The sequence below is a fragment of the Eschrichtius robustus genome, chromosome 20, assembly GCF_028021215.1.
Source record: "Eschrichtius robustus isolate mEscRob2 chromosome 20, mEscRob2.pri, whole genome shotgun sequence".
Taxonomy (NCBI): Eukaryota; Metazoa; Chordata; class Mammalia; order Artiodactyla; family Eschrichtiidae; genus Eschrichtius; species Eschrichtius robustus.
This window is the reverse complement of record NC_090843.1, coordinates 61,021,084-61,597,799: the sequence shown is the minus strand read 5'-3', so window position 1 is coordinate 61,597,799 and position 576,716 is coordinate 61,021,084. Positions and strand designations below refer to the sequence as shown.

At 43.4% G+C, this 576,716-nt stretch overlaps 4 protein-coding genes and 1 pseudogene across 10 annotated transcripts; 1 reads left to right on the top strand and 4 right to left on the bottom strand.

The window, feature by feature from the left end:
- Positions 1–128,942: 128,942 nt before the first annotated feature.
- On the bottom strand, positions 128,943–232,449 carry MAP2K4 (mitogen-activated protein kinase kinase 4). 2 transcript variants are annotated; one of them, XM_068530949.1, is made up of 12 exons: positions 232,313–232,449; positions 222,056–222,088; positions 202,316–202,418; positions 174,787–174,961; positions 160,036–160,155; positions 153,119–153,238; positions 150,661–150,712; positions 147,638–147,765; positions 139,561–139,638; positions 136,998–137,146; positions 132,823–132,868; positions 128,943–131,625 (listed from the first exon to the last, which is right to left on the bottom strand). In XM_068530949.1, exons 1-12 carry the CDS (start codon positions 232,425–232,427, stop codon positions 131,512–131,514), a joined length of 1,233 nt encoding a protein of 410 aa, XP_068387050.1. In that variant the 5' UTR covers positions 232,428–232,449; the 3' UTR covers positions 128,943–131,511. The 2 variants fall into 2 exon arrangements, with proteins under 2 accessions (XP_068387050.1, XP_068387049.1); XM_068530948.1 differs by lacking the exon at positions 222,056–222,088.
- A 14,494-nt stretch (positions 232,450–246,943) lies between these two features.
- Positions 246,944–267,286, top strand: ZNF18 (zinc finger protein 18). 6 transcript variants are annotated; one of them, XM_068529612.1, is made up of 7 exons: positions 246,944–246,959; positions 252,170–252,996; positions 254,226–254,412; positions 254,834–254,925; positions 260,533–260,617; positions 261,261–261,368; positions 265,671–267,286. In XM_068529612.1, exons 2-7 carry the CDS (start codon positions 252,610–252,612, stop codon positions 266,435–266,437), a joined length of 1,626 nt encoding a protein of 541 aa, XP_068385713.1. In that variant the 5' UTR covers positions 246,944–246,959; positions 252,170–252,609; the 3' UTR covers positions 266,438–267,286. The 6 variants fall into 6 exon arrangements, with proteins under 6 accessions (XP_068385713.1, XP_068385716.1, XP_068385715.1 ...); XM_068529615.1 differs by lacking the exon at positions 246,944–246,959 and adding an exon at positions 246,986–247,720 and having other exon boundaries at positions 260,539–260,617; XM_068529614.1 differs by lacking the exon at positions 246,944–246,959 and adding an exon at positions 246,987–247,720 and having other exon boundaries at positions 252,494–252,996.
- A 1,987-nt stretch (positions 267,287–269,273) lies between these two features.
- DNAH9 (dynein axonemal heavy chain 9) lies at positions 269,274–572,584 on the bottom strand. The gene is made up of 69 exons (XM_068529609.1): positions 572,168–572,584; positions 563,271–563,467; positions 561,140–561,298; positions 560,004–560,134; positions 555,508–555,719; positions 553,736–553,969; positions 544,402–544,569; positions 542,586–542,702; positions 539,842–539,992; positions 536,995–537,109; positions 532,851–532,919; positions 530,990–531,116; positions 527,328–527,583; positions 526,385–526,626; positions 520,530–520,665; positions 516,981–517,177; positions 516,462–516,886; positions 502,991–503,213; positions 502,222–502,388; positions 494,281–495,151; positions 491,692–491,822; positions 491,257–491,383; positions 480,741–480,893; positions 479,114–479,239; positions 476,581–476,820; positions 476,067–476,227; positions 462,333–462,489; positions 455,793–455,897; positions 446,579–446,736; positions 444,544–444,682; positions 441,643–441,930; positions 432,919–433,129; positions 428,436–428,563; positions 426,700–426,808; positions 425,821–425,968; positions 421,466–421,640; positions 416,852–417,025; positions 416,162–416,369; positions 404,926–405,091; positions 403,132–403,234; positions 402,330–402,569; positions 396,396–396,557; positions 391,782–391,978; positions 385,659–385,821; positions 383,750–383,873; positions 374,001–374,143; positions 373,460–373,621; positions 373,042–373,275; positions 363,459–363,719; positions 351,478–351,903; positions 344,072–344,191; positions 341,884–342,072; positions 334,256–334,491; positions 330,454–330,576; positions 329,279–329,483; positions 328,863–329,027; positions 322,913–323,053; positions 320,538–320,708; positions 318,639–318,761; positions 310,773–310,966; positions 308,475–308,623; positions 296,341–296,468; positions 293,567–293,794; positions 288,700–288,891; positions 287,339–287,530; positions 285,333–285,503; positions 280,808–280,990; positions 273,462–273,851; positions 269,274–269,577 (listed from the first exon to the last, which is right to left on the bottom strand). The coding sequence occupies exons 1-69, from the start codon at positions 572,582–572,584 to the stop codon at positions 269,350–269,352; spliced, it is 13,461 nt and encodes a 4,486-aa protein (XP_068385710.1). The 3' UTR covers positions 269,274–269,349.
- LOC137755128 (nucleophosmin pseudogene) lies at positions 298,657–299,957 on the bottom strand (annotated as a pseudogene).
- Positions 302,846–304,030, bottom strand: LOC137755329 (small ubiquitin-related modifier 1). Its single transcript, XM_068531444.1, has one exon. It carries the CDS (start codon positions 303,905–303,907, stop codon positions 303,602–303,604), a length of 306 nt encoding a protein of 101 aa, XP_068387545.1. The 5' UTR covers positions 303,908–304,030; the 3' UTR covers positions 302,846–303,601.
- Positions 572,585–576,716: the final 4,132 nt, after the last annotated feature.

The following is a 576,716-nucleotide window of genomic DNA, read 5'->3' as shown; positions in this document are numbered from 1 at the left end:
CATGAAACAGGGAAAAATATTCCCATACAAGGTGATAAGTCCAGCACATGCTGTGTGGGCTCTATCGCCTGGTAAGGAAGTGTTCCAAACCCAAGGCCCATTCTTATGTAGCTGAATGGGGGCTGAAAAAATGCATTCACAAGACTGCCTTTCCTAACAAATATCATCCTTTAAATGCTGAAAGACAGTAATTGTCAACCCAGCTGACCACCTTGGGAAACTACTCCTTAACCAAAAAACAAAGGTGAGATGAGTATTAAAATAATCTGTCATCAACAGAACTGTTTTAAAAGGAATGCTAACGGAAGTGCTTAAGGAAAAAAAGGGAAATAATCTCAGAGGAAAGCCCAGAGTGCAGGAAGGAAGGAAGACAAACAAAAAGAGTGTGTATGTGTGTAAATCTAAATGAATATTTGCAGTACAATAAAAGTGCCTTACGGAGTTTAAAATATGTGTAAATTAAAATACATAAAAGTAACACAAAAAAGGGGAGGAACCTTGTGAAGAAAATAACAGTGCCAATTTCTCTATACACTTATATAAGTCAAGGAAGTACACTTTTGTCACTAAAAGAAAACACTAAAGAGTAAGAAAATACATAACAATTGATAGAGGAGAAAAAATGAAAAAATTAAAAATGCTGATATACCACAGAAATCAAGAAAAGAAAAATAACAAATCCACAATCAAATGGGAGATTTAAATACATTTCTTTCAGTAACTGATAAAACAGGCAGACAGAATATTAGGTAAAATATAGAAAATTTGAACAAACGACCTGATTAAAAAAATACTGCAGAATACATATTTCAAGTTCACATGGAGCATTATAAAGTTAACCCACATACTATATACTAGCTTATAAAGTTTCAATAAATTCCAAAAAAATCTGAAGCCATGCAGAATACATTCTCTGCGTTCAGAGAAATTACACTAGAAATCAATTTACAAGATACAAAATATCTACAGACACTTAGAAATTAGGCAACACTAATAACTAACGGGTCAAAGAAGGAATAAGAATGGAAATTATAAAATGTTTAATAGATGATTGTGAAAACATCGCATATCAAAACTTTAGACTACTACTAAAGGAATACTTGCAGGGGAACTGTAGCTTTAAATACGTGTATTAAGAGAGAAAAAAGCTAAAACCAGTGATGTAAGTCTCCATCTCAAGAGCATAGGGATGAAAAGCATATTAAACCCAAGAAAATAGAAAGAAAAAAACTTATGACTAGAAGAGAAAAACTGATGAAATAGAAAGCAAATGTAATACAAATCAAAGTCAAAAGTTGTTCCTTAAAGACTAAAACGACTGACAAAAGTAATACAACAAATACAACTGATCAAGAAGAGAGAAGGTACAAATTCCCAATAAAGGACCTCAAAAGGGAGGTATTACTACAGATCCTACAGATAACCAAGAAAGAGTAAAAGTATATATTTGAACAAGTTTATGCAAATACATTTGAAATTTCAGGCAATAAGACACATTCGTAGAAAAACACAATTTATAAACTGGCAGAATCTAAATAATCTTATATCTTTAAAGAAACTGAGTTCATAACTTAAAACCTCTCCACAAAGAAAACTCCGATCTCAGAGAGCTTCACTGTCAAGTTCCACTGAATGTGTAAGGAAGAAATAACAATTTTAAACACAACTTCTAGGGACTAGGAAAAAGAAAAGGGAACACTTCCCAACTGATTTTATGAGGCCAATATAATCTTATTACCAAAACTTGGCAAGGAAATTACAAATAAGGAAATTATAGGCCAAAAACTCTCATGCGCAAAATTGCAAAAGTTCTCAACAAAGGGTAGCAAGTCAAATTCAGCAATATAAAAATAATACATCATAGTAAAGTTGGGCCCACTCCAGGAACACAGAGTTGGTTTAACATTTCAAAATCCAATCAACAGAATTTACAAAAATCATTTGATCATCTGAAGCGATACAATAAAAGCATGTAATAAGCCTCAATACCCAGTCATGATAAAACGTAGAAAACTGGGAATAGAGGTGATTTTCTTAAGCCTGCCAAAGGTATCCGCAGAAGAATCTACATCGAACACAACACTTAATAGCAAAATATTTAAAGCTTTTCCCCTGTATCAGCAACAAAACAGTGATGTCCAGGCTCACCATTTCTCTACTGTGTCATTAGAGTCAGTAAGTGAACTTAGCAAGGTCACTAGATACAAATTCAGCATGCAAAATTACATTGTATTTCTATTCATTAGCAATAAAAAAAGAAAAAATTAAGTATTAAACATGGTAACACCACCCCACCAAAATATATCCAACACCTGGGGATAAACCAAATAAAAGATGTAAAAAGCTACCCAGAAAATTGTAAAACATTATTGAGAGAAATTAGACAGTCTATATAATAAAATAGAAAGTCCATGCTCATGGATTTAAAAGCTCGATATAATAGATTAAATATGTATAGTCTCTGCAGACTGAGCTAAAGAGTCAATAGTCTATTCAATATCCTAGCAGGGGTTTTGCGTCTATGTGTGGAAATGAACAAGGTGGTTCTAATGCTAAAGGCCATGACGATCTTGAAGAGGAACAGAGCTGGAGGACTTACACTGCCAGAAGCCAATGGTGCGTTATAAAGCTACAATAATTATAACAGTATGGTATTGGCACAAAGAATGCCAAGGATGGCTGGCAACACCAGAAGCTAAGAGAAAGATGTGGAACAGACCCTCCCCTAGAGTGTTTGAGAGAGCATGGTCCTGTTGACATCTTGATTTCAGGCTTCTGACCTCCAGAACTGTGAAATGATCGATTTTTGTTGTTTTAGGTCAGCCACCTTGTGGCCCTTGTAATAGCAGCCCTGGGAAACAAACGCACCTTCCCGCTGCTTGGGCCCCATTGACAGTTCCTCGGACCAGCCATGGGGACAGGGAATGAACATTTAGAAATGAACGTGGTAACCTTAGACGTCCACACTTTCGCCTTGAGTCTTTTCACAGTGCCCTGCATGTGTGTCTAATTCATTCCTGCCCTCCTGCTCAATCAGCCAGACCCCTGGGCGCCCCACCAGGAAGAGCAGAGAAGAGGGACCAGAGACCCGGACCAGAATCTCAGAGTAACTGACAGACCTCGGTGGATGTCGTAGGGAGAGCGATCTGGTTCCTTCTTCATTCTCCTGGGGGTTCTCTGGCTACTGAACAAGAAGGTGAGCTCCAAAGCATGGACGGGGTCAGAGGGTCATAAAGAGACAAAAGAGGCTGATGTACCACCAGCGTGGCAGGACACGAAGAACTCAAAGGCTCTTCTCCCAACCCCCGACCTTCCATCCAGGGCCTGACGTGCCACCTCTGGCCACTCCTCTGGGTTACAAAGTTACGGGCCCTGGTACAACATGGGGGAAAGCATGTTATCAGATGAGCTCAGTGAAGGCCTGGTCAGGGCTTCATTTTCCAGCACGGTGGGACTCCTACTGGCAGCCCGGGCTGGAGACCCCAGGGAGACTGGAGAAGGGAGAGAGCCTGTGAGCAGTGGGCAGTGTTGCAGGGATGAGGGGAGAAGAACGATTTCCCCAAAGGAATTCAGAGAATCAAAATCCTGGCAGGGATCTTGCAGCAGATTAAGTTGGAGAACTTCACTCTTAGGTGAAAGAAAGGAGCAGCGAGGCCTAGTTTTTCTGGAATTTGCCAACTATGCTCAGGGTAGGGGTGAAAGGGCTTCAATTTAACTCAACATACATTTCTTGAGCTCCTATTAAGCCCAAGATGCTATGCTGAGGTTTAGCTACTAGAGGACGGTATTAAAGGACAAGCAGCTAGAGCCCCTGCCCTGGAGATGACCCTTTCCATCCAGTAGGGGAGCCTAAGTCATGTTTCTAACTCAGAATGTGAAGCAGAGGGCGAGAAGCGCCACCACAGAGGGACAAACAAGAGATGTTTACACCGAGTGCTCACCACGCACCGGGCCTGAGCCTAGGCGGTGTATGGCTATTAATTCCTTTTACGTTCACCACAATCCTCTCATGCTATTATGATCCTCATTTTACAACTGACACCAGAGAAGTTAAGTTACCTGCCCAAACAGCACAGACAGCAGGTGGCCGGGCAGAGACTTGAACACCTGTAGTCTGTCTCCTAAGCCCACGTGCTAAGCCCTGAGCTAACTCTTGCAGAATATTGCTTCTGGCTGGCAGGGGCGGGGGAAGATGGGACAGTTCCAGTGGCAGAGAATGTCCTCTGAGAGGTGTTGTGAGGCCACGGTAGGTAACCTAGGTCCCCCCCAAACCATGCATAAGGGAGGCCACCCTCTCTAAGGCTGGAATCCTAAGTAATCACGCGATGTTCGAACACAGAGTTTGCCTTAAAGGAAACCAATAGATAAATGGTCAACTGCCAAAGTCCCTTCTATCTGCAAAAGTCCCTTCTATCTGCAAGAGCATACATCTATGAAGCCTGGAATGCAAAAGCCATTGGGCCATAAAGGAGGCCGTGGTCCCTCTTCCAAGAGGCAGAAAGTTGAGAGGTTGATAGGAACCCTGGATTCTGGGCTGGTGAAAGCTACCATAGGGGTGAATTGGAAGAGCAAGTCATCCAAGCTGCCGAACTAACTTTGACTTCAAGTAACACGGTCAATAGCAGAAAATGGCCACTTTCTCTTCCCTCTGGCCATTTTTTCAATGTTCACCTTTCCTGCTAAGTGTTATATCGATACACTTTCTATCTTAGAGGATTCTGTTGGGCGTGTGACATCCACGAATGCAACATCAGCCGACTTTAAAAGCGAGGGTCTGATTTTGTGACCAAAGGCATCCGTGAGGGCAATCTGAAGGTATACAGGGCTACGCAGGAAGAAACAGAAAACCAGGGGATGAGACTCCCCTCCGGCGCCATTTAGTCTAAGACCCGCACCCATCTGAGGAAGGGAACTGTGAGTTCCTCATTATCCTACTGGGTCGAGGGCCCAGTACCACCACGGGGGTGACACTCGCTCCAGTTCTTTATTTAGTAAAACGAAAACTCCGCGAACGTTCTGGCACTAGGAGGCCTGAGTTGGCTCCTTCGAATGAGACCTCTGCTATTTAGGGACTCCACAGAACAGAAAAATGTGTATTACCAAATAACTATTTAGAGAAAATATTGAAGACCAAAAAAAAAAGATCCAGAGAGAACTGTTTGTTTTAATAGGGTCTGTTGACAATGCATTATTACTGGACAGCAGAGTGTGTGCTAAGGGAAGAAAAATGCATGTGCATTTTTTCAAGGTCAAAATAGCCATGTTCAGACAGCCCACAGCAATCCCTCTTACAGTTATTTTTCTCCTCTCTCTCCTTCTGGCATCTGATAGATTCTCAAAGTTCATCTAACTTGACCTTTGGCTAAACTGCCCTCATTGCTATGAAAATATATTCTCCCTCCAACCGAGCCTCTTTCTCAGAAGGAGTCGGTTTCTCTAAGCCAATGGTTCTCAAACTTTAATCCACACCAAAACTCCCGGAGGGTTTGCCAAAGCACAGATGGGGTCCCATCTCTAGATGTGCTGTTTTAGGAAGTCTGAGGAGGGGCCCCAGGATTTTCTTTCCGACAAGTTCCCAGGTGATGCCTGGGCTCCAGGTCCACGCTTTGACACCCGCTGTTCTCCGCCTCGGGCAGTACACGGTGTGTAGCCAAAGATATGTCGAGATGATTCACAAAGAAAGGAGTGAGAGGGCGATCTGGGCGTCCGGGGGTCTGGGTGGACGCTGACTGATCTCAACCAACCAGTGAGTCGTGCCTCCCGACCCCTGGCATTGGTGTGAAGACCCACGTGACCCCGGGCAGTTCAATGATCCGGGCTCTAAGCTTTGGCTTCACTGTCTGGAGAGAAATCTCCTTCTCTTCCTCCCAGACATCAAGCTCAAAGAATGTGGTAACAGGATTGGAGACAATGCCCTTGTGCACCCATGACAGGACGACGCATGGGAAGATGAACCAATACAGCAAGGAAAACGGAACCAAGGGAGAGTCAAGAGACTCTGGGTCTACTGACGACACTGGCACCTCTGCGTCCAGCTAAGCCCCGGCCTGGTCAGTTACATGAGTCAACGTGTTAGCTTTCTGCTAAAGTAGCTTGGGTTGGGTTAGCTGTCGTGTGCAAGAACCCTGGCTCAGTCTCCCATTTTCTGGACGTTTCTAGCACAGGATCCTTCAGTTCCCTTTGTTCTCCTATCACTCGTTGCCAAGGGAGGGCCCCGGAGCAGTGGCCCAGAACCCACCTTTAATGATTCGTGCTCCCCTGTCCACCATCTATTCACTTTCTCTTCCCGGCAATTAACCCAACTCAGGAACTTCCACCACACACTCTCATGCTGCCCAACCTTGAATTTCACTTTTCTGGCTACAGGAATAGACACGTTTGTTCACTTCTCTGCTTCACTCCCCAGGTTCCATATGCCTTGAAGCATAACAACATGCAAATACAGAAACAGGAACAGTGCACATCACCTTATTCCGATAAAGCCGAAGGGTTCTGACTTCTATACTTCCAATTCGTGATTCCATCTATTTGATCAAAAGAGCCAGTAAGGTTCGCTTTCGAGTATTTCTGAGGTTTCCATAATTGCCAAGGTTTTGTGATTAATCCAGAGACTCCTTTAGCCAAACTCCATTACTAAGAGCATCCTGGCACATTTTAGAGTTGGGATGGTTAACCCAGCAAGCACGCCACATCAGTAGTCATCCATGAATGTGTAAGACACCAAGCAAGGTCAGCTGCATCCCGCAGAGACTTAATACACGTGGAATTAGACTCATTTCCATTTAATCATTACATAGGCATGTCCTCAGTGCCCACAAAATACGCAGAATTCTACATCCACCGTAGCATAAAAAACATCTTCCTTATCTTAAGAAAAAATGCAATTTAATAAGAAAGACAAGACCAAACTACTAACAATTGGAAAGTGAATAAAGGCACTGCTATTATTTCTTTAACAAAGTGCCAGAGCGTATAGGACCAAATCAAGGCATTCTTCAAATATCCTGAAGAGGCTGCCACTGTCTCCTGTGCAATTCTTTTCTGCAACTGTCCTCACAGACAGCCTAGCACCATTCATGTGTGTAGCAGACACAGCTGATAGCCTACCCCATAAGCATTCTGTCCCTGTCATCAGAACGCCTATTTTGTTTTGGAAACCGATGTGCTCCTATCCAGGTTAAGCCAATCATGACACGCCTGTCCCCTGCTTTCCCAGGGCTCTTGCTGATGGGATGGCAGTGAAAGCAAGTTCTGACCGATGACATCGGAGCAATGGTTGGTTTTCCCGATCAGTGAGGAAGACCTGGGCATAGCTCTTTGCTCTTTCCCTGTCTCCCAGCCTTGCACGTAGAAGTGTGGCCTACAGACACACCAGCCACCTTGTGACCCTGGGCAGCGGACAGGAGACCAAAAGAATCGCAGCAATGCCAGCCCTGGCGTCACGGAGCAACTGGAACCCAGGCCAGCAGCCTCGGACTTCTTAATACATCAGAAACAAAAGTTCATTGGTTTCAGCCACCATACTGGCTTTTTATATTACTTAAATCTAAATATAATAATTGTAAGTGATACATCATAGTCTCATTTTTTAAATTAATCCAGCAGATCCAGCAAAAGTATTCCCCAAACTTTAATACAAATTTCTTTAGACTGTTGCCAAAACTTATATCCTTCCCCTCAAAGCATACTGCGAACAGTAAAAGGCATATATTGTCAGCCCTGAAGACAATTTTACAAGACAACTGTGAGAGATGTTTTAAACAATGGTAATTTTGCGACAATGAGTGACAGCATTACATGAAACAACCCTCACTTGGTTATAACATTTGGTCAAAAGAGTCATTTATTTTGAGTCCATCTCATAGCTAAGTAAAACCAAAAGTTGATTAAAGCCATAGTAGGATGATCTATGAGGATAATCATTAATTAGCTTAGTTTTAGTTCAGTTGTCAAGAAAAATATTTAATTAGCTTAAAACCATATGTGAGGGTTGCTGGGCTGAATTTGGACTCTGACTTATTTTCATTCTGTCTCACAGCAAATGGTGAAAATCATTTTTGGATGACTTTCCAACGTATAACCTATGTTTCAAATTTTCAGCAGGAAATTTCCCTAGATGAATCTAGTTTCACTAAATGAATCTAGTTTAATGTTTTGAAATTTCACTAGATGAATCTAGTTTAATGTTTTCTTGAATCTGTCCTACAGTTTTGTCCAAACCTGGTGGTTCTTTATTTTTATTAGTGCAGAAATTGAATTGTTTAGTTATAGATGGTTTGGAAAATTAAAAAAATCGAGGCTATATCACTCCACATTCCCGTCAGAGCTACCACCAAGGAAGCGTTTTTTACGTAATAAAACATAATAGAAAATTTACAGTTCTAACAACAAAGAACACCCTAAATAAATTCCAGAAGAGGTAGAGTCATACGTAAACCTTAGAACAACCAGAAAAAACATCAGAGTATTCATCTGATCTCAAGTGGGGGAAGACTGGGCACAAAATTAAAAGAAGACACTTAGAAAGATATTAATAAATGTGACAGCATTATAAAAATATTTAAACTCCTGTATATCACAAGTTACAAAAAGTAACAAACTAGGAAAATAATTTTAACAAATATAATAGATGGAAAAATGATATTGTACTGTGATCAATAGAAAGAACTGGGCAAGGTCATGACTATGAATTTTAGCCGAGAAAAAAATACAAGCTACCAACAAGCATTCATTTAACAAATGCCAAATACCAGGATAGAGCAGTGAACACAGAGCTCTACCACTTACAGCTGATAAACAACAATTAAGGTGTAAGAAGTATATATAAATTATACAGGTAACTTTTGGAAGAACTAAGAAAAATAACAGAATCAGCTACAATGAAGTGTTGCAGGAAACGAAAGGAAAACAGGATAAAGGGAAAATATATTAATTATCACTGTTATAAACAGGAGTCAAAAGCTGCTGCCTAAAAAAATAATGAATTAAATACATAAAGTTACAGTTCTAAAAACAAGCAGTAGAAAAACAACAAAGAAAGGAATTCGAATTTTCAAAAGGAACATATACACTCATATACAAACACGTGCAAAAAATTTTAGAAGGCAAGAAAATATTTTAAAAGAGAAGCAGGGGCTTCCCTGGTGGCACAGTGGTTGAGAGTCTGCCTGCCAATGCAGGGGACACAGGTTCGAGCCCTGGTCTGGGAAGATCCCACATGCCGCAGAGCAGCTGGGCCCGTGAGCCACAATTACTGAGCCTGCGCGTCTGGAGCCTGTGCTCCGCAACAGGAGAGGCCACGATAGTGAGAGGCCTGCACACCGCGATGAAGAGTGACCCCCGCTTGCCGCAACCAGAGAAAGCCCTCGCGCAGAAACGAAGACTCAACACAGCCATAAATAAATAAATAAATAAATAAATAAGTTCTGTTGAAATAAATTAATTAATTTTTTTAAAAAGCGCATAATTAAAAAAAAATTGTGTAAAAGAGAAGCAATCCCTCCCGAGGAGTCTCTCTCTCTATGTTACAGAAACTCATCAGTATTCCTCTCCCATTTTATACCTCTGGCTCTCAATCAACTAGAATACATCAAGTATAATATAACAGGCTCCTGTCCCTTCCACTTTATAACCATAATGTCCACTGTTAGGCACAGATCAGCAATCAATCTGAGCTCTTAGTACACACCTGAATCAATCTTTCAGTTAATGCAAGAAATTGTTTTGGCTGTGTAGCCCTTACCTTAGGTCTATGGAGAATCCTGTGAAAGGTCTCCTTTATATCCCCAAATATTGCTCATTTGCAAAAAGTTTAATTGTGAGAACTGTGGTCCTCTTTCTATAAAACCGAGAGGGGAAAAAGTTAAATGAATCCGGTAAATAAAAATCTTCTTTAAAATCTGCTTCAATCACATTGGCTACGTATGAATGTATATGAATAGGCGTATGTATGTTTGCTTCTTCATAACTTAAGTACAACACAGCCTTAAATGATATCTATTCTGTAGTTAAAATACAATAGAGATTTGGGAGAGTGATCCAGATTTGTAATAGTTTCTGAAGGAATATTTTGATTCCAATTATCCAATTAAACAGGAGAAAGAGGAAATAAAAATAGATATAATAATTAAAAACAAATATCATATAAATAAATGTAAACAAAGAGTCCATATCAAGATAAAGACTCTCAGATTAGAGCAAAGAGCAAAACTCAATTATATTCTCCACTGTATACAAGGGTCAGACCTGCAACAAAGTGATTAAGAATGGTTGAAAATAAAAGATGGGCAAATGCTATCAAGCAACATACACAAAATAATTTTTAAATCAAGCAAGTTTGCATTCAGGACAAAAAGTATTAAACAAGACAAGTAAGGCCACATTTATTAAAAAAAAAAAAAAATAACTCCCCAATAAGCTCTTCCAGTAATTAATAACTACGCATCAAATAAGAGAGCATCAAAATCATAAAGCAGAATTACCGGGAATAAAAGGAAAAATACACTAGTAAAAGGAAATTTTAATTTACACCCCTCAGTTCAGGACATATTAAGTGGACCAAAAATTACTGAAGACATGGGTAATATAACAATAGCAATAAAAAGCTACGGTAGACCTAATTTACATATATCCAATTCCATAATCTGCAAACAGAAACTAGGTAATTTGGAAGTTGTCACAAACACTGACCATAGAACAGCCCACACTGAAATTGAATCTGAGTAATCTCAACCCCCTTATATAAAATGGCTGTGGTATTTGCGTAGAACCAGCACACATTCTCCTCTATACTTTTAGTCATCTCTAGATTACTTACAAAACCTAACATAATGTAAATACAATGCAAATAGTTGCTGGCATGAGGCAAATTCAAGTTTTGCTTTTGGGAACTTTCTGGAATTTTTTTCCCCTAAATATTCTTGGATCCCCATGTGGTTGAATCTACAGATGCCCACCGTCTACCAACCCGCATGTGTTTTGTTTGGGGGTTTCCCCAAAAGCAGAACCCAAGAGAAGAATGTAGTTTATTTGGCAGACAAATATGACAAATGTGAGAAAGTGGGGAAAGTGCGATGGGGCAGAAAGAAAAACCAAAATAATAGTGTGTTTTTTGAGGGAGTAAAGGAGGGAGTTACTGGACCTCAGTTTTGATGGGGACCCTCTGAATGCAGCTCAGAATTTTCCCACAGAGGGAAAAGGAAGCTGGGGCATTTATCAACTGATTCCCGTCCCTTTTCAGTGGAAGGCTGTTCCAGAGAATCTTCTCTCCTGCATTCCTTGCTGCCCTGCACACCTATGGCACTGGAGAAACACCTTAGGTAGAGAAGAGGAAAGTCACAGCAGGCACTGGAAATGGAAAGCTGACAACACAGACAACTGTCCTGTAGGCAAACTCAGAGGACTCAGAGGAATGCTGGGGAACGTGTGCTGGGCAAACCCCAAGGTGGCCCCCCAATGAGTCATGCCCTTATGTAGCTCCCTTCCCTTCGAGTGGGTGGAGCCAGAGACCACTTCTAACCAATAGGACATGGCAAAGGGATGAGACACCAACCCCACGTTTAGGTTTGATGAGGTTACATCATATGAAAAAAAAGTGAAAGAATTTTGCAGACATAATTAAAGTCCCATTGGGATTTGATTAAAAAGGAAATTATCTTAGATGAGTCCAGCTTAATAAGGTGGAAAATTCTTGGAAGAGTGACTGGACCATCCTGAAGTCAGAGCTTCCCAGGCTGACCCTGAGGAAGCACGTGTTGTCATGTGTCTGCAGAGGTGAGATCTCAGCCACTGACATCTGATTACAGCCGTGAGACCCTCGCCCGGGGACCAAGGTGTGTCGTGTCCGGGCTCCTGAGCCACAGAAAATGAGATGATAATTGTCTGTTGTTTTAAGTCACTAAGTTTGTGGTCATTTATTACAAAGCATAGAAAAGAATCTTTTTCACTTGAGAGTAAGTCATAATACCTGGAACTCTGGGTCTAAGAGTCATCAAAACTAAAAGTGCAGATCATAAACGTTAACAGCAATGAAAACACTCCCCAAACCTCATGACTGATAGATGGGTAGATCAATGGTAAAGACTGGGGAGTCCATAAATAAACCCACAAACATATGGGAGTTTAATAAATAATAAAGGTGACACAGCAAACCACTGAAAAAGAAAATGAGCTGTTCATTAAATGATATTCAAAGCCAACTGGAGAAAGAAAAAAGGCATTCCTACTTCACTCCTAACACCAAAATAAATTCTAGATGATCTCTGATTTAAATGTTAAAAAACTAGAAAACTAGAAACTGAAGAACACATGAGAAAAATTTTTTTTAATAATCTCAGAGTGAGACAGATCTTTCCCATTGTGACTACCCCCTCCCCAAAGCATGAAAAGATTGATTAATTTGACTACATCAAAAGGAAACATTCTGGAAAAAAATCAAGTTCTGAATGGAAAATACTATCAACAAACTCAAAAGATATATGGCATAGGTGGGGGGAAAGCTTGTTCACACATATCACAAAGAGATCGTTCCCTTTTTCTATAAACAGCACACACAAAGGACTGGTAAAACATGTGTAACTTCACTCAATAATAAAAATGCAAAGATAAAAAACCACTGTATCAGAGAGGCAAACACACTTTGGCTGCCTTCTGTGTTGGCAGGCACTGATGTTGGCACAGGTGCTGGCACAGGTGTGAGGAAACAGGTACACTCCCACCTTGGTGGTGGTAGAATAAACCCTTACGACCCCCATGGAGGGCAATATAGCAATAGACAAAAAAATTACAACTACCCTTACCCCTTGTCTCAGCAACTCAACTTGCCCAGGTATGAAATGATGGAGTCAGCTGACATTCCACATAATGAAAATTTACTCAGAGCCTGCTGTGTAACAGGCATTGTCGGAATTGCTGAAGATACGGTGGGAAACAACACAATCCTTAACTCCATTCAGGGAGGGAAGTAATTCTGGGTGAAGATAGACAATAAACAAAGAAAGGGAACCCCCCAAATAAATTCTGGTTCATATATCCATTAGAATACCATAAAGATGTTTCAGAAAATGAAGCTGTGCTATATGTATTAATATGAAAGGAGTTTCAAGATATATCAGTGAAATAAGCAAGGTGGAAAAGCATATGCATAGTATACTGCTATTTGTGTTAAAACAATCCATACATAAAGATGCGGTACATACATACAATGGAATATTACTCAGCCATAAAAAAGAATGAAATCATGCCATTTGCAGCAACATGGATGGACCTAGAGATTATCATACTAAGTGAAGTCAGTCAGACAGAGAAAGACAAATACCATATGATATAACTTATATGTGGACTCTAAAAATAAGACACAAATGAACTATTCTACGAAACAGAAGCAGGCTGACAGACAGAGAACAGACTTGTGGTTGCCAAGGGGGTGAGTGTGGGGAAGGATGGATTGGGAGTTTGGGATTAGCAGATGCAAACTATATATATAGAAATGGATAAACAAGATCCTACTATATAGCACAGGGAACTATATTCAATATCCTGTGATAAAACATAATGGAGAAGAATACAAAAAAGAACATATACATATGTATAACCAAATCACTTTGCGGTACAGAAATTAACACAACATTGTAAATCAACTATACTTTAATAAATTTTTTAAAAGTCCATACACACACATCGCAGGACATACAAGAAGCTTGAAATAGTAGCTGTCTTTGGGTGTCTGGGGAATCAGGGTGAGGAGGAGACATTTTGCTGTATATCTTTTTGTACCTTTGGAATTATGTGCCATGTGCATGTATCAAATATAAAAGAATGCATTAAAATTGCTAGCAAAAATATAAATAAATAGAAGTGACTGGGTAGATATATGCCCAAACAATAATTAAGTCTGAGTATGCTGTTATACTAAATATAGCAAATTTTTAAGAGTATAAAAAAAAGAATGCAAATCTACAAGTATAAAAAGTACTCTGTGTTTCTTAAATTCACACTTGCAGAATTCTGTTTCAGCTCCTAGCCACATTTTTTTTTTTTTGATTCCCTGTTCTTCCTTCCTCAAATCAATTTACTTTCTTTTCAGTATCTGTGCAGTGAAATGCAGTGATGGCCATCACGTGTCCACTTCAGTCACCACCGAGACCTAGCAGATCTCTCAATGCCCTGGGCCATTTATTTCTCCAGATCTCTCAGAATGACCAAGGTGGACAGAGAGTGGGGTCCTCATCTGTTTCGAAAGCCCACTAGTTTACCTTCTTCCCCCCAGAGTAGCTCCTCTTCTACTTCTGACACTTTTTCTTTTTTTTTTTTTTTTTTAAGCAATGTCATTAGGACACTGTCAGTCCCAGCTGTTTCTGAGCCCTTCATAACCATCAGATAAATCACTGTTATGGACTGTAGGTTTGTATTGTATCCCCCAAATCCATATGTTGAGGCACTAACCCCCAATGTGTTGGTATTTGGAGATGGGGATTTGGGGAGGTAACTAGGGTTAGATGAGGTTATGGGGATGGAGCCCTCATGATGGGATTAGTGCCCTTATGAGAAGAGACACCAGGGAATTCCCTAACGGTCCAGTGGTTAGGACTCAGTGCTCTCGCTGTCAGGGCCCCAGGTTCAATTGCTGGTCAGCAAACTAAAATCCCGTAAGCCTCGTGGTATGGACAAAAGAAAAAAAAAAAAAAAAAAAGAGACACAAGAGCTTGCTCTCTCCTCCTGCACCCCCAATTTCATATGAAGCAACACTAACAATTTAACCTTCTATCAGTCCTTTTAATAAATGGATCCCTTACACTTTCAACCAGAGCCTGCTCTCCCCGTGAACCCCCCAGAGAGGTCACATGAGTACACAGTGAGAGGGCAGCTGCCTACAAGGCAAGAAGAGAGGCCTCAGAATGACACCTACCTTCTTAGTACCTTGACCTTGGACTTCCCAGCCTCCAGAAGGGTGAGAAATATATTTCTGTTGTTTAAGTCACCCAGCCTATGGTCTTGTGGTATGTCAGCCTCTGAGCTGACAAATACAATCATTTTCCCTACTTTGGTCACGTAACTGTCTCAGGGGCCAGGCCATCTTAAAACATCGTCAACTCTGGAGACGAATGGTGGTGATGGTTATACAATAACGTGAGCGAACTTAATGCTACTGAACTGTACCCTTAACAATGGTTAAAATGGTGAATGTTGTATTTTTTACCTCGATTAAAAAAAAAAACCAAAAACCCAGCCAACACTTTTTCTCACTTCAAGCTCAATTACCCCACCCCACTCCCTTCCTTACTTGCCCAAAGAGACAGGCATGTCTACAGCCTGTCCATGGAATAGGATACTATAGGAAAGACGCTCACCACATAGTTATTTAATGTTCGAAAATAGAACCTTGAAAAAAAAATGTGTAGGCACGGTTGCAGTGTAAGTGAACCATCACACTGTAAGTTAATAACCCCCAGGAATCCTGGAGGCTATTTTAAAACGTGGTACTAAGAGTCCTGGAAAAATCTGTGATGAAGATCAAAACTACAAGACTCTTGGAAAACAAAATGCCCGGCTTGCTAGCTATCAGAGGCAAAGAAGTTAGCAACATAAGGAGAGGGGGAACAGGATGCCTCAAAATGGAGAGGTTTCAGTAGAAATGAGAAGAGTGGGCAGGGCGTAAAATAAGAGCCCTGGAAACCTTGTCTCCTGCAGTCTGACAACACCACCACGGTATTCGCTCGTCAGGGTCCGCTTGAAATTAACTTCTAGCCTTTGACTAGATGCCTTGATATTTCAGATGAATTACTACATCCATTCATATTTTTAATATGTACGTTTTCCTGTACTTTAAGGCATTTATATGCTCCCCTGGGATAGGGTGTCAGCAGATCCTAGCTCCTGGTGGAAATTTCCATCCATCAGTGAATCCTTCTTCGTTTCATGACATTGGTGAGGTAGAATGGAAAGGTATGGGATTCAGGGACAGAAGGTGGAGGTCCATGCTTGGCCTCCGGTCCCTGGCAGGCTGTGGCTAGTGTGTCATTTGTACTGGGGAAAATCAGAGTACAAACGTCACTATTGGAACTGTTCTGTCTGGTAGGCCATCTAGCTTTCCTGAACCTCAGCCTCCTCAGCTGTGAAAAGTACCAGATATATGGTGGGAAGGAGGAAGGAGAGGTCAACAGAAAGCTTTGTAAAAATGCACTTTGTGACTGTAAAATACAGAAAGAAAAATTTTGCAGTGCAAATCCTTTAACTTAGCACCAATTAAAATTGATGCCAAAGCCCACCAAGTCTGTAATACCAGAAGACTGAGAAAAGTTGAGCTATTGGCACAAGCCTTTGAAAATATGATGCACCAAGCTGTTTTATCTTGTTATGTAGATGACGTAATGGCTAGAAGATATTTGCAAGACGTTTACCTTGAACGTACGAAGAATTTAAACATTAAGCCAGTTCCTTTGAAGGTTCTTTTCTTGCCACATTTATAGCTATTCTGTGTCTTCTCATCGTAAAATTCAGTAGTTTGTTTACAAAAAGCCGTCCTGTGAAACTCTACTTTAACTGCAATAGTTACTTGTTACATTGGTATTATCCCATATTTATTTACCTGTTTGAGATACAAAAGTACACTGAAGTTACAATTCATCCATCCAGTATTAAAAAAAAAAAAAAAAAAAAGTGGTCACATTCTCTTGAGATTGGGGGGAAAAATCTATAAATCAATCTGTAAAATTTATAAAAAATGAAATCCTATTTCGATTGTGATGGAAGTATTTTTAAACATTGCAGCGTTTCGGTATTTTCATCAAGAAATACATGTAAATATCTTTATCTTAAAGTCAGGAAGTCACCTATAATCTTTCAGAAAACTTTCATAAATTAAGCACATTTAGGGTACCTCCCATCAGCGTGAGACTTCACTGGTTATAGAGCACATAAAGAAAAGTTCTTATATAAAGCTAAGTTCTGACCCAATACTTAAGGAAGGTGAGGGGCCAGGGAACTGGTTGAGAAAGCAATTAGCAAACTGTGGGCACAGAATGGAGGAGATGGCTGAAGAAAACCTCCTAAGCCAGTCTGGCGTCCGGGTGATGTCGGATCCTTGTTATAAAGTCTGGTGGTCGGAGACAGACAAGATGATCTTCCCACTGCGTTGATTAGAACCTCGCTACCAGTTGTAATCACATCTTAGACCAAATTCCAGAAGCTCATTAGCAAGCAGGCATAAACAGCAATGCAAACTGTCTGGAGCTGGGGAGAGGCAGCCGCAGGTGCCCCCACTGGCCCCTTGCAGGACATGCTCCCTTGCAAGAGGATGGGGAAGGATGTCTGTGGGTCCTGTGAGCAGTCAAGCCGGTAGGACCCTGCCCCTTGGAAGAGGGGGGGTGGGGCTGGTGGGCTCTGGCACAGACTTTAGGGTTGGTTGGTTTCTTCTACCTTCTTCAAGCAAGGTTGACAGACTGTTATACCATTTCCCGTTAACCGTATAGCTTAAACACCACTGATTTCATCAATCTGAAATTACTTCTAACTATTTATTCTTCACGTTAATTAGACAAACCTAGTATTGATTCTGGTTAGAATACTTCACAGGCTAATTAACCACCCCTAGCGGGTTGAACAGAAATAACTTGCTCTTCCATATCCCAAGAGTCATGCTAGAGTATTTCCGTAGGACAATACTAATAATAAAGCCATTGTTTGAGATCGAATGGAGGGGTGAGGGGCCACAATAATGACTGAGAAGCTAACATTTATTAAACACTACACATGTGCTAAGTATTATGCTGCAGATCGGCTTTATCTTATTGAATTACAGCAACAATCCTGTGAACTGTATAGGATTATCCCCATTTTACATGTAAGACCACCAAGGCTTAGAGAGATTAACTCACTCAAAGTCAATTAACTAGTATTAGAGCCACAGTTCAAATCTAGGCTTGTTTAAGACCAGAACACATACTCTTCGGGAAAGTTTAACATTCGAAATGCTGTTCCTGAGTCATCTGAATTTAGACCCTTGAGCAAATCGTCTACAGAACAAATTTTTCCACCGAAGTGGACAAATGTGCAGAAATCCGCTCCAGTATTTCAGGTATGAGAAGGTGAAAACAATTACAAGAGTGACTCAAAAATTCGGGCTTCGGAGTTAAAGGTTCCCTCACTTTACAGGAAACTAAAGAAATGGAAAGGAGACACTAACGATGCAGAAGAAACCGCTGAAGCTCCGTGACCAGCCAGGTAAATGCGTCTATTTTCAGCCGTCGTGGTGTCGCTGCATCTGGCAATAGGATGGCTACTACACTGTAGAGATGCGAGGACACTTTTCTCCCCTGTCCACTGAGGATGGAGACGAAGCCTGCTTCTTTGTTATATGCCCCATAAGACAAACACCAGGAACCAAACAAACCAATAAATGCCGAATAAATGACTGCATTTATTTAATTCAGCGCTAAGTAGCATTTACCACGGAGAGATGGGGAAGGAGTGTACTGTCTACGCTGCAGTGTATTAAGTGCCCTGACAGATGCAAGCACCCAGCGTGTGGAAGGACATAGGAAAGGCACTTAAGTGATTCTGAGAGTGGGGCAAGCAGCCAGGGAGAGGGGGCTCTTGAATGATCCCTGAAGTTGCAGGAGTTACACAGGTGAAGGGGAGGGTGATCCAGGTGGAGGAAATGCCACCTGTGAATGAAACAGACGATAGGGCTTGGGAGTAGACAGTGGCCAAAGCCCAGATGCTGATAGGCCTCAGGTTCAAATTTAAGGAGCCTGAACTCATCGTGTAAGCTACAGGGGCGAGGGAAGGTGGGTTGGGGGGCTGGTCCATGAAAGACCTCATGCTAACAAACTTACCCCTCCTGCAAGCCTAGATTTCTTGGAAGCAAGAAGTTCTGCCCTATGGTGTGAGGGAAATTAGGTGTTGATGATTAACACCCATTGAGGACTCCTCTCAAGGGTCTGGGAAGAATTGAGGGCATCAGGAAAGGGGGGAGCTTTAGAGCTTCTGCTGCACCGATGCCTGGAACAAAGGCTGGCGAGTCTGCAGGGGTATTTAGAACCTCTCCTACAGAAAGCAGGAGACTTTCAGAGTTTGATGCTCCTGCCAGGAGAGCCACGGCACTTTTTAGTGCACGGAAAGTGTTTCTGTGCACGGATTATAAATCACGGAGGTCAGGGGTCGTTTTTCTCCAACTCACCCACTTTTGCCCCTAGCATCCTAGCCCGGTGCAGCCTACAACTAGGCACAGATCTGCTGTCAGGATGACCAGCTCGCTGCCTGATAGGAGCTCCCAGTCGCCAGTCAGTAAATCTAGTTGCATTCAAATCTAAGGTTTCTTTTTTGCTTTTAATCCTCTGTTAACGGCCCCGAGGGAACAGATGTTGTTATTCTGAGCCTGGCATATTATTGGAATGACTTAACCGCCTCTTCCAGTGCCAGCTCGTTGTGTTTCGGGCTGGAAGGCACTGCACTGTTTCCTTTTCTCCTTTTGAGTAAAACGATGTGCCAAAAGCCATATAGAAATCAGAGACCGTAAACCTTCCCAGACAGTCTTTGCAGGAGCAAAGAAGTCTCTCCGAAGAGCAGGGCTTGCTCTCCTGGGCGCAGCCTGACCCGCTGTGTCTAACGGGCAGTGACACGGGCTCACGGGAGCCGGGGAGGGACATGTTTCTGCTCCGCATCAGCCTGAGGGCCAGACCCCAGTGTGGGGCTCTAAGGACAAAGGACGACCTTGCCTGAAAAAGTTTCAGCGTCACACCCCCTCCCGGACTCTTACTCGCCCTCCGCGCCATGTTGCGATGGTTATGAAATTCCTGAGCCCACCTGGGCAATGGGACCTGTCCCAAATAAGGAAAGGCATCTGCCCTGTCCCACTCCCACCCTACAGAAGGAAGGTATATGTGCCTCGACCAATCAGCAAACGAAGTTTTCACCTCGGACCATTCCTTTGTTTTCTGGCTATAAAGACTGATCAACAGCACATGTTCTGGCAGCGACCCTTCCCTCTAATAAATTCTTTCTTCTTTACATTCTGCCTTGTGTCTGGAAATTCTTTCCCAACCTGTGTTCAGACCACGATACTCAGCATCTGGACGTCAGGTGTCATTTTCAACAGAGCTTCTGTGTGCAGGTGGAGCAACTGCAAGCAACCTCACTGGGTCTCCCTCCATATAACCTCTGCCATTCCCTTCAAACCATGCAGCCCTCTCCATCCATCTTCTGTGTTCCCCCTTTTCACAAAGACGCAGGCAGTGTATTTTTCTACCAGAAATGTCAACCATGCTTGCTCAGCGATAACTGGCCACTGACAGCTCAGCTGGAAGGGTGGCTTTAGGGAACGGTGGGGCTGCAGAGAAATGGTGAGCGTCCCGCCGGAGGTGGGCAACCACCACCTAGCTTGAGCCAACCATGGCTTTGTGGGATTGGCATGTAGACAGTTTTAACAAATCTTGTTATTGTTTTTTGAGAGAAGCTAAAAGTCCACGTTTTTAGGGAAAACGTACTGGTTTTTCCATGTTGTTAAATATTTAAATAAGGACCAGACAAGATGGCTTGGTGGGGGGGTGAGGGGGATTTGGCCTGCTGGCCCCCTGATGTTCAGTCACGATCTAGGTCCACTTTGCTATTTTGCAGATGAGAAAACTGAGGTCTAGAGAGATGAGCGGACCACCTCACTGTCCTGGAACGACTAAGGAGCAAAGGTAGAACAAGGACCCTGGTTAGGGCCCCGCGGCTCAGTCTCCTCTTTCACCGGCTTCCACTGTCAACCGCTATTTGTCCACATATGACTGACTTTTCAACCATATTATAACCCTAAGAATATTCTGATCACTAATTCTAGTGTGTGTGTGTGTGTGTGTGTGTGTGGGTGTGTGGGTGTGTGTGGTGGGGAGAGGTTTGAATGCAGCTTAATAGAAGGAATCTGTATACACTATAGTCCCACTACAACACGGAACATTACACAACCGCTGAAAATAATAAATTGGAGAAATTCCATTGACTCGGAGGAGGGAGTTCCATAAGGCATAAATGAGTGGAAAAAAAAAATCATGATGCAGAAAAGTGTGTATCATAGTATCCAAATGTTTAAAAGTACAACAGCCCCCCAGTATATGGATATGTATGTTTATTTGTACATATATAACATGGTTGAATTACATGTGTACAGAGAAAGTATAAAAGATATACATTAACTTGTTAATATAGATTACCTTGCTGTGGGAGTCTAGTGAGGGGGAGAAGGCATGGTAGGGGAGAGGGGTAACCATGAAAAAAAGTAAAAAGTGGCTCTTTTCCAGCCACAGAGGAAGAAGGGGGCAGGCACCTCAAAAGTAAAATACGATCAGTTGCAAAGCATGAAGAAATGTAGACCATTCTTGCTGCACATCTGAATGGGGCTGTGTACACTTGGACTCGGCTATACTCTGTATTTTCATACAATAAACGACATCATGCTGCATTATGTTAGAGACCCAGTGAGAAGGTCACACAGATAATGGGCCAAGCTTGTAGGATTTTATTTTATGCACATGTCACTTTTTCCAAACAGTAATGATCAACTCTTTCCAAACAAAGATGCAGATTATACTAGTTGCTTGAAAAAGAATACTTGCTTAGCTCACCCTGTAGAAATACATAGAGTGTGTTCCAGCCCTGATATTGTCATGTCAAAGCCCATCAGTCCAGAACCTGCTGGGCCCAGTTCAGACTGTCTTATACACGTGCCATCCCCTCCCCCATTTACCAGGTACAGTTTGCAGCCTGACCTTCATTTTGACTCATCTCCCTCTATCCTTCCAAAGGTTGCAGCCCAGAAACCTTGACTCTGGCCCGTCACTGGCTTCACTGTGTATTTTTCTTTCTACTTCCCAGTCTCTGCTCTTCCTAGTAAGCTGCCTTTGTAACGACTCGGAATCCTATCACTGAAACATCCCTGACTTCCCCAAAGTTGCGGGAAGATCCGAGTGATCGTTTTACTCACTGGCCTCAATCTTGATGCTCTAGTTCTCCATCAGCGTGGCTCCACCTCTGCCATGAATTAGCCTCCCTAAATACTGTCAGGGCTGCCCAGGGGTGCTGACCTCGTGCTGAATGTGAGTCCTCGACTGCCCACCATGAAGCGGGAATCCTGGAGGCCTCCTTGGTGTGTCTGTCGCCTGGAGCGTCAGTCACACGCAGAGAGCCCCTGACAACAACTGTGCAGGTGCCCCAGAGCCCATGGCAGCTGCCTGCCCCTCCTGCCTTTGGAGGAGACCTCTAGAAATCCATCCTTCCTTTCATTCACACTCGGCCAAGGGCCCCCCACAGTAAAATGCCTGCCCCCCCCCCAATTATTTCATCTGTGAGTGATGCAAATATTCAGTCCACTCACATTCTCAGTCATTTTGAAACTGAGGCGAACCCAGTGGGGCTCCTGAGCACGGAAGCCTTTCTGTGTCCCCTGTTTCTTGTTTGTAGGGAACAGGCTTCAGCCTCCATGACCCTCCCTTAGTTCCAAAGGGCAGGTTCAAACAGTTACTAATCAGGGAAGGGAGGGGATGCAGAGACAAGGGAGGAGCGGTCAGGACACAATGGTGCAGCCTTGGGGCAGCGTCCTGGTTCCCCCTCAAGGTAACTATCTTTGAGCTCTTCTGCAGAACTAAAACCCCCCAAATGGAAGATATTAACTCCTTGATGAAGCATTCTTCATTCCAGAGAGAAGGTCACAGTTTGATAACCTCGAGAAGTGCAGAAACTCATCAGGAGATCACCTGAGGCCAGATCAAAGGAATGCAGTCCCTGCACACACCCGGACCCTTATCAGCAACCCCACCCTTGAACCACTGCTATAAAACTCCTCACCAAATCCCCCTGGGTTGGGACAGTTTTGAGTGGCACGAGCCCGCTGTGTCCTCCTTTGCCTGGCAAAGCAATAAAGCTATTCTTTTCTACTTCACCCAAAACTGTCTCCAAGATTCGATTCGGCACCAGTGCACAGAAGCCAAGCTTTCGGCATCAAATTCCCAAATGGAAAAAACGACAGGTACCTAAAATTAAGTCCTTCCGGCGTGGCCCCTTATCTACAATTCTGATCACCAATTCCATTGCGTACGCCAGGCAATTCTTTCCCCACACCAAGCAATTCTTCAACACCAGCTGGGTGTCTTAATTCAACTCAGCGCTGATACGATCTACCTGGAGATAACTCAGATTCCACAGATTCGGGGTTCAGTCCCACAAGACTGCCCCCACCTCCACTTCAGATGCCAACTGCAAGTCCAGGTCGTCACCTGTGCTTCTGACTGGCTGGCTTAAATCAGAGGTTCCCAGGATCACTTCCTTGGGTTCAATGAGCTTGTTATTGTGCTTACACAACTAGGGAAACCAGTTTACTCCCTTGATTACCAGTTTATTATAAAAGGATCAAACTCAGGAACAGCCCGATGGGAGAGGGCAAGGTATCAGTCTCCCCATACCACCAACCCGAAAAAGTTCTCTGATCCCCCATCCTCTGGGGTTTTTATGGAGGCTTCATGACACAGGCACCAATGATTAAGTCATTGGCTGCTGGTGACTGATCCAACCTCCCAGCCCTCTCCCCTCCACGGAGGCTGGGGTGGAAGTGAAAGTTCTAACCCTCTAATCATCTACTTGGCTACTCTGGCCACCAGCCAGAATCCCCAGGTGCAGCCCAAAGCTGCCTCATTAACATAACAGAAGATACCTTTGTAGCTCTTATCACTTTGGAAATATCCAAGGATTCAGGAGCCCTGTGCCAGGGACAGGGACAAAAACCCAAAACATGTGTTTATTATAAATCACCATGTCACATCTTCCTTCTCGGTCTCCTACATAAACTAGAATGATACCACATGTTACGTGAAAATACAAAGCATGGCTGGTACTATGCACAACATGTACACACAGTACTCATCAGATGCGCAAAAACAGGACTTAACTTCCTGCTTTGTAATTGATCCCATTTTCCTGTATTGGGATGATCAGAGAAGAGTTTCTGGCATCAGTTACGGACTCTGCCCTGAACCAGTAATATCCTTTTGCTGCTAAGTCTTTGACTTAGATCTCCTCTGCCCTACCATTGGTTGCCTTATAGAGGCTCGGGTGTTTTTTTCCTGAAATCGGGTCTCGTCTGAGCCCACTTCCAACTGCCACGTGTCTTTATGCCCCTGAACCTCAATGGGCTCAGTGAGCAGTCCCTGTATTTCCAGAAGGAATCCTCGGTCCCTAAGCAGGTCCATCCCCAGCTCAGCTGGGATCAGGAGGACAGATGAAAGATCAACTTCCCTCCCCAGGGGTGTCTGTGTCCCTGCTCCTAACCCGGCTAAGACACCCCCTCACCCGTCTCCACTCAAGTCAAAGTCCTCATGTGCAAGAAAAAGTCCTACGCAAGTAAGTTTCAGGCTTTAGAAATTTGAGCAAGAAAGCCCATGTTTGGGGAAAATTATTATGTAATCCACAGAATCCTAATAAAGCGAGGTGGGACAGATGATGGAAGGTGACACTCAGGACATGAAAACTCTCCTATTTCAGGAGAAATAGCCAGCTTTTGTGTGGCAGCATCTTGTACACCTTCAGGAGATAATATAAACAACCACCCTATGAAATTCCAGGCTCAAACACTTGTCCTATTGAGTAATTCACACACTTGTACCTTTTACTTCAAACATCCTGACCCTATTGTTCACTGAAGGCCCTGACATCACCTTAACTTATGTTGGAACAGAAAAACTGAAAGAGATTGAAACCAGGTAATAAAGGAATCCCCAAAGCTATTAACACGTCTAAAGAAGAACATTATATAATGAAAATCAAGTAAGAAGAACACAAATAAGGAGTATTTCTACAGTCACAGGCACAGCTGGGCAGGAAGAGCCATACCGAACGTCGCACATCAGGCCTGTAAAGATCAGCTTCTCTGGGTCTAACCTACTTCTTCTGGCAACCCTACTCTCTGGAGCAACACTTGAACTGCACCTTGGGCTGAATATTCTCAGAGCTTCAAGAGTGCCTGGTGAACAACCAGAAAATCCCCCAAGAGGCTTCCTGCATGACAACTTATTGGTAAAATTGGAGAAAGTCAGAACGTGCACTAAACATGAAGATTCAAAGCTCGCAATACCGTTTACTCCTCAGCTCCCCGGAGAAGAGTGAGGAAAGCAAAGAGGCGAACGTAACTCTCTGTTACGCAACTTCGGCCAAGGCATCCATTTTATAAACTGTTAACCTTCAGAAGATAAGAGAGTCATGAGCAATGAAGGAGGCCGGGGGATCCCGAGGAAATCACTGGCCAGCTCTGAGAATCGTGAAGTCAGCCAACGCGCAGGAGGCGAAGGAGCTATTTAGACACGACCGAGGCTCACGATGTTTTCTGAGAATGGAACGTGGCCGAGAGCATCCTCGGCCAGCACAGGGGTGCCTGGGGATGTCTCTGGGATGGGCGGGCACTGGGACTTGGGGACATTGGTAGAATTGTTGTGCCTAATGGCGCCAGCAACACCTTCACGAAAGCATTATTAGATGTCCCCATACTGTTCAGCACAGGCTGGCAAACTTTATCTTTCTTTACAGGGGGAGGAGAGTAAATATTTTAGGCTTTGTGGGCCCAGGGACCGCCCACCATTTCTGTAGCAGCCGCTCAGCTCTGCAGCTGGCGGGTGAAGGTAGCCCCAGGCCAGCTGTGGATTGGGCCCGCGGGCTGTAGTTTGCGGATCCCTGGACTACAGGCAAGATTGATTTCAAGGTCCTTAGCTTGGCATTGCAGACTCCCCACTCTCAGGCCTTAGTCTGCTTTCATAGTCTTACAGACCACCATTCCTTTCAACAGAGAGTGGCCCGGTCCCTGTTATGTTGCAGGCACGGTGCCAAGCAGTGGGGATGCCCAGGGAACGTGTCAAAGTACCCAAACTGAGAGGCTTCCATTTCTTGCTGGATCATATGATCCAACAACATCCAACCATATGATCCAACAATCCCACTCCTGGGCATATATTCAGGAAAGACAAAAACTCTAATTCGAAAAGACACATGCACCCCAGTGTTCACAGCAGCACTACTTACAATAGCCAAGACATGGAAGCAACCTAAACGTCTATCGACAGATGAATGGATAAAGAAGATGTGGTACATATATACGTTGGAATATTACTCAACCATAAAAAGAATGAAATAATGCCACTTGCAGCACATGGATGGACCTAGAGATTATCATACTAAGTGAAGTAAGTCAGAAAGAGAAAGACAAATATCACATGCTATCACTTATATGTGGAATCTAAAAAAATGACACAAATTAACTTATTTACAAAACAGACTCCCAGACACAGAAAACAAACTTATGGTTATCAAAGGGGAAAGGGGCGGGGGGAGGGATAAATTAGGAGTTTGGGATTAACAGGTATGCAGTACTGTATATAACATAGATAAACAATAGATAAAAATATAGCACAGGGAACTATATTCAATATCTTATAGTAACCTATAATGGGAAAGAATCTGAAAAAGAACAGAGATATATATGTGTAACCGAGTCACCTTTGCTGTACACCTGAAACTAACACAACATTGTACGTCAACTATACTCCAATTTTAAAAAATGAAATGCACCTTGTATGACACCATAACAGTGATACACATCATTATGCATTTGTCCAAATGCACCGAACGTGCGACACCAGAGGAGTGACCCCTAATGTAAACAACGGCCTCCGCACAAGGTCGTGCAAGTGTAGGTTCATGGCTGTAACACACCTGCCTCTGCAGTGGGAGGTGTTGATAATGGGGAGGTGGTGCACGTGCGGGGGCGGGGATGATGCAGGAAAGCTCTACTCTCAGCTCCGTTTTGCTGAGAACCTAAAACTTCTCTAAAAATAAAATTTACTAAAAAATTAAGTGTATCAAATAAATAACATAAAATTCAAAAAAAAGAACTTGAAAAAAAATTTTTTTTAATTAAGTATACCAAAAAGATATACCATATGTATAACTGAACCACTGTGTTTACACCTGAAACTAACATGACACTGTAACTCAACTATATATACTCCAATAAAACAAAATAAAAATCAAGGATAGCGACTGTTATCTCAGTGATAGTGAATGCTGTGAAGACATACACTGGGTTACCCTCTCACATCAGTCTACCTGCTCCAAGCACCATCTGCACTCCTATTTATTCCACTCTTACCCCTTCTTCAGATCTCAGCAAAAGTCCCATTTCCTACCCAAAATCTTCCTAATCTGTTGGCCCACAAATCCAGTTCAGGCACCTGTGCTAAAATGCTGAGGACAGCAGCGAACAAGACAGACTACTTCCCTGGCCTCACGGGGCTTCCTATCTAGTCCTGAAGAATCCTCTCCCTGTCCTGGACTGACTGTATATACTATTCACTGGGTGTACGATATGAACATATATTTGATGCCAAGGTCCTCTCTTCCCAAATAAAGTGTAAGAGACAGTTTATATAACACGTGGTACCTATTCCTCAGCACCCGAAAGAGAAAGGAAAATATCAGGGAATAGCAAGCAGGAGCTTTGAATATTCAAAAGCAAGCATCCCAGATCCATGTTAAAAAAAAATAAATGCCAAAAATGGGTGTCATAAAAACAGATGGAGGGTGAGTGAACTTTAAAAGTGGATAAAGGGAGACAGAGGTATCTAGACCAGGAGCTCGCAGACTTTTTCTGGAAAGGGTCAGACAGTAAACAGTCCAGACAGTGTGAGCCACACATGGGTCTCTGTCACATATTCTTTTCCCCCCCCCCCCCCACCCACAACCCTTTAAAAATGTGAAAAACATTTTTAGGCCAGCAAGAGCAGGCCGTGGAGCTGAGGTCTTCCCAGCCCCCGATCTGCACAGCTGGGCAGCAGAATGGAAGGCTGTCGGTTACCCCCCTCGGTTGAATCTGGAAAGGCTCCGAGGAGAAGGCGGTGGTGTTTTGAGGTCTCGAGTGAGCCAAGAGCTGGCTCAACCGTGAGGTGGCAAGGGAGCAGGATGGCCTCATGGAAAGGAGCCAGGTGACACTCAGACCTGAGTCGCGGTCCTGGCTCCCCTGCTATCTGTGTGGCTTTGACCAAGTCGCCCCCTGTGCCTCCAGTAACTTCTGTGAGTTATCGCCGTGAAAAATGAGCAGAAAAGCCACTTATTGTGAGAAAAAAGATGAGATCATTTTGGGGTGCTTTGGAAACTGACAAGCATCCCACAAGACCTTGATACAATTAGTCAAAGCCAAAATTGTAAGCTGTACTTGAAGAGTCCAAATTTGAAATGTCACATTATTTAGCTAGCAAGAAGGGAAGCGAAGTGTGAGAGTCAAATATGATTATTGGACGGCTTGGGCCAAAACGGCTATTTCATACACTGCAAGGCTTCAGAAGGTAGAGTTGTGAGCAGGAGAGACAGCTGGGGACCCCTGGAGAGGCTACACAAGGCCCATTGGTGTGACACTGCAAGTGTGCAGAAAAGCTCTAGAAACCCACAACAGTCTCCCACAAAAGTCTCTGCCTTCGTGCTCTGTATGACGGATGCTCTCCTTGGGCTATTCCCTGTCTCATCCGGCACCCCGAGGCAGAGGCGCTGTCAGAAGTGTGGTCTGCTGTGACCACTGGCTCATCTTCAGACAAGGAAGAAGGACAGAGCAGAAAAATAGAACCTGGACACAGAATGACATCTGGTTTACAACTTCCGGCTTCTAACCTAGCAGGGCCTGATGTAGCCCCTCTCCTCTTTCCAGAAAAATACTGTTAAAGAGAACAAAAAAGATACAGAGGCCCCAAATTCCCCCAAAACTTAATATTGAGAAGATTGGGGGGGCTTCCCTGGTGGTGCAGTGGTTGAGAATCTGCCTGCCAATGCAGGGGACACGGGTTCGAGCCCTGGTCTGGGAAGATCCCACGTGCCGTGGAGCAACTAGGCCCGTGAGCCACAATTACTGAGCCTGTGCGTCTGGAGCCTGTGCTCCGCAACAAGAGAGGCCGCGATAGTGAGAGGCCCGCGCACCACGATGAAGAGTGGCCCCCGTTTGCCACAACTAGAGAAAGCCCTCGCACAGAAACGAAGACCCAACACAGCCAAAAATAAATAAATAAATAAATAAAAACATGTCAATTCATTAAAAAAAAAAAAAAAAAAGACTGGAACAGTCTGTCAACAGAATTTGAAAAAACTACCTACTAAGATGGCTGATGGAGGGGAATAAGAAAAACAGCTGGGGGCCGGCCCACTCATGTTTGCTGCGTGACACAGGTGCCATCAGTCCCCGTGACAGGAGGGGAGCCCTCTGACTCTGCTTCCATGGGCAGCCTTACTCGGTGTTTGGGGTTGAATTGTGTTTCCCCAAAAGGACAAGTTGGAGTCCTCACCCCCAGTGAGGACTGGACTGTCTTGGAAACAGGGCTTTTACAGAGGTAACCACATTGAAGTGAGGTCATTGGGAGGGCCCCTGCAATATGACGAGTGGCCTTATTTAAAGCAGAAATTTGGACACGGAGGCAGACGTGCACAGAAGGAAGACGAAGTGAAGAGACACAAGGAGAGGGCCATGGGAAGGTCAAGGGATGCAGCTATGAGCCAAAGATGGCCAGCAAGTCAACCAAAAGCTAGGACTGTGGCATGGAATTTTCTCCCCTGCAGCCCTCAGCAGGAACCAACCCTGCCGACACCTTAATTTCAGACTTGCAGCCTCCAGGGCTGTGAGATGAAACACTTCTGCTCTTCAAGCCACCCAGTTCATGGGACTTTGTACGGCAGCCCCAGGAAATGAAAACACTAAGGCACTTAACGGCGGCAACAGTGACAGCTTTCTGCACCGAGTACCTCTGTGAGGCGGCCAGCAGACTCCTTTCCCCAGCTCCATTCACGTCCAGCAAGAGGATGGTTGACAACATACCAGCCTCAGCCAATCTGACCGCTCGCCATTTCCAGCGTCTTTTTGGTGAGTACCAGCAAGTTGTAATGATTAAGGGCTGTGAGGACGCTAGGTCTGCCCCCAACCAACCTCATATTCTGACTTTGGTACAGTGAAAGCAGAAGTCTCCAATCCAATCCTAGCACACATGAAAATATATACTAATGAGCAGAAACAAAAAGAGATATACCACTGGGTGAAGTCCCAGCCCCCTGTCCTTTAGACACATTATCAGTACTGGGAAAATTAAGAAAGGAAATCTCAACTAAAATTGCAGTCAGGAAGACCTGCAGAAGCTCTTACACCCTACCACTTGTCATCAATTACCCTAAACAGGGAGAGAGGTGCCTTGCATCTCCACCAGGAAGGTGCCTCTACTTTACTGCCCCTGCAGGAGGGAAGGAAGGTTTTCTTGCCCAGCAAACAGAAGACAGAGAAGCTCAGCCAATGAGAAGCCATCGCCACCCTGAACTCTTTCCTCCAATGAACTTCTATTTAGAAGAGCCCCTACCAACTCCCCCTTTTCTCTGTAAAAGCAAGCCCCCTACTTTATTTGCCGATGGTCCACCATAGTTTGCATTTCCTGAATTGCAATTACTCTGGTTATTTCCAAGTAAACTCATTTTGCTGGTAAGTTAACTGGCTGTTTTATTTTTAAAGTTGACAGTAGTAAGAAGGAAATTTTCGCTCCAAGCAAATACGATTCTAGAAGCAGAATTCAGCTAAAGATCTAGTCTGATCAGGTGATGGAATCCTCTGTCAAGTGATGGACTCAGATCTAAATCAAGTCCTTGTAAGAAGGAGTCACTGCAGAGTTGACTCAAGAAGTACAAAACCTGATCTGAAAACTAAGCCCATCAAAGAAGTTGAGGAAGTTACTAAAGCATTACCTCCTGAAGAGAAGCTCACCCAGACAGTTTTATTATCAAGTCAGTTCAAACTTTCAAGGAACAGATAATCCCCATGCAATATAAACTGTTCCTGAATAGTATTAAAAAAAAAAAAAGAAAGTCTACAAGTAATCATCTTGATACCAAACCTCACAAAGATAGCACCCACAAAAAAGAACTATAAACCGAACCAATTATGAACACAAATGCCAAAACACTAAATAAAATAGCAGCCAATTGAATGAAAGTGTATATTAAAAGATCATCCATCATAATCAGCTAGGGTTGTCACAGAATGCTAAAGTGTTTTAATATTAGGAAAACGATTAACAAAGAACCTCACTGATAGATGTGCAATCACCTCAGACACTATAAAGGCACTTATGAAAATGCAACACATATTTAGAATAAAAACCAAAAAAAAGGAGAAACAGAAAATGATCTTCTCAATAAGGCAAAGATCATTTGTCTTAAACAAATAAGTCATATCTGAAGAGTCAAATGCTAGATAGACCCTTTCCTATTAGAATAAAAAAAGGCAAAAACGTTTGCTATCACCATAATTACTTAACATTTTTATGAAAATCTGGCCAATTAAATGAACTATAAAATAGAAATTAGTTGTAATCATTGCAAAAAAGCAAAATTACTATTAGAAATATGATTATATACCTAGAAAATTCAATGAAAAACTACATAACTATTTGAATGTGAAAGCTTAATAAAGTGCTCAGATAATACATACAAAAATCTGGCAGCTCTATTTACAACAGCCAGGACATGGAAGCAACCTAAGTGTCCATCGACAGATGAATGGATAAAGAAGATGTGGTACATATATACAATGGAATATTATGCAGCCACAGAAAGGAACAAAATTGAGTTATTTGTAGTGAGGTGGATGGACCTGGAGTCTGTCATACAGAGTGAAGTCAGTCAGAGAAGGACAAATATTGTATGATATCGCTTATATGTGGAATCTAAAAAAATGGTACAAATGAACTTATTATCTACAAAACAGAAACAGAGTCACAGATGTAGAAAACAATCCTATGGTTACCAGGGGGGAAAGGGAGGAGGGATAAATTGGGAGATTGGCACTGACATATACACACTACTATATATTAAATAGATAACTAATAAGGACCTACTGTATAGCATGCTACTCAGTACTCTGTAATGACCTATATGGGAAAAGAATCTAAAAGAAGAGTTGATATATATATAACTGATTCACTTTGCTGTACAGCAGAAACTAACACAACATAGTAAATCAACTATATTCCAATAAAAATGTTTAAAAATCTATAGATTCCCAATACTATGCACATGTGTTTAGATAATGTAATGAAAAAGGTTATGTTCACAGCAAAGAATGCAATATACTTCGGAAAAGCTTAACAAGAAATGTCCAGATTCTATATGCAGAAAACCATCAAATATTACTGAGACCTATATAAATACTGGTTAGTGGCAATTCCTACAGACATTTTCAACTTCCCAAGAAGTTGAAAAGGGGAGTCACAAGAGAAGGAGTTCTGTCTGTTTTAGATCTTAGACCCTCAATGGATAAAACAGGGCCTGATGTACAAAGTACACAGTAGTCAGCTACAGTAAGTTCTGCTGCATTAACAAACAAAGCCAAAGACTCAGCGGCTACAGCAACAAAGGTGTGTTTCCCACTCATATGACACGTCTTGACATTCGAGCTGGGATGCTCCCTGTTGACCCCATTCAGGGACTCTGGATGAACATGTGCCCCTACCTACACATGCTGTTCTGACAGCAGAGAAAAGAACAATGTCACATTAAGCAGTGACCCTTAAAGCGTGGAGCTTTGATGCGGCATATGTCACTTCTGATCACATTCATCAGCCAAAGCAAGTCACATGGCAGAACCCAGTTTCTTTGGGGTGGGAGAGAAGAATCCACTCACAGGGAGGGATACCTATAATTTTAAATGGTTTCCAATGAATATATATTCAGTGTTCAATAGAGATAGATGGGAGAAATCTGAGTGGGCATATGCTGAAGGATTAAACAAAGGAAGAAGCAAAAATACAGGATAACATGAAAACTCACATAACAATGATAACCAGCTCTAGAGTTGGAATATGGTCTAAATTTCCCCTAATATAACACCAATCAAATGAGACTTAATAAAAATTAAGTCTTTGTTTTGTAACATACCTGTCCTTTGCAGCACCCTACAGAAGAGAGCTAAAGAAGTGTTGGAAGACACTTGATTCCACTGATGAAGTAGAGCAAAAACTGTTGGAAACCCAAGGAGAAACTGACAAAACCACAGTGACAGGGGGAGTCATTAATATACACCCTCAGACTTTGTCAGTTCAAGTAGACCAAACACACATACACATGTATGTGGGGGGAAAAGGATAAAAATATATTACATTCACATGTTCAATTTAATAGATATAGACAAACTTCAGAAATATTCAGATAATACATATTCTTTTCAAATGGCATAGAACATTAACAAAAATTGATCAATATTAGGTCGCAAAGAAAATCCTGCTAGTTTTCGAAAAGTAGAAATAATGCAGACCACATTCTCACATTCTCTAACCACAATGTAATAAACCCAGAAATTCATAACAGAGGAATTTTTTTTTAAAAAACACTAGAAATGTTAGACTCTCTTAAATAACTCGAGACAAAGAAGAAACCAAAACTACAAGTACAGAGTATTTTTTAAATGATGACAATAAGAACAGAACATATAAAATGTCAGGGTTGTGGCCAAAGACATACTGGGGAAAATTAATGGCAGTATTATGAAACAAGACTGACTATGTGAACTAAGTATCTGAATCATTAACCTGTAAGAGACCAAGAAAATCAATCTTTAAAATGCAGGTAAAAGAAATAAATATAAAATTATTTTTTTTAATTTATTTAGAAAACTAAAAAGCATTTAAATTGATTAAGAACTTCGTTTCTTTTAAAAAATAATGGAACAAGTTCTGGACAAGGTTAAGGCACAAAAAGAAAATCATTAAAGCTTCCTTACTAAATAGGCATATACTACTTCTGTATCAGAAATAAGGAGAAGTTTCAAAAAGCAAGAGCAAAACACAAATATGAAGCATCGCAAGTATAAAAAGCAATGTAACCATAATTATGAAAAGGATTTATAATTCATAAGAATTATATGCTACTAGATTTGAAAAGTAATGATTTTCTCCAAAAAATTTCAGTATTAAAAACTTCCCAATAAGAGGCCAAAAACTTAGACTAATAGTGATGGAAGAGAGTTGTGTGTGTGTGTATAACAGCTATTCCCCAAGTGACACCAGGTGCAAATAGGTTGTATGGATGAAGTTTTTCAAACTTTCAAGGAACAAGTATTCTAAACAGGTCACACTTTGCCAAAATATTAAAAAACAAAACATGGTTCGTCTCTGGTTTTTCTTAATGGAGCTGGCATAACCATGATACCACATCTGAAGAGTTAAAGAAATTGCATATGTGGACACACCCACATAGTAATGTGCAGCAGAAACACAGCATCGAGGGAGGGTACATCCTAAATACACAGGGCTTAGTCTAAAAAGTAAAAACAGCATGGGATCTATAAAATAATAACAATACATACCATATGACCATAAGACACATTGTTAAAGGACCCAGTCAGAGAAACAAATGCACATTTAAAATGCTGAAATAGTTGTGTATGTGGGGAGGGGGGAGGAGGGGATGACAGTTGGGTATGGGAACAATATGCAAACAAATAAATACATGGTGGTGTCTGGCACAGACTAATGACAAAATTGTGCTATAAATTAAAGAGTCTGAGTAAACCCTCTACACTGCAGTTTTCTAAAAAAAAAAAAAAGAAAAAAGAAAATGAAAAGCCGAGAAAATTATAGACTAAACCTCCCTTATGAATAAAAACGCAGAATGTTAAAAAACATTGACAAATATAATACACAAAAGCAAAACTGAATTTATGTAGAAATTAAAGCATGGCTAAATGCTTAAAAATCTACTTATCAAGTTAAAAACAGAGAAACCACAGCATGTCCTTGATAGATGCAAATGAGTATTAAACAATTTTTCAACATTTAATCCTAATTAAAACTCTTGGAAAAACTGGTATATTTCCATAACATGGTAAAAATCACCTGCCTCAGACCAATAGACAACGGTCATATGGAATGGTTAAACACCAGAAGCATTTTTATTAAAGCCAGAAACAACATTAACAATATATTCAGTATCAAGTTAGTGCATGTACAGAAAACTAGAGAAAACCAGGGGGAAACTATTAGAATATCATCAAAAATCAAGTTATCAAAATATATGATGTTGTAAATATGTAACTTCTTTCAAACTTATTGCAATTTTAACTGCAAATTTAATGCAATTCTTTGAAGAATGTAATAGGATTGGGGGAACTCATTTTGAAGATCACATAGAAAAACAAATGGACAAGATTATATAAAAGTACCAGAAACCAAAAGAAATTAAATTCATCACTATTAAACTAACGTGCTCCCAAATAGGTCAGTGGAAGAGGATAGAAAGCCCAGAAAACAGCTGAGTAAGTATGACAATTTGGTAACATATTCCTTGATTATAATATTTCTGATATCAGGATGTGACTCAAGAATTTTAAATGACTACGGTTTCTAAGTCAGAGGTGAATCTTACAGTCGAGTGCATCTGAGAATCAAGGAAATAAATTACATGATATTCCAAATCAGTTGAGAGAGAATGGATAGTGAACAAACCATTCTGGGACAATATGTGAAAATTTTAGGAAAAAAAGATTTTTAAGGTTAAATTCCTTCCTTATGCCATGTATCAAAACAAATCCCATAGGGTCTAAGGAAATAAATTGAAAAAGAGAAAAGAAAGAGACAGACAAATGCAAGTGTCCTCATTTTCATGAAAATATTCACCTGAAGAGTCGATGGTAAATATTTGGTGGCTAGGGGCCACCTAGCCATTTAACACCACTCCACTGTGAGGAAACCAAGGAGCAGAGTCTTTCTTCCCACTGGAGACCCAGAAAAGTGCCCAGTGATACTGAAATTGTAAAACAAACTAGTGGCAGGCCCAGAAAGTGAACTATTGTACATGACTACAAATCAGGTTTTAGAAAAAGAGTTAAATACGTTAAGAAAATGTTCAAAATATAATGTTTGGCTAAAAAATGGGACGTGATCAAATTCCACCCCCCCCAACCTCCTCCCCAAGCCTGGCTTCGATCATGCCCTCCCCGCAAGGACCAACAGCTTCTGCCCACATTTTTAAAATATACACTCGCTCATACTTATAGACATAACGTGTCTATGCACAGATCTCATAAAGATGAGTGAAAGAAAAAAATCATGAAAACACTAACAGTGTTTATTACTGAGCAGCAGGATTTGGGGTGATTTTTACTGTCTTCCATATTATTTTCTAAATGTTACCTGAATCTCATCACCTAGCCATACCTGACTGGAGTCAAGAGGTAACTAACCCCACTGCCCAGCAATTTATGGCACAGCCCGGGTGCCAAGCTGTGCTCGAATAGAGAGCTACAGCTGAATAAACCAGTTTCTCTCTCTGAACAGGTTGAGCTGGAAAACGTCACACAAATGGTATGTGGGCAGCGAGGCTACGAGGTAGAAGCGGGCCATGTGTGAGGCAAAAACATAAGAAATGAGAAACTATGTGTTAGAAGAAGCTAGAAGGCAGAGGAAAACCGAGGTTGGTAATCAGCTGCGGGAAGAAAAGCAAAGACAGAAAGGGGAGCCACACTTAGGAAATGAAGATCCAAGAACTTCAGCTGCCTTGAATCCTACAAATGCTTTGGACCTCATACCAGTCCTGGAGACCCAACAGAACCACAGCTATTGGTCTTAGGTGCTTATGAAACATCTTTTTCTCCTTTTGACCTTTACAGTTAAAAAACAAAACAATGCACAACATATGAAAATAGTATATTTTGTACAAAAAAACAAAAGAATCTATAAACTCACCCAAAAAAGACAGGAAATGCGCAAATGTTTAATGTTAACATTGGTTATCTCTAAGTAGTAATATCTCTAATTATAAGTGATTTATTTTTTCTTCTTTATACTTTTGGCATTTTTCAAGTTTTCCACCACAAACATATAGTACTTTTATAATCACTTATAAAACAAACGCTATTTTAAATGGCATGTGTGTGAATATGTTCTGTTGACCTCACGCTGATAAAAACCTTCATAAATTTCATCGCAAGTTTCCTTGCTGAACAAAGACCAAGACCTTTGCTGATATGCATCTATTTCCCACATTTTTTACAACTCAACTAAATAACCAAGTGTAGTTGTTCTGGGCCAAAGTATGCATCCAAGGTCAATAGATTTCCCCTGCAGTGGCTGACTGGGTCCAACATACTTAGAATGGTCACCCATTGGCTCATCTAATAAACATTAGTGTTCTGGAACAGGAAATATGTATCCATCTGAGAAGTGCAGTCATCTGTGTACAGAGTAAGCAGCTTGTCCTAAGAATCTTTGTTAACTAAGGTTGTAGAAACAGAGCTTTACGTCAGAGTACTGCACCCTCCCCACAGAACACCCCTCTGGTTTGAGGCTTTAAAAGCCCATTCCTTCAGAGCCCTTTTTCACGCCCCTCTTCCCAAGAGGAGAAATAACCCCAAGCAGACAATCTTAAAGAGACAGAGACTCAAAGAGGGTACTCCCTGTGGAAATAAGTGTTCAGCCTCTTTCTTCACCCCCCAAAACTGCCACCACCACCCTCCCAGCCCCAACCCCGAGTCCGCATGGTGTGACCTTGACTACCATCAAATATTCTTCTCCTTGGAATAAAACAGACGTGGTGAAAACTTGCAGAAGTTCTAAAACTAAAGCGTGTGAAACCTTGAGTAAGACATTGAACCTTTTGGAGCTTCCATTTTATCTATAACATGAGGGGGTAGAACTAGTCCGGAGGTGATCTGGAATGTTCCAGCAGCTCAAGGATCTGTGCTTTAAAAGCTATAAAAAGAAGCAGGGCCTACCATGGAGGACACAGATGCCATGATGCTTCCCAGGCCTGCTGTCTCCAAGAATATTTGCAGCAACCCGGATGACACTCCTATAAACACAGATACCCCTTCTCCAGCGCTCATTCAGGCTGCTCCCTGCGTACGTTCACCGTCCTTTGCCTATGGATTTGCTGTTGCAGATACAATGCCGAGAGTTGGGAGTTTGCTACATTCAGACGACCCTACAAACTCTGAGTTTTGTCTTATGGAAATTTTTGATATGTGTTTAAGACACGGCTAGCAAAATAACTAGCTGGTTCTTAAAGTCCTGAACTTTAAAAGGCTTCTCAAGTACCAACTCATGCTCCAAAGATAAATTTGAAAGGAGTGGAGTTGAAATGAATCATAAACATGTGGATTAAATTTCCCACAAGGACCCAACCTTTTGAAAACTGAGAGAAATATGCTTGGGGAAAAAAAAAAAGTCTTAATTCTACAAAACTCAAAATCATCTCTAAAAAGAATGAGATGTTTGCCAAATGCTTGAGTTAAAGGGGCAACATGTCAATGTAATCTCCTTTGATCTGACCTGCAGATAATCCAAATGGCTGTTCACCGTGTTCTGCAGAGCCCCGTGGGTGCCTGCCAGCCTCAGGTGCGACCTCAGGGTCCCTAGGCCATGTGCGAGCTCGGAACGGGGAGCCCACCCTGCGCCTCCCAATCTGCTCCCAAGAGCCCCGCTCGCCTTGGGGCAACTCTCAGCACCATAACAGTCACATTGGGTCAAGGTTTCTAAGTCCAACATGGTTAGTGATGACGTAAGATGAACTAGCACCGTCAGGTTTTTCGATTTTAGGAAATGCTTGCCCTACCAATCAGGCGGACAAAAAACACATTCAGAATCCTAGCACCCACACTCAGGCGGGGGTCCAGCCAGGCCCAAGTCCCGGCTTTTGTCACAACTGATTCTTTCCACTTTCCCTAGTATCATTCCCTGCGGACCCTCGCCCCCAACGTCATTCCCCGCGGACCCTCCCCCCCCAACGTCACTCCCCGCGGACCCTCCCCCACCCAACGTCATTCCCCGCGGACCCTCCCCCCCAACGTCATTCCCCGCGGACCCTCCCCCCCCCCACACTACGTCCATATCTTTTTTTCTCACTGGCGAACTACTCATCAGAATTTTCCACACGCTGTTCCTACATGCACAACCACTCTCTGCCGAACCCCCCCGAAATTGGGCTAGCGCCCCAGTGTTTTCCGTCATTCCCTTTGCCTCTTGGAAGTACTGGACACGTTGAACCACAGTCCACTTTTGAATCTTTTCTCCCTTGTTTCTGGGAGAGGACGCATTCCTGGTCACCCTCTTGTTCTTGCTGTTCCCACCTCACCACTTCCCCTCCCGGGAAAAGCCCTTGGTGGCCAGCACTGCCCCCAGGGAAGTCCCACTGCCCACTCCCACCTTCAGGGGCCTGTCATCTGGCCCCCACCGACCCCTCGAACCTCCCTTCTTACTCTTTCCCTACTGTCATTTCCTCTCTGACTCAACTCGACTTCCCGCTGTTTCCTTTCCGTGCCAGGATTTCCCATTCCAGTAGGCTGACTCTCAACCACCATCCAGACTGAGCAAAACTCCTACCCATTCACCCAGATTGCCCTTCAATCCCAAGTACTCCCGAACAATCACCAGCTTGCACTTCCCCCAACCAAGGGCTAATTTCCTTCTAAATACCCAAATCCCCACACGGTGCATTTTATTTATGCCTTTCGTCCTGTCACATAGTAGTTATTTGTATACCTGCGTCACCTCCTTCAGCAGAAGTGCTCGCTGAGAACAAGAACACTGGCCCCCGTGTTTTGCATCCCACCAAGGGCCCAGCATCGTGCTCCGTATGCAGTGGCATCTGTCGAAAGGAGAGAGCCCCGCTCACGTACTGAGAGCAGCAGGCTTGGCAGGACATGCCTTAGAGGGAGCGTCAGCACAAGAGTTCTGGTTCATTCTAGCAACCCCTGCCTTCACTGAGGCTGGAACACCAAGGGGGAATACTTAAAACCTGGAAATGGTGCAGCAGGGTAGGAAAAGCAGCACTGAGATCTGAGACCCACTAATAAATGTGTCACAAAGGTTCCCCTGTCCTTTGGAAGGGGCACTGTAAAGCAGGCCTCCCTGCCTAGAAGAACGTCAGGAGCCCGAAATGAATAATCCTATTCTGCTGAATGAACCGGACAGGCCCAGATAAGGTGAGAAGGAGCCCATGACAAGCGACTTCTCTAAACAGCCTCCAATCAATTTTCTAAGAATTAACCTATAAAAGTTGTTTCTTAAGCTTTCCAGATAGGACCAGTCTATTGTATAAACACTTTCTCAGATTTATGTCTGGCCTATAAAAACCAGGCTGGGCCTTTGGTTGAGGGCAGGAGAATCACATTTGGCTCCAATACCCTGGAACTACCCTATCATGCTATTGGCTGAGCCGACACCGAGGGCCTTCCTCCTAGGTGAAACTTCCTTATAAGGAGGTCTTTTTTTTTTTTTTTTAATACTTCAGTAATTATCCCCACTTTGGAGAGCCTCCAAGGCGGACTGTCCATATACCTAGCTCTATAGCCAAGACAGACACAGCGAGGTGCCAGTTTGTTCAGACAAAGCTTTGATAACCAGAGGCCACTCTTCTCCCTCAGCCCAAGGCTTATAATGCAGCCAACAGTCTGCAAGGAGCAAAGGCACTTGTAAAGCAGCAAGTCTGGGGAACACCTGGGGACACTGTCACCTGTAGAACTGTGTAGGCACATCCTGCCTGAGTCATCTGAGTTACAGGAATGGACTTTTGATCAAAGATGGTGGCAGGTGTAAGGACTCCTCATGAGTCCACAGTGAACACGTTGGGTTTTTAAGGAAAATAAACCTGTTCCCACTGGTCTCTGTGAGGATGGAGAGCAGAGCACATTTGGGGCGGGGGGGTGACAGGGGAAGCATAACTGATGGACAAACGGAGTATCGTTGAACTCCCTTCATTTAGAGATTTCTTCTTATATCCTGGCCTGCCTTCTTGTTCATTTTAGAAGGCTTTCATCAGTAACTGTGAACCCTGGAAAGACTCGCCTTTGAAGTAGCTAAGCAGAGAGGAGAACTCGAACCCCACTGCCAGTGGAAAACAAGGTCAAAATGGAAGTTCCATCTCCAGATCTAGATGGCAGAGTGGGCTCAGGCTGCAACCTTTTTCTCCTGCCCCTAAGCCTGGAATCAGCAGAAGGAAAGAAAATAATTCATAATTATGCTAAAAAACTAGTGCCCTCAGTAGACCAGAAATTAGTAGAAAACACTGACAGACAGAAGACATGGATAATTAGATCGCAGAAGAGGTCAGGTGCAGTCTCCCACTCCCCCAGCATCTTCCCCAGCAGTCCCCTCAGTGTCTTAAGTTTTAAGACCATAACTTAAACCACCACTAACCAGCTCTCTGCCAGACCACACACCAGGATGAGTCATGACGCGCCCACCTCCCTGGGGATCAGTCCCTTCCAGGTGTCCAAGCCAGAATAATCCAGCATCACTGCGACTCTTTTCCCAATTCACCACCCACTCCTTTGTTCCATAACCCTCTCAATGTTACCTCTGCAACTCCTCGTTTTTGATCCAAAAGTTCTCCTATAGCCCCAAGCTCCTCTCTGAAAACCCTTGCCTCTTCCTTACCCAATGGAAACCTTGATGATATTGGTCTCCCTGCAAGTCTCTCAAGTTGGCATTTTCCTCCTAAATCCATTTGCAACAAGACCAAAAAATAGAAGGCTTCCTTTCTCTCCATCGCCACTTCCAAACCATTTTTCCTGCTCCAAAAACCCAAACTTTCTATAGGGAAAGGGGCAGCACTTCTCTTTGGCCATCTTTGTCCCAGTCCTAGCACTGGTTCCATCGCTCCACATAAAACTGGAAGGATTTGCACCAAAATATTAACAGAGAGCATTTGTGCATAATGGGTGATTGTTACTTTCTTCGTGTTGTCCTCTTTACTGAATATGCATTGCTTTTGTTCACCTTCTTTATTACTTTTTGTCTTCAGTTTATTTCTTCTATATATAATTTCTTCTTTTGGTTTTCCCTTTTGCTAACTTTGTGACTTGAATGATTAATTTGTTCATTTTTTCAGTCTTTCATGGTTTTTTCCTATTATATAAATCTGATCCTCACACGTTTTGGCACACATTGCAACGATTATCATGAGAGTCTAATTATTTCACAATTTCATCTTTAACCACTTCTTGTAAGTATATTTATTTCGTTTCTGAAGAAAAGGGGATTTTCATTTTTACCTTAAAAAAGTGAGTTGTGGTCAAGGAATATATTCTGTATGATATCAATTATGTGGTGTTTATACTCAGTAAATATAAAGTTTCTATGTGCTTTAAAAAAAATGGGGGAGGCTGTATCCAGGAATATGTATTTTGACATTAAGTCATCTTTGTTAATCATGACTTAAGCATTAAGTCATCTTTGTTAATCGTGTTGTTCATATCTGGTATAGCCTTACTAATATTTTGTCTTCTCTTTCATTAGTTTCTGATACAGATATGTTAACATCTCTTATCATTGTGAATTTGTTAATTTTTCTTTGAAGTCCTGTCCATTACCTTCATATATTTGAGTCTAGGTCATTAAACTAGCATTGCCGTATCTTACCTGTGAATTTTTTCACTTATCACTCAGTGTAATATTCTTTATCTGCACCAATGCAATTTGCCTTCAAATTGATTTTGTCTGATCAGAATATCACTAAGCAAATCTCCTTTGTTTAGTGCTTTCCTGGTACAGGTTTTTTTTTTTCTCCTCCTGATTTTTGAGGATTTTTCTCCTCTCCTGACTTCTATTAAAATGGTTTATGTTTTCTTCATTCCCCTTTTCTCCTTCACCAGCTTGAAAATTATACATTGTAATTCATGGATTCATGCTGTTAGATACTTAAAATGCATACTTGACATTTTTAAAAACAAAAAACAAAAACACCCAAGCCAATCAAAATTTCTCACCCCCACGTCTTAGAACCATTCGATTCTGATCTCCCTCCTCCCATCTGCCATCTTATTGTTCAGAATTTTAGTTTCTCCCTGTTTGTAACCCTCTCCTCCAAAGTTACCAAAATGTTCTATTTGTTTCATAGCATTGTAACTCCAACCCCTTTCCAATCCTCTGTGTTAAAATTTTCTCCTTACTGATCTACACGCTTTAAGTAGTTATTTCAGCAAGGGTTCTTTTGAAAATGTTATTTGCCCCCTGCCCCATTGGTGAATGATAATTTTAGCTGGATAGTGAATTCTAGGATAATGGTTGTTTCCGTTAGCTGATGGCATATTTACATTGTATCCTGACAAACAATATTACTATGAAGAGTCTGCTGTCAGTCTCACAGGTCTTTTATGAGTACTCTTTTATTCTCTCACTATATATAGGATCTTTCCCTCCCCAATGTTTTATACTTTTACCTCAGTGTGTTTATGTGTAGATTAATTTTCAGTCCTGCTTGGGACTCTATATTATTTTAGTCTGAAGACTTTTGTTTCAAATCTGGAGAATTTTCTGCCATTGTCTTTTTTTTTTTTAAAGAAATTCACGTTCTTTTATTTATTTATTTATTTATTTATGACTGTGTTGGGTCTTCATTTCTGTGCTAGGGCTTTCTCTAGTTGCGGCAAGTGGGGACCACTCTTCATCGCGGTGCACGGGCCTCTCACCATCGCGGCCTCTCTTGTTGCGGAGCACAGGCTCCAGACGCGCAGGCTCAGTAATTGTGGCTCACGGGCCCAGTCGCTCCATGGCATGTGGGATCTTCCCAGACCAGGGCTCGAACCCGTGTCCCCTGCATTAGCAGGCAGATTCTCAACCACTGCGCCACCAGGGAAGCCCCATTGTCTTTTTAATTACCACCTCTCCCCCACTGTCACTAGTTTCTCCCTGTGGAACTTCTATTCAGTACATGTCAGACCTTCTCATTCCAGGTTTCAACTTCTTTTTCATAATTTTAATCTCGTCATATCTCTGTACCCCATTCTGAGTGGTTTCCTCAGATCTAACTTTGATCCCTTATGGTCTTTTTAAATTTTATTTTAGTAGCTATGGTTTTCATTTCTGGAAGTGATATTCAGTTGTTTTGCAAGTCTGACTGATTTTAAGCTTTTTTCATATTTCTCACTCCTTTCACTTTTAATAATTTTTAAGATATTTATTTTAAGATCTTTGAGATTTTCCTTTTTTTTTTTTTTTTTTTTTTACAAGCATTCTGATATTACTTCCTATTTATAGTATTTACTTTTTCCAAAACTATTTGAGTGCCTACAAGCATATCTTGGAGATATTGTGGGTTCTGTTCCAGACCAGCACAATAAAGCGAGTCCCATGACTTGTTTGGTTTCCCAGTGCATATAAAAGTGATGTTTACACTATACCGTAGTCTATTAAGTGTGCAATAGTATTATGTCTAGAAAAACAATGAGTATACCTTAACTTTAAAATATTGCTAAAAATGCTAACCATCATCAGAGCCTTCAGCAAGTTGCAGTGGTAATATCAAAGATGACTGATCACAGATCACCATAACAGATACAGTAATGAAAAAGTCTGAAGTACTGCAATTACCAAAATGTGACACAGAGACCAAAGTGTGCAAATGCTGTTGGAAAAAGAGCACCAATAGACTAGCTCAACACAGGGTTACCACAAACCTTCAATTTGTAAAATACACAGTATCTGCAAAGCACAATAAAACTATAGTAGGCACCAGGCATTGCTCCTGGGACCTGAAATACATCAGTGAACAGAAGAGACAAAGTGCCCTGGGGCTTGCTTTCAAGTGGAGGGAGAGACACAAGTTATAAAATATGTGAAATACATGGTGTCAGAGGATGATAAGCCTAGGGAGAAAAAAAAGCAGGAAAGGTGGAGGGCAGGGGAAGAGGCTACCATTTTAAATAGAATCGTCCTCGAACAGACTTGTATAAGGTAGAACAAGAAAAAAGACCCTGCAGTTATCGAAGAGAACATTATTCCTGGCAGAGGGGACCACGAGTGTAAACATCTAAGACAGTGTCATTCCTTGCCTGCTGGAATGAAAGTAATGACGCCAGTGTGGCTGAAGGAAAGGCAGTCAGGGGGAAGGTACCAGATGAGGTCACAGGAAGGACAAGGAACAAAGGCATCAGAGCCCCTGTAAGGGCTTTGGCTTTTGTCTTAAGTGACGGAATCTGATTTGTACTGTTAGGATAACCCGGGATGCTTTGTTGTGAACATACAAATTGGACAAGGTGAGAATTAGAGAGACCAATAGGAGCTATTGCCATAATTCAGTCAAAAGAGGATAATGGCTTAGACCACGACAGTATTGACGGAGCTGACGAGTAGTCAGATTATGCATGTATTATAAAGACAGAGCCAACAGGGATTTGGTGAAAAATTGGATGTGGGATGTGAGAAACATAGGGAAGACCCTATCTCATCATTCAAAGATGACTCCAAAGTTTTTGGCCTGAGCTGTTGGAAGGATGGAATTACCATTTACAGGAACAGGAAAGACGGCAGGAGGAGAAAGTTTGGGGAAGATCAGGAGTTTGTTTTGGAGGCACTGTATCTGTTATCCATTGCTGCATAACAAATGACCCCCATATTTAGCAGATTAAACAACACACCTTCATTATCTCCCAGTGTCTGACTGCAGCCAACCTGGGCGGTTCTGACTCAGGGTGGTTCAGAGGGCCATATGAGAGGGGCAGGAGCTTGGATACTTAGGGTCATATTGGAGGCTAGCTGCCGCACACGTTATATTCAAATTCTCATTAGACACCTCAGGGAAGCTAACCGGCAGGTAATCAGGAGTTGAGGGCCATCTAGAGTGAAGAGGAGAGGTCCAGGCTGGTGATGGAAATGCAGAAATCAACAGTATAAAGGGAGTATTTAGTAATACTGTGTGATATCACCCAGGGAGTGAGTATAGACTTTTGCTAATTTATTTGATTGAAGTATAGTTGACTTACAATGTTTTAATTTCTGCTGTAAAGTGATTCAGTTATACATATATATACATTCTTTTTCATGTTCTTTTCCATTATGGTTTATTACAAGATATGGCATATAGTTCCCTGTGCTCTACAGTAGGACCTTGTTGCTTATCCGTCTATGTATACTAGTTTGCATCTGCTAATCCCAGACTCCCAATCCATCCCTCCCCCCCCCCCTCCCCCGGCAACCACATGTCTCTTCTCTATAGTAGAGACTTTTTTTGAAGGTATGGACAGACTCTCCCTCATGGTGTGCCATTCTTTGCTTCCCCTGTGGAAACGTTTTGTGCCCTGAGTTATGAAACCACCCTCCCACCCACGGTGCAGTATTGAGAGTTTATGCTGTGGCTCCAGGGGTTTCATTCTTTCTGGAGTTTTTTACGTTCATTTCTTGGCTGAGTCTCCTCACACCAAATGACCTTCTATCGTTTACATTTACATTTGTGGTACAAGCCTGGGGTGACTCTGTGCTTCTCCCACCCAAGGGCACAGCTTCCGTGCTGCTTCCCCAGACTGGTAGGTGGAGAAGTTTTCTGCAAAGGAGTAGCCCTTGGAGGGTCCAGCTCCCCCTTTCAGGAGGCCCAGCCCATCTCTGCTGCCCCCCATAGGCTGTAAACCTGCAGCCCTCAGCCCCGGGGCCCGTGTGTGGACCCCTCACTGCTCCCACCTATTGCGCTGGCCTGGATTTCTCTCTTCATTTCTGTCGCCTTGTGACTCTCCTTCCTTTTAACTTGATTAGGGATTACAAAGTATCTTTTATAATGATTTATCTAGCATCTCTATGCCTTTTGGACAGGAAGGGAACATCCTGTCTGAGTCAGGTAGACCCACCATTTTGTTAGGAAAGCTTCCACATATCACTTTTCAATTAGGAAAAAAAGTAAACCTAAACCTTGTTTGCAAAAGGCTTGATAAAATATTTTCTATTTCCAGCTCTCTATTCAAATTCTACTCCCCACCATTCTCTCCATTTAATTCCCAGACACCATCCTAAATTCTTCCCACCCTAAAAGGCCTATTTCAAAAATTCTTCTCATAATCCCTTCCCCTTTGTTAGTCTAAAATTAAGTAGTGATTCTCTCCTCTGAAGTCATTTAAGAAAAAGAAGAAAAAGCCTAGAAGAGATATTTCAGCCCTTCTATGGAGCGGACTCTGGTTCTTAGGTTTTTTTCTATTCAAGTCACACATGTGCTGAAATTGCTTTCATACACTATATGTACTTGACCCAAAACTCTACCTTTTTAAATTGCTATAAATGGTAAGAGCCCAAGTTTTTTCTATCAAAGGTTTGAAGACAAAACATGATGAATAGCAGTTTAACCTTTTTCTCAGTTGAGAAAACATTCTTTTCGTTTATCATTAGGGAGAAGTGATCTTTTATCTTCAAATCATGAAACAAAACATGGATCTATTTGGACAATTAGAATCTATTTAGAGAAAGAAAGAAAATCTCAAGGCCTGTTTACAACTGGCAGTAACTAAACATCAGGCCGGAGGGGTCGCGCCTGTGAGCCTACCTTCCCATCCAGCCAATTGTTACTTTTCAACAAGCCATCTCATTTTAAACCAACTTCCAAAGAGGAGGCTGGCCTTCACTTTGAGGCTGCTCCGCCTCTTATCTGCTCAACTCGGGAATGTGTTGGCAAACCCCTTTCGTGGCCCTAACACAGGCAGCAGCAGACAGGAAGGAGGGTCCCAGAGTTCAAGCTCCAGGCTGCAAAATACCAGAAGCAGAGTGAAGATGGGGGCCCAGAAGCCCACCCCTACCATGTGCTCCCAGCAAAGGCCCACCCAGCATGGCCCCATGCTGCTCTGTCGGCCTTGGAGGGCAACATGGCCCGTCTCCGCGTTGAAGTCGGGCACCACCGGGAGCCCAGGTTCTCTGGCACCCCCTCGTCACACCTCCGCTCTGGACATCGCCTGGTCCAGCTCCACCTCCCCCACTCCCCCTCCATCCAACACTAGCAAACTCCCTCTCTACTGAACCCTCCTCTGAACGGTCCCATTGCCCTCCTGCTGTAACCAAAACCTCGCTTCCCCCGAGGACACAGCTCTCCCTCCAGGCCTCCCAGGTGTTAACCACTCCTTCGCACACCTCAGGCCACAGGACCTGCAGGTGGGCTCTGTCCTTCCTGCTCCTCACAGCTGTTCTCAAACCGTTGTCCCTCCCTCCTCCCTGGCACCCTCAACGGCAAAGCTCATGCCTTCAGATTTCACCACTGGGTAGCCCTCTATGCTTTAGCCATCCACAGACTTCTAGAAGACTCCCCTTCGTTCCTTGAAGATTTAGTTCTTAATTCTCCCCGTTATGCTCCCGCGTCGTCCTTGATTATGATGCTACCCAAGTGGGTGACCCTCTCGTATCCTTACCCTGCTGGCCTCCAATCGTACTGCCCCCTGTCCTTTCTCAGCCACTCACTTTACCGGTTATGCCAGACCTGGTCTTACCTCTAACCACACCCACTACCCCCCAACCCCAGCTGTTCTACCTAATGAGTCGGTCATGACGGCCACCTACTTTCCCAGCTCATTCTTTGGAGCTGTCTGGACCCCAACAATCCTGCAACCCCACCAGGACCTCCCTCCACCCCTCGTTCTTCTCTCATCCTCACTTCTCCTCTCACGGAGCTTAGCGCCCAGGGCCCATCATGACCATCGCTTCCTTGCCTATTACCTCGACTCCTTTCCTTCTCCTCTCTTTATTGCCCTCTTCCCCTTCTGAGCCTTAAGCTGTGCATCTGAACATGGCTGGCAGGAAACATTCAATCATGGGGACTGGTCACTTTAAATGAAAGGCGCCCCCGTCTCAAGTGGGTGCTTGGTGCACTTGGCCATCCCACCATGGTTTCCCTAATCCCATCATTCTGAGCACCAATGGGACGTGTCAACATCATCACCTCTGTCTTCAAATCATCAACATCCCCCTCTGCTAGTGCCCTTGCTTCTACTTTCTGACAACGTAGAAGAAACAACAACCAAAAACAAAAACAAACAAACCCCTCCATACATTCTTACTGCCCCATCTTCCAAGCTAATGGGTATGTCTGTACCCATTTCAAGCCTCCTTCCCTGGCCTGCCTTCCTGTTTTTATGGATGAATCATATGTGTCCTCCCTGATGCAGCTAATCCTTCCATTTGACCCTGGATCCCACAAGTTCTTGCCTGTTCAGAGCTATCACTTCAACAATCCTGCCATCTCTCCCTATCATTTATCTTTCCATCCCTCCTACATTGTCTCCATCAAGATATAAAATGCTGTATTGTCTTCCCCTTTAAAAACAGAATCCCTCCTTTAACCCTACCTTCACTTTTAGGTACTGTACTTTTTCTGCTTTTCCTGAAAGGTAAATTCTTGAAGGGGTCGGAGACACCGACTTTGGACAGTCACTCTCCCAGGCCCTCTTGAACCCACCACCATCTGGCTTTGATCCCATTTACTCCTCCAAGGTGCTCATATGAAGGTCACACCCTGTGGTCAGATCCCGGGGTCCCCCCAAACGGATCCCCCCACCCCATCCCCACTCTCTCCACGTCACGGAACCCGCTTTTCATGTCCTCCTACCCCACTGGCCATGCCTCTTCCTGTTCTGCCTCACCTCCCCAGCCTCTAAATGCTGGAGGACCCAAGGCTCCATCCTGGAAACTTTTCTCTTCTCCAGCTCTGTTGGTTCCCTAGCCCATTAAATCCCAAACCACGGCTTTCTATACCATCTGCAGCTGACACTAACCCTGAACTCTAGCGCTCTCTCTCTCTCTCTCTCCACTTGGACGCCAAAAACCCTCTCCAACTTATTAACACATCTAAACTCTCGTGTCTATCCCGACAAAACCTGTTCTCTCCACTTGAACAGATGGCAAGTCCATCCTTTCAGCTGCAGAAGCCAGAAGCCTAAACAGCATCCTTCAGTCCCCTCTCGCCCTCACAGCCACATCCACTCTACCCACAGCCCCACCGGCTCCTCCTTGAGGACTTGTCCCGAAACTTGTCCCGACTCTGACCACCTCTCACTCCTCCCCCATCACTCCAGCTCTGCTTCCAGCCACCATCAGCTCGCCCTGCTTCCACCTCGCCCTCGTTACTGTGTTCACAACAGAGCTGTGGGAAGGATGCTTACAAAGTGTGCCTCTGTTATGACACACTGCTACTCAAATCACCAATGGCTCTTCATTTTACTTACAGGGAAAACCCCATAACTCCTTGGGCCCCATCTTTCGCATCCATGGCTGGCTGGCTGTCTGTCTCTCTTTGCTTCCCTGGCTTCCATCACATGGGTCTCCTGTTGCTCCTGGAACACGAAGAACATTCTCCCCTCTAGCCTCTGCCCAGAAAGCAGGTGTCTGCACGGCTCACTCCCTCAATCCTTCAAGCCCGTAGTCTTATGTCCCGTTCTCAGGCCTCACCTGACCATCCACATAAAACAGCGACTCACCAACTACCTAACCCTTGTTACGGGTTGAATGCTGTCTCCCAGAAAGATGTTAAAGTCCTAATGCCCTGGGAATGTGACCTGATTTGGAAATAAGGCCTTTCCAGATGATCCAGTTAAGATGAGGTCATTGGGGTGGGCCCTCATCCAACACAACAATCCTTATAAAGAGGGAAAATCTGGACTCAGAGACAGAGACACAGGGAGAACGCCACGTGGAGATCGGGGTTACGTTGCCACAAGCCAAGGAACTCACAGGTCCCTCCCCAGCACCGTCAGGGGGAGCATGGCTCTGTCAACCCCTTGACCTTGGAATCTGGCCTCCAGGGCTGTGAGATTATACATTTCTGTTGTTTAAGCCACTCGGTTGGTGGTACTTTATTATGGCAGTCTCAAAGGAAACTAATCCAGTTCCCCTCCCCAGATTTATTTTTCTCTAGACCACACACCTATCTGATATTTTTTTATTTGTTTATTGACTGCTTTCATCAAGAATGATTTCTTTAGAGAAGGGGCTATAGTCTTTGATATATACATATAGTATATATACATTCACCACTGTGTCCCCAGAGCCTGGAAAAGTGCCTACTACCTAGGATGTGCTCAGTGCTATGTGCTGAATGAATGAAGAAGGGAATGAGTAAGTTCCTTCAACAAAATTTGACAGCCTACTTTGTATGAGGAAGCTGAGCCAAGACTGTGACTTTGTTGTGAAACAAGAGAAATGGGTTTAGTGACAGGAACTTTCTCATAATTTATCGTCCACGCCCGCCTTGATATTTCTCTCAACTCCTTATAATTAACCTGATGATTCTTTCCCAAGCCTCCATTGTTCTAGGCTTCTACACTAGACCAACCATTTCCTCGTTATGTAAAAGAACATGGCCCAAGAGTGCTCTTATTTTTATTTTAATTATGTCCCAGGTCATCCTGTGAGCAAACTAATCTCAATCAATGGCCTTCTCCTTTCTGTCGACTCTTTACCTGACCATGCCCCGAACTGCCCCCCTGCCCACCCATTAAAGTCTTTTGCTCACTCCTGCCCTCCTTTTCATAAAAGTTTAGTTTTGCCTGCAAATTCTCCAGCCACATCTTCGCCGGAGCACCAGCCCCTTAGTTTCTTAAATTCCCTTGAGATTACAGGATTAAGATTCAAAGATGGGAATCTGGGGAAAAGAAAATGGTTTGATATAAACCTGATGGAGAAAAGGAGAAATACGCAAGACTTTTTCCATACCTGTTTCTTCTCAATTGTACTGCAAGTTTGCAACTCGGTTCCTACCCTCTGAAAATTCTGGGGAAAATCAAATCTTAAAACTAAAAGGACTCAGAGAGTCTCAGATTTTCAAGTCAAGATGACGAGGGTCAACTGCCACAACCCAGTTGTAACAGCAGTTAGCTTGTGGAGTCAAATATTATTTTTTTCTTTTCCTAGCAGAGAAAAGAAAGTGTCTTTAACAAGGAAATATACCAGTACAGACGCTGAGAAAGGCATTCCGTGGAATCCAACTAAAAAATGCTCCCTCCTCCAAGCAGCTCTCCCAGATTGCATCTGAGATTGAAGACTTCTCCCTCCAAGGTATACCAAGGTCACTGAATTTGAGTATCTTGGACTCAATCCCACCTGCTTTGATCATCATTTTCCTCTATGTGCCCTATTGCACTTCCTAAATAGTGGAAGCTGTGAAGCATGAACTCATTGCACTTTTTTTTTTTTTTTAAGATTTATTGATTGATTGATTAAATTGATTGATTGCTCTGTTGGGTCTTCGTTTCTGTGCTAGGGCTTTCTCTAGTTGCGGCAAGCGGGGGCCACTCTTCATCGTGATGCGCGGGCCTCTCACTATCGTGGCCTCTCTTGCTGCGGAGCACAGGCTCCAGACGCGCAGGCTCAGTAGTTGTGGCTCACGGGCCTAGCTGCTCCGCGGCATATGGGATCTTCCCAGACCAGGGCTCGAACCCGCGTCCCCTGCATTAGCAGGCAGATTCTCAAGCACTGCGCCACCAGGGAAGCCCCACTGCACTTTTAAATATCCTTCACGATGCCTTTTGCAGTATGCAACAGCCTCCCAAATAAAGATTTGATAAGTGAACACAAGAAGAGAAAAGATAAGACTGGAGGAAACAGATCCCTTGACCATCTCAGAAAAACCAAATTATATCCTGAGTTTGGGATTCCCTGAGAGGGGGACAGTCTCACGACTGCTCTACCACCTGCAAGTTTCTCAGAACCCATCGCGTGTCTGCTTTGCACGGTTCATCACAGAGCTTCAATTCCACCACCACAAATCCCAGCGGACTCTCCAGATGCAGCTCTCGTACTAGAACTTTGTCCCAAATGCCGACGTCACTTCAAGTGCTGTTACAAGCAGCCTTCAGTCCCAAAGGGACACGGCTGAGTCTCGCTCCCCTGAAGCAGGAACAACTGTGGCCCAGGACTGAGGACATTTGGGGCGTCTGCACTTACCACGAGGGAGTGGAGGGTCTCAGGGAGAGGGGAGAACCAGTTCCTGGCCCTGGAAAGAAGATTTCCCTCCCTCTTCATGCCTTAAATTCCAGTCCCATCTGCCTGGCTACATGATGCTTCCTTTAGGGGAAAACATATCTATCTAACAAGGCAGCATTAGTTACAATAGCCACCAAGGGGAAGCAATTCAAATGCAGCAATCAACAGATGGAGACGCAAAGTGTCATGTATCCATACCATGGAATACTTTCCAGCGTTAAAAAGGAAGTTTTGACAGGCGCTAAACACTAATGAACCATGAAGACATTCTGCTGAGTGAAATAAGCCAGCTGCTGAAAGGTAAATACCGTATGATGCCACTTATACGAGGTATAATCGGTCAAATTCATAGAGACAGAAAGCAGAATGGTGGTAGCCAGGGGCAGGGGTCGGGTGGGGAGAGGGAATGGGGAATTGTTTAGTGGGGACAGCAAACTGTTTAGCGGTTTTGCACAATGAATAGAGTTCAGAAGATGAATGTTAGTCATGGTTACACAACAATATGAATGCACTCAATGCCACTGACTTGCACACTTAAAAATAGTTAAGATGGTATGTTTTATGTTACATGCATTTTGCCACAAGTTTTTTCCATTAAAAAAAAAGAATTAGGTTCAGAAAAAACATTTCAGATCAGCAAGAGCAGAAAAGACACCACAGGTGAGCTTACATTTGGGTCTCTCGACCTCCAGGGTCAGGGGAGGTCCAGCAGGTGGAAGGGTGAAGGAGAAGCACGTTCCAGGAAGGAAGAAAACAGCAAGAGAACGCAGATTGCCTGGGGACCCAGGGAAGCCTGAGTAGCCAGTGGGGATGGTCTGCATGGAGGGCAGACAGGAGGAAAGAACGGGGAAAAAATGCACCCAGGCGAGAGTATAGAGACCGTTCATAGCAGAAGCCCATCCCTTCCTCACTCCCGGAGATCCGCACCCAAATGCCCAAGGCATCCACGGCTCCCTCACCGCTTGAACGAGTCAGGCCCCACTTTGGCCTAAGAGAGAGTCTGAGTCCAGCTCAGATGGGAAACACAGCTGCCTCTGCTAAGCCACAGCAAAGCCCACGCTTGGCTCCCAAATTTCCCTCTTGCCAGGCCAAGAGGGCCTGCCGTGCCGTCCAGATTTGTCCAAACTATCCTGATGACCCCTTCCAAGAACTCTGAGGCCTGGCCCCGGCTCCAGGTAGAGGTGACCCTACTCAGACACCCAGAAGGAAAGCTCTGATGGAAGAGCTTCCAGCAGAGAGCGTGGCGGCTCCTCACGCACCAGCCAGTGGGAGAAGGGCAGCCCGTCCCCTGGAGAGAGCAGACAGGGGTCCTCGCGGGGTGAAGGCCAGGGTTGTGGTGCATGCCCACAGGAGGCCAGGCCCTACACCGCCTGCGATCCAACCTTTCCGAAGCTCGGAAGGAATCCAGCATTCTCCTTAGCCCATTAGCCCATTTAGTGAGACTGCATAGTATTTCATAACATCTATCTCCCCTCTCAAGTCTATGACCTCCTTGAGGACAGGGGCTGTTTCTTTCTCTTGGTAGTGCCTAGAAAGATGCTTAATAAATTCAATGAATGTAGGAAGGAAGGAATGAGCTCGGATCTTGAAGGTAAGCTCTTGCTGATGCTATATCCTCGGTGATAAAGATATAGCTTTACACAACAAACTAACTTTGAGTGGAAATAGACGTGGATTTTCCAACAGCTGATGCCCATTAGGTGAGGGACACCTCAGAATCTCATATGATCTGGTCCAGATGCAGCAATAGGGAAGAACTGGGCTCTAAAAGTCCTGCAACTCAACTCAGAAGGCACCCTGCCCCACATATGGTGTTTGGGCTCTTTAGGAGTTTCAGCCACTGTTTCCAGAAGAGCCTCACTGTTGGCATGTCAAATCTCAAAAGATATTGCTACTGTATCTTAGTTTGATTGGCTTTTCATCATCATTTTTTACCTTCCTCTTGCTTCCTCTTGAGCACAGTAGCAAAAATGTGAGTAGCTTTTACCCAACAATGATGATGATAGCTAACATTTATTCAACACTTACTATATGCCAAGTGTTTTACATAGATCATCTCATTTATTCCTCACAATAATATTAAGAGGTAGTAGCTATCGTTATCCCTACTTTAAAGATGAGAAAACAGGTACAGGAAAATTAATTTGCCCACAATCATACAGCTAGTAAGGAATGGATTTCTCTCTAGTTCAGTATGGTTCAAATATGTTGTAAACTAGACTTCCTAAGCCAGATGGACAGTTTCCCTTGAGCTACAATATCCTTTCTGACAATATCATGTCCATCCCCTTATATAAAACCACGTAATTAACTGCATATAAAACTGCATAATTAAAGCTGGGCAGAGAGTACCGATTAAGGAGCGGCTGTGGAGTCAGGGAGCCTTGGGCTCAAGGCCTGGCTTTGTCATTTGTAGCCTATTAGCCTCTCTGGGATTCCATTTGCTTCATCCACAAAATGAAGATTTCGATACAAAACTCACTACAATGATCGAATGAGACAATAAATGGAACGTGCTTGGCATGTAATACACAGTGATTACATGGTAACCATTAACTTTATTCTTAGCAGTGCCTGCGCATGGAAAGAATGTCACTGTAGACTCTGCCCGGAGAATCTCAAATAGGCAAGTGTCTAGGACCCAGGCAGGCAGTTCGAATCAAGATACTGATCAAAGAAACACCTCAGTGCTCTGGAGAGGTGGACAGCATTATTTACTATGCTTCTGGTGGTATCATGTATATAACACCCCAAACCGGAGCTAATCGAATTCTCTCTATTCCATCAGAAGGCAGTCACATAGACAGGCCTGCGGTGCTGCCCAACTCCAGAGGGCACCATTCTCAGAACAGAGCAGGCTCTCCAGTGGTCTATGTGAACAGCATCTACTGAACTTGCGTAATGTGGTGGGCTGGCCTACAAATCCTTGCTCACCTCCTTTTGTGGCCCATTTGTCCTCCAAAGGCTGACTGCCTTGGGGACATCAGGTGGATTAGAAACTAGGATTTGAGTCCTAGCTCTACAACCGACTAGCTGTCTGAACTTTACCAAATTATTTAACTTCTGAGCCTTGAATTAATTCATCTTTACAACAGAGATTGTCACCACTGTCATACAGGTGTTGGAAGGATTAAGTGAAGTGACTATGCAATATGACCCGTAAGAGTCTGGTCATGACACCAGTGGTTCCATAAGAGTTGTACTTTATGTTGTTTGTTATTCCATTTTTCAATGCAAGATGCATTAGCCAGAAGGATTCAAACTCCAAAAAACGTGGAACTCAAAGCTGGTCTCATAGTCAGTACAGCACGGTCTTAAGCAAATGTTATCTTTACCAGATCCCATCTTTCCCCACACAAAGGTTAATAAGAAATAAATCTTAAATAAAATATAAAATATGGTGTATGTAATATATGTATTTAAATAATATATAAAATTATAAGTAAATCTTAATCATAAAGCCATCCAGAGTGTTTCTTGCCATCAAGTTCATCAAGTACCGTGTAGTCGTGTCCCCTCCCTATCAAGCAAAGAAGCCAGGTCCTCGGTAACCTTGCACAACTGAAATCACCACCACTCCCAGTGTCCCCACTGCTTTCAGACTCCCACTAACTCTGGCTCAGAAACGAGCTTTGCAATGAAAGGTGCTGTGAAGCAGCTCTGCGCCCCCCTGCAGTAGCACGTGTCTGCCGTGAAAGTGAACCCCCAGATTTACGTGCTCTGCCCAGGGGCCCAGCCCATCCTCCATGTCTGCTTCATTCCCCAGGTCCCTGGTCCTGCTGACTCCTAAGGATCTCCAACAATCCCTTCAAATGCAAAACGTAGCTTCATCTTTGCCGGTTACAATCTTAGTGACGTGACTAGGGAGACCATACAAGGACGAACACATGTGACCAGCTTCCAAAATCACCCTCTTTTCTCCTACCTCCTTGCCAACTGCCCCTCCAGATGACACCCCCAGTTGATGTGTCCTAGGTTTGTGGGTTTAGATCTTCCCAGAGACAGAAGCAGCCCTGGTTCCTTTCAGAACTGTATTGGAATTACTTTCTGGGCAAATAGAAAATTTTACAGAGAGCTCTTCTTTATGTATTTTATATATCACAGTGAGGGGTTAAGTCTGTCTAGTCATATGTGAACACCTTATCTTAAACATTTAAAGCATTCTTAATAAAACTTTTAATTTTTACAATGGAAAAAAATGCTGCTAGTCATTAGTTTTCTGGCTTTTTGTCACAAGATCTTTACATCTCTGTTCTCCAGCCGTAAGTAAAGGAAAATTAAGATATTCATCCGGGGAAGAGTGACAGTCCCAAAGAGGGTGACTGGAGAAAGCATTTAAGTATACGGTGCTGTACTAGAATCTCTGTCACTAAAATAGTCTCTAGATGTGGGCTGTTACTGTCACTTCATAACTTCTGGTTTGTAATTTTAGCACTTATCAGAGTCCGGTATTCTCTCTGACAAGGTCTTGTAACTGGGGTACACTGCCACCAAGTGGTGGTAAATACCATGCTCACGTTAATTTTAACCCAATCTGTGCCTGAGATTCATGGGCCGTCTATTCAACAAATAAATAAACCTAGGACTGTCTACTTTTGAATAGGAAAAATATGAGTCTTTATCAAAATATTATAAGATTATAAACATTGTTTAAGGTAGTATCAAGCAATTTCAGAAAGAGAACTGTGTGATAACCACTATCATTTAATGCCAGCAGCCAGATAGTAGTCTGATCTCAAACATGCCTCAGGTAGAATTTCTCAAAATTGATTTCTGAAAGATACTAAGCCCTGAACACACAACAGCACGTTTTAAATGACTTCTTTACATGGATTTTGAAACTGTGACCATGACTGAAAAATGGTAACAGACACAAAGCTGACAGTTTAAAAAAGTGAAGAAAACCATAGTTCTTGCTGGCCTTATCCGTAACTGCATTTGCTTCCCGGCAGACACCCACCCCAGACAACCAGGCGTGTTCTCCAGATGGAGGCGGGGCGCCCTCCACGGTGAGGATGGGGCCCCTGGGGCAAAGACACCAGACAGACGGAATCTGGTGGCCCCCTCCTTCTGCCCACGATGCCCACGTGCAGCAGAGGCTGCCATCAGAGACTCTGGCAAAAGCCAGAAAAGTCCATTTTTTTTTCCGGGGAGAACTTAAGGGAGGTTGTTTTAGGTAACAAGAAAGTCTCAAAACCAAAGGCTCTCCTCCCATCTCCTCTAGGGTAACCTCACAGGGCGCCAGACCAGCTGGAACCCAGCAGGAGGGCCCCGGGCTGGGAACCACCACCACACAGAGCATCCATCCTGCAAAGACCCCACTGAGCCCCTCGCTCAGGAAGGTGAGGGCCGTAACCAGGTCCTGTGACGCCAGCTCAAGGTCTCCCGGCACAGGCGCAAGTACCAGGAGCTGCGGGTCCCTGGAAGGGCTTTGGGGAGGTGGGGCCTCCCAGAGAGAGAGGACTGTCGGGGGTCAGACAGTGCTGAACTCACACCTGCTGAGCCCTGTGAGCAGGGCACGTCCCTGAGCACCGCCCGGCCCCATGCTCCTCATCTGGGAGGCTGCGGACACGGATGCCACAGCTCAGTGGAGCTGCCAGGACCAGACAGGAAGATGTCTGGGCGGCACCGGTGAGTCCCCACGAGGGACTCGTGACACTTAACTGGCATCATCGTGCAGAGGGACTGGAGCCTGGGGGCCTCACCTGCACAGCTTCACTGCCCTCTGAGTGACAGACGATGCAGAAACCACCAGGCTGGGGGTGAACCTCTGACACGTGACTGACTTCTCCATCAACTGTACCGACCTGTGGGGCTGGGTGTCGGGTGGGGAGGACACACCGGTGGAGGACGTCACTTAGAGTAACACCCCGGACGCCGCTGCCCTTACCTGCTTCCATGCGTCAGGGTCCCTGCAGGGGGCGTGCCTGCAGGGCACAGCAGCCTCCCTGAGTACTTCTGGGAGTCCCCAAAGGGGGTCCCCCACGGGGTACGTCCAAGTCCACTCAGCTAATGCCTGCCGGGGCCACCTTCCCCCTCCCCTCCCAGCGGGGGGACACTGCATGCGAGGTCCTCACCTCCACCCCTGGGTCACACCCAGGCGAGCTGCCTCCCTAGGGCACAGACAACACCAGACAACCAAGTGGCCACTGCTTCCCCCAGGGCGCACGCAAGGCAGGAGCTGCCCTGAACTGCCTGCAGAAGAAAGGAGAAGGCCGTGATGGAGGATCAAAGTTGCCCATAAACCCTCTGCCCCGCCTCCTAACCAGGGCAGGGTCGACTTCCTCTGCCCGTGTGTCCAGCTGGCCCGTGACTGCTTTGGCCAGGAAAGTGCGTGAAAGCAATGCCCCTGCAGGACCAGCAGCTTCTGCCTTGGGCTTCTGGTGCCCTGAGCCACCTGCTGGCGAGAACACGCCGAGGAGCACAGGCTCGGCTGACCCAGAGCACCCAGCCTCCCCGCCAACGTGCCACGGATGCGAAGAGGCCATCTTGGACCAGGGGAGCATCACATCAACACCTGAGGGGCCCAATAAACGCAGGCCGCCAGGACCACAAGAGTAGCCCAGCCGAGCCCTGCCCAACTTCCTGCCTCACAAAACCGTGAGAATTAATACAACAGTTGCGTTAAGACCCCAACTTGAGGAACAGACTGTCAGGTGGCATCAGATCACCAAAACTACCTCTTCCCACCGCTTTCCTTGTTTCGTTTCACACCAACAGCGAAGCAACGTCGTTTATGTTCTGCCTTGGGACTACGGTCACTGAGGTTTATCTCGCAACCACAACCCCCATTAGACATCCACACCTGCCCCGCACCACACCCCGACCACAGGGAGGTGGGGCCGGGAGATTAATGGGAGTGCGAGGCTCTGTCCTCAGAGCCCTCCAACGGCTGGGCATCTACTCAAGGCCACAGAGTGTGTGCCTGACCCTCTGCCCCCTCAGGACCAATTTCCTCACCCCCAGCTCTCAGCCTCTCCCACAAAGGCTCCCATCCCAGCAGAGGACACAGCTCTGGGTGAAGCTGGAAACTTGCTGCACGTACTTTTCTGTCCGTCAGCAGAAGAAAAACGTCCTCAAGATGCCCAAGGCTTTCTCTGGATCCAGGAGGTTCCACTCCCCCCAGCTCCATGTCTCTTGCAAGAGACACGAGGCACGTCTCAGGCCGCTTTCCCCCCAGGATGGGCCTGGGTTTCAAGGACTTGAAAGGGTGCTGCTAGCACAGTGCAGGCCAAGGCTTTTCAATAGCTCCTGGCACGTCAGCTGTACACGCTGGAAGACTGTCAACACAGACCCTGGAGCCGCTCAGGGCCGTGCACGGGGCAGCAGCAGGTCAGATAAGATCTGTCTGGCACGTATCCTGCGGGCCGAGGAGCACGGAGTCCTCTTGATTTAGTTCCTGTCCATTTCAAGAGACACAGGGGGGCTGGGTAAACAAGGTCTTTTACAGTAGAGTCAGGGAGGCAGGTATCCACAATTATGTAACAGATTCACCCCATTTGGGGATGCAGGGCCTAAACATGTATTAGATTAGAACATGCTGGCATCTCCACAGGACTTTTAAAGTTTTTATGCTTTACTATCAAGTTGGCGTATATCTTCATAAGAAGGCCCTCAATATACAGTGACCAAGACACAGCACCTACAGGGCAATGGAGACTCACAAACAGAAGGGATGACGCAGTTTGTCCTAATGCCATATAATAATATGGGGGTTTGTCATTTTTACAGCCCTTTCAGTGACTTGTTGCCACAATGTAGAAGGGGGCTTATTGTCACCCTCTGCACTACAGCTGAGAAAATAGGAGTCCACAGAAATTGTGACCAAAATAATCAGTGGCAGAGATGGAATTCAAAGATGACTTTTCTGAAGCCACATCTGTGTTCTTCATGCTCACCTGTCTACCTGTGGTGAACAGGTTTCGTTTCGGCCTTGTTGTTAAGGCAGAAGTCACACCCTCTTCTTTGAGAAGCCGGAGTCCTGGGAACCACCCCTCTCCTCCACGGTGAGGCTTGAGATGTCGAAGTCCCCCCACCCCTGACCTCCCGCCTGTATTCCCCTCCTTGGAATCTGACTCCCGGATGGAGAAGACGCTGGTGCAGGTCTGTGCCCGTTCAGAAGCCTGGAGGTAGCTCCTCCTTCCACATGAGCTCCTCCCTATCTATCCAACGGGTTCCTTTTTGTCTAAAGCAGCCGCTCGGGAACTGTTGCTTGCAACCAAGGAATCCGGACACCGAGCCCCAGTCAAAAATGGAGGTCATTTCAGCATATGCTACTTCAACGTCTAATTCTTTCATTTCTAATATGTTAGATAATATATTATGTTTTTTGCTGATGATGTAGCAGGATGTTAGACAGAATATTTCGTGTTGTCTCAGAATTGACAGCCAGGACCCAAAACTGGGATCAAAGAGGTATGAAGTATCATATGTTCTAAAAAGAACCAAAAACAACCAGAAACCTCCCTCAGAGCTTATTGTGAAACAGTCACACTGCTGTATTAACTTTTATTTTCTGTATTCTGATACACTGACAGCTTGGGGCTTTGCTAACCTTGGGGGGACTTAATTCCTAGAGATAGTAAACCACTGGCCCCTGAGAAAACCATTCAAATGCAAACCAACCAATCAAGAGGCCACACTCCCAACCACTGCTTCTTTTACATCTCACACTCTGGACCACTGTCCACCTGCCCTAATCACTCCAGGGCTGGGTACCAGACAACTGGGACAGCCTCTATGCCCCAGAGCCCACTGAAATTATCCAAACCACCAAATCCTAAGCTTGCTTAGCCGGCCTTGCCTGCTCCTTCCCACGGAAACCACAGGAAAGGCTCTTGCCCACAGCACCCCCTCCCCCTCCCGGCTGACCCTGGTGCTCCCCATGTGGCCCTGTCTGCAGCCCCTCCTGTTTCTAGGGACCTGTGAGGATAATACACCTCGTACTCCATGACGGTCATTTCTGTGCCTGCATGTCTCACCACACGCAATTAAAACAAATCCAGATGCAACACCTTTAAAACCCTGGCGGTGCTCCCCAGACACCCCCCAACACCTCACCCCTTTAGAAGAATGAGGGGAGAGAGCAGAGCTGTAGGTACAGGCCTCGTGATCAACAGTGGCGTTTCCCGTCTGCTCTCCAAAGTCAAGTGAGGGGAGAGAATCCCGATAATCTCTCACAGTCACGATGGGCGCTGCAGGAAGGGGAACGGGCCTTCCTTCTCCAGTTGGAGATCTCCATCCTTGACAGACTTGTGTCCACGTGGACAGGAGAAAAGAGAACCGGGGCACATGCAGGAGGGGACGGGTCCGCTGCTGAGCCTGGCCAGGACGCAGCACGAGTTTCCCATGGGTTGAGCGGACGCTGGAATGCAGCTGGGCTCGAGCCATCTTTCCGGTACCCCACCAAGAGGGCTGCCTGCCAGGCGAGCAGGCTTTACTGATGGAGCTGACGGAGAACGGACGGCAGGCCGGAGCCAGGACGCCCGTGTCAGGGAATCGGGTAGTGGGGAGGCCCCACAGGGTGCTCCGAAGAACTCAAGCAGCACCCCAGAAAGCGCCAGCCTTTGGACCTCTGCCACACCACCCAGAGCTCTTAACTGGCCGCTCAGAGTCAGAGAGGCAGCAGCCTGCAGAGAGGACTGCAAGTGTCCAGCTGAGGAAAACGAGGGGTCACGGGGGGCGGGGGCACTGGAGGGGCTTCATCACTGGGGCAGCGAAAAAGAGGAGCTTCTGCAAGCTTTCTATTTCTTGATCTGGTTCACTCGCGGGTCTTAGTGAAAATTCAATGAACACTTTATGATTTGTCCACGTTCCTATATACGTTATATTCCAATTTTAAACATCTACCTTCAAAGACAAACACAGGACAACCCACTTCCTCTCCCAGGTCCTGCTGAGGCTCCAGGCACTTGGTCTTCCTGCTTCTCCCTTAGTATCCCTACCCACTCCCCCGCCCCATCCCTCCAGAGGCAAAACAGAGGCACTGCCTCCTCTAATCCTTTGGGTGTTTCTTTCTCCAGCTTTGGGGACATTTCTTCACATATGTGAGCTGCCCAGCCCTCGCCCAAGACCCAAGGGGGACCCTCTGGAAAATTCTCTCTGTGCAGCTCTGACCTCTTGTGCACATGCCCTGTGATACCCAGCCTGGGTGTCCCCGCCCTCCCCTCTCTGACCCCTCAACTCCAAAGACCAGGACTCTGCCCGGGTTCCCCTCCCTGGGCTGCACCTGCAACCTCCCTCCAGGCACTGATTGGGGGCAGTCATGGGGTTCACCTCCTCTTTCCCCTTCTGTGGTCTCTGTCCGCAGCTGCCTGACCTCCAACGTCCAAAAACCACGTTTCATGTATTTCGCCTTGATTTTTAGTTGTTTCCGATGGAAGGGTAAACCTGGCACTCATGACGCCATTATGGTCCAAGCAGAAGTCCCAGGATTCATGACTCACTAACCCACATCCACTTCAACAGCATTTTTAAGTGAACTGTCAAATTATTTATGAAGCTTCAAATATGGTTTTCATAGCATCAATAACCCTTCTTGTTCAAAGTTCATTATTTTGCATGCTAAGTACCAGTGATATAATCAACCATGAGTGAGCATAACTGACTCTTGGGGCCCACAGGCCGGTACGAACCAAAGTGTGCAGGTGGTACCCAGGCTCACCAGCATTCTGCTGGCATCGTCACTGTGACCGCCAGAGAGAACAGGGCATATCTGTCCATCCCGGGAGTCTCCTATAGTGAAATCATTTTTGTGTGTGTTCTGTCTGAATCACCTACAGAACATCCAGAGGGAGACATCCAGTTTTATATCCAAGTTCAAGAGAGACACTTGAGCTGGAGACACTGACTTGGGGGTTCTTAAGCATAGATGAGACAGCGGATGCTGAGTATGGGGGCAACAGAGACTACAGTGAAGGTGGAGAGTGAGGGAAACAGAGGACCAAGATAGAGACAGAAAGTGATGGAAGCAGAAGAATCACTGCTAATGCCCCCAAAGTCTAAGTTAGAGCCACTAAGAGGGTGGGCAAGCCACGGGGCAGTCAGCAAAAGGTCAATATTAATCAGCTTCTCTGATACAATGAGCAGGAGGTACAAACACACTGAAGCCACAACTTACAGTGACCATGAAGGGTACATTAATCAAAACGGGGGCCAAGCTGCCAAGCTGGCTCCCAACATCAGGACCAAAGGCTTGAACACCCACCCACTCCATGACTGATAAAGACCATCTTCACTCTTCACTTTCAACAAGTTCCTACCGTAATAATGAACAAAGAACAATCACTAAATCTAACAAAAATATCAAGCGATTCAAAAGAAGGGAACTGGTAAGTTAAAATCATGTACTATTCCAGGAAAGAAGAAAAACCTTCAGGAAAATCTCTAGCTGGTCATCAGCGAGATTCAAGAGCCCACTGCACGAATAAAACCAGAAAGGGACTTCCCTGGTGGTGCAATGGTTAAGACTCCACCTGCCAATGCAGGGGACAGGGGTTCGAGCCCTGGTTCCAGGAAGATCCCACATGTCACAGAGCAACTAAGCCCATGTGCCACAACTACTGAGCCTGTGCTCTAAAGCCCACGAGCCACAACTACTGAGCCCGTGTGCCACGACTACTGAAACCTGCGCGCCTAGAGCCCGTGCTCCACAATAAGAGAAGCCACCGCCATGAGAAGCCCACACATTGCAACAAAGAGTAGCCCCCGCTCACTGCAACTAGAGAAAGCCCACGAGCAGCAACGAAGACCCAACACAGCCAAAAATTTAAAAATTTTAAAAAAAGATGAGGAACAAAGAAAAAATATCTGAAATCAGGAAAAAATACTTAGAGATAAAAAATATCAACATCAATTGTCAAAATACAGTGGAGGTAGTGAGCAACGTGTTACATGCTGAAGAAAACTAATCAGGGAATTAAAACCAACTCAAGAAATTGTCCTAGGATTTGAAATAAGGGACAAAGAGAAGTTCCAGTTAACGAACTAAGAAAAAAAAAGTATAACTATTGGAAAGAGTAAAAATTACCATGATTAGAAGTATACATACTTGTCTTTCTAAAAATTTTAAAGCAACAACTAAAAAATGATTCAACTATGGGACTCCCCTGGTGGCACAGTAGTTAAGAATCCACCTGCCAATGCAGGGGACACAGGTTTGAGCCCTGGTCCAGGAAGATCCCACATGCCACGGAGCAACTAAGCCCATGCGCCACAACTACTGAGCCTGCACTCTAGAGCCCGTGAGCCACAACTACTGAGCCCGCGCTCCACAAGAGAAGCCACCACAATGAGAAGCCTGCACACCGCAACAAAGAGTAGCCCCTGCTCGCCAAACTGGAGAAAGCCGCACACAGCAACGAAGACCCAACGCAGTTAAAAATAAAATAATAAATTAATTTAAAAAATGATTCGACTAATAAGATGATTCAATAAGTTTGCTGTTTACCAAGTAGTTTAAAAAATTAAAGACTGGGCACAAAGCTGGGTACACCAAGGGAGCCGGCAGCAAGCCAGTGAGCTAGGCGAGGCCCATGCGTCCACACCTGCAGCACCCTCCGGGCGGGGAGAGTGGCCGCTGGCGTCAGCCCGGGCAGTGGCATCCATGCGGCGGCATCCCTAGGCGTCCCGGATGCCTTCCTCTGGACCTGGACACTCACTGCCCCACCCTCTGCACCCCACTTCTACCCTTTTTCCCCAATCCTGACTGCCTCTGCCCCAGCCCCCGAGAGCCGGACTGAGCTGAGGCCCGCGCAGCAGCTGCTGCTTGCGTAGCTGCCTCGCCTCCCGTCTTGGTGTTCTGCCAGGAGCTCCCCAAGGAGCCAGTGCCTGTGGGTTGGGAGGGAGGAGCCGCTCAGCCAGTCCTCCTCCTCCTGCCGCTGCTGATGCTTGCTCTGTGTGCACCCTGACACCCCTGCCAGCTGGGCCTCAGGGACTCCAAAGGACAAGAGAACTCAGAAGTGACCCTAAGAGCTGAATTTCACATTTGTGACTACAGAGAGTGCCACCTGCTGGTCCTGGTTGTCTCAGGGCTTCTCAGCTGGGCAATCTGATTAGGTCCTGTCCGTCTACTGCAGGAACTGCTGTACTAGCTGAGGCACATGGTGCCCTGGAAGCCTGAAGAGACCCTCAGAAAGGCACTGCTTTCTGCTTGTGTTACTACAGCGAACCAAGTCCAGATCACCCCCAGACCAGACATCTTGTACTCCGTGTGGCTGACAGGGTCTTGGTGCTCCAGCTGGGTGTCAGGCCTGAGTCTCTGAGGTGCAAAAGCTGAGTTCAGGACACTGGACCGCCAGAGACATCCAGGCCCCAGGTTAATATCAATCGGCAAAAGCTCTCCCAGAGATCTCCGTCTCAACACTAAGACCCAGCTCCACTCAATGGCCAGCAAGCTCCAGTGCTGGACACCCCACGCCAAACAACTAGCAAGACAGGAACACAAGCCCACCCATTAGCAGAGAGGCTGCCTAAAATCATAATAAGTTCACAGACACCACAAAACACCCCACCGGACATGGCCCTGCCCACCAGAAAGAAAAGATCCAGCCCCACCCACCAGAACACAGGCACCAGTTCCCTCCACAAGCCACTGAACCAACCTGACCCACTGGGGAAAGACACCAAAAACAACGGGATTTACGAACATGCAGCCTGCGAAAAGGAGACCCCAAACACAGTAAGTTAAACAAAATGAAAAGACAGAGAAATATGCAACAGATGAAAGAGCAAGATAAAAACCCACCAGACCAAACAAATGAAGAGGAAATAGGCAGTCTATCTGAAAAAGAATTCAGAGTAATGACAGTAAAGATGATCTAAAATCTTGGAAATAGAATGGAGAAAATACAAGAAACATTTAACAAGGACCTAGAAGAACTAAAGAGCAAACAAACAATGATGAACAACACAATAAATGAAATTAAAAATTCTCTAGAAGGAATCAATAGCAGAATAACTGAGGCAGAAGAACAGATAAATGACCTGGAAGATAGAACAGTGGAAATAACTACCGCAGACCAAAATAAAGAAAAAAGAATGAAAAGAATTGAGGACAGTCTCAGAGACCTCTGGGACAACATTAAATGCACTAACATTCAAATTATAGGGATCCCAGAAAAAGAAGAGAAAAAGAAAGAGTCTGAGAAAATATTTGAAAAGATTATAGTTGAAAACTTCCCTAACATGGGAAAGGAAAGAGTCAATCAAGTCCAGGAAGTGCAGAGAGTCCCATACAGGATAAATCCAAGGAGAAACATGCCAAGACACATATTAATCAAACTATCAAAAATTAAATACAAAGAAAGAATATTATAAGCAGCAAGGGAAAAAACAAACAACATACAAGGGAATCCCCATAAGGTTAACAGCTGATCTTTCAGCAGAAACTCTGCAAGCCACAATGGAGTGGCAGGACATATTTAAAGTGATGAAAGGGAAAAATTCTACAACCAAGATTACTCTACCCAGCAAGGATCTCATTCAGATTCGATGGAGAAATTAAAACCTTTACAGACAAGCAAAAGCTAACAGAATTCAGCACCACCAAACCAGCTTTACAACAAATGCTAAAGGAACTTCTCTAGGCAGGAAACACAAGAAAAGGAAAAGAGCTACAAAAACAAACCCAAACAATTAAGAAAATGGTAATAGGAACATACATATCAATAACTACCTTAAATGTAAATGGATTAAATGCTCCAACCAAAAGACATAGACTGGCTGAATGGATACAAAAACAAGACCCGTATATGTGCTGTCTACAAGAGATCCACTTCAGCCCTAGTGACACTTACAGACTGAAAGTGAGGGGATGGAAAAAAATATTCCATGCAAATGGAAATCAAAAGAAAGCTGGAGTAGCAATTCTCGTATCAGACAAAATAGACTTTAAAATGAAGACTATTACAAGAGACAAAGAAGGACACTACACAAAGATCAAGGGATCAATCCAAGAAGAAGATATAACAATTGTAAATATTTATGCACCCAACATAGGAGCACCTCAATACATGAGGCAAATGCTAACAGCATGAAAGGGGAAATTGACAGTAACACAGTCATAGTAGGGGACTTTAACACCCCACTGTCACCAATGGACAGATCATCCAAAATGAAAATAAATAAGGAAACACAAGCTTTAAATGACACATTAAACAAGATGGACTTAATTGATATTTATAGGACATTCCATCCAAAAACAACAGAGTACACTTTCTTCTCAAGTGCTCATGGAACATTCTCCAGGATAGATCATATCTTGGGTCACAAATCAAACCTTGGTAAATTTAAGAAAATTGAAATCGTATCAGGTATCTTTTCCGACCACGACGCTATGAGACTAGATCTCAATTACAGGAAAAAAACTGTAAAGAATACAAACACATGGAGGCTAAACAATACACTACTAAATAACCTAGAGATCACTGAAGAAATCAGAGGAAATCAAAAAATACTCAGAAACAAGTGACAATGAAAACACGACAACCCAAAACCTATGGGATGCAGCAAAAGCATTTCTAAGAGGAACGTTTAGAGCAATACAACCCCACCTCAAGAAAAAAGAAACATCTCAAACAACCTAGCCTTACACCTAAAGCAATTAGAGAAAGAACAAAAAAACCTAAAATTAGCGGAAGGAAAGAACTCATAAAGATCAGATCAGAAATAAATGAAAAAGAAGTGAAGGAAACAATAGCAAAGATCAATAAAACTAAAAGCTGGTTCTTTGAGAAGATACACAAAATTGATAAACCATTAGCCAGACTCATCAAGAAAAAAAAGGGAGAAGACTCAGATGAACAGAATTAGAAATGAAAAAGGAGAAGTAACAACTGACACTGCAGAAATACAAACGATCATGAGAGATTACTACAAGCAACTCTATGCCAATAAAATGGACAACCTGGAAGAAATGGACAAATTCTTAGAAATGCACAACCTTCTGAGACTGAACCAGGAAGAAATAGAAAACATAAACAGACCAATCACAAGCACTGAAATTGAAACTATGATTAAACATCTTCCAACAAACAAAAGCCCAGAACCAGAGGGCTTCACAGACGAATTCTATCAAACATTTAGAGAACAGTTAACACCTATCCTTCTCAAACTCTTCCAAAATATAACAGAGGGAGGAACACTCCCCAACTCATTCTACGAGGCCACCGTCACCCTGATACCAAAACCAGACAAAGACGTCACAAAAAAAGAAAACTACAGGCCAATATCACTGATGAACATAGATGCAAAAATCCTCAACAAAATACTAGCAAACAGAATCCAACAGCACATTAAAAGGATCATATATCATGATCAAGTGGGGTTCATCCCAGGAGTGCAAGGATTCTTTAATATACGCAAATCAATGTGATACACCATATTAACAAATGGAAGGATAAAAACCATGTGATAATCTGAACAGATGCAGAAAAAGCTTTCAACAAAATTCAACACCCATTTATGATAAAAACTCCCCAGAACGTAGGCACAGAGGGGACCTACCTCAACATAATAAAAGCCATATATGACAAACCCACAGCCAACATCATTCTCAATGGTGAAAAACTGAAACCATTTCCTCTAAGATCAGGAACAAGACAAGGCTGTCCACTCTCACCACTATTATTCAACATAGTTTTGGAAGTTTTAGCCACAGCAATCAGAGAAGAAAAAGAAATAAAAAGAATCCAAATCAGAAAAGAAGTAAAACTGTCACTGTTTGCAGATGACATGATACTATACATAGAGAATCCTAAAGATGCTACCAGAAAACTACTAAAGCTAATCAATGAATCTGGTAAAGCAGCAGGATACAAAATTAATGCACAGAAATCTCTTGCATTCCTGTACACTAATGATGAAAAATCTGACAGAGTAATTAAGGAAACACTCCCATTTACCATTGTAACAAAAAGAATAAAATATGTAGGAATAAACCTATCTAAGGAGACAAAAGACCTGTATGCAGAAAACTATAAGACACGGATGAAAGAAATTAAAGATGATGCAAACAGATGGATATACCATGTTCTTGGATTGGAAGAATCAACATTGTGAAAATGACTCTACTACCCAAAGCTATCTACAGATTCAATGCAATCCCTATCAAACTACCAATGGCATTTTTCAGAGAACTAGAATAAAAAATTGCACAATTTGTATGGAAACACAAAAGACCCCGAAGAGCCAAAGCAATCTTGAGAAAGAAAAATGGAGTTGGAGGAATCAGGCTCCCTGACTTCGGACTATACTACAAAGCTACAGTAATCAAGACAGTATGATATTGGCACAAAAACAGAAATATAGATCAATGGAACAGGATAGAAAGCCCAGAGATAAACCCATGCACATATGGTCACCTTATCTTTGATAAAGGAGGCAAGCATATACAATGGAGAAAAGACAGCCTCTTCAATAAGTGCTGCTGGGAAAACTGGACAGTTACATGTAAAAGAATGAAATTAGAACACTCCCTAACACCGTATACAAAAATAAACTCAAAATGGATTAAAGACCTAAATGTAAAGCCAGACACTATAAAACTCTTAGAGGAAAACATAGGCAGAACATTCTATGACATAAATCACAGCAAGATCCTTTTTGACCCACCTTCTAGAGAAATGGAAATAAAAATTAAAAATAAACAAATGGGACCTAATGAAACTTAAAAGCTTTTGCACAGCAAAGGAATCATAAACAAGACGAAAAGACAACCCTCAGAATGGGAGAAAATATTTGCAGATGAAGCAACTGACAAAGGATTAATCTCCAAAATATACAAGCAGCTCATGCAGCTCAATAAAAAAACAAACAAACAACCCAATCCAAAAATGGGCAGAAGACGTAAACAGATATTTCTCCAAAGGAGATATACAGACTGCCAACAAACACATGAAAGGATGCTCAACATCATTAGAGACATGCAAATCAAAATTACAATGAGGTATCACCTCACACCAGTCAGAATGGCCATCATCAGAAAATCTACCAACAATAAATGCTGGAGAGGGTGCGGAGAAAAGGGAACCCTCTTGCACTGTTGGTGGGAATGTAAATTGATACAGCCACTATGGAGAACAGTATGGAGGTTCCTTAAAAAACTACAAATAGAACTACCATACGACCCAGCAATCCCACTACTGGACATATACCCTGAGAAAACCATAATTCAAAGAGAGACATGTACCACAATGTTCACTGCAGCACTATTTACAATAGCCAGGACATGGAAGCAACCTAAGTGTCCATCGACAGATGAATGCATAAAGAAGATGGGGTACATATATACAATGGAATATTACTCAGCCATAAAAAGAAACAAAATTGAGTTATCTGTAGTGCGGTGGATGGACCTAGAGTCTGTCATACAGAGTGAAGTCAGCAAGAGTAAAACAAATACCGTATGCTAATACATATATACGGAATCTTAAAAAAAAAAAAAAAAAAAAAAGGTTCTGATGAACCTAGGGGCAGGACAGGAATAAAGATGCAGACGTAGAGAATGGACTTGAGGACATGGGTAGGGGGAAGGGTAAGCTGGGACGAAGTGAGAGAGTAGCACTGACATATATATACTATCAAATGTAAAATAGATAGCTAGTGGGAAGCAGCTGCATAGCACAGGGAGATCAGCTTGGTGCTTTGTCATCACCTAGAGGGGTGGGATAGGGAGGGTGGGAGGGAGATACAAGACGGAGGGGATATGGGGATATATGTACACATATAGCTGATTCACCTTGTTTTACAGCAGCGACTAACACAACACTGTAAAGCAATTATACTCCAATAAAGGTGTTAAAAAAAATTAAAGACTGAAAAACACGAAAAGATCATATAAAATGCAGAAAAGTTAACAGTAAACATAAAAAAGTATCACCATTACTTATGAAGTAAGTGCTTATTAAAATAATGATATAGTAGTTATTATTCAGAAAATTAGCAAAAAAGTAATTTACCAGTTATTATCAAGTATAAAGGGAAAGTAGCCTCCTCAGAGATTGGTGGTGCAAAGTTAAATCTATGCGAATTATAGGCAATTAGGCAACGTGGTTATGTGTTTTAGAATTTTTGCGTACATTTTCATCCAGCAACCCTACTGCCAGGAATTTATCTTAAGGAAATAATCATGATGGTGTGCAAATATACAGCACAATGACTGTCATTATGGTACCGTGGCACTCCTAATGACAGGCAATTACTGGAAACAACCGAAGTGCTCAACAATAGGGCATTCATTAAATAATTTAGGCTTTATCTATATGATGGAATGATATTTATCCATTAAGATACTATGGTAGAAAAAAGTTTATTATAAAGTACGTAAAAATGACTTTAAAGATACTTTTAAGTGATTCCATTTTATATATATATATACATGCATACATATACATATATATACACACACACCCTGGAATTGTTAAAGGTATTAAAAATCTGGATGGTGGGATCATGGGTGGCTTAATTTTTGACTTCTGTGTTTTCTAAGAATTCTAAATTATTAAGTAACGTTTTATTTTTTTTTTTTAAAGCTATCTTTAATACTCTTCCTTGAAGTCTCTGTCATAGTTGCATTTTTAAACTGGGATTTCAGATGTGAGAGAATTTTGAATATAGGATAAGGGTCTAGTTCACCTCTAATTTGGAAGATTTTACACACGTTGGAATCTTTTATCTGCAGAGCCATGAAGAGATAAAGGATCAAAGGTAACAGCGTGAAAATATATGTCTCTGTGCAGATTTGAACTCAGACTTATGAGAAGCACAAAATATATGCTTGCAGATAAGAGGTTATCAGAGTCAGGAAAAAAAAAAAAAAGCACTTTTATAACTTAGATTTTTTCTGTTTATTGGTTGAATAAGTAAGCTGCTGGATGAGGTCCCTGAGTACAGACATTTCCTACACTTTTATAGCAGATGGAAACATCCTCAGAGCTCGGCTGACTCCAGGCCTGGAAAAGACACTCATTTCTCTGCCTTTTTCCACGTTCTCTACTCACCCTGCCCTGGTGTCACGCTCATTTCTTCTGGAAGCCACAGAAATTAGATTATCTTATCTTGTAGACATAGCTGCTGGGCATATAAGAGGAGTAGGGTATTTACAGCCCATTTGTTTGGAATAGCTCGTCTGAACTACACCAAAGATCTGTCAGGAGGAGCATTTGTGCCTTTCCCTTTCCTCATGAGAGTTTGCACATATGTCATTCGAGGACGTAGACTTTCTTTATGCAATGCAGCCTCTGCCCATCGCTTGCATACCTGGGGCCCAGCAGCGAGCCTCGTCAGTCAACTTGTCTCAGCCAGGGCTGGAGGAGGACATGGGGACATCATTTCTGAAAGCCAAAGAACCACTGGGAATAGACTTTACAAAGCACAGAGAACACTCATGGGACTGCATCTTTTCACCTTCGTATGTTTCCTCTGGGCCTGCATCTGTATTAACAGGATGCTTCCCCTCGAAGGCAGTTAGTTTATCCACCTTGTGAACAGACGTAGAAGATGACCCCACATGGGCCATCAGGAATCAAAGCCATTGGTGCTGGAGGGAAAACTCAGACCTGGTTTGGGCTTCCTGTCAGGAGCCCAGAATTTGGGGTCTAAAATCTGTTACACTACCTCATGACTCCACAGACAGCTGGAACGTGGTAAAAACATGTCAACAAGCCCGCGGGTCCTAGAGGTCGAGAAGGGAACAAATGATCTTTCCTGTACTAAACTCCTGTCATCCCATGCCAGCTTAGCATAACTTTAATCTGCTTTTGTGTTTCCCACAAGAAGTCTTCTTGTGAAGAGTGAATTCACATGGGCATTGCACGGACCCATCTGACCCATAGGCGGGTTTGTATGTGTTCTGCACAAAGTGGAGGGAAGGGACCTTTCTGAGCTGGGCGTTAGCCTACTGGACTCCATCAGTGTCTGAGACAGAGCCAAACACACCTCCCAGCACTTGGCTTCTGCCCCGTTCAAGCCTGTTCCCCAGGAGTGTAGACAAGACACAAACGGCGAGGCCCTGGACCCAAGAACGGCCCTTTTCCACCAACGTCCAACACGTTTCCCAGCTGACCTGCCAAGAATGTGGATCCTGCTTCAAGATACACAGCCTGAGCCGGCACCCGGCAGCCAAAAGAGGGAATCTCCACGCAGCCTGAGTTCTGGTGTATCCCCTGTGGATGGACAGCGTGTATACAGGCTGGCAAGGATCCCAGCCCGCGAGCTACAAGTTCAGGATTACTTGAGAAGTAGATCAAAGAGATAATGCAATGCCTCCCCGTATGCCGTTGTTTTCTGTGGAGATCTGTAAAGTGCAAATCCAGAGGGAGAGTCTCAGGTCAGTCTCTTGACGAGCTGTGTGACCAGGACAGGTCCCTTGGCGACCATACATCCACAGTGAAGAGCTCAGACACCACCCGGCTATACAAACCTGCCCAGATTCAGCACGGCTAAACTTCTGACTCTGAATGGCGTCTGGGTCTGCTTGGTCCAAGAGGGGGACGGGGCATGGGAAGAGCGCTCCACCAGAGGAAAGAAATGTGGATTCAAAGTCCCAGTGTCATCACTGATTTTCTGCATGCTTGGAAAATTCGTCTTGCCTTGCTTCACCTCTGTTTTTATGGCCTTAAAATGAGGGGAAGGGGAGACAGCTTGGAGCCAGAGGTCCCATGCAGACCTTACAGTCTGTGACTTCTCCTGACCCAAATATCCAAAAAATCCCTACGCCCATCAGGATAGTGGGGCGAAAGAGCACTAGTTCTCAAGCTGGCGGGAAGCCCTTTTGTGGACGGCATAACTAGGTCTTGTGTGATGGTCAGCAGAAAACAGAGGGTGTGGGTGGACAGTATATTCTGCTCTCTCCCCCAAGTGCTATGCTCCTTCCCACTCTCCGACCAGAATGTCTGCCAAAAAGAGCTTCTAAGAGAATAAGGATAAACTCAGTCTTAAGCGCTCTGCTCTGAGGACCCCAGGATCTGCCCCGGGGTCCAGCAAAGTCTCTAGCTCACTGTTTAAAGATATAAATTGTACTAATTCTCATTTCTGGGCTTTCATGTGTTAGGAGTTACAAATCCGCAGTGCCCTACCATTTCCTTCATAAATTCAACATAAATAGCATGCCTACTCGAGGAAAGAAAATGCACATCTGTATTAATCAGAAAAAAAGGTATCAAATATACAAGAGAAAACGTTAGACAAAACACTGTCTAGTAAATTTCAAGATCACAATGAAATGGCTCATTTTACTTTAATTACCAGAAATTCTGACATTAGAAAATGTAGAACACCTCAATAGACACGTAATCAAGGACATCTTTGAAAAAGTTTCTTAAAACTTTATCTCCAAAAAGATTAAGCCCAGAGAGTTTTATGAGTGGATTATTTTAGAACTTCCACAGAAAAAAGGAAAAAGAATTGTCTAAGCCATTCCAGAGAATGAAGGTAGAAATTACAAATCACTTAGTGATTTAATTCCAAAGAAGAGAGAAGAGAAAGGGGAAAACAGCAATTCTGCAGTGGAGGGACCCGGCAAACACACCTTAACCAAGTGATAAAGGTTCACTTCCCCTGTGATGCCATACGATGTGATGAGAAGGGCACTTCTATGGTTGTCTAAAAAAAAAAAAAAGAAAAAGAAAAATGGAAAAAACATAAACCCACTCAAATCATGAGGAAACCATCAGACAAAAATTCTACAGGACACTCAGCCAGTACTCTCCAAAACTGTCAAGGTTGTTAAGAACAAGGAATAACAAACCAAAGTTATCACAGACCAAAGGAGCCCGACAACAAAATAGAAAGAGAACATTAATAGAAAAAGAGTTGAAATCCAAAGCAAGTCTGGAGTTTAGTGAATAGTAATGTTTCTTAGTTTTGACCACTTTACCATGGTAACACAAGAAACTGGGTGAGGGGCACACAGGAACTCTCTATACTGTCTTTACAACTGTTGTGCAAATCTAAAGTTATTCCTAAATTAAAAGTGTAAATAAAAAGTTAAAGGGGAAAATGTTTATGATTATATGGGTAGACGGGGGAGATTTAAAGCAAAAGAAATTTTGTTTTTTGTTTTTTGTTTACAGGCTGTGGCTTAGCTGGTCACGAGATCTGAGGTGTGACTCTGCTCTGAGAAACTGTGATCCATGACTTCAAAGGTAGCAAATGGAGATGGAGGTGTGATGCTGCAGACACCTCCCAAGGGGTAAGAAGAAGAAAGCAGTATTGGGGTCCCCCTATTAAAGAATGAAAACTTGGGACTTCCCTGGTGGCGAAGTGGTTAAGAATCCACCTGCCAAGGCAGGGGAAATGGGTTCAAGCCCTGGTCTGGGAAGATCCCACATGCCGCGGAGCAACTAAGCCTGTGCGCCACAACTACTGAGCCCGCGCTCTAGAGCCTGCGAACCACAACTACTGAGCCTGCGCTCTAGAGCCAGTGAGCCACAACTACTGAAGCCCGTGCACCTAGAACCCGTGCTCCGCAACAAGAGAAGCCACTGCAATGAGAAGCCCGCGCACCACAACGAAGAGCAGCCCCTGCTCGCCGCAACTAGAGAAAGCCCGCACGCAGCAACACAGACCCAATGCAGCCAAAAATAAGTAAATGAATAAATTTTAAAAAAAACAAAAAAAACAGTGGGAGCCTTCTGAGGGATAGAGGTTACATTTGCCTTTAAAAAAAAAGAAAGAATGAAAACTTAGGGAAATCGGACCAAAATCAGGCTCCAATTTAGGAACCCAACACCTAACCACCTCTAAAGAGGGTTTTCTTTTTCTCCCTCTGCAAATTTTCATCAAGACAAATCCCAAACAGTTTGTTCTGAGAGAGAGCAGGATTTCTGGCACTCCCCTCTCAAAACTGACGTCTTACGTGGCCCCAGATCCAGGACGGCAGCCCTCTTACCCCTCTCCTGACCCCAAAAGCACCCCCATACGATTCCCTAGGTGCAGTCACTGAGCCCGCTGTTCCCACGCACACACCCGATAGCAGATGCCCTCTTTCATGTGACCCACTTCATCCTCTACGCCAGCCATCTGATCCCTTTAATTAGAGCCAACTCATTTTCACCACGAACTTCAGGCACCAAGATTTACCCTGGTTGCTTGATTCCTGCCTGAAACCCACATTTTGACTCAACATTGATATTCAGCCATCAGAAAAACTGTAAAAGGCTTGGAAATAAGCAAAAAAGTTTTGTGAGTGTCTTTTCAATTAAACACTAAATACACCCTTCTGGGTTACTGGTTTCTACAAGGATCTGGTCACTGAGCTATTTTACCACTCTGCAGGTTGAGGAAAATGGATACTAATACAGATGACTCTTGAACCTAGAAATACAAATGAATTTTGTCTGTTAAAGGCACACTTGATTATTTCCCTGTAGATAATTGACCAGTTTTGTATTAGAAAATTTATTTTAGTACTTCTGATTGCTTACTTATGTATAATGTTTTTTGAATGCTCCTTTGAACTGGTTTTTTTTCCCATCTTACTGGTTACTTCACTAATTAGTGACTTAAATAAAATCGTTAATACCTACTCATTTTATGTTTCCGTGTTAGTTGTACATTTTTCCTTTTTAAAAAATGTTTTCTTTCAACACAGCTTACTGTCCTCAGACCAGTGATCAGAGGCAGTACATAACCTGGGTATTTGAAGAGACCGTACCTTACTATAAACGGCTCAGCTATACAGTTTGGGGAAATTATATACACTAAAGTGCCAGTTTAAGCAAAGATTTTCATGCCCAAGAAGCATGAAAAACTCTCAAACATCAAGGGGCCACATAAGTTTGAACAACAAGCACCTCAGAAGTAACAAGTGTGGGCCAAAATCCAGAGAGAACCTTGTCAGCACTCTGCTCTGAACGAGGCCTTTGGAATCACCAGAAGGCCCTGAGGTCATCATCGGGGAGATGAGGGAAGGGGACCTCAGTTCTGCCTGAGATGGAATTTCTTGCCACAGAGAAAGGATGCCCGTTGTCAACTGTAATTTGAATCAGGAGAACCAGTATTCATCTGCTCCACTGGCCCTTGGGAAGAAAATGGAAAAGATCTGTGCTATTGGTGAATTCAAAGATTCTGAATGGGCTCCCCATTGAAGGGCTGGGATCTTTTCAGCCTGACTTTACGTTGGAGCCCAACTTCACCTTGCTCTGTCCTTCTGACCACGTAGATGTAACTCTGGATCTTCTTTCCATCCAGTTTTTCTGAAGGGGTAAGGATAGAATCTGTACACGGCCTCGCAGGTGCAGATTTGTTTTATTAACAGAACCCTTCACAATCCTTTGCCAGAAAGGTCCCAGCCATGAAAAGTACCCATCCTTTCCCTCCAGACCTGCAAGCTGTTTCCCTGCCTCTCATAAAACAATCCCCTACTGACTCTCAACATTTCAAAGATTATCTGAATGTCAAATTCGATATTCAACAGTACTTTGAGATGTAATTTACATTCAAATGCAAAAAGCTTAAGCACCAATTAGACCTTTTTATTGTTTGAGAAAATGCTCATAAATGTTATGCAACATCCCTCGAGGATCTTTGCCTTTCCCCCAGTTGTTTGTTTAAGGGAGGTTACAAGGGTTTTCATTAGAGGCTGGGAAGCCTCGCCCTGGCTGGCATGTAACCATCCCACACGGCCCCCCAGGTCACTTCTCAAACTGAAAGTCGAAACCCAGCACTGCACCAGTAATAGCAGGATGAAGAGAATAGACATTTTTCTATGTAGTGTTCCCTTTCACCTCTGGGCAGCATCCAGACTTTGAAGTGGCTGTCACATGCCCTGGGGACTTCGTCATACTCTTGGGCCATTTCACTTAACAAGAAGCTGCATAGCGTAGTGAAGATCAGATTCTGTGGCATGGCGTTAACAGGCCTGTGATACTTACCTAACCTGTGATCCCGAACCTCTGCGCCTCAGCTCCCTCATCTGTTCAATGGGGCTAGTACCAACCTCGTTAGACGGTCTCAGAGAACTGAGTTAATATACGTAAAGCTCTAATCAGTGCCTGACACCCACTTAACTCTTTAAGACTTAAAAAATCTCATACGAACTGCCATATTGCATAACACCTCTAACTTTTCCATTTGAGTTGATATTCTCTTACTAGAGGAGGAGACATCAACTCATAGACCTTGTCTCTAAGACACAGAAACCACTTCCTGGTTGAGAGAAAAATCCGTTGTGTAGCTAAGACGTTACCCGAGTGAGGTTTACACTTTTCAATCAGTTATTTTCATCAGAAATTCGATAAGTTCTGTCAGCACAGCTTATTACAAGACAGCAAACTGGAGCCCCAGACTGACTCAGATACTGCAAGTGGTCAATTACGCTTCTGAAGAATTGTTTGAAGATTTTCTTTTTTTTTTTTTTCCCATGACTACAAGTCTTTTTGACAGTCTTCCTTGATCCTTTAGTCAATGTTATTCCCACATCTGGCAAAAGACTCTTACACCATCATCACGTTCATGTTTCAAGAACTTGGGCGTCTGTCTGGTACCAGGCAGGCCAGTTCTGAACCCCTTGCTACACGCAAAGCTGTCTCTCCATCGACCGCTCCATCCTCTCCCGGGTCATCTCTCACTCCTCCTCTCCAGCCAACTTGTGTGTTCACACCTGTCTCCAGGGGGCCCTCTGTGAGGTCTTTAGTCCCCAGCCTGTCCCCTTCCTCTCTACCGATTGTCTCGTCCTCCACCTTTAACCCAAGCCAAAACACAGCTCTCCCGGCAAGGGCTGTGGGCTGGAGGAGGTATGGATGCTTAAAAAAAAAAAAAAACAGCTCAAAAAAAAAAAAAAAAAAAAAAAACCTCATTTTTTTTCCCTCTTCTCACAACACTCCTGACAGCAAATGCATGGGAGATTTCCCCACACCAACCCATTCTCCCACTCTCCAGACACCAGCTGGGCATCCTACAATTCAACTCAACTCCGATACAAACTCCCCAGGGTTAGCACAGACCCCACAGGTTAAGGGCTTGGTCCCCCAGGACTGCCTCCACTTCAGATGCGAGTTCCAAGTCCCAGGCTGGTATCTGTACTTATAACCAGCTCACTGTAGAACAGGGTTTCCATGACCCCCTCTTTAGGTTTGAGGAGTCATTAGAACGGCTCAGAGAACTCAGGGAAACACTTCGGTTTATACGGATGAACAGTCAGATGAAAAGGTATATGGAGTGAGGTCTGGAAAGGTCCCAAGTGCAGGGGCTTCTGTCCACACGGAGCTGGGGTGCAGCACAGAGTTATGTCCACTGACCCAGGAGCTCTCTGGACCCTGTAGTTTGGGACTTTCTAAAGAGGCTTCATCACATGGGTGTGATCGATTATTGACTCTATCTCCAGCCCCTCTTCCCCACCTCCCCGCCCAAGGATGGGAGCTAGGGCTTAAAGTTCCACGCTTCTAATCATGACTTGGTCTTTCTGATGACCAGTCGCCACCCTGGAGCCATCCAGGAACCCACCAGAAGTTTCCTCACTAGAGATTCCCACAAAATTCCAAGGGATTTAGGAGCTCTGTATCAGGAACCAGCGTCAAAAACCAAATATCAGGGACTTACCTAGTGACGCAGTGGTTAAGAATCTGCCTGCCAATGCAGGGGACACGGGTTCGAGCCCTGGTCCGGGATGATCCCACATGCCGTGGAGCAACTATGCACCACAACTACTGAGCCTGCACTCTAGAGCCCGCAAGCCACAACTACTGAGCCCGCGTGCCACAACTACTGAAGCCCATGCACCTAGAGCCTGTGCTCCACAACAAGAGAAGCCACCGCAATGAGAAGCCCGCACACTGCAACGAACAGTAGCCCCCGCTCGCCGCAACTAGAGAAAGCCAGCGTGCAACAATGAAGACCCAATGCAGCCAAAAAAAAAAAAAAAGACCAAATATTAGGACAAAAGATGCTCCCAATCACCTTATAAGTCGGGAAATTACAAGGGTGTTAGGAGCTCTGTTATCAGGCCTGGGGGCAGAAAGCAATTACACATCTCTTGTTGTGTCACAGATGGCCAGCCCGTAGGCCTGGCTTCGGTGTACGTGGTAAAAGAGCGAAGCAGTGAGATCCCGGCCACGCAGCGAGGGTCAGCATCTTGAGAGGTGGAGCTGAGGGGGAGACAGACTGCTTCAGCCCTGACCTGGGAAGCACCAAGGTTACGTGATCACTGTCTGCCATTAAGGTGGGGACGTTTTCTCCTTTCTCCAGAAGGGTGTTCTGAGAACCAGGTGACAGTGATAGGTCCATGCACTGGCGTGAAGAGTCTACCACCTTACAAGAGCAGAACTTTTTATCATCCAGTGAGACACCCCCAACACCCACTAACTCTTCCTTTCCTATGTGCACAAAGCACTTTGCTAGTTTTGCCATACATTGTTTTTCTTTTCATTTGGCTATGATTTCACGGAAGAAAGACTGCATCTTTTAATTTGGCGGTAACAGTGAAAAAAATCCATTTTGCTACAGTTGATAATGTGGTTACGGCAGCTTTAAAAAAAAATAGATGTTAATTTTTCTCACTTAGTAAGAAGTCTAGAGGTAGGTGATCTGGTGGAGTTACTTGAATATACCCTTGGAGACCTGGGTTCTTTTTTTTTTTTTTTTTTAAATCCCCCTTAGCATGTTGGCCTTTGTCTTCATGCTGTGACCTCAGGGTCACAAAATGGCTGCTGTGCTTCCAAGAATCATAACCTGATCTTCTTGCTGAGACTTCTGGAAAATCTTTTGCTCTCCTGGTTTTAAAAAAAAAAAAAAAAAAAGACCTTTTGACCTGGAACACTGTTATGATTCTTGTAACTCTGTGGCCAGAATTCTGGATCAGGGCCATTCCTACACCAACTACGAGTGAAGGGGAATGAGGTGATCATGACTAGTTTTGAGCCCCAGGACAAGGCTCTTCGGCCATGACTCAGAACAAGGTTTTGCCAAACCATAACTCTGAACTTTACCTCTAGGGACAAGAGCCTGCCCTTTCCGAGATCAAAGCATCTCCACAGCTACGTATCCACTGTAACAGCTAACGTTTGTTAAAGTACTTACTAAATGTCAGACACTGTTCTTCAGCGGTTCCGTGAATTCTCATTTAATCCTCACAACAACCCTATGTTATTAATCCAATTTTACAGAAGAACTGGAGGTGCAGAGAAATCAAGTAACTTTCAGCTACACAGCTGGTGGGCAGCAGAGCTAAGAACAGGATCCAGGCAGACCGACCACAGAAGGCCAGGTCTCAAGCTTCTGCGTCCCACCACTGCCGCCCTCTCCCCTGTGCCATGGGCATGAGGTGCGGGCAGTAAAGCTGGTTGAATGAGTAACTGAATCAATGAATGCCTCTTCCCAGAAGCAGCCCTAACCTGCTAGGCACTTCCCGTGCTGTCTGAAATCACTGCTCTCATCCATCTTCTTAACAGGGTCAGAGTGTTATTACATGGACAGGATTTATGTCAGTTCATTGTGCTCTGAGGGGGAACAACAACAACAAAAAATCTGATTTTCTTGCTGGGTTTCCTACATAACAGAAACTAAGTAAAAGAAGTCTGGAGAAGCCTGAGCTTTATCAGCAGACTGAAGTAAAACAACTGTACGTACATGGGAGTCTTGGGCCAAGAAATGAACAAAATGCAAAGCACGTCCAGACTTCAGCTGAATCCTTGAAGATTCTAGTAGCACGTCCTGGGCCCCACTGGAAAAGAAGGGGGGAGGGGGCACGAGGTCCTCATAGATCAGAGAACTGAGTGGTAGATAGTGTCCCAGCATGGGGCGACCTGGAAATCTATGGATGCAAGATGCCAGACTTCCAGAGGACAGCTGAGCAATTCTGCCAAACACCTCAATATTTTGTCTACCCGCTGCAAACAACTAGACGGTGGATAAGTGATTGAACTGTCCTGGTTTCATATCGGGGTTTGGCGCTGCTCCAGGTGTAGCTACGGTCCTAAGAACTCCCAGAAAGGATGCAGACTCTGCCTCTAAGTGGAGACCCAGGACACGTCTAAGCAGCCATAATTCAGTCTGAAATATTTTCAACATGAATTTCTTCTTTTGTAGGGCTGCCAGATTTAAGCAAATGTAAATGTAGGACACGCAGTTCCATTTGAATTTCAGATAAGCGGTAAATGCTCAGCATAAGTATATCCCTAAACATGTATTGGGGACATACTCATACCAAACATTTATTCACCGATGATCTGAAATGCAAGTTGAACTGGGCACCCCGTACTTTATCTGGTGGCCCTCAACTTTGGGGCACACAGCCCTGTCATGTTTCTGTCACTGTGCTCTACCCCGGCTGTAAAGGTGGGACAGACGTTCTCCTTGTGTTCTCAGCCAAATACAAGAGAAGAGCACTTTGGCAGACACGGGACCAGGACCTCTGTCCCAGCCCTGCCGCTGACTGTCTGTCTGAGCTTGGACCAATGGTCAAGTGGAGGCTGACATCCTGAAAGCACCTGACTCTTCCGTCGCGTTCCTCTGAACCACGCTCCGGACTCACCACTGACAGGCATGGTCACCTATAATCTTCAGGAACAGCCCTCGCACAGTTCACGCCTCTGACAGGTGAGGAGCCTGGAAGGCCACTGAGGTCTCAGGGTCCAGCCACTTTTCACGGCGATGCTATAACTTGCCCTGATTTTCTCTGGACACAGAAGTCCAGGTGCACACAGCTAAGACGGACTCACTTCCACTACAGTGGAAATGATACTCTACATGAAGAAGATAAAGGCAGTGAGGGGAGGAGGCCAGTTCCCCTCTGAGCGCCTTCGAGCCTCGCAGGCAGCCTGGCCCTGGGCAGGGGGGAAGCGGCCCTTCCCCAGCTGAGCCAGGGACGAGCCTAGCCCAGGGCCAAAGCACACAGCAGGCCCCCCGCCTGCAAAAGCTGGGAGGACTCGCAGGGTCTCCATCACCTCCTCCCCAGCTCCTTTCACCAGCTCAAGCCCATGCTTCTGCAGGTTTTCCCTTCTCTCTTTCTGGCTGCTGGAAGCTGCTAGAACAGAGTGTTAGGAACATTCTCTCATGGGCTCCTCCGTTGCCAGGAACACCTAGTATTCCGAGAGCACTTGGAGTGGGCACCACGCAGATTTTGATTCTCACAACGGTTTTGATGCAGTTGTGAGGTTGGCCAGGTCCTCTCTCCACGTCCAACACATGGAAGGCAGTGGGTTAGAAAGTGGCAACGCCACAGCCGCCGCCCCAGCTGTGCAGGGTCCATGCCAGGCCCCCACCCACCCCCCATCTCCGCCAAGCCCCTGCAGGATGGGCTGTGCCTGGAGAACAGGACACACGCGGAAACTGACATCTGCCAGGCAAGTGACCGCACGCAGCAAGAAGCCAGCCAACCCGAGCAGGAGACACAGGACGGCGGGTACCTGGAGCTTGGGGACAGGTGGCCTGGTGGCATCTGGCGAGCTGCGCGGGCAGCGGTCGGGTCACTTTCACATTCACACCAAGTGAGAACCGGCCATGAGGAATGGTTAGAATTCCACCAACTCTGGGCAACTGCTTTTCTAAAAATAATTTTAACTTCTCACCGTCCAACTGGAGACCGGAAAGCACTCAATTATTCAAGTCCCACAATTTTTGTCAGAAAAGGAGGGTATGGAGAGAAGAATCATTCACTCTGGGAAGTAGAATGCAAAATTCAGCCACACAACCCATTTGTGTGTTAAACGAAGACAGACCCCGGCATCGCCCCCCTCCCATCTTCCTGTTAACAGTGCGTCCCCTCGTGGAGGGAAGGGGCCGCCGGGGTCACCAGCAGAGCCGAGAAGTGACAGGGAGGTGCCGAGGGCCAGGCCGGAGAGGAACCCAGGGTGAAGCAGGGGGAGCCAGGCAGTCTGGGGGTCAGATGGCGACAGGATTTTCCCTTTTCCTTCGCCGAGGGCAGAAGCCAGTCCTCGGGTTTGAGAGTCAGAGTTACAGAGGGTATTGTTCACTTCCATTTCGTCAAGACAGAAAAGTCTGTTACTTTCTCGTTCAAAACCTGCTGGCGATGGGAAGCGTCCTCTCTCCCGGGAAGGAGAGGAACCAGCCCTCGCTGAGCACGTGCTGAGTGGCAGATGAGGGAGGCACCCATGCCTACATTAGATTGTTTCCTCCTATCATCCTGAAGGTCAAGGGTAAGGGCTGAAGCAGGACACCACCTGACCTGCAGTCCACGCTCCTCTTGAGACGCTGCTGCACGTCCCAGCCAGACCGTGAGCCCAGCAGAGCCTGGAGACAGGAGGGAAGTGTGGGGCAATGCGAGAGGCACCAACCTGTAGACCCGGGTGCCTCATGATGCAGAGGTGTGTTCCTGGGGGTGCGAGCAGGATGCCTGCTTTCCACGTTAGAAGATCACTGCCGCGAAAGCAGACAGCCTCCCGCCAGCAGGCCTGCACCCTAACGATACTCTCTCTATATCCTTTTTTTTTTTTTTTTTCCTGTCTCCAGCTTAGCTTTCTGCTCTCAGTTTAACACTCCAGCCACGGTGGCCTGGTTTTCTGTTCCTGAAATACACCCAACAAGTCGTCTAGGGACAACCAGACTTCCAGTTCCCTTGACCTTGAACCCTCTGCCCCAGATAGTTCATGATGGCTACCCCTCATCCTTTATGTATCAGCTCCATCGCTGCCTCCTTGGTGAGCCTTCCAGAAGCTTCTACATTAAGTTCACAAAACCCCCTGAGTCTCTCCATCACATCCCCCCCACTTTCGGCCACAGCATGTTTTGCTCTCTGAATTTACTCGGGTTATTTTTATTGCTTATGTATCGTCTGTCCCCACTGCTCAACTAGGAGACAACCTCGCCTGGAGCAGGGGATTGGCTTGTCTTTTCTGTCACTGTATCCTCAGCCTTGGAACAGTGCAGGACACAGAGATGGTGCTGGATACTCACTCATCAATCAACATTAAATTCACGACTGAATACAAATACCCAACTCCAAAAAAGAGAGGAAGATGGAGGGAGGAAAGAGAAAGTGATTCATGTGTACTGAGAAGAGCCTGTGAAAAGAATTTTTTTAAATTCTCTCAGGTGATTCTCCTCGCAGCCAGTGCTGAGAACCCTCGTCTTGAGATACATGGAGCTGACTTAAGTCTCTCTTTGGAGGAAGGACTGTGGGACAGTCTGACCCACTGTGGCAGGAAGAGATCAAGCCTATTGTATTCCTCGCATTCCTATGCCCTCAGCCATCAACATAAGCACCCAAGTGACAGAGGAGTTAGATCATCCAGCTGTCACCTTGGAAAGCAAAGCACAGCCTTTCAAGGTTGTCAGACATCTTATAGAATATTAAATTGAAAAATGCAAGTCATGAGTTTTAAGACCAAGGAAAGGAAGGAAGGAAACTAGCCAGAGACTATCACACAAAGCAAAAAGCAGCTCATAAGGACAAGCTATTCAAATCTGTAAAAAGAAGAAATCAAGGAAATAAAACCTAAAAATGGTAAATACACAATGAATCACCTCAATCTATCAGCCAGATCAACTGTGCATCACTTGCACACTAAGAAACAAATCAGTCAAAATTCAGGGATATAAGAGGAATTGCTAGATGAAAAGCCATAGTGCGGGATCTTTCTTGGCGTTGCTTTTGCATAAGAAACACTCTTGACTTATACAGTATGTTCAGTGCTGACCGCTGCCACCTAACTGTATATTATGGGTCAATAAAAATGACAAAGATTTCTTAAAAAAGCACAGCCTTTCACCATCACACCATGAGGACAGGACAGGTAAGTAGTGACTAGGGCTACAGGAGCTGGATCTGTTTGGAGCATGAAGGGCTATCCGAGAAGATGGGGCCAGGACTGGAATTAAGATAAAGGAAGAGGCATCCTAACAAGTAACAGCAATCATGGGCGTCTAGAGGGTCAGCAAGGAAACTGGCCCCGTGGACCTGAGAGCCGATTCCCACAGTGGCACAAGTCCAGGTGGAAGGTAAGAAGAGGGTACAGTCGTGAAGGGAGAATTGCATTTCCCTCACACAGCTGCTTGAAATCGTGAGCCAAAAATCCACGTTTGTGCTACATCCCGGATCTGCCAATGAATTCTTCCTCCCTACCCCCTCCAATCCTGGCAAACATGACCTGTTGCTCTAGGCTCTGAAGACCCAGGTGAGGTTTAAGTGCTCTTTTCTGTTTTATACGGAGTAGAAGCACAGAAACCATGAAAAGGAAAGAGGGCCACTGTGACCAGAATGCCGATTTTGCAGTATATTTGCACCCTGCCCCGGACACCACTCGCCATGGCTCGGTCTGACCAAAACCTGTGTCACTCTCCATTTACCTGATTTATACTCCCACAGGCTGTCAGACGGGGAAAATCCCATTAAAACGTTACCCGGGTTGGGTCTGTCTTCTTGTCAGGGATTATATGTCTACTCCTATAGTTACTGCTGCCATAGGAGAAGCATTTAAAGGTGTACAAAGGAAAGAGAAAAGGTAGGGCATTTCAGTGAGCTTTCAGAACGTCAGAGACACCACATGAGGTAAATCTGGTATTGGTCTGGATAAGTGAGGTTATGCTGAGATAACAAGTTAATCTCTAGAGTCAGTGGTGTAGCCCCACGAAGACTTCTTTTGTCTCCGTGCTACACGTGCAGAGCAGGTTGATGGCAGCCTTTGCTCCAAATACTCACAGGCATGCGGGTCAACGGAGGTGCCACCGTCTTGTGAACTGAGGTCTCGATACCTGGCTTTCAGAGCCACCAGGTGCGGGGAAGAGCGAGCACGGAGACCTCGTGCCCACTCCCCTGTTTCAGCCGGGAAGTGATACACGTCACCTTCACTTCAGCCCACTGGCCGGCATCAGTCACATGATCTCAACCCAACTGCAGGGAGCTGGGAGCACAGGCCTCCCCTTGTACCCAACAGGAGGGAAACAAAGCATGGCACTGGCTCTGCCACACAATCAAGCTGCCGTGAGATGTCAGAGACGAGTCTAGAACTGCTCTTGAAAGCATGCATCATGATTAGTCAAATCCATTGCACCTGCCTTCACTAATCAAGGGTGTTTTAAGACTCCTGTGTCCTCCAAGCAGCTCACAGCTGAAACAAGATGTTTGCCTGGGTTATCTTCCAGGAACTTGAGGCAGCTGTGTCTAGTTCAAGCCGAGCTGGTTAAGACTGGATAGGCCACCCAGCCTCCGTGACCTTTCAGCATCTGAGGGCCGGGAGCTCCAGCCCCAGAACGTGGAGAGGCCGGCAGCCGAGTCACACCTGCGCCGGGCAACAGTTACAGCACCTTTCTCCAATCATTGCACCCCGTGCCCCACGCCCCTTAAGAGCCCAGATTCCACTCCTGGGGCTTTAAGCGAGTGACCAGGACTCCCTCTGTGGTGCTGGTTCCTGGAGGTCAGACGCATCCTGCACTTCCTCATCTCCGGTTAGGATAAGGCCACGCGGAAAGACCTGCATCCCCTTTAGCCTCGGAGCATCCATCTCACCCCGCCCTCCCACCTCCGCCGTTTCTCTAGATAGCTATCAGCATCTCCCGAACTACTGACGCTGGGTCCTATACTAATGAGAGAAGGACACAGAGGCTTCTGAACAGGATCCTTACTGCCCCATGGTGGAAGTGCCCACACCCACCAGGGGACTTTCTTGTTCATGGGCGTATGTTTTTAAAATGCCAGGAGATCACACAAATGAAACAGGATTAGTGAAAGACCTTCCCAGAACACACATCGCTGAACTGGGAGTAAGTCACAACTGCAACTCACTCCCCCATCCCTCCAGATAACACCCATCACGGATCATGGGGAATGCGCTGTTACGTGGAAAGGAGTGAGTGGATGAAACCTGAACTTATAAAAACGCCGCAGTGGTGGCAAGGGGCAAGGTGTCCAAATGGACTCCTAGGACCTGAATTTGAAGTACGACCAGGACTGTTCCCGTAACGACGGTGAGGATATGAAGCCAAAGGCATTCCCTTCTCTCAAGTCACACAGACCCCAGGGATGCCAGAACGAGGAGGAGACAGGGTAGGATGGGAAGGCCACCTGATGGAGGTTAACACTGAGTAGTTACAATGCCCAGACCCCGGCATCAGCCCACTGACCGCCACCGAAACCCTTAGAGCAAACCAGCCATTAGAAACGTTTATTTGGGGGGTCCACCTACCTCTTTGTGTGATTCCCCTCGTTTTCCTCCGGGTTCCTCTCTCCCACTTTCCAGTCTCCTCGTGCTCTGTGACCAATTTGGGTGAGACCTCCCTCCAGATGGCCTTTGTTCTCCGCGCAGCACTCAGGTCCTCAGGGCAGACGTCCATCCGACCATTTGACGAAAGTAACGTCACCAGCAGGGAGCTGCATCTTGAAGAAGCAGCTGCTTAGTACGAATAAACGTAAGGAGTAGAAGAACACGCGGAGGCTGTGCTCGGGCCCGAAGCACGGCCGCTCCCGCCGCTTGCACTGGTCAGGACCGCGTGCCGGTGGACACTGAAACAGGACCAACTTCAACTGGTCTTGCCTCCTTAAATAGCGTGCTGCTTAATCAAACCGTGAGGTATTTTACAGAGACGGCACTACATCTCCGCAAGGCGGGAAACCGGGTCTCCAGGACGACGCCGAAGCAAGAACCTTCACTCCCATTCACTCAGAATAAAAGCGAGGCCACCACAGCGTTTTACAAAGCGAGAAGTCCTTCAATGAGGAAAATCTAGCTTCCAGCAGCACAAGTAGCTTCTATGGACTGATTCCGGACCAGCCCATCAGCTTCTGAACCAGGTTCGCTTGCCTGACGCTCAGCAAACCGAACGCTGAGACCCAGGTTCGCAGCAAAACGGGCCTAGGCGCAAAACACACCTCAAATCCACCACCTCAAGGCCGCGACACGAGGTATTTATGGGATGTGGAATAAGGGGGCGGGGCGGTGGGAGGCATGGGGCAAGGTGATTGGCTAAAGGAGAGAATCCTCGCTCTGCGCAGGCGTAACAAGCTGCGTACGGGCCGCTGCCAGACACTCGCGCATGCCCGGTTGAAGGGTCAGCGGTCCTATCCAGTCTTAACCGGCTCAGCTCCAACTAGATCCAGCTGACCCCAAGTTCCTAGGGAACAATCTTACCGTTAAGGCTACGTGCCCTCTGCAGTCGTGTGAGTTTTAAAACAACCTTGATTAGTGACGGCAGGTGAAACGGATTTAACCCATGGTTTCAGTTCCAAGCTTGAAATTTCCCCTAACCCCTGAAGTTTCATCCCAAACCCTGGGTCGGGAGGGAGATGGATTGGAGCCCTGCCTCCTGTCTCCTTGCCGGTCGACCTCGCAATAAAGCTCTGTTCTCGGGAGCCGGTACCATAGCCTTGACTCCCGTGCATCTCGGGCTGCGGGCCCTGGCTGGGTAACAACCTCAGGATTGCACCTTGGTCCTGCCTCCCCCTCCTTCCCTGTTTGCTCCTCTCACTGTCATCCTTCACCCGCAGACTAACTACTCACACACACACCTGTGTCAGGCTCTGCTCTCAGGGGAACGCAGGCCGAGATGACTGGGAAGGAGATAATCTGGCTGTCGTTTGGCTGGGCACCCTCTCCCTTCCCCGCGCTGCTCGGCACCCATGACCCCTAGGCATCCAGTGCAGGGCAGCCTCCAACACCCAGCCTTTCCCCGTCACAAGCCCCGCTCCTTGTTTCCTGTTCCATTTATCTTGCCTCTCTTGCTCCATTTCTGTAGTGTTTGGTTTGGTTTTGTTTTCCCTGCATCAATCCATCCTACCTTCTCTCTTTGTATTAGTTTCCTCTGGCTGCTGTAACAAATTATTAGACACTTAGTGACTTAAAACAACCAAAATGTATTATCTTACATATATTTGGAGGTCAGAAGTCCAGAATGGGTTTTCCTGAGCCAAGAGAAGGGTCAGAGGTCATGCTGTCTCCAGCGGCTCTAAGGGAGAATCTATTTCCTTGCCCTTTCCAGGTTTTGGGAGACTCCTGAATCCTCAGCTTATGCCCCTTCCAGCAATTGCATCACTCCAACCTCTGTTTCCGTCATCACATCTCCTTTTCTGACCCTCCTGCCTCCCTCTGCCATCTTTTAAGGACCCTTGAGATTATACCAGGTTCATCCGAGTAACCCAGGACAAACTTCTCATCTGAGACTCCTTAATCATGTCTGCAGAATCTCTTCAGCCATAGGAAATATTCACACATCCCTGGGATTAGAACTTGAACATCTTGGGGGTCATTAACTCCCTCCCACACTCTTTAAACTTAGAGCATTGTTTTAGTAAAAAGAAACCCTCTTTCTCCCAAACCTTCCTCTTTGCCCATCTCAGCATCATAAACCCCACTTGCCCAGCTTGGAGGGCACCTCCTTTTTAAGAGTGATTCACAGCTACGATGTTAAAAATGCAGAGCAAACGTGTTAAAAGAAGTCACCTTAGGCCTCCCTGTTACTGTGCAAGAACTTTTTTTCCGAACTTAGGACATCATATTTACATTTTAACATATAAACCTCCAGGCAATTCAAATTCACACTTTTAGGGAGTGGATTCTTGGGATTATTCCATCCCAGAAAAATAGCAAAATATTATTTTCTTATATAATTCTGGGACCTGGGATTTTAGAAGCTCCATTGTTTTCTCCTACTGTTGCAACAACTCTCAAGGTCAAAAGATTTCGCCTCAGGTCTCATACTTTCTTCTTTCGTTGCAACGGAGTCGGAAACACAGCCACCACCTTGTGCATAAATATCTTTCAAACATGTGGAAAGTATTCCCAGGATCACAGAATTTAGGGCTGAAAGCAGCTGCATGGATGATAGAGTTTATCTGCTTCATTTCCCAGAGAAGCAAACAAAGGCCCAGAAAGAGATAAGGTCTTCCAATCCAGCTACTATGGGAGGGGCCTGCTTTTCTAGTCCTCTCCTCCAGGAGAAATAGTCCCAATACTTTCCATATTTCTCCCACCGTTCTCGCCTTCATCCATCACTGTTTTCTAGGTTTCCTTGACCTTCTTGCAAAGACCAGGCCTTCCACATGGTATAACAACACCAGTCGAGGCATGGCCATCAGAGCATCGCCCCCCTGCCCTGCACACAGCTGTGGAAAGTCTTCCATCAAGACCACATTCCTTGGCAGGCCTGCGAGCAGGGGAAGCTGTGAGGTGAACATGTCTTTCCTCCTCTCCCAGCTCACACAGTCTAAGGGCAAGTCAGGAAGCACTTCTCTCTTTTGTGTATATACCCCTCTGTGGTAAACTGAAAAGCCGAAACGTTGGTCCACGGAAGGGGGCAGGACACTGCACAAGGACTGTGGTACCTGAGGCCAGGAAGGCCGCAGGGGGATTAGGCGGGTCCACAGGTCACAACGCAAGAAATTGACGTGTACATATTCGATGCTGGAAGTCTGCTGCGAAGACACTTGGGAAATTCCCTCATCACTGCGAAATGGCTCTTGCTTAGTTCCAAGCCTCCACGGTGGGTTTGTGGCACAGGTTTCCCTGCCTATCCAATCAAAGGTGGGTTCCCATCCCCTGGTCTCCACCCATCGCATGACCCTGATGCGTGCAACCACGTTTATTTGTCTGTTTATGTTTACCATCTCCTCCTCCCTACTCTCACTCTCCCCAGAAGGTTCCCTGCATTCTCTCATTTTTTTTTTTCATTTTTGCCCAGATCAAGTTCATCCTCAAATGTGCTTCTCTCCTAATAGGAAAGCGGTGCCAGCAGCAGAAATGGGGGCTCTGTGTTCCTCATTCACATCCACACACAGAGAGCCATGTCCCACGAAAGGACTGATTTTCACACCCCCAAGCCCTTGGTACCAATCCCCGTGGACAGAGGAAGGCTGAGGGCTGATTGGCTGATGCAAGGGAGATGGGGCTTCCGGGACTGGCTTACACTACGCAGGGCTAACCCTGGAGCTCCAAACAAAACGCAGGGCAGACACACCATGCAGGTGGGAGGCTTCCCAGAGGAACATCTGGCTGCCATTTGAAAGGAAGAGGAAGAGAAATGGATGCTGAATGCACAACCAACAAACATCCACAGCAACCGGTCAACCCCGTCTGCTTCCCAGCTACCACCCTACCCCTGAATCCCACACCGACCATACCCGTTTCGGGCCAAATTATTAGTCTAGGCACATATATAGTGTATCTTATATAGTATACTTTGTTTCAAGCAAAGAATTGATTTTCTGGGAGACTTCTGTTGTGGACTGAAAACATCTCTGTAAAACTCTACTTTGAACGGCCCTATCCGTATGTCCCTACAGTTCGTGCAGAACATTCTAAGAACTTTTCTTAGAATTTAAACCATGACTTCATTAGGGCAAATGAGAAGGACAATCTCGTGTCTGAATGGCTTTCTGCAGCATCCGAAAATGCTTCTTTCAACTGTGAATCATAAAAAAAAAAGTTAGTTTTGATTTAGAGAATTGCTTTACAGGGAGGAAGGACCTTTTGGCTGCATTCCTTCAAGAGAGGGATGGGTCAAGATAAATCTGGACAATGTGTTCAGTTAAAAAAAAATTCAGACTGGCTCACGTGTTTAGGGGGAGAAAAATGAAAACGTGAATTTTGTAAAGCTTCAGGGTTTTTAGTTTTCCAGATTTCTACAGGTTTTGTTTTTTGTTTTTTTCTGTAACTAATGTGTAGATTTGTTTCTCTCCTGGATTTCAGTAGAGTGTTATTACAGACATTAAAAGTTGCTGGATTTTTCTGTGGCAACAAAAGTGTATAAATACTGAGATGTAGATATTTAATAGGTTCAATGTGTTAATGCACCTTTTAAAATTATGATCAATTTCTTTTTTATTATTAGAATGCTAGGACTAAACAGATTTTGCTGGCTGGCTCACCTTTTTGTTTTGCAGATAAGGAAACCGAAATAAAGAAGGGTGAAATGACTTGGATCGATTCTCCAACACTCAGCCCAAAGCTCTCACCATCCGAATACATGGTTTTCCTTTTCTGGGAGCATCTTCTCAGGCAAATACCATCTTAAGTGAGCTAATCAGTGCTCCTGGGTTAACCTGAGCTAAAAGCTTGACGTATCTTTTTTCCTGACATCCTAGGCTTATGTTTTACTAGTGACTTTGTAGCAACACAAAGGATTGATCAGGCAGGAAGTTTGAACTCTGGTCCTCAGTTGAAGTTCACTCACTCCACACAGGATTTTCTCACATTGTTTCTCCAGCTCTATCCCTTCCCTTTGAAAGCCCCTGTCCCTGTGCTTTGATAAATGTATATCATGCCACACCAGCCCTGAAGGAAAAATACTGACCATCCCAAGGTCTTCAGTGAGAACTTTCTCACCCCAGCAGTTTCCTCCAGGATGCTAAGCTCTGAGATGTAGAAACAGTTCTCCAGCAGATGGTTTGATCAGGGAGGTCAGGGAGGAAGGGAACTCTGGGGCAAGGCTTCTGGACTTCTGAGGCTCACTGTGTGCTGGGAACGAAGCCCAAGAGGAAAGATATGTACGCTGCTGGGAGTGGAAGGAGGGTCAGGGCTGTGACTCTGTCTGCATGCCCGGCTGAACAAGGGAGGTGAGCAGAGCTGGGCAGGGAGAGCAGGGGCATGTTATGGGGGGTGAGGAGTGGAGAGCAGTCTTCAGCAACGGGGCACAGAATCAGGCAGGAGGTTGGAGGGTCAAGAGTCTTGGAAGGAGGAAGTTTATACCGAAACTTTGTTGAGCCAGTAGGGACCTAGACCAATAGAGCAGAGGAGAAGCAGGGGGGGTTTATAGGAAGCAGAACCTGAGAAGATGGATTTCTCATCCTTTTTGTGACTCCACCCCCTTTACTTTTTCTCCCTGTGTTATGGGTTGAATTGTGTCCCCACAAAAGATATGTTGAAGTCTTAACCCTGAGCACCCCAGGTGACCTTATTTGGAAATAGGGTTGTTGCAGACGTAATTAGTTAAGATGAGGTCGTACTGGAGTAGTTGGGCCCCTAATCCAATATGACTGGGGTCCTTATAAGAAGAGGGAAATTTGGAGACAGACACACACAGAGAGGAAAAAGACATGAAGACACAGATACCAGGGAAACTGAAGACAGAGGCAGAAATTGGAGTCATGCTGCCATAAGCCAAGGAACACCTGGAACTATGAGAAGCTGGAAGTAAAGAAGAAGACCTGTGACTTCCCTGGTGGCGCAGTGGTTAAGAATCTGCATGCCAGTGCAGGGGACATGGGTTCGAGCCCTAGTCCGGGAATATCCCACATGCCACGGAGCAACTAAGCCCGTGAGCCACAACTACTAAGCCCACACACCTGGAGCCGGTGCTCCACAACAGGAGAAGCCACCGCAATGAGAAGCCCACGCACAGCAACGCAACTAGAGAAAGCCCGCGTGCAGCAACGAAGACCCAACGCAGCCAAAAATAAATAAATAAATAAATTTATTTTTTAAAAAAAGAAAGGAAGAAGATCTGCCTTTAGAGGTTTCGGAGGGAGTGTGGCCCTGCTGACACCTCGAATTTGGACTTCCAGCCTCCAGAACTACGAAACAATAAATTTTTGTGGTTTTAAGGGACCCAGTTTGTTGTACTTTTTTATGGAAGCCCTAGAAAACTAATACACACTGCTTTGATGATGTTCAACCTCAGCCAATTCCAGGAGAGAGAAACAAAGAGATTGTCAGCCAGTGTTTACACTAATTAGCCAAAGTCTACCCAGATACCCAGACATCCACTGTCTCCATGGGCAGCTTTTGTTCTGCCCTCCACCAATTTTTTTTTTTTTTTTTTTTTTTTTGGCCTGCACCAATTTTGATGCAGGACCCTCTTTGGGGTGGAGAGAGGATGGAGCCCTCAATATCGATTTTTCTAAAGAGCTCTTTGTGGCAGAAATCTTTTCTCGCCAGCTCTCTGAATCCTTTTCTATTCTCAAAGTGGTTGAAAGAATCGAAGTGTTGCAGAACAAGTTCTCAGAAATTCCTGATGAATATCTGCCTCTGGTGATTTGTCACCTCTGTTTGAAAGTTCATATCTATTGTATCTTGGTGCTTAAGACTTTATTTCAACAAATGTTGAAAGATTAAAAGACAACAGAGGCTTGCACACATGATCAAGGAATGAGAATCTATTTTTAAAAAAACAACCAAAGAGATTTGAAAAAAGAATGAAACATAATTTCTATAAGTAAAACATAGACTCATCGGAATGAAAAACCTGATGGACATGCAGTGGGTAAGGTTCAGCTGCCACCAGAAGAGATCTGACAATAATTCAATCCGTTAAAGAACAGAGTGGTTTATTTCCCTCTGATGTAATAGACTGAGGCGAGCATTCCAGGTTGGTGGGAAGCTCTGCTCCATGTGGTCATTCAGGGCCACAGGTTCTTTCCATCTTATTTATCATCCATCCCCTAGGACATTAACCTCATCTGGTCCCAGGCACAGGTGACAGAACAGTTCTTTTTCTTCCAATCCTTTTTGAACTATTAGTTTTATAAAATACAAAAAAAAAAAAATGAATGACTTGCAAAATGATTACGTGCTTGGGTATTGTGACAATGTTGAATTGCTATAAAGGGTCGAAACGCTTTTCTCTCCGTTTTTTAACTAATCCCATTGTAAGCCATGAGTTTATGGACCTTTGAGTAGTACCTTTTCATCTCACAAGAAGGAGACAAGGTGTGGAAGAGACACACCCATTGTCCACACCACTTCTACTCACATCTATTGAAGGCTTAGTGTCCTGACCACATTCAGCTGCAAAGTAGTCTGGGAAATTCCATGGAGCTGAGTAGCCAGGTGTCCAACTACAAGCGTATTAATACAGAAGAAGGAGGGGACGATGTTTTGTGTACAGTCAACTGTCTCTATCACAAATGGGTTACAAACATACTGGATGGAGTGCATCAGAATGTCAGTGAACTGAAGGATACAGCCAAAGAAATCATCCAGAAGACCCTCCAGAGACAAAGAAATGGAAATATAAAAGACATGCTATGAGTCTTGGAAAAGGCCCAACAGAATGGGGAAGAGACAATATTTAAAGCAATATAGACCAAGAATTTTCTAGAATTGTTGAGAGATTCATGAAGCACAGAGAATCCCACGCTGGGCACTGTTGTAAAGGCTTATATATTAACACATTCAATGTGCACAACAACCTTATAGGGAAGGTATTGTTATCATCACCATTTTACAGAGGAGGACATTCGAGGCTCAGAGAGGTTAAGTGACTTGCCCAGTGTCACACAGCTAGTAAGGAGCAGAGGTAGGTTTCCAGAGTCTCTTACCACAATACTCTTTTAACTTTTGAAAAATCTGTGCTGTTTTAACAAGAACAACAAAGGCAATGCTTTAAAAAATATACTGAATATTTTTATTTATGTCTAATTATTTACTTTAAAACTTACTTTAGGTCAATAGACCTAAATATGACTCCATCCCAAAGATTAAATTCATACTACTGGGAAATATGGTAAAATTGGGGTACATTTTCATAAATCTCTCCTAGAAACTCACCCCCTCAAAATAATAATAAACCAAAAAATAGAGAACTTCATTTTCAGTGAAACTGGGAAACAGCTAGAGCTTCACAAACCCTGAAGCCTCGAGAGCAGGCACTGCCTATTTTCATCTGATGATCAGAGAGTCCACAGAGCCAGGTCACATTTGCACCATCGTTCTCAGTGACCACAAGGAGATACCATCTTCTGTGGCCTGAGAGGTGTTTCAAGAAACCATCTTGCTCTGCGTCCCGGAGAGGCAGAAACACATGACAGCTTTCCTCCTTCCCAGTTTCTCTCTTTTCTCAGGGTTCCTCTTTCCCAGTTTCTCTCTTTTCTCAGGGTTCCTTTCTCCACCCCGAGCCATGCAACAGGGAGAGGGCAGGCCTCCCAGTCCTGACTCGCTTACCAAGAAGCTGTGCAACCCCAGGCAAATCACTCTACCTCTCTGGACATCAGTGCCCTCACCTGTAAATGAGAGGCCTGATTTGCATCAGCGATTTTCAGACCTTCCCAAGACTCCAATCTTTTTCTCCTTACAAAACCTGTGCCAGAAATCGCATACGTTGCAAGGGGAACGAAAATCAAACCACGGGAGCTGAATCAGAGAGGCAGGGGCGAAGGCCCTGCCCACCGGGCCTTCCCATCGCCTCACAGAGACTGGTCATGAAAACCCTTCAGACTCCTCAGAGCAGTTTGGAAATCACCCGTTTCTGTGATTTCTGACATCCTTTCCAGCTGTAATAGCTGCTAATTCTCTCAGGAGCTGGACGACTAAATATTGGTCTCTGCTCTCTTCTTTGGAAAAGAACTGTCCAGAGGAGGGGGAGGAGGAGGGGAGGGGAGGAAGGCAAGGGAGAAAGAAAAAGCCCAAGGAGCATTCAAACCAGAGCTACAAGTTACAACTGTCTTTGCTTAGTGAATAATTAACATGAGGTAACTAAATAAGACATTTATTAACAAGAATTATGTACCCATATCCCTTTTATGCACCATCCCATTAAAATGTCTTGCCAAGAAAGGGCCATTTGCGGCCACGGGTCTCACCTGGGGAGCAGGCAGAGGGGAAGCCAAGAAGCCCATTCCTCCCGGGCCCCGGTGAGAGCTCTGGCTTAAACCAAACAAACGTGTCAGCCCCCTGGGTAAGCCAATCTGAAGGATACCAGCAATGTGGAAACATGGAACAGGGTCAAAAAGCCTCTTCTGTCTCGAGGGCCACACAATAAAAAAAGGGTTCTTTTTTCGGGCCATAAGAAAAGAATTCCTTTAAGCGCTCAAGCTGACATTTTCATGAGAAAACAAATAGGGACGATTTCATTTACTGCCTGCAGATACTCAATGACCTGGAGAGAGAACCAAACAGCTCCCTCTCCTCCCCGGCCACAGCTGTTACTTAGCACTTGCCTTTTTTGCTTCCCTACATATCCCTCAGGTGCCTAGAACATTCTTCTATTTATTTATTCGGGGTAATTTGGAGAGCGAGTATTGTGTCTATCTGCCATGTGTTTTCTCTCAACGTCAGTAGCAAAGTAATTCTTACACTTAAAACAGCAACGAGGGGTATTAAGATGGCAGTGCAGTGATGTTGCAGAAAAGAGCCCATCTCGGAGGAGCTGGCCCTTGCAGAGTGACATCTGCTCCTGCAGGACCCCCCCCTCCATGAACGCGGCACCCCCCCCACACACTTGTCCCTGTCGCTGGGTACTGCTCTTCTCCCAGACCTTCAAACTCACTTTACTGTATTGCATCAAATCCGAGATCTCACTGCTTCTGAAACACTCCACTATTTTCTGTAACTTTAAGAAATACAAAATTCCTGCCCAAGAAATTTTGACGCTCTGCTTTCTTAACATTCAGAATGGTTATGTTATACTTATCCTAAGACATTCTTTTAGGCTTAATTAGATGTAGGACTGGGTTGTTTATGGCTCTTGTGCCTACATAAAAACGAAGATACATGCTCGACTGATTGATTATGGTATCTCTACAATCTCCCCGGGCTGAGAGGCCAGCTCTCCTGAGTCATCAGTGTCTGTGCTCTTTCTTGGTCTTTCATCCCTTGCGCCCACCAGAGTGCTGGTGACGCTGGCTTTCTTATCGTGGGTCCTCCGTTGTCAGCGAGATTTTCTTCCAGTCACGGAAGAAATTGCATTCATTCTGCAATTTTTTTTTGTTTCTTTGTTTGTTTTTTGTTTTTTGTTTTAAATTTATTTATTTATTTATTTACTTTTGGCTGTGTTGGGTCTTCGTCTCTGTGCGAGGGCTTTCTCTAGTTGCGGCAAGCGGGGGCCACTCTTCATCGCGGTGCGCGGGCCTCTCACTGTCACGGCCTCTCTTGCTGCGGAGCACAGGCTCCAGACGCGCAGGCTCAGTAATTGTGGCTCACGGGACGAGTTGCTCCGCGGCATGTGGGATCCTCCCAGACCAGGGCTCGAACCCGTGTCCCCTGCATTGGCAGGCAGATTCTCAACCACTGCGCCACCAGGGAAGCCCGATTCTGCAATTTTTGATGTGGACACTTCCTTGGTCTAACGAGAGATGTCAGTGCAAGTTTTCAGGTGACAGTTGAGACATATTCCTTTCTCAAAGGAATATAAACACCGGAGGATTTCTCCTGTGTGCAGGCGATGACAGTACATCACAACTGCCACCTGGCCAAAAGGCAGGGTGAGATGTTATCAAGGCTCAGACTCATCCCAAATCCAGAAACGGGAACGTGTGTGTCTGAACCCTGAGACCACAGGGTAGATGCTGGCTCCTCTCTCTGCCCCTCAGTCAGGCAGCTCCTCTTGTTCTTCACTACCCAGGGGCCTTGTGCTCTAGGTCGATCCTGCCCTCCCCTTCAGGGCTTGTCTCTCGGTCTGTAACTACCCATTTACAAGTCTGGTTACCATGCGATGGGAGGAATAAAAGATGTATTGAAAAAGATGCATGTGTGATTGCTGATGGAACTTGCATGCAGAGGTACGTCCATGTGCAGTCAAGTTTTATCCAGGTGTAAGGAATGAACATAACTGTAAATCATTTATTCAACCAACAAATTTTTTTGGAAATTTTAGAAACTATGTTTGCTTTCAGAGCTTTATAATTATTTTCTATAGATTTCTGATTTCCTTGTTATGCTCTTTCTAAATTCACTTTGTTTTGTTTTTTTTAGTTTTTTTTGTAATTGAAGTATAGTTGATTTACAATGTTGTGTTAGTTTCAGGTGGACAGCAAAGTGACTCGGTTATACATATATATATTCTTTTTCATATTCTTTTCCATTACGGTTTATCACGGGATACTGAATCTAGTTCCCTGTGCTATATATTAGGACCTTGTTGTTTATCCATTCTATGGATAATAGTTTGCATCCGCTAATCCCAAACTGCCAATCCATCCCTCCCTCACCCCCCTCCCCCTTGGCAACCACAAGCTTGTTCTTTACGTCTGTGAGTCTGTTTCTGTTTCGTAGATAAGTTCATTTGTGTCATATTTTAGATTCCACATATAAGTGATACCATGTGGTATTTGTCTTTCTCTGTCTGACTTACTTTGCATAGTATGTCAATCGACAAATATTTTTAAGCCCCTTTAGGTAGTGTGTGTTTCAGTAGGGGTGACAGATGATAAAGATATGTATATAAAAAAACCCAAAAAACCAAAAAATCAAAAAAAACAACAACAAAAGATATGTATAGTGTGACGTGATGTGATATGATCTATAATAGGTACCAATGAGTTACATCAAAGAAGATAAAGCAGGGAGAGAGGATCGAATTTAAAAGAGCAGCTTTAGGTAAAGCTTCAGTAAGTCTTCTGAGTAGGTGACATTTGAACTGACCCCTAAATGAAGAGAGAGGAAGGTCATAAAAGTATTGACTCCTGAGGGAAGCACTTCCCAGGCCGGGTGGGAAGGCAGAGGCCCAGACACGGAAGGATTTGGCATATTTGAAGGATAAAGGGCCCGGTGTGCAGGAGCACGTGGGCAAGGAGAGCTGTCCTAAACAAAGTGACGGAGGCAGCCAGAGGATAGATCTGTGGCCTGAAAGCCACTCGAGAGACACTGTGGACCAGTTAAACTGGTCAGTTGTCCTGGCGTGCTCTCCAGAGGAACTCGACCGTGCTGATTCCCTCAGGGATTTGGGGGACAGTGTCCCAAACAGGACCACGAGTGACCCCCCGCCCCCAATCTCCTTCCCCAACCTGGTCATCATTCACTAAAATCCCTGCCTACCCAGAGCTCCTCGGGGCAAGTGTATTTGTGCTTTGAGGTACCTTCTTGCCATAAACATTGAACAAGAGGGACGTGTAGGGCATGATGCTTACAAAGAAGCACTTTTCTTTGTCCCCTTTTCCCAGTCCTGTGCCCACTGGGACCCCTGGCCCTGGATGAAACTTCAAGGAGAAGCTATAGACACTCATTCTCCATCTGGATGGGAAAGTGGCAAAGACACGAGGTCAAAGAGCCTGGGGCCTCCAAGGATCGCTGAAGTCATCTCTGAAATCCGTCTGCTGCCACCGAGGCCTTAGCTTAACCCCTGGGAGTGGATGACGATATCGAGACGTCTACTTCCAGCCCAGACTACTTCAAAAGTCTGCTGTGACTTTCAAACACGGAGAACTGCCTAATATTTCCACTGAGAAGCTGAAAGCAGGGTTGGGGGTGCAGGACAGACCGACGTACAAGGTGAGCTATGCTTTGGAAGACGCTACCAGGCTTGCGCGCTGGCTTATGTGTTCTTTCGGTTTTCAAGTGATTCTAAACAAACCCAAATTTATATTTCTATATTTAGCAGCCCCCAGTTTGATTCTGATCCTGTCTGGAGACTGCATGGCCTTCTGCCAACGATGAAATTAGCCTGTGGGATATCTATTGCTCTAACCAATGGGCATGGGATATTTTTAGCAACTGTAATATAGTGCTGGTAGAATGGTGCGTTTTTTTGACTTTAAAGTAATCTCTAATACGGTTTAAAAGTTGTGTCCCTTATTAACCACATAAAGGCCACAGGCCTCTGCAATAAGAGAGAAATAGATTGGGTTCTTGATCACTGAGACAGGTGACACCAGAGTACATCTGTAGAGGAAGTCTCTCCAACAAAACACATACTCAGGGCGGGTCCAGCAAAGGGCATCTCCTTCGCCACATCGGAATGAGATGAGGAAGAAGTTGGGAACGTGGGTAAGAACACCTTTCTAAAACAGCCACTTCTGTGCGCCCTGAACAATCCACTTACTTCCTGAAAAGCCCTCCCCGTCACCCCACACACCCCCTGCTGTACTCTTCCCCGTACCCTGAGCCTACCCATCTCCACGCTCTCCTCACACGGTCTCTTCTGCTGGGATGCTCTGTCCTCACCCTGTCTGCCAAGGCCCAGCTCAATACTGCGTTCTCCACAAAGCCTTCTCACCTCGGTTCACGGATTGTAACAAATGTCCCACACCTGTGTCAGAGGTTATCCGACGGGGAAACTTGGTAACATGGGAACCCTCTGTACCATCTTTGCAATTTTTCTGTAAATCTGAAACTGCTCTAAAATAAAAGGTGTGTTACACACACACACACACACCTCTGCCAGCCTGCTGTTTAATTGCTACTGAAAAACAGGAGGACCTCTACTGTTAAACCTGCTGAAAATGAGTTCCATAGATGGTCAGTGTTAACCACATCTGCCTCAGGAGAGAGCACAGAAAACCCCAGAGCCCAGTGACCGGGCTGTCCCTGGGGGTAAACTCTCCTCATCTACTCTGATCCCAAGACCAGATCTGCCCAAATGCGTGGGGAAAAAGAGATTTCACACAAAGGCCTAAAAGATGGATGAAACTATATGAATGGTGTTGGACACCATTTTGAACAGAGAATAAAATGTCATCTGACACCAAAAAAAAATTGTATGAACCTTCTGGGAAAGTACTATGCTGATATCTACTAAACTGAAGAGTACATACACCCTTTGACAAAGCAGCTTCTCTTTGGGGCTCAACTTTTAAAAACGAGCTGCAGGACTTCCCTGGTGGCGCAGTGGTTAAGAATCTGCCTGCCAGTGCAGGGGACACGGGTTGGAGCCCTGGTCCGGGAAGATCCCACATGCGGTGGAGCAACTAAGCCCATGCGCCACAACTACTGAGCTTGCGCTCTAGAGCCCACAAACCACAACTACTGAGCCTGTGTGCCACAACTACTGAGCTTGCGCTCTAGAGCCCACAAACCACAACTACTGAGCCTGTGTGCCACAACTACTGAAGTCCACGTGCCTAGAGCCCGTGCTCCGCAACGAGAAGCCACTGCAAGGAGAAGCCCGTGCACCGCAACGAAGAGTATCCCCCGCTTGCCACAACTAGAGAAAGCCTGTGTGCAGCAATGAAGACCCAATGCAGCCAAAAATTAATTAATAAATAAATAAATAAATAAAAACGAGCTGCAGCAGGACATGAAAACATGGGAGCGAGGGTTCTCACCGTGATACAGCTCAAAGAGGCGCAGGCTGGGAAACCCCTGAACACCCATCCACAGGGAAAGGGCAGGTTAACTGCGGTAGAGACAAGCTACAAAGTCTTATCGCGATCCTAGAAAAGAATGAGCCCTTTAACCAGCAGGAGGTTCCTGATGTCTCATTGAGTAAGAAAAACAAGTCATGGAGGAGGAAATGGGGAAGGGGAAATGGGGAACGGCTGACGAGTGGGTATGGGGTTTCCTTTGGGGTGATGCAAAGGCTCTGGAATTAGATAGTGATGATGGTTGCACAACATCGTGAATGTACTAAAAGCCACTGGGAAAATATAAAATAATATAAGGCTCACTGAATTGTACACTTTAAATTGGTTAAAGTGATGAATATCTACCATATGAGTATTTTACTTCGATCTTTTACGGTTATAATGAATAAATCCTATATATGTGTGTGCTTTCAAAGAGGTGTTCTGAGAACTCCTTCTGGGTAAAGAAGACACTTGGTGTTGATGAGTTGCTGCAGGAGGAGAAAAGGGCTGCCTGGAGGCCAAGGTTTGCGTGGAAGGAAAGACATCTCTCCAAGGGGAAAAGGAAGGGGTGGGCAGGGCACTGTGTGGGGAAGCTTGAGCGGGGATGGGCCTCATGACTGGGGCTCAGAGGAGAGATTAGGGAGGAACCTGTCCATTGAAAATATTTGGGGGGAAATTCTAAGTGCTGAAGGACGTCATCCCTCTACCACGACTTCACAAACCCTCAGTGAAGCATCAGACCTGCTTATTGACGCTTAGCTGAGGCATCCTTAGTGTGTTTCATTTTCTTGTGGAAGCCAAGGAAGAGGATGAGGTTTAAGTCAAGATCAAGATGAATCAATATCAAGGGTGAGCCCATGGGGACCTGGAGGACAGCCTACAGTGGGTTGTGCTTCTTTGGAAGGCAGGTCCCTCTGTGCCTCAGTTAATTGGGGGCACACCTGTTCCATGAGGACATGGTTGGGGTCTTGTCCATCCTTGTCATCCCTGTAGTACTTAATACAATGCCAGGCATGTAGTAGGTGTTCAATAAACACATTTATGAAGTTGAATTGTATTAAGATGGATTTTTAAAATTGAGATATAATAAACATATAACACTGTGTAAGTTAAAGGCATTTCCCAGACAACTTTGCAGTTGGATGTGGCCAGGCCACTAAGTCTTCAACAGATGTGAGTGAAAGTGGTGTGGACAATGGGTGTGTCTCTTCCACACCTTGTCTCCTTCTTGTGAGATGAAAAAGTACTGCTCAAAGGTCCATAAACAAACTGTCATGGACAGTTTTCTCCACATCTTCACTGGCACTTGCTATCTCTTATCTTCTTGATTATGGCCATTCTAAAAGGTTTGAAATATCTCATTGTGGTTTTGATTTGCATTCCCCTGATGATTAGTGATGTTGAGCACATTTTCATGCTGTTGGCCATCTTTTCATCCTGTTGGCCATTTGGATGTTTCTTTGGAAAAATGTCTATCCAGTTCCTCTGACCTGTTTTTAATCAGATTGTGGGTTTTTTATATTGAATGTATAAGTTCTTTATATATTTTGGATATTAACCCCTTATCTGATATACGGTTTACAAATATTTTCTCCTGTTCCATAGGTTGCCTTTTCATGTTGTTGATTGTTTCTTTTGCTGTGCAGAATCTTTTTAGTTTGATGTAGTCCCATTTGTTGATTTTTGCTTTTGTTGTTTATGCTTTTGGTGTCATCTCCAAAAAAATCATTGCCAAGACCAATGACAAAGGGAGGACCAATATCCCCCGTATGTTTTCTTCTAGCAGTTTTATGGTGTCAGTTCTTATGTTTAAGTCTCTAATCCATTTCGAGTTAATCTTTGTGAGTGGTATAAGATAGGGGTCCAATTTCACCTTTCTGCATGTGGTTATCCAGTTTTCCCAACACTGTTTGTTGAAGAGACTATCCTTTCCCCACTGAGTGTTTGTGGCTTAAGATGGATTTTTTTTTTCCATTATTTCTAATCCAGAGATAAGCTGAAGCTTGCCGAGTTAACGCTCATCCCCAAAGTCCAAAGGACATGAAAGCCTCTGTCCAGCCTTCTCTCCGTCACTCTCCCTCGGAGGCCTTCCTTGGCCCAGCCCTGTCCACTGCACTGCCAGGCGTATCTAGCATGGCAACCTGCGGGCATTATATTCAGGCCACAGACCAGGGTGTGAGGATGAACTGTCACTGCCCTGGTGGCCAGCAGAGAATCAACTAATTGCTTTCCAGACCAGATTCCTCTTCTCCCCTTACGGCTCCTTGGGCACCCTCCTGGATTTTCTCCCCAATCCCCTGCTGCCCCCAGACGGGGTGGCAAATCGCACACATGAGCGGATCACACCCTTGGCCTCACACCGCGTGGAACAAGTTTAGAGTGAAGGTAATTGTCTCTGACACCTGCTCAGCTCTGTGCATTTCACTAAATTCTTTCACGGGTGGCATTATTTTGACCTCACCATAACCCTAAGAGGTACACGGGCAGCTTTTAGGAGCCCTGTGCTATGGATGACCAAACTGAAGGTCAGGAAAGTTGAAGATGTAGCAATCAATGGGATTCCCACTCAGAATCTAAATCACAGGGGCAGTTTTTGTGAGTTAGGTCTGCCCTTCTGGGAACAAAATCTACCAGCTGAAGCCAACGTGCTTGTCCATTCATTCGGTCACATGTCCGTTTGCTAATCTTTGTATTCCTCCCAATGGCACCCTGTTTAAGCTAACAGTAAGCCTCACTAAACATATTAGAATCAATAAATGGCACATGTCCTTTTCTAAAAACGGAGCATACCATCAGTTGTAATGATAAGCAGGTCAACAGTCAAACTACAGTGTTAAAACTATAATGATATTAATTAAATTAATATTTGTTGAGCACTTGCTATATGCCAGGAGCTGGGAAGAGCCAGGAAGGTGCTTGTGGTGTGGAATTTCAGCAGTGGATGGGAGCTTGGCACCTGGAGTCAAGTCCTGGCTCTGCTATTTGAGCTTTGGGACTTGGGCAAATTATTTAACGTTACAGGGTGTCAGTTTCCTCCTCTGCAAAATGGAGATCATAAGACATACTTCACAGGGTAGTTGTGAGGACTGTATTAGTTAACATACGTAAAAGTTTCAGAATGGTGCCGGGTCAATGGTAATTTCTCAATAAGCGTTAGTTATCTCTATGACTAGTTATTGCGCTTAGGAAGCTGTGATGTAAAAGGCAGTGTCTACAACTAGAGGGAAACTCAGATATTTTTAAATTATAAACTTCAGATAAAATCTATGATTTTATTTTTTAAAATAATTACAACCCACCAACATATATATATATATGGTCAATTGGTTTTTGATAAAGGTACAAAAGGAATTTGATGGGGAAATGAGAATCTTTTCAACCAATGGTGCTGGAACAATTATTAGATAGCCATATGCAAACAAACAAATCCCCATCCTTATTTCACACCATACACACAGTTTAACTCATAGTGGACAACAGACCTAAACGTAAAAGCTAAAATTACAAAACTTCATCCCCAAACACTCCCTCGTTCTTTTGCAGTCTCTCCCTTCACCCTTGACCACCCATCACAAGCTTGCTTTCGGTCACTACAGTTCTGCTTTTTATAATATAAGAAATGCCATATAAAGTGGCATCACACAATATTTAGTCTTTTGTATATGCCTTTTCTGCTTAGCATAATGCTTTTTTCTTCCAGTTTTGCTGAGATACAGTTGACATACAGCACTGTATAAATTTAAGGCTTCCAGCTTAATGACTTGTCTTACGTACATTATGAAATGATCATCACAATAGGTTTAGTGAACATCCAGAATCTCATAGAGACAAAGAAAAAAATTTTTTTCCTTGTGTGAGAACTCTCAGGATCTATTCTTTACAACTTTCATTTATACCACACGGTAGTGTTAACTACAGTCATCATGCTGTACATTAGATCCCTAATAGTTATTTACCTTATAACAGGAATTTTGTACCTTTTGACCACCTTCATCCAATTCTCCTTCCCCCAACCCCCAGCCTCTGGGACCCACAAATCTGATTTCTTTTTCTCTGAGTTTGGTGTTTTGCTTTGGTTTTTAGATTCCACATATAAACGAAATCATACAGTATTTGTCTTTCTCTGTCTGACTTATTTCACCTCGCATAATGTCTTCTAGGTCCATCCATGCTGTGGCACATGGCAGGCGTTCCTCCTTTTTATGGCTGAATAGTATTCTACTAGGTATATCACAACTTCTTTATCCATTCATCCGTCGATAGACACTTATTCAGGTTGCTTCCGTGTCTTGGCTGCTGTAAATAATATCATAATGGTTTTGAGATGCATCGCCGTTCTTGCACTTTTCTGAAGTTTGTTCATTTTCACGGCTGAGTGGCACTCTGCGGTATAGACAGACCACAATTTCTTAATCCATTCACACGTGAACACTTGGATTATTTGTAGTTTGGGGCTACCATGAATAAAGCTGCTGTGAATATTTGAGTACAGGTCCTTGAATGGACACGTTTTCTTCTCACTTGGGTAAATAAATACCTATTCATAGGATAGGAGAATGTTTATAAGAAACTTCCAAGCCATTTTCCAAAGCGGTCATACGATTTTGCATTCCCACAGCCTCTAAGCCAAACTGGGAGGAAGACGAGGATAGGCAGGACCGCTGGGCTAGCCTCGGACCTTCTAAAGAGACGCACATATGGTGTCAGATGGCGCAAAAGAGCCATCCCTCCTCCTAAGATAGAACCTTAGGAGGACAGAGGCAGAGCTAAGTACACAGCAAACGAATACCTACCGCTGGAGCCCAAACCAAAGGCAGGGTCTCATGCTGGCATAACCTCAACACATCTTAAAGGCAAGAGAAAGCAATTTTCTTGCTCTCCAAGCTCACATTCTTCATCCCTGTGTTCAGTGTTTGGCACGCAGAAGTACAAATATTTAGGAAACAAGAGGATGGGGATTATTCTACAGACAGACCAGGGGCCCTCCTCGTGAAGTGTTTCCATTATGTGAGTATTTGATTCATATTTGCCTCATTTGTTTAAATTCATTAGACGAGGACTGAAGTCCCCATGAAACCCAACAGTTCTGTAAAAGGCCGGAGGAAACACAAACAGCAGTGGAATGTTCTGCAGAAGTGTCCCCTGCAAGTCCCTTGCTGACCTCATCGACCGCGAGGCCGCACAGACCCGGACACACAGGGCGGTGATCAAATCGGCAAAGGAAACAGAGCGTCGCATGCTGGGCAGGGCTGGGATGGGGGAAGGGGTCGCGGGCAGATCTGAAGGCCTGATCCTCGTGACTACAGGCGGTCAGGCCAGCATCGGCAGGTGGCCGCAGGGGCAGAGTGTAGACGGGCTCCCAGGGGCTGGGGGAGGGCTTTTCACACGACACCCCACTGAGGACGGGAGGGCACATGGGGCTTCTGGCTCCTCTCTCTGCCTTCAACCAAAGCAGCTCTGCTTTTCAGTGTTCTCTATACATATTCAGGTTTGCACAAGATTTTGTTGGGTTTTTTTTTAAAGCATTTTCTTTCTAAAAGCAATTCGAAAATGACTCGTTCAGAACTACATCCCCAGATCAGGCCTCTACAGAGTAGAGGTAACATAAATGAGTGAAGAAGATGGAAAAGCATAGAAAAGGGAGCGGCGAGGACCGCGCAAACTGGAGAACACCCGTCCCCTAACTGGCGGCTGCTCCGGGACGCCAGCGGGCTGGGGGGCTGAGGGACTGAGAACCTGGTGCTTCCAGACTTGCGCATTCTCAAAAGAAACCAGAAAACCCGAACTTTACATAAAAACTCTCCATCATTAACTGTCCTCAGCTAATTCCATTTACTTTAGATTAATGTCTGGTTCCAAAGCACATCAATGACCAGGATTTGCCTCTAGGTCACTAATTAGCTCTGGTCTGGAAAATACTAGAAATGATAGTTTTCCATTGGAGGCGGGTGGGGCTCATACCTCCCAGGAAGGAGGAAGCTGGCTCTGTCTTTGTAGTTTCTCGTAATCATCATACCCCCGGCGCTTAGCACAGAGCCGGGCACATCTGGTGCCCCCAGATATTGGTTGAAGGCCTGACTGGATCACTTTCGCCCAGCTCCCTCTGTTTGCCCAAAAAGGAGCCTGGAATCTGGAACAAATCTCCACTTTTGCTCTGATATCCAGGTGGCAGCCCTGACCCTTCAGGAACACGGAGGTGAGATCCAGAAAGCCATTCCTGGGCACACCTGGCACATTCGTGTCTTTCTGGGCACCGGTGAATAATCTTAAAAAGACAGGCTGTAGGTCAGCCTGTCAGGGGCACCACTCTGCAGTTCCCAGGCCCTTTTAAGGAGCAAGTAACTTCTGGCTCGTGCCAGCAAACCTCTCCCCGCCACCAACACTTATACTTAGGGATGATGGAGGCCTCGCTTCTCTAAGGAAAGGACATTCGAGCAAAATCTTGAATGATAATATGGATGGATATCAAAGGGCTGAGTCAGTTTCATCAGATGCCCCAAGAAAGCTGAAAGCAAGTACTCCCACACTCCAAAGTGAGGGATTTGGCCGACTTTGCGGGACTCGCAAAGGAAATAACTGAATGACTCTGTGACCTGTAGCCCACCTTGACCTTCCTAAAAGCTAAAAATCGGTGAATTTGGGAATCAGGGAGAAATTGTCTTTTAAGAGTACTCAGTGGGTGGTGAGGTTGGAAGGGCATTTTCCCTTCGTCTAAGCCTCGTGATGTCATGGAACCATCTGGAGAGCTTCCCTCACATCTCCTGGAGTTTGGAGGGCTCTGCAGACTGTGTTCAGGAATTTTCCACCTTCCTATAATGGTGCCTGTGTCTAAATAAGAGAAGCCGTGGCTTTCAGCCCAAAGAGGAAGACATGTCCACCCATATAGGGGACAAAGAATGTGTCTAATGGATCAGATGTGGGTCACAGGAGAGAAAGGAGTTTCATGGGACCACTTAGGTCCTGCCCAAGAGATCTGCCCGGGGAGGTGTGATGGCCCCAACCAGAGGTGCGTGGTTAGACCTGGATTCCTAAGGGCAGAGGGAGGAGACAGAAGTGGCCGCTGGAGGGAAATGTATCTCATACACTACAAGCATAGCTGACTATTCCCAGTGCAGACCCCAGAGGACCCACAAACGCACCCCAAGAAGCAGAGTCAGCTTTGCCCATCTACCAACTTGCCATGGTCAGAAGCAGTCAACAGTCGATGACACGAATACCCGTCATGCCAGACCTTTCCTGTCGCCCACCCGTCCTCCCTCCCCTAATTAAGACCAGGAGGGTCAGAAATGTCAACTACTAGGCTGGGGGCAGGGCAGTAGGAAGAGAAGTACAGGGGAAAAACAGAAGAGAAGCTCCCCACTCACACCCCACCCGGTGCAGACACACACACACACACACACACACACACACACACACACACACACCACAGCTTCCACAATGGGCGAAGCTGGGATGAGAGAGGGGATAGAAAATTCAACCTTGAATAAAGTTGAAAGCATTTTTTCCCCTTAAACATCGCATTGGACTGGATATATTAATTACTAAAATGAGAATATTCTTGAAGCTAAAAATGACCCAAAGCCTTTTTAATTCTTAAGAATGAGCTCGCCAACTCCATTGATGGCCCAGGATTTCATCAAAGTGCAGAGGAGACATTCTCCCCAGAATGTTGTGGGAAAGGACAAAATTGTTAAAGTAGAAGTTTTCTGATGTGGAGGGAGAGGGGAAGGCAGTCTGGACCTTAGGACTAGGATGCCCAAAAGGCATCAAAGGTGGGAGGCTATGAGGTAGGCTGATGAGGCCAAAGCAAAGGAAGTGAAGAAAGTAGACGGGACCGGCTCACAGGGAGACTTGTTTCCAGTGCTCTGAAGTGTGTCCTTTGTTCTGCCGGAGAGAAGGGCATTCTCTGAGGAGGCAGATGTGGTCCGGTGGGAACTTTCAGAAGGTGAATCTGAGGACAGTGCGGGCAGAGGCTAGAGGCGCTCTGAAGGTCATTACAATAATCCCAATGAAAGACGAAGGGCTGAACCAGTACAGCTGTGGTTGGAGTGGGAAGAGGATGGATCTGGGAACCTCTCTGGAGGGAGAACGGACAGGAACCAGGCCCCCACTGGATGGGAGGAGCTGGGGACCAGGAGAAGCCAAGGAGGGCAACTTCTCGCAGCTGGGGCAACAGGGAACTGAATGGCTCAATAACCTGGGTACAAAGTAGAGAAGGAGGAACTTGGAAGGAGAGTAATGAGTTTCGAACGCGTTGAGTCTGAGTTGCTATTGACAGGGAGTTCTTGGGAAGATGTCTGAGAAGCAGCAGGAAATTCTGGTGTTGGAACCCCAGACAGGTCAGGGCTGGTGAGAGGGAGGCCCTTCTCCCAGCTCACCCTTCTTCTCCTGGGAACAACTCCAGCAGAAGGCATTTGTCCACCCTTGGAAAATTCTCCCAATTATTTGTTAATCCATCTTAGCGGTAGAGGAGAAAAATGGATCTCCTTTTAACATTTTCATTACGTTAATTCTAAAATTATACTCTCCTGATTTCCGAGGACTTCCAGGGCCTGGGGTTGATAGGTAACCACATAACTTCACCCTCTGTATCTAATGCTGAATCACTTATGCCTTGTCCAGGGCTCACTCCTGACATGGGATGTCAGACAGAAATAGAACATGCACGTCCTGCATCTGGGGCTGAAACCTTACAGAGAATTCCATGAGCTGCCATAAATAATCCCCGACGTCCCTGGAAAGGAGCTCTGTGCGCAGACAGGGTAGGGTCATTGCAGATTTATGGCAGCGGGCTCTCCAGGGCCCGGGGCAGGGGCCTGCGGATTGTGGGAGGTCCAAGGAGCAAACACTACAGAAGGATGGCTGGTCCTGGGGCAGTGACACCTGGCCACCTTGAGAGCCATGTAACAGATGCTTCCATTTTCTAGCTTTTTTTTTTTGTTTTTTAACAGTGACTTTCACTGCCAGAAAAAGAACTGGAGGTTTATGGAAATCTGGATGTGTTTTCTGACAGGCACATTCAAGTCTGATACCGAGAACACTGAGACACACTTGTGCTCTTGTGTGATAAAACATCTCCTGGCTACACAGCACGTCCAGAGGTTGGCCTTAGCTGAGCGATGCCCCCCCTGCCTGGGTGACGATTCCTCCCCATCTCCCTGTTTATGTTTTCTCATCTCCCATCCCCTTGGCTTCCCTTCTCCCTCCCTCCCCTGACCATCTCTTAATTTTCCTACGAGAGCCCCCTTCTGGTGCATAGTCTGTGGTACTTTACCTCTCAAGCCCTTTATTTTCTCACCTGCAAGATGAAGGTGTCAGACCAAGTGCTTCTCAAACTCGAATGTGCAAACGATTCCCCAGAGGCTGTTGTTAACATACAGCTTGTGGTTTAGTATGGGGATCTGGGATGGAGGCCTTCACATCCTCAGGGCTAACAAACTCACAGGTGATTTCAATGCTGTTAATCCACCAACCTCACCTTAAGTAGGAAGAGGAATCATGTATGGCAAAGGATCCTCACCTGCAGGGCTCAGGGCTATCTTCCATGATCCCATGCTTCAGTGGTAAAGGCTGTTCGTAGAACTGTGTTGGGAGTTCTGGGGAAGAGAAGAGAGTAGAAAAACAATAGAGAAAAATCAATGAAAATTCAACAAAATTGACAAACCTTTAGCTAGACTGACCAAGCGTAAAGGAGAAAAGACTTGAATTAAAATCAGGAATAAAAGAAGCAACATCACTAAAGACATTACCAAAATAAAAAGGATTATAAGTGAATGCTATGAGCAACCATATGCCAAAAAATTAAATAATTTAGATGAAACAGGCAAATGCCTAGAAAAATACAAGCTATACAAAACTGACAGAAGAAGAAATGGTAAATATAAATAGGACTATACAAATAAAAAGATTGAATTAGTAATCATAAAATTTCCCACCAGGAAAAGCCCAGAGGTAATGGTGGAAGGAACGTAAAGTTGGATAAGGTTGAATTTACTGATATGGACCCATTAAACAGAGATTCTGGACTTGATGTTGTAGCTCAAGGGGTTAGCAAGGGTTCTCATGGTATTTTTGGTGGTTGGTGGCTAAAACATGGACAAAAAGATGGTAAATACTAAATGAAGGTGAAAAATCAGAACTGCCTTGGTATACTGTAGAGGAAGGTAGCCAAAGGCTCAGGGAGATTGGAATGTTCGAGCAGATTTGTCACGTAAGACCTGCTCACTTAACTGCAGGAGGGTCCAGAGGACACACCCTTCACCACGACTGTGAGAAGTAAATATACGAGGGGAGCCTAGCATCCTTGAATTGCTCTGTGCTTGTTCATCTCTGAAGGTGAGAAGTTACAGTGGAATCTGCTGCCAGTGAGCTGGGATCCTTCAATACAAGAGGGATCATTGGATCTTGGAGTGGCGGGGACCAAATGTTGGCCCTTAATTGCTGAAGACAAGGTGGGTGTGATGACCATAATGGACAGTGGAGCCAAATATGCGATCAGAAGAGTCTGAGTCACAGAGACCTATGGCACTGGCAGGGGATCACGGTGTGCCAGAAGAGAAAGCGAGGCACAGTCTACTAAATGCTTACTTGACCTGTGTAAGCAGAGGAGTTTTAGGCTGAGTGAACAGAAGTCCAAGTTGAATCACCAAAATAAAGAGTCATGGCTCCCTAATCAATTCCCCAGCTTGAGCCGGTTTACAGAATCAGAACCCCTTGAATGAAGGGAAGACCACCGTGTCCTACTGAGGAAAGATCCCAGTACACTGCCAAAAATGTATACTGTTAATCTTTCTCCTAGCCTTCCCCCAAAGGCACCTACAGCCTTTCACCAATGACTGTGCATTGGAGAAAGAAAATAATCAGACTTTTGGGAAATTACTGGACACCAGCTCAGAATGACACTAATTCCAGGAGACCCAAAATGTCCCTGTGGTCCACTAGTCAGGGTAGGGGCTTATGGAGGTCAGGTGATCAATGGAGTTTTAGTTCAGGTACATCTCACAGTGGGTCCAGTGCATCTCTGAACCCATCCTGTGATTATTTCACCCAGTCTGAGAAGCAAAATTGGAATAGATCTACTCAGCAGCTGGCAGAATTCCCACCTTGGTTCCCTGACCTTGCAGGCCTGGGGTAATGTTCTCAGGAGTCTGTATATGCTCTAAATCAGCATTTAAACTATGGGGCTATTTCTCCCATAGCCAAGACTCATGGGTCCAGGAACCAAGAGGTGGAAATGGCAGTGGCACCACTCACTCTTACCCCTACTGATCCGCTAGCAAAAGTTTTGCTTCCTGTTCCCATGAACTTACGCTCTGCTGGTCTAGAGGTCTGAGTTCCAAAGGCAGGAATGTTTCCACCAGGAGATACAATAGTGATTCCATTAAACTGGAAGTTAAGACTATTCCCACTCGGCCACTTTGAGACCCTCATGCCTCTGAATTGACAGGCAGAGTCAGGCGTCATTGTACTGGCTGGTGTGGTTGATCCTGACTCCCAAGGGGAAATTGGACTCTACTCCACAACAGAGAGGAGGAAGAGTTTGTCTGGAATACAGGAGATTGTTTAGGGTCTCAGTACTACCCTGCCCCGTGGAAAACTATAATCCAATTCAGGCAGGACCAGTCCTTTCAGGAATGCAGGTTTGGATCACCTCACCAGGCAAAGAACCATGACTAGGAGGTGCTTGCTGAGGAAATACGGGAAGAATAGTGGAACAAGGTAGTTATAAATATCAGCTACAATCGCGTGACGAGGGAAGACTATCATTGTTATGGGGACTATCATTGTTGTAAGTATTTCTTCCTTACTTTGTTATGAATATGTCTCTGTATGTGTATGCGGCAAACATTTTTATTTTCTTCTCTTTTCCGCTTATCATCTAATACAGATATATTAATAGTAGTTCACTTTATATCATATTATTTAAGTTATAGGCTATCAAGAAGACTGAACATCACTCAGGGCCTTTGCACCCTCTTCTGTAGAAAGGGTAAGCATATTTTTTGGTGTACACAGGATCGTTGTACCATTTAAGCTTGTGTGGTGCCAGATGGGTAAAGAGTTGGGTTGGGTAAAGAGTGAAATTATGTCAGGGTTATGGTTTGGAAACCACACCAACAATGAAGGGGGGCAAGAAAATTATTTCAGTGATTGACCATGGATTTTAAGCAGGCTATGAAGGAAGCAAGAACAGGAGAGGAGTGAGTAACAGTGAGAAGATGATAAGATCAATGGGTGGAAGGTTCCATTGGATCCAAGTGCATTTGTCACCCGGGCTTTGCTCCTGGCCAGTAACTTCACCGTTGTCGTCATTCACACATTAGATTCCCCTTATTTCCATTCTAAAGAGGAAGGCATAAATTAATATTCAAATAATAAATAAGATGATTTTACATAGTGATAAATGCAAGCAAACAAATAAAGCAGGGTACGGGCATGGAGAGTCGTGGCAGAGGTGAGGGCTATTTAACCTTGTTGGTCACGAGACTCTAGAGCTCGGGCACTTGCTCTGCAGTCACCGTCCTTTGCCAGGTTCCTCCCCCTCTTTAACAAGCCCCAATCCCACTTCTGCATCTCATCCCACCCTTGCCAGGTAACTGCGCTTCCTTCGTCCCTGGGAAGCATCACCTAGCAATAAGCTCCTCCGTGTTTCCTGACCTCTGCCTCCAAATGTTTTCTCTTGCTCCAGCCAGCCCCCATTTCTGTCTCCGCAAGTGAGAGACCGCTCTCCTCGTAAAGGACAACCTCTCCAGCTTGCTCCTTACCCAGCATGTTTGATCTTCTCCTCACTGTCCTGCTTTCAGACAACACAGATCTTCCTGTGTGGAAAAGAATATTCTCTTGAACTTCGGTGCTTTGCTTGGGAACACTCAGAAGGGGACCCCAACCCTGAGTCTCCTCACCTGGGAAATACTGAGAGTCTATGCTATGGACTGATGTGGGTGCCCACCGAAAATCCACATGTTGAAACCCGCATCACCAATGGGACAGAATTTGGAGGTGGCCTTTGGGCGGTAACTGGGGTTAGAGGTGGTCATGAGGGTGGGGTCCCCGTAGTGGAAGAGGAGGAGACATACTCCCTCTCCCTGCCATGTGAGGACACAGTGGGAAGGTGGCTGTTACCAGCCAGGAGTCGGCTTCCACCAGACACCAGATCTGCTGGCACCTTGATCTTGGACTTTCCAGCCTCCAGAACTGTGAGAAATAACTGTTTGAAGTCCCCCAATCTGAAGTACTTTTGCTATAGCGGCTCGAACTCACTAGGATAGTCCCTGCAACTCTCATCTTCCTCCACAATGCAGCTTTCTCTCTGGCCTTCCTCTTTCTTCCTTTCATTCTTGGCTGCATATCTAAGTGACTTTTCTCTTTTCCCTGTTCTTTACTTCCAGCCTTCTAGTTCCAAGTCTTCTTCCAAGTTCCCTCACAATGCGTCTCACAGCTGTTCTTCCAGCTGGAGTCCTACTGTCCCCATGAGAGTCCATACCCTTGCCACCCAAGACTAAAAATCTTGAACAGCCGTCCGACTCCAGAATCACCTCCCGCTAATCCATCCTGCATAGATGAACCTTTCTAAACTACCATTTGGGTCCTTTCCTGCTCGAAATCATTTGCGCCTCGCCCACGAAGTTCCAGACCAAGGAGTTTGGACTTTGACCTGGAGACAAATCTCTGCAAACATGGCTTCAACCTATCTTTTTAGATTTGTTTCCCATCATACCCCTCAAGGACACTTCTGTCATTGTCTGACCTGCCTTCCACCATCTCCAGACATCTCCTGCATGCAGCACCGCTGTCTGCCTCATCACATCCTACCCATCTCGTGGCCAGTGACTTTCCCCGCCAAGAAGCACCGCCTCCTGCCTCACAATAACTAGAGGATTTGAGGGCTCTGAGTGCAGTACAGCAACTTTTGCAGTATATTAACTCATCCCATAATTTTAGAGCAAAAAAAAAAAAGACCCTCACACTCATATGTAAGATCAAGGACAGGGCTAGATGATTGCCCACACCAAGAGGGAGTCAGAAACTTGCTGCAAACCAAACAGGGATAAGCAGGCCAAAACTGTTTTACTGCTTTCCTAGCACCCCTTGCCTCACACAGACTAGCTCCTGAAGTCTGTATCTTTCATTCCGACAATGCGCTAAGCACTGCTCTGTGCTGGAGATGTAGCAATAAACAATGGAGAGCCCTGCCCTCACAGAGCTAACATTCTCCAGGAGGGAGATAGACATTAAGCAAAATAAATGGAATATCTAGAATTTGGGGTGTACGTGCTATGGAAGAAGGAAAGGAAGTGTGGGTGGGGGGCTGTTGGAATTTTGAAGAGTGGTGAGGGGCGATGTGGGGGCGCAGACAGGAAGGAAGGAGGTGAGGGGGGAGCTCTGCAGGCGTCTGGGGTCAGAGAACGGCAGGCGAGGGAGACAGGTCTAAGGTGGGAGGCTTCCTGGAATGTGCGGTGGCCAGCAAGGAGGTCAGTGTGGCTAAGCTGAGAGGCCAGGTGGGGAAAGAGTAGGGGACAAGGTTAGAGATATTTGGAGACACCACCGGAAGGGCAGTTACAAGGACCTGAGTGAGATGGGACACCACTGGAGGTCTCTGAGCTGAGGACTGAGTGACACGACAGAGATTTTTAACAGCATCCCTCTGCCACTCTGCAGAGTAAGCTACAGAAGGGCAGGCGCGGGGAGATCAGCTAGGAGCCATGGCAACAACCAGAGATGAGATGATGGTGGCATGGACCATGATGGGAGCAGTGGAGGTGGAAAGAAGTGGTCGGTTTCTGGATTTAGCCTGAAGATCACGGCCAACACTTTTGCTGGTGAATTCAACGTGGAGAATGAGAGAAAGGGTTTAAAGGCAACTGGAAGGTTGGCTGAGCAAACATAAGAATGGGGTTGCTCTGAACTAAGAAAGTCTACTGGAGGAGCAGGATGGGAGAAGATAAGGAGCCAGTTTTAAACAAGAACATGAGATGCCTCACGGCTTCCAAGTGGAAATGTTGTGTAAGCTGTTAGATGAATGAGCCTGAAGTCCGGGGGGAAGATCTAGGTGGGAATATAAAGTTGAGAGTTAACCACTTACAGGGAATACTTAAAGTCTGAAATTGGATGAGCTCACCAAGGGAGTATGTGTGTGTGTGTCCTTATCCTTGTGTATCAGTAAGTTTCTTGAAAGCAATACCCATTGCCTGTATTTTGTAAGAACTGTGTATATATCAGGGCATGAGATGTATTAAACAATATCTGTTAATCTATTCCTTTTTAAGCAAAGATCTCAACGAAATAAAAAGTACAACACAAATTCATCAGCCGAGAACTTGAGAAGGGTAAGATGATTTTCAACTCTACAAGGAGGAGCAGTAAATTTAGCCATGCTTGGAACCTAGTAGGCTTGTAACAAAAGTTGATTTTTTTCAAGTGATTCGCTGATGAATTGGGGAATAAAAAGACTCTAGTCTTTAGCTTACCAGTTACTTGCATGACTATGAGCAAATCACTTCTCCTCTCTGAGCTTCTGTCTGCCTGAATGCAAAACAGAGAGAATGAAACTAGATGACCCTTAACTCTCCCTCTCAGACTAGAATCTCTACTTAACCTTGCTGGGAACTTGTCTGTTTTTCAGCTATATGGCTCCCCCAAGTGGTCGACGGAATGAATGCAACTTGCGTTTTAGGCCGTGATTATTAATAATCGCGCTCCACCGGTGAACCACTGTGGTCACCATTTTGGATGCATTTTTCTCATTAAATTTTCACCAGAACACTGAGAGGCACTTATTGCTTTTATTTCTAGCTCACAGATTAGGAAATTGAGACACAGGACTCAAGGTGGCAACAGTAAGTGATGATCCAAGATTCAAACCTAGGCGTTCTTAGTCTGAGAAAAGAGAGGAAAAACTCCCCAATTCATTCTATCAGGCAAAAGTAACCTGATTTCAAAAAAAAAAAAAAAGTCTCAGAGGAACGCAAAAGTACAGGCTTACATCACTCAGGATTGTGGATTATGGATGTGAAAATTCTAAACACAACTGTGATTATTCTAGTAATTAAGGAATGGTTTAAAGGATGGTTGAATATTAGAAAAATCCGTAAGTAAAATTCCCCACAGTAATAGATTAAATAAGAAAAATCATATACTGATCTCAGCAGATGCAAACAAATCATTTGATACACTTTAACCTCATTCACTAAAAACAAAACAAACTCTTCATAATTTAAGGTAAAAGGAAACTTCCTCACTTGGTGAAAGAATATCTACTAAAACAAGACGAAACAAACAAAACAGGGCAAACATCATGCTAAATGGCGAGATGTTAGATCCACTCTCATTAAGAAAAGGAATAAGACAAACATGGCTTTTCTCCCCCTTCTATTCACTGTGGGATTAGAGGTCATAGCCAGAATAATAAGATAATAAAAACAAAATTAAGGTTTAAGGAAAAAAAGAAGGAAATGAGACATTCATTATTTGCAGATGATATAACCACTTAAATAGAAAACCCAAAACAAACTATAGGCCAGTTATCAGAGAAAAAAAGGGGAGTTTAGCAATGTGATGTATATATCATATATCAAGATTCATATATCAAAATTCAATTAATTTCTATATACAAGTAAAAAATATAAAGAGTAGATCATATTATAATACCAGATAATATAAATTACCTAGTAATAATCTTACTAAAACGTGCTAGACCTCTATAGAAAACACGATTTTATTGAGATATTAAAGAAGATGTAAATAAATGGAAAGATACCTCATGTTTATGATGGGAGGGCATAATATGGTCAACATGTCAATGCTTCCCAGATTGATTCACAGCAGTGGTTCTCAGAGTATGGTTCACGGACCACCAGCATCAGCACCACCTGGGAACTTGTTAAAAAGGCAAATTTTGAGGCCCCGCCCAAGACCAACAAATCAGAAACTCTAGGGGTGAGGCCCAGCAATTCCTGGTTTAACAATCCCTCCAGGTGATCCTGCTCTATGCTAAAGTTAGAGAACGACTGATCTATACATTCATTGCAATTCCAATAAAAATTAAAACAGAATTTTCAAAGAACTTGATGAGATTATTCTAAAATCAGAGAGAAGAGATCAACATCTGCCATAACATTAAGAAGGGCTCCACTGACCCCTCCCCAGCAAAACTGGTGAAAAAAAAATTTTTTTTTTTAAATTTTAAGCCTCTGCAAATGGTCCTAAAGGCAAAGAACAAACAAACATCTATTCAAGAAAACCTACAAGAATTCAGTAAGAAAAGTAAGTCTGTGGTATTTGAACCAAGACCTGCTGGCTCTCCCCGTCTCCGTTCAACAAGGAGGAGGCTCCACTGCAGCCCAAACCACAGGCCCCTCTTCCCCACCCACAGACAGACGACTTTCTCCCCCCAGAGGCGCTCGTGCTGCCTCCAGCTACCGGTCTCGGGGACCAAGTCCCAGGTGAGTCTGATCGAGAGGGGTGGGCTCCCTTTCCCCATCCCCCGCTCAGGAGACGGAGGCTGCAGTGCGCATGGGGCACTGAAAACATCTGCTCCCTGATGGCTCTGACTGTACTGGAGAGTCTGGCCAGGGAGATTAGACAAAGAAAAGAAACAAGAGTCATCCAGACTGAAAACGAGTAAGTGCAACTATGTCTATTTGCAGATAATTATGACCTTGTATACAGAAAACCCAAAGGAATCTACAAAAATCTATTAAAACTAATACATGAGTTCAGCAAGGTTGCAGGATACAAGATCTCGCAAAAAAAATCAACTGTCTTTCTATACACTTGCATTAACAATCTAAATATGAAATTAAGAAAACAATTCTGTTCACAATGGCATCAAAAATACTTAGGAATAAATTTAACAAAAGAAGTGCCAATCTTATATCCTGAAAACTATACAACATGGATGAAAAACATTTAAGAGGAGCTAAATAAATGGAAAAACACCCTATGTTCATGGGTCGGAAGACATAACACTGTTAACATGGTAAACTGACCCCCAAGCTGATCTATAGATTCAGCGCAATCCCGGTAAGAATCCTAGCTGACCTCTTTGCAGAAACTGAAAGGCTGGTTCTGGAATCCATATGGAATCTCAAGTGATCCAGAATAGTCAAACAACCCTGAAAAAGAAGAACAAAGTAGGACAACACATACTTCCCAGTTTCAAAACTTGCCACGAAGCAATGATAATTAAGTAGGGTGGTACTGGCACAAGACATACAGACATATAGGAAAATGGAATAAAATTGAGAGCCCAGAAATAAACCTATATATCTATGGCAAACTGATTTTCAACGGTTTGGGTGCCAAGTCTATTCAGTGGGAGAAAGAATAGTCTTTTCAACAGGTGATGCCAGGACATCTGAAGAGCCTCACACAAAAGAATGAAGTTGGACTCTTACCTCCCACCATAAGTGACGATTATATCAAATGGGTCAAAAGCCATCTGACCTATTTAAAAGTTAAAACCATAAAACTCTCAGGGGAAATAAAAAGGATGTGGAGAAATCGAAATTCTCATGCATCGCCAGTGGGAATGTGAAATGGTGCAGCCGTTTGGAAGACAGTCTGGCAGTTTCTCAAATGATTACACAGGGTTTGCCGTATGACCCAGCAAATCCACTTGTAGGTATATGCATGAGAGAAACAGAAACATACATCCACACAAAAACTTACAGCAGCACTATTCATAATAGCCGAAAGGCAGAAACAACACAAACGTTCAGCAAATGAGTGGCTAAACAAAATGTGGTAGACACATACAGTGGACTGTTATTCAGGCATAAAGAGGAATAAAAGACTGATACCGTGCTACTTGGATGAACTTGGATAAACCCTGAAAACATGCTAAGAAGCCAGTCATAAAAGTCCACATGTTATGTGATTCCACTCCAGAGTAGGGAATCTCCATAGAGACATAAAGTAGATCAGCAGTTGTTTAGGGCTGAGGCAGGGAGGGAGTTGGTTGGGGGTCATAGCTCAAGGGTAGGGGTGTTTTTGTGGTGGTGAAAATGTTCTAAAATTGACTGCAGTGATGGTTGCACATATCTGTGAATATGCTAAAACTCACTGAATTGTACACTTTAAATGGATAAACAAAATGTGGCAGACTCATAAATGGATTATTCAGCCATAAAGAGGAATGAAGTACTGATTCCTCTTTGTATGGTATGAGAATTATAGCTCAATACAGTTTTGTTTTGTTTTTTAATGTATATAGAGGTGGAAAGGTCAAGAATAGGCAAGACACCTGTTAAAAAAGAAGAGCAGGAGGGGATATCAGATATCAGGGTTTATGATGGAGCAGTAGTAAAGACAATGTGGTATTGGTGAGGGAGAGACAAAGTGACCAATGGGAAAAAATTGAAAGCCTAAAATCCCATGCATGTTTGAAGCTTTTTTATATGATAATGATGGAATGTCTGATCAGTATGGAAGGGAGGAACTGATTGTTTAATAAATGCAGCTGAAAAAAATGATTATCACATGGAAAAGTTGAAATTATATTTCTACCTCACACCATTTACAAAAATCAATTCCAAATGGATTTAGAACTTGAATGTCAGAAATAAAACTTTAAAACTCTTAGTATAAAATATAGAGTGAATATTTTTAAATCTTAGGATAAAATCTTACATCGTCTTTTAAATAAGATGCAAAAACCATGAATTATACAATACTGCTGTCTGTCCGAATAATTGATATTCATAACATTTGTTCATCAAAAGATACCTTTTAGGGCTTCCCTGGTGGCGCAGTGGTTGGGAATCTGCCTGCCAATGCAGGGGACACAGGTTCGTGCCCTGGGATCTGGGAAGATCCCACATGCCGCGGAGCAGCTAGGCCCATGAGGCACAATTACTGAGCCTGCGCATCTGGAGCCTGTGCTCCGCAACGAGAGGCCGCGACAGTGAGAGGCCTGCGCATCGCGATGAAGAGTGGCCCCCACTTGCCACAACTAGAGAAAGCCCTCGCACAGAAACGAAGACCCAACACAGCCATAAATAAATAAATAAATAAATAAATAAAAATTTAAAAAGATACCTTTTAAAAAGTAAAAAGATAAGTTATCGATGGAAGGTATTTTCAATACACACACCCATGAGCAATTTGGACCAATAATATATAAATGATAATAACAAATCAACAAATAAAGCATAAATAACCTAATGAGAAACTGAGCAGAAACATGAATGAGGAAAGCTAACTGGCTAATAAATGTGTATATAGGCATCTCATCATTAGTGATTAGGGAAAGTCATATCAAGGTCACAGTGGGACACCCTTTAAACTACTTCAATTGGAAAAAATTAAGTCTGAAATACAAAATGTTGGGAAAGACGTAGAGAGTAAATTAGTGCAATTATTTGGAAAACAGTTTGGTATTGTCTCTTAAAGTTGAACATTCAATGCATGCTTTCTGATCCCACAATTTGACTGAAGCACCCAAAGGAAATTTTGTCACTTGTGAAGCAGGACACATGGACAAGAATATTCATAGTGGTACTGTTCACTCTAGAAAAATCTGGAAATAAATGCCCATGAATGGGAGAATAATCCATTTTTAATGCAATGGAATATTATACAGCAATTAAAACGCAGTATGGATGTAATAGGATATTAAGAGGAAAAATCCTAAAATAGTATAGACAGCATGACTTTCTGATAAAATATAAGAACTAAACTCAAAAATATGCTTGATCTATCTATCCATCCATCTATCTACCTACCTACCTACCTACCTACCTACCTACCTATGGAAGGAAGGAAGGGAGGAAGGAAGGGAGGGAGGGAGGGAGGGAGAAAAAAAAGATAAAATAGTTAGAAAGGAAAGCAAGTGAATGACCATCACGGGGATTCAGGAGGAGGATTACCTTGTGTCAGGAAAAGCAGGGAAATGTGATAATAAGTAAACTGTGTGGTTAGATACAGGTTATTGTTAGAATTATGACTTACATTTTCACAAGTGTTCATTATATTCCTATTAGTTAATAACCAATCATCTAAATAAAAGTGAGGGGGGAAATAGTCACTAGCTAGGCAACTATATGCCCAGATAAAACTCGTGTTTTTATTGCTAAAAGGAAGGAAAGGAGAATAGATTCTGGGTGGGTGGGGTGGGGGAAGAAGAAAGAAGTCTCCACCGCACCACTCACTTTATTACTTCAATCTCTACCTTGTTCAATTAGAGAAGTTTTATTTGATCATTTTCACTTCTTAATAGACTTAATAGTCTCTTATTCCTGGGCTCATATTTTCAAGCTTCCCACTTGATTTCTTTAACATATTAAACATTTATTTTATATTCTTCATCTGATAAGTCCCTGTTACTGCTTGTGGTCTCTGCTGGTTCTCATTCAGCATCTTGTTTGTGTCTTTGTGATTTTTGACTGTGAGCTATTCGTTTTCCTTTGAGCCTTACCTGTGGTAATCCTTTGAAACTGACTTGAAGGAGAGTTCCTCCAAAGATGATTTTGAGTTTCTTCTGCCAATCACCTGGGGACGATACTAACCTAGGTCCGTTTAAACTCTCTGCTTGGGTTTTTGGACCACATAGGTAGTGTGAATTCAAACCATGAACCCACGTGGAAGTTGACTTGTGGTTATGGATTCTTGGAGATTTTAAAAAATTTCCTGTGTCCAGTGCCAAGACGAAGGCAAGTATGTTTCCATTCCATCTTCCACCACTTGGCAGATTTCTTTGTCCACTTTATACTTTGTACGTAGCCCTTTCAAGTCCCAGCCTTCCTGGAGGATTTCCTAGTAGATATCCCACATGCAGCAGGCACCACACCTTACTTCCTAAGCCCTGAACCCTGCATAATTTTAAACACAAAAGTTCAAGGTTACCAAGGTTCAGCAGAAACTCTCAGCATGAGACTCACCTGTCAGCACTCGGTTAGATAACTTTCAAAAGGCCCTCACATCTTCAGGAACAAAAGTTGCTCATAGCAAGTTCTTAACACTTTTTTCTGTCCTCAACTGAAGCAACTCTTCATGCTCTGAGAACGGATTTACTTTCTAGAAACAGAAGAAAGCAGGTTGGGATAAAGAGCTGCCGCTTCTACTCTTTATGGGGGTGCTTCGGACATTCCTTACTTTTGTGCCAACTGGGGAAAGCACTTTAAAATACGTAATTTTATTTTGTAATTACCAGTGTAGTTACTCCAGTTAGGAGTACTGTTAACGGTATTTAAGCTGTCAGCAACAGACGTCACTAGTACATGTCAACGACAGTTGACTACTTCTGTTCACACAGGACCTAAGACTGCATTGCTGACGACTGACTGTGTGGTGCGCCAACTACAGTCCACGTTCACTTCCTTGCTCTTAGCAGAAATATGCCATGGACATGTAAATCCAATTCACTTCGCGCTGTTCTAGGAAAAAATCATCTAGGTTCAACAGGATGAAATGCTACCTTCAGGTGTGAAAATATCAGGCTTACATGTCCTTTTTAACTGAAAAGCTCTGTCATTGTAGGACGGCCACACTGACTACACCATTGGGCCACCAAGATGACTAAGACTGACCTCAACTCACAAATGAGTAAGGAAAGAGACAACTAATGAAACATGATTAAATGCTGCATAGAGTTTGTTTTTTTTTTTTTTTTTTTTTTTTTGTTAAGTGATTAGAGCTTAGAGGACAGAATTGGGAAAGGCTTCCCAGAGGGTGTGACATTTAACCCAGGTCTTAAAGAATAAGCAGGTGCTTTCAAAAGACAAGTGAAGAAGAGAATTACAAATGGAAGGGACAAGCTTAGACACCAAGAAGAAGGCATAACAGAGCAGAGCAGAGCAGGTTCGGTAAACAATGAAAGGTTGTGAATGGCACACAGATTCTGTACAGGAACCTTAATCACTCAAGCCGGAAAACAACTTTCTTCCAGGCTCCCACCCCACCCCTTTCTTCCCCTCATCAGGAGCCAGTTAGCTAATTCCACCCCAAGCTGTCGCTTAAATCCTCTCCTGTCCATTCCACTACTACACCTCCCCCAACTTTTGCCTAGAATATTCCAAGTTTCTCAATTGGTCTTAGATCTCCCCACTTCCATTCCAGCGTACATAGTCACTGAAATGATTTTTCCAAAGTACAAAACACATCAAACCACTTGCTTGCTTAAAATCTCATCTGGTTCTCCAGCACTTATGAGATAAAGTTCTTCCTTGGCATGATGTACAATTCCTTATATGATTATGACCTTAAGCAACTTCCTAACTATTTAGGAAGTTAACTGTAAGTTAACTTCCTAACTTACAGTCCCTGTAAGACTGAGGAAACAATACCCTTTCGACCTCAAAGAGTTGTCTTCATATTAAATCAGTAAGTGCTATGAAAAACTAGAAGTCCTATTTCACAGTTCTTCAGCAAAATGTGTATGTGGAGAGAAATTTCACATGCAGATAGAAATTTGACTCATTATACATTATGATGACTCAATTTTGACTTTACACTATGCTATATATGGATTGACAATTTTAAATAGCAGAATCACATTTTACATTTAAGAAATATAAATACACTTTGGCATATCATCAGAAATAATTTGTTATTGCGGATATTGAATTATTAACCCATATGATGATTTCAAGGTTTGAGATGACAATTCCTGGATATTCATTTACCTGAAAGATGGAGAAGACCAAACAATACATCACTTTAGTCTGTAGTAAATCCCCAGAAGACAATGGAAGCTGATGTTTCACAGACTATGGGCATTCCTTACACTACACGGTCTCATACCAACTTTCCACGACACCTGTCTTACAGTGGACCCTCCGAAGGAAGGCACCCATTGCTGACTGGATTTTCCCTCAAACCACTTAACAAGGTATTTAAGGGAGCCAACAAGGTCAAGACCAACAGTTTCTAGGTTCTTTACCCGTCGCATCACCAGTAACAAGCACAGATGCTGCGGATGTGACTGGAGCATACAGCTCTGGCTGAGAGCTGGGGACACAAACCACCTCTGCACCTCTAAGACGGGCAGCCAGCATCCGGGCACCTTCAAGACTTCATGCATCCCTAATCTATCCTCCTGCAGCTAAGACAGATGGATGGAATCAAGAAGTGAAAGGGCCTTTTAATACTAAAAGAGCCACCTCAAGTCCTTTTCCTGCCTCAGTGACTGCCACATTATGTCATCATGTTGATGGGGACCTCAAGGCTTCTATTCTGAATTCTCAGATGTTGCGCTTAAGAATTAGGACCTAGAGTTCTCTGGTTAGTTCTAAGTAACTACCTTCTACACAGCTGCCTTCATGGCGGCCACTAAGCCCCAGTGTGGCCCCAGAACCTCGGACTTCAAGACAGCAAAGCAGGCCTTGGTAAGGCTTGTGAGTGGAGCTATCCCCATAGTTCAATCTCCCGGCGCTCAGCTCAACACGTTCTTGATGGCAGTGTTTTAATTAATGTAATTTCTTATGGTAAGTGTTGGATGTGAATCTCAGCTCTCCTCCCTACTGTTATCAGAGCCAGAACTTCACTTCTCTGAGCCTTGTATTTTTCTAATCTCTAAAAAGGGCCTCTACCACCTGACTTCGGAAGGCTACAGTCAGGATAAGCTGAGGTTAGCAAACACAGGTAGTGTCCACGAAGCACGGAGTACATGGTCCACCTGCGACACTCTGTCTTGCGCACAGCTGGTGCTCAGCTGGGATCTGGAAACTCCACGGGGTCTCCGTTCCCCAGCACATAAGGCTCAGCCAGAGGGGCCAGGACTCCTCTGGCCACACCCTTCCTTGGACAATGCTCGATAGCTACCACACCTGCTTCTGTGGTGGTGTCTCCTGCCTCCGAGATCAGGTTAGCAGCAGGCACAGGAAAAGGGTAAGGTGCTGGATTAGTCTGTGTTCAACGAGTCAGGATGTCGTCAACGAGCGACAGCTGGGGGCACAACAGGTCGGTCCGGGGCTGGAGCTCCAGGCTCTTCTCTGTGGTAGTTCCCAGGCCTCTAAGGCTTTTTCTCATTTCCACTGTCCTCCATCCATAAACCTCCCAGGCCTGACCTCCGCAGGGCTCTGACCCACCGATCTCCTCCCTACCCCCTCCTCTCTCGAGTAGCCGAGAACGAAGGCATCTGAGCTGACGTCTGATGCCTGCCCAGCAGCCACAGGACGGGGAGCAGCCAGACGTCGGGCCGCGGCAGGCCGGGTTCTCACACGCTGTCTCTCCACCGTGACACGGCACCCTCCTCCTTCAGCAGTAAGAAATGCTGGGTCAGGCCAGGGCAACCAAGAAAGAAACAAATCTGAACTGACCCCATCATCACGCCCGCTCAAACAGAAAGCAAAGCTTCTTTCCAAGAAGAATAAGCAGAGAAAACAGCAACCAGAAGAAGGGGGTGGGGGGAGAAAAAGAAAGAAGCCATACACACTTCCAGAAGAAGAGAATTTTTCCCAATGTGAAATGCACAGATAATTTAATGGAATTTACTTGATTTTCCCCTCTCAGGGTCTGGCTTCAGAAAATCAAATTACAAAGTCGTCATCACATCCTAGATTTATTACAACTGACCTGCAGGCAAAAGGATAGAACTATTACATAAACACTTCGATTCCATGTATATATCTTAAATAGAGGAAGAATTCAAACAAGAATACAGGATAAAATATTCCAAAGCTCCAAGAAGCAGTTATGTTACTGAGCTCCATTTTTACAGACAAATAAGGCAATATCCCTGCACATTAGCTTTTTGATAATTTTTATACATTTTTCTATGGTACAAGAGAAAAATAACCAGAGCTCACAATGTACAGTTCTTATACTATTTTCACAGTTTGTGAACACTATACACCCTTTTGTTTTAATAAAGATACACTGTAATAAACTCCTTGCCCTTAAGTTTATAGTTTATAATAATCTATGATTAATGCACTAAAATTGCCTTTTTATGTGGTCATCCACACAACAGAACGGTCAGATTAGCTCCTGGACAGTCAGAATTGCTTCTATCTCCATTGGTACATGGCAAAGTGACCCTATGCTGAGCCGACAGAAGGCTGGCAGCAGAGATGCAGATTCCTCTGGTGTCCCCGGGAACGGTGGAGGAGGATGGCTTGGTGTGGTCAGAGGCAGACACTGCAGGGCCTCCTGTAGAGCACTGGGAAGCCTGGGCTTCAGGTGCCATGGGGGAGAAAACAGGAAAACCAGGCAAGTGGACCAAAGCGATAAACCACGGGTGAATTCTGAAATTTACAGGGATGTAACCGTAAACAGCACCATTCTCCCTTTATTGTTGAGAAGTGTTTGTGACCGTCACCTGGGAGGAGACACAGCAACACCCACCACTATTTGGTTCCGTCGCAGCCCCATCTGCGTCTCAGACCACGGCAGCTTTCTACTCCAGTGTGCGGGAGCCACTCATGGTGCTGCCTGACCGACTGTCACACAAACGCTCGGGGCCAGGGAGGCCAGAGGGAAACCACTGAGACCCGGCCCATGGGTAAGGGAGGAAGGACAGCAGAAGATGGCAGATTTAAACGGCCTCGTAGAACTATTCTGGGGTTCCTTGGGGGTTTTCTGGTTTTTGTCTTTTTGTAGACTCCCAATTCCAAGAAATGGTGGTGACCTGCTCGAGATTCTCGCAGGTGATGGTCTCACCTAAGAGACTGCCGTTTCCCATCCTCCTCTGGTCAAGCGGTGTCTCTAGAAAAGATGCTCCTTCATCACCTACCACATCAGCCGGGCCCCACGCTTCTCAGCCTTTTAAACCGTAGAGCATGTGAGAGACTGGGGGCTAAAAATCCTTGGTAAGGAACATCCTTGGTAATTATAAATGTTTCTGATATAGGAGAAAAAGGCGAAATATTGGATTAAGCAGAAGTCCCATAGTGGCAACAGACCACACGGGTGGGCAAAGAGATGCAGAAGATGAAGACCTGGGCCAGTGATGTCGAACAACTGAGATTTGGTCTTTTGCTGCCTAGAAGAAATCTTTATCTAATCAATCAAGGCACATTGCTACCCGCTACTTCTCCCTGTTAGTGAGTTATGATGGCTAAAGCATCAGGCTTGGGACCAAGGGGAAACATGTAGCTGCTACAAGTTGTTCCAGGTAAGATTCTAGGATTAAAAACATCTGTAAACTTTGCCCTCCACACTCTTTTCTTCGTCCAGTCCAGGTGGTCTGTGGCAGGTGGAACATCCAGTTGGCAGCGCACCGAATTCTGAGCATGAAAGTTCTTAGGATCAGCACCTTCTCTGACAAGTGGCAGACTCCGGAGTTGCCCAGCGAAGAGCAGAGGACTGGGGAAGGAGAAAAGAACACGTTCTGTCCTGTCTCAATCTTTTAGTGTTCACCTCTCTGAACGCAACATGGTTTTTGGTAAAGATAAATTCCTTCTGATCTAACATGATATCTCAAACAGGGAAGGAATTTGGCTAAGTACATCCATCCCCAGACATCGACGGTGGCTGTAAAGCAACAGAATGTCACATCAGTAAACCTATTGCACTTGGTGAAGAAGGTAAACCCCTCCTCCGTCTCCCAGCTCCAGAAGGCAATGTGTCTCGCTGGCCGTGCCCGCTCTTCTCACTCCAGCCCGAGTCTGTGTTCAGACACAGCGCACCCATCACCGCATCCTTCCAGCATTTGGAAGTCTGACAAAACACCACTCCAGTAGCTGCGTCTCCAGGTTTCGAGTCTAGAAATGAATTTAAGATGTGATCTAATCACGGTCAACAAATTGATCATACGAACTTCCACATTTCATGAATACGTCCATCACGAAAGAGCAGGATGAGGTCTCTCTGACCGGCACTAACACTGCGTGATCGCTCAGGTATTACAGGGATGCACGTTCTAGGTGACGAGAGTATACAGACATGATGGAAACGAACACCAATCTTATTGCACATGGTGTCTGGGCGAGCAATAAAAACACTGTGGTACAGGATGAAGATTCTTTACATCTTGCTTCCTCTCAGCCCTTTTGCCTAGAGTCTGACGTAGCAGCGATGTCAGTCGACATACATGGGAGAGCTGGGAGTAGCTGGCATTTGATCCAGGATTTTACAAACATAGCATGCGACCTCGACAGCGCGCTCTTCATACATCAAAATAAAGGGATGTTTCTGCAAGAATATTGAAAAACAGAAAAAGAAAAGAAAAATGATCAATATTCGTATCAGAGCTCACACGGAACTTTTCCCAGTTTCGACACAGCACAGAACTGCAGGCTCCGGCCAGGTCGAGCTGTAAACGACTGTAGCAAGGCAAGCACAGTCTGCACTCCACGCAGACGTGTTCATGGGTGTGAGCCGCTGAGATACGATACATGGTGTCAGGCTCTGGAGGAGCCACCCTGGCTGTGAGGTCTGGAAACTTATCTGTGTACCAGGACGGTACATTCCTCAGCACAAAACATAGCTGGAGCCTCCGCCGCCATCTGAGAGCCAAGAAGAACTGCATGAATCCCGGTCGCTATTCCTCGTGGGACACAGGCATAAACTCCAACCTCCCATATCTCCCCACATGTAGCAGGAGGACCTTACAAAAAGGTTTCAGTTTCGACCCTTCTGACCCCCACTCCAAAAGAGGCACAATGGAAACTTCTCCCATGAGCTTGTGTGCTGTGCTCTCCAAAGCCCATGGCTCTGTATCTGCCTTGCAAACTCACTTTTTCGTCCTCCACCCCCAGCGATATTTTTCTTTCATAGCTTTGCTAAGTACACTGACCAAATACGTTTAGTCAGTGCTGGGGTTGACTGGAGTTCTACCTAACATCCTTGGAGAACCAGAAGCTAGTGTGACAAGTGGGTCTTTTCCTAAAATATTCCCACATTATTAGGTCACAGGACTTTCTTCACTGCCAAGACCAAGGCCAGATCCGGTAGACTGCTTAAAAAGTCCGAGTTCCATGGAAGGGTGAGAACTTTCAAAAAAATGAGAATTGGTCATACGATGTCAGTTTGTGTGAGAGCTTTTAATAAAAGCAGGACAAGCACAATAAATTCCTATGGCTGTGTTACACACACAGACCACGCAGTGGAAAATGGCTCCTCAGAGTGAAATGTTCAAGCTCCTTCGGGTAGTTTTTATAACATGTAAAGGCCAAAATTTTCCATGAGAATCTAGCTAGTAAATTAGTAGGAAAATTAGACCTACAAATTTTCTCTTTCCAAATCTCTTTGCTTTAAAACATTCTTTAACAACACTCATTAAGGTCAAGCAGTCTATGACAGAGAGGCCGGCTGCTTGCTTAGTGAACCAGCATGCTGGAGGATTCAGGAGTGAGGAGATATCTCCAGTTCCCAAAGTCTCAGACTCACCAGAAGTTCTTTATACTTTGGCCTTTTGGATTCATCCTTGGTAAGGCTAAAATAACACAAAAATTAACATCGTTAAAATGGACACACAGTTACCCAAGTATTTTTATTTTCACGAACAAAATATTACAATCAAGTAAGTAGTTGTTTTTTCCTTCAGATACAAAGTCACAAAGCAGACAACCTGCCAAACATAAAAAACGCACAAAAAATTAGGCAATCTACAATCTAAGGATTTACCCTTAAGATATTCAATGTAGGAGCATTAGTGAAAAATTAGAAACAAGTTAACTGGTGAAAATTGGATAAATCATGGCATAGCTACATGTTAGAATACTATGTAGTTAAACGTATGAATGCATGTATAAGTATAAAATTGTAAGTGTATATGTCTGTGTATCTGTGTGTTTCTAAATATATACACATATATATGGACACTACCCTAAGAGAAACTTGTAATCCAGCGAGTCTGGGAGATAAACTACATATGAATTTTATAAACGTATCCTTAGAATTAAAACATTTTTGCACTCTGTATCTTAATTCTGTTCTTTGTTCCAAAAGTTTACAGTAGTACAACTTCACTAAGGACTATATTGATATATTAAAAACCTCTGCCCTCCTGACATTTTCCCCTTCAATTCTACCTTGTCTAATTAATGTTGCCAGAAGTGCTTTCATTTTGTTTGTATTTTCCCGATCTATCTTGGACCGTACCTTAATCACCACTCTCCTCCAACCTCAATTACATTCATTTTTTTAGTATCAGACGTGAATCTGGGCAATACAGGTCCCCTATATCTAAACTCAGTGCTGTTCTTCACAGCTGCACCTTCTGTAGTGGACGCCTCGCTGTGCTACACAGATGCCCTCTTTAGGAATGAAGGACTTACTCCTCCACTGCCGGGAGGGCTGCCAGCAGGCAGCCTTCGGTTGTGGCCTCTAAGGGATGGCATCAGTTGAAGAGAGCCACCTTGGCCTTCTGGCGCCAGCCTGTATCTAATGACTGATCCACAAAGGGGCATAAAAATCCAAGACCCTCCTCCCGTACGAGTCAACCTTGGAGGGCCAGCCCAGCTTCACAGCTTCCTACGGGGCTGGTGGAGGCTTTTGCTGAGGCTGCACTGCAGCCCAGCTCCCCTTTCTGCCTAACCCTGCTTTCCCTCCCTTTGCTATTTGTTGATCCAAAGATCACTACCTACCACTTAACCAACTTCCTGTACACTTATTACTGTCCCCAAAGCCTGCTTTCCAGGGAACCAACCTGCAACACCCTTTTGCTGGGCTTACTTTTCTTCTTGGTCAAATATATCTTTTCAAAATAATCTATAAATGGTAAACTCTTAGGCTTTCCCTTCCTGAAAAGAAAAAATCTGTATTTCCTCCTTATTTTGAATGATAATTGAGTGCCCATGTATAAAACTTTAGGATGAGGCTGACAATTATTTTTCCTCAGCAGTCTGGAGCTATGACTCCACTGTCTTCTGGCAACTAGTGTTGCTGATGACAAGTCTGCTGTCAGTCTGATTCATTCATTCTTGCAGGTACTCTAAGTTCTCTTCCTGCCAACTCTTACTTTATCATTGTTCTGCAATTTTGCTTCAGTGCATTTTCATATAAATTTACCTTTATTTATCCTACGTGATGCAGAGACTTTAACTGAAATCTGAGCACCTATCCTAGATCAATTCTCAAATCTTTCCCACTATTATCTCCTTAAATATTGTTTCTCCACTTTCAGAGTTGTTTTTCATTTCCATTATATACATCTTAGAATTACTCATTCTCTTCTCACTGATTTTTAACTATTTTCTTTCATACATATTGGTCTACATCATGCTGGGGAAACCCTTCAAGTCCATCTTCCAGTTCCCCAACTCTGTCTTCAAGTGTTTCCAGTCCAGAGTACATCACATCTGTTGTATCTTTGTATCAATAGCTATGTTTTTTCATTTCCAAGCCTTCTAATTAGTCTTCATACCCAACTGTTTCATTTCTGTTTACTTCTTCCTCAGTTTTAATGAAACTTACACCTTTACTTCCTTGGGCATCTTAAATATACTTATTTTAAGTGCATTTTAGACTATTCCATAATCTCATCTCAATTAAAAGCAGCTTTATGTTCTAGTCTGTTGCTTTTCTTTCTTTTTTCTTTAAATTAATTTTTATTGGAGTATAGTTGCTTTATAATGTTGTGTTAGTTTCTACTGTACAGCAAAGTGAATCAGCTATATGTATACATTTTTCCCGTCTTTTTTGGATTTCCTTCCCATTTAGGTCACCACAGAGCACTGGGTAGAGTTCCTTGAGCTATATGGTAGGTTTTCATTTGTTGCTTTTCTTAGCATTAGACTTCATGCTTCTTCATCATTTTTTCATTATTACCCTCCCTTCCCATGAAAGTTAAATACTGCATATCTGCTACAAACCATTATACTATGCAAGATTTTTCTGGCTCTCCAGAACAAATTTTTGTCCCTTAGGGGTGATAGGACTCCATTAAGAAGGGACGTTCTGAACAGTTTTCAACAAGAAGTAATGATTGGATAGACACACATCACAAAAAAATACAGCTGTGACAAAAAGAAGGAAAATGGCTTGGAACAAGGTGATATTGGATTATGAGGAAACCAAATAGGAATCTGAATGATCCAGGTTAGATAACAGAAAATGCTCAGGGATAGTAGAAGGGAGAATGGACAAATGTGGAGAGCTGATACGAGCATATCACAAAAACAGATAATACTTCAACTGTAGGCCTTAATGATCTGGAATGAGATGGAACTATGTACCTACTCAGGGAAAACAACGTGCGATTCAAGTCTATAACCATTATTTATGGGCGAGAACTTGAACCACGGGACACAGAAATAAAAAGTAAATATAAATATACATACACATAAAACAAAACCAATAGAGAGATCAGGAATTAAGAAGAAAGCAGTCCTGGTGGAGTGTTCCCAGGTGATTATTTTAGATATTATGCTCTAATGACTCACACAGATTCTTTTAACCAAATATTTCATTAAAGTGGAGTATATAAAATGATCACATTTTGCAATTATGTACTGTATATATGTGTGCAAATTGGTAAAAGTAGATTGTTTTTTAAAAGGAAAAAGCAGCCAATTTGAGTCATCCTTATGGCCCTCTTCTATCTAAAAATCTTGAGGTATTCTTCTCCCCTCTGAAAACCAACACAAAAGTAGATTTTGGTTAGAGAAGATGAAAGGGACTTGAAACCTGGAGTCAAACAAATGTTTTCTACATATTCAAAAAGAGGGCAATGCTAGACCGTGAAACATTAAGTCTTAGTCTTACAGGACCTAAGAGTAGAGAGAAACAGCATTCCTGGAAAGAAAAAATTAAGAAAAAGAAAAACATTTTCAAGAATGAAAGAAGAATATACAAAATGCTCTGGCTTTTTGCTCATACATATATTTTACTTTTAAATCATGCTGGATAAACAGAATAATTATCAAAAATATTCAAATGATAACAAAACAGGTTTTATTTAAAATTTAGATAACAAGGCACGACTGTCCTGTTGCCATATCAGTGTATATTTATTCCTACATGCTACAAACACATACACACCTGTAAAAAGGGGAGTGAACGATATCAGGCGTGGGGTTCCTAGAATAAGGAACCCCTTATTGGAATAAGGTTCCTTGGAATGAGGTCTCCGTGAGCCAGTATATGGTTCTACCAACTGAGCTTTGGGCCTGACGCTACTACATACACCCAGCTGGGTTACGTGTCAGGTCAGAGCAGAGAGCAACCCCTGAAAGTCTGATCTGGCAGGATCTTAACTTAGTAAAAGCTTCCAAGTGATTCTGGTACAATTTCATTGTTAGAACCACATCAGAGTAAGATGATCAACCTCACCTAGGCTGTATTTCTTGTACAAGGTACTAGAAATCTGGAGGCAGCAGCTTCTCCACCACCCACATCTGTTTTTCATCAGTACCTGAGTAGCAGAATAAGAGAGCGATGCCTCGCCAGGCTACTGGAGCCTTCCATGTAGCCACAGTGATCAGAGTCCCGGCTGAGAAGACAGAGCGGTATGAAGAAGGCTCCCCTTCCCCAGTATAAAGTACCATTGTTGCTAAGATTAAGTAATTACCTCACTGTCCTCTCACCGTATGTCTTTGAGCATTCGTAAATCAAATACTCACCACAAGTTGACAAAGTTGATGAAACTTGGGGAAAATTCCCTTTCCTCAGAATTACTCAACTGTGGTGGGTCTCCTTTCACAACTTGTGTTAGTTGATCAAACACACTATTCCACTTTGGATAAGGAAATCGGCCTGTGGCCAATTCGTACTAAAGAGAACACAGAGGAAAAAGCAAAATACACTGGGCATTACTTATTAATCCAGTACTTATTACTCCTCACTGGAAAGACCACACTGTAAATCTAAACTCCAAGCAAAACTCTTGAAAAAGCCTTGACTCAAATCAAGATCAGGCTGAGGTGCAATCTTCAGAATTATTAAGGCTAAGTGGAAAGGATATTTAGAAATCAAGATAGTATGTCCATATCTGCCACAGGTCAAACATATTTGTGAATTGTATTCTCATCTTTCTCCCACTCTGTTCTGAGGACAATGGAAACCTAGAAATTGTGCTTTTTCCAAGAACTAGGTTTAAATCTGCAGCATGGCCTAAATGAACCCCATTTTACGTGCACTGACAGGCGACCCCAAACTTATCAGAGATGGCACATGACAGACAGAGCACTATCTGAGAAGACGGTTTTGGAGCTTCTTCCACTGAGATTTGATTTTGTCAGTTTAGTCAAATATTAAAGTACCAGTTTGCACACTGAAAGGAAGGCGAGCAAGCAACCATAAAGCCATCCTCCGACAGGAAGCTGGTACGGGAGGGGGGCCTTCTTCCCCAGAAGAGGCCTCCTCCAGCTCAGCACCGTCTCCACTTGCACATGCGCCTGTGGGAAAGCAGGTAGGTGGGCACGCACACACATGCGCAAATCCACTCCTTTGGCTGAGGTTTCTTTTTGATAAAAATACAAACGCTTGGGAAGAAGTAAACCTCCTTGATTATTCACAGCAATGGGAATTGCTTCATTAGATTCATTCTTGAGAACAGGTTTTAATAAGAGAAGGAAACAGTAGGATACAACATCATAAGGTGAAAGACTTAGAATCTTAGAAGTTAATTTCACACATCTCATAATTTTAAAAAAATTATATGAAAATAATGTCTCTATGAAAAATTAAAAAGCAATTATAAGTACTGAGCACCTTGCTTTTAAACAAAGTTTAGCCAGAGGTACTAAAGGAAATTGCTAAAAATATTCCTATGTTAAAACCTTTCACAGAACAAAATTTTGTTTTTACAATAAAATAAAAACTTGCTTTTTAAGCATAACTGGCTTGGATATAGGTAGGTATTTCTGAATCGTGACTATCCCTTATATGCAAACAGTTGTCTCAGTTGGTAGCTATAGGTCTTGCTCCAGTCACCGGACCTAAAAGATTCCCAAGTTCTGTGTTCTCTCCTGACTAACTGGGAAGGAATCCCTTCTGGTTAGTGGCTTCACACTGAGAAAAGACTCCACGAGGTGTCTCCCACGTCTGGTCACAAGGGAAACCAGATGGAGTCTTGTGCAGAGCTGAGCTGTCAGCCTTCATGTCTCTAGACGCAGAATTCATTAGGTGTGGCACAGCGACGCACCAAGGACAGCTCACAAGGGTGTGTGATCCTCAGGAAGAGGATCTTAGCACCCTATAATGCCAATGAGCAAATGGAGATTATTTAATAAGCTACAGGAAAAGTTCACTGCTCTGAACCTGGTGTCTCGGGGCTCTGGGGTCTTACTGAAGATGGGAGGAAAAGTTTTGGGTTGCCTACCACCAAACAGGACACAGCCCCACCTATACTGATGGAAAATTCACCTATACTGATGGAAAATTCCAATGTGGAAGAAGCTGCTCTGTCTGAGATCAGAAAAGTGCCATTCAGCCCTGGTAAAACAGCAAGCACAAGAAAATAGATCTAAAACTTCAAAACAAATTTTGGTAATAAGGAAATCAGCAAATAAATCTATTTTTAAAATAGAACCAAAATTTCAATACAGTCCACAGGTGAGACAGTTTATATTTCATCGTGCTTGTTAGTTACAAACTAAGTAGTCTTCTCACTCTTCTCGCTCAGTGTTGTTCTAAGGCATTCACTGAGAATTGTCACCTCGGTGGTTCTTGTCCTTCAACAATAGAATTACTTTCAGCATTTGTGACTTTTCTAATCGGTGATTAGAAGATTCCAAGTAGTATGTAACTACCTTCATACATATAAGTATGTGCACCTAATACACACACTGTCCACAGTATTACTGGACATACGACTCCGGCTTGAGATGGGGATGCAGCTGCACTGCTGCACCGACTGCAGGTGAGCTGGCCTCCCCGTTCCTGCTCTGAGCGCAGTTCTGACTCCTAGTATCTGTGGCCAAGAGATCCAGAGCCACTACCTTAAAGAGCCCTAGGCGCTTCACAAAACCACAAGGGAAATAATCAACTCTAGCTTGATTTTTAAGATAAAAACTTGTTTTTCTACACTTGGGGGGCAGGGAGAAACAGGTATATAAAATCAAAGACTAGAAGAGACCGGATATGTTCTTATGAGTGGTGAAAGACTGGTTATGGTTAAATTTTCTTTTATCTCTAAATGTCTTATAACACGACAACGACAAGGTTGAGTGAACACGAACATACCAATGTGATCCCCAAACTCCAGACATCAGAGCGGACGTCATATCCTTGTCGTGACGCACTTGGGTCTATTCTTTCAGGCTAAAACACAAAGAGAAATCACAGTCATTCATTACACACACCCTCCAGGAGCAAGTAATGGAAGCAGGAGCTGGGTAGGCAGCCAGAATGCCAGCACACTCCTAGAGGAATCCATGTCTAGGGACAGACTGGGAGTAACAGGAAAGAGTTTACAAAACTGAAGCTGAGAACAGACAAGAGGGAGAAAAGGGGAGGAAAAAGGAAAAACATAAAGAATTACAGGGCCAGATTAGTAGCAAGTAATGGTAAAAAGAAGAAAAAAAAAAGACTAAGTTTTTGGATCTTATCACTTTTTGCTTCAGTGAATAAGGACATACCACAGTATATTTGAGACACAAAAGCAAGTAAGAGCTAAATTTATTATAATTGCTCCACTCACTCTTTATCATAAAGCTAAATATCGATACCTTTAAAGATATAGATTTACGGGACTTCCCTGGTGGCGCAGTAGTTAAGAATCCATCTGCCAATGCAAGGCAAATGGGTTCGAGCCCTGGTCTGGGAAGATCCCACATGCCATGGAGCAACTAAGCCCGTGTACCACAATTACTGAGCCTGCGCTCTAGAGCCTACGAGCCACAACTACTGAAGCCCACGTGTCTGGAGCCCGTGCTCCCGCAACAAGAGAAGCCACCGCAGTGAGAAGCCCGCACACCGCAACGAGGAGTAGCCCCCGCTCGCCGCAACTAGAGAACGCCTGAGCGCAGCAACGAAGACCCAACACAGACAAAAATAAATAAATAAATTATAAAAAAAGATATACATTTACATCTATATCTTTAAAGATATTTGTCAATTAGTCTAATTGTTAACCAAATTAAGGCATTGCCAGTATCATAATATATTATCCTATAATAAAAACAGCAAAAATCATTTTTAGTAATTTCTATGAAGGGAGCATTTTTACATTTCCTTGAAATAAGGGACCATTATTTACATAGTGTGTCAGGGATAGAAAAGAAAAGAGAGAGAGGGTATCAGTAGCCCAGAGCTGACAATGGATCCTTAGCTAAGACTGACAGTAACTGCTGTTGAAAGAAGCGTCCAGAGAAGCATAATGGCCACTGTGTTATGTTCTCTGCCTGTCAGCGACAATTAGTTTGGAGACCTGTGCATTTTGTTTTGAGTATGAGTACTGTGTTGCGTAAATATTCACTGGAAGCTCCTCACTTTTACTTTTAGTTATAAATACATTTATTTACCTGATAAGATACACATTACATAAAAATCCCAGATAGTCAACCAAGAGAGAAAATACTCCATCCAACAACAGCAGAATACACATTCTTCTCCAGCTCACATGGAACATTCACAAATATAAACCATGATCTGGGCCATAAAACACTTTATGTTTAAAAACTGAAATCATGCAAGGCATTTTCTTAGACCACAAAGTAATTATATTAGAAATCAATAACAGAAAGATATCTAAAAAATCCCCAAATATTTGGAGATTAAACAACACACTTCTAAGTAACACATGGATCACAAATGTATGGATACCAAGGGGGAAAGGGGTGGGGTGGGAGGAATTGGGAGACTGGGATCGACACATATACATTACTGATGTTATGTATAAAATAGACAACTGATGGGAACATACCATATAGCACAGGGAACTCTACCTAATGCACTGTGGTAACCTAAATGGGAGGGAAGTCCAAAAAGGAGGGGATATCTGTATGTGTATGGCTGATTCATTTTGTTGTGCAGTGCAGGCTAACACAACACTGTAAAGCAACCATACTCCAAGAAAAAATTAAAAACAAACAGAACACACTTCTAAATAACACATGGGGCTTCCCTGGTGGCGCAGTGGTTGAGAGTCTGCCTGCCAACGCAGGGGACACGGGTTCGAGCCCTGGTCTGGGAGGATCCCACGTGCTGCGGAGCGGCTGGGCCCGTGAGCCACAATTACTGAGCCTGCGCGTCTGGAGCCTGTGCTCCGCAGCAAGAGAGGCCGCGATAGTGAGAGGCCCGCGCACCGCGATGAGGAGTGGCCCCCGCTTGCCGCAACTGGAGAAAGCCCTCGCACAGAGACGAAGACCCAACACAGCCATAAATAAATAAATAAACAAATACTTTAAAAAAAAAAAAAGTAAAAGTATATTAATTTAAAAAACAAACAAACACATGGATCACAGAAGTCTCAAGAAAAAATTTCAAAATATTCTGAACTAAATATTAATAAAATGAAGTTACAAAATGAAGTAATCAATGAAATTATTTATTGAAATAATTTCAGTAAATTATTTCACAGTACTCATGTTCAATTTCAATGAAAGTGAAATCACCAAAATGAAATCACCCAAAGTTTGTGGGATGCAGTGAAAGTACTACTCAGAGGGAGACTTATGGCAGTAATTGCATATATTAGAAGAGAAGACAGATTGCAAATCAACAGCCTAACTTGACAGCTTTAAGGAAACAGAAAAAGAAGAACAAACTAGACTCAAAGCAAGGAGAAGGAAGGGAGTAATAAAACGTAAAGCAGAAGTTAAGTGAAACAGAGAACAAAAATCAATACAAAATGTCAACAAAAGTAGAAGTTGATTCTTTGGAAAGCTTAGCAAAATTGGCAAACTTCTAGCTACACTGACCAAGAGAAAGAGAGGGAAGACTCAAATTATTAAAGTCAGAATGAAAGAGGGGACATTACTATTGATCTTACAGAAACAGATGAAATAGACATTCTTTGAAAATGAAAACCTACAAAAATAATGTAGAAATCTGAATAACTGCAAAACTTTTTTAATTTTTAAATGAATTTGTTATTAAAGACCTTTCCACAAAGTACAGACCCAGGTAAGTTTACTGGTGAACTCTTTCAAACATGCAGGGGAGAAATAACACCAGTCTTACTCAAATTATTTTCAAAACACAGAAAAGGAGGGTATCCCTCTCAACCCATTTTATGAAGCCAGCATAGCCATTTATGAAAACCTGACCAAAACATTACAAGACAATTAATATCCCTCATAAATACAGACACAAAAATTGTTAAAATATGAGCAAATCTAATCTAGCAACATATGAAGTGGTAATATATCATAATCAAGTGGGGTTTATCACAGGAATATAATATGGGCTTAACACTTGAAAATCAATGTAATGTACCATATTTATAGAATAATTTTAAAAATCATACGATCATCTCAACAGATGTAGGATTAGAATCTGATAAAATTCAACAACTGTTAGCATACTGAGAAGGAAACCTCTTATTTCATAAAATGCATGTAAAATAACCTACAGCTAACATCATATTTAGTGGTGAAATACAGAACACGTCCTTCCTAATTAATACTGGGAACAAGGCACTGCTTCTATTCAGCATTATATTGGAGGTCCCAGCCAGTACAAAAAGGTAAGGGGGGAAAAGCACGGCTTTTACTCACAAACATTTGGATTTCTACAACTGTTTAGTTAGAAAATCCCTACTAAAATTAATGGTGAAACCAACAAGATCATAGGACACAATGTCAAAATATGCAAATCAGCTCTATTTCTCTAGAATAATAGCAAAATATTGGGAAAAGGTTAAAAATCCCATTTACAATATTAGCATCAAAAAACATGAATTCCTCAGGAATAAATTCAAAAGGTGCTCAAGAGATCCACACTGAAAACTATAAAACATCACTGAGAGACAGCAAGAAGATCTAAATCAATGGAGAAACATAACAGGTACTAAAAGACTCAGCAGTGTCAAGATACTCACAGCGGAATGGATAAATAAATTGTGGTCTACTGATACAATAACAACTTCTCTGCAATAAAAAGACTGAACGGCATATACACACGGATAGCATCGATACATCTTCAAAAGAAAGCACACACAAACAAGCACAGACTGTAGGATGGCATTTCTAAAGAACTCGAGGAAAAGCAAACCTAACCAACAGTGACAGAAAATAGGACCAATGATCCTATAAAATATGAGACATATTTTATATCTTGACTGATGTGGTGATTACATGACTAACTACCTTTGTCAAAATTCAAATTGTATGCTTAAAACGGGCACCTATTATTTGTGGTTACGGTGTTAATGTCATTCTAAAACTGCTGTATGTTTATGTCACAAACAGCTGTAACGTCTAGCATATGTGTGTTAGAAAAACTTACCCAACACCAGGAAATAAATCCAAAAAAGGATTCCATTTCCTTTCAGTGTCACAGTGGAGCACCGGCAAGCCTGCCCGAGGACTGTGTAAGTGTACTTGTTCCATTAGGGCCCAGACACTTAAGTTACACAATAACCTGCAGATTTTTGTCAGGTAGGGATGCAAATGATTTCTGTCCAACAACCCCAAAAGTTATTATTTTATTGACCTGGCAATAATTAGCAAATTTATATTTTGAGTAGCCATCTTGTTGCAATATTCCTTCTTTAGTGACTATAAATACAGAATTATGCAAATGTTCTTTGAGCCAGTTTCACTAACCTGTCTGTCCAGTTTTCTCATTAATGAGTTAAATATATTTTTGACACATGTTCGTTATTTGTATGTGTAATATTTTTAGTATTTTGAAAAGTATTCTTTGAGAGGAGTAGAGATTTAAGATCCATGAAACTAATTAAAGACCCTGTATCCTAAATCTAAGCCAGAAGTACGGAGTTGAAAAACAAAAAGCTTTTTAAAATTAACTACAAGAGGAAAATATCAACTTAGAGAATAGGGTCTATAACGTTAACAAAAACAGCAAAAAAGTAGTAGATAAAACAATTTTACATCCAAAACATATAATTTATAATAAATACACAACTCAAGTTACTTTGTATTAAAGTATACAAAATAAAAACCAAGGAATAAGGAGAAATTGACAATCTCAATGTTTTCAAATTTTGAACTCCTCAATTTTTTTAGATTAAAGTGGCAAAAAGTGAAGAGGGACCTCCCTGGTGGTGCAGTGGTTGAGAATCCGCCTGCCTATGCGGGGGACATGGGTTCGAGCTCTGGTCCGGGAAGATCCTACATGCCGCAGAGCAGCTAAGCCGGTGTGTCACAACTACTGAGCCCGCGAGCCACAACTACCGAGCCCATGTGCTGCAACTACTGAAGCCCACACGCCTGGAACCCGTGCTCTGCAACAAGAGAAGCCACAGGGATGAGAGGCCCACGTGCCGCAACGAAGAGTAGCCCCCGCTCGCCGCAGCTAGCGAAAGCCCGCACGCAGCAACGAAGACCCAGCACAGCCCCACCCAAAAAAAATTTAAAAATAAACAGTTAAAAGAAAAAGTGCTGAACAAATATAATTATAATACGGAACAGACCTCTTCCAATATTTCATTTTTTAATTGACCATTTATCATGCTAAAAGAAGAATTTTAATATGTCCCAAAAGGCAGAAACGTACCGACTAAAATGCTTTGAAAGCAAGTAGTAAGTAAAAAGACTAACAGGAATCACTTTGTACCGGTTAGCTATTTGTATAATAAAGCACCGCAAAACTTAACAGCTGACACCAACAGACATTTATTATTTCAGGTTTCTGTGAGTCAGGCTCCAGGGAGCATTTCTGTTGCTGGTTATGACTCAGGGTCTCTCACGAGACTTCAACTGAGAGGTCAGCCAGGGCTGTCGGCCTCACTGGGGCAGGAGGTCTCGTCACCAAGCTCACTCACACAGTACCGCAGGAAGCCTCTGCTCCTCACCACGTGAGTCTCTCTGTAAAGCTGCCTGAGTGTCTTCACAACATGGCAGCTGGCCTCCCCCAGAGTGAGCAATCCAAGAAAGAAAACAAGAAAGAAGCCACATGCCTCTTTATGACCTACTCTCAGAGGGATGCACTGTCATTTCTGCCACATGCTATTCATGAGAAGTGAGTGACTAAGTTCAGTCCACACTCAAGGCTGTACTTAGCCACCGCCTTTTGAAGGGAGGTGTATTAAAGAGATTGGACAGATTTTAAAACTGCCACATACTTGGTACTTAAAGCACTGCAGTAAACAGCTCTGACACCCAACACTTAAAACAACTAAGAAAAGGAAAGTATGTATTATGTATACACATGCACACACACACCCACCCACGCATATGTGTGACGCTAAGGAAACAGTAAAATTTCACAGTTTTCAAAGAATTATGGGGACTTCCCTGGCAGTCCAGTGGTTAAGACTTCACCTTCCAATGCAGGGGGTGCGGGTTCGATCCCTGTTCGGGGAGCTAAGATCCCACATGCCTCATGGCCAAACATCCAGAACATAAAACAGAAGCAATATTGTAACAAATTCAATAAAGACTTTAAAAATGGTCCACATAAAAAAAAAAAAATCTTAGAAAACAAAAAAAAAGAATTATATATCTTTCCCCAAAGACTCCTGGCCAAGATGGATTTCAGCCTCAAAGAACAGAAAACTATACTATCACAACTGTTCTGAGCTCTGGGGAAAATTTTCTGAGCTCAAGGAGGCCAAAGTTATGTTTTTGATCACTAGGTGATCAATACTTTTTTACTGTATGAATAAAATAAAGATGAAAATTTTCCCAATTTGATTTTTAAAACTTGCATAACCCACCTAAAACCTTTTCAATGTACACTATAAACCAATCTCAAACATTTTTATGTAGCAATCATAAATATTAACATAGCACATGTAAAAATATATTAAACATATAAACTATGAACCACGTAGGGATTATTTCTGGAATGCCAGAACGGTTCAACCACAGGAAATATTATGTTACTATGATGTGTCATATCAACAGCTATACAGAAACATTTTATCATACACTGAATGATGCCAAAAAGGCATTTAATAAAATTTAATAGCCATTTCTGATTCATTCTTATTCTCTCTCTCACACACACATTCTCACACACAGATATATACACATACACTTAGTACACCAGAAAAAGACATTTGCTTTCAAGTCAAGCAACATAAGAATCCTACCATCAATACTGTCATTCAACATTGATATAGTTCTAGGCAAAGCAACAAAAATAAGCATGAGAAAAGTAACAAAATATATATAATATGATTATAGGTAGGTAGGTAGGTAGATAGATATGAGAAAGACCAATAAATATGAGGAATGCCAAGGCAAAAATTACCTGCAGAATGGTACCTTGAGTGCCATCTGAAACCTATTCAAAAAAGAGGTAGGGACTTCCCTGGTGGCGCAGTGGTTAAGAATCCGCCTGCCAATGCAGGGGACACGGGTTCAAGCCTGGTTCTGGGAAGATCCCACATGTCGAGGAGCAACTAAGCCCGTGCGCCACAACTACTGAAGTCCGCACACCTAGAGCCCGTGCTCCGCACCAAGAGAAGCCACTGTAATGATAAGCCTGTGCACCGCAAAGAAGAGCAGCCCCCGCTCGCCGCAAATAGAGAAAGCCCATGAGCAGCAACAAAGACCCAACGCAGCCAAAAATAAATAAATAAATTGAAAAAAAAAAAAAAGAGGTAGATCAGTATTTTGGCTGGTTACAAAATAAACATATCAGTATAAGTAGCTTTCCTATGCATCAGCAGGTATTATGACACTCCAGGTTGGGAAATAACTAATGCCTCTACCTTGCACGTGTCAGTGAGTTTCTCTTACCTCTGAACATGCTATGAGACATACTGAGTTCTATGAGGAATTCGGCTTCCCATTCTTCTCTAACCGGAAATAGCGCCACTTACATTATCAATATGTCTATTACAATAGTACCTCCTACAGTCAAGACAGCATATGGGGGTCTAGAGATACAAAGAGGCCTTCTGAGAACTAACTAGAATATAATGAAAAAATAGTAATCAGAAAAGACCATAAATGCTAAGTGCCAGGCAAAAGGAATACAGTAAGACAATGAAACAGGAGTTCACTGGGATAATTTCGCCAAGTTTCATAGAAGAGCTAGAACTGAGTTTGGTCTTCGTGGAAGAGGAGAATATTCTAGTATGGTGAAACTGCACGACCAAAGCAGATTCCTTAGTAGTAGAGCACCAAAGGGCACAGGCTCTCTGTGCAATGACTGTCAAGCAAGGTTTGGCCTTTGCACTTACTGCCATGTATGGCCTGCACCCAGCATCTCTTGTCTTGGCGATGGAGTCCACAAGCTGTCCACTGATGCCAAAGTCGCAGAGTTTAATATTTCCACTTCTATCCAGAAGAATATTGGAAGGTTTGATATCTGCAAGACACAGATGTCATTCAACGTTCAAGTAATCAATCAAACGAGCTATATTCTAAAGTATTTCAAGGAAAAATACTGAAAAACCTTAGAAAACATAAGTGATCAAGTCCTTAAAATTCAGATAGCTAAGAAGATGAGAAAATTTTCTGAATGCTAAAAACTCATTATCAAAAAACTCCTCATATTAAATTTAGGCATTCTATAAAGTTTTGTTTTCATCAAGAGACATACTAATTTACTTGTTTCAAATTCATTACTTAACAGTCAAAACATGTAGGATGAATTTAATCTGTTAAGAGTATACTAAGCTACTTTACAATACGTGTCAAAGATTATACAACTAAATGCAGAGTATACAAATTATAAACTCACAATTTAGTTAAAGGAGAGCTTTATCTAACTTAGGAAAGTATCCAGTCCAGTACATCTAAAAGACCACAAGCTTCGGGATCAGAAAAGCAAAGGTTCAAGACCTGGGTCTGATATTCACAATGTGACCTGGGGCAAGTTCCTGAACTTTCACTTAGCAATCACAATTCCCTCATCTACAAAACAGAAGTAATAATTCCTAACTTATAGGATTGTGGAAATGAAAACACCTATTACAGAAACTGAACATTGTTAGTACTCAGTAAATGCATCCACTTAATAATTATTTGTCCTTGAGAGATTTTCCTGATCTTAGATGGCTTCATCAAGTTTCTCCCAACCAACCTTCTTTAAGAGTCATCCTGGAGAAACCAGATTCATTTTTACCATTCTCAGAGTGTGTGTGCTTTCCCGCACACCTGAGAAAGTTGAATCCTTTCCATTTGGTTCTCCAGGTTTTATACAGTCTTGTCACATTGGTCCTTGGGTTATCACCTCCTCCTCACTCACCATCAACTAACTCACTGCCAGTGTGTGCAAATCAGCTAGCTGGACAATTCTCTCCCCTTGCTCACTAATTCTCTGTCCCTATCTCAATCCTTCGAAGCACTTCATTGTCACTGTCATGGCTCCATGAATAAAAAGGACAGAAATAAATATAGCATACAAAACTATCTGTCTGTAACTCAGAAGGGGACCTACAAAAAAATCCAGAAAAGAACGCTTACTATCACTGACACGGCTGACTGTCTATCAAGCATCCACTCCTAACCGTGCCATCATCCTTTCTAATGGAACTTTCATTTTACTGAGCTCCATCCTCCTCTGTGCACATCTATCCGCACCTCCAAACACGGGGTCCTGATTGGTCTAAGCTTATCAGGGTAGCCTCATGCTCCTTGCCAGGGACTAGTTTAGGTAAGGGCGTGAGTGAGACAAGAGAAAATGTGAGAGACAAGTAAGGAAGAGCTCCCTGCTGCTAAGACAGCCGCACAAAAAGAGACAGCTTCTTCTTCAAGAGGCTGTTATGCTAGGCGTGACACAGGACCTGCTTTAGTTGTTACTACCCTGAGGATGGAGCCAACACGTTAAGGAGAGCAGAGCCAGAAGAAGGGAGCCTGAACCCTAATCACATCGTGCTTGGAGCCACCCTATCTTTGGACTTACTACGACAGATAATGAGTTTCCTTGAAGTTTAAGCCAGTTAACAGGATTTTCTCTTACGTGTAATCAAAAGCACTCTAATTACAGCAAAAAAGCTAACTGATCCTAGCTGGTAAAAAAGACTGCTATAAATTCATCATTTTACTTAGTCACAGGAAAACCAAAGTTATTTTTGAAGCCTTTCCCTTTTATTTAACCTTGGGCAATGTCTTAGTGCTTTATTGTGATTGGTGAGAATCCCTAAGGTAATTGTCAGATGCCCTAAGGTAATACTCCCATAATTACCAAATATAGCCAAAAAAAAAGGGAGGGAAAAAATCCAAAACAAGAACAAGATGAAGTACAAGAGGAACAAAATAATTTTGTTTAGGGACCTAATCCTACATGATTTTAGGCCAAAAGAGAAAATAAGAAGCCTACCCAATATTATTTTTAACAAGCATTAAGCCAGGCAAAATTAAATGAAATATTCTGATGTTCGAGGTTAACTAATTTCAGTGGTCCAGTGTCAACCTCAAATAAAAATTACTTAAATCAATGCCCTAATTACTAATTTCTTTAATCACAACCTTAGAGCCCTTTAACCTTAGAATTCAAGGTTTTTCGCATCTCTGAATATGACTGTTTCCTTGCTGTCCTGTGTTGTCAGGCTGAATCACACACTGCCATGTATCACCTTGGGTTTGTCCACTACAGATTTACTGAGGGTACAGAACTGTGCCTCTTCAAAGCCACTGCCTCACTACCCCGAGTCTGGCATAGTAATAAGACAGAGCAACTACTTAAACTATTTGCTGAATTAAATTCAGGAATCCCACTGTCTCCCAAAAGACAGACACCAAATGTTTGAATTTGGACCTGTGTCTAAATAAGGCCAAGATCACTGTTTTCACAAATACAAATGCTTTAGAGGAATTTCAATGTAAAATACTAATTAAAGAATCTTTCTCAATTTACAAAAATATCCTCCAAAGTAAAGAAGAAACACTTGATAGGGACAGTAGCGTGCCTTTAAAATGATCGAGGGTGCTATCCTGCAGATCCTTCTTTGACGGTCCACAGGTTCACCTTCCTGCCTTATTTGTACAGACAGAGAAACATTAATTATCTATCAGGCAAATGAATAACTATTTTTCAACTAAGCCCCAACATTCTAATAAGTTAGACTGAAATTTATAGAATCCCAAAGGGAAAAAAATCCTAAATTAATAATAAAGTTTTAGGGTACATATAGTATATTTTGCTAAAAATACAAGTATTTTAGGAAAAGTTATACAATGCACTGTAACTTTTAATTTTTTTTCCTATTAAGGAAGAACGTTAATTTCTAGTCTAAAAAAAAAAACAATTCATACCCACCTCTGTGAATGATTTTCAAGTTTTCTTTTAAGTGGTTTAGTGCTTTCACAGTCTAGGGAGGAAAAAGCAGAGACGGATGGGATAAGCAATCAATTTCCTTCTAATCAAACAGCACAATAGCTTACCGTAAAGTAACAGCTCGGGTAGCTCTTTGCATTCTTTTAGGCTTAATATTTCAATATTCTGTCCATTTTTTATGTTAACTGAAGATGCTAAATTATGATTTTAGATCTGAAAACTCAGTTGCCTTCATACGCCCTTCCCTGACAGCTAAAAAAACAAACAGGTAACTTACAATTTTTTAAATAAGTCATTAAAAAGTTGTATAATCTTTCTCATACCATCGAACTTTAGGAACAGATATATTTAGTACAAAAAGGTCCAACAGTCTGGTTCCATTATCAACCCTAATTTAGTTAAGTTTTTCCAAATTCTCAGTTTCTCACAATCATTCACCCTCGCTGGGTGTGGAGCCTGCAAAGTAATTTTTGCAGAGCCAGAATTTATCCTATTGTTTGATCACTGCTCATGATCAGGAAATCAAAGATTTCTCCAGGAATAGAGGAAACAGAGACTTGAATTAAAATTTCTACAACAGCAAACTAATAGAGAAGTGAAGCACAGGCCTACCATTAGAAAGGTCAAGTCTCCGCTGCCATCAAGCTGCTGGGTGCAGAACACAAACTCGCAATGTTTCAAACAGCCAGGCTTGTTCATGGGGTTATTAATTAGCAAGAAGGGATTTAACACAAAGTAATTTTAAATGTTACGCTTAATATAAAGGATGATCACCAAGTCTAGAAACACAGGCAAATATATAATAAATGATTTATTAGTATACATTACATATATTGCAATATAGGATAAAATAATTTTATCTGTGTTTTCCAACTTCATGATCATCCTGTCGTGCAGTGGTTAACAGCTGGATTCTAGGATCAGGCTGCCTGGGCTTAAATCATTTACACTTACAAATGTATGAAATTCAAAGCAAATTAATCACCTAACCTCTCCATGCTTTAGATTTGTCATCTGTAAATAAAAAGGGGATTACACTATTTACCATTGAGAGTTGCTATGAACATAAAATGTCATGAGATCTTGGCCTGACACAAATAAACACTCAATAACCATTAGCTATTATCATTATTCTACTATTGTTCCATTATAATTATTATGAATAGTAACAAGTTCCAAGATAAAGCTAGGTTTGGTATACTGAAGAGAGATGACTAAAGTGATCAACATAAAATTCCATACACCTGTCTGAATAATGAACAAGTTCCTAGTAAAACTTGTTTATACTAGACAGCTTCTTTATAAAATTATATGAAAGGGTGTATATCTTAACAGCTCATAAAACATTTAAATTAAGCATTAATTCAGGTAAATAATTTAAAACATTAACATGAGACCTATTAATCTTAAGATTATGACTAGAGTTTAATCTGACTTTTTAAATCCCAGTTATACACACATATCTCTTACAACTAAAATACAGTTCAGAAACTGTCTACATATTTTAACAGTGACCCTTAATGATTAAACAGGATAAACTGACAATTAACAGGCAGACTATACTGGATGTGGAGGATGCAGTGAAGAAAGGGGAAATTACATACAACCAGAATATCTATCTTACAACTTCCTATAAAATTTAGTTTACACATCCACTAACCCAGGTCATGTCATTAGTTCAGATTCTCAGGGGTTTCTAAGAAACTTACGAACTTTACTCTATCAAAAAAATTTGTTTTTCTTTCTGTGAAAAAAACTGTGAATGACCTTTGTTAGCTAAAAGAACAAGAAAGAAAATGATCATTAATTCATTTTCAAAACTATAAACATGTAAGCAAAACAGTGCCTCTTTTCTTTTTTGGTACTATGGTAAAAGTGATTTGACCAAATTAGTAGTAACGCTGGTTACTGAAATTGCTAGTCAACCATTTAAATAGTTTAGACAGAATAGCCCAAATCTTAAACCACAGGAAATATAATTTGCCCAAGAGTTTCAATTAAGGGAGTTCAAGGAGACTGCTGCAATTCTGATTAATTTAAGGGGAACTGTGATAATATAACCTATTTAAATACCGTTAAAGTAACAAGGGAAAGAGGAGCAGAAAATTGCTTTTTCTAGCCTTATTTACAGCACAATCTATTATGGTTCACTCTGATTTTAATGGAAAGAATACTGTAGTATTTATTATTGAAATGTATGATTTCAATATGTACTTTTCGATAATGAAAAGTGTCAATGTAGTATTTTGAAAATTGTTCTTACTACTTGTTGTGTTAATTACCCCACAGAAGTGATTTTTGTCTCTTTTCCTATTATAATTATTTTCCAGGAAGGTCAGTAACATTCTGTGAAGGGCATTCAGATGTGTGCATTCAAAACTCCAGTAGCATCTTTACGTAAGTATGTATACAAGGAACAATTTGAAAACCAAGTACTTACTGCTAAAGTGATTTTGCCTAAAATTTCTTCTGGAATAACATCATCTAATACACTATATACATATTTGTAAAACTTATCAAACGAGGTAGACATGAGTTCCATACAGATCCAACAGTCACCCTATAAAAAAACAAATATCGGTTATTCTTATACATCTTAACATTAAGTACCACCTTTCCTTTACTTAAAATAGAAATACAATGAGAGAAGAAGCAATCTTCTTCTTTTTTTTTTTTTTTAAATTTTTGTTCCTTATTAAAGCGCTGGACAGAATATTCTCCTCATGTTCAAACACAAACTTAGTTGCCCAATTTTCCCCACTCTTAATTGTAAGGATGGGCACAGTCTTACATAGAAAACCTTTGGACTTTTATAAAAATTTTCAAACTTTGCCATGATTAAATAGAAAAACAGAAAATATGTGGGAAACTGTTCATTCTCACTAACAAAGGAAATAGATTACAGGAATCTTGAGAAGCTATATAAACTTCTTAAATTAGTAAAAAAGAAAAAAAATACATAAAGCAAACCCAATGCTTAAAGTCCTTGCTTAAATGCCACCTTCTCAGTGGCCGACATTGAAAATGCCCAATTCAAAATGCAAGTCATCCCCCTCTCAGCATCCCCTTAACTGCTCTACTCTGTAGAGCCTTTATCATCTTCTAATATAAAATATAATTTACTTATTTATTATGGTTTTCATTTATCTTCCCTATTAGAACATGCAGTCCACCACGACAGGGGCTCAATAAACATTCCTTAAATGAACAAATGCTGGCTATAATCAAATCAAATCATTCAAAAACTATTGGCAGCATTATAGAGTGTTTTAAACCAGTTTGAAGGCAATTTGACAATAAAACAAGAGAAATAAAAGTGCCTATACCCTTTGATAGAGTCATCCCATGACTGGGAATCTAACTTAAACAAACAGCTCATAAATTACAAAAAGAAAAAACAAAAACAAACTAAAAACCTCTGAACTATCTCACAAGAAGAAATGGTACATTATTAAAAGGATTACCTAAAATTAAATTATTTTGAAAACTATACAGTTCATGAGGTATGCATGAGAAAACACAGGCTATAAGCAGATTCCATGTTTATAATGCTGTAAAAGTATGTGCACATATAAACAAGGACTACGAAGTACCTTGTAAGAGTGAAAAGAGCTATCGGGATGATGACAAAATTTATCTTTAAAAAATTTTGCATATGGTTACTAATTTATGGATCCAGCTATATCTTTACTTTTATTTTTTTAATTTTATGTATGTATGTATGTATGTATTTATTTATTTATTTATTTGGTCTTCGTTTCTATGCCAGGGCTTTCTCTAGTTGTGGCAAGCGGGGGCCACTCTTCATCGCGGTGCGCGGGCCTCTCACTATCACGGCCTCTCTTGTTGCGGAGCACAGGCTCCAGACGCGCAGGCTCAGTAATTGTGGCTCACGGGCCTAGTTGCTCCGTGGCATGTGGGATCTTCCCAGACCAGGGCTCGAACCCATGTCCCCCGCATTGGCAGGCAGATTCTCAACTACAGTAGCACCACCAGGGAAGCCCCCAGCTATATCTTTAGAGATTTTCTACCACTAACCTCCTTCCCCTAACGTCTGACTTGGATTGATCATACGAGAGATCTATGCCCGTTGAAGTAAAATGGCTTGCTCAGAACAGCACTGCTAATTAGCGATAGAGCCATGAACAGAATCCATTTTCTTAACTCCTTTCTCTTATCAACACCTCCAATGCAAGGACATTTAACTTATATGCAGAGACAGCACATGCTGTGATGACTGCTGAGATGAATAATCCCACTCTTAAAACAGAACCGCCTGCTGCAACATCCATGTAGCTCCATGGCTTCACAGAACGCTGATTTGTAAAGCATATTTGACAAAGTGAACTTTCACTTATAGTTATTCCAATCTTTCTTCTTAGGTCTCTTTTTCTGGGTGCTCTTGCAGAATAACCTTCATAAACGACTAACACTATTAACCCAAAACACACACTTGAATTTACTTCAATCTAAAGACACCATCTCAGTAGATTTACTAGAATTTTTTAATTATAGAGAGAAGGATAGCACATTTAACTCAGCTGCTTAGAAAAACAGCGAAAAAGGAACTTAACTTCAGTAATATAGCAAAGTGGGACAATCATTGATTAGAGTGTGAAGGCCTGACTTACTCATCCAGGCTCTCCCACTTTCCACTTACATAAGCTTGGGCCCCGTCAACTCCTAACTGTGAAATGGGATTTTGCCCCACAATCTTCGACGCACTATGATAAAGATCAAACGAGTTAACACACGTAAAGCACAAAGTAAAGTGCCTGGCGGCTGCTAAAAACTTGAGTTAAGAAAATGAGCGGAGAAGGGGAAAGGATAGAAACATAGGAGAGCAACCAAAAGAGAAGGAAAGACAAGGGAACAAGGGAAATAAAGGTGAGAAGTAAACTGAGGTGAGAAGGGCAGGTACAAAGGAGCAATTAGCTCCAGGGCGTGAAATCTTTGTAGTTTCTAAGGCACATAGCCTAATGTAAATGTATTTCTTCTGGCAGTTCCTTTTGGCCATAACTGAGAATAGACAACAGCAATGAGCTGCGTTTAAAAAAAAAAAAAAGGAATGGTTTGAGCTGCCTCAAAAGCAGTGACAGCAACATTACTTTCATGTTCAAGCAAAAGACGGGACAACCACACAACTGAAATACAAAAATAAAAATTACTGAATACGGATTTACTGAAAAGGAAGGTGGACGATAATGAAACTGAACTACTAAGATCAAGATACGGGTTTCAGAGACAACAACCGGATAAAACCAATAACATAACTTTTATACCAACAGGAACAACTTAGAAAATAAAATGTTTAAAAAGACACCACTCACAGTAGAAAGAAAAAAACACCTAGGAATACATCTAACAAATTAGCCAAGCCACACTAATCAGGAAAAATTAGAGAAGATACAAATTACATCAGGAATGAGAGAGAGAGGGCGGTAACATCACTGTAGATTCTACAGATATTATGATGATAATATAGGGCTACTATGAATAACTTTATACCAATTAATTTGACAGTTTAGATAAAAGGCACAAATTTCTGAAAATAAAATCAAACTACCAAGTATCACTCAGGGAGAAACAGATAACCTGAATAGAACTCTTTGAAAGAAACTGAACTGCAAAATAATTATGCTGAGTAAAAGATGACAAAAAAAAAAAAAAAGGAGGGGGTACATGCTGTATGATTCCATTTACATAAAATTCTAGAAAAAGCAAACTCATCTACAGTGGCAGAAAGCAGCTCTGCAGTTGCCTGAGGATGGTGACAGCAGAGAGAAAGTGTGTATAACCTACGGGACACAAGGAAACTCGGGAGAGGTGGGTATGTTCATGACCTCGATTATGGTGATAATCCCACAGGTGTGTACATTTGTTCCAACACATCAAATTGTATACTGTAAATATGTGCAGTTGATTGTCAATTTTACCTCCATAAAGCTGTACTTAAAACTTGCCGGGGCGGGAAAGGAAGGGGAAAGGACAACATGAGCAGAAGTAGGGGTGGAAAGGGAGGAGGTGACTAAATTCGGCTAATAGCACTGCCTTTTACATAACCTGATGAACTCCTATAGTCACAGATTACTCAGAACAGTATTTCCTACACCAGAATTTCCCCGACCTCAAAAGATATCTTAAATAAGGGATTCCTTGCTATTAAATTCTGAAAATGTATATATTAAAATACATTTTAAAAGTGCTTCTAAGTCTCAGTATTGATAACATAAATAGTAGGTCTGGCCTTTATGTAAGCTATAGACTAAAAGTCACTTTCATTATTCAATACTGTCAAGCTCTTTCTTCCCTGTCTACCAAGTCGGAAAATGAATTTAGGAACCTGTGTAATTAAATGTCTTAATAAATTATCTAAATAAAATCCAAGTTGTATTTTGGACTTCTTATCCTCATTTAGTTTCATCCTAGAAAGAAGTATACACATGGTTGGAGACAACAGCAATAAATGAGTTACCAACTTCAGTATTAAATGTTATTTATTCACTGCTCCAAATAAAGTTATGGAACTTTCAGAGGCTCAATATTACCCAATGGCAAGATTAACCTCTACATTGTTGCTGCCAAGAAGAAGAAAAATAACATCTCATGGCTCCGTGACTGTTGGTTGACTGAATCAGACCAAGAGCTGATGTCCTGTGGTCATATAAATTACGTGAAATGAAATACTCTGGAGGCTTTTCACAGGGATGGGAGTTACACGCATTTGTCTCTCTCACAACAAGTCCTGAATGCGCTCATTCATGTCCAGTCTTTCCTTTCATAAACCCAGAATTCTGTGTCTATTATCAAAACTGAACGTCATGTCACCAAGAAAAGATCCTTTTCTTTTAAGTGATCTATCTCAAAAATCCTTCTCCAAACCATTATTAAATAAGTGTTTATTATTTTTAACCATTGTAGCTTCAGGAAAGTTACACACTTTGACTATGCATATGCACTCTTCAAGGTGAACTTTCTGCTTCTAAAACTTCATTATTCAGAAAGTACCTATTACTTCTTGCATTCGAAGATCTAAGGGGGGCGGGGGGTGGCTTCATGTTCAGCCTAACTAGGCATTTTGTGACTTTACACAACTTAACTGTATAGCTCCTGAGCCTTCATCTTATCACACTCAAAATCTGCAATGTTTAAAAAGCAGATTATTTCTTAAATGAAGCTCAAGTTCTTTATCCCTGGACCACTTACGGTATAACAGAAAGAACAGTGAGATTTTTGTCTCTTAAGTCCTGTCCGTGACACTTCTTGGCTGTGTGACTTTTGTCAAATTAGTACTCAAATCTCAGTTTCCTCCCTGGAAAAAGGGGATAATACCACCAACCTCCCCGAGACTGTTGTGAAAGTTAATAAATGTGGAATCTATAGAGCATTCAATAGATGTTAGTGCTTATAGATGCATATCTCAATTCCAGTCAACCTTCCTGAGATATGAAACTGAATTTTACCCGGCTATTCATAAGAAATCATAACGATCCTGTTCAGATACTATTCCAAGCTTTTTGTTTTGTTTCCAGTAACTTTTCAATCACTCTGCTTTCTTTTCATAAAATCAGACTTCACACTATCTAGCCTGGAGCTATATATTTAAATGTTGCTTAAATGAATTATCAAGTAAATGAACATGAGAAATAAACTGGCATACCTGAGCACTATGGAGGTGAATTAGGGCTGAGATAGAGCCCGTGAGAGTCTACGGAGACAGTGAGCACAGCATGGGAAAGCTGACTGTGGCATCCAGTTAGGAGGGAAAATCTAGTCCATTCCAGATAACTACTGCTCTTCATGAGATGTGAAGAGTAGTGTGGCCAGGGGATTTATGATTATGAAGAAGAAATTCATGGTTTGGGGGGAGAAGGGAGGAGGAGATGGCAAGATTCCTGTGCAACATGAAGAAAGTTCCAGATTCATGATCTTACAAACAGAATAACGGTATATAATACTTCAGTGCAGGATACAGTTACCTGCCTAAATACATGACTGTGTGTGCTGATGTGATGTAATACTATGTGACATGGGGAAGAAAGTTAACAAATTCAACAGATCTGGTCATAAAAATGAACACTCAAGTCAAAAAAGTACAAGGACAGGAGGAGAAAGAAGCTATGTGGGTCTAAAACTAATAGCGATTAATTAGTGATTCAACAAAGGGATGGGCTCTATCATGAAGGAGAACACTTCTGGTTAATAGAGTTATCTATTAAGAGCACAGAAAAATAAATAAATATTTCAGGATTGGGTGAAGAATTAATTGACGAACCTCTAAGGTCTTCTCCAATGATAAGATTTCCTATCTTTCTATTCAGTGTAACATTCAGTCCTCTCTTACAACATAGTATTTTTTAAGTCAATAACGATAACAAAACCCCCAAAACGACACCCTCTGCGATCCAGTCCCAAAAAGAAGGGCAGGGAGGGTGCAGTTTTTCCTCACCAGTTCATAACAAATCCACCAGTACCAGCTCATCCTAACATTTTTGGAATGATAATGGATATTTTTTTAAGAGTATTTAAAACGCTTAAGAGTTCAGTTCAATTCCCATTCACCTAACTAAATATCACAAGTGTGTGATAACTGTCCAGGACACCATAAAGTATCTGATTCACTGACAGCTCCACCTTTACTTCCTGACCCCAACTCACTTCCCTGCTTGAGGGAGTGGGGTGACTGGAAATGAGCAAGTGCACTGACAGGTGCAGGCAGAAGTGATAACCTGTAGCAGGATACAGGAGAGTCAGAGACCAAAAGAGATATATGATCCTGACACCAAGAAACTAAAGTTCTAGTTTCTACATAAAAATCTGGATAGCAGAATTAGATAAAAGAATTTCTACTGCAGCTGTTAATTTCCATGTCTGATGAATTTTATTGAGGATTGTGGGTGGACACGAATAAATGCTTATGCTAAATGCAGATACATTTGATGACAGAAATGAATAAAAGTTTAAAAAAGGGGTGGGGGAGGACTGAGGGAGCTCAAGGACAAAAGAGATAGATCTAAATACAGTAACATATTTAGAAGCCAGATGATTTGTCAGGTTCTTAAAAAACAGAAAATATTTACATATGAAGAAGGAAATATGGAATTCACAATGGCAGCCATAAAATACTTAATTAACTAATATAATTAAAGTATGAAATTCACCCCTTAACCAAAGGAACATGAATGGTAGAAATTAATGTGTAAATTATCATGGCGATACACTAAAATGTTGAGAAATTAATGTATTACTAATGTACGGCATTTAACTGAAGATTAGAATCAAATCCTGCCATCCTCTTACTTATTCCAAGTAGACGTCCACTTGTCAGCTAAGACCCAAGCTTAGGTTTATTCCTACCTCTCTGAAGAGTGCACCATAAAACTGAACAATGTACGGGCAATCACTACTTCGCATCACTACATCCAAATCCATGAGAAGTTGTTTTTGCTCTTTTTCATCCACTGTTGACCGAATTCTCTGGAAAAAAATGACAAAATTTGTCACAAAAACATAAAACAACTTTAGAAACCAAAGAAAAACCACTACCACAAGACTGAAAATTCCAAGCAGACTTCACAAATACTAAGCAGACATAAAAATTATCGTCTTCCTTATACTTTACAAGAATAATTTTATCACAGAAAAACAAAATAGCACTTAGAAAAAAATTTTTTGACAAAATAGCACTTAGGTACTCTTTAAGGGACACAGGGCTTTTTAACCACAAGCATTCACTGATGATGATGGAAGGAATGCCCTGCAGGCAAATATAAAGAAAATCCTAACAAGCCATCCTCTGAACAGTTTACGTTGAATAATTATCAGTAGTTTCATACATACTTTTAATCGCCATTTCAGAATTGTATGGGATCGGGGCATTCAACGCAAGAACAGCCCTCCTCACGCCCTGGCATCCTTGCGCCTTAGCATCCGCCTTCTTTAGAGACGGAAAACAGCCCAGAACAGGTAAAACTGCGAACTAGCGTAGGGGCAGCACACAGACTACGATCCATGTCTCCCAAATCCTGTACTGGTATCTTCCCCCTTCACCCCACTTTCTGTATGTTAAAAACAAAAAGTTCTACCTGACTCTCCAACTCGTGAGTCAGAATGCAGGGCAGCATAAACATGTGGAGGAAAATCTAAAAATGAGCAGACAGAGGGCTGTTTGTCTACTCCTCAGATGATGAGGTCCTCCCCTGTACACTGCAGACCCGGGGTATATCCCCAACCCACCTGTACAACGACGACTCTGCACAATTCTAAAAGACTGCCACAAAAGATAAGGGTCCCCAGCCCTGCCACCCACCCAGGAACTGTACAGAACATGGAGATGTTCAGAGCGACAGCTCCCACTGCACTAAAGACAGGAAAGAATCAAGTTCAGACAGCGTAAAATATTAATAATGAAGTTATAGTTTAATGACAAGGCATGCAAACAGCTCTGTTCTCATAAAAAAGTTCACAATGTCACACCGCGCCACTGTGTACAATACATAGCACATACTTACAAGGCAAGTTAGTATCAAAAAATATACAAAGTGGCACTTTGTCTTCCAAAGACTTCAAGGTATCTGTCCTCAATGTTCTTGAAAGGGTGAAGGCAGTCAATTAAACTCTTGAACCCATTTTACAGAAGAGAAGCCAGAGGCACAAAGAGATACAAAAGATGTATTCCATGCGACACGACAATAAGCAGGTGTATAAGGAATAGAAGTAAGTTCTCTCATTTTCATTTTTCCCCACACTAAATGAGGAATTCCATATATTCCAAATACAAACAAATTTAATTTTGCAACTTAAAATTTACAGCCTGCTAGCTACAGTACTTCATACCAAATAAAATTTACTAGCTGGCATCCATCTTGTACATACTGATTTATTCCAAACCTTCACACTGAATATCCCGCCCAGATAAATAAGAAAAAAATAAGAAGAAGAATGAAAAATAAAAACAAGTAAGACTAGTACTTTTAAAATTAAGAAAATCCCACCCCCGTCCCATTTCTGTACTTTCATAGTTTGGAGATTAATAATTTTGCTTTTACATCAACATCGGCATAATGTCTGCTCAAAAGGGATAGTTTTAAAAAGTCAAATTAGCCCAGAGATGTAATTTGTATTTGCTCAAAACATGGCACTGAAATTTTTGTAAACATGTTAATTACATTAACTCCTGTTTTAAAAAATATACTTTAAAAGTGTAGCTGTGAAAATATTAATTTGGGAACGCTATTATTTTTAAAAGACTTAATAATCCTATGTATCTAAACTTAAAAGACAAAGAACTGGTAATTAGAGACAAACAGGGAAGAAAAAGCAAATGATCCTCTGGTTGCGGAAGATTTCTACCTACTAAAGAATTCTCACTATTAATAGATTAAAAAATTTTTTTTCTATTTTTACTATTTTTCCTTATTTACAAGTGTACTAACACACACACTTATAAAACACTATTTTAAAAGATGCCCTCCTTTCTAGTTTATTTTTTGTTTCCCGAAACTGGTTATATGGTTTTCTAAATTTACAATAAACCTCAGTAGTTATCATCAATAACTGACTCTTGGGGACCAATTTCTAAAAACACTGCTGTTGCTACAGAAAGGATACATGTTACTTTGTGAACTGGAGACCTAACTGAAGTCCCAGCATCTAATTGATTTAATAGGATTATTACTAACCATACTGGAGAGAGAGTTCCTGGCACAGCTGTAATCTTTGAGATCTTCAGCATGGTAGGAAAATCTGTCCATCTGTAAAATATTCTTTAATGCCACTGCTAGCACGAAAGAGAACATGGCGGGGGAGCTGCTGGATGGCCTACTGCTCTAACGATGCCTGTCACCACCTCCTCACGCTTTCTGAACATCTCGTCCAAGTGACGGGCATTGGAGGACTAGCTGCTGGTACTGCATCTCAATTGCTTAAAACTGAGCAAGTACAGCTAGCTCTTAAATACTAAAGTTTTAGGGTCGTATTGCAACATTTATTATATGTGAGGAATTAATAAACTAAGCTAATTCAAAAGGCCTGAAAGACTCAAAGAGGAGATAAACTATAAGCATACATCTCCTACAATAGCAGTAGCTTCAAATTAATGATTTTAATTCAGTAATTCAATAAGTAATTCAAGTTGGAAAACACAAATAATTGATGATTCAAATGACAAAATACTTAGTAATAAAAGTCACTACCAGGAAAGTTTTTCTAATTGAACATCAAAGTAATGTGTATGGAAAAAATTTCTACTATTTGAAATAAGTAAGGCTCGGATTCTCTAACGAAGGGAGCATAATCGCTAAAAATGGAACACATCGCTGAGAACAAACTTCCCTTCCCCTTACAAAGCTGTCCTTAATGAGGGTACTGGAAAATGCAAATGCAAAGGTGAAGCCAATTACACTACTTGAAATTCTCTTGTAATTTAAATGTTCAGAAATCAAATGTGTTGATAAATGCCTTGAATTACAGGAAATTTTCATTTATTGATACCATAAATTTAAAGCTAGATAAGGCTAATGTTTATTTGGGCTTAGTAAACCCTTTTCTTTTTTCTATTTAAGAAAATAGAAAATATTTAGGAAAATCATCTCAAGAACCTTAAGTTTTAAAGAAAAGTTTCACTTTCACCCAAATATCATTAAAATTACTCTTGTTTCTTCATTATGGGGCTATTGAGCTTTTACTTGTCACTGTTTTATTAACCTAGCTTAAGTTATCACATTCTCTCAGGACAAACTAAACTACTTTTTGAAAATCAACCTACATAGCATTTCCAATAACGAAGTATTTTCAAATTATTACAATTTTACTTTATTTGGAACATAATGTAGAGAAAACACTTTTAAAGCAAAACAAGAATTACTACTACCCTACTTATATAAGCAGGTTGCTACAGTGAAGAAATTTATATACCTGAAGCTAAAAAAATATTTTTAAAATTGTTGTCCAAATCTGTATACAAAGCTGTTTTATACTCTAATAAAGCTTTAAAAGCAGGTAAATGCCAATAAAAACTGCATGTAGCTACAGATCAGCAACACCAAAATGACTCTCATTTAAATACACTTAGTAGAGGCAAAGGAAAAAAAAGATAAATTCCTAGTTCCCTGGTTGTATGACTATTAGCGTCATACGTGGTTCTTATCTAATTAAAAAAAAAATTCCAAAGAGCTTCACTTTTCTAAAGCAGCCAATCCAACTAGTGCCATTGGCTGAAGCAGCCACAAATTCAGTTACTAGAACTCTGTAAGGATTAAGCTACAGTTATAGAAAGTTAAGAAGTTCCATAGGACAAGCTAAAAAATTTAAGTTAGAAATTGCCCTCTTGCCCTCTCCTACCTCATGCACAGAACCCGGCAATGCCCACTTTGAGAACAGTCCCAGTCATACAGAAATACCAGGAAGTGGTTGAAAGTTTGCTTTCCTTCTTCCTGTACAATGTGGCATTCTTCAAGTCACTGGTAAATTTAAATGTTGACAGCTTATACCTGGCCTCATCTGGAATGCCTCAATTTTTAACAACTTGAATTTAAAGTATAAATACTCCTTTACTGATATGAACAGCTATTTAAACATGGCACAGTTCTAGATGTCCTCTAATTTTTCACTGGGATTTCACACACACTATTCTCCCGCCTTATCTCCAAACCCTGCCAACCCGACCTCTCACGTAATTTGCTGGTACTCATCAAGGATGAATAGTTAGGGACAAAACTAACACCAGTAAGTATGAAGGACTTTCAAGTTGATTAAGACACATTACTAGGATGGAAAGGGACTGGGGGAACTATTAAAACTAAATTCAGTGAAGGACTGGGGTGGAAAGGGCAGAGAGAAAGAAGCCAAGAGGATGGGTGAAAACAGGCAGTACACACTCTTAAGGAAACTGATTTCACCCCTTCTTACTGAGATACTATGACCGTGTTAGTGTCGCTTTCTCGTTTCTCTTCCTTTCCTAAATTTATTTTCAGAGGTCAGGAGTGACGTGGAGAAGGGATAAAGGGAAAGAGTATGATGATGACTCACTCGCTATTATGGGGTAAGGCCAGGATGGCTCAACTGTGGCAAAGAGTAAATGAAAAAAGGCCCACAGGGTAGGTCCTCAGAAGCGGGTCTCCAAGGAGCATTTTGCCTGGGCGCTAAATGAACACCTAGCTGATTCCGGTAGTGTCCTTGCCACCCACTCTGATTCAGAGTTAACCCACATCTCCGTGTCAGAGTTCTCAGAGCTAGCTCAGTTGCTAGAGAAGCCAGGCACACACCAAAGCACTGGGGCCCGCCCTGAAAGGACCCCAGTCTGTGTCTGCCTGTGTCCTATGCAAGAACTCTGAACTCTCACCAAAATCCCAGAGTTGTTCTACCTGCCAACTCAAGCTATAAGGAAGGGTCAGGCCAATGACCAGCTCTATCTGCTGGATAGTGTGTGTGTGGAGAAGGCCCTCTGGGTTACCTGATCCCATTCATGTTTAGAGAAGGAGAAAATAGGTCATCACAGACTCGAAAGACTCAGGGTAAAGAAGACTGATAAGTCATACATGTTCTTGATTAAAAACAGCAGTTCCACAATGTGTACGACAGATGTTTCTAGGATCTGGGCGTTCCAGGCAAAAAAGATACACGTCACCTGCAAACATATCAGGAATCAAAAACCGAGGAGTCCAGGAACTGACTTCAGAAAGACTTGAAAATAGCAACACAGTCAAATAAACTTACAAAATGTCTATCAATTCTAACTGATACTCCATCTGTGTTTTTGTTTTGAAATGGAGAAAATACATGGGGAAAGAGATGTGGGGAACAGAATAAATGGGAAAAGTAATGTGAAAGGGCATGACCACTAGTCCTGGCAGGTACAGTCTCTAAACTCTAAACTCTCACATGACACATTCTTGCCGGGTCTTGGAAGGGCTCAGCTGAGGCTCCAGAGGACAGTGTAACAAGGTGCCCGTGTTCATCTGTGGCTGCTTAGAGTAAGTTAGGAATAAGGTATGAGTATTCAAAAGTGAATGAGGGGTGAGTTCCCCGATCAGAAATTTGGGCACGGACACAACGAAACTCAGCAAGGTGATGTATTCAACAACTATAGAGGAAATCAGTGTATGGCTTTAAAGATTATTCTAGGCATTGACTAAAACAATTTAACACGGAATAAAGTGATGCAAGCTATTAGTATTTGGGCCATTAGGCAAAGTGCTACTTTCAATTTACCGCCAACCGAAATCAGAGCACCAGAAGGTCTTTACCCTTCGGCAAAGCCGTGTGGGATCTGCTATCACCTGCAGGTAGCTCGAACTCAGCTCTCAGTGGCTGTGGCTCATCCCTCGAGCTGAGCGCCTCTCACCATCTAAGGTGACCAACAGTATTTATATTCTCTACTCAAGTAATTGCCAAATATCTCGCCAAAATGGGATGAAAGCTTGCGCAATCACTCACAGGACAAGAATGAGATCAAATGCTCCCTGTGTCGATCAGATGCCCCATAATATGGGGCAATCAACTGTGGATTTCTTAATAAGCCACGTGATCTAGCCAATCGAATGAGAGCCTAAGACACTGGACTGAGTAGACACCGATAAATATCACCTGTGCAGGAATCCTAGAGCTGGTACCTGGGCAAACACAGCACATGGGATCTCGAGTGGACTCCTCTCCACAGAAAATAAAGAGGGATGGAATGAAGGTTCGACAGCATTTCATTTAAAATCAAACGATGAAGAGAACAAGGATTTCTTAATTGATATAATTGTAATAAACGTATTTTGAAAGTACCCCGTTTCTAGGATCCACAAGCACCAATACTGCCCTGCCAGAAGTGCAGCCTTGTTCACTAAGCAGTCCCTGCCCTTTGGTCAGGGACTCCTCCTAAGGTTAATATGTGAGAGAATAAAACACAAAGGGGAATCCGCTGCCAGTCAGTGGACAACCTCAGATCAACCTAAGTCAGGGAGGTAGGGGATAGGAGAGCAAGGATCGCACTCAGATCCCCAAGGGTCCCCTTGGATTCTTACAAACCTTCGATCCTTACAACAAATGTGCTGCTTTCCCAGCAGAAATGTCCAGAATTCAGTTCTAATACAAAGTTGGAAAACCCCAGAAACCACTGCTGCACATCAGTGAGCTATCACTTTCCTCTGAGCTGCAGGAAATCCTAGGCATTCTTATTTTCCTAATTTCTAAACAAAGATACTATATCCCACAGATGCAGCAAGACACTTAACCTTAGCTGCTAAAGAGTCTTCTAAACCCATCACATAAGAAAATGTCCACGATATCTTACAATACTATCACTAATAAGGTCAAAGCAGATGGCAACATTAGCCAAAACAAACAGTAAAAAAAAAAAAAAAAAAAGGCAAAGTATTTGGAGTGCTGATCACAGATGCAAAACTGTTTTTCATGTCAAAGAGTAACAAATTGTGTGTCTGTTAAATCAATTGTTTTAAATTATGAAAACACATGCTTTTACAAAGGAAGAAAGAAAGGATACTAATTCTTAATTGCAAAACCATCTGAGTCTTTAGAATCAATTTAATGAACTCTCGATTGTATCTCAGTCAAATTAATTAATTAATAGTAGGACCTCCCCTTCTTCTCACTGAGGATACTGAGGCCCAATTAATTCCTTCTACATATCTTGTGCTGTGCATCATCAGAGAACGTGCGAGGTCACTTCCAACAACATACGTGATATCACATCGTGGGAAGACCTGCCCTGAGGACAACGTTAGTAGGACAAGCTTGATTACGTCTTGACAAGGGTGGTATCATCTTCCGCTTTACTCATGACATCATCCACATGTAAAGAGCACCATGTTAACCTCAGCACTGAAATATTTAAGGGCCTAAAGATCACAACTTCGGTACCCATGACAACACAGTGAGATAAGAGAGAAATTTGATATACAAACCATTACTGAGGCCTGGGTATAACATAACAAAGAACGACAGAAAATGTGCCGGAGGTATTGTTCAAATATTGTTCTGGAGGATCCTCATTTAGAGTGAGGTGTGTTAAGACGGGTTTTTCTCCAAATAACTGCATAAGCTGGGATACAGTCCTATGTCACAGTTCAGTCAGGTCAGTCAAGTGAAGGTAGAGGGTTTCAGAAACTAGGTGTCCAGGATGTTCAGAAACAAAAATGGTTGATTAAAGTTCACCGAGAGCAACCATTTCCAAACTGTCCACGTGGATCCCAGAGGTTCCTCAGCACTCATACCCCAAGGGCTTCCGATGTGGGTGGGCACCTCCTATCCATCACATCAACCAGAATAGCACTGATTTTGTCTACTTTATTTATTGGGGTCTACATACAATTCTATTAACAGAAAGAATCCACTAGGAGCAACAGCAAAAGAAACACACGCAGACTAGGAGTTCCAATCCCCACTACACCAGGGACGGGGGGCAGCCCTGCCACATCCTTGGGATCTGTCCACTCCTGGAAGGGCACCACTTACACTTTTCATTGCGATGCCACAACATTCAAGCAACATTAGCAACATAAAATAATATGGGCAATCAACTGTGGATTTCTTAATAAGCCACGTGATCTAGCCAATCGAATGAGAGCCTAAGACACTGGACTCCAGTCTCAATTCAAAACAAGATAGCCATGACTTCTGCATCCCACAAGTGACCTGGATAATCAAATGCTAGCGCTGTGGACCTTTGAAACTCAACAAAACTGCCTAACGAAGTTCTCTATACCATCAGAAAGAAGCTTTTCCAATTAGGGCCACGCCTGTCAAGTCTCATTCCACTGCCCTCAGAACACTGGGCAAGACCAACGCTTGAGACTCAAATGACCCTCCTCCAACAGCGCTCACGGTCCCCAGGCCAACTATTCAGCACTGAACTTCCGACAGAAACGGTGAGGTCCCCACTGCGCAGCTGCCTCCCGACCCTCGCAGCCCCACCTGCACAGGAGGCCCACCCAGTGAGCAGGGGAAAGCCCCACACTGCTCTGCTTGGGGAGGGCTGGGCTGTGGGTGCTGATACTCTCGGGCGGAGGGCTCTGGTCCTTCCCACCAGGCAGCGGGGTAACCTGGGTCTCAGCTCAAGCACACTGACGTCAAGACCCAAATACCAAGGAGAGGCAAGAATGCAGGAATCGAGATCGGGCTAGCAGCCCAGGATCAGGAAAAGTTAAACCAGCGCAGCAGGAGAGTTGGAAGAGTAGAGGAAGAGCACTGAGGGTGGAAGGAGTAACACATGTCAGGCAGATGGCCAAGAAAGGGAAACACCTGAAACCCTTAAATATGAGGTCACAAACTGCAAAGAGCCGACTGCTTTCCTGATTAACTCAGGGAACTTCTCAATTAGAAGACTCAAAGCTCATCATAGTGACCAGCAGTGACAACCTTCACACCTTCCTACCCCATCTAGAGGCCCAGCATCAGCTCCACTCTCCAGTGAGATGAGACCTTTACTCCCACGTTCACCCTCCAAATAACAGTTCCACTGCCTTCTGTCTTTAGCAACAGCAATTTCATTCCTTTCTATTCCCTCCCATTTTCATTCTTTCCTACTCTCCCCTGTTTTTCTCTCATAGCCTACAAACAAGAACAGGGCACGATCCTTCAAGAAGTCAATCCGGACCTAGTTAACAACAGGGGGGCGGCAGTCCAGGCCTGCAGGAGGTCACTCCTCCCTCTGGTAGCAATCTGCCTTTGCCGTCCCACTCAATTCCAGCCATGGGCCTGAACCGTGGCACTGCAGCTACTCTTCCTAACTCTTTAATCCTGTGTCCCTGGATTGTTCTGAGTGGATTCTGACCATCTGTGGACTAACTCTGCGGGGGGTTTCTCCCAGATTCGAATTTCTCTAACCCTAGCCCAGAAACCTAATCCTGACTGCTTCTTCAAACACTTGGTCTGAATTCTGGGCTCTTCCCAGAATTGGTTGCAATAACCAGCCCTGCCAGAGAGCTAAGCAGAGCTCAGCTAAGCCCTACTTCACCTTAGAGGATGGTGACCGTGCGTGTCTAATCTTTGCATTCAGTGGTTATTCCACCATTGTGCAAAATGGGGCGTGAAATAAATGTTATTTGCAGAGGATACTGATCCAAGCCTGAAGTACCAGCTGGCGTCAAAGGACGTCCCTCCTGAGCTTTAAAAGACCCTGCGGCAATGATGGCTTTGCCCTCAGCAGTCCCGTGACTCAGTCGCTCAGGCAGAGTTAGACAAAATAGTACAAGACAAACTACTCACAGAAGAGTAAAACCGGCTTACCCAAGCGTGTGCAATTAAAAATGAAGGATTCAAATTTCCCACATCCTAGGTCTAACACAGAACCTCCCTGGCAGCTTGGGGAACTGTGCTCAGGCCAAAGGTCAAGAAACTATCGTAAGTATAACTCTTACATATATTGTGTGTTATGTTGCTGAATCTGATTTATGATATCATAACTGATTTTTAGATTAATTATCTCTTGGAGATAATTATTTCCTGTAACTAGGAGCTCATTTTTTCAAACATTTCTTATATGTGGCAAAATAAATTTGGGGAAGGGCTCCCTCAAAACTAATAATGAGGAATAAATGATAATTTTTAAAAATCAGGTTAATACCACAGTTCACTTTGGTACAGATACTGCAAGTAAATCTTAGGATAATTTCCAGGATAAGCTTAATGTCTGATAAAGAAATCCTTCTATGGAACAGGATAGAAAGCCCAGAGATAAACCCATGCACATATGGTCACCTTATCTCTGATAAAAGAGGCAAGAATATACAATGGAGAAAAGACAGCCTCTTCAATAAGTGGTGCTGGGAAAACTGGACAGCTACACGTAAAAGAATGAAATTAGAACACTTCCTAACACCACATACAGAAATAAACTCAAAATGGATTAAAGACGTAAATGTAAAGCCAGACACTATAAAACTCTTCGAGGAAAACATAGGCAGAACACTCTATGACATAAATCACAGCAAGATCCTTTTTGACCCACCTCCTAGAGAAATGGAAATAAAAATAAAAAGTAAACAAATGGGACCTAAATGAAACTTAAAAGCTTTTGCACAGCAAAGCAAACCATAAACAAGACGAAAAGACAACCCTCAGAATGGGAGAAAATATTTGCAGACAAAGCAACTGACAAGGGATCAATCTCCAAAATATACAAGCAGCTCACACTCAATATCAAAAAAACAAACAACCCAACCCAAAAATGGGTGGAAGATCTAAATAGACATTTCTCCAAAGAAGATATACAGATTGCCAACAAACACATGAAAGGATGCCTAACATCACTAATCATTAGAGAAATGCAAATCAAAACCACAATGAGGTATCACCTCACACTGGTCAGAATGGCCATCATCAAAAAATCTACAAACAAGGGACTTCCCTGGTGGCACAATGGTTAAGAATCCGCCTGCCAATGCAGGAGACACGAGTTCGAGCACTGGCCCAGGAAGATCCCACATGCTGCAGAGCAACTGAGCCCGTGCGCCACAACTACTGAGCCTGCGCTCTAGAGCCCACGAGCCACAACTACTGAGGCTGTGTGCCACAACTACTGAAGCCCACGTACCTAGAGCCCGTGCTCCGCAACAAGAGAAGCCACCGCAGTGAGAGGCCCGTGCACCACAATGGAGAGTAGATGCCGCTCACCGCAACTAGAGAAAGCCCGTGTGCAGCAACAAAGACCCAACACAACCAAAAATAAATATAAAATAATAAATTTATTTAAAAAAAAATCTATAAACAATAAATGCTGGAGAGGGTGTGGAGAAAAGGGAACCCTCTTGCACTGTTGGTGGGAATGTAAATTGATACACCCACTATGGAGAACAGTATGGAGGTTCCTTAAAAAACTAAAAATAGAACTACCATACGACCCAGCAATCCCACTACTGGGCATATATCCTGAGAAAACTATAATTCAAAAAGAGTCATGTACCACAGTGTTCACTGCAGCACTGTTTACAACAGCCAGGACATGGAAGCAACCTAAGTGTCCATCGACAGATGAATGGATAAAGAAGACGTGGCACATATATACAATGGAGTATTACTCAGCCATAAAAAGAAATGAAATTGAGTTATTTGTAGTGAGGTGGATGGACCTAGAGTCTGTCATACAGAGTGAAGTAAGTCAGAAAGAGAAAAACAAATACTGTATGCTAGCACATATATATGGAATCTAAAAAAAAAAAAAATTAGTTCTGAAGAACCTAGGGGCAGGACAGGAATAAACACACAGACGTAGAGAATGGATTTGAGGACACAGGGAGGGGGAAGGGTATGCTGGGACAAAGTGAGAGAGTAGCACTGACATGTATACACTACCAGATGTAAAATAGATAGCTAGTGGGAAGCAGCTGCATAGCACAGGGAGATCAGCTCGGTGCTGTGTGACCACCTAGAGGGGTGGGATAGGGAGGGGGGGTGGGAGGGAGACGCAAGAGGGAGGAGATATGGGGATATGTGTATATGTATAGCTGATTCACTTTGTTATAAAGCAGAAAGTAACACAACATTGTAAAGCAATTATACTCCAATAAAGATGTTAAAAAAAAAAAAAGAAATCCTTCTGTATTAAGTGCATAATAAGACACTTAGTATACAGCTACCTCTAGTGAGTTTCTCATTTCACCAACACCAAGGAATATTTACAGGAGTGTGAACCACTGTCTCACAGTTCCTTTAAATCTCCCCAGTCCTTATCTCAGAGATAAACCCAGTGCATGCTCAGGAATAGAGCCATCTACGTGTAAAATGTCAGATCTAACTCCTCAATCGTACAATGCCTCTGTGTATCTGCACTCCTCAGTCTGGTCTGTGTGCCTAAGTGAAGAGTGAATAAACTCTCGGTATGATGAAGGGCTAAGTTTTTTCAAAGAGACCAACAATAATACGTTTTAAATTTGTAGTAGATGGCATATACTAGTCATCAAATTGGTATCCAATTTTAACATATATTAATGCACAAACACTCTTCCAGTATTATACGAACTCATGAAATCCAATCCTTACACCCCATCAGTATGTTGACTGGAATGTCAGATTACCAAGTTCAGTGAGAGTGTGGCCATATCTCATGTTTTCCTTTTTCATTTTAAATTGCCCTCCCACCACTCCCATGCTAAACTATCATGCTTGCTCAAGAATTCAAGGTAACAAAGATAGACAGCATCACCTGATGAGTACAGACGTGACAGTTATCAGTCTGCGGGTCCCATCACCACCTGAGGAGTACTTCTTAAGAACTGGGGTTTTTAATAGCATTCCAACAGGGGATCTCAAAATAAGGTCAGATTACAAATGGCAGACAACAATTTCCTGTTTTCACTCTTAAATTCTTTCAAAATTTGACTAAGCATTATACAGTTGAAATGTTAGCAAATTAAGAAAAACTTTAACATCCAAATGAAGGAACTTCTTTATTTACCTTTAAAACCTATTAACCATGATTAAAGTCTATCCAGATTACCAAAACAGCTCATGATGCTGATCAACATAGTAAAGCACACATAGCACAGACTGAAAAAAGCAGGACATAATTATTTAAAAAGTACCTTCCCTGGTATCTGGGAGAAAAGTTTAGGACTTTAGTTATATAGGATAGCTTTCCCTTAAGCCCCAGCCAAGTAAAAGTGAGCGTCATGCACAGACAGTACATAAGGGCAATGCAACACTCATGCAGAAAAGTCTAAATAAAATGATTTTCTTTCCACTCACACTACAGCTCACAACATAAAAAGAATTTTACATTCCAAGAAAAACAACATTTTATTTCAACAGGTAATCCAAAGCAGAGGTCTTAGCCTGGGCATCTTTAGAGGTCTGTGGTTATATGCAAAATTTTGTATATGTATGCATCTTCCCAAGAAAAAAGCCTACAGTTGTCACCACATTGTAAAAGAAATACGACCAAAAACAGGTTAGGAACCCATAGAGAGAATCCTAAGGTTTCTCCCCACCATTAATTTTTCATAAGTTTTATATAACCCAGCAAAGAGAAATGCTCAACAGTGAAGGAGGCTAAAACAGTGTAACATTTTGCTCACAATAAACTTCAACACAGGCAGCATTTTATATTAATGTGACACAAATCCACTCCCAAAAGTCAAGTAGGAAACAGGTCACTCCTCTCATCAAGCCATTTTGATAAACTCTCAAAACAGGGAGGGGACTAACAGGAAGATGATTAGCTTAGACTGTCGGCAAACCCATTCTCAGTTCTTGCAAACTGGGAAAGTATTTGTTCCCATAAAAATTTTAAGTTCGATGAGAGTGTGGCCATATCTCATTTTTTCCTTTTAAACTGCCCCCCTCCCCCCATCGCTGACTATCCTGAAGTATCTTACACAGAGCAAATATTCGTTAAACATCTGCACAAACACATGAACAAGTTACAATGACGTGGGCCCTCTGGGAGTCAGACGGAAACCATGAGTTCCTCACAGGTACCAACATAAGCCTGCCAGGTACAGTCTAGCGGCCAATCTCCACTTCTGGCCATTCTTGATGTTTTTGCCTTAAATGAACATATTCAGTGGCACGACACTCACAGTAATGACAGACTGGGACAGCAGTATCACAAAGTGTGCGTTTCAGTACAACCTTGGAGCCAGGGCACAGGGCGGTACTGAGCGGAGGTGAAAGGAACAGAGAGAAGCCGAGCCGGTCAGGACCGAGTAAGGTTGAGGTTAGTGGCAACAGCATGTGCGTGGTTTCCGGGAAACCGTCAGCGAGCCTGCTGTTAGCCCTAGCCCCGCACCCTGCCCAACCCAGTGCGCCGCCTCTTCGTCCAGCTCTGGCGCGGCGCGGCACTGCCCGGCCCCCAGGGTGCGGCCGCCCCACCGGGACTCACCTTGGCAGCCAGCGGGAGGGCCTGAAGTTTAAAACACGTTAAAGAATCATGCCGCTAGTGCAGGGGACATGCACATCTCGCGACTCATGTTTCCCGAGAGGCAGGAAACATGCCACCGGTAGGACAACCTCTATACAAAACACCCTCAAAAGAATTCGGAGAAACCATTTTAGGAACACCCATATTTACCACACCAGTAAGGACAGAGCAGTAGTAGTACTACTGCACCAAGAAATTGCACCGAGTGGACTAAAGTACCAAAAGTAATCATGGGTGTCACCTACTTTCACTGCCATTATCTGCCCACTCGGTTTGTGGACCATTTTGTTGACAGAACCATAAGCTCCTCGTCCAATTTCTCCAAGGTCTTTCAAGTCCTCTGCAGTGAAATCCCAGTGCTGCTCAGGGGAGATCTTCAGTTTTCCTGACGATTCAATGCTGTGTGTTCTCAGTCTCTCTCTGTTAAAATATTGGGAAGCAATTTTTCCACATTTTAAATAGGTTTTGACTTTTTTTCTTTTAGCTAGCACTGATTAATGCGTGGGAAAATTTGTTTTCTCATCAGTTATTAAAACAGTCTGCGCTCCGGGTTTCTGGGGATTTTTTCTGTTCGTTTGTGTCATCTTGGTTTTTTACACACTGAGTTAATTAAGAAAGGCCTAAATTTAGGCAGTCAATAAACTTAGCTTTTATGGGATTCATAAAACCAAATTTCCATTTACTGAAGAAACTAATACTGCCGACCAGTTTCATTTCCAAATAAGAGATCTTTTCCGAACTTTGCAAAACTGCATTATCAAATGCAGAATCCCAGGTGCTACGAACCTCACTTCCAAAAAGTCCTTACCCTACCTTACCCAACATTAATCATTCCAGGTCCTCAATCCTTAATACAGCTGTTCACAAACTCTGCTGCTCATCAGAATCATCTGTGGAGATTTATTAAATCCCAATGCCCAGGTATCATCATATAGCTATTGTATCAGAATATGTGGGGATAGGGGTCAAAAAACAGTATATTTAAAGATACCCAGATGATTCTAGCGAAGTTTGGGAATGAGCACCTTAGGATACTGCCCTATTCATGTTAAAGCCATGCTGAGGTGGGAGAACAGTTAAACAAGTAGCCAGCTGGCTCTAAGAGGAAAACTACCATGTGCTATTCAAAATTGAGCCTCTCAGCCCTTGATCAACAGATAGAGCAATGGGGTGAAAACAGAATGATTTATGGACAGAAGCGCTCACTTGTTACAGATTTTCTTTAAATAAAAAAATCATCTCCAAAATGCCAGCACGGAGATCAAAGTATTAACTTTTAACCATACTTTGTAAAAAAGCAAATCCAATGAAAAATGTAAAATCAATCTCGTTTGTGTCTGTCTCTCACACACATACCAATGTGTAGGGATGAACTGTATCAAACCAGAGAGTGCAACAGACATAAAGAAAAAGATTCCATTGAATATCATCTACATTTCTTCAATTTCATATTAAATGATCAGAATCTCTTTTAAAATCTGATCTAATGATACAAGCAAGAACATGATTGGTTATCTATTTCTTCTTCCAAAATTTAGGAAATGTTTTCTCAGATTAGTAGAACTGTTTTTTGTAGTTACTTTTAAGGTTCTCATATATTTAGAATTTTAAAATCACTCCCTCAGAATAATCATTTACACTAGTATTGATATTAATAATAACCAAGAGTCAAGGTTAGAGTTAAAAAGTTACTACGCTTTGTCTAAATAACAACTTAGTGAACCAGCATTCCAAATGCCAGATTCTCAAATCATCACTTTAATAAGTCATAACACCAGCTTTCATTCATACAAGTTCTTTACAGTTTACAAAATACTTTCACCAATATTATATATACCCTAGCATATAGAGTCAAAGGAAGCCCAGAAAGCAGTGGCCTAAGTGACCATTCAGGTATGGAGGTGAAGCTTGAACTGGCTAAGATGGAAATCAGATCTAGGCAAGCAGATGAAGCCCAGTTGACTAATTTTCTCAGTAATCTTCTTCATGAAGTAGACAGGTTAAGCCAGGAAATATTCTAACATAAAGAAGTTCCATGAATAATGACTATTGTTCTATGATCACTGGCAAGAAAACACCATCTTTATGGCTCAATTTAATCACTGGTGAAATATACAGCACTAGCCTACTGCTGAGGGTAGTGGCAGACAGGCTCTAAGGTGTTGCCCATGACCTCCACTTTCCTGGCACCCACATCTTTGCATAAGCTCCTCTGTTTGAATATGGATGGGACCTGCGACTTGCTTCTAGCCAACAGAATATGGCAAAGGCTATCGGCACTCATGATTACACTGTGTCATATAACATTTGTTGCTAGCATTCCTGAGGAATGAAATGAAATGAATATTTCCTTACTACATAAAGCCAGAGAAAAACAAGTTATAATATTGTCTATCACACTGAAGATCAAATTTTAGAATTATGAAATATCTCTGCTAATAGTTTAGCTTACTATAGGCCTGCTGCATGGTTTCTGGATAAGATTCTTTTTTCTTTTTGAAAGTGAACAGATTGACAGATAAGGGATGTGAGTTATCTTCTTAGGCTAACGAAAATGTTCAAAAATTGAGTAAGGTGACAGATGTGCAACTCTGAATATACTAAAAGCAGTAGGATTATACAGTTTAAATGGGTGAGCTGTATGGTGTATGAATGATATCTCAATACAGTTGCAAAAGAAAAAGATGAACAGGAGAATGTGATTACTACCCAGAGTTCCATTTTCTCACTTAGACAGGAAAAGAGTTGTGAAAACCACGGAAAAACATGCTACGGTTATGCCATCACCAAGGCATGTTCATAGCGTCTTCATTCATACTGGACTGGCGATCTTTCCAATCAAACTGAGTCAATTTTACAGCTACTGTTATAAGAGTTAGTCCAACCATGATTGCTTCCAAAGAAGAACTGTACGTAGATAAAGCACTGTAGTGACCAGATTTGGAAGCCTGACCTGAACCTTTACCATGAAACTCTAGCAGTCAATCACTGAGGCAACTATACCAAGTGGCCAAAACCCTAGTTATAGTTCTTTAACTTTAAGCAAATCTATCAAACAAGATTTAAGTGTTACTTCTACTAGACAGTATCAGAAATTCCCAGTCATTTCATTATTAATTTCTTACCTGGAAATTAGTCTGACTCAACTCCACAAACCTGTAAGTCATCCTCAATGCCTTTGCCTATCAGTAAACAAGTTATTTACTCTTATATTCCTTCTAAAATAGGTTAAGTGCTCTACATGGGCAATACTTAACCAGGACACCCCTCCAATGTTTTTGTTGGGTCCACTCAAGAAACAAGCAAAGGACTGAGGTTCCAAATCTCAAATTAACCCAAGTCTCAGAAAGGAATACAATCCCAGCCCCCTATCTAGCCCTCTACATAGGAAAGTCCAGTAGAAAAAAGTCCATAGAAAAATCAGTAATATTCTCCTCTGGATTTAGAGGTCTTTAATATGAAAACAAGTTTTAGTAGTCTTTGTTGTATTAGGACTTGTAATTAGATTATCAAATGATACACATTCCAGGTAAAAAATAGCTACACACTTACATTTTTTTAATGCCTTACAGATCACAAATCTGAATTTAACGTGCAATGTATCTCTTGAATACAGCATTTCAAACAGTATATATTTTTGGATAGATATTAACAGCACCAGGGAAGCTGTTTAGATATAGACTGATGTTACCATTAATATATTTTCTCCAATATAAAGGTTAGTAGAATTTTAGTGGTAATAATAGACTCTGGTGAAATCTACAGACACGAACACAAAGGATTAAAACGTAAAAAAAAAAAAATCAATCAACCTTATCAATTTGAATCAAATTTGGAAAATCAATTCATGGACATACCATACCTTACCAACAGATACTCAACAGCTACTATAAACAGATTGGGTGTATGTCCCATGTGGTCAGTATCTTCATGTTCCTTTTCAAAAGACAATATTCCCTGGCTTTATAAAAAGATACCATATGAATGACTGGAAAATATCAAAGATTTCAGGGCTTACCTCTCCCAGTTGTCTAAGGGAACACTTATTCCTCCCATGCCTCACTGTTCCATGCAGAGGGACCTGGTCTCTCACCTGAGGCCTTACTGACTGATCAGTGAATATAGAGAAGAAACTAAACACACTCAGTTCAATTCCTCTCTTTCAGAGCTAACCCTACAGGGAGGGTACACATGCTCTGGCAATGTCTCTCTCGTGCCTTATATCGGGCTGCCACTCACAGGGTGGGTAAGTCTACGTATTCAAGGGCAGGGGGAGTTAGCACCATAAGTTTGTTTTCTATGTCTGTGAGTCTATTTCCATTTTGTATATAGATTCATTTGTATTATTTTTTAGATTCCACATATATGATATATAGTATTTGTCTTTCTCTGACTTACTTCACTAGGTATAATATTCTCTAGATCCATCCATGTTGCTGCAAATAGCAATAGTTCATTCTTTGTCATGGCTGAGTAATATTCCATATATATATATATCATCTTCTTAAACCAGCTGTCTGTTGATGGGCACTTGGGTTGGTTCCATGTCTTGGCTATTGCAAATAGTGCTGCTATGAACCTTGGGGTGCATGTATCTTTTCAAATTAGAGGGGTTTTTTTCCAGATATATACCCAGGAGTGGGACTGCTGGATCATATGGTAGCTTTATTTTTAGTTTTTTAAGGACCCTCCATACTGTTCTCCACAGCGGCTGCACCACTTTACATTCCCACCAATAGTCCTATAGGCAAGTTTCCTTTTTCTCCACACCCTCTCCAGCATTTATTATTTGTAGACTTTTTGATGATGGCCATTCTGACAGCTGTGAGGTGATACCTCATTGTGGTTTTTTGTTTGTTTGTTTGTTAATTTTTTTTTTTATAGCTACTTGTATTTATTTATTTATTTTTGGTTGTGCTGGGTCTTCGGTTCGTGCAAGGGCTTTCTCTAGTTGCGGCAAGCAGGGGCCACTCTTCATCGCGGTGCGGGGACCGCTCTTCATCGCGGTGCGCAGGCCTTTCACTATCGCGGCCCCTCCCGTTGCGGGGCACAGGCTCCAGACGCGCAGGCTCAGCAGTTGTGGCTCACGGGCCTAGTTGCTCCGCGGCATGTGGGATCTTCCCAGACCAGGGCTCGAACCCGTGTCCCCTGCATTAGCAGGCAGACTCTCAACCACTGCGCCACCAGGGAAGCCCCTCATTGTGGTTTTGATTTGCATTTCTCTAATAATTAGGGATATTGAGCATCTTTTCAAGTGTCTGTTGGCCATCTGTATGTCTCAGTACTTTCTCTGATAATTGATCTTCTGGATAGAAAGGAGCAACTTGTCCGTTTACTATTTAATACTGAATCATCACTACTATTTATTTATTTATTTATTTTATTTATTTATTTATGGCTGTGTTGGGTCTTCGTTTCTGTGCGAGGGCCTTCCCTAGTTGTGGCAAGCGGGGGCCACTCTTCATCGCGGTGCGCGGGCCTCTCACTATCGCGGCCCCTCTTGTGGAGCACAAGCTCCAGACGCGCAGGCCCAGTAATTGCGGCCCACGGGCCCAGTTGCTCCGCGGCATGTGGGATCTTCCCAGACCAGGGCCCAAACCTGTGTCCCCTGCATTGGCAGGCAGACTCTCAACCACTGCGCCACCAGGGAAGCCCATCACTTCTGTATTTTAATTACCATCCCTTCATTGGCCCAGACTAATCTATGAATTTCTGAAATCCTACCGATTCCAAAACAACTAAAGAACTGTGACATAATGTTCCAGAACGTAATCAGACTGGGCACTGAGAAAAGCTTTATTTCTATCTCATGTGTCTGATAAAGCTGCCTGGGGCTTTGTACATAGGTGGGTGGGCTTGTTTTTTAAAGAAACAGAACGGCACGGCCAAGGTTACCCGGGAGAGCTCTAGCCCCAGCCCCACCATCTACTAAACACAGGGTTCTGCTGTGCAAATTCAGCATCAGGACAAGTTCCTGAGCCTCTTTTTCCAAGCAGACTACCCAATCCTAAATCCCTCTTACAGCTACACAGGTAGAAGAGAAATTTAAAAAGAAAAATCAATCATAATCCGGAGAAAAGTACTACTAACAATTCAGTATAGATCCTTTGCATTTTTCTGTACTATGTGGATAGGTCACCGAATGACCTGTTGCACCTACTGCTTTACAGACCTCACTGAGTGCATCGCTGACGTATCAGCCATCACCGGGTCCACGTGGTTGCATAACGCTGCCTGGAGAGCCTGCGCTGACCGAGCGGCAGCAGCCGCGAGAGCCTGTGCCCGGCCCAGAGCGCCCTTTCCCTCAGGCCAACCTGAAAGGTGATTAGGGTTAGATCACTCACTCTTAAGTGGCATTTTGATGTATTACTCTTGGAGTTGCATGTTCTGAGCTATCTGGTAAACACTGTTTCTTTGGTTAACCTCCTGAGATAACACCCCCTTAGCCAGAGCCCTCCTAGACGGGTGTTTGTTTTGCTGTCGCTGCTTCTGCTAAAAAGTTCTTTTTCTATTAACATACCTATCAACCCTTCGTCCTGTATTGCAAATATTTCTCCAGGGTGTTGTTTACCTTCCGACTGTATTTATGCATTTATATACGTAAAAAATGTGGTACTTTGTATGTTTTCAAATCAGTTATTCCCATCACATTCTTTTCTTTTGCTGTCATGCAGTACCATTTAAGTTCCACATGCAATATGGATTTCATTCTACCACTGCATTTTCAGTTTCCTAGCAATGTCTTTTTTTCTCATCTATCACCCTTCTCAGTAATTCTGTTGCCTATTTATCCAAATTTGTTCTCTCCTCAATATTTTCCAATCCTTTTTTATGAATGTCATGATTTCATCTACTTTATTACAAATGCTGATCATTCTTGTAAAAAACGATTTTGAATGCTGCAAAATATCATATTCAGAGATGCTCTTTCTCAAAGCATTGAAGATATTATTCCCTAATTCTCCAATTCTCCTCCTATCTCACGATGAGTGTCTGTGGCACTTGTGCTTGGGCTATTATGGAGCATTGGGAGACAGACTGATACTCACACCTGAAACAATTGAAAAAAAAGTCCATATACGGAAAGGTCTTGAAGACCCTGGACAGTGGACAACAAAAGGCAGCAAGCACTGAGAGGCAGGAAATACACGAGGCGAGCCCTCAACCACCCCAGCGCACTGCCCAGGGAGACTTCACAGACCGCAACACAGGGAGGGCAGATCCAGCAGATCCTCACGAGGAGGCGATGGATCTGGGAGTCTGGGGAGACCGAGTTCTCAAGGCAGAGTACTAGATAAGAGAGAGCCGCACAGAAGGAGGACCCCACAGACATGCAGGGGCCCCCCAGTGATCAGCACAAGCTTATGAGGAACCTACACAAGGCTGAGGAAAGAACCACCCAAAAGCATTAGAGGGAATGATACCCAGGCTCATACAACAACTCCTGTTCTTGCCCACAAGAGTGGAAAACTCCACAACTCATGGGGAATTCAGGAAAGCACGCAGAAGGATCTGGTCTCACCTACTGAAGCTGAAAAAAGAGACCCGAAAGGATCAAACTACTTCCGAGGAACTTAACCAAAGGACAGAGCTCAAAAATATTTATAAGATACAAAAACAGCCAGCACCCAATGTCTGGCATGCAATCTAAAATCATCAAGTATGCAAAGAAGCAAGATACTATGACCCATCATAAGGAGAAAAAGCAACCAATTCAAAGTGACCCAGAAATGACAGAGATGCTAGAATAAGTAGACAAGGACAATGAAACAGTGTTTATTACTGTATTCCATATGTTCAAGAAACTAAAGAATGGAGAGAAGAACCAAATCAAACGTCTGGATATAAAAACTACAAGGGGGCAGGAGGAAACTCTGGGGGATGATGAATATGTCATTATGTTGCCTGTGGTGATGGTTTCACAGGTGCATACATACCTCAAAACTCAGCAAATGTACACCTTAAATAGGTGCGGTTTATTACATGTCAATTATACCTCAAAACTGTCAAGAGAGAGAGACTGAGTTTCCTTGGGCCCCACTCTGTCTGAAAGGGATCTGCCTGTCACACGTCTACAGTTGAAAGCACGTGTACAGTTTGAGGCATCCAGGGCTCAGTGCATTCAATCAAAGCACTCACTGCTCCAAAGGCAAAGGCTCCTCCCCCCAATCTCCTTGTTCTCTAACGCTGTGCTCTCAGCTGACAGCAGCAAATATAAAAATACAACTCTCAGTCTATTTTGCTGCTACAACCCTTCTCTGCGTCCACCTACAACACTTCTCAGAACGACCACACTACCCAGTGGAATGTGTCTGCATCCATCTCTCCTCCTCCTCCCGTTCCTCTCCAGGTATTTTCTGTAGTTACCAGTGAGGGGGGAGGGCAGAAAAGAGAATGAAAATGCTCGGTCTTTGAGACTAGAGGCTCAGAAGGGGCCCCCTTACCTCAGGCAGTCTCTGCAGGAATGTTGGAAGAGAAACCCTGGGTACATTTTTTCTTTACCCTGGCTGTTATTGTTATTAGCAATCAGATATAGCGTTTAGCATTAAGTTGTCTTAATTTTCTACGTTTCATATTTTCACCTTTGTTTCTTAAATATTTTAGCAGGCAGCTGCTACTCATACATCATTTTGTACTACAAATATGAAATTGCTTTTATAAAGTCATAACTTTAGTTCCTCAAGCAAATAAGAACCAAGGGTCTGAACCATTTTTTTCATTCCTAACCTGTAGCTAATTTTTAATACTATTACTATGTGAATAATCTTTTAAACACATAACTATGAAACAACTACATTCTCAAGCTTATTTTTATTATTTTGGGGGGACATTTATCCAAATAAGTCAATGAGAAAAGAAGTTTTTATAGAAATAAATTTTATTAACAGACACGTTTTGCTATGCATCTATTTTATATAATATATCTACTTGAAATCTAGCGTATTTTTGAACCCCTTAGAGTACTTAAATTTTAGCTTGTATGAACTATGATCAACCAGCTTAATTTAATCCCAATCTGTGCTTTAAACCTTACCTCATTCTATTTCCTTATGTATATTCTAGATGCCAACAGAAAAATTAAAAGTTAAAGTAATTGTAGCAGGGCTTCCCTGGTGGCGCAGTGGTTAAGAATCCGCCTGCCAATGCAGGGGACATGGGTTCGAGCCCTGGTCTGGGAAGATCCCACATGCCGCGGAGCAACTAAGCCCGTGTGCCACAACTACTGAGCCTGTGCTCTAGAGCCCACGAGCCACAACTACTGAGCCTGTGAGCCACAACTACTGAAGCCTGCGTGCCTAGAGCCCGTGCTCTGCAACAAGAGAAGCCACCACAATGAGAAGCTTGTGCACCGCAACGAAGAGTAGCCCCCGCTCGCCACAGCTAGAGAAAGCCCGCGTGCAGCAACAAAGACCCAACGTAGCCAAAAATAAATAAATAAATAAATAAATAAAATTTATATAAAAAATAAAGTGATTGTAGCTAAATTTGAATCCTTCTCTGAAGCTGTTTAAGCTGAAGCACACAATTCAACATGGGTGGCACTTAGTACACAAAACATCTTGTTAAAGGAAGAAGAGAAGAAAACGTCCATTCCTACCGCTTGCTAACGTCTCAGTTTGGTGTTGAAGATACACACAGTCACAGACTAACAGAATTCAATTAGAAAGAATATATGAACTTCATTCAGTCTTGCCCTTCAGGAAACTGTGCCTGAAAATCCTGGCTCAGGCTTCGTGTTCCTCCTCTGTACCCACATATGGTGAAATCAAGAAACACCCAGCCCACAGCAAATTCCTGATCTACAGCCCAATAACTTTTTTTTTTTTTTTAAGTATAGTAGGCTAGTTTGGTACTGCTTATTCTTGGTGAACCCTAATTTGGATCCACTTCTAACCATCTTTGCTTAATTCTGCTGGTGATTATCTTCATCAAGTCTACACCAGGGGCTTCATTTTCAGGTGTACAGCTGAGGATGCAGGCCCTAGGCTGGGGCCCCTGAGATCACAGAGTGAGCAGGATTTTCTCTGCAGCTCCAGCACCCACACTGGAATCCCCTGTCTACCATTTGATTCTTCACCATGGGCATGTATCACTGCTTAAACATTTCCAAATATACCCAAATATGCTAGATGAAACTTCCAAGGGATGCAAGGATAGAGATCTACTGTCATTACTATGGCTTATAAATGTGCTCAGAAGGTAAGAGGAAACATCACGGACCTCGCCTGCCTAGGCCAACAGTCTATATGCTCTCATAACAATACAAAGGCTCTCTAACCAGAGTCAAGTCTCAAACTTACAGCTCTATTCACTCCACTCATGTATGGAATCTACTTATTTTAAATCCTATATGTATTTCCCATTGTCATAATCTAGTCATGAGTCTAATCTCTCAAAATTCTGATTCTCATTTTGGTTCCAACTACCTTTCATTAAATTTCCAGATTCACTTTGTTGTTTTTTAGGGGGTGGGAGTTGAGGAGAGACTGATGGAGACATGTAACGTTAGACAACGCTCATGGTTTCCTGTGAATATTTTAGTACCTTTTCTCCTGCGAATATTCCAGTACTACCTCTACCCAGCTGCTTCTGTTTGCATCACAGAGGCTGTCTGCTATGATTTTTAACTATGCCTGTATTGTCCGGTCCTTGAAAAGTAAATTTAACACCCTCTCCAGCAGGTCAACGAGTCTACTTCAGAGGATATGCCTCACAGGTTTCCAAAGGAAACCTGCCAGGAACTGACTTTTCTTAACACAGAATGTAGTCTAAGAAGCCAAAACCCAGTTCTTTAACACCATATGCAGTCGGCTGAACTGTAGCCCCAACAAAAGACATGTCCATCTGGAACCTCAGAAGGTGACCTTATCTTTACAGATGTAATTAAGAAAATGGTCTCGAGAAAAGACCATCCTGGATTAGGGTGGACCCTAAATATAATGATGAGTGTCCTTAAAAGAGACAGAAAAGAAAACAGAGACACACAGAGACAGGGAAGTAAGGACAGGCAGCAACAGGAGTTATACTACCAAAACCCAAGAGACGCCAGGAGCTACCCGAGCTAGGAATAGGACGGAAGGATCCTCCTCTAGAGCCTTCCAAAGAAGCACAGCCCTGCCAACACCTTGACTTCAGAATTTCTGGCCTCCTGAGCCCTAGAGAATAAATTTCTGTTGCTTTAAGCCACCAAGTCTGTGGGAATTTGTTACAGCAGCCCTAGGAATCCAATACACCATCTAAATCACAAGTCACCGAACTTTTCTGTAAAGGGACAGACAATAAATATTTCAGGCTTTGCCCTCTACACAAGTCTCAGTGGCAACTGTGTAACCAAATGGGTGTGGCTACATTCCAATAAAACTTTATTTTCAAAAACTAGCAGCAGGCCACATTTGGCTCATAAGCTGTAGTTTGCTGACTACATAACCTACATGACATCTAGTCAGCTAAATATCACCTACCATTTAAATGATCTAAATCCTATCTATTTTTCATATCATTTCTCTTTCAAATTTACAACCATGCTCTGGAGGATAAGAAATTCCAATTATCTACCCAAGTCCTATAGATTTATTTCCAGAATTTAATCTCGAGATACATTTCAGGCTTTTTCTTAAAAGTCCTCCACAAATCCACAGGGAGTAGGACTGAGGGTCTGACGGCCGGCCCTTCCCTGACTCTCCCTGCGTGCAGGGAAGTGAGTACACGAGGCAGCAGCAAACCTCCCCACACCCAGAGCAGCCCTCACAGCTGCGCAATCACCCTTCAGCAGGCAGCAGCTCATTACCTTACCAGCATTCTCCTTCCCGTACAGGAGAACGTGATTCCCTGAGCTCGCCAACGCCTGCTAATTTTCCTTTGATAAATAAATATCTTCTTGTGTCTAGAACCACCCTCTGTAAGACCCCTTTATTGTTTAATCAGTTTGAAGTGTGTTTTCTCCTCTTATTTCATTATCGCATTCTTCTACTTCATTTATCTTTATCTTGATTTCCTCCCAATGCTATCAAACACATCTTTCTTCCCAAATTATTTTTCCTCCTTTTTCCCAAAGCTTCTCTGATTTTAGCAAGCCAGCATATACTAAAACGCCTCAAGCTGTTTTACCCTCTCCTCATAACTCGTAATCCTCCTTAGACAGGAAAATAAACATAACACATACCCTGCACAGCACTGCAACTGTTCTTCTGTGTCCATACTGTTAGGATCTCTAGATGAATACTGCTTTATGCATCCTTCTGCAATGCAGCTCTGTTAATTCCGGAAATTTCCACAGTAAACGCAATCTGTCAGTTGCCATGGAAACTGCCTGCTTCCTGGCACTACTAACAAAATGAGTATCTTTGCTAAGATTTAAGATGAGGCAAAAGGAAAAACTGAAAAAAGATTTCTAGAAGAATCGCTCAAAGACTCCAGAGATAAACTTTCAAATTTTGATATCCATATTCAGTGAACAGAAGGTATTAATTGTACAAATCTGCAGTATTTTGAAGTAGTATTGATTTATGAAGTAGAAAGCACTTTTTCTTTAATCAACCAGGAAGACAGTAATAGAACACACGAACATTCACGTTTACATCTTGCTGCATATTCCCTAAGAGCTGATGTTTCCCACCTATGCTCAAAGCATACCGCTGAAATGGTTTTTCTGGCTGTGCTTCTTATAGAAAAGGTTAGGAAAGCTGCCCTAAACCAACAGGTTACAAGTTTCCATAAGATCCTTTCCCTATTTGGGCTCCAATCTGCACTGGTGGCTAAAACCCCATCCCCCCAAGTATTACAAGAAATCAGAGTAGTTTAAAAGGGCATCTCAGGAGTCATCACTAGCAAAGCAGCCTTACCAGTACTCTCAGAACATTAGACCTAGTTGACCACCCCCCAACCCCCGCCCTCGGAAACTATGCTCGGTTCCCATGACATCACCCTCTATGGATTTGCTTCCTACCTCTCAAACGTCTTTCCGATCCCAGCCTGTTGCTCCTCTTGTATCCAGCCTCTGAACGTCAGATTTCCTCGGGGTTCAGCCCTGGACCCAATGGTCTCATCAAGATACACTCTCTTCCTAGACAATGTTATCATCTATATGCTGACAACTCTCAACTTTTTATCTCCAATCTGTACCCTTTTCTTTGCACACCAGACTCTCATTTTCGACACCAGAGTATGTGTCATGTTTATTTCCTTGACATCTCTGATAGGATATTTCACAGGCATCTCACACTTAACACATCTAAAACTTAACTCTTGCTCTTCTGTGCTCCCTTGTCCACTGAAGCTCCAGACCCATCCAGTGGTCCCCCATCAGTAATGGCAACTGAACCCATCATTCAAGCAGGAATTCTGGAAGTCACTATGAATGCCTTCCCCTCTTCACAACCCACATTCAAATTATTACCAATTTCCATGAATGCTGCCTCCAAAAATCTCCGGAATCTGTCCATTTCCCTCTGCCTCCACTGTCATCAACTCAATGTCATCACCAACCATATATTTCAGCTACACCACCACAGCCTTACTGGGTCTCCCTAATTCTATTCTTGCCTCTCTCGAGGGCATACCCCACACAGCAGCCAGAATCATCACTTCAGAACGTAAATCAGATCATGTCACTCACCTGCCTATAACGTGCCACAGCTTCCCACTACACTTTGTACATCACCCCAACTCTGCCTACAAGACCCTGCATCATCTGGCCCATGACTGTCTCTCCACCCTTACTTTAAATCCACTTCTCCTTCCTCATTCAATTATTCTCCACTCAAACTGGCATTCTTTCAGTTCCATAAAAAGCTGAACCTTTCGCACCTTGATATCTTGAAATTTCAAATACATGCTATTCCCTCTGCTTGGAACACTCTTATCAGCCCCTTCCCCAAACCTAGTAAAAAGCTACGCAAGCTTAGTAGCCTTCCATGGCTATCTCTTCACCATCTCCACTCCAAATTAGGCCCCTCTTTCATTCTTTCATGGCATCGGGTTATGTCCTTCAATAGCAGGTATACTAGTTATAATTTCATTCATTCATTCATTTGCTGAATGTCTGTGTCTACCTCTAAACCTTAAGCTTCATGAAGCAGCACTCACATCTCTTTTTCTCAACATGAAATACCCAGTGGCCACCACAGTACCTAGTAGATGGCAGACATTCAATAAACAGTTGCTGAACATATGACAGAACACCTATCGGGTTGCTTTGGTTTCTGACAGCTGTCAGTCGCTCACCAAACTCTGACGCACTCCCTGGGCTCTATGAGGTATCCCTATATCCCTTCCCTACATTCCCCTTTTTTGCACCCATTGAAACCCCAAGCTAAGGAGGAACACGTCTCTTGTATCTGACTTCTGCAGCTCCTCCATCAGGAGAGGCAATGGCAACCATCCGGGTGTACCTGCAATGCTCTGTGTGTCAGTGGTCCTCAACCAGGGGCAACTTTGCACCCCAAGGGTCTGGAGACATCTTTGGTTGTTACAACTGAGGGAGGGGGGCGCTACAGGATCTAGCGAGTAGAGTCCAGAGGTGCTGCCAAACATCCTACAACACATAGAACAGCCCCTACAGCAAGGAGTTATCCAGCCTAAAATGTCAATGGTGCCAGGGCTGAGAAGACACAGCTGCGCCTTCCAAGTCTCCTAACATAGGAGAAAGGCCAAAAACTGTCTATCTATAATCATTAAACATTTTTTAATTTCAAAAAAATGCAACATTTCACTAACACAAAGTTATTCTTAAAACATTGTTTTTAATTTAAAAATAAAAATAATCTAAATTGGCTATAAAATGTAATGAAAGGTACACAACTGACTGAAAAATAGGGTATGTGCTAATTTAGAAATATCTGCAAGATGTACTATGTGAAAAAAAACAAGCTACAAAGCAGTCTATAATAAAACTACTTTATGTATAAATATTTTCATGGTTTTATATAAATTATCACGTATTTTGATATATGAACAAGTTTTTCTGCAAGGACATATTATACTTTATAATAAAGTCGTATCTTCAGAGAGCGATATTAAGGACATGGAGCTTTTTATTTTATAACTTTCCATACCAACTGAATTCTCTTACTAGAAGCATATATTACTCATTTTTTAAAGGGTAACATCAATTATGTGGACAGTAAAATTATGGGCCATTTTGGTTTTCTTCTTTATACTTTTCTATATTCAAAAACAGAAAAGAGAGGAAAGACAGAAAGAGAGGGAGGGAGGGAGGGAGGGAAGCAGGGAGGGAGGGAAGCAAACACCACCGGTGAATGTGCTTTTAAAGGCACAGTAAAGACAACACGTCCCTGCACCTTATAACTACTTAAGGGTACACCACACCTCATGTGACTTGATGAATGTTCCAGATTAATCCTCAAAAGCAACCTGATAACCTTCTTTAACTTTTCACTCTAGGTCTCTTTCAAACATCATGACAAGGGAAACTAAATGGGCAGAAACAAAATTTGTCACAGGCACAGGAGCCAAATCCAATAAAAACACAGGGTTCATATACTTATCAAGTGACTGATGAAACACAGAGGTGCTTTGAGACCAAGAACAGAAAGCCACAAGTACTGTTTAGTGAAAGTAAATAATATACTCATAATTTTTATCATTATTGTTCTGGCCTTTTCGTAATTGAAGTATCATTTTCATATAGTGAAATGCACAAACCATTAAGTATTGAGTTTGATGAGTTAGCAAACACGTACACCCTTATATCTCACAACCCTAACAAGATATAGGATGTTCCATCACCCTGGAAAGTTCTCTTCAGCCATGCTTTTCAGTCCCCTCCAGAGACACACGCTGTCTGATTTCAGCCACCATAAATTAGTTTTGCTTCCTTCAGAATTTCATAGATACTATCAGATGGTGTGTTGCGTCTGGTCTCTTCTGCTCAGCCTTTTCGGTGATTCATCAATGTGACTGTGGGCATCAGTACTTTGTTCTTTTTTACTGTTGAGAATTTCATTGAATTATGTACCACAATTTGTTTATCCATTCTTCCATTATTAGACATCTGGGTTGTCTCTAGTTTGAGGGCAATTACGAATAAAGTTTTTAATGAACATTCGCATGCAAGTCTTTCTGAGGACATTTTCATTTTGGGTAAATAATAAGGAGTAGAATTCGTGAGTCATGGGGTAGATGTATGTTTAACTTTATAAGAAACTATCAAAGAGTTTTCTAAAGTGATTGTACCACTTTCTACTTCCCCAACAATATGTGAGAATTCCAGTTACACCCTATACTTGCCAATGTACTGCATGGTCTTTTAAATTTTATGCATTCTGACAGTATGCATGGTATTTCCTCGTGGTTTTAATTTGCATTTCCCTAATTAATGATGTTGTTAAGCACGTTTTTCATGTACTTATTATCCATTCCTATACACTTTGGGGAAATGTCTGTGAAGTCTTTAACCCACATTTTTCTTTGTTTTGTGTTGTACTTCATTATATTTACTAAAGTTCTTTGTCAGATATATTAACTATGACTATTTTCTCCCAGTATGTAGCTTGCCTATTTATTTTCTTAAGAAGCTTCTGATGAGCAGAAATTTTAAATTTTGGTAAAATCCAATTTATCGTTTTTTAGTAGTTATTTCTTTCTTTGTCCTGTCAAAGAAATCTTTCCCTTATGCCAGATCACAAACTGACTTGGATATTTTCTTTTATAAGCTTTATAGAATTTTTCCTCATAGATCTATGACCCATCTCAAACTACTTTTTGCATATGGCATAAAGTAGGAATCAAGATTTACTCTGTTCCATTTCTTCTTCCAGTTGTTCCATCACCATGGAAATTCTCTCCTTTTCACCACTGAAGTGTATAGGCAGCTGATCAAAAATCAGTGGATTTTATCCATTCCTCTGTTGATGGACATTTAGGTTGCTTCCATGTCCTGGCTATTGTAAACAGAAGATGCAGTACATATATACAATGGAATATTACTCAGCCATAAAAAAGAACAAATACTGCCATTTGCAGCAACATGGATGGACCTAGAGATTGTCATACTGAGTGAAGTAAGTCAGACACAGAAAGACAAATATCACATGATACTGATTACCTAAAAAAAGGGGTACAAATAAACTTATTTACAAAACAGAAGTAGAGTCACAGATGTAGAAAACAAACATAGCTACTAGGGGATAAGGGGGGGAGGAATAAATTGGGAGATTGGGATTGACATATACACCCTACTATATATAAAATAGATAATAAGAACCTGCTGTCTAGCACAGGGAACTCTACTCAATACTCTGTAATGGCCTATATGGGAAAAGAATCTAAAAAAAAAAAAAGAGTGGACATAAGTATTGATGTACGTATAACTGATTCACTTTGCTGTACACCTGAAACTAACACAACATTGTAAATAAACCATACTCCAATATAAATTTTTTTTTTAAAATGGATTTTATGTTTGTCTACCGGACTTTCTGTTCTGTTGATCTATTTGTCTATCCTTAATGCCCTTCCACAAAGCCCTAATTACTGTAGATTTATAGCAAACCTTGAAGTTTAAGTCCTCCAACTTATTCTTTTATAATATTGCTTTTGGCTATTCTAGATCCTTTGCATTTCCTTATAAATTCCATGTATTTAGGTCTTTAAGTTCTCTCAGCAACATATTATAGTTTTGTAGTTTCAGTGTAGAAGTCTTATGCATTTTTCACTAAATTTATCACTAAGTATTTTATACTTTTTCATTCTCTGACAATCATTTTTTCAATTTCACTCTTCAGGTGTTCCTTTACTAATATGTTTTAAATTGATTTTGTAATAATGATCATGTATCCTGCGACCCTGCTAAAGTCACTTAATTCTAATGTTTTGTAAATTAACTAGGATCTTCTACACATATAGTCATATCATCTGCCAAAAAAAAAAAAAAAAAGACTGGTTTGCGCTTTTTTTTTAGATTTATTATTTATTTATTTTATTATTACTATTATTATTATTATTATTTTTTGGCTGCGTCGGGTCTTAGTTGCGGCATACAGGATCTTTGTTGAGGCATGAGGGATCTTTCACCGTGGCATGCAGGCTTCTCTCTAGTTGTGCGGCAGGTTTTCTCTTCTCTACTTGTGGCGTGCGGGCTCCAGAGCACGCAGGCTCTAGTGGAGGCGCTCGAGCTCAGTAGTTGTGGTGCACAGGCTCAGCTGCCCCGTGGCATGTGGGATCTCAGTTCCCTGACTAGGGATCAAACCCACGTCCCCTGCATTGCAAGGCGGATTCTTTACCACTGGACCACCAGGGAAGTCCTATGGTTTGCTTCTTTCTTTCCAATCTTAGTGTCTTTTAATTCTTCTGCTTACCTCATTGCACTGGCTAAGACCTCCAGTATAATACTGAATAGAATTGGTGGGTACAGATATTCTTGTCTTATTATTAATCTTGGAAGAAAGCATTAAGTCTTTTGTCTCTAAGTATGATATTAGCTATAGGTTTTTCATAGATGTACTTTGAACAGCTGAGAAAGTTCCCCCTCTTTTCCTAGTTTAATGAGAATGTCTATAATGAATGGATATTGAATGTTGTTAAATGTTTTTTCTGCATCTACTGAAATGATTATGCCATTTTTCTCCTTATTTTATTAATGCAGTGAATTATATTGATAATTTTCAAATGTCAAATTAAGATAAATCCCACTTGGTCATGACATATTATCCTTTCTATATGTTGTTGGATTCAATTTGCTAATATTTTGTTGAGGATTTTCAAGTGTATGTTCATGAGGGACAGTGGTCTGCAGTATTTTTTTAATAATATCCCTGTCCAGTTTTGATATCAGGGTTACGCTGAACTCATAAAATGAATTGGGAGATGCTCCCTACTCTTCTATTTGCTGAAAAAGTTTGTGGAAGCTTAGTCTTATTTATTCCTTTAATGTTTGATAAAATTTACCAGGAAAACCATCTGGGGCCCCAAGTTTCCTTTGAAAGTGAAAGTTTTTCACTCTAAATCCAATTTTTAACAGATATGGGGTATTCAGATTTTCCATTTCTTCTTGGGTTAGTTTTTATTATTTATGTCTTTCAAGGAATCTGTCTATATCATTCAGGTTATTAAATTTATTGGCATAAAGTTACTTATTATATTTCCTTAGTATGCTATTACTGTCTGTGGGATCTGTAGTGATTGCCCTCTTTCATTCCTGACAATGATAACTTGGGCTTCTTCTTTTCTTTCATCTGTCTCGCTAGGGGTTCATCACTTTTATTGATCTTCCCAAGAAACAACTTTTGAATTTGTGACTTCCTCTATTATTTGTTCATTTTCTATTTCATTAATTTCTGCTCTTATCTTTATTATTTCCTTTCTTCTACTTACTTTGGATTTAATTTGCTCTTCTTTTCCTAGCTCCTTAATGTTGTTATTCATTACTCTGTCTAGTGATTCTGTGTTTGTGCCTTGCCTAGGCATTTAAATATTTAGGAACACTGTTATAACACTTTCTTTCTTTCTGATTCATTTAGAATCTGTAATCATTCTCTCAATTGAGTTTAATTCATGCCCATTTCTTTTTCAAAAAAGGACACTGGGTAATTCTCCAAAGGAAAAAATCAGGCACCTCTTCTTCACCTCACTCTGAGTATCACCAAGCAAATCACAAAGCTTCCAATCACCTTTTGGTTGCCTCTTTTATGCATGTGTGTGTGTGAGACAACCAAGGATCAACCAAAGACAAACAAAAAGTGAAAATACATATGAAGTTGAAGGAGAAAAAAAGTTAAGAAAAACAGGGACTCAAACTAAGAGGTCCAAAACCTAAAGTGGAGTTTCAGCAGGAGAGCTACCAGAAAGGAGAAAATCAAAAGAATAGGAGAAAATCAAAAGAATAAAAGAAAAATAAAGCATATATCCTAGAATGAAAGATAGTGGTTTCTAGTTTAAGAGAGCAGTGAAAGGAAAGAAAGGAAGGAGAAGAGAAAAGGAAAATAAAACCAAAGCAGATTTCTGACACTGGGGAAAAGACAAAATCCTACAATCATCCACAAAGAAAAAAACAGGTCATATGCCAAAGTTCAAGAAACACAATGGCATATAACTTTTTAACAGTAATCCTTGAACACTGGAAACATTGGAGCAACGCTTTCAAAACTCTGAAGAAAAATGTCTACCCCAGAATTCTATAGTCAATAAAACTACTAATCTATTAAGAGGGTTAGATAAAGGCATTTTCAGACATGCAAAGACCCAAAAACCTTACTTACTAAGAAAAAACACTTATCTTAGGAAACCGTTAGAAGATATACTCCCCCAAAATGTGAGAGAAAAACTGAAAAAGAGAGAGAAAGAAAGAGAGAAAGAGAGAGAGAAAGAGGAAGAAAGGAAGAGAGGAAGGGAGGAAGGGAGGAAGGGAGGAAGGAAGGAAGGAAGGAAGAAAACATGAAATCCCCGAAACAGGGAATCAAATTCAGGAGAGTAACATAGGCATTCACAAAACAATGGCACCAGCCATAAAGTGCAACCACTCCAGAATACAGCAAGAGTGCTGTATACATGGACAGATGACTCTAGAAAAAAAGAACTGAGTGATCACCTAAGTAGTTAATTATGTGGAGAGGAGAATCACAGTGAACCATTAAATGAGGCAATTATTAACTCTGGGGCAAACACATTTGCTCAAGAACAGTAATATAATTATACTGTGACTCAATTTTAAATAATAATAATAAGAAAGAATACTCTGAAAAGAGATGATGTTTCCTTTAAATGGTAGAATTCCTTATTAGTAGACAGAAGTTTCCAGAAACATGCCTACATTACAAAGGCAAAGGACTTCTATAACATTATAAAGTAAACCAGAACTCAAAAACTTGCTGCCTGATTACAAATGGTTGGAAAACTCATCTAAAGCAAAGCAACCGGACATTTCTTTAAAGAGCAGAACTTTGCAGTACTACAGGTAAAGAACTAGGGATTATATATTTTAAAGTCTAAGGCTCCGATTCGAGAATCAAGATGACGTAAGACACCAAAACTAAGTTCATTTTCGGGAGACAAGCAACTCAACAGCATTTATCACATTAATTTCTTTAAATAAATATTTCAGAATTAACATCCAATACCTGAGTCCAGCTTAAGGAGAATTATACTAGTGACTCTCCAAGGGTGGAGGGCCACATAGAGAATCAGCTCAGTCATATCTAGTACCACTACCCTCCAAGTACAACCATCAGGTGCACGGAGGTGGAGTGTGGAACTGAAGGAAAGATTAAATACCTCTGAACTTTAAGAATGCAAGTTTTGAAAGATTATCTCACACAGCAGCATTATTCACTGTAGTCAAAAGTCGGAAACACCGAAATGTCCATCAATGGATAAATGGATAACAAAATGTCATATATACATACAATATAATTCACCCTTAAGAAGGAAATTCGGACACATACCAGAACACAGATGGAGAGTGAGGACATGCTGAGTGAAACAAGCCAGTCACAAAACAACAAGTATTGTATAATTCCACTTATGTGAGGTACCTAGAGTAATCAAATTCACAGACATAAAGTAGAATGGTGGTTACCAGGGGCCAGAACAAAGAGGAATGGGGAGTTAGTGTTTAGTGGATACAGAGTTTCAGTTTGAGAAAATAAAAGAGTTCTGGAGATGAATGGTAGCGATGGATACACGACAACATGAATGTACTTAATGCCACTAAGCTGTACACTAAGAAATTGTTAAGATGGTAAATTTTATGTTATGCATATTTTGCTACAGTAAGAAAAAAAAGTTTGCTGCAGTAAATCTAAACCAGCCCAAAATAAGTAAATTACCCCACAGAATTTGACACATTTGGCCTTTTTAAATTTGGGGTACTAATTTGTACCTATAAATATTTCTACCATAAAATTACTGCCATTATGTGAAAGGGCTCCACCACAGAAATGTAGAGATTCCAAATGACTATGATTACATTAAAAATTTCAGAGACAGAAAAAAAAGTTTTAAGCTCAAGTAGACTAATGGTTTTCACACTCAGGAACTGACCAGAGATGTCCTGGGACTATTCTGAGGAATGAAGGTAGACAAGACCACAGAGCTCTCTCCCACCTCCACAAACAGCCTGTCAGGCTCATGCACAAGATTTTATTTCAAGAAAGGAGCACAACACTGGCTTGATTCATATTCATTCCTATTCATATTCATTTTCTCTCCCCCGCCCCCCCGCCATTCACCATACAAAATAATGAAAGTCACTACCCTAATTCAATGCCTGAACTAAAATCAGAGTTAAGTGACACACTGAAGGTCACAGAGACCGTGATGACGCTGGGATAGAAACCAGGACTCCAGTAGTAACAAAACAGTTAATCCAAGATAATAAGTTTAAAAGATAAAGCTTCCACAATTTAACTAGCAATAAGTGTCCACGTAACTTATAATTACTGTTCTGCGTTTTAAGATGATGCTCTACTGAGTAGGCTCATCGTGGAATTAAGAATACTAGTGATTAGGCTTCCCTGGTGGCGCAGTGGTTAAGAATCCGCCTGCCAATGCAGGGGACCCCAGTTGGAGCCCTGGTCCGGGAAGATCCCACATGCCGCAGAGCAACTAAGCCCACGCGCCACAACTACTGAGCCTGCGCTCTAGAGCCCTCGAGCCACAACTACCGAGCCCACGAGCCACAAGTACTGAAGCCCGCATGCCTAGAGCCCGTGCTCCACAACAAGAGAAGCCACTGCAATGAGAAGCCCGCACACCGCAACGAAGAGTAGCACCCCACTCACCGCAACTAGAGAAAGCCCATGCGCAGCAACAAAGACCCAATGCAGCCAAAAATAAATAAATAAATTAAAAAAAAAAAAAAGAACACTAGTGATTAACTGGGGACTTCAAAACTTCTTTTAAAGCTACCTCCTAGATGTTCTATGGCACAACTGAGCCTTTTTCTGTTCAAATGTAATAAAGATAAATGAGATCCTCTTGGTCTCAACAAAACAGAGCCCCTTAAATTTACAACATATGGTTCCTAAATGTTTAGCTTAAGCCCCCAAATGTATCTTTACTCATCATTATTTATTTCCAATGTTAGCTTTTAAGCTGGTGGTTCTTCTTGTACAATCCTGATACGTTATGAAGATAAAAGGGCTGTTCTTTCAGAATAACAATCGTATTTGGTGCATTCTAAATGATTCAGCACACTGACAGCACTCACACATCACTCAGCGTGATGAAAGCACAGAACACAGCCGTGGAATATCTACTTCTGTTCAGGTCAAATTTTATATACAGAACATGATTTTAGCACAAGCCTGCCTCATTTATAAGAATACCCTTGGGGTATCAAAAAGACATATAGTGCCTAGTATAATCCAATCCTGATGGAAATGTCAAAAGTAGCCAAACATTTTTTTCCTTTCGTCTTTCCTTGCACTCTTTAGTTTTACAGCTTAATCTTTCATTTAAAGAGCCAAATGGCAAAATGCTAACATTTCTTACATCTAGGTAGCAGGTACAAGAGTCTCTAACACTCACTTTTTCATGTGTTGGAAATACTTATAATTTTAACCAATGATAATTAAAAACCAAGGTTTCTTGTTCAGGTTGTCTCCTCACTCTCTAAGGACTCACATGAAAAGAATGATTTTTTTTTTTTAAAGGAAATAAACAATAAAGAAACAGATTTAGACAAATTTCTGAACACCTGAAAGCAGACAAAAATATCTAGACAAAGCAAAACTAATAAATTCCAAGGGAAGGGACTCTACAGTTTCAGAAACTTGTCAGCCAAGTGCAGAGTAAAACCTTGTTTAGCTCCTGCTTCAAACTTGAAAAAAAAAACAAAGTGATGAAGTAATCTATAATACTTATTTGATGATATTAAAGAATCATTTATCCTAGTAGATATAATGATAATATTATGATTGTGTTTTTAAAAAGGAGTCCTTGTCTTTTAAAAACACATCCTGAAATATTTATAGATGGAATAATATGTCTGAGGTTTGGTTAAAACTAAGGAGGGTAGAGGAATAGACAAAAATAATATTGGCCATATTAACTGTTGAAGCTGCTAAAGCTGACTGATAAATACATAGAGATTCAGCTACCACTCTCCAGTTTTGGATATATTTGCAACTTTCCATAATAAGGGGTTAAAAAAAATAGCAATAGAGAAAACTAGCACCCATAACACATGGTGGGAGGGGAGCAGGCCGCTGAGACGAGAGATAGGTAATGGTCCCAACAGAACCTTAGAGAGGATTCATAGCTGGAAAGTACAAAAGCCTGGAAATGGAAGAGCGATTAAAATTCTTTCCAGAAGAAAGGTTTACTCAGCTCCTCCTTTCCTTTCCACCTGCCCCAAAATGAAAAGAGAGCATGTCTCTAAAGAAAACAATCATGCTATCTGGAAAAAACAATGCCTCCTAGGGCAAATATTGGCCTACTCATTATGGCATCTAGAGTATTCCTGGCCTAACAGCCAGCACTCAAACCATTCACAGAAAAGTCAAGTCAAGCCCACCAGTTGGCTGCCTCTAACCAGAGCTTCCAATAAGTCTTCTAATTTCCTCATCCTCAACTATCAGTGGACAACAGAGAACTACTAGACATGTGGAAAAAAGCTAACACAAAGGAGAAAGACAAAGATAAAAGAAAAAGTGACCCTTGAGGAAATAGATTACCTAAAGGATAGAAAAGAATTTTTAAATTCCAGACTTTACATCCATAAATTAAGAACAGGATACTAAGAAAAAGCCAGAATCAACTCTTAGAAATAAAAAATCAATTCCCTAAATAGAATATTCTATCGAAGGGTCAGGAAATAAAGGAAATCTCCTAGAATATAAAGCAAGAAAACAAAGAGATAGAAAATATAAAAGTCAAAGACCGAGAGAATTCAGAGATACAAAAACCAAATAACACACATTTCAGGAAGAGCGACTAGGAAAAACATGAAGGAATCTATCAAAAGAAAAGCAGCAGAAACTCTCTCAGAAAAAGATACGTGACTCTTCAAACTAAAACAACTCATCCGGTACACAGAAAGATGCTCCAAACCTAAGCATTTTCTCATATAATTATAGAACACCAAGAATAAAGGCAAAATGCTGAAAGTGAGAGAGAAATAGGTAATCTATAACTAACATCTCCACTACGATGAAACAGATCTACACATGGTCCCCAAATTTAGCTTGCGGTGACACTCACCAGAATGCCATTCTCCCCTCTCTCCACCTAACCTCCTCTACGGGGCTTTCAAAGTCCAGTTCAAACCTTGTTCCTTTGTGAAACTTTTCACCAAGCTGTTTATCTGAAGTGCTCTTACCCCTCCTGCACCATTCATCTGACTTTTGATCTGTATCACCTTATGCCTTACTTCTTGAATTTCTGTCTTCTTGAAAGTTTATTTAAACTGCTATTTCTCAGAAAATAAGGACACTGTCTTAATCTTTTTTTTTTTTAATCGTCCACAGAATCCTGCACCCAGTAGACATCAAATGTCAGATGGATCTGAAACTAGTCCCTGGGACATAACTTCATTAGTTACTTATATTTCATCTTATCTTTTCCTAAACTCATTTTAAAAGTTTTATATTTATATCTATAACTAAAGTTCAAGAAGAACTGAATGCAAGGAAATTTTAAAAGGAGGAAACACATATAAATGGCATAGAGGTATCTTTTTCAAAGCCTCCACCTACTGCAAGTTATATCTTCTAATTGCAAACTCATCCTAAGCAGTGATCAACAGTGGTTTTTAGTGCCTGATAGTATTCAATACACAGGAAGAATACAGAGGATCCCTGTGGAAGGCGGTGGGAAGGTAGAGAAGATATGCTGCCCTAAGCAGGGAAACAACTGTCTCTGAAGAGTATCAATACTAGTAGTTGCCTATTCCTGATCCAGATAACAGACCAGTGCAATAATAAAACTCAAAGGCAGGGTCTAAAACTTTTACATACTAGAATCAAATTCCAAAGATTCTATCACAAAGATGTCTATTACTGTGTCCTCTCAAACTTTTAACACCTTCTGGGAAGAGATAAATAAGAAACCTAGCTGGTTACAGGATTATTATGAAGTAGTTTTAAAAAAAGAAAGAAAGAAAAAACAAACAAAAAAACCCTGATAGACTCAAATTTTGGAAGAAAGCTTTTTCTTCACCACCCGTTTACTGTTTAAAAAAAAAAGATTCTGTCCATGAATTCCCCTAGACATGAAGTAAGTCTAATGGGAAGAGAGTACAAATATGTAAATGTTTTTCTAGTTCTAAATGCAAATCAGGTTGTCTTTCTCTTTATCCAAGGGGGCTTTTAAAAAAAGAAAGAAAGATTTGTTAAGTTTGGCGATTACTACATATCCTTCTTTTTTAGACTTCAAATGTGTGGTTCAGCTGGCAACCAAGGTAACAGAAATGGAATATGTTCAAGAATTAGTTTTGTACTAGCTTTCACTAGAAATTCTAGGAAATGAGGAAGGAGGTTCTTTTAAGGTTCTTTTAAGTTCTTTTGTACTAGCTTTCACTAGAAATTCTAGGAAATGAGGAAGGAGGTTCTTTTAACAGTGTTTCCTTACTGCTGGAGCTCTGACTAATTAAGCAGTACTAAGAGTTTCCTTCCTCAATATGTTTCAGAGAAGTTAACAAGGTTGAGCTCTGACAAGAAGTCTCATTGTGAACAGCAGTCTAATAAAGCTGACAGACACCACTCCCAGGCAAATAAACTGCGACTCAGTTTTCATTGAAAATCTCTTTCATTCCCCTTTAGGTGATAGGTGTAAGCATAAGAGAGTACCACACGTACATGCTGCTTCCTTCTAGACACTGATGTTTTAAAAATAAAATATTTTCAGCATTCCTACTGCAAGACAGTCTACCTTCTACCAATGTGTTACTGTTTGCAAATACAATGTATGCTAAATGTCAAACAGCAATAAATGTGCCTCTTTGGGAAGAATAAACGTATCTGTAGTCTAACAAAGTTTGAATACAAATTGCTGAGGAATTATTACAAAACTATAAAATAATGGATTCTGACAGCTTTTTAAACCATACCTTCTACCACTTGCTTTATAGTTCTCAATACTAGAACTAGGTGAAAATTATATTTCTGGACATTAGTAGAAATGTAAATCCACTGGCTTTGACCCTTCATGTTCTTGCCAGGTTTGAGAAAAAGAAAACATTATTATTTAATACTTCACTTCACTTTGATTCAAAGGTTTCTGTAAAATATTATTATGGCAAGATTGCTTTAAATTAACTAATATATTTCTAATACTTTTCAGTAAAATGCTACAATATCATTTCTATTTTTTAATTTAAAAATATCAAGGGAATCAATTTTTTAAAAAATTACTGACACATATTCTTTCAATCTACTATGACATGGAAATCTTACAGACACTCAGTATATTAAGAATGGAGATCTATTTTGTCGCCTAGTAAGTGGGGATGATTTGTGCAGATCTACAGGAGAGAGTTAAGTTTTCTAAATACTACTTACAACTTAACTGGAAATCCAGAAGGAGAGGTAAAAATAATATTCTCAGAGTTCAATAAGAGAGAAATTAAAACGATATAAATGTAACTGTATCTTCAGCTCTTTCTTTCCCTTCAAGTAAACTTTAAAAAGGAAAATTGTGTTTGCCTACTTCAGACTACAGAATCAACAGTTTTCTATCTGAGTTCAAACAGTAATATTTCAAATGGCCCAGAGGATAATAGAAATACCAACCCCTCGACTTGAAAAAATTCATAAAACACAATAACTTTAAAACCCTTGCTTGAGTTGAGCCTTTTATTTGGTTACCAGGAATACTCACATGTGTGGGTTTTGAACTCCTGCAGGATTGGGATTCAGAGTAAACCTTGCTGTAGATTTGAAAGGTGGATTTGCAAAATTCAACTTCAGTGCTTTGCGTTTACCTAAGAAATAACAAATAAAAAGTAAAAGTTTCAAGTACTATATAAAACAGGTAGGATTCTGAGGGCAAAAGAAATTCACACCAAAAGGCAGAAAATTTTGCTTTAACATATAATTAATATTTTGAAAGGTGGCAAAGAATTGCTCAGAATTAAGAAAAAGTAAATAAAAATGATCTAAAGTTGTTACTAACCACAAATCACTCATTATCTCCAGAACAACAGAAAACAGTGCTCAGTGCTTCCAGTTCATATTGCTCAGAGATGCTAAGGCTTTTGTAAGTAAAAACGCCACAGTAAAAATCATTCCCCTCAGCAGATATACTGAAAAATACTAAAATATTAGCACCTTTCCAGTGTTACATTTTACTTCCTTAGTTTAATAAAAATCATTTTCCCTCGAATGTAATATAAACAACTGAGTGAAGAATATGAAGCATTCTGCAACCATAATGGCCTAAAAGCATTATGGTACAGTCAACTTCAAGTTAATAACACAGGTATACCAAATAATCATTTTTTGGGGGGCAATTTCTGTGGTATGGGAAGGGAGAAAGTATCAATACCTTATATTATACCAAAAAAAAAAAAAAATGTCCTTTACAGAAAAGCCAGAAAACTCAGAAAAGATAAAGAAACAAAAATGTATAAAATATTATATATACACCTATAAGTATATAGGGTTTTAAAAACTTGTATAGACACTTAAAAGTCCAGTTACCCCAAAATAATCATTATCTATTGCACACTATTTTCTTTTACATAGATGGAGACATTATTTTTTCCTCTACAATTAAAATTGGACAACAATACTGTTTTGTAACATGCTCTACTCACTGACCATATTTTTTTCTATGTCAATAAATCTTACAAAATCATTAACGCAGGGTTCTACTATATGGAAATTTTGAAACAGAGTTGGGTTTTTCCACATTCTTAGTACACCTTGGTTTCATGTACATATTAAGGATACTTTTCCTAGCACTCACTCTTCACACTTTATTATACATATATCAATCAATACCTATTCCAACAACATCTCTGCCATCCAAGCACCTTCCCACCTCAGTGGATTCAGAAAATGGATTAGAGGGCTCAACCTGTTCAGCCCGGTGCTTTCACGAGACGTGGAAGGCTGAGCGTGCCACGCTAGTCGGACAGGACTGCAGGACAAGAGCTGGATCAGCTCTCAGGGATGGGCCTTTCTACAGGATAATGGCAGTTCCTAAGAAGCCCACTGTCAGACATAACCATAGTACAACATGAATTTTCCTCATAAGTTGCCCTTTTGGGTACCAATTTTTTTTTTTAATAATTTTTATTCGACTGCAAGTAGAGAAAGGCCATTCAAATTATACATGCAAAAGGTACTCTACAAAAAATGGCAGATTTGACTGTATTAAAAAAGCAAACTCTGTATTTACCAAAAAACCTTTAAAAAGTTAAATGAAAACTTGGGAAAATCCTTATAATACAAAATCAGAAACTCTAAATATATAAAGACGTCACACAAATCAAGAAAAAAATAGAAAAATTGGCAAGGGTATGAAAAATTAAGCAAAGTTGAGAAAAAATTATGAAAGGTACTCATAACACCAAAAACAGTTAAAATTTTGGTTCATGTGAAATTGGGAAAGTTTAGAGGTTTTATTTTGTACACATACATTTATTTTTTTTTAATGATAACATGGTGATCAGAGTGACCAGGTAAAAGAATCACTAGCAAAATACACTGCTGGTAGAAAAGTAACCTCTGGTGAGAGGTTCAGCAATATACAAGAAGCTTTAAGTGAATATGTTCTTTCACTTCTTGGAAATCTGTCTTCAAGAAATACTTAAAGGCAGAGGATTATTTGCAGGCCCTGCTAGATTCTGAAATTGCTTGGGACTGCTTGCTCACTCCTCTGGTCCTTCAGTTTTCTCCCTTTTTGAATGGGAATCTCCATCACTGTTATCCAATGCCTGACCCACCACTGTATCTTGGAAGCAGATAACTCATCTTCTAGTTACTAGGTTCATAGATGGAGAAGAATTTTGTGTCACAGTGGATCATACTCAAGAGTCTCACCCCATAGCTGATTTAGATGCTTCTGATGATGAGATTTAGGGCTGGTGAGCTGAAGATGTAATGAGTTAAGCCTTCTGGGGACGAGGGAGGAGGGTGAATGTACTTTGCATGTGGGGCAGATGTGACTATATGGGGGCCAGAAGGCAGACTGTAGTGGACTGAAAAGGTGGCCCCCAAAGTACCAGAAGCGATGAATGTTACTCCATATAGCAAAGTTTCTGGAGATACACTTGAGTTAAGGACCTTTGCAATCATAGATCTGAATGAGCTCAATGCTTACAAACTCCCCAAATCAAAAGTTGAACACCACCTGCCACGTGTGTGCGTCTGAAACTACCTGGTACATCACCCATGTTCTCTATATGGTGAAAAGTGATAGAAGACTGAGATCGAATGCTAAGGATAATAACAGAACATAGAATCATTGTGAAAACTATACAAAGAAAAACACCAAAAAGGGCCCTCTCTTCAAAAGCCCAATTTGACAGGACAGTAGCTAACCTTCCAAGGCAAATAAGGTATGTTACTACAATTAAAACGTACTCAAACTGTTCTTTTGAAAATAAATATTTCTACCTAATACACACACACACAGAGATTCCTTTTCGCACTGCATTCACATTTAAACAAAAATAAATTGAAGTCTTTAAAGGACATTTACTGCATAAATGAACAAGCACACAAGTAACAGAATGTGACATAACTTACATAAATTAGATTTAAACACACTCTATACTTCAGAAACATCTGCAGCTATCTTGAAAACAGTCCAAGTATATATTTTGATCTCTCACCAACAAAATAGGCCAAAGAATTCTATAAAAGTTCAAAGCCTCTGTAAGCAGCGATGGCTCAGAGCCTGAGGTCGAGTTACACGGCCTGTTCTCAGCAGCGCACCCCAACTGCCCAAATGATGATCAGTTTAAGAGGAACTCATAAGGTGGTCAGCCTAGAGGAGGAGAAGGAACGCTCCAGAAAGTCCATCAAAGGTGAGATTCCGGGAAAGGTAGAAAGAGGCAGCTTTTACAGTACCTTAAAGGCGTTTTCTGAATCTCTGTAGGCATGAGCCTTTTTGTTTGTTTAAGCATCTCTTCCTCTCCCATTAACTTTCTCTAAGTAAGAACCTCTATTAGGTCTGGTCTTTCTCATCTTAACTTCTCTTTCTCAAGGGCCCCAAAAAACTAAACCCTACAGGCAACCTGTCACCATGTATTCAGATATTTTTAATAACAAAACTACAAACAAATAGGATATTAGATCAATGTGAGTTTTTTTCAAAAGCCTGCAACAACTTCCACAGGGAGAAAAGGGTACAAGGAAATAAGTGATACTATAAATGGCCAGTGGAGATTTTTAGAAGCTAATAGGGATTAAAATATTTGTACAAATAATTTAAAGTAATTATCAAGAAAGACCATAAATTTGTGATTATAATTACCCCTTTGGTAAGACTATCACCAAATAATCAATTCCTAACCAGTCAACAGAGATAAACAGACCCTCCCCTTTAACTATAGTAGGATAGAAACAAAGTATGTCAAACATCTTAAATTATTCATATGGAAGAAGTGTCCCATCCAGAAGACTGTCTTTGTATACTTAAAACCCAAGTTCAGTGCCTGATATAGAAAATACTTTCAAATGCTTATTGATCTGGGAATAAATTTGACATGGACAGACCAAGACAACTGAAGTGTGGGTTAAATTAGCTAGAGTAAGTTTCTGTTGTTGGCACCCAAGAACACTGACTGATAAGGAAAACAGTATTTGTCCTCATCCCACCAGACTTCCAAAGCGCTGCTGTATCCTTTAGGGCAATACTGCCTAACTTTTTTCATGCCATAGCTTACACAGAAAATGAGGACATTGGTTCAACACAGTGAGAAAATCAAAACCAGAGCCGGCCTGAAAGCTGGCCGAGGTGGTTCGGCAGCCTCCGGCCCCACTCAGCCACTCCAGGGACTGAAGGGCCAGCCTTTCTGCGTTACCCTTGGAATTCTGGCTTCAGAGCTCTGCCTTAAGAGAACACCAGTAATACTGACACAAACTTCTCCATATCATGCATATGCAATTTCTTCCTCACAGTTCTCATGAGAGGAGCGTTCCTAAGCATGGGATCCTCAAGAATATTCAGAACTATGATTCTGAAGAAGAAGGATTTGTCCAAGTATATCCATACTCCCTACAGCCTAGGAATATCTTTTGCTCTAATTCTGACCACAGAACAACTCAGACTCACAGAATATTGAAGCCGAAAGGAAGACACCTTTCAGCTTTCAGACCATTGTGGGTTATGTGGTAGATTGTTACAAAAATAGCCACCAATGAATCACAGCTCCCTGTGTCCACGCCTCTTTGCAATGTGACTTTGCTGCTCTTCCCATCAACAGGTGGCATCCATTTCCCTCCCTTTTGAATCTGGGCAGGCCTTGGGACTTGCTTCGACCAGAATAATAGAGCAGAAGGGATGCTATATGACGTCCAAAGCTAAGCCTTATGAGCCCTTGCAGTTTGCACTCTCACCCTCTTGGAAAGCTACCGAGTCTAAATGGAAAGCAGTTCAGTCAGGCTTCCTTGATGATGAAAGAGCACATGGAGAGGCCCAGAAGTCCCAGCTACCCCAGCTGAGCTGAGAACGCCCCAACAGACCGACTAGCTGAATGCAAACATGTGAATAACAAATAGAATCATGAAAAATTAAACAGCTGCTCTTTTAAGCCACTACTCACATGCTAAAGGAGCTGGGTAGAAACAATGAAAAAGCGATCAGAATCAGTCCCTCTGAAGGAACTCCTACCACCACCACAGGGGACTCCCCAGAACCAAGCACAGGATAAAGTGGGAACTTGAACTACAATGGACAAATCACTCATATGATACCAAGTATTCCAAGCATCCCACCAGAGGTGGGGGAAAAAGAATTGCCTTAAATTCTCATTTCTCCCTTGGCTCTAAATCTGAGTACCTAATTTTCAAAACAGAAAGAGTAACCAGAATAATTTTTTAAATTATCTGTAATCACTGGAAAAGAGGAAGACAATTCCAACTATGCAACCTCAAACAATTTCAGAAATGAGGAAATAAAGTGGTAGACAAGAACTTACTTTCATTCCCTTTTCTGCCTAAATTACTACTGTGACAAGTGCCCTAACTTATTTCATAAGCTCGAGAGAATAAGAGAGGAAGGATGTTGACTTGCAGTTAGAAGAAATGCGCAACTCTGTACATTTTAGACTTGCAATCTCAGGCCTTCCAAGTAGTAAATGAGCTACTACCAGCTAATATTATATTACTCCTCTTCTGCCAGCCTTTGGTACATCAGGGTGAGCAATTTCCAAAAATTCACAAAATCTCACTTAGAACACTGAACTCTCATCAGTAAAATAGAACACTGTCATTCATCCATGCAGCTAAGCATTTTGGAAACTGGACAGTGCTGAGTTTGTTTAAGAAACCAACAGCCCCTTTAGCACATTTTGACACTTTCGTGTGTAAGATAGATTTGGGGGAAGTCCAGTGTAATAAGTTACATAGCCATTGGTGCAGAAATATCACACTTATACACAAGGTGGTTTGCCAGGCAGTGGGGACAGAAGGATAGACAAGGTAGTGACATAATTACAAAGACTATTTTCTTTGGCATCCTGCCAAAATTAAAAAGGAACATGGTCGGAGGAAGTTAAAGGGTAGGAATAGGGCGGAAAAAGTACTTTTGCTAGATGCTAAATGACCACCAATGAAATACTGATAAAGATAAAAAGAGGGATATTTCTGTGGTCTAGTAATTCACACATCTGTAAAACCAAGATAAACACCACCCCTTACTTGGCAGAACTACTGTGGTAAGGACAAATATGAGCCAGATGTCTATTACCAGCAAACAAATATAATTCCTCAGACTAAACTAGCCAATTCCTGAGTAGTCCAAACTCTTCAAAAACACCCAGGGAGCAATTTAATTCAGGAGGACCCTCCTGGGATTACCAAGACAGCACAGGTGTCAAGGCTTTACCGAGATAAACAGGGCTTGAGATGCCTGTCCACACAGTCACACAGACAGAATCAAACTTTCTGCTGAGCAGGATCCTGGCTTTGGATCGCCATGGTCCCAAGCTCTCCTGTGAGGTCCCCAGGTTCACTGAGGGGCAAAGAGGAAATCCTTCTGTCTGAACTACAAAGCCCCAGCTGAAATCACTACCTTCTGAAATGACAAGCTGGGAGAGAATATAAGGGCCTTACTGATCAATATGACAGCAAATATTCCAATTAGAAAATACACAAAGAGCATGAACAGGTAATTAACAAAAGAAGGAATACGAACAGAACAGAAATAAACCATTAACATGAAAAAATTATCAAATTCTCCTAGCTCTCCAAAAAATTAAAATTCATTTTTTGCCTTTAATACCACACATAAATAAAGTCCTAATATCAATGTTAACAAAGGGTATGAGAAGCAGCAGTCCCTTCAGAACTTGTCAGAGCTGTACTTTTACACCTATTTGTAGTTAGGTGATGCCCACCTTGCCCACCGCACCCTAAGTTTTAGGGGTGCAGAAACCATTTCTCATGTGCCTCAGTGTCTAGAATTACACCAGACACATAAATCCTTAACACTTCTTCAGTAAACAAAAGAACACAGACAAATGAATGAACAAACAAAGCACTGCTGTGAGATAAACTGGTTCACTTTCTCCATAAAAAGGGCCATACCTAGCAAGCATCTCAAAATGTCCTTACGGCCAACCCATTCCTAAGAATTTATCCTTTAGGAAGTTAAAGGCTATGCAAAGAAAGTTATTCAAAGCAGAGACATCTGTGTTAGATTAGTTACAAAAATTATGGCACACCCATAACTGGAATACTACACTACTACCAAGAAAACACACCATAAAGACTATTGACATTAGAACTAACTTTAACAGTGAGAGTTCTTTTTTAATCAGGCAATAAGTAATGTGTCTGATAAATTGTCATTTTAGTAAGCACATGTGCATATGATAATCTATAATACACACACAGGCCACATTCTCCAGAATATCACTGGTGATTAATTCAAAGTGCTACAATTATGGGTGACTTTTTTCTTTTTCTACTTTTCTGTTTTTCAGCACTAAGCGTTTTTTGTCTCTGTTTTAATTATAGTCTCCTAGCTCCTCACATCAGAGCTTTCTAATCTGTTCTCTAAACCTAATCTTACTGAGCCCTAGAGAACAAGTAAAAAAATGGCCTTAAAAATACAAGTACACATAGGCACTTTGATATACCTGCTAATACAACTTGGACATTTCCATATCCCTATCATCTTGTAATATTTCATAAGTTATATCATTTGAGATTTTTGAAGGTATATTTTTTTAACATCTTTATTGAAGTATATTGAAGGTATATTAATCAGCTAAGTTAACAATATTTTAATCTCCAACAAAACAGGAAAACACAATCTCCCCCCCCCCCCACATACACACAATGCCATGCTCCTGACTGTGAAAGCACAGCCTCCATGGGAATCTAAGAGTGGGAATTCCAGTTACACACCCACCTTGAGAAGGTTCCATATGGATCCTCAAAAGGTGGCAGCCATACCGTCAGCGCACCTCCATCCCCAGTTTAGGGGAGAAGAGGAAGATGTGCTAATAATTCTGAGTCCTTCATGTGCCCCCAGCTTGTTGTTTAGCATTTTCTTTTATGCCATCATCCTTCACAGTCCTTGTACGAAAGGCCTAACCCACTATACACCTGCACTGCTTCCCTTCACAGAGAAGCTCAACGGCCACACGTGGCGCTGACAACCCTAGTCAGGGAGGGGAGTGTCTGCAGCACAGTAAGTCAGTAAAGGTACCCAGCACCTTGTCCAGGAGCTCAGAACACTTTAAATCTGTGCAATGCCCCAAACTCAGCCGAATCCACAGGGCATTTTTGTTCTTAAGCTTCAAATCCGTGAACATGTCAACAGGGGCCCCACGGAGACAAGTGACACGCAAACACTGTGTTGACCAACTCCAACCAAACTTTCTGTGCAGGCGGTCTGTGATGCCTTCTCCTGTGATGTGCAGGCCTCCCAATCGGACCCTTCAACATTCTAATGAAACTCCTCATCAGCTCCCCCAAGTTTTAAGTTACTGTCTCGCCACGCGCCCAAAGCAAGATGTTAGGATTTCTGGAAAACCATCCACATAAGGAGTCTTCCTTGTCGGTAGCCCTCTTTCTAGTGGGACAAGGCACATAATATGTAAACTTAGGAAAACCGTGTCAAGAAAAGTCGCGAAGCTTGTTCCGGTTTTCGTCCATACCTCGAGCCCATGCGGCGGCTCTGTGGCGGCAGAGGCACAGGCCAGAGGCAATGTTCTCACGGCGGCTTGCTTGAGCTCTAATGAGAAGCCAGAGTGCCCACTGCACTTATATCACGTGCACTCTTCCTGCTCGGCAAACCCACAGCATCCTGCCATCATCATTTTACCTCCCCACCACCCAGAAATGAAATAAGCTCATTAACCATATTTTCTAATAATACCATCAGTATTTTTTCAATCAGTGCTTCAAACCTTCTTTATATGTACCACGGTGTTAAGAAAAGCACAGGTGCACAACACAATGAAGGAGAAACAAGGCTGTTCTTGGCTAAGCACCACTGACCTAGAGCTCTAGTGAGTGGCTCCAGGCCACAGGGCTAGGAGATGAATATTTCAGCCAACAGCAGTGCCCCAGTTGGGGAGCTACTAAAACAACCAGATCGGACTTCTTCTTAAAGAGTTTACTTAGAATAATATTATTAACCACACAACAAAGCCAGATTTTTGTCAAACGTTAATTTCTTCACTTATCTAATTTCTTTCCTCATCTGCCCAAAATACCAATAAGGATTCCCACACAGTCATAAATAATTAACTCTTCTAGACTCAATCCTTTAAGTTAGCAAGTAGATTAGGATACAGAAAGCTGTATTTTTTACAGACAATTTAGCATCATACTAGAGGTACCACTTTAGTCCTAGCAGACAGGACATCTTGATCCTTTTCACAACAGAAAATCAACCATCCACTGGCCAAAGTGATAGTGGATACCCACTCTTCTTTCCAGGTCACTATAGATTAGCCTGTCTAGAAAGCTTACTGATTCAAAGCTATGTGTCTATTATATGCAGGTAGTTTTGCTACAGACACTGTCTGTGATATAATAAAAAATATATTTGGTATTTGTTGGAGGTTCCTGGCACAGAGCTCCTACAACCCTTGGAATTTCCTAAGTGATGAGCGTCTTTTATTATGCATAACAAGCCTCTTTCCACTATATCAGAGTTTTTGCGTATTAGGTGGGGGTGGGGAGAACCTCCAAAACTTCAGGATGGGAGGGCTGGTCTCCAGAAAAACCAGTCAAGTGATCAGAGGGTTATAACTTCCAGCCCCACCCACGAACCTCCATGTAAGGCAGAGGGTCTGGAGATCGAGTTCAATCCCCAAAGGCCAACGATTTAATCAGTCATACCTATGTAATGAAAGTTTCATAAAAGCTCCTAAAGATGAGCCAGGGGAGCTTCCTGGTTGGTAAACACATCAAAGGGCTAGAAGGACGACAAGCCCAGAGAAGGTGTGGAAGCTCTGCACCCCCACTCTCTCCACACCTTGCCCTATGCATCTCTTCTATTTGGCTGTTCCTGAGTTACATGTTTCTAATAAATTGGTAAACATAAGTAAAGTGTTTTCCTGAGTTCTGTGAGCTATTCTAGCAAACAAGTGAACCTGGGGGCGGTGGGTAAGGGAACCCTGTAATCTGCAGTCAGCCAAGCAGAAGCGTGAGTAGCCTCGGCACCCCATTTGCAGCTGGATCTGAAGTCAGGGCAGCTTTATGGGGCTGAACCCTTTAACTTGTGAGATCTGATGCTAACTCCAGGTAGATAGTGTCAGAATTGAACTGAATTGTTGGGCACCCAATTGACACAGGAAAATTGCTTGTGGTCAGATAACACCTCAGAGTGGCAAAATGTGAAACACTGAGAAGTGAGGACTATTAAGACTTCCTGAAGGCAAAAGAAGTCACTTTCAAGAAATAAATCTTTCCTTATTTCCATTAATACCTGTAATTGATTGTTTATGCTATCCAAACCTATAAGCAAGCCTGCAGCTTGCACTGCCTAAAGCAGAAGGGAAGCTTTATTTCAAAGATGGCTTCCCCAATTCTAAAACACCATGAGTAGTTTAGCAATAATTTAATAACTGCAGAGGAGGGGCACAAAGCCCCACACTACACAATTTTCAACTAGTCACCAAGAGCATACCACATTTGTTATATAACAACCCCTTGCTTCTTCGGGAACACAGTCAACATCTGAACATAAGCATTCTCATATTCATCTGGATGACTTTTGACCACTGGAAATTAGATTTAGCATTCTGGTGACTTTTCATAAAAAAAGCACCTGCGTATCACAGGAACTCAAATATTTCTTGAATAAATGAATAATCCAAGCTCAAGTTTTGATTTAACACCTTTAGGACAAACGGTTTCACTCAGACATCTTGACTGGGGGTTTTATCCATACTTCCCAATAGATCTAATTAGTTGCTTCTTTTGTTCTCATTAATCGAAAGATGCGTAACTAGAAGTTAAATAGGTTCTCTGAAAAAGTTAGCCAGCAAGCTTTAACGAGAGAAATGCTCCTAACTATAGAACTTCATGACACATGGATTAGTCGGCCATCCTCTGGCTTTAAAAAAAGATAGCTGGCATTTTTAACTGCCTTGCGCTGCATGGCCTGTGCTCATCTTTTATACACTCAACCAACTTTTTCCATTTCAGTGCTGTATTACCCTTTACGTCTTTTTAAAGAAATTTTAAGTAATAATTCACAATCCAAATTCAAATTCAAATCCAACAGTGTTACTACCAAAGCAAGTAACAGAGGTGGAAAACGAATCAACATCCTCTATACAAAGCTAATATTGTATATGCAATAACTACAGCACTATTATACTCCTCTCACCAACATCCAAATAGCTTCTTTGTACCCCACAGAATAATCCTTCCCAATTTAAAAAAAACATTAAGATGTGACTAACACTTTCACTTCTTAGTGGACACAGTTAAGTACTATTTGTTGCCCATAAATGTATTCTATGAATTAAGGTTTTTAAAAGGTTAGAATAAAGTAAGATTAACAAAGAGAGTTAAATGGCACCCAAAGAGGATATACTGCACCCTATCTACTTTCTAAATATATAGTACATGAGAGTATCCTGACTGAAACGTCTCTGATTTGTTATTTACAAATTGTGCAAGGTCAAATCAGTGTTAGAACATCACCACAGGGAGACTTTAATAGTGTAGTTACAAGACAGGTGACTGAACAGGGATAGTGAAATGGGAGAGTTGCTTAAGAAAGCTGGAATCCGGTTTGGGACTTTTAAAGATCTCTTGATCTCTGGTGAAGTCGAAGAACCAGTGGGTATGTGAGACCAGTTCTGTCAAATTAAGATCAGTCCCAAACCGGATTCCAGCTTTGCTCATTAATTTATATTCACTGATTAGAATGCTCAGGTCCTTCAAGCATTATCTTGCCAGTACTTGGGAACCAGAGTTAGTCATCGAAAGGCAGTTTGGTGAGACTAGAAGTAAATAGGAGTTCTCATCCGAGATATAAAAAACACGTGAGCTACTTGTGTTCCAGTTGGCAATTACCTTCTCAGTGACTGGTATGTACTTGTCCAACAGGTGTCATTATTCACCTTTTAGTAGTGACAATTTCTTAAGCAACTCTTGCATTTCACTAACCCTGTTCAGTCACGTACTTCATATCCTTCAGCACTGGTGCAGTTAAGTCATAGATGATCAATGCAATAATTTGCATTTGATAGTATGCCCCAAACACAAACTTTGTTTCTTGGTTGACAACAGCAACTATCTGCAGAGCCCACAAACGTTTAGAAACACAAGTTAACCAGTCCCAAATGAAAGAATTAATCTAGACAAAAATCACTGATGGTAGCCAGAACCATCAGGTGAAAGGCTGATGGGGAACTTTATTCCATATGAAACATACTGACGGCACCAAAGCCCACTGATCAATCTTAACAAGAGCTGCAACCAGAAATCGTATGCCTCCTGATACAATGCAACAAAAAATACACAGCACCACCTACCAAGTGTTCTTGCCAAAAATTTGAATATCTATGTGATCAAAGCCCTTATTTCTAACTACAAATTAATAGGAAATACAGGGCAATGTGAAACACTAATTACTAAAAGGATGTAATCAGCCAAATCCAAAATGTGCAAAATGCTACAAAAATATGACCCATTTTTTTTCAATGAACAAATGGCAAGAAAAAAGGAGAGAAGAGGGAACTACTATAAAGAAACTTAAGAGACACATGAACCAAATGCAGTATGTGTGTGGGCCTTGTTGAGACCTCAACTTGGAGCAAATCAACTGTAAATAAGGCATTTGTAGGGCATTTGAGGAAATCAGAACATTGAGTGGCTATCTGATACAACTGTTTTGTTTATTTAACAGTGTGATAATGGCATTAAAGTTATGTATTTAAGAGTCCTTATCACTTAGAAGATGTGTGACAAACACATTTGTGGATGAAATAATGATAATCAGAATTAGCTTTAAAATTTTTTAGTAGAGATAGGTAGAGGGAGGAGGAACAAATGAAATAAAATAGGCCATATGCTGGTAATTGTTGAAGCCATGTAATGGGTACATGGGGTTCACTATACTATTCTAAGTTTGAAAACTTCTATCATTAAATATTTTTAAAAAACTAAATAATGTGCTTTCTTCCACCCCTAACTATAAGAAAGTAGGCGGGACATAAATCTGAAGACATCAATTCGTTTTTAAGAGCCTGTACACAAATCTGTCCTCACACAGCGCATGGCCACCTTGTTCACTGACTCCCCAGTCTCCTGACCTACTGATCTTGGTCAGCTGTTCCCCAGACACACAAGTCGTTCGAGAATCCCAAAGCAATCCATTCTCTGCATCTGTCTAGGCCAGAATAATTCTGATTTTTTGAAAATACTTTCTCCCTAGTGGTAGATCCCTCTGTCCCTAGCTTTGGAGCCACAAGAAGGAATCTTTCCACTTAATGTTCAGTCAGGCTCATTAGATAATGTTTTGAAACTCTCCAGGGCCAGAAAATCAAAAATGATATATAAATGTATGTCCAGATCTCATGACAATTTTCAAGTGAAGACTCCTCAAAAGCCATTTGGTTTAGAAAATCATTCCTATGAGTGCTCACTGCTTTCTTTCAAGAATCAATAAAACACTATGGTTTATAGCATGTAACCTGTGACCAAACTAAGGTCACACAGTCTGCTACTCCTTAGCTGTATGACTTTAGAAAATTCCCTTAACCTTTCTGTGCTTCCGTTCCTCATCTATAATAATTATTATACCTACTTTATAAGATTGTTGGAAGAAATAAAGAGTTAATAACTTACTTAGATAATTTAAATTAAGTGATAGATAAGATTAGATAAGATAAATAAAAAGCTTAGCACAGGGTTTGGCACACGGTAAATGAGAGTTGTCTGTTATTATTTCTACCACATAGTCTGTCTATACATGTTCAATTTCTCAAAGACCATAAACTTCTTCAGAGTAGGCTCTAGATTTAATCCATCTTTCAAGACCCCAGTGCCTCTTAGCATTAGTGGTATAGATATGTTTGTTAAATGTTATATTTGTGCCTCTGTTTATTTAACCTTTTAAGAGGTTCTCTGAAGGGGAGTAAATATGTATACACTTGATTTTCACTTCTGATTAATGTTCACCGATTTCTACCTAATGAGAAAATCAACACCAACATGGCAGGTGCAAGTTTCTTCTAGAACATCTTTTCATCTAGATACTTGTGTCTGGATTTTGAAAGCACTCATAAAATCATGCAGTAAGAATTCAAGTATTTACTATACCTTGTTTGAAAACCATCACCCTAAACTTATTAGCTAAATTGAAAACCACTTTGATTAACTGGAGAGTTAGTTGGGAATAATTTCTGGAAACTTCTCACAAAAGTTTTGTCAAATATCCTTTCATTGCTCATAGTAAACTTCAACTGGCAAATAAAAGGAAACTTTCTGCAATGTGGGAGAATCACTAATTTTTTTCTCATTCAAAAACACCACACAGTAAGCTTCTCCAAATGATTTTTAAGGTGCAATAGATATTTGAAACCTTCCTTCCTCTAGCAACAAAACCAATTTTCAGGAAGAATTAATGTTCCCACCACTTCCAAGATCAAAGATAATTAGGTAGCATTCCCCTTGGAATGGTACATGGTATAAAGGGGATGCATGAACCTTGACTCTGCCTATACAACGATTCTTGGGCTTCCATTAGTATAAAAGCTGTTGGAAAGCTTGGGCTTTCCCCTGGCAGTTCATCACGGTCCACAGACAGTGATGAATGTACTAGACGCTCAGTCCTAGGGGCTTACGGCAAACCCTGCAATAGTCTCATTTTGTAACTAAGTTCATCGTGTATATAGATTTAAATAAACCACGTTACCCTCCAGTAGTAGCAAATGTGGTCATTCTGTTTCTTAGGATTGCTGAAAAACTTAGGTGAGCTTAATAAATTCCAAACAATAAAATTTTAGTGATTGGGTATAGATTTTTGTTACATAAAATGGGAAAACAGAAGTTTAATTAGTTGAATGTTCTAAGCTCTTAGTTTTAAACACGGGACAGCTTGGCACTCCCTCCACTCCTTCCTTTCCGTGGTTTTCTATACTCCACCTCCAGTAAAGTCAAATACTCTCTTGAGTGAAACATCATCTTTTACAGTATCAGGTCAGTAAACTTATTAATGACGTCCTCAAACTTCTGGAAAGATTCACAAAACACCCTTCCTCCTCTTTACTGTTTCATTTTTATTATTACCAATTTAAAAACAATTTGGGGTACTTATTTAAAGAGAATAGTTTCACAATGAAATGAAAATCTGTCATTAGGATACCTCCATTTTCCCCCCAAATACTTTGGTGTGCAGTGTTACCAAAAGCGATCAATACCTGTAATCTAATTTCTATTAGTGACTTCAAGGATAACAGTCAGCTCTGCAACATGTAATTTTCTAAATAAAGATCCTGTTGCTATGCAAACATTCTCAACTAAAACAATTTTTTAAAGCCATTAAATCTTTTTAGAGCTATCAAAAGTAAAAAAGGCAAAGCTACGGAAACTCAACACTACCAAAACTTGTCTTTAGCACTCAAGAACTCTACAGCCATGGGCGGAAAATGCACTGCAGTAAGGGGGGAAAAAAAGGCTAAAAGTGCCCTTGTATGAAAACTAAATTATTAAGAGTATTTGCCAAATTCCTAACTACTCTCACTTTGATCGGCACAGGATTCTACTAGGCATTTTCTGAGGAAAATCCCCATGCCCTGGGATCTTTAATGCGTCACAATTCTCATACAAGCAAAAAGTCAAAATGCCGATCCACTAAGGTAAATTTGACATTTACAAAACCATATCTCAAAAACTGTTTCTAGGCAAATCTCCTGCCCCCCTCCCCCCAAAAAATTGGTTTTATAAAGCAAAGCAAATCATATTCTAAAGAACTATGTTTTCAAGTTAGCTCATTAAAGCCACTGAGATATGATCATTCAAACTGAGTCATAAATCACATAAACATATTTACAAGTACAAAATCATTATCTCCAAATGGTAAATGACGAACTAATCAACCTTCTAAATGTAGGAGCTCTACATGGGAAAAAAACATTTTCCCCTGATGTAGTCTTACATACAGACCTTAGAAAAATTCAATTATCTAACAGTGTTAAAGAAATATAACACTGTTGGCTCAAATAACAATTTTATGTTAAATATATATTATCTTATATATATTTAGAAAACCAAAAAGCAAATAAATGCAGAAACTATAATTGATAAAAAAAGATCATGAAGTGCAAAGTGGGTTTTTATTGAATTTCTATAAAAATCTGGTTCCAAAATTAAATATGCAGTCTCACACTATTTGTCTGTGTGTGTGTTAAAAGCCTACATACACATCACCAATAAAGCACCACTAACTCGTAACAGGCAATTGTAATAAACTGACTGGAACAGTAATGTAACAATATAAAAAATAAAAACTATGTGTAAGTCAAACAATGGGGGAAAATTAATCCTTCAGAGCTTCCATTAGTCATCAGAATCATCTTACAATAAGTCTTTTTGGTTTATGATGGAGAATTGAGCATTTGAAGCAGACTCAAACATAGTGGACTTTTAACAATATGTACTTTTGTGTTCTTTGTACTCTATCCCCTCCTACAACTACTGTATGCTATGTAATTATTTTTAATGAATTTAACTGGAGTTTTTCTGAAAATTCTGCAACACCCTTAAAATAAAACTGGAGATTCTGGCACTAGAGTATGCACTAATAGGTAAGAAAACATTGCTTTGGTGATTTCAAGCCCTTTATTTTTAAAGAAATGAGTGACTACTTCTAACATACAGTTAATGGCTATATTCCAGAGCAAACTGGAAGACTGATTTTCTGCAAACATTACCAAATCGCACTTATAATTTTTACGACATGCAAATCATAGGACCAGTCTTGGGAAAAAGTGTTAATACATGTAAGCAACTGAAAACTTACCCTAAAATATAGGAACCAATAGTTCAAAAATAAATGCTGTCACCTTAGAGCTGGCCCTCCGTACCATCATTCCAGCTCCAACCCTCCCCTTCCTCAAGACTTCCACTGAGGTCTGAGCCAGCACAGACAGCTCTGCTTGACTCCAAAGCAGGACAGGCCATTGTTGGATCTCTGTCGTGGTCTCCAGTCAGGAAAGCAGCTATCATGAGACCCCACAGCAGCCCTCATGTTAGTTCTCTCTCATGACAGAACAGTGGAAGCAAAGGTGCCCAGTGCATATGCGGTCCTGCACCACCTCACTCTGGGTTCAGCTGCTAATCAATCTGCAGCATCAGTAGTTGCATGCTTGCAATCAACGCAGGAACAGCCCTAGCCCACTGCACTAAGAGCCCGCTAAGGGCAGAGACCTATTCTATTCACTTCTGCCCCAATAATCTCCCTCATTTGATGGTACCTATGTGTCCAACATGTGCTTTGTGAATGAATGTATAAAACTGTATGAATTCCAAAAGCTGGAAAATTAAGAGAAGGACCTCCCAAAGAGAGAGGGAGAAATAAAAGGGGAGATATGAGAAAGCAGTGTAAAGAGGTAGTGAAGGCAACCAAAAGTGGGCATCAGGTGGGAATACACAGTTAGGTTCTGCCACGTGTAATAAAGCAAGCAGCACTGCAAACCTATCATTTCTGTAACAGTGGGAGAGGGACAGTACCATTTAGAAAGTCTAAAGGCATTTTACATCTACCTACAGCACCATTTATAGTCACTGTATACACAATTTTAAATTTAATAAAATCAATGTTTCTCTTGTTTTATGTTCACAATAGGACTAAGAGAAAAAAAGCAACAATGCAAATGCAGTTTTAAATTTTTTAAATGTCAGCATTTTTCTTAAATTAGATTTTATGTCAATATGTAAATAAAAATTTAAAAGTATATTAAATATTAACAGAAATATTTAAACAGAAAGCTAAAAACTGTCATAGTAGGTGTGTTAAAATTAAAATATAGCATAAAATAGAAGTTGTAACTACATTACATGTAGATATGTATCATATATGTAGGTTCACTAAGAGCAGGAAATCATATACTATTTTTAATTTAAGGTAAGAGAAGGATGACAATAATGCACCAATTAAAAATTTTTATCCTAGGAACTAGCTGCCTTACTCTATTGCTCATTATATATTTATATCATGGATAAACCAATCAAGAAATAAATTTTTGTTAACTACTTTTCAAAGGAAGTCACAATGTTCAACCAATGGAAATTAAACATTTTGATTCCATCAGAAAATTTTAAAACAGCAGAAATGTTTTCTCCAGGTTAAACTTTATTTCGTTTGAACTAACTTACTTAAGAATGATACATATCAGAGGATCTAAAAGGTACAGCATGGTGACTACAGTTAACAATACAGCATTATATACTTGAAAGTTGCTAGAAGAGTAGATCTTAAAGGTTCTTACTACAAAAGAGAAATACTAATTATGTGAGGTGATGGAGGTGTTAACTAACCCTACTGTGGTAATCATTTCGCAATATGTAAGGGCATCAAATCATCATGCGTACACCTTAAACTTACACAATGTCATATGTCAACTACATCTCATAAAGCTGGGGGGAAAAGACAATGATGTACATCAAAAGGCGGTCGTGGGAGTTCCCTGGTGGCCTAGTGGTTAGGATTCCAGGCTCTCACTGCCGTGGCCCAGATTCAATCCCTGGTCAGGGAACTGAGATCCCACGAGCCTCGCGGCACAGCAAAAAAAAAGAAAAAGCAGTCATTATTCTTCCCCACTCTATGAGTCAACAAGCAGAAGATGAATACATTATATTTTGGGATATATTTATGTTAACTGGAGAATAGCTTTCTTGGGATTTTTTTAAACTGCATTTTATACAAATGACATTTAAGTTTAAAATGCATTTGTTTTAACTTTATAAATTATGCTTTCTTATAGAACACCTATTCTGTAGTATATGAAGACTGGCGCCCTAATATACAACCCTAGTCTAAGGCTTCCCTGGTGGCGCAGTGGTTAAGAATCCACCTGCCAATGCAGGGGACACAGGTTTGAGCCCTGGTCCGGGAAGATCCCACATGCCGCAGAGCAACTAAGCCCACACGTGCAACTACTGAGCCTGCGCTCTAGAGCCCGTGAACCACAGCTACTGAAGCCTGCAAGCCACAACTACTGAAGTCCGTGCACCTAGCGCCCGTGCTCCGCAACAAGAAAAGCCACTGCAAGGAGAAGCCCGTGCACGGCAACAAAGAGTAGCCCCCTCTCACCACAACTACAGAAAGACCGCGCGCAGCAACGAAGACCCAATGCAGCCAAAAATAAATAAATAAAATAAATAAATTTATTAAAAAACAAACAAAAATCCTAGTCTATATTGGGGGGTGGGGAGGAGGAAGAAAAAAATTTTGTTTTAAAGAAAAAAATTAAAATTCATTAAATGTATGCTTTAAAATAAATCAATTTTAAAGCATGAGGTCTCAGAATACAGTTATACTGTATACTTTCTGCACTCCAATCTTAAAAGTGAACTTTCCTCAACCTGTGATTTAAATTATGGCTAAGTCCAAATATCTATGTACATCTTTCTATATAACTATATACATATGAATAGATGTCTTTCTATACCTGTATACATCGTTCTAAATCTAGTATATCTGTCTATATCTATATACATCTTTCTATATTTACATACATTTGAATACCTACATATATGTTTCTCCTATTTCAATTGCAAGTGAAAGCAAGAATATAACACAGTTGTTTTGTTTTTTTTTTGTATTTGGAAAATGAATGAAAAATGGAAGCTCTTTTAAAGTAAAATTGCCATGGTTGGTTAGTTGAAACAATAGTGGACACATTCCCAATACCAAGATGGATATGAAAAAATTAGGTAGCATAATATCATAAAATTTGTAGCTTACTTTGTGCCTTTTCACAGAAGTTTATCTGAAAGCCTAAAGTAAAAGAGATAAGTTCCAGTTCATTTACTGTAAATCAAACAAACCAAAATTAGAACATGACATAGCATTTTTATATTACATTCAAGAACAGTTCAAATCACATAACCTCCACCATCACAGATAAAACTATAACATACGGGCTTTCTTCAAAAACTCAGCTCTTTCTGACGTAATTGTACTTTATTATATGAAACTGAAATCAAGTTTAAATTATAAGAGTTACGTTGTCTTTACCGTTAATTTTCACATCTATTCAATAAAAAGAATAGCTATTAGCCCTTGGAAGTTAAGAACAACTTTTAAGACAGTTTTATCAATTTCTTCAATCTACAAGTTCAGAACATATCACAAGCTATTTTATTAACTCAAATTACTGACTTGGAATTACTCGATTAATTACTATCCCTGATTCAAAAACTTTGGTAGTTGATAAATTGTGAGAGCTAAACACACATAGCAACATTCTGCCAGTGAGCGAACCTCAAACGATAAGACAGTGAACTACTAAAGAGGTGCTTAAATTCCTGTGAAGTAGGCCTGAAAAAAGACCATGTCCCTAGAAACGGTAGGTAGGACTATAGCAGTTATAGGAAGAAAACCTGTGAATTCTCCTTAGAAACATAAACATATTTCCCAAGTTCAATTGGGCCTGGTTATACCTTATGCATATATTTATACAGGTGTAATTTTGTAAAATGCACCCAGTAAAGTAAGCTGTTCAAAACAAAAGCCTTCCCAAAATATTCATTTGCCATCATAGTCTATTGTGTGAATTTCTGGTTTTCTTAGTGGTCTACCTATGCTTGTGCTTATTATTGCTTTGGGGAGCAAAATGGGGAAAGCAAATTTAGAATGAGTATCACTCAAGCTGTAGTTATAATAAATTCAATCAAAACTTGCAGGAAAAAAAGCCAGGACTAAAAAGGATATGTTTAAGTAGTCTTTCCCATCCAGCTATTGAAATTCCTAGGATTTTAAGATATAGTACCTATAATGCACAAAACCTGGAAAATGGCTAATGTAGCTACTCTGACATGAAGGTACCTTTGGGGCACATAAGTAACCCACTGCCTACTTACTACCTGATGGCAAAGTGGGAGGAAGTGGGAGTGGAGACTTTAAGGGACAGAAGTCCTGGGGGCAAACTGGAGGCAGTGCCCTGACACCTGTCTGTACTGCTGAGGCTCCATACATATGCTGCCCGCCCCCTTGCCCCCCCACCAGATGTGCAGCAGGAACAGACTTCAGAAGCAAACACAAACAAACAAACAAACAACAAAAAAAAAATGGATCCTGTGGATCTTATAAGCCTAAGCAACTAAACACCAGCCAGCCTCCTACCAGGCAAAATGAGCTGGCACAAGTCAGGAGGAAAGGGAGCTGGCAGCTGGCACTGTGGAAGCAGCAGTGGAATAGGAAACACGGAGGAGCCTAGCCGCAGCTCAGAAGCCGCAGCTCAGAAGCCCATCTCCCACTCCCTCCGCTGGAAGAGGGAACGGAAAATTCACCTGGAGACCGGAGAGGAAGCTGGTGAAACACTGAAACAATTTCAAGGCGATGGTTACTATTCTCTTTTTAGCTGTAAATACAGTCAATGGTTGCTACTGGGTAGCAAAAATAAAAGGTGAGCAAAGAGGTGAACTAAATGGCAAGATGAATGGGGAAAGGAGCAAGAAAAATAAATCTGAAAGGTATGTGAAAAAGAATGAATTGGATCTGTATAGTTATATAAAAATAAGTTAAAGGATAAAAGTATAATGAATAGGAAAAAATTTAAGGTATATGTAACTGGGAATGTTAGAGTATCACCAATTACTCCCCTAACACATCAGAAGTTAAGCCCACTTTCAAATGCTAAAAAATTCTCAAAACTTGAAGTTCTGTCATCAGTACAGAATCCATACATGCAGCTAAAAGGGAAGGGGTGAAATTCTCAAAGCATAACTACAGACTTGCTTTTTCTACCTAATTATGGATGAAGTGACCAGATGAACAGATTCTGAGGACTCATACCTACATCTATCTCTGCATTATTTCTCACTCAGAAAAGACTTGCTAACTGACAAGCACAGGCTACAGTAACTGGAACAGATGGCTCACCTTTTCCTTGGAACTCCATGTAATCTTATCAATTAAATCAGACAAAAAGCCATTACCTAAATCTTTCTAGACCTCTAAAAGACTATATATACAGACACACACACACACACACACACGGCGGGGGGTGGGGGGTGGGGGGGAGAGAGTCTATATAGAGAGATTATATATATGGAAAAGAACCCGGGACTTCCCTGGTGGCGCAGTGGTTAAGAATCCGCCTGCCAATGCAGGGGACACGGGTTCGATCCCAGGTCCGGGAAGATCGCACATGCCGAGGAGCAACTAAGCCTGTGTGCCACAACTACTGAGCCTGCGCTCTAGAGCCCGTGAGCCACAACTACTGAGTCCACGTGCTGCAACTACTGAAGCCCGCGTGCCTAGAGCCCATGCTCCGCAACAAGAGAAGCCACCGCAATGAAGAGTAGCCCCCGCTCACCGCAACTAGAGGAAGCCCGCGTGCAGCAACGAGGACCCAACGCAGCCAAAAAAAAAAAAAAGAACCCACAAAGGTCAGAGAGTTGGTGCTTACAGTACAGACGTGGGAAAGTACATGGCCCCAGCCCAGTTTCTTTTCATTAAATCTCAGACCCCCAAGAATAAATATTGAGATGTACAGGGCAGGGTGCTAGTAGGCCTACCAAAGAAATAAAGCTCTGTGGGGCTTTTTCCCCTCCTTTTTCTCACCAGGACTCTCCCACCACATTTTCCCCTCATTCTCACCGTCCAACCTCAATCTTGAGAGTCCTTAACTGGCCATAACTGGAAACCTGCAATTTACTGTATTTACCAAATAAAGTGAGCTTGTCTGTATCCGTTTAAAAGGCTGTTTAGGATGTGTATAAGTGTATATTAAAACCAAAGGCAAAGAGTATTTGAGAAAGTAGAAAACAAAATGAAGAATGTCAGACCAGGGTTCTAGTTCCAACTGTGAAACTCAAAAGAGGCATCTTGCTTGAGCCCCCGTTTCCTCATTTATATATAAAATTAAGAATAATATCAAGTAATCTTAGAATTTGAAACAGCGTGCCCATGTGTAATTTTGATTGTCTAGTGGCCCTCACGGGGCACAGCAACCATCCGCACTGCCCTTCGCCTGGGCTGAGGGTGTGGTGGTGGGGGGGGGGCGGGACAGGGGCGCTAAGTGGCTTCCCACCTCCTCAGTAGTGCCTTATAGTTTCCTGGACACCCTGGATTCTGGTAATGCTGAAAAGGATAATGAACTCCAGTATGAAGCCACACTGACACAAAGAAAATCACAGCTGCCTGCCTTACTGGGTCAGGCCCACAGACCAAGCTCCCAAATCTTCCTTCTGCCACAAGCATGAAGAGGCCAGCAGCTTGCCGCCTTCCAACTTCAACCTCAAAATTTTGGCATGTGCCTTCAACTGTAAAGTTACTCATAGTATACCATTCTGACTCTAACATCTCAGCATTTATCTAAGCTTATCCAAACTCTGTATTTTCATTGTACTTAGAGTGAGTTCCACAAGATTTCCTGCTGTGTTACTTCCTTGAGCTTTCCTGACTTCACCTTTCTCAAACTTAAAAGGGACCCACCCACCTTCATTTAGTAATTCCAGGTTATTTGCGTCATCCGGAACCACTCATGATTTTATGAATACTAAGCTTTTCCACATTTTTAAAAATTCAGGATCTTGTCAGCCCTCGTATGCCAGTTTCTTTCCTTCCTGTGGCTGATGACCACCTTATTCACCCTTCGGTTTGTAACTAAGCACTGTGTTACCATCGAGCCCGTTCAAGGAAGCCTAGTACACCCGGGAGAGCAACTCATGAACCATGTGACTGTGGGCAAGTATCTAACCTCTATGAGCCTCAATTTTCTCATCTGTAAAACAGAATAATAATACCCAAAAGTGTTTTGTGATGATTAAATAAGGTAATAAATGCAACACAGAGCCTGGGATAGCGCAGGTTAATGTTATCAGAGTCATTATTATTCCTGGTCTCTCCCTCAGGTGAGCAACAATTATGGCACCTTCCCTATCAGACCAGCTTAACCCACACAAAACCAGTCCCTCTCCTTTCATTCCCAGTCACCAAGAGAGGTAAAAGCAAAGGATTCCACACTCTGCCTCTCTGTTACAGCCCTTCCTACACCCAGCCTGCTGTCCTGAGGACTTAACTCCGGAGTGGGTACTGTCTCCTGGCAGGAACCTAACCCAGATCTCAGGGACACTGGCAAACGCATCAGGAGAGCCATTTAATGTCGCTTATTTTTCAGCAAAGTCAGGCACAGATAGACACACATATATGTATGTCAGATGTATAACAGAGATCTATCTGGCAACCCTCTTCTAGCTTCCCCCTTTTGAAAACTTTGGGTGACTGTTGGTAAGATGAGCTATAATACAGCTTGAAAGAGCTGCTGTTGTGTCCACTTCCACCATCCTTCCCCCTGGTGGGGAATGACATGCTGTCCTTCAAGAATCAAGCCGTGCACGACGGGACTGCCAGCTTCTTTGTAAAGGTCCCTCTTGAGCTGCGCTAACTACTGGCCCCAGTGCTCCCTCTCACTGCGTGGCTGCTAAGTCAGGCCCATCTCCTCTCTCCTCGCCCTTGAATCCTTTCTACAGGGTCACGTTAATTCTCAACCTTGCCAAGAGTGTGAAGAGACACATGGAGACTTTCTGGAGTTGGGGAAAAGGGCCAGAAGCTAACCCATGCCCATTAGCAGGACAGTAAGTTGCCCAGATGACAAATTTAACCAGGATGGCAACGTATGCTATTAACTCCTATGCTAAGTGGGTGCCTTTTCCACACTATGCATAGTGTTGAAAGAGTTCTATTACCTTTCAACATCTAATTAAAGTTTTCTGCTTGCCTGTAGATTTGCAATCAAAATGCCCCCAAATTCAAAGTGCCAGGGTAAATGCCCCAGCAAGTTCAGAACTCTGCAACACAAAGAAGCATCAGGAAGCCCTGAGGCTCCAAACTCAACCCAAACATGGCTGGATGCGTACAGCTTCCACCCCCTGACTGAAACCTAAAATAATCTCTTCCTTCTATTCCGGAATCTGCATCACTTCTGGCAAAGGTTCTTCTCTCAGACCTGAATGGCTGAAGTGACTTAAATAGAGCTCGGAGAAGCCATGTGAACCTGGGCAGAGGAGTCGAAAGAGCAAAGGCTGCCTGTCACCAGGTGGATTAAAACCCACTTCAACTAGGGCAAATTCCTTACTTTAAATGTCAGTTCCCTAATATATGAAAGGGGACCATGCCCATCTACCCTTAAAGAGCACTTATGAGCATCAAATTAGGTAAAGACAGTGAAAAAAGAGCTGTGTTAACTATTAGTTTCCCTTCTTAATTTTAAATCTGAATTAAACTTCCTCAGGTTGTATCATGTGGGCTGTCTCTATCTCCTAGGATGCAGACTGACCTGAATTATATGTGATGGAGTTGATTTTGACCTCCAGACCCCTAAAAATAAGAAAAACTCTATGGGCCCAAATCAACCCAGCTTCTCAAATTAGGTAAGAGAAATGGAATGGAAAAAGAGAAATTTGCAAAAATAGAGACATGACTCAAAATACAGGGTTCACTAATATCCCATCTTAAACAAGTTTCAACACACACTCACACTCTAATAAGGGACATTAAAGGAAAATGTGAGAAAATAAGTATCCTGAAAGCGTTATGTTTTTCTACTTTTTTAATTTTAATACTAGGGTTGCTCTCCTTTTTAAGGAACATACAGAAATGCAATATGTGCTCTGAGGAGGGACCAATTTCCTGGCCTGGATTTTATTTATCAGGCTATGTCAAATAAATGGTGAAAGAAATAGTGTGCAACACAGTGGGAAAGGCAAGCAGTTCTAGGGTTTGGTACCTTGTCCACTGTCTGCACAATTCAGTTCTTTAAATTGGGATAAAGGCACCCTCCTATGGTTCTTGAAAACCACAAACTAAATGGTAAAAATAGAAAGACAGTCAAATATAATCACAAATAGGGCATTTCATACTAATGTTTTTATTCAAATATTATTGGGAGAAAAAAGTATACTGATTTTAAACCTTCACTTTTTCTTAACAGATATGTTTCATTACACTTGAAAGTTCTGTGTGTTTTCTTTTATTTTGTAAATATTTTTACTGAGGTATAATTGACAAACATTATATTAGTTTCAGGTGTACAACTTGATTCGCTATTTGTACATATTGCGAAATGATCGCCACACAGTAAGTCTAGTTAACATCTGTCACCACACATAGTTAAATAATTTTTTTTCTTGTGATGAGAACTTTTAAGCTCTACTCTCTTAGCAACTTTCAAATATGCAATACAGTATTATTAACTATAGTCGCTATGCTGTACATTATTTTGCACATTTTTAAAAAGTAAAATCAAGCTATCATCTTTTTACTTAAATTGATATTTATAAAATGTTCAGCGGAGGGTAAATGGGTAAGGACTGGACTAGTCCATAACTTTTCTGTTATACATCTATATCTGAGACTCAAAAAGAAAAAAAGAAAAACTACCTACATGAGCACATTAAGAGAATCTGAGGCACTTACAACATATACTTTATAACCAGTTCCTGTAACAAGTATTTTACAAATGACTCCATGTTTTTCAGACTCAATTATAGATTCTAACTATTCTACACATTTTTTAAAAACTGACATTTCTCAGCTATCCAAGTAAAGTTTAAGGAAAAGTTTTATCTTCCCCTGCTTTAAGTCTCCTACAATAAATTTAACTTCTTGTGTTCATGAGATTTTTAAAAATCTACTATATTTTAAGGGTTTAGTAACTAAAGCATTTAAATAGCCATGTCTAATAGCAATCCTTATATACGTATAGATATTTCATAATTTTCAAAGCCCTTTCATGTGCATTAATCTAATAATGTGATTCTCACAACAGCCCTGTAAGGTATTATCCCTATTTTAACAGATAAGAAACTCAGATGAGTTCAGAAAATGTAGGTAATTTCCCCAAGGTCACAGAGCTTGTACACAGCAGAGCAGTTACCTGAACCCAGGGAGAATAAAGACTCATCAAGAATACTCTGACCAGAAATGCTCAATAATGAAAAATGGAAATAAACAGGGTAGAGAAAAGGGTAGGACCCAGTAATAATGAAGCTAAAGAAACTGGGTGATGGATCATGAGGGGTTAGGGACTCATCTGCTAATAATGAAAGAGACAATTAGACCATTACAAATAAGAGTACTGTTGCTATTACAATGATGACGGCTAACATGTATCAATCACATCCTTACTGTGTGTCAGGCCCACACTTTATATGCATTCTCAAAGTTCCTGTAAGGTAAGCATTATTCCTGCTTCCCAACTGAGAAACTGAGGCTTGGAGAGGTTAAGTATCTTGCCCAAGGTCACAAAATTCTTAAGTCCCGATGAGGGGATTCAAATCCAGGACACCAGAGCTCTGGCTTAACTCAAGCATTATTATATTAAAAAAAAATAATTCTCAACTGAGACCACTCTTGGGCCACAAACCTCAAGCCATGAAAAAATGTGCAGGGTGACCCAGTGCCCAGCACGGTGCTTCTCACACAGAACGAACACCAATGTCTGTTATATGACATGTATTCCACGCGTCCCACAGCTAAACCCTGCTATTGGAAAGAGCTTGGCCATTAAAAACTCCCAGAGAGACAGTGCTCTGGGGGTGGCAGGTGACCATGCTTGGGAGTGGCATTTACCAAACATCTTCTAAGGACCTGAAGTATGATCTTAAGCCAAAGATCTGATAGGTGAAGTAAGGGAGGTTGGGCTCTAACATCACAAGACAAAAAAGATCCTACACAGCTGCTCAAGCTCACGCTTTGTAACCTGGGTTGTTCGAGAGAACGTCTTGAGAGTTTCAAGCGCTTCTCTTCATTCTGAGTAATCAAGAGAGGTTCAAGAAGATACGACAGGTTCCTGAGTCAATCAAGGCTAGACACAGTACTGATAAAAGAAAATTGATCAATAATTCAAAGAGAAGTCTTATGTCCTCCCTCTCCCTTTTAAACTGGGTTCTGCTTAGCAGAAGATTCAGTTTACTGGGTATCAAAACTCAGGGGTGTGAGAGGAGAATGGAGCGCATCAGAATAATTCCTAAACACGATGACTTCCTCTGAGTTCCTAGAACACTCCAAGCTCTTTCCCACTTTGGAATCTTCACACACACTGTTCCCTCCGCCTAGAACCCTCTTCTTTATCATAACAGAGTCCTGTTTCCAGACAGGTCTTCTGTGACCAAACTACCAAAGCATACTGCCCCCTCCCCCATTAACTTCTAACCCAGCTTGTTACCTTCATAACACTTTTCTCAATTAGCAATCTTTCTTACTTATCTGCATGTTGTCTTCCCTCCCCAGTCCTATCAGGAGGGTAAGCTCCATCAGGAATGAGACCGTCTGACTCACACTTTTCTGTATACCCAGCACTAGAGCACTATGCCTGGCACCAGGCAGATGCTCAATAAACATTTCTGAACGAAAATTAATTTCTACAGCTTTTTCGAACTATCAGCCTCCCTACTCATCCCCTCCCGCCCCCACCCAAAAAAAACCTTGCATTTTTATAAGCTTTGTAAGTCACCCGTTTGGGATATGCAATATAATCTTAAATTGTCATTTTGCTGTTTCATTTCACCACCACCACCACCACCACCACCACCGAGACTGTAGAGCTGGAAGATCAGGAAACCCATCCTGTACTTCATCTGTATATTGTACAACACAGTGGCAGCCAATAACTAATTTAATTTGAATTAATTATCTGAGGGCCTGCACAGAAAGTGTCCTCTGAGCTCTGACATCATCCTGTCTATATATCTATCACTGTTCCTTACGTATATCCCATGGGGAGGGGAACAGGGATATAAAAATGAATAAAATCCCGCCTCTGCTTCATGAATCACCCTCTCATAAACCCGAAATACTCAACAAACGTCAAACCTAACTAGACAGACGGTTAAGATAGACCTCGGAGCCCTTTAGGAAGATTTTAATCAAAGAGTAACCATGGTCACACGGACCACGAAGGGTACCCCAACTGATGCTGCTAATAATTTAACGCAAGCAAGTCTGCGAAAGTTGTCAAGAGATTTCTGAGATTTCCTGTTTTCAGAAATAACATTACTACTCAAAATTCCCCAGTAAACTCAAGGAAACGGTCCCTCATGGGCTGGGGCCTGGTATTTTCACAACAGCCCCTGTCAAGAGCCACACAGAGCTAAGAAGCATTCCCACCGGGGAAAGCCATTAATTAGGAGGGCTGCTTCAGATGTCCAGTCCCCGCAGAGAACCACTCTGACCCCTGCCTTTCGATTTCCCGGATCTCTGCATTTCAACCGAGCTCCCTCTGTTTCATTTATTTATTTATTTATTTGGTCTGCATGCCAGGCTAACACAGAAACCCCCGGCCTCTCCCAGGCCAAGGGCTGTCTCATCACCTTACAGGTGGCACGGGCCTGAACACCCCCGCCCCACCCGCCCAGCGCGCAGAAACCCGCAGAAGTTTGGAAACCGAGGGTCCAGGAGGACCGCGGAGCCCAGAGGTCAGGCGGCGGCCGGGCCCGGCGGCGCCCGCAGGGAACCAAGATGGCCCTGAGCGGGCCCCACTGCGGCGGCGGCGGCGGGGAGCCGGGCCGGGGCGCCGGGGCGCCAGGGCGCGGGACCGAGGGGCCGAGGGGCCGAGGGGCGCGGGGCCGGGACGCCGCCGCCTCCCTGGGCGGCCGAGACCCGCGGGGCAGGCCCCGGGCGCCTCCCGCCGCCGCAGCCCGGCCGCGCGTTCCCGGAAAGGCGGGCGGGGCGCGCCAGGTAAGCGGCGGCCGCGGCGGGGGTGGCCGCGGGGCGGGCCCGGGCCAGGTGGGCCCCCGCGGGCGGCCGGGAGCCCGCAGGGCCGAGCGCGGGCGGAGGCCGCGGCCCGGGCCTGCGCGGCCCGCCGCCCGGAGCCAGGCCGAGCCCGGGGCGGCCGGCCCGGGGCGGGAAGCGGGGAGGGAGGGAGGCGGACCGGCGCGGGCGGCTCGGTGGCTTCCTCAGCCGGGTCCGGGGGCGTCCGCGGCCGCGGGGACAGGCCGCGACGACGCCGACGGCCGCGCTGGGGGGCCGGGGTCTCGGCGCCGCCGCCTTCCTTACCCTGCATGCTGCTGACGGCCGGGTGGCCGGGCGCCGGGGACCCCACGGGGCCCGAGGTGCCGCTGCCGCTGCCGCCCCCGGAGCCGCCGCCGCCGCTCGGGCTTGGAGCCGCCATTGTTGGGAGTGAGGAGCCGAGCGGCGCCGCGGCGGCTGCAATGCAGCAAGCTCGGCCTCTCGCACGACCGAGGGGCGTGGCCAGCGCCCGCCTTGGCCACGCCCCCGGCACGCCCTCCGGCACGCCCCCGCCCGCGCCTGACGCGGAGCCGCACCAGATGCTGAGCGGCAGAACTGCCCGGGTCGCCGGTGCGGGACCCCAAAGGCCGGCAGAAGTCCTGCACCGGGGCTGCGGGCCCGCCGCGGGGCCTAGAGCGGTTTGCGGAGGAGGAGTGTGTGCATTTGGGGTATAAAAGGGTACACAGCTTTTATCATTCCTACAGAGGTCTGTGACCCCAAAAGTTTCAGAAGCCCCTTGTTGGAGTCTCAGAACCCAAAACCAGAATCGTAAAACTGAAAGGGATCGCAGAGCTCGCGCTTCTTGTCCAGTCTCTGACACGGCACTTCCAGAGGGGACTTGGCTCTACCTGTGGTTCCATCTGGAGCTCCCGCTAAGCCTTGCCTAACACCCTAAGCCTCTACCCTGCCCTGGGAGATCCTAAGGAATGCTACTGAAAGTACCGTCAGTGGACCCATCCCAAGAAGACTGAATCAGAACTTACATTTTAATAATATCCCCAGGTAATTTGTATGCACATTAAATTTGAAAAACAGTATCTTAAGCACGCAAGCTCCCTGGCCTCCCAAAATATATTATCTATATCACCGACTTCCCCTAAATACACACTGGATTCTCTCCCCCACCTCTTCTACACCTTATAAGACCAGCCATATAAATTATATAATTTAAATATGAATTATATAAGATGGAAACTTCACAGAACAAAATCAGGTTTCTTCCAGTGCTTGGCACAGAGACTGGTTTTAGGAAGGCAGCAGCTAAAAGAAAAGAAAAAAAAAAAAAAAGGTCCTCTGTGAGGCTGGGGGTTCGTGGACCAACAGAAATGTAATTGGAACGGTAAGGTATGAATCTCTGGGCAGAGGTATGTCTCGTCTATATATAGCATGACCAACTATACAATATGCCAAGTCGTCTGAACCATGGAGCTGGATGTTTCCTGCCCTTTGGAAGCACTGAGCAATCTATACCAGGACATCCTTCCACACAGGCCTTATCTGTGCTGGAACTTCCTCGGGGCATCTTGGTAATGTCCCCTCCATCAACAGAAGCCTTGCCTTCTTGCTCCGAACCCAACCTCAGCCATCATCTTGACTGCTCACAGGGGCTAGAGTTAGGGCTTAGGGAAAGTAAACTGGGGAGGCAGTGAAGGCAAACTGAAGGTGAGAGCAGGTAGGTGTGCTTAAAAGTGGAGAGCCTCGCATTCCAGCCTGCCAGAACTCTCCTCTGAGGGCCTGGCTGGCAGAGCGACATCTCCATTTCCAGGTCATTATAAACACTGCCAAATTCCCATCTGGGAATCAGTATCCCAGATTGCTCTTCTTGGTCCTGGGGAATCATAAAAGTGGGGTCCCCAGAAAGGAAATAGAATCAGAACCTGGAAGGAAAGTGTCCCATCCAGGCTGTTCAGCCCAGAGTACAGGCTAAATACTTAGTCTGCATCTTTGGCACGGTGCTGATGGGAAGAGTAGCAACAAAGACAGAGAAAAGAAGGAGCTGAGGCTCCCTAAAGGCTCTTCTTTGGAGGTACACATTGGAAGACAGCTTTCTTTTCTTTGAGGTTTATATTTTAGTGCCTGGAGGGGTTAGTATCAAAAATCAAATGAAATTCTTCTCTCAAAACATCAACACAACTTGCCAACAATTAACAAAGACTGATGCAAAAATATAGGGACCCCACCACCACCACCCCCAGGCAATAGTTTTGCACTTCCCTCGGCTTGGCCATTTTAACATCCTGGGAAAAGGCATCAACAGCCTCATAGTTTTTTGGCAAACAGACCAAATGTCATCATCAGACTCCAGATGCAGGATTACCAGACACCAAATAGTTCTATCTGAGCAATTTTCTGACACTTTATTCCAGTACCTGCCAATAGCTTTCACAACCAGTTCCTGCTGACTAAATGTCACTGTTGTGTATGTCATCTCATTTCTCACTTGCAGTTCCTTGGGTTTTGGAGTGGTACCAAGAAATGACTTGGAGGACTTCTAGTCTCCCCACCCGCATTAGTACCATAAGTATCCCTCCCCCATTTTTTGATGTGGACAATTGATATACTTACAGTCTTATGTAAAGTGCTACTAATCCCTTTTTCCAATTATACATATTTCTTTAATAGAAACTTATTATTTAATAGAAATCCTAGAGGCAATACTAGAGATTAGTCAACTATTTAATAGGAAAAAGTTTTCCAATATTATTTTAGATTATATAGGTTACATTTAAGATTGTTCAAGAAGAGTTTAATAAAGTAAGAAAAACATTGACCTGATACAGTTATGTGAACTTGAATGAGGAAAATATATGTAACAAATAAACCTAAAGGAAAACATTCCAACTAGGAAATTCATTCAGGGAAGTTGAATTAAAAGAGTAAATATATTGTGGAATCTAAAATATGAGACAAATGAACTTATTTACAAGACAGAAACAGACTCACAGACATAGAAAAGAGACTTAGGGTTACCAAAGGGGAAAGGGGGTGGGGGAGGGATAAATTAGGAGTTTGGGAATAGCAGATACACACTACTATATATAAGATAAGCAACAAGGTCCTACTGTACAGCACAGGGAACTATATTCAATATCCTGTGATAAATCATAATGTAAAAGAATATGAAAAAGAATATATATGTATATATATCTGAATCACATTGCTGTACACCAGAAACTAACACAACATCGTAAATCAACTATACTTCAATGAAAAAGAAATTTTTAATTAAAAAAGTACTTTAAGATAAAATGGGACAAAAAGAGTCTAAAGAAAGCAGAAATAAAGGATGCTTTCAGACAAAAAAGAAGAGTAATATGTAACTAATTAGTCTTTTGTTTAAAAATGCCTAATGCTGAGCTTGTAATAAAACGGACAGTATACTTGGATTGCTGTTAGTATTGTGAACTAGTGCATAAGAACCAGGGATAAGAACCATCAGGGGCTTCCCTGGTGGCACAGTGGTTAAGAATCCACCTGTCAATTCAGGGGACATGGGTTTGAGCCCTGGTCCGGGAAGATCCCACATGCTGCAGAGTAACTAAGCCCGTGTGCCACAGCTATTGAGCCTGCGCTCTAGAGCCCAAGAGCCACAACTACTGAGCCCGCATACCACAACTACTGAAGCCTGCGCGCCTAGAGCCCATGCTCTGCAGCAAGAGTAGCCACCGCAGTGAGAAGCCCGCGCACCGCAACGAAGAGTAGCCCCCGCTTGCCACAACTAGAGAAAGCCTGCGCGCAGCAACAAAGACCCAACACAGCCAAAAATTAATTAATTAATTAATTAATTAAAAAAAAAAAACTATCAACTAGGTCTGAGTTTGGGCAAAAACAAGAAAGGATCTTGGTTTGTTCAAATTGATGAAGCTATGAGCTTTTTACTTTTTCTTATGCTCATATTTTTCTTATATATTTGTGTTTTATGGTTTCTTATAGACTGAATTGTGTCTCCCCTGAAAAAAATATTCGTATGTTGAGGTCCTAACCCACAGTACCTCAGAATGTGACTGTATTTGGAGATAAGGCTTTAAAGAGGTAATTAAGGTAAAATGAGGTCACAGTGGGCCCTAATCCAATATGACTGGTGTCCTTATAAGGAGAACAGGACACACAGAGAGAAGGCTGTGTGAAGACACAGGGAGAAGACGGCCATCTACAAGCCGAGGAGAGAGGCCTGAGAAGAAGGCATCCTGCTGACACGTTGATCTGGACTTCCAGCTTCCAGGATTGTGAGAAAATACATTTCTTTTGGTTAAGCCTCCCAGTCTGGGGTACTTTGTTATGACAGCCATAACAAACCCATACATGGTTCAAAATAATGAATCGCTTAAAAGAAGTACGGCCTTTTTAGTAATATACTAGTAGCTGGCATAATCCTTGGGGAGCAGAAAAGGCAATTAGGCAAAATATGTTTCAGTAACCCGCAAATTCACGTTTATAAGAGCTCCTTGAGAAAAATCCCTAAAGGGGCCTGAAGTTCTTGGCTCTGTCATGTAATGACTTTTCCATCCCACTGGAGAGGATGGAAATAACAGAGTAAGGCCATTGCTATGAGCAATGTATGACAAGGTCAGAGTGACATCTGCATACCCCCTGCTTAGAGCACCTTTGCTTAGAAATGTAGCTTGCTTGTTCTTCTTGACACATGTCTCAATGGTTACATTAAGAGGACAGTTTTCTCTTCACATTCCAAATAAGGCAAAAATAAGCTGCAATTGGATTTCACCTTAGGTCCCCAGTTTCAGTCTCTGAGAAAGTTAGAAGGGTCAGGCACCTCTATTTGGCAGTAACAATCACGTGATAGTCCTTACAAGGGCTCAGCAGTTGGCTTTGAGCAAAACCCATCTCCTGTCCATCCCCAAATCGCTGGGGGTTTAGGACCAGGCCATCCAATGACCGATGTTGCCTCTGTGCAGGTTTCTGGATATCGGTTGAACATTGCACTTAATTGGAAATGAAGGGAATGTGAGTTCATTCCATCAAAAGAACCAAAGTTCAGTCTGGTTCAGATAAAGGGAAATACTAATTTGACTATTAATAACTATACATGCATCTAGAGATTTATAGGAAAATGTTCATCACAACATTATTTATAAGAATTTTTTAAAAAATGGAAATACCTCACTCTAAGTCACTACCACAGTGAGGTGTATTATTGATAGTATTAACAATGGTCTGACCAGATACAAATATATTCCAGAATGATACAATTCTCATCTGCCTGAACTACACCCAGAGCCTGTCCTCATCTTCTGTATTCCATCGATCTATCCTCACTGTTTTTTAAAAAACAAAATGAAACTAAAATGGAAAAAAAAAAGAGAGCGAGAGAGAGAACAGTGGGCACTTTTGTCGGGGAGAACAGGAAATTCAGCGTGATTGGCTGGGAAGGGGCCAGAGGAAAATTTTCTAAGGTAATGGTGATGTTCTATGCCCTGATAGCAGTTTGGGTTACACGAGTTTATGCATCTGTCAAAATGCAGCAAATACATGCTCAAGATTTGTGCATTTCAAAGTATGTAAATTATATATCAAAAGAAGAAACTGTGAGCAAATCCTGAACTCAGGCTAATGATCTGAATGCTGAAGTCTTAAAGAGGACATGTACTGAAACGTGCAGTTTACTTTGAAATGCGTCAGAAAAAACAGATGGCTGAATGGAAGGTTAGAGGGATGGATAGATGGATAGACATGTGCTGAAACAAGCGTAATGAAATGTTAATGCTAAACTCTAGGTAGTGGGTAGACTGAAGATAACTACAAATTTTTTCAACTGTATGTTTGAATTTTTTCATAAGAAAATATTAGAAGAAAATGAAAAACACTATAAATCCAAAAAAACAAAAAACAAAAAACAAACACCACACAAAAATTAAACATATTGCTCAATTATATTGCCCTAGAGCAAAATTACAATCCAAGTAAACTAAGTATAAATGTCTAACTAATTTAATCCAATCGAATAGGTATCTTATAAAACTCAGGACTTATTGAAACTTCTCATCTAAAAGAAAGGAATCACCTAGGGTAAAGCCACACAGGGTCCTTTTTGTGCAGGGGCATATGTTGACCGTGGACTTACATGAGACCACAACAGGCATCTCTGGCTCACTCGAGGTTGTAGCATTTAATAATTACTTAGGGGAGGACACTGTGGGCTTTGTTTCATTTTTGGTTTTGCTTTTTAGATTAAGTAACACGATCTGGCTTCAATTTAAAAACATTGTTTTTGTTTCATTGTGTGGGTTTTTTGGTAGCAGATTTATTGAGCTATAATTCACATATTATACAATTCACCCATTTGAAATGTACCGTTCAGTGGTTTTTAGTATATACACAGTTATGCAACCATTAACAGGAGTCAAATTGAGACCATTCCCATCACCCCAGAAAGAAACTCCATACAATTTACGGTCACTTTCAACTGGCCCCGACCACCCCCAGCTCCAGCTCTAGGCAACCACTAATCTACTTTCTGTCACAGATTTGCGTTTTCTAGGTGATCATATAGCACATGGCCTTTCGTATCCTACTGCTTTCAGCCAGCATAATATTTTTAAGGTTCGTCAATGTTGTAGCTTGTATTAGAACTTCACTCCTTTTCATGGCTGGATAAAACGCCGTTGTGTGGATGTACACCACATTGTGCTTATTCATTTGCCCATTGATGGACATCTTGGGTTGTTTCTACTTTTTGGCTATTATGAATGAAGCTGCTGTGAACACTTGTGTACGAGTTTTTGCATGGACATATGTTTTCAAATTTCTTGTGTACATGCCTAAAAGCAGAATTATTGGGTCACACAGTAAGTCTGTGTTTAACCATTTGAGGAACTGCCAGACTCTCTTCCAAAGTAGCTATACCATTTTACATTTCCACCAGCAGTGTTTGAGTGTTCCAGCTTCTCCACCTCTTAGGCAAACACATTATGATCTGTCTTTTTTATTAGAGCCACCCTTATGGTAACACTGTATTTTGAGGCATTTCATCTATAATAGCCACTGAATTGGACATTGGCAGACATTGTATATTTTATAAACTTAAAATGAAAGGTGTTCATTTCAAGAGGAACTACCACAACATGAATTCCTGTGACCATAGATGACTCACTTTTGGTACATCAATCCATATCAAACCTACCAGTCAAAACTCAAGGAAACTGTGCCCTTTTCTGAGAGGTACAAACAAATTTGTTGGCTTCCTCTAACCATCAGAAATCAGTAACTAAATTCTATTAGTAGTGGATGAAGCATTTTATCAGTGACATAGATTAACGAAAAAATTAATGCATGACACATAGGAAGTTCTCTATTTTTGGAATATTTTTAAAAATTCAATTATTCAACAATAGGAATTAATAATAAAGTTATACACTATACACAGCACAAAAATATTAATGAGCAGGAGAGAAGGTGTCACAAGAACAAAAAGTCTGAATTGGGTTTTACAAAAAGATAAAGTGGACACTTAGGAAAAATGCAACTTACCTTATATTAGTCAGATGCTAAGAGCTTCTCAAAGTCTAAATACACCTCTGAAAACTATACCTCATTACACCCCAGAAGCACTTCATATGTTTGTCTGTAATATATAAATATAAAGATATATTTATATATCTAAAGAACATATGAACCAATAAATGAGCACCAGCAATGAAATAGAAAAAAAATGAGTAAAAGATAAATAAATATAAATGGCTTCTAAACCAATGATTCCAAATCTCATTCATAATTATAGTAGTGTGCATTTAAATAATAATGGTATATAGTATTTTCCTTTAAAAATTGATAAATATATTTTTCTGTTGACATTTCTAACTTATGAACTATCTCAGATACAAGCTCCCATTAGTTCGAAGAAAGGTCGTATTTAAACTCAGTTCATTCATCGAAAGTCATTCTCTCCCTGATCTTGTCTTAGGTCATAGATAAAGACAGCCTCTGATGGCTCACAAAACAGCCACATTCCAGTACCAATTTATTCTTTTTAATTAATTAATTTATTTATTTATTTATTTTTGCCTGCATTGGGTCTTCCTTGTGGTGCGCGGGCTTCTCAATGCAGTGGCTTCTCTTGTTGCAGAGCATGGGCTCTAGGCGCGGGGGCTTCAGTAGTTGTGGCACGCGGACTCAGTAGTTGTGGCATGTGGACTCAGTAGTTGTGGCTCACGGGCTCTAGAGCGCAGGCTCAGTAGTTGTGGCTCACAGGCTCAGCAGTTGTGGCTCGTAGGCTCAGTAGTTGTGGCTTGTGGGCTCTAGAGCGCAGGCTTAGTAGTTGTGGTGCACAGGTTTAGCTGCTCCGCAGGATGTGGGATCTTCCCTGACCAGGGCTCGAACCCATGTCCCCTGCATTGGCAGGCGGATTCTTAACCACTGAACCACCAGGGAAGTCCCTCCAGTACCAATTTAGAGTTGTAAGACTTTCACATAATACTGCATCAAAATTTGTTATAAAGAACTAAAATTTCAAAAAGAACTAGAATTTTACCACTTCCTATCTGTTTTATTCATCTTTCCTTTCTCCATATAAGTGACTGGGCAACGATGATAAACTTTTGGTAGCTTATGAATTGTGAATATTGTAAATGTAATACCTAATGAAAATTATTTAACATGTAGCTAAATCGAGATTGATAGCTGTCCTTTTGTTGTTGCAACAAGCATTCTTTTATGAGTTACAAAGTATTTATTACCATACATTTATATTCTTTTAAGCAGTTTCATTTAAAAATTAATCAGAAACACAAATTATTTTTGAAAATTCTGTTTTATAAAAAGATATGTTTTTTCCTTATATATTCTATTTTACTTACACAAAATGTTTCTTTTCTTCTCTTTATTGAACAGAAAATAAATGTACCGAGTTTCTATTCTCTGCTCAGGTTCTACTTGAATAGCAATGAATTGCAAGATACATAGATGATAAATCGTGTAAGAATTTACTCAGTGAATATTTATTGCTAGATCAATAGAGTAAAATTTTTTTTTTTTTAAAGAACTATTTTTTTGGGGGGGAGAATTTCATTGATACTTCTCTTTATTTATTTATTTATTTATTATTTATTTTTAATTTTTAGCTGTGTTGGGTCTTTGTTTCTGTGCGAGGGCTTCCTCTAGTTGTGGCAAGCGGGGGCCACTCTTCATCACGGTGCGCGGGCCTCTCTCACTATCGCGGCCTCTCTTGTTGGGAGCACAGGCTCCAGACGCGCAGGCTCAGTAGTTGTGGCTCATGGGCCTAGTTGCTCCGCGGCATGTGGGATCTTCCCAGACCAGGGTTCGAACCCATGTCCCCTGCATTGGCAGGCAGATTCTCAACCACTGCGCCACCAGAGAAGCCCTAGAGTAAAATTTTTGATAGTACTTTTTTTACTTAAAATTCTTTATTGGTTCCCTTTAAGCCTGAAAATAAAGTTTTGTTAAGCTACCATCCCCATTTCTCTCTGCCTGTTCTAACCTGTTCTTGACAGGTGCTACTGTAGAGCTTTCATGCCATTTTTGGTCTATTATGCCTTATTAAATCCAAGCCACATGTGCAGTCAAAGAAAAATGATATTCTTTTAGTCATTTCTAAACTACTCTCTCCTGATGTTACATATATAAGCCATGTTTTAGCAGGTTTTTTTTCCCCTACCACCTCACAAGTCTGTGTGTTAGAATTCGGGAATATATTTTTAGACAGTTTGGTGCAGTTCAGTGGTTTTCAGGAAGCCAAGTTAAGGGATTTCTTTGTTCTTTTCCCCCTCAGCCAGGCTGGAGCAAGGAGACATGATCTTAAAAGCTCAGGAATGTATGACGACACAGAGATGGGTAGCATTTGTCCTGGAGGACCACAGGACGCCGCAGGGACCCCAGGAGGACTCACATCACTGTTTCACGAGGTCCAAACGATGCCACTTGGAGGTGGTCGCCTTGAACACAACTGTCCTCCTGAATCCATGCGTGGTCTGGGTGGTTCTAGGGGTGGCCCTGGAGGGAGACACAGGCTCACAGACAAGGTTGTCTACACCAGACCATGTCTCCTTGACTACATATGTTTTCAGGTATGTGGAGGAAATCCAAGATCATTCTTCATGGAGAAAGAAGTCCAGATCCCAGTTTATAAGAGAGGGTATCCATGAGACAAGTGTCTTACTCTCCCAGATAGCTCTTGAGGATCTAACTCCTTCTTTCTCTTTTCTTCCCCCCTAGTGGACTCTGGTTGAGCTCTAGTGCTCACAAGTCATGAATCTTCCAGGACGGTCACAATTCAAATACTATGTTCCCAATTTTGGACCATGAGGTCTGCATTTTGGTCCTGAAAATACAGTTACAGGACACCTAGGCTAAATTCTTGTTGTTGCCCTTGACTGATTCCTTCGTATTTCTCTCTTGGGAGCTGCCCTGAATAACGGGGATCTGGGGAAGGACAGTTCCTAGACGCCTGGTGCCTGGTGGAGACAACAGACTGACAAGAACATGGCCAGTGCTCTGGGGGAGAAGGGCTCTGGGGGAGACGGGCTCTGCGGGAGAAGGGCTCTGCGGGAGAAGGGCTCTGGCAAGGCAGTGCCCTCCCCAGGCTGCAGTGGTCAGCCTTGCCTCTTCCCCTGAAAGCCCTCCAACCCACTGGCCAGCTGAGCCCTCAGGCATCCACAATGAGCTCTAAAACTCAGAATCCAAGGTGGGCATCATTAAACTACCATCTCCTCTGACTTCTGGAGAATATTACTGAGCAGTTCTGTTCAAACACCTTTACAGACCAGGTTAAAGTTCTGGAAAATGTAAAGAGACTTGATTTACAGGGATGGTCAGCGTATGTCATACACCATAAAAGGCGCTCACATTCAAAATAAGAATTTAAAAACTGTGCTTGCCAAACGAAACACATGCTTCCAGTTTCCAGCGCCTGGTTTGGAGGGTCCACAGCAGCATCAGAGGAAAGAAGGGATCTTTGGTAAAATTCTGCAAGCTTTAATGAATACACTCTATGCCTAATTCTTGGTCTCCCAGCTTCTTGCAAGATGAGGTTATGTGCTGTGCCTTTGGCCACATGCTGTTTCTTCTGCGCATCTCCATGGGCAGCCTGAATCTCTCTGCAGTGGCCCTCCAAGACTTCCTAAAACAGACTACTGCTGCCGATTAACTTAATTTTCTCTCTGTTCTCCTAATACCACATAATGAATAGACTACATTCTGGAAAATAGGTGTTTTGGTATTTTCTTTTAAACCCCAGTGTCTGGTTAATCCCAATCCTTTTCTCTCTGTGTGTTCTCCAATGTTCAGACCCTTTTTGTTAATTAGCAGTGACAGATGACTCACCCGTCTTGCTGGCTCCCCAGAGGAAGAAAAAGCTTGCTTCCTTTATTGATCTCAAGCCCTTCAAGTGTCGCCAAATGCTCCTGGAAGCTTCTGTCCCAGGGAGGAAAGTTCAATCTGAAAAACTTGGGCAGTGGTCCAGCCATCCCTCGCTTCCGGCAGCAGGAACAGATGGGCCTCCCACTGCTCGATGCTGATGGGGTTTTCAGGAGCCCTGGCCATCAGAAAGAGGGAAACGTCACAGATTCAGCAAGGGCAGGGGCTGGCTGTCCAAAGCCGGGAGGGTCATCAGCTCAGCAAGAGATCAAGCAGCCTGAAGGGAAGGAGGCCCATGGAGGCCACAAGTGACTATGCAGAAAGCAGAAATCAGTAACAAGCATCAAGATGAGGCACCTAAGGGACCAAAGAAGGAGAATTCTGGGTGGTAGAATGTTTAAGGGAGTCTGAGGCCTCTTACTCAATCTCCCTGAAATTGTTAACCAGATAGAACTCTCCAAGCTTTAAAGGACCCCTGGTCAATTAATGGGATAAAGAATCATCTGCGCATCATACTAAGCGAAGTAAGTCAGAAACAGAACAAATACCACATATCACTTGTATGTGGAATCTAAAATATGACACAGATCAACATATCTACAAAACAGAAACAGACTCACAGACATAGAGAACAGATTTGTGGTTGCCAAGGGGCAGGGGGGTGGGGGAGGGATGGATTGGGAGTTTGGGATTAGCAGATGCAAACTATTATATATAGGATGGATGAACAACAAGGTCCTGTATAGCACAGAGAACTAGATTCAATATCCTGTGATAAACCATAATGGAAAAGAATATGAAAAAGAATGTATGTATATTTATAACTGAATCACTTTGCTGTACAGCAGAAATGAACACATTGTAAATCAACTATACTTAAATAAAATTAAAAAAAAAAAAAAGAATCATCTATGGAATTCAGAAGTTTTCCACATCTGTACCTGAAGGCAAGAGCTCTTTTTCTGGCACGAACAAAAGACAGATCAACATTACACAGAGAGTCTTGACGAGGTGAGATCCCAGCTTTCAGTAAACTTTAGGCTCTGTGGTTGAAACCGTATCCAGAACACGAAGATAATTTTCAGTGATGCTTAAGGTCATACAATATCGCACCAGGCACTTTTGGAATTTCTTAGAAGGCACATTTCTTCAAAAATTGCTTAATTAACAGATGGTATTGAAAAATGAAAATGTTTTGCCAATGATGTACTTTTTCCATTTGGAGGGTTTGTGAAGTTTCTTTTTTTATTTATGACAACCATTAAAACTAAGTGTTGAAAAAAAAAAAAGAAGGTAGAACAAGACCTGAAAAATCTCTGTATAATGAGAGTATTAAATCAAGATTTGCTCAAATAATGAGGCCTGTTCCATCTCATTTTAAGTGGGAATTTTATTCAACAAGTAAAATAAGTACTTTGAAATATTATTTTTTCATTCTTACCTCAGTCTTCGTTAACTTTTATATTCACATGTTTTATTATATAGAATATGTAGGCAAAATAATACATGTATATTAGTTATTAATAAATACATATACAAATAGTGGCTCTCTAGCCTCAAAATAGTTTTACTGGTAAAGGGTGCTTGATCAAAAAAGTGTAGCGACCACTGCTCTAAATCAGGGCTTCTCAAATGTGGCTGCACAGCAGACTCACACAGAAGGCATGTTAAGCCCAGATTTCTTGCCTTCTCCTCTAATTAGGTTCTCTGAGAAGTGGAGCCTGGAAATACAGCTTTTAAGCAAACTTCCAAAATGATGCTTTTGGCACTGGTCTGAGGAGAAGCACTGCAATGCACAGTTAATAATAAATAATTGTCTCAACTCAGACTTCAAGAGACTAACAGACCTAGTTAGTGGCCAAAACTTTTATGGGCAGGAGTGATGATCACATATCACAAGGGGCAAGTTGACAGTTTATAAAAAAATTAGTAAACTGCCAAGTGTAGCTTCCATATCAAGAACCATCTATAAGAATTAGAGTTTTCAACCTGAAGTTCGTGGGTTCCAAGGATGCACTTCAGGGCTCTGTGAAATCCCTGAACTTGCGTGAAAAATTTTGTATGTAGATATGTATGCCCACTTTCCTTGTGAAAAGATTTATAGCTTCCATCAGATTCACAGAGGGCTCTGGGGCCCAATTAGAGCTTTCAAATTACTGTTATCTTCCTTGGATGTTGATCAGCTAAAAACTTACATGTTGAAGATAAAAACTCATCATCTTCCCTTTCCAAACCAGCTCACCTCTTGAATTTCTTAGAAGCAAAGCACGTTGGTGTTGGAAGTAACACCCTCTGCAAGTGTCTCTCTAAATGTTTCTGACAAATTGTTACCCATGATCTGCTCAGGAACTCAAAAAACAGCTTTGTTACACAAGTCACCTTCAGAAACTTCCACCTGGGTTAAGCTGAAATAGTATTTTTCACTATTTTCGCTGCAGAGTGGGTCTTGCTCAGGCCCTGGGACCTAGAAAAACATGCTGAATCCCTTTCCCACTGGTCAGTTTTTCAGCTATGTGAAGACATCATGACCCGCCCATCCCCCCCTTCGCCCAAAGCTTTGTTTCTTCAGAGGAGATGTCTCCCATTCCTCCTAACCCTGGGCAGGGTACTTCACCATATTGACAACCCCTTTTTTAAATGCTCTACGGTTTGCCAATTGCCCATGATTGAACATTCATACGATACACACGTAACTCCATTCTCCCAGATTTGGACCTGATACTTACTACTAACACAGCTTTGTCCCACAAGATGACTGTGTGGTCGAGTGCAGGATGGCCTGGAAATGGGCAAGCCTGGAAGTTCTGAAACTGGTGAGGGCTTCACCCGTTACTCCGGTTAGAAATGACGGGGAAGGAGGTAGGGGTAGAGAGCGGACAGAGCGGAGGTGTCGAAGAGATAGACAGGCGGTAAAATCATAGGACTTGGCCATTGTTGGCACGTGGGAAAGGGAAGAAGGGGAGGGAGGAGGCGAGGAAGACACCACGTTGAAGGAGTGAGGTGGGGCGGGGGGGCAGACAGGCAAGAGACAAGGTGGGAAGAGAGGTTGGCGCCCCACTGAACTTCAACACTGAAAGAGGGGAGGTGGAAGGAGAGTGCCCGGGAAATGCAGAGTAGGCGAGAGGTGGAGAAGCGGGACAGAGCAAGGTCGGGGCAAATCATATGCCCCTGGGAGGCCAAGTGAGGTGAGAACCCCAAGGACGAGAGACTCCGGTTAAGAACCTGGGATAGGGCCCGAAAGCTTCAGCTCTGGGTGTGGGACTGACAGAGGGGTCTGGGAAAGTCACGAAAACGACCTCTGCAGCCCTCGCAGTGCTTGGTCCAAGTGCCCGGCCCAGACCCGGGGCTCACTACACACCCAGGTGAGGACTGAGTGACCGCGCGGAGCTCGAATGAATGACCCAACCGCCCGCTGCGGGCGACGCACAGTGGCCTCGGCGCCGCGGAGGCGCGGGCGGGGCGGAGCGACCCGGGAGGCCAATCGGAGCCCGCGCCTCCGCCCCGCCCCCGCCCCGCCCCGCCAGGCCCAGAGGCGCGCGCAGCCTCCCGTCTCCCGGAAGTGCGCCGGGAGCCGGCGCCGTGGGCCGAGGTGAGCGCGCGTGGGCTGGACAGGCCTGGCCGCGGCAGCCCGGGGTCTGGCCTGGCGCCGCCCGCGTCCGCGCCGGACTCGGCCGGAACTCCGGGAGCAGCGGTCGGGCCGGCGGACGCGCGCCCGAGTGCCCGGGAGCGCGCGCGGGGACGCGGCGAGTGCGGGGGAGGGGCGGCGGGGCTGTGAGTGGACTCTGGGGTCGTGGAGACCCGGTACCCCGGACCGGGCCCTGCGTCCCTGAGCCTGTGGGCCCCTCCGGACTCTCCAGCCACGTCTCTGGACTGGGACCGAAAAGGGGCCCCTCCCTCCTGCCTTCCCCCCAAAGGCTGGAAGTGAGCCTCGGGAAGAGGGAACCCGGATGGGCTGATGCCCGGAGTCTCTTTCCCGGCGCTGTCGGCGTCGTGGGCACAGGGTGGAGAACGCAGTGGGCAGCACTGCCCGGCGCCTGGCAGGCCTGGATCCCCCCTGGCCTCCGGGGCGCTACATGCCTGTAGCTTCTCCTCCCCTCCAGCCCTTTGTGACAGCTCCCAAATCCGCCCCCCCAAATTCAAAGGTTTGCAGCTCTCCTCCCCAGAGCACAGGCTTAGAGCTTCCTGGGTTTGAATTTGGCCGCCGCTGTGAGCCTCAGAGGTTGCCGACCTGTACACTGTAATACTCGCCTTGCTGGGTAATTGTGAGGATTAGAAACGACTTGAACCGGGCCTAATAAGGAGCTGATGCATAGTGTTAAAGAAAAAGTTCTCAGAGACTCGTTAAAAACGGTAAGGCAGACTATTCAGGGGGGGCTACCGTGGGGCTTTGTGGTATTGGAGCGAGAGATTGAATACAACAAGGACAAATGGAAATTTATAGCCAAGGGGTGGGGTGGGCTGAGTGGGTGGAAAATTACTAAGAGGAAACATCTGGGTTAAGGGGGGATTCTAGCTAAGCCAACTTGACGGGTTTTGTTGAAGACAGGCCAGGGCGATAAGGAATTTGACCAGATACCAAGGGATGTTGAATTTGATCAAATGTCAAGTCTTGCTGACTCCCTAAACTGGAGTCAGCAAGATTCTTGCTAAACTGGACTGTAAGTGCCAAGGACAGAGTCCAAGGGCCAGTCCTAGTCAAAGAGATGACTCAGTCAACTTCAGCTTGACTCAAGTTTGATTAAGGAGACAGTCTTTGTCAATAGTAGGTGCTCTGCAAATGGTTACTTATATATGAATGCATAGTAAGTATCCTTACCTAGATGTTCATTTAAAAATTCATTCTAATTCGTTATAGCTTTAATAAGTATAGCAACTGTACATTTGGGATATCTTTAATTTTTTTTTCATAACTAACAGGAGCAGATTCTCATGAAGTCAATTGGGATATCAATCTATAAAGCATCTATCAAGTAATTTAACTATAAGCGAGGCATTTCCCCTACCATTATGTGAGAGTATAATTGCTGAAATTAGATTTAAATATTTTATAAGATCTATAGTTTTCCCTAAAAGTCAGTTTCCCTGTTATCTAAACTGCTATCTTAATTCAGGAACTAAGTAAATGTGAATAATTTCTACTGCTAAGTCTCTTGCTATCTGAAATCTTGCTACTTGTTATTTGAAACTCAGGATCTAAATAGATCTAGATAGTGAAGGATGCGTGTATATTTATTAAAAATTTTAACATATTTATTTAAAGCTGTTCATTTCTCTCTAAGCAGTGCTTTAGCTGTTTCCTACAAATTTTGATATGTTGTGTTTTCATTGTCATTCAATATGAAAATATATTTTAATTTCCTGTGTGGTTTGTTTTCTTTGGTCATAGGTTATTTAATATTGTTATTTAACAATTTCCATATATTGGGATAGTCTAGGTATCTTACTGTTATTGGTTTCTGGTTATTGATTTCTATGTGGTCAGAGAATCTATACTTTAAGATTCCAGTGTTTTGAAACTTAATTATACACATGGTCTGTTTTGACGAATGCTTCGTATGCACTTGAAATGAATGTGTATTCTGCAGTTGTTGGTTTAAATGTCAATTACATCAACTTGGGTGATAGTGTTGTTCAGACTTCCTATATCCTTACAATTTTTTTTGGTCTATTTTTTCTATCAATTACTGAGAGAACAGTGTTAAAATCTCCAACTATGACTGAGGATTTGTCCCTTTAGAGCTGATATTAGGTGCATACACATTTAGGTTGCTTTGTGTTCTAGATGATTTGACCCATTTATCATAATGAAATGTCCCTCTTTTTCTCTTTGTCATGAAGTCTCTTGGTCAGATACTAATATAGCCATACCAGCTTTCATGTGCTTGCTGTTTGCATGGAATGTCTTTTTCCCACCATTTTATTTCCAAACTATCTGTGTCTTTATACATAAAATGTCTCTTGTAGACAGCATATCGTTGGGTCTCACTTTTTTAAATTTGACAATCTCAACCTTATAATTCAAGTGTTTAGCCCGTTTACATTTAATGTAATTATTGATATGGTTGGGTATTAATCTATCATATTGTCTTTTTTCCATTTGATCTTTCTGGTTTTTATTCTTCTCTTAATCCTTTCCTGTATATTATTGACTGTTTTTTAGTGTTCGTCTATTGGCTTTTAGCTGTACCTCTTTGTGTAATATTTTTACAGCTAACAGTATGCATCCTTAAATTATCAACATTTAATTTATCAGAGTATACTTTAATATTGTACCACTTTATAATTCACATTTCTTATTTCCTGCCCCTCACTTAACACCTTTACATTTCCCATCTGTCACTTCACCTGACACTACTTCTTACTTCCAACTTTCTATTTCTGAATTAGCAGTTCATAAATGTAAAAACAACAGATTAATTCCATTTACCCTCTCCTTTGTGCTATTTTTATATCTTTTACTTCTACCTATCTTATGGTCTACTTATACTATTGTCATTTTTGCCTTAACAGTCAGTTGCCTTTTAAGGAAGTTAGGAGAAATAAAAGCATAGTATCTTAAACTTATTCACCATGTATTTACCATTTCTGGAAATCTTCATTCCTTTCTGTACATATGAGTTTCCCTTAAACTGGAAGAATGTCCTTTAGCATTTCTTGTAGTACAAGTCATTGGTGAAAAATTCTCTTAGCTTATTTATCTGAAAAATGTCTTTATTTTAATTCTTTCTTTGAAAGGTGTTTTTGTTGGATGTGGAATTCTGGGTTGATGGTTCATTTTCTAGAATTTGCATTTGTTTCTTTTTATAATTTCTGTTTCTCTATAGAAAGTCACTATCTCTTCTGTCATAAAGACTATATTGTTTTTAAGTCCTCAGGCCATCTGAAGTTGGTTTCTCTTGACTGCTTTCCCTTGATTTTGAGTCACATTTTCCTGTTTCTTTACATGTGTAGTAATTTTGGATTGCATCCTGGATATTGTGGATGGCACATTGTAGACACTAAGGATTCTGTTACCTTCCTCTGAAGAGTGTTGATTTTTGTTCTAGCAGGCAGTTCAATTACTGACTGATCAACTTGTGTTGGCTTGGTTTTAGGGCAGATCTTTGGAACGCCCAAGGTGTTTCCCAAATTCCTTTTTTTTTTTTTTTTTTGGCCGGGCTGTGTGGCTTGCGGAATCTTAGCTCCCTGATCAGGGGTTGAACCTGGGCCCTTGGCAGTGAAAGCATGGAGTCCTAACCACTGGACTGCCAGGGAATTCCCCCAAATTCTTCTAACTGGATCAGAATAGAGCGGTAGACTGGACCTCCTCTGTGGATCTTGTTGAAGCTTGGCTTTAAGTTTTTTAGGGCAGGTTTAGAGTAGGTCTTTCTCTAGAGCATGGTCCTTACTCCTAACATGTGGCCTTTCTGGTATCTCAGGATGCCTTGAGTGTTAATAAGGTCTCTCTCCTCTCAGGGTCAGAAACGCACGTGTCTCTCATCACTGACTGGCCTTTTGTATCCCTCTTTTGCTCTTTTAACCTGGTAGCAACTGCTCTCTGTTGAACCTTGCATAGTTTCACCCTACTGAGTGCAGCCCAGCCCTTGGCCAGAACTCACAGGGGACCCCACACAGACTTCCGCCTCCACCCCATAGCTCCCTCCTCCCCGCTGCCCTGTTCTTCTGATCCCAGCCACTTCAGTAGCTCCAAATGCTGATCTCTGCCTCCTCAGTTTAGTGAGACCTCTGGTCTCTGCTTGAGCTCCAGCCTCCTGCACTGGGATGAGGAAATCATCCCCCGGCAGACAGCGGGATGATCATGGCCCTCCTCACAAGCTTTTCTTCTCTCAGGGATTCCATTCTCACCTTTCCTGTTGGCCAGTGCTTGAAAACAGTGGCCTCTTAGGTGTTCTCCAGTTTTGTCATTGTTTACAGTAGGTGGGCTGCCATGACCAGAAGTAGAATTCCTGAATTATTGAGAACATACGTTGCTGTAGCACTCTGGGTGCTGCGTGAATATGAATGAAATATATGGGTCTCTACATAAACAAAAAGTACAGTTAGTGAGGTCCACATGAGAAACCTAATATTAGATCGATCCTTTTTACCTTACTCCTTCCTTTTTTGTACCCTTGAAAAAAATTTGCTTTCTTTTTTTGTTTATTTTTAAATGATGTTGTGATATGGGGTGGATTGTTTGGGTGAAGTGGTGGGGATGAGGACGTTGTCTTACACCTCAAGGAAAAAGCAGCCATCAAAAGCTGGCGTGTTGTACTGATCTCTGATTAAGCCAGACATCCAAGTGATTGAGTGTTGTGGTTCATGTTATGGAGAAATGATGACCTCTAGCTCCTTCATAATATTTTAAAAAGATAGACCCAATAATCTAATATTAGGATTACATGCAAGAAAGCTAGCTAGAAATAGTGCATGCTCCTTTTAAAATATCTTAATATTAACTTTGCCATTTAATAGTTCTCTTTTCACTGTCTTAGTTGCTGTCTTCTGAATTTTGATACCACTCGCCATAAAAGAGTGATTACTTGCTTCAAGTCTGTAGGAATGTTGTTGAGGTAGTCAGTATTTATTCTAAACCTTCTTTCAGTCCAGGGTTGAAAATTTCAGTGTGACAGGTTTTTCATAAATTCCCAGTTGTCAACATGGCATTCAAAAGAGGTCACTTAGAAATTTCATTGCACCTTTTGGGGAAGAGTTCTCTTCAACCTCATTATTTATTTTGGAAGCATTTGATCATTTCAGCCTTAGCCTTCATTCCTAGGGCATCAAGGTCTTTGTTCAGCTTTATTTTTTGGTCTGCAGACACATGGATGCAGACATTGGAGTGTTTTGCAGAAGAGCTGTTTACCTGGAAACCCACAGTGAAAACGCTTGATGTGGTGCGTTTCATTCTTCTACTTGGTCTGGCCTTTTGAAGACCAAGAGAGAACGCTGTAAAAATGGTCAGGGTGATGATGACAGTTTAGATATGGTAGTAGTGGTGTGCTCCGTGGCTTCAGGTTTACCATCTTTCAAAATAGATTAGCGTGTCCATTGACTTGAGAAGATGCACGGTTGCCTCCGAGGCGTCTCAGGTGGCGCGTGACTTTGTCCTTTTCTGAAAGTGCGTCCCTCTCGTCTGCGTAGCATCACTGTCACTCCCCCTCCGGCGTCCCTGTGAGAGGCTCTGTGAAGACCTGGTTCTCCCAGGGACAACTCCGTCCCAGAAGCACGTCACCTAAAAGGACTTGGCAAGCCAGACGATGCCCGTGGAGCTGGGGCAGGCTCCAGTCCTGCTGCCGCCACTGGCCAAGGCCAAGGAGTCCGCGTTCTCTGGGCCAGACGCCACCCCTCGCGGGGAGCCCTCCAGCTCTGAGACTGCACGCCAGCTTTTCAGGCAGTTTCCTTACCAGGTGATGTCCGGGCCCCACGAAACCCTGAGACAACTTCGGAAGCTCTGCTCCCAGTGGCTGCAGCCAGAGGTTCACACCAAGGAGCAGATCCTAGAGATCCTGACGTTGGAGCAGTTCCTGACCATCCTGCCCGGGGAGATCCAGATGTGGGTGCGGAAGCAGTGTCCAGGAAGCGGGGAGGAAGCAGTGACCCTCGTGGAGAGCTTGAGGGGGGACCCCCAGAGGCTGTGGCAGTGGGTGAGCACAGAGTTTTGTGATCTCTGACTGAAGCACAGGGCTCCTCTGGGGTCTTAGCAGGGGTGTTGTCTGTTTTTCTGGCACCAAATATGTAGGCTTTTCCACACCAACAACCAATTCGCTGACACTGTCTGTCTTGGCTCAGACCCCAGAGGATAAGGGCTAGTCCCATAAGACTGACCCCATTTCAGACCCCGTCACAAGCTGCAGGGCCACCCGTACTTATGACCCACTGGCTACAAATTTGAAGGTTACCACAACCCCCTCCTTGGGTTTGATCGTTTGCTAGAGTGACTCATAGATCTCAAGGAAACACTTTACTCATATTTTCCAGTTTGTTATAAAGGATATGATTGAGAAACAGCCAAATGGAGGAGATGGGGGTGGCACGGGACATCCACGCCCTCATCTGGGCACCCCATCCCCCTGGCACTTGTATGTATTCACCAGCTCAGAAGCTCCCTGAACCCCACAGGTTAGGAGTTATTATGGAGGTTTCATTACTTAGGCATGATTGCTTCATCATTGGCCATTAGTGATTGAAAATCTCCAGCCCCTCTCCCTTCCCCAGAGGTTGAGGGGTGGCGCTGGAAGTTCCAATCCTCTGATCACCTGATTAGTTCCTCTGGGGACCGGCCTCCATCCTGAAGCCGTCCAGGGGCCACCGAGAGTCATCTCATCAGCATCAACTCAGGGGTGGTTGAAAGGGGCTCATTCTGCATAGGAGGAGTTGCTCCTGGCCCTCCTGCCCTTCAGGAAATTCCAGGGGTTTTAGGAGCGCTTGCCAGGAACCTGGGACAAAGACCAGTTGCACATTTCTTATTCTACTATCTCAGTGTGTCCCCACACCTCACCTGATTCTAAGACTCCCTGAGATTCTCCACACTTTTTAGCCATTAGGGATTGAAGCTAAATCTCCCATCCCATTCCATCTTTAGAATGTTTGAGAAGCTGTTCCAAAGACGCCTGCGTTTTAATTGGTGGAGACTGTCCACTAGAAACACAACATCAGTGGCCTGTCGGAAGGGCTCCCAGGCCATGGCTTCTGGCCTCTCTCAGGATGTTTCCCTCCCTGGTTCCCGCTGGACCAGAAGTAAATGCTGGCTTTTTTCTTTCCCTGCCCCATGTCCCTAAGGACTGCCTTATGATGCGTTCTAGAAGATTAGCTTTGTATCTTTCAGAAATCCTTACTCTGGATCTTTCAGTAATTAGTACCATGTGGTCTCTAGATCAGCATCCAAGTTCTGGGACAGGAAGTCTTATCACAGAAGGCGGAGCCTGAAAGCTGCCCACTGGGGGAAGCAGAGGCCCATGTTGAAGTGCCTCAGGAGCTGGGGCTTCAGAACTCAGCCTGCCGGTCTGGGGAGCCACTGAGCCACATCGTGAAAGAGGAGGCCGACTCGGAACACGGACTAGGTGAGGGGCAGGTGGTGTGTGTGGTGCCGTCTTGGAGAAATTGTGGGATTGTGGTCAGGAGGCCTAAGAGAGAATTGAAATGATGTGCCGCTCAGGTTGGGGTGTCTCTGGGAAGTCCGGAAGCAGGGTAGACATACAGGAATCACTCTGATTTGGGGATTCAAAGTCTGCAATTTAAACCACTTATGACAGGGCCAGGCCTTTCGGATTTGGGTTCTGGGGAGGGAGGTGGGGGGAGACACGGGTGAGGCTGCTGGGAAGGTAGGGGGAGTCGGAGTGGGTTAGGGAGGTAAGCACAAGTCTGAGATCACAGATGGCGGAACAGGCGTTGGTTCTAACGTGTGGAGGCTTGCACCTGTGCCCTCTGGCTAGTGGGTGGCAGGACATCGGGATTCTTCCATCTTCCTGTCTCCGCCTTCAGCCCTGGCTGCCTCCCCGCTTCCTGCCCGACCCGAGGAAAGGCTCGTCAGAGACCAAGACTGTGGAGCCTGCCTTCTCCACACGGCACCTCAGGTGAGCGGGGTTCCCCTGCTTCTCGTTCCCCAGAACCTCGCTCTGAGGGTCTGTCAACAGTCCGTGGATTGAAAAGGGAAGCGTTCTCAGAAGCAGAGGAGAGAGGAAGGCCTAGCAGGATGACAGCCATACATGTGGAATGAAACCCAAGTTTCAATATTTCTTTGTAGGCAGAATGTTTCCTAATTGTCATCTTTAATAATAGAATCTGGGCCCTCGAAGAAGTTGCTGTGATGAAGCAGTCTTGTCTCCCTTTTTTATTATCTTTGGGTTGTGCTGAGAAAAGGCTGTTATTCCATTTCCTAGTCTAGGCCTCCACGTTGGGGTCGGTTTGTGATCTCGAATGTTATCTCTCACGTGGGACAGGTTAGCCTCTCCCCCCACTCACTTATGGAGGTGTGACTGACAAACTCTAGAGCGCACTTATTTAAAGTGTACAATTTGATAAGTTCTTGGACATGGCATATACAGATGTGAAGCCATAACTGCAGTCAAGATAGTAAACATACCTGTCACCCCGAAGGTTTCCTTTCCCCTCCCTGCTGCTGCTCTACTCTCCCCCAGTCCCGAGGCAACTACTGATCTGCTTGCTGTCACCATACGGTAGTTTGCATTTTCTGAAATTTTACACAAAATGGAACCATGCCACATGTCTTTGTTCTTCTGCATATAATGTATTTTTCTTGCTTGCTTTTAATGGTTTCTCTCTGATTTAAAAAATTTTGACCATGATGAGCCTTGGAGTCATTTTCTTCATGTTTCTTGTTCTCGGGGTTCACTGAAGTTCTTGGATCTGCTGGATTATAGCTTTCACCAAATTTGGAAAAATTTTGGCCGTTATGTCAACTGCTTTTTCTGTCTCCCTGCCTTCTCTGCTTCTTTGGGAACTGTGAGAATAGCACACACGTGGGACATGTATAATCTTAACGTGTGTATATACACATTAGATCTCTTCAAGTTGACCCACAGCTGACTGATGCTCTGTTCTCTCTTTTTAACCTCTGTTTTATTTTGTGTAGTTTCTATTTTTATGTCTTCAGCTCATTAATCTTTTCTTCTGCAGTGTTTTATCTGCTTTTAATCCCATCCAGTGTATTTTGCATCTCAGATGTTTTTCATCTCTAGAAGTTTGAATTTGGGCTTTATCATATCTTTCATGTCTGTACTTAATGTGTTCAATCTTTCCTCCAACTCCTTGAACATATGGAATATGTTTATCTGTATTAATGTCCTTGTCTGCTAGTTTATCACCTGTGTCAGTTCTGAGTCAGTTTTGATGGATGGTTTGATCTCCTCATTATGAGATGTTTTTTCCTACTTCCTTGTATGCCCAGTAATCTTTGGTTGCATGTCAGGCATGGTGAATTTTACATTGTTGGGGGCTGCATATTTTTGCATTCCTATAAATGTTGTTTAGCTCTGCTCTGGGATGCAGTTAAGTTACTTGGATACAGTTTGTTACATGGCACCAGTGAAGCCTTTAGTCTAGGGCTAATCTTCCCCCTGTACTGAGGTGATACTATACCTTATGCTTCTTGATATACAACGTTTTCCACTCTGGCTGCTGGAAATATGAAGTGTTTCCAGCACTGTGTGAGCTCTGGGGACTGTGCCTTCTGCTTCTTTAGGGGGAGGGGGGTCTTTCCTTGACTTGCGGGGACCCTCTTCAGATCTCCGGAGCTCTCTCTTTGTGCAGCTCCCCCGGTCTGGTCTTCTGCCCTGCTAAGAACTCTGTAACCCTCTTGGCCTCCCCAGACCCTGAGCTCCTCTCTGCTGCTCTGGATGTCCTCTCCAGGTGGTAAGTTTGGGCAACTGTAGGGCACACAGGGATCTCTGTTCTGCTCTTCCTAAAGTATATCGTCTGCAAATCATTGTTTCATATATCTTGTCCCCGTTTTTGGTTGTTTCAGCAGGGAGGTAAATCCATTCCCTGTTACTCCATCTTGGCTGTAAACAGAAGTCTCAAGAACAGGTTTCTCTTGATTATGTGGTGAACAACTCTGAAAAGCTGCATTTGATAAAAATCAACTTTTTCTGAAGAACCTAGGGGCAGGACAGGAATAAAGATGCAGACGCAGAGAATGGACTTGAGGACACGGGAAGGGGGAAGGGTAGGCTGGGCTGAAGTGAGAGAGTGGCATGGACATATATACACTACCAAACGTAAAATAGATAGCTAGTGGGAAGCAGCTGCATAGCACAGGGATATCAACTCGGTGCTTTGTGACCACCTAGAGGGGTGGGATAGGGAGGGTGGGAGGGAGATGCAAGAGGTAGGGGATATGGGGATATATGTATACATAGAGCTGATACACTTTGTTATACAGCAGAAACTAATACACCACTGTAAAGCAATTATACTCCAATAAAGATGTTAAAAAAAAAAAATCAACTTTTTCAGGCACCTGTAGACCTTAATCAGAGCATTGTTTCAAACCTTGTGGGAACTCTTCTTGGGAATTTCCTCATGGGGTACTTGAGAGTGAAGGTGAGGACAGGGAAGCCACTGTAGATGTGTCTGAGCCTCAGCTTTCCAGGCTCAAAAGATTTAGAAACCAGAGTCCGAGCTTTGCAGTTTACCCTGGGCAGAGGGTGGGGAGGGGGAAGGGAAGGGATACAGCTTTTTAGTGACTCAAGGGTGCCCATATTCCTGCTTTTAAGTACGCAGAAACCAAACTGTTAGGCAGGAGGCTGCTTGGTGAAAAAGATTTGGGTATTCTGCCAAATATTTCAAGTCAACTTGGAGGATTATTATTGCTTCTATAGTAAATACAGAGTATCCCTATGAAAGGCATATACAACTTATTAACATATTTTAATTAGTGGAGTTAAACATTAGCTCTACATTACATGAGGACGTTAACCATGACTTGTTCTGGAAAGCTTGAAGTCAAGGTATTCCAAACGCTCACCAGCAGCACCATCTAAATATAAATGTATGTATATAAATATATATAAATTACCTATATATAGCTGATAACTGATTGACAGCCACTCACCCCAAACAAACAAAACTCATCCCTACCCGATCCCAGTATCCCTCCCCCAAACTAACAACAACTATTTGCATCAGAAGGACCTCGATGTTTAATGGAGTCTTTTGTAACTAACTGAAGGGAATGTTTAAATACAGTATAAGGAATCATGTCCTCTAATCTCTTCCCTAAATTAGGAACCTCGAGAACAATGGCAGGGTATGAGGTCCACAGTGGTAGATGCCGTGACTGAGTTAGAGACAGTCTCACAGACTTGGGGGTGCACTGGCACCCATTCCTGTGTCTTCAAACCTTGGGGAGGGAACACAGTACAGATGCCTGTGTGCCAGTCAGTTGTGGCAGTGTCCCACAAACCCACAAGATGGTGCTGTTTCCACATGAAATTGAGATTATTTCCCCATCAAATCTCATACTTCCATCCTTCCAGAATAGGAATTTGGATTTTTTTCTCCTCTTATAAAAATGACAGAAAATGAAGATGGCTGCAGTTGGTGTCTTGTCTCTTAAGTAAGGGGCTTCATATGCATCCCTAGCTCCTGGGCAGTTCCTTGAGTAAGTTTGTGGCTTTAATCTGGAGGCACGCCTTCCAGAGACTCCTGAAGCCCCTTTTCTGGGCTTTGAAAGGGCTGATGGTGGCCCTTGGGGGTTTTGGTGGCTGTATTCTTTTCTGCCTTGTACTGTGCTGGGTGGCTACTCTTTTGGTGCCCGTGGACGAGGCCTGTATCCAGTGAGCCAGGCCTCCAGGCAGATGTTACCACGCTTGGCAGCCCGTCCTTTTCTCTGCCAGCGCCGACGTGAGGGTCTTTGTGTTTTGACCAGGAAGACTGGGGACTCCTGTATTCAGCAGTGTTTGCTCAAGCTGGTTATTTCCAGTAGGCTGTTAAGGTAGTTTCCTTCACAGAAGATTAACAAAGTAAGCTGCTAAAAATTCCTACTTTAAAATTTTTTAAATTAAAATCCATATTTAAAATGTGGTTATAGTTAATAGTTAAACATATAGAGGTCACTTTTCCACTTTTCACCTTTTCACTTTTTTCACCCTAAGAAATTTAATTCCTCCTTTTCTTTTCTTTTTTTTTAAGCTTAGTATCTGCTAGTTAAAGAATTTTTGGTGTCTCCACTCTCTTTCAGCCATTTCCAGTCCCCTTAATGTACTGGGGGCAGAGTTAATGTAGAATGGGGAGTGGCCTCCCCGGGTAGTGGGTTGGGTGTGATGGAGGGTGACTTCTCTTCTCATCCTTCCCCTCCTCACTTCTGCTGCCTGTGGCCTGGCTGGCCGTTCATGACAATAATAGATGGTTCTCAACTTTGGGGTTCCCGAGAGTGTGCAGGACCCCTGAATTCTGCCTGTGAACCCTGGGGAGACTGATATCCCATAGGCTGCGTGTGGTAGTGATAGTGAGAATACAGACCGCCTGCCAAGCACTTGTTTGCTAAGGGCTTTGTTTCACCCAGACAACGTACATTGAGTGCCTGCTCTAGCCTGGGCTTGGTCTTGGGAACTGAGAAAGAACAGTGGAGGATCCTTTTCTCAGGGTGCGAATGTGCTACAGAGGCAACTGTTCATTAAATACGTTCGTGTGTGTGTGTATACATATATATAAATATTTAATAAACTGTGATGAATGCTATGAATGAAAAGTAGCGGGTGCTTTGAAAATAGATCACACTTGGTTATTTCTGTTAAACCTCCAGACAGTTTTTTGAGTCTAGTACTATCATTAGGTGAGGACTGAGGCCCAGAAAGGTTTAGTAACTTCCTCAAGGTCACGCAGCTGGAAATGGCAGACCTGGGACTTGAATCCCAGTGCGTCTGGCTCCAGAGAAGGTGCTGTTCATCACTCTGCTGTACAAACTGAGTGTCTAACAGTCAGCCTCCTGGCGGGGAGACTGCCATTTGATTCCCAAAAGTTGACCCCAGCTCCATGGCCTTCCCAGCGTTAAGTCTCCAGGCTCAGTTCCATAGCATGAGAAGGGCATGTTTTGGGCATAATCAAGGGACAGCTTGCTCTAGGGAACCCCTCCATTTCCCACTCACTGGAGGAAAACTGATCTGCTGTTAGACCTAAACTCAGAACCGTCGGGAGATTTGAAGTGTGTGTGGCTGCAGCATTTCTGCTCCGAGGCCACAGTCTGTCTCACAGTGAGACTCACAACTCGCCTGACGTCATTCTTTACCCTTCCCACCCCTTCACTGATTTGCACTTGCTTTTCCAACAAATACACTTTAAAATTCCTTTCCTTTCCCTCTTGAATTTCCAGACTTTAATGAAACATGGGGAATAGCAGGCTCCCGCTGCTCAAAGGCCTCTGATAAGCACTGAGTGAAGCAAAAGGAGAGCGGAGAAAGGGCTCCTGCCTCCTCTTCTCCACTCGCAAAAACAGGCAACTTAAAAGAAAACACGGAACTTAAAACCTAAATGTTTTCTAACCACGGCAAGAAACACTGAGGCAGGGCCTGTCGATTTCCCCTTGAAGCACCTCCCGTGCTTTCTCAGACCATCTGATGGCCGGGATCCTAAGGCCCGTTCCTTTCTTCTCAGCCTCCCACAGGCAGGGACGGAGGGTTGGGAAACCTTCCCTGGACTCACGGCGTTGTGTTTTTCTCTAGGAGCAGTGGAGGCACCTGGATTCCACTCAAAAGGAGCAATACTGGGATCTCATGCTGGAGACTTATGGGAAAATGGTCTCAGGAGGTGCGGGCATGGGTCAGCCTGATGGAAGGAGACATCTTCCGTGTACTTTAGAGACAGCCGCACTGCTTGATGTTTTCTGGGTGGAGGAAATCCTTAGAGACATGGCTGGGAACGGGGGGAGCTGGAGGTGGCTGAGTTATAGTGACAGCTCCCCGTATTGAACGTGCTCTGTGCGCCTGGCACTGTCGGGGCTCCTCGTGTACAGTAACTCCTCTCATCTGTGAAACGGGTGATGGAATTCCCATTTCAAGGTGATGACCGTGAGCGTCAGATCAAGTCATTTGCTCACTGTTACATAGCTCGTAGGTGCTGAGTTACGACGGGGCTCAGCGGTGGCCGGCCATGCATGCTCTTTTCTACTAACCACGGTCCCAGCCAACCATGCGTGGGGTCCCAGTCACGACCCTCGCACCAGCCTGCCAGGTGGTCTGACTCCTCCCGCCCAGAATCTTCTTTTTGTGGCCTTCACCATATATCCTGGGTTTCTCGTGAGTACTGGTGTCTTAGACGCTCCGCACATCCTCAGTGGTCTCCAGAGCTTCCCTAGTTCCCTTTGCACTCAGGGCCCCCCTTTGAGCAACACGGCTTGGTCCCCAGTGCTCCCCATTCATCCAGGCCCACAGATTATCTCTCTCTGTACCAGGCATTTCCAATCCCAAGCATGACCTGACTGATCCAGCTGGGTTTGGGGCAGAGCTGACAGGACCACACCTGCACATCAGCGAGAAGATCCCAAGACCCACCTGCATAGGTGAGTGATCCTCCACTGGTCCAGAGCCATGTCTGACCTCCAGTCATTATATTGGAGGCGGTGGGGCAATATCAGGACTTGGTTTCTATTACATTGGTTCTAACCAGCTGTGATCTGGTCAGTCCAGTTTGAGTACCGAGGTGGGTCTCATCTCTGGCTATTGGGCTGTTGACACATATATTTAATCATGGAAGAAAGACCCTGCATCCGATCTGTTGCCTCACTCTTGCCTGTTGTGACAGCTTTCTTTCTTAGAGAGAATTAAGGTTAGTACAGTTGAGACCAAAACAGATATGGGTTGAATTCTATTATTAAAAAAAAGATTATCTAACAGGCCACTATTATCCTTCCTAACAAGAAGGTTCAAGGTAACTAGACTTTTCTTACTCTGGTTATGGTGAATGGTAACTGACCCACCCTGTACAAAATAAACAAGACAAACAAACAGAAAAATATGGTCTAGCTAATCTCCATGCATCTAAGTTTCATTAAACAGCAACAACAACAAATACTTCATATAAATCACATTATTTTAAGACTGGAATGAAGAAATATGAACTTGTTCTGCTGTAAAACAGCAATCACCCTTTGCCTTCTACATTCTTTTAAAAACATTGCAGTTATGTAAAATCAACTGTCAAACATTCCTGCACACACACACACTCTCTCTCTCTCTCAAATCTACAAAAGATTCCAGAACCATGGAGGAATAAAAGGACCAAGGATGGGAACTGTATGACAGGCCATTCTTTCTCCCCAGTAGGATCTGATTGTTTCCTTTGCTAGTATATCAATACCACAGAGAGAGCAAGCATCACATGAGACATACGGTTTTAATTTTAAGCAATATATTTATCATAATACTACTTCACAAGGATTCCTTTGGAGCAGTATTTTTAAAACTGCATTTTGTGACCAGTTAGCAGGTTGTGAAAATATTTTATAGGGTTGCAACCAGCATTTTAAAAAATGAAATGATAATACCGAATAGAAAATATCAGAATGCAAATAGGAAATACCAGATGTCGGGGTAGGTAGTGTTTCAGGATATTTTTATTCTATATATGTGCATCTGTACTACATTTCAATATAAAAGTATTTCTTATCGTGGGTAGCAGACAAAAAAAAAGTTTGAAAATGCTGCTTTAGAGGTTGTTGCAGTAGGATATTTGTTTTAATAGACTTTATTTTTTAGAGCAGTTTCAGGTTCACAGCAAAATTGAGAGGAAGGTACAGGGATTGCCCCTGTACTCCCGTGCGGTAGGAGTTTATTTGTGATACCCAGCTCACCCTATCTCCATATGGCAACATTCTATTTTTTTTCTTTCCCATCATCTCACCTGCTGACATGGTCCCATTAGATCTTACCTTGAACCAGACTGTGGAGAGTGTATAAAGCCGGCCTGCCTTGATAAGGGAAAGAGACGCCATTGTAGGTTCTTGAGAGAGGTTTTGTGGGGAGAGAGGCTGAGGAAGCAGCCGCGTGCGGGACAGCCCGGGAGGGTCCCCTTGGAGGAGGGGTGCCCTGTGGGCAGCCGACGCAGGAGTCCAGGTGTGCAGGGACGAGACAGTGATACCAAGATGGGAAAGGACTAGTCCGGTCTCAGAGGTACAAGAGTGAGCAGTCTGCCAGATCTGGACTCAGAGCAGGGGGCGGATGTCCCAGGAGAGGGTGGATACGCTATTTTGTTTGACCATATGGAAGAACAACTCACAGGTAAAGAAGGTCAGCAATGAGTAAGCCTCAAAAAGCCTTATACCTATACCTCTAATCAAATTCCCAAAGGATTAAAATTATATATATATATATATATATACACACACACACACACACACACACACACACACACATACAGTTGACCCTTGTATAGCAAAGGTTTGAACTGTGCAGGAACACTTATGCTCAGATTTTTTTCAATAAATTCGTACACGATCCGCATTTGGTTGAATCCACGGATGCAGAACCTGGATACTGAGGACTGACTATAAAGTTACACTCGGAATTTGACTGCACCGGGGTGGGTGCCCCAAACCCCTTGTTGTTCAAGGGTCAACTATATTTGGAAAAATGATTCTTAAGTAGTTATCAGGAAAAATACTGCAAGAACAGTAAAAAGGTTTGAAAGAAGAATGTTTCATCAGTGTTGGGTCTGTAAATATTAAGAGTATGTCATTTTAAAAAGGTAAACTCATTAACACAGTGGGATACTGATATAACAATAGATGCACAGGCCAATGGAACAGAAGACAGAGCCTGGGAACAGAGGCTGGTCTCTAAAGGACTTTAATATGTGATGAAGGAAGAAGCAGAACAAATCCATGGGATGAGCAAAATAAGGAGAAAAGACTCTGGGAAGAGGAATCAGCTTAAATTTTATGAATGTCATATACCAAAATAAGTTGGAAACAGATGAAAAAGACATAAAATATGAAGATAAAATAATAATAGCGAAAACAGGTAAATGTTTGACTCACATCAAGCTGGGGAAGCTTTTTATAAGTATAAAACCAACGGAAAAAAATCATTAAGTAAAAGATTAATAGACTTGACTGTATTTAAAAAGAAAGAGACTACAACTCCTATACATAAAAGTAACCCCAAACAAAATTAAAGTAATAACTAAATGGCGAAAAACTCTTTTCATGAACATGACAGATAAATGACAATTTTTCTTAATATAGAAGGAGTTAATGCAAGCTGATAAGAAAAAAAGTGACTTTCCCAGTAGAAAAAAAGTGGACAGCAGTCTTGGAGTATGAATAGTAACTCATAAGTGTGAAAAAACTGCTCCTTTAATAACTAAAGAATTAAAATGTATACCAAGGAGAAGCCATTTTTCACCAGCCTAAATGGCAGACACTTGAGACACAGTCAGTGCTTACGTACTGGACAGTCACCTCCTCTCTGCCCAGCCAGCCTCTCAGACCCGAGGGTGGCAGAGAAGTTGCGGAAATCGGTTTGCCAGTAGGTGTCAACAGCCTTCATACCATTCATGTCCACTGACACAGTAATTCTACTTTGAGGAACCTCCTCTAAGATACTGATCAGAAATGTGGGCAGAATTTATGAAGAAAAAGGCTTATCACATCATTATTTATAGTAGCAAAATATAACAAACAACTTAGATTCCCACAGTAGGAGAACTCTTAAATACATTATGTTTCCTCTTACGTGTTTATTATGACGTCTCCACAGTGGGCCATTATTCAGCTCTTTAAAATGATATTTATAAAGGCGTCTTTAAAGAAAAGAGAAAGTACCTTTGCCATCTGAGAGGAACATGTTCTAAGGCTCTGAATTAACAAGTTCAGGTCTGGTTCTCTGGCAGATTCCGGGTCTCTAGCTGATAATTTGAAAGACACTGATATAGGAAAGAGAAAGGCAAGCAGCTTCTTTAGATCTACAGGAATAAAGTAACTTATAAAAGTTGAAGATAAATTCTACCACCAAAATAAAAATCTTTACTACATGCATCATTAAGTAGTAATAACCAAAAACCCAAGTTACGATGAGAAAAACAAAATTTAACTGTTATGTGACATAATGAAGCACAAGTGAATGCTGGATTCAAGCGCAGACCGAGGGGTTCACTTTTACACAGCAGTCTCACTGTGCGTCACAACCACAGTAAAATGACACATGGTTGCATTTCATGAATTTTGGGGTGACTTATGAAAGGGAGAATCCATGTGGAATTGATAAGTACCACCATCTACAATTTAAAGGCTACAAAGCCAGATACAGAACTGTTTATACAGTATGATATCGGTTGTGTCAGAAAACACATACATACATACGTACATACATACACACATACGTATGTATAAATTAGATGAAGACTGGAAGGAAATGTATACTCATAGTTGTTGCCTCTGGGTGGTATAACTGAGGTTGATTTGGTTTTCTTTTGTATGCTTTTCAAATCGTTTTTAGTGATCATATTTATCTTTTATATCTAATTAGATAAAAACCAATACTTTTTTAGAGTAGTACTCTCATATACTAGACTTGTTTTTCCTGGGCTTAAGAAACTTGCTGCTTCTTTGCGGGGGTGGCCACTGCAGCCTCTGGGAGCCGTCCTCTGCTGTCACTTGTTCTCCTTGGCTCCAGAGCTGAGTCACAGCCTGGACACACGTGAAGTGAGTGCCAGGTGCCCAGGCTGGACAGTGTTTTTCTTCACTCACCGATGCCCTCTTGGTAAAAAGAATTAATGTTTTGTGATGACCCTCTCTCTGACACACGAGTTGCAAAGCAGGGCAGACCACTGATTGAGCTGCTCCACATCTTCTTTCTCCTTTCAGGGGACAGACAGGAGAATGACAAAGAGAACTTAAACTTGGAGAACTACAGGGACCAGGACCCTCAAGCCTCAGGAGAGCCTCCTCAGACTTCCCTGAGTGGCCTCTTCAGCAAGGATGAGCCGAGATGCTTTGGAGAAGGAGAGAATCTCCCCGAGGCCCAGGAGAACCTTCATGGTGAGGGGACAGGGGCGCAGCTCTCTCCCCGAGAGAGGAGTTCCGGGACACAGCTGGGTCAGCATCCGCCGCCTCTTCCCGGAGAGCCGTCCGCGCCGTGGCTGGAGGGGAAGAGAGAGGCCTCCCCGCGACGGCAGCCGAGAGCTCCTATGGCCCAGAGACTCCCTACCTGCAGGGAGTGTGGGAAAACCTTCTACCGGAATTCCCAGCTGGATTTTCACCAAAGAACTCACAGTGGAGAGACGTACTTTCAGTGCCCCACCTGCAAAAAAGCCTTTCTGCGGAGTTCAAACTTCGTGAAGCATCAGCGAATCCACACGGGCGAGAAGCCCTGCAAGTGTGATACGTGTGGGAAGGGCTTTAGCGACTTCTCGGGGCTGCGCCACCACGAGAAAATCCACACGGGGGAGAAGCCCTATAAGTGCCCCATCTGTGAGAAGAGTTTTATTCAGAGATCCAACTTTAATAGGCATCAGAGGGTTCACACAGGAGAGAAACCCTATAAGTGCTCCCGCTGTGGGAAAAGTTTCAGCTGGAGCTCAAGCCTTGCCAAACATCAAAGATCCCATTTGGGAAAGAAGCCCTTTCAATAGCCAAGCTATCTGAGCCCATGTCTGTCTGTCTCCCGGTCCATTTAAAAATACTTGGCGGGCTTCCCTGGTGGTGCAGTGGTTAACAATCCGCCTGCCAATGCAGGGGACACGGGTTCGAGCCCTGGTCCAGGAAGATCCCACATGCCGCGGAGCAACTAAGCCCTTGTGCCACAACTACTGAGCCTGCATTCTAGAGCCCGCGTGCCACAACTACTGAAGCCCGTGCACCTAGAGCCCGTGCTCCACAAGAGAAGCCGCTGCAATGAGAAGGCCACGCACCGCAACGCAGAGTAGCCCCCGCTCGCCGCAACTAGAGAAAGCCCACGTGCAGCAACAAAGACCCAACGCAGCCAAAAATAAATAAACTTAGTTTTTAAAAAAAAACAAACTTGGCTCCATCCGGAGAAATTGCATCTCTTAGAAAATATCCCTGTTCTCTCATTTTTTCATGGATTGGAGAGGAGAGACTGGGACATGGTTTTAGACGCGGAGGATATCTCGCTCTCTGGATCGGATTTCACGCAGGTTGACTTTCTTGCTTCTGCATCAGGAGAAAGAAAAGTCTTCACCTTTCAGCTCATCTCTTCTCTTGGACCCCTTGGGGAAAATGTGTCACTTGGAGGTCACGTTTTAGGAGTGGTCTCTGGGAAGGGTTTAACTGGATTAGCTGCAGCTGCTGCTGGGAAGAACCTCAGATCCGCCCTTTAGAACTGTGGTCCTAGAGCAGGTCTTCTGTTCCAGAGGGGGGAGCGTAGAGGCCAGTGAGCTCAAGTGTGGTCTTTGTCATAAAGGTGCAAAGCTAACTCCAGGCGTCCCTTGTTTTCAATAAACTTGGTGGTCACTCCCTGTCTTGTCTGTGTCTGCAGCGTCCACTGTGTTCTGACTGGAACTCACAGACCCTAAGTGGTGGTCGAGCTCCTAGATCAGCTCGTACAAACCCACCAAGTTTACCAGCCAGCAGAATAGTGATGGGAACTTGCTAGCCTGGTGCCCCGGTGAGAGCTTGGCCTGTGCAGGGCACTCTGGTGTCCTCTTTCCATGCCCACCTCCCACTTGCTCTGGGGCCTCAAGTTGCCCCTCTTTCTCCTGGCGTCCCCCTTAGGCCATCCATCATTTTTGCCAAAGTGTCCTGGCCTGTAAAATTACCTTCCTTATCTCATTTTGTCTGTATGTGTTAGGAAGAAATCAATAGTATTGATCCAATTTATAGTGTATCTAGAGGTTTATTGACACATATATCTAACCTGACCACTTGTCTCCAAAACTGACGTGACCCAGTGTGTCCTGCTCTCGTACCACGAGACCACTTTCCTTCCATCTTGGTCCTCCTCTGCCTGCTCTCACTGTACTGTTCCCGGTGAGGATCAGGAAGCATGATGCTGATGAGGAGGACAGAGCTATCTCCATGGAAACAGATAAACTGTAGGCAAGAAACTGCAAGTTGTTGGCAAACAATGGGAAGTACGAGAAGAGACAGCACTCAAGTTGGAATCCCTGGATTCCAGAAGAACTTGTTAACTCCCTTATAGCATGAAGATGAGGAATAAGGCCCTTCTTTCGGGGATGCAGGAACCACAAGGCAGAAAGCAGGAAAATCATGGTGGAATTGGCATGAGATTCTGTGTTCTCATAGCAGAGGTTTGGAGGAGGGTGGGTTTTTATGTTTTGAATCAGGAGTTCTCAAAGTGCAGTCCCCAGACTTGGAGCATTGGCAATTTCTTAGACTTACTGAATCAAACTCTGAAGGGTGGGGGCCAGCAATCTTTGTGTTAACAAGTCCTCCAGGGGATTCTGATGCCTGCTCAAGATGAAGAACCACTGTACTAAATAGTAATTAATCCAAAAATAAGTCTCTCCAAGGATATGTGGGAATAATGATCCTAGAAGGAATGGTGAGCCCCCGCAGACGACTTAACAAACAAGCCTCCCCATAGAGCTCTTTACAGCTCATTAAAACTGTAGACCTCTTTGGGCATCCAGTGAAAATGTGCTCCACAGAGGAAAATCTAGAAAACTTTTAGGTTAAAAAGCTTTAGGTGAAAGATTTCTCCTTGGGCCCCTCTTAAATGATCTGAAGGATGACAGAAAGACAAGGAAACAATCTACCTTGTTTGCAGTTTTGTCCTCAGCAAGTAGTAGATGTTAAACACTTGTTAAATGGATGTGTGGATTAATGAAGGATAAATATTGCATATATACTTCCCCTATCCTCTAGAGCAGTGATCAGCAAAATTTAGCCCACCGCCTGTTTTTGTAAATAAAGTTTTATTAGAACGTGGCCGCACCCATTCACTTAGGTATCATCTATGGCTGCTTCGGGGTTACAGTGATAGAGGTGAGCAGTTGCAACAGAAGCAATATGCCCCGCGAAGCCTAAAATATTTACTATCTGACCCCTAACAGAAAAAGTTTGGTGGGCCCCTGGTCCAGAGTAACGTTCCTCAAGCCATAAAGTGCATACAGATCACCTGGGGAGCTTGTTAAAATGCAGACTCTGATTCGTGGGCAATGCCGGTGCCGCTGGGTGACGGACTAGCTGGGAACTAGGGCGCTGGGTGTAGGGCTGTGTAACGACGTCAGGGCTCAAGTGCCTGTGGCTCGTTTCTCTTGGGCTCTTCATGATAACTTATGACTCTGCAACGCTCAAAGCCTGGACCAGACACAGTTGAAGAACAAATCACTTTATTAGGAAAGGGTCAGTGTTACGAGACTCTTCTCCCCTAGTTCCCAGGTCCACGCTCCTCTAGCTCTGCCTCACTTCAGGTCCTTCTCTCCGAGTCCCCCAAAGGAATTCTTCAGAACTGTGAGTGCTTTCGGTTTCTCATCTTTCCCTAGGGCTGGGGTCGGCCCTCCACTTGTCCCTCCGGGCAGCCTCCAGCCCAGCTCTGTCTCCTCAGTGGGTCTGCAGGAAGCTACACCTGGAGAAGCAAGGCTACTCCGGCCAGAACCCACTTGGAAGGCTTTTCCTTCGTCTTCAGGTGGAAAGTCCACACGTAGGTGGGTCCTCGCTGACGAGTCTTGTACACAGGACAGGGGTAGATTCTGCGGCAATCCTGCTTATCTGCGGGGATGGCCTTGAGGAGCAACACCGGCATGGGGGGTGTCAGCTCCTTCAGCTTTCCCTCGGTGATGATCCCAGCCTGAGGACAAGGACACGAGAACATCTCAGCTCAGACCCCAAGCTCAGCCAGCCAGGCTTGCTCCTGTCGGAAGATCCAGGAGAGAGAGACTGGGAAGACGTGGCTGCCCTGGGCCCACCCCCTTACTGAGTTCTCTCGACAACCCACGATGGGGTGCCGTGGAGGGGTGGACATCATATTCCCACTGTTTTTCAGCCTGAACATCTTCTCGAAGCAGAGTTCCAAAAGCTGTTGCATATCATATGCAAATTAATCTCTTTGGGGCTTGAATTTCTCTTAGTTTTATTTTGTCATTTCGTAAGCATACCGAATGCAGCTATTTGCCAGATGTCATGCTAGGTGCTAGGGACTTAAAGCTAAGCAAGACACAGTCCCTGCCGGCAAACGCTTTAGATGTTAAGGCTTTGGTTTTGTCCTGTTCCAGTTTCTTACGTGCTGTCCTCCACCCTCTAGAGCATTTTCTCTTTTTGAGCAAAGGGAGCTATGTCCTGTCTTCACTCATGTAATAGGGACCTGGCCGTTCTGTAGCTTTCCAGCCGGGGCCTCTCTCTGGTTCTCTGAGATGCCTCCATAGTGCTGTCTGGGGAAGTTTTTCCTAGCAGTCCTGAGAAATATTCTGAGGCACAAAAAGGTGCCTTGGTGAAATAAGCTTGGGAAGCGGTGCTTACCATACCCTGGACCTGAAGCTTTACGGTGCACACTAGCACACTGAAGACAAGAAGTCCTGGCAGTAAAGAAAACAGTTTGACTTGATTTATCCCAGTCTTTCCCAAACTTATTTGACCACAGGACCCTTTTCTTGCAACCTCTTCATTTCCCGTGGCACTAGGGTTTTCTGAACATACTTTGGGAAATGATGACACAGAGTGACTCATGGATTCCTTGCCTGTGCCTAGGTGATTCTGAGCCCCTTATGCTGTGGACAGAATTTGTTTTAATTCCCATGAAATGTATTTAACGGGAAGGATGTGCCTCTTCAGTTCTGGTAGAGGCTGACATGAGGCATAGTAAGTAACAGAACTAAGGTAAACACTGAGGACCCCTTGTCCCCCACAACTGAGTGATAATGGTGGGGAGTGGCAGCAGGGGTAGAACCTTTCTTTTTCCATATACCATAAAACCAACTCTTTTAAAATGTACAATTCACTGGTTTTTAGTATATTTATAAACTTGTACAGTCATCACCACTATCTAAATTCCAGAACATTTTTATCACCCCGGAAAGAAACTCTATAACCATTAGCTGTCACCATTAGTAGTGGGGTGTTAATGTCGTCAGTTATTATGATTGAATTGTCTGTTTCTCCCTTCAATTCTGACAGTTTTCGTCTCCTTTATTTTGGGGTCTCTTTTGTTAGATGCACATATATTTGTCATTGTTATATCTTCTTGATGGATGGACGTTTTATCATTGTAAAATGCCTTTTTTTGGTCTCTACAATTCCTCTCTCTTCTGTCTTTTCTCTAATAACAATTTTTAAGTCTATTTTGTCTACTATTAGTATAGTCCCCCAACTCTCTTTGGTTACTGTTTTCATGGCATGTCTTTTCCATCTGTTTACTTTCAACCTATTTGTGTCTTTAAATCTAAAGTGTGTCTCTTTTTTTTTTTTTTTTTTTAAAGTGTGTCTCTTATACACAGCATGTAGTTGGATCAGGTTTTTAAAAATATAATCCATTCTGCCAATCTCTGCCTTTTAATTGTAGTGTTTAATCCATTTGCATTTAATGCTTGCTCTTTTTTCAGTCATTTTTCTTCAACAAACACTGCTCGGATTGCCAAAAGCCTTTGGTTAATTTCCGGAGTTCTGACAAGTTTAATTCTGGTATATATTTATATATATATATGTATGTATAAAATTATTACATATGATCTTGATATATACCTTATTATATTATCTTATATATATGATATATATTCTATCTTATTATATATATCTTTATATACGTGTGTGTGTGTATATATATATATATTTTTTTTTTTTTTTGCCAATGTTCTTGTTTTATGGAGGAGAGGAATTTTGGACATCCTTACCCTTCCCTTTTTGCTGAATGCTTTCTGGGATACAGACTTTGAGAACAAGAGTTCTTGGTGGGCGGGTGTCATTTTTGTGTTTGTTTTTATTATTTGGAAACAAGGTAATGAAAAAGTGGGAGGTAGTTGATTGGAATCAACATCCTTTTCCCCACAGTGCCAGCGCTCTTCCTTCTGAGCCTCTTCCCTACTTATCTTTTTTGCACTTCTCTCATTTTGGCGTCTTTAGTATCCTAGCTCGGGCTACCCTACACCTAATACAGTCCCCATGTGATCTCCACTGACAGACTTGTGCAAATGTTCAGGTGGAGAGAGAGAAGTAGGCTTCCTTCTCAACGTTCAGGGTGCTTGAATACTGTCCCACTTTACCGTCCTTTCTGTCGGCTCTTGATTGGTTTCCTAGGGCTGCCGTAACAAAATTATCACAAAGACAGTGGCTCAAAACAACAGAAACGTATTCTTTCACAGTCCTGCAGGCCAGAAGTCTTAAAGTGTAGGTGGGGTTGGTTCCTTCTGGAGGCTCTGAGGCAGAACCTGTCCCATGCCTTTCCCCTGGTGTCTGGTGGTTGCTGCAACCCGTGGCCTCCCTCGGCCTGTAGATGCACCCCTCCAGTCTCTGCTTCCGTCTTCACAGAGCGTTCTCCTCTTATGAAGACACCGATCACTGGATTTAGCGCCTACTCTATTCTAGCGTGACCTCATCTTAACTAATTACATTTGTAAAGACCCCTTTCCAAATAAGGTCACATTTTGAGGTTCTGGGTGGACATGAATTTTGAGGGGACACTCTTCAACTTAGTACAGCTCTCTATGCATATTGATGTGGACTTGTAGGATCTTCTAGACCTTCTAATAGTTTTCCCACATTCCTTTGTATTGACTGCTAGGAATAGTTTAGTGCAAATATTGCCAAATGGGATATTTGACTAAGCAGTCCTTCCAGATCATGTGTATAACAAATGTAAACTTGTCCTAGAGTTATCCATCCTTGTTCATGTCATTTATCCCAGCCACCTGTGCTTGTTTGCTGGTTTCCTATCGGAGACAAAACATCTTTTCTGATCTTATGCTGACTCAAATTTGTATTAGCCTGCAGTGAGGAATCCATTCAAAGTGTCACTTTAAATGATATCACTGGCACCCCTTTGCTAACATGTAGCAGTGTAAAAAGTAGGAGGGATTCCTGCCCTCCGAGAGCTCATGAATGAGGAAAGTGGACCAGGGAGGTGAAATGATACCCCCAGGTCACACAACAAGTTTTGAGCACTCCCTATGTACCAGGCACTGTTCTAAGTGTCTTACATATTAATTCATTTAATCATCACAGCAACTCTGTTTTCCCATTTAACAGTTGAGCAGGGACTTCCCTGGTGGTCCAGTGGTTAAGACTCTTTGCTCCCAATGCAGGGGGCCTGGGTTCGATCCCTGGTCAGGGAACTAGATCCCACATGCCACAACTAAGAGCCCGCATGCCGCAACTAAAGATCCTGCATGCCACAACAAAGATCGCACACGCAGCAACAAAGATCCTGCGTGCCGCAACTAAGACCCAGCACAGCCAAATAAATAAATTAAATAAATAAATATTAAAAAAAAAAAAACAGTTGAGTAAACTGAGATTTTTCAGAGTTAGTAAGCAGTAGTGCTGGGATTCAGATCCAGCCAGTCTGTTGCTTTTAACCTCTCTACTCACTCTGCGCTCTTTATGTCATCCTTGGCTACATAGAAATGATTTGACAGCCTCAAGGGATGCTAAAAGGGCATCCCTTTTAGCAATTGTACTTTACAGGGGGCAATGTGTATGTAATCAGCCCACAGGGGATGCCCTTTGGCTCATCCCAGGATTTACCTGTGCATCCCAGCGAGCGCCTTCCATGAAGAGGCCATGGATGTAGGCCCCTTCCCGAGGGGGGCTCCTGAATTCCTCTCTGTTCTTCTTTGTCACGTCACATTGCAAGGCCATCTGGTCCAGGGGCCACTCATTCTTGCGGGCCGTGGACTGCATGATGGCGGTTAGGAAGGACTGCGGGTTGAAGAAGCCCGTCAACCACACAGTGGAGGGCATCATAAAGTCGCCTGTCCAGGCCTCCAACTCCTTGATTCGGTTGAGCAGGTCCAAAAACCAGGCTGCCAGGCCTGCAATGGAAGGGTAGGCGCGCCTGGCCCAGGGCTCCGGCACTGTGTCTAGGTACAGAGCGTTCTGTAAGTTCTCCATGTCACTGGTCATGGTCAGCTCCCCCTGAAGACAAAGGGTGAGAGGGGAAAGAGTGAGGGGCAGCAAGTCCCTGGAAACAGCTGGCCTTGGGGATCTTTGCGAAGACAGGAGATGATCGCCGGGGTGGGTGACACAATGACAGTCCCTGGCTAGTACTTGATCTGCAAGGTTTGTCTCATAGAGACTGGTCTCTCCCAACTCCTGTGGTATCAGAGTCTACACGTATCTACTGACACTAGTTTAGGTCCGCTGCAGACCTCAAGCCACCTGTGGGTTCCATGCTGATTCCACCCTCCCCTAAAGCTTGGGGGCTCCTCCGTTCTCCTCCAGCGAAGGAGGAATCCTCTTCCAATCGCTAGATGAAATCTGTAAAGGAAGATGTACGTTGAAAACCATCTTTAAATTAAACTTTGTAACTTGAGTTATGCCAAGGATCTACAATTTCTTGAAGGTGTCGTCTCTACTGCAGTGGTTTCTGCACAGGGGTTAGGGTACCCAATAAGGCTTGCCGTGTCTGATCTGATGACCATCAGTCCTATGAAGCTATTTAAGCACAAGTGAGTTAAAATTATAAAATTATCAGTCACATTAGCTACATTTCATGCCATCAGCAGGCACGGTGCCCTTAGCACAGATATGGGACATTCTCCTCGTTCCAGAGGGTTCTATTGGACAACACTGCTCTAAACAGAAAGGCCTAGTTTTCTGTTTGGTAATTAAACTGTAGTGTATGTGTTTTTGCCAGGGTTGTGTTAAAAATTCTGTATGTTGCAGTTTTAATAAAACATGTTTATGGGCATACAATAGTACACGCTGGCTAAACTGCAGATAAGAAGATATGTAGACAAATCAAGACTCATTACAAAAAAAGTCCAATAGACTTAAAAGGAAAAACATATAGACTGTAGTTATTTTTCCTTTTAAAATAAAAATTTTAAGTTTTCAATGGCCAGTTAACTCACATAATTATAAAGTGCTTTTATAAATAATACACCAAATAAATTTGCTTCCCCACAGAATTGTTTTGGGTTGTTTTGAGTCGGGGTGTGTCTGTGGAAGTTTTTTGCCCCTGTGAATGTTGTCGGCCACGCAAGTTGGTGGGGAGGTAAGGTCCCCCGCCCTGGAATCATCCCACAACTGACCTAACAGGACTGGGCCAGCAGTACTGGAAAAAGTAGGATGAAAATGTCCCGGTCCTTTGGCACATCTCTGAGGGCCGTGGCAGACAGACAAATAGAGATGAACTCACATGGAGCCCCGGCCTCTGCCAGCCGCAGTTGTTTGCTGGTACAGAGAAGTCCTTTGTTGCCTGGTTACCGCCCCCGGCTAATTCAATCACTTACTCTGTGTGACCATGCCTTACACAGAGATGTGCCACTTCTGAAAACGGTGAGGTCCTATAAACCTCTATTTCTCTGAAATTCATTGCAAGAAGCAATCATGTGCTTAAATTAAAATATGTGCAGTATTAGGGCAGTGAAGCTCTCCTGTAAGACACTAAAACGGTGGATCCATGTCATTACACATTTGTCCAGATCCATAGAACGTACACCACCAAGAGTGAACCCTACTGTGCACTGTAGGTGACTTTGGTGATTGTGAGGAGTCGGGGTAGATTTATCAGTTGTAACAGATGGGCCACTCTGGCGGGGGATGTTGATGATGGGGAGGCTGGGTGTGGTCGGGGGAGGGGGATATGGGAACTCCGCCTTCTGCTTAATTTTGCTGTGAACCTACAACTGCTCTAAAAATAAAATCTGATAATAAAAAAAATGTATATGCAACACTTAACACTCTTCAGAAATCTAAAATCATTTTGACAGCAGGGAAGCATAAAATGTGTAACTTGGCTTTCTTAAAAATTTCTCACATCTGCTTAGAAGTTATTCTGACAATGATTTTGCATTTACTAATTGAAAGTATGAGTGATGGAGCCTTAAAGAACGTGCTGTCTCTTAGGTTCTGCCCGTTTGAGAGTGAAGCAGGAACGATTTAGGAAAAGAAGAAGTCATTCACCTTGGGGTTAGGGTGCTGAACTCAGATCTGCCCATGACCTTGAGTGGACATAGAAATGACTCACTTTCAGAGGAGGGGCTGAGAAGAAACCAGAGAGAACCCCACTCCAAATTCACTCAGTGTAACGTGGGTCCCTTTCTTAGGAAAAGAGGAATAAACCTACAGACTCTGGGACAGCGTTTCCCACAAGGTGTTCAGAGAAAATTCGTTTCCTCAGGTGCTGCCAGATTGATGGAGGCAGGGTGGGCAGACGGGAAGTTTCTGGGCCAGACTGTGGGTAAGTAGGCCTTTTGTAAAGACTCCAGCTACCCGCGAGAGAAACCTGCTTCCACCTGCTCAAGCCTGACCTCCTCAAACTCCCCCTGCCTGGATCCCGTGGAACACGGATTAATGTCTGCACTTATTTGCTCATAGGTCAAGAGTCGACAAAAAGAAAACTCATAAAGAGAACACTAAATCCTTAAGAAGATGACGTAGTTCAGGGTCCTGTGTGACTGGCTTGTTCCACGTTCACATTGTAGGGAAAGCAGGGAGAACTAAAGACTGGGGGGCGCTTTATGGTGGGTATGAGGGCTACCTGGATGTGGCCTTAACCACTTTTTTTGTCCCTAAAAATAAATGCTTTCAAAGTCTTTCTTAGGTAGCATATAAGATAAAAACCTGATTTGCCCTCTAGGCCTTCATTGCTTTAAGTCAGTGTGCTTGTTAAAAGCGCGGATTCAAAGGCTCCATTCCAAACCTAAGGACTCCAGCCTCTGGATGGCCAGGAATGTCCATCTGTAAAGGGCATCTCTGGAGGGTCAGAAGTGGCTGGTGCTCTGGCCTCGCAGGCACGTGGCCAGCGTCCATCACGTGGGGTCAGCAACGCCCACATACGCCCTTCTCCAGGGGCTGCAGGCTGCACCCTGTCCTGAGGGTCAGCCCCTGTCTGCTTTTCCTTCCCTCTGAAGGTGGTCTTTGCAACCAGCTTTCATATGAATGAAACCCCGGGAGGTAAAGAGGTTGGGAGGAAAGTGGGAATTATGTGGGTTCCACCCTTCCCAGTCTGGTGTCCAGACTGCGGGTGACAGCAGCCGGTCCATCTGTGCACTCTAGCAGGCATGTGGGCCAGGGCAGCTGCCTGCGGGGTGGTGACCGTAAGTCACTAAAGGGCCAAAGCAAAACCTGAACTATGAAGTCAACACACAACAGATGAGAGTAAAGAGCCAGAGCGGTTCCCCAAGTCAGCGAGCTGGGCTTTGAGACTGAACATCTCTCACATGTTTAGAAAAACAGAATTTGTCAATTAGGAGGGGCAATCAGCCACTGAAGCGTAGGGGGAAAATGTCTGATGCCATTAAATATCTGAATCATAGAAAATAGTTCCCAGCCCCAGATTCTGGGCTGGCCATGACTCCATCTAAGAGAGCACTGCCCAAATGAAATATAATGCAAGTTGTGAATGGGTAATTTTATATTAAATTCACAAAATTACATGTGTGTAAATTTTACATTTTCTAGGAGCCACATTAAAAAAATAAAAAGAAACAGATGAATTTAATTTTCATATGTTATTTAACTTAATAGATTTAAATTGTCAAATATTTCAATATTTAATCAATATAACAATTATTAATAGGATATTTCCCCCTTTTTGTCCTGTATCTTTGAAATATGGCATTTAATTTAAACTTACAACACATTTCAGTTTGGACTAGCCACGTTTCAAGTGCTAACCTGTCGTTAGTGGCTACCATACTGGACAGTGCATAAGAATCCAGCTTCTCCTGTAGTTTTCCTACACAGGTAGAGAATTTTCTGGGCAGGCTGCCATCAGTCAATGGTGCTTTGAAAGTTATACCTAGTTGTAAAGGACTGTAAAGGAATAAACTGGCATTTGGGAGTTTTGTACATCAGGCTTTTGTGCATTTGGTTAGTGGGAGTCAGTACCTCTGACCAATCAGCTCTGGGATGCTCACAGGACCTGGTTCTTCACTGTGTAAGGCTGAGAGCCAGATGTCTGACTCTCCTAAATTCTTCTCTGTGGGGACACGGTTGTGGCTGGTGGACCTCTCCCAGGTGGCCACTTCTGTGTGCTGTGGGCTCCCACAGTCCTCAGGGGTTAGAGAGCTGGGCCTCTCAGTTCAGCCAGTACTTTTGGGTAGCATTATGGTTTCCCATCCAGCCAACTATGAATAAAAATTTCTTAATCAAAAATGCTAAGGGTATTGACTTAAGGACTTAAAAAGTTAGACATTTTCTAATTTGGTGCCCAGTCTGGGCAGAGCATTTGGGTTTGCCTGTTTGATGTGCTGGGGAGTGTGAGTTGCCCCATGTCTCCCTGTGCTCCACCTAAAACAGTCCTAGAACTTCAAAGTGACTGTTAAAGAGAAAGAAAGGACCGGAAGGAAAACCTCGGTCAGAATTTCCTCTCCTCCCATTATGCTTCCCCTTCCGTGTTCCGCTGGGAGCTGGGATGTGAGTTCCTCACCGCTCCATGTACCAGCCGCTCTCCAGTTGGGCCCTCACGTCTCCCGCACATACCAGGCTGTCCTGTGACCCCCTGCTGTTCCAGTTGCTCCCTTCGGCCGTTTCCTCTCTGACTCCCATTTCTTGCAGCTCAGCTTAACCTCTTCCCCAGACTTGGAAACTTTTCCTTCTCTGAACTCTGCCGCTGTCCCCTTGCACCTTCACTGTTCCATGAAGACATCTGTCCATCTTTTCTTCTACCTACTTGCCTTAATGCTATTCACAAACTTGTCTTGCCACAAGAATTACCCAGCTGCTGGCTAAAAATATAGGTTTCCAGACCCCAGCTCCGGAGGTTGGTGGGACTGGAGGGTGGAGATAGGAACACATATTGGGATGAAGCCCCCAGGGAGTCTGATGACCAGGCCAGTTTGGGGCCCTGTCCTAATGAGACTGGGTTTTCATGACAGCGTTTTTAAGCGGAGATTGCTCTGTCTGTCCCCCCCCGCTCACAGGGGACCAGGAGAAAAAGGCAACATACCGTTGTCCTGACTGCTTCTGGGTCAATGTTGTCACCACCAGTCACCTTTAGAAGTTCACCATATCACTCTTACTCACCTGAGGGGACCCTCTGCTCCAGCCAAACCAAGTTAACTCTTAGAACAGGCTTAGGGTTCCCCACCTTGGGACTTCTAGAAGGTTCTTCATATTGCCACATGTCATAATCCTACCCTTCCTCCAAAGCCCCCTGGATGCCACTTCTCCACTGGGGCCATCCCTGATTCCACATGCTTCTTTCTTTCTTTCTTCTCGCACCTCTCTCTGTGTGGCACTGAATCAATCCTGCCTGGTACTGTAATCCATTTGTATGCTCGTTTTCCCGCCAGACTGTCCGTCTGGAGAGGAAGGCTCCCCTGTCAGTCTCCGCTGTCTCCCCAAGGGCAGAGCACCGAGGCTGGCCATCCACCAGCCCTGCTCAAGCTAGACTGGAAGAAAAGAGCAACTCCCTCCCCACCCCTTCATCCTTGCCCAGGCACGCACTGGGATCCATGACACCACACCGCAGCGAAGGCTCTTGAAAGAAAAATGAGTGAATGAATTGGAAGTCGGATGGGTAAATAGACTGCACCAAATTGCACAGATTCACTAAGCTAAGACTGCAACAAACAAGCTCAAGATAATTACTAATATGTACCTGCGTACCTAGGGAACCGAGCCACATAAAATGACAGGCAAGGTCCTTATTTACGTTTGAGATTGTTCTATGCAATTCTGTATTTCCTTTGATTACAAGCCGGTGCATAATTTGGTAACATTGCCAAACAGCATCAGTCTTCGACATCCCTTCCCGTCTCTCCTTTCTCCTTATTTCCTTCTATCCATATTGGGGCAGAATGGGAATTAACAGACTAAAAAAAACTCACCCAGATTTCTCAGTCTATTTCATAGTTTCTATGTGACCACATGTGAAAACGCTCATGGCTGTGTGTCCTCTGCACCCGTGACAGTGGTCATACGACTCCAAGAGCCAGACACAAGGGCGGCAGCACATCACAGGCCTGGACGTCCAGGGCTGGGCTGAGCTTTCACCGCTGCCTACAAAACTAGGTTCTCACTTTCCCTCTGTCTGGGGTTACAATTATTTTAATACATGTGCCAGTGTAAACTGACAACAGTACTTTCCTCAGCTCCTCAAAGGCAGCAGGACCTCCCACTCACCTGTCATCCAGGTGAACAGTTATAGCGCTTTTCTGTTAGGCTTTGTGCTGGGCACTTGATGGAATTATCTTATGGTGAATAAAGTAGATCTGTTTACATAATTGGTGGTATAAATAATAGACTCTTTCATTGGTCATGAGAAACGTCAGAGCTTGTGCAGTATCGTGGGCCTTTCAGATAACCATGAGGTTGCAAAAGATTAAAGTTCTTTCCTTTCCTCTGACGGGGTAGTAATAATAGTGCCATCAGCTTACACTTCTGGGTACTTGCCGCGTGCTGGGCATTGTTCTAAACATTCTATGCGAACCTATTTATTGAATCCTTCCCAAAGCCCTATGAAGTAGGACCACTATCCCTGTTTTACAGGTGAAGAAACTGAGACGCAGTGAGACTTAAGTCACTCTCAGGCCACACAGCGAGGAGGCAGCAGAGCTGGGAGGCGGTCCAGGGCTGTCTAGAACCTGTGCTCTGATGCAGCACACACTTCTATGTCCCATGAAAGCAACACCAACCATGTCAGCAGAAGACACAGGGCATCAAGACGTCTCTTGTGCTCGGTGCTCAGAGCATGGGCTCCCGGGCAGCTTGGCAGTCACAGCTCATTCTGCCCTCCCAGCTTCCAGCTTCAGAGCCTGCCTTACCCTCCCTGCAGCCTGGCCAGACTCTGGTTTCTAGGAGTGGCACCTTCTCAGGCAGTGAGGCTGCTGTGCCCACTGCTCTCCAGCTCCCCTGGCGCTCCTCCCACAAGGGGCTCCCGCTGGCAGCGCCCTCCCTCCCCCGCCCCCAGCCTCACCCACCTTTAATCCGAGGTCTAGCTCTCGCAGGGAGCGCTGAATCTCCCGGGTGAGGACGTTCATCCGTTCGCACTCCTGGAGCACCACGACCATGTAGGGGGTGCGCTCCTCCGCCTTGGCCGTCAGCTCTGGGATGTTAAACTCATCTGTCACCCGCTCCAACAGCTCTTCCAGGACGGCCTTGACCTGCCCCACAACAGGAAACACAGGGTTACGACGAGGTTCCACTCCTCCAGAAGGCCTCCATTCCCCTGCCGTGTGGCACTAAAGATGCCAGTCATCCGTGCCCTGGGCATACCCTTGCCCGCTTGCTGAGGTCAACTGGGTCAGGGGCTGAGGACCAACCGCAGCATGGCCTCCCTTACAGGCCGGCCAGCTCTCTGTGACTTCTGTGACCAGCTTAAAAGGATGGACACAGAGGCCTTTCTGAGAATTGGGAGTTGAAAAACCCAGAGACTGACCCCGTTAGCTGTGGGAATTGAGCTAGAAGGGCACAGGACAGACTTGGGCCTAGGGTGGTCATTCGGAACCACAGGAAGCCGCGGCGCTGAGCAGCAGTGACGGAGACATAAACGTCCCTTTCGGAGTTTCCGTGAGGCTGCACTGCAGCTCCTGTCCTTGGGTCCTGGAAGAAGCATCGCCACAGCTCATGTAAACCTCCTCCCCCACCCCACGAACCCTTTTACCACATGGACTGTCAGCTCATTAGACCAGGGGAGCCAGAACAATCAGGGCCTCTCTCCTGGAAAATTGGAATTGAGGCGCCCAGATTCTGGGCTGTCTGCGGGGCAAGCACTGGAGGCTGAGTCTGCCATTTCGAAGCAAATGAGTAAAGCCCAGGGGCTCTGTCAGCAGAGAAGGAAGAACGAGAAAGTGCAGACTCGCTGGAACATGTGGCCGGCAGAGAGGCTGGAGGGAGGGAGAGCGGGAGCCAGGGCTCCAGTTCCAGCCCTTCCTGGAGTCAGGAGGGCCGGTGGACGTGTGTGGTGGATGCCGTTTTGGTTCGTTCATCTCATCCCTCTTCTTCCAGTGACGGGTCCCTGTCTCCTTTCGTGAAATTACCCCTTTCCCACTGTTTTGGGGCACAAGTCACCGGGCCAGCCCTCCCCTGACTCAAGTGGGCCAATCAGATGATCCTTCCCAGGAGCATGAAAATTGAATCTCAAGCCCAGGATTTAGGTGCAGAAAGTGGAGGGAAGTGCGATGGTCCACTCTTCTCTCTCCCTGGGACCCCAGAGCCACTGTGGTTTCTACTCTTTCTTCAGTGTATTCCTTTGATACAGTGAGCTATTTCTTGCCTATTTCAGCGAAACTGGCCTCTGTTCCTTGCAACCAAAGAACCCTGACTGAGTTAATACGGCCTTGTTATGTATCACCCGTGTGAATTTAGGCAAGTCGTTTAGACCTCAATTTTCTCATCTATTAAAAATTTCCAAGAGCAACTTTCTCCACTGCCCCCTCCCCCGCCAACTCCCAGGGCTGGTGAAGAGGTCAAACCAAAAGCGGTGATGAACGTGGCAGCATCTGAAAGCTACAAAGGACCCTATACGTGTACAGGGTTATTAATATTAATTTTGCCTTGTATTGTTAACAGACAATACATTATCTAGGAAAAGAACCGATGTTAGAAAAAAAGAAAGTAAAAACTCATTACCGTGTCACAAATGGGTCTCTGGTGCTGTCATAGCAAAAACTGGAATGGAATTTTAACAGTACCTGGAAGCTGCTGCTGAGACAGAAGACAAATGGCTAAAACTACATCATAGTTCTGTCTCTGGAGATGGATTTGAAGAAACAGCCCTGTATCAGCAAGCTGCCATTTGGACATTATTCACAAAGAAATGAAAAGATAGTCTGGAGCTACTGTTTCAAAACACATTGAACATGGGGAAACAGAGTTCTCTTCCGTCGCTGATCAGGCCTTGGGGGATTTGGAGACCCTGCCTGAGGAGGGAGCAAATCCACAGACATAGAGAGGACACTTCAGATGGGAGCAGTGCATGCCAAGGGATGTGGTCTACTTTACTTCCACAAGCAAACACCTCTGTTTCTTTTTTCTTTTGGGAAAAGTAATAAATGCTTATCATAAAAATCTAAATATTACAGATTCCTCTGATATTAAAAGCAAAATCCTCCCACAATTTTGCCTCTTCCTTCAAAGGGGGGAAAAAAAGCACTGTTAATTATTGGTTTATAATTTCTGCAGGTGTCCTTCAATGCATATGACTCTATCTATCCATCATCTATCCGTCATCCATCTATCCATCCATCCATCCCCATATTTATCACATCTGCCATATCTTCCTTCCTGCCTTGCTGCTTCTCTTCCCTCCATCGCTCTCCCTTCCCTCCCCACCTCCTTCTCTTTCTATCTATCACAAATGGAATCATAATACACACAGATTTTTCAGTTTGCTTTTTTTGTGTTTTGTTTTTGTTTTCTTTTGGCCACACCATGTGGCCTGTGGGATCTTAGTTCCCCAACCAGGGATAGAATTCATGGCCCCAGTAGTGGAAGCTCAGAGTCTTAACCACTGGACCGCCAGGGAAGTCCCTCACCTTGCTTTTTTCACCTAATAATATATCTTGAACACATTCCCTTGTTAGTACCTATGGATTTATCTTGTTTTTTTAACAGTATGTATTATTTCACTGTTTTGGCATAGCATAATTTATTGAGTCATCCCCCTATTGATGGTATTTGGTCTGTTTATCATTTCTACTACTATAAACAAGCCTGCAATACAGAAATATATCATAACATCTGTGCCCTTTTGAGTGTTTCCACTGGTTGAATGCCTAGGAATAGAATTATGAGTAAAATATATGAACATTTTAAACTTTAGTAGCTATTGTCAAATTGCTCTACAATTTAAACCTCTACTAACAGAGATGGGAGTACATCTTTTCTTATGTTCTCACCACTGTATATCCTCACGTTTAAAAAATTTGACCATTGTGTGAAAAATAATATTTCACTTAACTCCATTTAGTTATGAGCAATGTTGAGAATATTTTACTATTTTTCTTGGCCATTTGTATTATTACGTGACTTTCTTTTGTGTCCTTTTCCCCTTTCCCCTCTTCTTCTCTCTCCTTCTTGTTCCTCCATGGGTAATAACTGTATATTAGCGAAATCTGCCCACTTCCCGGTATCTGTGTTGCAGTTGGGTTCTCCTAGTTTGGCAAGTGATCGTACTTCATTCATCTCTGACATACACACACACACACACACACACACCCCATTTCTTGAAGTGGTTAGAAGAAGGGGATAAGGAAATGACAAGAACTAGAAGCTTCCTTTAACGCTGCCCAAAGAATCCTAAGCCTATTACTCACATAGTCCCAGCCTTTTCATTTTTAAGCTAGGAACATTTTTGATACTAGGTGGTTTGGATTCTGGGCAACATAAACTTTCTTATCTTCCTTTTGTTCTCAAATTATATCCTATGCATCGAAGAGTAAAACAGCAGTTTTCTCAAAGTAGGCTCACCTGCATCACAATCGCTGGGCTGCAGATTCCTGGGCCTAAAACCCCAGACCCCAGAATCGGATGCTCCCTAGCTCATTCCGAGGCATATTAAAATTTGAGACTCATTTTAATGACATCACTCCATACCTTTAAACAAACATCCAGCTCCTTTACTATCAGTCAGTTTGTTTTCCTAAAATCAATCCCTGAAGCCTAAAAGTTCGTAACTCTCCAGGTTTTTTAATCCTTAATCTTCCAAGTATGTTTCCTTGTAACAAGGGAACCTCTAACTAAAGGAACCCGGGTAGTACTGTGGAGGGGAGGTGGGGTGAAGCAGACGCATCTGTCGGAAACTGAACTGCCTTGCCTTAGGAAAGCATCACAGAGAAGGTTCACTTTGAGCCCCTTCCTTTTCTGCCCTCTGCCGCGCCCTCACCAGGAACAGAGCTCCCAGGTTGCCTCTGGTCACCCTACGCCCACACGGCACCCTCCTCTGCCTTTCCACCCAACAATTCCCCTGCACCTTCCTGAAGTTTCGGGAAGTCCTGTGTTTAGTAGCACTAGCTGTGCGTCAGGAGACTCGGGGACTAACTGTCCTTCCCACAAAGAGACGGCATTTTCGTCTTAAAGAGGAGCGTCTAGCTGGCGGAGTGACGGCGGGGTGTCTAGGGACAGCTCCCCACCCATAATTACCTAGTTTGGGAAAGGAACCATGAGGTCCATTTCGAGGTTCCCAAACCACGATTGTTCAGCTCTGCCCTTTCTTCACTTTGGCAGACAAACGGAATAAAACCTGCCTTTGGGGGGACGAGTGAAGCACTGCCACACCCAGCGGCAGGGACGTCCTACCAGGGACCCCGAGGGCCCGCCTGGCCACGTGACTGCGGCGGGTCCCTCGGAGGCGAGGGGTCGGCGCAGCGAGGATGGACCAGCCATGCGCGGGGAAGATGCACGCCGTGCAGTCTACGCTGTGGAGCCCAACACGGCCGGTGGGAGAAAGGGCGAGCTCGGCAGTCCTGGGCTCCCCAGAATATCTCGGGCAACCCCTCCATATACCTTTTCTTCCCTTGCGGCCCCCGCTCCATCTCCGGCCTGGCTGTCCCGGGGCTGCAGCTCCAGCACGGTGCGAAAGAGCTTCTCCGACGTCTGGGTCAGGAAGCCGATCTCCGCGTTCGGGTGGAGGCCGTAGAGATGCGGCGACTCTGGGGGCAGCTCGGCGTCGATGTACTAAAAAGTCAAGGGCAAGCTCACTTGAAAACCAACGAGATGTGTCTCCCATCTCCCACCTGACTAGTCCTCTGCCCGGCAGTCAGTGGGCCGGAGCAGGCCTCAGACGCCGGGGCCCCTCTGGCCCTCCAGGTGGCCGCCACTCACCGATGCGGGCCGACCTCAGCGTGCTGGCCACCTGTTAGGGCACATCCTTACACCGTCCGTTTGTGTATGCCCGGCTGGTTTTCCAGAACCTCCACATTCATGAGCTCATGCTTTTGGGGGAAGCTTAGCTGACTTTATCCATCTCCAATCTCAGCCCCTCCCACGGCGCCCTGACCTACACCTGTCCCTCCACACACAAGGGGGACTTCTCAGAGTCCCTCAGAGATACTTTTCCTGCCTGGTAATTTTACCCAGCCCTCCCCGCTTAAATTCCGTTTCTCTCCCCTCTGTTTATTTAAATCAGGGATGATAAACCTGAATGCAAACATGGGACCATGTATGCAAAATAAATGTGTGAATCCTGGTGTAGGGTGAAGTGAGCTTTGCTTCTGGCAGAAAGTATTCGAATTAAAAACATTTAAAACAATGTGTCTCCAAACACCACATCTCTGTGGTCAGTTGTGGTGGGCCATAGGCTGCCATCCCTAAAAAATCCTCCCCAGCATGTAAAGCTCAGTTCCTTCTCCAAATGTTTCTGAGCACTCTGTGCCAATTCTCTCCATTACAGCGAAAAAATATCCCTCAAGTTTAGCTTTGATGATTTCTTGGTGTTAGTAACAGCTAGTCTAAGTAAAAGATGGCTCATTCCTTGAAGGCAAATTTGCGTGTTTATTTTTGCATTTCTTCCAGCACCCAGCACACTCCTGGACTCCTGGTAAGTCCTATAAGCATCTACTGACAGATTAAAGAGAGGTATGGAGAAAGGGGAACTCTACCGAAGTCATCTGGAAATGTGCAAACCATGTTATCATTGCCCATCACCTGCATTTGTTCCACAGTAGGGGACGCTCTTGCACAACTTTCTTGGCTAAGGCCTTCAAAGTGTTTATTTAAAAAATTTTTTTATTTACTTTCAAGAGAATTATTGTTTTAATTTCTTCTCAAAGGCCTAGTTTTTCTGGATCAAATGACTTTTATGACTTACCTTCTTAAATTTTAGGAATTAAAAATCTGTTTAAAGCTTGTAGTTAATGTTCCTATGACCAGTATTTCCCTTAAGTTTGGTATTCAAGAGTTCTTTTAGGAATGTTCAAAAGTCAAGCAACAAAAAAGGTTTTTTTGTTTGAATTCCTTTTTAATACATTTTCATGGTAGGGTAAATAGGCAAAGATGCACACCTTAAAAATAGCTGAAGTAATAGTAAAATGAAAACCCAAAGTGATAGTATGAAAAAACTCCATGAGAATGTTTTCTTGGTATGTGTACGTGTGTCTGTGTTCATAGCTACCAACAGAGAATAGGAGGGGTGAGTGATCTGCCCACAAGATCATGTCCCTCTGAAGATATTTAGAACCACTAATATAATCTTTACCAAAAGTTGGCTAAGTTCTTACCTGAATTTTTGCTCCTAATGGTTGTGTCAATATCCTGAATGAAAACAATCAAATAAATGCCCGAGATGTTGTTTGTAGAAAAGACCACCAAACAGAATTATTGAACTAAACATCAAGAATAAAAAGATCTCTAAAAGTTCAACTTTATCACTAATTTGAGGCTAGAAATCCTATAGTAGCTCTCAAATTGAACAGGCTGAGAGCCACGCTGGATGGAGCTCGGCTCTTTAAGCTGGCCTTCCCCGGCCCCGCAGGCGCATCTCCAGCCCTTCGGGGAGAGACCCAGGTCCCTACCTGATGGTAAGCACTGTAGTCCATGTTGCCTGGGAGGGGGAAGCCTGGCGCCAGGGACAGCTCTCCTTCCAGCATTTCTGGTTTGATGAACTCCTCCAGGTAGGTCCTGCAGAGTCTCCTGTCCCACTCATCAGTGATATGGCCTCCGTACATGATATCACCAAAGAGGTAGCGCAAGTCATCATAGGGGACCTGAGAGACGGGAAGGAAAGGAAGATCTCCACGCAGGCCTTGGGATGGCCCGATGTGTGGACAGAGCGTGGGCCACAAGATGGGGTGGTTCTTGAGATTAGGAACAACGTCTTATTCATCCAAGCTCCCCTGGTGCCCAGCGGGGTCGGGCACATGTGGGAGCTCATTAAACGCTGGAGGAATTACATCAAAGAGTGAGAAGAGGTAAGACGCCAGCACTCTTGCACACATGCCTTCCCTCTTTCACAGTCATTAACTGTGGCAGTGCAGTCTCTACCTATGGGTCCTTTAATCACGCCAGTGTCGAACGGAGGAAAGCGAGGACATGGGTACTTTTCCCATTTCCTGCCATTAATTAGCATATTAATTAATCGTCTCCTTGGAAAGTTCAAAGTGAATGAAATACAGCACACAAGTTCATGGGTGTTAGAGACAGGGATGGAAGCCACCTGGAGAAAGCCTCGTGGCCGCGGCAGGTGAAGGGTTGGTGTGCTGCGTGGTGGGCTTCCCAGGACCCTGGAACCGGAGGCAGAGGCACTGCTTCTGGGCTGGCTTCACTGTCCCCCAAAGGATGCTGTGTTTGGTCCATGAACCAGAAAAGCCTTATGGTGTAAACATCCCCTTAACTGGAAGAGTGTGGATTGTTAGTGTGTCTTGTAGGATGGAGACATCAGACAGAGAAGAAAGGACACGAGGTGTAGCCAGAGTTTAGCTTCTTTAAGTTCCGCCAGACCGTGCTTACACAAGGAGCTGCGCGCACCACGAGAAGGTCTGCCTTGGCGAGTTAAATTGGGAGTTTGTATCAGGTGAGTGTGGGGTCTCTTCCTGCCGATCACCGCCCCCTGCAACGCTGGGAGCACACGGGGTGGTCTGGGGGGCCCTGAGACTGACACCAACGGGGCGGCTCACCCCAGGCGTGAGGCACTAACTGGGCGTCCTGAGCTTTCTTGGCCGCCCCCCCCGCCCCCCCCCCCCCGCTGGGTGGTACTCACCCCTCAGCCTCACACTGGCCCTGGGGTTGCCCCTGTGGTAAACTTGCACTTGCTCACGCCCCTTGGGGAGGGTGTAGACCTGCCCCGGTGAGCACGCCCCTTTCTGGCCGTGCTGATGCCACATCATCCTTCTCAGAGGTGCCCTCCCGAGCCACCCCGCGCCGCCGGAAACGTTACCTTCACGTTGGCCTCCAGGAAGTTGTAGAGCACGTTCACAGAGATGGTGAGGTCCCCAGTGCTGAAGGGGTAGGAGCGATTCCACCCCTGGGGCCCAAACTTTCTTCTTTCTGCCACCACGGCGTGAAAGTAACAAAGCGCAAAGAGGATGCTCTTAAACTCTGTCTCCCGGGAACACAGCTCCAGGGTGTCCTGAAAGGAGATGTTGCTCGGTGTTAGCACAGAGCTGTCGTGGTGCAGGGCAGGCCATGCTGTGGGTTAGGATGGCAGGGCTGCTGTGTTCCCGTGAGGGTTTGAGCTCCAGCAGGACTGTGGGTTGCTTTGTGGACAGGCATGGAATCGGGTTTGAGGGGACCTTGCAGAGGGGCCGGGTTTTAGTTTAGCATCAGAGCTAAGGTTTAGATTCAGCTTGTAACGGGGTTTGGTTTACAGTTCAAGTTCCCACACATGCCTGTGCTAATGAGGTTCCCAAGCACAGCTAACGGAAGAAGCGGTGGCGGCCAGGGGAGCATCGTGTTTGTCCTGTTAATGGCACTCTGCGCTGGGAGGTGGGAGGGGACCCCCACAGCATCAGCTCTCATTTCCCTCCTTCCTGCCATGTTTTTCTTGCCCATTACGGAATCTTAGTCGGTGTAATTACTGCCTGTGTGACTGAAGAATCCACGGCTCATCTGCTGGGGGAGCTGCGGGAAGCGGGGCGGGGGTGGGAGTCAGAGCCACAAGAGACTGAGGGGTGCCGTGCCTTGCCCTTCACATCCGAATGTCTCCTCTGAAGCAGAGCAGGGGTGATCGGACGTGTAGCTGAAGAAGCAAGACCTCCTAGGGGTCCCGACTGCAAAGCATAAGGCGGGGGAGACGGCGCGGCTCATGCAGAGAGGATGAAAGACGGGACAGATGGAAGAAAAGGGGAGCAAAAGAGAGTCCAGAGGAAGCCAGTGGAGTTGCGCTTAGACTTTAAGGGGGATGGTGATGATGGTGGGGAGGGGAAAGCCTGCATTTTGAAGAGCCCTTAGGACAAGAGCCCTGGATTCTTTGGAATTAAGCATGTCCTCTGAGTGAGCTCCTCTCTGTTCAGGAAGGAGCGAGATGTTGCAGGTAGAGCCCACGAGAGGCACTGTGAAAGCTCACACAAGCTGGACTGAGTTCAGCCTTGGCATTTCTTCTAAGAAGTGGCCCTTAGACTTTGCTTACATGGGGAGGAGAAGCAGAGGAGGCAAGAGAGATTAAGCTTCTGGTAGGTCTGATTTTTTCCATGGAGAACCCGTGACACAGTCTCCCTGTCTTCTGGATATGTGGGGGTCACTCTGGTGCCTTGGTTGGGTACCATATTGCCTTGAAGGTACGGATGTGAAAGGTCAGAGGTGGGACAGAGGACAAAGTCGCTGCCTCGTGCAAGCAAGAACGTAATAGCTGCTTTTTGGGCAGCGCTGCTCTCTGCAGACATGTAGGGTGTTTCCTGTGTTACCTCTGACACGTGGAAAATCGAGTCCTGCTGAAAAATGCCTTTAAGCCGACAGACAAGAAGCCACACTTGCTGAAGCTGGTTGACAGTGTATACTCACATGAAGGTCAGAGAGAAATAATCACCCCTGAATGGCACAGGGGTCAGCGAAGCAGTGATAAAAAGAGCTCAGTTCTGCAATTTGTCCCGTAAACGGTTAAACTAGGGCTCTGAAGGCACAGAGTGAATCATAGGGCGTATAAACCAGGCCACTGTTCCAGGGCACTTGTAAATGCAGAAGGAAACAATTAAAACTCTTGTGAACAACGAATCCACTCATAAATCTATCCCTTGTCCTCAGAATGAGTTACTGAAGAGGGCTATAAGTGGCCCAAACACCAACAGTTGTGGAAGGGACGTTCCAGGAAAAGCCAGCCTCTCTTGGGATATATTTCCCAGTTGCTTGATAACCAAGACTGTCAGACTAGACTAGGCTTGCAGGGGGTTAAGCCCAAGGTCGAGGGCCCATGGGGAGGCTGAGAAGATGAAGCCGGGTGTAGCTGTAGATGACAATAATCCCCCCAAGGCACAGTTTTATAATATTAATTATTAGAAGCTATACCATGTGAAGCAGCTACTGCTCCCTTCCCTGGCTCTGTCCAGGACCCTCAAGGCAGGAGAGCTGGGGACTCCCTACCACTGTACCCTTCAGGAGAGCAGGCTAACTGCACCCTAATGTCTTCCTCCCTCCCCAACTTCAAAAAAAATTATGGTAAAATATACATATCATAAAAGTTACCATCTTTTTTAAAAATTATTATTATTTTTTTTTAATTTTTAATTTTATTTATTTATTTATTTATGGCTGTGTTGGGTCTTCGTTTCTGTGCGAGGGCTTTCTCTAATTGCGGCAAGTGGGGGCCACTCTTCATCGGGGTGCGCAGGCCTCTCACTATCGTGGCCTCTCTTGTTGCGGAGCACAGGCTCCAGACGCGCAGGCTCAGTAATTGTGGCTCACGGGCCTAGTTGCTCCGCGGCATGTGGGATCTTCCCAGACCAGGGCTCGAACCCGTGTCCCCTGCATTGGCAGGCAGATTCTCAACCACTGCGCCACCAGGGAAGCCCCTAAAAGTTACCATCTTAACCTTTCTTAAGTCTGCAACTCAGTGGCGTTACATGCATTCACATTGTTGTGCTACTCAATGCCTTTTTTTGTTTTTTTTCCTTTTTTCTGGTGAGTAGCAGTTGAAAAGATTCTTCCACTGAATTGTATTGAGACATGATTCACATGACACACGTTTCGTCTAGTTAAGGTATACACTTCCATGGTTTTAGCATATTCACAGGGTTGTGTGATCATCACCACAGTCTAGTTTTAGACTATTTAATCACCCTGAAAAGAAACCACATACACATTCATTGTCACTCTCCACTCCCCCACGTTCCCAGCCCCGGGCAATCCCTAATCTGCTTTCTGTCTCTACAGATCTGCCTATTCTGGACATTTCAGATAAATAGGGGCATACAATATGAGAACTTTTGTGTCTGGCTGCTTTCATTTAGCATAATGTTTTCAAGGTTTACCCATGTTATAGCATGTATCAGTGCTTTGTTTTTATTGCCAGATACCATTCCAGTGTATGGATTCACCATCTTTTGTTTATCCACCCATCAGTTGAGCTATGGTCCCAATGCCTTTTCAGGGCAAAAATGTCTTTGCCTGGAACCAGCTACAACCTCCTGTAAAGAAGTCTGTAGATTTCAAAGTTAAGAATGTCTATTTCCCCTACATGGAATATAAAATTTAGAAAATTGAGAAGTTTTGACCTCTGGTACAGAGTACCTAGAAGTCAAGACCTATTTAGGAAAAAATAAAAAAGAAGAAAATGCCCTCGGACAAAAAAGCACCTTGCCTTCTGCACATGTTGCAATGGGAAGGTATTCTGTAGGAAAAATGGCAAGCTAAAATATCCGGGGTCTCCTGGTAATGTTCCCCTGTTCTCTACTCCAGATTATGTGGGAGTTTTGGAGCTGGGTTGGAAAGGTGAGTGGAAGAGGAGGGGCTGGATAAGTTTCGCTTCTCAGATCCCGGGGAAGCTTCCCTGCAAGTTGGCCTTTGCTCTGCTGCTACGAGGGTATCAAACAGTCAGTGAAATCTCCTGAGACTCGGCTGACACATGGTCTTCATCTCATTTTACCTTCAATCCCAAAGGGCTGCTGCCCCTGGTGCTTTACGTTGGGCTCGCTAGAATGGCTGTCCTGCTGGACGGCCTGTTTCAGCCTACCTAGATGACCTATCTGGGGCTTGTGGTGAGCTTGAGCATGGGTTCCGTGAAGCTAGAGACCCGCTGGTGTTATGACAGGATGACGTCGGGAAGGACCCATCCTAGGACCCTGCCATTGGACTCCACCAAGGCCAGAGTGGCAGATGGACGTTAGGTGGGCCCTGTGGCCCCCATCCTCCTGGTGTTCATACCTTTGCACACTCCCTTTCCCAGAAGGGTGGAACTCCCCAAAGAAGAAGCGACCAGAAAGGATGCCTTCCTGAGAAGATGCAAGAGGCCTGAGCTGCAGACTTGGCAAGCGCTCCTTTATACACAGGTATATAAAGCGGTACTGTATATACCCATGGGCCTGGCCTTGGCTTTAAAAAAATACTCCACTACACGAGTCTTGGAGTTCCCAGTAACAGAGATTCCAGTCATGTAGTAGCCTGCGTTTGAACCCTATGCCTGGATAGTCCAAGTCTCACTAGCACAGTGTTCTCCAAGTCGACTGTTGGATAGAATCCCCTGGAGGGCTCCTTAGAGCCCAGAGGCCTGGGCCCCACCCCAGAGTGTCTGATTCACTTGGTCTAGGGTGGAGCCTGAGAATTTGCATCCCTACCAAGTGCCCAGGTGATGCTGCTGACGCTGGTCTGGAGGCCCCGCTTTGTGAGTCTAACACGCGGTTGCATTCCAGTCCAGATCCCCACCACCTGCTGCCTGGATTATCTGAACCCTTGATACTCGAGATTCATGCAGACGTCATCTGAACAAGAGCGTCAGCCCCCTGCTTGAAGACGGTGTGTTTAGCTCATAAGTGTGTGACCAGTGCACCACATCAATTAGATGTACAGCACTCTGTCCTTCTCCATCTTGGAGCATTCAGTTAGCCTGTAGATGTGCAGAAAGCTCCCCTACACCTCTTGCCAAAGAAACACCCTAAGCTTGGCTCCCCCAGGTGTATCTGGGAATGGAGAGCTGCACTCGGCGGGCACTGGCTGGAGGTCACTTGCAGAGGGGACGCATTTCGCCCACGCCGGGCACTGCTCCACAGTCCAGTCGGTCCCCCACCCCACCCCAGCTGCGTGCTACTCTCCCACCCGGGGAACCTGCTCTTTGTGAGGCGGGGCACTCTTCTCCCCTCCCTCCCAGGGCCCCCTACCTGAGTGAAGTTGTCCAGGGCCTTGTGCAGGTTGGCGTGCATGCCCGTGGGAGGCTCGTTGGTGATCTTAACGGAGTTCTCCAGGATGCCCTGGGGGATGACGTGGCCCTCAGTGGAGGGCGCGGGCTCCGCACTGATGAAGACCCTGAACTCTGGGTGGCTCTTCTCACTGTGCTCCTCCAGCTTCTTCTCCAGGGTACGGAGCCACTTGGCCACCAGGTGGATGTTCTGGGGGGAAGGAAGGACCCCTTGATTACAGGCATCTGCTTAAACAATTATCAGGAAGGCAGCTTGAGGAGGGACCTGGCCTTACTTTCAAATAAATCACATCCCAGCATGAGTCTTGGGGTTCCCAGTAATGGGGACCCCTTGTATCCTGCAATTCAATCCTTTCCCTCGGTGTCCTAAGTCTCTCTAGCACAGGGATCTCAAACTTGACCAGGCATCGGGATCCCCTGGAGGGCTTGTTGAAATAAAGATTCTCGGGCCTCATCCCAGAGTGGTTGATGCAGGTGGTCCAGGGTGGGGCCTGAGGGCTTGCATTTCTAACAAGTTCTTGGGTGATGCCGCAGCTGCTGCTGGTCTGGGGGCCACACTTCAAGGGTCTAATGTGTGGCTACATTCCAAATCCAGATCCCCATATCTGACACCTGGATTTTTTTGAGCCTTTGATCAAAAGTGGGGCCCATGGATCAGCAATGTTGGCCTTACCTGGAAGCCAGTTAGAAATGCAGACTCAGACTTACTGAATTAGTGGATTTTAATAAGATCCTCCAGTGATTTGTATGCATGTTAAGACTTGAAAAGCACTGATTTAAACTCCTTCTAGCTAGCTTTCCTTCCTCCCCTGCCCCTCTCGAAACCATTCTGCTAATTGTTGCCAAACTTATCTTCCTAAAACACACTGAGACACTGCCGCTCCCAGACAGGGAAAGCTCCTACTACAAGCCCAAGCTCCTCTGTCTGGTCTTTAAGCCCTTCTCCTCCCCCCACAAAATCCCTTTCTGTCTGTCTGTCTGTGTAAAACGACATTTATTTCTTAGCACTACCTTGCAGCATGCACTTTTCACTCTAGCAAGGATAGTCACTTTGCTTCATTGCAATATGTTTCATTATGATGGATAGATAAAAGCTCCTTGATACATATTTGAGGAAGCCTGCTTGCAGAGCCTTAAATACACAGATCGGCACAGAGCACAGTGCTTGGGCCACAGCAATCTGGTCTCTGAGTGCTACTTTCTCTTCCATGAAAAGAGAAATAACAATAATATTTTCCATACTTATTTCCCAGGGTTGCTGCAAATAACCAAAGGTAATGGATTTGAAAGGGCTTTGTATACTGTGAAATGCTATGCAAGAGTTAGTAGCGATTGCTGAAATGAAACTTTGTTAAATGAAAGAAGTCAGTTGTCATCACTCTATGGGAGCGGAGAGTTTGCTGGCTGCCTGGAGAGCCAGGGCGCGATGAGACAGGCAGCACCACTGGCCCACAGTGAGACACCCTGCCACTCCTTCAGGAATCCCAGCTTCTGAGTTTCATCCTGGAGGTCTCTCAGAAACCACATCAGGGCAGCCGGTAGGTACCAGGGGGAGGAAACGCTCTCTGCTCACTATCTGGGGGGGCTGGGTTCCTGAAGGTGCTAGTGCCCAGAAAGGCGTCTCTTTGGCAAATGAGCCTGAGACAGTTGGGGAGGTCACACCCTCCCAGCACCAAGCTGATCCAGTGGGAGGAAGCAGGAACCCCACTGTCATTCTCTTTTCTCCTTAGATTCCCACTGTTTCTGGAAAAGCGTCCCAGGGAATAGCAGATCCCTCTGCTGCTAGGCTCCAAATAAATAATGGGATAATTAAGGATGAAAACCCAACAGCATGAAGTGTACAGTGAGTCATCAGGAGACAGAGGAAGTTCTCGGTAATCAAAGCCAGACGGGAGGGGAGGGACTGGCTTTTCCATGTGTCCTTCCTTCCCTGATTTCTTCATTGATTCTTTTACCCCACAGGCTTTGGTTGAGTGTCTCCTGTGTTCACGGTAGTGTGCCGGGTGCCAAAGGTAAATAAGGAATGTCTCTTTCCCCAAGAAAATGCAGTGAAGGACACAGCCATAGCGTAAGTGGTTTCCACGTAGCCACGGGTGCCCTCCCAGAGGTGGCTGCGGGAGAAGAGAGGAGTCAGCCGCTCGCTCTGTGCCCGACAGCCCCAGGATCCATGCAAGCTGCATAAACGGGAACAAGTGGACAGGCCGTGATTCGGGAGGGGTGGCCTTTACTTCTTGTACATGTTTAGTGAAACATGTACAAGAAGTGCTGTAGGTATTCCTACGACAGTAGGTGTTCCAGATTCCCGAGCCCAGCATGAACTCTCAGTGAAGAGGCTCAGTCCTGGTTACGCGTGTGGCGTTCTAGTCACGCGTGTAATGAAGAGCCTGTGACACGTGACACGCGGAAAGGCAGAGCAGAGGAGAGCTCCACGGAACGCCTGGGACGAGATCAGCTGCCGCCGCTGGATCCGGCCTCCAGCTGAGCGCCGGCCTCCTGAGCATGCAGCGCTGTGAGAACAGGCCTCCTTCTGGATGGGGTGCCAGTGAAACCAGAGAGAGCGGGGGGTGAGGGAGAGTACTGAGGGTGGGGTGAGGGGCAGAACCCACGGGGCGGGACTGCAGGGAGAAGACTGGGAGGTCAGGGACGAGGGCACGGAAGGAAAGGCGGCCCAGGGCCTGCGGGGGTTGAGCCAGGGACGGGGTCAAGAGTGACCCCAGCAGGGCAGAGGGGGCGTACCTGCAAAACAACCCAGTGGCCTTTCTCGGCAGCCAGGTCCAGCACAGCCTCGGCCACCACCTGCTGTCCTTGGCCCAAAGACACGTTGTGAAAGTTCCGGTTGTTGAAGGTATATCCGAGTTTTTTACCTAAAAGGGGCAGGGAGTGGTCATTATTGCCGCTAATGCCACTGAGTGTCCACGAGGAAGTGCACACCTCCGCGCGGCGCCCCCATCGCAGGCTGCGGGAAGCCGTGCACCCCGACCTCACACACGGACCCTCTTCCTTCACGGGGCGGGGCTGCTGCGTCTTCCAGCTTTTTGTTCCCAAAGAGAAGGAAGCACTTGTCTAGACAAAATGCTTCACCCCTCCCTCCTCACTTAATCCCTGCCAACTAAAAACTGGCACTTGCCATCTGCCTGTACAAGGATTAAGTCACTAGCTACTGTAGCCGCTGACCTTCAACGCCCTATGAAAGGAGTTCAGGGTAGAGACCAGGAATGAGGCGCTCTGTGCTCTGGGAAGAACTGGCAGAACAGGCCTTCAGATAGTTAGACATTCTCAGGAGAGGATTTCACGAGCCCAGTTCTTACGCGTCCTCACATCTAGAAAAGCACTCCAGCCCTTCATGGTGACGTCCGCTCTTCTGCCAACACGTGTGCCTGACTGCCTGCCCCCCCTTCACCAAAACCACATGCATACTGACCCCCCCCCCCCACTTCCCTGGAGCAGCCCCTCGGAGCTCTCCGAGTTGCTGTCTCCCGGGCTACAGTCCTCATTTTGCCCCCAGTAAAACTTAACTCACACCTCTCACATCGTGCTTGTTTTTCAGTTGGCATCCCCGAGAGCGGGCACATGTGCTGCTGCCCTTCTGTGAAGCCTCCACTTGAAGGCCAGGCATTGGGCCTCCATCCTAGACAGGGAAAGGCTCAAAGAGTAGCAAGCGTGTGGGCGTGGCCAGGTCTAACGTGCTTTGTCCTCTGAACATATTAATAATAATATATATTTTCCCTGGAAGCTTACTGGGAGGTGAGGCCAAGGTGAGCTTACTGGGAGGTGAGGCCAATAATAATATATATTTTCCCTGGAAGCTTACTGGGAGGTGAGGCCAAGCTTACTCGGGTAGTTTGGCTTCCTGTACTTTATGCCATACGAACCTCTTCCCTGTTATTCCCACCACATAGAACCTTTACTCTCGTCTAATTCACGAACTAGAGTGAAGAGAGGCAAGAGGCCAGCCAAGAAGGGGCTTGGCTGCGTAGGTGTGAATGCTTGTATCTCACTGTCGGGAATGGAGTAAGGGAAGGGCCACGCAAACGCACATGTCACAGCTGGGTCACCGGAGCAAGGCTGATGCTCAAGAGTTGCTCTGCAAGCCCAAGACAGACTTCACACAAAGAAATGACCTTAATATAGGCAGCCAATTCTGCTTGGACACCAGCTATTCACCCAACCCAATAAAGTTTAGAGAAATTACATAATATTCTTTAGACAAAAGGATCAAAAAATGTGTAATACCATGAAGGAATCATCGAGCAATTTTTCGAAGCAGGTAAGGTGCACAAGAGAAAAGAGGAGAAATTTAAAAGAGAAAAAGAATAAAAGTCTGTACTTAACAAATTTAGTTTCAGGGGAACTGAAATTGAAGTTGCAGTTTGATACTTGTGCAAGAAAATTTAAAGAACACTGTCAATACTGGATGTGTCTTTAAAGCACTAAAAAAAAACTATAGTGTGTTCTTTAACTGTACAAGACCAAACAAGATGATGACTTTTTGTAGTGAGGAATAGTTATTACAGATTCAACTGAGATGAACCCAAGAAATACCCTTATTAAACTCTATAAATCCTAGCTGGCAATAGATTTGATGTCAGCTTTAGAGCCAAGAATATGAACAACTTATTCCAGAGAAAAATAACAGGATAAAGGTGCTGGGATTATTAGATAGCCTCGGTGACATTTCCGCACACAAAGACCCTACTTCTTTTCTTTGTTCACAAACAAAGGGTACAGGAAAAGAGGGCTTAGCTAAAGATTAGTTCCAATTCCATGTGCTATGGCTTCCACGCCCCCACCCCCCTGCCTTCAGCTCCTCTTTCCCTTTCGGATCTTCCTTCCAGCGCCCCGTATGGTGGTGTCACCAGGAGCCGGGCCGCACTGTGAACCTCCCTGAGCATCTTGGCGGCCGTCCCTCCACGAGCTCCAGTCTCTCTGAGGACACTACAGCATCCATGGCCCTCCGCCTAGCTCCACATACCCCTGGGGCTGGGAGGAAGGGGAACATCCTTCTAGCCTTGTCTTGTTACTTGCAGGCTATTTCTTCTCCACTCTTTTTTTTTTTTTTTTTACTGTATTAAAATACTGAGTTTATTTCACATGTATATTTTTGTCTCCCCACCATTTCCATTTGTCTGACCACCACTACTACTATGTCCTATCATAACATTCCATACATACTTAAAACCAAGCAAAGGGTGGAGTTCCAACTTTAAAAACTAAACAGGCATTTTGGACAACACATTCTTGGCAATGGAACCTGGACAACATTTATCAGACACGGTAGGGAAAGTTCTCACTCTGCATTATAAAAAGGACAGCCAGATATCAACTGTTACAGAAATGAAATAAGACGGAAAATTTTAACAAACTGTTTAAACTATTTTCTTAAAGAGACTTCCTCCACTGCCAGAGATCTTGAATAGCCTCCTGGTCAGTCATCCGGAAACAATTCTTCACATAATTGATGAATTTGGCTTCCACTTTGGGAAGGGAACCACCTTTTTCTATACTTGCTTGCATTTTTGCTTTAATGTCTTCTACAGAGCTAGGTCCTTTTGGTGTTTTAGGAGTTTTTTCCTGTTTTTTGAAGGATTCTTGACCTTTTGATCTTGGTGTTGATGGTTTTGAGTCTTTTCCATTCTGGTTTGATTTTTGTGCATTTTTGGCTGGAGTATCTCGTACAGATTTCTTTACTGGAGCTTTTTCTTCAGCTTCCTCATCATCAAAGTCATCATCATCATCATCTTCATCATCATCGTTGTCGTCATCATCATCATCATCATCTTCATCAGCAGCAAGTTTTACTTTTTTCTGTGGAACCTTGCTACCACTTCCAGGGGCAGAACGCTTTCCAGATATACTTAGGAGTTTCACATCCTCCTCCTCTTCATCTTCTGACTCTGCATCTTCCTCCACAGCTACTAAGTGCTGTCCACTAATATGCACAGGCCCTGAACCACACTTCAACCGTAAGACCACAGGTTGTGTTATTTCAAAGCCCCCAAGGGAAACCGTTGGCTGCACAGACATTTTCTAAGTTGCCAGTGTTACTTTAATTGGACTGCCTTCATAATTCATCGCCTGTGCTTCGACCATGTGCAATTCATCCTTTGCGCCAGCCCCTAAACTGACCGTTCTTAAAGATAACTGGTGCTCATTTTCATCATTATCCACCTTAAAGTGATAATCTTTGTCGGCCTTTAGTTCACAACCGAAAAGATAGTTCTGGGGCCTCAGTGGGCTCATGTCCATGTCCATCGAATCTTCCATGGGTTGGTGGCACGCACTTCGGTAGGAGAGAAAGTGGACGGAGATAAAAGACTACCGTTCGAAAGAACAGTCGCGCAGGACGGAATCAGACCAGGGACTCTTCTCCACTCTTGTATGAAAAACCTTTCATGTGCTCTCTTCTTTTTTTTTTTAATTTAATTTAATTTTTATTTATTTATTTGTTTACTTATTTATTTTAACATCTTTATTGGAGTATAATTGCTTTACAATGGTGTGTTAGTTTCTGCTTTATAACAAAGTGAATCAGTTACACATATACATATGTTCCCATATCTCTTCCCTCTTGCGCCTCCCTCCCTCCCACCCTCCCTATCCCACCCCTCTAGGTGGTCACAAAGCACCAAGCTGATCTCCCTGTGCTATGCGGCTGCTTCCCACCAGCTATCTATTTTACATTTGGTAGTGTATATATGTCCATGCCACTCTCTCACTTTGTCACAGTTTACCCTTCCCCCTCCCCATATCCTCAAGTCCATTCTCTAGTAGGTCTGTGTCTTTATTCCCATCTTGCCCCTAGGTTCTTCATGACCTTTTTTTTTTTTCTTAGATTCCATATATATGTGTTAGCATACGCTGAGATATCATCTCACACCGGTCAGAATGGCCATCATCAAAAAATCTAGAAACAATAAATGCTGGAGAGGGTGTGGAGAAAAGGGAACCCTCTTGCACTGTTGGTGGGAATGTAAATTGATACAGCCACTATGGAGAGCAGTATGGAGGTTCCTTAAAAAACTAAAAATAGAACTACCATACGACCCAGCAATCCCACGACTGGGCATATACCCTGAGAAAACCATAATTCAAAAAGAGTCATGTACCAAAATGTTCATTGCAGCTCTATTTACAATAGCCAGGACATGGAAGCAACCTAAGTGTCCATCAAGAGATGAATGGATAAAGAAGATGGGGCACACATATACAATGGACTATTACTCAGCCATAAAAAGAAACGAAATTGAGTTATTTGTAGTGAGGTGGATGGACCTAGAGTCTGTCAGAGTGAAGTAAGTCAGAAAGAGAAAAACAAATACCGTATGCTAACACATGTGCTCTCTTCTAAAGCACATGCTAGTGGCTACATTGCTTGCTAACTTTTATGTTTTCTGCCTTCTATCAACTTCCCAGCAAGAGTCACTTTTATTAGGGGTTTTGGAACTTGGTTTAAAATATTCCATATTTTCTGTCTCATCATTATCTTGGTGAGCTTTAATGCCACTATGGATGACTCAGCCAACACCCAGCCTCATGCTTCCTCATCTTCAAAGAACTTCTTTCCATTTCTGTTTCCCATTCCCAGTGGCTGCACCGAGGCCTTGCTTATCCCTGCAAACTCTCCCACGTCGGACCCATCATTCTTTCGTATTTACTCACAACTCTAACTTCCTATTGTCCAGATGGCTCACTCTCGTACTCCCCCTCGCATATTATTCTATGTCAGCAAAACGTCCAGTCCGTTGGCTCCTCTGTTTTTTCTAACCCTCATCTTTACCTCCCTCTTATTTTAAGATGGACCCAATAAACCTTCATTTGAGCCATGATCTTATAAAATTCTTCCCTCCATTGCCCATTCTACGTCTGCATCCCCCAACTTTTGTAAAACCACAACCCTGGACAAGTCGAAGCGTTAATACAAGAGAAAAAATAACACACTGAGTGAATTGGTGCCACCACAAGCTGATGATTCTCAGTCTCGCGAGACTGCCTGGTAATCTTTCACGTCCAGAAGCTGGCTGTGTTGGCCATTCCCCTCTTCCTTTAAACTTCCCAATGGCTGCCCCGCTTCTTATGCTCAGCACTTTGCTTCACTCTCTACTGCTCCCTCTGCCCGACAAAACATCTGCCATCTGGTAGAACACCTTCCATTTACTGCCACTGAATCTGCCTCTGCACACATCCCTGTCCCGTCCCCATCCCTGCACAGCCCCCTCTCAGTGGAAGAGGTGCCCCCCGCCCCCAGCACACGAACAGACAGATGAGTGTCCCTCCACACAGAGCCTACACTCTGCCAGTCTGGAAGCTGCTCTGTAAAGACTGTACTTGCTCCCTCCTAGCCAACTTCAACTGATGCTTAAGGAAAAGAGAATGGAGTCAGGAACAATGAAAAAGAGGCTCTAAGCAAAGTGTTGATGATCTAGCTGCAAAGACACCGAATTGAAAACTGTTTCTTTGAACACACCTGGTAGCAGGCTGACAAAAATCTAAAGGAGCTCCTCCTTCTGACCAGCACATTGGAAAGAGGAAGAGGAGGCGGTGGAAGGCCAAAGTGGTAGATAAACGGAAACATTTTGTCAAAGCCAGGTAATTGGACAAAGGAGGATGGAGACCAAGCAAGATCATGCAAGAGTCAAGTCAAAGAAGGACCAGAGAAGGTGCCTTGTAAGGGTGGAAAGGGGAGGTCCTCTGTTGGGAGGGCCGAGGACGATGGTGTGCTTTGAAAGGATGTGACAAAAGGATGTAAAGGAAGGAGCAAACCGAGCTGCCTCAAAGAATAGACGCATCATCGTCGTCATTTTAATGCCGTACAATGCTACTGTACTTTTAATGTTTCAAAGCCTTTTCACATCTGAGATTTCATTTTTATCTTCACAGTAACCCTGGGAGGAAGGTATTAGGGGATGATTGGAAATGATGGGTGATTGCTTTTAGATGAAGCAAAAGCAAAAATAATCGTACAAATAAGAAAGTGTGGCTCATTCAGGAAGAAGTGATGAGAAGAGAGAGAAGGTAAAGGATTAATCTGCGAAGGCAAGAAGGAATGCTGTGCGGGTGGGTGGAAGTGGGTCCATGTTAAAACAGAGGCCAAGGAAAGTGGATGGAATTCTGTCCTCCTCCTCCTTCAAAATTGTTGAGGAAGGAAAATCTTGGAGGAGACTAAGAGGCACAAAACTGCCAGAAAAGCATAGATTCTTTAAAAAATTTTTATTTTTTATTTTTTTATTTTTTTTTACGGTTTTTACAAATATTTTGTTTATTTTAATGAAGCTGGTACAGACAATGTCCATTTAAAACCCATATCCCAGGCCAAAAAGTACAAATAAAGTCAAAAAGAGCAGCGTTCTGCTGTATACACTTCTGCATTAATAACTTTAACTGCTAATGAAAATTAGAACTTTTCTGGGATCTTCTGACAAGATTTTTCTTTCATCTTAAAATGCTTTCTCTTCAGTGAAGCCATCTTTGGAGTTAGTCATTATTTTCACCACCTCTGTCACCTTGACTCCAACCTGATATTCCTCTTCTTTTGGTCCAGACCCTCAGATTTTAAAAGTAGCTTCAAGTTAAGGAAAGGGCATTTTCCCACAGTTCAGTTCTCTGAAAAACTTCCATCTCCCACTGAGAGTCACAGTCCAGGAGCGAAGCGATCACATGCTAGAACTTCGGGGCCAATTGGAAAGTCATGAACACTCGCATTAGTCAACCTTATTTATCACAAGCCTGTAAATGCACAGTCCTGGAAAAGGCGGCCTCTCTGTGCACACACATAATTTTTAAAAAGGAGAGGGCGATATGAACGGGGCTGAGGTTTGATCACCAAAAATCAGCACAATGAAAACAAACAATAATGAATAATGGGCACTAGAATTCAAATTACCAGATGTTCTAAAGAGATGGGGTGCCAGTTTTCAATTCTGTTTTGAACACCACATTACAAAAGAACTATTTTTAAAAATAAAAAAGGATTAAGGGAAAAGAAAAAAAATAAAAATATCTAAATTGTTGAACGACCCCCTGTTTGTTCCTGATAAACTTCAATCACATCTTCTTCCTCCATTCCCAGTTCTTTTGGAGTGTGATTATCAGCAATTCTCTGACCTTCAAAGAGAAACCTGAGTGAATTCATGGGAACTCCCTGTCTTTGACAGTACGATTCTTTGAGTTTCTTGAGATGTGTTGTCATTTTCACTTTGAAGTGAATCTCACTGCTATCCTGTCCGATGACTTTGAGTTTAATATATTCTCCTTCCTTCTTATCCCCCAAGTCCTCGGTTGAAGGTTTTGCCTCCTGGTCAGACATGGTGACGGTGGTTTCCCCCGGGGTCTCCGCACAGCAGCGGCCTCGGGTAGGCAGAACCTCGCTCCGGGGTTTACAAATCCGTCTCTCTTCCCCACAGCACAACACCGCGGCTGGAGGGACTTCCGCTACCAAAAAATTTTTATTTTATATTGGAGTATAGTTGATTTACAATGTTGTGTTAGTTTCAGGTGTACAGCAAAGTGATTCAGTTATACATATACATATACCTATTCTTTTTCAGATTCTTAGAAAAGCACAGATTCTTAACCAAGTGTCAATGGATGAGCTTCAGAAGCTTAGAGAACTCCCAAAATCATATATAGAATTTTGTCTGTCTGTGGGTTCATGCACTTCGGGAGAAGGGCTGGAGTGAGGATGGGGGAACAAAATCTTTCATCTGACTCTCAGGGGTTCAAAACCCTGCCCAATATTAAGAACTGCCATGAAGAAACAAGGGGATAGAGAAATGAAGGCGGTAAGAGCATAGATCCCATACTCAATGGTGGGAAAGGATGCCAAGCTTTGTCTGCGTCTACATGGACTAAAACAGTGAACGGTCTGATGCACGGACTCTGCCCAAGCACAGAGACAGTAAGTTTCCTGAATAAGCGGGGGCCTAGGGGACATAGGGGAAAGTGAGTCAGTTACGTGGATTCCAAACCTGAGAATAGGAGTCCATCAGGCAGAATGATCAGATCCAAGATGTGGAGCACATGACGTCACCAGAGTATATGTTCTAAATGGGTGCGTGAGAAAACGAATCAAACCATCCAGAACGCAGAGGGGGAGGAAGAGGGAGAGAAAGAGGCTCAGGTGCCCAGGTAATCTCTAGCTGATGAACAGCAATATTGCCTCTGGTAGGGAAATATGCGTTAAGATGAAGCCAAGGGCAGGGCTGAGATGATGTATTCAGAGACAAATAACCAATACGGTTCAGGGACAGGTCAGCTTGCCTGAAATGACAGAAAGCTTCAAACTACATGATGGAATAATAGTTGGGGGTCAATTGGCAAAGAATAGTAGGAAATTGCTCATAAACAGGGTATATGAACGCTTCTGAAAAGGAAAATATTGAATAAAAATGAGGAGACTAGATTTGTCAGTATGAAAGGAATAAAACCTCCATGGGACAGAAAGAATACAGAATCTATGAAAAAGTGAAAGTCAGGAATAATGTAGCAATAACAACAGTTCTTATGCTCATTCATTCATCCGTTTGTTAATTCATTCAACCGATATTTACGGAGTACCTCTCTGTGCTGGTTATGCTTTTAGGCACTGGTAAGAAAATGATGAGCAAGGTGACACGGTCCTTGACCTCCAGGGTCTTAGTGACAGGCAGGTAGGCAAACGTAAGTTAAAATTGTAAAAGAAGGGTCTAATTGGAATTGTATTAAATGCTCTGAAGCAAATATATGTATAAGGGGGAACCAAATGGTCTTGTGCAGAGGTCAGGAGAAGCTCATCCTTGCAGGATTGGCAGGCATTGGACTGAAGAGCAGGGGAGAAGTATTTCAGGTAAAAGGAATTGCTTGAGAAGACGCCCTGGGCCAGGAGGGCTCATGATGGAGGACCTAAAAGAGCCATGTGGCCAGAGAAGTGTGAGTTTGAGGGAAGGTAAGATCCAAGGCTGGACAGAAAGGCCAGGCCGTGCAGGTCACAGAGACCATGTCTATAGTACTGGACATCACCTTGAGAACAGTGGGGAACCACTAGAGCGATTTAAGTGGGAGAGTGATAACAATCAGATCTGAGATTCAGCAAGATGAGTCTGGCTGTAAGAGCGGCAAAAATTGCAGGTGGGGGAGGAGAACCGGGATAAGTTAGGAGGCTATTGTGATAGTCCAGTGAGAGACTGTGGTGACTCAGAGGAGGGAGACACAATGAAACAATTAGACTCATTTGAAACACATTTAGAAGGTAGAATCAATAGGACTAGATGTGGTAGGTAGTGGAGGAGGGGTCTAGGGTGACTGATTCCCAGGTTTCTGGCATGAGCAACTTGCTGAATGGTGGTGATATTTACCAAAAATGATAGAATAAAATTTCCAGAGATAAAGAGAGGTGTGACTCTCCCACTTGAAAAGGCAGGCTGAGTGCTGAGCAGGTGAATGAAAAAGACCCACACCTGACTCAGCTCATGAAATGTCAGAACACAAGGTAGAAAGATGATCCTAAAGTTTCCAGGGAATAAAAATAGGTCACCAACACAGAAACAAGGGAAGAATAGCACCCTACTAGCATATGGCCTCATATGAATAAAACTGAATTCTAGGAGACGACTGAGCAGTGTGGACACATTCTGAATAAAAATCATTTTGGACCTAGCAGACCTATCAAAAGTGTATGTGGGCAAAACTGAAGTCTTTTTAGACACCCAAGGATTCAGAAATTTTACTTCCCGTGATTTTTTTCCTGATGACTTATGCTACCAAATCTAGGATGAGGCCAATTGGTTGGCAGTAATGGGAGCTAAATTCTTATTTTTCATACCAGGGAATAAATAGATACTGAAACTTGATAAATTCAGAAATAGTGATATAAATTATTAGTAGGAAATAGAGAAGCAATTGTCAGAAGGAATAAATTCAGAAATAGGCAAAACCCCAGTGTCTGGGAAGGGGGACTGGGTGTGGGAAGGGCTGGAGCTGAGAGCTATTGCTTTTCATTTTAAATTCTTTATTATAGGTATTTAAAAAATATGTTACTTGAACTTTTTAGGAGATTACAAAAATATACATTAAATTAGTGAATAAGATAATTCTCTTCCTTATACAGAACTCATCTCTTCTTTAGAGCCAAACACCAGGCTCTAAATCTACACCAGGTGTAGATTCCTTTCATTACACACGGAATAATAGACTGTTCGTGGAGGTGTATTACCTGGTCTGGATTCTCATCCATAAAGACCTGGCTCTGTAAAAACCTGCTGAGTCTTTATTTAACTTTGCAACATGTGTAGTTTTGCTAGCTTTTTTTTTCCCCTTGGCCGCGCCACGAGGCTTGAAGGATCTTAGTTCCCTGACCAGGGCTTGAACCCGGGGCCACGGCAGTGAAAGCGCAGAGTCCTAACCACTGGACCGCCAGGGAACTCCCTAGTTTTGCTAGTTTTATAGTTTTGGTTAGTCATCCATTTGCTCATCCCTTTATTTAACATATATTTTTAAAATGTATTTATTTTCTTTTATTTATTTATTTTTGCCTGCGTTGGGTCTTCGTTGCTGCGCACAGGCTTTCTCTAGTTGCAGCGAGCGGGGGCTACTCTTCGTTGCGGCGCACGGGCTTCTCATTGTGGTGGCTTCTCTTGTCGTGGAGCACAGGCTCTAGGCGCGCAGGCTTCAGTAGTTGTGGCATGTGGGCTCAGTAATTGTGGCTCGTGGGCTCTAGAGTGCAGGCTCAGTAGTTGTGGCGCATGGGCTTAGTTGCTCCGTGGCATGTGGGATCTTCCTGGACCAGGGATAGAACCCGTGTCCCCTGCATTGGCAGGCGGATTCTTAACCACTGAGCCACCAGGTAAGTCGTATTTAATGTATTTATTTACTGAGTGCCTAGCACGTGAAAATAGGAACTTGAATACTACCTTGAAAAGGACATCTATTCCCAGAGCTCTCACTCTCACATGAAGACACCGTAGTAGTCACTAGACGATTACAATGTGATATATAGACAGAAGGGTGCTCTAAGAGCACATGGGGGAGGGGTACCCAGCACCTTGGAAATCAAGTAGGGCTTCCTGGAGGTGGTGACATTGAAACTGGTATCTGAAGGATGAGTAGAAGGTAGCCTGGTGAAGGGGATGCCAGAGGGGGAACAGAATGTTTGGAAGAATGGAATGGCTTCCATGTAGAGTGAAAAAGAGGGGAGTAGGGAAATGTAGGCAGAATAAGGAGTGCCCAAAGATGCCCATGTTCTAAATCCTGGAATCTGTGAATATATGTGACTTTACAGGCAAAAGAGACTCTGCAGATGTGGTTAAAGACCTCCAGATGGGGAGACTACCCTGGGTTATCTGAGTGGGCCTGATATAGTCATAGGGCTCCTTATGAGGGAAAGGGGGAGACAGTAAGCCCCATGTATGATTTCTGACCTCCAGAACTGTAAAATAATAGGTAGTGTTATTTTAAGCCTCTAAGTTTGTGATAATTTGTTACAGCAGCAATAGGAAACTAATAATGGAAAACAGACTGGAGAGATAGGGAGGGGCTGGAGGACGAAGCTCCCTGTAAGCCATGTTAAGGTGTTTGGACTTCACCCTGAGGGCACCAGGAGCCTGTAAAAGGACTGGACTTGTTTTTCAGAGTAACTGCTCCAGCCACAGGAAGGGGAATGGGTGGGTGGGTGGTGGGACAAGGTCTCCTCATGAACCTGCTACCTTACATCCCAGAGCAGTCCTCCCTCTGTTCGTGACCCCCTGGGGTTGGTTCAGCAATTACCCTGATTTCTGTATGGTTAGCAAATATCAAGCATTGCAAAATGAACCTTGAATCAAGAAAAGAGAAGCTGACAGACGCAGAGTGACAGTGCATGGGGCTGGTGCAGCCTTGGCTCCATAATGAGGTTTTCTTACCTTGATTTTCCACATCCTTCAGTGGGTCCACCCCTGGAGACAGGATAAAAAACATGGGAGTGGCTGGTCCCAATTCTTCAAAAGAGGCTGCAAAGTCCAGTGCTCTTCCCACCACGTATTTGCTTCCTAACTTCTCCTCAATAAAATCTCTGCCAGGAAAAACAGAAGGTCCATGTGTGTATATCAGTCACAGAATAATAACATTTGAGCAACAGAGGTCTAGAGAAATGGAAGGATGTGCTCAAGATCACGGCTTGGCAGTTACGGAGCTAGGACCAACACCAAGCACTGCTTACTGATTAAGTCGACACTTACAACCTGTGCTGCTGGTGTGCACCTGCTCACCTAGATCAGGGCTCCTTCTGGATCCCCATCCGGCCAGGCCACCGCTGACTCCTCTGTGGAGCTGGGGTGTCCTGTTACACCACCACCGCCCAGCAGAAGACTGCCAGGAGCAACGCTGTCCGAGAGCTTGCAGGCAGCGAAACCCTCCATGCATCATACCCCTGGGATCCTCCATCCCTATCCATGATTTAAGGCCCTCCAGGCTTCAAGTCCCTCACGTTCTATCATTCTCTGTGTTTCCTTTCACCTTACTCCACTTATCAATGTTCCTTTTCCTATGTCCCATTTGGGGCTAAACAAAACCTTGCAGTTGCATCCACTTTCTGACAATCCGGCCTAACTCTTGGCCTTAAAAGCTCCCGCAAGGACACTCTTTTCCCTGTACCCTTCTCAGCTGGGCTCATTCTCAGGCCTGGGAGCTGGGATCACGGTCCTGCTCACGGATGACCATTACTTCTAAACCCTTTCTCTCCCACTCGTGTGGCTCCACCGAGGCTCGTTTGCCCTGACCGTGCCGTCACGACCCCTGCACATCCATGTCGTCCACTGCCCCTTTGGTCCCTTTACTCATTCGCGCATCACTTGGACTCTGGCTCATGGACCGTCTCTCCACCAGCCTGAGTGATGCTAATGTGCATCCATGTGGACAGTCCTCCAGGTTCTTAACAATCTTCAGTTCTTCCCCATGTCAGCCACCTCATTCCAAGGCCACATCCTCACCCTTGTGGTTACTTGGGAACTTTTTCTATGTCTGAAACCATAAATGGAAACATCTCACTCTCTGACCAAAGCTTTCCATCCTTATAGTTCTTTTAGTAATTTATCCTCAGTTAACTTATCCTTTACCTGTATTGGTGCCACAAATGCAGGACTTTCAGTATCTTGGCCTCCCTGGTGTTTTTTTTTTCTTTCTTTCTTTTTTTAATCATCCCCTTATTCTTGTCACTACAAGTCTTGTTCAGTTCAGTGTAGGCTCCATGGCCTGTAACTTCTTCTTTTATTTTTTTTTAAACAACTTTCTTGAGGTACAATTGACATACCATAAAATTCACCAATTTTTAGTATACTATTCAATAATATTTAATAAATTCACGGAATTGTAATCTTCATCATAATCCAGTTTCAGAACATTTTAAGCCTGCAATAAGATTCTCCTGCCTATTTAGAGAATTCCTATTCCTACCCTCCAGCTCCAGGCAGCTGCTAATTCGCCGTCTCTGTAGACTGCATGGCCTGTGACTTCTAATCATTCTCTTGCCAGTACCACACACCTCCCTTCCCTAACTCTTATTCCACCAGGGATCCATGCTCTGAATCTACCCTAGGGCTGTTGGATGCAGCTGTAGAAAATCATCCAGTGGTGAAGGTTGGCGCCCCTACAAATGCAGAATCTCACTAGGTGGGCCCTCAATGCCCCTTGGAATTCTTTGAGTTTCCCTGGTCAGCCGTCTCCCATTTTTTCACAGATCCTATTTCAGATCTTTTGCACATTCCTCAAATCTCCAACCCTGCCACCTCCCCTTCCACACAAACGCAGCGAGGATCTTGCTTCCTGCTCCTCAGAGGGAGTGGAAGTCATGAGACAAAACCTTGCTCAATTTCCTGCCATGCTTTTACCACCTTTGCTACAGTCACACCCACCTCTCTCTGTCTCTTGTAATGAAAGGGGTGTTCTTCCTGCCAAGGATGATCTTTCCATCTGTCCTCTGGATCTCACATCTCTGCCACATTAGGTGTGATCTGCATCCTTCCCAGTGCTGATACTGGTGAGCACCTCTTCCCAAATGGTCCACTTAGATATTAAGACAGTACATGGCAAACACAGAGCAACGGGCCTCATGGGAGTTTGGTTGTTGGTACAAAGGCTCCCATCACGATAAACTTGTGGCCTTTGTGTTCAGCCCTGCTGGTCTGGCCACACCCACCCTGGCTTCGCCACCACCCTGCCCCTACCTCATGGCATAGGTCATCCGGTCGGGCCGCATGGCTCTCATCATGCAGAGGCGCTGCAGGCCTGTCTTGTGCTTCCACTCGTGGGGGAACTTCTCCTTCTCAGGACATTCTGATTCGACAAACTTTTTCCAGCCCTTGGCGGATCCCTCAATGTCCCGATCCAGATTATAGAATTCTTCCATTGATGAAAGTGCCTGAAAAATTTCAGGGAATCTTGCTCTGAAATGCAGTTTGTCCAGAAAGCTGTCATCTGCATTGTGCTGGGGGTTGTGTGTGTGGGGGGGGTGGGGCAAGGTGGTATTATAGACATAATTCTGTCTCATTTATACTCTTTTCTGGAGTCTTGAATCTTCCCCCCGCCCCGGTAAACTCAAGGTAGAGGAAGGCTTTTGATCAGCTTACCGTCCGCAAACTGTTCCAATAATATGCAAGGTTTGGGAAATGATTAGCTGGGGAGACTGAGCAGCACCTCCCTTGAGGGTACTGCGTGGGAAGAGGGACAAGAAGGGATGCTGTGATTTTTCTGGTCACGGAGCCCGGACACCTGAAGTCAGTGACTCTTCTCTTTCATTCCCATACTCACTCTGCCAGCAACGCCTGTCAATTCCTCTCTCAAAATGTCTCTAGAATCACTGACTTTGTGTTAATGCCAACTCTAAAATTTCTCTGTGTCACCTGCTTCCCTAAGCATTAAATCCCAAGGCATAACATGTGAATCAAATCTCTTCATTTAGGGCTTCCCCCAAGTCCATCCAGCTAACCAGGTGGCCCATTTCTGCCCTCCTCTGTCCACACACATCTGCCCTCAGCCCTGGAAACGTGCCAGACGGTCTCCCAACTTGGTGCCTTGTTCACACTAGTTTCATCACGGGAGTGGTCCTGTTCTCCACCAAATTCCACTCCTTTCCTTTCCTGCACTGGTCATGATTGTTTGTCAAGGTTCTACAAGTTGTGAAAGTCCAGTCCAAAATCAGTCACGTCCTCCTCTCTAACCTGGAACGCACAGCCCTCCTGCCCTTCTTTTGTGGACCACTTGGAACTACTCACAGAGCTGATATCTTTAATAAAGGATGTGTGACTGCTGGTCGCTTTAAAGCCTTACCCCTCCCTCTTCCTCTTCGGCTCCACTCCAGGGCAAGCCGACAGGTAAACCTGGGTGCTCCCTGCTTTGGTGCCCAAGGGAAGTTGTATCGTGCAAGCCCCGCCCCACTCCCCAACGACCAGAACACTCCCAAGACACCTCCATTCCGGGCTCTCTCAAGCCAATTTCAGACTGCCTGGGAGCTCCCCTGCCCTACCCAGAAAGTCTCATCATGTGAGTAATAAACTCTTTCGTGCCTTCTACTTATGCGCAAGGCGTCATCAGTCTGGACATGGGAACCGCATTTTGGGTGGGGTCCATCCTGTTTCTTCAGAGTGCCCACGTAAACGTTACTCACTTAGGCGGTCGCTTACCTGCAGCCTTTCTGTGGTCACTCAACTCCACTTGTGTGTTCGATCTCTCTAATGAGATTAAAAGCTAGACTGTCTCCAAAGCACCTACTGCAGTGCCATGAATTTTAAGGAATCTTCTATTCTTGTTATGTGAATTCATTCATTCATTTGATATTTATTGGATGCCTGCTACATGCCAGGTACTTGGGAATACAAATGCGAACCAAAAAAATACACTTGCCTTCGGGGAGCTTACAATCCTAAGAGAAAGAGATGAGGGAGGCCTTAGTAGGGATGTAGAATTCTGCTGGGCAGAGAGAGAGGTAGAGAGAAGGGCAGGGCATTTCATGGGGAAGGATCCACAGAGTCCAAGTCTGGAGTGGGGAGAGTGTGGGGCATGGTAGAAGGCAGTGTGACTGTGGAGGACGGGTCTACAGGTGACAAGGGGAAGGTCAGGCTGGAGAAGGACACGTGCACTTGACCTGGGCTCACCCAGCCTCTTCTCCCGTGTGGAGGAACACATGTCCAGTCCTTAAGTGCCCTTTCACATGGGCTCTGTGGCTTCCTGACTTCACCTTTAGCATGTAGAGCAGGGAACGCACCTGTCATTGTGCTGAGAAGTGGCGTGGAGTGGCACGGGGGATGGCGGAGGAGGCACCAGGAGACGAGAGCTCTGCTCTCGACGTCACCTCTTATGAGCCTCTTATGACGTGGAGCCCGTTTTTAAACCTTTGTGGGCTTTGACTTTTTCATTTGGAAAATGAGGCCAAGTAACCGTTGTCTGCATAGCTCATACTCTAATGTAGATACAAGTGCTTTGAAGACTATAAAGCCCCTCTTTGTGCTTTTCGGGGGCTCCTACAGTTATTGAATTGCAATTGCTGGTTTCCTTGTCTGGGACTCCCACAAGATTGTGAGTTCCCTGCGGGCAAGAGCTTTCTGAGCCATCTCTGTACGCCTCAGGCCTAGCAGGCTGCCTGGTGCTTAGGAAGTGCTCCATTAATAAAGTTTGACATCTGGGTGGCCAGTAGGAGGGCCCTTGACAGGCTGAGAAAAGCTGCAGCTGAGGTAATTATTTCTCCCTGTGCCGAGGACCAAACTTTCCTCTTCTTTCAGGCTGCCGCTTCACCCTCTTCCCAGCTTGCATCACCATTAACCCTCCTGCAGTCCCATTACCCTCCCCTGGTGTCACCACAAAACTGAGGAAATTACACGGTGATCAGGGCTCCCAGCTGCCATGGCTGGGTCTGAAACACGCTTTCTTGAAGCTCTGGGTTGAACACAGTTGCAATGTTTAATCTTCCAAATGAGGAAAAGGGGTTTCTAACCTTCTAATAAGCTAAATGGAAATGACTAATTAACCTAATTACACTGGACTGGGTAGCAAAGTGCAACTGTGTTAAATTGGCATTTGGAGAGGTAGCGAGGGGCCTTTCCAAAGGCTAACAATGCCCGGTACCGCAGATGAGATTCTTTAATGAAGAAGAGAACGTGCTGACTGACCAAAAGCGATCAGCAAGGTAATGGCATTGTATGTCTTGCTTCTAAGATCCCTTGGTACGCTGAACTTATTTACAAAACAGAAGTAGAGTCACAGATATAGAAAACAAACTTATGGTTACCAGGGGGAATGGGGGGGAGGGATAAATAGGGAGATTGGGATTGACATATACACACTACTGTATATAAAATAGATAACTAATAAGGACCTACTGTATAGCACAGGGAACTCTTCTCAATACTCTGTAATGACCTATATGGAAAAAGAATCTAAAAAGGAGTGGATATATGTATATGTATAACTGATTCATTTTGCTATGCAGCAGAAACTAACATAATATTGTAAATCAACTATACTCCAATAAAAATTTTTTAAGTAAAAAAAAAAAAAAAAAAAAGAGAACATGCCCATTACCTAAAAGTTTAACATTTGCTGAGACTTTAAAAATCCTTACAGAGGGTACTAATAAAAGCAGGATTTGATCACAAAGATTTCATTCATCACCTGCTTATTAGATCTTCTGGGGAAACAGGGCAATCAATCTTCCTCATCAGACAGGGTGTTTTAAAAAATCTGTTTGGGCTTCCCTGGTGGCGCAGTGGTTGAGAATCTGCCTGCCAATGCAGGGGACACGGGTTCGAGCTCTGGTCTGGGAAGATCCCACATGCCGCGGAGCAGCTAGGCCTGTGAGCCACAATTACTGAGCCTGCGCGTCTGGAGCCTGTGCTCCGCAACAAGAGAGGCCACGATAGTGAGAGGCCTGCGCACCGCGATGAAGAGTGGCCCCTGCTTGCCGCAACTAGAGAAAGCCCTTGCACAGAAACGAAGACCCAACACAAGCCATAAATAAATGAACAAATAAATAAAAATTAAAAAAAAAATTCGTTTTATCATGTCCTGTTCAATTATACTTCCTTTGTTTCTTTAGGCTAAAAGCCAACTGAACACTTAAAAAGAGCGTTCGTCAGAGGGTGCACGCTGCGTTGTGTTTCACCTGCCCACATCCTGCACTGGGCTGGAGATGGATGGGGCTGGACATGGCTGCTCTGGTAACAAAACTCAGAGAGAAAGATAAAGCTTCACTCATTTGCAGAAGCCTTTGAACAGCCAGATGAGCTTAGACCGCAAAACAAAACCAAAAAGCAAAGTGAAGTAAAGCAAAGCAAAGCAAAGCAAACCAAAGAGGAATGGAACCAAATTGCACCAAGTCGCTTTTGGAGTTGAGCTACGGAAAATGAAAGCAGTGAAGAGTGCTTTTGAATCACTTATTCTTTATGACTTTCGCTGCAGATGGCTTTGTGGGGTAACAGAGAGAAAGGCAACTGGACTGAGCCCAACTTGGCAACTCACAATTCCTCAAAGGTTTTCCTTCGATGGGCAAATTCTATCAGGCACAGCCCATGTCAACCACAGCATATATACACCTTATAGGTGGGTAATTAATAATCATAACTGTGATAAGGTGAATTGTATGCCCCAGAAAGATATGTTGAAGAACTAGCCTCCCAGATTTCTGAATGTGACCTTATTTGGGAATAAATAGGCTCTTTGCAGGTGTGATCCAGCTAAGATGAGGTCAGGAGGGTGGGCTCTGATCCATTGTGACTGATGCTCTTATAAGAAGAGAAGAGACGCAAAGACACAGAGGGAAGATGGCCATGTAGGGACTGTGGAGACGGAGGCAGAGATCTGAGTGGTCCTGCCACAAACCAGGAGTGCCTGGGGCTGCCAGAAGCTGGAAGAGGCAAGAAAGGGTCCTCTCCCTGAGGCTCTGGAGGGAGCATGACCTGCCAACACCTTAATTTCAGACTTCTAGCCTCCAGAACTCTGGCAGAATAATGCTGTGTTTTTAAGCCACCCAGCCCGTGGCACTTTGTTATGGCCATTCTAGGAAACAAATACAATAGCCATAACCACAACCATAATCGGTTTCCATTTACTGAACATTTATGTGTCTGGCATAACAGATAAGGAAACAGAGATAACCTGTCAGAGGCCACACACACTCAAACTTGAACCTGAACCCAGGAATGTCTGACTCCACAGCCTGGGTTAACTGGTCCATCTCCATCATTGCTCCAGTTCTGCAAATGGGCTCATTTAGAACTGCTTCCCAGAATTTATTTTCCATATGGGCATTAGACTCTGAGTCATTATTCTCAAGCTCTGGGGCCATACTTCCCAGCAGGTAGCCATTGGCCACATGTGAGTATTGAGCAAATGAAATGGGGCCAGTATGACTGAAGAATAGGATTTTTATTTGCATTTTATTTATTTGTGTTTTTAAAAAAATTTAACACATTTATTCTTTTTTTTGGTATAGTTGATTTTTTCCTTCATATTATTTATTTAGTTATTTGTTTATTTTTTTACAAATTTTAACACATTTATTCTTTTTTTGTTAATTTTAATTATTTTTAAATTTAAGTTTAGAAACTGGAACTTGCTTTAGTAATTGGAGAACTTTGAAGTATGTTTGAAACAACTTGGGTATATGAAGCAAATGTTTTAACTCTAAATTTTATAAAATCTAAATTCAAATCAAGTATTTCTGATGAAGATTTAGCATCTGAATTGATATGTGTTATAAGTGCAAAAAATACACACCAGAATTTAGACTTTTACAAAAATATAAAATATCTCACTTATAACTTTTGTGACAATTACATATTAAAATGATAATATTTTGGTTGTATTGGGTTAAGGAAAATATATTATCAACATTACTTTCATCGATTTCATTTTACATTTTTTTCATTTTGCATTTTTAATGTGGCTACTAGAAAAATTTAAATGACACATGTGACGTGCATTATATTTCTTTTGGACAGTGCTACTCTAGATTGCGTCTATTCATTCATATCTTATCTTATGTAGCCTAAAAAAGCTGATGGTTTTCCACACATATGCTCTGCACTTATTATAATTATTCTTAGGCATTTTATAACTTTGTGATTTTTGGTTGCTATTGTGAATGGAGTTCCCCCTTGTTTCTTTCGCAACATATTTTTCTCCTTCTCATTTGCCAGACTGGGTTCAGAATGACAAACGGAGTTAACATATAAAAAAATCAAATCACACCTTTATTATTTAGATCAGGGATCAGAAAACTGTGGCCTGCAGGGACAATCTGGCCCACCATCTGTGTTTGTAAATAAAGTTTTATTGGAACTCAGCCATTTCCATTTGCTTACCTATGGTGTGTGACTTTGGCAGAGTTGAATAGTTGTGACAGAGTGTGGCCCTCAAAGCCTAGATATTTGCTATGTGACCCTGTGCAGAAAAAGTTTGATGACTCTTGATTTAGACATGGCCCTAAAGATGATTAAAAGAATAGCTACAGACTCTGAAAAAAAGTTAGAAAAACATTTTGGGCAATGGCAGCATTTCCCAAGATGACTCCTTTGAAGAGGACAGCACCCACATAAATGATTAAGTGCTGGGGTTTTGTTATAAAGTAAATCAACTTGGATGGATCTCAAGGGAGTTACGCTGAGTGATCAAGCCAGTCCGCAAAGGTTACATACTGTATAATTCCATGTATATAACATCCCTGAGATGACAAAATTATACAAGCGGAGTACAGATCAGTGGTTGCTAGGCATTAGGAATGGGGGAGGGAGGGGGCTGTTGTTTCTATAACAGGGTGACATACACGCCAGACGGAGTTTTCTGGGTCTTGACTGTGGTGGTGATTACATGATAAATGTGTGTGATAAAACTAAACACACACACACACGTGCACGAAAAACAGGTATAATCAGAATAGAGTAGTGGATTGTATCCATTTCAGCTTCCTGGATGTGATATTGTGCTACAGGAAAGCTAGATGTGACCACTGGGGGGAATGGGGTACAAATAATCTCTGTTATTTCTTATAATTGCACATGAATCATTGTCTCAAAAACTTCTAGTAAAAAGATAGAGAGACAATCATATAACTTCAGACTCAGACTTCCTTGTGCTACAGGACATGTAGGAAAGCCAGCAGACATGGAAGGTTATAAAGAGGATTCACTTTGTGCAGGTGCCTATCTTCACACGGCAACAGCACCTGCCGTGGGGCTCCTGCGGTGGGGCTCCTGCGGTGGGGACTGGACCTCCTCCCACCTGGAGAGTGCGTCTAGACTCTGGGGCTGGTGGCCAGCCGGTCCAAGCTTACTGCTCAGCCCTGTGAATGCAGGCGTGGTCCCTACTGAAAGGAGCTCACAGCTTGTGATCTTTTCGATGTTCATAGAATCCCAATGAAACTAAGCTGGATAACATGGAAGGAAGATGGACTTTGCCATCAGACAGACCAGAACTCGATTCCTGGATCTGCTACTTATAAGATGAATGATCTCACTTTTCTTACATGTTAAATGGGAAAAAGTAATACCTATTGCCCAGGTGAACATGAGAATAAAATAAGGTAGTGAATTTTTACGGTGCTCAATAAATGTGAGCTATTACTAACCACTGAGAGCCCCAGGCTGGAACGCGTTCCTTGCTCTGAGGCCATCAGGACTCACGGGGAGATGGACGGCTGGCAGAGGCCTGGAATCTGTCCACTCCATGGAAATGCTTGCACAGCATCTCCACACCAGCCCCGGCCTCACAGAGGAGCCCGCATTCCAGCCCTGAGCGCTGGCAGGTGGAAGGCAGCTCAGCTGAGTCAGAAACACTCACAGGGTCCTTCTGTTCCCTAACATCCTGGAGGCAGAGCCCACGCACAAGCACACGCACCTGCTCCTTCTCCGCAAAGCCTTCCCAGTAGGCCTGGGAAGGGGGAGTGCTGCCATGGGGTGCAGGCAAAGGGACGGACGCACCAATGTTTAACACAGCTCACGGTGAGCCCCCAAAGACAGCCCTGCTGGCTTCCTGGGGACAAGTGTCAGGAAAACACTCCAGGAGAGGAGAACGTGACTTTTTCCCTAGGGGCTGGTACTGACCTTGATGCCACCCCAGGCCTGATGCGAGAGGAACTCCACGGGACTGGTGACGCCTGTCTGCACTGGAGATCGAAGCAGGAAGTCCAACTCTGCTGCACTGACTTCCTGGTTCAGGAGGAGAATCTGCAATGTGGGAGGACAGTGCTGCATTTCTTTAGCTGGCGGCAGTCACGGGTCCCAGAAATCTTTGGGGTTGTCACTCAGTGTAACTAGTGCTACTTCTAACGCTAGAGCCTGCCCGTCAGTTTTGGTTGTTGAAAGAGGATGAAGTGGGAGAAAGTGTATATCTGTGCAAATCACCTCTGGGTGAATCTGACTTCACCCCAAATATCAGCATGAGTTAAATGCACACAGTGAATAACTGTATCTTGTTAAGCAAGGACTTCATGGATCAATCATAAATGCCATGAAGTACCTTCCTACAATCTCACAGAGAAGATGACACGTGCAAATGACATGATTTGAGGAGACTGTCAAAGTAACGGATGAACATATGCAAAATAGAAGTGCACATGTGAATCAATACTGCTAATGGCATTGCAGAATGGGGGAGCGGCCAGTAAGCAGGGGTGGGGGATGAATTTGGCTAAACTTTCTCTACGTGGTCCTGAATTGGGTTTTAGAGATGCTAAGCGATGGGAAGATTTAGACAGGATTTCCGTGGGGTGGGGGCAGTGGAAAGTGCAGAGGCTTGGGAGGGAATCAGTGCGGTGCGTTGGGCGGGTGGTGCAAAGCACTCGGCTGGGTTAGAACTAAAAATTCACGCTGAGAGGCGCTCAGGAAATTGTTCTGCCCCTTTCAGATGGCATTCTCCGCTGAAAAGTTACAGATGGGAATACTCACGAAGAAAAAATAATTTGGTTAGTTTGAGGGAAAGTCTTTTAAGGAGAAAACAGGCTAGAAATAGCAGGTGAGGTGAAGAAGCCCTTGTAAAACGAGGTTGAAATATTTATGAGGGGAGTGGAGTGAGAGCTGGGGGTGGAAGCTCCTTAGGGTTTGGGGTGAATGAGTGGCAGGAGGGAAATTTGTCTGTGCTGGGGCTCAAGTTCCTTCTGTGATGGCCAAGCTGTCGTCTGGGCTGGAGAGGGGAACACAGAGGGTGAGAGGGATAAGCCACACTAACATCCCCCCCGGGAATTTAGGCTTCGGAACGTGCAAACAGAGTCAGCGCAGGAGTGATTATAGAATATCTGACTTTTAGAATTGGAAGAGACCTACAGGATAATCTGGTCTGTGCTTCTAATTTATATACAATAAAAAAAAATCCCAATCCTAAATGATTAGAGAGATTGATGCAAGGAAATAAATTTCCATGGTTTTTTGATGTTGAGAATAAGCAGCAGGCAAGGGTTTCTTATTAACACTGGAAGCCCTGATGCTCCCAAGCCCTTGAGAGCCAGCGTTCTTAAGGAGTTCTCTAAGGCCAAGGCTGCTATGGCTATAGAAGGACATTTCCAATTTCTTATTCTGGGGGAAGGTTTGGACATTAAACTTGCAACCTTAAAGGTAAACAAATAATTAGGGATACTCTAACATAAAGTTCTTACTGCATCTCAAAAAGTATCTAGTTATTAGTATGGCCATTCAGTTTCATCCTCAGTGCTAGTTGGGATTGATTGGTAGTGGCTGCTGGAGGGCTCTGTTGAGGAGGATCTTAGATAACCAGGATCACCAAGAAAAAGTAAAATGGTTGATTAAGCATGTCTGCCATGAGTGGGACAATGGTGGGGGCAGCATGTGTGCACCATATTGGACCTTCCTGTCTGATGCCTCTGCTTAGAGCACAAAAGTCTTCACAGACAATGGAAACTGATGTTAAGAGAAGAAAGTTTCTTTACACCTGCTGGTTGGGCATATACAGTGACCTGTTTTCTGGAAATTTCTTCAATCCACTTTTACCTGAAAGGTGAGCTGGGAAAGGTAGGTCAGCTTATCACACTCAAAGAGCCCACGGGTGGTGTACTGGTACATAGAGAAGGTGATGCTGTCCATTAGATTGGCCACCCGTTCCTTGAGGCTCTCATCAGGAGCAGCCTTCTCCACAGCCTTCTGGAAGACGATGTTGAAGGCCTGGGGACAGGAGGTAGGACACTGGTAATTTACACAGCTCTGTGTACGGAGCTAGTAGTACTACCTGTGATGAGTATTACGATTTGCCAGCCACAGAAATGTTTTCCCAGCATTATCTGCCAAGAAGGTACAGTGGCAACAAGAAAACTCTTGTCTTAGTTTGCTAAGCTTGTCTTAATTTGCTCATATAAATTATTACGTTGTGACAAAGTGGGCAAAGCTATGGGGCATACAGAGAAGAGCCGACAGTTTTGGTCAGTGAAAAATAAATGTCCAGTGGCCAAAATAATTAAATTAAATCCAATAAGTTTTGTTGGAAAGTAAACACAGTCAATGATAACCAGTTAGGATGGATGATTCTATCCTCTAGATCAGCCGTCCTCAACATTTTTGGCACCGGTTTTGTGGAAGACAGATTTTCCCCAGATGGGGGGTGGGAGGGTGGGGGGTGGTTCAGGCGGTAATGCGAGCGACGGGGAGCGATGGGGAGTGGCAGATGAAGCTTTGCTTGCTCGCCCGCCACTCACCTCCTGCTGTGCGGCCTGGTTCCTAACAGGCCGCAGACCAGGGGGTTGGGGATCCCTGCATCTAGATTATAAAATTCCTGATGGTAGAATCAATATCATGTACAACTTTGCTGTCTAGAAGAGACCCTTGTACATAATAGGCACTCAGAATATTTTCAATTAATTACTTTTCCTTTTGGTAATGATCAGAACATCAAGTGTTCCTTGTTTTTCTTTCTAGTAATTCTGCATCAATTGGTGAGTGCACTTACATGTGCTTTTTTCTTATGGACCCTTGCTGCAATGGTGGGAGCACAGCCTGCTTTGGTTACATCTTCTGAACTATACATTATGGGTATAATATGAAATAAAAATCATATGAATCAATTTTCCATTGTTTTAAACTTAGATATAGACTATTTATAAAAAATTAATATTAGGAATGTTGCACTTTGAATGTGATATGAGTAGAATGAATCATTAAAGAAAATAAAAATCAAGATATAATTGGGTCTTTTCAATTTTTGGCTATGCAGATTTCCAGTCTTCTTGGTTTTTTTGGTTTGTTTTTTGTTTTGTTTTGTTTTGTTTTGAACACATATTTTCATGTGCTTCATCTAATTTCGTTTTTTCAGAAAGAGTCACTGAGGTAGATTTCAACTACTCTCAGAACTATGGAAGTGATCCCGTAGTTATTAGGCTTATCATGCTAACTTTTATACTGTTTTAAAATCTTTTATAATTCTTTCATATGGGGCTTTGACCTGAATATAATGCCAAGTATTGGATTTCGTTTATAAACATAAAATATTACAAACACAGTTCACTTAATCTGCAGAGACTCTGAGTTGAGGGAAGGGGGTTGGGACAGGATGGCATGCCATCTCCAACTGAATGAGTTCCAGGTAGTGGAGACCCTCACCTCATCCCCACACGCTGGCCTCCATATGGCAGCTAAGCTTCACAGAATGAGGTGTGTGCTCTGAATGTGTGTGTGTGTGTGTATGTGTGTGTCCTCTCTGTTTGTTGGGTTAAACCAGAGAAGTTGTTCAGAAATGCTCCACCACCCACTAAGGCCTCTTCAATTGTGGTCTTTTGGTGAATGCCTTAGGGGAGAAAGATATACTTTCAGAGATGTACTTAAAATTTATAGGTCTTTATTTTTTCATAAGTAAGATAAGCTTAGTCAGCGCTTACAATTTGCTAACGTTTTTGGTTTTAGAAATATTTCAGCAACCATAAAGCAGTAGCTTTGAGGATATTAGGGTAATAAGGAAAGTAATTTAAAGTTGGACTATTATCATGGGCTGCTTTGGTTTTAACCGATAAAAATGACATGCACACTTGATCATCCCGATTAGACTTTAAGCTCTTTGGGGCAGGGGTCACTTCTTATGTTTCTTGGTATCCTCGTCCACACTTTCAGTAAGCATAGTTCCTGCTGTAATATATGCACTTAGTGAGTGAGGCCAAGACCTGCTGTGGTCTCTCCTGCTGTTCTAGCCACATAACCAATGAGTCATGAAAGACCCAATTAAAGAGACGAGGACTGTAAGGCAATGTAGCTGCTCTCCTGGATTTGATCTTAAAGAGCTGCCACAGCTAATGAAACACATGGATAAGCCCTCATGGAGAGCTGCACTGGCTGTATTACACTGCTGAATTATGACTATTCAGAAAATTCCAGGTGTAAGTCACCTTGAGAGAAAACTGGTACATCGGGTGGATCCTGCCGAGGTCATTCATGATGAAGTAGAGCAGAGAGGCCCGGGCAGCTGCCGGCCGATAGTGTTCCCGGGCCTCGTTGATTTTCACCTCCGTCACCTGGGCCTCCTGCACCTGTTAGAAAAATCAATAGTGGTCCATTGTTCAAACCAACCAGGGCTACCTGAGAATCAGCGTGGCCTCTCTGTGTAAGCACATTGTGTCTGTGTGTGCGGTGGGTGGACCGGGATCGGGGGGAGCAGCTAGAGGGTAGAAAGCTGCCATGGTTTTCCTTAACCGAGCTTGAGTGAGGAAGAGATGACACACTCCAAGTCCTTCACAAGATGAAAGTGTCAGCCCCTCCAGTGGGACTGTGGGAGATACACACACACACACACACACACACAACTTGAAAAATAAGCCAGAATTCTAGGCAATGGAATCCAGTAAAAGCAGCATAATCTAATTTTCTGTTTTCTTAATTTTTATGAGTTAATATGTAAATTCACAAAGAAGATCTCTTTCAATGGAGATCTATTTTCAGAAAATTTATCAGAGGTAAAAATGAGAAAAGAGACCTAAGCATCAGAGAGGGATTCTGTAAGAACATGCTATTAAATGCAACCTCAGTATGACCTGTCTTATGCTCCAGCATAGAGTGAAACTACTGATAATTCATGAGAGTCCTGCAGGAAAAAACAATGATCCCTACTGAAGATGAGCTCTCAATAAACAATTACAAACTTCAGGAGGAAGAGTTACCAAAGGGGACAATTAGAAGACCCCCTACCTCCCCCCGCCCCCGCAAAAAAAAAATCCCAGAAAGATTAGCATCCCAAGAGCTGAAGATGATTGAACTACCTACCATTAACTAATTGTGTTTAAAAGCAGTAGAGATAAAAGAAAGCATAAAATCAGGACATTATAAAAAAGAACAGACATTATCTGAAAAAGAACTAACTAGAACTTCTAAAAACAAGAATACAGTCATTAAAATGGAAAACTCAGTGCACTGGTTAAATAACGGACTTGAGTTGAAAGAAAATAAGCAAACTAAAAGATAAATCTGAGGAAATTGTTACACAAGCAGCTCAGAGAGAAATAAAGATGGAAAATATGTAAAAGACGTTGAGACTTGGCAGATAAAATGAAAAGATTTAAAATACATCTTAAAAAAAAAGAAAAAAAATATGTCTAACAGAAATGAGTAGAGAAGAGAGAGAGACGGGCAATATTTGAGCTATAATAGTTAAGAATTTTCCAAAATTGATTAAAGACCAGAGGTTTTACTTTGAAGAAGCAGTCAATGTCAAAGACAGCTTACTATCCACAGGCCACTGAAGAAGTAATTATTTGTTTCAATCAGAAGAAAACTGAATCCAAAAGGAATAAATGAGATGCAAGAATTCCTTAAATATACAGTCAATCTAAATAACAAAGACTACTGGGGACTTCCCTTGTGGTCCAGGGTTAAGACTCCATGCTTCCACTACAGTGGGCACAGGTTGGATCCCTGGTGAGGGAACTGAGATCCCACATGCCGTGTGGTGAGGCCCCAAAAAATATATTATAAAAAAATAACAAAGACTATAAAAAACATGATCAGTTTGGAAGTAGTAGATAAAAGCAAGGTGGAGCTAAAGTGTTATAAAACAGTAACAGAGGGCTTCCCTGGTGGCGCAGTGGTTGAGAGTCTGCCTGCCAATGCAGGGGACACGGGTTCGAGCCCTGGTCTGGGAAGATCCCACATGCCGCGGAGCAACTAGGCCCGTGAGCCACAACTACTGAGCCTGCGCGTCTGGAGCCTGTGCTCTGCAACAAGGAAGGCCGCGACAGTGAGAGGCCTGCGCACCGCGATGAAGAGTGGCCCCCACTTGCCGCAACTAGAGAAAGCCCTTGCACAGAAACGAAGACCCAACACAGCCAAAAATAAATAAATAAGTAAATAAAGGAGTTCCTTTAAAAAAAAAAACAAACAGAAAAACAGTAACAGGGCTTCCCTGGTGGCGCAGTGGTTGAGAATCTGCCTGCCAATGCAGGGGACACGGGTTCGAGCCCTGGTCTGGGAAGATCCCACATGCCGCGGAGCAACTAGGCCCATGAACCACAACTACTGAGCCTGCGCATCTGGAGCTTGTGCTCCACAACAAGAGAGGCCGCGATAGTGAGAGGCCCGCGCACCGCGATGAAGAGTGGCCCCCGCTCGCCGCAACTAGAGAAAGCCCTCGCACAGAAATGAAGACCCAACACAGCCTAAATAAATAAATAAATAAATAAATAAGTTAAAAAAAAAAAAAAAAAAAGGCCTAACACAGCCAAAAAATAAAATAAATAAAATTTAAAAAAAAAACAAAACTAAAAACAGTAACAGAAGATGGAAAAAATGACCAAGTATTCTAACGTCCTAATATTGTTTTGGAAGAGGCTAGATATAGTGCTTAATTTTAGACTTTGTTAAGTCAATACATATATTGTTAAGTCACATATAAAATGAAATATATTTCTCATATATAAATGAAACAAGGTTAATTAATAAAATAGAGTAAATAACTTTAAAATCAGCAAAGGATAAAAGAGGATGATAAAGAAAAATCAAGAAAGGAGAAAAAAATAAACAAAAAGCATGGTTAAAAGAAAGTACAAATTAAGATAGTAGAAAGAAATCCAACTATATCAGTAATGTTAGTAAATGTAAATTGGTTAAATACAATAGTTAAAAGACAAAGATTCTCAGGATGGAGTGGAATGGAATAAAAATCACATGATTGCTCAGATTGGTGTTATCACAGATTCATACTGTTCATGCTCACCTGGGTCCTTAATGCTGTCCATTAATCTATGTCCTTAGTCAACTTTCATTCCCATCTCCCACAACAACTACTGTAAACCTTCACTCCTCTCCCCAAGCACCCTACCTCACCACAATCCCCTCATTCTAAGCAGTTGACCATGACTATGACTCATGCTTTCATGGATTGTATACGGACCATCAGGAAGGGGTTTCCTTAATTCTGCCTTCCCTCCCACTCCCTTAATTTTCTGACCCCCTGACCCCATTGCTCACATTGACCTACGGACCATTTATAGATTCATGTTTGCCCCCTCTCCCCCATTATATTGGAATTAACTCTCCATATTTCTAAAGATAAGCTCTTCATCAGTGACCTGAATTACATTTCCCCTGATTTCTTATGTACCCCATTGTATTAATCATTACTTCTCATTTCTGTACATTCAACTCTTCTTCTCAATGACTCCTTTTCCTTTACAATCCATGCATCCTCCAATGTCCAGCTAGGATCTTAGCATGCTCAGTCTCTGCCATCTTGGAGAAAAATCCTCCAAGGATGCTATGTCCTCCTTAAGTTACAATCCTTTCTCTCTCTACCATTTTATAGTCTGGCTTCTTTAAAGAGTTGTCTATACTCACTTCCCCTTTCTCAACTCCCATTTACTCTCATTCTAAGGCAGTCTGGCTTCTGCTTCCACTACTTCATGGAAACCATTCTCCTCAAGATTACTGATAACTCCTTTTTGCAAAATTCAGTGGATACATCTCAGCTGTATCTTATTTGCATTTTCAGCATCATTTGACACCATTGACATCCCTTCCTGAAATGCTTTCTTTCATAATGCCTTATTTACCTGCTTTTCCTCCCATCTCTGCTCTATTCCATGCTTTCCATCTTCTGTACTTGTGTTGAAATGTATTAATATCCCTCAGTGCTCTACTCCCAGTCTTATCACTGCACACACATCTCCCAGGTGACTTCATCCACTCCTAAAGTTTCAACAATCAACTACTCGCTAAAAAGTCTCAGCACTGTATCACCAGCCAAGATCATATATCCCCAAACCCATGGGATGTTCCCATGTGCATGGCCCAGAGGCATTTCAAACTTAACATGACATAAACTAAAATCATCATTTCTTCTCACCCCCAAATCCACTTATGCTCTCTTCTCTCGGGTATTGGCACCAATACCTATCTAGATGTTTATTCCTGGAACTGAGACATTTCCTCGACAATACTTTTATCCATATATAATCATATCCAATCAGTTAACAAGTTTTCCAATTCTATCTCCTTGCAGTTGCCCATAGCTCTTGAATTTGTCCACTTCTTTGTACCATCACTGCCAACCTTACTTCAGAATACCATCACTTCTAATCTGAATTACTGTACCTCCTCCTGCTTTCTTTGCCTCCTGCTTCCCCAAGCTCTCCTCTGGATTGGAGCTGGACTGATCTTCCTAAAGCACAGACCTGATCATGTTACTCTCTTGTCTAAAGAAGGAAAAAAAAAAAACTCTTTTAGGAACCCTAACTCCCATCTACAGCCCACACTTCTTAGCATGGTTTACAAAGCCCTTTGTGATGGAGCCAGCCTCCCTTTCATGCCTCATCTCCAGTGACTACTTTCATCCCCTCTACAATCTCTCAATGTTCCACTCACACTAAAGGGAAACATCCTTCTACCGCTAACCCAACATGGGTTGAGTGCTCTTCCTCTGTGTGTTCATGACTCCCCATGCTTCCTCTCCCACAGCCCTCATCACAGTTTTGTAACTGCCTGTCCTTCTCCCTTAGAGGACCAGGTCCTGGAAGCCTGGGATTCTTGGCTTCCTTGTGGTACCCCCACCTTTTGCCATGGAATTTGGAATATAACAGCTTCCAACCAAGTATTCATTGGATGAATGAATGAGAAAGAGAAAGAAGACAAAAAGAAAAGAAACAACAAAAGAATAAAAGGCTGCATACAAAAAGCCTGGCACACAGCAGGTGCTCAATAATTGTTCACTGACTTTAAAGAAAAGGATAAAGAAAGAGAGGAGGAGGTAGGGAGAAGAGACCAACATGGTCAGTTCCATCTCTGACCTTCTCCCTCTGTGTGAGTTGGGCTCTGTTCCCCCATCTCTCCTGCCCAGGGCAGTGGAACTTCTAAGACAATTGTTTTACAAACTCTGCATGCCCCTCTCTAGAGACATGGAGGCCGTAGAGAACCAGCAGTAAAACCTGGTGGTCACACAGCGACTGAGGAGACAAGGCGAGGCTGGACCTTCCTCCTTTCAGTCTCTCATTCCAGCCTTAGTTGTCTGTTATCTCAGAGTGGGTAGGACCTGGTTTATCTGCCCTGCCCATCATTACTTTTCATTTTTCCTAACTTGTTCCTACCTTGAACAAAGTCTTATTTCTCATATTTGGAGAAATCCCAATAACCTGACAATAAAGGTATTCCTTCCAAGGTGCATCATTCCTGGGCACTGTTACAGACACGCTTATCCTGCTCAGAACCAGTGACTTAATTCCTCTTCTGGTCCAAGAGCAGGACTGAGAATGTGAAAGGGCCCCTGTAGGGTCAGCAGTCTGCTGGGGAAGGGCAGACTTTTATTCCCGCAAGGGGGAATAGAAGTCTCCTGAACGTTGCGAAACAAAGGAAGGAAGCTCTATGCTAAGTAGTTTCACAGGATGATACCATTTTTTTTTTTGAGAGCTGAGTTTCCCTGGACGTCATGGAAGTTTTCCCATTAAAATCAGACTTGCGAGCTTTTGGCAGGTTGTGGGTTTTCTCGGGGTGCAATCATGCCTGAACCAGTCAACTTGCACAACAGTGTGATTCCTTAGCGTCAGGGCAATTCCATGGACTCACTGAGGTATTCAGTTTGAGTGACTATTTCCTGCACAGAACACGAGGCCCTGCACAGACGTAAGTGCTCGTCAAACGTTTGCGGAGTAGAGCTGTCAAGAGCATTTCCCAGGAGATGGGGGCACTCCGTAATGCAGGATGTGAGGTAGTCATTTCAGGAATCCTGCCTAGCTTGACTTTCTAGGAGAAACTCAGGAAGATGGAAGAGCCATCTGTTACTCTTTTTTTCCCCTAGAAGTCAGACTCAGGGAGCAGGAGGAGGGCCTCTGTCCGCCAGCCTAGGCTGCCAGGTCTTACCTTTTTCTCAACTTCCGCAGCGGTCTGCTTAGTGACCTCAAGGTTCTCCACCAAGGCCGTTTCTTCCAGGAAGTTCCCGGAGGCCGAGGAGAGGCGAGAAAGCAGGTTGTCTTCTAACGTTTTGAGGGTGATTTTGAACCCATTCTGCTGCTTCGTGAGATCTGACTGCAAATATCACATAAGGGAGAGTCAGGTGTAGAAGCCCAGAGCATCCTGTTCTCAGGGTAGGTCTGAGTAGATAAAGGGTTATGGGCCAGAATCCCTTCCCTTAGCAAACTGGAAGCAGGATAGCAGAGTGCTCGGGACCACAAGCAGACAAAATCAGCAGGTGACCTGAACTCCAACTGTACCAGTTACTAGTCATGTGACCTTGGGCTGAGTTACCTCTTAACACCCTTGCTGGGTACCTGACGCACCTTCAGCTTCTCCAGGTCTGGTCTCTCCATGCTGACCACAGCGGCCAGCAGCTGGTCCTCCAGGCCGTCCCTGGTCACGGTGAAGTTGATCAGGGTGGCCTGAGCCTGCAGCTTGGGTTGGTAGTGAGGATTGGCCAGCTTGGTGTGAAGGATGAGCCGGAACTTGGGATTGTACTCATACTCTTTGTCTCCGATTTTAATGAACCTGAAACACAAGGGCTCACGTAAAGGTGGAGTGCCTTCCTGTGAGCTTTGGTCAGGGACAGAATCCTAGACGGGTTTTTTTTGCAAAATCACAGCAAACAATATTGCCATACTCAGATGACTCTTCCCGAGTGTGTCTAGGTTGAGCCCTCAGGCGGGGAACAGGGGTGGAGGGTGACAGACCTTCTCCCACGGCCACCGCATCTGATTTTGCAGGCACAGCTGGAGGGAGAACCATTCACTTTGTGGTCCGTGTACATGAGCGCATTATGGAACGTTTCCAGCAGATGGCAGTAAAGCATTTGCAGGAAGGGGAACCTTCTTAGAGTGCACGAAGGTGATTTATAGGCTAGCAATAGGGCTTACTTTGTCTCATGGCTGATGGAGCATTACTTCTATGGGTGAAAATGGTTAATTAAGTAAATAAGCACATCCTAAGGACTTGCAAAGGCGGCTTATGGCCTGGGCAGTGGGTGAGGCTCCCTTCTGATAATTTTCACCCCCCTCCTATGTGCCTGTAGCCCTTCTCCTGCCCCTCTTTTCCTCCTCCTCCTCCTCCCAGACCCTTGCTAAGCCCTGATCAGCCACCAGCACCCAGAGCAACAGGGGTTCATCAAGCTGACGAAGCACTGAGCTCTCAGAACTCAGACGACCAGCTTAGATGAAATGCTCATGGTTCAAAGTCAGCTTGCTTTTTCACCACCTTCCCTCTAACGCTGCTCTAGACTAGTGCACTGGGGTCGTTGAGTGGCAAGCCAGTGAGCTGGCTGATGGAAGCTCCTCTGGAACTGCCTCTAGGGCATGAGGGCAGCTAAATGTTCCTCTTCTGGCAGAATGAAAGGTGTGCTTCAGGGGGGTTACTTTATGTGAGCTGAGAAGAGGAAGTTCTAGGAGGAGCGGGTCTGTGCACAGCTCTACCAGGGGCCGTGAACCAGCCCCTCAGAAGGGCCAGCAGTATAGCTGGGTCTCACCGTCCTTTCTTAACGCCTTCTCTCCCAAGCAGGGGTCCCAGCACAGGATCGATGGACTCCTCTAGGTTTTCAATCAGCACCACCTCCCCAGCTTCCAGGGCACGCTCGACAGTTTGAAGGTAGCTGAGGAGACAGGTGGGCGGAGTAAGCCTGCGTCAAGGGGTGGACTGGAGACAGTCAACAGGCAGCCGTGGCCCTGAAGCGCGGCGGTAAACTTGGAGGCACCACTATCTGGGATGACGTCAGACAGCTGGCACATTTTTCTCTATCTAAAATGATATTTATGTGATCTGAACTATTTCTTATAAAAAGGGAAAAATGACAAAATGCAAAAAAGAATGTGAAAATTAACTGTCATCCTTGTGTCATTTACATTTTGGTATTGCCTGCAGATGTTTGGATATATTTTCAAGTTTATTATTACTATTTCTATTTATTTTATATTATTTATATTTTTATTTATGTCTGCATTTATATTTATGTTTATTTTTATTTGATCCATGCAGCTCATTTGTTTTATAACCTGGTTTTTGTACGTAAAATGTAAACATTTTCCCATGTCATTAAATATTCTTCTATAACAATATTTATGTGCCTTGGTATTAGACTGTATTGATACACCTTAATTTATTTAACAATCAATTACCAAAAGCTAGGCTATTTTTAATTTTTCAATATTATGTAGAGTTTAACAAGCACATAAAAAATTGATTTCCCCTAAATAGATTTATAAGTTCGATGTGATTCCAATTCACACAATAAATAACAATATAACTTTATAAACCTTGACCAAAAATCTTAAAGTTAATCTAAAAGAAAACAATGAGAATTTTTTTTTTAAAAATAAAAGATCATGAAGAATAAGGGGAGGGACTCACAGCTGATAATAAAATATTTTTTATAACTTCAACAATACAGATATGTAGAAAGAAGTCTTAAAGGATATCATACACCAAAAGTTGAGAGTGTTGGGAAAAAATGATGAATTATAGGGGCTTTTTATTTTTTGGGTAACTCCCTTCCCCTTCTTTTTTTTCACTATGATGATATATTACTTTTGTAATGAGAAATGCCACAGTAAATGTTACTAAATATAAAACGAAATAATTAAAGGCTGGTATAGTATTATATAAATAGAAAAGAATAAAAGCTAATAAAATATTTTAATATAGAGTAAAATGTCATCTCTAATTAATCAGAGAAAGGATGGAGAATTTAATAAACGGTATTGGAACAATGGCTAACCACTTGAAAAGTGAAAATTAGGTCTGTACCTTATATAGTACCTGAAAATATATTTCAGGTGATTGGATTTTAGTGTAAAAAGAAAACCATAAAAAAAACCTAAAAAATCTTCTATATGAATATTTATATAATTTCTGGACAGAAAAAAGAATTTTCTAAACATGATTTATAGAAGAAATGTGACATATCTGACCAAAAAAAAAAAAGTTGTAGTATGTCAGACCTCACAAAATTAAAAGGCAAATGACACCCTTGAACACTTTTCCATTCACTGATGGAGACTACACTTAACAGTCTTAACCCATACTATCTATAATGTAATACTTGTATTCAAATAATACACAACAAATCTAGAAAATCACCCAATAGAACAGTAGTCAAGGGACATGAACAGAGAATTAATTACTATATGTCAGGCACTATTTTCAGTACTAGGGATATAAGAATGAGCAAAAAGAACAAATACTTGTGTCTAAAATGCAGTTATTGGTCAATTAGAGAGGAATATTTTAATCAAAGTTTGAAGGGAAGGCCAGGATTAGATTACCATGACTGATGACACAGATAAAAATATGTCGTGTCCTACCTCAGCATTCATTTCTCACCTACCCTCTCTGTAAGAAAGGATCCATCTGGGTATTCAACATGTGATTTAACTATTTTCTGAACATCGCATGTTTGATTTAAACAACTGTGGGTGGTCTGGACCCCTGGACAAGCATGTTTGGGACATGTGGCCAGGGCAGCAAGCCTCATGCTGGTGGTTGTATGTTGAGTGGATAAACGTGGGCTTCGAAGTGAAGATCACCTTGGTTCCAATATTGCCTCCATTAATTTTTAAAAATTTTAACTAATTATTTTAAAATTGTGGTAGACTATTGTCTACCACAGCCCCTGGGACCACCATTCTACTTTCTGTCTCTATGAATTTGACTACTCTAGGGACCTTATGTAAATGGAACTGTACAGTAGTTGTCCTTTTATGACCAGCTTACTTACTTGGAATACTCATCTCAAGGTTCGCCCATGCTGTAGCATAGGACAGAACTTCCTTCCTTTTCAAGGCTGAATAACATTTCATTGTATTGATACAACACATTCTGTTTATCCATTCATCTGTTGATGGTCACTTGGATTGCCTTCTACCATTTGGCTATTGTGAATAACGCTGCTTTGAACATGGGTGTGCAAATATCCATTGCCTTTAAAACTGTGTACTCTTGGGGAAATTACTTGTGTGAAACTCTATTTCCTCAAATGAGAAAATGGTACCAATAACACTAACTTCATTGGTCATGTGGATTAAAAAGCATTTGAGGTAAAGCTCCTAACACCAAGACCAACACATATCGACCACCTAATAAGTGATCTCTGGCCCTCTCCCTCCCGCTCATTGCCCCATCCTATTTTTCTCATGTCTCCTAGAGACACAGAACAAGAACTGAGAACTGAAACTACAAAGCTAAGTTATAACAGAGTGAATGAAGCAGTGGGGGGAGAGGAGCTGAGGCCCGTGAGGTGCGGTGGGTGCTGGTCAGACATCCTCCCTGTTGTTCGTGTCCCTTGACGTGTGCAGTAAGTCCCCCACCATGTACGGATAAAGCCACATGGCAGACGCAAAGGGTTCCGAAGGTTCCATAACTGTCTCAGCTGCTAAGCACCCCACTGCAAATGTCCCATCGTTCCTCAGGAGAGAGAGGCTTTACATTTGTTCTCTGTGGTTCTGGGGCAGAGGTAGGAACAAAGGATAGAAGAGAGCTAAGAGAGGCAGTTTTTGACTAAATGTGAGAAAGACTGTAAAACACAGAGCTGTCTGACAACAGAATAGGGTGCTTGGGAAGCAGGAAGTATTCCAGGAGAGATGGGAGGGTGAACCCCTGGGCTGGTGGAAGAAGGACTCAGGAATGGGTCGGGAGGCTGACGCATATGATTTCTAACGAGAAAGAGAAGCACATGTCATACTGAGTGAAGCAAGTCGGACAGAGAAAGACAAATATCGTATGATATCGCTTATACGTGGGATCTAAAAAAATGGTACAAATGAACTTATTTACCAAACAGAAAAGAGTCACAAATGTAGAAAATAAACTTATAGTTACCAGGGGGGAAAGGGGGGAGGGATAAATTGGGAGATTGGGATTGACATATACACACTACTGTATATAAAATAGATAACAATAAGGACCTACTGTATAGCACAGGGAACTCTACTCAATACTCTGTAATGATCTATATGGGAAAAGAATCTAAAAAAGAGTGGAGATATGTATCCACTTTGCTGATCCACTTTGCTGTACAGCAGAAACTAACACAACATTGTAAACCAGCTGTACTCCAATAAAAATAAAGACAAAAATATAAAAAAGAAAGAAAAGCAGAGACTCAGTACCCAAGCATCTCTCACTGAGACATTTCCTAAAGCGAGAGGACAAAGAGGAGAAAACTCCTGGAGGAACCAGGAGGGCAGAAACAATCCACAGCGGCTTAAAACCTGCTCATCACACTTTGTCCCTCTGCATAAACGGTGAGGTGTGAACTTTTGTGCGCAGCCACCTACCCCTTCTGGCCAATCTGGGTGACCCGGAGGCCCTCGCCATACTTGTTCTTGATCCATTTGATGCCTTGTAGCTGAGGGTCCACCATGAGTGGCCAGCGCTCGCAGCTGAGGAGGATGGTGGCATTCTCCGTGGACATGCGGTCTGCAGGGAGGCCCTCGTTCTGCCAGGCAGCCACGTCGGCATCATCCGTCAGCGTCCTCAGGGGATCTAGGTTGGGGGTCACTGGGATGGGAACCTGGTGGTGAAGAAAGGCCGCACGCGCTCAGAACAGAAGCATGCGCTCTCAGCTGGGGGTGGGGTCTGCAGCTCACTCAAAGGACAGAACTCCTCTAAAAGCAAGACCAAAATCCCCGAGGAGCACTTTCCCGGCTGTGTCATTATTCCTGGAAGCAGGTTTTCTTAACGTCCTGATAGTCTTTTTTCTCTTGATGGATGAACAGCAGCAGAAATTCTGCCCATGTCATCCTCTGTTCTTCAGTATATTCACCCAAGTCAAATGTCTACCATAGATCATTTGTATCTGAATCAACAGCCTCCATTGCCCTTACCCATGTTAGCAGGGTCACTTCCTGCTACATTTCTATGCTTCACGGACCAGGCCCACGCCAGCCCGTACTGACCACCCTCTCCTCTCAGAATCACCACTTGCTGCTGATGCCCAGCTTGCAAAGGACTGCAGACACTCCCCTTTCCCCTGCCATGGACAACCCCACCCCCTGGAAGGGCTGCTTGAGGACTTCTCCCCACACTGGGAGGCCCGGGAACAAACCACCAGGCCTGGGAATGTCTCCCCTTGGTCTCTGTCCCCACTGAGAACCCTTCCTTTTCTTCTCGTTGACCTCTCTCAGCTCATTAAATTCTTCTACAAGTAATTGTTTTCATTGGAAACACATATACTTTTTAAAAAACTGGGGTAAAATTCACATTCCCTAACCATTTTTGAGTGCACAAGTCAACGGTATTTAGTACGTTCACGATGTGCAACCATCAGCTCTATCTCGTTCCAAAACATTTTCTTCACCCCAAAAGGAAGCCCCAAGTCTATCAGCAGTCACTCCCCATTCCCTGCTACCCCCAGTTCTTAGAAGCCTCTAATCTGCTTTCTGCCTATATGGATTTACCTATTCTGGATGTTTCACATAAATGGAATCATACAATACGTGACCTTTTGTGTCTGGCTGCTTTCACCTAGAATGCTTTCGAGGTTCACACATATGCCCTTTAACCTCTCCATCTTTCTCTTCTCTGCAGTTTGTCTTCGCAGTTATCTCAGAAAAACCTCTCCAGACCATCTCCTTTCCCTTTAATTACACCCGCTAAGGGTACGAATGGCCAGTGCTATACCTTCAAGCAAACCTCAAAAGGGAAACCAGTCACTGGAGGTTCTTATCCTGGGATCAGAAATATATTTCAATAGAATTGTTTTCCTTTGTAATCATATGCATTCTACTTTATGCACTAAAAAACATTACTGTGAGAAGGATTCCATAGGTTTTACCAGACTGCCACAGGCGTCTGTGGCATAAAAATACTTAAGTATCTTAAGATGGGTCACAAATCAAGCCTTGGTAAATTTAAGAAAATTGAAATTGTATCAAGTATCTTTTCTGACCACAACGTTATGAGACTAGATTAAATTACAGGAAAAATACTGTAAAAAATACAAACACATGGAGGCTAAACAATATGCTACTAAATAACCAAGAGATCATTGAAGAAATCAAAGAGGAAATCAAAAAATACCTGGAAACAAATGACAATGAAAACACGATGACCCAAAACCTATGCGATGCAGCAAAAGCAGTCCTAAGAGGGAAGTTTATAGCAATACAATCCTACCTCAAGAAACAAGAAAAATCTCAAATAAACAACCTAACCTTACACCTAAAGCAATTAGAGAAAGAAGAATCAAAAACCCTCAAAGTTAGCAGAACGAAAGAAATCATAAAGATCAGATCAGAAATAAATGAAAAAGAAATGAAGGAAACAGTAGCTAAGATCAATAAAACTAAAAGCTGGTTCTTTGAGAAGATAAACAAAATTGATAAACCACTAGCCAGACTCATCAAGAAAGAAAGAAGACTCAAATCAATAGAATTAGAAATGAAAAAGGAGAAGTAACAACTGACACTGCAGAAATACAAAGGATCATGAGAGATTACTACAAGCAAGTATATGCCAGTACAATGGACAACCTGGAAGAAATGGACAAATTCTTAGAAATGCACAACCTCCCAAGACTGAACCAGGAAGAAATAGAAAATATAAACAGACCAATCACAAGCACTGAAATTGAAACTGTGATTAAAAATCTTCCAACAAACAAAAGGCCAGGACCAGATGGATTCATAGGCGAATTCTATCAAACATTTAGAGAAGAGCTAACATCTATCCTTCTCAAACTCTTCCAAAATATAGCAGAGGGAGGAACACTCCCAAACTCATTCTACGAGGCCACCATCACCCTGATACCAAAACCAGACAAAGATGTCACACAAAAAAGAAAATGACAGACCAATATCACTGATGAACATAGATGTAAAAATCCTCAACAAAATACTAGCAAACAGAATCCAACAGCATATTAAAAGGATCATACACCATGATAAAATGGGGTTTATCCCAGGAATGCAAGGATTCTTCAATATACGCAAATCAATCAACGTAATAAACTATATTAACAAACTGAAGGAGAAAAACCATATGACCCTCTCAATAGATGCAGAAAAAGCTTTCGACAAAATTCAACACCCATTTATGATAAAAACTCTCCAGAAAGTAGGCATAGAAGGAATTTACCTCAACATAATAAAGGCCATATATGACAAACCCACAGCCAACATTGTTCTCAATGGTGAAAAACTGAAACCATTTCCACTAAGATCAGGAACAAGACAAGGTTGCCCACTCTCACCACTATTATTCAACATAGTTTTGGAAGTGTTAGCCACAGCAATCAGAGAAGAAAAAGAAAGAAAAGGAATCCAAATCAGAAAAGAAGAAGTAAAACTGTCACTGTTTGCAGATGACATGATACTATACATAGAGAATCCCAAAGATGCTACCAGAAAACTACTAGAGCTAATCAATGAATTTGGTAAAGTAGCAGGATACAAAGTTAATGCACAGAAATCTCTTGCATTCCTATACATTAATGATGAAAAATCTGAAAGAGAAATTAAGGAAACACTCCCATTTACCATTGCAACAACAAGAATAAAATACCTAGGAATAAACCTACCTAAGGAGACAAAAGACCTGTATGCAGAAAACTATAACACACTGATGAAAGAAATTAAAGATGATACCAACAGATGGAGAGATATACCATGTTCTTGGATTGGAAGAATCAACATTGTGAAAATGACTATACTATCCAAAGTAATCTACAGATTCAATGCAATCCCTATCAAACTACCAATGGCATTTTTCACAGAACTAGAACAAAAAAATTCACAGTTTGTATGGAAACACAAAAGATTGCCAAAGCAATCTTGAGAAAGAAAAATGGAGCTGGAGGAATCAGGTTCCCTGACTTCAGACTATACTACAAAGCTACAGTAATCAAGACAGTATGGTAGTGGCACAAAAACAGAAATATAGATCAATGGAACAGGATAGAAAGCCCAGAGACAAACCCATGCACCTATGGTCACCTTACCTTTGACAAAGGAGGCAAGAATATACAATGGAGAAAAGACAGCTCTTCAGTAAGTGGTGCTGGGAAAACTGGACAGCTACATGTAAAAGAATGAAATTAGAACACTCCCTAACACCATACAGAAAAATAAACCCAAAATGGATTAAAGACCTAAATGTAAGGCCAGACACTATAAAACTCTTAGAGGAAAACATAGGCAGAACACTCTATGACATACATCACAGCAAGATCATTTTTGACCCACCTCCTAGAGAAATGGAAATAAAAACAAAAATAAACAAATGGGACCTAATGAAACTTAAAAGCTTTTGCACAGCAAAGGAAACCATAAACAAGACGAAAAGACAACCCTCAGAATGGGAGAAAATATTTGCAGATGAAACAACTGACAAAGGATTAATCTCCAAAATATACAGGCAGCTCATGCAGCTCAATATCAAAAAAACAAACAACCCAATCCAAAAATGGGCAGAAGATCTAAATAGAAATTTCTCCGAAGAAGATATACAGATTGCCAGCAAACACATGAAAGAATGCTCAACATTACTAATCATTAGAGAAATGCAAATCAAAACTACAATGAGGTATCACCTTACACCAGTCAGAATGGCCATCATCAAAAAATCTAGAAACAATAAATGCTGGAGAGGGTGTGGAGAAAAGGGAACCCTCTTGCACTGTTGGTGGGAATGTAAATTGATACAGCCACTATGGAGAACGGTGTGGAGGTTCCTTAAACTAAAAATAGAACTACCATATGACCCAGCAATCCCACTACTGGGCATATACCCTGAGAAAACCATAATTCAAAAAGAGTCATGTACCACAATGTTCATTGTAGCTCTTATTTACAATAGCCAGGACATGGGAGCAACCTAAGTGTCCATCGACAGATGAATGGATAAAGAAGATGGGGCACATATATACAATGGAATATTACTCAGCCATAAAAAGAAACGAAATTGAGTTATTTGTAGTGAGGTGGATGGACCTAGAGTCTGTCATACAGAGTGAAGTAAGTCAGAAAGAGAAAAACTAATACCATATGCTAACACATATATATGGAATCTAAAGAAAAAAAAATGGTATGAAGAACCTAGAGGCAGGACAGGAAAAAAGACGCAAATGTAGAGATTGGACTTGAGGACACGGGGAGAGGGGAGGGTAAGCTGGGACGAAGTGAGAGAGTGGCATGGACTTATATATACTATCAAAATCGATAGCTAGTGGGAAGCAGCTGCACAGCACAGGGAGATCAGCTCGGTGCTTTGTGACCACCTAGAGGGGTTGGATAGGGAGGGTGGGAGGGAGACGCAAGAGGGAGAAGATATGGGGATATATGTATAGCTGATTCACTCTGTTATAAAGCAGAAACTAACACACCATTGTAAAGCAATTATACTCCTATAAAGATGTTAAAAAAAAAAAAGAGTCATGTACTACAATGTCCATTGCAGCTCTATTTACAATAGCCAGAACATGGAAGCAACCTAAGTGTCCACTGACAGATGAATGGATAAAGAAGATGTGACATGTATATACAATGGAATATTACTCAGCCATAAAAAGAAACGAAACTGAGTTATTTGTAGTGAGGTGAATGGACCCAGAGTCTGTCATACAGAGTGAAGTAAGTCAGAAAGAGAAAAACAAATACCGTATGCTAACACATATATATGGAATCAAAAAAAAAATGGTCATGAAGAACCTAGGGGCAAGATGGGAATAAAGATGCAGACCTACTAGATAATGGACTTGAGGATATGGGGAGGGGGAAGGGTAAGCTGGGACGAAGTGAGAGAGTGGCATGGACATATATACACTACCAAATGTAAAATAGATAGCTAGTGGGAAGCAGCCTCATAGTACAGCTCGGTGCTTTGTGTCCACCTAGAGGGGTGGGATAGGGAGGATGGGAGGGAGACGATGCAACAGGGAGGGGATATGGGGATATATGTATACGTATAGCTGATTCACTCTGTTATACAGCAGAAACTAACATACCATTGTAAAGCACTTATACTCCAATAAAGATGTTAAAAAAAAATTAAAAATAGAACTACCAAATGATCCAGGAATTCTACTTCTGGATATATATCTGAAGGAAATGAAATCACTATCTCAAAGAGATATCTGTACTTCATGTTCATTGCAGAATTATTCACAATAGCCAAGCTATGGAAACAACCTAAGTGTCTGTCAACAAATTAATGGATAAAGAATCATGGTGTGCATATATACATACATATATATATATATATATATGACATATGAATCATATATATATATGTATATATGACATATGAATCATATATATATGTATGCATATATGTGAATGACACATATACCATGGAATATTATTGAGCCATGAGAAAGAAGGAAATCCTGCCATTTGCAACAATATGGATGGACATTGAGGGCATTATGCTAAGTGAAATAAGTCAGAGAAAGACAAATACTGTATGATCTCACTTATATGTGGAATCTAAAAAAGCCAAACTCACAGAAACAGAGTGTAGAATGGTAGTTGCCAGGGGCTGGGGGTGGGGGGAATGGGGAGATGTTGGTCCAAGTGTACAGACTTTCATTATAAGAAAAGTTCTGGGATTCTAGTGTACAGCATGGTGATTATAGTTAATACTGCATTGTATACTTGAAAGTTTCTAAGAGAGTAGATCTTAAATGTTCTCATCACAAAAAAGAAATGGTATTGTGTGAGGTGATGGAAGTATTAACTAAGCTACTGTGGTAATCATTTCACAATATACGTGTATCAAATCAACACATCGTACATCTAAAACTTACACAATGTTACATGTCAATTATATCTCAATGAAGCAGAAAAAAATTATTTAAAAAAATGCTTAAGAGCCACAAACAAAGCCAGAAAAATCCTTGCTGAGCGGCCACTGGGCTCCTCATCTTCATTCGCTCAGCTAATGATTGTCCTTTCAAAAATTTCCTTTTCCACAAGTGTTCAAGGAGAATAAATAACAGCTTTATCTTTTATTTCCCAATGCTGTAACAGTTTTAAAACCACTATTCAGCAAATCACCAGGTGAATGAGATTTTATGAGCTGATCTGTTAAGCCAACCACCACTAGACAGTATGGGCTTTGTGTTCCAAGGAAACACCTACAAACGAATTCTGGAATATAACCCTTACTGTACGTGGTGAACTTTCTGTGCTGACTCTCACTGCAGCTGCTTTTTATGACTCTCATCTCATCCACTGGACTATGTTCTGCCAACATCCCAGTCTTGAGTGTCTTCTGTACCTCCTGCCAGTGGCGTGGAGGGCAGGCTGAAGACTCAGTGGATATTTGTGCATTGAGGACTGTGAGTGATGAGCAAGTGTCAAGATGTAACACATCCTGAACCCTCTTCAGTTGGGAACTAGCATTTCCCCATTTCACCATGTCAGCGTAGAGGGAGGAGTCGGGAGTAACATCCTCCCGCTCACACCAAGAACTGAGTACACATGACCAAAGTAGATAAGCTGCTTTCATAAAGGGTGTCTGTGGGTCACAGACGCAGACGGGGGAGCTTTGGGGCCTGGTAACAAGGTGCGGTGCAGCGTTTGGGGAACGCTATGAAGTTTGGCACCAGAGCAGGAAGGCTGGAGGGAGATACAGGATGCGTTTGGTGCCCCTCGGGTTTTATAGTTTTGAGGAGCGTCAGGAGACAGCCTGGGGGCGGTGGACCGGAGTTCCCATGGAGACCCAGGAAGAGGAGAGGTGCTGTGCACAGGTGGCCTGGAGGGCAGTGGAGGACGGTGCAGGGCAGTGTGGAAAGACATGGGCGCACAGGTCTCCCTCCTGGGTCTCAGCGGTCACTAGGGGATACTCAGGTGGTCGTGGGGGGAAGAACACAAGGAGGGACTCAGAGGTTTGGGTTATTACCGTCACATGAGCTCCCCGGTCCCCACAGGCTGGTGGCGTCAGGACAGATGCGGGCTGGACTCACCTGCAGCTGGCTCAGGTAGGGTCTCCAGGTCCCGTCCATGAGGCTGCGCCGGTATTTCTTTGTAAAGAAGCCCAGGTACGAAATGAAAGCCGCCGTAAGTAAAATGTCTCCACATAATTTCCTTTCCTGTTGTTTGAAGTTCTGCACAGCTTCTGTCCACCTCACGCTTTCAGAGGCCAGTCCTCCCACCTATCATTCCAAAGAGCAGAGAGGGGAGAAGACACGTTATACCACAGGCTACAGAGCCACGATTCAGCCACGGAGAATGCATGGCACACGCTTCACCGCAGGAGACTCAGGACATCATTTACGTGGCCCTTCTGATCAATGCGGGGGGAGGGTTTGTACCGGCTGCAGCGAACACTGCAGTCAACGAGCCCCTGTTCTCTGCTCTGCGTTACGTGGGCTGTGGAGAGACAGGTCCTGAATGCAGGCTCCCAGGCTCTGCCCTTGACAGGTGTGGAGACGAATATGCCCACCTCGAAGGGCCGTGAAGAGGATTTAGTGTGACCGTGTGTGTTCATCACTTGGTACCGTGTCTGGTCCTCAAAACGTAACAGAAAATCATGTACCTCTCTCTTCTCCTCTCCAAATGCTGGAGATGTGAAAATAAATAAAATCAATTGCACTATAAATAATTCACAGTGGGTGGGGAGATCGGCGTGGTAATTAAGACACAGAGTCAGATGCACTGAAACACGGGTGTGTGCAAAGTACCAAGACTGCAGAGCAGGGCCCGACTCTGCAGGCCCACGTTGGGGGGCGCCCTCTCCCAGAGGATAGACACTGTCTACAGAGGACTGTGAGGTGAAGCTTGGCTTCTGTGCTATGACTGATCCCTTTTTCTTCCTGGGAAGATGGCATCCTAGGATGTCAGAGCTGGGAGACCTGAGGGACTTGCCCACCGACCATTCCCACGCCATCTTAGATCGCACAGATAAAGACCAGAAAGTCGAAGTGTCCTGTCTTCTGACACTTCAGCCACCCCAGGTTGGTGGGGGCGGGGATGGCTTCAGAGCTGGTCTGTCCTGAGTCCTAGAGCAGAGCTCCACCTGCCTCCTACGAGGACCAACGCAGAAAAGGCTCCAGCCGGGCAGAGAAAGGCCGCGCGAAATTCTGGAAACCAAACAGGGAACTGAACGGAAGACAGGCCGGCGGGGAGGTCCTGACTGCTTCCTGCACGTTAGTGGACGAGCTGTCTCTAGACCACACCGTTCAGTGAAGACAATCATCTCAAAGCTCTGCAGCAGCAGGTTCAACAAACAAGGGCACAGACACACCTGAGGCTTCGCCTCTTGTCACTGGAGCACGGCCGATTCAGTGACTGTTGGGAAACCTGGCTTTGTTATATACATAAATGGGGGCTGGAATAAATGTGAAAAGGGATGGATTCCACTTCCTTTCACTGGGGAGGAAGGTGCTGTAAAGGCTCTCGATAAAGAGAAATCACATCCCGCGGACACTGCTTTGCAGGCTCTTAGCTGATTCATGATGAGAAATATAAGCCATGGGGGATTAAAAAGGCTACAAATCCTCTGACACTCCTCTCATCAGGAGCTTGGGTCTGTGCTCCCTCTGCCTGGATCTGTCACTGCTTTGGCCAGTAGAACGCAGAGGAAGGATGTAGTGCTGGCTTTTGGTCCCAGGCCTTAAGAGAGTGGGACCTTCTACTTCCTGCCCTTGGAACACTTGCTCTTAGAGCCCTAAGTGGCCGTGTAAGTGACTGCCCTGCTGGAGAGACCAAGGTTATGGTCAGCAATGTTCAGGGTCAACCATCTGTCTTGTTCTTTTCTGCTTCTATCTCAGTGCCTCATCCTGTCCACACCCGTATTATCAAATATCCCACAGGTAAGAGCTTCAGGGTTTGCCTGTCGAACGCAAGCTTTGTCCTTAAACGCTCCCTCTGGCCGACGCACTTGTATGTAAGCACGTCACACCTCTCGTAAGCTTCCTGATCCATCCAATGCCCCATCCTCCCGGCCATCCCTGTGGGAAATCTCCTTTGACCAGACCAGGGTGTGCACTCACGCTTTTCTCAGGAGTCAGTCCCTGCAGCCCAGAGCATTTTATTATTTGCCCCCCAGTCAAAGTGGCACTCAGCTGCTCATCTATTAATATTTTGCACCTCTGCGGCACCTGCCAAGCTCAGCTCGTGTGATTAAAGCCCGCAGAGGAGGCCCACACTCACCAGGCGGTTTGCAAGGGAGATGGTGCCTGCAGTCGCTTCAGCTTCTTGCTGACATCTGAGTTTGTCAGCTGTTGCTTTCTCAAACTTGGCCGTGAGTTTGGCCAGGTTTTCATTAAGGTGCTGTTTAGGGAGGAACACAACGTCTGTCAGTAGTTCCAGTGCTTCAGAGATAGGGTTCACGGAGAGGGGATTTTTAAGGAAGGCCTCCTGGGGGGGGCTGTAAGGGACTGGGGAAGGCGGGCAGGGAGGGGAAGGAAGGCAAACTAGGGGGGCCCTCACGTGGATCCCAGTGGAAGTCCAGAGGGTCCCGACGCAAGTGAGAGGACTGAGCTTTTCTATCCAGCACCTCAGTCGTTGGTCCAGGACCAGGAGGGGTGACGGACCAGGAGGGACAGGCTTAAATTCTGTCTCTCCCTGTTTTGGGGAAAAGGGGTTCCAGTAGCCTGACAAAAAAGTACAAGTGCTGCTTTTAGAAGCAAAAGCTCACTGAAGCCTGCGGAGGCCTGAAAATGGCCAGTAGGATCCCAGGGTGGGGGTGCTGGGAGGAGCACACACCGTCTGCTGCGGCTGGTTCGTGGGCTGGAATTGGGCTGTCTGCAACCTACGTCTGCCCTTTGCTTTTTTTTTTTAATTTAAAAAAAAATTCATTTTATTTATTTATTTATTTAGGCTGTGTTGGGTCTTCATTGCTGCGCACGGGCTTTCTCTAGTTGCGGCGAGCGGGGGCTACTCTTCGTTGCGGTGCACGGGCTTCTCATTGCGGTGGCTTCTCTTGTTGCAGAGCACGGGCTGTAGGCACGTGGGCTTCGGTAGTTGTGGCATGCGGGCTCAGCAGTTGTGGCTTGAGGGCTCTAGAGCGCAGGCTCAGTAGTTGTGGCTTGTGGGCTCTAGAGCGCAGGCTCAGTAGTTGCGGCGCACGGGCTTAGTTGCTCCGCGGCATGTGGGATCTTCATGGACCAGGGATCGAACTTGTGTCCCCTGCATTGGCAGGTGGATTCTTAACCTCTGTGCCACCAGGGAAGTCCCCTCCCTTTGCTTTAAGGTCCCAGGAGTGCAAGACAACTTCACTTGACCTCATCGATTCTCTCCAATTATCCCAAAGTAGAGGAACATTTTTAAAAAAGACATGGTTTCAATTTTTTCTAAATTTATTAAGAATTCAGAATTCAAGGCACAGTCTTTGCTGCCCCCACGATGCATATTTGCATACACAAAGACACCTAGGCACATGGCAGACACCTCCAGATACGTCTCATGTCTGTGCAATAACAGGGCTTCAGGCTGCTTTGTCAGTCATTACCAAGTCACAAGAGAAAGAAATGAAGGGCCGAGTCTATATAGCCAAGCAGCTTAAGAAGTAGGTGGTGAGCCATCCAATTAACAATGGCAGGCTGGCCACATTCATTTACCTCCTCTTCTTCCCGAGATTTCTCTAAAATGGTTACGAAGCAGTTTAAGAAGTCATAAGCCCATAACATCAAGCAAATATTGAGGGCCACTGGAGGGTGAGGGATTCCAATAGATCTATGGAAGACCACAGATAGAGCAGTGGAAACGGCTGGAGCAGGGCAGAGGACACTGCAACATAGAGCAGACCTCAAGTCACCAAGGGGGAAGCTGACCAGCTCTGCAGAGCCTCACATGCACTGGGGATTTGGAAATGTCAGGTGAGCTGCAGGGGGATGTTGAAAATAAGACGGTCAACTGGAAGCCTTTTGATCCTCCACCCCACTTCTCCATCCCCATGCAATGCCACCAGGCACCTGTGTCACCAGCAGGAGAGTCAACAGTGGCAGAGAAAGGACACCACGTTCTGGCATTTAAGATGCAGCCAGGGCTTCCCTGGTGGCGCAGTGGTTGAGAATCTGCCTGCCAATGCAGGGAACACGCGTTCGAGCCCTGGTCTGGGAAGATCCCACATGCTGCGGAGCAACTAGGCCCGTGAGCCACAACTACTGAGCCTGCGCGTCTGGAGCCTGTGCTCCGCAGCAAGAGAGGCCGCGATAGTGAGAGGCCCGCGCACCGCGATGAAGAGTGGCCCCCGCTCGCCGCAACTAGAGAAAGCCCTCGCACAGAAACGAAGACCCAACACAGCCATAAATAAATAAATAAATAATTCCCATTTAAAAAAAAAAAAAAAAAGATGCATCCAGAAAACTAATGCATACAGAATGGATAAACAAGGTCCTATTGTATATAGGGATCTATATTCAAAATCCTGTGATAAACCATAATTGAAAAGAATATTAAAAAGTATGTATATACATATATATATATATATATATATATATATATATAGCTGAATCACTTTGCTGTACAGCAGAAATAAACACAAGTAATAGGCTGCATCCACCATAACTCATCTGATCTAGAAAACAAATTCTGCTGGTCTGCCAGATCTGCCCTTGTCTGCAGAGCTATACTCAGCTTTCGATCACTACTCTTGTAAACATGAAAGGAGAAGAAGACATTTGATTAAAGCCTAGATTAAAGGTAAACAAGAAGGAAAAAATGACCTGGGAAAAAGAGAGAACTTCATTCAAAAAAACAGCAACAGAGCATAAAACCCTTCATAATTAGTTTCTCCGGGAGATTCAAGGTGTTTCATCCATAAAACAAGAGGATGCTAATAAAAGGAAAAGAGAACAACAACAAAGAAAACTTGTAGAAATAACCTTTATTGTTAATGTAAAAAATAATAAATTCAATAAATTAAAAGATGAATTTGAGGAAATCTAGATAGAATAAGAAAGCATAAAGTGACAAAAAATAAGAGAAAATAGATGACCCATCAGAGGGTCCAATACCCAACCAATATGCATTCCAGAAAATGAGATTAAAAAGGAAACAGAAGGGAGATATAAAATCACCTTGTGGAACTGAAGAAAGTAAGTCTCTACATGCCAAGCACAATGAATAAAAAAAGAATGGCAGCTAAGCACATCAATGTAAAGTTTCAGACACCAAGAATAAAGAAAAAATTGAAAGACTTCCAGAAAGGCAGAAACACAGCACATCCAGACTGTTCATCAGACTTCTCACCAGACAAAAAGATAAAGCATTCAGTGTTCTAAGGGGAAAAAAATTAGCATCAGAATTTAATACACAGCAAAATAGTCAACTCAGTTTAAAAATAAAGATATCTCCAGACTGGAATATTAGAAAATTTACCTCTTACGTAACATTTCTGAGAAAGTTACTTAAGAACAAGCCATAGCAAGACGAGAGAAGAAATCAAGAAAGAAGCCATGGGGTCCAGAAGTCATTGGAACGAACCCAAGAGAGCAGTGAACGTGATTACTCTCCAAAACTGTTTGGAGCTTTAAGTTGGGGACAAGAGAGAAAAGTCTTGGGGGCAAAAGGGGACTCAGTAAAACACTGGATTGACTGGAGAGTTTTAAAAAATAAGGCTATGCCAAAGGAACTAATTGAAGAGAGAGAGAGAAAGAGGGAGAGAGAGAAGAAAGTCCAGGGGGAAAGGTATGTAAGAAAGTAAGTATAACAGCACTGAGATCTTCTATGAACAATATAGACAGGTTCATAGAATATAAACAGAATTTACTGATTTTTTGAATCAGTCAGTGGAGAGAGCATGGGACAATTAATTTTGGTTACAGAACGCAATGTAGATATGTTCAGTGCTGGTGATTCAAAAGCAAAAGTAACGATAAATAATGATAATGAAGTTGGAGAGGAGGGAGGGGGATGAGCTGAAGGAAAGGGTAATAATTTCATCTTGAACACCGAGAGCTCCAAGGAAGCGGCCTCCATATGACTGAACAAGAAGTAAAGGTCACGTCAGAAAAACATAGTTGCTGTCATGATGAGAAGATAGGGGATGAATGTCTTCAAGCCTCGTGTAGCAGAAAGTCAACGGCCTGAAGAAGACACATCAAGAATAGGGATGCAGCACAGCACGCAGACAAGGGTCAGAAATTCAGATGAGCAGCCCAGGAAGATGGTGTAAACTAGTCAGATGAGTCTAATGTTAAAAAAAATAGGGGCCGGTGGTGACTGGACTAAATGCAGCAAAACTGCCTGCTTGAGTGAGAAGCCACTGCTTAACTCCAGGGTCGGTTAGTGATATTCAGGAGTCTTCTGATTATTATAAGACCGGCCAGAAATCAGAATTTTTGTTTTAAATATTGGCAATTAATTAAATCTTTGGCAAACACATTGTGCAGGCCAAATAAAACACATTTAAGCCACTAGGTAGCAAGCTCTGAGTGGCATCAACAATCAGAAGAAACAGACAAAAGAAGGAAAAGGGCAGGAGACTGTCGTTTTTCGTTTGAAGCTCTTCTCTACTCTCTGATAGTTTACTTATGTGTGAGTAAATGCTGGATGAAGATGCCTTCCTTGTTTTTATTACTGTTATTTTTATAAATTGTCACGTTCATATGTGTTCTTAATAGAAAAAAAAATACAGATAAACAAAACCATGCAAAATCTACCACCAGGAGATAACCACCACTATTCATATTTGTGTGTATTTTAATTATATGTATAAAATCAAGTTGAAGTTACCTTGTAGACCCTGTTTTGAAAGATGCTTTTTTTTTCACTTTATGCATCTTGAATATAAAAGTCTGTACTTGGAATTATCCTAAAATCCTAAGAAAAAGACTTGGCGGGGGTGTAACGGGAGAGGTCTGGCGATGGCCTCAGGGACACAGAGGGAGGCACTTTCCTGTCCTGGGTGGGCTTCTGTATTCAGGACGGGTGTTATTGGTGGGGGAGTGTCTGCACTCCTGGGATGTTGATAGGCATGTGCATAAGCAAAGGATGGAGAGGAGGTTGTTAAAAGACAGAACGCGTTTTTTTCAAAAAATATTTGGGCAGAAGAGAAGTGTCTTCCTAAGGTAGCCAGGTATTTTAAAAATATTCTGATGGCTTCCACAGGTTGAATGGGCCCATCGTGTGCATGTTGGCTACTAAAAAGGTATAAACATTTTGAAAACATTCCCTCTGCACCAGATGTTCCTTTAGTTAAAATAACTTGAGTAAGAAAGAGATCTTTGAAAATGCAGTTCTTGCAACACTTTTCCAGGAGAGACTGAAGAATATGAAAATTATCAGAAGGTCTTTTCCCTCCAAAAGCAGTCAAGGGGCTGTTAGTGTTTTGCCCTTGGTGTTCTTTCAAGTGGGCCATTGTGAGTGTGATTATTAGTAAACTGGTCCATGAACGTCTGGATTTATAAAGCAAACGTACTGAGAGATTAGCTGCTTTGCCAAAGCATCTCTTCTTTATAGAGAGTCTGGCTGCAGGGATCTTTGAACTAGAGCCTTTAACCATAGAATTTAGTCTATCGATGAATAAACCCGTGAAACTTGAAGCATGCGGCATGTCTGCAATCTCCCGTTTCACAATTTGTAAAACCCTTTTTATCATCATGAGAAACTTGCAGTAAGAATCTTATTTGCCTGGAATGCACGTGTAGAAGTGAAAGATCCAGGGGATGTTTTGGCTTGAACTTGATCACGGTAGTGACTGATGACCAGGGCTTGCACATGATGGCACATGCAGGAGGAGGAGGAGGTGGAGGGAAAGCAGGGGTCAGTGGTCATCGGAACCCTGGTGGTGGCGGCAGCTCCCTGTGTCCCCGTGGGCTGGGCTCTGGGCTTGTGCTTTACATGCCTTCTCTCCTTTCATCCTCATGGCAAAATCATGAATAGCCAAAATGGACTATTATTGTGTCCATTTTACTTCAGGAAGCTGAAGTTTGGGCTCTGGAAAGGCCTTTCTAAAGGTCACCCATCGGTGAATAGCACAGCATGGATTGGAAGGTCTGCTGATGGGTTTTCAGCTGCTATGTCATCCTGCAGGATTCTGATTTCTACCTCTCACTTTGGTGATACCAATTTTAATGGCAAAGATGAAGTTCAAGGTGTGAATCCAGAATCACCTCCATCCCCCAAACCTGGGTGAGGGTCATACAATCAAAATATGAACAAGAGGCTAATAATTTTATATTTATGGCCAAGGGACCCCCCCCAACCACCAACCACAATATGCTACATGCTTTTACAAGCTTCTATAAAGCACTGCAGGTAGCATCACACATGCCCTGCCACACCGCTGAGAGTGAGGGGGCCGGACAGTGGCCAGAATGGAAGAGAATGGTGCACAAGGTGGGGAAAGGTGGCTAAAACCTACATTTCAAAGGGCGAAAAGAATCTCCCATTTTTTGAAATTATCTACAAAACAGAAGCAGATTCACAGACATAGAGAACAGACTTGTTTCCTATGCCTGGAAAGCCACTTGAACTTCCCAGGCCTCGGTGTTTTCATCTGTAAGTTGGGAGCAGTAAATCTGTAAGTGAAATTCTGCCAGAAATGTATATAAAGTTGATTTAAAGTTTGTTGTGACCGTCCATGAGGAGCATATGACCTCAAAAGCACTTGCTTTCGGGGCTGATGTTGTTAAGTGGGGGAAAATCTTAATTTCAAAGATTAGATCCTTGTGCCAAATTAATTTCCGGTGCTCTTGGGCCTGGAAATCAAAACAGAAAGGGGATTATTTCTAGCACCTAATGGAAGCACCTAGGAAGATGATCCATTTATTCTTGCAACGGTTTGTACTTCGGGTCACGACAACCTTGTTAGGGACAGGAATGAAGGGGGAGGGATGGATCGGGAGGTTGGGATTAGCAGATGCAAACTATTATGTATAGAATGGATAAACAACAAGGTCCTACTGTAGAGCACAGGGAACTATATTCAATAACCTGTGATAAACTATAATGGAAGAGAATATGAAAAAGAATGTATGTATATGTATAACCGAATCACTTTGCTGTAGAGCAGAAAACAACACAACATTGTAAATCAACTATACTTCAATAAAATAAACTTTAAAAAAAGAATCTCCCATTTTTGACCCTTTCTTCATAACTATCAGATGTGCAAAAATATTAGATTCATTGTGGCTAATAAGATAGCAGCTGGTTCCATGGATAATACTGTTCATTTATTATATGTATCCATCTGTCATCTTTTCTTTCCTCAGAGGAAAAGGAAAAAACCTTTTAGGACCAAAGTGTAAACCCATGGTCCAGTGGATCTGTCTTGTTTGGATTATACAGTGTTTGAGGAAGAAATTATAAAAGTTGCCTCTACTGGGACTTCCCTGGTGGTCCAGTGGTTAGGACTCTGTGCTTCTACTGCCGGGGGCCCGGGTGGGTTCAATCCCTGGTCAGGGAACTAAGATCCCACAAGCTGTGCGGTGTGACCGAAAATAATAATAATAATAGTAATAATAATAATAATAAACGTCTTTAAAAAAATGTTGCCTCTACTGAAAAATTAGGAGATTTTGGGTAACAGTTTGGTTTTCTTTAAAAATCAGGGCTGAGGCGCTGGGGCCCGGAGGAGAGGCTGTTCGCCTCAGGTGGGGGTCACTTACAGCGATCTTGGCTTTAACAGCAGCCAGCTTCTCCTGGGCGGCAGCGAGGTCCGAGGTGGCCTTGCTCAGTGCTTGGCGCTTGGGTTCCACATCACAGAACACCTCGTAGAACCTCACAATGTTTATGACCCAAGAGCAGAGGCCGGCGGCTGCGTAGGACTTGGTGGCCACGAACTCGGGATTGAACTCAGGGTCATGCAGATATGGCTTGATGGCCTTGAGGCAGTTCTCGTGAATGTTCTCCTTGTCAAAGTGGATGAGGGAGTCCAGGAAGCCGTCCACCTTGGCCATGGTGACCTTGGCGGCCTTCCAGCTGCGGTCCTTGGGCACCCTGCCCCCGGGGGCCACGAGAGCCATCACGGCCGCGCTGACGTTGCTGACGGCCGGCGGCGGGGAACCGAAAGACTTCAGCTCCGTCAGGTTGGTCTGGAAGAGAGAGGCAGGTCATTAGAGGAAAACGAATGCCTCTCTGTCCTCGGCCACTAATGGAGCCGGGCTCAGAGCGATCAATCTCAAAGGGCCGCTTTGAAGCCTGAGGCAGCCCTCGGAATTTTAAATATCATGACTCATCAAAAGGGAACCGAGCGACTCCCCAGCGGCTTCAGACTTCCCCGAATGGTTAGCAGAGACTCAGCTGGGTTCTCTCAGTGCTTTGACTCGTGGCCCACCAGAAACACACCATTTTTTCACATTTAGCTGAAAAATATAAGGATGCCAACATACTCAGAAATATGCAGCATGCCATGAATAAAAGACAAGGTTATTATAAATTAATTTCCATCTTGGATTGAAGAGAATAGCACTGTAACCCAACTAATTTTTTTTCTTTAATTAAACTGCCTTGTTCCATGAGCTTGTGCTAACTGCACCTGGCTGTCCTGAGAGCAAAGTGGCATTTTCTGCCTAGAAATAATTCAGACAGAAAGCCAGGCACACCCTGTGCCGTCACTGCCTCTGCCTAGGCATGGGTTTGTCCTGTGCTCCAAGTTTCACTTGCTCTAGAAAGATATGGCTGAAAGGGCTGACCCTGGAAAGCCACTTGAACTTCCCAGGCCTCGGTGTTTCCATCTGTTACGTCGGGAGCAGTAAATCTGTACGTGAAATTTTGTCAGAAATGCATATAAAGTCGATTTAAAGTTTGTTGTGACCGTCCATGAGGAGCATATGACCTCAAAAGCACTTGCTTTCGGGGCTGATGTTGTTAAGTGGGGGAAAATCTTAATTTCAAAGATTAGATCCTTGTGCCAAATTAATTTGGGGCGCTCTTGGGCCTGGAAATCAAAACAGGAAGGGGATTATTTCTAGCACCTAATGGAAGCACCTAGGAAGATGATCCATTTATTCTTGCAACGGTTTGTACTTCGGGTCACGACAGCCGTGTCAGGGACAGGAAGGAAGGACAGCACAGATGTGGCAGATGTGCTCGCATACCTGTCCTAGTGGTTTCCCCTGGGCGAAAGAGGACGAAGTGTGAAAATACAATCAGAAACGAAAAGCCCACAATTTTAAAATATTAATAGTTTGTTAAGCATGTTCAACACATTGAATTAAGAAGATATAAAAATGTATAAAGATGGAATTGAATTCTATAACCCAGATACATCATTGTTACTATTTCAATATAAATCCTTCCAGCTTTTTTGAATATTCATATATATCTATACATTAATCACAGCTCTGGTTTCGGAGACAGAAAACCTAGCTGAAGTACAAAGGCGGATTTTCTTGCTCATGTATCTGGGGAGGATGGGACGTGAGGACCCGTGGAACTGAGTTTGGAACTGCGTCAGCAGGATTCGCTGGACTCTCTTGTGTCTGCTTCTCCACGTACAGGAGTTTCTTTTTTACCAACCAGCTTCTTCGTGTTGCAAGGCACTCGGCTAACCTCTCTGACCTCTACCTGGGCCACTTCCCCAGGCTCTCACTGAGCTCTGGGCACACTCACCTCTTCCCACTTCCCTCTTCCCACCTCAGGGCCCCTGCCTGCAACCCTCCTTCCTGTGCCATTTGCCTGGCTGACCCCTTCTCATCCATCCAGATCTCAGTTCAGAAGTCCCCCCACGCAGAGAGACTCTCCCCGCCAACCTCCTCTTCCTAGTCGCTGCCTATCTGAGCACCCTGGTGACCTGCATAGAACTGAGGGCAGTCAGAAAAGGTTACCACTGTTTCCTTCTGGACTTACTATGCTCCTCTCCTTCATGCGAACAGGGAACTCATCTCTCTCGCTAACCACTGCAGCCCCCGTGCCTAGAACGGAGACTGGCACACAGTAGGTGCTCATCATCAACATGCGTGTTGAGCGAGCGAATGAGAGGAAGGGGTGCCGCAGCTCCAGGCTCACATCCATCACTTTGCAACTAGAAGGGAGGAAGATTTTTTTCCTCCAATGCAAGTCAAAATAAAAAGGTCCTGGGAAATGATCTTGTTCAGTGAGGTGGGGCTCCTGTCACCAGTCACCGTGGGGCAGGTGATGTGGCACTGCTAATAGGAACACAGGATGCAGGAGACATTCCTCAGAAGAAGGCAGACGTGGTTTTGAATGAGCCGGCATCAGGCACACTCTCCTCCCTGCCTTAGGTCTCTTGTTCTAGCTGATGCCTTGGCCTTGCCTGCTCTTCCCAGGTACCTGCCTGATGAATTCGCTCCTCTCCAAGTAAAAACTTCTCCCTCTCAGGGAGGCCCACACCCATCACCTTCTTTAATACTGCAACCTCCCACCTCCTCAATCCCCTCCCCAGCTGCCCTGGTCCCAGAGCTCCCCCTGACTCTGCTCTACGGTTTTCTTTATTCTGCAGCATTTGTCACATTCTAACACATTGTATAAAGTACTTTTTCATTAGGCTGCTTGTCTCTCACCCGTCCCCTGTGCTAGAATAGACTCTTCATAGAGGCAGTATCTTCGTTCATGGGTGCACCACATGCACCCAGAACACTGCCTGGCATGGAGGGCAGTCAGGGAGTCTCTGCTGAGTGAATAAATGTGTCTGCACAGTCATTCATTTGGCAAATGGGGACACAGTGGTAAATAAGAAAGGCAAAGTCCTTTTGCTCATGCATGTGGGAGAGGTGGGCAGAAAAAGAGGTCAACTTTTGATATATTGGATAGTGAGAAGTGCTCTGAAAAAAAAAAACAAAACAGGGCTAATGGGATAGTGGTTTCTTGAGGGATGATGGTGCCACTTTGGCTAGGGAGGGAGACCTGGGAAAGCCTTAGAGACACTGCCATTGCACGCTGGGGAAGGGCAGAGCGTAAATGTGCAGGCGGGGGCAGGCACAAATGCCAGATTCCAGCACGATTTATAAGAGCTCTTCACATATATATGAGGATGCTAACTCTTTTCTTTTTAATTAAAAAAATTTGTTTATGATATTCTGTGACACATAGAAATTTAGTTTTTATGTAGCCCAATTGAATAATCCTTTTCCAGATGATATCATGCTATCATCCTTTGTTTTTATGCTTAGAAGCGTCTTTCATATACATATGAAAATTGACCTGACCTTATAATAATTTTTCTAGTTCTTTTACAGTTTGTTTCTTATTGTTCACTGGTTTACAAGGTAACACTGTTTTGTCCTTTTATTAAAGAATAAATATTTATTGTGAAATACTTAGCAAAGATGAAGATGAAAGCCAGAATCACTCCTGATTTTACTACCTAGAGATAAACATTAGTTATGTGCTGGTGTGTTTCATTATATGTACTTAACAGATAGACTAACAGAGAGACACAGAAAAGAAAGATGCGTGAACATATATGAATGTGGTATATATCTGGCTCATTCATTTATATATACATATATGTACACACACATATACATATATCAATCATTGTTTACATTATTTTTTCAAACCTGGCTTTCACTGAAAATTGTATCTTAAACTTTTTCATGTCATGAATTATTTTTGCAAAACATGATTTTAAATAAAGTATGCACAATTTTCTCTCATTTAGATGGTCCATAATTTATTTAGCCAACCCCATACTGTTGGGCATTTAGGTTGTTAAATTTTTAATAGCTGTTTAAATGATATGAACTTTTAATGACATTAGAAATAAATAAGCCAAAAATCACACTGGAATTAAATTAGACTTACATTTAACTTATAAATTATTTGAGGAATAGTGACATCCTTATAATATTAAATCTTCCCTTACACAAACTTGGTACATCTATTTGCCTATTTATATTTTATATAACTCAACAAAGATGTGTAGTTTTCTTCACAAAGTTTCAACAAATTTATTTATGTTTATTTGTACCATGTGTTTTGGCTGTTATCTTGAAAATATTATATTTTCTAACTGGCTACTGTTGATATTAGGGAAGCTATTAAATTTTGTAATGGGCCCTTAAGTTTTCTCTTTTATTTGTTTTATTACATTTTTATGACATCTATGAATAATAATACATTTGTCTGGTACTTTACAACATTTACGTGATTACCATTTTTCATTTATTATTGCATGGCTAGAAATTTTAGGACAACTGTTTTATAATAGCAGCGAAGGGGGTCATTATCGTGTTTTTTCTATGTTAATGGGAATTCTGCTAATGCTCTACCATTAGACAGGACGTTTTGCTCCTGGACTGAGATTGATTGCTTTGTGTTAGCAAAATATCCAAATATCCTTTTTTTCCTACTTTACGAAGAGTTTTAATAGGAATGGATGTTGAAGTGTGTTGAGTACCATTCTGACATCTCTCAAAATGACTACAGAGCTTTTCTTCTTTGACCTATGATTGGGTATGTTTACAGGAGCAGTATTATATAAGGAAAACTTATCAGTGGGTAGCATATTGTTGTTTGAATAAATTGCTGGATTTGATTTACTAGCATTTCATATGGATGCCTTATATCACTATTCATAAATTCGATTAATCTGCTTTATTTTCTTGTGCTCTATCACTTTTAGTATTAAGCTTATCACATAATCAAGGCCTTAAAAAGTCCTGTAGGAAAGAAGTCTGTTAAACTCTGTAACCCTAGAATTCTCAAAATCATTTAATTATAAAATCTACTTTTTATATAACTTGTTAATATTAAGTTAAAAGTCAAATGATAGGGAGAAAATATTTACAACATATATACCAAGACATATGGTAAAAATTTATTTTAAAAACCCTGTAAATCAATAAGGAAAAGGGAAATTATCTCATAAGAAAATGGACAAAGAATCTGAACAAATAATGGACAAAGGAAGAAATCTAAATATTTGAGAAGTTGCCCAGTCTCATTAGAGTCAAACCATTTACAATTTTTTTAAATGAAAAATTTTTTGCCCTCCTGTTGAGAAAAATTAGGATAATTGAAAATATCTAAGATTGGCAAAGGCGTGGGGAAAGCAGTGTTTATAACTGTAAATGAGAAGAGCTATTCTGGACAGAAATTGAGCATTATTTATGTAAAAAAAAGAATATTGTTTATATGAGTTTCCTATTGCTTCTGTAACAAATTACCACAAACGTGGTGACTTGAAACAACATGAATTTATTATCTTACAGTTCTGGAGGTGAGGGGTCCTAAGCTGAAGATGCTGGCAGGGCTGGTCCCTCCTGGAGGCTGGAGGGGAGACTGCTCCTTGATGCTCCTACTTCTGGAGGTCGGCCGCATTGCTTGGCTCAAGGCCCCACAGCACATCAGCTGTGTCCACCCCCTGCTTTTGTCATCATATCACCACCTTCTCCTTCCGACCTTCTTGTCTCCCTCTTCTATGGACCCTTGTGATGGCATTTAGGACCCACCTGGATAGCCCAGGGTAATCTCCCCACTGCAAGATCCTTGACTTAATCATACCTACAGAGTCACTGTCACCATACGTAGTAAAATTCACAGGTTCCAGAGGTTAGGACGTGAGTATCTTTGGGGGTGGAGGAGGCATGATTCAGCCTGCCATGCTGTTCTACCAAACAATTGTACTTCTAATTTGGCTCAGAGAAATATTTGCACATATGCAGTAAAGACGTATGCACAAGGATATTTGTATTGGAGAAAAGAGAGAAACTAATTAAACACTCAACAGTAGATACGTGGCTAAATGAAATACGGTACGACTATAGCCTAGAATACTACAAAGCATTAAATCAACAAGATTCAATGTATGTACTGGCATGAAATAGTCTTGTTTCACGAAGAAAAGTAAGTTTCCATTATCCATTTGTATTTAAAATATGACATATTTTATATGTGCGTTTGTACAAATATAAATACATAGAAAAATTGCTGGACTTGATACAGCTCAAATTCTTCCAGGAGTTTTCTTTTGGGAGAGGACTGGGGCTGGAGTGGAAAGAAGGGTGACTTTATATTTTACCCTATATATTCTATACTATTTGAATTATTCATAACACCAAAAATGCCATTATATGTTATTTGTATAATAAAAAATAAGTTTACTATAAAAAATCCACAGGAAATAAATAGAAAATTCCAAGCAATTCTGTAAGGAGAAAAAAAAAGGCCATGAAATTGTAAGCAAAACCATTCTTCAACTAAGGCAGGAAAAGTTATACTGGATTTATTTCAGTTTAGCTATAAAAGTGAAATAAAACTGCCAAAGCAGAGACTTAAAATGTACAGAGACTTACTACCATGCTCTGATTTATGTATTAACTAAAGATTTATTGTTAGCTTTGAAAATGATGAGAAAATAGGGATGTGGTCCTTAAATACCAGAGTGCTGTGAACGCAGAAAAATTTGAGGCTACTTGAGGGGTCCTTGGGTACATGAAGCAACACCTCCCCCTGTCACATGCAGTACAGTCTGATCCATTCTGCTTCACCAGGCGGGGCGGGGGTGGGGGCAGCTGGGAGAAACGGGTGAAGGCAGTTCAAAAGGTACAAACTTCCTGCTGTAAGATAAAGAACCCTAGGGATGTAAGGTACAGTGTGTACAGTTAATAACACTGTATTGTGTATTTGAAAGCTGCTAAGAGAGTAAATCTTAAAAACAAAAAACAAGGAAAACATTGTAACCATGCGTGGTGACGGATGCTGACCAGGCTTACTGTGCTGATCCTTCTGCAACACATTTGTATGTATCGAATCGATACGTTGTACGCTTGAAACTCACATAATGTTATATGTCAATTATACCTCAAGTTAAAAATTGCTGTTTGAGACCCATGAATCAGTTGTATCCTGCAGATTGTAGACACTGGTCCACAGTTAAACTTCTTAGTGATGCCATGGGCTGTTATTGATCACGCTCGAGCCACCTTTAGAGACTCATCTGCATGTCGCCTGTGCACCTTCGGCTCAGACACACCACACCCTTTCATGCACCTGTGTCTTACAAACATTGTTCCTTTCTCGGATGGGCTTTTCTACCTCCTGGTCCATCTAGTGAAACACTCATCCTTGTGGCCCTTGTGTCACGGGGTTTCACTTCCCTAGTTTCTACCTGGCCAGGTGGTTAGCTATGCCCTTTTCTGTGCTCTCCAGCCAGTGAAAATTTTAAACTTTTATTTCTGTTAATGGAGTCCATACACAGTTCAGAGCTACTAGGCTGAGAACAAAACACATGCCCACTCCCCCAACTCCAGCTCTCCAGAAGCCACCGCTTACAAATTCTTCCATCACTCCTTTTAGATTTCATGCCTTATTGATAATGGATACACTGATGCTGCTATGTACTTCATTTTAGATGCTCTTGAGAGACTTCCTATTGTAGAGTGTGACTATTTATTTTTATTGTCCTCTTTTCTCTCCTAAGGTCCTCCCCCCAATATGGTCACATCAAAATTTTAGTTCAAATTCAGTATGTACATGACTACGATTATAAACGTTGGTTACCTTGGGTTATATTTTCTTGTTTGTATACCTTTAATTTTTTTCTGAAATTAATAAATACTTTCATTGTTTGTTTCCTTATAAGGTAAACTTTTAGGCAAATATCCGAAAGAGGAGGTAACCATGGAGATACTTGGGAGAAGACATTCCACACAGAAGCAATTTCTCGTTCAAAGGCCCTGGGCTGATGTTGTGCTGGAAGTGTTTCAGGTACAGTGAGGAGGTCAGTGTGGGTGACTGGAGTGACAACTGGGAGAGAAGTGACTGGGGTGTAGACCGTATAGTAGAAGAGGTGAACCAGGCAAAATCACGTAGGGCCTTGCAGGCCACGGTGACAACTTTGGATTTTATTCTGAATATGATGGATCCTAAAATTTATATGGAACCATAAAAGACCCAGAATTGCCCAAGCAATTCTCTTCCCGAAGAAAAAGAACAAAGCAGGAGGCATAACCCTCCCAGACTTCAGACAATACTACAAAGCTATAGTAATCAAAACAGCATGGTACTGGCACAAAAACAGACATATGGATCAATAGAACAGAATAGAGAGCCCGGAAATAAACCCATACACCTATGTCAATTAATCTTGAATATGATGGGAAGCCAATGTAAGATTCCGAACAGAGGGATGATGTGGTCAAACTGTTGTCTTAAAAAGGTCACTCAGACAGCTGCAATGGGCAAAGACAGCACTGGAGCAAGGCTGTAAACAGGGAGGCCAAGTGAGAGGCTATTGCAATAGTCCAATGAAGAAACGATGGTGGCTTGGACCAGGGTGACAGCAGTAGAGATGATATAAAGCATTTGAATTCTAGATATATTCTGAAAGTAGAATGGATAGAACTTGCTAATAGATTGGATGGGAGTGTGAGATAAAGAGCCCATTAATTCCTATGTGCCCCTTTCTTTGTAACAGAGAAAAGAAAGTGAGGGATTAAGAAGTTCAGTGACTAGTGCCAGGCTCCACAGCCAGTTAGAAGAAAGCACCTATCATGTTGCCTGGCACATAGTAGGCACTCATTAAAAATGAGTTTCACTCCTTTTGTGGCAGAGATATCTAGACTTGAAATCCAGTGCTATTTTCAGAATTCTATCTCATTACTTCTATGAGTTACATCTCTATGTGATTATTTCTACCAACAATGATCAACTAACTAATCAGCCAACAAATTAACCAGGAGTATTTATGGGCTTTTGCTGTTTCCAGCGTGTGGAAACAGACGAGGTAACACTGTTATAATGACATCATCAACCACAACAAACGTTTACTGAATGGCTGCCATCTGTTAGCTACTTTTCATGCCTTACCACATTGAATCCTTATAACAACCTGATGGGGACTATATTACTATTACCTCCATTTTACAGGTGAGGAAACGGACGCTCAGAGAAGAAAAAATCATTCCTAGAGCCACATGCAGTGAATAGTTCAGCCAGGACTTGGACTCAGCTCATCTTCGAAGATATAATCCCTGTGTCAAAAGATCTTATGAAAGACATCAGTCTTCTTGGCAAGAAATGATCAATGAGCGCTTACAAGAGGGTGAATAAATAAAGTGGTCTCTCTTTTGTGCTCTGGAAGTCAGAAAAGGGAGAGACTGATCTCGAATGTAAGTTTGATTTTGAAATATGGGTCGTGTTTAGACAGAGTGAGATGAAGGGAGAGGGAATCCTAGGTTGCGGCAGTGAAGTGATGTCTAATCAAAGGCCTGGCGGTTGAGATGCTGCTACTGGGGGGTCAGGGAGACCCAGACCCGGCTGTATTAAAAGGTTCAGGCTGAGAAGCGGTAGCATAATTGGGCTACACCTCCGATTCCCCGTCCACCTGACGGTACCCAAAACTTTCCTGGAGGAATCTTGTGTTCTCTAGGGTAGAGGCCCACTTGAGGCCTTTCTAGGTCCTTCCTTTTAGGGACTTTTCACCCCACATCATAAAAAAAATACTAAGATGCATTTAGTATTTAATCTCACATTAAATACATTTTATACATAAGTGTACGTCACAGGATTTTACAAGGTCCCCAGTTCAGTCTCAGATTTTCTGAGGCCCTAAGTCAAGAGATGCTTCCTTCCAAAGTGAGGTGTGAGTTGGCTACACAGAACTAATAAAAGAAGGTTTCAATAGACCACAGTGTTTTGACTCTTAAACCTTTCACTTGCATTGAGGGTATAAAGGAGTGAGGAGATCGAAGATTAAGAGAGAATGTTTAGTGAGAACTGCTGCTGAGTCCCACCCACTCTGCCTTTAAGAGAGGATGGGGGGCATTTGCACTTCACATCGAGTCTAGAGAGAAGGGGGCTTTAAGGAGACCACGCAGAGAGCTTAAACGCTTCCCGCACAACTTGAGTCACACAGTGGACTGGGACCTAACTTACACCCCAGAAATCTACAGGGTGAGAATACCAGGCTAGTCCCCTGACAGTGGAACTAGGGTAATTCACTGCATGGGTGGCCAGTGCTCTCAGAGCCTGTCTGGAGAAAGCAGGCTCAGGTGTCTCCCGTGGAGCAGAGGTGACCTGCTGGCATGGCACACCTCGCTTAGGCTGTCTTAGACCTTGACCAAGTCACCCACGTGACGGGCAAGTGAATAGCTAGACTCTCAGGAGAAGGAGGAGAAAGCAACCTGCAGGGAAAGATCCCTGTGACTGGGGGAGGGTCTCCAAAGAGCTGATGTGAGCATCCCGATAAACGGTCAGCTTTTCAGTCCCTCTCTGATGCCAACTCCTGGTGACATGAGTCTGTCTGCCCCCTTTTCCGCCTGCCTCCCTTACCCCTTCAGCCATGGTCATCCAAATAGGAAAGAAGGTTAATTGTGAAAACTATAAGAGGAAGAAGTAGTAACCACATGCTCCTCCCAACACCTAGAACACATTTAAAGGGAACCAGAATAAAACTGCCTATGAATACATCTCAAGAGTCATGGTTGTTCCACCAAAAGGTCATGTATACGAGTTGAATTTAGTTGACACACAATTGCATGTTGTTGACACCTGAATACTTGCTAAGTTTGATTTTGTAGAGTTTTTTTTCTCATATTTTGGAGACAACATCTTTTTAGTCTCATATCTTAAATATTTTCATAGGGTCCTAAAAGGCTCATGTGTCCTATAGTACATAACGGGTAAAATGACCATGGGCTGCATAGCTGGAAGATCTCTGGGCTTGGATTTTGAAGATGTGAGCTCAAGCCTGGCTCTAACACTGAGGTTTGTGACCCTGAGCAAGTCAGTTCTCTGGGCCCTGGCTTTCTCATCAGTGAAGCGAGGAGGCTGGACCAGTTGGCCTCTCCTGTCCTGACTGATTCTCACACCCACGTCTCTTGGATTTCATTGGTAGCTCGTGGATCCTGACATACAGTCAGCTTAAATAAATGTTTATTTGCTTAATGAATAAACCAGTGACAGCTGGTCCGAGCCAAGCCCTCCCGACTCTGCCTTTGTGTCTCTCTGGAACAGGAGGGAACCAGGTTGCCTCTGGGTCAGAGGAGAGCCTGCTCCTGCCCCGAGGGATGAGCAACCACGCTGACGTCCCTCCTACCTTGTTGAGGGTGTTGAGGGCTGCCCGCTGACGTCCCTCCTACCTTGTTGAGGGTGTTGAGGGCTGCCCGCTGACGTCCCTCCTACCTTGTTGAGGGTGTTGAGGGCTGCACGCTGACGTCCCTCCTACCTTGTTGAGGGTGTTGAGGGCTGCACGCTGACGTCCCTCCTACCTTGTTGAGGGTGTTGAGGGCTGCACGCTGACGTCCCTCCTACCTTGTTGAGGGTGTTGAGGGCTGCACGCTGACGTCCCTCCTACCTCGTTGAGGGTGTTGAGGGCTGCACGCTGACGTCCCTCCTACCTCGTTGAGGGTGTTGAGGGCTGCACGCTGACGTCCCTCCTACCTCGTTGAGGGTGTTGAGGGCTGCCCGCTGACGTCCCTCCTACCTCGTTGAGGGTGTTGAGGGCTGCACGCTGACGTCCCTCCTACCTCGTTGAGGGTGTTGAGGGCTGCACGCTGACGTCCCTCCTACCTTGTTGAGGGTGTTGAGGGCTGCCCGCTGACGTCCCTCCTACCTTGTTGAGGGTGTTGAGGGCTGCCCGCTGACGTCCCTCCTACCTTGTTGAGGGTGTTGAGGGCTGCCCGCTGACGTCCCTCCTACCTTGTTGAGGGTGTTGAGGGCTGCCCGCTGACGTCCCTCCTACCTTGTTGAGGGTGTTGAGGGCTGCCTGGGCGGCCGTGAGCGCCGGCTCTGCCTTGGCCAGGTCTCCCGCACAGTCCTTCTGCTTCTGCGTCACCTCGAGCGTGATGAGGGCCACCTTCTCCTCCTCCTCGTCTGCGACGGCTTTCTCTCTGCTCACCTTGTCTGCCTCTGCGCCCACCGCCTGAATCAGCTTGTCTGCATCTTCATTCTTCTGTTTCAGTTCCACTTCCTGGGCAGCCAGCTTGGCTTTCAGATCGTCCACCTGCAGCAGAGAAGCAGCAGGTTTATTCGGACATGACTGTGGGGGTCTGACCCTGCAGAGCAGAGAAGAATGCCAACTCCTGAGGCAAAGGTGCAAAGCTGAGATCTCAGCTGGGACCAAGCTCCCTGACCTGGGAAAGAAAAGGAACCCTGGCCTCCCTCTGCCTCTCCCCTCTGCAGTAAATGTGGTGGAAGATTCTAAGCAACACATGCCCTGACCTTTCTTTCTCCTTGATGTCCAAATGACATAGGCTGCTTCTCACTGACATTGGTGCCTATATCTTATAAAACCTCACATGCCTAACATAACACTTTGCACATAGTAGGCCCTTAATAAAAACCAGGCATTCTTTAATTGAAATTGGCCAACGTGGAACGCACCAAGGATTTAGCAAACTATAAAAAGTGAGTGTCCACTGTGCATCCTGTAAGATGGAATATATGAACAGACAGTGACCGGACCATAAATGTAGAACTCTGAACCAGAACTCACAGTAACCAGCCCAGGAAACCAGCCCGTTATCTACAATAACCAGCTCAGGAAGCCAGCCTGCTATAAGTCATACTTGTAGGAAGTCAGATTACTGTCTAAGCAACAGTCCAGGAAGACAGACAACAACCTCTGTAACAATCAGCCCCAGATGGCCAGGACTTGATTAATAACTGACAACTTTCTTAATTTTGTCCCTGCTTCCAACGTAGGACCAATGAGAGAAATTCACACACACACCCCTAACCAATCACACAGGGTGCCCTGCTTCCAGTCAGCCCTCCTCCAGCTTCCAAGGGCCAACAGCCTTCATCCAGGAACGCTCCCTTCTTCCCACTATCAAGCTTTCCCGCTCCTCTGCCTGCCTTCGTGTCTCTGCCAAAGTGCGAACAATGGTGGCTGACGCCCTTGCTAGAGCAGGCTCTGAACAAAGAGCCTCTGAGTGTTCTCATTTGGTTCGTCTTCATCTATTTCCACAATCCTTTCAAGAAATAGATGACCAGGTTGAAATGGGACAGCAAGGATTCCGATGGTCCCGACCAGCTGGGTCCCCTGCCCAGCCTCCATATTCATGTGCATTCGGAGGCAGTAATGAAGTGACGGGGATGCCGGCTCTCAGGAAACCTTCTCTTTCCCTGATCAGCTGGGGAGGGATGAATGGTTTTCCACGTGTTCAGTAGACGGTGATGGTTCTCAGAATGCGGTCCTTGGACCAGCAGCATCAGCGTCACCTGGGTACTTGTTAGAAATGCAAATTCTCAGGCTCACTCTGGACCTACTGAATCAGAAACTCTGGCAGTGGGGCCCTGCGATCTGTGTTTTAACAGGCCCTCTGGGTGAATCTGATGCCCACCTAGGTTTGAGAACCATTGGCCTAAGTCATGGCTTTTTCATGTGCAAGAAGACTCATCTATTTCTGGAAAGTAAAAAAGCCACTTGTATTTGCAGTATGGCCCATAAACTTTACATTCCAGCATGACCTCTCGTCCCTCATTTTCCTGAAGTCTATTTCACGCAACAACCAAAGATTACTTCAGAGCTCGCGGAACGCGTCAAACAGATCCCAGTGCTTTATGATACAAAAATAAAATGGAGGCTTAGACGCTGCTGATAATCCCTTTTCATGGCAGATCGAAAGAAAAGAAAATGAAGGCAAAAGAAAAAAAGAATGCTCTTCAATTTTGTGTATCCATAGAAACTGGAGACTTTGCATTAACCTCAGGTGAAGGCCTGCTCCCTAGAACTCGTCTTATGTTCCCGCATCGGAAGGTTAATCCATTTCCACCTCCCGTTGTTCAGCTGCAGAGTTATTTCTACAAGGACAAAGATGCAATTGTAAATCAAAATGATTGAACCACATAATCACTCCAGTCAGCAAACACACCAGTAACTTTTTGTTCCTTTTTAAGTCTTGGGAGATTTGAGAAAATTGAAGTGGGTTTGTTGTTGTTGTTGTTGTTGTTATTGTTGTTTTATGGATTGCAGATTTGGCTTATGACCTCAGGCTCGCGGTAAATAATTACCGGCATTGTGGATGCGAGCTTTATAGCTCTTAAGCTGTCACGTGGAGTGACATGAGGGTCCCACCAGTCAGAAGTAGGCTGCTCCCCACAAAGCTACAGAGAAAGCACAACTCAGGGTCATTTTACGGCTCTTATGTAGTAGAACAGGAAATTGAAATAGGTAACTTAAATTTTTTGTCTTCCTTTTTTCCCTTATTCAAAGCATTCAAGCCATATTCTGGGTCTCTTCTTATTTAGACACTCCCACACCTGGATAGGAGGATTAAGAGGGAAAGTGTCACCAACACTGATGAGACCCTTTCTCTCAGTCTTGCCGACCCCATGACTATTGACCATATGTGCCAGGTGGGGGGATGCTGACTGAGTCCAGTGAGGACAGGATGGTGGTGGGAGACCCTGTCTTCTTTGAGGTCCAGGCACATGATGTTACGGACAGAGGCCAAGCTTCTCAGGACATCCCCGCAGAGCTCCAGAAGAAGGAGAAGGAATCCAGGATAATCAGTAGCCCAAAACACTCCACTGAGGATTGGAAGCCTAGAGATACCTTCCTTCTTTTTTTTTTTTTTTTTAAATGAATACAGCCTCAGGGACCTCTGGGATAGTAACATGTTTATTTATTTATTTATTTATTTAATTTATGGCTGTGTTGGGTCTTCGTTTCTGTGCCAGGGCTTTCTCTACTCGCGGCAAGCGGGGGCCACTCTTCATCGCGGTGCGCAGGCCTCTCACTATCGCGGCCTCTCTTGTTGCGGAGCACAGGCTCCAGACGCGCAGGCTCAGTAGTTGTGGCTCACGGGCCTAGTTGCTCCGCGGCATGTGGGATCTTCCCAGACCAGAGCTCGAACCCGTGTCCCCCGCATTGGCAGGCAGATTCTCAACCACTGCGCCACCAGGGAAGGCCAAGATACCTTCCTTCTTGACTCAGAATCCATATAGTCAACCAACACTTTCTGATATGAATTTGGACTTCAAGCAGGCTTTCCTCTTAGATATAGATGTTTTCCATCTATAGTCGATATCTGTTAGGTTTGCCTGCCTAATAATAATTTTTAAAAAAACCTATGTTTTGGTAACATAGCTTGATTTTCCTTTGGAGACCTTTCCTTCGCAAGTCTTTGTATTTTGGGTGAAGCTGACTTTGGTGGTTGCCATGGATCCTGGCTTGGCCAATGAGAGTATCCAAGTTACAGAGATTGGTTCAACTATGGGCAAACCAATGACCCAAAGAGGTCAATCAGAGCCAACCCAGGAACTTGGCTGAAAATACTGGTAAAGAAGCAAAGCAGACAGAATACTAATCTGAGGTTTCAGAGCCATGGGGGTTGCCCGCTTGAACAGGGATATCTAGTGAATATGCAGCACCAGTCTTGTCCAAAGTAAACTCTATCCCTCACTTTTCAGTTATATGAATCAATCCATTTTTTTTTGTTTTTTATTTTTTTAATTTAATTTACTTTTTAAAAGATTTTTTTTGATGTGGACCATCTTTAAAGTCTTTATTGAATTTATTACAATATTGCTTCTGTTTCATGCTTTTTTTGGTTTTTTGGCTGTGAGGCATGTGAGATCTTAGCTCCCCAACCAGGGATCAAACCTGCACCCCCTGCACTGGAAGGTGAAGTCCTAACCACTGGACTGCCAGGGAAGTCCCAATCCACTTTTTAAAATTTTGTTTTGTTGTCTTGTCCAAACCAGCATTAGTAGGATTTTGGTTAGTTGCCATTGAAAGGGCCCTGATAAATATCTAATGTAATCTCAAAATTTTCTCTCCTCTTCTCCTTCCCTCCCCTTCTGTACTTTCCATCTTTTCTTTTTTTTTTTTTTCTTGTAGGGTGAATTTGAGTTAGTTCTTTTTTTTTTTTCACTTGCAACCAAAGGGTCTTGAGAAATACATCATCATAAATTAACTGTCAACTTCAGGTGGCCTGAGATTATTTTAAATCCCAAGATAAACTGAACTTAAAAGTTCCCAGATAGACAGATTTGTGGATTAAATCCTATATGCAGGGAACTGGTAGTGGCCTACGGGCCACCATCTACAAACGTTTCTTCCGGCCAACAGCCCCTCTTCCTCATGAACACACTGGAGTTAGACACAGAAGCGACATCACCAGTGAGAGAGGAAGGGAGACCCCAGTCACAGTGGGGGGCTCTGACTGTGTCACGAGAGAGAACTGACTGCCCTCCAAAGACTGACTTTTTAACCTGAAGTGACCAAGTCAACCTGAAATGCAAAATTAAGAGATTTCTACTCTTAAAGGAAAAAAGATGGACCCAGGGCTAAGTTAATCTCAGTTATGGAAAAATAAAGATATATTCTGACCAGCTGAATCAAAGCATGAAATTATAAGTCTAAAGTTCATTAAATTTTAGATTACCATACGATTGTTAATTATTGTCATTATTACTACTTCCAATACTACTATTATTGCTAAATAAATTCAGGGTCTGTCTGAGCCTGAGCCGTGAGATCCATTTAGCCTACTCCTACCAGATTATGTACACCAAAAGCTGTCATAATTGGGTAGAAGGATACCGTAGAATATAATTCAAGTCATTACCCTTATACCAAGATTTATGGCGCTGTACTTCAGTCCTTTTCTACCAAAGGAATAATTCCAGATGAAGGGTTTATATCAGAGTTAAGCACCCCAGATACCATTTTTACAAGAAGAATCATCATTATATAACCATCAATAAGTTTGGAATATACACCAGGTGACAGAATTGCAAAAGAACCATTCTCTACCCACGCTCTGAACTTGCAGGTGATTTTAGAACCTGTTCATTTGTTTATTTGCCTATCCATCTATCATCTACCCATCTACCCATTTATAGGACACATTCTATGTGCAACTGAATCCTGATTTCTGCACTTGAAGAACTGATAACAGTATGGCATGATATATGTAAGAGAAGAAACATAATTCAAGGATTAATTCATGACATTGTAAATCAACCGTACTTCAATTTTTTAAAAAAAGGATGAATAATTCAAGGAACACAGAGAAAACAGAGAAGGGAATGTATACTGCTCAGAGCTTAGAGAGGGCTTCTGGGCAGGGAGCTATCAAATTTTTTTAGATCCTGACAGTGACAAGTTGACAAGGTGGGGGCATATATAAAGACACAGAGATGTGAACAAGCTGTGGAGTTTGGGGGGAACTTCAAATAGTAGTGCTGGACTTCAGGGTGGTAGAAAAGAGGAAGAGGAGAGTGGAGCTATATGCAATTTAAAAAGTTCCAGAAAAGTTCAGAGAATCTGAACTGCAATGTCTAGATCATTAAGGCCTACTGAAGAGAATACTCAGACTTGTGGTTTGAACAAAGATCACGCTAAGAGCAGGAGAGAGGTTGGTCTGAAGATGTGCTGTCTAGCTTGGCAGCCGCCAGCCACGTGTGGTTGATGAGCACTTAAAACGTGGCTTAAAATGTAGCATTCTACTTAGTCTCCCTTACTGTATTCTGGCAGCATTCCAGACTGCAAGCACTTAAAACGTGGCTTGTTCCAATTGAGATGCACTGTAAGTATAATCATACAAATGAGTTTTTGAAGCCTTGTAGAAAAAAAGGGAAAATATTTTATTAACAACTTTTTTTACATTGATTACATGTTAAAATGATAATATTTTGGATATACTGGGTTAAATAAAATGTTACTAAAATATGTGATAAAATTATATACTACTAAAATATATAATTAAAATAAAATTCACTTCATTTTTACTTTTTTTGATGCAGCTACTAGAAAATTTAAACTTGCATCTATGTCTTGCAGGGTGTTTCTATTGGATAGTGCTGGTCTAGAGTGCTGTCAGACTATAGTCAGGGAGACTAAGTAGAATGTTAGTAATTAATTAATTCATTCATTCATTCAACAAATATTTATTGAGTGCCTGCTCTGTCCAAGCACTGTTTTAGGCACTTGGGATACATCAGCAAACAAAACAGACAAGGATCCCTCTTCTTATAGAGCTTGAATCCAACAGATGGAGATAGACAGCAAAACATAAATATAATGAATAAGTAAATTATATAATTTGTTAGAGAGGGGCAAATCCTATGGGGAAAAGATAAAGTAGAGCAGAATAAGGGGATCAGGAGTGGTGTGAGGGAAATAGGGGTCATCTCAGGGTTTTGAGCAAAAAAGAGACATACCTATGCTTTAAATTGATCACTTCACTCTGGCTGCTCAGTTGATGACAGACTATTCAGGGGGCAAAAGTGGAAGCAGACAAACTAGTTAAATGGTATCGTAGCTACCCAAGTAAAAGATGTCAGTGGCTCAGATCAGGGTAGTAGCAGTGTAGGAGGTGTGGTGGCATTCTGGGCATGTTTGCAGGCAGAGTCAACAGTGATTTTCTGATGGACCAGCTGTAGGTGGTGAGAGAAAGGGAGGCATGAGCAGAGTCAAGGGTGACCTCAACGATTTTGGCTGATGGGTGGTGCGAGAGGATGTGGGTGAAGCAGGCTTGGGATGGGGGAGACACTTGAGAGTTCAGTTTATCGAAATAATCTGGGTAAGAAGTGTCTAAAATGGGGGACACAGCAAGAAGAGTACCTCTGAGAGATACTTGGAAAACTTATAGAAGTTCACCTCACGGTATAACCAGGCTTCCCCTTGTTAAACAAAGATTGCCTAAAACAGGAAAACAGACTCTCTTCATTGTCTGCTCAAAGACCCAGGGTCTGTACAAGACAGAATACTGGGCACTGCTCTGTGAGTGTCAGAGCACCTTTCCCATTGTTTGCTCCCCAGCAATTGTCCTTTGCACAGACTGACCAGCAATTCCCAGAGGATAAATGGGTAGGAGGTAGAACAGGGGCTGGTGGGGATACAGAATGTTCTGGGGGCACTGTAGGTTGGGGGAGACAAGAATAGGAAGACCTGAGAGATGGTAAAAAAAAAATCTGGTAGTACTGCATTCTGGGATTCTATCTTTTGCTGTTTTCTAGACGTTCAGAGATTGAGAGAACAAGAAACGGATTGGGGCAAGAAGATGCTACCTTTCTCCGACAAAGGTATGCACCAGGTAAGCTGCTAGGGCCTGGACTGGGATCTGTGTACCTCATCCTGCTCTGAACTGTAGCTCGAAGAAGGGGGTTTGGTCATGACACTAATGGAAAGAGAGTAGCATCACAGATAATTGTCACATACGATTTGTTGACAAACATCGAGTTTGAACAGATCTCACCATGCCGGGAGGTAAACAAAGGAAAAAAAAGTCTTTATATAAATACAGGACAAAGAAAGGAATAGCATCTAGAACACTATGATGACCAATGCAGCTCTGAAAATGACCCATTACTGGATCTAGAAAAGACATCAAAAAAGCTATTTGGCATCATCGGTAGAATGGTTTCTGTGATATAGTTGCAGAAAAATAGGCTGAAATAAAAAAGCAACGTTGCAAAGGGAAAAGGATGAGATGAGGAAGGTCTGTGGGGATATCGAAAATGTAATAGTGTAATTAGAGTCTTCACTGGAAGCATAAGAAGCAGGAGCAATATTGCCCAGGATTAGATTAGTATGGTTGAGGATAAACTTGAAAAGCTCTCCTAGAATGTAGAGGAAAAGGCCAAAGGGATGGAAAGCAATGAGGGAGCAGATAATAGATATGGAGCACAAGGAACCCATCTAGCTCATCGTTGCTCCTGGAGGAGAGGCCCGACCAGATGAGCAAAAGCTGATAATAGAAGAAAAATTTCCCGAGCAGAAGAAATTCTATGTGTATAGATTGCAAGGGCTCATTGCATCCCACTAAATGAACTGAAATCCTTTAGATACATTACATCTATGAATCAAGAAACTGAAGTAGGGAGAAAGGGCAAGTCAGAAGGAGGAAGTTCAATAGAGCTATTCCAAAGGCAGAGCTCTGAGAAAGTGACAGTAAATGAAAGGCTTAGAAATCTAGAGGAACATGTGATGCCCAAGAATTAAATTGATTACAATTTTAGTTTAATTGTGCAAATGCATGAAATTTCATTGCCTTAATGAGAGGCCGGCTCTGCGGCTGGTAAGCAGAGCGCAAAAAGGGGCCATTGAGGGACCAGCAATATTTGATGGGCATGAGCAGGGCAGAGAAGGCGCTAGAGTTGTCCCCAGCTCTCAAGGGAAGGATAGTAAATTAACTGAAATAGATTCGTTCCATTTGGAAGAGTAAGCAGGAAAACAAAACAAGGACAGGACAACAGGGGCCTTCTTCTGATGGCCAACCACTTAGGAACATTTGAGGGAATGCATGATATGAGACAGGATTTGTTTAAGAAATTAGATTCCAATGGCTCTTTGACAGATTACATTGTAAGACACAAGAAACAAAAGAAAATTGGTATAACCCTGCAACCATTTCTCCCAGCCATTCGTCTCTTTGGGTTTTGATGATGAAAGGACTATGGGTTGGAGAGGAAAAGAAAGTAGAGGAAAAGGAAGAGGTGATAAACAGAAAGAGAGAAGAGGAGATTCAGGGGATTCCTGTATCAATGAGATGAAGCGCCAAACTGCAGCTGGGGATGTGAACTTCCACTGGAGAACTCGGCTGGGCTTCCGGTGAGGCAGGAAAGACAGGGCCGGGCCTTAGGCAGAGGGTGATGTCACCTCCTTGTTTTGCTTTTTAATGAGGCCATGATGCATGGAGGAATGGCATCTAAAACAGAAACTGTAGCATCTGAACAAGAAACTCTGGCCATGAAAACCGCAGAGCATGTGCAATAAAAATGCACAGGTTGCTGATGACTCTGTACGACCTTCCACGTGTGGCGCTTGACAAGTAAGGTAGAATTTAAGGGAAAAGAGCTCTTAGAGTGCATGTATTGTGGCTTCAGGAGACGAATGGGCAGGACTGGGAGTTGATGCAACCTGGTGCCATCCAGGCCGCACCTCAACCCTCCCCCAATGAATATTCTATCCCTAATCAAAAAGACCCCACCCATTCAAAGGGCTAAAAATAGGATAAAAGGAGGATCAAAAAACCCTGTGGCGGGCCCCTCACTGTGAGGATGCCCGAACTCTTGAGTGTGTAGCTTTCACTTCTGCACTGAATAAACTGCTTCTTTGCTCTCTTTGCTCCTCAGTGTGTGTGTGTGTTTTTTCCTTTGTGTTTTGTGTTCCTCGCCCAAACTCTTTTGGATGAGTCCAACAAGAACCTGGACCTCTGATAAAGCTTTCTGGGTATCACCGGCACTGTTCTCTGGAGAACAGTGTGTGGTCTGCAGACCGTGACTGTGGTCCTCCAGTCCTCTGGAAAGGGGCCGCCCCCACTGCCTTCGAGCCCCCCGAAGGCAGGAGGACCGGGAAGGACGTCGCTCACCTGGGCAGAGGTGCTGTGGAGCTTCAGCAGCCCGTTCTCCAGCCGCTCCATCTTGCACTTGAGCTCCCTTCCGTTCCTGCACAGCAGGCTCTGGTAGAGTCTGATGAACTCCAGGAATGATTTGGGGGTTGTGTAGTTGTAGCGCTGCTCATTGCTCAGATAGGACTGGGAGGTGTGGCTGACACTTGTGTGGACAAAAGCCATGAACTTGCTAATCGATGGCTTGACTGTGGGCTGGAATCAAAGGGCAGGAAATAAAGAGGTCATCTGGCCATGAAGACGGCAGGTGACTGCCCACCCAGCTTGTTGCTTCACCACATGGAAAGCTGTGCTCCAACAACCTGGAGTTGCCGGATGTGGGGTTCCTTGTACCCAGAGGTGGAGAGGAGCTTGAGGGGTGTCTCCTTTGCCCTCTCACCTCAATGTCCTCCGTGTTCTGCAGGAAGCGGAAGCTGACGGACTCCAGGGCTTGCTGCGGCCACTCATGGAACCAGTCGATGGCTGTGCAGTTCACGATGGCGGGGAACTTCCTGCTGCGGACTCTCAGCTTGGTCCCCACCGGGGAGAAACAGAGAGTCACCTGAGAAGGCAGAAGGGTGGGGAGAACCAAGAAGGTATCCAAGATGTACTTACAGAGAGACAGACATGGCCTTGGATTCTTTATTTCCCAGGAAATTGGGAAGCATATCAACAGAGACAAAAATCTGTAAATGCTAGGCAGCCTTTCCAGCCAAGGGATTAGAAATGCTGGGACTTCAGGAGGCAAGAGGGAGGCCACTGCCCTTGAAGCACGTGAGAAGGGCATCCTTGCACAGGTGCTCAGGCTGAGAAGGGCCTTGCACCCTCACCACCCGCTCCCAAGGCAATCAATAAGTACAGCTTATTGTGTCCAAAATATCCATAGAGGCTCCCATGGACCATCTCTGGTCCTGTCTACCCCGGGCAGCGAATCCTTGTACCTTCAGTTGTCGTCGGACCCGCTCTATAAAGAACTTCCAGCAGTTCTCTCTGTTGTCAGCAAGACCTTGGCTCTTGACTTCGTTCCTCACATTGCTTATGATGTTTTCAACCTCATCATCAGAGTAGAGATCTGGGATCTCTCCTGGGAAGAATCGGAGCACAGATACTTAATTATTATTTTTTTACCAGATTGGCAAAGTTCTGAAAGTTAGATAAACTAGTGCATTAATGAGGCAGTATATAATGGAAAAAAATCTTTAAAAATCTCAACTAAATATATAAAAATAAATATATGATGACCAATTAGAGTTTATCTTGGAAACGCAAGGATGGTTAAATATTAGAAAAATCTATGAGAATAATTCACTACATTAATGAATTAAAGAAGTAAAACGATATGACCATCAAAACAGTTGCACAAAATTTCTGAAAATTTAGTTTGAGATTTCTTTTAACCAGATCATAGGTATCTGTCGCAGACCCAAAGCAAACATCATATCTGTTTACCGGTGAAATACTAAAATATTCTCTTTTGAATTAAGAACAAGACAAGCATGACTGCTATTCATGTTTTCTATTCAACATTATACAGATGTCCTAGGCTAACAATTCAAAGAAAAGAAATGAAATTTATATGGATAGTTAAGGAAATAATAAAACTATTATCATCAAAATCTAATTTTCTGGGCTTCCCTGGTGGCGCAGTGGTTGAGAGTCCGCCTGCCAGTGCAGGGGACACGGGTTCGGGCCCTGGTCTGGGAGGATCCCACATGCCGCGGAGCGACTGGGCCCGTGAGCCACAACTACTGAGCCTGCGCGTCTGGAGCCTGTGCTCCGCAACAAGAGAGGCCGCGATAGTGAGAGGCCCGCGCACCGCGATGAAGAGTGGCCCCCGCTTGCCGCAACTAGAGAAAGCCCTCGCACAGAAACGAAGACCCAACACAGCCATAATTAAATAAATAAATTATTTAAAAAAAAAAAAAATCTAATTTTCTAAATAGGAAATCTAAGAGAATATACACATAAACAATAAGAACTTGTAAGTGTGTTAAACAACAAGCTTGCTGGATACAAAATCAATATTGGAAATAAAATGGCACTTTTGTACTTCAGGAAAAAAAAAAAAAAAGAGTTACTTTATTTAGAATACCAGCAAAAAAGTTATTTAGAATAACCAGTTGTTTAGAATACCAGCAAAAGTTATTTAGAATACCAGCAAAACCTATACGACAGGCAGTAATAAATATATAAAAAGATGTGCAAGATCTTGATGTAAAAACTATAACATATTACTGAAGGGCATAAATAAAACCCAAAATAAATGGAGAGAAATACTCTGCTCATGGGTGGACGACTCAGTATTACCAGTATCACAAAGATGCAGTTTCCCCCCCAAAAAATCAAATGGGTTTCATTATCAATCCTGACAATCATGTTCTAAAATTTATATGGAAGAGCAAAGGGTAAAGAATGGCAATGATACTTGTGAAGAACGGGAAGAAGGGATTTGTTCTATCAGAAATCAAGTCTCCTTATAAAGCTATGTTAGTTGAAACAATGTGAAATTGGTACTTGGGTAAGTAAATAGAACAGTGAGTGAAACACCTAGAAACGGACCCAGATGTAAACAGGAAATTCATATTCAAAATCAGTATGCTAAAAAATGATGAACAAATCAATAAGTGATGTTAGGATAATTCAGTACTAATATCAAAAAATAAAATTAGAATTCCATGCAAAAATACATTCCAGGTGGATTAAAGACATGAATATGAAACAGTAATATTTTATAGATAAAATACAAAAGATTATTTTTATGGTGTTGGATAGGACACAATTTCTGAAATAGAGCACAAAAAGCACAAAACATAAAAAGACTAAGTTTTGCAACATTTAAATGAAATCAGCATGACAAAATTCAGATACACACTTCAAGAAAGACATTTATGACCTACATGATGAACAAAGCGTTAGTATCCAGAATATACAAAGGACTCTTACAAATCCATAAGAAAAAGAAAGAATCGAAGAGCAAAAGGGCAAACTACATAAAAAGGCAACTAACATAAGGTGAATAGCCAATAAACACTTGAAAAGATGCTCCAATGTCACAAGTAAGAAGGGAAAGGACAAAAATGAGATTCCATTTTATATCCTTTGGCAAAAACTGGTATGTCAGATAAACCAAGTGTTGGTGAGGTTAGGAGGAAACAGGTACTCAAGCAGAGAATAAATCTGTACAACTACTCGGGAGGGCAACTGGCACTTTTTAGTAAACTTGAAATGCACATACCAGACAATTTAACAATCTACGTTTTGGGCACCTGTTGCAAAGCAACTCTGCTTGCACACATCAGATGCTTCTGTTTTGCAACATTGTTCATAATTGCCTGGGTGTTTGTTTTATTGCTTTCTGTATCCCAACATGTTTTGTAAAGAAATATAGAAAAACGTAAAGGAAAAAGTAAATGTGGGTGGTGAGAATGTGAAAACTGTGAGGGAGAGTCAGAAATTGAAAGAGGGGATAGAATAAAGCAAAATTCTGAATTAAGAACCAGCTGGTGGGCCCCTAGCTCACATGGAAGAGTTGGCCTTGGAAAGAAAGAATGAAGAAAACTGCAAAGAAATGCAGACAGACTGGGAGCCATAAAGGTAGTTGTGAGGCCAATAGTGAATGGCATTAAGTTTTCTCAAGGAGAGAAATGAGCTTAAGGGATGTAAGAATGAAGGAAGCACTGGTCCAGTTAAATCTTGGAAACACTGGATAGGAGGTAAAGATGAATGTGGTTCACTCCAGGATATTCTGTGGCTATCAGAAAAGCTCTTTCCTATTTCCAGGACAAGGCTTTAGGTAGGTGTTGAAGCTACGTGGACCTGAAGTCATATACAAGCTCCCCTTTGAAGCTCCGCACACCCGCGTGCTTCTTCCTTCCTCCATAACCAACAAAGAAATGTTAGCATCGTAGAAATGTTGTTAGAGCTGGAAGAAGCCACTGGAGCCACTACCTGTACTGTTTCCTTGTGGACCCGGGTGAGGTCCTCCAAGGTGGGTGGTGTGGCAAATGGCCTCTAACTAATCTGAGTGATGGGAATTGTGATTCTTTTCACCACTGAAGCTGCTGCACTTCCTTGAACTACTGTATCTGGAGGAAACTCAACTTTCCAACAGATTTCTGGCCTTCATAGTCTGACAGCACTAATCCAGCCAAGAGTTGGGTTAGAGTTTTATACTAATTAAACTTAATTGTTTAAATGGGAAAAATGAAAAAATGAATTATCATGAAAATGATCATTTACTTTCTTCCCTTAATTGGACAAACTTGATTTAATTTCCATTCATTAAGATATTTCATAGCATGCATACAAAATACCCGGTGCTATAAACTTGTCAAAATCAAGGTCTTACTAGTGGAAGAATCCATTTCAGCCTTATTTGATAAAAATAGGGGGTCAGAGAAAACAGCTAGAAAAATGAAATGATATTTAGCATGTGTTGGGAGTTAAGGAGTTCAGGGAAGTTTTAAAAAGAGAAATACTCAAATGGAATTGATGTGAGCCATACTCATACTTCTGGGGCTGACTGCCTGCAGTGGTCTGAATTCCTTCCTCCTTTGCCCCTCTGATAATCTGCATTTTCTTATCTATAAGTACGTTAGAGTCCTCCAGTGAGAACCTGAATTCCCTTTGGTCTTAGAATATTTGTAATAATAGAGTCTGCATTCTTCACCTTTCTATTTTTTGAAATATGTAGGATTTATGTCCTTTGAGGAGGCAAAGTATGATCTATAGGCTAAATCTGGCCCTCTGTCTCTGCCTGCAAGCTAAGCATGGTTTTTACAATTTTTAATGGTTGAAAAAATTAAAATAATACTATTTAATGACACATGAAAATTACATGACATTCAAATTTTGTTGTTCATAAATAAAGTTTTACTGGTCACAGCTACACTCATTCATTTAGATACTGTCTATGGCTATTTGTCCAATACAATGACAGAGCTGAGTAGTTGTGACAGAGGCTGTATGGTCTGCAAAGCTGAAAATATTTACTTTCTGACCCTTTATAGAAAAAGTGTGCTCGCCCTAGTTTATATGATACCTTTAAGTGCCAAGATATTGAAAACACCCGGGCCTTTTAGAGCCTTTTTTCCATGTTCTTAAGACGGGGGTATTTGTCACACACACAATTCCCAAGATCCCTTAAGAAGAAGATCACCAGATGGAATTGAGCACCTCTGAATTGGGAGCAAAGTTTGCATTTGCAGGTTTGTTCCTCCAGTTTCTCCTGACAACATTCCTGTCACTTATTGTGCGATGTAGGTAGTCATGCTGAAAGCAGGAGACTGAACTGCCAGAGGGGATTTTGTGATGTGAACAGAGGCAGAGGCTACTTAAATATTTGAAGAGTTTCCTCTCGTGACCTAAAGTTGGGAAGCCCTATTTCTGCTGCCTAGTGCAGAATGGCTTCCTGCGGTCCTTAACATGTCCTGATATTTTGCAAGTCAGACTCATCATCACCTTCTCTGTGTGGTCTGGGGCTCTCAGAGGCCACACTGCTTTGAGATAATTTAAGATGGTTTGGTTAGTTGGAGCTTGGTAATAAAAAAGGCAAAGCTGAGGGTTATTCTCCGTGAACCAGTTAGCGTCACAATGGCTTAAGGGCTTTGACCCCACCCAGGAATAACATTTTTCAGCAACATTACCCTGGTCTCAAGGGAGAAAAAACAGGGAGTGTGGTGACTATCTCAGGACCCCTGGCCCTCTCTCTGCATGGCTGGAAACTTTCTCAAAGCACGTGTTCGACAGTAATATCTAATATGTAAGATGACACATCATTCTCATATGACACACCTTGGTTCAACGAATACCTCTTGAATGCTAATTATGGGCCAGGAGATGCGTTCGGTGCTGACAATGTAAATGGTGAAAATCACAGTCTTTACAGAGGGTTATAATTATATCAGTGTTGTCTTATTTCCTAAACTGGGCAGTAGGTATTTAATCCTTACCTTTTGTATCTCTGGATTATTTCATAACAAAAAATGAACCAACAACAGACAACACAGTCTCTGCCTTTCATAAGTTTACAATGTCATTTCAGTACAATGGTGGTGTGTGCAACCACTGAATGTTAGAGAAACACAGGGGGATGTTTCTCATTCCTCGTGGTGACAGTGGATTAGTGAAGATTTCCCAGAGAGATAACACCCAAGATAAGTCTTGTACTATGGGTAGAAGTTAATCCAGATAAAGAAGGAGAAGGGCATGAGGTTCAAAAGGAACAGTGTGAGTCAGTAAGGATGTCAGGAGGCAGTACAGTGTGTTATTTCAAGGAGGTGGGAATTACTAGATCATAATGGGGAGGTAAGCTAGTAAGAAAGGAAGGAAGCAGGTCAAAGGCAGCTGGTTTTTTGTTTTTTGTTTTGTTTTTTCTGTATAAAACAGCTTATCGTGCATTCAGTTAGGAACTGATGAAGGAATTATAGTTTGATAGACCTTTTTGGAAGCAGGGAGGAGAATGGATGGGGGTGGGCCTCCCTGAGAGGTAGGGAGGTGAGTTAAGAAGTGTCTGCAATGTAAGCTTTTATATGTAGAATGGATAAACAAGAAGGTCCTACTCTATAGCACAGAGAACTATATTCAATATCCTATGATAAGCCATAATGGAAAAGAATATATATAACTGGATCACTTTGCTGTATAGCAGTAATTAACACACATTGTAAATCAACTATACTTCAATAAAATAAAAAAAAAGGAAGTGCCTGCATTTGTTGAAGCAAAAGATGAAAAGATCAGTGGTAGTCATGACAGAGAAGAACGGATTCAGAAATAGTTAGGGGGTAAAATTGGTGGCAACTGATTATCTCTTGGACGTAGGTGGTGAGGGAGAGGTTAGTAACGTAGGAGAATGCACAGAGACATAGTCTCAAGTAACTTGTATGAGAATTTAGTACCACATGAAGAAAAGAAAAGCTGTTACTCAAGCATCTTTTTGCATTATGCTCTGGGCATTTCTGTGTGGCAGCTGGAAGCAACCAGGTGCTGGTTTAAATTTCCATGGTTTATGGTTTGGGGACGCATCTGGTAAACAGATCCCCTGAGACCACAAAGTAGGCTTAGGAGATCTGATGCATGCTTGATGGCTTCTCTTTTGTCATCTTTGCCATCTTTGCCACTTCTCTTTTGCCACTTTATCTTTTTTCCTTTCAGGGAAACTGGGCCAGAATATAACTTGTGTAAAGCATAGATGGCCTATCAGGAAATCCAGTTCTAGATGCTCATGGGAGGAGAACAATCCAATGCCAAGACTGCTACAAATATTTCCAGACTCCACATTCTCGTGTGATGTGTACAGATCACTAACATGTCAATCCTGCATCTAATCCTAAAGCACCTGGAAGATGAGAGGATCTTTTCATGTTTTACATTCCAAGAGGAGATTTGGCCCAGATGTAATAAGGACAGTCTGTTTCAGAGATGGAGAGGCATATGGCTTTACAAGAGAGGGGACTCAACTGGTTATCAGCTCTTCCAGTAGACCACATAGAGGCTACTGATTGGAACATGCAAGCTTAATAAATGGTTCTGAAGGTACAAATAGATGCAAAGTGATCTAGTCTGAGCCAGGGAAGAGAAATGTTAATTTTGGAGTGAACACTTAAGCCTTTTGAAAAGCAAAAAGGAAATCCCAACATAAGATCCCAAAGTAAAATGAAGTATGAAATCTGGCAGAGTAAGGAGAGGAAAAGACACCACACCTGGAGCAGACTAGGTCTTCTTAGCTGGGACTGCAGTAAAATGGGCTTTCTGGAATGCTGGAAACCTGGAGGCAGGTGTGCTGTACCAAAAAACCAGGAAAGGATTCTATTTTCTCCCTTTAGATTAGGATGGGCCCGTGCTGATGCTGAGTTTGGTTGAAGGAGGACCAAGAGAGAACAAATGTTGTGAGAGTTTTTTAAATACCTGCTTTTGATGGCCAGTGTACATTCTTCAGGAATTATTATACAGGGCAAAAAGGACATAGCAAGAATTGAACTTTTCAGACTCAGCAAGGGCCAACATTTCATGCATAGTTTCACCAGAAGCTTCATGAGCCCCATTAAGGACTCTGGTAGCCAAAGAAAGTGACTGAAAGATAGGCTTCATTCACTCTGATTTAGGTGGCCACCCTGCTTCTTATACAATTATGTGGCTTTTGCTAATTGAATCAGAAACTTGATTTAATTTTTTAACTTTGAGTGGAGGATTTCTTACTGTCAGTCTGCAACCAATCTGAGATGCAAGTGGCATCATGATGGGTTCTGAAATGTTTGGGTGGTGTCAGAGGTGGGATTTATGTGCTGAATTACCAATATAGTTTGATTCTGGAAATGGTGTCAGGAAACCAAGGGATGAAACAATGAGCTAAAGAAGTGTGGGAGGAAAGCAGATAGCCTATGGCATGAGATCATGAGGTCACTGAGGAAGGTGTTTTGGGGGAGTGTTGAATCAGTGGAATTCGCTCACTGTACCTTATCTTCAACCTAATAGGTTTTGTAGATAACTAGAGAGGGATGAGCTAATGACAAGGTAGCCCAATGTATAGTTTCCTAGTCTCTACTGTGCTATCCAAGAATGCAGTGATGGCACAACCCCATGAAAAACTAAGTGGATGAGGAGACTCTGAGGAATCTGTGTAGCTCGGCCTGCACTGGCAGTCAGTTAATTTCTAGCCAGAATTTATCTGACAGGGAGAATTAGAACTCAGATATGCTCAATTCTCCCTGTCAAAATGGTTTAAGATTAAAGGGATGAAGATTAGAAAAGTATTACTTTTAATTGTAGCTCCATTTTAACATGTGTGTGTAAATCCTGTTTTTGTATAGAAGCCTTAAAAATGTGAGTTTGAAATTCCACGACTTTGGAGCACACTGACTGCATTAAGTTTTCACTGGGCAGGGCTTCAGAAATTCCTTTGAACTTGAAACAAGTTGTTTTCTAAATGAAAAATTAAAAATACTTAATTGAGGAATAAAATTTCAATTGGTAAAAGTGTAACGTCGTTTGTGTCTCAGACATTATTATAGGAGAAGGTGACCTGGCTGGATTGGAGCCAAATGAGATACAGGGTGAGGCTGGCAACATGCCTGGCACCTCCAAAGCTATAAGTCTTTGGAAGCACAATTTTACCTTTTTTGATTGTTTTAGAAATTAGACTTCAGGGCGCAGCTTCAGGGCGGGAGGACAGTTGGACCCGTCTCTCGTTATTTGGTAAAATAACAAAAGGTGAGGCAGTGCTGTAGGTGAAATACTGTTGTAGAAGGTGGTGGGATGTTAAAAAGACAGTATTTAAGAAAAGGACAATTTGTTGGATTGGAGGAGAAAAGGTATAACAGTTAGTAGGCAAATTCCTAGATATAAAACTAACTTAAATAGGGCAGGCTGGGAAAGGAACGAGAGTGTGGGATCAGTGTTATGGCTGGAGCCATCAGTCCCAACCTGATGGGACTCTGGTCCTCATCAGCAGGAATTCGAAGGTTGCTCACAGAGCCTGCTGGTGCATGGTCTGGACCAAAGACCAGCGGCTCGTCATGGAAGTGATAGTAAAATGGCCTGGGGTACAAGGCCACAAAATTTGAAGCAGTCAACGATTCTGAAGCAGTAAAGTTCCTCGAGATTGCATGGAAAGAGCCATCCTGAAATATATTATATATGACATGGAATGCACTTTGGAGAAGTATATGGTGATCATGGTCCTTTGACTTCATAAACTAAAGAGTATTTAGTCAGAGAGCCAGGAGGTGAACTGTAGAGAAACAGGCTTTCTGAAATGCTGGAAATCTGGAAGCAGAAATTTTGTTCAGAACATCTGTGCACTTACTATTTTATTAGCCCAGATAAGAGGTGGTTTTATAGATGCTAAATTTGGGTTAAGAGTCAGGAAATCATATTCTCTTAATTAATATAAATATATATACACCCCAAATTTCTGAAAATGCATAATTTTTATACTATATTGTTTTATCTTCTTGGGTATATATACATATATATATATATATCTTGTGTATTGTTTATTTATATATACATATATGTGTATACATAAACTTTTTTTTCTAGAATGGTTGGCATAAGGCCTGAATCTCTAAATAAATAAGGGCAGCAAAGTATCAAGAACTGAACTTTCCACTGAAGTCCTATCTTGCACTGATAGTGTCACAGGGAAGTTGAGACGGCCTTTGTCAAGTTCTTTGTAATCTAAGAAAACCATCCTCTGTTCCTGCTTCTACTTTGCTTCCATAAAGTTCTGAATCCTTGATTAATTAAATTGGCAACCTAACCTTGCCCTCTTGGGTAAGTTTTGTGTGTGCATGTACTCTGTGTGTGTATCTTGCTGCTAATACTTTACCTCCCTGAAATACTGAACACATTCCAGTTTCTCTCTGTCTTGGGTGTGGGGAGGGAACAGCACCTTCTCTCTGGACTCAGCAGATCTGCAGGCCCTAACCTACTTTCCTCCTATTGTCATATCTAGTCCCAATAAGAAAGCCGTAAGACTACTGTCTGTTTTGCATGTAAGGAGAATAAAAGACAGCAGGCCCAGCAGCAATCCTAGAAGGACCTTGATGAACCAGTTCTCCGCTGTGTCAGTTTTCTCCCTCATTTCTATGACCTCACTCTTCTGACCTTGAACAAAATCTCCACCTTGGAATGACTCCAACTCCAGCAGGAATTTGTCAGAGACATTCAAGTGCAAAGAGTCTCTTACCAGATGCCAAGAGGTCATTAATGAGCACAAGGAACTCCTCATCAGCTACTTGGGCGTCTGTCATGAGAAACACGGTGCTGAGATTCTTTACCCCGGCTTTCAGGCACAAGCTGGCCAGGTCCGCCTGCAGAAACAACGTCAGAGATCTCTGAGAAGAGGGCTTTCTTGATAAGAGACCAGCAACGGGAGGGAGGGAGGAGTGCTACCTTGCACTCACAGGCCGGAAAATATGCCTCGTTCCCAGGCCTCGATCCCAATAGAGGTGGGCAAGTAGAATAAATAGTGATGATCTTTAATTCATACAACCACTGTGGCTCCTGAATTAGCTTCTAGAGCTCCTGCTTTGTGCAAACAGGTAACAGCTTTCCAAAGGACAGAGATGGTCCCCTGTTCATCTGTGTTACTTATATCATCATACAAATGAATGACTTGCCCCAGGAGGCAAGTGATTGCTCTTGGTCCTGACAGAAGAGTCATGTACTTGGGCCTCCTGGCCTGAGGGATGAATATATCATATAGTAGCAGAGTCTTATGTTCTTATGGCTAGCTCCAGCAAAGACTTTTGCTGTTAAAAAATATATTGGGGAACATACACACACACACTCACACATACGCACACACAATCATTTGGTAGGAAATGACATCCATTCAAAACTATAGGTAGATGAAGTTTGGGGCTAGAATGCCAGGCCCTGAATTTTTCCAGCTTGGTCACTCTTGGTTCCTTTGAGGCATCCCTTTCCCGAAGCTCAGCCATTGGTCCGTAATCTTAGTCATCTCTCTCTCACACGACTCAAAGCTCATTCTCTATCAGCCTCATACATTTCCTTATAGCAGAGCTTCCTTTGTGTCCAAATAATTCCCCTTTGACGTTAATAAACTTCCTTTTAGATCAGTGGTTCTCAACCAACGCATTTACAGAATCACCTAAGACAGTGTTTCCCAGCTCTCCTTAGAATCACCTGGGGTTACTTTCAACCGTCCTGATGCCCAGGCCAATCCCCAGAACAGTTAAGTCGGGATTTCTGGGGGGTGGGATGCAGGCATCACTATTATTTGAAGGGGTTTCCAGTATTTGGCCAAGGTTGAGAGCCAGTGTCTTAGATCATTCTGTAAATGCATGATTCTCATGAGCACTATCTTGTCTTTTCTTTTTTGGAAGCACTAAAGATTGACCTGATGTGAAGCCGGAGTATGACCTTAGATTCAGCCAATCGCAAGAGGCTGAGCTGTGGTTTCAGAGCAGCAGTGAGCGCCACCAGCTGAGATTATGAAGTCGGGTGGGCAGGTCTGGCTCCGTGCAGGCTGGAATTCTCCCAGGGACAGCAAGAGCAGCATCCTGATGGGAATGACCTCATGACTCCCTACTGGGCCTCTATTGTTGGCCATGGATCAAAACAGGGGGCTGGACAAAGTGACCTCTGAGGGTCGTATTTAATGCCTTTCTCCACTTTCAGGGCGTGCACTGTGGCTCCTAAGTGCCTTATGTCTCCAACCAGGCAATGTCCCTGAAGGTCCCAGTGGCTGGTGGTTACTGAACCCATCCTTTAAAATATGCAGTTCTTATAAAACTTGGGCAAACTGTCAGTATTCCTTCCGTCTGCTAGGGCTGCTGGAGAGCTGTGTGCTGAATGTGATGTATATGTGCTTCCGATTTGGGTGAGAGCTGGGGCTCTACAGATGCACCTAAAGCAGCTGAGGTCTCCCAGATGCAGACCTTGGGAAGGTCGGTGTTCTCAGGGTCTAAGCACCTCCAGTCACCAGCCCAGAGTCTAAGAAGAAGGTGGACAGATGATTAAGGGGAGATTCTGGGCGAGGGAGCTGAAGAGCTAATGCAGGGTGACAGGGGGTCGTGGGCAGTTGCGGAGAGACTGAGCCTCCCCCCAGCCGCAGCTGCCCGGCCCCCTACCTTGAAGTCAGGAATCTGGTAGCCTCTCCGCAGCGTGATCTGGAATACATCCATGGAGCTGATGAAAGCCGCGAGCCTTGTCAGACTCTGCTTGCCGCTCCCCCCTACGCCGACCAGCAGAGCGTTTCCCCGCGGGCACTCCAAGATGCGATTGATGTGGCAGCTGAGAGAGGGAAGCAGAGGCACAGGGCTTTGATCAGACTTCCCTCCGTGAGGAGCAGGTGTGATGGTCCGGGTGAGGACTGGAGCCCTCCTTGAAGGCACATCCTGGGCTGAGCTTGGGAAGAGGGAGTTAAATTGCCCCCAAACCTGGCCTCACCTCTTGCCTGAGTGGTCTGGGGTCGCCCTGCTCTGCTTTAAGCCAAAGCCTCTGGTGAAGCAGTGGTGGTGGAGGAAGAGCCCAGGGCAGCCAGGCAGGATTGGAGGGCATGTGTGATGGTGACGGGAGGGACCTGGGTTTACAGGTCTAATTATGGCCACAGGATAAGCTCCTAGCAAGACACTTTTCACGACTTTTGATAAATACTGAAAACCTGGCCCCCAGAATGGTGGCATCAATTTCTTCTTAGGTAGAAGTGATCAAAAATTGACTCTATTATATTGGAGGGTGAGAATATGTTAGACTGTGCTAGTCGAATTTGAAAGTTAAGCCAGTGTATTTGGGGATAACATAACCAGTGATGAAGCCGCTGTGGAGGGCTTGTATGTCACTAAATTTATGTAGTGACATTTTATTCCCCTAAATACTCAGAAGGTATTTACTGACTACTTTTAGCTCTTTTTGTGATTTTACTTTTTCGTGTAGAATTATTTAGTTGTGATACTCTGTCTTGTATCAGACAGGTGTACACTTCTCTTGCTCCCTTATTAAACCATGGTTTCTAGACATCTGAAGAGTGTGTATACGCAGCTTGTTTTCTCTGTAGTGCTAGCACATTAAAGGCATTCAAGAAATTTTTGTTAAATGTAAGCAGGACACCCCAGACCTGATACTCAGCATCACATTTGGGGTGAGGTAGGTGCAAGGAATCATCTGTTTTGTGTCTACATGAGATGGTGCCTGGCTACAATGATAAAAGGAGAAAATATGGTGCTAAGATATCCAGGCCCTCTCTTCAGATTCAGAAAAAGAGGGGGCAGGAATGAATTACTGAGGAGAGAGGCAGGCATGGGGGAGGAGAAGTCCAAGGAGGTTCTGCGGGCCGCCCAACACCCAGCTCTATTCTGGAAGGCCTGAACTCAGCTTAGCATGGTCCATGCTGTTCAGTATCTAAATGGAAATGCATCATTAGTGCTGAAGTTTCCAAAGAAGGGATGGTTAAGTCTGCAACTGTCAGCATTGGATTCCAGCTGGGGATTCATTAACAACCTCTGACGAGGGCAAAGGACTCTGCATTTAAATTACAAAATCTAAAAAGAAGATCAATATTCTAAAGGATTCCTGGGCCAGAAAACCAAGGCAGTCTGAGTTAAGCCACTTACTGAGTTTCTGGGAGATCAAAAACAAAAGCTGAAAATGTACCACAGCACAGCTGGAGGAAGCTGGCTTACTGAAGACTAAACACACACACACACACGCACGCGCGCGCGCGCGCGCGCACGAGAACCAATAAGATGCACAAAAGAAGGGGCACAAGAGAAGTACATCTGAAGTTCCTTTTTTGTTAATAAACGTGAAGCGATTCTAAGAGAAAAAAGAGGAGGCAGAAAAACACAGGTGGGAATGAAAAAAACAAAGAAAAAGGTAGACGGAGATTATGCCAAAAGCAGGGGGAAAGATCTAGTGTGAAGCTTTCAGAAAAAGCAGAACAAGAATGTGCTGAAATGGTGAAGGAAGTCAGTAGGAGAGCAAGCGGTGCTTTTGGGGAAAGAAAACAACAGCGGAAAGACGAACACCGTGGACCGCTTAGTACGTGCGAAGCACTGGTCCTGCGGCATTCTCATCATCCTCACTTCCCGGAGGAGGAAACTGAGGCTTGGGGAGGTTGTGTCCTTCGCAGAGCACCACCGCCAGTTACTGGCAGAAGGAGGATGTGATCTTGGGCTTGGCCCTTGGGGCTCCGGGGAGAGCGCGTACAGACTCGTCGGGCACCGTGTGGAGTGGCGCCGACAGCTTAGTCACCTGCGCTTCTCACTGGGCTGTTGGGCATTCCGTTTTCTGGAATAGCAGGGGAACGCTTCTGCTTTCTCTGCAGGTAGAAGCAACAAAGAGGATCACGGAGCCCCCAGGAGGGGAGGGAAGGGCAGTGCAAGAAGGAAGTCATGGGACATTGATATTTTAAAACAAACGTACAGGAAATTGTACATCCAGATACATTTTATTCTTCCAAATTGTCCCCCTCAAGGCAGTTCATTATTCCAGTTATTTTGCCATTGCTAATGCAGCTCAGGTTTCTCTTTGGAAACTATCTTCAGAGTCTGGTTAGGAACCTCAGGAAAAAAGCCAGTTTTCATAGTCGTATTTTTTCCCTAAGAACAATATTAGCCAGTTTGATCACCCATGCTGGAAACCACATTGACTGAATCACTTGCTATTCTCCCAAATTACATTTACCCTGAAAAGACAAAGATTTTCTTCAATTCCAAGACTATGACACAGGCTCTGGTAGCTCTTAGAGAGGAGGGAAAATACTCCCTGAAGTTTCACCAGATTAGTGAACAAACACCCTAAAACCCTTATTACTGACCATCTACCATGCACCAGACGCTGTCCAAGGTACTGGGGATTCAGCAGTGAGCAAGAGAGTCTGCGTGTTCAAGGAGCTTACACTGGATTAGGGGAATGTATGAAGCATTGTAGTGTGATGGTCCTGAGCAGACACTCTGCATGAGTGCAGGCTTTGGCTTACCTCTTCCTGGGGTGTGTGCGATGCTGGGCAACTTCCCTCATCTCTCCGGGTATCAGTTCCCTTATTTATAACATAGGGATACTAGTAGACCTGACTCTCTTCAAGGTGTTTGTGAAGCCCGAGAGAATTGATGCAGGCAGAATACTGTGCACCAGCCCGTGCTGTGTGCAGCCCGAGCTGTGTTCAGTGCGGGTCTCACATGTCAGATCCAATGCTGCCTCCTCGGTGAAGCCTCCCTCGCCACCCTATTTACAACTGCACTTACCTCCCAGGACTCTCTATCCCCTTTACCTTTCTGTTTTCCTCTGTATCATTTATCCTATATGATGTGCTAAGAAATTTTACTGAGTACCAGCTATGTTCCAGACACTGTCCTAGGTATTGGGGATCTAGCAGTGAATAAGACAAAGATCCCTACACTCATACTAAGACCATCTAATCAATAAATAGGTGTTGGATGGATGGACGGATGGCTGTAAACAAATTAATAGAGTGATTAATCATGACAAATGTAGCAGGGGAGTCAAATAATATAAGGTAAGGACCCAGCAGGGACAACCGACTTTAGCCAGAGGTTGGTCTGTGGTGACTTTGATAAGAGCTTCTTTGTTCAAGTGGTAAGAAATGGACCAAGGAACAGATGAGAAGCAAGAAAGTATGAAAAGTAAAGGCAACCCTTCTGATGAGTTTTTCTTTGAATAGGAGCTGAGAAACAGGGGTAGGGGGTGAAAGGGATATAAGAGTCAAGGAATAGTTTATTCTTTTTTTGATAGATGATAACACGGCAAGTTTGTATGCTGATATATGTGATCCAGAAATGAATGAACTGATGATGGGGAAGAGGGAAGAGAAGGAAAGAGAAAAGAGGAGAGAGGGAATTCCCTGGCAGTCCAGGGGTTAGGACTTGGTGCTTTCACTGCTGAGGGTGTGGGTTCAACCCCTAGTCAGGGAACTAAGATCCCACAAGTGGTGAGGCACAGCCCCCCAAAAAAAGAAGAGAGAGAAGAGGAAGGGAAGGATCATTGCAGGAGGGAGTAAAGTCACTGAGAAGGTGATAGGAGATGGGAACCAGGGCACATGTGGAGGGTTTGGCCTCTGGTAGGCACAGGGATGGTTCCTTAGCTGAAATAGTACAGAAGGCAGGACTTGTGGGTGGGATACAGAGAGGCTGTTCGATTTGATGGCAGGGAGATGAGAGAATTGTCTTCTGGCTGCTTTCATTATCTCAGCGAAATTGTGCTCATTAATTGGGAATAAAGAGAGGGGAGAGATGTTAGAAGCTTGAGAAGAGGAGAGAAACGTGTGATGCAGTCATCACACAAAGGGGAAGACAGCAATCTGCCCAGGGTCATAGAAGAGAGTTTCTAGCAAAGTTGAGAGCCCACTTGATATTTGTGGCGGAAAATTGCAAGAAAATCAAGTCAACATGATGATGGTTTTTCTTCAATAATCTCCACATGTTTAGGGGCAGGTGTGGAAAGAGAAGACAGTGAGGTTTAGCTAGAGTAGAGCTTTGTCACATGGATGCAATGACAGGAAAGTCAGGGGAGCTTGTACTGGGTGATGGAGTCTATGGTGGTCGAGGAAAGTAAAGACATGGTGGACATAAGGATAAAGGAGCTTGAGAAAGTAGGTGCTTCCATGAAATGAAGTCTTGATGAAGTTTGAGAATAGCTGGAATATATTTACTTGCGACAAAATGGATGGACCTTGAGGGCATTATGCTAAGTGAAATAAGACAGAGAACGGTAAATACTGTATGATCCGCCTTATACGTGGAATCTAATAAAACCAAACACACAGAAACAGAGGTCAGATTTGTGGTTGCCAGAGGAGGGTGGAGGAATTAGGTGAAGGGGTCAAAAAGCACGAACTTCCAGCTATAAGATAAATAAGTTCTGGAGACGTAATGTACAACACGATGACTGTAATGAACAATGCTCTATTGTGTATTTGAGAGTTGATCTGAAAGACTCTCATAACAAGGAAAATACCTACACGAGGTGATGGTTGTTAGCTAACCTTATGGTGGTAACATTTTGCAATATATACTTAAATCATTATGTTTTACACCTTTAACTTATACAATATTATATGTCAGTTGTATCTCAGTAAAACTGGGAAATGAGCATAGCTGGAATAAAAACTAGAGCAGGTTAGTGGAGGGGCAGGAGAGACAAATGAGTGGGATGTTTGAATTTGAGATTTTGGATGTGGGTTCATTATTGATGATAGAACTTCTAGGGCAGGAACACGTGAGTGAGTGGCTGAGGTGGGACGGAAGGAACATCGCTGGAGCTAAGGAGGCCAAGGAACAGAAAGACCAGGTGACACACAGATGCCAGGAACGAAGAAAGGGGTGGCTGAGGAGAGAAAGTGGTCCAAGCACTGAGGCAGGCGGTAAATGATGGAGAGCAACGGGATGTCAGCAGATGACACTGACAAGGAGGGGTGATGAGTGGGGATGTCCAGGTACTTGTGCTTCAGAAGAACTGGGGTTCGTGAAAGATAAAAGGAGAAATGGTTTAAATATGCCACTGGTGTGGGGTGCGGGAGAAGGAGGGTCCGTACCTCTCTCTAGGCCCTGGGGTGCATAGAATGGGGAAGAAAAAAACTGATTTCCTCAATGCAGGGTTCAGTTAGGTTTCAGTTAGAATTCATCAGTGTGGAAGTTCAGAGAAGTTGAAGATAAAGTGGATCTTGCTGTTGGAGACTCTGGGCAGCAGGGGGCAGGGTGGAGAGATTTTAGAAGGCAGGAGGGGTGGTAAATGCACCTCAGATTGGGGAATATACAGAGCAGTACAGGATTAGCATCAGTGTGAGTATAAACTATCTGGGAGGCTTGGTGACTACTGTCCATGGTTCACTTGATAGCAGCAAGACTCAAAAAGATATTAATTTTTGAAATATGTGCACTTAAAACCTTCAATCTCATTGGACTAGCATGAGTTAGGAATGCAGGTCCTGAGCTGCTCTGGTGCCTTATTTTACGGTCTCCCATTTTCCCTTGGTGTCACCATGATCAGGCCCAGGACTGTAAATGGCAGACAAGGAAATAAATCCAGTTCCTCCCGAGTTCATCACGATGCTGCCCCGGCTACAGCCAGTGGCAGAAGCCACAGCTGCGGCTCTACCAGCCGCCATCTTGACCTTCATGGCAGAAGCAGTAGCTGCTTTCCCGGTTTCATCAAAGTGTCCTCAAATGCCCAAATGAGACCCCTGACACTGGGAAGAGGAGACAGCTGAGGAAAGGCACGATGAGAAGCACACTTACACATGGCGTATCGCGTCCTCGAAGAGAACCAGGTCCATCACTGTGTTGACTTCGTTGTGGTTCTCCAGGGCCTCCACCAGAGTCTGGGTCAAAAGTTCCCACGATTGTACCGGCATGTACTTGGGCTCCCCGATACCATTTGCAAAATGGCAATACATGTTCAGGCTTTGGGTCTGTTCCACTGTCTCTTCGAGATCCTGGTGATGAAACACAAGGACAGGGACCCTCCTTAGTGACTCTCAGTTCTGGTTCCGCACAGAGTGGAGACACCTCATTTGCATTTTCTCTCTGAGCATGCTCTAAAAATTATCAGTGCTGCTTCCAACACTTCCTTTTTTCTTGAGAAGCCCTTAAAACGTGGATGTTTAACATTCATTTACGACCTCTGAGAAGTCACAGATGATGTTGGTTATTCCTTGTGGGCTGAGGATGGGAAATGGAAGGTGGGAGGTGCCCTTCCCTCACGTGCAGTAAGAGCCCTGTCCGAGCAGGGCAGTGGAGGGGACACACGGGTGCATTTCCCTCCGCAGGGGCTCTTTCACCAGGACTGGGTTCCACCAGTCCTTGGCCCAATGGCCTCACCTCCTCCACATCCATTCGGACAGGTCTTGCTTCCCAACACATAGCAGTGTCATAGAACATCCTTTTCTGTTTCCTGTGAGACTGCACACTATAGGTTGCCAGCCCCAACGTTATAGGCTCAACCCAGAGGGCTTGGTTTCTGAAAAATGTGCCACGAGCCGTCCTTAGGTGACTGATTCGTTTATGGGGACAATGATAATATTAAAACATTGACAGTAGAACCCCCATTTATAAAACATTTTTAAAGATTTGGGCTTATTGTGTGCCAGCCCTCGCCCACAGGACAAACCTTAACATGTTTAATAAATACCCAGTAAAACTCAATTGACTTAAAAGATAGGGGTCTATGTCTCTTCACTACCAGTCTATCCTTTAAGTTTCGAAGAGGCAGCTAATTTTTTTTTTTTAATTCAGAAAGGAACTATTTACTTATCAAATGCAAATGTTTGAGACTTCAGGAGGTGGAGACTGTAGAGGAAGTAAGTCCAAGAAAGAATAGGTTTGCTAATGCATAAGTAGGAATTTATGCCAGCATGAACAACTGTCCCCACCTGCTGTTCTTTTCTAAGGTTCAGAATGGAGGCTCCACCTGGGAAGGGGGAAATCAGCATGCCGTTCAACAGCAGAGGCACTACCCAGGGCATACATCACTGTAGGGTTAGCCTTGTGAGCCCAGGGGGACAAGATGCATCAAACCTAATGGAGGGAGGGAAAGTGAGGGTGACAGTAACATCTACAAGAAGCCAGGACTGCTGCTTGGTTATAAGAAGAAACAAGTAGAAAGAGTTAAATATCAAAGAGTTATTATATTTTGAAGGTGGTTTCAGGGCCATAGAAAACCTTTAAACTACGCTGGCTTTGCTAGATAGTAACAACAAATGTCCAGACATTTGGATAAGATTTAATGTGATGCAGGAGAGCCATTCTTGCTGGTTGAGGAAAACATGTGGGAAAGGGATATGGGAATACATCTACCCAGTTTGAAAATGGGCTAGTATACTGGGAAGCAGTCCTGATGGCAGTCAATTTACACTAACGATCTGGCAGAAGAACAACGAAAGTGCAGTTCTGAAAAGCCTGGTCTACAAAGACTCTCTGATGAACAAAACAAGGCTCTGATTTTATGATCACAGCCAGATGTGTAGAAGGAAGAGAGAAAACCAACCCACCCAGTGAATCAAAGATTTCTTAATAGTGATGTTGTATCACATAATGGCCACAAATAAGAGAACTTTAAGCTTTTAACGGTGGAAACAGGACTGTATCAATTCCGTGTTGGAAATTTGGCAACTTTTCTCTTTTTTATTGAAGTATAGTTGATTTACAATGTTGTGTTAATTACTGCTGTACAGCAAAGTCATTCAGTTATATATATACATATATATATATATATACACACACACACACACACACACACACACATATATATATATACACACACATTCTTTTTTTAAAATAATCTTTTCCCTTATGGTTTATCATAGAATAGTGACTATAGCTCTCTGTGCTGTACAGTAGGACCTTGTTGTTTATCCATTCTATATATAATAGTTTGCATCCACTAATCCCAAACTCCCAATCCACCCCTCCCACAACCCTCTCCTTGGCAAACTCAAGTCTGTTCTCTACGCCCATGATTCTGTTTCTGTTTCATAGATAGGTTCATTTGTGTCATATTTTAGATTCCACATATAAGTGATATCATATGGTATTTGTTTTTCTCTTTCTGACTGACTTCACTTAGTATGATAATCTCTAGTTCCATCCACGTTGCTTCAAGTGGCATTATTTCATTCTTTTTTATGGCTGAGTATCGGCAACTTTTCTTTAATACCAATACAAAGATTTGGTGTAGCCAGGGTGCTTCAGGTTGGCATTTTAAATGTTGTTGGGGAAGGATGATGGCAGTATTAATTATATCTAGGTCTATGATCAAAAGGATGTGTTCTTAGTAGACAGACCCACGTAGGAACTTCTATTTCAAAGACTGAATGTTGTTATGCTAAAGTGCTAGCTCAGACCAACTTAAGAAGACAGTCAGGGCTCATGTGCAGAGCTAACAATGAACACACAAATTGGCAAATTCTACGATGCTCACAGAGAGGCAGCTATGATGTGAGAGTGCTGAACATCAGGCCATTTAAAAAGGATGGGACGAGTGGAGGAATTTAGGGTGTTTGGACTAGTAAAGAGAAGACCGAGATAAGTTACTTAAAATGCTGCCCAAACATTCAAAAGGCTGTCATATCGGTTGGAATAAACTGTACATATCTTCAGAGGTGGACCCAGAATCTTATCAGGAAAAAATATGGAGCTAAACCTAACAAGGTGAGCATAGGGACAGCGTGGTATATTTAAATACAAGATTTGATTATTCTAAGTTCAAGAGAGGACAGATAAGCAGTATGTGTGGAAAATCTGGTGCTCTGTTCAACAGAAAGCTCACTGTTAGTTGTGGGGTAATTTTGACGCTAAGAAATGTCATAAGATCTTAGGCTGTGTTAACGTATCTGTGCTTCCCTGGGCATATTCTATTAATCATTCATTCTTCAAATTATTAGTAGGTTTTATGTAGGGAAAAGAGTTTTAGGGTCCAATATGTTTGGGAAATGATGCATGAATCAGGCTTATTCAAGATTTTCAGGGCTTTAATGTGCTGAATGTACTGTATACTTCCAAGAGAGGGCTATAATATGAAGTACTTTCTCCTATATATTGCACAATGGAATACTACTCAGCCATGAAAAAGAATGAAGTACTGCCACTTGCACCAACATGGATGGAACTAGAGATTATCATACTAAGTGAAGTAAGTCAGAGAAAGACAAATACCATATGGTATCACTTATATGTGGAATCTAAAATATGATACAAATGAACTTACTTAACAAAACAGAAACAGACTCACAGACATAGGGAACAGACTTGTGGTTGCCAAGGGGGAGGGTGGTGGGGAGGGATGGATTGAGAGTTTGGGATTAGCAGATGCAAACTATTATATATAGGATGGATAAACAGTAAGGTCCTACTGTATAGCACAGGGAACTATGTTCAATATCCTGTGATAAACCATAGTAGAAAAGAATATAAAAAACTGAATCACTTTGCTGTACTGCAAAAATTAACACAACATTGTAAATCAACTATACTTCAATTAAAAAAATTAAAAACAATAAAATGTTATGGGGATAAAAAAAATATGAAGTACTTTCTCAACTTGTTTCATCATGGATACCTTCTTTCCAAGGAGTATATTGTGGTACAACTGTTTAGCAAGACACATTTTGGCAAACACAGTAACAAAAATTATAGTATATAAGAAGAGGGGAATGATGATCTTGATTTTGGTCAGACCCCACTTGGGTTGTGTGATGAAAGTCAGACACCATGATTTCAGAGGGGAGAACTGATGGAAGAGTAATAAAGATGATGTCAAATTGCTTTGGGTTTGGAAATAAGTCTTGTCAGAAATGGCTAACAGAACAGAGGCTCTTTGGCCTGGAAAAGCGAAGACCCGGGAAGGACAAGATAAATGGTCTTAAAATATTTGAAGGTTTGTCATGCAGACCTAGGATTAGTAGACAGGGAAGTGAATTTCAGATAATTATTTAAATAAATCTCCAGTCTTTAAAGTTGTTCCAAAGGTTCCAAATTTCAAAATCGTTCTAAATTTCCAGCCATTAGATATTCCAAAGTGGCTGCCTTTGGAAAGAGAGTATAGTGTATTTCCAAGAATGCTGGTGCATTATCTGGGATGACCAATCTGAGAAATGGTACTGAGAGGCATTAATATAGGACGAGGATTGGATCAGATGGTCTGCACAGACCTCACAACACCGAGATTCTATGATTAATTTGTGTCTCTTCTTGCTCCAGCATATTTCACTTAGGCAAAATAATGACAGATTTTATTTCCTTATCTAATCCTGATCTTCTTCAATTTATGGGTTAGATTTTTATCATTTGGGTGATCACTTGCATAATTATCATTATTTTTCAAATGTAAATATAAATTCACAGGGCAATACTCACATCAAAAATTTTCTTGATCACTTCTGCTTGGATCTTATCAAAAAGATCAAGATCCTTCTCTTCCACCATCTTATCCCGATAAACCCGATTTGATTCATGCAGATAGAGCTTTACTAGGTCCTGTGTGGATTTTACACATTCCACAGAGGAGAAGAGAATGCCCTTTAAGGAGAATAAACAGCAACAAAAAATAACATGAATAGCAATTTAAAACTACAACACTTACAACTGATAGAAGCCAGTATGTGACAGGTACTGAACTAGATGTTTTGCCAGAAAAACCTCATTTAACCATCCATGATGCTACAAAGTGATTTTTACAATAGTCATTTTGTATAATGTGAAGGTTGGGATTCAGAAAGACAGAAAGCATGCCCAATGTCATAAGGTAAGTGGCCTTAGTTCAAAACCACACAGTTTAGAAACCAGGTCTGTCTGACCTGAGAGCCCGGAATTTCAACCACTACTTTCCAAATCACCACAGTGAGAGGCGAGGCTGCTTCTCTGCTGTATTTCCATTCTACAAGCACCACTTTGAAAACTAATCTGGGTGATGATTGCTTATGTAAAATCAGAACGATGACATAGGGCTGGAATGAATATAGCTAACCTTCGCAGGCCAGTAATCCATTTATTCATCTCTAGTAAGTTCTCCTTCTTATATACCTCAGGGATCGTTCCAAATATTTACTCTTCAAATTTCTGTCACCTCTCTGTTACTATTAGCCAGTGTCCTATCCCTCTTTTTCAAGGAAGAATGGAGACCACTGAGATTAGAGCCTCTTGACAACTTCAAATCCTATAACTTCAAGCTTATCGACACCTTGTTTGCCCTCATTGCTTTCTTTCTTGTCTTACAAGAAAAGGGGTCCTTTAATTGTTCCTCATTACGGACAGAATAATGCTCAGATTCATCCGCATGGCATAAAGATCTGGACATAATAAGGCTACCAATCTGCTTCCTCATCACACTTGCCATCACTTCCCATAAAATCTAGATTTCAGTTTCACAACTGCAAATTATTTTCTAACCCTGAATACTTTTGTGCCCCCATGCCTTCCGCTTTACTTCCTCGGCTCGCCTTTCAAGATCTAGCTCCACTGCTCTCTCGTTGCTGAAGCATTCCAGGGCATCTCCTCTCCTGTCCAACAACATCCCTCTGATGTGCCCCACATAACCCTTTATATATAAATCTCTATTAATATAGAAGAACTGTAAGTTTCTAAAATTATTTTTCTTTGTACAGGTTTGCTTCTTCCAGGTCATGTTGAGCGCCTCTAAATTTTGGAAATAAAGCAATATACTTCCAAATACCCCATGGGTTAAAGAAGGAATCATAGGGAAAATTAAGAAATATTATGAAACGAATGAAAAAAAATATAACACATAAAAGCCTGCATGATGCAGTGAATGGTACAATTAGAGATAAATTTATAGCCTTAAGATAAACATTTCAGAAGAGGTGAAAGGCTGACAATTAATGATGTAAGTAGCCATGTCAAGAAGTTAGAAAAACAAGAATAAACTTACCCCAATCCCAGAGTAAGTAGGAAGAAAGAGATTATAAAGAAAAGAGCAAATTTTAATAATATAAAAAACATATCAAATAGAGATAACCAATAAAGTCAAACACATAATATTGGTATACTTTTCTCTTCTTTTTCCATTTCTTTTGAAAAGACTAGCACAACTGATAACTCCCTGGTAGGGCTGACAGAAGATAGAAAGAGAAAAACAGAAAAGACACACATAGCCAGAATAAAAAGGAGAACATATATCAGATAAAACAGATACTTAAAAGATAACAACAGGATACTATAAATAATTTTGTGCCAATAAATTAGAAATTGATGACACTGACATCTTACCACAACTGATACATAAAGAAATAGAAAATGTGAATTGTCTAATATGTATTAAAGAAATTGAATTTATAATTTAGTCTTTCACAAAGAAAACTCCAGATGGTTTCATCATTAAATTCTTCTGACATTTGAGAAAGGCACAATACAGTGTTTTAAAAAATCTTCCAGAGAGTAGAAAAAGAGGAAACGTTTCCCAATGCATTTTTTATGAGGACTTCATAACCTTAGAATACTAGAAGAAAGAGAAATTATAGGAAAATCTTATTAATATAGGTGTAAATGTTATATAGAAAAAAACAGTGAATGAAATCCAGAAAATAAAATAAGTTCACCATGTAACAACTAAGTTGGGTTGATTACAGGAATGCAAGGTTGATTTAACATTCAAAAATAATCAATGTAATTTATCCCATTTCCAGAAAAAATGGAGAAAAAAATGGATATAATTATTTCAGCAGATATAGAAAAATCATTTAAGTTTCAACAAATACTCATGATAAAAAAAAAACTCTTGGTAAACTATAAACAGAAAGAAATTTTCTTAAACTGGTGAAGAGCATCCACAAAAATCTATAGTAAGCATCACACTTAATGGCCAACTATTAAAAGCTTTCCCCTAAAATTAGGAACGCTGCAAAATGCCACTCTCACCTCTTCTCTTCCTTGTAGTGGCAGCTGTAGCCAGCACAGTAAGAAAAAGTAATTAGAAGATTTAAGGGTTGGAAAGAAAGAAATTGTTACTATGATTCATTTTTACCAATGACATGATTGTATATATAAGTACAAATGTAATATTGAACAAAGACACAAAAGGATATTTACCATATGATTCCATTTATATAAAGTCCTCAAATAGGCCAAAATAACTTATGGTGTTAGAAGTCCAGACAGTAATTAGCTCTGGAAGGAGGAGAAAAGAGTGAATGGAAGAAAGAAAAAGGAGGAGTTCCATGGATGCTGGGAATGTTGTACTTCTTGACCTGAGTTGTGGTTACATAGCTGTGATGACTTTGTGACAATTAACCAAACTCTATGCTTATGGCCTGTGTGCTTTTCTACTTGGATGCTATACTTTAATAAAAGTTTACTTTAGAAAAAGAAAGAAATCTCATTAGGTCCCTTTGGGCCCACCCACACATACATCTCGGCCCGTCTCCTTCCCGGGTCTCCTAGGTACCAGCCCTGTGCGAGGTGCAGACGGCGGGAAGAAGCCCTGCCGGGAGTGCTGACTCCGGGACTGGGTTTTACGGCGAGGGGTGCCATCAGCTGATGTGTATAAGCCCCGTTACAGCCGAACACTCAGGCTGACTGACAATTAAGGGCCGAGTCGACGAGAGCATGTCAAGAGCAACTTTGCACCGTCTTAGACAGCTCTGTGTAGCACTGAGATGGGAACGGTTAATGATTTCTGCTACTCAGGGCACTATCAAATCCTGTCCTGATGCCCGAATTCTGGACAGAGTGCGCGAAGTGCAGAGGAGGTCTGAATGATGGAGCCTTGGATCAAGCTGGATGGAGGAAAACAGCGTGTTCTCCAAGCAGCACTTGTCTCCCCGGGGACAGCACCCTCCCTTCCGCTCTTCCGCTCTCCTGTCAGGCCTTCTTCAGACAAGCAGGCCGGAGGGGGCGGTAGGGGGACGCTGTAGCCAAGCTGTGGCCTTGAAACTCGGCTCTGGAGGAGGAGGGTGAGGGGGGGCGGCGCTGGAGGGAGGCAGGGGCTCCAGTAGGGATGCACTTTCCCCCATCTGGGGCAGGGGGCTGACAGCTGGCAGGCTGCAGGGAGGCCAGGCTGGGACACAGAGCCCGGGGGGTGCCACTCAGGCTGCCTGAGTCCGGAAAAGGAACAGACTTAGCCTCCCATGCCAATATCTCCCCTCCCTGGTTCCTCCTTGACTTTGCACAGTTGCCACTAAGACAGGCTGGACCAGAGCCCTGCTTCCTGAGGAGGTGTTTGCCGCCCCGAATTCCCGGCACAGTAGAGCTGACCCCCCTAGTTTTGGGATATGAGGCTTCTGTTTACCAGTTATGCTGAACGTACTCAAGCTACTTGATTTGTCTGTAGCACGGTTTTGTCATTTCTAAATTGGAAATGATCAGTATGTTACCTGATATGGTTGTTGTGAGGATTAAATTATTAGCTAATAGGTGCAGAGGGTGTAGGACTGGCTCAATAAATGCCAGCTTTATGACAGACTGAAGGCGGACTTTTTACAAGGATCCCCTCTGTTCTCAAATTCCCTCCCCCATCTCGCTGCTCGCGACCTCTCCACGTCACTGTCTGCTTCCACCCACTTGTTATTCCACTAACACGGTGCGTACTTTTCTACCTCCACGGCCATTCATGCCGTCATCTACCAGCTGGCAACCTCTCCGAGCCTCTGTTAAATTGGGATAATCATGTGTATCCCAAAGGGTTGTCGTGAGTATGAATCTCAGGTCACACAGGTGACAAGGCGCTGTCCAGGCAGGAGCTGGGCTGGCGCTTCGTGTGAGGGAGACCAAATGCCTCTTTCCCCTTTAGTTCTGCCACTATGGGCAGCGTGAATTTGATCAAATGGCTCAACTCCTTTTTGCTCATCTGGAAGATGCACACGGGGACGCCCCCACCTCATCCTGTCGCAGTGAGATTTCAGAGACGGCTTGTGTGATTAAAAAAAAGAAAAAAAAGTCTTTCTCAATTAATACTCAGTAAATGGGAGATAAGGATGGGAATGCACAAACTTTGCCACCATCCAGGTCCGAGGGCCACGGAGCTGTAGGTTTTACAGGCTTGGAGCTGAGTCTTTCTTGCTCCTCTTATGCTGTTCTCCTTGTAGAAAGAACGGGTGAGAAGGACAGAATGGCGTGGTGGAAAGGGGTTCTGGCCAGGAACCTGAAAGACCTAGGTTCTATTCTGGTTCCTTCCCTGGCTGGCTGTGTAAGCTCTGCGGGTGTGTTTCCTCATTTGTAGCTGAGTTAACATTTGGGAGGCACGTGACCCAGCAGCGCTGTCCTGAGCCAGCTCACAGGAGCTCTCAGAGACTCACCCTGGCTGTGGGGCTGTGGTCCACCCTCCAGGTAAGCTTTTTGGGAGCACCACTCTTGGATCTTTGAACTAATATTTAGTGGGTTTCTGCTTCTTTTGACTGTGGAACCTGCAGGCTCTATGGCCTCAGAGTCTGAACCTTTGATAGTCTGAGGTTCCCCAGAGTCTTACCTGCACAGGTAGTGTAATTAACCCCAAACACATGTGCTCCCCACGGAGGGTCATGCCTCACTCCCTGATCATGCTGCTATTTCCCTGCAGATGTGGCCTCTGCTTGGGATAAAAGGCACTCTCCCTCAATAATGGCTCAGAACTCTCCTGGAGAGGGGTCTCTCTGAAAAGCAGTTTCTGCAGATTCTCATCCAGGATGGGAAGGTTGTGGAGCCATCACAAGAGGGTGCGGTACCCGGCCAAGGGGAAGAGGGGGCCGTGTTTGCTGCATTGCCCTCTGGAGGTCCTGATAGTGAAGGGGCAAGCAACTGGAAGCACCAGGCAGACACAGGCCACCGCTATTCAGACGAGCAGCTGGAAGGATCTGAAATGGCTTTGACCTGGAAAATAACCTGGAATTTTTAGGACTGATGCATCCCAGTGGCTGGTGGATGGTGTCTTCGGAATAGTATGACATGGCTTCTTTAGGAAGCAGAGCTATCCTGCGTGGTTTAGGGGATGTTATTTTTCATCCCAAGAATGATGGGTGTACCGCCAGGGCCTGCAAAGTAGTTTTTTCGCTTTCTTCTGTGTCACTTTCTTTTCTAGGCATGTTGGAACCATTAGATGACATTACCTCCAAAATGCTGAGCCTTCTCCAGCCCGAAGGAACCAACTCAGAAATAAATACACTCTGCTTACCAAGAAGTAAGTTAATGGGCAAAGAGAATTCTATTATGTTGAATAGACCCTCACGGACCCCACAGCACTCTGTTTATTTGTACATTCGTCACTCCGTATGAACTGTGCCTTTGCCTGAGAGTTTGGCAAAGAATGGAGGGGATGGGATCATGGCTAAGCCTCCTAGTGTGTCTTGGAGCCGATGGACTCACCTGGAAAATGTTGGCCAAGTCCCTGAGGTTGAAGATGTAATGGAATCTGATTGCCGTGGGGAGGAACGTGGTGGCGATCTTCTGGTGGAAGGTAAGGGCCAGACGGGTCAGCTGGGGGACGCATTTCTGCAGTGGTGCCGGGAAGTTCCCAAGCTTCAGGTGCTGAGTCAGGATGGTGCAGTAGATGGAGGACAGGGTGTCTGCTCCCGGGAAGGAGACGGCGAACACGCTGAAGTGACGCTGGACAGGGGAGCAGAGGCACGTGGAGGAGGCCACGAGTTAGACATCGTGGTCACAGGACAGAAATCACCTCTTCAGGATTTGGATAAGACGGTGAAGAATTCTTAGAAGGGCTTTGAATTCTACATTCTGGCCACATTTCTCACATTAAACCCAAACTTAGGTTGAACCTAAAATGATTAACGGGTTTTGGACCTCTGGTCAAAGACGTCAGCATGGTGTAGCAGGAAGGGAATGGAACTTGGACTCTGGGAATCTGAGTCCAAATCTGAATGTGATCCTGAGAATGCACATGACCTTGGGAGGGTCATTCACCTATCTGAAGTTCTCTCAACCTGAAGACCAAGTTGAATTAGATGAACCCTGATTCCTTCTGGCTCAAAAAGCTTCAGAACTCTGGGTCTAGGGGTTTTTCTGTCTCCCTGGAAATGCGAGTCAGCATCCTGTATGCTTTACCACTTGAAGAGGCTGGACAGGGGAGGGGCCAATTATCACACATAGTCCAGTGACATCAGCCTGGAAGGTGGTGTTTAGGACCCCAGGGTCACAGTTCCTCCTGTACCTGAAGCCGTGGGTTGATGGTGAAGCTGCCCGCGGTGGGGTTCATACAGGAAATGTACTGGACATTCATGACTTCCTTTAGGGACAGTTTGTTTCGATCATACCTGGAATAGTCAGAAACCATGGACGAGAGTTGAGCGAGGGCAGAGGCAGGTAAGTGTGCTGTCAAGGTGAGCTGGGATGTGCCCGATCATTCATGTGTTTGGGGGTAAAAAACAGTCTAGATACATTGGTAGAAACTGAGAAGAGACAAGAGCTTAGGACAAATTCCTAAGGGATACAACATCCATGGAAGTAGCGCAGGAAGAAGAGACCACAAAGATGGTCAAAGAGGTAGGAGGAAATCAAGGGTGTGTAGTATCCGGAAAGCAAAGGAAGCCAGTATTTCCAACAGGACAGAGCAGTCAACCACATCAAGTGCTGCAGAGAAGATAAGAAAGATGGTGACCCAACGGGGTCTGTTGGATTTCACAATAAAGATACAGTTAGTTGAGCAGGAACAGTTCAGTAAAGTGGAGGAAATAGAAACCTAATCATAGTGGACAGAGGAGTGAGTGGGAGATGAGGAGGTGGAGACAGAGGAGAGAATCTGGTTATGCAGAGAGAAACAGAGCAGTAATTAGCAAATGATTTTTTAACACAATAGGATAAATTTGTGCAAATTTAGACACTGACATGAAGGAGCCCATCAGGAGACAGGGGAACTAGTAGGTGAAGTGAGATTTCAAGAGATGGAGAGAGTAGACTCAAGATGCTGGTGGGTGGTTGAGCCTCCGGGAAAATGTAATAAGGGGAGGGAGAAAAAGATGCACAGGGATGGAAGTAAGTTGTATAGGTGTGGAAGCTAGAAATGGAGATGGCAGGAGTGACCATCAGCTGAGGTCGGGTGGGAAGTTTGAGGAGAGAGGAGAAGGCATGAAGTAGACATTTCGGAGAGTGGAAATGTAAACACATGAAGGCAATATAGTAGAATTTCCAGGAAGTTTCTACTTCCCATTGAAGGTTTGTGACCATGAATCTAAAGTAAAACTATTCAATAAGCAGCCTGATTTTTTCCAGGAGACTTCAGCTGCTTGAATACTGGTGTGGAGATTGTGGACGGTGGTCCATGCCATGCGTCCAACAAAGACCTCAGGAATGAATGAAAGGCAACTCGGGTGACTGTCGTTGTAACTGTAATTCCTCTCTGAATTCCCTCTTGGCCCTCCCTGCTCTTTCTCAGCAGTAGATTCAGTGTGAGGTAGGAAGGTGAGCCAGAGTTATCTCAAATCACTGACTTGCTTTTTTCTTTCTGGCAAGTTTAGACCTTTTGCCATTAAAAACTATTCTGTTGCAGGAGATAACATCAGAGCCTGTGAGATGCTCTGAAAAGACAAAGGCTATTAAGACCCGAAAACACACGTGCACTATACAGAATGTTAGCTGTTCTCAGCGAAGGCCCTGCTCACTGCGATAGGACCACAGGGGGAGGGGGGAGTGGGGGAGGGGGACTGGTTAATTCTGCTTTGGGAGCTTGGAGAAGGCAGTTTTAGAGATGAACATTGAGGAAAAAAGTAGACACTTTTCCTTAAATGAGAGCTCGGTACCTTCTCTGACCAATCTCTTCCGGTGGGTCTCAGTTCCCTGTTGGAAGGAAGAGCACTCAGGAAACAGAATCCCATGAGGGCCTCGGTTTGCTGTGGCGATTCTCATCTGGCGCTAGAGCTGAGCTGAGGTCTGCAGCTCCAGCAACAGGACAGCGATCGGCCTTGGACCTGCTCCCCACCCGGTCGAGTCCCTTTATGTGCGCTCTTACCAGTGGCCGTAATCCAGGTGCTGCCTGATGATGGCGTGGGGCTGTGCAGTCCCGTAGGCGTCCACCTCAGGCATGTTCATGTCATCTATGAAATAGATAAGCTTCTTGTTGCCCGCGGGGCCGTAATTTCTGCCCGCTTTCTTCTCCAGAGGCTTCTCCAGGACAGCTGAGGAGAGAGCCAATGAGTGAGGGAAGGAGGTTCCAAGCTCAGATGCCAGTTCTAAGACAGTCCAATGTCAAGGACAAGCCATGGTGTAGCGTGCAAACAACAAGAGCTGCTCCCAGCAGCCGGCAGTTCTACAGGACCAGAGGGAAGGCGGCCGATGACCAGGCAGGAGTGGTGACAGCAGTGTCCAGGCTTCGAACATCTGACTGCGCACTGTGTTAGGGTTTTTTTTTTTTTTTTTTTTTGGCCGCACGTGCAGCCTGTGGGATCTTAGTTCCCTGACCAAGGATGGAACCCGTGCCCCCTATGTTGGAAGCATGGAGTCTTAACCACTGGACTGCCAGGGAAGTCCCTCTGTTAGGTTTTTACAGACATTTATGGTCTCACTGAATCCTTACAACACTGCTACAAGATTAGTACCATCACCCCTTTTATAGGTGACAGAACTGAGACTCAGAAGAATGAATTAACTCTTCTAAGGTAGAGCCAGGATACAGATCCAAACCAGTTAAGCTTCAAAGCCCATGTCCCTTCTACCACACTTGCGGTCCACTTTCTTTCTTTGTAGACTGGAAACAGAAGTCCCAAGGCCTAGTACTCTACCCCCAAGGAAATCTGCAGACAACCAGATCCTGGGTAGACCTGCCCTCTCCACCTAAGACAGCAGGGGAGCAGCCCGTCCCGGGGCTGGGAGGAGGCTCCTTCCACCCCTGGGCTACAAGAGAGGAAACACCGGATATTCTGTCAACAGTATTCTCAGAGAGTTCACCTGCTGGGGTTCCCTGAGGGAGAGCAGAAACAAGAGCCCCAGAGAATTTCCCAGAAGCTTCCAGTATCATGAACAGCGCCCCTCTGCCTTCAGGTATCAGATCATCTTCAGTGCCTTTCTGGAAACCAAGTACAGACTCTCTCCTGGAGCTGCTTCTTCAATTACCCAGCCAGAGGGAAGCAATCAAAGAGTACGGTTTTCCAGCCTGACAGGACTTGTTTAGAGCAAATTTAAGTAATAGGCTGGAGATACATGTATTTTTTTCAATAAAGCAATTAAATATTTATGTATTGCAAGAACCAATACTATTACCGCTGGAGGCTCTAAGAACCATCTGATTCCTTTTCTTGAAAAACAAGTTTGTAAACAAGGAGGAGGTGTCAACAGACATATGAAGGTGACAGATAGAAAGACAAGTTCCTTCAAGAAGCTTGAATATTCCAATTTTCTGGTCCTGAGTTAAATTAAGTGTTCCAAATATGAATTAAATTTAAATTTAATTAGCATGCAATTAACATACACTATCAACCAATTAATCACCCAACACCTTCTTCCCCCCCTTAAGATATAACAACTATATATGAGATCTGTCAAAATGAAATATAATTAATGGGCTGTCAAGGACATGCCTTTGAGAACAGTCCTTCTAATAGGAAATTCTCTCCTTAGGAAGACTTGCTTCTCCTCCTCCCAAAGCAATGATATTCAAATCAACTCCTGGAATTAAGCAGACCCTGTAATTTGGGTTGATTAAGCTTTTTATGCTTCTCAAGGATTGTTGAGGAGAAAAGCACATCAGCTAACAAGAAGTGGGCTTGGAATGCACGGGATTATCTCAAACGGATGATGTCAAGTACTCCAGAGAAAGAGAGGTCTCCCTAGGAAAGGCACACGCATGCTGGATCCCTTCCTGGCCGAGCTCTGCCCCAAGTCCCATCTAGAATGGAATGGTAGTGAGTTCTTTTGCTTCCAGGTAGAACTGGAGGAGCAAAAGTGGGTTTACATTTCAGCAAAAATGTTGATGTTGAAGGCACTAAACGAATGAGACATATCAAGAAATGTGACCCTCCCACCAACTTTCCGGGTTCTGCATTGTTGCACACAAGGCCGTACCCAGCCCGGGAGCTCACCTGTGCAGTCTTACTGCATTTCTCCGTTGGGAACGGCTGGGCGGTCAGCCTGTGGCCACGTGGAGGAGCAGCAGCTGCCCCGCGTTTTGATTCACACCATCCCTCCTGCACCGTTTCACCACCATTGTGCACTGAAGAGCTGCTTCACTTTCAAAGTGGGTTCCTGTTTGTTACCCATTTCACTGTCTCCACTGCTACCATCCTTGTCCGGGGCTCTCACCTGGTGACTGTGACATCCTCCCAAATGGTCTTGGCTGCTTTTGCCCTAGATCCTTACGCTATATTCTCAAGACAGCAGACAGGGGTATTCTTGTAAGATGTAAATCAGACCGTGCCAGTCCCCTGGTTAAAACCCTCGGGTGGTGTCCCATCTCACTTGGAGCAAAAGCCAGTCTGGTTACTTGGGAAACCACGCATCTCGGTTTTTATCTGCCACTGCTCCTCTCTTCACTCCCTCTGCTCCAGCCATCCTGCTTCTGACTCACTAGTCACTCACGGCCTCGGGTCCTTTGCTCTGGCTGCTTCCTCTGTCTGCAATCCTCTTCTCCCAAATGCCAGAAGTTTGCTCCCTCACTGCCATTACACGTTTACGTACTCAAATGCCATCTTCTCAGCAAGCCCTTTCCTGACACTCAAGCCCAAATTAAAACCCCACCTCCTATTCCCTGCCCCTGCTTCATTTTTCTCCGTGACACTTATTACCACTTAATATCCTCTATATCTTTCTTGTTCATCTTGTTTATTTATCTCCCTTCCTCCACATTATAAACTCCACAAGGCCAGGAATCTTTCTCTGTTTTTCTCACTGTCATAACCCCAGCACCTAGAATACTATTTAGCACAAAGGAGGGTATTCTAAAAATTATTAAAGAATGAATGAATGAATGACTTTTATTATGATAACAAACTCCATGAATAGGCAAAGAAAGACTTATCCTCCCCTCTTTGTAACTAAGGAAACAGAGGCTAAGGCAGGCTAAATGCTGCGCTGGAATTAGAACCCAGGGCTGTTGATACTCATTTCAGTGCTTCTTTCATATCACTGGGGAAGAGAGGGCTTGTGAACCCTGATGTCCCAACCCTTGTCCAGGGCTTCCTTGACCACTGCAGTCCCACGATTCCTCCAGTCTCTGAGCACCAGAGCCGCGCATTCACTCACGCACAGAGCATCACCAGGGACCTGGCTTTGTAAAGAGGACTTGATGTAAGGAGGACCTTTGTAAGGAGGACCATATCACTGACCCCTCAGAGCAGCCCTAGCATGCACTGTCATCACATTTAAAAACTTCTTTCAACAAATGAGAAAACTGAGCTTTAGGGAAATAAAATGACTTTATCCAAGGTCATACAGCTACTGAGGGCAAAGCCAGGATTCTAACCCAGGTCTGTCTGACTATGGCATCTTATGTAACCACCACAGCAAAGTACTTCTTAAACTTTACTATGACCTGGCTTCCGCCCTTCAGAAATCCCAGGTTTAGTTAACTCATTGCCTGACCATGTTTTTGACAGAGATCATTAATAATTAACTGTGTCTGACTTTGCACTGACATGATTTGTGTATCTGTGTTTGAACTATTTTCCTTTCATATTATCCAATTTTTCACATTAAGATGTTTCAGTTATATTGTAAGGGCTTTTCATTTATTCTTTCAAAAAATAACATACTTTGCATGATTATAAAATAATACATATTCATTATATAAAAATTGAAAAGCATAGAAAATCATAAAGATGAAAATGAAAATTGCCCATAATTCTATTACCTAGCAGTAAGCGTTACTTTCAATATTTTGGTGTATTTCACTCTAGTCTATTTGCTCTGTTAGATTTTTTCCTTTACAAAATTGGAATTATACTGTATTTTCTGCCTGTATATGTTGTTTTCATTTCTCATATTGTAAACCTCTTTATATGATAATACTTAATCTCCCAAAACATGATTTTTAATTGCTGCATTGTGTTCTATAATTTGGAGGTGCCAAAGTTTATGGAATGGTTTCCCTATAGTATGAAACATGTTGTTTTCAATTTCCTTATACTTTGAAACCCCCTCCCCCCATTCCAAGTAGAGTGTCTTGCCCACTAGATGGTCTTTGATGGTTTAATTTTGTGTCATCTCCTTTTTGGAAGATATTCAGGCAAGTGGCGAGAGCTGTCTATCTGTGATAACGTAATGCTCCTTTGAGGTCGAGAGTTTGATCAGATCTTTTTTAAGGTCCTGTCCAACCTTAAACGTTTAATGAATAGGTGACGGAGATTTGTTTTACACAAGGACTCAGACACCTGAGCTCCTATCTAATTAGCGTAATTACGCACTCAAATATTTGTTGAACTAATACTTCAAATCGCAGTTGGATGGCAGGAGAATTCAGGACTGTGAGGAGCCTCATTTTGGCTCACTCGCTTCACACTGCAAATATAAGCCCAGTGATGCTGTGACCCAGTTCTTCACCCCTCCTTTTCCCTTTCTAAACTGTCTTACGGGTCATTGCAAATTCTTTTAGTTTTAAAAATTCCTTATCTTTTCAAAATGAATGAGAAAAGGCTTAAGTTATTTCAACAGACATAAAATAGACCAATTAAAATAAAGGCTAAAAAGGGATCCCAAAACAATATAGAAGAAACTTATTTGTACCAGTAATCAGGGATGACATAGTTACTGTAACCAAATAAAAATGGTCACATTGTCCTTTATAAACTGCCTCCTTGAAAGCTCAGAACTAGATCTGTGTTTAATTACAGTAACCATGTCACCCCAGATCACTGGTATAAACCCATCTCTACTTTTGTATGAAAAAACTTTTCAGGCACTCAATTCTAAAAGGCATATATCGTGGAAACTTACAAAAGGTGTATCATGCTGCAAAATGGGCATGGAGATATTAAAAAACCCTGAAAATTATCTTTTATTGTCCTAACTTTCAATCAACACCAAAGGGTGGATCATTAAATGGTAACTCAGCAAAGGGAAAGAAAGCAGTGCAACTGCATCTGTGGCATTTAGAGCAGCTGGAGGAACGGAGATCTGCCTCTCTCAGCCAAGATGTCAGTGTTATTAATCTGTGATTTGTGCAGCTGCTGGTGAATGATCAAGTGAAGTCTGAGAGTTTCAATGACCACGTGAAGGCCCTATTTTATTTACTGTCAAAGGCAGAGACGTCCATGTGCCCCAGATATCAGATGAACGGAAGCAAAGTTGGCATTCTATTATGGAAATTTAGATGCATGACTTACTGTCTTATCAAAGTGGATGGACACTGTAGCTCAATGAAATAAGACAGCCTGGCTATTAACTCACTGTGTGACTTTGAGGGAAGTCCCTTAACACCTCTAAAGCCTCATTTTCTCATCTTGTAAAAATAAAGATCATCAGATCCGTGATGGACACCATTTCCTACTTCCTTCTCCTTAGTCACTCTCCAGCTGGGGCGGCCATGTGACACAGTTCTGAACAGTAACACACACACATAAGTCAGTGGGGTTCCTGGAGAGCTATCATTTCCTGACATGGGCACTAACTCTTCCCTTTATCTTTTTTTTTTCCATTTGGAATGCAGATGTGATGGCCGGAGCAGCAGCCACTCTGCTACCCTGAAGGACCATCTAAGAGACTAATAGTTACTATAGCCTCAATATCATTGAACCATTGATTTAGCATTAGCAACTGCCTACCTCAAGACTTCTTGTTGCATGAAAAAAGAATCGCTGTTTATGTCACTATCATCAGATTTTCTGCTGCTTGCAGTCAAAAGCATTACTGATAATACAGTGGTTTGGCAGAGTATAAACTTCAAATAAAGCAAGTGCTATCCGCACTGGTGAGCAATGTGAATGCCTTGAAACACAACCTGCATTTGCATTTAAAGGAATTTTGAATCTGAGTTTAGAAAAGTACTCAGTGGAGACCCCAGAGCTGGATGCAATAAGAGAGGAGAGATGCAGGGAATATCAAGCAGCTGCCTTCTCTATAAAACAACATCTGATTTTGAGAAAAATGGCATTCAATGGACTAGCAGGATGAGTGAGCTGCAGAACACCCCCCTGGAGACCTCAGTGAACTGACATGCTGCGGTGAAGTTACTGCCCATGTGAAAGCTGGAACATTTTTTCCAAAAACATTATTTTTGTTTTAGCATAGTTTATGTTAAAAGCCTTTTTCAAGCAAAAGGGGTTTGCTTGTGTTCCTTTTGTTTGGCAGTTGGGGCTTAGAGATTATTGTATAATATTTATAGATTTTTAAATTTGAGAAGGATTTTAACATTGTTAGAATAACAGCTTCCATTTACTGAGCACTTATTGTATGCTAGGAATCATTTTGAGTGTTTTACATATTTTATCTTGCTATTCAGGAATGAAAAGAATGAACTATTGTACCCTCAACAACATGGATAAATCTCAAAATCATGCTGAGTGAAAGGACCCAGACAAAAAAGAGGGCCTATTGTATGATGATTCCATTGTATAAAATTCTAGAAAATGCAAATTAACCTATTGTGACAGAAACAGACCAGTGGTTGCCTTAGGCACAGGACAGGGTGGGGGGGTTGGGAGGGAGGGCCGGATTACCAAGGGAGGTGAGGGACTCACGGAGGTGATGGATGTATTCATTATTTCGATTGTAGTGATGGTTTCATGATGGGTAAATATTTCAAAATGTATCAGATTGTACTTTAATGTGTGCCATGTATTATATGTCAATTATAACTCAAAAAATGTTTTTTAAAAGGGAAAATGTTAAAAAATTATGCTGCCTTTTAGTAGGAAAATGGATAAATGAGCTGTGATTTATTCACACAAGGGAATTCTATGCAGCAGTGAAAAACCAATGAAAAAGTTCTGCATGCATTAAAACAGACAATGATGAAAAAAGCAAGTTACCAAAGAAGTTACAGTATGATACATATTTAAAACTTAAATACACACAACAACATGGTGTATTTTATGGGTACATATATGTATCAAAAGCGTAAATTTGGAGTAATGCACATCAACTCTAGTGGTCCTAGTCCGGTTAATGAGGGGCAAGACAGAGGAAGGGATGGGGGTGGTATGTTGGCTGTACTTAAAATGCTAAGATCCATAGCAAAATGACAAAATGTTAACATCTGTGAAATCTTGGTTGTGGGTACATGGGCATCTGTTACACTATTTTCTGTACTTTTCTGCATGCTTGAAATATTTCATAATTTTAAAAAGTTTAAGTCATTCTCCATCCCACTCTTAGCATCCAGTTCCCCTTGCCAGGGGCAACTGTTGTTTCTTGTGTGTCCTCCTGGAGACATTCTTAGTACATACAAGCATAGATGTATGAGTGTGTGTGTGTGTATATATATATGCAAATTTTTATATATCTCTTTTTAAACAAGATATACTTCGGAGCATACTATATACACTGTTCTGTATCTTGCTTTTCTCACTCAATAAAGAGTTTGGAAATGGTTCCAACTCAATTCATACAGACTTTCCTCATTCTTTGTAACGATGCTTAGCATTCCATCATATGGATAATTAGGCTATTTCCCATCTTTTACATGACAGACACATTATAAACACACATTTTACACATCTGTCTGGGTGTACTATCTGGCCTTTAAAGCAGACTACACCACATCACATTGAATCTTCTCTTAATTCCAAGGGTCTTAAGTACAAACAGCAATGAAAATGTTGGGCTTCAAAAGAGTGATGGGCTCCTGATGTGGGTGGGACAGTTTGCCACTTTTCTGATGCCAGAGCAGCTACCCTTTGGGTTCCTGCACCTCCTTTTTTATGTTTTCTATTTCCTGTTGGATACCAGGCTCTTTGCTCCCACTTTTCTAATTGTTGGTAGCACCCTTTTCCCTGCCGTTTTGTCGCTTCTAAAATGTTTTCAGCTAAGACGCCAAATAAGAACACTTGTTTGGACCGTGACTAAGGTAATGGGTGGGAGGCTCCAAGTAAGGGAATCCAGTGTTTTTCAGAGTCAAGCGTATGATACTCATCTCCTTTTCCTTGGCTATGAATTTTCACTCTCTGCTTAAAGCATTTTTTTACATTATAAAATCATTATAACAGGACTCTAGAAAACAATTTCTCTAGACTACTCAAACAGTACCACTAATAATAAGAGTAATATTATCAAATATTTATTTCAGTTTCCAAAGTGTTTCTTATCAGGGAGGTAGTATAGCCTAATGGTTAAGAGCACAGGATCTGAAGTCGGACTGTCTGGGTTCAAACCCTGGTACCCCACACTTGCTGTGTAGCCTCGAGTAGCTTATTTAACTTCTCTGTGCCTTGGTTTTCTCATCTATAACATGGGGGTTATACAAATACTTTCCAAGGTTGTACAAGATTAAATGATTTAAAAACGTATAAAAGGCTAATCTCAGGTTAGTTCCTGACACATCCCTGGTGAATGTTTGATAATATCAGTTATTATTATTACCATTATCAGTGTAGTTATAGTAGTAGTAAGAGTGGGCAGACCTGATAATCTGATCAGTCACTGGACTCAAGGTTTGCAAGTAAGTGTAGAGGTATATATGTTCAGTAGCAAAACAGTGTTAGGATGTGAACCAGCCAGGCATGTGAAGTCTGCTTATGACCACTGCTGGGTGTGAACGTGACGGTGCCAGGCCATGGTGGAAGGTTATGACATTGTGTGGCTTGATGGTGGCTGAGGTGTCATGGAGTCAAGATGAAGTTAGTGGTTTGCTGGAGTTGCCTCTTGAGAGCTGACGGTTAAAACAGGGAACTTAGTAAGCTGGTGGCTCAACACAGCCATTATTTAAAAACATAAATTAGATAAACTTACAACTAAGTAAATTATATTAAAAACAAAGGTAATGAATATTCAAAACTCATCATGTGCAAATTATTTGACTACATTTTACCATTATCTGTGCTCTTGAGGTTACGTCCACCTACTGAACCTGCAGAGCGGAAATAGGATGCACGGTGCTCTGCTGTGCTTCTCTTCCCAACTCCATGTTCACGGACATGGTGGGGGTCACCTGAAATTGGTCATGGTGGGAGTATTTACACGTCAGAAACTGGTAAACACACAGACCAGGGCTTGATTGTGTAGACTTAAGAAAACAATTAAATTTAAAAGTATATCATGTCTATAACTGCTCACATTGTGAAGAGCAGAAAAAAATCGGAGTGTTCTCTCTCAAACAGAAGATGCTCACTTCATGGACAAACTAGTGACGTTCTGATACAAGTCTCCATCACTTCAGTTTGTCTTGTTATCCAGGCGGGAATGACAGTGACTTGTTAGATTGGGACCGAAGGTGTGAAACTTTTACCAGCCCAGCAGGGGATGAAGCCCAGAGGCTGATTTGACAAAGAGGTGAAGTCTCCCTGTCACTGAGTGGGGGATGGGGGACGACCTTAACTTCCATCCGCAAGCTTCAGGCGCTAACCTGCTGTGAGAGGTAGAGACAGTGCAGCCCCCACTAGCAAGAGGAGCTGGCTGGATCCCAACCCTGGAAGAGCTGGCAAAGTGGTGCAGAAAGAAGGTGGGGAGTGAGCTGTTGTCTCACGTGGGAACTGGGGAAAGCACAGTGCTGGCAGCACCACGAGGTTGACTCTCTGTGGTTCACACTGGGCAGGGGCACAGAAGGACCAGAGCAGGTTCACTCTCATGTATAAGCTTGGCTTATAACTTTCCAATCTGCAAACAGCCCATAGGCCGAGCTCCTCGTTTTTAGTGGACTGTGCATTCTAGGGGTGGGGATGCACGTGGTCTCATGTGGGAAAGCCCGGGCGGAGGGACAGAGAGTGGGGCAAGGCTGTTACACTGTGAGGGGTGAGAGCAGGGCTCCTCCCCAGCCCTGTCACGCCCCTCCTTTTGTTGGGAGGTTGGCTTGGGCACTTCTTCAAAAGGAGGCTGTTTCTAGGGTTAATGTGAGGAGTGTTTCTATATAAAAGGAGAACTGACAGTAGGTGAAGGTCAAGGAGAAAGTGGGTGGCGAGGGGGAAACATCTTATGCAGTGAGCCCTGGACCCTGAAGCCACACCCTGAGGACCCATGTCCCCTCGGGAGCCCAAAGTGTAAACTCCCAGTGAAATGCACGCTCCATGTGGTCAGCAGACTGGATGTGCCACACCAGCCTTGCCACTTGATGGTGACCTTGGGCAACCACATACTTTTTCCTGAGCCTCGGTTTCCCCATCTATGAGGTATGAGGGGTGAATAAAATGATCTCTAGAGGCACATCTGCTGCCAGAAGTCTACAAGCCCATGGAAATCTTCCAATGGGTTTTCTGTTTTCTTTGTCATCAAGGTGCTGACCTGTACTGTGTTGAAATCCCGCCCTGGGGGAATTTAGCAGGCCAGGGAGGCACTTTGGGAGAAAGGATGGAAAAGGGGACCTTGCTAAGGGTGCTGGAAAGTGGGACACAGAGGGGAGGGGAGAGGAGAGAAGGGGAGTGGGAGGGGAATGAACAGTGCTGCCCCTGGGAGTCACGCCTGGGAGGTGCCTGACTTCTGCTCCAGCTCCAGCTCCGCTAGGAGGAGTGGACACTCAGACACCCCACCCCCCCTCCACGCCCCCCGGGCCCCTTATGTAAGCAGCTCCTTGCAGGAAACCGCTCTCAGCAGCAAGCCCCTTTCCTGTCACTTGAGCAAATCGATATTGCAAAACTAACTTTTAAACCAGGCGCCCCCATGCTCTACTCACCTCTGACCCAAGAACCGCTTTCAAATCTTGTAATCATACAATGCCTTGCCTAACCCGTCAGCTCTTCCCTTAGATCAAAGAAGTAGAAATGGAGAATAAGTAATTAACAGATGACCAGATCTCTCCCCTGGCTTCCCCTTCAGTCATCTCGCAAATAAACCGTGTGACCAAACTGTGTGAACAGATAACGTCTAGAGGACGATCACAAGGCGTCGACAAGCCTGCAGGCAGTGGCGGACGGCGAGGACTCTGACCCCCATCTCAGTGATTAACTGAGCTTACTCCTCTCTGTCTCTTTAAAAAGTTTCATGGCTGAGCAGAATCTTGGGAGATGGTTTTTGGAGGACGCTGAGGCCACCATCTCCTCAGATTGCCAGCATTCTGATTAAAGGCACCTTTTTCTTCTATTGATACCATTTGCAAGTATGTAACTGATTTCGTAAGCAGTGAGCAACGGGACCGATTCACACGATTTACTGATGTATTCGGTAACACTGACCCTGCAGCATCGCTGACGTGGTGTAGTAGTTGAACGGCACGTTTTTCACCAGGTATTCCTCGGCGTCCAGGCTGGCCAGCCTCGCTCCCACCAGCACCGACTTGCCGGTGCCCGCGGTCCCTACCAGCATGACCGGCCGCCGCCGAGCCAGGAGCCGCTCCAGGAAGTAGCACACTCGGATGGTCTCGCTCGTGTGCACCAAGCAGGCCTGGAGCGGGAACAGGATGAGTGTGTCGGGGGCTTGTGGGAGAAACAGATGCTGGCAGAGTGTTCCGGAGCATTTCAGGGGAGGGAATTCCTCTGGGGTCGGGGAGCTCACTACCCCGGGGAGGAGGGCCCCCCTAATACCCAGTGAGACCCTCCTACTAACTCATGCTGTGGGTAGAGAGCAGGCCCTTCCCCCTCTGCCAGCACTCTCTGCCTCCCTGTGGCCTCTCTTTTAGAATCTTCTGCCCTGGCCGTCCTCCTTCTCCTCCAAGGATGCCTGTGGGGGTCTGGTAATTAACTTACCTAGGCTTTGGGAGATCTTGTGACTTCGTTACACCTATAATTTCCTCTGAAAAGACAAGTAGCTGGGGACGACTAATTCCTAGTGAGGTTAAACCTTTCGGATATCCATAAGGGGCTGCCGCTAGAGCCACTGCAGACCCTGGGGACACTGCACGTCCTTGGTCACTCAGCCACACTCACCTGCAAAGGCATCTCAGGGTCAAATTCAAACTGGGGGATGAGCTTGGACCAAGGCTCGAATTTCTTGGTCTCTGGGTCTATGTAATAGTCAAAGACGGTTCCTTGGGAGGGAAACTTGACTGTTTTGAACTCGGTCAGCCACCATTTGCTGAACTCTGCCCGGTCGTCCACGAGCTGCCAAAACAAAGCAGGTCAGGAGTCAAGGCTCTGCAGAGCACAAGAAGCCTGGAGAGGCTGTCCTGCATCGGGCAGAAGGTCAGGGCCGGGAGCAAAGTGGGCTCCTGCTTATCCCCCGAGGATCAACCCTGACAAGGCCCAGCTAAGCAGGGGCTGCCCTTGAGCATGTACGTGTGCCCCTGCTTGACCAGGTGGCTGGGTCGCCCTGGCATTACGCATCTCAGAGCAGTGGCAGGTGGAGGGTGAGGGAGGGAGGTGTAAGAACACAGGAGAGTAGGAGCCTATGGCCCCCAAGATGGGCAAGTGCAGCCAAGATCTCCTGAAGAGACAGATCCACCCCGGTCCCCCTAGCCTCCCAAAGGCTCTGAGCAACGTCCAGGACAGCAGTCAGGGATAGAAGGGATAAAGTGGTGGCTGTTGACACGTGGGGGCACGGGATGGTGCGGTGAGAAGAGCCTCAGCTGGGGAGTCGCGCACATAACCACTGACAAGTCACGTCTTTCCACGCCTCAGTTTTCTCATCTGATTCTAGGAAAGGGTATTTCTAAATTTCTTTCAAGAGCTAAAATTCTAAAAATCTAGGAGCAGCAGAGACAAAGCTATACAGGTCTTTCTGACGGAAGGACTAGGTAGCGCTATATATGCATACATGTTAGATCATGAGCCCCTAAGGATAGGGCTGTGCACCCGTGTACTCAAGCTAGTGAGTCCAAACTGAAACACAACACACACAAAAACATCCCAAACATACCCGCTGCTACTGGCAACTCTCTGAGGGAGCAAACCCACTCTTTGAGCACACAGACCTAGGAAAAATCCTAAAAAGGGAAGAGGTACAGATTGGGCATTTTAGGAAATGTTCCTGGGGAGGAGGACAGACCAGGGAGCTGGGCACATGGCAATGAATCTGGACTTGGAAGAAATGGCACTCATTTCGCTGTCTATTAGGTAAATAGGATTGAATTCTTTTGCCTTAAAAAGAGAATGGAAATAGTCTTAAGGACAGATTTGTTTGCTGTTCTTATTCTGATCTGAATTCAGATTAAGGGGACACTGTATCTTCTCAATATTTGTTCTCTGCAATCAGAAGCCTTAGGAAAAAAATCTCCATTTTTGACTCATGGATAAAATTCTTTTTTTTTCCTCTGTGTAATTCTTTATTAAAAATACTGCTGTACACATAGAAACTGAAAGCAGGATTAAAGGTGAATAACCCAGATTGGGATCATGACATTAGAACTTAACATACTGGTGCTTTTTGGGGAAGTTGCTGACATCCAAATCACAGAACCAAGGTCAAAGCAAAATACAAAGGTACCCTAAAAAATATTTATAATGAAGTAAATATACTAACAGAATTTAAAATAGGTACAAAAAATTAAAATGACCAACATTACATGACTACAAGGGTTGTCCTTTCTGTGCTTTTATCTGTCATAACAGGAAGGTGTGGGAAGTTTACATCCTTAATTTGAGTACTCTCAGATATTAAAATCTTCCTATGAATTAAAAAGACTAACTTTTAGATAATCCCTTAAATGGAATTACACTATGGAAAAGAGCACTTCCCTCCCCAAAACACCTAAGCAGAACTAAGAGTGCTATTGAAAACCATTCCCAATAAAAACTAAATGAAAAATAAATAAAAAAACAAAGCTTAAAAAATATGTATTACCTGACACCAATTGTTTTCTGGCTGACCATATTTACTCATGAAAACATATTAGCTGTCTACCTTTGGACAAAATTCGTGAAGACCTTTAACTTCCTAATGAAAACCATCTTTTAAGTTTATATGGAGAATCCAAGACAAAGACCATCTCTAGAAAGAAGGAGGTTGGGTGCACCTTCTTTCCTCACTCCCAATTCCACCTTGAGCTACCCCGTCAGTTTCTCAGCCAAGCCATTAGCTGGGCTACACCAACACTGTCTGGCTTCCTGCAGTCTGGGGCTTGACCTCACCGTCTACTGTAATTGGACACTGGAAAGACAAGGTCAACTCTGCTGAGTCATCCCATGGCCTTTTCTCAGTTTGACTCTTTGAGTGTCTCTTCAGCAATGACCTCAATGAAGAGGCCCCTTCTGAACCCCATCTCCTTAAGGTTGTGACAATTCTCTGGTCCCTTTCCTGCACTAAGTCTGTACTGGCACACAGTGTGGTACAATGTAGCAGAGTTTGGAACACAATATCACCTCATTTGGTCTTCACAATGCTCTAAGTCATCCTGGCTACTGAAAATTACTCCTGTTTTATGTATGAAAACACAAAAGCTCAAAGGTTACACCTCTGGCAGCATATGGCAGAACTGGGAGTTGAACCCAGGTTTTCAGTTGCCCAACCCGGTGCTCTCTGAGAGATCATTTACTTCTGAGAGATAATTCCCTGGGATCGCTGCAAAGTATTTAGCCAGGATCCACCCCTCCCTTTTTTATTAGAACTTCTACCCAGGTATGGGCTGTATTTTGTATTATATTCTGCTTCGCTTTAATAACAGCTTTTTAAACATAAGCACCATTGGTGTTCCTGATGCAAATATTTTGGCCAACTTCATACTTTTTGATTTACAGCACTATTTTGTGTTGCGCTTGAATGCAGGCTGTGTGGGGGGTTTGGACAGTCCCTGCTGCTAAAAGCCTTCTCCCGTGTTCTCTCCCCACGTGCCAGCACAGCCGCCGACAGCTCCAAGTGCTCCAGAGCCCGCGGTGCCTGAAGGGATGCTTTCTCCCGGGCTTTTAAAAAGAATTGAGTGGATTTAAATTTTTCTACACGGAGATAGAAAAATTGACCGAGTGTCTTTATCCTGATACCCCACTGCCTGCTCAGCACCAGCGTGAGAGAGAAGCCCAGCGGTGGTTGCTGTCTGACATTTCAGCGGGCAAAAGGTCAGGGATTGCATTTGAGGGAAAGCCACAACCTCTGCGCTCCGGATCTCTGGGCATTCATTGAGGCCCTCGTCCATCCTGGTGGACGCATTGGCTCCTTGCCTCAAAGGGGGAATGTGGAGCTGGGAAAGAAGCAGTCCATGGAGAAGCTCCAAGGGCCGCAGAACAGACTGCATGAAATTCTCAGCTGTCAAACTTTCAGTCCAGGCATCCTCCTGCCCTTGGAGCGTCCCCCTTCCCCGCCAGTGTCTAGCTCCGGAGAGGAAGATGGAGAAAGGCACACTTCCAGGGGCTTCTGAGAGCTGCTTTCTGAATTGTGAGCACCAAGAACATGTAGGGGGTGATGGGAGGTAGGATGAATGTTATAATCAGAGCCCATGAAAACGGAGAATAAACTGATTGTTAATTCTAAATTAATTGTTAATTCTTCCAGCTCACCTTCGTCTTGGATTCTTAGAACGTGGTGTGCCCTGGGAGGCTGAAATTTTTACCTTTTTATTTGGAAAAGCCCATAATCAACCCAGACCAGAAAGAGTAAATGATAACTCTCCAACACTTGAAGCTTGGTTTAATCCCATGTTGTGAGAAAGGCACCAGATATTTGCTATGAAACTGAATATCTGTGGTAGAAGAACATTAATAATAAACACTACTCTAAGAGCTTTACATGTGGGCAATTAGAACAGCATCCCTTCATTTAATGCTTACAAACATCCTAGGAACTGGGTACCACTATCATCACTCTCATCTCCTTTGCACACACGGGGAGAGGAAGGTGGAGAGAGGTTAAATTACTTGTCCAGGGTCCCCAGGTAATAAGTGGCAGAGTTAGAATTCAAATCCAGAGTCCATGTTCTCAGCCTCTATATGACACTGCCTGATAGCTAGTCAGTTCTAAAAGACTGGTCTGCCTAACCTCAAATATATTGTTTCTAGGTAAAGTACCTTTTATTTGGAGGAAACTAAGTAAAGAAAAGGTTGGGAATACACAAGGCTTAGAGAATAGGATGCCAAGACACCCCCAAACAGCATGAAGCTACAGCAGCCAACACCATGAGATGAATACTACTTCGGTTTCCTATCCCTAGATGTCAATTCGCCTTTGGTCTAACCTTCTACGGACGGCTCTGCGTTTCAGGGGTATGAAGATGTGATGGTTGGTACAGAGTGGTACATGCCTGTTCTGGAAAGATTTTAAGAAGGCTAAAGGGATTCCTCCCACTCAAGCTTCTACAGCACAGCACCACTCCACCTACAAAACACACATCAGCTTGCCAAATAAGGTACTTATACCTCCAGTTTTTCAAACTCAACCAGCAACTGTCCAAGAAATTAGGGATACATTCACTAACTCAAAAAACCACAGCTCAAAACATAGCCCAATCTCACCTGTCTCACTACCTGAAGCCCTCCTAAGGGGACTGACGCCTTTAGCAGAACAAGGGAGAGATAACTAAGTAGTTTGATGCTTCTGTGTTAATTCTGACTTTAGCTGTTCTGTCTTCCAAATCTTTGCTGGCTAGCGTGGGTGTTAGCCTCAGCACATCCTCTTACCTGATCTTGGACCATTGCTCCGCCAAAAGCCCAGATGGCAGCAAACACAAAATAAAGCTCGTAGGTTTCCTTGGGGCAGTCTGCAGGGATGTCCTCATCGGTCAGCAGACACTCGAGAAGGTGGCACAGCATCTGAACCATGCTCTGCTCTGGGATTGGAATTATCTTCTTAAATCTGCAAAGAGAGACACAGATATGCTCTAAAACACTGGATTTTTCCATCCTAGAGGCATTGTTGGACAGCTATGGAACCCTGTTGGTGTCTGTGGACTCACAATTTGACAAGTTCATGCAGTTTTGCAGCAGCAAAAACTTTGGTATTATAGAGGCCCATGGTGCCACTAAAGCTTTTGTTTTCATCAGCTGTTTGGGGGTCTGCTCCCTTTGCAAAGAAGGAAGGGACCGGAGCCCTCCTGAGATGATCCCTTTTCTCATCCTCCTTTCCTCTGATGCCCTCCCCCCCTTCCCTTCTCTGAACATTGAGGACCCCCCCCCCTCAGTCCTTGGGGAATGTAGGAAGCTGCAACAAAACGAGTAAATATCTCACAGTGTCACTGTTTCAATTGGCAAAAATAACCTACAGAGCCAAGGTGGGTGCAATTCTGAGGCTGTTCCTCCACTCCTCCAGCTCAGAGGAGTGCCCTCAATTCAAACACATTGAAAATGTTTTCCCTGGGGCTAGAGTCTTGTCTGGGGGAGGCAGAGTGGGCCAGGACAGAAGATTATTTACATGATTAAGTTCTCTCTTTCCTAAATATAGCTCTGTGACTATGTTTTGACCTGAATTTGTACTTTCAATTTTGGTTTAGAGGTCTTGGCTGAAAGGCAGGTATGGAGAGATACACAAAGGTGCACCTACACCCAAGGGAGCAGGAGCAGACAGACAGACACACAGACACACGCACACAGGCACCCTTGTCCCACCAGGTGTGCACACAGAGTGCACCACGGGCCCACATACTCAACCCCTCCTGCCCTCGTCACCACCTCCCGGGGAGGATGAGCTCACAGGCCGCACAGAGGCAGGGTCCACTGGTGTAAGATGAACAACACCATCAACAGACGTCTTAAAAGTCATGTGCCAGCACTGGGCCTCGGAGTCTCATGGCGCTCCATCCTCTTCAGTGTTTTGTGTTGTGTTGGTTTTGAGTCTGGCTGCAGTCCTTACAGCAATGCTGTGAAGTGGTCTAAGAGTCTAGGCATTATGTCCATGAGTAATGAAGAAACTGAGTGCTTGGGAGGCTTTGCTTCATTTCTTCAACGCATATTTGTAACAGAATGTCAGAATGGAACTGCCCCAGGCTCAGTTTTGGATGAGGTGCTGACACAATACAGGCCAACTACTCTTCCAATTCCAAGCTGAGATTCCAGACAACCTGGCCTCTGGTGCTCTCAAGGAGTTATAGCCGCGGTCCCGAGCCTTTTTGGCACCAGGGACTGGTTTTATGGAAGACAATTTTTCCCCAGATGGGGGCGGGGGATGGCTCAGGCGGTGATGCGGGTGATGGGGAGAGATGGGGAGCAGCAGAGGAAGCTTCGCTTGCTTACCTACCAATCACCTCCTGCTGTGCGGCCCGGTTCCTAACAGGCTGTGGACCAGTAGCGGTCCGTGGCCTGGGGGTTGGGGACTCCTGGTTTATAGGATCAAAGTGGTAGATGCTAAGGGGCTAGAAATGAGTACACAGGACTTTGGGGAGGGCCCTGGGTGTGCAGCGAGTGCCCCTCCTACAGGGAAGGCAGGTGCTCATCCTGAACAGAGACCCTCAGAAAGGGGCTCCCCTAGGACCCAGGCCCGGAAATCCCTGAGGAGACCTTGCAGTGCAGGGTCAGAGAGTGCTCGCTGGGGCGCTAATCCTGGAGTCCAGGTATGGCCGTGAGCGTGTGGGCTTGTTTAGATACTGGTGAAGGGGTCCACCTGGAGGGTTTGTGGGAGCTGTACTCGACTAACTGATGGAGAGGCATTGACTTGCTTCAAGGGAGGGCATATTGGGGATCTCCAGGGATGGGAGGCGTCCAAGCGACCCACAAAGGCTTCCAAAGAGTCATTTCCAAACCTGCCACAGCTGGGGTAAATGAGGTCACACCAGGTCCATCATTAAGGCCTTTCCTGCCCATCACTCTCTTCCCTGTGTCCCCCTTCAGCCTTGAGGGGTGAGAAGCTACAGCTGGCAAGGGGGCGACTGGTAGAATAAGGACGGAAGTCAAGAACACTGTCCTTTCCCACTGTAGGTGGAGGGCTACGTGGGCAGTGGGAGAGTTCGTATGTTTTTCAATTTTCACTGCCTCTTTTTAAAATTTTCGCATGTGCATGTGTGTGTGTGTGAGACTGTGTGACTAGAAGTGATGAGATGCATTTTTTTTTTTTTTGAGATGCATTTTTATTACTGAAGAAGGACCAGTAAAATCAGCAGTGTTGACCTAGGTTTCATCCAGGGGCAGAAGGAGAACATAAAATGTTTTTGAAGGAACAGTGGGAGACAAAATAAAGTTGTTTATAATCACCCCTTACGAGGCCTGCTTGTTCAATATAAAAATTACTGTGTGTTGGCACTGCTTCGTCGTGACGGGGCCACAGAAAGCTGGCATTACAATACGGTGATGAATAAAATAGCAGTAGGACTTTGCAGTGAGTGTCTTGTCACCACCAGCTGAGGCACTGAGCGAGCACCATGGGGCCTCGGCTCCCACATCTGCAGGATGGTCGGCCCTCATAAGGATATTGTGAGAATTGCATGAAGGAAACCCAGAGCGGGCACCCTCAACCACAGCTATGGGTTTTTCCTTGATAAACACGGGGCTCAGAGACTGGTGGCGGGGGGGTGTTTCTCTGGATGGACTTAATACAGTCTTTAAAGCTTGTTTCAGAGGCTGTGCTTGCACACGAGCACACGCGTGTACACACACACACGCGCGAGTTTGGTATCTCTTGTTCTAAATGCCCAGAGTGGGAGATGGTCTAATTTTTAGTTAAGGATAAATTGGACAAGTGTCTCAGCAAACCTTAAAGAACAGGGGATGCTACTTTCCTAAAACCTCCCCCTTTGTTGCCACTTTAACTCTTTGTAGCCCTTGTCTATTTGAGACACTAACCACAACTGCCCACTTCCAGACTCTTGCTGCCACGGCTGCTTTATCTCATTAGATCCCAGTGCCACAGAGCTCACAAGCCACAAGGGGTTAAAGGCTTTTTAAAGGCTTTATGAAAACGCTGAAGTTTGGAAAAATAATTATTAACCCTGAAGTATAAAAACTGCAAAATCAAAACTAATAAATATTTAATATCTGAAAACATACCACTATGTCAACTATTCAACTGCGACTCAGTTTTTACTTACGTAAAATTCATTCTTAACACGGTGGATTTTGATGGGGGAGGGTGGGGCACATGAAGAAAGAGTGCCTCGGGCCATTTTGCCCTGGGAGCTCTCCCTTCATCTCTGCTCCACACTTGCAAGCATTTGCCATCCTGTGTTTCTCAGGCCAATGAATAAGGAGTTGGGGATCATTTTGAGTGATAGACTTTATTTCCAGGAAACATCAACCTGACTCTGTTTGTTGAACATTCAGGAACTGAGGATCTCTGAGTCACGTTGCCTTCAGAGCACCAGCTTCTGATGGTGCAACTGGGCTGAACAACAGGGCTGAGTACCTGATTCACTGAATGATGCATCAAATGGCAAAGAAAGAGAATGTAAAACAAAAGCAGGTTCCAAACGCCGGAACCCTTCTCTGCAGACACGTATAATATTCTTGCTATAATAAGTATCCTTTTGGTTAAGAGCAATTACTATTTTGTTTATGTGGTAAGTGGTCAGGGCTTGTTGCTTTTACTTTTGCAAACCCATTGGAGGAAAAGTGAAATCTTAGGGTCCAGAGGGGCAGGACTGGTCAAATGATGCATTATACCCAATCCTGTATCATCTAGGCCATGGACGCCCACAGCCAGGAACAGGAAGTGGGCCCCGTGTGTTGCTGACAGGTGTCATCTTCAGCTCTAGGCCTGTTGATCTGGCCTGTATCACGCGTAGGAGGGCCAGCTGCGTGCCCTGCGAAGCAGAGGGTCTCAGGATTGCTGTCTCTGCTACCACAACCCGCGGCCTCCTCCAGACACACCCTCGCAGCCCTCCAAAAGGTCCTTTACATCTCTCTCCTCTTCACTCACCTCGCCTCCTGCCTGAACTGACAACAGGCATCCCATCGCAGGGGAACGTGTGTTCCCCTCTGCCACCTGCCACACCCGGGGTGGAATGCCTAGGGACATCTGACTTTGGGGACGGGACAGAACATCAGCGGGACATCAGGTATGAGCCAACAGGCTCTTTATTGCTTGTTACCTTCCTTACCCCTTGGCCTACCTGGTTCTGAGTGTGTCTAAGCAGGCTGGAAGATACTTGTCAAACAGAAAGGTTAGGTTGGCTCTCTCTGTCTGGATCTCCCTCTTGTTGATCCAGCTGCTCACAGGAGGGTTCCACCCCAGGTCTGCAGGGCTGATGTACAGGATCCCTGGGAGCGTAGAGAATACAGCTTAGTGACATTTCCATACATCTCAGGATATTCTTCATCCCAGAGAGTTATTTTCTCTGTTTAGAAAATGTACTGAAGGCTGGGCTTGAAAAGAACAGAGATCTGGCCGAGGCCTGAGAGGGCAAATGGGTTTGCTATTGGGATCAACTCCGACTGACTGATAATAGCTGATGGAAAGCAGTGTTGAGAAGGATGCTGAGGCAAAGTCTAGGCTCGGGAGGAAAGCAGGCTGTGATTGGTTAGCAATACTTGTCATGGTGAGGAAGGGTGCAGATCGCATGGTGGCCCCCAAAAGGATGGAACCGTGTCCCATCCAGGAAAGTGGATGTATAAAGTTATTATTTTCCACCAGGATGTGGTGAGAAATTGCAATGCTCAATCATCTTCATTAGCCTTCATGGAGGCTAGAACTGGCCTGAAAGTAGCCTAATTTGAGGCACTTCTGTGCAGAGGACCGTTGTTCAGCTCAGGGGCCAATCCCTTCCCATTACCGTAACATTTCTGAATTGAGACGCTCACATGGTCCTGGCTGCAGAGCACTGGCTCACCTTCGTGCGTGTGGATTAGGGCTGAGAATCAGGCCGGGGTTTTGGATGATCAATGTCTGGCTCCTGTCTGGAGCTTCCTTCAGAGCCAGCAACGTTATATGTATCACTAGAGGCACCCGTTTTCAACTGAGCAGTTGTGGTTTTTCCTTTCGTGGGCCATACCTGCTCTGGAGACAGTGGCTGGCGTGGCCGTGCGCAGGTGGCTGATCTCAAAGAGGAGCCTCATTGTGGGATTCAGAGGGATCCTCTCGTTGCTCGCCAGGGTCAGCACCTGGACACAGGGGGAGGGACACGGCAGGTGGGGAGGAGTTAGGTCACATGGCCAGCTAGGGGGAGTTTGGCTATTATTCCTGATAGGAATTAGGATGATTATTTTCTTCTTTGTGACTGTAAGTATTTTCTAAATTTTCTGCAACAATCCTCTCTCTCTCCTTCTGTAGCCCCTTTACCTCCATCCCTGTTGTGTGTACTGAATCAGGAAAAAAGCTGTCTAAAAAGTTTAAGTGGATGTCAATGATTTGAATGAACTAGACCATAATGAAAAAATAGGATAATTAAAGGAAAAGAGCTCAGGTTTCATACAACTCCTGTTTCTTTTGGAAGAGCACACACTTATTCTAATGATTCTGTAAATGTTGAAACCATCATAAAACGTCTAACAAAGATGTGCTTTATGAACAAGTTTAGAAACAGTTCCCAGCTTAACAGCCACTTTACTGGCATTCAGTTTTCATTGTTTATAAAAAATAAAACATATTCTCCATGGATAAAGATTGGTCACCACTGAGGATGCATGACAGGCTCAGAATGTTTCTGATCCTTAGTTTCCTTATTTATAAACAAAGAAGAAAAATTTTTTAAAGATTTGAATAAATGATTTCAGATTCTTTTCAGCTCTAAATATTGAATTAACCTGCATGCAGAAGATTCTGAAGGAAATTACAACAATGCTAAAAACATGTGAGTGATGGCAATGCCACTGAAGAAAGTGAAAGTTGCTCTATGGGATGAATCAGTTCTAAGACGTCTACTGAAGACACCGGTGAGTGAAATCAGGATCTTGAAGCGTTATCTGCTATCTGCACTCCATGTTCACTGGAGCACTATTTACAATAGCCAAGATGTAGAAACAACCTAAGTGTCTATCGACGGATGAATGGATAAAGAAAATGTGATACACACACACACACACACACACACACACACACAGTGGAGTATTATTCAGCTGTAAAAAGAAGGAAACCCTTCTCCAGGTTCATCCATGGCAACACGGATGGACCTGGAGAGTGTTATGGTATGTGAAATGTCAGACAGAGAAAGACAAATACTATATGATCTCCTTATATGTGGAATCTTAAAAAAAATAAACTCATAGAAACAGAGGGTAGGTTGGTGGTTGCCAGGGATGGGGGTGTGGGGTGGGCAGAGGAAATGCGTGAAGGTGGTCAAGGGTACAAACTTCCAGTTACAAGATGAATAATGTCATGTACAGCATGGTGACTAGAGTTAATAATACTGTATTGTGTACTTGAAAGTTGCTAAGAGTAGATCTTAGAAGTTCTCACCACACACACACACACACACACACACACACACACGTAATTATGTGAGGTAATGGAGGTGTTAACTAACCTTGTGGTGATCATTTTGCAATATATATTTCAAATCATCACGTTGTACACCTTACACTTACACAGTGTTATATATCAATTATATATTGACAACGTTATATGTCAGGTTTATCTCAATAAAGCTGGAAAAAATAAAAAAAATAAAGACAGCAGTAATGATTCCTTGCTCGGGGCCAGTCCTGTGTGGAATCAAGGTTTCCAGATGCGCCCAGGGACTGGTTTCATTGATGATTAGGGACGACGTGGGGTCCCCTTCCCCCCTGGTACCTTGTTATCATCCATGACAGTGTTCAGAGACTCGATCCACATTGGATCTATGTCGCCATCCAGTAGAATCCACTTGGGCCCATCATGGGTGATGTTGGAAAGCTCCCGCATGACGGAAGAGAACAATCCTAAGAGGAACCATGGATATCTTAATTTCCAGGTCACCATCAATCTTCTTCCTCTTAAAACAGCCTTTTCCTATCAGCTACAACACTCAGAAGGAGGTGTACATAGGCAGGTCAGAACTGGCTTTGTATCTTACGCTATTAAGAATCTGACCACTCCCAAGGTTCCACTCTCTCTGTGCTCTGGCCCAACTTTTTGTAAGAACAGCAGCAACAGGAAAACAAGAAGGAAACCTGATGGTACTATTTTTTAACTGACAAGGGACCCAGTGAACCATTTCAACAGGCAACTGTGACATGATGGAATTACATAAAACCTTCTTAGGTAAGGTTTTCATCCTTTGAAACTGCAGCCTGGGAAAATCCTGCCAAACGCAGGCTTTGAGAGAAGGCCCTATGTGATTCTAGTTGGCGTTACATGAAATTTATCTCCTAATTTGGATAGAATTGATTTTTTATAATACTAAGCTTTCCCAATCAATAATATGGTATGTCTTTTCATTTTTTCAAATACTGTTTTATGTTCCTTAATAAATTTTTACAGCATTTTCAATGTATCTCTTTGGCTAAATGTATCCCTAAACATTTCAGTTCTTACCGTTATTGTGAATGGAATTTTTTTCCTGACTTTCAGTTTTAGTTGACTATTGCTAGTATAGAGAAAAGCTTTCAAATTTTGTGTATTTTATTTTATACTTAGTTACCTTTAATACATTTTCTTATTAATTCCAGTGATTTTTCAATAGTGTCTCTAGAGTTTTATAGGTATAAAGTGGTATAATCACCAAAATGATAATTATCTCCTTTCCTCCAATTTATACGATGTATTCCATTTTCCTGTCTTACTGCATTTTCCAGAATCCCACCAAGCAAATCTGAATAATAATGTTGGTAATAGGTCTCCTTGGCTTATTTCTGGTTTTAATGGAATTGGCTTTATTTTCCCATCATTCAGAATGCTCTTTTTTTCCTTTTGGCTTTAGGTAAAGAGTATTAATTGTACTTAAGGCATTTCCTTCTATTCCTATTTTACTTAGAATTTTTTAAATTAGGAATGGCTACTGAGTTTTTAGCATCTATTTATTGATCAAATTATTTTATCCTTTAATTTGTCAATGCTTTACGTTAATACTTTAAAAGTAATTGATTTATCCTTACATTCCTGGAACAGATGCTACTTGGTCAGAATGTATTATTCTTTTGAGATACTGACAGATTTTAGTTACTGATATTTTATTCAGAGTTTCTAAATCTATATTAATAAGTGAAATTGGGCTATTGTTTTTGGTTCTGCACAAAGGTTGGTATCAAGATTATTTTGGCTTCATAAAATGAATTAAGAGGTATCCTTTTATGATTTAGGAATTATATTTTAAAATTTTCCTTTTCATTAGTTTACTTTTTCTACTTCTTATTGAGTAAATTTTTTAATTCTTTTTTTCAGTAAGTTTTTATTGGAGTATAGTTGCTTTACAATGTTGTGTTAGTTCTTATTGAGTAAATTTTGTTAAAATTATATTTTGCTAGTGGATCATCTATTTCTTCTAGTTTTTCAAATATGTATCATCTAATTGTGTCTCTTCCATTTTAATCTTGTCTGTATCTACTGCTATATCTTCTAATTCCTAATCTTACATACTTTTACTCTCTCTTTCCCCCATTAATCATGCTCACAATGGACTTACTGGTCTTTACAAAGAACCAGTATTTTATTTATTTATCCTTCCTATATTTTTTTGTTCCTTCCCACTAATTTCAGCTTTTATCTGTACTGGTTTCTTCCCAGTTTTCTTCAGGTTTAGTTTATTACTCTTTGAATAATTTCTTAGGATGGACACTGATTTCCTTTATTTCTAGCCTACCTTCTATAATTATTTAGAGTTGAGTTTTTCCTTATTGGCTTTAGATGTGTCCCAGAGGTTTCTGTATGAAGTATTCTTCTTTATATTGCTTCCAAGAGGGGTTGCAATTTAATTTTCCCTTTAATCCAGGGCTTACTGTTTCTTGATTGCAAATAGTAAAATTATTTTTGGTCATTTTCTTGCTCTTTGCTTCTAATTCTATTGTATTAGTATCAAACAATGTGGTGTGAAAATTGATACTTTTGAATTCATTACAATTTCTTCTGTGCCCAACTAAACTTTAATTTTTTGGAAATGTTCCATGAGCCTACCAAGAAAGGAATATTTTCTATTTACAAGATGCAAAGTTCTGTATCAGCATGTTACACTGAGTTTGATGGATGCATTTCCTAATTCTTCTATGTCCATACTTATTTTTCTGTCTACTGAATCTTTCTAATTTTGAAAAAGGTGTAGTAATATAATCCACTATATGTCTACTTTTATCAAATTCTCTTAAAATGTTTTAAAAAGTTATATTCCATTTACTTGAAAGTTCTCATTTAGTGAATACAGATTTATGATTATTATAAATCTTTTTCAATTTCTCCATATTTAATGTGTATATTTAATAAAACTTTAATTAAAATTCCAACACTGTTTAAAATTTGAATTATATTATGTGAGCTTAAATTTAATATGGAATAAGAAGTGCCTAAGACTAGCCGAAAAATTACAGAAAAATATTGAGGAGGGATTTACCCCATCAGACATGAAAATGATATAAGATGATTATAACCTAGATAGAATGACATTAGTATAGGATTAGATAAACAGGTGAGTGGAACAAAACAGAAAACCCAGAATCAGATGTCAATACAATTGGCCCTCTGTATCTGCGAGTTTTGCATCCGTGGATTCAACCGGCCATGGATCGAAAATATTCAGAAAAAAACAATTCTAGAAAGTTCCAAAAAACAAAACTTGAATTTGCCACACACTAGCAACTGTTTATATAGCATTTACACTGTACTTGCAACTATTTATACAACATTTACATTGTATTAGGTGTTATTAGTAATCTAGAGATGATTTAAAGTATATGGGAGGATGTGCATAGGATAATGCAAATACAATGCCATTTTATATGAGGTCTTGAGCATCCATGGATTTTGGTACCCACAGGAGTTCCTGGAACCAATCCTTCATGGATACCAAGGGACAACTGCATATATGACAAGTTGGAATTTAAATTAAGAGGGAAAGGACAGTTTACTTAATAAATGGTGCTGTCACAATCAATTATCCATCTGGAAGGAAATAAGTTGATTCTCTACCTTACCTCATACTAAGCCCCAAAATAAATTCTAGATGAATAAAAAATGTTAACGTGAAAAGAACCTTTTAGACCAAATTTATGATACTATATAGCTTAAAGTTAGAAAGAGTTATAAACCAAATAGGAATTCCAGGTGCTAAAAAGACTAGACAGACATATTTCCTTCTTAAAAAGTGCATGGTAAACATGCCATGAAGTGTCTGTAGACAAATGGCAGACAGCGAAAAACCATTAGTGGTGCATATAACAGATACAGGGTTAATGTCTTCGGTATATTAAAAAATTCTTACAAACTGACAAGAAAATAATAAGGAGGAATAAAATTACAAAAGAGCCAATTACTAAGACCAATAAGGAGGAAAGTATATTAAGCCTCATTAATAGTGAAATAAAAATTAGAGAGGCTGCTCATTAAATCCCACTGTTCTAGGCCTCTGATGGAAGGTCCTAAATTAGAGGAATCCAGGCAGTTTGACCCTGACTGGGACGACTACTAACATTGGGGTGTTAGGATGGAGCTGAGATTTCCTCATTCCAGAAGCCACATTTGTTTTAGAAAGAGGTCCTATCAGCTCATAGAGAGTTTTCTCCATTTTCTCTTCTGCTCTCTCCCAGTGACAGGAGACACTTTCCAACATCTACCAGTGATTTTTAATTCTTTGAAGGTGAGGCTGAGGCCAGCACCGAGTGAGCATGGGTTTGCTGTGGAAGGGACCGTGGTTCTAGGATCCTCCTGAGATGAGTTTTCTGTAGCAGCTTCCCCAGCACTCCTGGGGCGGAGCTGATAGGGAGGTACCCTCTGAGGGATGCTAGACTGAACTGCTCCTTTCAGAATGAGCGGTGGGCTTCCCTATCCTACCCACATCTTAGACTCTCTGCCAGGCAACGTAGAGACTCCATGACTTGCGTTCCAGAATCACAAAACTATATCTGAGGATGCCTGCCTTGCTTTATCCTCTTTAAGGTGCCCTCTCTCAAGAGGCAGCTGAAGAGTCCCCAAGGAAAGAGACTATCCCAAGGGCTGAGGTTCCCCTCCAAGCCAAAATCAGTTTCCTTTCTTTGATTCTTTCCACCTTCTTTTCTAACCCGATACAGATCAGCCCTGTGTTCCCTCCTCTGCATTCACCCTCTGCATTTCTTCTGCCTAAGGGGCTGAGCTAGCCGTATCCTGCTCTTACCATCCTTCCATTCTCGTGTGGCTGGATTGATGATGCCAAAGAGTTCATCGCTGGTGACTGCTTTGGGGTTGAGGTCAGTCCAGACGGGGCGGCGTTTCATGATCTGGTAGGTCTTGTGCAAGGACCTCAGCACCTGCGACTTGCCAGTTCCCGCGCTGCCCACCACGAACACGGAGTGCCGCACAGCCAGAAGCTCCTCCAGCTGGACCACCTGGGAGACATGGAATTCAGCCAGAGTGACCAGCCTGTCACTCACCCACGTCCCAACTGCTCTTCTGTGAGCCAGACTGGTGTCTGAAGCGAGACCTGAGGTCAACACAGGAAGGGTTACTCCCCGCAAGATGTGATGGGGTCGTAAATGTAGGGGCAACATGATTCATTTACTCGCTTATTCCTCATTCCATCCTATAATTATTAGTCACAACAAAGTGCTAGGGAGTGTGCCAGGTGAGGGAGATTCAGAGATGACTCTCCGGCCCTCCGTCATCTCACAGTCTGATGGAGAAGCAAGTCATGTTGACAAATTATTATCATGTAAGGTGATAATTGCTATAGCTGGTGTATTTATTAAGAGCTATGGGAGAAGATAGGAAGAAACAATTGCTTTTGTACAGATAAAGGGAACACGAAAGGCTTCACAGAGAAGGGGGCATTTGAACTGGGGCTTCAGGGATGAGTAGGAGTTTGCCAAGAAGATGAACAGGAAGGATATTCCAGGCAGAGGAAACAGCACAAACAAAGGCTTGTGGTGTGACAGAGAATGACGTGGTTGGCCAGATGGTTTGATGAGGCTGGAGTCAAGGAGCTCCTTGAGGACAATGGTCACATTGAAGGTATCATCACTCTTGTTCTAGTTTGCCTCCAGGCTCACCTTTCTACACTGTTGTACACTTACTGGAATGAAAATCTGATCAAGTCACTGCCATCATGTTGTCCCTTCAGTGGTTCTCCATAGTTTTGGTGATGAAATCCCAAATCCCTACACTGGTTTACAAGGCCCTTTTGCAGCTGGGCCCTAAACAGCTTCCAGTTTTATCTCTCATCCCTCAGCACACACATACCAGGTAGACAATTTCTTGGAGCTCTTTAATGATTCTCTTTCCTGTGCCTGGGCCTTTAACACACCATGCCTTCTGTTCAGAAGTGATCCCGTCTCCTGCCTTCTTCTGGCCAGCCCCTACACACCCTGCAGCCTGGGGTAGGTGTCCCATACCTACATCCTGCATCCTAGCACTCACCAATATTGCAATGGTTACTTTTCTGTCTGCCTATTAGATTATCAGCTCCTCGAAGGCAGGCAGGACAGGGCTTTTATTGATATTTCTCTATTTTCAGTGTCTAGCAGAGAATCTGGCAGAGACCAAGTGCTGAAGAAATATTTGCTGGAAATGTGAAGGATGGGGACTTCCCTGGTGACACAGTGGTTAAGAATCTGCCTGCCAATGCAGGGGACATGGGTTCGAGCCCTGGTCCAGGAAGATCCTGCATGCCACGGAGCAACTAAGCCCGTGCGCCACAACTACTGAGCCTGCGCTCTGGAGCCCGAGAGCCACAACTACAGAGCCTGCGCTCTAGAGCCCGAGAGCCACAACTACTGAGCCCGCGTGCCTAGAGCCTGTGCTCCACAAGAGAAGCCACTGCAATGAGAAGCCTGTACACCACAACGAAGAGTAGTCCCCGCTTGCTGCAACTAGAGAAAGCCCGCGCACAGCAACGAAGACCCAATGCAGCCAAAACCAAACAAACAGACAAACAAACAAATAAATAAATATATATTTTTTTAAATGTGAAGGATGGCTGGAAAGGTTGGATGACCCCTATCAGGAAAGGTCTTGCATGTCATGAGCTAAAACATTTGAACTTTATTGTAGATCAGGTTTCCTCATACTTTATACTATAAATCCTTAATAGCTGAGGAAAGTGAACTGAAGAGGAAATGTGCTAAAATGTTGACAGGGTAGTGGGACAACAGAAAGTTTTTTCCCCAAACATTTTATTTTTTCTACATTAAAAAAATTACACTACTATATATAAAACAGATAACCAACAAGGACCTACTGTATAGCACAGGGAACTATACTCAGTATTTTATAACCGCTTATAAGGGAAAAGAATCTGAGAAAGCATATATATATATATTCAGATATATGTATCTGAATCACTGCGCTGTACACCTGAAACTAACATGACATTGTAAATCAACTATACTTCAGTAAAATTTAAAAAAAAGTAAAGAAAATTAATTAATTTAAAATAACTCCTATATTTTAAAAAATTTAATTGATAGGAGTGTTAAAAAGAATTCTAGAATTGTACAACAAGGGAATTAGGAGAGTGGTACCACTTATATGAAGAGAGTAATATAAAGGTAGCTGATAAATGGCTCTTTGGGGAACAAGACAGTTAGCTTCCATTGTGGAAGGATAATTTATTGGGATACTGAGTTTTGCTTTCCATAGCATCAATATCTTTTTCTCCTCCACCCCAAGCTATTGCTGTTCCTCTGATTCAAAACCCAAAATCACCCAAAAGAGATTCTCAATCCTGGCTCTTGTTTTCAGCTTTCAGGGACTCAAAGCAGGATCTTCCCAGATAAAAATGAGGGAAGTGATCAGGAAGGGTCTCTGAGGAGCTGACATCTAAGCTAACATATGAATGGAAAAGAGTCAGCCATGTGAAGACCAGTGGTAGAGCATTCCAGGTAGAGTGACAGTGAGTGCAAAAGCCTTAAGTTCAGCAGCAAGCTTGGAGGGATCAGAGAACAGAAAAATAAAAAATTAAAAAAATTAAAAAAGGAAGAGGGAGCAGTATAAGATGAGATAAGAGAGGTAAGCAGGGGGCAGATATGCAGAAATTGATACTTGGAATTTTATTCTGAGTACAACAGAAAGCATTTGGAAGATTTTAAGCATGGAACTGACCTGAGGGCATTGCATTAAAATGGAGGAGGGCAGGGGGCAGAGAACAGGAGAGGTGGTGGCAGTGGATGGTGCTCTGGCTACTGAATGGAGACTGTATTATTAACCTAGGTGTTTTTTTTTTTTTCCGTGAACTACTACTGACGGATTCCCTGGTATCAGAAAGACTTAAAATTGCTTTCTAGTTCCATCAACTTCTTTTTGTTCAACAGCTGTATTGAGACATAATTCACATACCATAAAATTCACCTTTTTCCAGTGGCTTTTAGCATATTCACAGGATTATACAACCATCACCACTATCCAATTTTAGAACATTTTCATCAGCCCAAAAGGAAAAACCAGACCCATCAGTAGTCACTCCCCATCCCTACCCCTAATTCATCCCTGTGCAGCCCCTGATACACATTCTGCCTCTATAAATTTGACTATTCTGGGCATTTCAGAAAAACAGATTCAAAGAACATGTGATATTTTGTGAATGACCTCTTTCACTTAACAATGTTTTCAAGGCTCATCTATGCTGTAGCAGGTACCAGTACTTCATTCCTCTTTACAGCTGAATGAAATTCCATTACATAGATATACCACATTTTGTTTGTCCATTTATCAACTGATGAGTGGGTTATTTCTACTCTGACTGTGATTAATCCATCAACTTTTGACAGTACCTTTTGTAAGGTAAATATATATGTATCTCTATCCTTCCTTTTACCTTTTCTTCTCTCTTCCATCTCCTATCTTCTGCCAGACACATTATACTCTTACATTACCATGTTTGATAATATTTACATTCTGTTTCATACTTAGATTTAGACCTTCTCTATTTTCCATGATTCTAAGAGTTGACGACAAATAGCAGCTTAGATTTTTACAATTGTAGATATTTTTCACTACAGAAGAAAGCAGTTGCCTGGAACACATCACGTTCTCTGTGGGCCTCGTGTCATGACTTGACAGAGGATGTTCTGAGCATCAATTCAAGGTCAAATAGATACTCTTTTCTTACACTCTATATATATTGATCAATATCAGCTTCACACTTACTTTAAAAAAAACCTTCTTCTCTTCGTGTTTTTAATTGCTTTCCTTTTTCTTTGTTAAGACAGACATATGCCTTAGTTCTCATAAGTGAGAATTTCAATAAAACACATGAGACATTTCACCTTGTTTGTCTATTCTTCCTTTGAATACATCTACTTTTCAGGTCCTTTTTCTTAGAGACCATGGACTTCCTGACTTGATTTGGACTGACTGCTTTCTAGGTCTGCTAACGGCTATAATTCAAGGACTTCCTTTATTTGATTCTTAAATTTTTGAATCCCATGATATTTTTCTTGTTTTTCATCCTCATTTTGCTATAGTATGTCCTCAAGTAACTTAATCAAATAGGATGCATGCATAGTAAAATTTGTAACTCTCTGAAAATATCCTGAATGATAATTTGGTACGTAATTAGTTTTGAGATCATTTCCCCCCAGAACTTTGAAGGAATGGTTTCCTTGTCCTCTACTATCTGATATTGCTGATGAGAGGTTCTGATGTCATCCTGAATTTCATTCCTTCCTGGGTCACCTGTACCACCTTCTCAATCTGTCACCCAGCCAGGAAACTTTTATTTTTTTCTGGTGACCCATGACTTCTGAAATTCCATTATGACGTGTCCTGGTATAAGTCCATTGAAATCCACTCTGTTCAGTACTGACTGAGCCCATCCAATCTGGACACATGTTTGTCCAGTTCTGCAAGTGCTCTCTTTCTAGAATTCCCATTGGCAACACGTTACGTAACCTAGATCAATCCTCTATGTGTCACCTTGACTCTCACACTATCTGTCTCTCTTTGTGTGTATATTATATATATTATGCTTTGTTATATACATACATACATATATATATAGTTTCATCCTGGGAGATTTCCTTGACTTTACCTTCCAATCCTCTCATTGAATTTTGTGTGTTATCAGTGATTCAATTTTACATTTCAAAGAGCTCTTTACAATTCTCCAATAGTTCTTTTAATTTTTTGATAGCATCTCATTCTTGTTTCATGGATCTCGTTTTCTTTATTTTCTTTAAGGATACTAATTAGGACTTTAAAACGTTCTCTTCCTAACTTCCCCTGGAGTCAGTTGCTGCGTGTGTAGGTGCGTTTGTGTGTGGGTGTCTGTCGGTCTGTCTGTCTCTTGTGTTGTTGGTTGCCTCCAGTATTTGGTGAGCCTCAGGTTTAAACGGAGAGCTGCACTGTGTTTTCTAGGAGGCTGGGGTGGGTGCTGTCTGCGGCTTGATATGCGGGTCTCCTTCCAGGCAGGGAGGACTGAGAGGGAGGTCTGTGCTCCCGGTCAGATCTTGGCCTTAGTCTTTATTCTTCTACTTGTGGGTGAGTGAGCAGGTGCTGGCCTTCAGGCCGAGGAGCCCAAACAGAATGTATGGGCTTCAAACCCTTAGAGCAGTCATAGTTTCCCTCCTAAAGAGTTTATTAAATTCCCTTAGACTTTTCTTTTTGGCTGCAGTTACACGCTTGGCTGTGCATGGTCCGCATTCTTGGGAACCTGGGCCTAGAAGGGGGGGCTGGAGAAGAGTGTGGGGAGCCAAGTGGTAAAATGACTGGGTAAACAGACTTAAGGCCCTCCCCAACCGGCTTAATGTGCCCCCCCCATGTTCTCAGTCCTCTTCCCCATCCCTGCCCTCCTTCACTGCCTACTCCAAGCCCTGAGCTTCTCCACGGTTCTGCTTGGCAGACTGGCCGCCTCCTGGCTCCTCATCCCCTGAAGCCCTTTCTAAGCATATTTGAGCCTGCAGCCCCCCTGCTCTGTTTGATCTGTCAACCTGCTTTCATCCTCTTCCCATCTTTCCAGAAATTTATTCTTATATCCCCTTCCCAGTTTTCACACTTCTATGGGCTTATTCCTTTTTTTTTTTTAAGTTATATTATCACTTTTTTTTTTAATAAGATATCTTTTTTTTTTTTAATTTTTATTTATTTATTTATGGCTGTGTTGGGTCTTCGTTTCTGTGCGAGGGCTTTCTCTAGTTGTGGCAAGCGGGGGCCACTCTTCATCGCGGTGCACGGGCCTCTCACTATCGCGGCCTCTCTTGTTGCGGAGCACAGGCTCCAGACGCGCAGGCTCAGTAATTATGGCTCACGGGCCCAGCCGCTCCGCGGCCTGTGGGATCTTCCCAGACCAGGGTTCGAACCCGTGTCCCCTGCATTGGCAGGCGGATTCTCAACCACTGTGCCACCAGGGAAGCCCTATATTATCACTTTCAAAAGATTGCAGGATGCCTTCTCAAACCAGAGCTTCCCTAGAGGTTTTTGATGAATTAACTTTAAAAAGTTCAAGTGTACTGTGCTATACAGCAGAAATTAGACAACATTGTAAATCAACTATATTTCAAAGAAAACAGTTCAAGTGGACAGTGTAAATGAAAAGTGGGTAGAAAACATCATCTACTGCAAGAACCTTTAGTAGATGGCATCTGTCTTATCAGAGGAGCAGAAAGTGGTTATGAAAAGAAGGGAAGAAAAAGAAGGAAACAATGTGGGGCAACTGACAAATAAATAGAAAGAAAGAGTGAGATTCTGAGCAGAAAAAAGTGCAGAAAATGGGGAAGGAGGGTCGTATGCCTTAGCAGACTCTCAGAGAGGCTGGGAAGATGTGGACTGTCCTGATTCTAAGATGTCAGCCTCAGGGCCTGCATCCTAGGAGCCTCATCGGATTAACTCATCTCTGGGGTGAGGGTGCCCCTCAGGATCAGAGCCTTTCAGAGGAAACCCCTCATCTGGCATCCAAAGCCCTCTATAACACGGCCACCTATTATCTTTCAGGTCCTATTGCTCCCTCCCCCTCCCCCACCCCAATACCTTTTTCTCTAGCCACACTGGACTTCTTGCTGTGGCTTGTACAATCTCTATGTCTCCCTGTCTACCCTTGGCTGACCCTCTTCCCTCTATCTGGGAGGCCTTCCTGCCCATCTCTACTTTTAAAAAGTCTATCTACCAAAATTGAGAGAAGAGAGGTTGGGAGTGGGGATTGCTCCATGGGCAAAACCAATCACAGCTGCAAAGGACCAGGTGATGCTTTGCTTTCTTCTGTAAAATGTAATCTCAGAAATGAAAGCAGACACCAGTTCTGTTTATCTGTAGCCAGAGCTTAATCTCAACCAATGCAAGTACTGTGTGCTAGAAACCCCACCTGGAGTGGAGAACGAACCAGCCCCCAGTCTGTAAGTTCCTCAAGGGGGAGCACTTTCTCTCCTGTGAAGCAGCTTGGTGGCATATCCTGGAGAAGTAATAGTACAGGAAAAAAAAATTCTGTCCTTATCCCTGTATTCCACAACCCTCTCTTGTGGCACCTGTCACATCCTCCTTCCAGGTTTAGTTATTTGTGTGCAGGCACTTCTACTGTAACAACATTGATACATCCTAAAAATGTTACCTTCTGCAAACAGACTCATGGAAAAACAAGATTGCGCAGCCCACTCAAAATGTACAGAATGTTGTATCCAAAGCCCTCAAAGCTCAACAGTGCATCCTAATCCCAATAAAAACACTAGCACAGGGAAGTCACTAGAGCATTTGCAACCTACCTCATGTCCGTTTATCCTCTGAAACCTTAAATCTGGGGGCCTGTGCTTCTTTTTTCAAGAGGTAGATCATGGTTGTATGAATTTCTAATAAAGAACTAAAGATCAGATGTAGATGGAGCCTTCTTCACTAATCCACTGTTTAAACACATGAGGAAGTGACTTCACCCACCCTGAGCCTCCCCAGAAAACAGCACAAACCTCCATGGTTCCTACAGCCATGAGACTAGCTATACTTGCACTAAAGTTTCAGGTTTTCTTTCTTAAAGTCTATGTCTATTGCTAAATGTATTCATTTTCTATGGCTGTAACAAATTACTGCAGACTTAATGTCTTAAAATGACACAAATTTATTATCTTACAGTTTGGGTGGTCAGAAGTCTTATTGGGCTCCAATCAAGGTGTTGAGGGCTGATTCCTTCTGAAAGCTGTGTGTGTGTGTGGGGGGGGGGGGGTCGGTTCTCTTGCCTTTTCTAGCGTCTAGGGGCTGCCCACACTCCCTGGCTCACGGCCCCGTCCTCCACCCTCAAAACCAGCAGTGGCTGGTTGAGCCTTCCTCCGTGGGGTCACTGACACTCTCTGTCTCCCTCTCTCACTGAGAAAGACCGTCGTGATTCTACTGGGCCACCTGGATAAACCCGGATCATCTGCCCACAGCCGGGTCAGCTGATTAGCAACCTTAACGCCATCTGCGACCTTAATCCCCCCTTGCCACGTAATGTAACACGTTCACAGATTCTGGGGATTAGGATGTGGACATCTTTGGCGGGGTAGGGGGAGGAATTATTCTATCTACCACCCTCAGGTTTTTCTTTAATTGTGTAAAGCTTGCCCCTGATCACTTCAAAGCATTTTCAAGATCAGAAAAATGCACATGAACCAACACAGCTTCCACTTTACCTGACTGTCATTCCTGTATAATGGTGCATGAAGTAATTCACATGAAAGGAACACGTGCTATAGCAAAGCCCCTGTCTCACTCCTCCCATGAGAATGTGAACCCCCTGACGGTAGGGGCTTTGTCCTTCTTTTGCATTCCTCACCACACATTCCACACTGTGGATGTCCCAATAAAGAGCTACTGAGATGAACTGAGTTATCGCAAAGTCGATAAGTATCTGTACCTCTAAAGCTACACTTTGGATTAAGGATGAAGTGTAATCCATTGTCCAAGAAAAGAATTAAGAGACAAAAAAATGTCGGGAGGGAAAACCCTGTACCTTGAGCACAAAGTTGTCCTCAGCCTGGAGCTCCAGCTCCACCACAGCCTTCCTAACCAAAGCTTCGAAGTCGAGGTCTCTCCTCCGAGGGACATTCAGGGCAGGAAACAGGTCCCCGATCAGGCCCATGAACACGGGTATGTCGTCTGTCACAATCTTGGGGACGTTGAAGTCTCGCAGGCAGCGCATCAGGACCTGGTCCTCGGGCCGGTCAGGATCTCCTCGCTTCAGGGATCCCGCCACCACCAGCACAGACTTGATGGCCCTCAGGCCCCAGTCATAGTGATCCTGCGGGAAGGCAGCAGGGTTAGACCAGAGCTGCTGGGATGCACAACCAAACGGGCTCGGGCTAGTGTCTGCAGAATTAGATAGCACACCAGTACTAGGTCACTTCTGAGGCCAAGGCAGAGGCAAAGGAAAAGATTAACGACATAGTAGATCATGATCCAGGATCCTAGTTCCTGGTCTGACATTAGTTACTTTTCTGGCTGTTACGACGACAAAGCAGACACAGAGCATATGGGGGGCTGGGGGTCAGGGAGGTTAAACAGACCACTTCCAAACCTATCTGGCTACTCCTTGAACATTCAGAGGGTGGAAGGGTTGTCAAGGAGGGAGATGTGTTAGTTCTCAGAGATGGCCGAAGGTTGAGCGTACTTGCCTCAAAGAGGCCTTCAAACTCTGAGAAAAGGAGAAAAAAAAAGTTCCTTAAAATTTTTGTCAAAGGAGGAACCCAGAAGTCACAAGTTCTGAGAGTAGGCTCGTGGGAGGGTGGAGCATACTGCTGACACCAGGGCTCGGAGTGGAGTGGTGAGGAAGGGGTGCAGCGTGCAGTTCAGAGCACAGACTCTGAGCTCAGACAGACCTCGGTTCAGGTCCCAGCTCTGCTACTTGCTTCACAGCAGGTCGTTATTTAATTAGAGCTGTGATGCATGCTACAGAGGACAATTCAGTGTGCAGGGAATGCGGAAACATAAAACTGACTCAGGACCCCACTCCTGAGGCTGGGGACATCCCGCTCCTTCTGGCTTTGACTGCACTTCTTCCTCATCTGTGCTTGACTGGATCCCAGGTCTTCCTTTTCTTTCAACTTTTTATTTATTTATTTATTTATTTTTGGCTGCACTGGGTCTTCATTGCTACACTTGGGCTTTCTCTAGTTGAGGCGAGTGGGGGCTACTCTTCGTTGTGGTGTGTGGGCTTCTCATTGTGGTGGCTTCTCTTGTTGCAGAGCACGGGCTCTAGGCGCGCAGGCTTCAGTAGTTGTGGCACGTGGGCTCAGTAGTTGCGGCTCTGGGGCTCTAGAGCACAGGCTCAGTAGTTGAGGCTCACGGGCTCTAGAGCACAGGCTCAGTAGTTGTGGCTCACGGGCTTAGTTGCTCCGCGGCATGTGGGATCTTCTCGGACCAGGGCTCGAACCCGTGTCCCCTGCACTGGCAGGCAGATTCTTAACCACTGTGCCTCCAGGGAAGTCCCCTCAGGTCTTCCTTGATATCGTTTCTTCAGAGAAGTCTGATCCTTAGCCCAGGCGCACCCACCGTGTCCTTCGCCTTCATCGTACACTGAACTCAAAGAGCAGCGTAGGTGCAGGAGCACACCCCGGGGAGGGCTGTGACCTGGCGCCTCGGAAGAGGCAGGAGACAGGGCCGCACGTGGTCCTTTGCAGACAGTGATAAGGACGCTGGTCTTTATCCTAAGTACAGTGAGGACCATTTTTAAATGACCCCTCCAGCTGGTGGCTAAAGAATAGACATGAAGGACTAGAGTAGAGGTAGAGAAGCTAGTAGAGAGCAACTTCGAAGCAAGAGACATGGGTGCTTGCAACAAAAGTGGTAGAAAGAAAATAAGAAGTATTTGAGAAATATCCACAGGGTAGAAAGAACAGCCGTTCGTTCATGATTAGATGTGGGGCTGAGGAAGAGGAAGGTGTCAAGGATAACTCCAGGCTTCCAGAATCAGCAAGTGAGTAAGCGACTGTTCTCCTGAAGCCCTGAATGCAGCAGTGGGCCTGCGGTGGAGCTGGCAGGACCACTGGCTTTAGATACTGAGCTGGAGGTACATTTTAGACAATCAGGGGACCTGTGGCATAGACCACTGAATATACAGGCTTTGAGCTCAACAGAGAAGTCTGGGATCGAGACGGGAAAGCGAGTCAGTGGGCTGCAGCCAATGGTGGCTGAGGACCGACAGAGAGGATGCAGTGAGCCAGGGCCTGGGAAGTGTTGAGAAAACAGGGCAGGTGGCTTTTTTTTTTTTTTTTCCCCTAAATCCATTTTGGACAGATGTCACAGGACTGAGAGAGCTCACTTTGTGGCAGCAAAGGTGATCCAAGTAAACACCCCAAAGGAAAGAGAAACTCATTGGGAACGCCTAGGAAGCTTGATTGGCTGTCCGTGACACCAAGATATTCTCCATCTAAGGCATAAACCTTGGAGGCTCTGGGTCATGTTGTAAGGTCTCTTCTTGGGAGGGGACCAGCCCTGGGCAGAAGCCACACTTAAGGACCAGCAGCAATGAGCAGCGTGGTACTGCTTAATGCCTGACTCCCTCTCCCCAACCTTCCTCCCATCTCTCGTTCCTTCAGGTACAGACCACTCCCTCCAAGGGCTTTCATTCGCCACTGCAATGTTTCTCATGGGACATTGGTCATCTATGAGGTGCTGCTAAGTATTCTATAAAAAAGGGGAGTTCTGTGGCCAAACCGTTTTTTTTTTAATGCTGGGCTAAGAAAATGAACATGAATCTTTATTATAGATGATTCTAGAGCATTTAATATGCTTATGGGCACAGTGACTCTCTATGAGAAGGTTCTAATGTTTCCCTAACACACTGGCCCCAGAACCCGTCCAGAGCTGGGACAATCACACGCAACCGGTCGCCTGGTCTAACCAGGGATTGTACCTGTTTGGAGAGAAGCTCTTTGCACAACTCGTAAAGGGTGATGAACTTCCTGGCTAGTAACCGTGCTTCAATGAATCCTTCTGCCACAAGCATGATTTCACAGATCAACTCAAAGTCTGGAACGACCATCGCGCAAGGCCTGTGTAAGGGAGACAGAGGGCTGAGACAGTCCCAACCATGCAGTGGAGGGGAGCTTGTAAGACAAGAGACACTGGCTGAGATCACGGACGGAGGCATGTGTGAGTGTGAAAACTGAGACCTTAGCAATTATTTCATTGAAGACTTTCAATGTTAAGATGAGTTAGTAAGGATAAAGGGAGTAAACTCTCTTGCTCAAGGTGATGGATGATGTGAGCAGATGCGGACAGAGGTGGGGCTACAATGCAAGTCTTGTAACTTGGGTCCAGTGTGCCTTATACAAGGCACAGATTAGTAAAGCCTCAGTAATTAGCAGATTACTAATTAGTGATCTTCTATCATAGATTAGGGGCTAAGGTTGAGGAATAGAGTCTCTCTTGTTATCTGCAAGAAAATGAGAATCTATTTCTCCTCCTCAAAACTTGTCTCCTCCAAGTCTAGATGATCAAACTTATTCTATGCTTATTTGCATACAAATGTCAATACCTAATGCTGAGGTCTGAAGTAGGCACCTATGAACCCCACTTTGCCACAAAATGGCAAATATGAGAATACAGAAGGGAATTTTTGTCTATATATAAGGCTTTATTGTGATTTTTTTCCCCTCTAGGTCTAGAAACATTTTATTTTAAAATTAGTTAATTTTAAAATTAATTCATTAGGTATGTGATAGGAGACTAAAGTTGTTATATTTCTTTAACTGCATTTTCCCTACACTGATATAAAATTTTCAAAAACATATCATTCAAGTACATTTTTCCTTTATATTATTTTAAATTGCATTCAAATTCAAAGGAGCAAGCAAATACTTAGATTCTCAAAATTAATTTGTAACCTAAAATAAGGTTAAATATGCATCTGCAGTACTCTGTGGCACCAGTTCCCACAGCCTGCTGACATTCTTGGTTAAGGAGGGGACCTGCCTAAAGGAGGAGGTACCGCCCCACCCCTGGAGCAGTGAAAGTGAGGGACTGAAGGACACAGGGAGCTTTCCAGTGGCCTCCTGGGCCTCCATGTCCCCAACAGAGAGCGCTGGGTCTCAGTCCAAAGACGAGACAGACAGCTTTGTTTTCGCTCTCACGGCCTCTCTCTCTCGGGTACCAGTTCAGTAGACAGACAATCAGAAGCCATGAAGGATCTTTCAGCTTTCTCTTTGTTGGGCTGACTTCTCTTTTCTGAAAAAAGAACGAAGACTCCAGCCCCTGCTAGGAAATGCTTTTGTGTTTTCTTATCTCAATAAAGAAGATTTAAAAGCGTGGCAATATCCACTGGTGGCAAAGGTAAAATAAAAGAGGTGCTATCATGTATCACCTGTGAGAGGGTCATTCACCACAGCTCTTTGTAGAAAGCAATTTGGTAATGTGTATCAAGAGCCTTAAAAATGTTCCTCCCTGTTAATTCAGTGATTCCATTCCTGGGAAGCTAGCCAAAGAAAATAATCATGCATACAAAAAAAATACTTATGTATATTATACCATGATGAATAAATTTATTTTAACTTATATTTAACTACTGTAGACTAGTTAACTACATTGCGGACCATGCATTTGATAGAATAAAACGCAGTCATGAAATGAGATTTCTTAAGAATACCTAACAGAAGAAGAAACCATTTGTGATAGGATTATGATAGACTATGAAATGAAAAAACAAAACAATACAAAACTGTGTGTAGACCACACACGTAGACTACAAATGCATGACTTTATATGCCTGTAAAGAAAAGAACACAATTAAGCAAAAAATTTTACTGGTGATGGCATTAAACGTGGTTTTGTAAAATCTACCTTTTTATATGTTCCACATTTCTTTTAATATATATGTCATATATTTTCAGTGGAAAAAATAAAAGAAGCTTCTCTCTGGGGCCCTTGCACGGGGCAGAGTAGACGCTCACCTGAACAGAGCCTTGAGGTTTTCCGGCAGCTCCGTGCGGCCGGCGTAGCCTGGGTTCATGGTGATGAAGATGCCCACAGAAGGGTTCAGGCTAACCTCCTCTCCAAGGAAGCTGAACCGCTGCTTCTTATCTCGAATTGCATCTTGAATGCTTTTTACCTGGTGAACAAGTCATCGGAAAATGCTCCCTCTGCGTACCAGAGGCGGAGTGGTAGCTAAGGCTGGGACCCTGTGGTCACACAACACAAACACTTGCTCTGGGCCGCCCTTCACGGAAGGACAGGACTGGCGGCTGCGCCCTGGGCTCTCTACCGATGGGCACTGGGTGCATGTCCACGAGAAATCTGGCCCCCCCCCGTATCCCCATATCCACGCTTATCACATGGTGCCTAAGAGGCTGGGGGTGAACAGCAGACAACTCTGACCGCCAGTCCTCTCCACACTGACCGCTGTCTTGAGCACTGTTCTGTATTACGTCATGTGACCCTCACCAGGATGCTCTGAGCGGGGGCTCTTTAGTACCATCGTCCCCTTTCTCCATAAAGAACTGTAAGCACCCAGAGGTGGAGTAGTTTGCTGAGCCCTACACGGCTGCTAAGTGCTGGCGTCTGCCTCTGAATCCAGGCACGTGGATTCCGGAGCCTGGGCTCTTAGTTGCTACACGATGGAGAGAACGCTAGGACCTACCCCCTAGGCTTGTTCTAAGGAGTAAATGAAATAAAGTCTGCAAGGAGTTTAGCACACAGAAAACGCTCAAAAATAGCAGCTAACATGGGAACTCTTGATGTGACCGCCGCCATCACTGCAGTGTGCCCTCATCTGGATCTAACCCTCTCGGCTACTCCCCTGTCTACATCTCTTGAACAGACCTGGAAAACACAGGCGACTCCGGTAGGGATGGAGCGTATGGTGAGGAGGGGAGGACAAAGCAAAGGGAGGCTGGGTCAGGTCCCCAGGGGCTATTCATGCCTTTCTAAAGAGATTAGACTTTTCCTTAAATGTGGTCTGGAGCCGGAGGGGATTTAATAAGCTGAAGGTTGACCTGGTTAGACCTAGATTCTAGATCATACTTGTAGCAGTGGAAGGAGAGACAGAAATGAACACCTGGTGCTTTGGAAAAGCGTGTGTGATAATGATCAGCAACAGAAGGAGGGAGGACAAAAGGGGCTCACTTGTCTAGCCAGGCCTGGGATGTCTCTGAGTATTTCTAGCCTCTCAGGGCTCTTGAGAGCAAAGCCGGGAAGCTGGGGCCGGCGCAACGGTTTGAATGAGGCTCGTGCATATCAGCTGTGCTCACGGTGTTTAGAATAGTCAGGGGTTCCGTGGAGTTGGGCTGCAGGGATATGTGTGTGTGTGTGTGTGTGTGTGTGTGTGTGTGTGAGTGAGAGAGAGAGACAGAAAGACAGAGAGAGAGAGAGAGAGAGAAGCACAGAGAAAAACAGCTGGAGTGTATATAAGAGAGAAGGAGAGAGGAACAGTTGGATCTTAAACGAGAGAGACAGAGAGCCAGCTGGACCACGTACCAGAGAGAGACAGAGACAGAGAGAGACAGAGAGACAGAGAAGGAGAGGGAGGGAGAGAGAGACAGCTGGACCATAAACAAAAGAAAGAGAGAGACAGACAGACAGAAACAGAGACAGAGAGAATTAAAGCTGGAACACTTTTAAAAGAGAGACAGAGACAGAGAGACAGCTGGACCAGAGAGACAGACACACAGACAGACAGAGACAGAGAGAGAGAAGGAGAGAGAGAGGAAGAGAGCCTGAAGGCAGCTGGACCATCCACCATGGGCAAGGCTCTCTCCAGTGCCTGGAAGGGCGGTATCTGCCAGAACGCCTGGCGGGTCCACAGTTGGGATTCAGCTGCTTTCCCAAGTGAAGCTCTGATGACAGAATGCGTCTGAGCTCACAGCAGTTAGCTGGAGGCTGAAACGTCTTTTCCACGCACAGCATGTCAGTGTGTCCTGGCAGAGGCAGCCTCCAGCACCCAGCACGCTGGCCAAACAGCTTGGGCTCTGCTGGTTCCCGTGGCACTCGTAGCATGCTGGGCCATGGGGCCTCTCGCCACCCTCATCACCCCACGAGGCCTGCGAGTGGGGAAGGCTGGGGTCTCTCCTTCCGCCCCGGTCCTGCCACCTGTAAAATACACAGAGCTCTCCCCTTGTGGCGGAGTGGGGAAGGGACTTTCATTACTCCTTGCAAATGGCTCTGACACCTTTGGGCTAAGGCCAGAGCCCGGACCCTTTCTGCCATTCGCTGTGACTCAGCACTCTCTCCTGCACCCCGAGGCCCAGACACCTCACGCTCAGCGAGAATCTGTGAGGCACTGTAGGACTTGCGGCATCCGTGCTTTTGAGCAAAATTCTGCGGGGGCTCTTGAGGAAGAGTGTTGGACAGACTCGAGGAGGCAGTTAAGGCTGGAGCCTCAGTGCTGACAGCAGCCTCTGACGGCCCGGCTCACGCAGGACAGGAGGCCGTCTGCCTGGCATTTCCTTGCTGCCTTAGAAGCAGCCGAGGTCCACGGAACAAGCACTGGACTGTAACGGTGCCCGGGGTGCAGGGGGCCTGGTAAAGTCCGGAGGTCCTCCAGGAGGCGGTGGGGTGGGGGGAGGGTACAAGCAGGTGAACCGCAGCCCAGCCAGGTGGAGGTGCACACACAGGTAGCTACGGACTGCATCTAAGGTGCCAGGTACACTCCTCACTCGTGGGGGTCCGTTTCCCCACTAAAGACTCATCACTTTCGCCATGGGGAACAATAAAGAAATAATAACTGCCGTTTACTGAGCACCTGATATGTATCAGGCGCTTTTCTGAGAATTTTATGTGAATTAACCCATTCAGTCCTTTCAACAGCTGTATGAGATGGGTGGATCCTCATTTCATAGATGGGGAGACTGAGGCTGAAGGCAGTGAAGACTGTGCTACAGTCCTGGAAGATGCAGGCATTAGGGGAGGCATGAGGGAACTCTATACTATTTTGCAACTTTTCTGTAATTGGTTTTCTATGATTTCCTACAATTCTAAAATAAATTCAAAATAAAAGGTTAAAAGAAAAATGAAACCTGCCAGATGTCTAACAGTTGGTAAGTGGGGCAACCTGCGTTAAAATCAGGCAGTCTGGGGCCAAAGCGTATGCTTTTAGCCACTTCGCCACACGGCCTTCTACCAGCAGGAGCACTGCCAGCCACACACAGCTCCTCAGCTAATATATACCGTCTCAGAGAAATCTGCTTTGCTCTGAAAATAATCATGTTTGTTACAGTTCAGAGACATAGGTTTCCATGAAATAAAAAAGGTGCTTTCTCCACCCATTAAGAAAACAAACAAAAATGGAGAGCTATGTAGAAACCAGTGTCCTCAACTGGGGGTGATTTTGCACCTGCCCTCCCCAGGGGACATTTGGCCACCTATGGAGACATGTTTGTTGTCACAACTAGGGGGGAGGTTGCTGCTTGCATCTAGTGGGTAGAGGCCACGGATGTAGCTAAACATCCTGAAATGCACAAGACAGATCCTTGCAACAAAGAATTTTCAGGCCGAAGGCAGCCTTAGTGCCTAAGTTGAGAAAACCATGATCTGGACCAAACATTTCACCTATGAGGAAACTGAGGCCAAGAAGATATAAGTGAATTGGCCACCATTCCACACCTTGTGTCCCTGGGTCCTACCAAATTCGCATGCACATTCTTGGCCCCAGCCCAGACTGACCAAATCAGAAATCCTGGGGGTGTGGTCCAACAAAGCATCTCTTAATAAGCCCTCCGGGTGCCTCTGATGCATGCTGTAGTCCAAGAACCACTGCAGTCCAGTCAATTCTTGGATTTCTACTTGTACTTGCTTCTGCCCAGGTGTCTCCACTCATACCTGCAGACTGACCCCCCTCCACCTCTCAAGGAGCCTGAGTCCTCCGATCCTTCTGCCCCACCTGCCATGGAGAGGATGTGTCCCTGCAGCCCACTCACCTGGACCAGCCAGGCTTGATCCTGTGGGTCTTGGTGTGAACCCAAGCTCCACGGTCCTCAAGGATTTTCTCTTTACTTTACAGTCTCCCTCTCAGCTCTGGTTCTCAATGTTTGCTGAACATAAGAACCATGCAGGAAGGTTTTTTTTGAAATGTGATGCCTAGGTCCTGCCCCAGACCAATGAAATCAGAATCTTTGGGGTGGAGACTGTGCATTTGTACACTGCTATTTTTCAGAATTGCCAGGCAATTCTAATGTGCAACCAGGGTAGAGAATACTGCACCCAGGGCAGCTTGTCTCCAACCTCATGGTGCCTATGAACCACTGCGGGTCTTGTGAAAATGCAGACTCTGTTACAGCAGGTCTGTGGTGGGTTTGAGAGTCTGCGTTTCTAATAAGTTCCCAGGGGATTCTGACGCTGCTGGCCCACCGCTGGAGCAGCACAGGGCTAGATGCCACCACCCCACCCGGCACCCTCCACTGTCCATTCTCAGGACAGCTGGTGGCCAATTAAGTGTCCTTGCCCCTGGACCACAATGCCCCATTCCAATTCATGACCCTCCACTGCCTCTTGACTAGATGCGCTCGCTTTCTTTCAGTTTCTACAGCCTTTAACTGCACCTCTTGAATGGAACTTCCTTTCTGCCTTATATTTTAGATGCATGTGTAGGTCTTACTTCTCTATATTGCAGGCCAGCTCTGATATCAAATGATCAGTCCTGCTATCTGCACAAGCCACGTGTGCTTGTCTGACCACAGTGGCTTGACTGGATATCTTCAGAATGACATCTTTCCCTCCAAAGACTGGAAGTTAGTGATCACAGATGGTTCTGCCCCTATACCCTCCCACCCACCCAGGTAGGGCCTTGCATCAGACACAGTGGTGAAGTATCAAAGTCATCCCATCTTACCTGCAGGTGATAAATTTTAAGGAGGTCATCGGCTAGCCCTAGGCTATGCTCCTCCTCTCAGCTTTTTCTCCACACCCCTCTATGTTGCCCCCCTACATTCTAGGGAAGTGGCCCATTCATTCTGTGGTCCCCTGGGGTCATTCTCTTCTCCAGCCTTTGCCCCCAGATGCCATGCGTTATTAAAATCCTGCCTGGCTCACTCCATGCTTCTCTCTGCAGTGGCAGATTGGAGTCTGCTGCCTTCAGGAAGTACAAACCACTCATCACTTTTTACATTTAAAAAAATATTTCTATGTTTTTACTTTAGACCTTAAACTCCTATATAAAGGGTGTTACATGGGAGTTCCCTTGGCTCTGAGATGCTAGCATTTGTTCAGCTCCTTGAGTACTTGGAACACTGCTATGATGGGCTCCCGAGTCCCTGCTAGCTGCTCTGCTGCTTCTAGCCACTTGCTGCCCCAGCCCAGCCCACTGCCAGGGCTCGTACCTATGGAAGGGACAAAGTAGCAGGGACGCCTAACCAGGCAGTGTGAAGGGGGACCAGGGGCTGGAGGTACAGAGTAGTGGCGCATGTCCCCTGGCCCAGATAACACAAGGCCTAGGGAGCTGATTGCAATCGTAGTGGCAAAATTCCCAAAAAAAGTATGTAGTATCTTATACGTTTAAAAAATAACAGAGTAATTGTTCTTGGAATTGCCACAGTTTTCCCAATTGGATATGCAATTCTGCTTGACCAATCTGACAGAGACATGAAAATTTCCACCTCCAAGAATACTGAGGCATGCTCACTTTTGTAGAAGTTACTGGGAAGAGGGGCACAGACATGTGAGGAGAGGAGAGGAGGAGAAGCAGGAGAGGAGGGGTAGGGCGGGTAGAACTGTCACAGCTGGTGCAGCTTCTGCACCAATATGCCAGCCTGGATTGCAGCGTGAATAGTTAGTGCAATTTTCTCCTTGGATGGGTCTACGATTTTAAATGGTACTAGCTCAGATTTTGCCCAGGTTGTTGTCAGACCACTTTCTTGAGAATGTTTCCTATGATGTATTCCTAGACGAGAGTGTGGAAGCATCAGGGAATTCCAGATTGAATTTATTTCATTTAATTCCAGAAGCAAAAGGGAATTAATCTTGAACTCACCACTGACCTTGTGTTGGGCAGTTTCAAAATACTGTAAGGCAAATTCATAGCATCTGTCTACTATGCACTGGGGACAGTGGCTGTTGGGCACTGCCTCATCAGTTAGGACACTGTTAAGTTTGTTAAGATAGCCAGAGCCTGGCCAGCTGAGAAGGAGTGAACAGTGCAGGGGAGACTGCTGAGACCAGGGAGTAGACCCTTCTTCCCTGTCCTGTGTGTTCCAGCCTTCTACTTTTCTTCAACCCATTTCCTACAGGGTTCAGGTAATAATGATAGTAATCATGAACATCACCACCACCCCCACCATCATCATCATCATGGTCATCCCCATCATTATTATCATCACCACCACCATCATCATCATCATGGTCATCTCCATCATTATTATCATCACCACCACGATCATCACCACCACGATCATCATCATCATGGTCATCCCCATCATTATTATCATCACCACCACGACCATCATCATCATGGTCATCCCCATCATTATTATCATCACCACCACCACCATCATCATGGTCATCCCCATCATTATTTAATCACCACCACCCCCACCATCATCATCATCATGGTCATCCCCATCATTATTATCATCACCACCACCATCATCATCATCATGGTCATCCCCATCATTATTATCATCACCACCACCACCATCATCATCATGGTCATCCCCATCATTATTATCATCACCACCACCACCATCATCATCATGGTCATCCCCATCATTATTATCATCACCATCATCATCATCATGGTCATCCCCATCATTATTATCGTCACCACCACCATCATCATCATCATGGTCATCCCCATCATTATTATCATCACCACCACGATCATCATCATCATGGTCATCCCCATCATCATCATCATGGTCATCCCCATCATTATTATCATCACCACCACCATCATCATCATCATGGTCATCCCCATCATTATTATCATCACCACCACCACCACCACCATTACCACCATCATCATGGTCATCACCATCATTATCACCATCACCACCACCATAAACATCACCACCACCATCACCATCATAACAGAGACTAACATTTATTGTGTGCCTACTATGTGTAGGGCTTTGTTTTAAGTGCTTTACATATGTTAACTCACTTAATAATTACTACAACTGCATCTAGTAGGTATTAGTATTATTAACTCCCTACAAATGTGGAACTTGAGACATGGACTTGCCCGAGGTCACACAGCTAGTAAAGTGGCAGAACCAGAACTGAACACTGGCAGTGTGGTTTCAGAGCTTACACACATAACCACTTCTCCCCTGCCTTGTCTGGCTAACTCCACTCTACAAGAACCTGCTTCTTTTAAAAGCCCAATTCCATGTGGAACTTGTTTATATCTCTGGAGCCCAAGAAGAGGTCTCTGCTGTCTTGTTGTGGCTCCCACCTTTTGCTCTTCCCCTGGGCTCCTTGTGGGGACACACGGAGACAGCCCGTCAGCAACCCCAGGCACTGAGTGCTGCATCGGGACACTACAGGTGTGACTATTCATGATGAACGGTCCTGGGTTTAAGTGAGGCAGTAACAACAGCACAGCCTAGCTGATGAGAACAAGAAGTGCTCTCCAGAAGCTGTGGCAAGCAGCCAGGAGAGGGGGCAGAAAATCATAAAAGCAAAGATGAAAGAGGTGGACATAAAGATGGATAGAAATAATTATGGGTTATCGATGCCACAATAGACACTGTGGCAAGAAGCTTATGCTTCTCTCTTGATTTTCAGAACCATTCTAGGCCTAGAATTAGTACTTCAAGAAAGGTTTATTTTCTTTTACTCTACATCTTATATCACAAAATTCAAACAGTCTTTACAGAAGCATCATTCCTGGTTCCAAGTTGTGAGGTGACCACTTGGAGGTGAATGCAGTCAGTGGACGTGTTTTGTTTGTTCAGCTCAGGTTTTGTTTTTAATTAAATAAACTGCCAACTTTTAGAAATCTAGAGATTTTAAATAAAAATTTGGACTGTCAGCCTCTCCTCAAAATGTAAAAGATCTGGCAACACCGGCCTCATATTCTCATGAGGCAGAGGTGTGCTGGTAAACGTGTAACAACCAGCTCTCCAGGAAAAAAAAATGCCCCAATTTGTAGGATTTGCCCATTTCCATGGTAGCCAATTTCAAGCTGCCAATGTGACAGCACAGTCAGCTCTTGTGAACCAAGCCAGTCAAGGGTTTTCAGCTGAGAGAGTGTTCAGGCAGCTCTTTGACTTACTTCTTCTACCTACTCCTGCTGCATCAAACAACCCTAAGGAAAGGGAAGACCCCGTATCAACCACGGGAACAAGAGAAGAACCTACGTTTCTGCAACTTTCAGAAGCTTCACCAAGAAACAGTGCAGACAAGCATCAGCAAGTTGGTACAAAGCAGACTTTCAGCAAAGGTTTGTTCACTTTTTTCTACCCCCCTCTTTCTGCTGCTCCCACTGTCTATGGGATCCTTACCCAAATCCAAATCCTCTCCATCTTTTTAAGGCCTGGCTTCAAGATAACAGAAATCAAATCACATCTAGAACATTGAAGAGTGTCTCAAGAACTCAAGATTTCTGAAGTTAGGAATAGTGTCCTATTCAGCTGGGGACCCTTCACACTGGCCTTGAGCACAGCACTGACTATGCCGTAGGTGTTTAGTAAGCGCTTCCTGGGTGACCTGAAAGACAAGCGGCACGCTTAGGGGAAATCTAACCCAAAAACTGATTTTCTTCATCCAACAATACTCATGCTGCCCCCTCACTTTGTACATAATTAAGTGAACGAGGCTGAGAGAGGTGGAGCGCCTGGCTAGGATGCTCAGTGAGGGAACGGATGAGCTGAATTTCAAGTCCTGGTCTGACAACTTCCCCAGTCTGTGCCTCTTCTAAGGAGCCGGGCTCTGCCATCTCTTTCGATCCTTCCCTACCCCTATGGAGCCGGTGCATGGGCGTTCTTTCTTCCTGTTTTACAGAGGAGGAAGTGTGAAGTCATGGCCAGTAAATGGGTCCATCTTGGTAGGGGCCAGCATGATACCCATATCCTGCACCCAGGCCTGATTTTAGCAGGTGGAAGAAAGGGCAGGAAGTGCAACAGGGGAAAGGGTAGAGGCAAGTGGATGAGGAGAGGGTAAACGCAAGAGGATGCACAAGTCCTCAGGGCTTGGCATGAAGACCACAGCGCTCCCATCAAGTTCTGGCCCCCATACCTGCACAGCCACCACTGACAAGACCTCCATGGAGATTCGATTAAACTCATCAAAACAGCCCCAGGCACCGGTCTGAGCGAGGCCCTTGTAGATGTTGCCGCAAGACTGCAACAAAATGTACAAATATTAAATTACTATCTGCTGGGCTTACTGTTACACATCTAAGTAATTTTCCATCCCCTTTATGATAGAACTTCCAGTTCCCTAAAGACCACTGGTTAGAAACTCATATTAAAATTTCAAGGACAATTAAAATTTTGATGGCTTTGGGTGCCAACATAAGTCATGGGATCAAACAGAACCTTTTCAAGACACTTCGACCAAAATCCCTTTAAAATGTCATCAGGCTTGTATTGATTCTGTAGCTTTCAAAATCCCAGGAAACGAATAAAATATTATATTTCTTGCACCATACAGACAAAAATCCTTCCACTCAGCCTTTGGCATGTGCTGATGAAAAAGTTTATGTCTGTATCTTTGAATTCATGCAAAATACCCAGGTTTCCCAGAGCGATGGGAAGCTGGAGATGGGGGTGGGAAGGGATAACCTCTTTTGGAAATAAACTACAGGTAAATCTTTTTAAATGAGAGTAAGGGAATAATTTCAGATGGAAGATGGTATATCTGTCCTAAAAATGAAAACCACTCCGGCCATTCAATGTGAACTAGTAAACCATGGAGCCATATAAAGGGAGAGACGACTGGGAGACACTCAAGGCCATTGGCAAGGAAACATCACTGATGTGCTCAGAACGTGCAAATAGTCAAAAAGTCCATTCATTTACTCAGTGGGCATTTTTTGACCATCTGCTCCATGCATAGCTCACGTGCTAGACCCAGAGAGGCTCAGTCCCTCTCAGAGCTTCTAGTTAGGTTGTGGAGATAAGGCATACAAATAAAACAGGTAAATTGCTACATGAGCAGTGGTTCCAATGGATAATATAGACCACAAATGTTATGCAGTTCAGAGAGGGGTGGGTCAAAGTGCTCTAGATGGATCAGTTTTGCCAAAGAAGTGAATTTCACATAGTACTACAACAGCACTTTCCAAAGTTTATTTCATGGAATGCCAAAGCTGGGAGATGCTCCTTGAAGACAAGACTCTCTGGTAAATCAAGTTTGGAAAACACTGCTTTCTATAACCCACTTTGGTCAATTTACAACGTATAAGGGCATTTTAAGGGCCCTGAGAAGTCAGGCAAAATTAAATTATTTCAACTCTGTTATATGGCTAGGATTTTTTTTTTCCTCATGTGACCCCTGATTTTCTCAGAACGCATTCTGGCAAACATTAGTGTAGTGGAAGGAACACAAGAACAGAACCAGAAGATCTGGAGTACTGATATCTCACAGAAGTACATGGTATCTTCAGAACATACATTGGAATCGTGGCTTAATAAGATAACAGTGTCTGTGCAGGCATAGCAGAAGGATAAGGGCTCTCCAGGAGGAGGAAGGATTATGGACAAAGGATGAGCAAAGTCATGGTATGTACAGAGAAAAATAAAGGTGTCATTTTGGCATGAAAGTTGATTTAATAAAGAGGGTCATGGTTCTGAAAAGGCTTGAATTATTATAAGAGATCTTTGGAGGTTTGGAGCAGAGAAAAACATGATTAAATCGGTATTTTAGGAGACCCAGTCTAACAACACACAAGCTAGGTTAGATGCGGGGCAGACTTTGAAAACAGAGGGAAGAATCAACCCCACCTTTTACTAAGCTCCTTGAATTAACTGATTTCTCTATTCATGCAACAAATCTACTCTGAGCCTGTGCTATGTGCCAGCGGTTGTCCTAGGTCATGAGGATTCAGCCCTGAACAAGGGAGAATTGATCCGATCCTCAAGGGTTTTGGATCCTAATGGGGAAAACAGACAATGAACACAAAAATAAGAAACTATCAGTAGTGATAAGTCCCAATGGAGTCTTAACATGAGGGTAATGTGGCTATTTATTTATTCATTCTGTTTTATTGAGATGTAATGGACATGTAGCTATTTCAGATTGAGAAGTCAGTCTCTCTGAGGAGGTGACATAAGCTCTAGGCATTGTGTTTGTGTGCTCAAAAAAATTCTGCAGGTGGATATTGCTAGTATTATATTCATGAGTGTGTGTGTGTGTGTGTGTGTGTGTGTATACATATGTATATATACACATATATATAATAAAACGTAATATATATTTTATATTTCATTTATATGACATACTTATATTCCCAAACTTCTGCTTAGTATTTGTGACATTTGACAGGTTGCCATATATACATGACACTTGCCAGGTTGCCACACACACACACACACATATATATATATGTAAAGTAATAAAACAACCTGTCAACTATCACATACACACACATTACATATATGTATATCACATACACACATTATATATATATTGCCACCTGTCAAAGGTTATAAACACTAAGTCAGAGTTTTGAGAATCAAAATCCATGCTTCTCCAGCTAACAGTGGTTTTAAAACTTTTTAAAGCTGTGGATACCTTTCATCAAATGGAAATCCAATACATAAAACAGAAGAAAGTAGAGTTTCCATAGGGGGATAATCGTCACCCCACACTTTACCCCCAAGGGCCTGAGCAGAACCCAGGACTCCATGTGGCCCCTTTTTTTGACAGGACACAACTAAGATGTCACCACAACAGCACAATGGTACCATTAGCTGGGCTGGGCTGGGCTGCTGCCTTGCCATAAGACGGTGAGTTTCTGGGACAGGGTAAGGGCTCTCAGAATAAGGTTGAAGGCCTGGAAGCGAGAGCCTTGCTGAAGGAAGAATAAACACTGCTGACTGATTGGAATGATGGAAGGAAGGACAGGAAACAATGAAGATGTCTTAAGATGTCCACCCTGGCCCACGGGGAAAAATAAGATGATTAGTATTGCTGGGATGAGGAACCTGGCCGGAAGGAAACAGGGAGTCAGCAGGAACTGTCTGAGAAGAGTGTCGACCGAATATGAGAGAAGGGCATCCAAACGGAGGCCTCTACTGCCTAGCTAAAGAGACTACCAGAACTTGGGTGAAGCTGGAAAACAGACTCAGGAGTCATCCGTATAAAAGTAAAACTTGAAATGATGAAAAGGGGTCAAAAAATGAGATCAAGAAGGCAAGATCAGATAGAATTGTGGAAGGATGATGTTTCAGAAGCGTAGAGAGCAGGGTTTCTCAAGAAGTGGGTGTTCTACAGTATTGATGCCATGGAGAAGTCACAGAATTCCAGATACTTTCAGATTCAAAGTCATTTGATGTTTCAGCAATAGCCTCTCCAAACTGAGGTCCAGGGGGAAAGTATTGCTGCTATAACATGAAGAATGTCTTAGCACTAAAACAGCAACCATTTCCAGAGAAAGTGGCTAGTTTTATGGGTTTTCCAACCAGCACTAGTAGAGTAAAGCAAACCCTAACCCTAACCCTTTCCCCCAAGCCCCCACACAGTTCTCGCTTCCACCCCATTACCCGACGCCTCCCTACAGAATTCCTGAGGCAGAGGGGATTGTGAGGGTCCTTGACAAAGCCCAAACTCTCCTCTTTCCTCCTCCTCTGTTTCACCACCGACCCACGCCCTCCCCATGTTCACTAAGTATCATTTAATTTTTTCAAGCCTCTCAATCTTTCTTTTCCGTTTCTGCTACCCCATCATCCGGCTTCTCTCCCTCTCTGGTTTGAACGAGTGCAATGTTCTTCCTAAAAATGTTCCTCCCCCACCCCTTCCAGTATCTTCCTGTCTCCCTTCCTCTGGCTGCCCAGGGAGTCTTCCTTAAAGACCGTTTGTCTTCATCACGCTCCTGCTTCAGTCCTGCAGCCTGCAGCGTTTCTGTGGCCTGACACCTCATGGTCAGAGCTTCCCAGTGGTCTTGTGCTCCTCCTCTCCTTGCTCAACCCCATCTCCCATCCTCCCCTGTTCCCCGATCCACTCGAAGGGACTCCACCGTGGTTCCATGTTTGTTTCTAGCTTGTTCTCTGGAGACACTGAAACAGAATGCGCTGCTGTGAGTGATGCTGGTGAAAGCTCTTTCTGACCTTCACTCCTTTCCTCCCCTCACCCCAGTCAAACCCTGTGAAGAGAGCTCAGGGTGAAGTCAGCACAGGGAGCAGGGGAAGGACAGCACCTGCACATAGAACTCGGTCCTGTTTCTGAAGCTGATGTTTTAGTGGGTGGGGCTGCGTTAAAATGTCACACGCCCTGTTTGGTGCTCATCCAAACCTTAACAACCTTAAACAACCTCAGCTCTCACCTCCTCCACGATGTCTTTTCTGACCAGTGCACTTGGTGGCTCTCCCACAGCTCTGGAGCATTCCAGGGATTAGAGTTCGTAGAACACGCATTAGCACTCAGGGTAATGCTGTCTGCTATCTCCCCTAATTATTTCATATACCGTTCCTGTCTCTCCTAATGGACTGGGTTATGCTCACTCTATCTATCTATCTATCTATCTATCTATCTATCTGCCATTCGTCTATTATCTCTCTCTCTCATCTATCTACCTACGTATCTTTATTTTCTTTCTTCTTTCCTCCTTTCCTTCCTTCCTTCCTATCCATCTATCTCTCATATGTCTATCTATCTATCATCTATCGTTTATCTATTTATATCTATCTTTCATCTATTATCTCTCTCTCTCATCTCTGTCATCTGTTGACCTGCCTATGTTTTCTTTCTTTCCTTTTTTCCTTCCTTCTTTCTTCCATTTTCTTTCTTTCTCTCTCTCTCTATCATCTATCTATCTACCTATCTATCTCTGATATCCCCCCATGATTCCCAACAGATGCTGAGCAACGGTGATGCTCAATAAATTAAGTTGATTGCTGGTGTGTACTTTGAGATAAAAATAATTCTGAATACCTGGACAACAAAGGGAAGAGGAGGTTTGCAAACTGCTTACTTATTGGGGCTGTTTGGTTACAAAGCACGTTTGGTGTCTAGGAAGGGCTCACCTTACCTTTGCTGCATCTCACTACGGCTATACCTACTATTCTTGCTCTGATCTGTGTCTGCACTAGAGGCACATGACTGAAGCTTTGCACAGTTCAAACAAATTAAGGGCAGACCCCTCTTCTCAGCCTGCGCTCTTAGAGGAATTGGTGGGGTCAGGGTTCAGTAATAAGTTTTTGAAAGGACTGGGTAAAATGACCTTAGTGACCTCTGGCCACGGGGCCAACTCATCTCTTCCTGTTTCCCATGTTAAGCATGACTTAGAAGAAATCTGGCTGATTTTCTTCAATCAATACCCCAGGTCTTCCACATCTAAATGAGTGTGTCCTCCAGAATGCTGGGTGGGAGAGTATATTTATCTCAGCAGGGCTGCCATTGATCAGCTCTAGAAGAATCTAGAAACTTAAAGTAATCCTTAAAGTTTAGCTTGTTCCTTTAGAGGGGAAAAAAATCGTTTCTTCTTCCAGCCTGCTTAAAGAGAAACAGTATCTTTATGTGTTCATCAATAAAGGCAACCATATTAAAATTTAGTGTGTGACTATGGGAAGACAGCTATTTTGGGTCTGAATCCTCATTTTGTTTGCTTTATATGAGAAAACATGATGCTATAGGATTCTGTAACTCTGCACAGCAGAATTTTATATACAAAAGAAATTATTAAAGTTATAGCAGATCAATCTCATTTACAGAGTTCTATACATGGTAACTGAAAGTATTATCTTACAGTCTCTAAATTTACTTTTAAATTAAATTTATTTTACAGGCAATATATCACATCATTTATATATATAAATATTTGATCTATTTAATGCAAATGTTTTCTTTTTCCACTCTAAATTTATTTACCCGCTATCCTATTTTCAAAAGGGAACTTAAGGCAGTTTACAAAAATACATACAATAAAACAAAATAGAAATGAGACAGTGAGACAATCTGTTATTATGCTTTTTTTTAAAAAAAGAATCTGAATAAGGTCTAGTTGTGAGCAGAATGTTGATGGCTGAGAAGTGACTTAATGGGCCTCTCGTTTCTTTTGCCTTTCTCTATGACACAGAGCCTGGAATACATTAAAAAATGTAAAAATGATGAGTGCCTGGACGAAGAACATTACCCTTGCACTTGCCTTTTGTGTACCTCTTGCTAAGAGCAGAGGTTACTCTAGTATGTCTTCGGAAGCCAAACCTAGAATATTTTGCCCTTGTAGAAATTCTGGGGAAATGCCCACTTTTACACAAGAGCACATCTATGACTTTTATGTGAAGATTTTTATATCAGCCACTTATGAGCCCTTCTGTGGTTCTGGGTCAAATAATGAATTTAGGCCTCTGGATATATGTTCAGCTTCTTCATTTTACAGATGACGAAAGGAAGACCCCAGAGGAGAAGCTGCCTCTCTGTGGTTGCAAAGCTCATCCGTGGAAGTGGATTCCATGGCGCTAAAGTTTACAGGGAGGTCCACAAGCTCCTGAGGGCAGGGGTCCTCAGGCCTCCCGTGAGGGAGCAGGGGCCTCCCTGTCTGGGCCTCTGAGCGAGACCAGGGCGGCGAGGACGAGCTGCTGCCCAGCTCCGAGCCCCCCGCGGCCGGGCCCGTACCTTGTAGTCCATCTGCTCGGAGCAGTTAAACACGTAGACCATGATGCCCAGTGCGCGGCCCAGGTCCTTGGTGGTCTCTGTCTTGCCTGTGCCTGCAGGTCCTGCTGGAGCCCCGCTCATGGTCAGGTGCAGAGACTGGGTGAGGGTGATGTAGCACCTGCCGAACACAGGAGGGTGGAGGTCACTCTCGGTGCCACAGGTGGCCCCACAAATAGCTCTGGCCCTGCTGGGTCCCAGTGAGAGAGAGCTGAGGTTCAAGGCCGTGAGAGGCTTGGCACAGCTTCTGTGAAGGAAAGCCCAGAGCCCCCCCGCTGTTCCCCTCTGCGCTGCGGGTGGAACTTTCTAAAGGATCATCTGATCATGATGCTCCCTCCCTGAAGGGCACCAGGGGCTCTCGGCCCGGCCCTTCCTGACCTTGCCCCCGCTTACTTCTCTAGCTCATTTCTCATGGGTCCCTTCCCCCCAGCCCCAGTATGTTTAAGTCCATTCATGAAGAGCTATTTTCACTTGCCCAGTGCTATGGTCTGAACGTTTGTGTCCCCACTAAATTCATATGTGGAAATCCTAACCCCCAAAGACTGTGGTGTTAGGAGGTGGGGCCTCTGGGAGGTGACGAGGTCATGAAGGTGGAGCCCTCATGACTGGGCTTAGTGCCTTATTAAAGAGGCTCCAGAGCCGTCCCTGCCCCTTCCACCATGTGAAAACACCGCGAGAAGGCACCAGCTGTGAGCCAGAAGAAGGGCCCTCACAAGAGCACGACTATGCTGGCACCTTGACCTTGGACTTCCCAGCGTCCAGAACTGTTGAGGCCAAGTCCCCCGAAAACTGAGTTCCTCTGCCGAGTTAATGATTAACCTCTTTACCCAAAACGTTATTCCTTTTCTCGTCCAACACCTGTTCCCCTCAAGATTGAGGGGTATCAAAGGGGGGATTGAAACTGCATACAAGCCCCTGTGTCCCTGTCCTTTAAGATAACAGCCTTTTGCTTTAGTCTCCCAGGCCTCCCCTGAGTCTCCAAAGGCTGGCTCAAGAGTTAATGATTAGGAAATGCGAAGATGGAGACACAAAGAATAGCTGTTGGACCAGGAAACTGGTACAGTTTAGACTCTAGACGAGCCCCACAGCAGGTCCCGGACACCCAGGTCCCTGAAAGCTACGGATACAGGCCCGACACCCACCCCCCCCAGGCTGTTCTTACTGGAAGCAGACCCCACCAGGTGAAAACTGCCAACCGCCAGCACTTAGAGCCCAGACCGGTTGAAACCAGATGACTGGTGATACTCGAAACTTCACATTGATGCCAACCAATCCGCGAATAGGACAAGCTAACCAGGCTCCCTGCAGCCCCCTCCCTCACCCTCACGCTGCCTTTAAAACCTTTGTCTCCTAACCGGCAACTTGGAGATGGTCTTAGGACACTAGTCCACCATCTTCCCACGTTGCTGGGCTGCTGAATAAAGCAACTTTTCCTTTTCCACCAACACTTGTCTCTCGAATTGGCCTGCTGAGTGGCGAGCAGTTGAACTTGGGTTCCGTACCGGCCTTGTCCAGTTACACTGTGAGAAATAAATTTCTGTTGTTCATAAGCCACCTAGTGCTTGGTATTTTGTTACAGCTGACTGAACAGACTAAGATGCCAGACACAGTAGGGCTGGGCTTGTCCCTCTCTCCTCCCCCATCCAGCTCCCGACCCTTCCTAGAGTCTACCTGGATCAGGTTCCTCTTCAATCTTTGCTTGGCTGATGGTTACTAACCCCCTGGGGCTCATTTTTGCCATGACTTCACCCACAAGTATTCCCTGACCCCTCAACAATGGGGTGAGCGAGCAGAGTGGCTCAGCTGAGCTCCCACTCCACTGCGCTCCACTGTAACTCCCAACTATATACGTCATACACCTCTTCCATATATATCTTCATAAGAAGAGGACAAAATGTGCCTTTGGGTAATAAGCCCATGAAAAGATGCTCAAAATCACTGATCATTAGGGAAATGCAAATTAAACCCACAATGAGATACCATGACACACCCACTAGGAGGGCTACAATCAAAAAACAGACAGTAACAAGTGCTGGTGAGGATGTGAGAAAACTGGAAACCTCATACATTGCTGGTGGGAATGTTAAATGGTACAGCTACTTAGGAAGACAGTTTGACATTTTCTTAAAAAGTAAAGGTTACCATATGATTCATCAATTCCCCTTCTAGGAATTACCCAAGGATAATATGAACGTATGTTCACACAAAGACTTATGCAGGAATGTTCAAAGCAGCAATATCCGTAACACTAAGAAACTGGAAACAACCCAAATGTCCATCAACTGTGAATGGATAAACAAAATGTGATATATCCATGCAATGGAATACTATTTAGCAATATAATGGAATGAAGTACTGACACATGTTACAACATGGATGAACCTGAAAAACATTATGCTAAGTGAAGGAAGTCAGATACAAAAGATCCCATATTATTTCATTTATGAAATGTCTGGAAAACACAGAGATAGACAGCAGATCAGTGGCTGCCTAGGAAGGGAGGTGAGGGTGAGGTCGGACTGCAAACAGTGACGGCAGTGTTCTAAAACTAGATGGTGGTAATGGCTGCACAAGTCTAAGAATTTACTAAAAATTATTGATTTGTACATTTGTAATGGGTGAACTTTAAGACATGTAAACTATATCTCAATAAAGCTTTTAAAACCGTGCCATTGACCTAACTTTTTAACACTTAGAAAATCAGTACAGAGGCTTTCAACTTGCAGGCTAGATGGGGAGGGAACATCTGAGGGGGCCTCTGAAATGGACTCCCTTTGGTTCTGAATCTGATGCTAGAGCTGACCAGAAACTCTGAGTTAACACCTTTCTTGCCAGATGGTGACTGCATCCTCACTGCAACCAAAATTGTTTTGAAAAGACTTGGAGTTCCTGAACTCTCCTTTAATTAAGTGTGAAATTCCCATAGCTACCTCAGCCTTTGAAGATGAAACCCAGGAAGGTAGTTTCTCCAGGTGGAGAGAAGAGTATGCAGAATTATTATTCTACTTGGAGTTTTCCCGTGTAATGGGGGGGGCTGGCTGCATTTAACTCCTGGTGAGCAGGGCTCATACAGCTGCCTCGCTTTTCCCTGTGGACTAAGCTCACATCAGAGTTGTTGATCTGTTAGGTGGGCCACGAAGTGAGGTGAGTCAGGGTTAAGGTGAAAAGCTAGGTCCCATCTCACCTTGCTCGGTCACTGTTACCATTTGGCAATGCTTCTCTCCAACACTGGTAGCTAGATCTTCAGAGTTCCATGTGCAGCCTTAACTGTACCTGCTCTCCTGGGCTGAGTTCTGGCTCCAGACTGGCCCCAAGGCCTTCTACCTCTGCCAGCCTCAGGCTCCTTCCAGAACCTGGAGGGCCTGCTGCAGTCCTGTACCCGCCCCCAGGAGGAAAGGCAGCTGCCTGGATGGGTGGAATCCTGGCCCCCAGCCAGCTCTCCTCCCCACTCTCTCTCCCACCCCCTTTCTGTCCCATGGCTGCCTTCTCTGCCAGCCAGAGGGCAATCCAGACCTCTTCTCTCTGCAGCAGCAGGGCTCTCAAGGAATCTGAGAGTCTAGAAGCACAAGGTTTCACAAAAATAGAATTCTCATAGAAAACTCAGGAATCTCCCAAAAGAAATCCTTAGAACTGGGTGTCAATCTCTTTTTGAGCATCTGCTGAGCTTCTGATTATCTCCAGAAGAAGCACATGGGGGGAAATGTCAAAATACATATACATTTGCCCATAACAACAGAACTCTAGAGCTGGAAGGAATTTCTGAGATCAACTAATCTAATCCCCTTAAATTACAGAGGGATTGACTGATGTTCAGGGAGGGGAAGCGGGCTGGCTGTCTAAGGAGTTCTAATAACCAAGGCAGGGACAGTGGGGCTTTAGCGTGGGCCATGAGGAAAACACAAAGAAAAGAAAGAAAGAGTATTCCCCTCTTCTGTGTGGGGAGCCACTGAGCCAGCAGGATGTCCTAGTTCTTTGGGACACACGCCCCTCTAAGATTCTGTCTGTGGTCTTGTTAGATTGTAAGATCCATCTCTTTAAACATCTAAGCTGGCTGCTTCAATCTGCTCCTGTTTCCTCGTGAGGGGGGCAGATCATGCTATTGTGGTTTAAGGCAAGGACTCAGGAGTCAGACACACTGAGTTCAAATCTTGCCTCTACTACAAAGTGTTTGTGAAACTCGGCCAGGTTATTAAACTTTGGTGCCTTAAAAACATGTGTCACTGGGGTCCACCACACAGTATTTTCTTTGTACAAAGGAATTTAGATAAATCTGCTGCCTCAAAAACAACTGCAATTGTGAAAATGGCAAGGAATTCTTTAAGAAGAGCTCTTGCCTTAACCAACTAACCACAACATGAACATGGATCAATTTAGTCTGATTGCTTATTGGGAAGACAGACCTTTAGTGCTGGAAGAGACCTCAGAGGCTTGGCTCTTTAACCATGCCAGGCTGTCTCCCATTAAATCCTTCAAATACGATCACATAGCCTGTTCTTCCAGTAAGGCATGGTTTATTATTTTAGAAGCCAGCTCCTTCCACCATGGGTCAGTTCTAATTGTTTGAAAGGCCTTCCTAATATCGAGCTGAAGCTGGTTTTGCTTTCTTCGGGCAAATGATGTCTACAGGCTTTGTTCTTATCTGACCCACCACGCTCTTGTGAGGACAAGATGAGACAAGAGATATGAAAGTGACTTGGAATGCAGAAAGCTGATCCACTTTCAAGGTATTATTTCTTAAGATAATAAATATATGAAATGTAGCTTTCCTTTTTTTAGACAAACAACTGGCAGATTAAAGAAAATATCAAAGGTGTTGTATCTTGATTTCAGCTATGTACAGACTGGCTATCCCAGACGGGTGGTCTGGCTAATCTTAGAGTTGGTGAAATCACTTGATTTGTATTCATTTCCTATTGCTACCACACAATAAGGGCTTAAAAAAACACCCATTTATTATCTCACTTCTGTGTGTCAGAAGTCCAGGCGGCTCCTCTACTGAGGGTCTCACAGGGCCAAAATCAAGGTACCAGTTGGCTGGACCCTTATCTGGACACTCTGGGGAAGAACCTGCTTCCAAGCTCATTTGAATTCTTGGCCAAATTAAGTTCTACCAGTTGTAGTACTGAGGTCCTAGGCGCATGCTGAGGCTGGGGGATCTCTCAGCTCCTAGAGGCCACTGTACCATCCTTGCACAGGGCTCCCTCCATCTTCAAAATCAGCAATGGCATGAAAAATTCTCCTCATGCTTCAAGCCTCTCTGACCTTCCCTCTGCCCTCAGCCAGGAGAAGGCTCTACTTTTAAGGTCTCATATTACTATATTGGTTCACCTGAATAATTTCCTTTTTGCTGTAAAACAAAATATAATCATGAGAATGATATCATTCTATTTATAGTTTTCACCCACGCTCAAAGAAGAGGAGATGATACAAGGGAAAATGTCGCTGGGGATCATTCCTAGAATTCCACCTACCACATGGTTCAATAATCATAACTGAGGAATGAACGTGGATGCAACAATATCTACCTGGAGGGAGGCCTCTAGTGGCATCACCAGGACACAGCCTCCTGATGTTCAATATATTCACAGATAACTTGAATTAAGAAATAATTGATTAGATAGAAGGTAGACCAAAATTCTAAATAATTTTGGCAATTGAAAATGATGTGGTAGACCCAACAAAGTGAAACTTAAGGAGAACAAATGCAAATTAGTCTTCCAAGCACTTGCATGTACATGGAATGGGGGCAATGTGGTTAGATGGCAGGTCGCAGGAAAAAGACCCAGGGATTGTGATAGGTTCCCACCTCAACATAGGAAACAGCACTAATAGAAGAATGTCCTTAGCAACAACCTAAAACAAATCTGTCCATCTTATAATATTTTAATATTTAAAATTTGAAAATTGTTTGTCCTCAGCATAAATAGCTCCAATTCTAAGAACTATTCCTTATGCCATGTGGTTATGAGGTCCTTCATCACCTAGTGCTCATCTTCGTTTGCCTACGCTAGTTGCTAAATGTCTTTCTCAAACCGTGACAGGAAGAGCTGAGAGCAATGACTGACATATGATCTACCAAAAATAACACACACTTAGTAACTAAACTTGAATAGCTTAATTATGCTTCATATTATGTGTATGGTTCAAATATAACTAGAAATTCTAGAAGTGACTTAGAAAAAGGAGAATCAAGAGCATAATTCTTAGAATTTTTAACACGGGGCAGTAGATGGGAAGAACAGGAGACAAATTTACAAAAACCAATTTTCTCCTATATGTAAATGAAAACAAAGTTAAAGATATAATGAAATTAAGCAAAGGTTCCTTACAACACCAAAAGCACAGTCCATAAAAGAAAAATCTGACAAACTGGACCTCATCAACATTAAAAACTTTTGCACTTCAAAAGATGCCATGAAGAAAATGAAAAGATAAACAACAGGCTGGGATAAAATATTTGCAAACATATATGCAATATGTCCGGAATATACAAAGAAGTCTTAGAACTCAAAAAGGAGTACAAACGGATCAATCAAAAAATAGATAAAAGATATGAACAGAAATGATGCCAAAGAAGATATATAAATGGCCAACAAGCACATGAAAATATGCTCAATAACATTATTACAGAAATGCAAATTAAAACTCAAATGAGATGCTACTTCACATCCACTAGAATGGCTACAATAAATAAGAATAAGACAGATAATAATAAATGTCAAGGATGTGGAGAAATGGGAAGCCTCATACATTGCTGGTGGGGATATAAGACAATCCAGCCACTTTGGAAAATAATTTGGCAGTTTATCAAAAAGTTAAACATAAAACTGCTGTACTACCCAGCAATTCCTCTCCTAGGTATACACCCAAAAGAAATGAAAATGTACATCCACGCAAAGACTTGCAAGCAAATGTTCACAGCAGCATTGTTTATAATAGCCCCAAACTGAAAATTACCTAAGATGACTAGATAGACAAAATGTGTCATATCTGTAAAATGGAATATTATTCAGATATAATAAGTAACAAACTACTGACACATGTTCTATCATGGATGAACCCCAAAACATTATGCAAAATGAAACAAGTCAGACACAAGAGACCACATGTTGTATTGTTCCATTTATAAGAAATGTCCGGAATAGGCAAGTTTATAGAGACAGAAAGTAGATTAGTGGTTGACCAGGGCTGGGGCTGGGAGTGAGGATCAACTACAAATGGGCATGAGGGATCTTACTGAGGGGCATAAAAATGTCGCAAAATTGATTTATGGTGATGGTTACACTACTTGATAAAGTTACTAACAATCATTGAATTGTACACTTGGAAGGGGTGAAATTTTTGACATAAAATAAAGCTCAATAAAGTTGTTTTAAAATATATATACACAGGGACTTCCCTGGCAGTCCAGTGGTTAAGACTCCGTGCTTCCACTGCAGGGGGCACAGGTTCAATCACTGGTCAGGGAACTAAGATCCCGCACGCTGTGGGGCACGGCCAAAAAGCCCCCCACAAAAAACAAAACAAAACAAAAAATATATATATATAAAATGAAGAAACAATCTTATATAGGAACAAAAAAATTAAAAACTACATAGAGATAACAATAAGAAACACTCAAAACCTATATGAAGATGCTTATAAACTTTTCTGAGAAACACGACTGAAGGTATGAACAAAGAAAAACGAATCACATATTATAAAGATGGCCTGGCCATTCTTTCAAAATTAATTTGAAGGTTTTAAGGCTCACCAATCAAAACCCTAATAATTTATATTTTAGAACTTAACAAAATGATGAAAGCTCATTTGAAAGAAGAAACAGAAGAACTTAAAAAAAAAAAGGAAAGGAAAATGAAAATGGATGATACAGACCTTCACTATAAAAATATTACCACTCACAATAAAGCTACAATCCTTAAAGAGCATTGCATATAGATGGATTAATATACTGATGAAACAGAATAAGAATAGATACTTTGAAGCAGTTTGATAGACTCAAAACTGAATATGGTTGAGCAAACATCACAAACCAGTGAGGGAAAGGACCCATAACTCATGTGCTGGGCCTACTGACTACTTAGAAACAACAACAAAAAATTTAATTATATACTCCCTAACATAGTTTCTATGGGTTTTCCTTTCCCAGGACTCCACACTTTGGGAAGCCATCTCTCCTCTACACGGAGTATTCCCATGGGGCTGTCAATCAAAGTATTTCCCACCTTCCCAGAAGCCACCTGCCAATGCAGGGGACACAGGTTTGAGCCCTGGTCTGGGAAGATCCACCATGCCATGGAGCAACTAAGCCCGTGTGCCACAACTACTGAGCCTGCGCTCTAGAGCCCATGAGCCACAACTACTGAGCCTGTGAGCCACAACTACTGAAGCTCGCATACCTAGAGCCCGTGCTCAGCAACAAGAGAAGCCACTGCAATGAGAAGCCCATGCACAAGGAAACGGAGCCCCCGCTCGCCGCAACTAGAGAAAGCCCTCACACAGCAACGAAGACCCAACGCAGCCAAAAATAAATAAGTAAAATTAATTTATTAAAAAAAAAAACAAAAACTGTCCCACAAGGGGTGGGCACAAGGCTTGGCCTGAGCAAAATACCCCATCTCACTGTTCGCAGTGACTGGCTCAGAGACGGGCACATGATCCAAACAGGACCAATCAGGGTCCCTTTAAGGAATCTGACATATGGTGCTGGGAAAGAGAGGGTCTCTCTTCCCCCTGGATCAGGTGTGGGCCATCTTTCCAGCCAAAGAAAAACAATGCAAGAAAGAAATCAGCTCTCAGAAGACAGCAAAGCCCTGATAGCTGCCTGTTCAGGCCCGAAAGCTGGTTTCACTGCAGTAAGCTGGACTCCTTCCCCAGAAGTCTGAGTTAACAAGTCCTCTTTCTGTTTAAGTTAGTTTGAGTTAGTTCAAGTTAAGTTAGGCTTCTATCAATTGTAACCAAAAATGTGGGGGGTTTTTTTTGTTTTTTTTTTTACAAAAATGTTTTGATGAAAACATTCGCTTTACTCAGTAGTCAAAAAGTTTACCAAAGAATTAAAAAAGGTTAAAGGAAAAAGTAAAATAACATAAACTATAATAAAATACAGGTGAATATTAAACTGATCTTAAAATGGGCAGGAACTTGCTAAGTGTAAAAGTAATAAAATGGGCAATGATAGTAACAACAAATTCACAGGAGAAGGAAATCTAACAGCCAATAAACACATAAAATGCTCAAGCCTGTGAGTAATTAAGAACATCAAGATCCAAATGAGATACCATTTTGACTTATAAAGTTAATAATATTTTAAACAATAATACTTAATGCTGGTAAGGATATTGTGAGATGACCACCTCATAAACTGCTAGTGACAGTGGGAACAATACCTTTTTTAAGAATAACTTGAGGGCTTCCCTGGTGGCGCACTGGTTAAGAATCCGCCTGCCAATGCAGGTGACAAGGGTTCGAGCCCTGGTCCGGGAAGATCCCACATGCCGCGGAGCAACTAAGCCCACGCGCCACAACTACTGAGCCTGTGCTCTAGAGCCCGCAAGCCACAACTACCGAGCCCGCGTGCCACAACTACTGAGCCCACACGCCTAGAGCCCGTGCTCCGCAACAAGAGAAGCCATGCAATGAGAAACCCGCACAGCGCAACAAAGAGTAGCCCCCACTCGCCGCAAACAGAGAAAGCCCGCACGCAGCAATGAAGACCCAACGCAGCCAAAAATAAAAAAAATAAAATTAAAAAAGAATAACTTGAAAGTATGTATCATCTAATTGTCCTGCTTCTTGGAATCCCTCCTGGGGAAATAATGAGAAATACAGTAAAAACGTATATATGAGTGAGTTCACAGCAGCTTTATTTTTAGCAGTAAGAGCTTAGATACAACTTAAATGGCCCATAATGTGGTTATGTTACATAAACTATGGGATACTTGTAAACAGAAGATAATCCAGCTATAAGAGGGGTTTAGAAGAATATTTAGAGAGTATACACATGATATATTGTTACATGAAAAAGTCTATGATATTTTATATACAGCATATGGCTGCAATTTCATTTTTTCAAAATCTACATGAGAAGGAAACAGACTGAATATTAACAACGGTAATTCCTGGTAACTTTTATTTTCTTTGTTTACAGATTACTAAGTTTTTCAATAAAAATATCAGATAAAAACTTAAAAAGAATTGCTGGATCATATGGTAGTCCTATTTTTAATTCTCTGAGGAACCTCCATACTGTTCTCCATAGTGGCTGCACCAATTTACATTCCCACCAACAGTGAACTAGGGTTCCCTTTTCTCCACATCCTCACCAACATTTATTATTTGTTGTCTTTTTATGATAGTTATTCCAACAGGTGTGAAGTGATATCTCATTGTGGTTTTGATTTGCATTTCCCTAATGATTAGTGATGTTGAGAATCTTTTCATGTGCCTGTTGGCCATGTGTATGTCTTCTTTGGAAAAATGTCTGTTCAGGTCTCCTGCACATTTTAAAATCAGATTGTTTTTTTGATGGAGTTGTATGAGCTCTTTTATATATTTTGGATATTTTAACCCCTTCTCAGACATATAATTTGCAAATATCTTCTCCCATTCAGCAGGTTGTCTTTTTGTTTTGTTGATGGTTTCCTTCACCGTGCAAAAGCTTTTAAAAGAATGAAATTTTGCCATTTGCAACAATATGGATGGTCTTGGAGGGTATTACGCTTAGTAAAGTCAAACTGAGAAAGACAAATACTGTATGTTTTCACTTATATGTGGAATCCAGAAAATAAAATGAATGAATACAACAAAACAGACTCGCAGATACAGAGAACAAACCAGTGGTTACCACTGGGGAGAGGACTGGAGAGAGGGATAAGATAGGGGAAGGGGATTTAAAAAGTATGAACTATTAGGCATAAAATAAATAAGATACAAGGATGTAATGTACAGCACAGGAAATACAACCAATATTTTATAATAACTTTAAATGGAGTATAATCTATAAAAACACTGAATCACTATCCTGTATACCCGAAACTAATATAGCACTGTAGGTCAACTATATTTCAATAAAAAAAACTTAAAAAGACAGTGTATGACTTTGCAAGTTGTGTCCTACCCAGCAAATCACCCTCAAAGACTCTTGCATCAATTATATCTCACCCACTTGCAGTAGTGCCTGAGAAATTAAGAGGTACTCAAAATTGATAAGCTGTTGATTAAAACAGTACTTCCAGTACGGGGCTGAAAGGGGTGTTTGTATGCACACATGAGGGAAGGGGGGTAAAGGGGGAGGAGACCATCCACAGGTTAAGAAACAACTTAGGAGAATGGCTTTTGTTCAGCCTGAAAAAGTATCTCCATTTAGTCCTTCAACTTAGCAGTGTGCCAAAGTCCTGTGACAATGGCTGAGCCATTGTACCTACTTATACATTCAGGTCCCATCCAGGCAGTGGGAAATTCCAAAGAAAAAGGCATAATCAGTCGGATTATGTAATGCGGTTGTGCTTTTAATGAATGTGCAGAGGTTGTACGGATAAATTGTCCATTTGATTAATTCCTCTGGCAGGAGAGAATTAAATGTACTAAGCTACACACCAGCAAAAGCCGAATGCTCTTTAAAATGTGATTTTCTGTGTTGAGGTCAATTTCTTTCTGGGCAAAACATTTCTTGAGATAATAATGGAAGTCAATGAGAAAATGGAATTCACCATATAAATATTCACTATATACTACTTTGTCAGAAAAGTATCTCATGTGCAAAACAAGGTCAAGGTCTGCATAGTATTCGCCATTCTTTGCAGCAAATCTTTCTTGCAAGTTCCTATTTGCATCCTTTCATATGAGAGGTGATAAATGCCTATTTTAGAAGTAATTCACTGTCAAAACTTTACCCTTTTCCTCTATGAGGTATTTGGCATTAGAGTACTAGAGACCTCTAAATCCAAAAGAGGTAATTATCTTCTTCAACTCCTGGGAAGGTATGAAGACCCAGGGAAAAGACAGTGCTGTATTTTTTATCTCTTGGAATGATAATGTCTGGTGTGCCTGTGGGTAGGAAGGAAATATTTTGAATGGTCTGGGAAGCTGGGCACACTACTCCGAATCTCAGAAGTCATTTCCCTGCTTTTACACAAGTATTTCGTGAATGCCTATTATTTGCTGGACACGGTGCTGGGTCCTGGGGCAGAGCAGTGAGCAAATCAAAGTCAATGTTTTCGTGGAACACACAGTCACAGTGAGAGACAGACATTAACCAAGTTGCTCAAATATATAATGGCTTCATTATTCTGTTTCGAGCGATATAAATTCCAAAACTATTAGCTCCAAGTCCAAGGCAGGCAGAAAAACTCACTGCCAAAGAGAACACTCTTCCCAAAGCCCTTCCTGTTTAGGACAGCTGTGCTGCTGAGAATCATCATAAAGACAAAGAGCACATGAGAGGGCCCCCTGTGAATGAAGCTTGAGGTGGGAAAACTTTTCCCTGAACCCACAGTGAGAGGAGCCCCTCCAACTGATCATGACCCAGGAAAGCCCGGGTAGAAGCCAGAGATGCCCAAAGCCCCAGAGGTGCTGCAGCCTTTACTGTTCCAGCTGCAGAGGGACCTGCATCCCTGTGAACCTACGCTGTCTGCCTTTCGTCCTCAGCTGGGGCAGCGAGCAGGGTGGTGCCCAGCTAGAGCAGGAGACAGCGTAGCGGCGGCTGCTGCTTCTTTGGGAGCCAAGGCACAGGCGGAGTCCTATGTGGATCCCTCCTCTGAACCGACCTCCCCTTCCTGATTCTGTCATTCTTACAATAATCAACCACCCTTCATTCATCGATGGATAATAATTCAACATCTACTAGGTACTGGTGATAATAGCAACAAACAAGACAGACAAAGGTCCCTGAGAGCAAAAAAGTCTACATTCCAAAGGGGACTGCCACCAATAAGCAAGAAGGCAAGTTCATTTCAGAATGTGGGAAATGTTAGGAAGAGGATAAACAGAGGGATCCATAGGGTTATTGCTGTGTGTGTGGTGTATGTTTGTGAATTTTTTTCTACATGTCCTATTTCCCTCAATAGAAGTGGAGTTTAACTTTTAGTCATCTTCGTATTCCCAGTGACTAGTTCAGGGTCTGGCATGAATTCATTTATAATGAATATGAATGACAGAGAGTATGGTAAAAGAAATTGTAAGCTCCTGAATGGTAGGGACCTTGCTCTCATCTTTGTATTCCCAAAGTGAGAGGTGCTAAATAAATGTGCCAGTTGATTGGTAAGAAAATAGTCATAGGAATTATTTACTGAGCACTTATTACACCCTGAACTCCTTAACAAGCATTCCTGTTTTTTATCCTTACAAAATTCACTTGAAGTGGGAGTTACTACCTCCATTTCATGGATGAATAAACCGAGAATCATGTCAAGGTTTTCATGGTCAAACAGCTGGTATGTGTCACAGCTGGAATGAGAATCCAGGTGTGTAGGACTGCCTAGTCATTCCTCAAAAAGTCATGGCTCATCGATTTGCTCTGGGGTTTGCTCTGATACGGGCTCTGCCCTACACCCTTTCAGTTTTATTTTACCTCTGTTGGGTTACGTCTGGTCCTCCCCCTGCAGCTCTGTGGACAAATAGCAGGTGACACTGCGTGGTCATTGGATGGTGTGAGCCAAACAGCAGGAGGGTTCTCTGTCAGTGGCTGACTCCAGTGCTCACCTGTCTGTCAAAGGCGTGATCACCAGGCGAGGTGTATTTCCCAGGTACTCATAGGAGTACAGAAACTGGGCATCACAGATGTTGGCAAAGCAGTGTTTGGCCTCGTCATCCCAGCGATGCCGCAGCTGGGACAGCCAGAGGAAAGCCTGGGCGTTGTCCACCTAGAGAGAGCATGGCAGAGGAGGTGGGTGAATCGCAGGGTGCAATAGGCAGCAGGCGGCCCCGCGGCCACAGGATTCACAGGGCTCTGGATGACCTGGGTGTTGGGTGTTGTGTACCGGTCAGGAGAGCAGTATGCTGCCCACCACAGCACAGGAAGCATGAGCCGCTCAGATGACGCTGTTTTGCTGGGGTTTTAAAGGTACGAGCAGCCACCGTGACCCTCTCCCAGTTCCCTGGCTGGTGCAGAGTTTGGAGTCCCTGTGTTTTAGCCATATGTGAGCTTCTCCCTAACCTCAATATTCACGGTGTAGGTGCCCAGAAAGAGTGACACTCCTGAGAGTCTGGAACTCACCTTCTGAGCAATCATCTTGGCCACCACGTCCCGGGCATGGACATCGATGGTGCATATGGTCATGACCTTCTGCCGGTCCCCGCTGGAGAGCTGGCCGATCAGCATGGTGATGAGGGTTTTGAGCTGGGCCACTTGTTTCTTGTAATAGTCCTTCATGGCATTCTCGTAGCCTTCCTCCAACCTGGCAAATGCCATGCCCACCTCTGTGGTCCACCAGATCTGAGTGCAGGTCAGGGCCACCTGTGGCACCAAGAGTCACTTAGTAAAGCCATTACCAGGACTGTCTGCCAAACCAGCCCAGTCCCCACACAGCACGGGCTGAGAATGTCATTGTGTGGGGGACGGACACCCCTTCCCTCCCTCTTCCACCAGCACTGTCTCATTGAGCACATGCCTCTAAGGCCTTGGAGGTGTGAAGTGGGCACAACACAAGTGGGGAAAGTGCTTTCTGCTCTTGAAAAACATATCATTTGGTTGAGAACAACCAAAGGCTCATGCTGGTCAATGCCAGTGGCTTTTAGAAATTGGTACACTGATCTCTCTGCTTTTGCTTCTCAGGCCACAGCGTCTTTCCTGTGCTTGGGAGGATAACAAAGTGTTGATTGAACACCTCAACAATACTCAGTCTTTGCTCTGCTCTTCCGGAACCTCTCATGGTTGGAGTATTCTAGTTTAGTGAGCCATTGCTGATCATGTGTGGCATAGTTTTTCTTACCCGTAATACTTTCACTACATTTTTTTGTATCTCTTTAAAACTATAACTTTGAAAGGCCTACTCTTGAAGGTCGGGGCGAATTCCACTGAAATTCAACGTGGTCAGTATGATTTGTAGTCTTCAGAGATTCAAAATAAATAAATGGAAAAAAGCGATTTAAGTGCACATTTCTTTGCTGAGAAACTTAATAAGGAAAACGCATAATTATAATTTTGATTATCCATGGTAGAGATGTGGTACCACTCAGTTCGGGAGACACTGCTCTAGATGATGTCTGTCACAATAGCAGGAGGCAATACATTTTCCTGCCACAAAATGCTGATTCAAGTAAACAAGGAATCCTGGTGGGAATTATTCCCTTTGTGAAGTAGAGAATCCTGTTGTAGTAACAAGTACCATTCCCTAATTTATTAGTTTTTGCCTTTGGATTTAGACATATTGGTTTTTGTTAAAGAAGTTCCTCCTGCAGTGTGATCTTGTTGGGATGGTTTGAACGTGATGTGCCAATTATACTGTTAAAACAATACCTCTTCCTTCTGCAGCACTGGCTTATTTCTCTTCTCTGTCTACACTCGCTGTCAACATTTTCCCACCTTTTTCTCACTTCTCAACCTCCTGCAGTGTGGTCTCTTCTCTACCACTCCACTGAAATGGCCGCACCAAGTCCATGGACGTACATTAGCCTCTTTATTTTGCTTGATCTCTTAGACGTGTGTGGTGTGACTGACCTCTTACCCGCTATCAACACTCCCTCTTTTGGTTTCCATGACTACCATTCCTTGGTGTTCCTTCCATCAGAAAAGGTTGTTTTCTCATTCTGCTCTACTGCCTTCTCCTTGCCTACTCAGTCTTCGAATGATGCTCAAGGGTTTGTTCTGCACCCTCATCTCAGTCTGCATATTTTCCAAGGGCAATCTTATCTACTCCTCGGGCTTCAATTACCATCAAATACCTGTAACCCCAAATAAACCAAACCAACACTAGTACTAGCCATTAACAGGGGAGGGAGGAGTGGTGGATTGCAGCCAGAGTCATTAAAAATAGCCTCATTAACTCTCCTCTTTCTCTTGTTACCCTCCTGAGAGCCCGGTGAAGGATTTAGATATATCCTGGAATCAGATGAGACTCCCAAACGTGGTCCACAAGCGCTGTCTTCTAGTTTCCTCTCCAGAACCCACCTGCCACCTCTTGCTCCCTCTTCCCCTAACTCCTGCTTCCACCACACTCAGGCCTCAAACACATTACACTCTCCCTTGCTTCCGAGCCTTCGCCTGTACTCTTACCCACGCTTCGTTGCTCTTTCCCTCCATCTTTCACGTGTTCCAAGCCTCAGCTTAGGCATCATATCCCCAGGAGGGTGATCCCCAGACCCCACTAACCAGCTACAGGCTCCCAGAGGACCCTGAGCCTCCTTTATTGTCACACCAGGTCCCACATGTAGATGACTGACTTCCACGCCAGTCTGTAAGCCCCAGCAGGGCAGGGTTACATTGTCATGCCTCTGGCTGGTGTCTCCTGCACTCAGCAAACAGTTTGGCACATACAAAGTGGGCTGGCTCAGTGAGCTGAACTGTTTACATTTTCTCCCTACTGTAGCCAATGGAGTAAAAATGGACGACCCTTAATTCTCCAAAGTAGGGGTTGGATTGCGTCACGGCTGACAGTTCCCCTGGTCCCTCCTGCTGACCCCTTCCAGACCAGCCTCTCCTGACCCTGAAGCATGAGTGAGTCTGGCAGCCCCAGGAGGCTGATGGAGGTCATTGAGGAAGAGAGCAAGCAGAGGATGGGGGCCCACAGAGGTCCCGCTTCGGAGAATACCTGAGCTGGATAGTCAAAGAGCCACTGCTCCCTCGGCTTCTCTTCATAGGCAGTTATGCCTTCTGTCATCTCATGCCTCACGGTGGCCTTCATGTGAGCAAGCACATGGTTCAGCCATATTTCTACCTGGAAGAAGAACTCAGGGTTAGACGCTGGGTTCCTAAGATGTGCTCAGTGATACACTTCACTCAGCCTGAGGGAGTGAAGAAAATGAGCCCAGGCACGATGGACAACCCCAAACAGCCGCCAGAAGGCACAGGGAGACAGTTCGTTTGTGTAACGCAGGACGGGGCTCAATTAACAACAGGGGGGATATGCCCACGGGAGCCCATGGGAGCCCACCGGGCGGAGGACTAGGTTCAGGGGATGTGGGGCTGCCTCCCAGAGTTCTCACGAGTAAATCTTAATCTGGGTTGAGCTGGGTGTAAATAAGTCAGTGGAATCTCATGACCTTGTCCACACTGAGTATGGAGCCAAAGGCCAGGATTATATTTTCCAACTAAATGCTTTCTGGGTCTACAAAAAGAACAGCCAAAGTTTGAGTCAAACCCCAAGGTCCCTTTCATAAAACTGAGAATGTGTGACTATTTTCAAGTACGAGAATTGCTTTCCAAGATACATGTGGACGAAGGTGGAACTCTGAAAAGATCTTTTCTCCAGGTGTTACTCTGGACTGGATTAGAACCCCAGGGACAATGCTTTGTTGGATCATTTAGGATAGTGAACAAAGTAGCGCTTATCCTTTAGCGGTGATGGTGAAAGATGGGAAGGAGGTTTAAGGAGAGAATGGTCTCATGTTTTGTGTTTCTTGAATTGTACCCAGGAGATTTGGAGGTGGTAGTTTCTGGAGAAGGGCGGTGGTGGGCTCTCCACAGGGTAGAGCTGTGAGAGGTGTATTGTACAGAGACGTGATCGCTCAGGAATATGGTTGATTTCAAAGGGTGTTTTCTCCTGGGGAAGGTGTCAGTGTCCTACATTCCCCTGTGGGGTGCTCCAGGGCTTGTCATGCTAAAGTCTCTTGGTGCTGCTAACCGTTTTAAAATCCTTCTCTCTTTGACTCAGGTAATTGTTTTTTTTTGTTGTTTTTTTTTTTTAAACTTTTTTTTTTTTTTAAATTTATTCATTTATGGCTGTGTTGGGTCTTCGTTTCTGTGCGAGGGCTTTCTCTAGTTGCGGCAAGCGGGGGCCACTCTTCATCGCGGTGCGCGGGCCTCTCACTATCGCGGCCTCTCTTGTTGCGGAGCACAGGCTCCAGACGCGCAGGCTCAGTAGTTGTGGCTCACGGGCCCAGTTGCTCCGCGGCATGTGGGACCTTCCCAGACCAGGGCTCGAACCCGTGTCCCCTGCATTGGCAGGCAGATTCTCAACCACTGCGCCACCAGGGAAGCCCCCAGGTAATTGTTTATGTGCATTTTATTCCTCTCTGCACAGGTCTTTGGTTAAGGAAGATATATGGATACTAACATGTGTCCTTCCCAGAGAGAGGAAAGCGGGCACTGGAAGCTGCTGCAACATTGGTTCAAGTCAAGGGAACTGGCAGTCACAGGGCACAGACAGCAGTTCCGGCCCAAGGTCACAAAGGCTGATGCCTGAATGCAGACACTTGAGAGAGAAAGGCATACGTTACCTGCCCACTGCAGTCACAGGGCTCGCTGAAGGCCACATACTCTTCTTCCTTGCTGTACATGCCAAGACTGATCTTGGTAGGTTTCTCACTGGCGTCCAGCTGGAACTGCATCTTGGCCATATTGTCAAAGAGTTTGGAAAGGTGGCGTTGAACCTATGAAGGAAACCATGCCAACAGAGTGGAGAGCATGTCCGGGAAGTTACTTATTAGTATTGCTTAGAGGGCTACCATGCGACAACCACTAGAGTGCTGGGTACAGAACATTTAGAAGGAAGCTAGGGAATGATGGGGATGTGAGAATGGGAGCCAGCTGGATTGGATAAAAGGAACATAGATCTGGTGGGCATCACGCATTAGCTACAAACGGATGAAGCCAAAAAAGTCTGATTAATTTCTGCTTGATCTACTATAGATGGGAACAGATTGGAACAAAAAGTGACAGTTAATTCATAAGCCTTCTTCCTAAGAAAATACTACTGTGCTGCAAGGGATAGGCACAGGATACTCTGCAGAAGACTGCTAACATGCCCAAATCTGGAGGGTCAAGGGCAGTGGTGACAGTGGCCTGTGGAAGAAGTCACTCAGTTGTAGGAACCACTCTGGTGCAGCAGACCATCCTCGGGAGGGTCCAGAGCAGGGCCAGCATGCTCACACCAAGCAGAGAGCCTGGTTGTACTGGAGCTTCTTCCTAGCACAGCATCTCATGATACACAGGCTCTTCACAGTGATGCCTTGGGCAGTAATTCTAGGAAGGATGCTAGACAGAGCCACATTGTGGTCCTGAGGTGAGAGGAACAGCAGGTGAAGAAGAAACAACAAACAGAAAGCTGCCCCCGGTAGAGTTTTTTGAAATACAAGGGCCTACTGGTACCCTGAGTTGTAACCCTTACATTTACAGCAATGAGCTCTCTAAGCTTATGAGATGAGAGGAAAAATTCTAAGAGTATTGAAGTAAACTGTGAAGGTACTGGACGAGATCCCACCTACAGTGACTTGGGACAAATATCACGATGGGATGGACTTTTCTTTATCCAAGAACAAGTAGTGGATTAAAGCAACAACCACAACTAAGATGAGATCCGTGAAATTATCCCACAACTTAAAAGAAGGAGAAAGCCGGACTCAAGAGATACAGTAAGAGTGTATATATTAGAAGCTTAAATAAAGGAAACAGAAGTAGTGATGAAAAGTATCACCTTGTTTTGTTTTCAATTAAATGAAAGAAACATGAACTCTGTAAAATATGAGGTGGAAGGTAAGAAGAATTGGTAGAGGTAGAAAAATAAAGAAACAAACAAAGGACACAGCACAGTTTATAACAATGTTAGCAATACATAAGGACCAAATAAACACACACAAGTTAAATATGGTGGATAAACTTGAGAAACTATGGAAGAATGCCAAGGAAGAGGACTTGAGAGAAACATGTGTATGAATATATGCAAATATGTATGAATATATGAAGATGATAATCTCAACTTATGGAAATATGATGAATCTGAGAGAAAGAATTATCCACAAAACTGGAATAGAAATATTATGTGAAAGCATCCTGAAAGAAAACTTTTCCAAGATAGTGAAAGCCCCAGTTTTCAGAGAGGAAAAAAACCTCATCATGTGTTAGAAAAATTCACAAGTATCCAAACATACAGAAATTTTCAAAAATTAAAATTTAATTTAAATTTTGATCTCTACAGAGATCCAAATGGAAAGAAATTGGGCTACCTACAAAGGCTAGGTAGGCCAGAGATGACTTCTTTGTAACAGGAAACAGCAGAGCTATGTCTTCAGGGATTTGAATGGAAATTTCTGTGACCCACGACTTACAAATCCAACCATTCAATCACTCAGGTGTGAAAACTACAGAGTCACAGATATAAGAGGAATTGGGAATTATTCTGGCATGCTTCATCTTTTGGGGCAGGGCATAGGGAAGGGCTACTTAAAGATTTACTCAAACCATGTGAAAAATAAATAAAAATAAATATTTAAGAGTGATATACCACGTATAAAAGGTATAAAAGATCTGGCAATGATCTTTAAACCCTCCTATATAAGGATTAATGAAAATACAGTTATGAAACAGAATGCCAATGTAATAAATATTTCAACTCCACCATGTCTGGGCTACTTTGGAAACACTTCAACTAGAAAAAAAGAAGGGCTTTAACGATCAGTGATAACCTCTTTTTAGTACCTGTTTCTTACCAACAAACCAAAAACATCATTTCAATAAGACAGGTAATGACAAAGAGAAAACTTAGGCATGGGTGTCATCTTTTGGCTCTGTTGGAGAAGCTCTCATCCATTGCTGGTGCTGATGCAAGACAATGTAACTCCTTTGTGGGGAAATATGGCAGGATCTAATAAGACCACATATGCATTCACCCTTTGACCCAGCAACATCACTTCTAGGGATTTACCTGAAAGACAGACCTCCAACAAGACAAAGCCTAATATTATTTGTAATTGCAAAATAGCATAGACAACGTATGGCCAAACTATGGTATATTAGTCCATGGAGTATGAAACAGATACAAAAAAAATGAGAGAGAGAACTTTGAATTGATACGGAGTGACATGGAATGATTTCAAGGATATATAACGATGAAAAAAAAAGCAAACTGCAAATAAGTATATAGAGCATGCTACCAGTTGTGTAAGAAAGGAGGGGAAATAAGAAAACGCACATGTACAAATGTAAATGCACATCTGCTTATTTTTGCAAAGATAAACATAGGAAAGATAAACCAGAAACTAGTGGAACTGGTTACCTACAGTGGGAGGAGGGGAGGTAGTGATGACCTGGAAGGAATGACACGTCTCACATATCTTTGTGCATAGCTTCTTAGAATTCTATGTATTCAAACAATTAAACCAACAAGGATGGGAAACCCCCAAAACAGAAAGCAAAAAGGAAGGAATGAACCCAACTATACTTCAAATGAGTAACAAAGTCACAATGAAGGTGGAAAAGAACTCATAAGTAACTCCTGATCACAGTTTTGACTTTATATCCTCAGTCTAAAGGAAAATAAGAGAACTACAAACAAGTCTTGAGCTCTTCTCTGGGTGAGAACAGAGGGAAGCTAAAAGATCATACAGTACAGACATCATCCTTCCTTCCTGTCCATCATTTTGAGACTCAGACTCTCTGTTCTCTAGCAGTGGTTCTCAAAGTGTGGTCCTCAGACCAGCAGCAACACTTGGGAAGAAATCCTTGGAAACGCAAATTCTCCAGCCCCAGCCAGACCTACGAGTCAGAGACTCTGGGGATGGGGTCTAGGAATCTGTATTTTAATAAGCCTTCTGGGTGATTCTGATGCACTTTCAAGTTGGAGAACCACTGCCTACAGCTCAAAATGCCAACAGTGTATCCATTAGGATACACACACACACACACACACGTATGTATGTATATACTTTACTTCTTTTTTGTTTATTGACATATAGTTGACTTACAATATTGTATCAGTTTCAGATGTACAACATAGTGATTCCATATGTTTATGGATAATGTACCATACAAAGTTATTTTAATATTACTGACTAACTATATTCCCTGTGTTGTACATTATACCCCTGTGACTTATTTATTCTGTAACTGGTATTTTGTACCTCTTCATCCTCTTCATCTATTTCACCCATCCCCCTACCCCCTCCCTCCTCTGGCAACCACTAGTTTGTCCCTTGTATCTGTGAGTCTGTTTTTATTTTGTTATATATTTGTTCATTTGTTTTGTTTTTTAGATTCCACATATACATAAAAACAGATGAATGGATAAAGAAGATGTGGTATACATCTACAATGTAATATTACTCAGCCATAAAGAAGAATGAAATCTTGCCATTTGCAAGAACATGGACGGACCTGGAGGGTATAATGCCATGTGAGATAAGTCAGACAGACAAAGACAGGTACTTTAATATTTTAAAAAATTGTAACACAGTAGGCTTCTATTTTACATATGAGTCAGGTTTGTCACAAAGAAGTGATATACCCAAGACTAGATGGCTGATTAGTGGCTAGAATCAAGGGCTAGAACCCCAAATTTTGGGTTCCTCATATACACTCGCATAAACCACCCCAATGTCCCATTAATACAACTCTCAATCTTATCTTTCCATGGAAATCTTAGCTATTACTTTTGACCACTATTTACTGCATCTCTCTTCAGAAGCACATCAAAGGCATTCTCTTTAAAGGCTTAGCCCCTTCCATTTTGCCATCCTCAAAGTTTCTCCAACTCTAGAGAGTAAAAGCCACTGATGGGACTCTGTGGTAAACTGCACAAAGGTTTTGGCAAGGTGAGATTTCTGATGTGTGAACTGCTGATTTTCGACAGAGAACTCTATGCTGGAAATGAAGTGATACATTACTCTCTTTTCACTATTTCCAAGGAGGATTAAGAAAAGGATATATAAGATCAAGATCCATTCCATATGGGAACAGAGTCAAGGATGGACACTCGAATTAAATAAACAAATCAAGCCTAAAGTTTGGGAACTCCGGTCTGGAGGAGCAGCTGCGAGGCCTTTTCACACGGCTCCCTACGAGCAAGTGAAACTAGACTAAGTGCAAAGGAATAAAAGGACATCAGAGAGTCCAGGAGTCTACGTGACCTGGTGGGACTCCTCGCCCAGGATCTCCCTTGCCTTGCTTATGCCTGACTGTGTGGCTGACAGGGTCTGGTGCTCCGGCCAGGTGTCAGGCCTGAGCCTCTGAGGTGGGAGAGCCGAGTTCAGGACATTGGACCACCAGAGACCTCCCAGCCCCACGTAATATCAATTGGCGAGAGCTCTCTCAGAGATCTCCGTCTCAACACTAAGACCCAGCTCCACTCAATGACCAGCAAGCTCCAGTGCTGGACACCCCATGCCAAACAACTAGCAAGACAGGAACACAACCCCACCCATTAGCAGAGAGGCTGCCTAAAATCATACTAAGTTCACAGACACTCCAAAACACACCACCGGATGCGGTCCTGCCCACCAGAAAGACAAGATACAGCCTCATCCACCAGAACACAGGCACCAGTCCCCTCTACCAGGAATCCTACACAACCCACAGAACCAACCTTAGGCACTGGGGGCAGACACCAAAGACAACGGGAACTATGAACCTGCAGCCTGCAAAAGGAGACCCCAAACACAGTAAGTTAAGCAAAATGAGAAGACAGAGAAATACGCAGCAGATGAAGGAGCAAGATAAAAACCCACCAGACCAAACAAATGAAGAGGAAATAGGCAGTCTAGCTGAAAAAGAATTCAGAGTAACGATAGTAAAGATGATCCAAAAATCTTGGAAATAGAATGGAGAAAATACATGAAACGTTTAGCAAGGACCTAGAAGAACTAAAGAGCAAACAAACAATGATGAACAACACAATAAATGAAATTAAAAATTCTCTAGAAGGAATCAATAGCAGAATAACTGAGGCAGAAGAGTGACTAAGTGACCTGGAAGATAAAATAGTGGAAATAACTACCACAGAGCAGAATAAAGAAAAAAGAATGAAAAGAATTGAGGACAGTCTCATAGACCTCTGGGACAACATTAAACTCACCAACATTCGAATTATAGGGGTCCCAGAAGAAGAAGAGAAAAAGAAAGGGTCTGAGAAAATATTTGAAGAGATTATAGTTGAAAACTTCCCTAACATGGGAAAGGAAAGAGTCAATCAAGTCCAGGAAGCACAGAGAGTCCCATACAGGATAAATCCAAGGAGAAACATGCCAAGACACATATTAATCAAACTATCAAAAATTAAATACAAAGAAAAAGTATTAAAAACAGCAAGGGAAAAGCAACAAATAACATACAAGGGAATCCCCATAAGGTTAACAGCTGATCTTTCAGCAGAAACTCTGCAAGCCAGAAGGGAGTGGCAGGACATATTTCAAGTGATGAAAGGGAAAAACCTACAACCAAGATTGCTCTACCCAGCAAGGATCTCATTCAGGTTCGACGGAGAAATGAAAACCTTTACAGACAAGCAGAAGCTAAGAGAATTCAGCACCACAAAACCAGCTTTACAAAAAATGCTAAAGGAACTTCTCTAGGCAGGAAACACAAGACAAGGAAAAGATCTACAATAACAAACCCAAAACAATTAAGAAAATGGTAATAGGAACATACATATCAATAATTATCTTAAATGTAAATGGATTAAATGCTCCAACCAAAAGACATACACTTGCTGAATGGATACAAAAACAAGACCTGTATATATGCTGTCTACAAGAGACCCACTTCAGATCTAGGGACACATACAGACTGAAAGTGAGGGGATGGAAAAAGATATTCCATTAAAATGGAAATCAAAAGAAAGCTGGAGTAGCAATTCTCACATCAGACACAATGACTTTAAAATAAAGACTATCACAAGAGACAAAGAAGGACACTACATAATGATCAAGGGATCAATCCAAGAAGAAGATATAACAATAGTAAATATTTATGCATCCAACATAGGAGCACCTCAATACATAAGGCAAATGCTAACAGCCAAAAAAGGGGAAATCGACAGTAACACAATAATAGTAGGGGACTTTAACACCCCACTTTCACAAATGGACAGATCATCCAAAATGAAAATAAATAAGGAAACACAAGCTTTAAATGATACATTAAACAAGATGGACTTAATTGATATTCATAGGAAATCCCATTCCAAAACAACAGAATACACTTTCTTCTCAAGTGCTCATGGAACATTCTCCAGGATAGATCATATCTTGGGTCACAAATCAAGTCTTGGTAAATTTAAGAAAATTGAAATCGTATCAAGTATCTTTTCCGACCACAACACTATGAGACTGATAGCAATTACAGGAAAAAAACTGTAAAAAATACAAACACATGGAGGCTAAACAATACGCTACTAAATAACCAAGAGATCACTGAAGAAATCAAAGAGGAAATCAAAAAATACCTAGAAACAAATGACAATGAAAACACGACGGCCCAACACCTATGGGATGCAGCAAAAGCAGTTCTAAGAGGGAAGTTTATAGCAATACAATCCTACCTGAAGAAACAAGAGAAATCTCAAATAAACAACCTAACCTTAGACCTAAAGCAATTAGAGAAAGAAGAACAAAAAGACCCCAAAGTTAGCAGAAGGAAAGAAATCATAAAGATCAGATCAGAAATAAATGAAAAAGAAATGAAGGAAATGATAGCAAAGATCAATAAACCTAAAAGCTGGTTCTTTGAGAAGATAAAAAAAATTGATAAACCATTAGCCAGACTCATCAAGAAGAAAAGGGAGAAGACTCAAATCAACAGAATTAGAAATGAAAAAGGAGAAGTAACAACTGACTCTGCAGAAATACAAAGGATCATGAGAGATTACTACAAACGACTATATACCAATAAAATGGACAACCTGGAAGAAATGGACAAATTCTTAGAAAAGCACAACATTCTGAGACTGAACCAGGAAGACATAGAAAATATAAACAGACCAATCACAAGCACTGAAATTGAAACTGTGATTAAAAATCTTCCAACAAACAAAAGCCCAGGACCAGATGGCTTCACAGGCGAATTCTATCAAACATTTAGAGAACAGGTAACAGCTATCCTTCTCAAACTCTTCCAAAATATAGCAGAGGGAGGAACACTCCCAAACCCATTCTACGAGGCCACCATCACCCTGATACCAAAACCAGACACAGATGCTACAGAAAAAGAAAACTATAGGCCAATATCACTGATGAACATAGATGCAAAAATCCTCAACAAAATACTAGCAAACAGAATCCAGCAGCTCATTAAAAGGATCATACACCATGATCAAGTGGGGTTTATCCCAGGAATGCAAGGATTCTTCAATAAACGCAAATCAATCAATGTAATACACCATATTAACAAATTGAAGGATAAAAACCAAATGATCATCTCAATAGATGCAGAAGAAGCTTTTGACAAAATTCAACACCCATTTATGATAAAAACACTCCAGAAAATAGGCATAGAGGGAACCTACCTCAACATAATAAAGGCCATATATGACAAATCCACAGCCAACATCATTCTCAATGGTGAAAAACTGAAACCATTTCCTCTAAGATCAGGAACAAGAAAAGGCTGTCCACTCTCACCACTATTATTCAACATAGTTTTGGAAGTGTTAGCCACAGCAATCAGAGAAGAAAAAGAAATAAAAGGAATCCAAATCAGAAAAGAAGAAGTAAAATTGTCACTGTTTGCAGATGACATGATACTATACATAGAGAATCCTAAAGATGCTACCAGAAAACTACTAGAGCTTATCAATGAATTTGGTAGAGTAGCAGGATACAAAATTAATGCACAGAAATCTCTTGCACTCCTATACACTGATGATTAAATATCTGGAACAGAAATTAAGAAAACACTCCCATTTACCATTACAACAAAAAGAATAAAATACCTAGGAATAAACCTACCTAAGGAGACAAAAAAGCTGTATGCAGAAAACTATAAGACACTGATGAAAGAAATTAAAATGATACAAACAGATGGAGAGATGGACCATGTTCTTGGATTGGAAGAATCAACATTGTGAAAATGACTATACTACCCAAAGCAATCTACAGATTCAATGCAATCCCTATCAAATTACCAATGGCATTTTTCACAGAACTAGAACAAAAAATTTCACAATCTGTATGGAAACACAAAAGACCCCGAATACCCAAAGCAATCTTGAGAAAGAAAAATGGAGCTGGAGGAATCAGGCTCTCTGACTTCAGACTATACTACAAAGCTACAGTAATCAAGACAGTATGGTAGTGGCACAAAAACAGAAATATAGATCAATGGAACAGGATAGCAAGCCCAGAGATAAACCCACGCACATATGGTCACCTTATCTTTGATGAAGGAGGCAAGGATATACAATGGAGAAAAGACAGCCTCTTCAATAAGTGGTGCTGGGAAAACTGGACAGCTACATGTAAAAGAATGAAATTAGAACACTCCCTAACACCATACACAAAAATAAACTCAAAATGGATTAAAGACCTAAATGTAAGGCCAGACACTATCAAACTCTTAGAGGAAAACACAGGCAGAACACTCTATGACATAAATCACAGCAAGAACCTTTTTGACCCAACTCCTAGAGAAAGGGAAATAAAAACAAAAATAAACAAATGGGACCTAGTGAAACTTAAAAGCTTTTGCACAGCTATGGAAACCATAAACAAGACGAAAAGACAACCTTCAGAATGGTAGAAACTATTTGCCAATGAAGCAACTGACAAAGGATTAATCTCCAAAATATACAAGCAGCTCATGCAGCTCAATACCAAAAAAACAACCCAATCCAAAAATGGGCAGAAGACCTAAATAGACATCTCTCCAAAAAAGATATACAGATTGCCAACAAACACATGAAAGGATGCTCAATATCACTAATCATTAGAGAAATGCAAATCAAAACTACAATGAGGTATCACCTCACACCAGTCAGAATGGTCATCATCAAAAAATCTACGAACAATAAATGTTGGAGAGGGTGTGGAGAAAAGGGAACCTTCAATACACTATTGGTGGGAATGCAAATTGATTCAGCCACTATGGAAAACAGCATAGTTTCCTTAAAAAACTGAAGACAGAACTACTATATGACCCAGCAATCCCACTACTGGACGTATACCCTGAGAAAACCATAATTCAAAAAGAGTCATGTACCACAATGTTCATTGCAGCACTATTTACAATAGCCAGGACATGGAAGCAACCTAAGTGTCCATCGACAGATGAATGGATAAAGAAGATGTGGCACATATATACAATGGAATATTACTCAGCCATAAAAAGAAACAAAACTGAGTTATTTGTAGTGAGGTGGATGAACCTAGAGTCTGTCATACAGAGTGAAGTAAGTCAGAAAGAGAAAAACAAATATCGTATATTAACGCATATATGTGGAATCTAAAAAAAAAAAAAAAAAAAAGGTTCTGATGAACCTAGGGGCAGGGCAGGAATAAAGACGCAGACGTAGAGAATGGACTTGAGGACACAGGGAGGGGGAAGGGTAAGCTGGGACTAAGTGAGAGAGTGGCATGGACATACATACACTACCACATGTAAAAGAGATAGCTAGTGGGAAGCAGCCGCATAGCACAGGGAGATCAGCTCGGTGCTTTGTGACCACCTAGAGGGGTGGGATAGGGAGGGTGGAGGGAGGGAGACGCAAGAGGGAAGAGATATGGGGATATATGTATATGTACAGCTGATTCACTTTGTTATAAAGCAGAAACTAACACACCATTGTAAAGCAATTATACTCCAATAAAGATGTTAAAAAAAAAAAAAAGCCACTGATGGGCTGAGGGGCGGGCATCCTGAGAAGCAGTAATGGTGGAAATGAAGAAAGCTCTGAGGTTAGGGATGATGAGGATGGCAACACAGGTCTGAAATACACACACTGCCTAAGGGGGCGTGACGGGGAACCTGAAACTCTCCTGCTGGAGCATCTTGGTCCTTCTGAATGTTTCTACAGGTACTTCCCCAGCTTACCTGTTGCGGGGCTGTGCTGTTGGAAAGGATGTCTAACAGGTCAGAAGAGGAGAGAAAGTAAAACCTAGGGAAGGCAAGCCTTTTGGTGTCCAGGTACTCCGCCAGGGCCTTCTCACACAGGTACAGTCTGCGGGCACAAAGAATTTCCTAATTAGGTTTGCCTAGATCCATAGGCACATAGATGTTACCTAAATGAAAACCAGTGCGACCTATGGATTACACGCAGAAATCATGTATGCATGGAACATGTATGGGTATTTGCAAACATCACAATAAACACCTCTATTAACACCCCGTATTACCCGACCACACAGGCAAATCAAGGTACACAATCAGACATACTCTCTCACTCGGGCAGTTAAGTAAGGTAAGGATCTCAGAGACAGAGCGGGGAAAGGAAACACATTACAAAAGGGGCTGCAAACCGACCATCACCTGCTCTGAATATCTTCCAACTTTTCATAAAGACCTGATTTGTTGGTGGCTTCCACTACGTTTGGAGTTTTCTGAGCATCATAAGCTAACTCTTTAAAGTCAGTGTCGATGCCTTCAAATCTTTTAGAATCCTGCAAATAAAAATGTGGAAAAGAATTAACTACCACCCCCCTCAATTTCAAGAAGCTACCTTCATGTACTAAGTCTGCTTTTGAAACTGCTCCTAGTTGTCTAATACAGAGATTAGTCTCAAAGGAGGAAATGCCTTTAGCTTGAAACAGTGGTTCGCAAACATTTTGGTCTTGAAGTCCCTTTATGTTTGTAAAAATTACTGAGGAGTGGAAAGAGCTATTGTTTATGTAGGTAATATTATATCTATCCATGTATATTCTATATTAGAAGCTAAAGTTGAGAAATTTTAAAAAATATTTATCAATTCATTTAAAAAATAACAATAATAAGCCCATTATGTTAATAACATATTTTTATCCAAAATAATTATATTCTCCTAAACAATATAACTTAGAGAAAAAGTGGCATCACTTCACGTTTTTTTTGGCAAATATGTTTAATGTCTAACTTAGAAGATGGCCAGATTCTCTTCTCTGCTTCTACATTCAGTCTGTTGTGATATCACATCATGTAGCCTCTGCAAAACTCCATTGTACGCTCATGGAAGAATGAGTTAAAAAGGCAAATACCATCAGTATTATTATAAAGATAATTTTGACCTTGAGGATCCCCTGGAAAGGTCTCAGGGACCACCCCCCAGGGGTCACCAGACCACACTTTGAGAACTGTTGGCATAAAATACATAATTCCTAAGTCAGGGAGATGGTGGATCCAATGTTCTTTCTGGGTCCAAGCAAAAGTTTATATAACCAAAGTGTTTCCACAGCAAATGTGCTACTATGATGTCAAAGTTAATTAGATATTATCATTCCCCCCAAACGCACACACCCTCACAGTGTTGTTGAAATGACTGAGACAATAATAAATGCAAAGCACTTTAGGCCAACACCTGGCACCTGATGAGAGCTTGTGTGGCTATTATTACATAACAACAATCATAATGGCATTGCTGTGTGCGCTACTTTAACTTCTTGAAGTAGGGACTAGTATTAGTCCCAATTTACAGATGAGAAAACCAAGACACTGAGAGCTTAAGTAACTTCCCTAAGGTCCTGCAACTCAAACCCGGGCCACCGGCTCCAGTCTGCTGGGACCTCTGTGATCTGGGCCTCTCTCCCAAGAAGATTTAAAAATAAGAGGGTGAGGTGAAGTAAATTATGATTCCTCAGTGAGATATCTTATGACAATTAAAAATGAAAAAGTATCAAGGTTATAGAAGTATCAGAAATATCTGACATAAATGTTCAAATGAAAAGAGCCGAATAGAAAATTGTAATTACACTGAGAGCAGTTGTGTAAAAACATGTATATATGTGAAAAAAAGTTGGGAAATATTCATAATGAATGAAAATATTTACTAGGTAGGGTGTAAGATGATGACTGATTTATTACATTTCAGAGTTGTCTTTGTTACCATATTGTTAATACAAAGAAAATAAATGTATTTATATGTTTTACACACAAACCTGAGAAGTTAATGATATGAATTCTTTATTATGTTGAATTGAAAGTTCTCAAATGTCTCCTTCAAAATGTGTACAAAAAGTCTCCACCTACACCCCCTTCTCATTAAACCTGCCCTTCTTCAATCATTAGCGTTGGAGATTAATAAAATCTGGCTTATTCAATTTTGCTTAATGACAATAGCTATAGCAGGATTATTTTCTGTTATTTTTCATTGCAAATGTACAATCTTTAATGTGCATTAATACACTAAATATGCATTTGTGGGATGAGCTGGAAAAATATCATGTTTTGATGGAATGTGCTTTAACTCTGAAACAAGGTCTGGACAACATATGACATTTTGGAATCAAACTAATTTGTAAGCAGAGAACTCGCTGTGCTGCTGTGCTGAGGGACACAGAAGAAGTCTGGAAAATCTCTTTTTAAATGAATTAGAGTCCACTGGGGGGGGAAGTACATTAATGCACACTAATTAGGACAAATTACAAGGGGCAAGCAACTACAGGAAAGGTAGTAATGAGAAGAATGCATATTTAGCGAAATTCCTCATTTAGTATTTAGCTGAAGACTGGTATTTAGCCTGCTGGCACAGGCCCGAGTTCTACAGAACAGCTCGCTGCAGAGAAGGAGCTTGAGTTTGCCTGGAAACGATGCTCACTTCCAGTCGATACCTGCACTGTAATTACGTGTGGAGCACCCCAAGAGCAGCTCATATTTTTGACCTCCTTTCTCCTGTACACTTTTTTTGGTTTTGGTTTTAAAACCAGGTTCTCCTTTCTTTTTCCTACACATTAGGAACAAACTCGCTGGCATACATTTCACTTTCTCTCTTTTCCTCTGCCTGACTTTTGGTGGCTTGGAAGGTCAATGTTTACTGGAGGTGCCCCTGGGTGAAGCCAAGGCAGGGAGGCAGAGAAGGAAAGGTCTAGAGGATGCAGGAACTGGGGGATCATCCCTTGACTCAGGGATGGGAACAGAGGGAGCAGGTACCTGGGGCAGCTGAGCCCGGATATCTTCAGATCCGATGAATATACTTTCTAGATGAGACCATGTGCGCTGCACGTCAAACCAGAGGGAGATGACGGCGTCAGCAGTGGACAGCTTCTTCTGCCAGCCAGATACTTCCTCCAGGAAGAAGGCAATGTACCTGGACATCATCAGGTTCTGAAGCTGGACTTGGTTATCCTCCAGAACCTCGATGAGGTCCTCGTCGGACCGCAGCAGAGGCACGTAGGTCTGCGGGTGGGGCTCGTACTGGAATTCTATGCGGACCCAGGTGGTCTGCAGCTCCTTCAAGACCTTCTCCATGCCCATCTCTTTCACAGCTCTGTCTACGATGCCCCGGACCTCGTCCTCAAAGTGGTGGAGCTGAAGCTGTAGGAGGTGTGCCAGGGTGGTGCCCTCGTCCATGGTGAAGGTCACGCCCGTGGCCTGCATCAGCTGCCTCCAGTGCCGCTCCCGCATGGCCGGGTTCTGCAGTTCGGCCACAGCCCTCAGGGAGGTCAGGGTGTTCAAAACGGTGCTTTCCAGGCCTGTGAAGGCATCCCAGGCCCTGACCTCCTTGTCGAGGTTCCGGATGTGCCTGGCAAACCATTTGCACTCCAAGTCCATGGCCTCCACGTTGATATCCATCCACGTGGTGGTCTCCCAGGCATGGATACTGGAGGTCACCATCCCAATTGTGTCCCAGAGCTCCTTCAGCTGGCACGCCTCCTTCCTGCACTGCCTCAGTTGCTTATAGTCAGGGATGGTGACCTCAAACAAGCTAGCAGACGCAGAAATGGAGGCCATGGTGGATTCCATCTGCTGGATCTCCACGTGCCTGGCATCCAGCATCTGATGAGGGTCAGTGCTATCAAACCTACAAAATACAATGTTGTCCCTTTATAAGTAGAGCACACAAGAGTCATCTCCTAGAATCACCAGAGTAATGCCAGCTCGAATCCTCAAATCCTTGGTATTTTAGCAAAGGGCAGGGACTGTCACCAAAGCCTGGAAAGAAGAGACATCCAGGGTAGGCTGGAGCGGGACGAGCATAGCCAGTTGGCGATTCAAGAGGAACACCATGTCTGGGTCTGTTCTTCAGTCTGAGAGGGTAATAAAAATACTCCCCAACTCCCCCACCCAGGTGCAGTGCGGAACACCCCTTTGTTCAAGCCCCCTTTAGACTCTGCTTCCACTTGCTGGCGTCCAGCCCACTTGACACAAAAGAGCATTGTCCTGTTACTCCAGAGGCTGTACAGGCAAAGCTCCCGCCAGGAGCTACTTGTGGTGGGTGGTCTGTAAGAGACAGAGGCCAACCCTGACCTACTCTGGCATTGCTCCCTCTAAGGGCAGTGGCTCTCAGTCTTGGCTGCATGTTAGAGCCTCCTGGAAGCTTTAAATGATCTCCATGCCCAGGCTGCTCCCTGGTCTCCTTCAATCAGAATCTTTGGGGGCGGGACCCAGGCAACAGCATTTTCCAAACTCCCCAGGTGATTCCGATGTGCCAGGTTGGCGTCCTTCTCTGTGGTGAGGCCCTTGCTAACGGCCTGCATCACCTTCAGGGAACAGGGTCTCCAGATGTGAGAACCACTGCTAGGGACTTGGCAGTGTGAGCACAAAGCCCTCACCGCGGGCCTGCACTGCTTGGCTTTCCGGCGCTGCATGCCTCCTGTCAGGCTCCGCGTCCCCTAAGTACCTCCTTCAAGCTGCCCCTGATCTCCTCCTGCGTCCTGCGGCAGCCTCTGGCTCTGCGCTGGACTCGTGTAAGCACTACATCACGCTTTACAGTTCGAGTTCACGTTTCCTCCTCCTCTTCTTCCCAGTGGGTCCTCACGGCCCCCACTGCTCCTCCTGGCCGTGAACCTCCTTTACCCTGCGGCCCCTCCAACCTGCATTCCCGGCAGAGCCTCTCCTCCAACGTAAGAACTGCACGTGCACAGGGACCCACGTGGGTCAGGAGCACCCAGAACAATGTTCAAGGAGCCTCTCATTTTCCTCCCCCAGCCTCCCTTTATCCTTTCTTCCCATCACCAGTCTCAGATCTTCTTGTTTCTGTGTGCATGGAAGGCTAGATAGCAGGGATACCATGACTTAAGTGTGAATACCATCTTTCTCTAAAATCAGAATAAGGTATCACGGGTTCCAACATAAAGGGAAAGTTGAGAGAGGAAAGGAGTGATTAGAGAATTGGCCATTTCCTCTGATCCCGTGTGTGTGTGTGTGTGCGCGCACGTGTGTGTGTGTGTGTGCGCGTGTGTGTTGGTTGGTGGGGTACAGAGGGGAGGGAAAAAGGAAGAGGATGACATACAAACTCCTTTTCTTAAACTGTCTCTCCTCTCAGTTGTCTCTGGAAATACTTGACTTGACGGATGGAAAGTAATCCTAATTAAAGTCATTTACCTGAACTGCTTGCCACTTAAGCCTAATTACCATGCAACACAATAACAGTTATGCATATCATTAAATTAGTGTCAGATTAACTTTGATGCTTGCTATGTTTGATTCCCACTTGTTCCATCTAAATAGTTTTGGCTCATGTGCCCTGATTGTGTATTTTCATCTTAAGAGAATGAGACTGAATATCACCGTGTGTCTTCACTGTTGTCCAGTCCCCAAGTGTTTCAGAATGGGTTGGAGTTCTCAGAGTTGAAGAGGGCCCTCTGTCTACATAGGAAAGTAGCTTTCTCTTCTATGAGAGCAGTAGAGAAAGAACTAGAAGGAAAGAAATGTAACATCCTCATGGCAAGTGGGTCAGCAGGAAAGATTACCAAGCATGAAGGTTCCTTCTGCATATTCTCTCCAAAGACTAATTGTTGGAGTGTGTAGTGTGTTGGTTCTACTTTTTATCTTTATTAGAGTGAACTTGGAAAGTGAATTTAGCTTCTTGGTGTTAGTATAAATCAGACAAATTCTAAAAGCCCACATTCTGTTTAATTTATTAATGGAATAAAATTCAGGCATATTCTATAGGACAGGTGCTATCAGAGTGTTGGGGGCTGTGGACACAGAAGACAATGATCTTCCTAACTCTTCTTTCCTCAGTGCACATGAACATCCTTGAATCAATACTGGTTCCTCAAATATTTGTAGGAGGTGATCATCTGTCAAACCTATTCCAAACTTCATCTGCCCCGTGGCATAATTTTTGTTTATGGTTTAAATCTGTGGGCTTTCATTTCCTGTAGCTGAGCACACATAAAAGTTAATTTGACCTAAGTAGTGAAAGGAACCTCTAGACAGGGGAGCAAGTAACCCTCTTCCTGTTTCAAAGCTCTAGTGCAAACTGTCAGGATATTCACAGATCTGATTAATGTGCCTAATAAACTTGAAGCAGTTCTCCAAAGCCTGGGGGAACAATACAGTGTGAGAACAAGAAAGTAATAGGAGGGGAAAGGGTGTAGTTAGTCTTTGAAATTGAAATAATAATGTAAAAGTATTTTAATCTAAAAGAGAAATGCCTGGAAAGTCTGGATGAATAAAACTATAATTAAGAGAAATGGAAATACAGTGCTCATCTGCATGATCTTGGAAAAAGTATAGATTCGGGCCTGCCCTAGACATAGGCACAAAGAGAAAGAGAGGAATAAGTGACTTAAATGAATTCTTGGGAAGTGAGCGGCTGGTAAATGTCAACCTCAGTTCCATACCTGCACGTACAAGGAACAGTGACACACCTGTGCTTGATACCCCACAGGTACCATAAAACTCAGCACGCCCCCTCTGACCTGGTGACCTTTCAGCTCTTCCCATCCTGTGGCCCCATCTCAGGAGCAGCAGAACATACCTTTTCCAGCTTACTGGTCCAGATGGAAGATGGAGAATTACACCAGGCTCTCTCCCTGCTCATCTCCCATATTCACTCAGTCCTGCTGATTCTCCCTCCTAAGTCTCCCTCACGTCCATCCTCCTCCCCCATGCTCACTGCCACAGCTTCAGTTCAGTCCTCCTGCTTCGCACCCAGCTGTTGCAATCACCCACCACCCCATGGAGGCCCCACCTTGAGTCCATCTCGCTCCACTCTGCCCTCTGCAGCCACAAGACTGGTGTTTCCATGATGTGTGTTGTTCTCATGCTTGTACTCCTCAGTGCTCATTCATGGTCAAGCCCTGGTCACCTGGACCTCTCCATCCTCATCTCCCACATCCTGCATCCCAGCCACACATACATGCAGTCCTCCAGCTGTTTGTTATGTTTTCGTCTCCCTGTGTGTCTCTATGTTCTGCTTCCTTTGCCTGGAATATCTTTGCTGTCCACCTCTCTTTTTTCCAAATGGCTAAGTCTCATTTGCCCATTGGCTGAAGCACAGCTTCTGCAAGGGCTGTGAACTGCCTCCCCAGTGGGCGTTAAAGTTGGCCCCAATGGACATGTCTGGTTACTCATTTTTGAAATTGACCCTGAGGCTGTAAGTCCTTGAGGTCAGGGAATCTGTATTATCTGAAGATCCTAGCACTTAAATCATTTTTTGCTGACTCCACTGTTGAGAACACAACCTCTTCTGCTCTAGGGAAGCCTGACTCATGTGAGTGAGTCAGATTAACTGCAAGAACAGGGTCAAGCTGAACTAATGACATGTCTGAGGATACTGATATGTCCCTGAGAGATTTCATGACTAATACTGCTCTTTTCTCCAAATTTTGAAGGGACAAGAGACCCTGCACAAGCAAGATGAAGGCCCTTCTTTCCTCACGTTTGCTGCACTGGGCTATTTGGAAAGCCTTGCTTTGCTGGTTGTCATGCAGGACAGCACCCAATGGCAGGAGGTCTTTAGGAAGGTTCTCCCCACCGTTCACAGAATCTGGTGGCTGGCCAGCTGGAAACACTGATGGTCTCCATTGAACTGGAGCTTATAGGGATCAAATGCTTTGACCCAGAAACCCCTGGATTATCCTGGTCTTGATGTGGGTAAGGAGACTGGATAACACGGCATTCATTCCTTAAAGCCAGGAAGCCTGTGCTCAAGGGCAGGAACTGAGCAAGAGAGCCGCTACAAGCTTGCTGCATCCCTGTCACTCAAAGGGGAGAATGAGTCTCCAATTTCGAGAGGTGTGAGAAGGGCTTGAATCTGGCTATGATGGTTTAGCCGATTACTGAGAAGCGAGAGAGCTCAGCTAGGAATGTGCTGATACAGCTTCAAGTTAAGAACAGAAAGAAGAGGAAAAACTCAACTTGAACATTAAGAAAGAACCTCCCCCAATGACCTGACTTCATCCTGCACCTGTCAGACTACAAGGGCCAAATGAGACACGCACCTTCCTTTTCCTCCCAAAGACAAGATCAGCGTGAGCTTCACCTATAATCTAATCGGGAACAGAAACGTACCTTCACAGAGATGCATTTTAGAAATTGATCTGAAAGTGGAGGAACCAGAACTCAACTCATTTGCCACACACAGTGTCTGCACATTTTAAACACACACATTCATGCACACGAAACTAAGAAACAAACTCATGCGTTGACACCCATGAAGATTCCCTTCAGCAATAAATCCACAATTCTGCTCTAGTCTTGATAGTTTTCTTGACAAGAAGGGAAAAACATCAAAATTGCAGTAATGTTTGGCTTTCCACACTGCTGTGAGCAGTTCTTTTCAAAGTAGTCTTCTTGCAAAGATTCATCTGCATGTTAAATTAACAGATGTGAATTTGCAAGACCCAGTTAAGGGTAGCAATATCCTCACAGCCAGCAGATAGATATCAATAAAAGTGCTAAGAAAGAAAAACCAATGCAGCTACCAAATTAAAAAACAACAAGAGCTGATCAATATACACATGTGGTGTAACTAGGAAGGAGGGATACCAGATTTCCAATAGACATACAGAAACACACCAGCAAACGAGTGCTGTTCCATTCAGGCAGTCTCAGGAGTCTTTTTGGGAAGATATTTCACCAGACATCTTTGGAATTCCTTTTTAGAAATTGCTTAAAAAAGAGACAGATGATGTAAATGTATCAGTGTCATTACCTTTGTGGCTGTTGCCTTAGGTGTGGATGTTGTTAGCACTGAGCAGAAATACCCAGCTTGATTGCCCGCCTGCCTCACCAGCTATGGCCCTGTATGATCAGTGTTGAATTTCAGAAATTCAACTGCATGCCCAAAGGAGAATCAAAAGAATGTGCTTCAGACTCTGAAGGAATAGTCCCAAAAGAAGTTCCACAAATGTTTTGAGCAATAGATGCTTCTTTGGAACAAGGGCATGGCTCCTAAGGCACTTATTCTAAAGGGACACAGACTCATTTGGAGTTATATGCCCTGGCATGATTGCTTAAAAGGGAACCAGTTACTTCCCTTAGGGAGGCAGTCTCTACCTTGGCTGCACACTGGAGTCACCTGGGGAGCATTACAAACTACTGATGCCCGGTGTCACCGCCAGAGAGTCTGATTTAGTTGGTCTGTGGGACAGACTGGACCCCAGGTGATTTTCATGCTTTAGAGCTCCACGTTGTGCGTTTATCCTAAGCACAGTTTACACATCTGTCCTCCCCTGCCTCTTGACATACTCATCTCGTGCTCTCTAGCCCCAAGTATAATGCTTGGGAGACAGTAGCTGCTTACGAAATGTTTGATGAATGAATAATAGAATAGGTAGGCCCTTACTGTGTGCCAGGTGTGGTGACCAAGTCTCAGTTTGCCTGAAATAGAGGGGCTTCCCTGGATGTATGACTTTCAGTGTTAAAACCACAACCGTCCCAATTAGCACAACACTGTAAATCAACTATACTTTAATAAAAAAAAAAAAAAAAAAAAAAAGAAAAGAAAAAAAAACCCCAAAACTGTCCCAGGTAAACCAGGATGGCTGGTTACCCTAGTGCCAGGTCCTATGCTAAAAACTTGCAAAGATTCGTTATTTAATCCTATCAACAACCTTATGAGGTGGATACTATTATTAACCCCGCTTTACAGATGAGGCAACTGAAGCAAAGAGATATTAAGTGACTGCCCTGACTTAGGCAGTGAGTAGTGAACCTGAGATTAGACACCGGTCTTGTTAAATCCAGAGTCCATGTACTTAATCATTATGTTGTCTTTCCTCCCGATAAAGCTGTGATTTATTTTTCCATTTTGTTTGTTGCTTTAGCGTGTATCTCTCAATGTCAGATTTCTGTAAGTAACCCTTGAAAATAAAAAGCTTCCTTGCTCCTTACATAGGGCATTTTTCAGTCTAGTGACTTCCAAAACTACAGAAGAGACCCAGCAGGAAGCCCAGCTAGGGAAACAGAAGCAAACCCCGGAGCTGGACTGAGGGGAGAGTGTCCACTTCAGCTGGCATGTCAGCAGACACAGAACCGGCTGGTTCTCCTGGCTGGAGCCCCTGACGCCGAGGAGCAGACCAGGAGCAGACCCTGTAGATTTCTCCACCAAGGCAGTGAGCCCCTGAGAAAAGGACTTGTGTGTGTGTGTGCACGTGGGCACGTGTGGATGAGTGTTGCCCATCCCACAGCTGTTTTGTTCGTGTAAAGACCCCTGACCACAAGTAGGGAGGAGCCTGAGAACTAACTACTAAGCAGAGAAAGTACACCTTGAAGTAAATCCATCACTTCAAATCCTGCCATTAGGCTACTGAAGTGCCTTCCAAAATTATTTTAAAATTCTATCAGCCACTTTTTTAAACCGAAAGAACAGGAGTCTGGGAGAATTTAGAATACTAACAGTTTAGTAAAAACCTAGTACTCTTACCACACACAATCCCTTTATAGACCTGGAGACACAGAAGCTTCTAGACTTTTTTTTAAGTATTTGTACAGCCTTTGTTCACCCCACACGGGCCGCAGCGGTACTCTGTGAACATGAGCACCAGGTTCTAACCAGTGGACCTAAGCAGGAGGGAAGACTAGTAACTAGTCATCGCTTGTTGAAAGAATACGCGAACTCCACGGAGAGATCACCGTGACTTAAGATGCTGCCGTGCTTAAAGGCCGGGAAGCAGTGGTGGCAACTTGGGTGCATACCTGAAGGGGGCTTCTCTGCGGAATCGCTCCCAGAACCGCTGCTGCTCTGCCTCGAAGGCCGCGCACCTCTGGCGGAGGAGGGTCACTTCATTCGCCTGCAGGGGGGCCACCTGCTGCCTCACGGTAACAGCCATCTTTTTAATGTTGTTCCATTTCTCAGGCAGCTCCTGCAAAGGAGACCTCAGTGTGGTCATACCCTCCCCCACAGTCCTGAGGCTGGACGCACCCGGATGTCTTCATCTCTGCCCCGATGCCAGGCTCTGATGCCGTGGCATCGTTCGACCCTTCCTTGACTTGGCTCCCTGGATGCCCACTCTCCCGACGATCACCTACTTCTGATTCAACACTATCCTTCTTGCCCTTAACTTCTAACCCAGTAACCCTTGCCCTTTTCTTCATTTTCTAAGAGTGCCTAGTTATTTCCTCTTATGCCCCACATCTCCTCTTAGACCATCATAACATTCCTCAGACCTGCTTTTTGTTCTCCGAATGAAAAATTCGGCTCTTCCCTAATTCTGGAAAAAGAACCCAAACACATCATCCACATCAGTTCTCCCATATATGTCCAGCGTTACAGTGTTTCATATTTATTGAGTTTCAAGAAAGTGGTACACATTATACATGTGTGACACATTTAGCTCCAAAGCATGGACCTTGAGTTATCACCAAGCCCTGTTTTTCATTTACTTCAACCCACCTCATCTCACTCTGAAATCCCCAAACTTTCCGTCTATCTCTTTTATTAAGAAAACATAAACTTTGCACTGACCTCCAGCTGCCTGAACAGTGCTTCCGGCAATTCTTGTCCATAGGTCTTCAGCAATTCAATAGTCTGCTTTAAAGGCTCAAACATCTCATCGGTGCTGCTCTGTCGTTCTTTAAGAGCCATAAGGTGTCCCATAATTTCAACCAATCCTTGGAAATCTCCTTTTCCGACTTTCTTGAGCAAGCCACTCTCACTGTTTTTAATAAATGTTTCAAGGTCGGCCAAGCTGAGCAAAACAAACAGAATGTGAGGAGCCATTCTCCTTTCACTCCTTGAAAGGAAGATTTATTTACTCCCCCAACATTAATAGCTATTATTATGGAAAACTCTCCATCCTCATGGTATTATTATGGAAAACTCTGCATATCCTGAGGGTATTATTATGGAAAACTCTCCACATCCTGATGGTAAGATATGACCCTCTTCAGAAGTGTCAAGGTCGCAAAGGACAAAGACTTAGCCCTCCATGATGGAGGGTGCATTACTGGGACAACTGGTGAAATGTGAATAAGTCTGTACTAAGTAAGTTACTACTTCCACATCAATACTAACTTCCTTGTGTTGATAACTGTACCACGGTTATCTAAGATGATATCATTTGGGAAAGTTGAGTAAAGGTAAAAGAGAATTCTTTGTACTATTTTTACAACTTTTTTTGTAAGTCTGAAATTATTTCAAAGTACATATATTACAAATTATGTTGTGAATCTCAAATTATTTTTTAAAAAACTGAAAATAAATACTATGGCCTCTAAGGTCATACACACTTGGGTTTAATTTTGACACTTACTAGATGTGTAACCATGGCCAAGTCATTTAACATCTCTGAGCCTCAGTTTCTTCATCTATAAGATTGGAAAAATCATTTCTTTCTCACTGGTTATTTGTGAGAGTTAAATGAGATTCGTTCTTGAATTCAAAAATGTTTATTGGGCAACTATTACGAGCCCTAGCCGGCTTCCAGGTTCTGAGGATAGGATAATAAATAAGATAAACAAAGTCTCTGTCCTTATGAAACTTACATTCTAGTGGGAAAAATAAATATGACACAGATCAATGAGATAAATGGTACAGTTTCACATGGTGATGAGCGCCATGAGATAAGGGCATAGAGACTAAGGTCAGAACTATTTTATATGAAGTGGTCAGTAAAGGCCTTTCTATGGAGGTGATGTTTGAGCAGAAATGTAAACAATATGAAGGAGTGAGCCAAGAAAGAAACAGGAAAAGAGCTTTCCAGGGAGAGGGGGCAGCATGAGTAAAGGCGCTGAAGCTGGATTCAGTTTGATTCTCTTGAGGAAAAGGGGAAAGTCAGAGTAGCAGAAGCATAAGGAGAAGAGAAGGGAGCACCGAGGGAGAAGAGGTCAGAGAAAGGGCCAGACACTGGGAGGCCTTATTGGCCATGATAAGAAGCTCAGATTTTATTCTAAGTGTGAGAATTCTGAGTAGGAGAAGGGCATAATTTGACTGGTTTTCAAAAAGAACTATAGATGGAGAAGAACAGATTTCAGCTGGAGGCGGTGATGATGATGGTGATGGTGACATGGGTGGGGAGACAGGAACAGAAGCCGGGGGGCATTTAGGGACTATTGTGGTTGTCTGGGTGACAGAAGATACTGGTTTTGACCTGGATGGTGGACATGAGGAGTGGTCAGATTCAGGGCAGTTTTGCATGTAGAGCCAATAAAACCCACTAATGGGTTGGGGGAGGGGTGTGAGGGAATAAAGAAATCAATAAGGACTCCTGGCAATGGGGTGAATGATGATGCCATTTAAAGAGATGGGGAAGAATTGGGGAAGACTGGGGTTTTTTTGGAGGGAGAAGATGGAAGGAGATAAGTTTTACACATGTTAGGTTTAGGGAATTCCCTGGTGGTCCAGTGGTTAGGACTTGGCACGTTCACTGCCGGGGCCCGGGTTCGATCCCTGGTCAGGGAACTAAGATCCCGAAAGCCACCTGGCCCGGTCAAAATAAATAAATAAATGTGTTAGGTTTGAGATGCCTCCCAGACACCTAACGGAGATACTTATTAGGCAGTTGAATTTAAGTCTAGAGTTCTTAAGAGACGGGGCTAAAAATATAAATTTGGTAGTTATCAGCACACAGATTATTCAAAGTGTTAGATTAAATATCACCTGGAATATGGCTGTGGCTAGAAATGAAATTCCAGGATCGAGGTTTCAGGAGTTCTAATATTTTGAGTCCTGGAGGAGATGAGCCCAGTCAAGGAGACCTTGAAGGAGAAAATCAAGAAAGTGAGATCTCCTGAAGAAACGTTTGGGAAGGAGGGAGTGATCAGCTGTACCAAATACTGCAGAGAGGTACAAGTAAGACGATGACTGATAATCACCATTGGATGTGGCCATATGAAAATCATCGGTGCTCTTGGCAAGACTGGTTTCAGTTGAGCAGTCTAATAAAGGCCTGACTGGAGGATAAGTTGGAGAATGTGGATTTCTGTTTCTAGCTGTATGATGTACATGATAATATGAATGACCCTTTTGCTAAGACAACAGAAATGCTTAAGCACGTATTTCAAAATCATTTAAAAATGCATCACTAAGGTGGCATGAAATTAAGGAATCTCCAGAAGCTGAAAATGTAGTGAAAGCAAGAACCCTGGGAGGTAAGCAAGGTTCAAAGCTGGCTTTCACAGGATAGTTTCTATTGAACCCCGGAGATCTTGAGCTTCTACTTTGATTCCTTATGAGAACTGGGGAACAGGTGATTAAGCCTAGGGCCCACTCAAGGTGAGGAAGCTAATGGGAAGTTGCGTGTGAAGTTGCAACGCTGTTAAGGGTGAACAAGAAATAAACAGGCTGCATGGTATGGGACAGCATGGAAACTCGCCCGAATTAACCATGGCACTAGATGGACTGCTGTTAAGTTGAGGTACAAGTGGTCTGGGGTTGGAAGAGTCCCTTGATGACCGGCAGAAACAAATGAAAATCCTTTCTGGAGGAATGCAACAAGAATCCAATCCTCAAAGGATTACTCTCCAAGGAACATGATTTTATAATCGAAAGTCACAAAGTACATAAGGAAAGAAGTCACCATGAGTGGGAGCCAGCAGAAACAGCTGAATTAAACCTGTGAATATTTCAGATACCGGAATTCAGGTGCAGAATATAAAATAGCAATATTTAATATGTCAAAAGACAAAAGAGTTCTTGTTTAGGTGCTTTGCTTTACTATTTCTGACCCACATACCTGGAGCAAAGGTTTTCCCTGAAGTTTCCCAGACATCTATTCGAGATTCACTAAGAAAAACAACTTCATCCTTTTAAGTATATCAGTTTGTACAGAAATACTTTCTTTAGGAATCACCCTTCAGAAGCCTAGATAAACTCTTACATTCTCAACACGTCACCATGCCTTACCCTGGCCCCAACCTGCCTTTATGTTCAAGCATAAATTCAGCATTGTCTCATAGTCAGGAATGGAGGTGATTTCCGCAGCTTTCCAAATATGCCCAGAATCTGTGATAGTGTGTGGACCTTTGTATTGAATGATGGATTCAAGAAGTGACAAAACTTATTGAAGTGGATAACATGAAAATTATGGCCTGTGATGGCATTATTTTGTGAAAAGAAACTTTTAATATGTGTTCTAGCAATGCAAAAATGATCATACCGTGCTATGTTAGCGGGCAATTCCAGTAGAAAGAAGCTAATAATTTTCCATAGGCCTTTATGTTAACTTTGATCTATGGCAAGAAGAAACAAACCATTTTTAGGCTGACAAATCAAAAGTTATCTTAAGATCATCCTCTAGTAAATGTATTCTAAAACTTGAAAAATGAATAAATAAAAAAGAAGGAATTTGAGCAAAGAACAGGAGGGTATAAAAATGAGTAAGCAAAACTGTAAAATAACCAAATATAAGATCTAAAAATGGAAAGTATAATTAAAATTTAAAGCTCAATGAATGGATTAAACAAGAGATTTAGACAAAACTAAAAGAGAGGATTAGGGTGTTGTTTGATAAAAGTGGAGAAATTATTCAACTGCAGTAAAGAAAGACAAACAGCTGAAAACTGAAAATTATTCAAATACATGGGGGATATTTAAAAGTGTATAAGTGTAACAAGTGTACTAAGAGGTCCAGGAGGAGGTAATAGAGAGAATGGGCAGGAAGCAATCTCTGAGGATATCTTGGCTGAGAATTTTCTTGAATTAATGAAAGACACCAAATATAAGATCAAGGAAGCCCAACAAATTCAAGGTGAAATTAATATAAAGAAACCCTCACATAAGTACTTCAGTATGAAACTGCAGATTACCAAAAGTGAAAAAAAATCTTAAGATTAGCTGCAGGGAAAAGACGGATATCTATTAATAAAGAAAACCCTAAGTTGATGGCTGACGATGCAACACCAAAAATGAAGCCAGGACACAATGGAATAATATTTTCAGTAGGCTTACAGAAAATATGTTATCCTAGAATTCTCTCTTCCACATATCAATTCTTTCAAGAACAAGGGCAAAATACATGCATTTGGAGAGAAAAAGAATGAGAGTTTTACCAAAAGAACCTTATTAACGGACCTTCTAATGACTACAATTCAGATAGCGAGTCTGCAATGTAGGAAGATGTAATGAGCAAAGATATTGGTAAATATGTAGATAAATTTAAATAAACAGTGAGTGTATAAAAATAAAGTATGATTTGTGGAGTTTAGATAAATAGCAGAGAACAATTGAAATTACTTGGAATTATAGAATATAATTTGATGTATGAACGGTTGAGATCAAACTAAAGTCCTTGTATTGGTTGTGAAAAGAGTAACAGTACTGATTAGTTTATTCCTTTTAAGAATGTTTTTTAAAATAGCTACGGTTAGCTATTAGAAAAGAAGACGTAGATAGCACAACATCCAAATTAGCAGAAGGGAAAAAATGGAATAAGAAAAAGGAAAAATAAAAAAAATATTTAAAAAAATTCAACCCAAAAGCAGGCAAGAAAGAAAAAAAAGAAAAGAAGAACAAATAGAGAGGACACAATAAAATGGTACAAATGAATTCAAGAGCTTCGCTGGTGGCGCGGTGGTTGAGAATCTGCCTGCCAATGCAGGGGACACGGGTTCGAGCCCTGGTCTGCGAAGATCCCACATGCCGCGGAGCAGCTAGGCCCGTGAGCCACAACTACTGAGCCTGCGCGTCTGGAGCCTGTGCTCTGCAACAAGAGAGGCCGCGACAGTGAGAGGCCCGCGCACCGCGATGAAGAGTGGCCCCCGCTCGCCACAACTAGAGAAAGCCCTCGCACAGAAACGAAGACCCAACACAGCCAAAAATAAAAAAATAAAAAATAAAAAATAAATTAATTAATTAATTTAAAAAAAAAATGAATTCAAATATAGCACAATAGACATTAATGAACAAAACGTTCCAGTTAAAAGAAAGATATTAAGGTAGATAAAACATTCAGTTCTATACCAATTATAAAGATCTCTCCTAATATAAAGGCACAGAAATACTGAAAGCCAGACGATAAAATAAGAGACACCAGGCAAATGTCATACAAAGGAAACTGGTTTTGTTATACTAATATACAACAAAACACACTTTAACACAAGAAATATAGCTAGTGATAAAAGATTTCTAACGTGTGGCTAAAAGATTCAATTTTCCAGGAATATATAAAAAGTCAAACGCTGTATGCTCACATAGCATAACCTTAAAAAATATGAAACAAAAAGAGACAGAATTACAAGGAGAAATGGACACTCTACCATCAAAGTGGTAGATTTTTAACACAGTTATCTCAGTTAATTGATAAATTAAGCAGACAAAAAAAAAAGGCAGCGAGGTTATAGTGGATTTGAAGAAAACAAGTTTGATCAAATAGGCATGCACAGAACATTATACCCAACATTTATAGAGTACACATTCTTTTCAAATATGCACAGAACATTTATAAAAACTGACCAAATTCAACAAATTTCAGAAGCTTGTCATTACATATGTTACATTCTCTAACCACAATACAATTGTTAGAAATTAATGACAGAAATGCAACTAGAAGAACCCATGTTTTAAGATTAAAAAAATATATATGCACATCATAATGAATGTTAAAAATATTTAGAGCTTAATTATTACTAAGACTTGTGAGATGTAGGTAAAATTGTACTTAGAAGGGAATTTATAACTTGAAGTGTTACATTAAAAGAGACAGAGGGCTCAAGGTGAATAGCAAAGCACACATTTTAACTTAGCCAAAGGACAGAAAATAAACCCAAAGAAAATAGAAGGAAATAATAAACATAAAAGAATTATCAAAATAGAAATCAAATTATAATAAAGAGGATCAATGGGTTGATAAGATTGTTCTTTGTAAATCTCTTGGAAGATTAAGAAGCCAGAAAGCACAATAGAAATGAATAGAAATCTAAAAAGGAACATATCCATAGATTCTGTAGAGATTAAACAGGTAAGAGCATAATATAAATTTCATGACAATAATTTGAAGATTTACATGAAATGGATACATCCCTAGAAAAATATGACTTACTAAGGAATAGAAAACCTTAATATTCCTATCAACATTAGAGAAATTACAGGTAAAAATCTTGCCACAAGCAAAATACCAAGCCAGATGTTTCAATAGGAGATTTAAACGTTCAAGGATCAGAGAATTTCAATCTTACACCAACTCTTACAGAGAATAAACAAGAAGGTTACTTCCTAACCCATTTTATGAAGCTAGCAAAACCACAGAGCAAGACCAGACAAAGATGTTACAGAAAGGAAAAACTGAAAGCCACTTTCATCAAACACAGACACACCTCAGTGCTAAATAAAATATCTGCAAACAAAATCAACCAATGAATACACTGAAAAAGACAGTATTTCATGTTGGGCTTAACTCAGTAACGCTAGGTTGGTTCAGTATTAGAAACCAAATAATATAGTCACAACTTTAACATATTGAGGGGAAAAAAACAGAATTATCTTAATGGAGTGAGAAAAAGCACTTGATAAAATGTTATATCCATTTTCGCTAAATCCTCTTAACAAATTAGGACTAGAAGGGAACTTCGTTAATCAGATAAACAGAAGCCATAAAAAACTCACAGAGCATTATACTAAGTAGTGAAATGTTGAAAGTATCCACTTTAAGACTGGGGACAAGACAAGGATACTTACCATCACCACTTCATTCCATGCTATACTGACAGTCCTAGCCAGTGTGGTCAGATAAGAAACAGCGATAAAACGCATTTTAAAAAAAAGACTGAGGAGGAAGAAATAAAATTATCATAACTTTGTAGATGATGATTATGCACATAGCAAACCCCAGAGAGTACACAGATGAATTATTAGAATTAACAACTTATTTAGTAGAGTTGCTTGATACAAAATCGACATGCAAATGTCAATTCATTTCCATGCAAAATATGATTTTAAAATATCATTTACACTAGGAAACAAAAAATAAAATATTAAGGAATAAATCTTAAGAAAGACGTGAAAATCATTTTAAAGGAAATGATTACAAAATTTCACTGAAGGACATTAAGGAAGATAAATGGAGAGACAACATGTTCTTAGGAATACTCATTACTACAAAGATGACAATTCTCCTCAAATTGATTGCTCTATAGTCACTGCAAGTATAATCAAAATCCCAATGGATTGTTTTGTCTACAAACTGATTTTAAAATGTACGTAAAATAGTAAGGAAGGGCTGAGAATGACTGAGACATTCTTAATGAAAGTGAACAAGGTAGGGACTCGCCCTGCCGGATATCAAGATTTATTACAGAGCTACAGTAATTAGGACTGCATCATATTAATGCAGTGACCGACAAAGAGCTATTTAACGCGAAAAGATAAAACTTGTAGGAGAGGATGTAAGAGAGTATCATCAGGATCTCAGGACAAGAAAGGATTTATTTAACAAGAGAAAAGAAGACAACACAAGGGAAAAATGGACACATTTGGCTACATAAAAATGAACTTGTCATCAAAATATACCATAAATGGAGTGGGAAGACGGGCCACAAAACGGGAGACTAAATCTGCAATATGTACAATCAGCAAAGGATTAGATATACAATATATGTCACTTCTAAGTATAAGAAGGGAGAAGATAAAGTCCAGCAAAAAATGGGCAAGAGCTATGAAGAAGCACAGAATAGGAAGCATAATGACTCATCCAAAAACAGAAAAAGATGAGCCACTTTATTCATAGTCAGAGTAATGTAAAATGTCTATCACAGCGAGATGCCACTAAGCTCCCACCAGAATGGCCAGCAGTAAACAGTTTGTCAGCAGCAAGAGGTGTTGGGGACGTGGGGCTACGGGAATCTTCACAAATGGCCGATCCACCTTGGCGAGAGTTGTCATTAACGTGCACTGACCCAGCAATTCCACTCCTAGCTATACACCCTAGAGCCATGTTTGCTCATGGATACTGTGACAGCTGTATAAGAGAATGCATAGCAACCTTGTTGATATTAGTGAAACCATCTGAAACAACCATATCAACCACAGAATGGATAGATAGATTGTGGCATATTCAGATGATGGGATACCCTACAGCAGTGGAAATGAATGAACTACTGCTATATTCTCAGCGTGGATGGGTCTCAAATATAATGCTGAATAAAAGAAACAGGACAGAGGGATATATAGTATGCAACCCTTTCATTTTTATAGCTTTAAAATGCAAATCTCAATATATGTATATCTGTGTGTGTGTTTGTGTGTGTACATATATATATATACTAAGCCCTGAAGAAAAGTATGGGAAGGATTATTTCACATTTAGGGCAGGGGTGACATCTGGTAGGGAGGAAGAGGGATTTAATCAGGGAAGAGTACAAAAAAAGAGTCTACGGGAGTTGGGAAGAATCTATGAAAATGTTCATAAAAATATTTATGTTCATAAATTTAATATGAGATTGGTCAGAAGACTGGTTTGTTTTTCCTTCATCAAGGATGAATTGCTCAGGTGCAGGTGTGGGGCACTGAGTTTAAACAGTCAGGGTTTTACGAGGTGGGAATGGGAATGGGGAGCAAGGGTGATAAACACTGAGCTATCCCGATAAAGCATCGGGACCAATGGATTGGAAATCCTGATGGGTCTGAAGAACTTTGCATGGCACCGTTGCCAAGTAAGACAGCTGGAAAGATACCAAGTGGTGGTCAGAGAATGGAACGCTTTAACCTGAGATTCTGAAGGGGAAGCAAGTACTTGCTCATCTTTCCTTCCACTCCACTGAGGGCACAACATGGAATTAGGTAGCAGAGGTATGACGGAAGGAAAGGGCAATGGAGAGAGAGGTCAAGAAAATAAGAGGCAGGTATAATGAAGGCTCCATGTGGATGCTGAGTCACTGAGGATGATTATCAGCAGCAGGATGGGAAAGGGAGACTGAGCCAGATGACATGACCTGCAACGAAGGGGAGGAATGGCTAAGGGCTTGGCAGGTGACTGCGGCAGCGACAAGTGGCAGGTTGTACTGTCTGATAGAATTCACTCCAGTGAAGCCGGAGGTTTTGAGGGAGGACCAGGTGGAATGGTCTGGAAGCAGCAGTGAAGAGCAAGAATATCTCATCTACCTCTAGGCCCAGTGGTTAAGAGGGATATAGGAGAAAAATCAGCCCTACTTGGGAGGGCTGCAGGGAAGCAGTATCCTCAGGAGAGAGCTGGGTTTCAGTTAGAGCAAAAAAAGGATGAGAGAAGACGAAGGGACAGTGGACTTTGCTGATGCAAGATCCTGAGGTCCAGGGGAAGAGCACAGGGGAGGGCTTTGCAAGGGCAAGGGTGGGGCTGAGTAAGATCAGGGCATAAGGAGCTGAATGGGGATGAGAGTTAAGATGATGCTATGGACTGAATGTCTGTGTCTCCCACAGATTCATATGTTGAAGCCCCAACCCCCCAGTTGCAATGGTATTTGGAGCTGAGGCCTTTGGGGAGGTAATTAGGGTTAGACGAGGTCATCAGGGTGGGGCCCCCATGAGGGATTAGTGGCCTTATAAGAAGAGGAAGAGGGAGATCTCTCTTTTTCTCTCTGTGCACGAGAACTGACTAAAGGCCATGTGAGGACACAGTGAGAAGACAGCTGTCTGCAAGCTAGGAGGAGAGCTCTCACTAGGAATCAAATTGACTGGCATCTTGATCTTAGACTTCTTAGCCTCTTGAATTGTGAGAAATAAATTTGTGTTGTTCAGGTCACTCAGTCAGTGGTATTTTGTTATGGCAGCTACAAGGATCCTAATACCAATTCCAATGCCTATGGGTGGGTAGGGGGGTACGCCACACCACCAAGCAATTCTCCAACACCAACTGCTTGTCCTACAACTTGACTCAATTCTGACACTATTTACCTGGAGATTCCACAGGTTAAGGGCTCAGTCCTACAAGACTGCCTCACCCCCTTCAGACCCAAACACTAGTCCAGGTTGTCACCTTGCCTCTGACTGACCAGCTATAGGACAGAGGTTCCAATGACCTCCTCCTTGCATTTGATTAATTTGCTGGAGTGGCTCATGGAACTCAGAGAACCTGTTTACTCATTAGATTACTGGTTTATTATAAAAGGATATAACTCAGGAGCAGCCAGATGGAAGAGATGCACAGGGCAAGGTATGGGAAAGGATGTGGAGCTTCTATACCCTCTCTGAATGAACCACTCCTCCGAATCTCCATGCATTCACAAACTGGGAGCTCTTGAAACCCTATCTTTTTGGTTTTTATGGAGACTTTATTACACAGGTATGATTGATTATACCATCAGCCATTGGAGACTAATTCAACCCCCAGCCCCTCTCTCCTCCCTGGAGTTCTGGGGAGTGAGACTGAAAGTTTCAACCTCTAATCACATGGTTGGTTGTCCTGACAACCACCTCCCATCCATAGGCGAGGTCCAAAAGTTCCATTAACATAACAAAAGATACCTTTATGGCTCTCACCACTTAGGAAATACAAGGGTTATAGGAGCTTTTGCCAGAAACAGGGATGAAGACCAAATATTGGGCTGGCCAAAAAGTTCATTCGGGCTTTCCCATGCATCTTATGGAAAAACCCGAATGAACTTTTTGGCCAATCCAATATCTATATCTTATTACAAATCGCAGTTATCACAGCAGTCCAAGCTGAATAAGACAGATGATAACGAAGGATTGGATTTCTGACAGTAAATGAAGTATTTATGTAAGGCAAGGTGGGATTAATCCTGACACCTACTAAGAGAAGGTGGAAATCACAGAATTACAAGGCACATAGTAGACAATAATAAATATTTTTTATTGTTCTTATTATTTCGTTTTTTATCTAATCTTTGAGAACACAATGAGACATTCTCCCAAAGTGTAGCAAAGGAGTCAGTTTATGGATCACCAACTATTAAAACTGGAAGGCACCTTACAGGAATCCAGTCAAACTTGTCTTCTTTCAGAGACAAGGAAACAGGGGTTCAAGGAGGACTCAGGCCTTCTCAGTGCTCTATCATGTGTTTTCCTGTTAAAACAACTGTTACGGGATTCCCTGGTGGCACAGTGGTTGAGAATCCGCCTGCCAATGCAGGGGACACGGGTTCGAGCCCTGGTCTGGGAAGATCCCACATGCCGCGGAGCAACTAGGCCCGTGAGCCACAACTACTGAGCCTGCGCGTCTGGAGCCTGTGCTCCGCAACAAGAGAGGCCGCGATAGTGAGAGGCCTGCGCACGGGGATGAAGAGTGGCCCCCGCTCGCCGCAACTAAAGAAAGCCCTCGCACATAAACAAAGACCCAACACAGCCAAAAATAAATAAATAAATAAATTTATTTAAAAAAAAAACAAACAACTGTTACATCCTGTGAAGCCTCACCTGGTAGGGACACATGGAAGCTGCTGTCACTATGCCCTGTATCAACCCTGTGTTTCCGATGCTCTGACATTGGGGGCCTTGTCGGCCCTGGAGGGATTGACCCTCCCAGGGTTAGCCAGTTCCTAGAGATAGTAAACACCCTGCTTTTGACTGTGCCTTTCAAATGCAAGCCAATCAATCCAAAGTCCATATCCCCAACCACCTCCTCCATCTGGCTCTCATTCTCCAGGCCACAGTTCACCTGCCCTATAATCCCACAGCCAGGTACCAGACAACATACACCCCAGAGCCTGTTAAAATTATTTAAAAAACTAGCCAATCCTAAACCTGCTCCTAAACCTGGAAAAGAAAGTCTTGCCCATTCTTCTCCATGGAAGCCGTAATAAAAGCTCTTGCCCGTGTTTCCCCTCACTCCCTCTGCTTCCTGATTAACACTGGTGCCCCCCATTTGGCCCCGCATGGTGTGCTGTGCCCCCCTCCTCTTGGGATCTATGAGCCTAACAAACTGTCTTTTCAATAGCCGTCATCTCCTGATCTGTTGGCCTTGCCATACCTAAATAATAATAACATCTGCATCTGAAACATGTCCCCATGTCCTTGGGTCACCAGACCTGCTAATGGAGAGGGACCACAGAGCACAGAGCTGTCCCCTCAACAGTACTCCATTCAGGGGCATCACTGCCACCTCCCCAACTGCCACCACTGCTTCCCTTTCTTGCCTCTCAAGTGTGGGAAACTGGCTGCTGCTTCTTAAACAACACTTGGAAAGCCCTGTTTGAAACATCCCAAAATGATTTCCTGCGGGTTTTCTAGAGTGGAGAACCATCACCCTTGCAAAGTCTCAGAATTTGTTTGTACATAGATGCATTCTCGACTTGGCTGTCTCCCGTCCACATCACTGAGCAGCAAGCAAGACCAGCACCAAACTCTGGGGAGGGCTCCCCTGCAGCATCAGCTAATGCACCAAAGACTGACCACTGAACAGAGGGACATGGCACTCCATACGATTCTGTGGGGAGGGGCTGGGAGCTGAGATTCTGCCTGTGGCAGACCTGGGAGGACAAGGCTAAGGTGAAGTGACTGGGAGACTATTAACCAACCTGATTATTTATCTAGAGGTTGGTGCTCTGGCTTAGAGAGCCTGGTGCTGGGCTGGGTGGTCTAGGTCTGTGGTGGAACAGACAGTTTCAGATCCAATCTGTCACACAGCTAGAGTGGCACTGGCAGGCATCAGGCGTGTGTAGATTTAGGGGCTTCCGTGCCTCACAGCTGGATAATCTGAGACAAGGAGTAAGTGGGAGAAGTAAAATCTAAGAGGCCCATTAGACCCCCTCTGCTTCTCAGGCTTAAAGAGATTTCACAGTCAGAGCTGTGAAGGGAGGTTAGATCTGCTATTATTGTCTCTAACATTATTTACCACTTACTGAGTGCCTTTCGCACACTGGGCACCAAATGGAAAACGAACCAGAAAGAGGCCAGGTCTGATGAACAAATGAGAGGGCAGGACTAACGTTACTGCTGGTGTCCAAAAGCCTGGAACCTCCAAGCAGCTGTTTTAATTTTTAATTTAACCACGAACCTATGGAGGAAAATGTGAAGAAGATTAAAACCATGGTGTTCCTGACAGCCCGGGAAGCTAGCAGGACCGCGTTACCTGTGAGTGACGTAGTCCACAAGGTGCTGTTTGAACATAAGGCTCCACTTCTTAATTATATTCAGCAGAGACGTTTTAAAGGGCCGTGCATCAATCTTCATCCAGCTGTCAAACACCTGGATGGGCTCCAGCCTGCACACGTCTTCATGGAGCTTTTCGTAGCAGTCGATCTGCGCTTTGAACTGATGGAGCAGGGGCGGGTTCTCTGGAATGCCATCCTCAGCATGGGCTTCCATCTCCTCTGCTGTGGGCATGTGCCCATATAGCAGAAACTGGCCCAGGGCCTCCTTCCGGTCCTCCACGTAGAGGTAGGAATACTGGCTGAGGGTGCTCCGATAGCCGCAGCAGAGGGTCATCATGCCCCGCATCCGCCCCATCAGCTCGCCCCGCATGCCTGCCAGATCAGGCATGGCCTCCAAGTCAACCTAGGGGAGCAAGACAAAAGCAGGCGGGTGACACCAGCACTTCACAGGGGGCTCCAGATCTGATGAGAGGGCAGGATGCTTGCAGATCCAGTACCTGATAGTGGGGAGAGCCGTTTTGAGGGGAAAGCCGTGGAACCAAGGACGATATCCTAAAAATGCTGGTGATGAGACCCTCAACAATGTCGTAGAAGCCACCCTTCACTCCAGGCTCCAGAGATGGACAGAAAACCAATTCTGGGATGGCTAAGCTCAGTTGTGCTTCAAATATCGGGGTGAGTCCTGCCTTACATTCTGAAAAACAAGGAAAACAGAAGAGAATGGGTAACGTAGGCAAAATGCAATACTGTTTTAAAAGCACTCAGAGCATTTCTTTCCTTTAATGAGCTGTTTGGGTATAAGAAAATGGAAATGTAAAATTTGCTAACAACCCAGAAAAGGTGAGGGTGGCGGTCCTGCAGTGTTTATTGAGAGGGGAACCACTGACATTTGGAACAGGCTAATTCTTGTGCAGGGCCATCCTGGGCATTGCAGGACATTTACTCTCCTTGTCCTCAGAGAGCACGTCCTAGTGACTGATCAACCCAAGCCAGTCCCCTTCCACATCCCCAAACACCTCCTGGGAGGCAGTACAGCCTCTGATTGAGAAGAGGTTGATTTCGCAAAGCCAGTTTCTTGGAAGCAGCTGATTTCTTCCTGTGCACAAACCAGGCCATTCCCCATTGGCAGCCACTAGGGGAACAAGGGTGTGCTTGTCCAAGGTCGTGTAGGCGTGAAAAAGAAAGTCACAATCCTATCCCTTTTGCTCCTTTTCTGTAAAAACAGAACTTATTTTAATTCTGTAGTCCTGTAGTGATAAGATTTTTTAAAACAGTATAAATGATTAACAAACCCCTGATTACTTGCTAGACTAACTTGTCTTGTTAAATTTAAATCAAAACATAATATGGAACAAGATGTTCCAAGTACAAGGTAAACGCTTAGACTATTAATAACCACTTATTTTCATATATTTTTTTGATTGTAAAAGTATTTAGGAGACTGCTGCGTGCTGGACATCACGGGCAGTGGAGACTGCTCATGGAAATCCATTATCCCTTCTTCCTTGGAAATAGAGGTATAAGTGGGCGGGCTTGCAGTTAGGTGTGGCAACGCGATTCCCTCACCAGTGGGATGTGGGAAGAGGTGACACTTCTGGGCTGCGATCCACGAGGCAGCAGGCGGCCTCCTCTGTGCTCTCTTTGCCCTCCCACAGGCTGGAGCCGGGATGCAGCAGTGACCCGGCTCAACCATGGAAATGAAGACCAGGCCCTAGAAAGTGGTGGAACCACAGGACGGAAGGAACTTGCAACTAACCTGGAGTGCTCGCTTTGGACTAGAACCCGGGGGACAGACTTCCATATCCTTTAAGCCACATTATTCATGGAGTTCTTCTTACCACTGCTTAGCCATTCTCCCTAACTAAAAAACTGTGGGACCCTCAAAGATATGTAAGACTAAGGCTTTGCCTTCAAAACTGTAAGGATGAGAAATCTGCATTACTGGACTCAGGAGTGTCCCATCCAGTGCATATTGAGCTTAAGGAAGTGCAAGTTTACCAATATCACAGTAACTATACTATTATTATAGAGTAATTTTTTTAAAAATCAGTAAAATTATGCCTTGCACACGTACTTATGATATATTCTGCATTCCTACATGCACTAGATACTTATAATTTAATAGGTTGGGTTGCATATAGTTTAAAGGATTTAAAAGACTTTCAAGAACATGTTACTATAAGAGATTCTGCCCTATGTACTGACATAAGAACCGAATCCCTATGTTAGATGCAATGGCAACATAATTACTGTACAAGTCGGACGGTCCTGGCGGTTCCACGCCCCTGGTACAAGCAAATCGCTTTAAGAGTTGAGAAGAGGAAGAGTGCTTCTGGATAGAGTGGCTAGCATTTAACCCAGGCAGGGTGTGGATTCTGAGAGATGGCTGGGACGCCAGCCCAAGCCACGGGAATGGTACTGGTTTGACCAAACACGAGAAGTGGAAATGGTAAGGTGGACCAGGGGAATAAAGTTGTCCACCTGGGCTATGGCAAAGGGTCATGGTGATTTTCCTCTTAGAGGCCACTCACTCTCTTTAGGCTCCTTCACCTTGCCTTGGTAACCAGCGCCTTTTAATTTTATCTATAGCTCCTCTGCTCAGGCAGCCACAAGGTCCAGCTCCTGCCCATTCTATTTTGTGAAGGAAATGTGTTCCCTTTCCCCCCATTTCCATGGAGGGAAGGTGACTTTGGCTACCATCTCCTGTCCCCATCCTCTTGCTCCCATGCTCTCCTCCTTGTGAGAGGAGGACAAGTGACACATTGGACAGCCCAGATCAGGAGAGCTGGACAGACACTGGCCTAGGGTGAGTCCTTTATGCAGTGCCTGCACTCAAGTGTGGCTGGGGCATCTTCCTAGATCTTCTAGAGGAGGGCTGAGTGACGGGACCCCCAACCTCCAATATCAGAGGAGGTTTGGTCAGTTCACTAAGATGAGCACCGTTGGCACTGGTCCCTATGAACCAGTTTTCCAGTCTCGGTGCCTGTGTTCGATGCCCCAGGTTCTAGAAGGTGACCTCCCGCCTGTTGACTATGCCAGAGCCCATTTCCTGCTTCTGTATCTCCTTGATTTGGAGCACCTTACACCATGAAAGCAAAGACCTTGCCTCTGACCTCAGTCACTCCACCTACCAGGACCATGGGGTGGGGGTGAGGGTGGGTGTGCCCATCTGAGCTACACCCAGCGCTGGCCTTGCTCCTCTCTGCATTGTCAACCTCTTGCATGGGCTGGATATCTGGACATGGGTCTCAGCCCACCTATTTTAACTCTGCATTGATTTCTTTCCTTGGGTTGGGCTCAACGGACTAAGCTCTTATCTCACCTTCATCCTCACCTCATCCTTCACCCTCGCTGAGCTCCTCAGAATCTACCAGAATGTGAAAGGTGTAACTCAACTTTATTCCTGAACTCTTCTGCCCTTTCCATCCCATCCCTTACTAACCAAGGTTAGCCTTTATTATACAATCTTTGACTCTGTCTATGGACCATACATTCAAAGCCCTTGGCTATCTTTTAACAGCTTCAAAGAATGCCCATTGCCTCCTTGACATTCCTTTTCCTTCTAAAAGCTACCTCACCCCCAGCTTCTTGTCTGACTCTTTTTACACAGAAAAACTTGATTCTTCCATGTAAGCTGGCTACTACAACCTCCCTGTGTTCTCAAAAGGCCACAGAGATACAGTACATTCAGCTTGAAGGCAGGGACTGTCCCCTCCCACTGCCGTGAGTCAAGTCCAGGTGGAGCTGCTCCAGCTTACTCACTCCTCCACACTGGAGCTTCATTTAGACTGAATTGGCTTTTGTATTTTTGCTTTTGCTATGGGCTTCACTATCTTAAAGTCTGATTTATCATCTGAGTTTTGAAGAGAGAGAAGTCTTTTATCGTTGAACAATTTAGAAACGCAATGCCTTTGTTATAAGTCACAAAATGTTCACAACGCTTTGGGAAAAGTCACAGAGCACTCAATTGCACTTCACTGTAACTCAATAGATGCTATTACTGTTACCTTCCCAGTAATAAACCACATCCATAAGCCAGTAAATACCAGTATTTTCCAGGAGATACTTGAGGGAGCACTCAATTGCAAGAAAGAATCCATCCACCAACATATCATCAACGTAGTTAACATAAGTCTTCCAAATACTGGAGGTTGGGTCTGCTGAGAAAAGACCCAGGTTTTCCTACAAAATAAAGAAGAATGGATATAAACCATGTTTAATAATATGGGAGGACTGGTCTTATTATCATTAATGGGAATGAAAAGAACACATGGAGAAAAATTGCACTGTTATGAAGAATTTTCTATTACAGGCAGACGTTGGAGATACTGCAGGTTTGGTTCCAGACCACTGCAATAAAGCCAATATTGCAATAAAGTCAGTCACACAAAGTTTTTGGTTTCCCAGTGCATATACAAGTTATGCTTACACTATACTTTAGTCTATTAAGTGTGCAGCACTATGTCTAAAAAAAAGAATGTTCATACCTTAATTAAAAAATACTTTATTGCTAAAAAATGCTAACCATCATCTGAGCCTTCAGCAAGTCATAATGTTTCACAATAGTATCAAAGATCACTGATCACAGGTCACCGCAAAAGTATAACAAGAATGAAAGAGTTTGAAATACTGTGACAGAGTTACCAAAAGGTGACAAAAAGAAAAATGGCATGAACAGACTTGTGATGCAGGGTTCAATTAAAAAAAAAAAAAAAAAAAACGGAACAATGCAATATCTGTGAATGAACAATAAAGCAAAGCACATTAAAATGAGGTACACCTGTACATGTGTAACAAACCCATTCTGTCTAATGGGTATAACCCTTGCTTGAAAGGAACACAAAGTTAACCCATGAAGGAAATGTGGTGCCTCATCCTCTCCCTGAGAAAGGAGGATGGGGTCAGGTCACCTTCTCAGGAAGGATGCTGATGGATGCAATGTGTGCTTCATAGATGCTGACTGATGGCTGTGGAGGAAGCTGCAGCAGAGCAGAAGTCAGGGTGGGCAGAAGAAGGAACACTAACGGTACAGGGCATTATAATTCAAGACGTAAGAAATCTGGGGTTCAAGCAAGTAAAGCATTTCCTGGATAATCCTTAGAAATGAACTGGAGTGGATCCCACTCCTGGGCCTGTATCTGGACAAAACTCTAATTCAAAAAGATACATGCACCCCTATGTCCATAGCAGCACTATTTACAATAGCCAACACATGGAAACAATCTAAATGTCCGTCAACAGATGAATGGATAAAGAAGATGTGGTACATATATACAATGAAATATTACTCAGCCATAAAAAAGAATGAAATAATGCCATCTGCAGCAACATGGATGGACCTAGAGATCATCATACTAAGTGAAGTCAGTCAGAAAGAGAAAGACAAATACCATATGATATCACTTATATGTGGAATCTAAAATATGACACAAATGATTATATCTATGAAACAGGAAGAGATTCACAGACATAGAGAACAGACTTGTGGCTGCCAACAGGGAAGGGGGTGGCAGAGGGATAGATTGGGAGTTTGGGATAAACAGATGCAAGGTATTCTATAAGGGATGGATGAACAGCAAGGTCCTACTGTATAGCACAGGGAACTATAATATCCTGTAATAAACCATAATGGAAAAGAATATGAAAAAGAATATATTAATATATATAACTGAATCACTTTGCTGTCCAGCAGAAATTAACACAACATTGTAAATCAACTATACTTCAATAAAATAAATTTAAAAAAAGAAATGAGCTGGAGTGTTTTGTTGCTGGCATTTAATATTAACTAAAAACCTTTATCATACTGAGTGAATTAGAAAATGCACACACAGAAAGGAATGCACAGGCTTTCTCTCCCTCCTTTTACATGATACAGTCGCCGACCTAGTGGTATGGCAAGTACAGATGTCCCATTTACTCATCATTTTCATCATTCAGCCTTTTTACAGCAACTTTCCATTTATCTTACATCTTCAAAGAATGCAGTTACCACTTTGCAGAAGTAAATTTCCTAGGTGACTCACACTTAACCCCTTTAGGAAACACTGCCATATTGTAAATCTCATGATTCTGCTTTTAAATGTCAAAACTCTAAAATTTCTAAAGTGTATTACCTATATACCTTTCCTTCCTAAGTAGATTAAAGATTTAATGAGAGTCCATCATCATGCAAATCATAACTCAGTGACAATCCAGAGTTGCTCTTAGGTGTTACTAAGATGTGTATGTCTGTTTGCTTCTAGTTTAGTTTTTATGACTGCCTTGTATAGTTGTTTTATCTCTTTCCTACTGTCACCCTATCAATATAGCTATCTATACCTTTCACCTCAAATCTACTACGGTACAAGGAGCAAACGTGTCAGAATTTTCTGTAAACTAAGAAGAACTAGCCCAAGTTTCTGATCCTAGCCAAGACAGAGGAATGAGATTGGACTTTCCCTTTTGCTACAAACAGCTACAGAACGGGATACAAGAAATAATTATTTTGGGTAATTGGATGTGACCTCTAAGAGACGGGAAATATTCAAGGTGAGCTTCACAACTACCTGGCTTTCTCCCTAGAGGCACTTGCCAAACCATGGCATAGGAAAGTGGACCTCAATTAGAGCATCGTTCCTGCTGGGCAGAAAAGACAGAAATGGGGGTTTGGGACTGCTGAGGTTGCTGAGTCCTCTTGAATCTCTGACTGAGGATTAAGCTGTACATATTTAGGGCAAGATTCTGCAAGGCCTGGCAGAGAACAGTTACTGGGGGCTCTAAGCTGAATGCAGTTTGTGAAGGTCATATAGCGCTGGAAGATGTTTGTGTTGATCAGAAATAATGAAAAGACCTCACAGATAACCCAGGACTTCAGTTGATACCCCAGAAATGCAATGCTTTAGGATTAGAGCTCTATTCTAGAGCAAGGCCTCTTTAGACTCTCCCTAAGGAAGCTTAACATAAAGCTTCAACAGGATCAAGCTGACCCACCAGTGAGTTAACTGCCTGCCGAAACAAAACCACAAACTCTTTAAAGGGAAATAACATCCAGATTCTAAAGTGGCATCCAACATGACTAGAACATAATAAAAAATTACTAGACATGCAAAGAAGCAGGAAAATGTGACATTTAACCAAGAGAGAAAATAATCACTAAGAACAGACTCAGAAAATAGCTGCCATACCAATCCTGGAATGCCTATTCCTTCGACTTATGTGACACAAAAATAAACTTTCTTCACATTAAAAAAAAGACTCAGAAAATAAAATAGATGTTGGAATTATTAGACAAGAATGTTGTAATTTGATTAACCCCCCCCCCCCATTTGGTGAAAAACAGATTTAAAACCTCACAAACTCCAAGCAGGCTGAATATAAAGAAAATTTATTTAGGCACATCGTAGTCGAATGGGAAAAAATACAAAGAATTTATTTTAAAAGAATCTATTAAAAGGAGCCTGAGAAAAAAGGGGAACAAAGATACACAGTACACTGGCTTCTCATCAGAAACCTTGGAGGGTCAAGACAATGAAATGACTTCTGAAAGGAAAATAGAACTGTCTACACTGAATTTTATATTCTGTGAAACTCTTCTTCAAAAACAAAGGTGAAATAAGGACATTTTCAGATAAACAAAAACTGAGAGACCGTGTCATCAGCAGACCTAAACTGCAAGGCATACTAAAGGAAGTTCTTCTGGCTGAAGAGAAATGACCATAGACGGTAACTTAGTTCTACAGAAAGGAAAAACAAATCTGGAAATGGTGACTATGTGGGTAAATGCAAAACTCTATAAATATTTTCCCCAAAGCTTTTAAAACAAAAAATTATAATACTCTGTTGTGGGGTATATTATACACACACATATACACACACATGCACACACACCAACACTATAAAAGATGGCTGGGCGGTTTGAATTGTTGCTAGGTTCCTATATTTCATGGGAAAACTCTAAGTAGATTGTGATTAGTTCAGGAGACCTACCAAAACTTAGAACAACCACTGCAAATGTGATGCAACAAGGTAAAGCTGAAATGCCAATTGAGAAATGAAAATAGAATACTAGAAAATATACAATTAATAACAAGAAGGTGGGAAAGGAAGAGCAGAGGAACAAAAAAGAGATGAAGCCAATGGAAAACAAACAGCAAAACAGTAGTGCTAAATCCAACCATATCAATAATTACATTAAGTGTAATGACCTAAACATTTCAATTAACAGGCAAAGTTGTAAGATGCAGAAAAGTAAGTTTCTATTATATGCTGTCTGTAAGAGAAGAAATTTGAATCCAAAGAAGCAAATAGGTTGGATGTGAAAGGGTGGAAAAAGATGGACAATGCAAAAAGTAGGAATAGTGAATCTGGAAGAAAAGGCAATAGAATTATCAGAAAAAAAGACTTCAAGACAAGGGAGTATTATTAGAAATAAAAACAATTTCATAGTGATAAAATGGCCAATTCATCAGGAAGTTACAGTAATTATAAATGTGTCTGTACCTACTAACAGAGCTTCAAATACTTGATGAAAAATCTGAAAGAACTAAAGGATAAAAATAGACAAATCCAAAATCATAGGTGGAGATTTTAACATTCTAGCTTCAGTAACTGGAAGAACAAATAGACAAAAAAACTGAGAAATCATATAGACGATCTGAACAATACTATCAACCACTTTGAGCTGATTGATATTTTATAGAACATCACACCCAACAATGGAAGAATAAACATACTGTCAATCGCACAAGGAACATCCAATAACATAGACCACATTCTAGGTCACAGAACAAGACTTGATGAATTCTAAACAACTGAAATCTTACAGAGTATTTTCTCTGCCTATAAGGGAATTAAACTAGATATCAATTTCATTAAGCTATCCAGAGACGACCTAAATATGTGGAAATTAAACAACATACTTCTAAACAACCACTGAGTTAAAGAACAAATCGCAAGAGAAAAATAATTAAAACTGAATGATAATGAAAATGAGGCAGATCAAATCTGTGATTGCAACTGAAGCACTGCTAAGAGGGAAATTTATATCATCAAATGCTTGCATTAGAAAGAAAGGCTTGAAATCAATACTCTAAGTTTCAACCCTTATAGGCTAGACAAAAAGGAGAAGCAAATTAACCCCAAATTAACTAGAAAGAAAGAAATGATAAATAACAGAAATTAATAAGCTAGAAAACAGATAAAGAAAATTTAAAAGGTCAAAAGTACAACATTTTATTGTGTTTCAACCCACAGAAAACCCAAAGATAACAACTGTGATTCATTACTGACCCTGTGCATGAGATCAACCCAGGAGAATTGCCCCACGGCTACTTCAGTAGGGCTGGAGCTGGTGGCCATTTATAGCTCTTTTCCCTCGTCCAGTCTTGGATGATGAGACGCAAGGTTGCCCTGATCACAACGCAGGGCAGAGCCTTCCTGCATGAAGGGCAGCACTCTGCATTTTTCCCTCTCTTTACCCAGTGCATCAGGGACACCGCAGTCATCTTGCGTATCTCCAGGCTCTGTAGAGCTAGGTTATGAGGATGCTGCTGCAGGGCCACACCAGGTTGTGTGGACGAGTTCGGGGTGGTTAGTGCAGTGGATAAATTAGGATTCTGTCCTTGGCATCCCCTTCTACCCCCTAGGGGTTTGGTGCGGGATGTTAAGTCGTGTGACGACTAAGTGGTGTCACTATTAAGATCATATTAACTTTGACACACTGATACCAGAATGTGACTTGACATGCTCCCCATCCATTAGTTTTAGCTCTTTTGCTATCAGTTTTAACTTCTATCCCTGACTGCAGAAGACACAGCATCTATTGATTGTTCTAATTTCCAAATCACTTCTGGCACCCAAACACACTTCTTGATGCTTTCCCTGTACTGGTGGTATGTGTGTCTGAGAGGCTGGTTATTACCTGCACAAGGGCATGAATCTTAAGGCCAGATTCTTTGATAAGACTGTAATATTTTTCCATTCGATCATGCTGATCATCCATAGAGAGAAGGCATTCCTTTTTCCCATCTTTTCTCTTAAATATTGGTGACACCCATGTTTTCATGATGTTTTGAATCTCTTCCACGTTGTCTTTCGTTTTCTGAACTCTTTGTTCAAGATCATGAATACTATTGGTGATCTGAATGACATAATCCCAAATGCCTGTTCCCCAAAAGAGATAGAATTGATTGAAATATCTTACAGTGGTAGAGCAAAAGGTCTGGTTGCTATGAAACATAGGGATTTAATACCTGTGGGTTTTATAATAAGACTTTTCTGCACAGGTTAGTTTGTAATCATCAGAGTCTTTTCCTTCCTAGTTGTAACAAAAAGCCACCCCTTTCCTTGACCCTGGTTATGGATCTTGGTTATGAGTTCTTTGAAGGTAGGGGTCACATCCCCTATATTTCATATTCTCCTCACAGTCCTGCACATGGTGCCCTGTACATGTTAATCAATCAATGAAAGTTTATTGAATTGCACTGGAGGATACAAGAAAAGTAAATGCATAGCTCCCTCATTTAAGATGTTTATGGTCCAGTTAAGAAAAGTAAGTAACAATGATAATGTAGTAAAAATCCTCCTCCATGGAGTGCCCAGTATATGCTGGAGACTGTGGGAGAGTTCATGAAAATTCCCCAGAGCGTGGCAGCAAAGCTGTCTAAACCTCCCAGGCACGCAGAGGAGGCGGAAGAGGGACCCCGTTCCTCCTTGTCTTCTCTACTTCAGGCGCATATCTGAGAGGACAGACTCATGCTTCAAACCCAAATCAGATTAACCGGGGAATGAAGTGAGGTTCTACCAACTTTATTAGAATCTTGACTGCCAACCTTTTCCCCAGACCCCAAGTGGTCTCCTGTTACCTTCCGTTTTCCAGCTCAGAGTCTCCTCTGCAGCTCTCAGGCAGAGATCGATATTTTGCAGCTCTTCCTGCACTAATGGAAATTCCACCTCTAGCAGAGTTTTCATAACCTTGTTGTACCAATTTGCCATCAACTCCAATTTAGCCACAAGCTGCCGATAGAATTCCCTGGAGGAGAACATGGCTGCTGCTGTCTCAGGGATGTGCGTCATCTGCTGGGGTTGAAGATAACTCACTTCTTTCAGCACGGAAATCAGCTGGAGAAAAGAAGCGACATAAGTGGCTGCGGTTCAGTGGCAGCGAATAGCAGCCGCATCGATCAGGACTGGGAAACCCCAGGGGCCCAAGGGCCTTCTGGGTCCTTTCTCCACTTCTGCTCCTACTGGTTCCTTGAATCTTCTCTGAGAAGGAAAACTGAGTATTAGGCAAAAGGAAGATGATCAGGAAGCAGCAAGGTTTACCGAATTTGTAAATCACAAACACAGAGCAAGGAGAGGAAAAGCTGAGAAAGAAGACACCAGTGACAGCAGGGGAGGGAGCTCTGCCTCGATGCTTTTGGGCACGTGCATGATGAAAACAGTAGGCTCCTGACGGTGAGCCAAGTCCCGTGGAGGGGTGGTCAGGGGAAGGAGGAGGGTCACCTGGTCTGGGCCACCCACATGCATGTGGAGCCTCAAATTCAGACTCCCGGTGTCCCTGCCCAATGAGGTCAGACACACAGTCACAGACACTGGCAGGGTTGAGAGGAGATGCCTGCTGTACAACTTTAATTATTAAATATAATCATTTGAAATATCCCTTAATTTCTTAACTCTTTGCTGGCATGTCTCTGTGCTTTGATATACTAGGAGGTTGGGAAATAGAAGTCACGCAGGCCTCCCTGAAATTCCGGGGGCAGAAGGAAAAAGCCAAGCAGATGTGGTCCCGTGAAAAAACAGAGAGGCCTCTGGTGGGGTTTCCAGACACCCTGTTCTTCATCCCTTGCTTGATGAAGGGACTGATATATATATATAGTTACGGATGACAAAACGCTTACCAAGCCGTAGGTTCTCCTCACACCACCCCCTCCACTGCCACCCCCCACCTCCATATCAAGACCACTGGGCTCCCAACTCTCCTTCCAGTGGCTCTGGGCCAGCTCTTCGTTGCTACCCAGACAACCCTACTCAGGGTTAAGACAAATGCTAATCCTTTAGCAGGGAAATGACCTTAGCCTCCGAGTTTATATTGAAATAAGCTCAAGATAGATATTAAAAATTTAAATGTAAAAAATGAAAACAAAAAATGAAAAAAATGTGGACCATTTATATAATATTGAAGTAGAGAAGGCCATTCCAAATGTACAACCAGAAAATAAAAGATAAAATTTATATGCATAAAATATCATACACATAATAAAATGCCACATTCAACAGATAAAAATATTTGCAGCAGATTTCTTAATACCTGACAGATATTTCACAAATAGTCTGACAAATTCACAGGAAAAGAGAGCACTTTCACTCAAAAGTGGGCAACGGATATGAATAAGCAATTCATAGGAGAAGAAAGATAAATGTCCAATGAACACATGAAAAACTTTCTACTTTACTAGTGGTCAAATAAATGCAAATTAAAACAATATTGAGATACTACATATTTTTTGGTTCAACAGGTTAGAAGTGATTTGAAGAAATGAATGATATCTTGCTGGCAGGAGAATGCCTGAGTTACATCTTTCTGAAGAACAAATTGATAAAATACACTAAAACTCTCAAAATGTGAGCACCCTTTAGCCCAGCAATCCCCTTTCTAGGCATTTATCCCAAAGAAATACGGTTGCAATAATAACTAAAGATGCTTATTGTAGCATTATTTATACCATATTTTATCCAACTATAAGATGCCATTAATGGTAAGATTCAGTAGTATTTTATGTCCACCTAAGGAAGAAAAAAATGTGGTTTATTTAACTATAAACATATGCTATTTTCAGACATATTAAGATATAAAAAACCCGTGTGTGTCCTAGAATCAATGAAATACAGATTGATAAAACTAGAAAATATTTAAATGCCCAACAATAGAAAATTTTAAATAATTTAAATAAATTACTTAATATATAACAAATTACTAAATATATATATATATGTTTTTAACCCATACAATTCTTACCCTGGCCAAATCTTTGATCATGTCCCTCTAGAATGACAAACGCGTTACTGCTCATTCTCCATCGCGTAGCTACCGCCATTTTGCTTGCGGTTGGAAGCCAAGGGATGTTCGTAGCCCTTCTCTGACTTACTGTGTTTGTAGTCGTCTCCCCCCGACTCACATTATAATTTAGGTATGTATCTCCCTCCCCTTTTCTTTTCTCACCCCTCTCCTCTCCCTCCTTTCCCTTCTATCACCTACAAACACCTGTAAAACACCCACTATGTGCTGCACATGGAAGCAGACAGAGTCCTTGTCTTCGGAGCATATAGACGAGGGCCCATCTTCAATACTGTCTTACACCAAGGACTTAATTACTACAATTAATACCATCTGGACTGCAGCCTAGTTGGTAATCCAGGTACTCAATTCTTTGGGCATTTAATATTCAATATTGCTCAAAGCGAATGCTGATAAAATTACTCCAAGGAGTTAATGAGTTCAACCACAGACTCATGTCTTGCCAAAGTGAAGAAATGAACCCTCCAACTCCCTCTGTTGACTTATATTCTAGGGGGAATTGATGTTCTACTTAAACTGGAATTATCTCAGAAGAAACCAATATTCTGTCAGCTTAGCTTTCAGCTCTTTCTACGCTACATTCCTATGGAACATGCCATCAAGACAGAACTAGGAGACTGCCTTTAGCTCGGTGTGGCCAATACGTTTCCTCAATTTTTAAGCTGAATGATGTACATCCTGATGTGGGGTTGCTTTTGGTTATAGTTTTCTCCAGCATTAAGCTTTCCATGGCTGCTACAGCCCACACTGGTCTTCTACCCTTTCTATAATTTAAAGCAGGGTTTCTCAACCTCAGAACCATTGACAGTTTTGGACAAAAAACTCTGCTGTGGGGTGCTGTCCTGTTCATTGTAGGAAGTTTGTATCTACTTACACCATGTGCTACTGGCACCCCCTTCACGTTTGACAACTAAAAATCTCTCCATTTTGGGGACAAAATTGCCTTGGTTGAGAACCAATAATCTAGTCTCATTTCCAAAGCTACTCCTTGGAGATTTATCACATGCTACCTAATGAAACTAGACTTTTGCATGTTGAGATTCTGGCTTCTAACTAGCTTGTGGCCTCTTGGAAGTCAGGAACCAGGTCTTACACTTGGTTGGCCCTCTAGCATCTAGTCAACAGCCTTCACCCGCAGTGTGTATTCAAGGTAGGCCCAGTTGACTATGGTACCAAACGGTATCACTATGGTACCAAGTGATATTTTGCAATATTTTCTGTTGTGCAGAATCAAAGCAAATATACTGGCTGACCCTGGAGAAAAATGTGAACAGTGGACAACTTAAGAAAACACTACACCCTAAGATTTATCCCAAAAAAGAAATCCAAGGTGCAAGTTCTTTTGAGCAGCTTTTGCATATTCTTATAAAAAGCCTTTTTGCCTTCGAAATCAGCAGAGTCAAATGAAACTCTTAGAAACCAAGAGGAAGTTACTGCCATTGGACTTACCTGTGGGCTAAAGTTGACAGTGATCTGCTTTGTCTCTGGATCACGTTTCAGAAGTGGCCGGGAAAGGTTGTACTGTGACTTCTCTGATACTGTTTGACACCAGTCCTCGTAGAGTCTTGTCTCATACCTGTGAGGATCAGAGACGACGGTCACCTCATAAGCACCCTCCCAGCTCCCCAATGCCTCACAATGATTAACTGAAGATACATCTCTCTCTATATAGATATATATAACATAAATGACATAGCTATATATGTATATATATAACATCTCTATAGCTACCTATCTAATCCAACCATTTATCTATCTATCTATCTTTAATACATATATCTCATGAACTGAAGATGCTATTAGTAAAATACCTGAATACATTCTTAAGTCAGAGTCATTGACTCAGCCAGGCAAGTCAGCTCCTGCAGGGAACCCCTCATTTCCTAAAGGTGGCAAAGCTTAAATCAGAGGAGAGTAGAAAGAGTGACTCCATGCGATCTTTTGGGGGGATAAGGGAAGTGGTGATTAGTCTCAGTAAATGTTGGAAGAAGTTATCGGGTAAGATTTGTTCTCACGCTAATCTTCACGTAGCTCACGGACATTCACTGTTGAGTCATTACACATTGATGTGTTGGGCTTGGGAGATAAAACGATGAATAAACATCCCATGGTAAATGCAGCTAGTGGTGCAACCACGGGTCAACAGAGGACGCAGCAAGTACAATCCCAGGCAGATGTACTGGGCATTAGGCTTTGAATGGCAGAGGCAGGTGGGTGGGTGGGGTTATAAGGAGGATGCCAGGGAGGGTCTCACGGAGGAGGGGCTGAAGTGATGCTTGACTGAGTCCCAGGATGAGCAGCAGCCGGGCAGGGATGGGGAGTGAGTGTTCTGGGCAGGAGCAGCAGACGGCGTGCTGGGAAGAGCGAGTAGACAGCGCACCTGAGGGCGGAGAGGGCAAGGGCCGAGGCTGGAGAGAGAAGCAGAGGCCGCATCAGGGAGCACTTTTTGGGTCACATTAAGGAGCTGGTGGGAGGCACTGAGAGGCTTCCCAGACCGGGGATGTGAGGAAAGGGGATTCGGTGACAGTGTGGGCGCTGAGGGGCACAGGTCCAGAGCAGAGAGGCTCTTAGGAAGCCACTGCAGCAGTTCAGGCCCGAGAGGCTCTGGTCTCTGGTGAAATGTGGGTGGTGGGTGCAGAGAGGAGGGGACAGATTTGAAGCTCATATTTGGGAAGTCAAAAGGGTAGAACTTGGGTGACCTGGCAGGTGGAGGTGCCGCCAGCTAAGATGTCTCCACAATGCTAAGCGTGGTCATAACTATAATCATAATCATAATGTCTACGGTGCTCCTCTTCTGAAGCAGGAGAAGATTACAAGGCAAGACACAGGCTGTGTCTGGACCCTGCTCCCCCAAAAGACTGACTGCAGCTTTAAAGAGGGAACAATTATGAACCCAGGTAAAATCTTCGTTCTTATGCTTTCTCTGTTAAAGGATGCAGGAAGTAGTTTTTAAACTTATTTTCTCTTTGTGCAGCACCAACTATCACTTTCTGCTTAGTGAGCAGCTGCTGAGATTTTCCATGACACTGATCTCGGGGTGCCATGAGGAGCGCCCCACTTCTAGCTCTGCCGAGTTCACGTTCCCAACAAAACTGCACTGGAAAAGTGCCGATTTCCAGACTAGAGCTGCATTCCCCGGAGACCTACTGTTTGCGACCCTGAAGCACTGTACTCACAGATATTGTGGTTATAACATAAAACACAGAGCAACACTTCACTGCCACCGAGAAATGTGCACAAACTCAGAACTGCAGAGGGCATGGTGGGGGCTCTGCATTTGCAGAATGATCCAGTCCCGGAAACTGCTTACTTTTCCAGCAATGAGAGCATTTCTTCATATTTTTGTATCATGCGCTTTCCTTCGGCAGATTCCATGCAACTACCCATACAAAAGAGAGGAAGAAAATGACATCAAATTAGAAGAAGTGAAAATAATGATCTGAGTAACAAACTGCAGCCTATAAAGAGGAGACTGAATAGCTCCCTGGGCAAGTTTCCAAAGGCCCCTAAATGAGCCGGCACTCTTCTTCCTGAACATTTGCCACCAGCCACTAGAGGGCATCCGCACTTTCCCAAATGCAGTCAGCGCCCAGGCGACAGGAGGACAGCCCTTCCCCGCCAGGGCTCCGCCAACCCCCTCACCCTGGCTGAGCCAGTCTTGCGCATGTAAAATCAAGTCCTTCAAAAACCAGGAGGGAAATTGAGACATGCAAGAAAAATTCTAGGTGTTGCAGTTTTCTGTATTTAAGAACAAAACTGTATGTAACATTATACATTATAACAAAAACTATGTAACATTATATATGTATATATGTATATAACAATGCATATAAAAAATAGCAATATATATACATCCTACACACATATACAAACCTTGTCATATACGTAACAACATATATGTATATATTCCCCTTCTCTGAAATCCATCTATGGCACGTGATGAGAAATTCTGCCTCATTACTCATTGCCATGTTTACATGAGGTTCCCTCCCACCTCTCATGTCCCCAAACTTGAGCACACAAAACGCACATACTTGCACACAGACACACACATGCATACACTTGTATGCTCACATGCGCAGACACACGCTCGGAAGCTTCCCTGGGTCCACTGAGGACCATGGAGGCATCGCTGCCCACACCTCTTCCCCGGTTTTGACACTTCTTTACAGCACAAAATGAAGAGTCCAGCTCCTGGGAAAGTTGGTGAAGTATCTGTAATTAACAGAAACCTTCACACTAACTGTGTTGGAGGATCTTGTTTGTTCTGCTAACAAAGCGAGGCAGCTTATTGCAGAATTCTTTAAAATCCATTTGCTCTTTAAATCAACACAGGGTTTCTTCACAGGCTCCCCCGAGCTTCGGGCTTCGACATAAGCCCTCACGCCTGCAGAGAAAGCACTGGATTTCCTGGGGTTTTTCCCAGTCGCTCGTCCTCTTTCCTCGTGAAGCAGCAGAGGTGCCTGCAGGACAGCGAGGACAAGCCCTGACCCCAGATCTCAGTTTCTATCTGGAAAAGAACGAGGCTGGAGGAGAGAGCGGCTTCTGCACCTCAGCCCCTGGGACTTGCCTAGGAGGCTTGAGAAGTCACAGGAATAAGTGCATCAAACTGCCTGCAGGTTCTACTTCACTTCATGGTGAGGAATCAAAACCATTTTACTAACCAATTCATAAATATGTTAGAGTATACACAAGAATGTGAATTCATTTTTAGAACAAACGGGAACTTCCATGGGAACTGTGGAGGACGTAGTGGGGGGCCATTCGGACACCCTCTCGGGACCACTCCCACCCCCAATCTCCCCCACCAGGAAGGTAGATGAAGTGTAGCTGTCTCCCTCTTTGCGAACAGCCTCAGCCAGACAGACAGGGCTGCCTCCTCACCCAGGGTCAGGCCCCTCCCTGCCCCACAGCCCCCTTCCACCGACCAGCTGATGTGGGGTACAAAGGCCAGGCAACCCTAAAGGGCCAGACTTCCCCACCGGATGAGCTGAAGCCTACGTGCAGCTGTGCTGCAGCTCAGCTTCTCCTCTGCCCGATCCCTCCCCGCTCCCTCACAGGCGCGGGTCCCAAGAGCATCCCTGTAAATTCCTGCAGGCGCGCCTCAGCTCTGCTCCAGGGCACTGGACCAGGACAGCTCCCGCAGGCCGCATTCCTAGAAGCAGCCTTACCACCCTCCCCGCCCATTCTCATATCTTCTCCCTCCCTCCCTGGGAGGCATGTTTGAGAAGATGGGGGCTCAGCTGGACTCCAGGCCAAGCTTCCTATGGCTGCGGGGGGGGGGGGGTCCCCTGGGAGAGCTCTGGGTGAGGACCCCTGAGACCCAGACGCCTGTTCCAGTTCTGTCCTTGCTATCTTCGGATTCCAGGCAGGTCACCTCATTTCTATCTGCCTCAGTTTCTTCACCTGCACAACGAAGAGCTCGCTCAGACAGAGCAGATGCAGCAGACGGGTCTCCCACTGGGCAGGTCTGACTCACGGGCACGTTTGTTTGATTTGTACGGAGTTTGAGGAAAAGAGGAATACTTGCTGGTTTTAAAGTGAATCTAGATTTTCGGCTTCTCTCCAACAGTAGGGAGATTTCTCACATTGAGTCATTCTTCCTCTTGGCAACACGGGGTGATGTGGTGGAGGCTCCCTTCAGACCACAACCTGGCTATCTTCCATTGTCTTTCTGGCCTTTGAAAGTGGTTAGTCTTTTTTAAAAAAATTGTTTCCAGTTTTATAGAGATGTAATTGATGTACAGCACTGTTAAATTTAAGATGTAGAACACGACTTGACTTACATATACTGTAAAACGATCACCACAATACGTGCAGTTAACATCCATCATCTCATACAGATACTAGAAAAAGGGAAAAAAATGTTTTTTTCCTTGTGATGAGAACTTTTAGGATCTACTCACTTAACAACTTTTATATATACCATGCAGCGGTGCTAGCTACAGCCATCATGGTACTTGACATCCTCAGTATTTATCTTTTAACTGGAAGTTGGTAAATTTTGACCTTCATCCATTTCCCCCACCCTCCTCCTCAAACCCCACCCCCCATAACCAGATAACCACAAATCTGATCTCTTTTACTATGAGTTTGGTTTTATTTCTTATTTCCAGATTCCAGATATAAGTGAGACCATATAGTATTTGTCTTTCTCTCTCTGCCTTATTTCACTTAGCATAAATGCCCTCAAGGTCCATCCATGTTGCAAATGGCAGGATTTCCTTCTTTTTTATAGCTGAATAATATTCCATTACATATGTGATATACATATATATATATATCTCACATCTTCATCCATTCATCCATCAATGGACGCTTAGGTTGTCTCCATGTCTTGGCCACTGTACATAATGCTGCTGTGAACATTCTGTGCTTGCCAAAGCTAGGTGTTTTCCACAAGATGGAGCCTTTAAGGAGAGGGTCAGAGAAAGCCTGCCCTTCCCCGGGCAGTGCCCTCAACAAGGTATCGCAACAGCTCTGCTCTCGCTCTAGCAGCCCAGATGCCTCTAACTAGCTTGGCCTCCAGACTCAGCTGTGAGGCAGGCCAACAGTTTCCAAACCTGGTCACCATCAGATCATGGGGAGAGTGTGCCAAGGAAGCAGATCCCAGGAACCACCCTGCCCTGAGATCTGGCTTTAGTAGGTGGGGGGTGAGGGCTGGTAATCTGCACCATTAGCAAGCACCTGGGGTTTCCAATACATGAGGCCCTCACACCACGCTTCAGGAAACGCTGGGCTTCATTATTCTCCAGCAGCCTCGGTAGTCAAGAGCCGTCGTGTCAGAGGAGATGTGAGGAGGAACCCAAAGAACTTGAAAACCCTGACTCATTTTCCCCTGGAAACGAGGACTCTGCTGGAGCAAAAGGAGCCAGCCTGTGCCCAGTAAGCATCACCTGACACCAAGGGACCCACTCTTCAATCCAAACATATCAATCTCGTTACCGCTTGGCCAGTAGTACCTGGTTGCTATGAACTGAATGTCTGTGTCCTCCCCAAATCCATATGTTGAAGCCTAAGGTTGCACCCTGGGAGGTGATTAGGTCATGAGGGTGGAACACTCATGAATGGGATGAGTGCCTGTATAAAAGAGACCCCAGACAGCTGCTGAGTCCCTCCTGCCGCATCTGAGGACACAGTGGGAAGACAGCCAGCTGTGAGTCAGGAAGCAGGTCCTCTTCAACAGACACCAAATCTGCCAGCACCTTGACCTTGGACTTCCCAGCCTCCAGAACTGTGAGAGAGAGAGTTCTGATATTCTTAAGTCACCCCGTCTATAGTATTCTGTTACGGCAGCCTGAACAGACTAAGATACTGGCTGATTGCTGGAAATGGAAAGAAAAGAAGATGACTTTTGTGCCTCAAGTAACTGAGTTGCGTTGCTACAATACTCGAAGTCCAGAGCGGGAGCAGAAGCCTGAAACAAAGCTGCCTTTCAGGAACGAGGTACTCACGGGTGTGTCATGCGTCTGAAGTTGTCGAAGGGACCCTGGATGCGCTGCCTCAGCTCCTGCGCCCAGCGGAGCCTCCCGGCCACAGCGGGCATGTTCTTATGCACGGAGGAGAAGCCTGGGGACAGGGCACAGCAGACTGAAGCGAGGCGCCAGGCCTGAGCCCCACTCTACGCATGAACACTCCCCCACCTCCCGCCACTTACTGCACTTTCGGCCTCATCCACCTCCACCTGCTAAAGTCAACCTGGGCTTACGGTGAGATGGAAATTCCTGGGACATCACCGAGTTCTGCTAAGGGGGAAGGAAGAGTGCCCTTGGGGAGAACGCTAAACAGCAACAGAGGACAGACGTTCCCGGCCCAGCTCCGCCACTCACTGGCTTTCTGACTGCACACCTGTGACTTTCAACCCAGCTGCACATCAGCGTCACCTGGGGCTCTTCTAGAAACACTGATGCCTGGGCCCCATCCAAGCCATTCTGATTTGATTCGTCTGCGTGGGGCCTTGTCATCAGTATTTTTAGAAAGCACTCAGGATAATTCTAATTGTACAGTCAGGGTTAAGACACACTGCCTTGGAACATATGTATATATATAACTGATTCACTTTGTTATCAAGCAGAAACTAACACAATTGTAAAGCAATTATACTCCAATAAAGATGTTTAAAAAAAAAAAAAAAAGACACACTGCCTTAAACAGACAACTTAATCTCTCAGGCCCTTAGGTTTTTCATTTATAAAATGGGGATAATATCTTCCTCGCTTAACTTCCAGGGTTTCTGTGAGAATTCAGTAAGATTACGTATGAGACAGGCCATGTGGATTACGACGCCCTTGACCAGAGTTAGCACAGCCTGGATATTCTTACTTCAGTCCATTCAGTGGGTTTGTTTGCTTACAATCAGTTGTCAAAATTAACAATTGTAAGATTCCATTTAAAAAAACCCTCAGTTTCCAGCTTCTCTGATAAAACTGGGAAATCTGGCAACCATCAGCCCCCTTTCTAACTAACTGTAGGAGCTGAATATTGGTCTTGTCCTTTAGTTGACCATGGACCCCACCACTCCCTGATGCCTTACACTCAGCCCAGGTCCAACACTGTCATTTTCTACTTGGCTTCCGTGGTAGGCAAAATTCTAAGATGACACCCAATGACCCTCACCCTTGCATGAGTCTCTCCTCTTTAAGTATAGGTGGAAACCGAATGTGATGAGCTATCACTCCTGTGATGACATTACATTATATGGCAAATGGGAGATGACCCTGGGTGGGCCTGACTTAATCAGGTGAGGCCTTGAAGAGAAGAGTTTTCTCTGGTTATTGGCAGAAGGGGAAGTCAGGGATCTGAAGCATGAGAAGGATTCAACGTGCCATTACTGGCTCGAAGATGGGGTGGCTATGTGGTTAGGGACGGGAGGGCTTCTAATCTCTGAGAGCAGGCCCCGGCTGACAGCCAACAAGGACACAGAGACCTCAGTCCTGCAGTCACAAGGAACTGGATTCTACCAACAAAAATGAGCTGGGAAGTAGATTTTTCCCCCAGAGACCCCAGATGAGAACTTGGCCCAGTTGACTGATTTCAGCCTTGAGATTCTCTGAGTGAAGAACCCAGGCACACCAAACTGGGCTGCAGACCTACACAACTGTGAGCTCAAAGATGGATGTTGTTTTAATCCACTAACGTGATAATTTGTTATGCACAACAGAAATTCAATATGCATCTGAAGGTGTCTGAGTTGTCAAACTCTGCATCCCACTGTGAGAAGTCAGGAGGATGGTCCTTCATAAAGCTGAGGTCAACAGATTTTTCTGGGATGACTTCCTAAGTGGAAGCCATTCTTAATGACCTCACTGTGAAACCGGTTTATAGAAATAGTGGTCCTGTTAACGCCATTACTTAAAAACTTTTGAAAATTTCCCGTTGCCTTTATGATGAATTCCAGATTCCCTAATAGGGCACTCAGAGCACTTCATGACCTGGCTAGAAACTCGATGGCTGACCTGATCTCCCTCTATATACCTTGTTTGGCTCAGGCAGATCCGACCGGTCACCTTCCACACCCTTTCCTGCCTTTGCATCCAAGACCATTGCCTCTTCTCCCTGGCTGTCCATCTCCCCATCTTTCAGGGTCCAGCTCAAGGCCACCATCTCCATAAACTCTTCCTCCCATCTCCCAGCCCAGTTCATCTTGTTTTGCTACAGTTCTTTATAACTCTGTTCATGCCAATCGTGTTCCTTGAAGAACCACCTGTTAGGATTAATTATTCTCTCCCTTACCCTGGCCTGCCTCTGCATGCGGTGCCCACAAATTTACCTTGCATATAGCAAGGCCTCAAGAAACATTTGCAAAGCTGAACTGAACTTGTGTTTGACTTTCAAACAGACAAGACAGGGCATCTAAGAATTACAATAACCTCAGTGTGTTACTGCCCTTTGTCAGGCTCCTGCTGGTTCCTCCTTCCAAAAGCATGGTTGATAAGGCGTTAGAAGGGATAAGAACCTTTTCTCAGGCATGTACAAATCTACTGTGGAATTGAGGTATGTTAAAGATTAATCACTGTGGCGACATTGATTGAGGGTCAACTCACACATTACGCTGAGGACAAAACTGACCCGAGGCAGTGGTCAGGACTTCACTGCTCTGGGTCAGTCTGCCAATCCTGCCCTAGACACAGGGAAATGCACAGTTCAGTGAACTCCTCAATCACCCAAGTCTAGAATTTCAAGCAAGAAGGTTGTGCTCTTGGAGAATGCCCTGGATTCACAGCAGACGTGTAACAAATACAGAAGAGTGGCACCCTTTCTGGTAACAGATGTCCCCCATTCAAATGTGACAACAAGCTTACCATACTCCACCTCCTCCTGGACATGCTGACTGTAGATCATCCTCACGGCATCCAGGTCCTCGCTGAACATGCGGATGAGCACCAGGTATTTATCCGATGTGTCCCGTGCTACCAGTGGTCTCTCCAGGAGGTTTCCTGCTATGTCTAGCAGCTACAGAGGAGGCAGAAAAGAAGGGAAAAAAGTCACAGATTCAACTTTTCCAAGGTTACATTAATCTTGTATCCTGGTTTTTCCTTCATATGTCTGTCCACAAATGTAAGAGGGTCAAAAAACCGTTACTGTGCAACTGGATGGATAATTATGAATCGGCAGAGTATTCATAGTCTGTCCCTCTGGTCTGTTTCTGAAGGAGGGATTCCTGTGTGCTGAATGACATACCAGACCCTGTCGTGTTGGAAGAACCTGGGTAGAGGGTAAAACAAAGAGAAAATGAAAGATGTCAGAAAGGGTAAGCTGATGTACATCATAAAGACCTAATGCAGACATGGAGGGTGACGACGGAGAAGAAAAATGAAGCTAATAGGCTGGGTGCTGGGGAGAATCGGGAGGGCTAAAATTTGAGTGGGGACCAAGAAAAGTTTCAGGGAGCAGATGCCCCCAGAAGGCAGTGACTGCAAGGATACTTCGCAGACGTTTCCTGTGCATCGCAGTTGCCCTAACCCCTTGGTGGGAGCAGTGGGATCAAAATGTGAACTGCTTTTATCACCTCCTGGTTGCTGGATTGTGTTTCTCTGACCCTCATGCCACCCTGAGACGAGGTCGTGGGAGACTCCAGTTATATTCAGGATGTAACAATATATGACTTCTAGGACCACCCAGTCCTCCAACCCAAAATCATCAAGATCTCTGGAGACAGCAGGAAGTAGCTCTCCCTCCACGGAGGCACAGGAGAGCAGGTCTCCACCGAGTTCTGGCTCACACATCCTGTTGAGAGGTACAGAGGTGTGGGCTGAGGGACCACTGCAGCCAGCCCACACCCTCGGACTCAGGTTCTCTGACCTGGACGTACCCCTTCTGGCCATGTCCACTGAGGCACACCTAGTGGTCGAATGGTCTTACAGCAGTAACAGGGGTATCTGGACTCAGCGGTCCCTACTTCCCCAACCTGAAAAGGCACTTCTTTGCACGAAATTATATACATTGGAAGCTTTTGTTTTGGCTGAAGGAGGAGGGAAGGGCTTTGGTTTCTTGTTGGTGGGATGACCAAAAAGAGAAAGCCAAGGCGGCAGAAGGGACCGAATGGTTATGGTTTTCCTACAAGGCCGCACAGACTGGGTGGGTAGCCTTGTTGAGAAGAGGTGTTGGAGCCCAAAGAAGAAGAGTCTGCTCCGTGAGAGCCCTTTGAGACTCCGGGTATGAGCAGTGTTGCTTCAGGACCTGGTAGCAAAGGGTGTGCAAAGTTGGAAAGGTCTCTCACTGCTTCTGCTCAGAACCCTGCTCCACCACAAAATGCAAAGATTGGGGTGTTTGGAACCCAGACAGATATGCCCTTGGCATAAATGTAGATGCTGTCATGGTGGGGATCATCAGAAGAGTAATAATAAGACCCCCGAAAGCACCTTCCTGGGCAGATGACATTTTTAAGGGAGACTGTAGACAAGTAGCAAAGACACCATGATGTCAAAGACAGAGCAACTTGAGAGTCTATGTGAGACCTTTGAAGACGTCTTGAAATCCATGGTGCACAGGGACTTATGGGAGGGATAGGGCTGGACATCCTCAAGGCAGAAATGGGGTTCCAGCTTCACCAGTTATCTGAGTGGTAACATCCCAATTAGCCATGACAGTTAATGGCAAAAGGGATTATTTTATAGACACATATAAGCCCTTCTCTTGGAATTAAATACTTGGAGAGAGAAATTCTAAAACTCTTCCTATGTGAGTTACGGAGTAGTAGGTATTTATTAAAGAATACATATGTATATTCTTGAATGAGTTAAATATATATATGCCCAGTGTTCTAGAACAGCATGGTTTCACACATCCTGGGATTAAGCCTCTTCTGCAATTGTCCCACCAATCACCCAGTCTACGTTTGGACGTGCTCAGTGCCTGGAAACTTACCTACGTCTCAAGGAAGTTTATTCCGTCTTTAAATAGCATTAACAGAAACCTCTTTCCTCTACTTAGCTAAAATCTGCCGCCTTGTAACCTGATTAGTCCTGGTTCTAATCCTTCAGGCTCTACAGAATAAGTGTCGTCACAGTTTATGGAAGGTCTGTTCTGTTCCACTAAGTCTTCAGGTCTCACAACCCAGATCTCTCATTTCTGTCGACATCTACCTACTCATCGTCCTAAACCTCCTCCTCCTGCGCATTTGTGTACCGTCTGATCTAGGCAGCACAGGGCCAGGGCCGGCGTCTTCTTACTCCAGTTACTTGTGCTTGAGTGGTTTGCTCCAGCCTGAACCAACCTGACGGCAGCGGTTAAACAGCCGCGGTGTTGCAGAGCCATGGATTTAGGATGGTGACCACAGCAGGCTTCTTCACTTTCAATGGGTACTCTACTGATAAGGCCCAAAGAAAGCATTCCAGAAGAAACTCACTTACAAAGCATTTCTACATCGTCCTGTTTGCAGAAAAGCATTAGCTGTCAACTTGAAAAGCCCAGTTCTGCACACTCCCTTGCCCTGGGACACCCACAATACTGCTCTAACAGGAACAATTCCTCTCTGCAGGAACAAAACAGTTGGAAGAGGGCGGGGGGAATAAAGCATGGGGGTGGCTCCCCCTACTTTACAAACCTTGAAGGCAGGCTCCAAACCAGGGGCATCATCAAAGGCCTGAACAAAGACAGTCCCCAGTCTCCGGTCAAGGTCTTCTACTCTCTGATTAAACTCAGAGACATCATTTTCAAATTCCTGAAGAGACATCACATAGACATAAGAAAACATGATATTCTGAAGGCCCATCCTGCTGTGCTCTTTACTATTAACATGTGTACTCAAATCGGTTATACCACGGATTTATTTTAATTTTCCACAGTTCACCATGGCGTGCCTTAGTGCTTATCCATGTAGATAGTTACCCTATTATTGCAGCATTTTGTTCCTAGACACTCTAGGCAAAATGGTAAAGAGAGTTGGATGTGAGGTTGGTACCCTGTCCCTCCTGTCTGTGCCCCATCTTCCAGATCCTGAAGCCCCTTCTCTCTCACCCGCCAGCTCAGGCCACTCCGAAAGCCACCTCAGCAGCAACAGCCCCAGCAATGGGGCTATTCCATCATTACCCCCTACTTCCCTTCCCCCCACCAAGTGAAAATCCTATTTTTTTCAGTGTAAACAAACTGATCTGGCCATTAGGAGGAAAGTAAGCTAATTAAACTAGTATACACTATTTCTTCTAACTACACTTTAATTGCTTAAGACAGCGGCTAGCTATTGTTCCTAAGGTTGCCAAATTTAGCAAATAAAAATACAAGACACCCAGTTAAATTTAAATTTCAGATCAATAGTGAATTTTTTATAAGCATGTCCCTTTAATAAGCATGTCCCAATTATTGTATTTTATCCGGCAACCCAAAGTGTGCCCTCTTTCTTCGAATGTAGCAATTTTCAGAGAAACTGTTAACTCAAATCTCTAATTTGTGGAATTATTCTTTCTTATTATTGCCTTACAGTAGCTATGCATATTTTTATGAAAAGACCAAGAAAAGTAGGAAAATGTAGTAGTATTTTTCTACTTCCCAAACCCAACCATATTAGCATTGTAATATGTTTCCCTGTGCATAGGATTTTGTTTTGCTTTGTTTTATCACACGGTAGCAAACATATGGTATATATCCTGCTTTGTACTCCAACTCTTTTTTTTTTTACTTTAGACTAATGGAATTTTTAGAAAGTGACATTTCCTGGGTTTGGCCAACTAAGACCCCCCTAGACATCGGAAGATGCTCAGAGCAGATTCTTGCTGAATTTCTCTCTCCTTTTCCCTCAAATACTCTCAAAATTCCTTCTCCAGCAATTCAGCCATTCCCTTCTCAGGGAACTCCATTCCCTACCTCTGTACTGACCCTTTTGCTTCTTTTTGTTTCCTGCAGGCTTGGACTCACAGGTCTCAGCTGTCCTGAGCTACAGGTTAGATGTAGGCTCCTGTGTCCTGATCCTGGAAAATGCAGCTCTAGCCCTTTCCTCATCCCAAGTATTTCTTTGGGAACCAGGGTCTGAATGGAAAAGTAGGCTATTGTGTCACTCACCCCTCCCCAGACCACTAATGAAATTCTGCCCAGTGTGCCTGGCCTTCACCTAGCAGTCACTGCTCAGAGCTTAAAGCTTTGGGACCTGCAGGGCAGCCACAGCCTCCAGCATCATCCCATCCCCACCTCAGCATCTCTGAAACCCTGCGTATCATCAGCTTGGAGAAGTCAGCAGCTGGAAGAGGCCCTCTCCTGATCTTTCTCCTGACACAAAGAATAATTAAGAGTAGTCTCTGCCAATAAAACCATGGGGACCACAGAGCCAAAGAAAATGCACAGGGAAAATCAAGTAAATACCCAGACCCTACGGGCTGCAGGCATCTGAGAAAGAGACAAACTTGCAAGTTAGCTCTTCCAAGCTCTACCATGCTTTGAGGGTCCAAGCAGTCGTAGGAAGACTCTGAGAAGACCCTGTACATCTCTTGAAACTCGCTGTACATCCGCTGGGCCTGCTGGCTCAGGGCACTCCCTCTGATGCCACTAAACTCAAGCTTTCCCAATTTGTGGAAATCCAAAGTTGTCTTCAGAAGATCCTATAAAGACAATTTGCAATAGAGTTAAAATAATAGTGATGGTGATGACAACATCAGATGACACTCAAATTAGTACGGGAAGGGCTGGAAATTATATGGGGGTGGTGGTTGCTTAGGAAAATGTGAAGCCTGATTAGTTTTGTAACCTTATTATTAGATTGGGTTGGTATAAATAACTCTTGGTGAGACTCGATAACAAAGAGAAAATTCCGAGAAATAAAATTCACACACACACACAAATCAAATTTATGCTTCAGCCTCTTTCCGTGTTCTCTAATAAATAATAAAATATAATAATAACATTATCTACGTGGCTGGTGGCTTTATACCTATTTAAAAAATTAATTTCAAACGGACCATGTTATGTGGTTCTAGAATGACAGGTATTTTGGAGGATATTGACAGGAAAGCAGATCCTCCAAACAGTCCTGAGGACAAGCTCAGAGGTGGCACCAACATTCTCAGCAATGACTTCTGCTAAGAAAAGACATCTGCGGGGCGCCCTTGCCGAGCGTACACGCTGCGGTAGACCCTGTGGCCGGCTGGGTGATGGTAGACCCTGTGGTGGTGGGTGATGACTTGACAGCTCTGCGTTGGGACAGTAATAGTGAGAGTGAATCAAGTCAATGAGGGCTTAGGATTTAGGCCAGTGCCGGGCACACAGTAAATAGGCAGTGAGTGTGCATTACTGTCACTGTTGATGTGGCAGTGTCCCAGCTGTGCTCAGGATTAAGTGACAGGTGACAATACAACCTAGAGCCTTGGGGAGGACAGGACCCTGCCCGAATCCATCGAAGATGTTTCACCTCTGATAGGATGGAAGCCTTCAGAACATGTCTAATGCGACAGACTGTACTTAACCTCTCATTAGAACCCATCGAAAATCACAAAACCTCCAAACCAAGACATTCTCCCTGTTAGCCCTTCCAATCTGTGTGCTTACCTCAACAGGAAAGAGGGAAATTAAGGTACCTTTGTGTCATTTTGGCAAACATGTGGTGTGGACCCCTGGGAGCCGGCTCTCCACCCAGAGGAGGTTTGAAAGTAAAGAAAAGGGAACACTGACACGAGGCTGGAAACCCAGCAGGCCCTGGCACCATTTCAGGGAATTCCCACTGCCACTGGCCAGCGCTATGCGCTGACCCATTAGGCTAGCAGAAGGCTGCCTATCTCCTTCCTGTCGCTGGGACACCGAGTCCAGCAGCAGAGACAGAGGCACTGGGAAGTGCTGAGAAGTGGCTGACTTTCCCCGTGTTGCCAGGTGGGTGCCCACCCACGCAGCCTTGGGCAGCCATCTAAGAACCCTTTTTGCTCAGCTGTGCTCAGGCATGGCTGTGAGCAGGTGGCTGAAGCGGGAGAGGAGAGAAGGAGGAAGAACCAGCCAAGGGAAGGAAGACATACACCCAAACCAGGAGATCTTGCCAACGACGGGGAAATGGGGCAGTCTTTATTTAAATACACGTTCAACTCTGAAAACAGCAGTCAATTTGATTTAAATGAAATAGACTTAAATAGTAACTCAAGTCATTCAAAAAGTGCTTAGTTGCTGTCAGTGTGACAGGAGAAACATATTTGTGCAGTGGAATGTCACCTGGGTACCCATTTTTCATAATTCTGTGGATGTCAATTTCAATTTTTTTAGGAAATACCCTCTAACCATTTTATTTATTTTTTAACATCTTTATTGGAGTATAATTGCTTTACAATGTTGTGTTAGTTTCTGCTGTATAACAAAGTGAATCACTTATATGTATACATATATCCCCATATCCCCTCCCTTCTAACCATTTTAAAAGGCAGATGCATCTCGATGTGTTTGACTACATAGGAAAACTAGATGAGGATTTTGTTATACTATTTTATTTCTCAAGAATTCTTGAAGCATGATCCTGGGTGGTCACTGAAAGGTGTTTTATCTCCAATCTAACAGGCAAATCATAGGTATTAGAAGAATTCTTACATAATCATTCTATTTTTGGAGAAACTCTGGTCACCCAAAACAATGGATATTTACATTGTTTTACTTAACAAACACACGATGGGCAACACATTTATTTAGGGTTCAACTCAAGGTCTTAAACCTTTCCTTACCCCGCCCCCCATAAAAAGAACCTCCCACCCCACTTTTCTCCTGCACTCTCTATGCCCTTCCCCTGCGTAAGCTTTCTTTAGAACTCTTGTAATACTCTGGCATTATAATACACTATTTGGGATTATATTACACTGTTTATTTTCTATCCATCTTTCTCAGTAGGTTGTAAACACCCTAGAGGTCCCACTGTATTTTCAGTCCCTGGAAGAGTCCCAGATGCTGAAGAAATATTTGCTGAATGAATGAAGACGTGATCTTTGACCTCTGACTTAGCGACAGCACCTCCAGGAGAAGGTGACAGGGTGGTAGAGACTCTAGGAACATTGGACTCAGAGCAATTGGAGAAAATAAGGAGAATTAGACAAGAGCAGAGAATTAGAAAGCAAGGCCAAACTGTGCCTTGAAATGTTTGAAGGGCTTTGGTCAAGTGCAAGGCAGAACCCTGCATGGTTCTGCTCTGAGGGCAAAACTAAGGCAAATGAGTGAACGGGACCCAGGAGCAGATTTGGTGTCAAGTTGTAGGTTGAACTTATAACATTTCTTATACTTGACCATTCTGACCTACAAGAAATAGCAATTTCATGTGGTTCCACTCCGTAAAACAGAACCCTCTCATGCCTAAAAGGCCCAACCATAGACTGGGCTGCTAAGAGAGGTAGTGAGCTCTCCATCTCTGGGTGGATTTTAGAAGTCTGACATCACGGAGGTATCGTGAAGAAGGTTAGTGCACCAGGTGGGAAGTTGTCTTCCCACTGTAGAAACAGATTTATAGTAATCATGGTGACTATATCTTTGATTCTTAAAATAAATGTAAGCTCTTTTCTTTGTTTATTTAGAAGTCCTCACAAAAAAAGGCCATTAAACCAGTAAGAGGTTTAAATTATATTTTTAAAATATCCACTTTTAACCGTCATCGTTGTAGACACACGAAATTCATTATGCTATATACAGGCTGAAAATGTCAAGTTCAGTGGTAGGACAGAGGGCATCGTGGAAAGAGTGTAGGATAGGGCACAGATCCCTGGGTTCACACAGCCCTGGTCTGCCATTAACCAGCTATGAGACTTAAAGCAAGACACTTAATTTTTCTAAGCTTCCTTTTCCTAACCTGCAAATGGGTTACAGAGTTACAGGGGAAGTGCCTTTGTGCGACTTCAATAAACGGTAGGTGCTGTAATTAATTTTCATTACCCCGGTGTCATGAGATCAGGTTGGTGGCTGAGAGATGTATAATAGCTAACACACAGGCGCTCCTTTTAGAGACTGAAGCTACAAAGAGCATGGGGTCCCAGGCAGCTGGCTGCACCGGCCAGGTACTATTCTTATGAAAAACTGTGCAGCCTTTACTAGGGTGGTGAGGGTGGGTTCCATCTGTGCTGCAACCCCACAAACAGCAAGCCTCTTCTCAAGAGAGGCCGCACATCTTAAAAGAAATGTCTTCAGAATTCATTAAGGGCGAGCACAAAGCAGACATTCATAGATGAAAATCTCAAAGGTCATTGGGAAACAGTTTTCTTTACCTTCCGATGGAGGCCGACCTCATGCAGCTAATGTTCTACGTGACCGAGTGCTCAGGCCTGGCTAAAACGGAAACGGCCCAATTAGGCCGGAATGAAAAGAGGCAGCGAAAGGGCTGGAGACTGAGGAAAGAGCAAAGGAAAAGCATTGTAGATTAGGTCAGTTTATTACGTATCTGCCTGCTAATCACCGCGCACAAAGCCTCAGCAGGAAATCATATTGTCTCCAAGTGAATCACAGCTTTACAGCAATTTCACAATGAAAGAAATGGGGGTTCTCACCAAGCTGCTTACTCACTGCATTGTTTGAGGGAAGAGGCTGCGGGGAGAAACATAAACAGGGCACCTGCAGAATCTGCAATATTATGACACAAAAATGAACTGTGTGTGTGTGATGTGTCCATGTGTCGTATGCGGTGTTGTGTGCAGTGTATGTATGTACATGTGTGTGGTGTGTGACTGTGTCTGTGTATGCACGATATGTGTGGTGTGAGTGTGGTGTGTGTATGTATGTGTAGTGTTGTGTGCATATGTGCAATGTCTGTATGTATGTGTGAGTGTGGTGTGTAATGTGTATGTATGTGTAGTGTGTGCATATGTGCAGTGTATGTATGTGTAATATGTGCAGTGTATGTGTAGTGTTGTGTGCATGTGTGCAGTGTCTATGTGTGAGTGTGGTGTGTAATGTGTATGTATGTGTAGTGTTGTGTGCATATGTGCAGTGTATGTTATGTGTGTGTAATGTATGTGTATGTATGTGTAGCGTTGTGTGCATATGTGCAGTGTGTATGTGTAGTATTGTGGGCCTATGTGCAGTGTGTGTGTCTCTGTGAGTGTGGTGTGTGTGTATGTGTGTACTATTGTCTGCATATGTGCAATGTATGTATGAGTGTGGTGTGTAATGTGTGTGTAGGTACGTGTAGCCCTGTGTGCATATGTGCAGTGTGTGTCTCTGTGAGTGTGGTGTGTTTAATGTGTGTGTGTGAGTGCATGCGCACTGAAGCATGGAGCAGGAAGGCAGGGTGAGGGAAGGAATCAAGAGGCAGCTGAAGACTCTTTTCCCCTTTGATTTTTGACTGTTGCTTCAAATTGCAAAGATTTTATATACTTTTGGGATTTCCTTAGTAAGGCCCTTTCATGGAATGGGAATTATAATTTTACCCAAATGACTTATTCAGAAAAAAAGACCTAGAAATCATGTGGTAAAAATAGTGTGTGCAAATGCAGGATAGAGTGTGTCAGGACAGAAGAAAACCACAAAACCAGTGTGGGACCCTCAAAAGGGAGGTGAGGGAGGGAGGGAGGGGAAGAGACCTTTAGAATCGCTGGGAGACGGCTGAGTTTGGTGGGAAGACAGTACTTGGAACCCTGTGCCCCTGGGTACCGGGTACCAATCCCAGGTAAACCTCGCTGAGCCTGTGACTTTGGGCAAGTTCATTTATGTGTCCGACTTAATGGTGCTCATTTGTTAAAGTAAAGGTTCTCATATCCAGCTCTTACGAAGGTTTTAAGGCTGCAGTTCTGGCACGAGACAGGCTCTTGAAAGATGTTAGTTCTTTCTTGGTCTATTCTTCCTTTCCCTCCCAAGGGCTGGCACGCTAAGAGATCAGCTGCATCGTGGGGATGGAGAGGAGGAAGAAGAGGAGGAGGAGGAGGAGGACTGCGGTTTGCGGAGAAGGCAATTACTCCGCGTGCCGCTGCAGACACACCTGCAGGAGGACAGCACCTCCGGCCACGCAGGCCCTGCCCCACCTTCACTTAGCAGGTGCCCAGAGGGGAAGCATCAATCTGCACAATAAAACTATCTTGTTTCAAAGAGCAAGAGCAAAAGAGCAAAAGGAAAAAAGCCACACAAATCAGAGGGAAAGAAATGAGAACGATGGAGATTAAAACCCAGCCCTAAACAACTTAACCCTGGACATGAGCAGGCAGAGAGGGAAACGCACTGATGTCATTCTATTAACATCTCGGGGGCCACCAAGTGTACAGAACGGCAAGAAGTATAAGGCCGGGTTCATGCTAATTCTTGCTGGAGAGAAGCAGATTAATCTCATTTCAAACAGGCATCGATCACAGAGATACACAGAATGTTAACTAAAGGGCAACATGAAATATGCCTGGAGCCGATCGATAAGTCTGTGTCCCACTGCACTGAGCTGAGTGGGGAAGAGACGGGGGAGCCGGGGGCCAGGGGGTGAGTCTGAGCAAATGTCTGGGAGACGAAAGATGAAAGGGGAGAAACACCAGGACAAGGGAAAGGGGCAGCCATGGGAAAAGGGAGACTCAGGTAAATGGAGGGTGTACAAAGAGCCAAGAGAAACTGAAAAAGAGAGAGCGGAAAACAGGGAAGGGGAAGGGAGACCAGCAGAAAGGGAAGGAAGAGGGAAAAGGGAGGCGGAGGGGAAATCGGTGGAGAAAAGAAGTGGTGGAATTTGGCCTAAGAGCAGAGAAGTGAACCAGAGCCAGGGACCGAAAATGGAAGAGGGGAAGGAGCAGGAAGACAGAGGGCAGGTGACATTCAACTCATCTTCTAATTAAACTGGGGCACGTTCTTTTTATGCTCCTGTGCCCTTGATTCGGAAAGAAAAAGCAGCCTGAGAGCAGACTATTGTGAGGGTAATGACTCCAGGGAGACTGGTGGCCTAGGCTGCTTATTTTTACTGAATAAACCCAGCAGATTAGGGGCCCCAGCATTAGGATAGCTGTCTATATGCAAAGTCCCATCATTAGCATGTGTGCAGCGCCGAGGCCGCAGCCCAACAGCCTTGCAGAGCTGAGCACTGCTTCCTGGCCTCCGGGTGAGGACCATCCTCAAGGCTGGAGAGCCTGCACACAGTAAAGGCACTTGTCTGCCGTGTTCACCCTGGCGGCCAGGGGCAGGGTGGAGCAGGAGAGTGTCTGTCCCCTCTGGTTAAACGACAGCAAAGGGGCTGGTGCTGGAGAGGAAGGGATGGAGTGGAGGGGGAGGAGAGGGGAGGCTGCTCGTCAAGAGCCATGGTAGAAACGGCTGCAGAAAAAGGACCCATTTAGGATAAAGCTAGATATCAATTATTTATACTCTCTGTGATCCCGGTGAAGGATTTAAGGTGAGCCTTTCATAAGATCTAGCGTCTCGCTTTCTCGCTTATACATTTTGTCTGTCTCTATTCCCTCTCCCGTCCTAGTTCCCTAGAGAATTCCTACTCCAGTTTTGAAATTTATTCCCTCTTGTGCTCCCACTTTCTCAGACCTTCTCTAGGTTAGAGACCCCTCCTTCTTGCTCCCAATAACATGCCAATTTTGCTTTTTTCATGGCACTTAATACACCTCAGTGAAACTTCCTGATTCTGTGTCTTTCCATCCCTGGATCTCCTCCATCTGTCTCTACCTTCTCCTGGGCCATGGCTACTGGTCCATGGGCTTCTTACAAGCAAAGCTGTACCCCAGCCACCGGCCTACCTCCAGGCCCCAGCTCAGTGCCTGGTGCATGGTGCATGGTGCCTGGTGCATGGCAGTGCTGGGCTGATGCTTTTTGAGCTGGAATGAACAGATTCAGTCTCACTCTCTCCTATCCTCATAATCCCATGGTTTGTGCCACTTATCACAACCTCCCCCAATATAGCCCCTCTCTTTTTCCCAAATCTCTGCTGATCATGGCTAGAAACATGATTCTGATTCCTTCTCAGTCCCGATTGCTATTGTCTTAATCTTGAGCTTGACCCTGAATTTCCCAAATTAGTTTTAGGACAAGTATTTATTTTGTTTTATTATGCCCACTACTCTCCCTGCAAAGTTCAATCAGCAAGTACAGAGCTGCAAAGTGTGAAAACACCTGTTAACCACACTAAACTCTAGAACAATCAAAAGAGAAAGCCTCATGCTTTCTCACCTTGGCCCTTAAACTAACATTCATATTAACTTTTAAACAACTGCGGGAGGGGAGCCACAACTTTGAGCAAAAGTCATGTTTCTTTTGCACAGGGATTCATGCTAGTCTTGTAGTTTTCAGAGCAACCTTGAGGGTGGAAGAATGGAGTTCAAAGCAGTGGCTGTGTGGGAATGGCCAACTGCATCTGGGTCAGCTCGCTGGTATTTTGCATGAGATTTCTAGCAAGAAGATTATGGGTAATTTGAAAACCAATTGTATTTGTCGATTGATTCCTTCGGCCTTCTTTCTGAGTCTATGATCAGAATTTCCTAAACTTCTAGTATGATAGAACTACCATTACATGATGACCAATCAAAATAGTCATTGAGGGCTTCCCTGGTGGCGCAGTGGTTAAGAATCCGCCTGCCAATGCAGGGGACTCGGGTTCGAGACCTGGTCCGGGAAGATCCCACATGCCGCGGAGCAACTAAGCCCGTGCGCCACAGCTACTGAGCCTGCACTCTAGAGCCCGCGAGCCACAACTACTGAGCCCGTGTGCCACAACTACTGAGCCCACGTGCCACAACTACTGAGCCCACGTGCCACAACTACCGAGCCTGTGCGCCTAGAGCCCGTGCTCCGCAACAAGAGAAGCCACCACAGTGAGAAGCCCGTGCACCGCAATGAAGAGCAGCCCCCACTCGCCGCAACTAGAGAAAGCCAATGCACAGCAACAAAGACCCAACACAGCCAAAAATAAAATAAATAAACAAATTTTTAAAAAAAGTTATTGAATCATGGGTTTTTCCAGCCAATGGCGGCGATGGGGGGGCCACCACCATGTTGTCTTGGACCTTTTCTTACCCTGTTTTTTGTTTTTTACTTTTTCATTTGGTCATCCTATAGGCAGACACAAACATGTAATAAAGAAAAGAAAGGCCAAATTTTGATCTAATAATACAGCATGGGAATTGCAGATACATTGTAATTCTCTTAGTGCATTCTCCATACACAAAATGTAATGAAAAGGAGAGATAAAAGAAAATTTAATTGCCATTAGAGAGTAAAATAGGATTTCCACTTACATCTTTAAAGGCAGCTAGTCTTAAAAATTAATTCATTTGATAAATGTTCAAGTTTCTTCCTCACTTTTTTTTTTTTAAATCTTAAATACTACACTTTTAAAAAAAATTCAAGTACAACTGACTTACAATGTTGTGTTAGTTTCGGGTATTCAGCAAAGTGATTCAGTATACATATACATATACCCATTTTTTTTCAGATTTTTTTCCACATTACAGAATATTTTTCCATATTACAGAATATTGAGCAGAGTTCCCTGTGCTATACAATAGGTCCTTGTTGATTATCTATTTTATATACAGTAGTTTGTGTATGTTACTCCCAAACTCCTAATTTATCCCTCCCCGGCCCCCTTCGTTAACCACAAGTTTGTTTTCTATGTCCCTGGGTCTATTTCTGTTGTGTAAATAAGTTCATTTGTACCATTTTTTTTAGATTCCACATGTAAGTGATATCACATATTTGTCTTTCTCTGTCTTACTTCACTTACTGCGATAATCTCTAGGTCCCTGCATGTTGCTGCAAATGGCATGACTTCATTCTTTGTTATGGCTGTTACTTTTTGGATCCCTGGACAGCTCCCCCCCTGCATGGAGCCGGGGGCCTGACAGGAACGAGAACACTCACCTGCACCATGCCCAGTCGCCCCAGGAAGCCATCCAGTCGCACGAAGACCAAAGAGGACTGGAAATCCCACTCCCGAACTTCCTGGTTCTCTTTGAAATAAGAATGGAGATTCTCCCTTCTGTCCTGAAACACCCGCTTGAAGAAGCTCAAGGTGTCCACGACCACTTGCAGTTTTCTCTGACTTTCTTCCACCTCACTTCTCAGGAGGTCTTCTGGGCTGAGATACTTAGAGGCCTGGAGGGCAGACAGGTTAGTGGCACTAAGCCTGGCTGCAGGAGCAGGACGGCCCACAACTCTGCCCAGCCCACAGCTCTCAACTGAGTAACTGCCCAACCAACGTTTTTCAGAAGCCTAATATAGGAAACGTCGGACCCCATCCTCAGTTCCACAGGTAGACTGGAACCTGGGTTCAAGCCATAGTCAGTGATTGCAAGTGACCAACCAGAGACAAGGAAACACAGTGAGACTTTCCTTGGGCTAGCTGGGGCTGGGCAGGTGTCCTTTCCAGGTGTTTCGTTGTGACTCATTGGCTTTCTATAGTAAATAATTTAAGTGCACAAATTCTTTGAACCAGAGGCTTGAACCTGGAAAGCTGTGAGTCTGAATCCACTGGACAGCTATCTTCACCACCACAGGGAGGGGCGAAAATAACTGGGCCCTTGTGACCTCATCCAGGCCTCACTGTAACCCAGGGCTGAAGCCAACCTTACCTTGGACTTCTGAGATAAATGAGCCAATAAGTTATCTTTTTGTTGATGCTAGTTTGGGTTGGGTTTTCTTAGACTTTCAATCGTAAGAGTCCTGGCTGACAAACATGCAGTGATGGAACATCGCTGGTCTAGGAGTCAAACAATTAGCTTCCGGTCCTGGGTTGGGTGACCTTTGGTGACTCAGTTAAACTCCCTGAGCTGTAGCCCTCATCGTTAAATAATAATAGTAAATTAACAAGATTCTCCCTGCCCACTTCGCAGGGTTCATCCACAAATGACGGGATGTCACAGCACTTTGTAGCCTTCAATGTGCTCCACAGATGTGACTTATTTTTAGTTACTCTTTAAACATGCTCATTGTTTTCTCATGGTCCCAGCTCCTCAGAGGTAAAAGGACCCAATTCGGGGGGGGGCAGATCACCCAAACCTTGTTAAAGGCCTCATTCTGTTTACAGGTGCCCTCCTCAAGGTTTACGCTACCCTGGTTGGTGCTACAGGGGTCCCTAAGGAGCACAGAGCGTGTGAGCCAAGAAGCTGTTTCTACATAGCTCACGGGCAGTGAGTTCTTAGCACGTGGGGGCATGATGTGAGCCTTGCCATACAGGATCACACTGGAGCCTCACAGCCACCCAGCAACTCTCCAAGGCAGGTCCTCTTCTTCCCACCCTTGCACAGAGGGAGAGTGAGGCACAGGGCAGGTGAGCGACTCACCCAGGCACACACAGCTGACAAGTAGTGATGCGGGATGTGGCACAGGGACGCCTGACTCCAGAGGCAGTGTTCTTAGCTGCTGGGCTTTGCTGCTGACCTAATACCAGGCCGTTAAAATCCTTAAGGAGGTTGAAATTTACCACCCCGACCCTGCGCCTGACCCGGGTCCTCTCAAGGATCCCAGCAGGACTGAGAACACCTTTGTGAGTTACTGGCTGTGATGATAAAACAATTCAAGTCTGAGAACCCTTTGGACCCTAATTATTTCCCTGCCCTGAAAACAATGGACACTTTATTCTTCTCATGACTCGGAGCCATCCAGCGAGAGGTTGGGGAATCCTGGGCGCAAACCTGCTGGACCAGAAGATTGCAGATCTCCTGCAGCAGCACCATCAGGCGCCTGGGGCAGCGGTACAGCTCACACGTGGCCCAGATCAGGCAGACCACGTGCAGCAGAGGCCACAGCCGTGGCTTCACCTTGGGAAACTCCAGGCTCTCGAGCGTTTCCAGGTGGCGGTGCAGCGGCACCAGGTGCGTGTGGATGTCCCGCGCCTCCATCAGAGCTGGAAGGAATTGGAGACGATGGTCACCTTCCTGGCTTGAGGCTCACACCCACAGAGCGGAGCCCTGGGGCCTGGGAGTGAAGGCTCTGCAAAGCAATGGCTGCGATCTCTTCCTGCGCTAAGGGAGCAGAGAGGGCTTGTCCCTGAAAACTTTCTAGCTCTTATGAGGAAACACTGAAAACAGAAGAGCCCTGGGCAGCTGGGATAGTGGTCTGAGGAGGCTCTCTTATAAAACTCCTGTATCTGGACCTCTTCCTGGCCCTCCCAGCCCCAGTCTGGTGATCTGCCTGTAGAAGACGCTCAGTAACTGTTTGCTGTTTCCTTTGCTGCTGTTACCTCCAAGGCAATACAAGATAGATGACAGAGGACAGGTTTTAGAGTCAGAGAGATCCGCCTTCAAATGCCGATACATCAAACGTATGACCTTGGGCATGTTTAACCTCTCTGAACCTCAACAACAGGCTGAACAGTAACTAATTTAAAGGTTTCTCATGAAGGTCTGAGGGCAGCACACACAGAATCTTCATACACAGCTAGCTCAGTGCCTGGACCAAAGCAGGCGTTCCATACCTGGTAATGTCTCTGATAAATATTTGCCAGTAAAGAATCTCAACGAAGCTCTTACGGAGGAGAAGTCACAGGGAATACAGAAATAGCCCAGGCTGATTATGGAAAGGTTCTGCTGGTATTCAAAGCCGGAAAATCTCCTGCCATTTCCTTTGAATGCAGGCAAGGAAAGAGAGCGGCTTCCACCAGCCATCCTGTAGTGGCTGAGAGGGGAAACTAGGAAAACCAGTAGCTCTGGGCACTAATTCTGCAGAGCCACTTACAGGGAATGCAAAAGTCCACTGAACAAACTGAACGGGAAGGGAGGGTTTATAAAGGCTGGTTCTTTCCTGGGCAGATAACCAGGCACTGTCATGTGACAGCAGATGGTCTTGGGTTATATCATGTGGAGGAAGCTCTGCATTCATCCTAAAGGAAACTCAAAATATATATATTACTGTATTTAGTAAGCAGTTGCAATATGCCAGGCACTGTCCAACTCACGAGACATATACTAACGCATAGAAAACCCTGTGAGGTAGCTTTACTACTCCACTTTATAAGGAAAGACATTACGACCTAAATAACTTGCCTAGATTGTGAATCGGCCACCCCTGCCCAGCTGAGTAAAAGGAAGATTATACCCCAAGTTTATCATGTTGAAGCCCTGGCTTGATGGCTGTGGGGCTCACTACACACATGAGTTTGAGAGGTGTACTTTATATCCCAAATGGACTTGTGGGAAGGACTATGTGAATCCAATTTTTGAAAGTCAGATGTCACGGTAAATTGATTAGAGCAGGGATTCTTAAATGGGGGAGCTGACGGGAGTATCAGAACCACTGTGGGGTGGGGGGGGGGGGTGTCAGCATCCAACAGCCACTCCAATGAGCACACGCTCGGGCTTTCACATGGGCCTTGAGGGAAGAGAAACTGAGACCACTGTGCCAGAGGAGCTTCCTTTTTATGTTATATATTTTAATAAGCAAAATCTCCTTTAATCATACAAATAGGCACGCCCCTGATTTTTAAGAGCTCAACATTTGAGGGCCAGCTCATCTATTCCAGGGTGCAATCACCTTGGCTCACAAGCCAAATGAAGACAGAGATGAACAGAGTTAGGCGCACAGCTTTTAAAAAATGCAAATATAGGGACTTCCCTGGAGGTCCAGTGGTTAGGACTCCGCACTTCCATTGCAGGGGGCCTGGGTTCAATCCCTGGCTGGGGACCTAAGATCCCACAAGCCGCACAGCACGACCAGAACAAAACAAAACAAAACAAAATTCAAACATAAACCCCAGTTGCACAGGGATATCTGTGGTTTGCTGATAAATCTTTAACAACAAGCCCTTCTGGGACAAAAGGCTTGATCTCAAAAGCCTTTAGCATTTGCCAGTTTCTGGGGTGTAAATACTCCCAATCTTCCCACCATGTCTGATCTCAAGCTACTAACTTGACGTCACTGAGTGCTAGGGAGGGTGCTTTGAAAAGGGTTGCGTACAGTGGGCTCTCTTGAGAAACTGTGAGCCAGTCCACATCAGCTCCAGAGAACCCCTGGCCTTTACTTCTCTCCACACACATCCACCTACAAATATCCTGGACTGGCAACTGGGCCGTACTGTGCCAACCCTGTTCCCTAGTGGCCAGAGGCGAGAACTCCCCACTTAGTCTTTACTGCCCTGGTCCTTTCCCCTCCAGGGTATCTCTACTTCCGGTTTCCAAGGTTCTTCGTTGCCCACTCAATTCCACTTCAGACAATCTTGCTCCCACACATTTTCCTACATCCTTTTAACCTCCTTCTTTACTTCCCACGTGCCCACTAATCCAGGCCTATCTCTTTTCCGCTCCTTCTCTTCCAACCATCTGTAAGCCAAACAACTACCCTGATTGTGACTGATAAGAACAATGCACATAGTATATCTGTGCAGAATAAAGACAGATGCTCTGAAATGAGAAAATCAGTTGCAAGCTTCTAAAACATTTTTATTCTCCATAGACCCCACCAATATTTCTGACCAAGTCTCTACCTGGCAACTCTAATCAAAATTTCTTTTCTTCCATCATCGGGATTGAGTTATAGATTTCAAGGATTTCTATTTTTACAGTGGTGTTTCTCTGGGACTATTATGATGATATTGTTTTTTCTAACTTCTTTTCATTACTGTCCTATACTCTTCTGCAAACAACTTTTAGAAGCTGGCCTGGGGAACCGAATCTTTTATAACTATTAATCAATGTGAATGATTGTACTCTATTGATCTATTAATGTGAAAAATATATTTGGGGCTCTAAATAACCAACTCATAAATATACTTTTACTATATGTTTTATTTCAGAGCCTCAAATTTCAGTCCTTTGCATAGCTCCTTTATGATATTTGTCATGACTGCCTACAACCTGTTGTATTACTTCATACTTTTCTCTAAATTGACTCTCATTTTAGCCTAAATAAAATCATATAAAATGAAAACTTTAAATCTCTACTATAAATGGAAAACTTGTATCATGTGCCAAAAAAAAGTGACCCATTAGCACATTTTAAAATACACCTGTCCATACATCTCCCACAACCATCTCTCACACCAGCAGTGGTACACATATCACTTATGGGGGCACTGTCTCATTTGAATTGGAGTATAAATTGGGAATAACAGTTGATTCCTCTGGCACACAAAATCTCTCAGAGAAGCAATAAACTGAGACCCCAACAGGGACCCCATTCCAAGCCAGCTCTAGATGCTGGCAGAGCAGCCTCCAGGATGAGATTTCAGGGCCCGGAAGGACCTCAAAGACCAGCTACTTAAGCCAGTTCTTCTCTGTTATAAAGCGCATGCCAGAAACTCCACCACTGGAACTTTCATTCCTTTATCTGAGTGGTTTCCAAACCCTATGGGAGAAGGTGGGACAGGGGATCCACCAATGGGCTCCGGACACAGGACACTCCCTATTTAGCAGAGCAAATACACCTTGGCAAGTTTTAAATTTTGGACTCACACAGGAGATCGCATTGAAGGAAAGTTCTGATAGAGAAAAAGTGTTTGAAAATCACCGCTTGGGTTAAGCTTAAATTATATGAAATTGCAAACACCTTTAAAAGCACATTCTGACCTACAATACTGAAGAGCTGGGAGGAGTTGTGATAAGAGAAAGGAAAGAAGCAAAGTGCACTGATGAGGAGAGAGGGAGCCCTGAAAATTTTTACCTCTTTCTAATTAGAGACTTTGCTGGATTTGCAGTTTTGACAAGGGCCGATCTTGTCTGGTGCTCAGATGGCCAGGAAATTGCAGTCCCATCTGACAGTAGGCGCAAAAAAGGCAGAATGGAGCTAGAAATGGAACAGAGACTTCCCGAGGAGCCAGGGGGTGGAAGGAGGTAAACTGCAGAGACGAGGGATCACAAAGCGCATTGGCCAGTGCGGTGCAGTCAGTAAGGAACTTCCGCCTACCCCACCTTACAGCAGCCCAGGGAAGCAGGCGGGAAGTGTGTGCGCTGCTCCATGGCACACTCGAAAGCTCAGAGAGGTGAGGCGGCTCTGTCAAGGGCACAAAGCGCTGGAAATGCAGACGGAGCACAGGGCAGCTGCTTCCCTGCCTCTGCATTTGGCCTTCTCACCCCAGTGCTAGCCTGTCTCAGGTTGGAGGCTATGAGGACTGGAAGCTGCTGAGAGCAGAGAGGAAGACAATTCGGCATAAATACGAAATTTCAGTCAATTTATGAAAATACGTGCGGGTCCTCACCTGCTACAACATCTCTGAACACGGCTTGGAAAGCTGGGAAGTAGCTGCTCTGAAGCTTGTCCAGAAGCCCCGCCATGCCCCTCACCTTTATCGTTCTCAGTTGATTATAAATGTATTCCAGATCCTCAGACCTGCAGCACCAGGAGAAGAGTGAATCCAGGTGAACATCAGGAAACACACGTCACGCTGCGGTGACCCACCCTTAGACAGAGAGAGGAAGCCTGCCTCAGGGTGCTTGCGCAGAGGTCTCTGTTCCCAGAGCAGTGAGGGCCAAAGCCTGAGTCTGGAACACAGGTTCAGAGGGGCAGCTCCAGGAGGCAGCAGCAGGGAACACTGCTGTGACCATCTGGTGGCTCAAAAGCTTGGCAGCTGGAGGTCACTGGCTCTTGCAGGAAGGTTTGGGGTGTGGTGAGAGAGGTGTCAGGGCAAGGCTGCTGGAGGAGGGCCCCGCAGTAGGTCAGCAGAATGGTCAGAAACCAGGCAAAAGGATGGGGCATCTCAGCAGGGGGTGCAAGTGGAACTGGAGCCCTACAGGCATGCCTGGTCACATGACATGCAAGGACAGGGACGCCTGCCTCAAATATCTGTCTGTCTCCTTTTGAGTAAAAGATTAATCAGCACAATGACAAATAGGAGCAGGGAAATGGGGAGGAAGAGGGGGAATGAGCAAGAGCGATAATTAGGTCCTTCTGGAACCTGTGGGGCTAAGACACAGTGGACGATGGACTAATGACCGCCTGGAACCTAGGAGACGCCGTTCAGTGGTGAACTGTCAAAACCCCTCTCTTTCTCCAGATCCTACAAAAAATGTGTGCATACTGACTGTCCAAGGAGAAGTGAGTAGAGAGTAGAAAATATGAGAGTTAATTAATTTTACATGTAATTGAAAGAGACTTTGAAGAAATGCCAGAAGATACACTGACAGGAGCTCAAGAAACGAGGCATGACTATTGAACCTTGGGGAAAGTGTCACCTCCCAGTGCACAGAAGAACTGCATTGACCCAAATGACACTGAGCTGTCTGCTCCAGGGGTGATAAGAGATGCCTGGGGGTGGGACCAGACTCAGTGGCTGCCTCCCCCAGCCCATTATCCTCTGAGAGACATCTGCTCCCCAGGGTTTGAGCCTGTGCCTACCTGCTCTTCCAGAACTCCAATTCCACCTGCGGGGTGGGATTCTCCCCCTGTAGGAGAGGCTGGGAAGACTCCCTCTTGAGCACCACCTGGACTTGGTGGCTCCACTGGATCACTGCAGACTCAATGGCATACATGACTGACTTATCCATAGACTCCAAGCTGTGAAAGACACAACAGATGTCCTGGGACACTGGAAATAGCTTAACTCTGGGTGTCCCCCAAAACAGAATCCCAAATCTTTTAAAAACAGGTGGGAAATTCCATTTAGTCCAAGCACTCTTAACTTTTGTTGGATAACAGGCTCTAATGAGTAGTCAGTGAAAAGTACAGATCTTCTCCTCAGACAAGCTGCCTATACATGTGTGTATACAGTTATTCATAAACAATTATTCAAGATTCAGAGGCTCGCCTATATTCTGAAGGCTAGTTTAAGAACTCTGAATCTTATCAAGTCTTTCCATCAGTGCAGGAATACACTGGACAGAAAACATCCAAATGGTCACCCAACCCTTGCTTGAGTCCCACCAATGCCAGCCAGCTCCCTACTTGACAAGGTAGCACATTCCTCAGATCAGCTCGCCCTGGGAGACAGTTTGTCTCTACTTTGAACCACGTCTATCGCCCTGCCAGTTTCTCATTCGGTCTTAGTTCTGACCTCTGCCGTAAGAGGAAATAGGTTACTTTCTCCTCCACAAGGCAAGCTATCAGACATCCAAACATTACTATCCTTTGTCCTCACTTTTCTAATGAAGAATGCAATTCCCATGCATTTCCCCCATACACCTTATAAATAAACTAACTAACTAAGGATGTTTGGAAGGGATTAAAAATCAAAAATACATTTTGGTTGCCTTTTCACAAATTCTGAACTGACAATAGTTCATGCCAAGAACCCAGGACATGGGTGACAAAGAAAGAGAATCTGTCATTTGCATTTTCACGCCAGAAACCTACCTTCACTTCATTTAATTAAATTCATATTTGCTGAGCAATGATATGGCACAAGTGATTATGGACGGTATTAAAGGGAGAAGATACTCACCTCCCTGAAATATGATCTAGCCTTTTGGGAAATTATCAAATTTGAACAAAGGGAGACAAATTCAGCAATGATTATATACACGCACAGTGAATGTTATTATGTTAAAAGAGAAAAGGAATAGGAAAAGGGTAATTTGAATTTATTTATTTTGAAAATTGTGTATTTTTATTAAACCACAGCAAGTTTTACAGTTAACCGGGAAATTGCTTCAAATTATGTATGTAGCAAATTACTTCCAACAGCAAAAACTCATTATAAAGTACATTGCTATCCCATGCTTTACTTATTCTTCAGATAAAATCATGGGCCCTGAATACACAATGATGACATAATACATTTGGAGACTCCCGGCAACATGGCAGACCAAGCACATGTAGGAAGATGGCCTGTTGCCACAAACATATAGAAATGCTGGATAGAAGATAATTAAAAAATAGCATTTAGATATATAGCCTGGCTTGAATGAAAAAGAAAAGAATCCCCACAGGACAGAAGCAAACCTGGAATGGTAAGTGGAAGCTGATAGTTGGTATCACTCTTACATGGAGAAGAGGATGCGGCTTTAATGTCTTCCCAGGCACAGGAGGCATGGACCTCAAGCCTCAACAAAGCCAGATTTGTTTCTGTTTGGAAAAAAATCCCCAGGACCTGAAAAAAGTCTCCAGCTGCTGGGGGAGGAGGGTCTGGACAGTGACACTGTGTGCTGGGTAAATGCTGGGAAGAGGCGTGCTGTCTCCCAGACCGGACCTGGGTCTTTGCCAATGATGAGACACTGTCCTGATAAGCGAGACACTGTCCTGATAAGCGAAACACTGAAATCAGCGTGGCTACTCTCAGCCCTGAAATAGTTCTGAGCAGAAAAAAGGCCATGTTGCCATGATAGCCTTAAAAGACGTCGGGCAGACGGACTGGGGCGAGGGTAGCCATGAGCACAAAACATACAGTCTGAGGATGCTGGCAAACAGTGGGCTTGCGTGCAGAACAAAGATATGCAGAGTCAGGAACAGAAAAGTCGTAAAGACAACACTCAGATAAACCAGCATCTCCCATTATCTCTGAGGCCCAGACGGCCAGCCTGGTGGTACTTACGCGGTCTCGCTTTCAGAATCCACAAACCCCATTTTTTCTGAGCCGACTGGAAGAGGCAGCAAAGTTTTCCCCTTCGCTTGCTCAAGGAGAACCAAGAGGTCACATTGGAGGCTGTGGGCGTGTCGCTGGACATCTTGACAAACCACGTGGGGCCAGTCTAGGTGATTCTTCTCATTGGCCAGGATGGGGATGACAACCTGGGACAGACGTGCACAGAAAAGAAAGGCAGGCAACTTCTGAAACCCTAAAGACTATTCTGAGAAAGGTCGAGAGGGCTATATACAACCTTTTGCAGGTCCCTGCTCTGTAAGACCTAACTATTAATAACCAACATTATGTACTGCCTTGGCATCTGGTAAAATCGGGAGGGCCTCGAACAGCCTATCCACAAGTCTCCCTGCCCACTCTGCTCCTGCCCCTAAGGCCCCTAGTCCAGCAGCCCTGCTTACCAAGGGGACCAGGCACGGCCGCCGCCCATCCCTGAGGAGTGGGCTTCAGTTCCAGACAGTGGAATATTCACGCAAGTCGATCCCATCCTCCCACAGGAACCAGTGGGCACCACACCCTCTCGATAGTACAAAGCTTGCCTCCCACAGCCCCTGTTCATTTGCTCTGTTCCCACGTGCAACCCCCCATGTGGCCCTGCCTGGCACAGCATCTCCCTCCTCTGGACTGTATCTGTGCTAATAACCTGCGGGCAGTCTCATCTGTCCAGTGTTACGTGTATGGCCATCCCCCGAACCCTAGGGCAGGAATCCCTTCCTCATCAACGGGTGAAACTGTCACAAAGGCCAAGAGGCAAAAACAGGACAGGTGCAGGTAAGCATGACCCTCTGTCTACAGGTGGTCCAAGAGGGCGTTTTAAAGAAGCAAGCCAAGTTGAGGGTCTTGAATCTGTCTGTAGGGTGAACCTGAGTTGGTTTTGGCCACTGAACATAGTCTCTCTTCTCTTAGTATTCATCTCCAGATCCAGAGGTAGACATGTGAACAAATCTGAGCCAGTAACAGTCAGGCCAAAGTCTTTTATCTGGACATTTTGAGGAAGAGAAGCTTTCTCTTTCTACGAGTCTGGAACAGTTGGTGGCCAACTTGCTACCATATGGAGCCTTCGAATACGGTCAATATGGGGAAGAGAGAGTTTACAGATGGAGGAAAAACCAAGTCCTATGACATCATTTGAGCTCCTGCATCAGGCTGCTCTTGAACTTTCTGAGCTGATTTAAATTGAGGTTTCTACCATTAGCAACTTAAAAAGTTGTAATTCATGCAACTCACTAGGAACCTCTGCCTGTCAAAAGTTCACAACTAATAGAAAGGGAATGCTAGAAAGAAAAACAGATGATCAGGAAATGTGATAAGGAGCTGCCTAGCAAAGAGTGAAAAGAAAACACGGACTTAAATGGTGAAAAGAAAACACGGACTTAACATATACGACCAATGAGTCCATGTGGCTATGAGATAGAAGGCCTGGACCCAGCATATGAAGCCAAGAGAATGATCCTTGCCTGGTCTATCTGGAAGCAATCATTGAACTGAGAACTTACAACAGCAGGTGAACAGAGGGTGCCGAGAGATAAAATGTCACAAATTGAGCTCTACTCACATTCATGTTAAGAAAGGACCCCTTGGACCCATGGCAGGAGGCCTAACAGGGCAGAGGGGATGAACAAGAATTCTTCTAGGATCTAAAAGGCAGGGACTGTATCTTATACCCACAGTCCTCCCTAGGGTCTGGCATACAGGAAGCACTCAATAGAGGTTCAGAGAATAACTGAAATATATGCTGTCTGAAGAAAAAGTGGTAGGTGGGCTTGGGTGCATTTTGGAGGGCTCTCAGTGAGAGAAAAATAGTGAATATGAACTTTCTAGGAAATGAATATTCTCAGTGAATATTTATCAAGAGTTTACCACATGCTAGCACTGTTCTAGGTGCTTGGAAGGTACATCAGTGAACAAAACAGACGAAGATTCCTGACTTCATGAAGTTTATATTCTAGGGAAGAGACAGTCAATAAACCATAAGTTCTGTGAAAAAAAATGAAACAGGTGGGCTGGAAGTGATGTAATCGTAAATAGAGTGACTGGTGCAGATCTCATGGAAAAGGTAACATTTGAACAAAGACTGGGGAGGATAGGGAAAGCGTTGTGCAGACCCTTGGGGGAAGTATATTGAGGGTAGAAGGAACAGCCAGTGCAAAGGCCCTGAGGTGGGAGCATGCCTAGTGTGATCAAGGAGCAGTGTGGAGGTCAGTGAAACTGGGACAGGATTCGCAAGAAGAGTAGGGGTGAGTAAAAGGGGACAGATCACATGCAGTCCTGCCTGTGGGATTTTGATTTTTACTCTGAGGAATGTAAATCATTGAAGGGTTTTGAGCAAAGGACCAACATGGTCTGACATCTTTTTTAATAGGATCGCTCCAGCTACTGTGTTGAGAATAGACTCTCGGGGGCAAAAGTGGAAAAAGAGATTGGCTAGCAAGTTATTGCTATAATACAGAAGAGAGTGGCTTGGCACAGGGCAGAGTAGAGGAGATAGTAAGAAACGGTCCAATTCTACATAAATCTTGAAGGCTCAGCCAAAATGATTTCTTAATGGATTAGTCGTGTGAGTAAAAAGGAGTCAGGATGATTCCAAGGTTTGGGACTTGAGCAACAGGAAGAAGGGAACCGCCATAGCTGACGTGGGGAAGAATAACGGTGGAGTTAAGTTCTCGCGGGAAGAATTGGGAGTAGGTTCTTGGGCACGTTAGAATTTGATAAATCTACTGAACTTCTAAGTGGGGACACTGAATAGGCAGCCGGATTTGGTAGTTGGGAACTCAGAGAAGAACAGTCTGGAGATAACAAATCTGATAGATGTAGATGAGATAATTCATAAAATTCTGAAAGGGAATGAGTGCCCCTCAAGGAACTGAGTATATACAGAGAAGATGCCCAAGCGCTCTCCAATGTTAGCAAGTTAGCAAGAAGCTGGGGTGGTACCAACAGGGGAAACAGAAGAAATGGCGATGGTGAGAGGAGGAAACCAGAAGACTGGTGACCTGAAAGCCAAGTGAAGAAAGCGCTTCCAGGAGGGCAGGGTCATCATGAGCTGTGCCAAAGGCTGCTCACAGGTCAGGCAGGAAACAGACTGAAACATGGCCATGTGATTCAGCCAAGTAGAGGTCACTGGTGACGTTGACAACTCTTTCTTCTCCACGCAATGTGGGGGTAAGAGCCTGACGAGTGAGGAAAAGGATAGGACACAGCAAGACTAGACACGCAGTCTAGACATTTTTGCTCAGCTTCACGAGGGCGGGTATACAGTAGGCAGGGAGTTGGAGTTCACCAGATTTATGGTTTTGCCAAAGACGTACGACAAAGCAAGACAGAGGCCGTGATGATAATGATGGAGCACTTGAGCTGGGTAAGGGGGGAAGGATGTGGGTGTGGAGGATGGACAGAGGGCAGGCGGCAGGATCAACGGGCTGCAGGTCCTAGCAGGGTCACAGGCTTGTGGCAGGGGGCTGCTGGGGAGAGTGAGCCGGAAAGGCAGGAGTAGGGTCAGAGGAAGAGGTGCCTGGAATTGGATCGCTAGGGCGTGGTCTGGTAATGCAAGGACTGGGAACGGCATGGGAAGGGGTGGTTAAGACAGGAAGGGCGACAAGGTCAGCGGAGGAGGAAGGTTCAAGGGGCCCAGAGGCCGGGTTAATGAAGGATCACTTACGTGTCTATTGAAAGAGCCACGCGTTAAGACGGGAGCAACGCCGGGGGAGAATCACAGTGAGCCGGAGCCCGATCGTGGCGAAATGAGGGCAGTGCTATCAATTTATGACACAGCAATGGGCGGAGGCGGTAGCTTTGTCTAAAGGCATCAGATTCAAACCGGACTGTTTTCTACTTGAATCGAGAAGGAGCAAAGAGGAGCAGGGATGCCTGTCCCACCTCGGAGGTAGAAAGGCTGAGTCTCTGGGGAGAGATGAGTTTGGGTTAGAGCAAAGTGACAAGGGTGGGTGACAGGAAGTGAGGAAGCTTTTAAGGGGGATGCAGAGTCACAGTAATTCTTGTCCTTTAGGGAAAACCTACAACTAATGTTAACAGAGAACCAACCTGACTCCACGTTGTACCTATTCCTTTAGCTCTAACCGTTGTGCTTTGTTTCCTGTCTTAATCACGCTGGCTCTGCATCTTTGTAAAAGGACGTTGCCTAGAGCCTGAAACACACATGACAGCCTATTCCCAAGGTTTTGCCTCCCAGGCTTGACCTTTAAAGGTGTCAACAAAAAGTTGCAGAACAGAGAATAACAATTGTCCTGTTGGAGGTTTACACTGTGACCAGACCTTTGTGAACAGCTGCAAGAACAAAGGATTCAAGCGCCAACAAGTTTGTAATACCAGCCGCACCTCCTCCCCCTTTAGTACAAAAGAAGCTTGAACTCTACCGCAGGGAAGATGGTTCTACCAGCCCACCGTCTTCTTGGGCCGCTGGCTTTCCGATGAAAGCCACTATTCTTTGCCCCAACACCTCCTCGCTCGATTTATCAGCCTGCCGTGCGAGGAGCACTGCAGGCTTGGACTCAGTGATGCTAACACACTCTATTCTAAGCGTCCTGGTCAGTTATTTTAAATTTCACGACAAGCCTGCAAGGTGCTTCGATCCTGACAGAGGTGAGCTCACACCATCCCCACCGAACGCGACAGAACCAGCACTGGAACCCGGGTCCCCCAGACTCCAAATCCCATGCTCCTCTCACGGGGAAAAGGACCCACACTTTTACCGGAAACAAACCTACAGCCTCCCTTTTTCTGCCCTCAACAACCCATCCACCTACGCCCACCGCCGCACTTGCTTAAGGGAAACTAAAGCAGAGGCTGCGGAAACGGCAAGGAAGGAAAACCGCAGTACCTGAGGGAACTGGAATGCTCCAAGATGGCGATAGGGCAGCCACACGCAGAGGCGTCGCGACGCTCGAGGAAAGGCGCTCCCGACGCACGCACGGAGGCTCTGCGCATGCCCGCTCCTCCTGCCCCGCCCCGCCCTTGCTGTTCACCCGGCTCTGTATGAAGCACCCGTCTCCTCACCTGGGGAGAAGGTGGCGTTTTCAGAGCAGGAGCTTACTCCTTCTCCGTTCCTTGATTAAAGAATAAAGTTTCTGGGGCTTCCCTGGTGGCGCAGTGGTTGAGAATCTGCCTGCTAATGCAAGGAACACGGGTTCGAGCCCTGGTCTGGGAAGATCCCACATGCCGCGGAGCAACTGGGCCCGTGAGCCACAATTACTGAGCCTGCGCGTCTGGAGCCTGTGCTCTGCAGCAAGAGAGGCCGCGATAGTGAAGAGGCCCGCGCACCGCGATTGAGAGTGGCCCCCGCTTACCGCAACTGGAGAAAGCTCTCGCACAGAAACTAAGATCCAACACAGCCAAAAATTTTAAAAATATAAATAAATAAATAAATAAGACCCGGCACAACCAAATAAACAAATTAAAAAAAAAAAAAAAAAGAATAAAGTTTCTGCTCTGCAGGACCTGGTTTCCTTCATTTGGCACCAGCTGGCACTGGGCAACGGAAGGACCCAGTCGGGGGTCCACCCGACTGGACACCTGATTAGAAAGGGTGGGTGACACTCCCTCTCCAAAACCCCAAACTTCAAAACAGCATCCAAGTTCCAGAGCTCTAGGAAAAGGAACCTGGCAGCAGTGAATGAAGGGACTGGGAGGAGGAAGAAAGGGAGCAGGAGGGCTGGTTTCTAAATTCTGTCAATTCTCCCTTGGAAACATTTCCTGGATGCATTTGCTTTTTACCTTGTGCTAGTGTAATGGGACAGAAAAGTTAAAATTTATAGTTTCATTCCTTCGTTAATATCACTCCCCCCCCCACCCCCACCCCACACCCGCCAACAAAGAATACTTTTCTCATCCAGGTGGGATATTTTGGCTTTAGTGCGGCCTTATGGGGAGGTGTTAGGACCAGGAGAGCACGCAGCCAGGGGCTGATCCATGAGTGGGAGGGGAGCAGGGCCCTGAAGTGGCCCTGGATCAGCTTCAGGGTATGTGAAAAAAGCAGATGGGACAGCAGTGGTTGCATGGCCCAAGAATTGCTGTTAGAGATGTTGAGAAACGCCAAGTAAAGGCCTCGAGGTATTTTAAAAATAAATTGTTTTATTTTTATTATTTATTTATTAATTATTTATTACATTTATTTTATTTATTTTTTTACTTATTATTTTATTATTAGATTTTTAAAACAGATAACACATTTACATGGTGCAAATTTTTAAAGTACAAAAGCATGACAGTAGAAAGTAAGTCTTCTACCTACCCCTGTACCTCCCTGAGTCGCCCAGTTCCTTGGGCCTGTGGATTACTCTGTAAATGAATGTTTTTCCTCCCTCCCTCCTTTCTCTTTTTTAGCAGAAACGGTAGCATACTATACGTACAATTCTAAACCTTTAAAAAAAATTATCTTAAATTGCAGCATTATCCACAATAGCCAAGAGGTGAAAGGAACCTAAATGTCCATCCATGGATGAATGGGATAAAGAAAATGTGGTATATATACATACAATGGGATACTATTCAGTCTTAAAAAGGAAGGAAATTCTGTCACATGCTACCTTGAGAATGAACCTCTTTGAGGACATTATGCTGAGTGAAATAAGCCAGTCACAAAAAGACAAATACGTCATGATTCCACTTACATGAGGTACTAAGCAAGAGTGGTCAAATTCATAGACACAGAAAGTAGAATGTGGCTGCCAGGGGCTGAGGGGGGCCAGGTGGGAGTTGTTCAGTGAGTGTAGAGTTTCATCCATGCAGGATGGCGGGGGGGACGGTTCTGGGGATCTGCCACGCAGTGATGTGCATGAGGTTGACAATGTTGTGCTGTACGCTTGGAAATTGCTGGGAGAGTGAATTTTATGTGGGTTTTTTATGCCACCATAGAAAGATAATTATCTTAAGGATGGTCCCATTATCAATCATTACTTTTAATTATAGACGGACCTTAATTCGTTCACCCAGTCCCCTACAGATGAACATTCAGTTTGTTTCCAGCCTCTTTTCAATGCACCGATGAAAATTCTTGAACATTTAAGAGTCTGAAATGTTTTAAAATTACTTTCACTCGCTGAACTGCCTTTCCTTGGCCATGACGCCACTCTGAGATGGACCCACTGCCCTCTACGTAGGGGTCCATCTAGGTGTAGCTCCATCTCGGAACCTTTGTTCAGTCTGCTCCCCAGACCTTGAAAGTTACCCTGCTCTCTATTTATTCTAATCCTTCTCCTTGTTCAGGAGCCAGTTCAGCACTGGAGGTGAAGCAGGGCTCTCAGACCACACGCGTATGTCTGTCCTCGGAACCCAACAGCACTTTTTTTTTTCACATATCAATAAACATTGTCTTTATTCTGTAAATTAAAATCTATTCACCTATTTCGCATTTTGTTTATCTTATTTTCTTTTTAAAAATTTTTTAAAGTTTTTAAAAAATTTTTGTTAAGATATAGTTGATTTACAGTGTGTTAATTTCAGGTGTACAGCAAAGTGATTCAGTTATGTATATCGTCTTTCTTAGATTCTTCTCCATTATAGGTTATTACAAGATATTGAGTAGAGTTCCCTGTGCTACACAGTAGGTCCCTGTTGGTTATCTATTTTATATAGAGTGGGGTGTATCTGTGAATCCCAATCTCCCAGTTTATCCCTCCCCCCCTTTCCCCTTTGGTCACCATAAGTTTGTTTTCAAGCACTTCCTCCTATCATCACCGTTCATGAGGGAATTTGATCCAAGCTTGGATTCCTGCAGGGACGGTGTGGTGTTCAGACAACACACAGCAGTAAAGCCATTCGGTTATTAAAATACTGAAATACTTGCATATCTACTGAGAAACCTAGCTTCCCTGGGTCCCCTAGAGCTCCTCTGTCACCCCAGACCCTTCTCTGGAACTCCCCCTCCCCATAGCTTCCTCATGAAGCAACCGAAGGCCTAACACCTGATGCAGCAGGGAGCCTCCAGGACCCAGTGCTAGCACTGGGGCCAACTTTAGGTAAGGTCTGTCTCCACCTCCGTCACACTAGCTTTGAAGATGCCATATATATATATATATATATATATATATATATATATATATATATATATATATATATATATATATATATATATAATGTATATATAGTGAACTTCACAGGTGGGATTTTGTCTTTATTTCTCTGGTGTTCCCCACGGCACGTGTTTCCATCACGCAGCAGGGCATCAAGCCTCCAGGAGCACACACACCCAAGTTCCAGGGACGTTCACTCCTATTCCAGAAAGGTCTAAGTGTCCCAAGAATCTCTCCCGGGCACCCCTGCACTCCGGAGGCTTCTGCTGTGGTGCCACCAAAGCGCTCCGTAATCCACATCCGGGGAGACCTTCCTTCCTGTGCTCCAGGCCGGCCCCTCCAAACGCCTGCTGGACATTTCCAACTGGATGCCTCAACTTCTTACCTGGGCACGGGGGTGACCTCTGGTTCACGAAGGACACGAAAATCAAAACCAAGCCACCTCTCCTTTTTAACTCTTCTCCAGAAGTAAAGAGCGTGGAGAGAGCCCTTCACCTCCTTCACCTCACTGACCCATAGGAAATGACCCTGGGTCCACCACTCCCGCGCTTTTGCAATGCCAGCTTACAGGGGGGATTCAGAAATGGCGCCTCAAAAAGAGGTCAGGACCCAGGCCCTCTTCAGAATCTAGCCTCGCCTTGACTTTGGCCTGAACGCAGACCAGGAATGAAGCAAGCGGCCCCCCGGCCCATCCCACTTTACTCGTAACTCCTCGAGCTCAGCTCCAGCCTCCTCTCCCATAGCCCCGCCCCGCCGGCCCCGCCTCTTCCTCCCCTCCCCCTCCCAGCCGCAGCCAGCGCGGGGCCACAGACCCACCCTCACCTCGGAGAAGAGCGCGGCCAGATGCTCCAGCGGCGTGGCGGGCAGGTCCCCGCACAGCACTGCTCCGCGGAGGCTGTCGGGCCCCGGCGGCTCGGGCCTGGTGCGCAGGCAAAAAAGCCCCTTAGCACGAGGCGCGCCGGCCTCGGGTCCCGCGTCCAGCCCCGCGCGCACAGCCAGGCCCCCGGGCCCGGGCCGCACCACCAGCAGCGGCCGCGGCCCCTCCGAGGCCCCACGGCCCAGGAAGGCGTGCAGCAGTTGCCTCGCCTCGGCCGAGCCCGCGCAGCGCTCCCACGCTCCCGCAGCCGGCCGCAGGCTGCGGGCCACGTAGGCCCGCAGGAGTCGCAGCCGCGGGTCGGCGCCGGGCTCCCAGTCCGCGTTCTCCTCAGCCAGCGCGGGAAGCTCCTCGGCTGTCGGCATCGCGCGCGAACCTGCCTGCAGAGGTTTCCCGGGCGACCGGGACGCGGCCAGGACTCCCTCCTCCGCTCCCCTCCTATTGGACACTTGACTCCTGTTCCCGCCCACTCCGGTCCAATAAGGTAGGAGAGGCACGGCGGGGTGGTAAGGGGCGGGGTCGCGTCGCTTTTGCTAGGAAACCAGCCGAGGCTCAGGTTTCGCGTCTGAACTCGTGGATTAGAGGTGCTCGTGGGTGACTGTCCGGGCCCATGCTTATGGATGAGGCGCGTGGAGGGGAGATCAAGGATATAAATGCTGCTAAGGAGCGTGCTGGCTAAGGTCACATTAAATTCTTTAGAGGTGTCCAGACACTGACAGTATTATGGTTCTCCCACCTACTCCCGAAATGTGTAATTCAAAGTTAAAAACAATGTCAAATCACAATATAGATGTAAGGGAAATCAATCAAATTTTTATTTCTTTTCCATGATAACTGAAATATTTTATAACAGTGCTTATGTGGCTACTGAGCGTTTAGAATGTGCTGTGCTACTAGGGAACTGGATTTTTCATTTTCATTTTAATTAACTTAAAATTAAATAGTCACATGTGGCTAGTAGCTGTCATATTAGACAGCTTAGCTTCATAATTTTAATATCAATTATAAGAAAATAGTTTTACTGGCCTGCTTTGTCCATGCCTTGAGTGTGTGCTTAATCTGAAAAATGGGGGCTAAAACTATGAGATCACTGATTTCCATGAGTATGGCAGCAATGAGTTCTTAAATGCAGCAAAGCACTATTCAATATGTAGGATGTTCAGAGCCTCCCTATCCTGCCCTTTGTCTGTATCTTGTCTTCAAAAAGGGATAATGTGAAGCACCTTTCCTGACCTCAGAAATTAGCATTTGTCACCTGCTGGGTCCTTCTCCATGCTCAGGATATAAATAGCTTGGCCCTTTGCATGCATGTAAGGTGAGAATGGGACAAGGAAAGGGACAATTCGGGCAGCAGGAGGGCTGCAGTTCTGAAATGAGCTCCTCTCTGCCCTACCACCCTGATTTTAGTCACCAGTCAGAGACTGCAGAGTTTCTGGGTAAAAAGAACATTTAGAATGGGCTTCAAAGGAATATTAACAGAATAAGCACTTATTAAAGGCAGCTTAGCTAATAAGAGCCCCTCAGGAAAAGCCAGTAGCTGGAAGGTAAAATGATTGATTTAATAATAACTGGGGCACAGGAGGTGCTGTGATGAAGAGTGTCCACCTTACAACATGAATCTTTATGTTTGTAGAGAGTGTTTTGTCAGTGCTGGATTAAACAGTAGGCAGACCAACTATGAGGAAAGGGACAAAGCCGAGGCACTAAAACAATTTTTAAGATGGATTTGATAGTTGACATTTAAAAAAAGCATCAGGGAAAAATAGAAATGTTGGGGGCTTCTTACACATATCCTAGTTTTGCAGAGTTTTTATTTTGCATATAGGAAGGCATCCTTATCGTTTTAGTGCTTGGGGATTCCAGATGTGTCAATCCTACTCATATTTTGTGTATAGAGTGAATTCAGGGCCATTAAGTTCCTGTAAACTCTTCAAATAAAGTATCTGCCACCCCCACCATGACCTATTTGCCCTTCATCCTCTTTGCCCCTTTGCCCCAACATAGAAACACAGGAGCCTGTGGAGATGACTTGAAGGTGTCTGAGAGTGAAGGCTACTGGACACTGGCAATGTCAGCTTTTGCTTTTTTTTCTCCAACACCACACCTTAATCTCCATTTTAGAAAGAGATTTGGGGGACATCTATATGGGACTTATTGAAAACAACTGACGTTGTCTTTCTATTGTGTAATTATGGTATGAAAAATAAAAGTTACAAGTGTATTAGTTATCTGTTGCTGTGTAACAAGTTACCCCAAAAGTTAGCAGCTTAAAATAGCAATGGACATTTATTATCTCACATAGTTTATAGTGGATCACGAAGATGGGAGCAGTTTAGCTGGTTGGTTCTGTCTCATGATGTCTCATAATGTTTCAGACAAGATGTTATCAGGGGCTACATCATCTGAAAGCTCGACTGGGGTTGGAGGAACCACTTCCAAGGTAGCTCATTAACGTGGCTGGCAAGTCAGTGCTGACTGTCAGCAGGAGGCTTCAGTTTCTCAGCACGTGGAGCTCTCCATTGGGTGCTTGAATGTCTTCATAACACCCTGGCTGCCTTCCCCTAGACCAGGTGATCTGAGAGCAAGACAAGCCCCAATATCTCTTATGACCTAGCCTTGGAGGTCACACTGTCATTTCTGCAAAAATCCCATTAGTTACAGATGTTCACCTTATTCATTGTGAAAGAGAACTACACCAGGATGTGAATGCCAGGGAAGAAGAATCCTTGGGTGCTCTCTGAGAGTCTGGCTACTGCAAAAGGTGTTAAGGAAGATATTAAATTTGTGTAATTGTTCAGATGAAATAATTGCCATTTTTTAAATTAGGAACTTGAACTTGCTTCCATGAGCATTGCACTTTGTATATCAGATTTTTTGCTTGAAATGACTAGGCATAATTCCTGTTCAACACTTTTAAATTATGATCTCTTTAAATTCTCGATAGTCACCATTGACAAGATGTGTTCACACAAGCAAGTAGTGCAAAACTTAAAGCCTTTTACAATTATTCAGAAGTGAACAGTTGACATTATATTTACAGAATCTTAACAGCTCTTCTTTTCTTCCTTGACAAACGGTATGTTGAGATTTCTTGTGATGCTGCTAACGGATATTGAATCTAAATCAACCTTTCTGTATCAAATATTTGAAAATAATGTTGAACTTTTAATTCAAAGAACATGCATGCATTGTTAGAATGGTCTCCTCTCAGCCACCTTGAATGCCCTAAGTGAAGATGTCAGACACTCATGGGCAGATATATTGGATACATGTGTAGAAGGAGAGTCCAGGCTACTTGGGGCTCCATCCCAGAGATACATGTAAGAATATTGATTGTTACATTGTGCATAATAGCAAAATTATGGGAAACAAACCAAGTGTTCATCCATGATAGGATGGATAAATAAATTACGGTATATACTATTCATAGAATACAATACTATACAGCAGTGAAAATGAAAGGACTATAGTTGCATGCATCAACAGGATGAATCTCAAAAGCATAATGTTGTACAAAAAAGGCAAGTTACAGATGAGTACATTAGAGTACATTTGGTAGAAGTTGCAAACCAAATGAAACAAAGAATATTTTTTTCAGGCAGATATACATATGTAGTCATCTAGAGAAGAGTAAGTGGGTGATTATCACGAAATTCAGATTTTGATCCCTTCTTGTTGGGGACAAAGAGGCATGGGATGGTGAGGGGCACACGGGAGCCCCTGGTAATGTTTTATTTCTTAACCTGGCTTATGCATTTTCCTTTTATCATTCCTCTTGAACTGTACATATATATTCTGTACTTCTTTGTATGTATGATATACTTCACAATTATAAAAAAAAAAGGATGTGTCATTTCTTATACTCTTGAGCGTTGTGGGGAGTTCATTTCAGTTACTGGGAATAAATGCTAATAATTCATTAGATTTCTAAAATTACACATCAAATATCTTTAAAATGGTGATTGACCAATTTTACAAATTTTATATTAGGTCTGTTACTGGTGACTTCTTTCTTATCAGCCCTATCTTACTTTACTTCTTGGCTCTGTTCAACCCAGGAGATTCCAGATTCACTAGTCTCTTAGCTTCCATGACAAGCGTCCTCCTCTCGGGCACTTCCTCTCATTCTCCGACTACTCCCTTTTTGCCCACCCTTTCCATATAAGTGTTGCTTGGGCATCTCTCAGAGCTTCTGGTCCTCTCACTTTAAAATCTCTCCTTAGATGAACTCACCCATCCAAGGCAGCAATTCTTTCCTTTATACTAATGGCCCTCAAACCCATATCTCCAGCCCAGAGCTAGGGAGATATAACATTTTAGGATAATACCTGTGTTCTTCTCAAAGGTCTGTAAAAACTGTTCCACTGTTTTCTGAAATGCGGTGTTGGAGAGAAGTGTGAAGCGAGCTTGATTTTTGTTCCTTTGTAGGTAACATTTTGAAACCACATGATTGTTTAAGGAATTTTTTTCTCCCTTTTTATTTTTGTGATTTAAAAA

Coding starts and splice junctions, on each gene's coding strand:
- MAP2K4 (XM_068530949.1), bottom strand. CDS start 232,427: ATGGCGGCTCCAAGCCCGAGCGGCGGCGGCGGCTCCGGGGGCGGCAGC. Junction 150,713..153,118: donor TAGGCAAAATCACTTTAGCA/GTAAGTACTTGG, acceptor TTTCCTCCCTAG/ACTGTGAAAGCACTAAACCA. Junction 132,869..136,997: donor ATCAACTTTGTCAACTTGTG/GTGAGTATTTGA, acceptor GTGTTATTTTAG/CCTTACCAAGGATGAATCCA.
- ZNF18 (XM_068529612.1), top strand. CDS start 252,610: ATGCCCGTGGAGCTGGGGCAGGCTCCAGTCCTGCTGCCGCCACTGGCC. Junction 252,997..254,225: donor CCCAGAGGCTGTGGCAGTGG/GTGAGCACAGAG, acceptor TGTGGTCTCTAG/ATCAGCATCCAAGTTCTGGG. Junction 254,926..260,532: donor TTCTCCACACGGCACCTCAG/GTGAGCGGGGTT, acceptor GTTTTTCTCTAG/GAGCAGTGGAGGCACCTGGA.
- LOC137755329 (XM_068531444.1), bottom strand. CDS start 303,907: ATGTCTGACCAGGAGGCAAAACCTTCAACCGAGGACTTGGGGGATAAG.
- DNAH9 (XM_068529609.1), bottom strand. CDS start 572,584: ATGCCGACAGCCGAGGAGCTTCCCGCGCTGGCTGAGGAGAACGCGGAC. Junction 405,092..416,161: donor CACGTCAGCGATGCTGCAGG/GTCAGTGTTACC, acceptor CTCTCTCCTCAG/CTGTCCTGGAGAAGCCTCTG. Junction 403,235..404,925: donor CACCTGGATTACGGCCACTG/GTAAGAGCGCAC, acceptor TGACTATTCCAG/GTATGATCGAAACAAACTGT.